This window comes from Brassica napus, chromosome A3 (assembly GCF_020379485.1).
Source record: "Brassica napus cultivar Da-Ae chromosome A3, Da-Ae, whole genome shotgun sequence".
Classification (NCBI taxonomy): Eukaryota; Viridiplantae; Streptophyta; class Magnoliopsida; order Brassicales; family Brassicaceae; genus Brassica; species Brassica napus.
Genome location: NC_063436.1, coordinates 1,237,865 through 1,770,397, shown reverse-complemented (window position 1 = coordinate 1,770,397; position 532,533 = coordinate 1,237,865). Strand labels below are relative to the sequence as shown.

Here is a 532,533-nt window from a genome sequence, read left to right as displayed (position 1 = left end):
ATAGCACTTCGGATATCCTCTCGTGTTGAAAGCCTCAAAATATTTGTGTTGTACTAGTTTCTCTAAGTGTGCTTTATGAGCTCGCAATCAAACTTCTTCATAATGCATCTGGTCTTTCAGGGATGATTAAAATATTGTTTTTGATACCAGAATCTGAAATTAGGTTTAGAAACTTGCAACTGATGAACATGTTGTCCTTCATAAACAGGAGAAGCTGCTGAAAGAAGAGAATCAGGCTTTGGCTGGCCAGGTAACGAAAGCTACTTTCTTCTTAAATATGCAAAAGCCAATAAGCACTTCTTGCACATATACACTCTTATACTTGCACACATATATACATATATAATAGAATAATAGATATTGCACTCCCTTTTAAGTATTAGGGCATTCAGGTTTTTGGATAGATTTGGTTTATTCTATTTTATATTGTGCCGATGTTCATTCTAATTTGGTGATAATATTACTGAACGGAAACCAATATTTGCAAGTTTATATGGAGGCCAGGATCGCTATGTATTTGAATGGTTGGTATGAAAAGAATATTTCTTGTGTAGTTGTAGATAATAAATTATAGAAGACAAAATAGAGAAAGAAAAGTGGATTTGGTGATTTTGAGTTTTTGACCTATTATTAACTTGCAGAAGGAGAAGAAGAATCTTGCGGGAGCCGAAGCTGATAATATGGAGATGTCACCTGGACAAATCTCCGACATCAATCTTCCGGTAACTCTCCCACTGCTTAATTAGCCACCGTTAGACGGGGCTGATCAAATTAAAAAATCCAAAACATACAACTAAATAAATAAGCTTTGTTGTTTTTCACCCTTGAAGGGTTCTCGTTGTATATCTCAATACTCCCTTGGCTGAGAGATTGTGTGTTTACTCCTATGTTAGATATAATGAGTAAAATAAAAATAAAAAGATCTTTGTACCTTCGTCGAGAGAGAATTGTAGCGAGTGTGCTTGTGTGTTCTTCTTCTCTTCTTTGCTTCATGGCGAAGAAGCCTACCGTCTAATTTGTAACGGAGACGTGGCCCTCTCTGCCCTTTTGTATTCGTAGTTCCTTTGTATTTATCCACAACGCATAGAGGTTGTCATGGTTTTTCTATGGGTCCGAGTCGGTCTGATTAGGCTCTATAAGGCTTAAGTTCTTAAGATCCATTTCTGTTCAACGTTTAACGGACCTCTTCCATATATCCTTGTCTTCGTCTATTATCCAAGAACAAATAATATAATTCACATGCTACATCTCAAAAACTAATTGGAACGAGTGGAGGGAAAGACAAAACGGTTTAACTAGTGATTCTAATTAATAATATTACTTAATTAGTAAAGCTTGACTTATGAATTATTCAATTGTATTGGTGGGGGATAGAGCTAACTAGAGAGTACACAAGTACGGAAATGTTCTGACTTGGGTACACTCAAAGCACACAAGGTGACATGCTTGATTAATAATCGAACATATATATGTCTTTGTCTTCACAACCCATATCCCAAACTGAAAAGATACTCTGACTAACGTTATCAGATTGATTAGACTCAGTGGATTGGTTCAAAACCATCGGATTATCCTCGTCATCATCGAATCTCCTAGAGGAATTAAACTCGGGTTGCATCCTCTCGAACCATAAATAATCCATCCAGTTGCTATCATAATCATCTGGCTTGCCCATTGCGCTCGAGCTTACACTGTAATCATCTTCACTAGTCGTATTAGTACCAATACTTGGGGACGTTACAAGCATAGATATCATATCTCCCGTGATCTGTCTCGGTTCTTGTGTCACATCACTCCTAGGACGCTTAGAGGGTTCCATAAAATCACATTTTCTCTTGGTCTTGGACCCCGAAGCTTCTTGATCTTGATCTGAGATCTTGCGGTCTTTGATATTAAGAAGCGCCTCTTCTTGGTTTAACACACGAGACCAAGTATCGGTCTCTTTAGCCATCATCTTATCTTGTAAACATTTCGACTGCGTCGCGAGACGTCTCACTCTCCCTAAATCTGGCGACATGTGTTTAATCACAGCCGCCAGAACGCTAACTTTCCAAGACTTTCTCAAATCGTGCGGCTTTCGATACGGCGGCACACCGTGCTCGTGAGCCTCTCCTTGCTCTCCCCAGCAAAGCTCGGTCCCCGTCGGCCACCACGGCGGCGCGATGCCTTTCTCTAACGGAAACCGCCGTTGTGGTGGGACGCAGTGTTGCATTAACGCTGATAGTAACGACCCTAGAGTCGTGTCTTGTAACTCTTGAAGCATGTGTAATAGACTCGACGGTTCTTTCTCGATCATCTCTGCCGCAGCAGCAGCTGCGATTGTTAAGTAATCGGAGACGGCGTTTGGAGCGGTTTGGTCGAACTGAACGGTTTCTTTCCACCAACGTCTTAAGCTGTCTGAAGAACCGGTTATCGGTTTACCCTTGTCCGGTACGATACCGTAGACAAACCCTTTCGCTTTACACACCTCCATGATCTTCATCATGTACTTCAACACCGAGTCTTGTGAACGTGCCATCTTCTTGCGCCGTGAAGCTTCTGCTCGGTGCGATGCCAAGGAAACGACGTCGTTGCTGTGTCTTTTTTGTTGCTTGAGCTTCTCCATGAGGTTTCGGTCTTTCCACATGCGTCGTTTGAGATCATCATAGCTTATGACTTCTTCTTCTTCCTCTTCAACTGGGGTAAGTGGTTCTAATTCTTCGACTTCCACCATTTTGCTTTTTAGTCCAGGACTTTAATTACTAATCATCTCATCTAATCTTATTTTCTTAGTATAGTTTACGTTGATTGAGGTTGTTGTTGTTGTCTGTATTGATGTAACACGACCAACTTTTCTTAGATTGAGTGCCTTTATATAGATGTTATAGATTATAAACGCACATGTAGAAGATTAACCATGTTTTTTTTTTGGAAAGGAGGTTGTGCATGTGCATGGAGGACGTGTCGAGATTTCCTGGTTTGGTATGAGCTAAACATAAGTTGTCAAAGTTGGAATTTTGTGGCGGAGATATTTATATCTATTTCAGGTGGACAAGAGTTATCCCCGGGCCATAGGTTACCAGGATTTTTCTTCAGTTGCATGGCATCAAAGTCACCGACTTAATTAAGTAAAACAAAAGACTGTTTTTTATTATGACCGATCATATTCTGCAAAAAGTGTAGAAATGCCTTGTGAATCTATTAGAAACCATGGGTGTTAAAATAATCTTGGTGACGCATGTGTCCATGGTAATGGTAAGATAGTGGCCAGTTCTGACTTCAACATTGTATTCAATACGTAACAAATAGTTTTCATACGTTGACTATTTTTTAGCATAGGCACTTACTAGTAACTACTAAATATATGTTTGGATTGACTATGAAGCAATGTTGAGATTGGACTTGGCCGTTTTCCTGTCTATTATATAAGGAAATTAATGTAGGTAAGAAGGTTATAAACGCTGTAAGAGTGACGTGGGAGAAGAAGAATTGGATAAACTCATTATATGGTAAACGAGGGATTTCAGGGATTAGTGAGATCAGAGCTATCAGCAATATTAATTACAACGCTTTCGTATGAGCTTACCTAAAAGGCACTACGGCAGAGCAGCCTCTACTCTCTTTTTTTAACACCTTACATGTCTTTTATATCTTCGGGAAATGTATTCAGTTTTAACGCATAATTTTTATGTTTTATATAAGAATTAGTATAGTATGGGAAAAATAATAAACAAATCACCTAGAAGAGGAAAGCGAAAGTTAAGTTCGTGATCTAATTTTTAACATGTTTACCAAAAAAAGCTCGTGATCTAATGCATATGCACTAAATATTAGCTAGTGAAAACGATGTCCGTTTATTAATTTTTTTAAATGACAAGAAATTATACATGGTGTATTAAAAAAATGGTTTAGTGATGTATCCATGAATATTTTAGCAACTATGCTGAAAAGGAAAAATTATCTCCAATTCATTGCTAGTTATTACTCTAAACATTACTATAGAACAAAGTATACAATTCAACCAAATTAAATTATTTATAAAATATAAATAGTTATTTTTTTTTATTTAGGGAAAATAAATAATACTCATACATACGGAAATTAGAAATAGAATAATAGTATTTTATAAAAAAAAAAAAAATATATATATATAAGAGTAGTTTTCATCTCTGTTTTAGAGGAAATAACAATACATGACATAGTGTGTTAGTTAGATATTAGACCTCAAAATTAAAAAGGTTTCCTTTTCAGATGCTTATGGTTGGGCCAGTAGATAATAATGGGCTTATTAATCTCATTGGGCTTAATAAAGCTTACAAGCTCAGTAAACAGAGGGGACCGCGCGTCGCTCGAGTTTCACGCCCAATCATCATGATTCGAAACGCTCAACTAAAATAATAATAAAATAAAAAAAAAGAAAATCGAGATCGGAAAATATCCCCAAGGCTTCCCGCCTCATCCAAATCAAAAACCCTAATTTTCCAGATCAACCACCGACGACGGATCCTCTCAATCTCTCCAGGTCACTCTCGAAATCGACTCCTTCCCCGAATCGATTCAGCATTTCAATTTCAATTCTACATTCAATTATTCATCTTTCCTTGTGTGTGTTTTTGAAGATGACTGAAGATAGCGGCGAATTAGCAGCGCCCGGAGAGATCCGACCCGCTCTGGCTAATTTGACGAATCTTCCAAAGAAGAGATCGATTTCGAGTGATTCACTTGACAGTCCTAGAGTAGAGTTCTCAAAGAGGCTATGCGTAGTTGTAGATGACTTGGTTAAGCAAAACGGATCTTCTTCCTCGGGTTCCAAGTGTAGCTCTGACGACGACAAAGGATCTGGTGGTGATGCTATGGTGGAGGTTTCTAGTGGAGATGCCAAACCGTTGAAAGGGATCTACTTTGAGCCTGGGGACAGAGACGGTGCGCGAGAGTTTAAAACTGATGAAGGGTTGGCTTTATCTTTGTTGAGCAGCAGCGATGCTGAGATAAAGAAGGAGTTGGGTAGTTGTCAGAATCTGAGATCGTTTGAGATGAGTAGATGCTCCAATGTTGGTAAGGAAGAGCGTGTGAATGTGAATATGGGAGATGATGATGACTTGATAAAGTCATGTTCTTGTTCTTTTTGTCTTAAAGGTAAGCTGATTCTTGAAGCTTTTTTCTATTACATAGTGTCTTGTCTTGATTCAAGTAAACTGGATTTGTTTTCAGCTGCGTATATCTGGTCGGATCTTCATTACCAGGACATCAAAGGTCGATTATCCGGTAAGTCCTGCGTATAAGGATATCCTTGTGAATATATTGTTATATGATTTTGATTTTCTGAACCAGCCTTGAAGAAGAGTCAGAAAGTAGCTAGCGGTTTGATTCAAAGGAATGACAAAGAAAAACAACCTACGGGTTTTCATTCCTTGGTAAACTCTGTTGGTGCTGCAAAGCTGGAATCTGATCTCATGGCTCAGTGGAGGTCGCTGTTTCTTGGCATGGGAGATATCCTCGCTCATGAAAGCAACCACCTTGTAAGTGCTTTTACAAGCTTCTTAATATGTTCTCTAAATGCAAAGTGTTTTTTTTTCTTTAACCCTGTTGCTTTCGCTGCTCATGAACCTGAGTTTTCCTCTGTTTGTGTGTGTTTGTGCAACTCCAATTATGCAGCAAAATAGCTTTATGACAATGAAAGATTTGCGGGAAGATTGCAAGATTGATTTGGAGAGAGCAACCAAAACACCTCAGCACAACACCTGATAAGTACTCTTCTCTACTTGATCAAACACTGTATGGACTTAGAAGCTTCCGTTTTTAATTTTCGCAGCAGCTCGTGTGAAAATTATATTATGTAATATCTCGATGCAATGTATAGATGCTTCAAAAAAAAAACCATCCCGTATGTATTGACAACTGCTGTTTGTTTTTTTCCCTTGAACTCTTTGTATCTCTTTGGCGTTTGACTATTTTGTATTTCTTTTGTTACGACTTTGAATCAGAGTCAAGTATAAGGTTGCAGTTGATGAGGTAACAAAACTCATGCTGATATTCTACACCTTTTTTTGTTAAATTAACAAAATAACAAATCATTTTCTATCCATTTATGGAAAAAATCCTGCATAACCAAAAAAGCTGGAGTAGTGGAAAGGACATACTCGACGTACGTTGCAAGTTAGGTCAAATTGGAACTGTGTTAATTTTTGTTATGGGCTCTTTAGAACTTAGTAAACATTAGCTGGGCTCAATAAATTTGATTATGGACTAATTTACAGTAAAAAGCCTGATACAGTATCTTGAACATCTCATAAAATGGTTGCTAAAAAAAAAAAGAAGAACATCTCATAAAATGATAAAATGAAAGATTCTTATGAAAACAGATGGAGTACGTGATATGTTTGCCAAGTTAATAAATATATTTGCTCGGTTCTTACACAATTCACGTTCAAGTACTTTCAGCAGAGTAATCTAGCTCCCCATTGTCATGGCGTCCTTTGCAAGAGCTCCCATGCATGTGACACATTTATTTAGTCATATATTATATTCACTGGTACACGACTAACTTAGGCAGAGATCCCATCTTCTTAATGTATGTGTAGTTAACATTTAGTCAAAACATATCGAATATAATAATCGCGATGCCCATATCTAATTTATCTTTTGATGTTAGAGGAACATATCAAATCTTGTAAAAAATAAATATATAAAATGTTTCAAGAGAATCCACGTACATTTTAAAGTAGAATAAAAAACAACCAACTCCAAGATGTGCTTGATATTATTATACATGTAAAATCTTTTCTTTTCTTTGAGCATTTACATATAAAAACTTACAAATCATGTATTGCATTGCTTTTACATTGACGTAAGAAAAAAAAATATATGTTGTAATTGTTGTCTATACGACAGTATTATGTATCTAGTGCATAGTAAGCACGTAAGAAAATTTTACCAAAAATGTTTAGACAGGCCTAATGATTCTAATGATTATAGTGAATCTAATGATTCTAGACAGGCCTATAGAAAGCTCGACCCTCAAAGAAGGGACCATTCCCCAATGCGTACAAATTTAACAAAAGTACAAAACTATGGGAGCTCGAGAAGACCATCCCTTTTCTCCACTCTCAATATTTCGAAAACCATTATTTAAAAAAAAAAATCTGAAAACATGCAAATACATTGAAAGAGTACTATTTAAATTGAAAAGAGAATAGGAGAACACGAAATAACAGAAAAACCTTTTTCTTTAACTCTTTAAGGCATTTGATTATGGACTTACCAATAATAATTAGGACAAGAGAACTTGATACTGAATCAATAAATCGATATTGAATCTGAGCTCCACGCGAATCTATCGCCAAGATTCACACCATTGATATTCGGATATATAAAATTCCAATGTTGTGGACGAATATAAACCTTTTGCAGTTGATTTAAAATTTGATTCCCTTTTAATTAAACCATTTGTATATATACAAAACTCTAGAAGAAGCATCTCGTTTAACGTGGTTAATAATACATTATACATAAAATATGAGATTTGTGGTGTGAAGAGACTCGCTAATCACCAATAATTGCGATTTGAAGGCTTAATCGAATAAGTTTATTAAGCTAACAACTAATTAATGTTAGCCTAGAGAGCTAAGTGTCAGCCAATGAAAGGGACTGAAGGGAAAGCAAAGAGTGGAATCCATCTTTCCACGTTCAGATAAAGTGAGGAAGTGAGTGTAGTTACAACTTACAACACTTTGGAAATGTTTTATTGTCTTTGTTTCCTTCCTCGCCATGTGTTTGGCTTTGTTCTCTTCTTTCTTTTGCCATTTTAGATTTGTTTTGTCTCTATTTTTTGTTGTTTTAATAGCATACTTTTAACATTATCATACGATCTTATAAGTGGTATCCAACTTGGCCAATTCTTACTCTTCACATCGCCATGTTAATTAGAATTATAACTTTAAAGTTTGGTTCTAATATTGTGTTGAATAACTACACCCTGTTTATATTTGATATATTAAAAGCTTATAAAATTTTATCTTTACAAATATATGAAACGGTGATGGCTTTCTAGTTCATCATATAATCATTTCCTCGTAAATATGGTATATATATGGTTCATGTATGATTAAATATCTAAATATAAAATTTATCGGTTTCTAGAGTTCAAAATAATAATTCTAGGACAATAACAATGAGAATACATATAGAGAAAATAAATATTGTGAATTTGTGAAATGTCTACATCAGATGGGTTTGAAAACAGATGCAGCCTTATTGTGATAGTTAGTCGCATTATACACACAAAAGCTATAGACAAAAAGCTTTGACCATAATGGCCATCCACTATTGATTTGCTATGACACTATACGTATAGTCATGACTCTCAATACAAATCTCAGCTTTCACAGAAACTGCGTGCATGCACCTGATGCCATAGCCACTCATATATATACACATATATGTGTATTTATGTCTATATGCCATTCCCACTGCCAGATTCCAAAAGACTTAACTACTAATTCGAGTATAAAGAGAAAAGTAACATATAGGGAAGTCAGAGATTAGGCTTGACATGTACAACTTATCTATTTGTGGATTAGTTTGCCTAACTCTTTTATAGTTTTATGGTTGAATATCATGCGGACAATTGGAACAAGAAGGCAAAGGAAATTTAATAGGTTTGTCTTATCAAAAATACACTAAAAATGTCAGACTTCTAGTAGAAACGAGATACACTATTCTATATATCGTGGCTATTACTTAACGCGATTAATATATTAAAGAACATGAGATGAGAGGTTCATGTTTCACATAATGCTGCATACGGTCTAAGGCAAAAAAAATTTTACAACACACCTTAGATAATCTTTTTTAAAAGGTCTCTTTCATGAAAATGTTATTGGTATGTTTATAAGAAAATTACAACAGCTAAAACAATTATTTATAATTAAAATTCTAAAAACAAAAGAGCCCAAGCTAAAAATGTAGAGAAAATATATATGACAAATCAAACTCTATATATGTCTCTGCAAGTAACACTTGCAAACTAATGTAATGTATTGTACATATAAATCATCATACCACACAAACTAATGTATTATACGCATAAGTGGAGCCTTATATTTTAATCGAAAATTAAAGGGTCTGAGGCTTGTGCCTTTTTCTCACAACGGTGGGCACGGCATTCGGAATTACGGATCATAAGAAAGGGCATATAGAACAGAATTCTCCAAAATATCTCAACATTTACACACATAACAATTCCTCTAAAATATGAAAATTACATATTGCCCATCTAAAAGTTCTTAATCAATACATAGGAATATGAAAATAGAAAATCCTCATCCAGAATTTTTTTTGAAAAAGTGTAACAGTATCGTATTAGTAATGATTTCAACCAACTATAATCTGCTACAATACTATATAATATTTTTTTCTGTACCAGCAAACAAAAACCTTATCGAGCGTTCGTAATGAGGGCCAAAGGACACGCACGAAGAGGAAAGCAACAATAAAAGCAAAACAAGACCTCCTAGTTTCCAGAGTTTGTCTTTGCTACAACGAGCAAGAATACAAGTGCTAATTCTTGGTTCGATCCGGGTTAATTCGGTTAGTTTATTGTCTATACTAATTTAATTTCACTTGGACCCCACGAGCCTGTGTCAATGTGTCAGTAGACAAGTACGAAAAGTGAGACAAATTAAATCTCATACATCAAACATATATATATACTACATTTACGAAGATAATTACAACTTATTAGAACTAGCTACTCGAAACAATTTGCGACCCTTTTTCTCGTTCATCTAATTTTAGCAAGAAATTGACCAAAGGGGGATATTAAGACCTTGGCATATCCTTATACGACGTTCTAAGAAAGGTTTGTAATGTTCAGAAAAAGGTTAGCCATTTACATATTGGTTGGCATTAACTATTTCGAACATCGTCACTAGCTCATTTATTATACATACATCCTCTTCACACTCTTGGCTGCATTTGTTTCCACGCCACCAATCGTTGCAAGAAATTCATCACCTATTGAGTTCGTTTTTAAGAGAGTTAGCATGTGTAGAAAACTGTTAACTGCAAAATACTTATGTGTGTGTGTGGACTTGCCTCGGACGGATCTTGCAAATAATATGAAGCATCCGTATCTTTGGGGTATTTGGAGACAAGAACGCCACAGCCTTCACCTCTGTCTCGTAGCATCTGATTCATTTACATGGCACAAATTTTAATCAACACATATAATAGTGTTGTAACTTAATTGTATGGATATTTTATACTTTTATGAAATATTAGCTTTTTTAACTACTTATGAAATATTAGCTAATTAAGGAAAATAATTGGTATACCTTAAATGCATCTTCGTCGGTCCGGTCATCACCGATGTAAACTGGGAAAACGTTGTTAGAGTTTCCAAACCCTGTAAGGTTCAAAAATAAGTTCAATCTTTTAATTAATTGTATCAAATTCTTAAAAGGTGAAATGAGAAGCATATTGATGATGAAAAATGATCAGTGGAGCAAAGACACTTTTGAATAAGAAGACAACACAAGAAGAAAAAAACTTATTGCTTTGTTTTTATTATAGATGTTGAAAAAGTATTTGATTTAAGAAAAAGAGAGAGCAACTGAGAACTCACCAAGTGACTCTAACAAGAACTCAAGAGCTTTTCCTTTATCCCATTCAATCATAGGACGTATTTCGAAAACCTGTTAATTACATCCAAAACATATTTAGATAATTTACACTCATTGTTATGTTATAAATCACAAGTTTCTTGTAATATATCTTGATGACCAGTGAGAAATGTCATGTCATACCTTTCGACCTTGGTTCAGTTTAAGCCTAGGGTATTCCTTTAATACCGACCGAACCTGTAGAACCAGTTCGCTCCATTTCTGGATTATTATGTTTTCCATTTTAACGTTAGTTTTCATTATTTAATAAAACTTTTTTCTTAATGTGATTTCGATTTTACCTTCTCATCGACGCAACGAAAGTGCACAGAAGCACAGAACTTGTTGTTTTCTACTATGACTCCAGGAGTTGATTTGGTTTTCTCCAAAAGTTGTCTATAGACCTATAAAAATTAAGCACATGCAATGTTAAGCGACACTGAAGCGACAGGTATATATATATTTGTCGTAATGTCTTACTTCATCGATCATGGGAAGATAATCACTGGCTGGTTGGTACAGAAGAGACTGTTTAACCTAAACAAATGACTTAAATAAAGTTTAGATGACAAACAAATATTATTATTTTGTTTTTATCAGTTAATTATGTAATTTGAAATTACCCTCTTGTGTCTGGAGAAGCCTTTTGCTGGCCCTTTAATGTCCATGCCATGGCTGCCAGCATAATACAGCTCAGCTAGCTTGACAAAGTTATACACCTTTGGAAAGCATAATACTAAAATTAGTCTTGACCAAAAAAAAACTAAAATTAGCTAATTATACATAAATAAATTAAAAATATTGGGGAAAATGACAAGGAAAATAAAATACCTTGTCTAGGCATCTACCAGTAACTATAGCAGTTGGAAAACACTTAGCCAGTTTTTTTACTGTTCTTCTCATCTGAGAATAGCAATCAAAATGTGATAATTAATCACATAGATTAATTAAAATCATAAGGTCAAAAAGATTAATGTGATATCAAGACCAAACCTTGCTTGACATGAAAGCTTTGTCTGGATCATCAACGATGGGAGAGAGAGTACCGTCATAATCTAGAAATATTACGATTTGTTTCCCTCCCGAAGCTTCTTTGATTTTCTCAAACATTTCTAACGCAGAAGGATGCTGCATCTGTCGCGGAAACACAACAAAAAGTTGTAAGAGAAAGATCATTTAGGGTTCGTGAAAGAAAGTTATTATGAAGACTACTTACGATCCATGAGCTGAGTTGTTGTTGTAAGGAGATGGAAGAAGGGAGTGATTTGGGATCTGTAGGAGAAGAAGCTCGCATTGAATCTACCCAAGCGTTGATTCTTTCGCCATCATTGATGATTTCTAGGTTCTTGAGAAGCTTTTTCTTGGAGATTGAGATGAAACCAGGAGGAGCCGAAGAGTTGTTGGGGATGATAGACCTTGCCGCCTCTGAGACGACAACGTTTTGACTCTCTGACATCCTGTTTGGTTTCTCCATGACAAAACTCACTGAGACAAGCAGAGCATAAAGGATTGGTTATCGAGAAGAGAGTTATATGTTTAGGTTATGTCGAGATGATGAAGCTGGTGAAACAACTAAAGCTTACCCATATTAGAAAATTAGAGACTGAAGGTGAAGTACTTGAATCAAAGATGAATTTGATATTAAGGGAGAGAAGAAATAAATGATATGAACTTGTGTGTTTTTATTTCAAGTCCTGCGAGTTGATTTAAGTAGGAGAAAGAAAGCAAAAAGTGGGACCTACAAAACTTGAGCCATTGTGGGATCCACTGGGCCTAGTAATGTTTCAGGGCCCCACTTTTGGTGTTCTTATTCGCGCGTACGTTGTAGTATGTTTGCGTGTTTGCCTCCGAACCATGCGAGTCGTCGAATCCGCGTCTCCTCGGTTTTTATTTATTTTTGGATTTAAATTAAGTAAAACGTGTAAAATTTAATAAAACACTGTATAATATACTATCTATTATGAAATTTTAAATTATACCTGATTCATTTTCATGCTACAGAAATCTTAATCTTTGACTTTAAAATAAACATTCATGCAATTTCGTTTTCATATTTACTTAATGATATTTTCCGCAAACACACATATAAAAGATCATTTTTCTTAATGTTCTCAGTTACCTTTAAATTATAATAGTCTCGATTTCCTTATAATTGTTTTTTCGATAGACATATTGTTAGAAGCTTTCTTTTGAAGTTTGGTATTCATGTTTTTTTGTTTTTTATTTTATTTTAACTAAGACACATTCATATATAAGACGAATTTTTTTTATGTTTTCAGAAAACCTATATCCTGTTTCTTCTTCATATGTTAGCTGTATCAATTTCTATTAAAATATACATTTATTGTTAGAAGAGATATTTACTAAATTAAATAATCTCATTCTCATTAATCTGAAACATATGTGCAGTTTATTGGCCAAGGTTAACAGATGCATTGAATCAAAAGAAAACAAGCAATTAAATAAAGAGTAGATATCAATTACTTATACAAATATAAACGTTGCTACATTGTAACATTTGAACAAAAAAATAATTATTTGAATTACATGATGATATCTATGAACTATTATGTGTATAATATCGTTTATAGTGCGTCTACAACATCATTAATACTACTACGCTATCTAGAAATATATCAAATTTGAAAAATCTGACATTGATCTATAATAAAGTTTTGACATATACTTATGTTGTATAACATTGAAATTGTATATTTAATTTATGTATTTTTATTTTAAATATTTTATATGTGTTATCATCCATCTTTTGAAGACTGATTGACACCTTTTATCAAATTTTGCTGAATTATAAGTTTGATACACTTTTAGCTACTGAAATGATGTTATGTTATTGTTAACAGTATACACAATAGTTCATAGATGTTGTTATGTCGTTTATACAGTGTGTGTAATTTTAATATATTAGTTTTGTCGGAATGTGTGATCATACGGTAGCATGGCACTTTGTTTGTGTAGTTACAATCATTTTTCTTAAATTTTTTAACACTGATTTAAAGTATACCATTTCACAAATGTATCAAGACACATTTGCACACTAGATACATATTTAATACTAAGTACATATAATATTAGTATTGGATCAAAAAGTACACTTAATGTAAACAATAGTCATTTTAGTACTACATCCTATTTTTAACAGATCTGTAATAAATTATTTTCTTGCTTTCGAAAATGTCTTCAGAAAGGAACTTTTTTTAGAAAGATTCATGTACTCCGTCGCATTTAGATGGTTAATTGAAGGTTGCATATATCAATAACACAAAATGTTTAATTAATACTAGTATTAACCACTATTAAATAGCATAGGTTGAGAACATCTATGTTTATGGATTAATTAATATTTCATCTGTTCCTAAAAGATCCATATTCTAGAGAAAATTTGTGTTTTAAAATGTAATTTTTGTCAACTAATAATAGAAAATTGTAAAATTCAAGAACATTAATTGCATTTTTAAAATTTTTATTGGTTTAAAAACATAGGAAATATAAAATTACAAAAAACTAAGCATTTATAGCTAAGTTTTAATATGTTTTATTAAAAAGTGTGAAAATTCTAAAATTTGATTTTTTTAGTAACAGAGGGAGAGGGAGTATATCTTTCAAGCTTGAAATATTTGAGTCGGAGAAGAAAAAAAATCCATAAAGATTTGAATTAATATATTCTGATAAAGTGGCACCACCTTGGCTTTGATAGATTCATCATTAAACATCATAAGAAATTAGTACTTTTTGATTTTATACATTTATGGTATTAAGATGTTAATTAATATACATTCTAAGTCACAATACAGAGTGTATAAAGATTTATTATCAACAAATTATGAAACTTTCTAAAATATTTAACATTGTGTTCACATGTTTGTTAAACATATGGACTTTTTTGCGGGTCGAGTGGTTTATTAATTTTTAACAGTAATGTAATATTTTTTTTTTAAAAATCTTTATATATCAGCGCGACTGTATCACTAACTTCCTATGGAGCTGAATTATCGTATCTAGCGGATGATGAGAGTTACTTAGCCACCAATGAACCGGATAGGACGTGTTGTCCACTACCTGAAACTATATGTGTTATGAGTTGACTGAATATTGTTGTGCATCAAGCCAAACACCGCACGTGTGTTCTACTTCAGTGCGTGTCGACTCTATTGAAACATAAACGTACAAAACCCTTCTCTGATCTCTTTTCTAGTTAAGTCGGCAGATTCCTTCTCTTAACCTAAAAGAGAATAATGACATGAATAATAATTCAGTAATAAAGTAAAGGGAAAAAAGTATTAATACGTAACATATTAGTTCAATGTACGTGTGTACACGAAAGCCCACAAAGTTCTGATTCGTACTAGTGATCTATGATATCGAAATGTTTTATTTTCGCTGGTTACTTAAGAGCTAACGTAATTTGCTAGTTAACCACTCGTTTTAAGATTTGTTTATTGCTAAGATTGTGTTATTAGTTTAGGTATTAGTACTAATTGCCTTATTTGCCCTTCTGTATCCCTTTCTTATTAATGAAGAAACATTTTGAAAATATAACCTTACAAGTGTAAATTATTTACAGGGATGCCATCCTTATGTGGCAGCACCATATTCACTCTCAGCCTATATAATTAACTGCCCATTCTTCCCTAGAGAATTTACAACAAATGCCATTGACAGTCCACCCTTAATAATGTCGTTCCCCAATGTTCATTCAAATTATATTACCTTAATTACATTAGCTTAACATTTAACAAAAATACAATAGAAACTATGTTACACGATCATTGCTCCCTGGACCCTGGACAGTACTGAAACACAATAGATCCATCATACTGAAACAATATATGTTCGATTCTTCAGTTATCTGCACACTTATGAAACACAACACTCAAAAAAACAATCCATATAATATAAGATTTTGAATTTAAACACAAAAATGCAAGAAAGTATCAGAAGATTCCAATGTAACTAAACCAAAGGATACTTATAAGTCTAAAAATTCAAGAAAGTTTCGGAAGATTCCAATATATCACACTATCTAAGATCGTAAGTGAGTCCATCCAATATATTGCTGCCAATTTTGGCCTTTCCACAGTTTGATCGAAAGCATGTATTTTTATTATAACTCAAGAACCGGTTATTTCTTTTGTATGCATGAACCGGTCATATTCGTTTTTGCAATGTGATTAAACCAAAAGGTTTTTTTAAATTGACTACAACTTACGGTGTTAAAACGTAAGTTGAAATTTATTATAGGTTTGTGTAGATTGACTTAATTTAAAATATTTTGGACAATATATATATTTCTGACTATTAAATGTACCTTTTTCTATAATGATTGTTGGTTGTAATCGGGGAATTAGTATGGGTTAGTGGCAATTGATATTGACGAGTATAATATAGAAAGTCTTGAATATGGTTAATGATTCGTTCTCATCATGTATTTCATATATGGCAAACATATTTTTGTGATTGCGCCAGTGATTGGGATACTTTCTTAGATTTATCGTCAAGGCAATATATATGGTAAATGGTATTGTGATTTGGCGTTAATTAGAGTGATTGACAAGTTAAATCACTCACATGATTTGTGCTAATCTTTTCAAAAGATACGCAGAGATCAGTGCTCTGGTTTTAAGCTATATATAAGCCAAGCCAGAGTTAGCACAATTCATCAGAAACCTAAACCACCACATATCTTTCGTAAAACCTCTACTCTTTATGATTTATTCTTTCTTGAAGCCTCTACTCTTTATCATTTATATTTTCTTGAGTTGATTCTATATTGTTCTGGATTTCAACTTAAAATCCAGGGATTACTGTCCAATCGGGTTAAAAGAGTCATGACTAAATTGATGGTTTTATATTAATTTGTGTTTTTATGAAAAATTTTGAAATTATAATTTTATTGCGTTATGTTTTCCTCATTAAAGTTGAATTTTTTTTGGTGGATACATAAGTATATCAGTCTAATGTGGACATACGATATGGAGTCTAAATCTGAATCTAAGTTTGAGTGTAATACCTGTATCCGTATCAGTTTTGGAATCATTCAGCCAGCAATCACCAATCCACCGCGTCTCTTCCCCAAAGCCATTTGAGGACAATGATTTGCAGATGAATCAGAGGATCGTCGGGGAAATTTGTTTTTTTTTTCAATGAGATCAATTGAAAAGAAAAAAGAATCAGTAATCGGAAAGAATTGGTGGTAGGGACAAATAATAAGAATACAATATGCTCGGTAGTACGTAGACGTCTTCTCACCTGTGTTCCTCTGGTGAAATATCTTGATTTTGTTAGAACCCTAATCCTTTTTTTGTCCCGAGAGAGTCAATTTGTTATTATTTAATTTATTGCATAATTCATAAAAGAAATGGACTGAATATGTTCAATTTTCAAAAAGTCCATCGTATGTAGTAGGATTTTTGAGTTATCTATTACAATATTGGGCTCTACTATAACAAATTTAGACCCATATTTGGTAATGTAATTATTTGCTAAATATGTTCAGTAACAACAAAGCCCATCATATGTAATTTTTTTAGTTTTTTAACTACGTTCATGGTACAATTGCATCACTATAAACTCTAACTTCCCTGGAGAATTTACTCAAATAATGGACTAACGATATCCATAAATTGTTTATGCGTATAAAATACTCATTTTTTTTAATATTAATGCATTAGAAATATTTAGGAGGGGTTATTGGGGCATGAATTTTAATGGAATTTGATGATTTCAATAGTTGAGAAGATTTTACAAGTTAACTAGATTTGACAAATTTTATCCAATATTCTTACATAGATTTTCATTACTCGTGTATAAGATTCTATTGATTGTTATTAACTGGTAAAAAATTAATGGTATAATAGGAGAAAAGAAAAAAGAATCATTTCAATTATTAAAAAGACAAAATGTCATTGTACCTTTTAATATATAGATATATAAATAAAAGTTATTTTTTTATAACTTTTAAAATATATGGTTTTAAGTTTGAACTTTTTATATAAAAGCTTTCGATTTTTTTTTCAAATTGTATTTTTTAATTCTTTTTGAATTCGAAAATACTTTTTAAAACTATTTTAATTTTTTTTACATTTATTAAATTTTTAATATTTGCTTTCTACTTTTATGTTAAAGTTGTGATTTGTATTATTTCATTGTTCAATTTTGTGTGTTTTTGTATGCGAGTGTATTTTATTGCATAGATTTCAAAAATCTTATGGGTATAGATGATATTCTCAAAGTTTAGTCTTATGAGTTAAAAAAAAGAGAATTTACATCCCAATAACAGTAGATTTTAATAGAATCTTAAAATCAATGAAACTAAACTTTTCCAATAACAAAAGATTTTGAGTGGAATTTAAAAGTCATCATCCCAATAACAATGGATTCTAATTAATTTTTAAAAATTCATAAACCAATAACAATGGAATCTCAAAATTTAATAACTTCTCTTGAATTCTTCTACCTTATTGTTTTTCAACTATAAATCTTATATTTGATTACGAGAGTGTGTGGATCATGATTAATTTTTAAACCATTTTTGCGCATGCGTATTTGCTCTCACTTTCCATATATTGCCTAATCGTGAATATTGTTTCCTTAATTGGCGATACAGTAATATTTGACACCATAACCTTTTATAAATTTACACATGTGCTTTCAACCAGTTAGCATACATACATAGAATTGCAGTCCCAGAGAACCAGATCTGCCAGATATGAACAAAAACACCAAAGTTATCGTTTCCATATTTGATGATAGTATTAATGCATTTTTGTTTATGGATCTTAACTGGGCCATATCGTATGTGTTTTGGGTTATTATGATATACTCCTTTCGTTTCAAAATAAGTATCGTTTATTCACATTTCACTTGGATTAAAAAAATAACAAAAAATATACTAATCTACTCTTAGTTATTATACAATTGTTTAAATAAAAATGATTTAACTAAATATTTATTGGTCATTTAAAGGGTTAGAAAGTATAATATGAAAAGTACATTGAAAATATAGAAAGACACTTTTTTGAAACAAAACAAAAAACTAAAATAACATTCTTTATAAAACAGAAGGAGTAAATCTTTGTTTTATCAATTATTTTATGTCCATATTGTTACATATAATTCATATTTTTTGAGAAAATTGAATCTTTTTAAATTCTAATAATAAAACAAAAAATCAGGAAAATCACACAATACAAAGTAGCCCAACATGTATTTTGTAAAAATGATAAATTTTATACAATATTTAATTATAGTTCAGATTTTTTCAATGTGTTTTACTATAAACACACTATCCAAATTACGATCTACTACTTTGATTTTTCAATTTTTACATGTGTTTAACATATTACACAACACATTTTATATGTTTTATCCATTGATTTTATGAAAAATATCTAAAATATGTGATATATAATAAAATTCAAATCAAACTCTCATCCCGCGCAAGGCGCGGGTCTTATCCTAGTATATTTTAATCAAGTTCCTTCCTGGAATTTAGTTTGTTTACTATATTCAACACATACTAATCTCATGGTTTACTAAAATTGGTTTTAATGTTAAACTGGATTATTAGTCTAGCACTTTGTGAGTGTTACAGAAAAAAAGTCTAGCACTTTGTGTTACAAAATTAAGAGCTAGATAAAAAGGCTCCATATAACATGAAGAGAAAAGGAAATGTATAGAAAGGTTTATGAGTTTTGACATCAGAGATAAAAGAGCTTAAACAACTACGCATTACTCAATCAACCTTCATAATGATGTCAACAGGAATAACATTTATCGATGCAAAGATTTTACATTTCCTTCGCGCCAAATGCTGTAAATCATGATAGAATGCATCAGGTAACTCTATATATTAATTTTTATTATCTTAATACCATATTTTTGAGCTTGATTACTACTATTTCACCAAGATATTTGATATTATGCTTTCACAACGATACGTAAAATAGAATCAGGTCGAGAAAAACTCGGACTTCTTTTTGTTAGGACGTCTCACATTTTCTTTCTAAATATTGACTAAACAACGCTTCTCTTACAAAATCAACAGGCGATAGCCATAGAAAAAAAAAAGTAAACGAAGAGCCAAAAAAAGAGGGAAAAATCAAGAATTGTCAGAGAGAAAAGAACAGAAGACAAACCCCCACCATCAAAATTCCATTGACAAATTGACATCGATTTTTGAAGAGAAACCAAAATATCATTCTTCTTTTTTCTTTGTCTTAATCTTAACCTAGTTTGATCAAAAAGTTTGATGACAATGCCATTTTGTGTAAAGTTACTGATTCAAGAAGAGAACACGCAACAACAAAAAGCTTCCTCCCTCTCCTCTCCTCTCTTCTCTTAACATTGATGACCTTCTTTTCTTCATAATACCGTATATTTCTATCTTCCTATATCAACCCTTTCCAGTGGTTTGATTTATTGTTCATCGACGTATTTTGTTCTATCTAGCGGCCTACAAAATGGCAGAAAGTCAGGTGAAGAAAAGGTGGCGTTGTGGATTATTGGGTCTTGTTGGTAGATGTGGCTTAAGGTCCAAGAGATCTACAGCTACAAATGGTAGCCATAAAAGCACAATGAGCAGCAGCAACGCCTCCACAGCCTGCACCCCTAATATTCAGTTCACTAAATCTCCCGGTATCGAATTAAACGCCAAAAAGCTTCAAGAACACAAAGTTTCACCTGAGCCGATCCAGTTACCGGACCAGACACAAAGACCTATTTCAAACCCCTCACCCAATCAAAACCCTAATAACCAACATTTAGACAATAACGGGCATCAACAAGAGAGTAACAATCTAGAGCCGGTCCAACAACAAGCGAGGAAGGTTCCAAAGGAAGCTATCGGTTTATCCGGTGAGCTAGAGAGTATGATCATAGACAACCAGAAAGCCAAAGGGATTAATGGCTCTATGGTTCGAGCATCTTCAGGCAATGTGATGTTGTTTGGCAATCTTGGGAACTTGAAGCAGCCTGGCACAGCAGCGGTTGGGAACCAAACCAATGTTCAAAACAAAGAAGAAAGACAAACATCATCAGTTGCACCAACATCGGTTTCAGATAACCAAGAACAGTCAGGAACTTTGTGTAGGGAGGTATCCACACGAATGGATCCAGAAACGTTAAAGACAATGGGAAACGAAGATTACAAGAACGGGAACTATGTAGAGGCCTTAGCATTGTATGATGCTGCTATAGCCATCGATCCAAAGAAGGCTGCGTATCGTAGCAACAAAAGCGCTGCATTAGCAGCATTGGGGAGGATCCTTGAAGCAGTGTTTGAATGTAAAGAAGCAATACGATTGGAGCCTCATTACCATAAAGCTCAACATCGGTTGGCTTACTTGTACCTCAGGTAATTAATCTCACCAAAAACCTACCTTGTTACTCAAGTTATCTCTTTATTATTATTTTTTTATTAATCTATTTATCATAATAAACTTGAAATTAAACCATTAGGTTAGGAGAGGTGGAGAACTCGATATATCATTTCAAGCATTCGGGTCCCGAAGCAGATCAAGAAGACGTTTTAAAGGCCAAGACGGTACAGACACTTCTCAACAAATGCACTGAAGCCAAAAGATTGCGTGATTGGAACACTCTTATCAAAGAAACGGAAAACACCATAGGTTCAGGAGCTGATGCAGCTCCTCATGTATATGCATTGCAAGCAGAGGCTTTTCTAAAGAGCTTAAGACATCAAGAGGCCGATGATGCTATGTCTAGATGTCCGGTTTTGGATGTGGAAATGAGCACAAAATATTACGGACCGATCAGTTCCGCTGGTTTCTTGGTCGTATGGGCTCAGGTTCATATGTCTTCCGGAAGGTTTGTTCTGTCCGAGTTTCTATACCATGTTGAGATGATTTGATATGGTTTACCCGGTTTGTGTCTAATTAGATTTGGAGAAGCCGTTGAGGCGATTCAACGAGCGAACAAGCTTGATGGGAACAACAGGGAAGTAAGCATGGTTCTCCGGCGTGCGCAGGCGGTTATGGCTGCGCGGTCTAAAGGCAACGATTACTTCAAAGCTGGACGGTTTCAAGAAGCTAGCGCAGCTTATGGTGAAGGGTTAGACCATGACTCGAGAAACTCAGTTTTGTTATGTAACCGAGCAGCATGTCTGTCCAAAATGAGCAAGTTCGATAGAGCGGTCGAGGATTGCACTGCAGCACTCACCGTCCGTCCTGCGTACACCAAGGCTCGACTGAGAAGAGCTGATTGTAACGCTAAGGTAGTGTGGGTTAATGTTTTGAAATGAAGTTTTGTGTTAGTAGCATAAACATTAATATGAAGTTAATGTTCTAAAAACCGTTAGATAGTAATTAAACATTTTATAAGAGACTTGCCATTTCGTTTATGACTGATTAGCCGTAGTCTAAACTGATTTTTAGAATACTATATAACCTTAATGTTTTTTTTTTGGTGGTTGCAGCTTGGGAATTGGGAATCGGCGATTAGAGACTACGAGATACTGAGTAAAGAGACACCGGAAGATGAGGAAGTGATCAGAGGATTGTCGGAGGCTCAAGAGCAGCTTGTGAAATGCCAAGGGCACCGTGAAATGGATCAGGAAGTTACTGACTGAGGAGAGTCTTGTTTTTTTTGGCCGTGAACTTTTAACTTCTAATCGTTGTAAATACAAACAGTTCGAGTACTAGTAACAATATAGAACAAAGATTTTAAACTCGTACTTGAATATATCTACTCCCATATGATTATTATTTTATTTTTTCTTCTCTATTTTGCATTTGCTTATCTAAAAGCATATATTTCTACAAACTTAGCCGACATGAACATGGAGATGATAATAGAATTGACATGTATTGGATTACACATGCACGACTTTAGAATCTTGTCTGAGTATAATACCAAGTAGTATGTTTCTTTTATATTTAACAAAATTTTATACTATGATATTATAACTAAAAGCACAAGAATCAGGACAATTATATATTTTCTAAATATATCACTACAAAAATAAATTATAAAAATTTAAGAGAAATTTCCTTAGATAGCCATTTTTAATTTATTTTCACAAAAATAGATCTCAAGTAAGAAAATGACCAAATTAAATTTTATTAATGGTAAATATGCATTTATACCTAAGAGTTAACTAATCTAGGATTATGATTTATAGTTAAAGGGTGGGGTTTTGGGGATATGATTTTAAATTTTTAAAAATAAAAAATAAAAAATAAAATTTTCAAAACAAAAATCTGTTATTTTGGTCATTTTTTTAGTGTTATTTTTGTGACAAAAACTTTAAAAAATATATTTTAGAGAATTGTCCAAAATTTAATCAAGCATAAAAACTGTATAACTCTTATAATTGGTTAGATAGTTTCCTTAAAATCACATAGAAATGTTTAAACATCTTATATTTTGAAACAAACAAAAAAAAATCTCATTCTTACATATAAAATGGAAGGAATATATTTTAATATTTTATCAAAAAAGAAAACAATTTTTATGTCAAACAAAATAAAAATCCCATCTCGCATCTGACCAAAAGAAAAAAAAAAACAAAACTTTCCTCTCTTCTCTTCGATCCACGACGTTGTCGTTTTAGTCATTCCCAATCTTGCTTCCGCCTTCGGTCACACTGTTCTAGGGTTTCTCCGTCCTCGCTCCTCCCCCACAATCTTTCCAGCTCTACCCAAATCCGTCGTCTGGTGAAATGAGCACTGTATTCAGCGAAGAGATCCTCATCGATAAGCTCGCCAAGCTCAACAGCACTCAACAGTCCATCGAAAGTATCCTCCTTTCTTTTTTTCCCAATCATTTTAAAAGCTTCAATTTTTAATTTATTTTGCATATAAAGTTTAAACCTTTTTGCTTAGATCTTGTGATTAATTTTTTTTGCTAATTCTCTGAACTCTTTCTTTTGGGGGGTAAAGCTCTGTCGCATTGGTGTATATTCAACCGGGTGAAAGCTGAGCTGATAGTGACGACATGGGAGAAACAGTTTCACAGTACGGAGATGGCTCAGAAAGTGCCTCTTTTGTATTTGGCTAATGATATTCTTCAGAACAGTAAGCGTCAGGGGAATGAGTTCGTGCAAGAGTTTTGGAATGTTCTTCCTAAGGCTGTTAAAGATATTGTCTCTCAGGGTGATGATCGTGGCAAAGGCGTCGTCTCGCGTTTGGTAAGACTCTCTCTCTTTACCTTAATGATTGATGTTTGGATGAATTTAGTTTTAGGTTCTTGAGAATGGTCTTCTGCTAATTGAGATACTCTGTTGATATGATGTTGTATTGTAGGTGAAGATATGGGAAGATAGAAGAGTGTTTGGATCACGTTCGAAGAATCTTAGAGATGTGATGCTTGGAGAAGATTGTCCTCTGCCCCTTGATGTCAGCAAAAAGAGGCCTCGAGGATCTAAATCCTCAAAGAGGGACAGGGATTCAAAATCCTCCAGAACGGTAAATCACTACTAAACACCATGGTTCAAACACTAAACATCAGTCAAATCTCACTAAAGTTGTTTTTTTTGTTTGCTTTGATAAGCAGAAACTATCAAGTGGAGGAGGTGTGGCTGAGAAGATAGCATCAGCTTATCACTTGGTTGTTGCGGAAAACTCGAATGAAGAAGCTGAGATGAGTAAATGCAAGTCTGCAGTTAAACGAATCAGGAAGATGGAGAAAGATGTTGAAGAAGCCTGCTCTACTGGTAACAATCTGCTTTTTACTTTTTACCAGCCCACTCTTTATCTCTAAATTCAGTGAGTTCATATGTTTATAATCTCTCACCAGCCAAAGACAACCCAAAGAGAGAATCACTGGCTAAAGAATTGGAAGAGGAAGAATACCTTTTGAGACAATGCATTGAGAAGCTTAAATCTGTTCAAGGGAGTAGGACTTCCCTTGTCAACCAGCTTAAAGACGCACTACGCGAACAGGTACTATTGATTTTTCACACTCTCTTGTGAGCTATCTTTCATTCTTTTGCTTGTTTGTGTCAGGAATCTGAACTGGAGAATCTTGAAGCTCAGATTCAGGTATGTGTGTTTGAATCCCCCACTGCATCTAAGCTTTAATTAAAAGCTCATGAACCATTTTTATTATTGTTAGGTGGCACAAGAACAAACAGAAGAAGCTCAAAACATGCAGAAACGCCTCAAGGATGAGGATTATGCACCAAAACCAACAACCGTTGCTCCAGGATCAGTCTCAACTGACAACAACGGCCAATCATCAAAAATGACGCCTGCTTCTATAGCTGCGATGCTCACAGCATCCACCTCGTCCCATATGATCATGCAATCTGTTCTCTCCTCATTCGCAGCTGAAGCAACAAAAACCTCCGGTCTATCCAAATCAGAGAGCACAGTTCCGGTTTCTTACAACAACTCCCAGAACCAGACACCCGCCACACAAGGTCAAGGTCAAGGTCAGTACCATGTGATCCCTAATCCAGCACCACCACAACCACAACCACAGTTCATGAATCCACCGGTAATGAACAATCCTTACGGCTTTGGTAACATTCCATTAATGCCACCTGGACTTCCGCCGCCTCCACCGCCACCGCATATGATAGGTAATCAACAGCCTCAGTCCAACTCAGCTCAACAACAACAACAACCTCCTCAACAAGGTACTTTTCAGCCATCTGGGATAATGTATTATGGAGCTCCACACCACTCTTAAAAAACTAGAATGCTGTTAGTGATATAGCTTTTTAGAATAGTTCTGAGTCTTCTGACCCTTTATAATGTGGTTTGCTGATACATTTGTTGGGTCGAGTCAAAGTAGAGAAATATTGTTCCTCTTGAGTGTAGAATCGTTTACCTTGTTCTGTATCACAAAGCTTTTACGACAATGTAATCATTCCTGCTGTTAAGTCTCCCACTATCTTCCTACTTAAACTACTCAAGCATGAGGACATAAGATTACATTATCAAGTCTGAATAATCTTTTACATTTCGTTATCGTAAGAGAGAAAGAGAGACTTTAAAACCGGAAGCTGTCTAGTCCTTTTTCATTAAAGCCTTCTTCTGGACAAAATCTTTGAACCAGAGGGGCATATGGTACATGATTGCCATGAGAGTTGAGTATCTGCCGGAAGAGAACCAAGCAGGTGGGTTCTTCTTTAGCACTGCAGCTACGGTGTCTTTAGCGAATGTTTCTGCAGGAGTTGGCTTCATCCTCTGTGATATAAAGGCCCTCTCTCTGATAGCTTCTTCGTAAGGCTTGAATAGTTTCAGCTCTGGCATCTTGTTGAAGGTTGCTACAGCTGAGTTTGCTATGTTCGTTCGTATTCCTCCTGGCACAACATTGATTACATCAATGCCAAAGGGGCCGAGCTCCAACCTGCGTTTAGCAGGAACCATTACATACAATTGAAAAAAACAAGACCACCAGGTTCCGGATAACTTGAACAACTACACAGTACTTATGAACATCAAGATATACAACATGCTGATGATAAACGCTGAAACCGGAACCTGAGTGTGTCGGTAAGAGCATGGATAGCAGCTTTGGTAGCTGTATAGACACCTGCCCATGGACCTGGTGCCATAACAGTGATACTCCCAACGTTGACAATCTTTCCCTTCTTCTTAGACACCATGTGAGGTACAACTGCTTGAGTCATCCTCATGGAACCTGCATTACCATAAAGTTCAAGTCTTTAAATGTTTCTCCTAACTTACTAAAACAATGAGACACAATAAGCCAACTCGAACCACTAAAACAGAAACCCACAACATGAGCAAGTGTGCGGGTTCCATGACTTACACATCCTAGTGATTCACTATCAAGCACTAGAAACTCTCAATGGAAATGAACTTACTAACACAAGGAAAGAGAAATTAACAACAAGAGAAAGTGTTCCGAGTTCTATATAGCATACGTTTATACTAGGCCTGGATAAAAAAAACCGGAACCGAAAACCGAACGGAATTCGAATATATTAAAATATTAATTATGTATCCATATAACTTAATTAATTAAATATATATATATATATATATATAATTTAAAAATCTATTAAAAGTATCTAAAAATATTTGAAGAAATCTAAACTATTATAAAGTATCTGAATTAACCGAAAATATCTAGACAATTTTACTTTTATCTGAAATATTCAAAGTAATCCAAAATATCCGAGATTTTTATTTGAATTATTATTCGATATTTTATCCAAAATAAACGATATTCTATTTGAATTACCCGAACTATCCGAAATAACCGAACCCGAACCAAATGAAAACCAATTTTTTCTGGTATTTTAGGTTTTTAGTTTAACTATCCGGATCAAACCGAACCCAAAACTATATGAACAGAACCCGAACCAAAATAGGTCAGTCAGGTAGTAAATGTATCTTAGGATCGAGCCCGAATTATCCGAACTGATACCCGAAATGCCTCCGAAATGCCGATGCCTAGTTTATACATTGTAAATTTATAATGATTCACAAACAAGCACTAGAAACTCTAATTGGGTAACCAAATCAAATCTTTAATACCGAAAACATTGGTGTTGAATGTATTCTCCACGGCGGACATTGGGATCTCCGCAAGAGGTCCAACGCACTGAACGCCTGCGTTGTTGACAAGAACGTCGATCTGTCCGAACTTATCGATAACGTTCGACATGACTTTGCTCACGCTCTGCTCCGATTGCACATCGAGCTCCTGCACGAACAACCTCGGATCCTGCTCCAGATCCGTCATCGTACTCCGCGAACGGCTCGTCGCCACCACTCGACATCCCTTATCTGAGAACTCACGTGCCAGCGCGTGGCCGATTCCTCCTTGCGAGCATCCCGTTATCAGAACCACCGGGCTCTCGTCGCCGTTTTCCATTTTTTTAGCGCCTTCCAGATAATTTCAGATAGACCAGTTTTGATTTTCTCTATATAATAACATTATTTTTTTAGTGGAATGTGGATGTACTTTGTAGGAGACGGTTATTTCTTGTCAGAAATTTAGGTAATGTCTTTTCGACCAACAAAATAAATTTAGGCAATGTAAATTATTTGCACAGAGGCTGTTTAAAGGGTTTCAAAAAAAAGGCAATGTAAATTATTTTTTTTTCTTTTTTTTTGTCAACAAATTATTTTTATTTCTAGTTTCGGGATACACGTGAAATACATTTTTTGATCTCTTACGTGCCTTGTTGAACTTTTATAATTTTATGGTTTTCTTCTTATTTAAAATGATAATATTTATATTTATTGTGGAAGGTGGATGTAGAGATGGCATTTGGTACCACCCGCCCCGCATTGGCCCGCCCCGCTGCGGTCTCTCTCTCCGGCGGTTCTTTGCGGGTAAGCCCGCCGTGACCCGCGGTACTTAAACCTCTGCCCAAACCCGCCCCGCTTACTACATAGGACATTGCGGGCTGGCCCGCGGGTATGCAAAACATGATGTTTCATTGGGGTGAGCTTGAGAAGATGTTGTTGTTGTTGTTGTTGCACGGTGCAACTTGCTTCGGACGAGAAGATGGAGAGTTCCAGTGGAAGCTCGAGGAAGGAGAGAAGCTCCAGTGGTGGTGGAAAGAAGATGGAGAGAAGCTCTGATGGTGGTCTTAGTCGAGGAGAAGAAGAATCGGTTGGTGGTGCTGCTCCTCTGGTGCTCGTTGGTGGAGTCGTGCTGTAGAGAACCCTGATCGCCATTTTCGTCTCTTGACTCTTTTTTTTCAGGTGTAAAGACAGCAAATGAGGAAGTGGTCGCGGGTTATGTCGACCCCGCAAGACCCGCTGAGCCTAGACCGCAAAAGCCCAAACCCGCATGACACTTACCCGCGAGACCCGCTTTTAAATGGGCTTCGATTACCCTTACCCAAATCCGCCCCGCATGGGTCTTGTACGGGCCAGGCCCGCGGGCTGCGGTCAAAATGCCATCTCTAGGTGGATGTAGTTGTATACGATTAATTCTTGTCTTGTCAGAATATTTTCTTATTTTGGGATACATGTGAATTTTTTTGATTACCTCCTCTTTTACGTGCCTTGTTGTACTTTTAGTGTTTTTTCTTAGGGTATCTTCTGATTTATGGATAGAGAATATCAAATTTCCTAAACATTATATTGTTAAGCCCATTAGCTTAATATTTATTGGCCTTATAAAATTGCTTAACCAAGGCCCCTTAAAAATCACTCTAATAAGTGTTTTAAACCCTTTAACTTTACTTCAAGCAAGCTCTTTGATTTTGGTTTACTTCACTTCGAATCCTTAATAATGGTGATCAAGGGAATGAGAAGGAACATTCAATTCCTTATGGTTCTCATAAAAATACATCATTTATAAGAAATTAATATTCTTTTCAATTCATTATCACTAGGGGCAGAGCCCCCGCGCAAGCGCGGAGCCGTGAACACTATTTTAATTCATAAGATAATCAATTCTCAAATCTCTCTTGGTGTCTTTTCACTACTTGATGATCTTACTACCGATTAACAGATTTTCTGGTTTGATATCTCTGTGTATCACATGCTTGCCATGAAAATAGATGAGAGCCCTCGCCAATGATGCAACATACTATCAAAGTAAACATATAAAGATCTCAGTTTTTTCTTAAGTAACAAAAGAATTGATTAAAACATATAACAGCAGAAGGAAAAGGAATGCACCAACAGTTGCAGCTCGTCTTTCGCTGAAGTACTTGCATTTCTGAAGCTCCTTGTAAAGCTCGCCTCTAGCAGCATACTCAAGTATCAAATAAACCCTTTTCTGCAACAAAAGCCAACAAAGTGTGTTATACTAAAAAAAGGTGGATCATGTCAACAAAAAGAGCAAAGAAGCGGTTAAGTTTTACCGGATCATAGAAGTTACCATAGAGCCGGAGTATATTGGGGTTACGAAGATGTGACTGAATCTCAACTTCTCTTCTTAACTGATGCTCAATTTGAGATTGTTGAAGCTGAGTCTTGAACAGAACCTTCAGGGAGACAATGTGGTTGCTCTCTTTCACAGTTGCATACAATGTGTGAGAATTTGAGGAAAAAAAACAATGTAAAGATCTAAAACAAATGTTATGTGTGAATGGATACTAACCCGCTTCTCTCGAGCAAGATAAGCGTGACCAAACTTGCCTTTTCAAAGAGGCTTTCCAATGTCAAAATCATTCAGATTCCATCTCTTTTGCGCAACTGCAGAGACATTTGAAGCCTCCTGATGAAAACAAAATCCAACAAAACATAATGAGACAAAAAAAACAATGGATTCATAAATCTAAACACACCTCACCTACAGGATAAGTAAATAAAGAAACAAAAATATTAAAGCTAGTCTCACGTTAATAGCCTTACAAAATTTTAGTCATGAAGATTAGAACAGTTAAAAGACTTGCCTGGTGACTCCAAGGCCCACATTGTGAAGGAAAATGGTGGCGCCATTCATGTTGTTGTGACCGTGGACAGCATCAATCCCATAGATCATGGGGATCCCAAGGCGGGTGGAAAGAGCAGCCTTCTGAATCTCGTTGACCATGTTCACCCAAGCTTCAGGTGTGGCCTTTGGTGATGGCACACTTCCTCCACCGCTCAACACACTCCCTACACATACATTAAAGATCATAAGTTAGACAATAGATGGAATACTTTAAAAAAAGTTCCAAAGATTGTTTTCATACCAATGAAGTAGTTCTTCATGACATCAGTTGTGGCGCCGCTGCGTTCGATCTGAACCATCTGAGAAATCTTCTCTTGGAGGGAACAATAATTCAGACACATCTCAAGATTTCTGGTTGTGGGAATCTTTAGTTAGCTAGTATACTTTTTACTCGGTAAAGCCTACTTTTTTCCTTCATATTGATGAATACATCAAAACAGAACCAGAAATAAAATGTATGTTGAGAAGAACGTGAAACAGATGACACAATGTGGCAGATGCACTTACATTGTACTTCTGATAACCTGAATCACCTAGCCCAAACACTGCAAAGCGAACTCGTTGCAACCAAGAGTTTCCCAAGTTTCTTTGAAGAAGAAACCTCCAAAATTCCTTCAGTGATTTAAAAAAAAAAGACAAGGAACAAACAATAAGGTACACAAAAAACTGCATTATTGGTAGTGAAAATTGACAACGAACCTTAAAAGAATCTGGAGAGTCTCCTTGCCCTGTAGTGGATACAACAAAAATAATAGCGTTCTTTGGAGAAAAGAATATGGCAACTTTTTGAATAAGAATTAAGTTATAAAAGAAAATACTTTTATATGTTTACTCGAAATTCAATCAATAGAACTGCTCAAATCTAAGAGCTTATTACAACAATCATCGGTTGTAATTGATCAAACAGAGGAATTGTCACGGTTTCCTTGGTATTAAAATCTGAAGCAAACAATCTTCAGAACAGAGTAAGAAATCAAATTGATTCACAACAACATCTCACATACCGAGTCGAATTCGTCGTTGGAGACGATAGACGCAGGACAGCCTCGGCGTTCAGCTTCACGGCTAATACCCTCTGCAGCATCAAGAGCGTTTCCGGTCTGAGAAGCATATAGTGAACATTTCTTCAATCACCGGAACAGGATTGAAAAATCTGAACGGCCCAAAGAGAGATAAAGGTAGAAGAAATTGACCTTTGAGATGAACAGAGAGTGGGGGAGGGTGATAGATATGGAGTTGGAACGATGAGATGATGAAAAGGGAAGACGTGAAAGAAGCTCGCTTTAGGGTCAATTATCTGATGAAAAATCTAGTAGATTTAATATAAAACTGCTTCCTTTTTCTGGGCTTCAGAAGCTTTTTCACGAAGAAGAAGAAGGGGTCGGGCTCTGCCCTTAACGTTTTCTCTCTGCCTTTCGCTTTGAGATAATTGCTTTTTGCGAAAAATTAAGAGAAACCCGTTGAATGATAGGGGAGGCTAAAAGTTGGAGAAGCATCCACTGTCCCTGGAGTCAAAGATTAACGGAGAAGGAGAAGTGGAAGAGGCAAAGCACGGTAACAATGAATCCCTAAAAAAAAATTTGAAGCCCATTATGGTTACAGATCGCAGCTCACCCGACAAAAGGAAGAAAAAATAAAAAGAAAACTAAAGGTGGGACCCACAAAGTGCACACGTGGACACCTTAAGGAGCCTTGAAGGTGTAATAGAAAAAAAATTAAAAGGAAGCCAGGGGGATTCAAACCCGTACACTCAAGCTTTACTATGAGCAGGTTATACCACTGGGCCAAGTAGACTTTAGTTGTTATAGCCAGGGCGACGTAAGTCTTATACGAAAATAAATTTGGCCCCTTTAAAAAGTGCTGACGTGTCACCTCAGGAGGAGAGAAACTCCCTCATTATATTATAGACTAGGGCCGGCGTCCGCGCTGCGCGCGGATTACATGTTTAATAAAAATCAGGTGAATTAAAATTGTGTGTTTTTTGGTTTCTGAAAGGATAAGTTAAGTTTTGTTTTTTTATACAGGGGAGAAGTTCGAAACGGTGATCATTTTTTTTTAAAAACAACTGTAAGTATGAATAATAAATAGTTTTGAGGAATTCGATATTTGAATGAGAAAATAATCTTTGTGTGTGACAATTTAATTGACGTAGGAAGTGGTAACGTAAATGTTTTAAAAGTTGACTGGTGGTGTTTGCTATGAGGCTTAAGATAGCAGTTTATTCCTCTTTTGGAAGCGTTGAATGATATCAATTTCGTTGTTAAAGTAGAAGCGCGTTCCAGGTGTTGCTGTGAGTGATAGTTTTTCTGAAAAAGGCAAATATTTGTTAGCATTTAGTTTTTTGTAAAGTTTATGTTTAGTTTATTACCTTCATGTATCCGTGGAATGATACTTGTGATGATTACGACTTGTTTTTTCCTTGTTGATATGCGATTTAACTCCCTGAAATTAGATGCCTCCTTGTCCCATAAAGTTAGACGTACCAATTTCGATCTACAAATAATTATTGTATTAGATTTTGTTTAGTTGTAAACCAATTATTACTTAATAAAAAGTTTGTACCTGTCTAAACGTAATCCAATGATGATTTTTGAATCTGTGTAGTGGTTATATAAATCACTTCCTTGGATGAGGCAAATGCGGCCAACAACATCTGTAGGAATAATTTGGTTGTTTGGAAAAAAATTAGGATTTATTTTTGTGTGAGAGAGTTTTTGTTTTTTTTTTACCTGGTAGGAAGTTGGTTTCACTTGCTAAGCTGATCAACTGGGTGTAGCGTTGTGGCCGGAATATGTATGAAGGAATCGGTGCAATGTTTTCTTGAATCAGTGTAATAGTTGTTGTTTCTTTGATATTGATTATGTATGGTTGATCGGTAAGCCTGTAACGTTGGTTATTGGGGAGGAGATTAAAATATCTAATGTGATAAATTTTCCCTTCTTCGAAGCGTTGGTACATTGTGTCAGACGTAGAAATAGGTACCTTCCCCTCTATTTTTTGTTCCTGTTTAGTGGTTAGAAGCAATCATTTGAAATATAGTTGGAATAATTAAAAATATGAATTTTAGACAAACCTGGATGTCAAGACATATGAAAGTTGTCCCTAGGAAAGCATCTTTATTTTTGTGATTTGTGATGGGCCAGACCCTAAGGATCCTAACGATTATTGGATGAGGTTCGAGAGTGTTGTCCTAATTGCTTTGATCTTGTGGTGCATGTGCTACATAGATAAGAATGAGAATTAGTATTTTTTTGGCAATTTTGTTTAAATTTTTTTTTTGAAGTGAACATAGTTAGGGTGTGTTTTTTTTAAGTATTGTCATGGTTTTTTTTAAAGTTTAAGTAGGCCGGGCCATAATTATAGGTGGTAGTAGTAAATTTGTTGGGTGGGTTTGATAGTAGAATTTAGTTTTTTATAGAAATTTACAGGGACTGTGTGTGAAATGAGGGGGTTTTGTTATCTTGGGCGTACTATTTTAAGATCAAAGGGAACTTAGGCGGTTTGCACATTGTTATAGAAAACAGTTGAAATAAAAAATTGTCTGAAATAATAGAAAATGCAAAAGAAAATAGTTTGACAGTTGAAATAAGTAATGGGATGGGCTGGAAAATTTTTTAATCTGGCCCAACAGCAAAGAGACGGAGACAGCAATTTCGTGAGCGAAACCGGTTAACGGGCTGGGCTGCAATTACGATTTGTTGGTCTGGGTTATCAGTGACGTGGCAGAATGAATGGCTGAGAATATTTTGCCTATGTGGCATCCTTTATAACATCCAAAATTAGTAGCTTTTATATAGTGGGATTCTTTTTTTTCTGTAGAAAATAACAAAGTAAAATTATTTTTCATTATTTTTGAAGAGTAACAATCAATTTTTTAATTTTTTTTTTCATTTCTTTTTTATTTGTTCCTAGTATTCCTCGAAAGTGTTTTAAGTCAATGCTATGGAAATGTAAGCTGCCTCAAGTTTGACGGCGTTTTATTGGATCATTCACTTATATGCATTGTGAATACTCTTTAATACAGTTTATGTTTAAATCAGAGATTTTATCTTTCTGTGGCTAGGTTTTATTATCTCATTTTGATCCTTTGACTTGATCAACAAGTACTGGATGTATGTAATCTGAGGCAGTTCATGTCAACAGGCGGACTATGCTGTATCTAAGGTATGGAGAAAATGCAACGTACATTATTAGTAAAGACTAAAGAGTAGCAGCCGGGAGACTCGGTGAAGGGAAGTTATATTCCTCAAATAACTTGTGCCCTGGAGAGATTGGAGGTTTTGGCCCAGCTTTGTAAACTAATAAGAAATTATTAGAACAAGAACTATATCTTGAGTTGTGTTCTTAAACTGTTGTTTTTGTTGTACGCTGATCATCGGATCTTAACTACAAGACAAACGGCTAAAATATAGTTGCAGAGACATTGCAAAATATAAGCTTGTAGCTTACAAAATCTAGTCCATATCTTGAAATAAATTTCAGAAACATCAATAACCAAACTCAAATGTTGTGTCAGAAAAAATGGGATTAGTTTTTCATCTACCTTTACAAGGAAGGGAAAATTAATCAACAAAATAGGAATAAGAAATGTAAGAACACCTGAGAATTTGAATCATCTGATCAAACTACTAAAAACACAAAACCAGAAAGAAGAAGAAAAAATGGGATGATGGGATGAATAGAGATATCCATTGAGATATACAGAGAAAATAAATAAATCTCAAGGAGAAGAAATTGAGGTAAGCTGATCAAGAACCTGTCTGATGTTAGGCCTTTCATTTACAGAGACAATGCACATGATTGCAACAGCAAGTGCATCATCCATTGCCTTTGAGAACTCTTCTCCACCTGCAATGTCTCTATCTATGCAATCCATTCTCCTACCTTCTTGATCACATAACCTCACCCAATCTGTCAGATCAACGGCTCCTGATTGGCCAGAGATTATGTCACCCGCGCTACGTCTAGTCAAAAGCTCCAAAAGAATCACTCCAAACGCATAGACATCTGACTTGAGCGTTGGAACGGGTTTGGAAGCTGAGGTAAGTTCAGGAGCAGAGTAGCCGAGTGCACTCATGTTCAGTATCTGTTCCGCTACACCAGATGAGCTCATCAGACGGTGAATACAGTAATCTGTTATCCGCACAGTGTTCTCAGGACTTGTGAGGATTATGTTTGTTGGCTTTAAGTTCCCATGCGGCATTGCTCTATCATGTAGGTAAAGAAGACACTGCGCCACTTCAACCGCGACTTTTAGCCTTCGAGTGAAAGACATCGGTGAATACCTCCGAGGAGTAGTCTCTGCAGAGAAATGAGATTACATTTAGCTCAAACAAGATCTTACAGTAAGGTGTAATAATAAGAGCTTCTTACCGTATAGATGCATGGCCAAGCTTTCTCCTCCCATGTAATCAGAGAGGAGAAGCCTCTCTTGTTCTCTGGGACCCCAATAGTAAGCTCGCAGCGGGACAATGTTCGGATGTTTCAAAGAGCCGATTTTTTTAGCTTCCTTGTGGAAATCCTTCTTATGCCTCACGAGTCCAACTCTCAGCCACTTCACGGTCAACATATGCCCATCGTCCAGCGTTGCTTTGTACAGCGTTCCGTGGCTGCTTCTACCTAGAACTTCCGCAGGAGCTCTGGATAGCTCTTCCGCTGTGAGTTTCAGTGAAAGATCTAAAAAGAAGAGCTCTCCAGCCAACCTATCGGGTGAGTAAACATCTAACATCACAGGCTGGTCGCTAAAACGAGGCGAGGAGGATAGTGGGGAGCTTCCTGAAGAAGACCTCCGTCCAGATGTGGTGGGGGGTAAACCCTGCTCAGATATCTCGGGTTCCGGTTCGGGTATTCCGGATAAGGACCTTGAATTTGCTGTGAGCAAGTGAGCGTTTGAGAAGCTCAAAGATGAAGAATGTTGTCCAGTATTTGAGCCGAAGTTGAGAAAAGAGGGACGAGAAGAGCGTCCAGACTTGGCGTCCCTAGTCGAGTCTTGATCAGCAAACTCATTCCTCCCATGAAAGTTCTTGAGCTGTGTTCGATGATACGCAAACAAGACAAAGAGAACCATAACAGCAACTGCAAGCGAAGCAACGATAACAGCGATCATTATGCTACGCTTCGAACGACGTTCTTTCTCAGGCACACCCGTTGGCGTTCCACCTGGGAGAATCAGCTTAGAGTTACCAGGATAAAACGACGAACGCGGGTAACTTCTCAAACCTTCTGGAACTACGCCTGATAAGTCGTTATAAGACACATTAAACCTCACCATTTGTGAAGGAAGCTTGTCAGGAAGCTGACCGTTGAAACCGTTGTTTGACAAGTCAAGATACTCAAGACCACTAAGCTTGTTGAGATCGATTGGAACTTCCCCAGAGAGCTTATTGTTAGCGAGATTCAGCACCTTAATCTTTTCCATTGTACCTATCTCCCCAGGCAACACACCTGTCAACGAATTGGTCGAGAGATCAAGCGACTCCATCTGAGGATAAAAAGTTAAAGCCAGAAGCTCACTAGCACCTGAGCCACGAAAAGGAATTGCCCCTTCCAAGTTATTCATTGAAAGATTCAAACTTCTCAAACTCCCAAAAGTGAAGAACGTTTGTGGAATGGATCCGCTGAACTTATTCGAGCTGAGATCAATCACAGAGAACTGAGAAACCCCAGAAGCATCCCACAGTGAAGGCAAGCTACCGGAGACAGAGTTGTTCCTAATATTCAACACGGTTAATCTCGAAAACACTGAAGTGAAGTTAGGCAAGGCTCCTGACAAACTGTTCGAGCTCAGATCAAGAAACTCCGGAGTAGCTTCCCATTTTCCAACAACGGACACGTCACCCGAGAACGTGTTCCCGCTAAGATCTATAACTAAACAACTCTTCAAACTCGATGGAAGCTCGCCAGATAGACCGTTGGAGGAAAGATTCAACAAAGTTAAAGTAGTTGAATTGATTTCACTAATTGATCCTGCACTTACATAAAGAAAAACACCATAAATGCACAGAAGGTTCAGAGCATATAACTCAAATGCTAGTCAAATCAATGCTCAAACACTCCTGTTTATTTTTGTTTCGTTTTACAATATTCTCCTGTTTATTTTTCTAAGAAATATCCATTTTCTTTAATTACATAAACCTAAACTATAATTAAAATGAAAAAAGTATAAAACAAGTTGTAATTTTCAATTTCACCTGTAAAGCCGTTTCTACTGAGATCCAACTCCTGCAAGGGAATCGAACTCTGCAGCAACTCTCCAGGCACCGCACCGAAGAGCTGGTTACGCGCCAACCTCAAGATCTTCAAATTAGGCTGCGATCCAAACCTAGGCAGCTCGCCGTTGATCTCGTTGTTCTCAAGATCAAGAACCTCGAGATTCTTGAACAAACCGATGGAATCGCCGCTGAAGAATCCTCCGTTTAGTTCATTGTGGCTCAGATTCAAGTGACGGAGAGTGTTGGAGATGCTGGACACGGTTAGAGGCAAGCCGCCATTGAAGCGGTTAGAGCTCAAGTCAACGAACTCAACGTTCTTCAGCTCGGCGAAGATCTCGGTGACGTCTCCGTAGACATCGTTTCCGTGCAAATCGAGAGATCGTAACTGCTGGAGGTTCCCGAACCCGCCCGGGAACCCGCCGGAGAATTTGTTGGCGGAGAGGTTGAGGTAGTTCAACCCCCAGAGAGCCGAGATCCGATCCGGGATAGGTCCGTAGAATCCGTTATCCGACAGATCCAAGTGCTGGAGGGAGGTGATTTTACCCAAGGAAGGGACGACCCGACCCGAGAAGCGGTTACCGGATAGGGTTAAGTTACGGAGAGAGGGGAGAGAGGCGAGCGTGTGGAATTTGAGCTCCCCGGATAAACCGAGCCGGTCGAGATTAATTGAGGTTACTGAACCGGTTTCCGGGTCGCAGGAGATTCCGGGCCAGTCGTCGAGGCAGGTTGTGGGGTCGGTGAGGGAGTCTGGCGCGGCCCATTGGATGCGGTTGTTGGAGGATTCGTCGCGGATGCCTTTGCGGAACTCGAGGAGAGATTGGAGCTCGTCGTTGGTTACGGCGTTGGCGTTGAGGAAGAGGAGGAGGAGAGTGGTGAAGGTGAGAGCGAGAGTTGGATGATGATGACTCATTTGGCCCCCGAGAATCTAGAGGTTCATTAGAAGGACTGTAACTCGAAACCCTAGAATCTGGAAACTGAGAGAGAGAGAGAGAGAGAGAGAGAGAGAGAGAGAGAGAGAGAGTGTGCAGAGGTTTTCAAGAAAATCGAATTTTTTAAAGTTTATATTTATTTTATTTTTTTATGGTTTGGTCTTTCTTTCCAAGCGCAATTATAGCAAAAACAGATTTCTTTACATTTTTTAATCTGTCAATTATCAATAATTAACTGTTTCCAGTTAAATTTGCACATATTTTAAAATTATTTTTACTAGGGCCGGCGTCCGCGCTGCGCGCGGATTACATGTTTAATAAAAATCAGGTGAATTAAAATTGTGTGTTTTTTGGTTTCTGAAATGATAAGTTAAGTTTTGTTTTTTTATACAGGGGAGAAGTTCGAAACGGTGATCATTTTTTTTTAAAAAACAACTGTAAGTATGAATAATAAATAGTTTTGAGGAATTCGATATTTGAATGAGAAAATAATCTTTGTGTGTGACAATTTAATTGATGTAGGAAGTGGTAACGTAAATGTTTTAAAAGTTGACTGGTGGTGTTTGCTATGAGGCTTAGGATAGCAGTTTATTCCTCTTTTGGAAGCGTTGAATGATATCAATTTCGTTGTTAAAGTAGAAGCGCGTTCCAGGTGTTGCTGTGAGTGATAGTTTTTCTGAAAAAGACAAATATTTGTTAGCATTTAGTTTTTGTAAAGTTTATGTTTAGTTTATTACCTTCATGTATCCGTGGAATGATACTTGTGATGATTACGACTTGTTTTTTCCTTGTTGATATGCGATTTAACTCTCTGAAATTAGATGCCTCCTTGTCCCATAAAGTTAGACGTACCAATTTCGATCTACAAATAATTATTGTATTAGATTTTGTTTAGTTGTAAACCAATTATTACTTAATAAAAAGTTTGTACCTGTCTAAACGTAATCCAATGATGATTTTTGAATCTGTGTAGTGGTTATATAAATCACTTCCTTGGATGAGGCAAATGCGGCCAACAACATCTGTAGGAATAATTTGGTTGTTTGGAAAAAAAAATTAGGATTTATTTTTGTGTGAGAGAGTTTTTGTTTTTTTTTACCTGGTAGGAAATTGGTTTCACTTGCTAAGCTGATCAACTGGGTGTAGCGTTGTGGCCGGAATATGTATGAAGGAATCGGTGCAATGTTTTCTTGAATCAGTGTAATAGTTGTTGTTTCTTTGATATTGATTATGTATGGTTGATCGGTAAGCCTGTAACGTTGGTTATTGGGGAGGAGATTAAAATATCTAATGTGATAAATTTTTCCTTCTTCGAAGCGTTGGTACATTGGGTCAGACGTAGAAATAGGTACCTTCCCCTCCATTTTTTGTTCGTGTTTAGTGGTTAGAAGCAATCATTTGAAATATAGTTGGAATAATTAAAAATATGAATTTTAGACAAACCTGGATGTCAAGACATATGAAAGTTGTCCCTAGGAAAGCATCTTTATTTTTGTGATTTGTGATGGGCCAGACCCTAAGGATCCTAACGATTATTGGATGAGGTTCGAGGGTGTTGTCCTAATTGCTTTGATCTTGTGGTGCATGTGCTACATAGATAAGAATGAGAATTAGTATTTTTTTGGCAATTTTGTTTAAATTTTTTTTTTTGAAGTGAACATAGTTAGGGTGTGTTTTTTTTAAGTATTGTCATGGTTTTTTTTAAAGTTTAAGTAGGTCGGGCCATAATTATAGGTGGTAGTAGTAAATTTGTTGGGTGGGTTTGATAGTAGAATTTAGTTTTTTATAGAAATTTACAGGGACTGTGTGTGAAATGAGGGGGTTTTGTTATCTTGGGCGTACTATTTTAAGATCAAAGGGAACTTAGGCGGTTTGCACATTGTTATAGAAAACAGTTGAAATAAAAAATTGTCTGAAATAATAGAAAATGCAAAAGAAAATAGTTTGAAAGTTGAAATAAGTAATGGGATGGGCTGAAAAAATTTTTAATCTGGCCCAACAGCAAAGAGACGGAGACAGCAATTTCGTGAGCGAAACCGGTTAACGGGCTGGGCTGCAATTACGATTTGTTGGTCTGGGTTACCAGTGACGTGGCAGAATGAATGGCTGAGAATATTTTGCCTATGTGGCATCCTTTATAACATCCAAAATTAGTAGCTTTTATATAGTGGGATGAGTATTCTTATTAAATTATTTGAACTGGCTAAAAGTTTCTCATTAGATTTTACGTACTGCGTGCCTTTTATTTGTCCAGATTAAATTTTGATTTATAAATTTCGCTTGACTAAAAAGAAATTACAATTGTATTTCACTATTTAAATTTCAGTTAGATTGCACGTTTAAATCTCTTCTCGAATCATAAAATTAATTTTGTGTGCTTTATTGCCTAGTTTAGTAGTCTTTCTTTGACTTGGTTTCCGAATTTGGTAGACATGACACACTGAATGTTACACTAATTGCGTCAAGTCGTTATCACTTATAACTACGAATAATCTTTGTTATGATTTATATAGTTTACGAAACATACTCTACTATATATTTTGACTAATATATTGAGACGATCCCTGTGATGATTCAAACTTCCGGATAAAAGTATACCAAAAAAATGTTTTGTTAAAAATATGGTAAAATAAATATTGTAGAAGTAAAAGAATGAGAGTAGAGAGGGAAGGAAAAAAAATCCGTTAAATATTAGCGGCAAATAATATGATTAGTTTGAAGATAAGTAGAAAACAGACTGGAAAAAGACAATGGCATGTCGTTGAGTGTGTGTGTCTCTCTCTCTTTTTCTTTTCTTAAGAAAATTCGCACCAACCTTCTTCACATGCACTCCATACGTGACAGAGAGAGTACAAGTGTGTAACGCCGTTCTAAAACGGGACGGTGAGACAAGAACGTGGTGTGTCATTATACAATTCTTGTGTACCAACATGTTACTCTTTTGTCTATTCACATATATTATCAAATGAATTAGCTATATAAACATCATTTTACTTTGTTTTTCTTTAATCAATTAAGTAGCAAAACATTTATCAAAAGTATTTAAAATCTTGAGTAAATTAGCTAAATATACTAACAAAGGTGGGATATCATTGAATGGGGGGAAAATGGTAATGTTGGGGGGAAGAAAATTGGAGGGATATAGGGTATGAAGTGCAAATAGGGAAAAAGTGGTGTGTAGGGAGTACAAATTCTCTAAAATCTTTAACCTTTTTGAGTAAAATACCTTGTACTTAGGATTCCACCCAAATTAATAAATTTTATAATAAAAAAGTTCATTAGTGATTAGAATAAAATCAATAAATATGAACATAAAATCTTGAGGGGTCAATTCATTTGGTCATTTTTAGAATGTCATTTTCTCTATTCATAAAATGAAAGATGCCAAAGCTATTCTTCCTTGTTTGTATATACATTTATATGCTTCCTAATACCATCAGGTCCACCAAAATAACACCTATTTGTTATTGTCGATATTTGACAAGTACCTGGAAAACCATTAAAACACTCTGATCTCTTACCATATATACTAATATAATATTCTATAATAATAATAATAATAATAATAATAATTTGAGAATGCCATTGCAAACTAAGAAAGTAGAATTATAAATAGCCGTCTCAAAATTTCCACCTAAAATAATTATTCCTGTGACGCTTCAAAGATAGAATACACTCATAGATGAACAAAAATACACTTCGTCGTTCAAACTTGGCTTTTTAACTACAAATAAAGCTCAAAGAGTTTCTGAGAGCACCTGTAATTTAAATCTAAGTTCGATTTCTGCTGAAGCTGCCAAGAAAACTATTCTGGATCAAAGGACTTGATCAGCCTTTCCATAGTATCGGTTGATGAATGGCGACTGCAAAAAGGGTAAAACAAGCAAACAAGACTTTCATATAACTAACTGAAAACCGGATTAAACTAACTGAAGAAGGCTGGTTTTTTCTTTTCTTTTGTTCTTACCTTGACTCCAGAGACGTCTGGTGTTTCTGATGAAGGCAGAGGGTAGAATTTGTAGAACTTCATGCTTTGAAAGGCTTGCTTAGTATCTTCGCTCATTTCTTCTATTGCCTTCCTTCGAGCATCTTTGGCCTACAAGGATGATACCGTAAGCTAACAGTTTCACTAAATGGAGCTCAGATATATCATTCATCTTGGTTGGGTTAAGCTTTACCTCTCGGTTAGCTTTCTTTGCAGCTCGAACTTGCACTTTGACATATTCCTGAGAAAATACAAATCAAAAGAACTTAGAAAAATCATCAACCGGCATGAACTGACTAAGTATCATGTTTTGTTTTAAAAATCATCAACCGGCATCAAAAGAATTTAGGCATGAACATTTGGGTTATGCAGCTCCACTTACCTTGAACTTATCCTTTTGATCTGCAGGTAAGGCTTCCTCTTCGATCAGCTTATCAACAAATTCCTGAGATAGGAGCACAAAAAGCCATACAGTGAATGACAGAACACACGAGGAAGGAGCAGTGAGAAGATGAAAACGTCGTGGACCAAATGAAGAAGTAATTCTCAAGTTTCATCGTTGAATAAAAGCCAAAGGAATACCTCAAGTTCGTCAAACTCCCAGTCAAACTCACATACAACCTGCACAAACAGAACATCAAAGCTCGACTATTAAAAAAAAAAACAAAACAATGAGCCCCTTCCTAGCCGTTTTATGTAGACTACCACTTCATTACATGCCAATAGACTTACCGGCGGTTCACAGGGGAACATTATCTGGACCTCAGTACTCTGTTCAAGTTCATCTTCCTTAAATGGCTGGTAGAAATCTATAAAGCAAAAAGAAAAAAGAGATTAGATTTTGTTGCCGCTTACCACACATAAATAAAATTTATAGCCTGCCATGTAAAATAAATGGTTTTCAATCTGCAGATTTTAACAAGTATTGGTAGAGAGGAATATAACTCACAAGGAAGGCAATACTCGTACTTCTTAACGAGATCTTCCTTCATATGTCTCAGAGCAGCTCTACAGATAACATAAAGTAAAATTTAGTCCACCAAAAACCCATACATAAAATTCTGCACCCTACCAACAAATTACTAGGCAGAAATTAGGGAACAAATGATGCAACGCTAATAAAGTAACATTAATCATGTTCTAATTTCAATTTATAATGTAACTCTAAATCCATTCACAGCAAACATATCGATATTTTTAACTTCTAGTCATCTGATACTGAGTGAGAATAGAAGACAAACACATGTTATTTACCTCCTCCGCGTACAGCCCAAGACAAAAATTTGAAAGTTCATCCTATCAACTTGTCTAGCTCTGCAGGAAGAACAAATAAAAGGTAATTAGCAAATGCTGGTGGACATCAGAAGCAAGAATAGCAGGAGACGTGATCTGCGTTTCTCTTCTCATTGTTCTAGCCCATCCAACCAAATGTGTTCAGATGCAAGTACCTGTTCTCAAGCGGAATGTAAGGAAGCCAGTCCATTTTCATCGTCTTCATTGGAATGATTTCCTCCACTTCCCTCTGAACCGACGTGATTCCTATCTTATCAGAAGGTGGAAAGGGTGATTCAACCTGCAAATATAGAATGGGGAAATTTTACAATGAGAAATGGTATCTGACACTGAATCCAGAGAGCGACTATAACAAGGAACCGTTGATAGAGGTTTCAAACAAAAACTTACAGCAACAACTGCTGGGACATGGAGAATCTTGTTTGCACCTTTGAAGGGGACTAACTGGGCTGTAACGATCAAAAGAAGAAAAAAATCAAGAGAAACTAGAAGCAAATATTATAGAAAGAAACAGAGACCATACTCCACTGTCTGATAGAAACTTTCCACAAAATAAAAAGAACCACAACTGCTTACTATTTTTAAACAGGATTAAACAGCTCCAACTATCAATAATCAAAACAAGAAGAAAAAAAGAGGGCAAGAGAAACAGCTTACGTTCTGTACAGCCGAAAAGAAAGACTTTCTTCCCAAAGAGGAATCCACCTTCCTCCAATGCTTCCTAACATACAGATGAAGAAACATAAATAACCCTCAAGAACTTGTGAACGCAACAGCAAAAACCAAAAAATGGACAATGTAACCAAATCAACTTACTTCAAGGTGTTTGAAATCCCAATTATATTCATAAAGTGCATCCAACTGGTCCCACTGCCACCACAAGTTAACAGCCATAAGCAAAGAATATCAATGGAGAAAGTAACTCCACCAATTTAGAAGCCAAATTCTTCGAAACAATATTACCTCAGTTCCCACGGGAAATGCAGCCTTCCACAAACCCTCCTGGGAAAAAGAAACACAAAACAAGCACACATGTAAATCTAGAAAACAACGCATTTTATTAGAAATTATAGTACCATTCCATAAAATTGTTTTCCCATCCCACCAGTACCTAAAGCTCGAAGTGACATACCATATATGGCTTACAAATTGTAATAGACATGATAAACCCACCATACCATTCTTAAACTCCATCTAAATAGTTACTTTCTTTGCAACCAAGAGCTCTTATAATCTCCAAACTATATGTAAGTGAAAGAGACGCCTACCCAAAAAAATCAACAAACAAACAGCACAAAGCCCCAGAGTGCATATAATCCAAGTGATGAATCTTAACCACATACTACTATAAGATCATTACCAGATTACGCTCGTCCTCGAAGTACTCAGGCTCTTCATGTGGTTTGGTCACTCGTACTTTCTTAGCTCTCGGAGGCGGTTTCTTCTCGTCCTTCGCATCAACTTCCTTCTTCGTGGCCCTCTTTCGCTTGCCACCACGAGGACGACCAGGTTTCTTCTTATCCTCATCAACTTCCTCGGCCTTGACGTCGTCTTGTTGCTGAGAAGGAGAATCGTCTTTCACCTCGGTTATCTCCGGTTTAGCTTCCGCTTCCGCGTTAGGATGCTGACTCTCCTCCTGCGTGGAAGCCTCGAGAGACTCGGCAACCACCTCATCGTTCTGACTCTCGTCAGCAGCAGGGCCTTTGCGACCTGCTTTTGAAGCTCCCTTTCTCTTCGCTCCTTTCTTCATTGCTTAATAGTAAGAGACCCTAGTGCTTCGGCGATGAAGAGAGGCAGAGAGAGAGAGAGAGAGGTAGGGGATCTATGGCGGTGGTTCTGGATTTTCGAATTTCAGAAACGCTTCAATTTTTTAATTTATTTATTTATTTATTTGTCTGTTTCAGCTTCGAAACAACGCAGAGGAAATAGGGTTTTTGATTTTTCTTCCCCGAATTAAAAAAAAAAAGGCGCCGGTTTGTGAAACTGAATATTGAAGCCCAGTGTTATTCTCTTGTTAACAGGCTTTTTAATGGGCCTCTATATTAAGGACTAATTACATGCCTTTGGTTGAACCGGACACTGCTAAACGATCGAGATGATATTGATGCAAATCGACAATAATATGGCATGGGAGTGTGACTCAGACCCGGTCAATATCGGTTAGACTACTCTAGTGGTTGTGCGATGCCGTGAGGATTTCAATCTCCTCTTCATCAAGGCAATGAGCCTAACAGATTATAGATGCAATTTGTTTATTCACATTGTTTTATTTATTTATTTATTTATTATGTTTTATGAAATAAATAGGACTCTGGAGAACTTACAATCTTCAAGAATTACCACTAAAACATATCCTTACACTTATTAGAAGAAAATGTAAATAATTTATCCGTAAATTATTATACTTAGCGAGGCTTCTTGTTGATCCTTCCCGGCTTGCCGGAACTGTCTCTCGGCTTCTGCTGCAGCTTCTTTGGTGGTTTCCTCGGAAGTCCCCTCGACGTCACTTGCACAATTTCAACTTCTTCCTCCTCCTGATATGATAGTTTGTTTTTTTTTTAAATTAGACTTCTTACGTCTTTGTTTTATATAAATAAGTTAATGGGGGTTAATGGGGGTGATATGTCAGCTGCACTACGTCTGAAGATAAGTCTTCGTAAACCTACTACATCTTATTGAATTTCAATATTTATTAATGAATTAATTTTAAATTCATTCTTTTTATAGACCACCAAAAACTCATTTAGATCTACAACTTTAGTTTAATAGCAAAGTAGTTCAACATGTCAAATGAGACAAATACTACCTCTAGCAACTACCTCTAGCAGCGTGCCACTAAACATTTAAATATTAATGAAAGTTACAAGTAGAAAATCGTTATCAGTTCACTTGTGTTGAAAATGTCATTGTTTTGAGTATGATAATTTGGTCTATACGATCTATAAAGCGAATGATTGGAAGTAGGAATCTCATGTTCAAATAAGACGAGATCTAAAATCACACCAACCTTTATATTCATCTGAAAATATAATTAGAGTACTTACCAGACAAGCTGTATGGTGAGAAGGAGAACGACCGAAAAGCTTGAGTACGAGAGATCGGAGAGTTTGGTGAATGAACTTAAAAGGGATCCAGAGATAATAAGAAACTCCATCTTCTCTTCTTCCCTCTCTCTCCATCTTTTTTTTTCTATTGAGCTAAGTGAGAGAATGACTGACTTGAGTCCCCTTTAAAATATATATAGAGGCAAAATGGTAGATGACGTTTACCAAAAAATGGTAGATGACCATGTTAATCTAAGATTAGTCTTATAATTACAGCTCACTTGGCGCGTCTTTTCGTAACTTTGCATGTTCTTCTGTAGAAAATGTTAATTATTTATTTACGTATACTGCCTTGTAATCCATTGTTATTTACTCAATGTGACTTATCGGTTTTAAAATTACGGGAAAATATATTTCTTATCGTTTTTGTTCAGCAACGAGTACTGTAACACTCGTTTAATGTCAAAAACAATATTTTCATTTTTCAACGACGCACCCGTCCCCAATAAAAGAATAGACACTCTCCACATTATTTTCAACAAGTTCAGATTTATATTTCAAAACGAGTGGGTGTTTTTCCTATAAAAATATTTTTTTTTGACTCAATCAGCAAATAGAGACAGGGCAGGCGTATCAATTGGTCCTCGTCATTTCACACCGCTTTTGAATCACTACGTGGAACTTCCCGAATAACGGGTGTAAAACATGTTTTTTTTTAATCGGCAAAACAACTAAAAACATTACTGTTGTTGTTTTTTTCTTGCTAAAAGATTTGACTGACACTGACGAGAGAATCTCCGACTGTTCAAATAAATAACATTACCAGGAGGAGATCTTACACATAGTGGCTTCGAATGGGTGACGCAGATCAAAAAATACAGATCAAACAAAAATGCAGATCAAGCAGAACAAATGCAGATCATGCAGAACAAATGCAGATCAAACCGAACAAATGCAGATCAAGATAATTTAATAATTATTATAATTTAATACATGTTGATTTTTAATGAAAATTAAATATCCAAATTAAATATAACTATTATAAATAAGTAATAAATATAATGTTAAAAATAACAATAACTATAGTAAAATTGTCCATTATATGAAAATTCATCACAATTACAAAAATTATAGTGAGTATTCTTATTTTATTTTTATTTTTTGTATCTTTACTCGATTTTCGGTTATTTTTTACCTTTTGAACCATAGAATTAATTAGGCATGAGCATAAAAACCAAGAACCGAAAACCAAACCGGAACGAAACAAAAAAAACGAACCCGAAACCAAAGTTAAAAAATAACCGAATGATTCTTATATTTTTGTACCCGAAAAAACGAAACCGAATTAGAACCAAATAGAGAACCGAACGGGTACTTGAATATCCGAAATACAATTTCTATACCTAAATATATTAATTATATTTAGTATTAGAAATACCAAATATTCTAAACATACTACTTATACACCAATATTAATTATTAATATAATATTATTAATAAAAAAATTATGTTTATTTATTTAATTTTTAATTTATATGACAGTTATAAACTTTTTTGAAGGTTATATTAAAACTTTTAAAAGAATATTTTGTTTATTTATTTAATGAACTAATTAAAAATACTCCTTGAGTTTTTGAATTCTTTTAATTGATGTAAAGACAACTTGAAAATATAAAATTTGATTAGACACAAGATAATTATCATTTTTTATTTTTAATAAAAAATGTCTACTACTATAACGTAAGAATGAAAAATACTAGATTTCACTACTAAGAGAACAATTAATTTGTTAAATAAATAAAGTGCAATAATGAAAAGTATTTATAATCAATGATTAAAAAGAAACTCAAGCCCTTATTGGTCCTCTGCATCTCGCCAGCACCATTTCCCTTAAAATCTGCAGGACAAGAAATCAAAGAACAAAACCAATCTGCATGCAGGGGAGTTTTTATTTTTTTTACTTTATTCAGTTCTGCATTTTAAACATGAATGGGTAATTAATACAGTTCTATCTGCAAATTAAATAGCCTGCATTAAATCTGCATTTGTTCTGGATCACATTCACAGCCAGTATTTAACGAAGAAGATACTGCAGGGATGAATATAAAAGAGATGCATGGATAAGAATAAACTAATCTTTGTCTTCATTCTCTCTCCATCTCTTGCTCTTTCTTCTAATAGAGTTGAAGTCACTAATGATTCTTGGTCAACTTTCAGCTAGCGTTAGTTACTATGAATGTATAGTTATTCTGTTTGTCTAACAGTTTGCATGTTTCCCGTATTGTAATTCTACATGTGATATAGATATATCGAACCCATCAAAATTATACTACATGTTACAGGTTCATAACTTCATTATGGTACTGAAACAAACGAATTTGAAAACATCTGATAGAAGAAAAAAATTCATAATTGCTTTGATTGATATCGCAGGTCTTGGGTAGAGCGGAAATTATCGGGAGCTTGATATCATGCATCCAGAGTCCATGAAAAGGCTGATCGTAGAAGGCCCAAATATGAGTTCTTAAACATTAAAAAAATCAAAATAACTGTTGACAGTGGGATTTGAACCCACGCCCTTTCGGACCAGAACCTTAATCTGGCGCCTTAGACCAACTCGGCCATATCAACTTGTTATGCAAGTTGTAGGAGTAAAATTTAGTACCAATCGACTAACCATAAATAAAAGGATGGTTCAATGTTAATGGTTAACTAAAGAATTGTGGACTTGCCCCAGCCTAATTTTAACTGAATTATTTTATTGGATCAAATAATTTCTTTAACAATACAAAATAACTTAAAACATTACATGGTACCAACAGGAAAAAATCATGCATAACATTTTCTTGGGGTCACATTTCATGCAGACATCAAACAGGGAAAGACCGGTTTTGCATCAGCGAACCAAACTCCAAACCACCATAGTTCCAGTTTCCTGTGATATGATTACTCATAACCGGTCTTTGACTAGACAATAAAACCGGAGGATTTCTCCACTTCGGAACAGGACCGGCTATGAACAATGACTCAACCAACGATCCAACTTCACTAACAGCTTGCAAAAACTTACCGTATTCCGGCAGCGTTCCTCCTATCATCTCCAGCACAACGGTTTCATAATCTCTCGTACTCTCAACACCAACACGGCTCTGATTTGAACGGAAGCTGAGATCAAGTGGAGTTGAATCAACATTTAGGTTAGAGACGAGATCCGACGGCGACAGAGACAAGAACCGCGACGGAGAGTCGCCGGGGAAGTGATTGTAGTTACAGCTCTGATGACATGTAGTTTGATCAGTGGCTTCGGGGTAATAAGTGATCATTTGCTGCTGTTCAGACAACAGTACAGCGTTATAGAGTTCCCTTAGTTGAGAGAGTTCAGCAAGTGAATGTTTCAGATGTTCTCTTGCTTCGTCTCTTTCTTGGATAGCAAGTCTCCACAGTTGATAAATCTCCAGACTTTCTTGGTACATTTTTTAAAAATATTTCTTGAGAAAAATACTCTGCACAAAGTAAAATAGATACATTTTTAGTGATGATTATTTTTTTTTATAACAATTTTTAGTGATGATTAAACAATGGCTTGTTCTGTTTGATTGTTCAAAAGTATATACTAACAGAAACACTTACCTTCAGAATCAAAGATAGTTCACGCCAAGCCATCCATGAGTTTCATCTCTTTGTGAAAAATGTGAATCGGAAACGACGGAGGAGGTTTGATAAATGTGATAATTCTTTTATAGGAGCTAAAGTGTATAGTGATACTAATTAACTAGAGTTTATCCATTAAATTTTGTAGGGTTTTTCTACTTTAATGCCCTAACCAGTGATGGAAAGAAAACTTGTTCTTTTTGAGCTTGTGATCACTGGAGAAGATCCTAATGATTTACTTACTTCATATATTATGATTACACATTCTAATTAGGGTAATATAATATTTATGTTGAAGTCTCAAGATCTATTGATTCTGTGCTCTTTATCAATAAAATAGTTACCTTAAGCTTGCGAGTTTTTAAACTGGAGATTATTTTTCTTCATATTTTTACTGATTAAATTTACGAATTAATTACATCGAAAACTTAGATAAGCCAATTGTAAACCACATTCATTTAACACGATGATGTCATTGCAGAGATTCTGAGCATAAAAGCTTTGTAATTTTAGACATGAAAACTAACTCTCAGACAGCATCAGCTAGACATGTTTATAAACTTAGATCTTGAGAGCTTTCTGCACTACTCGAATCTCTTGACAAGGGAGAGATCATTGAGCATCTTCTCAATTGCTTCATCACTATGAGCTCTTCCTTTTGTCTACACAAAACAGAAGCTTACATCATTTGCAAAAAAAATAGGAAGGCTATTTGTTCTTTCTAGGAATAAAGAAGGTTGAATGTTTTTAAAAAAAATTACCTTGAGAGAAGGAACCATTGCCACTGCTTCTTCAGCAGTTTCAGGACATAGATTGCCAAGAACACAAAGCTGTTCAATAACGACCAAACCAAAGGCTTAACCCTCTGTCTAAACAACTTAGCTGATGACAAAAAAAAAATCCAATCTCAAACGTTTTGAACATCTTACCTCAAACTCAGTGAGTTGATGTCTGCTCAAGATTCTGTGAAACTTGAGTTAAGGTAAAACATGCTACAGTAAAAATCATACTGCCTAAAACTAATTAAGTGAACCAGTGACTTTAAACTCTCTCATTCGTTCAGTGCTAATAAAAGCAGAATCAATGCATTCTCATAAAGATGCAAACATGTCAAAGCAACCATTGGTTATAAACTATTAAATCAACTAAATTCAAAAAGAGGATACTCTCGAACTTGTCTAACAGCATCAGGATTCTTGTAGCGGCTAAACCGCTTCACATACTGCAAGGACTTCTCAAACACCCTGCAAGGAGAAAACACACAAGTCAATCACACAATAAAGTATTGATTTTTTTCCCCACATATAATGAAATTGGCATAAACACTACTAGTACCAACAGCTCCTGTATCTCTTGATTGCTAATTGAGAATGAATATCTACAAAGCACAACAAAACTTTTTAAAAAGACTTAACTGAGAAACTTGGTTCATGGGATCCTCGGAGACTTGCTGAAGCTGTTCATACTTGTGCTCAAGGATCAAAGACACTTCACAGTTCATTAAGCACTTTGCCTTCAAAAACTCTAATTTTCCAAAAACAAACGAAAACCCATCAATTTTTAAGGCCAAATTGAAAAAGGGTAAAAGCTCAATCGTGTTGGACTAAGATCAATTCGAACGAAAAGAAGAAAAAACCCTAATTTTGAATGGAGAAGGGAATAGAGAGAGGTAAGGTACCGTCTCCGATCTTGAGTTCGGCGGCGTTCTCTTCTTCTTCTCCAGACATGGCAGAAGGAAATCGAATCCTGAGCTTCTCTTTCTCTTCTCTTCTCTCCTTTTCTAACAACGGAGCCGAAGTGAAGAGAAATTTATTAAGCCAACGCAGAGAAGTAGAACAGTTATAAAAGTTAAGGCAAGAAGACATAATTTGAAATTAAATAAATAATAACTTGTTCCTAAGCCCACAAGCCCACTAAACCAATTGCTAGGAAGCTTAAAACAATCAGTTAACAGCCCATTAGTGGCCCATTATAGAAAAAAATTGGATTATCGAAGAATCTGAGCTTTCTTGTTCAAGGGGTTGGCAACTCCATACCATAAGCTCTCTTCTCTATCGCCGATTCCTTTCTCCAAGTTTCTCAGTTCCGTCGCCGGAGTTTCAACAACTACACTTGCTTTCACCTGATTTGTTGTGCTTTAGAGATGGCGAGTTTTCGACTCCTCGGATCTGTTTTTTTTTTTCTTTTCTTCCTAATTTCGAATCTCATTCGATTTATAGTGTGGATTTTTAGGGAGAGAGCGGGAACCTAGAGGCGTCGGTGGATCGGCTTCTGAACGAAGAGAAGCAGATGAGACTCGCCGAGAATGTGGCCGGTACAAGGAAAGCCGCTACTGAGATTCTCCAGCTCTGTTTCGAAGCCAAGGACTGGAAACTCCTCAACGAGCAGATTCTCAATCTCTCCAAGAAACGTGGTCAGCTCAAACAGGTACTTCGATTTATTAGTTTGACTTGAGAATTACATAGGCACAGTGTTTGGTAAACACGGGCATGAACTCAAAGTTTAGGAGTTGCTTAATTCAAACTTTATTACAGTGTTTGAAACTTTGAATTTGTGTCGTTTTGTCTGTTTTCACTGTTAATGTCAGGAGGATTCGGCATTTGTGTTTAATTCAATTTACTACAGTTGTTTGAGTTGTGTCGTTGTGTTGTTGGAGATACTGATGGTTACATGTGCTTCAGTTTATTACAAAACATTGGTTCTAGTTTCAGTGTCTTGTCTTATTAACTTCATCTCCAATTTTAACGTTTCCATCTTCCAGAATTTTATTGAAATTTAATTAATGATAGGAAGTGATAAGTGATAAAGGGCATAATCTCAAAGTTAAGGAAAATTCGCCATTTATTATGTTCAATTCAAACTTTATTACAGTGTTTGAAACTTTGAAATTGTATCGTTTGTTTGTCCGTTTTCGCTGTTAATGTCAGGAGGATACGGCATTTGTGTTTAATTCAACTTACTACAGTGTTTGAGTTGTGTCGTTGTGTTGTTGGAGATACTGATGGTTATACATGCTTCAGTTTATTTCTAAACGTTTGTTCTAGTTTCAGTGTCTTGTGTTATTAACTTCATCTCCAATTTTAACGTTTTCATCTTCCAGAATTTTATTGAAATTTAATTAATGATACAAAGTGATAAATGATAAGTGAATATTTTTGTTTGCAGGCTGTGCAATCCATGGTGCAGCAAGCTATGCAGTATATTGATCAGACTCCAGATATAGAAACTAAGATCGAGCTTATCAAGACGTTGAACAATGTGTCTGCGGGGAAGGTGCGGAGCTCAGAAACTAATGCTATTTGTTATCTCCATTATATCTTAATCGTTTTGTGTAATTGTTTGCATTTGAACTTCGCATGTGTATCAGATATATGTTGAGATTGAAAGGGCTCGCCTGACAAGGAGGCTTGCTAAGATTAAGGAAGAACAGGGTCAGATTGCTGAGGCTGCAGATCTTATGCAAGAAGTCGCTGTAAGCTTATCCGCATTTTGCTACTTAATCCTCTGGAAGTCCTCTAGTTAATCCTTGTGGTGATGAATAACAGGTGGAGACATTTGGCGCCATGGCAAAAACTGAGAAAATTGCATTTATCCTTGAACAAGTAAGGCCTTTTGCTATATTGATGTTGTGATTTAATAATATCGACTGGTGTTTTCATTGGTGGCGCTAATTGTTTTTGGGTGAATTTTAAAGGTCCGCTTGTGCTTGGATCGTCAAGACTATGTCCGTGCACAAATCTTATCGAGGAAGATCAACCCTAGAGTATTTGACGCGGATACGAAAAAAGATAAGAAGAAGCCTAAGGAAGGTGAGAACATTGTAGAGGAGGCTCCTGCTGATATACCATCTTTGCTGGAGCTCAAGAGAATTTACTATGAGCTCATGATCAGGTATGGTCTTCTTGCACTTCTCTAAATTCTGCTGTTCTTGATTTGTGTTCTGATGTACAATTTTAATAATTTAATACTCAACAATGTAGGTATTATTCTCATAACAATGAGTACCTCGAAATCTGCCGTAGCTACAAGGCAATATATGACATCCCTTCTGTAAAAGAAACCCCAGAGCAGTGGATTCCCGTAAGCGTCAAGCATTGATTCTGTGTTTAGTATAATATACATTCTATGGTTAGTCTGAGAATAACGTCTCTTTGTTCTTCAAACAATAGGTCCTGAGGAAGATCTGCTGGTTCTTGGTCTTGGCACCTCATGATCCAATGCAATCAAGCTTGCTCAATGCAACGTTGGAGGATAAGAATTTATCAGAGATTCCTGATTTCAAGTACTTTTCTTTCTCCATAAATTTTGAATTTCATTTACCGTTTGCTTCTATGGCTTCTGAGTAGTGTGTCTTGTGTGTTTTATTTTATTGGTTGCAGGATGCTTCTGAAACAGGTAGTGACAATGGAGGTTATTCAATGGACAGCTCTCTGGAACAAATACAAGGATGAGTTTGAGAAAGAAAAAAGCCTGATTGGAGGCTCTTTGGGTGACAAGGCTGGTGAAGATCTGAAGCTGAGAATCATTGAACATGTAAGTCTCTCCTTGAGAATCATTGTTGTTGGCTACGTCAGTCGCTGTCATTAATTTTTTTGATTTTCTCTTTGTAATCTGCAGAATATTCTCGTTGTCTCAAAGTACTACTCCAGGATAACGTTGAGGAGACTTGCAGAGCTTTTATGCCTAAGCATTGAGGTAATTGATCTTGTTCTCTCTGGTTGTATCATGCGCTTCTTACTTCTTAAGCTCGTTATACAAATTGTGATTGGTTGTGGAATAATTTCTCAGGAGGCGGAGAAGTATCTCTCAGAGATGGTAGTGTCGAAAGCACTGATTGCGAAAATAGACAGACCATCAGGAGTCGTGTGTTTCCAGATCGCAAAGGACAGCAACGAGATTCTCAACTCGTGGGCAGTGAATTTGGAGAAGCTCTTGGATCTTGTTGAGAAGAGTTGCCACCAGATTCACAAGGAAACCATGGTCCACAAAGCCGTACTAAGATCTTGAACATGTGCTCTTCATGAAACTTTTCAGGATCTTCGCTGAGTTTATTACCAACTTTGTGTTGAAAAAACTCGAAACAGCTGTTTCATTGACAAGATGTTTAATGTAGTATGGTTTTGTACACTAGTGGAGTTTTTGCCACTTGGTTTATCAGCCATTTGTTTTTTTCAGATTATCGTTGCTGAAAAAACTGATTGCGAAAGAAATAGAAAAAAATTAGTTTATGGTTTCTAAAATTTAGAAAATTTAGTTTACGCTCTTTATTCATTTTTTTTCTTATGTTTTGCTGAAATGAATAATATTTTTGTATTGCTGCCTCCACATGAATACAAAGCCAAAAGCGAAGGCGTGAACTGGAGGCAAGCCAGGTCTCTCTGTCTTTGGTAGACTTTCTTGTCGGAAAACCTTTTCTTATCCTGTTTTCGTTGGTTGTAGCTTTCACATATGAATTGATCTTACAAAGTAATTTATTTTATTTTGATGAAGTGTTAGCTGCTTTCTTGCAATTCTAAAATTGACCTGACGTTCTTAACCTTTTTTTTTTTATTCAAGAAATGAATGTTGAGGTTTACAAAGTATATATTAACAAAAAATAAAACTTCTAAACTTAGTTTTACTGACAAAAAAAGGAAGTACGTAAAACAATTGATACCATATGATAGCGATTATTAGTATATGAATTTGAAGAATCTGAAAATAGAAACCGAGCCAATACTGGAACATAAGGAAGAACCCGAAGACAGTGAACAACACAACGACACGAAGGCGTTCTTAAACTATGATGATATGGACAAGATACTTCAACCAACGTTCTATATATTTACTAGCTTTTTTTGAAAAGTTGAAACAACTTGGCTGTGCGAGCGCACATATTACCACGAGTGGCATATACAACACAAACGTAATTGTCAATACATATATTTGTTTTTTATATTATGTAAACCTCGTCGACTACATTCCAGAATTAGTATTTCTTGTTATTACGATTATGGGACAACTGATAAAAACTTATAAAGGTACAAAATAGTTGGTAGAGTATCAACTGTGCAATATAAAACCCCAACACGCTTATTATTATTACTAACAAAGACTTCTACGCGTTGGAAAGCTAATAGCCGTGAGTCATCGATCATAATCAGTTGATCTTTTATCTCTCTCGATCGGTTCTTACCTCGTTCACGTACATTGTTTAATAAAATGACGTGCAATGACTGATTATATCATTATTAAACCATTTAGCCTTCATTCATATTCTTCGCACTATTTACAAAAGTTAGCAAATAAAATGATAATGTAATAACAGATCCCTAAGCTTCACTAGTTGCTTCATCATCCAGTGACGGTCCTGATATCTTGTCACGTCGTCATGTATATGCTCAAGCAAGAATCATTATGTAATAACAGAATTCTAAAGACTTCAAACCTTTTTTTTTTTTTTTGTCACAAAAAGACTTCAAACCTAAGAATGTTGTTTCATCATCTTATTATCTCGACTCTGATATATAGGTCGTGTCGCCTTGTAAATGCTCTCGAGAGTCCTAAACTTCTTCTTCTTCTTTGGTGACATTACTCTCACGATCACCATTTCTTTCGTGCATTGATCTTGATAAATATCATCTTTACCGAATATTTCTTCAATCTTCCTCTTCTTTGTTATTTCGAGACTAGTCTCTTCGTCGCTTAGCTCCATCAGATATTGAGCTGCCTCCATCTCTGCCTCCGTTATCATCTCTTCTCTTCTCCTCTTCTCCATTACACAGAAAACAAATCAGGCAGTTTGTGCTCAAGTTTCGTTTTGGAAATAATTCTCTCTTGCAATGGTGTTGTACATGACGTTCGATTTATTTAATTTTTATATGTACGAGATTTCTTCGAGGATCACGTAATGTTGAATGAATGCCATGAGAAACTTCGACGTTGGTGCTGCGAAATCTCTCTTTATCTCTCTCCATCGTCGTCTCAGTGCTTATTTTGACCTATTTGCCTTAGTCACGAAACGCGTATCTACTCTACCCCCTCGGGTAAGCTTTTGTCTTTTCGATGACTCGTTCTTTTATAAACTAAAATTATATATTTAGTTATTTAACTAACTAAAATACCTTAAAATTTCGAAACCTATCTCTCCTGACCGATACAAAAAGAAAATAAAATACAATTATTTACACAATTTATTTCTTAGCCGTTTCATATATGCTTTAGCAGACAAAATTTTGACGCATAAGGCAAATGGTAACGTGAACACATAAGGATAACGACAAATGCAATTCCTTAATTCTTTACAAGTTAAAAAAGCAAAGTCAAAACGATTTTGGTAAACCCAATCTATATAAGAAAAAAATGCAAATGGGATCTAGTAACCTTTATTAAATATACACAAAACTAAATGAAAGACTGGATTTTGTATCATTGCAATAGTATTTTGTGGGGTTTTATATACTCCTTTTTAATCCAATGCAAACTAAGTAGAAGATGATTGGTATTGTGCTAGTTTTAAACAATGAAGTTTCTATATTCTCACTTCTCAGTGAGTTTATTGACTTGAATTTACGAATAAGCGAAGAAGAATAAGGAAGAAAAAAAATGAAACACGAATACCCAGGTTTGGAACTTTGGCTCCAAAAGATTCCAGTCAAAGAGTCGTATTGACTTTGACTGATTCGTGTTCCAAAGTCTCTCGAGAAAGAAAGCAGGACGTGAATACTCACGGACTAGAAGTCCAATATAATTCAGACAACAAGTTCACACTTCACAGAGACTAACTCTGCGTATTTACAGGCAAACATACATTTCTCAACAATTACAGACGAAGCCATCCTTCTTATATCGAATACTCAGAAGATGTCACAAAATATTCAACGAAAGAACTAATAATATAACATCACTTTCCCCCACAAAAAAAATATATAACAATAACAAAATAGACAATAACCTTCTTCTATATCTACAATACAACACCTTCCAAACAAAAACATTACATATCTAATTCCATTTTCTTTTCCAATCTAATATGTTTTTCTCCCCAATAATAATAAAACACAGTTACACAAATCTTCTGAGACTCTCCTCTCTACTTAACCTCTGTGTGGAAAAACGTTTCTTGTGTATCAATCAAAGACAGTCCAAACCACATATCTCTAGTGTTGGACCACCTTTACCCACAAAGGGATTAACTCTCACCCAAAGAAGCGTCAAGATAGAAGCCAGAAGAATCGACCAGACAAGAATAATGGTAGGCATCCTGTTCTGTTTCCCAAGCAAACCTTTCACGAAAGGATAAAGATGTAGAATCACCCAAAGAGCAAAGAACAATCTCCCAAACAACGGTCCCCACGAGTCATATCCGTTACTGATCGCATCAGAGATTCCCACAACGACTCCAACCACGTTGATGATCAGTAGCGTGGTCGGAGGGACCAAGAGAGACGTCCATTTGAAGATGTAAAGCTCTGAGAACTCGCCGTCGTCTGCTGCCTTTGACGTGACCGTGAAGTTTGTGTTGACACCGGCTAAAACCTTGAGGAGTCCTTGGAAGAGAGCAAAGAGATGAGATGAAACGCCACCTATCACCCAAAACTGCTCGTTTCTCCACCAGTCGTCGATCCCTACTTTGCCCCATTGCATCTCGAGGATGCCTGTGACAGCTATCGACGCGAAAAGTGCCATGAAGAGGATACTTGCGTAGTTGCTAATCTGCAAGAACAACAAGAAAAGAAAGAACATAAGAACTGATGCAGAGAGATTCCAAATACATTATCTAGTTAATTATTTATTAAGTAGAATGATATATATTTTTTTATATATAGCCGTTTAGATTTAAGTTTGGATTCAGTTAAAGATTTCTATTTGTTCTTTACTTTCGGTAGATCTATAAAAATCTCAACAAATTTAAGAGGACTTGGTTTATTCGGAAATTCAAAGATTAAACAATAAAGATTCATACTTATTACAAAAGTTAAAAGATAGGCTTTTAGTGTTATTACCTCAGGGACTATGAACTTCCCGGTGAGAAGACAGATAGCTGGAAGAGAGCAGTAGATGAGAAGAGGTATAGAGGTCCATGGATACACCACAGAGTTGATGTAAGACAACCTCTCAAGCCCTTTCAAACCACCTCCGTAACCGTACCAAATAGGACAATGCCTGCTCATGAAAATCTCAACGGACCCTAGCGCCCACCGAAGAACTTGATGTAGACGGTCAGAGAGATTAATGGGAGCTGATCCTTTGAAAGCAGGGATCTTCGGCGTACAGTAAACAGACCTCCAGCCATGAGAATGCATCTTGAAACCAGTTAGGATATCCTCAGTGACAGAACCGTAGATCCACCCAATCTAAATTTCACAAAAAGATATCAAGAACTGTATCACAAAACATGAAAGAAAATGTTTTAAATAGATCTTTATTTACCTCTTTACCCCACTCGGTTTTGTCTTCGTATCCACAACTAATGACTTGGATTGCTTCTCTAAGCAGAGAAGCTGGACTAGCCTCACTAGCAAGCCCACCATTCTCCATACCAGCAGAGGCTATAAAGACAGGAGACTGTCCAAACTTCTTCTCCAGCTTCAGCTGCGCCGCCTCTGGTGACTTCACTGCATGAAAGAAACAATAAAGTGTTCAGTAATAAACAAACTAAAAATATTTGTTGAAAAGCAAATGTTTTATTTACCGTTATTGTTGTTGGTCGCACCTTCTTCGATGTTTTCTAACGCGTGTATCTGCTTCGAAGCTTCCTTGTTCTTCTTCTTCTTATTATCAGCTGTCTTCGCCTTACGATTCTTTCTTACACCGCCGCAAAAGAAACACCATTTAGGCCAGCAGTTGCAAGTCATGCGCGGAGTCTTCTTCTTCGTCGGCGCATCGTATCCATAAAGCGCTTGTCTCCTGAATACACACCCGGTTCCAACGTATATCGGCCCTTGTAGTCCATCAAGACCTTTCATATTAATCTGTTCAAGATCAAAAAAGTTAGTTGACTAATAAAAGCAAATATATATACTAACTGTGTAACACTTACATCGAAGAAGACAACGTTGCGGTTAGAGTATCTATCGTTTTTATCGATTCCATCGAATCTTTGAGGGAACTGAACGTAACAGATCTTTTTTCCTGACTGAGGATCCATCATGAAACACATTGCTTCTCTTAGTGCTTTGCTGTTGTTGATGTAGTGGTCGCAGTCAACGTTGAGAAGGTAGGGTGCGTTTGATAGAACTCCAGAGACTCGTATCTTCAAACATGAAAAGACAGAATCAGATATAGCAATTCAAAGAATACACTCTAAGGATTTAAGTATAATTATTTTACCAAGGAGTTCATGGCTCCAGCCTTCTTGTGATGGTCAAATCCAGGTCTCTTCTCACGAGAAACGTAGACCAGCCTAGGTAGCTCGTGGTTCTCTACATCGAGTACACCGTTGTTTCCAAGGAATACCTTTATACACAGGAGCAAACAAGAAAAAAATAGTCAGATAAGTTTCTAAGGTATACACACAGGCCTGGGATTTTGAACCGAACAAAACCAAAACTCTGTTAGTTCGGTTTAGAAGATTTGGTTTTTGGTTCTGCAATCAGTTATTTCGGTTTTTAATATAAAAAAATATTATACCCAAAACCATACCAAAAACCCTAACCGATCTAACTAAATTTCAAACCGAAGTAACCGAGCTAGCCAAATTTAACAAAATTTATCCAAAATTTTAACAAAATTAAACCGAAATCAAAAACTTTGGTAGAAATTTCAAAAACCGAACTAACCGAACTTTACTTCAGGTTAAATCGGTAAGATTTATGTTGAACCGAACGAACCAAATCTGCAGGCCTAAGTATACCACACAGAACAAATATGAAACAGTAAAAGTATCTCACCTGAATCATGCCAGGATGATCACGAACATTATTACCAGGCCAAGGAGTACCATCTTGCATAGTCCACCCTTCTTCAGGAACTTTCTGAGCAGTCGCAACTAAAGCATTGATCTTAACCTTAAACTCTTCATAATCTCTCTGCAAACCACCAAAAAAAAAACGCTATTAATATCCAATAAAAGGCAAAAAAACTTATGCAACAAAAAAAGAAACAAACCTTCATAGCTCTCCGCTCCCTAACAAACGCAGGATGAACTTTATTCTTCAAATAATCCATCTTATGACAAAAGTACCACTCAGGAGCGCGCGGCTCGATCCCATACTTCTTACAGAACGGAACCCACTTCCTCGCAAACTCAGCCGTCTCCGAAAGCGCCTCGAAAGTTAGCATCGCAGCACCATCGTCAGATACGTAGCAAGCAACTCTGTCCACAGGGTAGTCAACCGCGAGGATAGACAGAACAGTGTTGGCTGTGATAAGCGGAGGCTCTTTCAAAGGATCCACCGTGCTAACAAAGACATCAACACCAGCTAGCTCGGACGGTTTCCCTTCCTTCTCGTATCTTAAAGAGAGACGGTCCAAGTACGTCTCTCTTTCTATGGGGTACCATTTTGGGAACTGGTCGAGGACCCACGAGACAGCGAACCATATCTCGCAGATGACCGAGACTAGCCACAGGGCGTAGGCGTCTTTGACGGGGTGGAGGATACGGTAGTGGAAGAAGAGGCCGAGGATGAGGAGACGGAGGATGATCAGCATCCTGTAAGGGTTGATCATGCTTGACTTTATCGGTACTTTTCGAGACAGTGGTTGTCTTCCTTCATCCATCCTAATATCAAATCAAAAGCTCTTTTAAGTTACTATGAAACAAAAGAATTGGTTTGTGACTCTTTCTTGTCTTACATTGGAATCTCAGCGTCATCTCCATCGCCTAAGGTTGAGTCACCGTCGTGTTTAACCACCTGGAACTTCTCTGTCTGCTTTCTCTTCCACTCCTCCATGCGATCTTTCCAGGCGACGCTTCCGTATCCGTAGACTGCAAGGTCTTTTTGTGGTACCATTGGTCTTAGATGTGCTGTGACATAAAAAAAACAGTAACTTAGTAACACCAGACCGAAACCATATTATGTAATATTAGTTTCGTCCCAATAAGGAAACATTAGTAAAACCAAAAGAAGAGGACTTACGAGTCTGGTCAGTGAAATGAGCTTGATACCTATTGACTTGGGAAGGTGATGGAGAGACGATAAGAGCGTGTCTATCTGAAGATATCTCAACGTCCTAACAAAGTAAAAAACCAAATGAGCCAAGGGGAAAGAGAGAAAAAAAACTGAGAGTAGTTGGGGAGAAAGTAAGAAACCAAACCTCATCTCCATAAGTCAGCAACGGAATCTGAGAGCCGTGTGCAGCAGAAGCCAAATCAAACTCCGAGTTGCGGCGAGAGAAAGTATCAGAAGCTTGTTCAGATCCTCCAAGCCCACTTTTATAATCAAACTCGAAATCAAGATCATCGATTCCATCGTCCTCCTCATCTCCTTCAACCCTTGGACTCCCTGAGAAAACAATTAAAGACTCTCTGTAAGTTGGACATAACACAACCTTTGTACTAGTTCGAAAGAGTTAAAGGGTGTTTGTTACCTTTGATGCGTTTGTAACGAGTTTTGCACTGAGGACAAGACTGGTTCCCCTCGCGTCTCTCGTACTCGTAGCAAGTTCTACATACAGGGAAAGCACACTCGTTACACGCCACAAAGGACTCTCCATCGTCTGAGAGCTCAATCTCATCTCCACAGATTTGGCATGACTGCCCGCTTAGCTCTTCCACTGAACGTATCTGTGACAAGAGTAGTAACTACACATCAGAAAAGCAGCAGACCCAAAACTAAACTAAATCAAATATACATAGAATGTATCTCGATTAGGACAAATTAACTATAAAGTTTTGATCTTTCAAACTAAGCAGTTAGATTTGTCTGTAATAAGAGTAGTTACTACACATACCCAAACTAAATTAAATCAAATAATTACATAGAATGTATCTCAATTAGGACAAATTAACTATAAAGTTTTGTTCTTTCAGACAAAGCAGTTAGATTTGGGGTTTGACACAGCTTCAATTGAACGAATTAACCACTAATGAATTCAAAATTTCAATCCCCACCGACGAAAACTATCATTGTAAATGAAAAACCCTAATCGATTTTAACGAGTAAATGCAAAACCCAGATCCAAAAGGACAAAAAGGCACAACCTTTACATGGAACAATGAACTTTACAACCAATGGGTACAGAAAGAAAAACTTACTCTGGCACTCTCATCTGCATTGATTAGCACGAACTCGTTCCTATTGTGAGAACCGGCTATGAGCCGACCACCAGTATTCATCTTCCCAAATACAATGAGGGATTCACGGGCACGCGGTCTAGAGACAGAGAAAGAGAGAGGTAGCTTCCGAGTTCGGCAAAACGAGTAAACTCAGTCGTTTCAACTACCATGAAAGCATGCAATGAGCAGTTAGCAAAGAAGAATCTCAGAGGGGTTTTGGAGTGAGATTTTTCACAGTTTATAATTAGAAGCAATGGAGAAAAAAGAAAGATTGTGGGGGAAGAGCCGTGTGGAGAAAGTGTTTTTTTTATTGGAACCAGGCTTTTCCTTATTATTCCAAATGTGCACACACACAGGTTCACATTAAATAGAAAAGGAAGAGATTTCAAGAGAGTAGTAGAGAGTGAAAGAAGAGCAGCAGATAGTTAAGGAGTGGGGCTAGTGTACAATAAGCAGAAGAAGACGCGTATATGGAAAGAAGACGAAGAGAGAGAGAGGTACCAGTAGACCAGTGAAAGTGTTTTTGATAGTATATTTTTATAATTGGAAGTATCAACTACCCCAAAAAAATTAGAAAGTGAGGGACCCACAAAATATGTGTCGCTTTGGAAGTCTCTGTCGTCCTACTCCAATTGTCTGAAGAGTGAAGCGTCAGTAATTGGTAATGTGAATGGAACGCAGTCGTTTAACACATATTGAACCCTAGCGCTCAAGTCAACTTTAAAAAAAAATTCTAAGGCCATTATTAAATTGTCGGCAAAAGTTAATAATATTACAACCAGTAGTAAAAAAAAATACTACTTAGTAACCACTGTAATTTTGACTCAACTCTCATTTTTCTCGGGAATGAAATGTATATATTTGGTATACATTGGATCACCCTAACATTTATTTCCCTGTGTTAGTTCTTCCGTCTTCTACTTCATGACTAGTGTAATTTCATTTTGCACGTACAATTTCGAAGTTTCACTGTCGTCATTGTGTTTATTCTCTTTTACATGTATGTTGTTGACCGCATTGGTTTTATACCTTTTAGCCGTTTACAATTTTGTAAGTGAGTACTATCTTTTATATCAATGGTTTCATTCCCTTGCGTTAAATACGTACTTAATATTATAATTCTATTCATTAACTCTTCCCTAGATCTATAATCAGACTGGATCCGCCCACCACTATTCAACATTTGTCTTTCCTTCTGTTAATGCACTGTTGACCATATAGAAAATGGTACGAGAGGAAAAAATGTACACTTATTGAGACTATCATGTCACCTCAAGTATATATACTATGCATTCATATGTATACATTTGCCGACAATCGATATATGAGTAAGTTGAGAAAGAAACTTACGTATTTTGAAAGTGTTAGCTTAAAACTAAAACTGGAATTTAAAGAAGAGAAACAAAAAAAACATTTATTAATGGGTTAAAACATCATATGTCACATTCCATGTTCGACTGGAATTGCATTCTCTGTACTATTTTCTCCAAATCCTTGGGCCACCTGCTCTTATGGAAAATTAAAATTATAAACTGTCGGTGCCACATTTTATATATTTTCTTCCTGAATTTAGCCAAAAAAGAATGTTGATTATATATATTATTTTTACAAACGAACTACAAGTATGATTAGTTTTTTATTAGTACTTTTCATAAGAAATTGAGATTAAGATTAGTTATATCTTCAATAGGGGGTGTAGAACATAACCTAATCAATTTAATTCGATTATAAGAACTATAGATTATAAACATTGGAGTATGATAAAATATAAGTGTATACTATAAATCGATGAGCATGGTGGAAATTTATTAGAAAGAGAACGGGGATGTTTACAGACTTGAATCGTGAGATGACTTAAAACCACTCATTTCAATATGTAGAAATTGATGGCCAAACATAAAGTTTGGTTTGATAGGTGTTAATAGAGACACTTTTAAATTTAGCTTTTATTTATTGATTATTTGCTTAAGTTTGTAATTATTACTGGACTGAGATTGATTCCAAGGATTATTGGTTTTTACTAGTATTATGTGTTTACTGTTTAATTAGTGTTTGATGTTTAGGGATGTTTATTATATATTGTCTAGTTTTGGTTTTACAGATGTAAATTTAAACATGAATTCATAGATGAGATAGACTTGATCTTAACTAGACTGCTCACTTATAAAGTTGGGTATACACACAAACGAGCTGAATTACCAACCCTCAATGCAAATATTTTTTAATTGTGAAATGATTTTGATAAACTCGGATAATCACCAACAAGCATGTAGCCAAAATGACTGGCGGCTGTTGGATAAATCCATTTGATAATTATTAAGACGTATGGCCACTGCTAACTCACCGGATGCTTCCAGTAAAAGTCCAAATTTCACGAAAAGGTGTTGACAATATGTTTGAAAGGGACATTACATTCCTAATGTCTGTAAGATAACTAATGGATACACTATCACATTGTTATTAGCCTTTTGAAAAACATTTTGATACCCCAGCCCTTACATGTAAAACATATTTAGAATAGTACTTAAACATAATCACTTAGATAAACAAATTCATATCCAAAGACTCACCATTAAAGAAATGGTTCATAAACTGAAAGCTTACCCGATGAGATATAGTACATAGGAGGAGCCCACATCAAACAAGCTTCTTCTGTCTCCGTGTCTTTGATTTGGCCGGCCTCTTGACCGTTGTATGTGTCAGAACCACTGAGTCTTTGTTGTTCCCAGTTCAATAAACTGAACTAAAACAAATTTAAAAAGTTTTCAGAACTAATCATACCAACCATTGATTATAGAGTTTACGAGCCACAAGAAGCAAGTACCCTAGAGAATCCTTCCAGGTCTTGCCGAGCTGTAAACCAAAGATGTCTCCAACAGTAAACCTTTCAAGAAAGTAACAATTAATGCACCTCTGCGTCACATATTCAATGAGACATGCTAAACATAAAGTAGCAAGTCAGATGATAGTTATACTTACTCTGATGTTTTAATGATAGTACGCATCCTCTACGCCAGCTAATGGGTCCATCTGAGATTTAAACTAAAAACAGCAAGTGGGCTCATAAAGACATCAATGGCAGGAGTTAGTACACGTTGATAATCGATCCAAAGCATTGTCATCCACTTAAATGGGTCCGTAAGTAAAAGGCCCATTAGTTAAATGTGTATAAACATCTATTTTATTAATTTCCCGTTTCGCCTCCACTTATTTTGGGCCAACAATTTAAAGGCCCATTAACTAAAGTATGTAATTAAAGAAATAATACTAAAAAAAAAGTAAACGCCATTATTGAAAAACACACGCCTCTCTCTCTCTCTCTCTCTCTCTCTAGCTGTATGTTCATCTCCCCAACCAGAACATACCAACTTGCGCTTCAGCTTTGCTCTGTCCAGGACAAGAGCATCCAGATTAAAGCAAATCTCCTTTTCTTTTAACTTGTGATTGGTTTTGTCTGAAGAATATTTTTTACCGAACAAAAGAAAAAAAAAACATATTCTAAAAGACTCAAACTTGGAATATTCCCTTTCTTCTCCCATTTTTCTCTGTTTCTGTTTTTTTTTTCTTCTTCTCTGTTTTTCTGTAATAACACAGATTCATCAACCAAAGGGTCTGCCTTTCTCATCGGATTTAATCTGATTCCGATTGAATTGAGTCTAAACTCTGTTGGGTTTTCAATCTCTCGATGAATTGAATTCATCAGAAAGATCGGTTTTTGTAGATCTCGTCGTCTCCTCTGTTTTTATTTTCTATTTCTGTAAAGTAACGAACTTTGGGAAGCGTTTGGTGATGGATTTGGATGATTTTCGGTCGGTTATGGATAACGCAGGCGTCGATGTCTGGACATTTATAGATACAGCGATCCTCGTTGCCTCCCTTGATTACGGTCAAGAGCTGAAGCGGCGGAGAGATAACATCGTTGAGCGTCTCTACGCGACCTCCATGGCTAACAAGTGTAGAAACTGCGACTTCGGTGGAGGCGGAGGAGAAGTTGCTAGGGCTAATGGGAGTGTTCACGAGGAGGAGGAGGAAGAAGAAGTAAGAGAGAAATCAGTTAATGGCGAGGATGATGATGAGGAGGATGATGGTTACGATCCGTTTGCTGGTTTGTTTGATGATGAGCAGAAGAGTGTTCTTGAAATCAAGGAGAGGCTTGAAGATCCTGATCTGGTTGGTTTTAATATCTCTCTTGAATCTAGATTCGGTTTCAGTTTTTGAAGACTGAAGTGTTTTGGTTTGTTTGTTGTTTTTAAGTCGGAAGAAGATTTGGTTGAGCTGCTTCAGAATCTGGATGATATGGAGATAACATTCCAAGCTCTCCAGGTAGTGAAGTCAAATTCGAATACTAACACTCTCTCTTAGCTTTCTTTATTCATAGTTTATATGATGTTTTGGTCGCTTTAGGAAACTGATATTGGGAGGCATGTGAATAAAGTTCGGAAGCATTCATCGAACGATGTTCGGACACTAGCTAAAAAACTTGTCAAGTTACGATCAGATTCACAAGAACTTTCTCTCTTGCTCAAATCTCAAATTCGAACAAGAAACAACTAACTCACTTTTGTGTCTGCTAGAAAATGGAAGGAGACAGTGGACGAGTGGGTCAAACTTAACCCGCCTGGTGATCTCGAACCTCCAAGTTTGATAGGTACAAAAGAATCTCATTGTTCTTTATCTTTTCCCCTTGAAAGAAATCTCAAATCTCTTCGTTATAGCTGATGAGGACTCACCGCAGCAGAGAGCTATCCGTAATGGTAATCGCCAACAGGTAACTTTAAAATAAAAACACAACACGTTTTACTTTCTTGGTTAGTCATTGATCTTCAGTTGTTATCCTTAGGTTCCTGATTTTGGATATTCACCGGTTCCTCAGAGTACTCAGAGTAAGTTGTTGAACGTCAAGTTCTGATCTTTAAACATTTGTAATCATCCATAAAGCTTATTCCTTTTCTGATTTTTTTGACAGATGGGTATTCAGGTTCATCAAGCAAGAACAGTTACGTTAGCGAGCCAGAGAGAAAGCCAAGACCAGTTGCTCTTCCTCCTAGAAGAGAGTCTCCTTCTCCAGCTAAACAACCTTCTCGTCCCATTCCGGTATAAACACTGTCAAAATGTATTCTAGTATCTATGTTGAATGTGTCTAGTGTTTTTGACTATGGTCATGAATTTGATATGGGGATTATTACAGAGGGAGAAGGAGCACAAGGAAATTGATTTTGACTCGGCTAGGAAAAGACTGCAACAAAACTACCGACAAGCTGAGAATGGTTTGTTTTTAGTTTCATATTTCTACTCAACTGGATTGTTTGATGACTCTTTTGTATTGGTTTGAATGCAGCTAAAAAGCAAAGGACCATACAGGTGATGGACATTCATGAGATACCTAAACCTAAGAAAGGTGGATTTTTTCCAAGAAGAGGCGGCAGTTCACAAGGAGGAGGTGGTAGACACTGGTGAATTGAGTGAAAGAGAAAAGATAAAACAGAGAGCAGAGTTCTGTTTTTGAGACACAAGAAGAAAGTGAAATCTAAAAATGTTTCTAGACTTTGGAGTTAAGTTGTTTTCCATTTTGTTGTTACTATATTTTTAAGAAAATTCTGATTAAGAACATAATTTTCTTGGATTTCATGAATAATAGATTCGAAAAACCAAGTTTAAGGTATTTGTGTTTTTGTATTTTGATATGCATGTGTCTAGTTATTTAGAGAAAATGAAATGATTTTCTTAGGAGTTGATTTTTTTGTTTAATGCCAATTTGTATATAAAGGTTTTGAGTTTTGACCTTTTGTAATGTTATGTTTTCGTGTAGATTCACGGGTTGCTGCAATTTTCTTTTATCAGTTAATGTAAATTCATTTTCTGATTAAAGGGTCAATGCCAAACCTCCAAAAATATTTTGATGTGTATGTCGAGCTTATCTTTTAGTTTGTCGTATAGTTTAATACTACATGGTGTATATAATAAAGAGAAAATGACACAAAGAACACTAAATGAAGTTTTCCTCCCCAAACTAGCACTCAGGATCAGAATTCACAAAAATAGGTTTCATTAAAGGGGCAATTTACCCTTATGCCCCCTTCTTTAACTAATTTAAAAAACAAATTTGAAATCAATTTGTCGCCGTCCTCGTTTCATCGCTTCTTCTTCTCGTCTCTCCGTCGTCGTCGTCGTCGTCTCTCCGTCGTCGTCTCCCCGTCCTTGTCGTCGTCGTCTCTCCGTCGTCGTCGTCGTCGTCGTCGTCGTCTCTCCGTCGTCGTCTTCGCCTCTCCGTTGATCCGTCGTCGTCGTCTCTCCGTTTATTTTATCGTCGTCGTCGTTTCTCAATTGATCTGTCGTTTCTACGTCTATTCATCTCATTCTCTCTCTCGTGTGTCTGATTTGATTAAGGTTTGAATCATTTCATTTTGTTATACATTATCTAGGTTTTGTTATATATTATTCATTTGTTGATGATTTGAAGTTGATTTTGTAGAACAATGGAAGTTTTGTGCATCTGTGGACAATGGATCTCAAAAGAATCTCTCCAGTGGGAGTTTCTTGTTGATTTGAAGAGGAATGCATCAATCATTTCCATAGAAGAAGATCTACTGTATGAAGATTTGATGAAGATTGTCTCTGAAGATTTTAGTGTTAAAGAGGAAGAAATCAGTTTGAGTTATGGTTTTTCATTGGATATGAAATGTATTATTGAAAGTTTCCCCCCACTCTCGATAGGTAATACTCGTCAGCTCAGAACTTTCATTTCCAAGACTAGAGCATTTGATGGAACCTGTCGTTTGTGTGTTAAGGTTTGTATGATTTTTTCTTAGACTTTTCAGGATATGCTTCATAACCAAGTATTATGCCTTACAGAACTACTTGACTTATGCAGGTTAGTACTGATCCAGTTAGCTGTAACACTCAAGCTTCTGATACATTTGCTTCTACTGTTCCATTGAATGCCAATCCAGCGATTCTTTCTACTGTGCAGAGTGAAAAACAGGTACATTGTCCTTAATTCCCTTTTTCTGTTTGTGTTTGCATGATATGCTTCATAATCAAGTACTATGCCTTACAAAACTACTTGACTTTTGCAGAGTCTTCTATATGAAGGTGTTTCTACAGTTCCTCTGAATGCTCTTCCGGATTTTAGTACTGATTCAGCTAGCTGTAACATTCAAGCTTCTGATACATTTGCTTCTACTGTTCCATTGAATGCCAATCCAGTGATTCTTCCTACTGTGCAGAGTGAAAAACAGGTACATTGTCCCTAATTCCCTTTTTCTGTTTGTGTTTGCATGATATGCTTCATAATCAAGTATTATGCCTTACAGAACTACTTGACTTTTGCAGAGTTTTCTATATGAAGGTGTTTCTACAGTTCCTCTGAATGCTCTTCCGGATTTTAGCCCTGTCCATATTGGACTTTCACCAAACACGAGAGTAGCTGGCGATATTAAGGTGAATAGCTATTTTAAGACAAAGAGAGAGTTGATGTTGAGGATGAAGAAATGGGCTTTAGAGTGGAAGTTTGAGTACAAGACTGTCTCTTCTAACAAGTCAAGAGTGCTTTTGAGTTGTGTTGATGAAAATTGCACGTGGAGGATGCGTGCTATCAAGCTACCTGTTTCAGATTTTTTCGTTGTTAAAAAGTATGTTCATGAGCATACATGCGATACAACACACAGGAAAGCCAACCACAGACAAGCATCTGCAAAGTTGTTGGGTTCTTTGATTTCCAGCAATTATGGAGAAAAAAAGGAAGGTCTCAAACCGAAACAGATCATTGAACAGGTCAGGATGCTGCATGGTGTTCACATCAATTACAAACAAGCTTGGAGAGTGAGAGAAGAAGCTCAGATTTTGGTTAGAGGGACTCCTGAAGACAGCTATTACAATTTGTCTAGGTGGTTGTATAAAATCACAGAAACAAACCCTGGTTCCTTGACTTATCAACATGTTGATGCTGCAGGAAAGTTCAAGTATGCATTTGTGGCTTTTGGTCCATCGATAAGGGGATTTTCATTGATGAGGAGAGTTATTGCAGTAGATGGTACATTTCTGAAGGGAAAATTCAATGGGACTTTATTGGCAGCTTGTGCTCAAGATGGGAATTATCATCTATATCCTCTCGCTTTTGCAGTGGTTGACGCAGAAAACGGCGCCTCTTGGAAATGGTTCTTTAGAGGTTTGAGCCAGAAGATCCCGGACGCTTCGGATCTTGTTTTTGTATCAGACAGGGCTAACTCCATTTCTTCAGCGTTGGAGGATGTATATCCCTTATCTCACCATGGAATTTGCAGGATCCATCTGCTCCGCAACATCACTCCTACATATGCGAAGACTGGGTTGCTACCTCTGGTGGAAAGCGCTGCTGATGCCTATACGTGTCACGAGTTCTGGTTAATCTTCAAGGACATAAAGGATAAATGTCCTGAATTGGCTAAGTATCTGGAAGAGTCTGATTTTAGGAAGTGGGCACGAAGCTATGCGCCTGCGAACAGGTATAATATCATGACTACCAACATTGCAGAGTCTCTCAATTCTATGTTGAAGATGCCTCGTGAGTTGCCCATTATCTCTCTCCTTGAAACTATCAGATTGACGATGACCACTTGGTTTTTTGAGCGACGCGAAGCGGCTGCGAAACATAAGCACCTGGTTACTCCAAAAGTTGTTCAGAAATTGGTATCTAGGTTAGGGGCCGCAATGTTGTTGAATGTGTATCAAGTTGATCGAAGCGAGTTTGAGGTGAAGAATGAAACAATGAAGTTTGTTGTTGACTTGGAGAAGCGGCATTGCACATGTAATGTTTTCGACATTGACAAGATCCCCTGCATCCATGCCATCGCTGCTGCTAAGCATATCAAGAGAGATGAAAACCGTTTTGTTGATGCTTCTCACTTGACAGAAACGTGGGCTAAAGCTTATGCTGAAAGCATACATCCTGGTGGAGAGTTGTCAACGTCCACCTATCCAGAGAATATTGATGAACTGTCTTGCCCACCTCCAGCTACCAAAAAGAAAAGTGGACGCCCTCCTACAAAGAGAAAGAGATCCGTTGGCGAGTTTGGGGTTCCTGGATCTAAATCTCAGTCCCACAAGTGCAGCAGATGTGGCACAGGAGGGCACAACAAGATCACATGCCAGAGGCCTATAGGATGAAGTTCTACATTTTTACATTTTTATCGATTATTATTTGGATGTTTGGCTATTTTGATGGTTACATGATATGCACAAGACCATATACATTTTTTCTTTTGGAACCCTATCCTGAATAAGTATGATTTCTTACAACTTTTGTAATATACAACATTATCTTTTGATCTCATTTCAATTTTTAGTTTAAACTTCTTTGCTAGAAAAAAACACAGTAATATTCAACTATTCTGGAATCCCATCCAACTTTTGTAACATCCAACTTTTGTAATATACAATGTATTTATACTATAAATTGTATGGGTAAATTCAATTATGTGGAAGCAACTAACAGATGATTCTCCTCAGCCTAGCGGCTAAACCACGAAACCTATGATACCGAAACATTTGATCGACCCGGGTTCGACTCTCCTACGAGTAATGGGTGATTTTTTTTTTTGTTCAAACATATATCTCAGGAATCACATTTGTCGCAATCGGAAGCCCATCCTGAACTATCAAAGATCTTTCCAATGTATTTATACTATAAATTGTATGGGTAAATTCAATTATGTGGAAGCAACTAACAGATGATTCTCCTCAGCCTAGCGGCTAAACCACGAAACCTATGATACCGAAACATTTGATCGACCCGGGTTCGACTCTCCTACGAGTAATGGGTGATTTTTTTTTTTTTGTTCAAACATATATCTCAGGAATCACATTTGTCGCAATCGGAAGCCCATCCTGAACTATCAAAGATCTTTCCAATGTATTTATACTATAAATTGTATGGGTAAATTCAATTATGTGGAAGCAACTAACAGATGATTCTCCTCAGCCTAGCGGCTAAACCACGAAACCTATGATACCGAAACATTTGATCGACCCGGGTTCGACTCTCCTACGAGTAATGGGTGATTTTTTTTTTTTTTGTTCAAACATATATCTCAGGAATCACATTTGTCGCAATCGGAAGCCCATCCTGAACTATCAAAGATCTTTCCAATGTATTTATACTATAAATTGTATGGGTAAATTCAATTATGTGGAAGCAACTAACAGATGATTCTCCTCAGCCTAGCGGCTAAACCACGAAACCTATGATACCGAAACATTTGATCGACCCGGGTTCGACTCTCCTACGAGTAATGGGTGATTTTTTTTTTTTTGTTCAAACATATATCTCAGGAATCACATTTGTCGCAATCGGAAGCCCATCCTGAACTATCAAAGATCTTTCCAATGTATTTATACTATAAATTGTATGGGTAAATTCAATTATGTGGAAGCAACTAACAGATGATTCTCCTCAGCCTAGCGGCTAAACCACGAAACCTATGATACCGAAACATTTGATCGACCCGGGTTCGACTCTCCTACGAGTAATGGGTGATTTTTTTTTTTTTGTTCAAACATATATCTCAGGAATCGAAGAGTCTCTTCCAAACGACATCATGTAACTCAGTAACCGAAGAGTTTCTTTTCGTCAAGATTGGGTGTTATATGATTGGTTATTTCAGTAACTGACTTCAATAATCGAAGAGTTCCACAATAATCAAGAGTTTATTTTAACTGACTTCAATAATCGAAGAGTTCCTTTTTGTTCTATAAATATAAGGGACGATATCAGACCTTTTATTCACTCACTTCATTTCGCTTGATATATCCTTTTGCAATACAAGTTAGTTTTCGATTTTTCTCATTTTCCATTCAATTCATGAACTTTTTTCTATTTCTATTTTATCGTAACATCTTAGTTTCGATTTTGTTGCAGGACAAAGTTTCAATGGAAGGAAGTTCAAAGAAGATGATGAAGCGTCCCATAGAGGAGGTTTACGGATGTGATGCCGCCGAAGGTTTCAAGAAGGGGAAGAAGGAAACTGTGGAACATTACAGGGCTCTTCTTCGTTTGTCCAACGAATACAGGCTATCTGAGAATGATTGGAATCTTGCATCCAGCAAAGCAAATTCAATTGCTGTCCAAATCGAGTTGCTTGAAGATATTATCAAAGCTGATGGAAAATTTGATTTAACTGCTGAGTTGGAGAAACTCAAAGAAGAGCACTCGGAAGCGGAAGGAATGCTTGCTGATGTGAAGGTCAAAGTCCCTGATTGGGATAAACTTGGCGAAAGTTGGCTCCATCATGAGTAATTTCATGTTATCGTCTTCTCTTTTTATGTTTTTAAGGACCACATTATGTTTGATTTTCAGTTTTTATTTTAAATGAATAAGCACTTTTGTTTCTCTTGTGTTGTTTCTTCAATTAACAACCTAAATAAAAAACTTGTTCAATGTTTTTCACTATTTTGTAATGGTTTGGCCTAGTGTTCTTATAACTTGGTTATCTGATTTGCTTATTTGTTTTTGGAAAGCCATCCTGAATACATAAAATGATATCCAGATTATATAAATCTATCGTCTGTGAATAAATGAGTTCACATTTACTCTGTTATCGAATAACCAACGTAGCCTAGTGGCAAGCCCTTCTACTCTTAGTGTACCCTTATCACACAATAAGTCGTGTTCGATCCCCGTTGTGTATACTCACATTTTTTTTTGTTTTTAATTAAATATTCAAACGTTATTTTCGTTTTATTGTAGCTTTTGGCAAGTATAAGACCCTTGGTACAACGGCTGCACACTTGGATTAATCTATCGAGAGTTCACGAGTTCAATCAACATCAGATCACATTCTTTTTCATTTTTTTTTTGTAAACTTTAAAGGAATTTGTTTTTGGAAAGCTATCCTGAATACTTAAAATGATATCCAGATCATATAAATCTATCGTCTGTGAATAAATAAGTTCACATTTACTCTGATATCGAATATCCACCATAGCCTAGTGGCAAGCCCTTCTACTCTTAGTGTACCCTTATCACACAATAAGCCGTGTTCGATTCCCGTTGTGTATATTTTCACTTTTTTCTGTTTTTAATTAAATATTCAAAAGTTACAAGTTATTATCGTTTTATTATATCTTTTGGCAAGTATAACACCCTTGGCACAGCGGCTGCACACTTTGATTCATCTTTCGAGAGTTCACGAGTTCAATCAACATCGGATCACTTTCTTTTTCATTTTTTTTGTAAACTTTAAAGGAATATGCTAGGCTTTGGTGCATTTTGCTTTCTCACTCTTTTTCTGGAAACCCATCCTAAAAGTACCATAAGCATTTGACAATTCATCAATACATCCTAAAAAATTTTCAATAACAATCTAAATGAAAAAAACGTTAGGGATAATTCATTACAAACTTAAACTTAAACGTTAGGGATAATTAATATCAAAGTAGAAAAACAGTGTAGAAAACAGAACAAATATGACATTTTCACTTCCTTTGACCTTCCTGGAAATCTTTATCCATAAACTGGTCGAAGATCTCACAACATAGCTTGCTTCGTAAGTCCATCGCAGTTTCATCATTTATATTAGCCATGCTCTTCAATCCCAGTGACCTGCATTCCAGCATCTTCACAACAAAAATACCACAGTTGTATGGAAATTTTGTCTTTGGAAGCCCTTCTGCAAACTTAACTTCAAATGGACTGATATCTTCGAAATTAACCTCTTCACCAAGAAGTTCCATCTTTATGGCACTAATCAACACTGTCATAAATACCCAAAATTATACAATAAATCAATCACCAACAGACAACAAAATGAATATGTAAAAATGCATCACAATCACAAGCAGCAAGTGACAAACTTTTATTTTCTAAATTAGCTAATATTTTTACCTGCCAGTTCTTGGATTTTATTAAGAGCACGTTTGATATTTGCTTTTGGAAGACCACAATGGAAGAGTGTGATTGTGTTGTCCATCAATTGTATCTCCACCCCAATATAGTGACAGCTCAACTTATCTTCAATGACACCATATATAACATCAACATCTTCCAGCCATACCTTCTTTGGATGTATTAAACCTTTCACAAGTTCGCCTACACAGCCCTCCAATAACTTTTTTTTTTCTTATGTGGCTTCCTGACAGATTCATAAGCGTACCCAACCACTTCTAAGAAATCGACTGGTACAAAGCATGCTGCTGGAAGATTGTTGTTGCGGAACCAAGCACCTTGCTCAACCCTCTTACAATTTAGCATTTCAAATGCAACATTTATGTGCTGCCAATGTAACAATATAGTTAGAAACTTCATATAGAACTGCTATAACATGGACATCTAGCATAGCTCAACTCAACCTCTTCCTAAACATATGACACAATCAAATAGAAGACAGAACAGAGTGTTGATTACCTCTTTGTTGAGATTTTTTTCTGCATCGTCCATTTTTTGAAAGAACTCTTTTTCAATTTCTTTTCCATTGATATAAAACGGTCTGTAGTTGATAAAATTAACTAGTATCAATCGAAACTTTTACAAAATAAATTAGGAATATTTATGCGAGGACAAAAAGTTGCTTACACACGATATATGCCCCGTAGATCCATCCAGTGTGCAAGCCTTGAAAACCGAGGAAATTCAGGTGTCACAAATGGATCAATTGGAAGGATTACCTCAGGTGTTACAGGTATAGGAGGGTTTCTAGGTCGTATTGGCCTCTTCTCTTCTCGCTGTAGAAAAGGAAGCAAATCTACTGGCTGAGCATTTGCTTTCTTCTTCTTACCAACATGTGGCTTCCCCTTTAATTAAAAATAAAGACAAAAATTCAGGATCGTTTTTATCTTTATACTTGAATGCCTTCCTAATATGAAGTAAAAATATTTTTTATACCTTTTTTGCATGATCGTCTTGACTTGGTTTCACACTCTTACCCTGCTTTACTTCCATCTGTGAAACAAAACCGATATATCAAACTATTGACCTGAACTTCAATTCAAGTGGATCTTATTCATTTTTATTACCTCTTTTGCCATTTTCCCAACAACATCTTCTGATGGACCAGCTGCTTCATTTTTCTTACAAGCGACAGCCTTCCCCTTCCCCTTTTTGAATGACAAAAATTCAGATACATTTATATCTTAATTCCTAGTATGATGTATAAATATTTCATACCTTTTTATCACCATCTCCTTCACTTGGATTCACACTCTGCGTCTGCTCTTCTTCCATCTGAAAATCAATACCGAGATATTAAACAAATGACATTATTTTTCAATTCAAGTGATCCAAGGCATTTGTTTTACCTTTTTTGTCATCTCCCAAACACCATCTACCCATTTTCTTGGTTTTCGAATCTCAGAATGGTGGAAGTAAATTTGTTCTTTAGAATTGTTCAAAGAGACAAAACACGAGCCATCAAACAAAATGACTTTAACTTTTCCAGCGCACCAGGCACCATTGTCGAACGCCTCCACGTCCTGCATTAGCTCATAACTTTTCTTCGCTCCAGATCTCTCAGGTGGTGGTTGAGGACGTATTCTGTCAATTGATACACGTGTCTCAACACTCCTTTTCCTCTTCTTTTCGTCCAGAGACGGGACGAAGTACTCAACTTTCACCATCTCAACCCCATCAACCAAATATGTTGCCAACACATTTCCTGGATACCATTTATGACAAGTATTGTCATCTTGTGATGAAATCTCCACATTTGCTCCGATCTCAAAGGGATTTTGAACTCTGCTTTCTACATCCTGTGATGGTTTAGATTCAAGGATATCCAGTCATTTTGATAGTTGCTGAGTATTTATTAAAGGTTTTAATGAAAGTAATACCTTATTTTGCTCTGTTAAAAGATTTCTGCGAGCTCGGGTATTTGGCTGTGTGTCGGAAATGTTTGGTGAAATGATCTCATTCATAAGCTCGTGAGTCTCCTGAATTCAGGAATGGTTGAATGAACACGTACAAGGGCTTCCAAAAATTACTTGAAAAGTCCAATTTTTTAAAGAAGGTACCTGCTGCGTCTGAATTGGAGTAAGGACTGGAGTCTCAATATTCTGTTGAGCTATTGGAGAACCAGGTGTCTCTTTCGTGATCTCATTCATAGGCTCTCGTGTATCCTGATGTCAGGAATGGGATTATGAACACGTACCAAATTCATAATTTTATAAATACCAACAGTTTTCAAAATTATACTTGCCTCATTGTTAAGTTGTTCATCTGCTTGATCTGCATTGGCTTCACCTTGTCTGGAAGCCGTCTCATGAAATGGAGTTGTGTCAGTCTGTGCAAGTACAACAAAAATTAGGAAGGCAAGCCTAAATATGTATAACATCTTCCAAAATTACTTGACAACTCAAAACTGAATCAAGAACTAGATAAACATTAATTTTAATTTCCGAAAAAAAAGTTACCTCATTGTTTGGAGTTTCATATGAAGTAACTCTTTGTAGTTTCTCTAGGTTTGTCACACGTTCTTTAATCTGTTTCCTGTCTTTTTCAATCAAACACAAACGATCGTTCATGATCCTTAAATTATCTCCCACCATCTCGCTGATTCTGTTGATCTTTGATTCCAAAGACTCCTCCTGATACGAAGTAGAAGCTTGACTCATCCCTCCATTCCCAAACAGTAAAGATGCTCTTCTTATTTCTTCATTAGCACCGTATAGGTCTACTGACATGTTTCGCCAATCTCTAATTTTAAACTTATAACCTCTCTTGGATAAATCGGCCATGTCATCCAGATCTTTATTAGCTTCGTCTCCCATGCAAACATCATCTTCTGGATCATTAGAAATAGGAGGTAGGATGCATGTGACCTTAAGCTGAAACCATAAAAATAATTAGCTTTTAAATGGAGAATCATAAGGCAAAACAGAAACAAGAAAAAAATAATGTAAAAACTTACATGATCTTTGATTTCAATTAGGAGAACATCTATCAGCTGTGGAGAAGCTATTTGAAGGTACTTCTCACACAAAAATATTGGGGTAGACGGTTGAACGCTCAGAATAGGAACAACTTGACTGAATGCATACTGTAGCAAAGGTACTGACTCAAGTATCCATATAAGAAATGCCATAGGGAACCCTTGCAAATCATAATTGTTTTTGTCGAGGCTTTTGTCGACAGCTCTCTGAAGTGATTTTAACAGCAAATTATAAGCTGTTCTCCCCCATGGGTATGTCATCAAGACATCCATATCCTGCGCTATTTTCACATAATCCAAAGTAAAAGTTGTGCCACCGTCGAGAAGGCTCTTCTGTAGTAGTATGCTCTCAATCAGGAGGAGCATTGCAAGGCAGAATCTCTCATCAGAAGCATCTTCTCTTGTGTTTCTGAGCTGCTTCTCCACGTCCTTTACTGTATGAGTACGCCCTTTTAGGAAGTCCCACTTAAATTTCTCGGTTCCCTCTCGTGGTTCTCTTGCTTCACCACTACATTTCAAACCAGTCACCATGTGGAATTCTCTTATAGAGAACCTCATTGGCTGAGCACCAAAATGGAACCATGCTTCGTGTCTCTTCACTGTCTTGATGCTTTTGGTGAGAACTGCGTGCACTATCTTAGCTGATAATTTCAAAGACCTCTCTCCAAGCTTGATCACCGGTCCCAAAAACGTCCCTCTTATTCTGTTGAACTCATCATTTCCTAGAATTTCCTTAACAGTTTTGATATAAGCAACTATCGAGTGTTGGTTTATCGATATCGTCTTCTCTGGCTCTGATCCAATCGGATACCTCAGCTCAGGCAGTGCTAGTCTTAATGGTAATGGATCTCCCATCTTGTTTCTATCCTGCGTAAACAAGAAAAATTTTATTTGTCTAAATTAATTAAAATCCAATTTTCAGGAAGGGTTTCCTGAAAAAAATACAAATCCTTCCCGAAGTCTATACACATGCTTTCACATGAACTAGAATTCTACGAATCATATTAGGTTAAAACGAGCAAGTCTATACACAAGCAAAAAACAGGAGACCAATCTCTCAGAAAGAAAACACACATAAGGTTGAATCTGCAACATACCTTCAAGAGATAGAGCTCTAGAAATGGTTTTTCTCGGAGAATAGAGAGAGCTCGCGTAAAAGATCGAGAGAGAGAGAGTTCTGGAGATGGGTTTTCGTCGGAGATCGAGAGATATGGAGATGAGAGAGAGATTCGAGAGGCGGAGACGAGTGAGATTCGAGAAGTTTGAAACGGCGAGAGTGTTGAGACGGCAAGAGTTTTGTTTTTTTTCAATCGAAATGTATTGTTTTGGAAACCTATCCTATATTAATTGGGTTAAGTATGCTTATGTAATATTCTTTAACAGATGATTCTCCTCAGACCAGCGGTTAAACCAAGGCTTTTTATAACTCAAAAGTCTCTCTATCCCCGGGTTCGATATGTGGTGGATTCAAAATCTATTTTAATTCTTTTTTGTGTTACAGTTTGGAGTTAAATAAAATTAAATGTAATCCATAACAGATGATTCTTCTTGGCCTAGTGGCTAAACTCCCACACTATCCAAATACGCAGACTCTCTCCCTCTGGGTTCGATCCTTTGTGGTTCTAAATTTTTGTTGTCTGTAAACATCACAATTTTAAGCTTACCATATACATGTCCAATCCTTAGTATATAATCTCATTTCATTCTTTTTTACATTTGAAACACTTAACTTTTTTTCTGGAAACCCATCCAGAAACAATATTTTAACCTTCCAAGATATATGATACCCAAATAAAATACTTGATATCCTTCCAATCTTTCTTATGTAACCAGACGCCAACAACATAACAAAATAAACAGTCATAACTAAAACCGAGTCTTAACTAAAACAAAAAATGTTTTCATGCATCATTCTCATTTCCCAAAGCTCTCATCCACAAATTGGTTGAAGATCTCACAAGACAAGGTTCTCCTTAGCTCCAATGCATTGTCATCATTAATCTTTGTCATGTCTCCTATCTTCAATGACTGGCACTCCAGAATCTTGACAAGAAATATCCCACAGTTGAAAGGATGTTTTGTCTTGGGTAAACCTTGTGCCTGCTCAATCTCAAATGGAATCATCTTCACCTTATCTACCTCATCACCAGAAGATTCCACCAGCAGATTAGAAATCAACACTGTCATATTTAAAAATCAATATCAAGATAGAATCAGTTGAATATTTCAAACCAAGAAACAGATGAATACATCAAATACAGATTGTTTATACATACCTGCCAACTTTTTCACTTGAGGAATATCAATGCTGTTGCTTTCCTTTTGAAAACAATCATATACTGTGATTCTTTTCTTCTTCAAATGAATTTCCATCCCAATCCAGACATTGCTTTTTTTTCCAAGAGTAATCCCATACACAACATCAACATCTTCTCCCCATGTCTTCTCTGGATATACCTTCCCTCTCACAGTATCTTTAAATAAATCGTTGAAAATCTTTTTACCTTTGACCTTTTCTTTCTTGTAAGCCAAATCATCAGAGAGCAAGCAATGCAAGAACTCCATAGGTAGGAAGCACGCCTTTGGAATCTTGTAGTTGTGGAACCAAGCAGCATTCTCATTTCTTCTGCAATTTAGCATTGCAAAGGCTCCATCAATGTGCTGCAAAAAAAAAGGCAAACATTATCTAATTTGTTACTATATAATTTCCTGAAACTAAACAAATCCTTCCTGAATTTTTTTTAAAAAAAAAAGCTCAAGGCAAGAACATATGTAAACAAATTACCTCTTTCTTAAGGTCCTTTTTTGCATTTTCCATGCTTTGAAAGAAAGATTTCCTTATCTTATTATCATTGATTGATAGGGACCTGCAGTCGATTAAAGATTCAAAGGAATTACCAAACCTCTTATACATAAATATAAGAATATATAGACAAGGACAGAAACATGCTTACGTTTCATGCATGCCGGGCTTTAATGTCATCCAATTTTGAAGCCTTGAAAGCTTATGTTCCGCAGGAGTTGAAAACGGATCAACTGCAGGTATAATCTCAGGTATTACAGTTAAAGCCGGATTTCTGTCAGACTTGAATGGAGTTTTTGTGTCTCTAGATCGTTTAGGCACCCTCTCGCTCCTTCTTAGGAAAACATTATCCATTCCTGAATTTTGTGATGAGGCAGCAGCTTTCCTTTTCTTATCAGGCTTCACCTTTAATCAAACAATAGACACCAAGCAAAATATTATCAAATTTGTTGCAATCGGAATTTCTGGAAACCATTCCTGAAACTAAAATGTATGTATATCAAACAATTCACGTGAAGTATAATTCTAGTTATGATTTACCTTATCTGCCATCTTCCAGACTCCATCTTTCCATTCTCTATGAATTCGCAAATCTGAATGTTTGAATAGAATAGTTTCCATAGAAGTATAGAGACACACCGAGTATGTGTTATCACCAAGTACCATGCTAATTTGTCCGCTGCTCCAGCCATTGTTGTAGAAGGCTTCTACCTTATCCATCATCTCAAAGGATTTTTGGTCACTAGTTGGTGTTGCAGGACGTATTTTGTCAGCCGTGATAGTATCCTGAAGTTTCTGAAGTCTATGTTGGTCTGTGAAGAGTGTCGTGTACTCAACTGTCAGCTCCTCTAGTCCTTCACACAGTTTAAGATCAACAACCTTTCCTGGATACCATATTTCGTCATCAGTAGACAAAATTTCAACCTCTGCGCCTATTTGAAAGTGAGCTAGAAGCCTGCTTACTTCAACCTATTAAAAATGAAGATTCAGTAACATCAGCGGTTTTAAATTGTTAGAATAATAATTAAAGATCAAATATACTCGATGCATACCTCGTTTTTTTCTGAAAAATCTATAGCACTTGTCTGAAGATGCTCTGTTTGCTGAGTAATAGGCGGCATCTTCGAAACATATGTGGAAACTAGCTCAGTAGTAGGTTCTGTAGTATCCTTGAGATTTTCTTCTGCTTGATTCTGCTCTGATGGTGTCTCATCGGATTGATCTCCCTCACTTGTCTGAAGGTGCTGTGTTTGCGGAGTAAGAGGCTGTGTCTTCGAAACATCTGTGGAAACTAGCTCAGTAGTAGGTTCTGTAGTATCCTTGAGATATTCTTCCGCTTGATTCTTTCTGCTTGATTGTGAATGCTCTCCTTCACTTGTAGAAAAATATTGGGTCGCAGTTTCTGTCTCACTCTATAAGACAAAAGTAAATGGTAAGAGTTAGTTGAATAGAAAAATATTACCTAAACATTTTAAATATTTCTTCTTACCAAAGCATTCTTATTTTCTTCAATAACTAGTGCAATTAGTGAAGACAATGGAGAGGAGGGTCTGTAATGCACAGCATGTGTATCCTCCTGTAATAACAGTAAAATAAAAGAGGTAGTTATGAAGAAGTTTCTACAATTTAAAATTCAAGTTGTACTTATGAAAGACATTTCTATGCTTACCTTTTTATTGTTTGCTGAAATGATCTCAGTCAATGGCTGTGTAGCCTCATACGTTTCCTCTGTTACCGTCTGCAAAAAAAACAAAAAAAAGTCAGGTAGGGGATCAAAAACACGTACAAAAGCTTTCAAACATTACTTGAAATCTCCAAGATTTTTTGAACATTTACCTGCTGTTTCTGAATTGGAGTAAAAACTTGAGCCTCAATACTCTTTGGAGATATTGGAGAAGAAGGTGTCTCATTCATTTCCAGTGTTTCTTTTTGCAAAACTTGAGTCTGAGCAGCAGGTGACTCAATCACAATCTGCAAAAAATATCAGGAAAGGCCATCATGAATACATTCAATTATAATTCTAGAGTAAATATTACCTCATCATCTGGTTTTCCTTCTCCTTGATTAGTTTTGGGTGGCGTTTCATCAGTAGAGGTTTGTGTTTCCCTCTGCCAAAAATTAGAAAGGTCTATATATGTAAATCACCCAAAACTAATTGTAAACTCCAACTGTCATTGAGCATATACCTCTTTTGTCAGATTAGGAGTAAAAACTTGAGTATCAAGGGCAGGCGTGTCATCCGATGGCTCTCTCTCAATCTGTAAAAATTATCACGAAGTCAATCCAGAGTACGTTCTAAAGCTTTCAAACATTAACTTAAAAATCCAAGATTTTTTTTGACCATGTACCTGCTGAGTCTGACTTGGAGTATAAACGGGAGTTTCAATACTCTTTGGAGCTATTGGAGAAGAAGGTGTCTCATTCATTTCTACTGTTTCTTTCTGCAAAACTTGACTCTGACTAGCAGGTGACTCACTTGTTAATTTCTCTCTCACAATCTGCAAAAAAATATCAGGAATGGCCATCATGAATACATTCAACTATAATTTCTAGAATAAATATTACCTCATCATCTGGTTTTCCATCTTGATTAGGATTGGATGGCCTCTCACCGGTAGACGTTTCTGTTTCTTTCTGTCAAAAATCAGAAAAGCCTTTATATGTAAAAAAAAATCACCCAAAACTAATTTGTAAACTCCAACTGTGAAAACAATATCATTGAGCATATACCTCTTTTGTCAGATTAGGAGAGAATACTTGAGTATCAAGGGCAGGAGTTTCATCATCTGATTCATTCATTGTGTCCTGCAAAAATCAAGAATGCATTCTAGAATATGTACAAAAGCTTCCAAATATTACTTCAAAACTCAACAATATTTTATTGGTTACATACCTCATTTGTCAAATTAGGCTGTTGAGACATTGGAGATAAAGGCGTCTCACTCGATGATTGCGTGTAATCCTGCAAAAATCAGGAAGGCATTCAGGATTTTGTACAAGAATTTCCAAATATTTTCTTAATAATTTTTGAGCATATACCTCATTTTGTTGAGACTTTGGAGATGCAGCTGATTCAATCATTGTCTCCTGCAAAAATCAGGAATGCATTCAAGAAGTACAAAAGCTTTCCAAATATTACTTCAAAACTCAACAATATTTATTGGTTACATACCTCATGTGTCAAATTAGGCTGTTGAGACATTGGAGATAAAGGTGTCTCACTCGATGGTTGCGTGTGAGACATTGGAGATAAAGGTGTCCCACTGGATCGCTGTTTGTCAAATATTAGGAAGGCATTCAAGAATATGTACAAGATCTTCCAAAAAATACTTGAAAATGCAAATGTAAAAGAAGATGTTTTGAGAATTTACCTTTTGTGTCACGTTAGTGGGAAAAACATTGCTGTTTCCTTCCAACTCTGACACACGAGCTCTAAGATGTATGTTTTCTTCTTCCAGTAATGACATTCGATCCTTCATGCTCTTCAGATTCTCCTCCATTACCGTGATGATCCTGTTCACTTTTTCATTTACTGAATCCTCATCAATCGGAGTAGAAGCTTGGCCAGTCTCCTTATTTGCCATCATTTGAATAAGAGCATCCAATGTGTCAAATGTGTCTACACACCTATTTTCCCAGTCATCGGCTGTAATCTTGTACCCTTTCTTTGTTACATCTTTCACTGTTTCCAACTCGTCACTATATTTGTCTTCCATGGAGATATCATCTTCTGGATCATGAGGAATAGAAGGTAGTATGCAATGGACCTTCAGCTGAGAATATTTCAAAAAAAGACCAATGAGAAACATATTAAAAAGAAAAAGCCAAATAAACTGAGAAACATATACTTGGAAAAGCTTACCTTTGTATCAGCTTCAACCTGTAAAACCCTATCAAGTGATGGATTCTCTATCTCAGTGTATTTTTCACACAAGTAAGTCGGCCCAGGAACCTCAACTGTTGGTACACACTTACTGAACTTATTCCTTAGCAAAGGAATCGACTCTAGTATCCAAAGAAGGAATACTAGAGGATAACCTTGCAACTCAAATTTGGATTTATTCTCCAAATGATTCGCGACAGCGTTTTGAATTGACTTCAGGAGCACAATGTAAGCCTCTTTTCCCCATGGATATGTCATATCCTGTGCATTTTTCGCATATTCCAAAGGAAAACTCCCTCCTTTGCTCTTCCGCAATAATATGCTCTCTACCAGGATGAGCATTGCGAGGCATATTCTCTCCTCAGAAGCATCTTCTCTTGTGTTTCTGAGCTGGTCCACCACGTCACTTAACTTATGACTACGCCCCTTTAGCAATTCCCAATTAAATCTCTCGGTTTCCCTTCGTGGTCCTTCTAATGCACCACTACATTTCAAGCCTGTCATCATATGAAATTCTCTTATAGAGAACCTCATTGGCTGCGCACCGAAATGGAACCAGCCTTCATTCTCCTTGACAGAAACGATGCTTCTAGTGAGAATGGCGTAGACTATCTTTGCTGATAACTTCAATCCTCTCTCACTGAGCTTCATTACAGGTCCCAGAAATGATCCTCGGACTCTTATCATCTCATCTGGTTTTAGGATGCTTTTGACAATAGAGATATAATCTGAACCAGAGTATTGGTTGATTGCTGACTTTTCTTTTGGCTGTGAACCAATAGGATACTTCAGCTCTGGCAGTGCTAGTTTTAGAGGTACTGAATCTCCCATCTTGTTTCTATCCTGCGTAAACAAGGAAAAAAAAAATTTCAAACTTTTCTGGAAGGCTTTCCTGAAATAACACAAATACAAAACAACACAAAAGTCTTCATTTGCTTCGCTTGTTAATAAGAACGAGTAACACACAAATCAAAATCAAAACGCAAGCTTCCCAAATTTTAATTCAAAAACCCTAATTTTAAAAAGTTACCGATTTTGAGAGTAGAGAGTGTGACGCTGATGATTAGATAGCCGGAGAAGATGATTAGCGAGCCGGAGAAGACGATTAGCGAGCCGGAGAAGATGATTCCCGAGCCGGAGACTTCGATTCCCGAGTCAGAGAAGATGATTCCCGAGCCGGAGACGACGATTCCCGAGTCGGAGAAGATGATTCCCGAGCCGGAGACGACGATTCCCGAGTCGGAGACGACAGTGCCGGTGAGGGTGAAGATTCCCGAGAGGAGCCGGAGAAGATTCGCGATCGAATGAAATGAAATGTTTTTTTTTTCTATTCTTATAACAAAGGGTATAAAGGTAAATTACCCCTTTAATGAAACCTATTTTTGTGACTTCTAATCCTGAGTGCTAGTTTGGGAAGGAAAACTTCAAAAGGTGCTATTATTGACAATTGCCCTATAATAAACAATACTAGAATATTTCTTTTTGACTTTAACTATAGCCTTGAGACTCGCATAATGAATGAGACACATTTTAATTATGTATTGACCGAATCATTGTGGGTACGCATGAGCTGTTTTGCTTAATTATTGTTTTATACGAAGGATTAACAGTAATTAATATTGGCATACTTTAAGGGAACAAGACAAAATTACGCTTAAATAATTAGATAATTTCCTTTGTTAATCTATTTTGAAGTACTTTTATTGATGTTTTCTTTTAGTTAAGTGTCCATTGAGAAGAGTCAAATGGCAAAGATTGTCCACCGAGCATCTCCACATGCACTCCACAATTTCATTTTTAACTTTTCTATTATCTTTTTCTTTCTTCAAATGACATAAAAAGCAGAAAGTAATTTATTAAACTCCATTTTAAAGGAAGTTTGTAAGCAGTTAGCAAGGAAAAGGATATTACATTAGATACTAATTTAAATTAGTGCTTGTTGACGTGTTTAACACCTACTTATAACCAAGAAACATATACCATCCTAGTAGTCTTAATCTCTATAGGTTTTTAATTAGTAGAAATAATGTTTAACTAATCATATCACTTTATCTCCATAGTGGCATGGATTAGTATATAAAATCTTGGAAACCACAAAGCATAATAAACTACTAATTTAGCAAGCAACTACCAACTGCAATTAGATAGCACTCTTCATGGTCACTAAACTACACTTTCAAGTTTGAAACCAATCCAACCTTATTTCATATTAACCGAGTTCGGTTTACCATAGACCAAACCTCAAACCAGTTTCTTCGATTTAAGTAAAAACTAAATTTCCGGAGAGATTTGTCGCTAAAAAGTAAAAGAAAAACACTATATTCCTCATTGGACTTGTGATCAAAAGTATATGTATTTGGCTTTGGCTTCCTAATGCTGTTCACAAGCTCTCTCCCCTGGTTTCTCCATCTTCTGCTGTGATTTTGTACAGTCCGAGAATAGTGAGCTCAGACAATTTAAAGCATAACGCTGGCCAGGGCTAGAGCCATTGAAATTTTGATTCAATGTAATTTGATTCAATGTTTCTGGTGTAAAGCATGTGACATTTTCTTTGAGTGACAACATTTTAAATATCCGATAGGCGATATCAATCTACTTATGGTAGCCGTGACAAGACTCTACAACTCAAACCAAAGACACTCGAAACTCTGTTTTAAGGCCTTGCCACAAAGAACAGAGCATGACAACTTCTTTTTCGTTTGTTCAACCCCAACAGACCATGGCTATGTTTGATACTTTGTGGTTAATCACAAATACCCACAAAAGTGCCACTTTGATTTTTTTTTCTTTTTCTTTAATTGTCTAAAACAAGTGTTGTACTTATTACTTAACAACCTTACTAACATGTGAATTGGTGAATATTTTTTTTTTTTTTTTTTTTTTGGTCGAACGTGAATTGGTGAATATAAATAGTAAAGTTAACGTTAGCAACTCAACGATAACTTTCTGACATAACTATTAAAACCAGCTTTTGGACTGAACTACAACAGAAACAATGGGACATAATCTTTTGAAATTGCATCGAGAAACGAGTTTCCATATCAAGTGGTACCTGATTAGATATTTAGATCTAATGGTCACCTGATTAGCCTAATCATGTTTAACAAATAGAGCAAAAATCATGGAATTCATAATTAATTTAGTGTCAATTAATATATATAGTATGGGAAAGTAAAAATATATCTAATTATTATTCAATGAAAAAAAATGTTGGACAAAGTATTAAGTTATTTTTGTAATGGAAAATCTGCAACTTTAAATCTATAGTTTTTTTTAAGCTCAATAAAACAAGTCTTATATCCACCAAAAAATTAAATCACTAATTTAGTTTTATACTATTGTATAGTGTATGGTGGTGGTGGTAGATAGATTGGATGCTAAAAGATTAGATAATGAACCAAAGCTGTCGATTCTCCTCCCCATAAAATTTCACTCTCCTCAAATCATCTCTTACCTTCTTCTTCCGACTGTGTGACATCTGGCAATGTCGAGTAAGCTTATCCAGCCACCGCCAATGGCAGCTTCACGAGAAGCAATCTCAAGAAGAAGAGGGAACGCGAAGATGTTACTCTCTTTCAGCGATTTCAATAGCAAAACGCTGAGTTTTAGTGACAACCCATTTCGTCTCCGGCCCATGTGCATCGGCAAAGTCACAGAACAAAGCTCTGCTTCCTCCCCAACTGATCAACAAGAAGTAGACGAAGAAGAAGATATTACAGTTTCCCAGATTAAAGAAGAGCTCTACGAAGCTCTCAAAGGTGAGTTTAGATTCAATCATTTCAAACAAAAAAAAAATCTATACTTTCTCCGGTTTGAATCATTGTGTGGTGCAAAAGGTTAAGAGTTTATTTCAATGTTTTTGGGGATGATAAAAGGGATCAATAGAGGGGTTTTCGGAGTTAAATCGGATAAAAAAGCTGAGATCGAGGGTCTGGTGAAGCTATTAGAGTGTCGGAATCCGACGCCGGAGCCGACCGGAGAGTTAGACAAGATCGGAGGTTGCTGGAAACTCATTTACAGTACAATCACTGTGTTGGGCTCCAAAAGAACCAAGTTGGGTCTTCGAGACTTCGTCTCTCTCGGAGATCTTCTTCAACAGATCGACATTGCTCAGGTAATAATTAAATCAAAAAGCGGATTCAGACAGCTTTTCCTGGTAATGATGACGTTTTAATTTAATCTTTTTTTATTTTATTAACCAAAGGGCAAAACGGTCCATGTGTTGAAATTCGATGTCCGTGGACTGAATCTACACGACGGCGAGTTTAGAATCGTCGCCAACTTCAAGATAATATCCAAATCGGTACGTTAGTACGTTACAATATAATCATGTCGGCGTTTTTATGGTTTTAGATTGCGTTTTGATGGATTTGCGTTTGTGTGTGTTTGTAGAGTGTTGAGATAACGTATGAAAGCTCAACGATCATGCCAGATCAGTTGATGAATATTTTCAAGAAGAACATGAATCTGCTGCTGGGAATCTTCAACCCTGAGGGACTATTTGAGATCTCGTATCCTTTTAGTTATAATATAAAACGTAATCACGTTTAATAAGTTTTTATTTGGATTCCTTGATTCTGAGAATTTGGCAGATATTTAGACGAAGATTTACAAGTAGGGAGAGATGGGAAAGGGAATTTATTTGTATTGGAGAAATCAGAGGAACCCTAGAGTCTTTATACAATAATGTCTACTTCGTTTTTTTCAAACTCATTTCCATTAGAAGTAATTGCTTGTTTCTCAAGAAAGAAATTCAAATTTTTATGGTTATGTTCTGTTCGGTACCATGGAGACATATACATCTCTTTCATACTACTATTTAGGGTAGGTAGATCGCTTTGGCTCTTTTTAGTGATTTTTGTCTTGAGAAAATTTGTAACGATGTATCGACATAATTGATAGCTCAATAACACTGTACAAGTAATTGGATTAGTTTTATTCAAAATGGTTATAGATTATCTTTTTGCAAACATTTACTTAGCAGACACACTAATGTATTGTTCCCATGTCGTAAAGGCTGTAACAATAAGGAATGATGCTAACGACGTATTGTGTTCAGTTCGAATTTATCTCCTTGTTACTGGTTTCAGTTGGGCTTAGACTACAAACAGTATTGGACAATCTTACTTCTTATTTTAACAATTATCAAACATAGGTTGTTTTGGCCCAAGGCTAATTGTTGAAGAAGACATTAGATTCTTTGGAAGATTCGTTAGGAAAGTACAAAAGTGTATTGTCAAAAAGAAAAAAAAGTACAAACGTGTACAGTTAAGTAATGCATAACAACAAGGGAAATTGGCACACATATACATAACCAACAACAAAATTAATTCTCTACACATAACAACTCTTAAGCTATGATATTTATGTAATAATTACCATATTACCCTTTACCACATTTACTTGAACATTTTTTTTGATTTTTCTTCTTCTTACAAATATGTTTCTCCCTTCTCTTTTTAATTGATTTCAACTTCTGATATAACACTTATTAAACTTTGTATTTTACATATTAAAAACATAGATTTTTTTTCTTCACATAAAATGTTTTGAAACTTTCAAAACAGATTTATATTTTATAAATTTTATAATATATTTCATTAACGCGGTTTTAATTCTATACTATCATAAACATATAGTATATATTCATCTATCTCTCTCTCTATATATATATATATATCTCTCTCTCCCGTCTCCCGTCTCCCTCTCCCTCTGACTCTTTCTCTCTCTCTCCCTTTCCCCTCTCCCTCTCTCTCCTTTCCTCTCTCCCTCCCTCCACTACACTACACTTTGTGTGAACATTGTTTATTTATTCCATATACACATTATAAATAGAATAGTCTTTTTTATCCAGTGTGTTGTGTTCATGTTCACGCGCTGGAAAGGAGAAAAATGTCCACTTATGTAATCAATTGACACAATTACCAAAAGATGGCTATATTCTTAATTTTTTTTTCTATTATGGTTATCTCACAAATTCTCCCTACACATTTTAGTGTGTGGATATGAGTTGTTTAATGGATCTTTTTTCAAAGTATTCCTAAAGTATTTGGGTGCTTTAGTTAGACCGACCATTTGATGTCTTTCCAACGGTAGGGACAAACGGACAAGAAATTAACTCGGTGGGAAGAACACAGATTGTGAAGAAATAATATACATTTCCTTCTACCTACGGAAATAAAATTAAAAATGAACGATAGTCTTCGAACTTATAATTTGAATTTGAAACGTTACTATTTTGACTGACTGTTCTATCTCTATAAAAAGAAAACTAGACGTTTCTTGAATTTTTTATCCATTACTATTCACTTTGAAGCTGGTTTAATTAAACTGTTGCAATTGAATGTTACCTGTGAAACCCCTAAACATGTACAATATTTATAAAATTCATAGGCTGTGTAAGGTGTACGTCATATCAAACAACTATACATAAACAACCGCATTGCTTGCAACTCTGCAACCTGATACTTGGATATGATCATCGCATAAATGAAAAATAGTTTAAAACGGCGAAAAATAAACAATAATCAGGACTTCAACAATATTTATAAGAAAAAAAACCAAAAAAATGAAGCAACGACCAAAACATAATATAATATTTTTTGCTTAAGGACAAAAAAACAGCATCACAAGAATCCTAAAGAGAAATAAAAGACACAGATAGAACTAAAGTACACAGAGACTCTTGACACATCCAGAAGGTTCCAAGGAACCACATAACAACATATAGTTCCAATTCCCATATCAGCTAGGGAAAGAGACTTGTAAACAGACTCACCACACCACGAAGAAGGGAGCAGAGCCCTTAGAAGCACTTCCTGTGAACAATGGATGGACCTGACTCATCGTACTCTCCCTTTGAAATCCACATCTGATTTACACAAACAAGTAAAACCAAATTCAATATTTTTCACTCTTTCAATGTTGTAATAAAGAATCAGAAATCCTTTTCCTTTTTACCTGTTGGAAAGTGCTGAGGGATGCAAGGATAGATCCTCCAATCCAGACACTGTATTTCCTCTCAGGAGGAGCCACCACCTTGATCTTCATGCTGCTAGGCGCAAGCGCCGTGATCTCTTTGCTCATACGGTCAGCGATTCCTGGGAACATGGTTGAACCACCACTGAGGACAATGTTTCCATACAGATCCTTCCTGATATCGACATCACACTTCATGATGGAGTTGTAAGTTGTCTCGTGGATTCCAGGGGCTTCCATTCCGATGAGCGACGGCTGGAACAGCACTTCAGGGCAACGGAACCTCTCAGCTCCGATGGTGATGACTTGTCCATCAGGTAGCTCGTAGTTCTTCTCCACTGACGAACTGCTCTTTGCTGTATCCAGCTCTTGCTCGAAGTCAAGAGCGACGTAAGCAAGCTTCTCTTTAATATCACGGACGATTTCTCGCTCGGCGGTTGTGGTGAACATGTAACCTCTCTCGGTGAGGATCTTCATTAGAGAATCAGTGAGATCACGACCAGCGAGGTCGAGACGGAGGATAGCATGAGGAAGAGCGTAACCCTCGTAGATTGGCACAGTGTGAGACACACCATCACCAGAGTCCAGCACAATACCTATTAAAAAAAATCCAAAAATGAAAACTTTAAGCAAATACAAGTAAAAAACAGATTGTTATTCAGATTAAGCACTAACCGGTAGTACGCCCACTAGCGTAGAGAGAAAGAACAGCCTGGATAGCAACATACATGGCAGGGACATTGAACGTCTCGAACATGATCTGAGTCATCTTCTCCCTGTTGGCTTTAGGGTTAAGAGGCGCCTCAGTGAGAAGAACCGGGTGCTCTTCAGGTGCAACACGAAGCTCGTTGTAGAATGTGTGATGCCAGATCTTCTCCATGTCATCCCAGTTGCTCACAATACCATGCTCGATAGGATACTTCAAAGTCAAAATACCTCTTTTAGACTGAGCTTCATCACCAACGTAAGCGTCTTTCTGACCCATCCCAACCATAACACCAGTGTGCCTGGGACGTCCAACAATACTTGGGAACACAGCCCTGGGAGCATCATCACCAGCAAAACCAGCCTGTTCACATATAAAATAATGGTCAGAGGTTGAATCTCCAAACTTGAGCTGAATAAAAAACAAATCTTTTTAACTCACCTTCACCATTCCAGTTCCATTGTCACAGACAAGTGGTTGAATTTCTTCACCCTCGGCCATCTTTTACTGTAAAATGAAACCAAGGCAATCAGATAAGTGAAATAGTGAATGCTGTCATATGAGCGTAATTCGTTTTTTTTCTTCTAACACTGAACACATGAGCAAGAATCAGATAACATCTTTGTTAAGCTAAGCTGTACATATTCACGATTGATTGATCAAAATCAGTCATGGAGAGTCTACAGATCTCAGAGATTCAACTAAAGTATAAACCGACGATTCAATTAAAGAACAATCTCATTTCAACTTAACTGAGCTGAAAAAACGAAATTAAACGGCGATAGATCGAGCCAAGCTATAAGAATCATCGAGATCTATAGATCTAAGGCCTAGGACACTAAGGAGATCAAACGATTCGTTCAGATCGATCTAACCAATCGATTAGCAGGATGAAACGCAACGCATGCTTGACAGATCTAGCGAATCAGTACTATGAGGAGATCGAGCGATGAGTGAAAATAAACGGATCTAGACTCACCTTATCGAAGAAGAAGAAGATGATAACTGAGAGAGAGGACGGTTCGTGAAGAAGCAGCGGCCAGTTAGCTACGAAGGGAGCGTGAAAGGAGTATTTATATCAGCGAATATATAGGTAGGTGTATCTTCACTCTTTTTTCCTTTTTTTTTTTTTTTTTCTGAAAATGCTATGGTGACCTGGTTTGACACTTGTTTTACCTCACGGACGCTTGTTTTTGCCGTTGGATTGTCTAAGGGTTTATCTCAACCGTTGATTTTGGATTCGCTTCAGTTAAATTAGACCGCGAGCCGTGACTGATCGTTGCGGCTCGGCTCGGGTTTGTGGTTCGGACAGCGTTCAAACGCTAGAATTAAATATTTGACGGCGACTGCTGTTGGAACAGACGAAAGTTGACGGAGAAATTTTAGTCCATTTTTAATACTACTCAATTTCTCATGGTTCAGATTTTTTTTTTTTTATATATTTGATCTCTCTTAATGTACGGTTTTCTCGTGGTTCAAATTTTTAAAAATATGATCTCTTAATGTTTTTTTTTTTAAAGAAATTTATATGTTCTAGATCGTTTGATCAGTGTAGTCTCACAATGTGTTCTGTCCATTGATGCTATTTGGTGTATGTCCAAAATTAATTAGTTCAATATTTCAAATGTTAATCACCTTTCGGAATGGCTAAATTTATGAAAACTTAATATTTGTAAATATAAAGTTTCATATACCACGTTGGAAGCATGTGCTAGTTCATACGCTTTGCCAAATAATAGTTGGAAAGTGGTCTCGCTTGGTTGGCAGCTTAAATAATCATAGATAGTTATATAAATTTTATAATTTACTAGTCACGTCTAATTTCCTAGCATTTTTGTCAAATAACGTTGCAGATATAATTGCAAAAACTAATGTAAAAAGAGAGTAACAAAAGTAGTAAATTCAAAGCCGACATCATTTGTAGTTGTATTCAAAGAAAAGATAAGTTGAGCGTCCACTCTTCTCATTTTCACTTTACTGTGATTGCATATGTTGAGCTACATCTTATCGTGAATAGAGATGATAATGTCACTGGGTTCGTCAAATCAAACGGCCCAAATATAGTTTTTTTTTTTTTGAAAATTGGCTTAGGCCGAATATAGTTCACTGAAAGAAGATCAGTAATATATTTGAGGTCCAATATTAGCCATTTTTAGCCCAAATAGAAACCTTATGATCCAATGACCCAACTATCCTCACGAGTTGTCACGTTCACTGACTCGTAACAGTTTACCAGATGATTAAAGCTTTTTTGAAACATGTTTTGTGTTAACAGTAGGTTAAAAGCTTTATCATTCTTCCATCATGTCAAAAGACTTGTGGACTCTTCAGAGAATTCGCGTTTAATCAGAAAAAAGAAAAACACATATTTTGTGTGATTGCGGTACCGTTCTTTTGTGAACTTTTTAGCTAACTGTAATTGTATCTTTATCCGTGGAGGTTGTCAGAGTTTGACGGTGATTATCAGAAGTTGCGTATTTTCACATGATTGATGCGGTAGATAATAGATTTTAACTTGGGAATAGTGTTATCATAAATGTCATGTACGTATAAATTTCATATTACATGTTTGTGAATATTCGATTTGTTTTCGAGTACTATATGGTAGATACCGTTAATTTTTCTAACCAGGTAAATCTTGGATCAAATAAAAACCCGACCATTTTCAAACCAAACATCAAAACATATATTTCTCTGAAAGAGACATCAGGCTTGTTCTTTTCACGGCAGCAGACGCTGCGTCAGCGTCTCAAAATTAACACATCAAAATCACGAAAATATATGGTGGAGAACAAATAACTTGCCGCTGCGATTACTTTTTGCAAATGCCGCCGGTGTTTTCCGTGACGCTGGGTAAAACAGCGACAGCTAAACGAGAGCTGCGTCTGATTTTAATGGTGGAAAGTACGGCTGCCTGCGGTGTTCTCCACATATTTGGGCAAAAGTCAGTTATAATTTTGGTCCTTCTGCGCTGCGTCTGCGGCGGTGAAAAGAACAAGCCTATCAAAACATATATGTAATATATCTGATGCTTTTTGTGAACATTACTATACCTGATATTTCTTATAGTGTATAACATATATTTACAATATGTATGAATCATATACGATCAATAATGTTCAATCATTAACCAAAATATTGAGTTTTTGGAACGAGTATGTTTGTCGATGCGTGCATATGGATATGTTCTAGATTTATAGGTTGTATATTACATTATAACATTAATATATGTGATTCGAAATAATCGAGACCCTATACAGGCGGGGCACACCGCACGTGTACGTGCACGTGGACATGAGTACACACGAATGCATGGACACATCACATGCCGCATATCCATGATCCATCGTAATATACACTCTACTACTCTAGTCTCTAGCGTTTGTCACATCGTTTAAGCCAATTTATATTTTATTCATTCCCACACGGATGCTTTGACTAATACAGCATTGGAGGTCACCACCGAATCACAGTAATTAAACTAAACCCATTGCAATAAGACGTCCAATACAAAACAAGAATTATAAGCCATGTACCAGTAAGTACTATAATCAGGGTTGAGTATGTGAAAGAAAACAAGACCGATTTTAACTAATCTATAGCTTATGGCTGATTAAATTTTTATTGAAATTGTGAGTTCTAGTCTCAATCAGAATGCTAATTCGAATCGGCGTGCAGGAACATACGACTCATACAGTGGAAGTTTTAGTTGTATAAGGTGTGAGGTATTGTAACGTAGCTGGGGTTTAATAACCGAGACAATAAATTAATTAGAGTCAAGGGACCCTGTTGTTCATGAAAATGAAAAGTATATATCATATCACATGGGAGTCCAATAAAGTTATTCAAAGTTTGAATGAGAAACAATTGAATATAATTGATTGATTCTTAAAACTATGCAGAAAATGCACTACTAACCCCAATGACAATTCACTAACCCCAAAAAAACGTTCAAAGAACATCTGGAATTCTTAGGAGATGTCAAATCAACTCCGTTGCTACATCGCATTCACGACTACTCAATGACATTATTCACTACAACTGAACAAAAGGATAGATCGAAAATAATCAATTATATGTATATTTCAATATTAATCACACGCTTTAGTTAACGACGCTTTCGTTATAACATATACTTTTAGCAACTGGCCATTATTTCACGCACGAACACACATTATTAGTACTTGAATGATTATTTTATTTCGATATATATCATTCAAAGTATATATATGCTATAACCAAAACGTGTGATTAAGATTGGACTTATACAATTTAAATTCCAAGTATTGGAGCTATATAATCGTATACAAACGTCAAACATGTCAGTGATTGTACGTAGCCTGTGTTGATTTGGATTTGGGACTTATTATATCTTAATAACTGTATACGAGCCGTATGAGAAACTTAAGCATGGGCGGAACATTCCTTGTCAGAAAATCAAAAAGAACAATGATTGTTGTACTACAAAAAGACCCTTATGTCTCCTCTTTACAGTTACGTACATGCACTATCTCAATGGATCTAGCAAGTTCCAATACTATAATTTGAAAATAAATCGAACTAAAATCCTATTTACATCTGTTTAAACCAATATTAAACCACAAAACAAAGAGAGAAAAAGGAGGTTGATTAATCAAATCTTTTGAGCTTCAAGGAGAAGATCGAGTCGTAGTAGTACTAGCTAAACCGATGTCGTTATGTTTTCTTGAAGGACCAGAGGCTGGAACCGGAAACTGACGTGGCATGGACCCCAAGAACTGTACACTTTTGTGATTTTGTACTTGATGATCGTGATGATGATGATGAGGTGGTGAAACTTCGTTGGTTTGTTTCGGTGGTGATCTCGTGAACATGTTCGTGGTTCTTGCTCCATTGCAGCAACCCAAAAAGAAAAGAAGAACAACGAGAATAATGATTGTTTTCGCGAGTTGATTGGTTCTTGATCTGCAGTTTCGAGAAGACATTTGATGGATCAAAGATTGGAGTCGAGTAGAGAAAATGAAAACGAGAGCGAGCGAGAGAGAGAGAGAGGGAAAAGATTTTGTTCGAAGGGTTTTTGAGTGGAAATATTTAATATTTAAAAGAGCTTTTTCTTTTGTTGATGGGTGATGGAATGAAAAAGAGGAGGTTGTGAATTGTTGACAGCAAGATTTATGGGCACATCAAGAGAGAGAGGGAGAGAGATAGAATGTGACTGAAAGATGTTGACATATGGTTCTATTTGTATGCTGTTTATTTGCTTATGGTTCTATTCGTATGTTTGGTTTTTGAGTAGACCCTATACAACTTAAAACCATTAATCATGGATTTAGTAACCTAAACAGTCTATTAGGTTTAGGGATGTTGCAATAGGATGGTGGATCGGGAATAATATAGTATATATCTTATGAAGTCGTGTACAAGTATTATTATAGTTTTTTTACCAAAAAAAGTAGTATTACAGTTGGTTCTGCATTTGGGAAGACTACTACTGAAGATCAAGCAGATTAATTTAGAATTCTTTATATGACCCACGATAAATTTCAAAAAGAATAGATGAAGACTTCTTTACAGCTGTCTTTAATTAGGTTCACGAGCAAGTGTGACATATTTCTTAGATTTCTAATTTTATTTGAAAGAACAAATATTATACTTTTTCATTTCTTTGTCGTTATTTTATTATTGACGATGACTAAATATTAGCATCTGCGAAAAATGAAAAAGAAAGAGGGGGAAAAAGAGAGAAGAAAATGATATCAAAGATAATTAGAGATGGGCAAAGCCTTTTCACTTCATGTTATGTCAAATAAATTATATTCATTTGCTTTACTCCGATATTGTCTACAAACGATCTCTTTCAATCAGTTGAGCTAGCCACACATTTGCCTAGGATATTTAGATTATAAGTTCGAGTTAAAACATAACTTGAGAATAACTCGATACAACAACTATACCACAAAGACACGGACCAACCAATTGCCACAAAATATCATCCACTGTTTATGTTCCTCAGTGTAATCAACGTATAAATCTCGCAGGTTTTACTAAACCATGCAGACCCTCTTTGGGGCATACATATTTAAGTGGATCGAACAAATACTGCCGACAAGATGTTACAAGAATAGAAGGAAACTTAAATTAGAACGCAACAACACTAGTTATGTACTTATGTCAGAAGAAGAACAAATAAAACCTAAAGCTAGCTTGTCCAAGTTCCTTTAGCATTAGTGTAGAACTGTAGAGAGAAACAAAGCCCTCCCTGACATTTTAAAATTTTAAAATAATAAATAAAGGACAGAGACTAATCTATGTATTATTGGTTATAAAATTAGTGATAGAGTAATTACAATTTTTTCGTATAATTTTTATCTGATTTCATAATGAAATTCTAAATTCCTTTTTATGATATTGGTTAACAAGATTACCATTTAAAGCAAAATAAGCATCTATATAACTAATTGGATTGTTTAAACTAAATAAAAAATATTTATGTACAAAGCTATTGGTTATAAGATTTTACTAGATTTAGAAAATTTAAATTAAATTAAGATTATGTTATTGGGCCTAAAATTTTTATTAAAAATCAGTCAAAATGGTAACGGATCCTTGAAAGAAACAAAAATGATATGTATTTATTTTGTTACTTTTTTATTTTTATTTTGTTATTTTTTGCTTGTTTTTTTCCTTTTTTGTAAAATGTAATGGATATTTGAAAGAAATAAAAATACTTACAAGATATGAAGTTATGATAAGGCTGAAATTGACTCTCCAAGATAAACAAAGCAAAAAGAGAACAACTAAAAGTTCATTTTCTCACATTGAAACAACTTTGTTGTTGTAGCAGGAGATCCCAACCCAATTGCTTCCACAAGGGTCTACTCCTTTCCAATTCTCAGGGAACCTTGTCCACTGAGCTTTTATGGCTTGCAATGCGGCGGAATCTGCGGAAGAAACGGAAAATCAGTTTCGAGGAGGAGTGAGTTTGCAGCAACAACACTATCAAAAGAACAAATTGTGTTCCATTCATCTTTAACAAATAATGGGAAAAGAAGGTAAAAGTGAAGTACACAAACTTATCTCTCTCTCTCTTTTGTTGAATTACTAAGAACACAAACTTCTCTATTTTTACCTCTAAAATAAAGAAACTCTATAATAAAGATGAGTTTTACTCCAATGTAGAGAAAAAAATAACAATATCTATTTTAGGCAAAAATATAGATGGGTTAGTATTATTTTGCCTCTAAATGCTATTATAGATGTAGAAATAGAGATTGTTTGGAAATGCTTTTATGAAAACACTTTAATTCTTTTGCAGAGACATGTGATGTTTACCATTTTTGTTTTAGAATTACATTCTAATTTTATTGTTTTTGCTTTTGATCTTTTCATTAAATGAGACTTCTTAACAATGTTAAAGTCGACATCATCATTTCGAAGATTCTTTAAGTCAACTAGTGTTTCGAATTTTAAAAACTTAAGGACAAACTAATTTCATGATCAGATATAGAGACAAGTAAATGAAACATTGGCTTGATTCCCAATATTTTTTTAGAGATTTGTTACATAGATAAAATATTCAAATTATGAAAAAAATGTATAAAAAATGTTTATGGCCCCTTAAATTTCAGATCGGCCATGACTAATCTATGTAATGTTGGTTATAAATCAGTGACAGAGTAGTTACAACATTTTCGTAGAATTTTTATCTAATTTCAGAATAAAACTCATAATTCATTTTCTCTGTTCTTTTGGAGAGCTTTGCCAAATAAGATTTATTTATTCTATACTCCCTCTCAATGATTTTGTCATGATATTGGTTAACAAGATTTACCAATTAAACCAAAATTAACACCTATATATCTAATTGGATTGTTCAAACTAATAAAAAAATATTTATTGACAAAACTATTGGTTATAAACTTATAAGATTTAATTAGACATTGAAATTAAATTAAAATTGTGTTATTGGGCCCAAATGTTTTTAAAAAATTAGTCAAAATGGTAATGGATCCTTGAAAGAAACAAAAATGATATGTTTTTTATTTTGTTATTTTTTGCTTTTTATTTTATTATCTTTTTCTTGTTTCTTCCTTTTTATAAAATGTAATGGATCCTTGAAAGAAACAAAAACACTTACAAGATATGAAGTTCTTATAAGGTTGAAATTGACTCTCTAAGCTTTCCTTCCACATTGAGATTCCCTAATGATCTACACCAAACTTACAACTTAGAAAAGAGAAACAAACCAAAAAGAGAACAAACTAAAAGTTCATTTTCTCACATTGAAACAATTTTGTTGTTGTAGCAGGAGATCCCAACCCAATTGCTTCCACAAGGGTCTACTCCTTTCCAATTCTCAGGGAACCTTGTCCACTGAGCTTTCATGGCTTGCAATGCGGCGGAATCTGCGGAAGAAACGGAAAATCAGTTTCAAGGAGGAGTGAGCTTGCAGCAACAACACTATCAAAAGAACAAATTGTGTTCCATTCATCTTTAACAAACAATGAGAAAAGAAGGTAAAAGTGAAGAACACAAACTTATCTCTCTCTCTCTCTCTTTTGTTGAATTACTAAGAACACAAACTTCTCTCTATTTTTACCTCTAAAATAGAAAAACTCTATAATAAAGATGGGTTTTACTCCAATGTTGAGAAAAAAATAACAATATCTATTTTAGGCAAAAATATAGATGAGTTAGAGTTATTTTGCCTCTAAATGCTATTAAAGATGTAGAAATAGAGGTGGTTTGGAAATGCTCTTATGAAAACACTTTAATTCTTTTGCAGAGACATGTGATGTTTACCATTTTTGTTTTAGAATTATATTCTAATTTTATTGTTTTTGCTTTTGATCTTTTCATTAAATGAGACTTCTTAACAATGTTAAAGTCGACATCATCATTTCGAAGATTCTTTAAGTCAACTAGTGTTTTGAATTTTAAAAAATTAAGGACAAACTGATTTCATGATCATATATAGAGACAAGTAAATGAAACATTGGCTTGAATCTCAATATTTTTGTAGAGATTTGTTACATAGATAAAATATTCAAATTATGAAAAAAATGTATAAAAAATGTTTATGGCCCCTTAAATTTCAGATTGCCCATGACTAATCTATGTATTGTTGGTTATAAATCAGTGACAGAGTAGTTACAACATTTTCGTAGAATTTTTATATAATTTCAGAATAAAACTCATAATTCTTTTTTCTCTGTACTTTTGGAGAGCTTTGCCAAATAATATTTATTTATTCTATACTCCCTCTCAATGATTTTGTCACGATATTGGTTAACAAGGTTTACCAATTAAACCAAAATTAACTCCTATATATCTAATTTGATTGTTCAAACTAATAAAAAAATATTTATTGACAAAACTATTGGTTATAAACTTATAAGATTTTATTAGACTTTGAAATTAAATTAAAATTGTGTTACTGGGCCCAAATGTTTTTAAAAAATTAGTCAAAATGGTAATGAATCCTTGAACGAAACAAAAATGATATGTTTTTTATTTTGTTATTTTTTGCTTTTTATTTTATTATTTTTTTCTTGTTTCTTCCTATTTGTAAAATGTAATGGATCTTTGAAAGAAACAAAAACACTTACAAGATATGAAGTTCTGATAAGGTTGAAATTGACTCTCTAAGCTTTCCTTCCACATTGAGATTCCCTAATGATCTACACCAAACTTACAACTTAGAAAAGAGAAACAAACCAAAAAGAGAACAAACTAAAAGTTCATTTTCTCACAGTGAAACAACTTTGTTGTTGTAGCAGGAGATCCCAACCCAATTGCTTCCACAAGGGTCTACTCCTTTCCAATTCTCAGGGAACCTTGTCCACTGAGCTTTCATGGCTTGCAATGCGGCGGAATCTGCGGAAGAAACGGAAAATCAGTTTCAAGGAGGAGTGAGCTTGCAGCAACAACACTATCAAAAGAACAAATTGTGTTCCATTCATCTTTAACAAACAATGAGAAAAGAAGGTAAAAGTGAAGAACACAAACTTATCTCTCTCTCTCTCTCTTTTGTTGAATTACTAAGAACACAAACTTCTCTCTATTTTTACCTCTAAAATAGAGAAATTCTATAATAAAGATGAGTTTTACTCCAATGTAGAGGAAAAAATAACAATATCTATTTTAGGCAAAAATATAGATGGATTAGAGTTATTTTGGCTCTAAATGCTATTATAGATGTAGAAATAGAGGTGGTTTGGAAATGTTCTTATGCTAACACTTTAATTCTTTTGTAGAGTCATGTGATGTTTACCATTTTTGTTTTAGAATTACATTCTAATTTTATTGTTTTTGCTTTTGATCTTTTCATTAAATGGGACTTCTTAACAATGTTAAAGTCGACATCATCATTTCGAAGATTCTTTAAGTCAACTAGTGTTTTGAATTTTAAAAAATTAAGGACAAACTAATTTCATGATCAGATATAGAGACAAGTAAATGAAACATTGGCTTGAATCCCAATATTTTTTTAGAGATTTGTTACATAGATAAAATATTCAAATTATGAAAAAATGTATAAAAAATGTTTATGGCCCCTTAAATTTCAGATCGGCCATGACTAATCTATGTATTGTTGGTTATAAATCAGTGACAGAGTAGTTACAACATTTTCGTAGAATTTTTATCTAATTTCAGAATAAAACTCATAATTCTTTTTCTTTGTACTTTTGGAGAGCTTTGCCAAATAATATTTATTTATTCTATACTCCCTCTCAATGATTTTGTCACGATATTGGTTAACAAGATTTACCAATTAAACCAAAATTAACACCTATATATCTAATTTGATTGTTCAAACTAATAAAAAAATATTTATTGACAAAACTATTGGTTATAAACTTATAAGATTTTATTAGACATTGAAATTAAATTAAAATTGTGTTATTGGGCCCAAATGTTTTTAAAAAATTAGTCAAAATGGTAATGAATCCTTGAAAGAAACAAAAATGATATGTTTTTTTATTTTGTTATTTTTTGCGTTTTGCTTTTTATTTTATTATTTTTTTCTTGTTTCGTCCTTTTTGTAAAATGTAATGGATCCTTGAAAGAAACAAAAACACTTACAAGATATGAAGTTCTGATAAGGTTGAAATTGAATCTCTAAGCTTTCATTCCACATTGAGATTCCCTAATGATCTACACCAAACTTACAACTTAGAAAAGAGAAACAAACCAAAAAGAGAACAAACTAAAAGTTCATTTTCTCACATTGAAACAACTTTGTTGTTGTAGCAGGAGATCCCAACCCAATTGCTTCCACAAGGGTCTACTCCTTTCCAATTCTCAGAGAACCTTGTCCACTAAGCTTTCATGGCTTGCAATGCGGCGGAATCTGCGGAGGAAACAGAAAATCAGTTTCAAGGAGGAGTGAGCTTGCAGCAACAACACTATCAAAAGAACAAATCTTGTTCCATTTATCTTTAACAAACAATGAGAAAATAAGGTAAAAATGAAGAACACAAACTTATCTCTCTTTCTTTTGTTGAATTACTAAGAACACAAACTTCTATATCTATTTTTACCTCTAAAATAGATAAACTCTATAATAAAGATGAGTTTTACTCCAATGTATAGGAAAAAAGTAACAATTGCTATTTTAAACAAAAATATTGATGGATTGGAGTTATTTTGCCTCTAAAATGCTATTATAGATGTAGAAATAGAGGTGGGTTGGAAAAGATCTTATGAGAATACTTTAATTCTTTTGCAGAGACATGTGATGTTTACCATTTTTGTTTTAGAATTACATTCTAATTTTATTGTTTTTGCTTTTGCTCTTTTCATTAAATGAAACTTCTTAACAATGTTAAAGTCGACATCATTTCGAAGATTCATTAAGTCAACTAGTGTTTCCAATTTTAAAAAATTAAGGACAAACTAATTTCATGATCAGATATAGAGACAAGTAAATGAAACATTGGTTTGAATCCCAATATTTTTTTAGAGATTTGTTACATAGATAAAATATTCAAAGTATGAAAAAAATGTATAAAAAATGTTTATGGCCCCTTAAATTTCAGATTGGCCATGACTAATCTATGTATTGTTGGTTATAAATCACTGACAGAGTAGTTAAAACATTTTCGTAGAATTTTTATCTAATTTTAGAATAAAACTCATAATTTTTTTTCTCTGTACTTTTGGAGAGCTTTGCCAAATAAGATTTATTTATTCTATCCTCCCTCTCAATGAATTTGTCATGATATTGGTTAACAAGATTTTCAAATTAAACCAAAATTAACACCTATATATCTAATTGGATTGTTCAGACTAAATAAAAAAATATTTATTGACAAAACTATTGGTTATAAACTTATAAGATTTTATTAGACTTGGAAATTAAATTAAAATTGTGTTATTGGGCCCAAATGTTTTTTTTTTAATCAGTCAAAATGGTATGTGTATCCTTACTGGCACAAAGCCCAGCCCAATACTAAATAAGACAGAACACATTTTACCGTATAACCTCTCCACCTTAGGGTTCTGTCTCTCCGATCACTTCTCCGACTGCAGAAATGACCAACTTCAGGAAGCTTGGCCGGCATGCGGGTCACCGTATCTCCATGCTCAGGTACACATCTCTCCTCTGTCTTTTCCTTAATGTAAAAAGCTTTCTCCTTTGATGTGTTGGTTACTTTTCACTATTGTAATCAGGACTCTGGTATCTCAATTGGTCAAGCACGAGCGTATAGAGACCACCGTCACCAAGGTATTGATTAGAGTTTATAGAATCGACGAATCTTCCTATACCTGTAGTAACTCAATTTCATCAGATTGTTTGTTGTGTCTGTATTGGTGAAAAAGGAGACTCCTTTCTATCACATTTTGATGGTTGAATCTGCTTTTTTTATTCACTATGAAAATTGTCTCTAGTGATTAGTGATCACTGCTAAAGAGACGTTGTTTGTGTTTGCAGGCTAAAGAGGTGCGTCGTCTTGCTGATAACATGATTCAACTCGGTAAAGAGGTATGTTGGTTTATTGATTCTCTGTGCCATTTTGTTTTAGATAATATCATATAGGGGTGGGCGTTCTGGTACCCGTTCGGGTTCGGATCGGGTATTTCGGATTTTCGGGTATTTCGGTATAGAGGTCTAGAACCCGTTCGGGTATTTCTGTACTTCGGGTCGGGTTCGGGTATTTTTAGTTCGGATTCGGTTATTTCGGATCGGGTTCGGATATTTAGATTTTGAAAAAAAAATTAAAATTTTCATTTCTCAAGTTTATTGTATTTAAAAATATAACTTTTAGTTAACTAATTTTTTATTTTTAATAGATTGAATGGTTAATAGATTTGGACATAACATTTTAAAACTAAAAAAGCACTAATTTAGTTATTTTTTTTAATTTTGGATATAACTTTTTGTTAATTTTTGAAATAAAAAACTTGACATGCATTTTAAGTGAGTAGCAAATCATTTTTCCGTAATTGTATGTATATCATATGAACTTAAATTATGTGTAGTATCAATATAAATATTTTATATAAAATGAGAGATATAAACTAGAAACATAAGGTTAATTATACATATGTTCGGTTATATTCGGATATCCATTCGGGTTCGGGTATCCAATCTCTCCTTATTCAATACCCGTTCGGGTATTTTGCTACTTCGGTTCGGATTTCGGTTCGGTTTTTTCGGATCGGGTTCGGGTGCCACTTCGGATATCGGGTAAAGTGCCCACCCCTAATATCATATAGACTATATTCCAGTGAAGTATCTGCTTGGTTGAAAATGTAACTTTGGTGTTATATACTGTTTTAAAATATATAGATTTTACTTTCATTTAAGTATTTTAGAGTGTGTGTTCTTGCGACTGAAGTGTATAGTATTCGATAACTACATCTTGCTGACAAAACTTCATCTTATCAGGGCTCGCTTGATTCAGCAAGGCGAGCAGCTGGTTTTGTAAGGGGAGATGATGTCCTTCACAAGATTTTTACTGAATTGGCATACCGATACAAGTGAAATTTTCTTCAACTCTTGTGCTAACTGTTATTGCCTAAGCGCTTGCTTCATTGGGATAAATACCATTCTGTTACAGAGATAGAGATGGTGGATACACAAGATTGTTACGTACTCGCATTCGAGTTGGTGATGCTGCTCCTATGGCGTATATCGAGTATAACTAGTTTCTTCTTTATCATTTCTTCTGTTATATTTGAGATAACTGGTGAACTAAGTGGGTCATATACTTGTGGGCAGGTTTATTGACAGAGAGAACGAGCTTAGGCAATCGAATCCAGCAACACCTCAACCACCACAACGAGTACCCTTGGACCCATGGGATAAATCACGCCTCATGAAGCAAGTTGCTCCACCTAAGGAGGAGAAAATCTCCATCATCCATTAGTTGCCATAATATGTTTTAACGGAAGTAATAAAGTTACTTTGTTGTTGGTTCTGAACATTAAAAGTGAGTCTTGAAAGCAATAACAGGTCTTCTGAGGCTTTTTTTTTAGCTTATCTTAAATGTTAGTAAAACTTTATCTTTTCTCTTGCTTCTACAAGATCAGGTTTGAGTTTGTGACCACTCATCTCTTAGTGTGTGGCCCTATGATCTACCAATACAGTAGAATTATGTGCCTAATGCATGGGGCCCCTACCCACTTAAATGTAGGTGAACCAATTAAAAGAATACTGAGAGCATGATCACTACTGAAAACTCAAATTGGTTATACAACTGAAAGCTACTCTTCTTTGGTAATGTTTTTTTTTTTTACTTTCCCTTCACTAGTTTCTGCAACCTCCAGCATCCTCCTGGCTTTTACTGCCAACTCTCAAAACATTGAAATGATGGTGATGATGATGTCTACTTCGTTGAAAACTTTTTGGTATTTCGTTTGCTTACAGCAACAAACTCTGCTTTAACGTCAAGCAAACGGCATCATCGCTTCCCTCTCACAACTATTGATATTTTTCTCCATTCTCATTTATGAATATATCCCAACACGCTATCCTTTGATACTACACACAACTATAAGCAAAAAAGTTCCAACCTTTGCACCTTTTATGTTTTAATTCAATTTAGATATAAACTTTCAGTTGATATAACTAACAAGAATGAAATGTTTTGATATCTTTTTGTAACTTTTTCAACTAAAGTAAGATGACAAGGTTTTCTTCTTACAAAGCTTTAGTCATAACCTGATTCAACTAGACATCAAAGCCCACTCATCAGCTTGAATAAAGTTATCCACCGAGTACACATGAACATGCTCATCTGGTATCTCACTGCTCCACGAAACCCTCTGCGACCTATCTGATCCCACACCCGTGTTCTTAGACTCTCCATAAAACAACGTCTGAAGAGCAAAATCCCCACTCCACGGCAGCCAACCATCAGGCGTTATCAAAGCCTCCATATTACAACCTATAAACACAGTCCTCGAGTAATCTTTCCACGGCCTCCCCAAGAAGTTCTTATGCACCTTAGGGTTAGCTTTATACAGCTTCATGTAATCATCCGTTCCGTTTATCAAACAGTTCAAGAACACGAACCCCGTTGACTGCGACGGGTCAATTCTCCCTTGTGCAGTGACGGCGTTTTTCTCGCCCTTCTCGGGGTTAACTTGACGCGGCGCGATGAGGATCTCGCAGTCTTGGAAGACTGAAGCTGAGTTTCCGAAGATGAAGTCAACGTTCCCTTGGATACGGCAGCTTTTGTAGAACTGACGAAGTCCATGTGCGTAGAGTGTGTCTTGGTTCCCAAGGAACTCGCAGTTCTCGAGCAGAGAAAAGTCGCTGTCGGATCTAAAGGCTACCGCTTGGTGAGCGTCTGGTCCCGCCGTGTTTTGGAAGGTTATGTCACGAGCCATGAATCCATCTCCTACCACTCCTATCAAACCAAACATGTAACAGTTAATTAAAAAAAATCAATTCGGACAAGAAAAAATAAAATAAAATATCATATAACTGAACTAATATCTACTTAAAATGTCAAAAATATTTTCAACATTTAAGATAATTACATAATTTTTTTTTGAACTACTCAAGTTTAGAATTTTCCTAATATAGTACGTGCCACGGTGCAAACTCCACATAATATTTTATCCATAATAAAATATAAAATGAATAAGAACTTGGGTAAGAACATTCAACGCTTATTTGTCAATAAAAATAATAAATAAATAAACATTACGTTGCTCTAACATTAAAAAGACGTTTACTTCATAATAATAAGTTAATAACTCACCGACAGTTGCAGTGTTGTACGTGGTCATCCCAGGCATCCCGGCGTTCAAAGATCCCGTAATGACCGTTTTGCCCATGCCGTCTCCTACGAAGACGACGTTCATCTTCTCAAACGGAATCCTAACGGTCTCCTCATACACTCCCTCGCTAATCTTTATAACAAACTTACTCACTCCGTTGTTATCAGGCGCCGCGTTAACGGCGTCCTGCACCGTCTTGTAACCGCATTCTCCGGTTTTACAGACCGTAACGTCTTCTTTTAAACCGGAAGGGAAGCCCAAAGCACCCGGATCCGAGCCCATACCCGGCCCAGTCTTCTCCCAGAACCCGTCTCGTTCCGTTGCTGGTGGAATCCACGACGCTAAGTCGTCTCCGAAGTTATCGTACGACACCATCATGCTTAGCGCGTTACTGGTGACGTGGATGAGCCCGTCGAGAAACGACATCGTTTCGCCGACTTGCGCTGTGTCGTTGACGTACTTGAGCGCTGACCATGTATCGTATTGGTACACGAGAGCAGCGCTCATCCAAGCGCGAGCGTCTTTTATTCGGCCACGTGTCAGAGCGTTATCCGTCGATAAGGTTCGGTGTTTGGAGTAAGATAAGAGCTGGAGGCACGTGTTCGCGGCGTTGGTGCGGTTTAGATTCCCTACGGACGCGTCCAGGATAGACTTCACTTTGGACTGAGCTGTTTCGAGGTTTTGGTAAGAGACGGAGATTGCTGAGTGGATGATCTGAGATGGGTTGGGATCTGGAGGGACAAGACCTGGTTGGGATAGAGAAGAGAGGCATTGGTCTGGGTAGCGAGTTGCGTTGCAGGCGAGACGGATCTGAGAGGCGGTAGAGGACGAAGGGTTGAGCGGAGGAGACTTGTTGTGGTGGTGATGGTGGTGGCGGGAGGAGGAAGAGGGAGAGGCTAAGAGGAAGAGAGAGAAGAGAAGGATGAGAACGGAGGACATGATGATGGGATAGTTTCGAACATGCCATTAGAGAATGATGTGTGTGTATATATATGGAAATGAGTTAAATATTTGAGGAAATTGATAAAAAAAATAACGGAAATTAAAATTAAAAAATGGAGAGAGATGGATTACAGTCACAGACCATTAGAGTCACGGGCGATGCATAGTGGAACACTAATGCGATTATCATGCGCGCAGAGAGAGGATAGAGAAGAGGAGATTGGCATTTTGTGAGTGTCTTTTATCAGTTACGGTTTAATTATACAAGAGAGGCGATCAAAATGTCCGGTTTAGATTCCGGTTTTTATCGGGTAAGTGTTTAAGTCTCAGGGTCAAGTCAACTCTCTATTGATCTGACTTTAAGGTTGGTAATTGTTGTTTTCTTCATGGGGTTTCTATGTTTCTCTAATACCGAATCGTAGATCTTAGTTATAAAACCTTTTACAAAAGCATAATTCTTGTATAGTACTTCAGAAAATTAACTTTTCATTTCTGTTTTGTGCGTTTCAGAACTACATAAATTATATCTTGAAAGTATAGTACATAAGAAAATTGATTATTTATCGATGAAAGTTTAGTAGCCACATTAGCAGCATTTCTAATATAATATTTAGGTTTGTTCCATGAAACTATATCGGAAACACAAATTTTATTGATATAAAATTGTATCATTTTGTGCAAATGAACATGTTTAACATTGGAAAATATACCATCGCTTATCTTAGTGTAAAAATACTATATATTCATTTATTTGGTATTAACTAATTTATAAAATTGAAATATATATAATATCTTTTCAAAATATAAACTAAGATACTATCTGATGAGTAACTTTTAGATGTTTATATTTTTGGTTTCTAGTTTTAGTTTGCTCGCTTCTTAGGTTTAGTGATTACAAAAGTTATTTTTCTGAACCTTCGATCAACTCGGGAGTTTGTGATTCTGTATACATTCTGATGAGTAACTTCGGTACATGGATTCTTCATATCTTTGTTGCTTGTCTTTTAAAATATATTTGTTGTTGTTTTTTCAAGAATGGAAAGAGAGCAGATGCTAGTGACAGTAATGTTAGCAACCTGTTGTTCTAAATAATGGTAGCCATACATATGGAGGAGAGCTAGACTGGAAGATTGTTGCCTTTATATAAATGATGTTGATAAACATTTCACTGTAAGAGCCTAATCTTTAGTAGTAGAACAAGACTAAAATTCTCAGACGTTGTTTCTTACCTTTATATAAACTGGTGTATCAGGGTACACCAACAGCCATTGGAGACTGTTTTAGAGATTACAAGAGACCAGATGGAAAGCCTGCTAATAGTTTACAACATAATGATCACAATGTGACTAACAACGTTTTTATTTTACAGTGCAATACAATAGGTGACGATTAGATAGTAGAGTTCAATACAAGTTATCTGAATTACATGCAAAACGACAATACAACAAATACACAAAACACACAGAACATACTTAAAGAAAAATCAAGCAGACATGCATCCAACACCACGTCGAGTGGTCGGGAAGACAAGAAATAGAGCACTGCAAACGATTCCGACCATTAATGGGAAACTCTCCATAACTTGATCCATCTCTTTCTGTTTCCCCGGAACGAGACAACCCGTGACTCTCCTGTCCGAAAACGCAATCGCCATAAACACCAAAACGCTCATCACCGCATGAACAAAGTCGTTAACCTTCAACTTATACCTCTCATCAGTCACCGGAATCTCGGCTTCCGCGAACGCGTCTCCTCCGCCTCCGCACTCAGGCGGCGGCGGTTTCATGAACACGGCGAGTCCACGCGGCGTCACGAAACCGTAATAGATTTTCTCGTCGGCGGCTTTGAAACTGTCGGTGAAATGGAAGAAGAAGCAAGACGTTGCGCAGAGAAGGAGGAGGAGATGGATCATGAGCGTGTTGATTCCGTTGCAGTCTCCGTCTCGGTAGATAGACGGGAGAACCATTTCGAACATCAGGAGAGTTCCTGTCGGGAGGAAGTTGACGATCATCGATGTCTTTGAAACCGTTTTTTGAACTCCTTGAGCGACCATGCGGCGTTTGCGGCCTCTTCCTCCTCCGGCTGCGGCTCCTGGGGGAAGTGAGGGAAGTGATGAGATTAATAAGGGTTTGGGAGAGCGAGACGGTGGCGATGGTGATGGTTTTTGCGGCGTGTAGACTCTGATTCCGACACTTTCCTCTGTTTTCTCCATCTTTGCTTTTTGTGTGTTTCTCTGTTTTTCTGATTAAACAGTTTCGTAGTCTTGTGTGAAATGGAATGTGTCAGTTTATATAAACAGTTATGTTCCGCTGAGACTGTAACTGTTTAGAGCATCAGCATTAGTGAACCCCTTGGAAGGGGTTCACAAAGCATTTTTTTATTATTATTCTTTTTCTGTTTGATTTTTGTTTTTAAAAAAAAAAAAAAATAATAAATTATAACCGGACCAACCGCAGGCCGCCACGTGTCGTGGGGCTCGCGCTACAGTGATGATCCGGGTTCAGTGCAGTGAACTTCTAAGAGGGAGGTTCATTGCTTTTGTTTATTTTAATATTTTTTTTTTTTTCGAAAACTGTGTGAACTCCCCATGGAGTTCACTAATGCAGATGCTCTTATATTTATCAAAAGGGATCTCTGGAAACAAGGAGGGTAAATCAGACTTCACATAACCGTTACAGGGTGGTTAGAAATAAACGATTTGAAAGGTGTTTAAACCGAATTTAACCGGACAAAATTGAGCCGGGTATACCGTAATCCAGGTTGAACAAAACCAAATTAATAATCTATAAGGAAAATGCAACATACACAAAGAAGATAAATGGTTTCTTACAAAGGAACAGCACGCTTTACTTGCGAACCAAGTCTGGAAAATTAATCAACGACCAAATAGTCTTGTTTACCGTGTCCTGAAACACCGATATTTTAAAAAGACTACTATATGGAAGGCTAAGCGCGGTTATCAGAGCTCCTATGGTTGGCAGTCTTTATTACATGGACGGGATCTTTTGGAGCAAGGCATGCAATATAGTATTGGAAGTGGAGATACAACAACTATATCAGATACATGGCTCCCAACAACTCCTCCCCGAGCCCCACGTTTACTTCCCTACACAAACCCTCAGTTAAGTGTCAAGACCCTTATTGACCCAATTTCAAATCAATGGGACTTGGAAGTCATTCGTGATCTGATTGAACAGACTGATATACCTCTCATCCAGAAAGTTTATTTACCCTATCAACCAGCCACTGATGGCATTATCTGGCCTTATACACCCGATGGGAATTATTCTGTCAAGTCTGGCTATCATTATATAACTACAACTCAAGATGCAGAGATTGTTCCACCACCACTTGCTTCTTCTCCTGCCTTAACAAAAAAGATCTGGTCAGCACCGATCCCTCCGAAACTTAAACATTTCTTCTGGAAAATTGGTTCAAGAATTGTAGCTGTTAAAGAAAATCTTCGTCATCGGCACATTCCAGTTGATCCTACTTGTCCAAGATGCTGTGATAACAATGAATCGAGTGATCATGCTTTCTTCACTTGCCTTTTCTCACAACAAGTCTGGCGTCTCTCAGGTTCACCAGTTTCTTTAACCACGGCCAATGACTCTCTTTTGAATAAGTTGGAAACTATTTTCTCCTTTGCATCAAATAATAATCTCCCAGATGAGCAAAAATTATTACCATTCTGGGTGGTTTGGAGATTATGGAAATGTAAGAATGATCTACTGTTCAACAAAATTCAATATACAGCGGATGAAGTTATCTCCAAAGCCCGGGCAGATTTAAAGGAATGGTTGGATTCTACAGTTTCATCGCAAATAACTAATTCTACGCAAATAACCCGATCTGGAAACATTCGGTCTCATTGGTCTCCACCCCCTTCAGGTTGGGTCAAATGTAACTACGACGCTGCTCATCGTGAAGGTCCTCACGACTCTGGAATGGGTTGGTTAATCCGTAATAAACATGGTACTCTTCTAGAAGCTGGAATGGGAAAATTTGAAGGACGATCAACAGTTATGGAGTCGGAATTGTCTGCACTGATTTGGTCAATGCAAGCATGCTCATCGTTAGGTTATAGGAACGTCATATTCGAAGGAGATAATCTCAGTATCCTTAAATACATAAAAGGGGAAGCCTACAGTTCCCGTTGTCAACACTTGGTCAACTCAGTCATTGCATGGAAGTCTCGATTTCTCTCAACATCATATGTGCATGTTCATCGTCAACATAATGGTTGTGCTGACTTACTAGCAAAAAAATCTATTATTTCTCCGACTGATTGGAGTTTGTTCCAATCTTGTCCAGGTTTTTTGTACAACAATATTTGTGCTGACAATAATTAATAAAATCTTTTAGCCGGAAAAAAAAAAAAAAAGGAACAGCACTTTTTTCCACACATATTATTTTCATCAATAACATGTCGTATAATCTAATGCATCATCCTTGACATTCAAAATCCAGATACCGTTTCTTTCTTATATTTTTGTTCATAAGCATAATCTCAACATACATAAAGAAGATAAATGGTTTCTTACTAACGACATTGCCTAAATTCCGTCCAATGACAAGTGTGAAGGTGAAGAAAAATAAAAAAAATTGGAAATAAAACTTGGCTTCGCCCGGGTTCGAACCGGAGACCTTCAGTGTGTTAGACTGACGTGATAACCAACTACACCACGAAACCATTTTGTTATCCAATTCTAAACAACAAATATTCATACATTCACTAAAGTTGGTAATAACATCTAACCCGACAAAACCCACGTGGTTTATTATCTTCGGTTTGCAATCTTTTGTCCGAACCAAATCCAAAATTTTTATAATTGATTTGTTTTCTCTCCGTGGAGAAGAATAAAGGAGAGAGAGAGAGAGAGAGAGAGAGAGAGAGAGAGAGAGAGAGAGACCAACGAGTGAAACGAAAGGCCACCACCATCTTCAATCCTCTTCTCCACAACAATGGCGGCTACAAGAGTGATTACTGCAGCTTCCGCCACCACCTCGTGCTTCCTCGCCAAACGAGCTTTCGTTCTCCCGGCGAAGAGATCATGCGGCGGCGGCGCTCTATGCTTCAGCAGAAGAGCTTTCGTGTTGAAATCGAAGCGACCCTTCTCTTGCAGTGCCATATACAACCCTCAGGTGAAGGTTAAAGAAGAAGGTCAACCCGAAACCCTAGATTATCGCGTCTTCTTCCTCGATGGCTCCGGAAAGAAGGTACCTTTTCTCTCTTATTATTGGTCTCTGCCAAAGCTTGTTGTCTCTCTGTTTGATAATCAACGTTTCTAAAGGTTCCAACTTTATGAAATGCTTTTGATTCATACTCTGTTCTGTGTCAATGCTCTGTTTTTTGTGACAAGATTGAGGAAATGGGTTTATCGGTTTTACCCAAGTCCAAAAGATTTGAACTTTTGGTTATATATTAGTATCACATTGTAATTTGGAATACTCTTATGGTTATGCAATGAAAGATTGTTTTTATTAGAACTACATTGTGATTTTTTTTTGTTGAAAATGCTTTTGATTTGTTACTATGTTCTGTCTTTAATGTTAAAATGTTTGAATATGCATCATTGGGTATAGGTGTCTCCATGGCATGATATACCATTGACCTTGGGAGATGGAGTTTACAACTTTATAGTCGAAATCCCTAAAGAGTCAAAAGCCAAAATGGAGGTTGCTACTGATGAAGACTTCACTCCTATTAAGCAAGACACCAAGAAGGGAAAGCTCAGATACTATCCGTACAACATAAACTGGAACTATGGGTTGCTTCCACAGACATGGGAAGATCCATCTCAGGCAAACGCTGAAGTTGAAGGAGCTTTTGGTGATAATGATCCAGGTTAACTTTGTCATACTTGTTCTTTTTTTATCTACTGGAATTGTTATTAAGGTTTGATTCTTGGTTATGGGTTTGTAGTTGATGTTGTTGAGATTGGTGAAACCCAGAGGAAGATAGGGGAGGTTCTAAAAATCAAGCCTTTAGCTGCATTAGCTATGATTGATGAAGGAGAGCTAGACTGGAAGATTGTTGCTATTTCATTGGATGATCCAAAAGCTCATCTTGTGAATGATGTTGATGATGTTGAGAAGCATTTTCCTGTAAGAGCTGATCTTTAGTAGTAGAAACAAAGACTAAATTCTCATAGGTTTTGTTTCTGACCTTTATATGATATGGTGTATCAGGGGACGTTAACAGCTATTAGAGACTGGTTTAGAGACTACAAGATCCCAGATGGAAAGCCTGCTAATAGATTCGGTCTTGGAGACAAACCAGCAAACAAAGTAGGTTCATCACTTTACAAATGTCTCTTGTCATGTTTTTTTGGTTACTGAAACTGAGAGAAGAGAGAAGCTGTAACACTTGTGGTGTGGTGTGGTGTTCTTTGTTACAGGAGTATGCATTGAAGATCATTCATGAGACAAATGAATCATGGGCTAAACTTGTGAAGAGATCAGTTGATGCTGGAGACCTTTCACTTTTCTGAACAGTTAATTGCAGTGTCCAAAGTCCAATTCATTCTTGTTTTTCTTTCCAAGAGATCTAAACTTTGAGGTTTTGTTTTTCACCATTGATGACTGAGAAATAATAAAAATACATTATTGTAAAATTTATATTTTGGAAATAAATTTAAGTATGAAAATATAGACTTTGATTGCTTTTACACTCATTTTATTAATTTGATTGCATTTTGACAAAAACTAAGCAACAAGAGAAACCTTATCTCTAAACCATGTGGAATGTACTCCTACTACAGGCATATGCTGCAGCAAAGTTTAATGCAAATGCTTGCCTTGGTGGGTGAAGAAGAGATGCGAATGTGGTTGAATGCTCTTTTGTTGCTTCAGAGGTTTTAAGATCAAACATCTTTTAGTACAAAACTCTTTCCTTTTCTCTTTCTTTCAATTGTAATGGCTTTCTTTGCAAGCAAATTAAGTTGGCTTTCTTTGCAACCAAAGTGCGTCTAGGAGTAGAGGAAGTGTGTATCAGCTTGGGCCCTTAGGTCTTGAAATATTCTCTCTTCAAATAATTACTTGTCACAAAAGAAAGCAAAGAGAGATCTTTTATCCTTATTTCTTCTCTTTCACAATCGACATGGGTTGGCTTGGAGAAAGCAAAAGAAGAAATAGCTGGAAGTATTCAGATAATCACAGAGACAAAATAAGATATTCCAAAATCATTTGAACATTTACCATTTATATATTGGAAAAAGAAAGAAAAAAAGAACACCAATAATATGTCATAGCTAATTTGTCTTATTGACTGGAGTATTTGATTTTGTAACGATTTACTCACAATACATATTTATTGGAAACATGTGTTATAACATATATGCTTAATTTGTTGAGTAACACCGTTTAAATTTATCTATCTAAAAGAAAACAGTAAATTAAAGAAGATTATAAATACCTTTGAACAAAAAGAAGAAGACAACAAATACGTTTTCATCTAAATATTATATATATATATATATATATACTATATTGGGTCCATAAACAAAAGTATCAAATCCTAAAGAAAAAAAATAGAGAACAATCCACAATGGTTTTCTCTACAAATCGCAAATTCTTTTTCACATCATTCTTGTTTTTAATTATCCTCACAAAAGCGTCGACGTTTGGTATTTCATCACCCAAACAAGTCGTGATGATTAACAAATTAGGCGTACGCCAAACTATAGACGTGCATTGTAGAAGCGGGAATAAAGGGGGTGATTGGTAGTTGCTGTAGGTGCTGTCCACAGCTCTATTTATTTCCACAGCACCAAATTCAGAGCAATCAAGCTTTAAATTCTTTTTTGAAACTACAGCTCTTAAAATATCCTACAGCTGTACAAGTGCTCTGCAGAGCCAAATATCCAAAGCAATTTTTTAGTGCTTCAATAAAATTCTACAGCAATAAAATCTAAAGCCACAGCAAAAAGTCTACAGATTTTTTTCTACAGCAAAATATTTAAAGCTACAGCCATTACCAATCGGACCCAAAGATTTAGGGCCTGTTTCGCTCAGACCTGGAGCTATTATGAGTTTAAGTTTCCTACAAATTCGTGGATAGCTACAAAGTACACTTGCAGTTTCAGATGGCCTGACGCAGGCAAAGAGTTGTGGTACGACATTTTCACATCGAGTAGAGACGCCAACGTTTGTAATCTATGCCTTTGGTATATTTTCGACAGTATAATTTGTCGGATGCGACTTGATAGGGAAGAACCTACAATTTGTGATATTTGGAATCCTCTCCATTAGATAATATTTAATTATTTTTAATATATATATATATATATTTACTTGAAAACTAATAATTAAAAACTAGATCAAAATGGTGGTGTTGTTATTATCCTTATAGAATAATGATATTTGATTGCTTTTAGAAATACAAATTATATGAAAAAGATTTTCGTATCAAATCCGAACAGAAACTAAGATTCGAGTACCTAACAAACAACGCATCTTCTTCCCGATTTGTACGTGATAGTGGTTCCATGTTTTAAGGAACGAACGTACCTAACTATCTTTGATATGTGTTTCAAAAGTTTACGTTTCCATATTCACTTCTTTCAATGAGTACTTTTGCTTCATCTCTCTGATTACTCCAAAACCGAAACGGCAGACTTCCCGTGGCCTTCACGGTACTTCTTCATGCACATCTATTCATTTATTCCTTTCAACCAACGATTATAGTTTTCTTGTTATAGTTCATAAGAGTGATCAAAATCACGTGTACTTATTGCCTTTGTTCTTCTATTCTATCTAGGATTTCATTATCTACTTAGAACTAGGGCAACCTTTTAGACAAGAAAGCCGAACACTGTTTGGTGTGTTCTTTTTGTTTGTCTTGTAATCCATCTGTTTCAAAATACTCAATATTTTGGATGAATGCACAAGAACTAAAGCATACATTTTTTTCTAAAAAAATAACATTAAAAATATAAACTAAAACTAATTCAGCAAATCATAAAAAACACTATAAAATATCATTGGTGACACAGTTTTCAATAAAACTAAAATTAATATAAAAAAAGCTGTATTTTGAAACGTTATAAACTCTCTAAAACATCGTATATTTTGGAAGGGAGTGAGTATTCTTGTAAAAACCATGTCTTACTGTTGTTTGATCATCAAACTAGTTACATGTTGTTGCAGATTAATCAGAAGAAAAAATGGATCCGATTGCTACAGTGAAAGATGGATTCAACCAAGTTGCCAAGAGACAAAAGCATTACCACTCCATTTCCCAAGCTGTCACCGACCGAGCTTTTGAAGGATTCGTAGAGTCACTCGTTCAGATCATAACAAAGAACGACCCCAAAACAGTTCTCGCCGAGCTGAAGCTCAAGCTCGACTCTCTTTTACCGATCAACCATCTCCAGGAATCACAAAAGGAAACGAACACTAGTCTCACCAAGTTCGAGAAAGTTCTCGGAAAATCTGATATGTTTCCAGCCTCCAGAAGCATTGATTTGGACCATCAGCTAGTTGACAAGATGCTTGTCGAGTATCTTTACCGACAAGGGTTGTTCGAAGTTGGAGAGATTCTTATTAAAGAAGCTGAAGTAGAGGTGGATGATCAACTCAGTGAGGCTGTAGCAAGGTCTCTCGAAATCCACAAAGTAACCGAGCCACTGAAAGAGAAAGACACTGAGCCCGCGATGAGATGGATCTCTGAGAACAGCGAGAAGCTGAAGGAAGACGGTTCAAAACTGGAGATGGAACTCGTAAGTCTGAAGTACTGGGAGATGTTAAGACAAAGGAAACGTCCAGAGGCTTTAAGGTTTGCAAGAGCTCATTTCCCAAAGTTCGCTTCACTCCACAGTGTAAAGATACGTAAGCTTATAGTCGCTCTCTTATGGGTTACAGATCTTGAGAATTATCCTCACGCGGAGGAGCTGTTTCCATTGGGTTGGGAGGAGGCAAGCAGAGAGCTAACCAAGCTGTACTACAATCTCCATGGCCAACCGTCTAGTTCTTTGTTGGCAGTGGCGTTATCAGCTGGTGTAGAGAGCTTACCGAGGCTTTTGAAGCTGATTCGTGTGATGGGTTTGAAGGAAGAAGAGTGGGGAGAGATGAAAGAGCTTCCGGTTGATCTGGAGTTGGGTGATGAGTTTCGGTTTCACTCGGTTTTTGTGTGTCCGGTTAGTAGAGAGCAGAGTGATGTATACAACCCGCCGATGATGATGCCGTGTCGTCATGTTCTTTGCAAGGAAACGATCTTGAGACTCTGCTTGTGCTGTAGTACTCGCAGATTCAAGTGCCCTTATTGTCCTGCATACACCACAGCTTCTGCATGCAGACAGTTATACATTTGAGAGATAGTTTGGTCTTGTTCAGCTCAATAAGTAGTTATAAGTGACAAATACATTTGTTTTCTCCTTAGAGAGCTTTCTTTCTTCTTTAGTCTCTAGTGAAACTAGTTCACAAGATATGGATTGTGTATCTTGGTAGCTAAGTTAGGGCAATAAATGGTGTTTTATCATTGGGACTAGCTTTCTTTACTTAATTACTCCTAAGCAAAACTTAAATGGTGATTAACTTAGAAACAGAGAATACCTGGTAAACATTTATAACATCCAAATGAGTTTCGTTAGAAGAATTGAGATAAGGATCAACAAAAGCTTACTCCAAATGAGTTTCGTTCATTACAAAAGCTTATTCCAGAAACAGATCCATTTCCTTAGAACATAGAACTCAACCATATGATCTAACCTAATCTCTTTAACCCAAACATAGTAGAATTTAAGCCAACTCTTCACTTCTTCACTTCCTCGTAGTCAGCCTCTGGAGTTTGATCACTGCCTCCCTGAGCTCCTCCTCCTCCTGGTGTAGAATCCCCACCAGAACCCCCACCACCAGACATGTGCTCTCCAATCTTCGAAACAGCTTTGTTCGCAGCATCAATCTTGGCCTTAATCTCATTGACATCATCTCCAGACGAAGCTGTCCTTAGATCCGCCACAGCATCTTCAATCTCCTTGGCGACTTCACTAGGGATCTTCTCTCTGTACTCACCGAGGCTCTTCTCTATGCTGTAAATCGTCGTGTCGGCTGTGTTCTTGGTGTCGATCAAGTCTTTCCTCTCTTTGTCTTTCTGAGCGTGCAACTCTGCGTCTCTCACCATCTTCTGGATGTCATCCTCCGAGAGCCCACCGGATGATCGGATTGTGATCTGTTGCTCTTTACCAGTGGTCTTGTCCTTGGCGGAAACGGTGACAATGCCGTTTGCGTCTATGTCGAATGTTACTTCTATCTGAGGGATGCCTCTTGGAGATGGTGGAATGCCTACTAGATCGAATTCTCCTAATAGCTTGTTGTCTGATGCCATCTCACGCTCTCCTTGTAGCACTCTGATCCCAACTTGCGTCTGGTTGTCTGCTGCAGTTGAGAACACCTTCAAGATAAAAGAAACGAGAGACAACAACAATTTTTTAGTACAAACTTGACCAAAACAATAGATCCCATCGACTAGCATATCTTAGGATTGTGCTTTAACCTTAGCTCATAAGAGTGTAATCATAGGAACCATTGCAATAAAGAGAAACTCAAACATGCCTAGCTAAGTAGCTACAGATCTAACTACCTCATGCTACCTCTCTGATAATCAGAACTCATCTTCCCTAGTTACTCTGTGACTTTCTATTATAAGGACAAATCACTGCAGGCATACCTGACTCTTCTTAGTGGGGATGGTTGTGTTTCGTGTAATCAATCTTGTAAAGACACCACCAAGTGTTTCAATACCAAGCGAAAGAGGCGTAACATCTAAAAGCAGCAACTCCTTGACATCCCCACGGAGGATACCACCTTGGAGCGCAGCTCCCATAGCAACAGCCTCATCAGGGTTCACACCTTTACTAGGAGTCTTCCCAAAGATCTCCGCAACAACAGTCTGCACCTTAGGGACCCTAGTCATCCCTCCGACAAGAAGAACCTCATCAACTTCCTTAGCACTTATACCAGCATCCTTGAGACAATTCTTGCAAGGATCACGAGTCCTCTCGATCAAGCCATTCACCAGAGCTTCAAACCTCGACCTCGTCAGCGTGATATTAAAATGCTTCGCTCCAGACGCATCAGCTGTGATGAACGGCAGGTTAATCTCAGTTTGAGAGGTTGATGATAGTTCGATCTTGGCCTTCTCAGCAGCTTCTCGAAGCCTCTGGAGAGCAAGTCTATCTTTCGCCAAGTCTATCCCCTCACTGGTCTTGAACTCATTCACCAAGAAATCCAACAAAGCATTATCAAAATCCTCTCCTCCCAAGAAGGTATCACCATTAGTAGCTTTCACCTCGAAAACCCCATTAGAAATCTCCAAAATAGACACATCGAAAGTCCCACCCCCAAGATCAAACACAGCAATCAAACCTTCCTTATTAGTCATCCCATAAGAAAGAGCAGCAGCCGTCGGCTCATTGATAATCCTCTCCACATCCAAACCAGCGATCCTACCAGCATCTTTAGTAGCTTGCCTCTGAGCATCATTAAAGTAAGCAGGAACAGTGACAACAGCTTTCTTAACAGACTTTCCCAAGTAAGCTTCTGCCGTCTCCTTCATCTTCGTCAACACAAACGCTCCAACCTGACTAGGAGAATATTGCTGACCGTTGGCTTCAACCCACGCGTCGCCGTTAGGGGCACGCACGATCTTGTAAGGCACCATCTTCATCTCCTTCTGCGTTTGAGGATCGTCGAACTTCCTCCCGATCAAACGCTTTGTTCCAAAGAGTGTGTTTGTAGGATTGGTCACAGCTTGGCGCTTGGCTGGTGTCCCCACGAGAAGCTCTCCTTTGGGGTTGAAAGCTACAACTGATGGTGTGGTTCGAGCACCTTCAGCGTTTTCAATCACTTTCGGATTCTACAAATCAGATAAAACACACAAAGTTTAAAACTTTCGGATTCTACAGATCAGATAAAAACACAAAGTTCAAAACTTTGGAAGCTCAGAAACAGAAAAAAAAAACACAAAGTTTAAAACTTTCGGATTCTACAAATCAGGTAAGAACACAAAGTTTAAAACTTTGGAAGCTCAGAAACAAAAAAAAAACACAAAGTTTAAAACTTTTGGATTCTACAAATCAGATAAAAACACAAAGTTTAAAACTTTCGGATTCTACAAATCAAATAAAAACGCAAAGTTTAAAACTTTGGAAGCTCAGAAACAAAAAAAACACAATCACAGTCTCTCACCTTGCCTTCCATGACTGCAACACATGAGTTAGTAGTACCCAAGTCAATACCGATGACGTCATTCCCAGCAGGCTTCGAGCTGAATCCATTAGAAAAGAAAAGCTTCAGAAACATAAACAAAGGTAAGATCTTTGCGTTAGCAAATTGATGGGAAGATCAATTACCTAAATGCCCTTGAGAAGCTTCTCCAGTTCTGACCGTTCAGTGATGCTTTCCCGCTGCTTTGAATCTGCAACAATTGGGTGAATCAGGATCACGTAATCATCTCAAAGATCAATTTCTTATACAGATCGTATGAAGGTAGAAGATTTACGCATTTGTAAGCTGAGAAAGGAGCGGAGGCGAGTTCACGGCGTCGAATCGAGCGGAGGAGAGCGGCGGTAGCCATGGTTTTTGAGAAATCAAGAGGCGATAGAATTGCGTCTGTGTAGTAGTGTGTATGAATAGGGTTTAGGGTTTTTTGAAGGTATGAGAGAGAGAGTTGGTTTTCTAGAGAAGGAGAGAAGGTTCTAGGCGGTGGTGCTTCTCTCGACTGTACAAAGCTCAAGACGACGTCGTTTTGTGAGTAGACCAAGTAAACGGACGTGGTTTTGCTACGTGGAAGACGGGTAATCGTTACGCTGGAACTTGTTGGGCGTTGGATCCGATTTTGGTAATGTCGAGTATTTAAAAATGAGTTTCGGGAAATAGGAGGGTCAGTAAGAAAACACTTAATACAAACAGCTCATGCCGAGCCGGTAAGGTGGTATTTATAAATTAACTTTGCTATTATGATGTTCATCAATAAAATTTTAATAAGGTCAGATGATTTTTTTTTATATGTATAAAACTGCTCGTTTTGGTTAAATTATGATCAGGGCATGGTGTACTAAAACTTATAAATTAGGCCATTTGGGTAAAGAATCAGAAGAAACGATATTTTTTTGGTATTTTACAGTCTACTAATTGTTTAGTGTTGCCATTCAAGGCATGAACATGCAGTAACTAGGTGTCCAGTTGGAAATATTAAATTATTGATTTTAATTTGATGCATCGTGATAAAAAAAAGAGATTTTAATTTGATGCATAAATTTAGTATTGTAAAAGTGCATATGTAGTTACATTTCTCATATTTGTTCCATATATTAATAATTAATTTTTTGTTTTTTTCTTCAAAATTTAAGAATGTCAACAAGGAAAGGTATTAAAGCATAAACAACACAAATTAAAGCAAAACCACCCAGTGTTTATAGGTAAGATGAGCAAAACGGTAGACTTATGTTACTTTAAACTGTATCAGCATAAAGAGAAAAAGAGTCACTTGCGATTTAAAAACTCTCGGTGATTTAACAAAAGAAAGTTATCAGTTTTCTGCAGCAGCACTTGCAGCACTCAAGTCCACAGACAAATCAAGAGTCTGCAGAAGAAGAAACAAAAAAGACTCAGTATTCCAAAATGTGGCGTCTACTTGTGAAACAAGAAACATTGTGATGAGTTTATTATTACCTTTCCAGTGATCTTGGTGTACATCTCTAGTACATCCGAAACTGTACTCTCGAAATGTGTTGTTGCATCATAACTCTGATAATAAAGAAAACAAGACATGTAAGACACAAAAATTACTTGGAAGATATGATGTATTATGATGTTCACTTACGCCAGAGATGAAGCAGTTATCTTCTTCTTGTTGATTGGTGGGAACGTATGTGTCATAAGAATGGTAGAAGATCTCATCAGTAGGCCCAAGCAATTCGATTCCAGGTTTAAGTTCTTCCTCTGGATTGTCAGTTTCAGCTTCTGCAGACACAAAAGCTATGTATTTTCCCTTTGGTGCCACATTGTGAGCGTATGAGCAACAGAACAAGTACCTACAAAATCAAAATCTCAGAGATTCATCCTCATGTTTCTATAGTTCAATGTGTTCTAATGATCTTTTACATGTCTGATTTGCGACCGAGTTGCTTTTGAGGAAGAATGATTTGGACCGAGTGAGCGTCATTGGTGTCTGGAATAGGATGGCTCATTATACACACCGCTCGAGCCACCTTCCCAACTTTCTTAACCTATAATACAAGAAAACCGTTTTAGACACGTAAAGAAGTAACCTTTTGTAGATGAAATGGGTTTACGGTTACCTTGTCAGACAAGTAAGAAGGATCACAGACAACTTTCTTGCATTTAGCAGTTTCTCCGGCGGAAGTGACACCAATAGCTTTTCCGGAGCTATCAAACTCAACCTGTTAGGGAAAATGTTAGAGATTCATGAATTTCTAGCTGTTTTTAAGAACAGTACATGGATCGTATGTAACCTTGCATTCAGGCTTGTTTAGCATGTAAGTTCCACCATAAACAGCACTCAAACGTGCAAAAGCCTGAGAACAGAAACGAAGATTTGAGATAGAGAATAGAGTAACAACATAAGAGGAAACAAAGAAGTGAACACTAACCTGTGGCAACTCTCCTAGACCATACAATGGGTAGATGTAAGGAGATCCTCCTTGGAATCGTGCCAAAGATTCCGCGTAGAGCTTCACCACATAACAAAGCAACAAATGACGTTGAGATTAGATACAAGTGCCTTCTCAAATTATTTATAGCCATATTCAAAAATATATATTATCGGTATCTTTAAGGAAATAATGATATAATTTTGAAAGTTAATAGTTTCATCTATATATGTTTAACTTTCTTTGGAAAGTATATGCCATAGTTTAGAAGTAAAATAAAAATTTAAAGTTTTACCCTAATTTATACATCTATTTTTGTTTGAGAATTTTTTCTATAATTCGGACTATGTTGGCCGCTCCAATTGTACATGATAAAACAGACCCTGAAATCAATACATTCCCTTGTTGAGGAAGAATGTAAAAAACACTTTACCTTGATTCTCATAACAAAATCAATGGCGGGTTGATCCAAGTAGTCATCGTCATTGTGAAGTGCTAAGGCATGGCCGATGAAGTCAATGGTATCATCTTCTAGTCCATACTTTCTATTTTAAAAAACAAATAGAGGCGCAAAGCTTGTAACGCAAGAAACTATGATGAAATGACTTGAGATGAAAGAAACATATGTTTTACGTACGAGATGATCTCTCTAGCAGTGACTTTGCTGAGGTCAAGTCCTTCGTGAGACTTAGGATCCTTCTCATCGTAGTCTTGCACATAGATAAAGAACTTTCTTGCACGTCGTTTCTCGAATAGACCCATCAATGGCGACTTTAGGGCTTCCACGTCAGTGGCTGGGACTTTATAGATCTGATTTTTTTTTAAAAATCTCTGAGTAATTAACTTGTTTTTTAAAAGGTAAAACATACTTGGTTACTACCTTGCCCTTCTTGTAGACGAAGCTACCATCAACGGCTTTGAAGTTAAGGTACTTGGTGACATTCGTGTGAATTAGGGTTTGAACAAGGGTTCCATTAGCCATTATGAACTGCAGATCAAGAAACCATAATCTCCATTAATCGATCCACATTATATGTGCATATTCTGATATTCACGTATAAATTTCTATATAAAGTACCTTTGGGATCATATCGACATTGTATTCTCTAATTGCTCCAAGATTTTCTTGAGGGGTGTCACTTCCCCTGAAACGTTTCCATAGCTGAGTGAGGTTAAGAGAGCTTGATTCTCCTCCATAGTAGTCGTTTCTATCCATATGCAGTACCTAACAAAGAAAAAAAATTATTCATTGATTTCACATATTTGAAAGATAATTTATTTATCCAAAATAACACATTTTAAAGGTCAAAAAGTTATATATCATTGGAGATCATTACTTTTCACCGCTAATTGATGTAAATGTTGATCAGACATCACATTCATAACTATATAAAACAAAAGCAAGAACTAAGCGTAAAATTTAAGATTTGTATGAATGAAAAGCACAAAAACAAGCTCAATTGTGAAGGATAAAACCTTGAGGCCATCGACAGAGAGGAGACCACTAAGGATACACTCCTTGAGACCAGTCCCAAGAACAATCACATCATATTCTTCATCCATTGTTGTAATCGATATCTATCTCTATTCTTGATCGTTAAGTCTTCTCCGATCTCTAATAGATTATAGATTCTGATTAAGAAAAAGGTGTGTGGTAAGAAAGAAATAGAGGATGATGTGTGGCTGTTAAACCAGTCTTACCACCAGCTCCGATCTTACCGTTTAACCCCATTTGAGAAATTTTCACGTTGATTATTATGAAAACCGTATTGATAGGTAAAAGTATTCGGTTTCTATGTATAAAACTGTTAAAGGCACAAAAGTTTACTATATTTAGACGAACATGTTGGCAAAAAAATATGTCCTGATTACAGTTATGTAACTTTTCTTTGGTAAATTTGTATGAAGATCAATATTTAACACATTGTACTCCTATGAGTTTGATGACAAATAATATATAACCTACACAAAATGTCAAAGGATCTAAGTCGTTGTGTAGATTACCGGCCAAAACCTAAACATTATTTGTTTATTTTTCTTCTAAAAACTGTGTTTTTATGCTTGCAAAATAATTTACCAAGTTTATGTGCCTAAAATTTCATCTTGAACCTAGTTTTGATTCATCAGAATTAACAACAACTGACTAGAGCTTTTTAAGGTACATAGAATTGATCAAATCTAGATCTTGATTTTTATTTATTTATTACATTTTAGATAAAATTTGTATAGTTAGACGACTATTTTCAAAAAAATTGTTCTTCCAGTTTACAAATTTTGAGCCTTTTCTATGATGTACGTGTAATAAAAACAGTGAACACGTAAACACCAAAACCTAAAATTCAACTAGACTGAAAATGACATGTAGATATACAGATGGAGAGGTTAAACGAATTTTATTATTTTAAAAAGTCTCTACAGATTTTTCCCACCAAAGTCCATCTATATTCTCCCTCAAAACACCTTTAAATAGCCATTCAAATCAAAGATAAAATATCATCACAAACCAACAACAAACAAACAAACACACCACAAAGCAAAAGAAGCATACAAAGAAAAGGTTAACTTCTCACGCAAGCAAGGATGGCACCGATGAAGAAGAGTCTCTTTGCTCTTCTCCTCTCATCACCAATTCTGATCATATGTCTTGTCGCATTGCTGGCTGGTACGGTTTCAGTCGGAGCTCGCCGGTTAGTGGAGGAGGCTCCTAAACCGGAGATACCAAAGTTGCCTGAACTACCTCACCCGGAGCTACCCAAGTTTGAAGTTCCCAAGTTGCCTGAGCTCCCTAAACCAGAGATGCCCAAGTTACCTGAGTTCCCAAAGCCTGAGTTACCAAAAATGCCAGAGGTTCCCAAGCCTGAGTTGCCTAAGTTCCCGGAGATTCCAAAACCCGAATTGCCAAAGATGCCAGAGGTTCCTAAGCCTGAGATGCCTAAGTTGATGGAGACTCCAAAGCCTGAGGCTCCTAAGTTGCCGGAGGTTCCAAAGCCTGAGCTACCAAAGGTGCCGGAGATCCCAAAGCCCGAGCTGCCAAAGGTGCCAGAGATTCCAAAGCCGGAGCTACCAAAGGTGCCAGAGATTCAAAAACCGGAGCTACCAAAGGTGCCGGAGATTCAGAAGCCTGAGCTACCAAAGATGCCGGAGGTTCCTAAGCCTGAGTTACCAAAGATTCCAGAGGTTCAAAAGCCTGAGGCTCCTAAATTGCCAGAGATTCAGAAGCCAGAGTTACCAAAAATGCCAGAGATTCCAAAGCCTGAGTTGCCAAAGATGCCGGAGTTACCAAAGATGCCGGAGATTCCAAAGCCTGAGGCTCCTAAGTTGCCAGAGATTCCAAAACCAGAGCTACCAAAGATGCCTGAAGTTCCCAAGTTGCCGGAACTCCCAAAGGTTCCTGGAACTCACTAAGCCTATTAGAACCAGGCTCACTCTACGATCTTAAACTACTACATCACACTTGTCTTGTTTGTCTATTTGCAGAGATATACACTTGTGTCTGTATATCTCATCATCCTTTCTTTAGTAGCCATACTTCTTTTTCTTTTTTGATACATGTATACTTGTATTCTGTTTGTCTCTTTGTATGTTATCATACATGCAAATTTCTTTGTATTTGATATACTTTTATTTAATGGATTGTGTTGTTTTTTGATGACATATTTCTTTGCCTTACGAATGTTTGAACAATCAATTGTTCTTTCTCAGTTCTGATTCTTCTTTCTGAGCTATGTGTTTCCTCTTCTTGTATCTGTGTGCTTCCAAATGAAGTTAACATAGAAATGCTTGAGAAGTTGCGTGTTCGTCATATGCCGTGCAACACCCAGGATTACCACTTTTCTCTTGCTTACATAACAAGAAAAGAGAGACCAACTGATGAGAACCAATGAGAACCCACTTGTGGAACTTGGTAAATGTTCTAAGGTAATGTTGCTCGGTCAATAATCTGTCGTTGATAATCTGTTCTAAGATAATACTGTTATGATCTAGCTAGTTTTCCTCATTTATATTTTTGACTTGGCTAGTTTTGGTTTTTATTTTTATTTTTCTAGGCCTTATTTTCCGAAAAAGGCCCTGATAAATTAAAAGGAATATTTTTTTTTGGTTTAATTAAAACGAATATTTTGTTTACATGGAAATGATTCTAGGGTTTTCCCAAGGTATATAATTGCTGCCTAAGTTAAGTTGTTTGTAGCTTGCGCAGACACTGTTTTGAGGCTTTCTCGATTTGTAGGGTTTGAAAAATTCGAACAATGGTTAGTTCTTAGATCTCTGTCTCTCTCTATCATATTCTCATGATTAGAATTGTAATCTCTAGCCATGTGATCCGTAGGCGGATGCAGTTCCTGCGGCTGGGATCGTGAAAAAGAGAACGTTCAAGAAGTTCTCCTACAAAGGAGTCGATCTCGATGCTCTTCTCGACATGTCTACCGATGATCTTGTCAAGCTCTTCAGTTCTCGTATTCGCAGAAGGTCTTAACAAGAATTGCTTTGGTCTCTAGTTTGTAAGATCGTGTCTCTTGGTTATGATATTAAACGTTGTTTGTGTGTTTGTGAATCTCTCTTTATAGGTTCTCTAGAGGGTTGACGAGGAAGCCTATGGCTTTGATCAAAAAATTGCGCAAAGCGGTATGTAACTTATATCTCCATATAATGATATCTTCATGCTTCTTCTCTATACATTTTTGTGTTTTCTCTTTGCAACCAAATGGTTTTAAACACTAATTAAAGATAATGACTCTTGAGCAGAAAAGGGATGCACCAGCTGGTGAGAAGCCAGACGCAGTGAGAACCCACCTAAGGAACATGATCATCGTGCCGGAAATGATTGGAAGTGTCATTGGTGTGTACAATGGAAAGACATTTAACCAAGTTGAGATCAAACCAGAGATGATTGGTCATTACTTGGCTGAGTTTTCAATCTCATATAAGCCTGTTAAGCACGGTAGGCCTGGTGTTGGTGCCACTAACTCCTCCAGGTTTATCCCTCTCAAGTGAAGAATCTACTCTAGTCTGTGTTATTCTCTAAAATAAGAACTTTCGTTGGTTTTTTTTTTCTTTACTATGTTATGTGTTTTGCTTCTTTGCTCTGGTTTTTTTTTTCTTTACTATGTTATGTCTTTTGTTTCTTTGCTCTACTTTAGATTTGGTCTAAAAACATCTTCATGCGTTTAAATAATAGAGAGCGTTTTTCTGAATATCTATATTATGCTCTGTTTATTACTTCATATTGCACATACGAGCTATCTTGTAATGTCTAATGTTTACAACTTGAATACCTAATAATTTCCCAACTAAACTTAAAAGGGGTTATGCATTTAAAAAAGTAAAAAAAAAATGAAATATAGATGAGTTTGTTGGAGACTAACATCACATTATTCACAACCGTACAAAGAGTTCTTCTCACCAAATCTTTTGACTCTTGTGAAATCTACATTATCACACAACTCAGTATTATTTAAGAACCCATTCTTATACACAATACCAAAACATAATCTGTTCAAGAAAGAAAAACATATCACAACAAAAGATGATTAGCCTTCGCCATCACATTGTCCTGTCTTCCATCTTTTTCCTTGTCTTTGTCTCGTCGTTCTTTTTGTTTGCTACGCATAGTTTTGCTACTAGAGTAGGTCACTCTCTGGTGCAAGAAGAGATCACAAAGGTTCCACAATATAAAAAGCTTGAGGAGCCGGAGATTCCAGATGAGCCTGAGTTGCCCTTGCCGGAGGAGCCGGAGGTTCCAGAAGAGCCCGAGGTTCCTGAGGAGCCAGAAGAGCCTGAGGTTCCTGAGGAGCCAGAAGAGCCGGAGGTTCCTGAGGAGCCAGAAGAGCCTAAATTTGAATTTCCGTCATGGATCCCAAGCTTTCCATTTCCCGGTGCTGGCGGCGGTTCTCTGGAGACTGAAAAGACAAAATCTACTTCAACGGCTGAAGAGGTTAATGTGAAAGGCACGAGTGTTTCTGAGGAAAATTTGAGTGCTTCGAACAAGAATCCATAGATGAATGGTCGAAGAACGTTAAAAGAGCATCTAATATAGTGAATGCTCTTGCATGATATATTATGATGATAATATAAAGTATATATGTAATAATAGTTTGGCTTGTATCTAATTAAAGTCAAGAAAGATCATCTATAGAATCCATAGTTATGAACTAGAGTTTCATTTCATGTATATGGTCTCTAGCTCTTCTAGAATATATTCATGTACTATGTACTAATTATCTCTCGTAACTTGTATCATACAAGTTGCATGTCTCTTTGATGTACAAAAATTATATAACTACTAGTCAATCATTTGTCCTAAAACAACATTATTGGTAAATCTCTACGTAAGAAATTTGATAACATGCCAATTAAATTATTTTCTCTAATGAGAAAGGTGTGCATGAAGACAAGAAGATAGACCTTGTGCTAATTAAAGCTGGAGCCCGTAATGCAGGACTAGTACACAAACACATCTCGCTGCATTATTTTCTTTCTTACCTATGTCTCTTGTCTTCTTTCACTTCCAACTTGTCCAAATTCATTTTCTCTTCTCCATTTTTTTTTCTTACAAAAGATCCAATCTATCTCAAACTCTTCTCCATCTTTTCATACACTCATTGACCATAACACATCTCCTCATCATCAAACCCTCCGATTATCATCAATGGGATTCAAACCATTTCTTGAAGGTGGCATCGCCGCAATCATCGCCGGAGCTTTGACTCACCCATTAGACCTCATCAAAGTCCGTATGCAGCTCCAAGGAGAGCACTCTTTCTCTCTCGACCAAAACACTAACCATAATCTCGATCTTAATCTTCCCGTTAAACCGTACAGACCTGTTTTTGCTCTTGACGCTCTCATCGGCAGCATCTCCTTGTTACCTTCATCCACTCCCGCACCGTCTTCCTCTACGCGCTCTAGCATGACCCCATTCGCCGTTGGGGCCCACATTGTCAAAACCGAAGGACCCGCCGCCCTCTTCTCTGGCGTCTCCGCTACTGTCCTCCGTCAGATGCTTTACTCCGCCACTCGTATGGGTATTTATGACTTTCTTAAACGGAAGTGGACGGATCGACTCACCGGTAATGATAATAAATTTTATTAGTATAAATTGTGATTATACATTAAACGGAAAATATATTCTTAAATATCAATGCTAAAATATGATACGGCAGACATTATGGTGTATAATTATAGTTTCTGGTTTGGTTTTTATTCTATTTTTATTGGTTCTTTCCGGTTTTGTGTTAATGATTTAATCTTTTTTTACTTTCAATAAATAGGATTGGTTACATTTTTATTTAATTACATATAGTTGATCAACTAGTTTTTTTTTAAATTATGGTTTTGCTAAACTTTAGTTCCATTTCGGCAAATTCTATTGTGATTATAAGATAAAACCAATCGGTTTAGTAACATATTTCCGGTTCTGTTTAAACATTCTAATTTGGGTTGGTTCTCAACATAATTAATCAGACATCTTCTAATTACAGGTAACTTCCCATTGGTTACAAAGATCGCAGCTGGACTCATCGCTGGAGCCGTCGGATCCGCCGTCGGGAACCCCGCTGACGTGGCAATGGTGAGAATGCAAGCTGACGGACGTTTACCATTAAGCCGCCGCCGAAACTACAAGAGCGTCGTGGATGCCATCGAGCGGATCGTGAGGCACGAAGGCGTCTCGAGCTTATGGCGTGGCTCGTGGCTAACCGTGAACCGAGCCATGATCGTGACGGCTTCTCAGCTCGCCACGTACGACCACGTGAAAGAAATTATGATCGCCGGAGGCCGTGGAACGCCGGGAGGAATCGGAACGCACGCCGCGGCGAGTTTCGCCGCGGGGATTGTTGCGGCGGTGGCGTCGAATCCGATAGACGTTGTGAAGACGAGGATGATGAATGCGGAAGCGGAGAGTTACGGTGGACCGTTGGATTGTGCGGTGAAGACCGTGGCGGAGGAAGGACCGATGGCTTTGTATAAGGGGCTTGTTCCCACGGTGACGAGGCAAGGACCGTTCACGATGATCTTGTTCGTTACCTTGGAACAGATTCGTGGTTTGTTAAAAGATGTTAAATTTTGATTAGTTAAGATGATTAATAAATTTTGACCATATTCTATTAAGTTGCATGCATGCATATATTTCTCAAACATTTTGTAAATGTTTATATCTTGATTTAATGTTTTTATCGAACGGTTTAATGCATAATGTGTATATATTTTCAAGGTAAATAGTAAATACACACTCGCGTTAATTAAAATATCTTAACTAAATTAATGATATGTTTAGCTTGAAAAATGCCAAAACTGATAGTGAAAGAAGCTGGAACAAGTTCATGGTTTGTGTAAAAGATGTTAAGTTTTGATTATATGTAGTTAATTACATAGATGATTGACAAACGTTTACCATACTCCATTGAATTGCATATTATTTTTTAGTACTATGTATCACCTATATAAACTAATATATTTTGGCTTGAAAATGCGACAGTGACTGAAGCAAAAGAGGTTTTGTCGATCGATCCAAGTCTCTGGGGGGATATGCTTTTGCTAGGTACCTTCATCTGGTATATTCCTTGTTTTGGTATCTTTTGTTTTTGTGGTTGTCATAAAATATCTCCTTTAAGTTTAGTTAAATATTAGAAGAAAATATTAATTTATTATTGTTTTTGTTAACAGTTTAAAATTTGGAATTTTGTCATATCTATCTCCTGCAAGAGAAAATTATGTCTCAAAGAAAACATATCTATCTTATTAAAACTCAAGTACAAAATTAGAGTGTTTAGAGACTTGAATAGGACTATTAAAAAATTTGGAGTGTTTGGAAACATGGATTGCAGTCTTTAGAAAAAAAAATATTTTTGTTTGAAAACAAAGATAGTAGTATTAATAAAAAAAGTAATGGGCTTATGTTTTTAAAAAAATTGAAAGTTATCTAGGCCACTTTTAAAATATACCAAAATGGGTCAATCTAATTGCCTAATTTTTTTTTTATAAACTAACCATAAAACAAAATTTAAACTTTATATACATATTTCAAATCAAAATAATAATTCAAATTTGATTTATATCAAAAATTGATTCAAAAATATACATATATTCAAAAATGAATTTTTACTAAACTATTTTTCAATAACCATTATAAAAAATATTGTCAATATATATAAGAAAAATATAATACAAAGCCCAATTTGAAATACCAACTCAAATTATGGTTTTTATATTTCATATTAAGTTTTAAAAATATAATATATGTAATTATTTATATGATGGTATGTATAAAATACTATTAATTATATGATTACTTATAGGATGGTACATATAAAATACGATTAATTATATGATGATAAAATACGATATATAATAATGACTAGGGATGGGCTTTTGGGTACCCATACGGGCTTGGTTCTGATCGGTTTGTATTTCGGGTTTTCGGGGTCAAAGATTTCAGCCTTATTAGAATGTTTCTAAATTTTGGTTTGAGTTCGATTTGGATCTTTGCGGGGTTGGTTTGGGTTTGGATAACTAATTTATTTTTAAAGTCTTAAATCATTATATATTTTAAATTTCTCAAAATGTATAAATAAAATAATATATTACGTATAAATTTGAATAACATATGTCATAATACTTAAGCTTAACATATCAATTGGCTTGATTTAAAATTTTGGATACGGAATCAATAATTATTTTAAGTATTTTTTGTGATTTGAGTATACTTTAACTATTTCAGATATTTACTTTTGACTATCTATATATATTTTCAAGTATTTAAACCAATTTAAAAGTATCATTTTTGATGTTTTATATACGTTAAATCTAAAAATAATTAATATATATAAGTATATAAATCTATTTTTAGATAAATTCGGATACCCAAATACTTCGGTTCGGATCAGATTCGGTTCTCTAAATAACAAAATTTTGAATAATTAGAATATTTAATCAATTTATGTTCGGGTTTGGTACTATATTTTTGGATCGGTATCGGTTATGTTCCTCTGATTCATTTTTCCAAATCCTAATAATTACATGAAAAACAAATATTAACATATTTTTCAAAATATACACCCGCGCGCCTGCGCGGGTCAAAATCTAGTACTCCTTATGTTCCTAAAAGATCCATATTCTAGTTTTTTTCACACATTTTAATAAAACAAATTAAATTTGCATAATTTTTTGTGTTTATCTTATTTCCACAATTTTAAGCCAATAAAAAATCAATTAGTGCAATTAAGATTTTTGAAGTTTGCAATTAGTTAATAAAACATGCACTGAAAATGTAAAAAATAAATTTTTTAGAAATAATTTTTTTCTCTAGAATATGTATCTTTAAGGAACGGAGGAAGTAGTAAATTGCTTTCATGTGGTGGCATAGTGGTTTGGTGCTTGTTTTGCTAGCATCAAGAGCTAATTCCATGTGCCAAGTCAAGTTGTTCTATTGTTGTATTGATGCAATATTTAATACATTTTTCAAATCTTGAATTTTATGCAACTTTATTATGAAAAAATAAATAATGTATCTATTTTATTAGTTTGATACTTTTTTATGTTTCACATCTATACAACTGAAGCATAATTCTTGATAGAATTCTGCCCTTAATTATTTGTGTTATTTACAATGGCATGTCATTCATAAATGTAAATCATTTTTTATTTTTAAAAAATCGTCTACAATGGATACTTTCCTATAATTATGACATCTTTTTATACTTTAATCAATTGCTTAATCCTTAAAATAGTTTTAGGCAACAATCCATATCAATTAATGTGGCTGATTTTGCACATAAGAATTTTCCGAAATATGGTTACAAAAATGTTTACATTAAAAAAAAATCCAGAAATATTCAAACAAGTAAATAAAATCTATATCTTAGGTTCAATAAATCTATCATAGTCTGGATACAATTTGAGTCCAGTACGCTGAATTCTCTTTTTCATATTAAACTTTTCAGTAAATGAGCTTTGAGTTTGATTTAAATTTTGCAAAAAAAAATAATTATTATTTACACCAAATTAACATTTTTAGATATTGATCATCCAAAATATATAAAACAACTATTAAATAATGTATTTTTAAATTAACTATTAAATAATGTTACAAAACACATTATATAAAATTAAAGTACAAATTTTTTGTTACAAAATTAAATATTTAAAAAATAAACAATTATGCGCTTTTAAAGCGCGGGTTAAAATCTAGTTTTGTTGTTAATATGTTTTACAAGAGTTGAAATAATCAAATAATTTCCTAAGGTTACTTTCCTCAAAGCCCATCAAGTCAAAGATGCCCAGTTAGAGTTTATATATTGAACAATATGTCAAGGTCTTCTTGTTAATTTTTCAAATGAATTGTAAGCTAAGCATTGTTTCCTCTCTTTTTTTTGAATGATAAGCGGGAAACGACGATTTCATGTCCAACATATCGCAATATGTTCAATTCTTACCCGACTTATATGGTCGTACTAAAACATACCAGAACTTTCAAAAAAATTAAATAACATACCTAATGTTTACTTTTTTGGCCAAATCATATCTCAGACGCCACATCAGCTAACACACCATCTAATTCTGCTGATCTAGATGCAATGTCAGCTAATTGTGCTGACGAAGATGCCACGGCTCTGCATGTCTGTGGAAGCAACCCATAGTTCCAGTTTATGTTGTACCTAGATATATCCAAGATGCAGAAGCCTTAGCAATGTAGATGAAGACAACACAAATGATATGTTTCTGAAGGAAACTATATAACTTACGGATAATATATGAGCTTTCCCTCCTTAGTGTCTTGCTTAATAGGAGTGAAGTCTTCATCAGTAGCAACCTCAATTTTTTAAACTATTTGTATCCATGAATTCACGGACAACCACCTAGTTACACTCTTAAATTTAAATATACTCTTAAATTTTCATAAATGTAAGGTGACTCATATAAGGTTTTCAACTTCCTTTTATATTTCAGCTTCTTTCTATTGTTTTTAATATACAATTGCTATTTTGATATGTACGTGATGTAATGTTCACTTTTATTTTCATTTTTTCTTCTGTTCATTTATTTAATCTTTTAGGGTAATTTTTTGATTTTTAAATGTTGGATTTTATTCCTTATCGAACATATATTGAATACTAAATAGAAAATTATGATTGATATTTTTGGATATTTTTCCTAATTTTAAACAAACAGCATAATGAAGCAAATCCAGAGTGTCGATGTGTATATCCTATCACAGGAACACTATACTTCAGTTCACATTTCTTCTCTGCAGGAAAAGACACTTCAAATTACTTGCTTTTCCGGTGGAGCTTGACTACTTTCCTGAAGTCTTCAAATAATCTGGTGGAGACTGTAGCGATCCGGAATGTAAGAGTGAACCACAGTGATCACCAACTTATGGTTGATATCCTCATTTTCCCATTGTATAGAGAAGGTTTCACACAGACTACACTGGCTCTTGTCACTTTTGCTTTTAGCAACCAGGACTACAAGCCTCCTCCAATATTCGGATCATACTTTTTCCGAGCTAATACGTATCCTCTGTTATCTGGTATGTATAAAATGGGACACACAAAATCTCACTAGTCTGAAATTATGAACTAACTAACTTTCTTATTGCATTTGACACAGATGGAGGAGATTTGAAGTCTTCAAAGGAGGACATTATGATAGTAGCATATGTACAAGGGGGTTCTTCCCTCTGAGGAAGCCATCGCAATCAAGAGAGCTAAACCAGAATCACTGGAAGGAGTCATTGGAGTTCAAGACCGAGATTGAGCATTCTTTTAAAAATCCACTAGAAGAAAAAAAAGCAAAAAAATAAAATAAAAAGAAAAAAATAAGAAAAAAATAATAATTATAAAAACAAAATATTCATGTTTGCAATATGATGTTCACAATTGAGTTTTAAAACAAACAATCGCTTGATCTGACGCACATTTGTTTTTTTTTTTCAATTTCTATTGATCAATTTATGATTGATCAAGTTTTTTTAACTTTTTTTACATGGTGTAAAATATTCATATTATTTTTGGATATACAAGCAAGCATATGTATATGTTATATAAATCATTTGTCATCTGATAAATATAATAAACTATTTTTAATTATAAAACATACCATTTAATATACTTTTTTTAGATGAATACATATATTTCAAATATATACATATTTCATAGCAAAAATATATCTTATGTTTTCCATTTCTAATGAATCACAATTTATTTTATATGTCAACTAATTTTAGTACTTGAATACCTAAATAATTAATTCAAAGTCCATTACTAATTTTAGTGACTATATTGACAATAACATTTTCTCTCTTTTTTTCTTGTAAATTATTATACGAGCTATTAATAATTTGTGTGGAACGAAATGTTTGTTCATTTGTAACCTTTCTTATTCCTTTTTTTATCTTCTTTACTAATGTTGCACTCTTCTGTTGACCGTTGTGGCTCTCAATATTTTCATGGTGATTATTAATTAGATTTGTAAAACCAAACATTATGAGCTTTCTTTTAAAATTAGAAACTAGTTGACTTAATTAAAGAATCTTTGAAATGATGTCGACTCTTAACATTGTAAGAAATCCCATTTAATGAAAAGAGAAAAATAAAATAAAAAGTAAAAAATAAGAAAAAAATAATAAAATAGAAAAATAATTATAAAAACATAAGATTCATGTTTGCAATATGTTGTTAACAATTGAGTTTTAAAACAAACAAGCAGCTTGATCTGACGCACATTTGTTTTTTTTTCCAATTTTTATAGATCAATTTAAGATTGATCAAGTTTTTAACTGTTTTTACATGGTGTGAGATATTCATATTATTTAGGATATACAAGCAAGCAAATGTATATGTTATATAAATCATTTGTCATCTGATAAATATATTTATAAAACACCATTTACTATAATTTTGTAGATTAATACATATATTTCAAATATACACATGTTTCATAGCAAAAATACATCTTATGTTTTCCATTTCTAATGAATCACAATTTATTTTATATGTCAACTAATTTTAGTACTTGAATACCTAAATAATTAATTCAGAGTCCATTAGGAATTTTAATAAGGTTTATCATGTGTATTACTAATATAGAGAGTTTAGCCATTTTCCTTAGGATTTTCTGAAATCTTTTTGATACTAACTAAATTACCATATATTATTAAGAATTCGTTAATATAAGATACTTGCGAGATGATGTCAAAAATAGAGATACTTGCCAGATTTTAAAATATAATTTGGAATATTTAGATATTCAATGATCGAAATAGGAAATGAGTTAGTTGAGTATAATGACCGTGTCTGCTTAAACTTAAAATTTTATTTATTTATTAAAAACTATTAAACAAAATATTTTATATTCAGAATTTTTAGAAATTCATTTTGGAAATATATATTCTGATATTTAATTCACTTAGTACCCCAATATGCTAATTTGTGAATTTTTTTAAAAAATATTTAAATTTGTAAATCTAGTTTATTATGATTTTAAAATTAAACGCCTTACTTTATAGTTGTAATTATTTTATCCATAATTAAATGGACATATTCATATTTTTTATAAAATTAAATAAAGTATTAAAGACTTTATTTAAATTATTCCTTCTATCTTTATATATATATATTTCAAATTAGATATTATATATATTCAGTTTTTAAAATAGTTAATACCAAGTAAATGAATATATAGTATTTTTACACTATAAGCATTGTCTCCTGTGTTTCAAAAAAGAAAAAAAAAAGAGTTTCAAAAGAAGCATTATCTCCTGTGTTCCTTCATATGATATTTGATATTTTGAATAACAGAAAGAATCATCCTTTCAAATGCAGTAAGTACAATTATTTTTTTGTTATCAATCTATTAACAAGAAGAGATAAAAACAGTAGTTTCACAAAGAATCAATAAGAAAAGATTTCAAGTGCTTGAGAAATTCTTTGGACTTCTCCAAATTCACAGCATGTCCTGCCTTCTTGATCACCACTATCTCTGCATTCTCTCCTATATGCCTGCTTCACCATGAGACTTTCTTTAAATAAATAAATGGTTGTGTCACTGGAAAATAATGGTAAGCTCAATTGATGAATGTACCTTTTCAATCTGTAACCAAGTTCCAGTGGAAAGATCTGATCGTCTTCTCCCCATATGACCAAAGATTTCTAAATTACCAAAAAAAATAATAACAAGAACACAATCTTACAGCAATGACAAAACAAGAAAGCCAAAAGAGTATAGTGTTTTGCACCTGTTTGATCCTAGGAAGATCTGAAAGCCTCCGATCCTTGAGTATCGATTTGATCAAATCCCTCTTCTCCTCAACAAACTCCGTACACATCACATCGATAAAGTCCCACAGAAAAAACGAAGGGACACCTTTCATCGGCTTAACAAAAGAGAATCTAATAAGCTCCTTAAGCTTCTCCGGCGTCTGAGGAATCAGAATCCCGGTGGCTTCCTCAAGATTCGGAACCTTAAACAACCCATCCTCCATATCCTTCTCCTCCAAGCAAACCCCCGCGCAGCACAGCACCAGCTTCTCAACCTTCTCCGGAAACTGCGCCGCTAAACTGTAACCCACAAACCCGCCGTAGCTTATCCCCACAATGCTCATCCTGTGCACCCCGTGCGCTTCCATCAGCCTCATCAGACAGCGAGCCTGGAAAGACTCGGTCCGGTTCTGCTCCGACGTGGAGGATAAACCGAAGAAGAGGAGGTCAGGGACGTAGACGTTGAACCGTCCGGTGAAGGCTCGGAGATGCTCGCCGTATTGCCACATCGCGTTGGCTCCGAACCCGTGGAGGAGGAGGAGGTTTGGTTTGGTTCGGTTTGGGGATTTAGGGATCCAGCAGTGCATGGTGGTTGATGCGATGGAGTTGCCGTGGGAGAGATCGGTGACGACGGAGCGGAGACCGGCGTTCGCGAATGATTGTCTGAAGAACCAATCTCGCGAAGCCGTGAAGCTGAAGCATCGCAACAGTTTCATATGATCAAACATTTTAGAATTTTTTTTTTTTTTTTTTTTGCAAAATGAAGCAGAGGAGAAGAAGGCGCGACGATGAAAACGTAAGAACAGCTGTTTTTTCTGTTATTTGTCGGGAAAACGAAAGAACAGCTGTTTTTATTGTCCGTGCGTATAAATTTACGAAATTACAGTAAAGACCCCGCGGGAAATTATAATTGCACAAACCACCGTATTGAAAACAGATATGCAAAAAAGACCCAGATGTCACAAACCACAGCACATTAACGAGATTCATGTCACAAATCATGAAATTTCCTGAAATCGATATAGGCTTCCCCTCTGATGCTCTATAGATTCTAGTAGTCTCTTCACAAACAATGCAGAAACATAGACGAAGCTTACAGATGTTAAATCTATGGACAAAGAAAAAAAAAAAAGAAGGAAGAAGGCTCAGACCATGTATGTCATGTCAACTTTCATCAGATGAGACTGAGGCACGCTCAAATTAGCAGTCCCTCTTCTGCAATTTTTCCTCAGGAATGCGTAGAAGTAGTTTATGACCAACTTCTTGACGAACCATGAATCTTTTCTTGCTCTTATATCTCCGTGTCCCAGTAGATAGACGACCCCTATCTCTTTTGCTTTGTGTATGAACGATAACTCTCTCTCCAGGCTTTGCTCCGCTTCAGATACAGAGGATTCAGATGATGTGTCAAAGGGATGGTGGCTTGTGTGGTTAGATGAACTGTTCAATTCCGTGATCGGTTTGTTTAACTCTCTGTACTCAGAGAGAAGAGGAACCCCCATTGAGTACATGCTCCCGTTGGGGCCCATAACGAGTGTAGAGCCTGAGAAATCTTCCTCCGAGTCGGAATCATTGCGCCCGTCGCTCTCCAGGGAACGCTCTTGAGCTTCTCTACGGATAAACTTCTCGAGGCTCTCGATTAGTAGCTGCTCGAATACTTGGTGGTTCTCCTTTCTTACATCCTTGTAACCATACCTTCACCAAATATAACACAAAGCAGTGTTTATAATCTCTCCATAAAGTCGCAAAGGAAAAGAAAATGACCGACCTGGCTATGCAACGGAACAAGTGGTAGCTTTTGGTGCAAACGCGTCTGAAGAGGAACCTCTCATTCTGGGGCACAACTGGAACCGGGACGTACTTGATGCAGACAAAAATGACCATGGAGTGGATTGCAGGGAGTGTAGTCAGAAAATGGCCAAATATCGCTGGTACTCCCTTCACTAACTCATTGTACAACAAACCGATACCAGGAGCTCTGATCGTTCCCAGGTTGCTCCCAAGCTCTCTCATCAGATCCATCGACATCTTCTGTTCGACTTCTGTTTCGTACCTGATCTTACTTCCATAGTTCCAAACGTACATTATACCAAACATGATCACGGCAAAAACCAATATTATCCAGCTTCCATCTCCAACGCTCGCTATAACTGACGAGAAGAAGATTAGTTCCACTCCAAGGAAAACTATCAGAAAGGCAGTGACGATTACGATGTTGATCTGCCAAATAAGAAGCATGATTAAAGTGACTAGGATTGTCGTTGTCATCATCACTCCAAGCTCAGCCATCCCTGAGCAATTGAAAGTTCAATATCAGACCACCGAAGCTTCAAAGAAATGAAACAAAGAAAACAACTATTACCATATGCATTTCCAATCTCGTTGATACTTGAGATTGAGCAGACGACGACCAGGCAAACAGCAAGCAGGAACCAATTTAGGACAGGTATATAAATTTGACCCATAAATTTCCGAGACGTGTGGATGATTTTGAGACGAGGGAAACAGCCCAGAGCTGTTGATTGTTTAATACATGAAAATGTTGCTGTCGTCATTGTGCGACTGGCAATCAGAGCTGCAACATTGGCTATGAAAAGGACGGGCCAGAATGCAGCACCTGTAGAACAGTATGATGAATCAATAACTAATACTAGTATATATAAAAAATTAGTAACCTGCAGCATTGAAAAAGCCTTTGCAGTGGTATCTAAGTGGTTTTGTTTGCTAAAGAGGCATGGATATAACTGACTGAAGAAATTAAATGGACTTTACCTGGAACAGATGAAAAGAAAGCTTGACTAGCATCTGCATGATTCTCCATCAGGTATGCAGCTTGTCCCATATAGCCCAGCATGAGGCACGGCAGGACGAGACAAACAAATGTAAGCTGGAGAAAACAACAACGAATAAATAAATAAACCTTGCAGAAAATTAAAGCAAAACTGCATACAAATAGAAAAAAAGTGTAGCATCAGCCACCAACGGCCACTCTCCTCTTTGTTTACCTGGACTGATCGAACAGAAAAGTAGCAAAGGTCCGCAAATAATGCCTCTGAGCCTGAAAGATAAAATTATATAACACGAACAGTCAACAATTGAGGCATCACAGTATCAGGAAGAGTATTGAACATAAAAGGCTGTCTCGGTTCTGTTACCTGTAGCACAGAGAATGCAACCTCCAAGTGCATACCACGCGTTAATCGAGTTCCTCTGGAAGAAGTAATAGATGTGGATAGGGTTGAATGCTCTGTAAACACTCCTATCATATTTGAGCAGGTTGTGAATTCCAATACCAGCAAGACAACAGAACCATAAGAGTAATGCCGGACCTACTACTAGCCCCATCTTACTCGTCCCATACTTTTGTAGACTAAACAGGATCACCAGAAATGCAACTGAAATCATCACCACTTGATCTGCAAAGAAAAAAAACAAGAAAAGCTGAACAATAGTAAGAGATGCAATGACAAAAACAAACAACTAGCATCGAAACAGCTTTGAATTTGATTATACTATCAGCTGCATTACCTTGCTCAACTGCATCAACTCCGACCTTAAGTCCACCAACAGCTGACATTACTGCATTATGCAAATCAAGTAATTCAGATAAGTCCATATGGTATTAGCAAACCACCTCTTCATGTCAACAGAATCATGACTATGAACATACTTTAGAGGAGTTTATATCAGAACCTGACATTGCAGGAGTAACAACCCCATCGGCAATCACCATGGCCGTTCCAGCAAGAACTAACACGAGAAGCATTTTCTTCAAAACCAATGAATTCTCAAGTTTTTCTTTTAGATTCAGCGATCTCTCAAGCTCAGGGCAAGGCACCTTCAGTCTAAAACTCGAAATCCGGGTGTCTGACCGAAGTTGATTAGGAATAAGACTAATCTTGGCATGACGAGAGATTAACGAGTACAACGCAAAGGTCCCACCTAAAAAACATCATAACTCATATAAGCAACATACATAAAAGATCAATTACGAGATTCTACAAGAGTTAAAAAGGCATATATATATACCTTCACCATCATCATTTGCCCATAGAACAACAAGAACATACTTAATAAGAGGGATCAAAAGCAAGGTGTACAACACTAGTGACAATGCTCCAATCACATCTTCTTTCTCTTTCACAGGTGATTTACTGAACATCACACTGAACGTATACAAAGGACTCGTTCCCACGTCTCCAAATACAACCCCTAGCGTCTGGAACGCAAGCAACACTCTCCTCCCCACCGTCAAGTCCTATATCAAAGTTAACAAACACATTCATATCTTACTAACAACACATTCGTATGCACGAGTACCAAAACAATCAATCACCTCGTAATCAATCCTTGAAGCGCCGGGAACTTCGAGGGCTTCCACGTCGAAGGAGTCAACACGACGACCGGTACGGATCAGGAGGCGGTGCTCCGATACCTCCTCGTCCTCGGATTCGAGTCCTGTCCCGTAGAATTCGTCGTCGTCGTCATCGTCATCGTCGTCAGCGCCGTTCACCGAATCGTCGTCTTCGTCTTGAGTCACCCAACGAGATTCGATCGAGTCCATCGATGCCAAATCTCCGAAGCCGTTGCCTGAGCTAGCGATCTCTTCCTTCTCGGAACCATCGAAGCTGCTCTCCTCCGCCATTTCTCGCCGATGTTCTCAATCTCTGCTTTACTTACTGAACCGGTTCGATATAAAGGTGACGAGTAAATAGCTGAAGAAATGTACCGGATTAAACCAGAATGAACCGGTTAAATTGGGATATTGGGCCTTATAGGCTTATATTGAAATTAGGCCCACCACTGTTATAGTCAACGCGTATGGTTAAGAGCTCAGTCATATATATAAACACTAAGACTGTTATAGCCCTTTCCTCCTCACTTTTGGCTTCTCTTTCACGCCACTCTCTCTCTCTCGCTCGCCTCCGCGTTGCTCTGATCGTCCTCTCCACCGTCGAGTCCTTCCCTTCTCCGGGTACTTTAATTACTTCGTGTTCCTGATTTTATTCCGCCATGTTCTCGCTATTGATTCTGATTTTTTGTGATTTCTGGATTTGAGCTGAAGTAGATTCATTTTTAGGGTTTTACACTTTATAGGATTTAACCAAATTGATGATTTGTTTTGTGTATTCTCGTATCTAAGTTGTCTGTGTGGTTAAAGTCTTGTTTTTTTTTTCCCAATGTCTGAATAACAGGTCTTACGTTGCACACCAGATGTCTGTTGATCTCTGCAAGAAGAATCCGTCTTTTCTTTGGTGCGACTGTGGTTATATGAGCAGGGGGAAGTTGTGGTGCTTTCAGATCATCTTGTTTAGGCACTGGACCTAGTCTTACTCTCCTCTCTTTCTTTTCTTTTCTCCTCTCTTCTTCTCTTTTCTTCCTAGCTCCTCTGCAACTTTCTGTTTGATTTTGATTATAAAGTATTCGCTTTTACTGGTCCTGTTACTGTGAACTTGAATTTTTTTCGTGCGCTAAACTCTCTCCTTGCTTGAGGAGTTTACTGCGGAGAGTGAAAGTTTTCCCCTTTGGATCTGTGCCAATGGGGAAAACTCAATTGGCTCCTGGATTCCGGTTTCATCCGACTGATGTTGAACTCGTGAGATATTACTTGAAGAGGAAGGTGTTGGGGAAAAAGCTCCTCGTTGATGCAATCGTTGAAATTGACATTTACAAGTTCGAGCCTTCTGATTTACCTGGTAAACCTTCTTGTTCTGTCATGAGTAAATACTCGGATGACTGCTCATTTCCTCTATCTTATGGTCTTTTGTCTTTACAGATAAGTCCTATATAAAGAGTGGGGATCTTAAGTGGCACTTCTTCTGCCCAAGGGAGAAGAAGTATGCAACGGGTGTCCGGGCAAACCGTGCAACTGAGGGTGGTTACTGGAAGACCACAGGGAAGGAGAGAGCCGTTATGTGCAATGATGAAGTTGTGGGGAAGATTAAGACTCTTGTTTATCACGTTGGCAAGTCCCCTCGTGGGGAGCGGACTGATTGGGTTATGCATGAGTACAGGCTTGAAGACAAGGTACTAACACAGAAGAATATTCCTCAGGTAATATACTAATTTAAAAATGGCTGAATAATTTCAATTTGTACATGCCATGTAATCTTATATCGCTCTTGCTTTTGTTGATACAGGATACTTATGTGCTGTGTGTTCTATTCAAGAAAGATGGACCAGGACCTAGAAATGGAGCTCAGTATGGTGCTCCGTTTAATGAAGAGGACTGAAGTGATCAGGAACAGCATACTGATGTTCCTTCTCCAAGCAATCTCGCAATCCTTCTTCGTCCTAACGCAGAAACCAGTCTGGTTGTGGCGCCCTCGCTGGCCCCTAACAAAGATTGTTTTGGTGGCATGGTATCTGAATCGTGCGTCTCTGATTTCGTACCATCTACAGCTACCACTACCTGCAAGCTTCCGCATCTAAATGATGCAGCTCACACTCCTCTGTCTGCTGCTCCGCTTCTTGACACTAATAGCACCGCTTCACTAGTGCCGACCCTCCTAGCTCCCACCAACGACAATGATGACATATACTCAATGTTGGATCTGTTTGTTGACGACGATGAGTACTTGCGTTTCTGTGAGCCCAACAACAATGAGGTTAGTGTTCGGCATCATTTTTCTTTGGCTTAGTGTCATGATATTGAAACTTAGTGGGTATTGCGTACTAGGCTAGTCATGTAGCTTTGCAACTGTTCGTGTTTTAATGGCATTGGAACTTAGTAAAAAGAAATCTTATTGCTTTGAAATCTTGGTAAATATGTCTCATAGTTAATCACTTTACAGGTAATACATGATACCAGTGTTCCAGCTCCGGTTTTCTTAGAAGAAGGACAAGACATGTTCAGCGAACTACTAGACTTGAGCATTATCCATGATAACAACATGCCAAGGACACCTTCTTACGACCTAATTGAAAACTCGGAGCTATACTTGGAGCTACAAGATCTCACAGCTCCATTAGCACCACCTCCAGCTGAGAATGTTAGTGACTCTTATCTTAGCAATCAGGGCCACTTCGATTTGTCTACTGCTAATGACGATGATCCTTTTGGCTTTTCTGCGTTCATGTGACACACAGACCAGACACATGAACAAGAGGTCTAAAGCCAAAGAATCCTCTTCTGCCAAGCTCGGTCCTCTCTATGTCTTCTCAACTCAACAGAAGCATTTCAGACGGACCATGACCCGTGACATCATTTCTTTTATGTTGCAACATCATCAAACAGACTATGATCCCGTGATTTCATCTTTTTATTAGCATTCTCAATTTCTGTTTCTGTCGTTTGGACCAGTTTGTAAACATTCTGAACTTTTCTCGGAAGACAACTCGATCTATCATTTATATCGATGAGTTTCTGATTAGTGTTGGATTAGTCCTTGTTTAGAGGTCAGAGCACAACCAAGAATTACAAGAGGGTTTACCTACTCACCCAAAAACGACGTCGCAGCTTCTCTGTGGCGTTCAAAAATAATATTTTAATTAAACGACGCCGCTGCTTCTCCGTGCGTTTAACTGATATTGTCATTAAAACGACGACGTCGCTGCTTAATTCGTGTTTTTCTTTTTCATTTTCTACTTTTCGCAAAATGGAGGAGGCTTCACGGATCGACGAACCCAATCGGAACCCTAACACCGATCGGAGTTCGAATCCGAATCCACTGTCGTCTATAATATCCTCCGCGCACGTTTGGCCAACGATCGACGGTCCGTTGGGGTTAACAGAGGAAGCATCGGTGGATTACGCTCGTCGATTCTACAAGTTCGGATTCGCTCTCTTGCCGTGGCTCTGGGCTGTCAATTGCTTCTACTTCTGGCCTGTTCTCCGTCACTCTCGCGCTTTCCCTCAGATCCGCAATTGTAAGTTCCCCCAGATACTCTTTTCGATTTTGTAGATTGGGAATCTTTTGATCTGGGAATCAATCTGTTATAAATCACTTCAATCTTGATCAGCATTGTGATTTGCCATTCTATGTGTTCGTTTGATTGATGTTTTTGCCTTATGTAAATTTAGAGAGGAAGTGATGAGTATTATTGGTTTGAGTTGTGTCACATTATGCTCTCTCTTACTCGTTACAGATCTTGTTATTGTTTGTAGATGTTGTTAGGTCAGCAATTGGGTTCAGTGTCTTTACATCTCTTCTTTTAGCGTGGGCATTGACATTCTCGATAGGAGGAGAACAGCTTTTTGGACCTGTTTGGGATAAGCTTGTTATGTACAACGTTGCTGATCGTCTTGGCTTGTCTGGTTTGGCTTAGCCTCTCTCTCACTCTCTCTCGTTTATCGTTGACATGTTGAAACTGGCGGAGATCTCAGTGTTCTTTGTAACTTCTCCCTTGTGTTCTCATTTTCGATCATTACTTGTTTAACGAATATTTGATGATGAGTTCCATGTTGTGAATATAAGCCTGGATATTCAGCATTCTATGAAGCTAACTAGTTCTCTTCTACAAGAGATGTATTGTATATGCTAGTTTCATTACTGATGTTAAACTAACCAGATCTTATATCGAATAATAATATGAACTCTAACTATGTAAACCTGAGCCGACATTTAGCTGATAAAATTTCAGGAATCAATAGCTTTCTCTCATCACGGTTTATTACATGGAGGATTTGATAAGTGTTTACTTAAAGAAGAATATCTGATGTTTCTGGTGTACGCGACTTTGTTTTGCTTGAAGTGAGTGAAACAATTTTATTTACAAGGCCCATAAATAGTAAGCTAATGGGCTTAATAGGGTAATGTATTGGCCCATGGATAGCGTTTGACACGATGGACGTGATCACAATTCCCAAAGTACAGTAGAAAGATTCCACAAAGTAGATTAAGGAATCAAATCAGTACGAAAAAACAAAACACACTCAACAACCACACCAACAACCTCTCTCTGTCTCTCTCTAACACAAGACATCATCTTCTTCTTCTTCTTCGTGTCTCTCTATTTTCTCCTTACCAAATCTTCTCTTCTATCAAATCCTTATTGAAATGGCTCAGCATCTGAAATCTTCATCGAAATCGATTTTACTCAACATTCTCAGACATAACATCGGGTTCAGTTCTCCAAGCCATGCGTCTCGCCATCTCCGCCACAACCTACCGCATGGTCCTCTTACTACGCGACTCTCACCAAATCCAATCACTCGTTATTGTAACACCATGGTGGATACGCTCTCAAGTATTGGTTCACACGAAGACACCAATAGTCAGGTACATACGTTACTCATAGTTACTGTTTAATCACTCATATAGATTTAAGATGAGTCTTTATCAATGTCCAGGTCATGGATTTCCCTGGAGGAAAAGTAGCTTTCACACCCGAGATCCACTTCATATCAGAATCCAACGAAGAGCGTGTGCCTTGCTACCGAGTTCTCGATGACAATGGCCAACAACTCACCAACAGCCAGTTTGTTCCTGTTAGTAAAGAAATTGCGGTGAAAATGTACAGCGATATGGTGACTCTTCAGATGATGGATAACATATTCTATGAAGCTCAAAGACAAGGCAGACTCTCCTTTTACGCTACTGCTTTCGGTGAAGAAGCTATTAATATTGCTTCGGCTGCTGCTCTCTCACCTGATGATGTCATCTTCCCTCAGGTTTTAAAAATCATAATTTTATCATTTTGAAGGCCCGTCTTGAGATTTTGGGAGCCGTAGACTATTTAGTAAGAATACTAACTAAAAAAAAACATTTATTACAAATTTGGGTGTCTATTTCTATGTAGTCTATGCCCAGGACCGGCCCTGTACACACACACATGTGTCTAGCATTAACCGTTTTGAACTGAGGATTTTGTTGTGTATGTGCAGTATAGAGAGCCTGGTGTTCTACTATGGCGTGGCTTCACGCTTCAAGAGTTTGCAAACCAGTGTTTTGGGAACAAATCTGATTATGGAAAAGGCAGGCAGATGCCTGTTCACTATGGCTCTAACAAGCTTAACTATTTCACCGTCTCAGCCACAATAGCGTACTCTTTACTGACTCAACTGGTTTATGATAATCTTATGGTGTCTATTTATGGTGCTGATGGTAGTTTCCTTCTCCAGTACGCAGTTACCAAACGCGGTTGGTGCTGCTTATTCCTTAAAGATGGATGAGAAGGATGCATGTGCGGTCACGTTCTTTGGCGATGGTGGCTCCAGTGAGGTTGAAATGAAAAGAAACCTTGTTTGCATTACTCTTTTGAGCCCTTTTGGATGATTTAAAAAATGTTTTGTTTTTTTTTGGGTAGGGAGACTTCCATGCTGCTTTGAACTTTGCAGCTGTGATGGAAGCACCTGTTTTGTTTATCTGTCGGAACAATGGATGGGCGATTAGTACTCCAACCTCAGATCAGTTCCGAAGTATAACTCCTTTTGCTTTTTTTCCTTTTGGATTTGTCTTTGTCTTGAAGTCTTTTAGGATTTTTCAAATACTTTGTTTGTGGCCAATGATAGGTGATGGTGTAGTGGTGAAAGGCCGTGCTTATGGGATTAGGAGTATACGTGTGGATGGAAATGATGCGCTTGCTATGTACAGCGCGGTGCATGAAGCTCGCGAGATGGCGATTAGAGAACATAGGCCAATCTTGATCGAGGTAACATTGATGTGATTATAAGATGCAACATCAAAAACATACAAATCCTTCTCCTGTTTTGTTTTGTTTTTGTGTGTGTCAGGCCTTGACGTATCGTGTAGGACACCATTCAACGTCAGATGACTCCACTAGGTACCGCTCTGCTGATGAGATAGAGTGGTGGAACAAAGCAAGAAACCCACTGTCTAGGTTTAGGACTTGGGTTGAGAGTAATGGCTGGTGGAGTGATGAAGCTGAATCTGATCTGAGAAGCAAGATAAAGAAAGAGGTAATTAAAAAAAGTCTGGCTCGTGAGCATTTGTATAAGAAGCATTTTTGGTTTATATATGATGTTCCTTCTAAACAGATGTTAGAAGCTATCAGGGTTGCGGAGAAGACTGAGAAACCGAATCTGAATCACATGTTCTCAGATGTGTATGATGTTCCTCCTTTGAACCTCAGGGAACAGGAACTTCTGGTGAGGCAGGCGATCAAAAGTCACCCGCAAGATTACCCATCCGATGTACCTCTTTAGTTTGACACTTATCAAATGCTCCCATGTAATAAAATGTAAAAGATTTATCTACATTGTGAATTGTAATCTTTTATTGAAATCTGGATCATCACTAATTCAAAAGCATACAACTTCTTCAGAATATGGTTGTAGTGTGTGTGATATACATCAGTTACCATTTCAGACAGTACAGTGTACCAAACCTTGAAGGCATTTATCTACATTGTGAATTGTAATCTTTTATTGAAATCTGGATCATCACTAATTCAAAAGCATACAACTTCTTCAGAATATGGTTGTAGTGTGTGTGGTATATACATCAGTTACCAGTTCAGACAGTACAGTGTACCAAACCTTTAGGCATTGATTACTGAATAGTTGAGAGCACGAGGAAGGCATGTATACATTTCTGAGTCTCTGACTTTGGGTGCATTTAGTACCAAACCTTGAAGCTTTTTATGGGTTGCTCTCTCACACGTGCCTTAAATTTATTGTTGATGATTTCAAAGATTCTAAATTTCTAATCATTTCCAACTCCAAGATCCAAGAACCCTACATGTTTTTTGATAAGTGATATGGAATATTAGCCCCAAAAAGTTTAAGAAATTATATATATATAGGGGATTTATTATTATTAGGCTGGGTGGACAGCTTAATTTGACTATTGAGGAATTTCTCTTTTAGGCAAGACCATCCAAATTGCTCCTTTTAAAATTTCACTTTTAATATTTAAACACCATTGAAGTGTCAGTGTCACTTTGATTCAAATTCCATTTTGCCATGACCATGTTTTCCATACCTAATTCACACATTCATAACAAAAGATGCAATATAAAGAGTTACCATTATAAACAAATTATTCTAAATTTGTGGTACACATCATTCGTTATCTTCTTATATGGTCATACAGAGAGACCAATAGGGTAGGTAACATTACAAGTTAACCAGATGAACATGTAATAACAAAAACTATATAAACTAATTAATAGAGAAAATAAAAACACACGAATCATATGGTTTTTATAACATATTTTATAAATTTATTACAGAGATATCATACGAAATGGAAACTTACATTATACACATGTTCATTTTTTTTCTTTCAAAGGCATAACATAAACAATAATCTTTATACACCAGTTTTCTTTTGTTCTTGGTCCATTATCAATCATCAATACGTAGACTGGAAGGGCTTGTAGACCTTAAGATCAAGCATTACTCCAGCGATTGATCCAACTCCGGCGACCACCGAGATCACTAGACAAGCAACACTAAGCATCTGTAAACAAACCCACCTCGTGCTCCACTTCTCCACCTTCCTCTGCTTTATATACATCTCCACCGGGAAATAAACCGTCAAGGGCCAGAACCCTAAGGCTCCTAAGATCCCAACCACGTCGTTGAAGAACGGCATTAGCATCGATATCACGGTGGTTAGAACGACGAAACAGCACCGGAAAACTACCCTGAAAACGTTTGTTTTGTACGGAGACCTAAACCCTGGGATCTTGATTTGGAGTTCCTTGGTGAGCAAGTCACTGTCTGGAAACCTCTCTGAGACTGATTTTTCAACGAAGGCGAAGATGGGCTGAGAGAAGACTTGGTAAGCTCCTATGAGGTGGACTACAATGGCGGCGTTGGCTATGTCGAGGAGCCAAAACGGGTTGTAGAATCCGAAACCCGTGAGGAGGTTTCCTGGTGCTGCATCTCCAAAGGCTGCGTAGCCCATTGAGCCACATAGCATGTAGAAGATTGTGGTGACTGCAATGCTTATTTTTGTAGCTTTCTTCATCGTTGTTGATTCTGACGGTGGGGATCTTACAGTATCCTAGATAACAAGAACCAAAGTTGAATATCTTTTTCTTTAGGGTTTTAGAAAAATACTTGAATCTTGTGTTCCAAGAAAGTGTTTTTTTTTTTAACCTGAATCTCTATTAGGACAACAGAGTATGAGTAGGCAAATGCAATGTCTCCAAGAGCTTGAAACGTTCTCCATATCTTCTGTGTTTGAGTCACTGTCCCGATGCTTATGCCCGTGAGACTTCCTTTGAAGACTCCATTTGCTGAGAGATTTCAAATCAAGAGTTAGCACAATTTTCATGAAAATTATGTGATTCTTTATATAGTTATATCTCACCAGCAACTTGAACGATCCCTAGAGCTAGACCAATGGCTGAGTAAGTGAAAGACATGACAGCTGCTACGATGGAGATCCACCAAATCTGGTCGAAGTCAGGAACCTGAGAGAGCAAGATCTCTGTCACACCGAAGATGATCATGTAAGGGTTGCTCGACATGTGACACGGGTCTTTTCCTCCGCTCTTGTGGAAACAGTTCGATCTCTTGATCGCCCTGCATGATCCATCAAATGTTATTATATAACTTGTTTGAAGCTTGTTTCACAAGTAAACTAAGAAACACTTACATCATGCTTATAGATGCTGCTATTGTGTATCCGACGGCAATACCAAAGAGATTCAAGTATTGAATCAGCCCACATATCTTGAACTTGAATCCACCTATAACAAAAAGAGCACATAAAAGCAAAATCAAAACAGGATACAATAAATGTCATTTAAAGTTTTTAAATGCAAATTAAGAAAATTATTATATCTTACTTTTATTTAATAGATTTTATTAATTAATAAATTAAAGATAAAAGTAAAACTGAAAAGTATATTTAATATATGTAATGAAAATGTAAAACGATATTTATAATGAAGCAAAATGATATTTTATATGAAACGGCAAAAAAAAAATAAACTAATAGAGTATCTGAATGAAATGATTACCGAGAATGGATCGAACTGCGTCCATGTAAGTGTAGTTTCTCTTGCCGGAGACTGCGTCTCCGGTTCTGTAGCAGTCACTGAGAAGTGTTGAAGAGTATAGAGTAACAAAAGAGAACAATAGCATCACCGCAGGTCCAGCGATCCATCCAAGCTGAGCAATAGCCCATGCCAACGAGAGAACGCCTGAACCGATCACTGCTGTTATGATATGAGCACTTGCGGTCCAAACAGTACCTGAATTATTTAAAAAAAAAACGTTTTGTTTTGCGTTTCAGCTGTAACGTTATTAAAACAAAGTTGATATTATTGTTTTGTTTAGAATTGTAACCGGTTCTTTTGAGACGGCCATCATCGTCAAAGCATTTGAAAGCTGGTTGTTGAGGGACGGACGCGTCAAAGACTTGGTGGCCGTGATGGTGGTGGTGGTTGTTGGCGGCAGCGGTTTCACCCATCTGTTACTTAGTAAGAAACCAGCATTAGTTTACAAGTTTTCTTTCACATAAACAAATTTATTTATTTTACAAGGAGTGAAATGTAGTAATAGTACCTCCTCTTATTGAGTCTTAGAGAAGTATAAGACTGTTATTACAAAGCTATGAACAAAAAAGAAAGAAGAGCAAAATATAACTAAAGGAGATGGGTGATGATATGATAGGAGGTGCTGCTGCATTTTGATCTTGTGTTTGGTCACTGTCTTTATATAAGCCAAGAAAAGCGAGGAATAACAATTAAATATTTACAATTATACAAATATTTTGGTGTCACAATTATTTCAATTTTGACAATATTTGCCAGTTGGCTATTTTCCTTTTTTTCTCAACCATCACTAGTGAAGGATGCATCAAAATAGAGAGAATCAAATGCTTGTTTCTTCTCCTCCGTACCTTTTGCGGTCGACTTAATCACTCGTATATAATATACTATTTTATAAATGATAAAAGGCTAAAACTCCATTATTAAGGATATACCACGTTTATTATTATATAACTAGAAAGAATTTATGCTGCTTAAGTGCTTGAATATATTATATTATATTACAATATGGAATGTTCATCGAGATGTTCCTCCATATACCGTGGAGTTTCTCTACGCACGAAACGTGTAGTGTTTCGTTCAAAAGTTGAAACAAAAAGAAGAAAGTTAATCATGAAAGTTTAGTAGTTTCGAGAATGATATATATTTTATTCATGCACCTAAATATAAATGTGAACGACATGGTGTATGATGAGAAATTTAGGTTTGTTGAGTTTTCTTTGAACATTGATAACAGCCAAGAGGGAATTACTATATGATTGTCGTAACTAATCTCGTGGATGAATAGATTCTGATCTTGATCGATAAAACGAATCCTCTACAATTTGAACTTCACCAATGGACGGACTTATGTTGTCTATTTCTGTATTTTCAAAATTTTAAGTTATGGAACATTAAGTAATTGTGATATATATGACATTAATATATGTTTAAGAATAAGGTTATATTGTGTGATTGATAAAAACTATAAAAGATTAACCATCTTAGAATGATGTTTAATTGATAGATGACTCTTATAACTAAAAGTATAAATTGAGCCAAGTACCACTAGCAAAACCGTCCAATGTCGTAGACTCGTAGTGATGGATATTTGATTATACTGGTAAGGAGAATCGAATTTGTCTAGTGCTTCTATCCACCATTTATATTATTTTTAGTATTTTGTGAGCATCTTCGAATTCCTTCATTAGGAAATTAGACGTCCTTTTGAATTACACGATTCTGTCTTTCGTATTAATTACTACTACTCATTTACAAAATTAAATAATGACTCACTCTTTTTTCTGCACTTATATGATTATACCTAATTCATCAAATTCATGTTCTTTTTGTTAATAAAACACACCACATGTAAATATGTATTTGCAACTTTTCAGATTGTTGTAATTTCGACGTGCATGTTTAAGTACTCAGTTACTCAGTAGTTATAATTACGGGTATTTCAACAACTAGTGACTATGATGGAAACGACCAATCTTGATCGTGGTGATGCATGAATACGTAATGATATGATGTTTGTCATTTCGCCAAAATTTGGTCAGTTTCAAATGTCTAGCTAGCAACTTATCGACATGACCATTTTGGCCATTCTTGTATCTTTTAAGTCTACAATGCTTAGCAATCATGTTGTATGGTTTACATGGAAAAATGATGAAGTTGTGACAAAAAAAAATGGAAAAATGATGTGCGTAGTTGCAAAAACATTTAAATGCATGAGGAAAATCCAACATAAAACAACATAAGAACAAAAAAACATATATGTTGAGAATCGCGAGGAATATTACAGGATCCCAAAATATAAATTTAGAGGAATAAGCAGCCATTACGGCACTACCATTAAAAACACACAGATTTCGGGTCGGATGTTGATCTCTAGCTACCCGACCCGGTTTAGATGATGACCCAGATTAAGGCTCCAACTTGGCCCATTTTGTTTAAGTTGTAGTGACGAGTGATTGATTGACAGAGAAGAGAGTGACCATCCTGGCCCATTAGTGACAGGTATATTATTGAGAGAAGAACAAAACGGTGTGACAAATGGAGCTTTGATTTCTTTTTGGTTGCATTTGTAGTTTAAATATATTTATCTGACATGAAAAATTATCTGTTACTTTGTTTTCCACCACATACATTAATGTAGTGGAATTCTTTGGTCTGATCCTAGTGATACTATCATAGGTCTAACGCTAAAAAGTTATAGAAATAACAATTTAAATGAATGAGAATGTTGTCCAAAAAAAAATGAATAAGAATTTGTTGGTCGAATGAAAATCATGATGCAGACGGTGAAACAAAATGTACACAAGGAGATTATAATCATCTTGTTGACTATCTTTTTTTTTCTACGCTCTACCTCTCAAAATTCAGAAAATCAAATTTTTTTGAAGGAATTATGCAATTAGTTTGGTTCTTGCTGTCAAAATCAAATGAAATTATTAGGATACATGTGAGCATTTTGTTTTTTTATGCGATACATCATAAGTTTTTTTTTTTTTGCTAAAGAGTAAATGTCATTTCAATGAATGAAGTTTCGGTTACATATTGATGCAACCACAATCTGCTTTTCAGCCATTCTGAAAGCTTAGAGGGTGCAAAAAAGTTTAAAAAAACCCCTAAACCACAAAGAGATTAAGCTCAATCTTTACCAACAATGGTAAGCTTGAAGTTAATAACATAATCTAGGACAAAGACAAACAATTAATCTCCCAATCCCAAGCACTTCTCATATTACTGGAGCAACCAGAGACAACAAGAGTAAAGCCACAAGATAAGTTCAATCAGGTCTCACCGAAGTGGCTCCAAGCAGGCATCGACGGCAACGGCTGGCTCCCGCCCCGGAGCTCCGTTTGGAGGAGGACGCCGACGAACAAACTCAAGCTTCCTCAGTACTTGCTAACGTGTAACCTGACCTCGACACCGTTTAAAGATGAAGCCTGAGTTACGGTCAAGCGCAGACGGTCGTTTTGGCTCCTCATCCGGCCACGCGACACAAAGGATACAGCAGAAATATCAAGCCACACAAAAGCGAGCAACTGGAGCTTAGGAGGTAGGGAATTGAAGTGCAGAAGGAGTGTGAAAGCTCCTTGAAACAGACGAATCCAAAACCAGTGAGAATACCACCTCAATGCAGGAGACATTTTCGCAAGGGTTGTCCTCAAAACCCTAGGAAACAGCATCGAGAGCAGAAAGGAGGACAAATACAGGTTCTGGAGTCACGCCATGGTTGTCGTCATTCGACCTAAGGGACAGAGGTCCTCGGTGGTGCACCTCACAACCACCCTTCACTCAGATCTGAGAGGAGGAGCTCTACAAAACCTTTGAATCAGCATAATAGAGAGACACGACTGGAGGGAAACACAAGGCAGGAAAAGCGACGGTCGCGACGCGTCACAGTTTCCGGCGAGTCTCAGATCTCAGATCTGACCCAGATCCGAGCGCAGACGGTGACTACAAGCAGATCCAAAGGCTCCAGAGTGAACTTCAACTCATCACACCTCGCCAGTGTTCCGGAGAGAAGCAAGGACGCCTTGCTCTCAGTTCGTTCCGACGGAGAAGCCCCATCGAACCCAGAGCAACCGAACAGGGAGGAGAGACGAGGTGGAGACAACAAAGGAGAGAGGCGATATCAAAAACGAGAGAATCAAGAGACCCGCGGTGACCGGATCTATGGACCAGCCACCGCGAGAAAGTTACGCAGGTGGAGAGCTCGAGGGAGAGAAAGTTAGGAGAGATAAAAGGAAAATTCTTTAGTGTTACATCATAAGTTCAATAGTGTTTAGTGTTACATCATAAGTTTAGTTTGAGAAATTTTGTTTAGAAGTTCAATAGTGGATATATCTATCAAAAACTCAACACTACTCAATGAAAATCTAGAATACAACAATCCACGTTCTGAAAACCATATCATGTAAATTATTTTACGTTTTTTTTGCTTAAATTTGGATTATTTTACGTTTACACATACAACAAATCTATTATATATATTCTCGTCATATGAATAGTATATTATAGTGGCTCCGAATGGTAACTGCGGGTTTACCGGTGCGGGACAAGCGGTTCAACTATGGTGCGGTTTTTACAGTTATAAAAATATATAGATATATGGTATATATAAAGATTTTTGTTACTGTTAATTACGGTGCAGTGCGGGGTGGTTTATAACAGTCAAAGCCAGTATTAGACAACTAGTCATACGAATAGTATTATGTGATGATGTTGTTAAAGATATATGTTCCAAGTTTTGACATTGATGTCCCAGCTTACATCCTTATCCAATTTCTTGAAGCATATTCCCGAAAATCTAAATACGACAAAACAAAAAAGGTAATAATCCATCACAACAGATATGTTTAGGTCAAGTTCGGCAGCTATAACATCATGTTCCATGAAGCTTCCTATTTCAATTTACACAACGACTTAAATAAACAACTACAAGAAAGTATAATGTCGATTTGTCATATAATAACAAATTCAGATCAAGTCCAGATACAATTTATCTGATTTTTATAATAGGAAAAAATATTTTATTATTGTTGGGCTTATGACTCTTTTCTCTTCCTTTTAGACTAGTGTTACCACCCAAAAAGCGACAATTAACAAATTACATGCATATGTTTGAACAAAAAAGAAAAACAAAAAACACAAATTACATGCATATGTTTTTCTTTAAAAAGTATCATGAGGGTTTCATTTTCTTTCGTGGAATTATAATTCAGGTTTCATATGAACAAATGATGAGGGAGTTAGGGATAGTTATTTATTTATAACATACGTGTATGAAACTATGCGACTTGTATAAATATCTACGTTCTTATCAACAAAATGAATATTGACAAAAGTCATGTTTGACCAAAACAGTTTTATATTCTTCATTTTCTAATACAAATATGAAAGTCCATATCTTAAAAAACACAATGTTGAATATAACATAATAATGTGTAATGATAGTAAACGTAAGTGATGATCATCAAACGGGGAACAAGCTAACGTCAGCCTCTCATACACCTACCTCAACTTCCAATTTATGATTTTTAAATAGAAAGATTCATGTGACTAAAACAAATCGCATCAATTAATTTAGATTGAGTCCCTACGTAATGCGGTTCAATTAGTACTTAATCAACGATTGAAACAACGGCTTAATACCTCTTATACCCATTGTTTTATATATAACCGAGGAACTTTAGCCAAAGTTTTCTTTAAAACCTACACCGGTGTTACTACGAGGCGTCTGAACCTACACCAACGATACAACGCTGGATGCGTCACACGCCATGACGTGAGATTCGCTCGAAGTCTCAAAGAGGAAACTGTAATCTGCTGCGGAGAAGCTCATTGTAGTTCCATCAAGCATCCAATCACAAGACACATACAAAAACTTCCACCACAAGAAATGCAGACTTCTCTTCAGCAAGTGTCTCTTTTTTTGGTTTGACAACAATATAACAAAAGTAGTGGCTGCTGAGAAATTATATTTTTATTAAAACTGGTGTAAGTAAAGGACCTCAAAACTAGGACCGAACATTTTATTAGTTAATTTTGATTCGAATCATTATTCTTTTCAATTAGATCCGAAATAGAACATATCATAAATAATAATAAAAATTAGATTTGGATATCCACTTCGTTCCAACTTTTATACAAATATATTTCTATCTATAATTAAATATAGTATTCTAAATATATAATTATTAATTTTAAATACAATTTTATATCTTTACTTTTTATTCTATATTATGTATAAGATATTTTTTGAAAACAATCTCGTATATTTTTTCTAGATTTTGATTGTATTAAACAAAGTAGATTAGATATATGTAAATATCTATAAATATTTGCAAATATTTTTTAATTTTTCGGATATGCAAAAAACTGGTAAATCATAAATATTAAAAATTATGGTAACCACCCCTATTTAAAACCGGTGTAAGTAAAGGAACAAAATGGATAAGCTATACTAGCAGAGGATTAAGGTGTTTGACACTTAAGCCGGTCAACAATCTACAAAGGGTACAGGTGACGGAAGCAATGACATCATCACTTCTTTCATTAAGTTAACCATCCACTGAGACTAGGCCACGTACGTCAACGGTCAGCGTGGAGAAGAAAACAGTATCGTTTACCGCACGTGCGTACAACCTCCACATGCCATCATCTGTTTTCTTAATTAAAATTAATTAAATTTTCGGCGATTCTCGTCCTCTTATAAAACCTTCGTCGCCTCCCTCTCATCTCCTCGATTCCAACCTTCACCAGACGATTACGAACCCAGATACTCGAAGATCGCAACGAGAGAAAAAGAAAAGAAAGAAAGAAACTTTTGGAGAATGAAAGCAGAGCTGAACTTACCAGCAGGATTCCGATTCCACCCCACGGACGAAGAGCTTGTGAGATTCTACCTGATCCGTAAATGCGCGTCGGAGCAGCTCTCAGCTCCGGTCATCGCCGAAATCGATCTCTACAAGTTCAATCCCTGGGAGCTTCCAGGTAAATTCATGGGTTTCTGATCATTTTGTAAAATTTCTCGAGAATCGTTGTTAAATCGAGAGAGTTGTTTGTTCTTTATTACAGAGATGTCTCTGTACGGAGAGAAAGAGTGGTACTTTTTCTCGCCACGAGACCGGAAATACCCAAACGGTTCGCGTCCTAACCGGGCGGCAGGAACCGGTTATTGGAAAGCCACCGGAGCTGATAAACCGATCGGTAAACCGAAGACGCTGGGTATAAAGAAAGCGCTAGTCTTTTACGCTGGGAAAGCTCCTAAAGGGATTAAAACGAATTGGATCATGCATGAGTATCGCCTTGCTAATGTTGATAGATCGGCTTCTCTTAACAAAAAGAACAACCTACGAGTATGTTCTGTCTTTTTTTGCTCAAAAAGTATATTTAATTAAAAAAAATATTTTGCTCAAAAAAAAATATATTATTTAAAAAAAAAAGTGTTCCGTCTTTTTTTTTTTTTTTTTTTTTTCTGTTTTTACTTTCTTTGTGAATGTTTTGATTTTTTCAGATTGTTGACTTTCTTTGTTGTGTGTGTTTGTTAACAGCTTGATGATTGGGTTTTATGTCGAATCTACAACAAGAAGGGAACCATGGAGAAGTACTACCCTGCTGATGAGAAACCGAGGATCATGGCAGATCAGTCATCATCGCCTTTTGATACATCGGTGTCGACATTGCAAGAGGAGGATTCGAGCAGCTCGGGGGGTCACGGTCATGTGGTATCACCGGATGCGAGGGAGGTACAGAGCGAGCCTAAATGGAGAGAGCTTGAGGATGCTTTGGAGGCTTTTGATTCTTCTATGTTTGGTGGTGGCTCCATGGATATGTTGCAGAGTGATGGTTATGTACCTCAGTTCATGTATCAGCCTACCGATTGTTTCACAACCTTACAGGATCCGTTTGAGCAGAAACCGTTTTTGAATTGGAGTTTTGCTCCACAGGGGTGAAACAGGAAGAGATGTTTGTCTGTGTTGTGATGTGGTAGAGAGAAGTTCTCAATCATTTGTTTCTTAGTAGTAAAAAAAGATTGTATAGTGTTGGTAGTTCTTAGCATCAATGTCTCATTGGTAGGCAAATTCTTGTAATTTCATTATATGAAAAGATACCGATGAAGATTATATTATGGGCAATTGTCAATAATATCAACTTTTGAAGTTTATGTCTCAAAAATAGCACTAAAAGGAGAAAGTCACAAAAATGATATTTATTAAAGGGTAAAATATCCCTAATACCCTTGGTTTAAAATTAAATAAACAAACAAAAACTAAATAAAAATAAATAAAATAAAAATTAAAAAAATTAAAAAAAGATTTTTTTTTTCATATAGTTTCAGATTATATGTTTTCAGATTCGAAATTTTTACAATTTTTTTTTTCGAAATTTTTTTTTTTTTCAAATTTTCTTTTTATAATTTAAAAATACTTTTTAAAACTGTTTTTAAAATTTTTATTTTTTATTTTAATATTTTTTTTTTATAAAATTTTAAACCCTAATTCCAAAACCCCACCCCTTAACTCTAAACCCTAAGGTTTGGATTAATTAACCCAAGGGGTATAAGTGTATATTTACCTCTTTAATGAAACCTATTTTTGTGACTTTGAACCTTGAGTGCTACTTTGGGAACATAAACTTGGTTTGGTGCTATCCTAGTCTTTTTCTCTTATATTATATATAACTTATTAACCTTAACTCCAAGACCAACATTTAGTTTTTGAATCTTCGTATTTGCTTATATACGTTGTGATTTCTTCAATAGTACCTTCCGTCATATCATGAAATCTTTTGACTCTGCACTGCTTCAGCATTTCCCAATCAAACATAGTAACATAGTTACAAACGCAGACACACAAAGTTGAATGTCTTCTTTTCTTATTGACTTCGGTTTTAGTGTCCGGTTTGCATTTATAAACAAACAAAACAGAAGCATTCTCATCGGATCTCCATCCTTCCAATACGAAATTGTCATTACAAGTGGGGAGAGATTGAAAACATTTGTCTCCTTTATTCCAAATCAAAAACTACAACGAATGAATCTGATTTTTCTTCGTACCATCTCACTCACAATGATGGAAATCACAATGCATTCGCAGCTCGGCCTAAAACATTGCCTTTGTTTTTCTTTTCGTTATTGTCAACAAAAAAAGATGATGTGAAGTATTAAGCATCCAGAAGAAGTGAATCAAGCTCTTTAAGCTGCTGCCTCCTTGGAGATCTTTTCTGCCTTAGCAACCACCTCGTCAATGCCACCAACCATGTAAAATGATTGTTCGGGAAGATCATCGTACTTACCATCAAGCAAACCCTGCAACAATCAACAATTCATATAAGCAAAACAACCATGGAGCAGGGAAGGAAAGAAAGTCATAAGGGGCGGCATATATACCTGGAAACTGTTGATGTTTTCTTTAAGGTCGACGTATTTTCCGGGGGCACCCGTGAAGATCTCAGCCACATGGAATGGCTGACTCAAGAACCTCTGGATCTTACGGGCACGAGCAACGGTCAGCTTGTCATCTTCACTTAGCTCATCCATTCCCAGGATGGCAATAATATCTTGCAGATTCTTGTAGTTCTGTAGCACTTTCTGCACACCACGAGCTGTGTTGTAGTGCTCCTCTCCCAGAATGTGAGGCGAGAGCATACGAGATGTTGAATCCAGAGGATCCACAGCAGGATAGATACCAAGCTCAGAAATCTTCACATACGAAAAACAAAAGTTTAGAGATGTCAGCATCATGAGCCTTCCATAAAAAAATCTGAAAATATAATCATCAGGAGACAAATTCAAACCTGTCTCGAGAGCACAGTTGTGGCATCCAAGTGAGCGAAAGTTGTGGCTGGAGCAGGATCTGTCAGATCGTCGGCAGGGACATAGATGGCTTGGACTGAGGTGATGGAACCTTTCTTGGTGGTTGTGATTCTCTCTTGAAGAGCACCAAGATCAGAAGCCAGAGTTGGCTGGTAACCCACGGCAGATGGGATACGTCCGAGCAAAGCAGACACTTCAGAGTTGGCCTACGCATGAGAGTGCACCACATTTCATTTACAGTCTCTTAATCATAATATATAGCATACAGGTGTTCAGAGATAAAGCACACAACAAGGCTCACCTGAGTGAAACGGAAAATGTTATCAATGAAGAGCAACACATCTTGACCTTCGGCATCACGGAAATACTCTGCAACAGTCAAACCGGTAAGTCCAACACGAGCACGGGCACCCGGGGGCTCGTTCATTTGTCCATACACAAGCGCACATTTGCTCTCAGACTGTTATATAGGAAAAGAAAGAGAACTCAGCATAACAATCAAATGCCATTTGCCGGTAAAAAGTGAAAGCTACAAATTATTTGAAGAAAACCTGCTTCTCGCCTAGCTTGATGACACCACTCTCAATCATTTCTCTGTACAAGTCATTACCTTCACGGGTTCGTTCTCCCACACCAGCAAACACGGAGAAACCACCTGTCCATCACAAGAAGTACCTATTAATAAACTAAAACTTAAGCACCACTGAGGAAACTACTTCGAAAATCCTTGATAATACATACCATGAGCTTTGGCGACATTGTTAATCAGCTCCATAATAAGCACAGTTTTCCCGACACCAGCACCGCCAAAGAGCCCAATCTTTCCTCCTCTTTGGTAAGGAGCAAGCAGATCAACAACCTGGAACGAAAGCAACAAATGTTATCACAGAACACTATGACCTGTGAGAACAACGCTGATCTATAACTCATAATCTACCTTAATTCCAGTAGCCAGAATCTCTTGACCGGTAGCTAAATCAACCAGAGCTGGAGCATCTCTATGAATGGGTAAGTAATGCTCGGTCTCTGTGGAAGAACAAATTATCAATCATTACAGATATAAACAGAAAGTGAAAGATAGATTAAGTATGGCTTGGACTTCTTACTAATTTCGCCTCTCTCGTCAATGGGTTCTCCAAGAACGTTCATGATACGTCCAAGAGTAGCTCTTCCAACAGGAACCTACATAAACAGATAACATCAAAAACATGAATCTATCAGAAAGAACGAGACTTTCGGAAAGTCAATGGTCATACACATCAGATCATAAACCAAACGGATTCACAGATCTAAACCAATAAGATTAAATTAGCCACAGATCTAAAACCAAGATCACAAGCTCCTTACAGTGATCGGAGCGCCAGTGTTGAGCACGCGCCTCCCACGAACAAGCCCCTCGGTACCATCCATAGCAATAGTCCTGACCACATTCTGACCCAAATGATGAGACACCTCAAGCACCAGCCTCGTCGGGTGATCCTGCACCTCGAGTGACGTCATGATCGGAGGCAGACCTTCCTGATCCTCGAATCTCACATCGACAATAGCACCGATGACCTGGCAAACCTTCCCGATAGCGCCTTTTCCGCCGTAATCGTACGTCTTCTTCGCCGCCTCATCCTTAGCTGGAGAAGACGACGACGGAGGCGCAGCTGGTGAGGAGGTCGAATACTCGGCGACACGGCCGAGGAGGGGAGCGAGGCGACGTGCGGGTCCTGGTGATGGTAGCCTAGGGTTGCGGCTACCGAGCAAGGAAGATTTGGAAGTGGATCTGCCCTGAGATGAGCGGAGGAGCGATGATAAGATCCGTCGACTCGCCATCACTGTGAGATCGAGAGAGAAAAAAGTGCGGCTAGGGTTGTAAAATGAAATGTTCGTTGCGCTCTTCTCTATAACCAACGTAGACCACTTCTTCAGTGACGCGTGTATCGATTTCTATGGTGACACGTGTGTTTTCCTGGTTTTTTCCCATATCAGGCCATTCGTTCGAACGAAATAATCAAAACATGGTAATAAATTTCGACATTTCGGACAGCAGGAAAACAAAATGCAAATATATTAAAGGATTGATGTTTTTGCTATTTCAAAATTAAATGTATTTTTTTCTATTACTTTCTAATTTTATTTTTTAATTATTAGTTTAATATTTTTGTTTTTCAATAAAATTATACCATTCATGTCTATGTTTTGATTTATATTTAATTTTATATTGATTAAACTTTACAACATCAAACTTTTAAATACGAATATTAAAATTTAAATTCAGAAGGGAGAGTATATATGAACATTTTGTAAATTATTTGTGCTTGGCATGATCCTTTATAAAATCAGACTTTGACCTCTAAGAATATAATTTTGTTAATTTAGAATCCCCAAAGGTCACTTTCTTAGAGCTTGATTGGTTTTCCCGCTATCACCCGCAAACGCAGCTTTTGCGATTGGTAGCGGTTGACAGCGTTTCGAAACAATCATACAAACCGCTACAAATCGCTTCAAACCGCTCCAAACCTCTTAAAATCAAAAGCTGGTTCTAGCTAGCGTTTGCGGTTGCGGGCGGTTGCGGGAGGATAATTTTTTTTTCTTTTTTTTTAAAAAACCATATAAATACAAAAATAAAAATAAAAATAAAATTTTTAAAATGGAATTATAAAAATACTAAAATATATCTATTATATTTTAATTAATATTATAAAATTTTAAAATAAAAATATTTTCTATAATTTAAAAAATTTAAAACTATAACTTTGAAAATATAATTTACATATTTATTATAATATTATGATTTTTGATATTTTTATAATTATATAAAATGTAAATATTGTTAATTTATTATTTAACCGCTGCTGTATTTGGTAGTTAACCAGTCATAAGTATCCCGCAAACGCACCAATTTCTAACCGCAGAACCAGTCGTACAAATCTCTTAAAACCGCTAGAAACCGCAACCACCCGCATCCGCAAACGCCCGCAGCCGCAACCGCAACCGCTGCGTTTGAACCAGTCAGACCCTTAATTAGTCATTGCCCTGTTGGTCCTAAAGTTTCCAACTTTCCATGGTCAATTTTTTGATAAAAAAAAAGAAGAAAAGATTTTCAATTTAGAGACAGGCCCATGAAAGCCCATTATAAAAGCCCATCAGATACAAGCGAGTGAAGTTCAGATCCAGGTTCTTATATTTACCCTAGCAATCTACTCTCTCACTCAACACATACGACAACAAACTCATGGCGTCTCGGAGAGTCTTATCATCACTTCTCCGTTCATCTTCCGGCAGATCCGCCGCCAAATTCGCCAGCCGAAACCCTAGGCTCCCTTCCCCTTCCCCCGCCCGCTGCGCTGCTCCTTTCGGTAACCTCCTCGGACGCGTCGCCGAGTATTCAACCTCTTCGCCAGCTCCCCCGTCGTCTGCTGCTCCGGCTAAGGATGAGGCGAAGAAGACTTACGATTACGGTGGAAAAGGCGCGATCGGGAAGGTTTGCCAGGTTATTGGCGCTATTGTCGATGTGAGATTCGAAGATCAGGAGGGATTGCCTCCGATCATGACGTCTCTCGAGGTGCAGGATCACCCGACGAGGCTGGTGCTTGAGGTGTCTCATCATTTGGGTCAGAATGTTGTGAGGACTATTGCTATGGATGGTACTGAGGGTCTTGTTCGTGGGAGGCGCGTGCTCAACACTGGCGCTCCGATTACTGTAAGTATTTGATTTGGATAGATCTGGAATTAGAGAGTCAATTCTAGGTCTAGATCTGTGATTTTGTTGATGTCGTGAATCGTTACCATTAACGTTGACTTTGTCGAGATTCACTTTTTTTCTTTCAAAAGTTTGTTACTTTGGTGAATGTGGAGGACTAATCGTTTCTTGGTTCTCATTTTGAAGGTCCCTGTTGGAAGAGCTACCCTTGGACGTATTATGAATGTTCTTGGAGAACCTATTGATGAGAGAGGCGAGATTAGTAAGTAGTCTTAGCAAACTTTAAACAATGTCTCTCACCTTTTGCAAATTGTCATGACAATGTGATTTTTTTTCTGTTGTTTAGAGACCGAGCACTACCTACCTATTCACAGAGATGCTCCAGCTTTGGTTGATCTAGCCACTGGGCAAGAGATCCTTGCTACTGGTATTAAGGTATATTCTGGGTTCTAGCTCTGTGTTGTTCCCATAGGTTATACGTGTTGTAGCTAATATTTGTTGTTTTTCTATTCCAGGTTGTTGATCTACTTGCTCCTTACCAAAGAGGAGGAAAGATTGGGCTCTTTGGTGGTGCTGGTGTCGGGAAAACTGTGCTCATTATGGAACTGATTAACAATGTCGCCAAAGCTCATGGTATGTGTTGTCATGGGTTTTAAAGTTATTTCTCGGAGGTACTCCAGTTTGTTTTATTGATTCGTTTCTTTCAATGAACAGGTGGTTTCTCCGTGTTTGCTGGTGTGGGAGAACGAACCCGTGAAGGCAATGACTTGTACAGAGAAATGATTGAGAGTGGTGTCATTAAGCTAGGCGAGAAGCAGGTTTTCAAATAATTTTAATTAGCCCCTTTCTTTTCCCCCGCAAATGGCATTTGATTCATCTTTGTTACTGAATTTGCTTTCTTTTCCTATCTAACAGTCTGAGAGCAAATGTGCTCTTGTGTACGGACAAATGAACGAGCCCCCGGGTGCCCGTGCCCGTGTTGGACTTACTGGTTTGACTGTTGCTGAGTATTTCCGTGATGCCGAAGGCCAAGATGTGTTGCTCTTCATTGACAACATTTTCCGTTTCACTCAGGTGAGCCTTTTTGTTTGCTTTGTCTCTCACCACATGCATGTCGTACATAAGTGGAGACTGTAAACTTAATTCCGCTTAACTTTCTTGTGTAGGCCAACTCGGAAGTGTCTGCTTTGCTCGGACGTATCCCATCAGCTGTCGGTTACCAGCCAACTCTGGCTTCTGATCTTGGTGCTCTTCAAGAGCGAATCACAACCACCAAGAAAGGTTCCATCACCTCAGTCCAAGCCATCTATGTTCCTGCTGATGATTTGACAGATCCTGCTCCAGCCACAACCTTCGCTCACTTGGATGCCACAACTGTGCTCTCTAGACAGGTTTGAATTTGTCTCCTGATGATGATATTTTCAGATTTTTTTTTTGTGTGGAAAGCTCATAAAGCTGACATCTTTAGACTTTTGTCTTTCGTATCTGAAGATTTCTGAGCTTGGTATCTATCCTGCTGTGGATCCTCTGGATTCAACATCCCGTATGCTGTCGCCTCACATTTTGGGTGAGGAGCACTACAACACGGCTCGTGGTGTGCAGAAAGTGCTACAGAACTACAAGAATCTGCAAGATATTATCGCCATTCTGGGAATGGATGAGCTAAGTGAAGATGACAAGCTTACCGTTGCCCGTGCCCGTAAGATCCAGAGGTTCTTGAGTCAGCCATTCCATGTTGCTGAGATCTTCACGGGTGCCCCCGGAAAATACGTTGACCTTAAGGAAAACATCAACAGTTTCCAGGTATATATACCTTAATGACTTTCTTCCCTGCTCCATGATTGTTTGCTTTGCTATGTGCTTATTTGAATTGTAAAATGTTGCAGGGCTTGCTGGATGGCAAGTACGATGATCTTCCAGAGCAGTCGTTTTACATGGTTGGTGGAATCGACGAGGTGGTTGCCAAGGCAGAGAAGATCTCCAAGGAGGCAGCAGCTTAAGGAGATGCTTAGTACTTCTCTTTTCTTCTTTTGTTGACAATAACGAAAAAAAAAAACAATGCTTTAGGCAGTGCAGCTAATGCATTGCGATTCCCATCATTTGTGAGTGTGAGAGCTGCGAGATCATGCTGAACGGACATACTCACTCACTGTTACTCAAATTTTTGGTTCTTTTGCTTCTTTTACTTGTTGAAATAAAAGTTAAGACTTGCATATTCTAATTGCAATGTATGATTATGATTTATTGAACTATCTCTTTCGTCCAAGTCTTAATATTGATCAACAGTGTGAATTGAAACCATCTTATGCAATATAACATCCATTTGTGACGGGTCGGGTCAGATTCTGGTGAGCTGACCCGGATAGCATGTGGCTCAGCATTCTTTTAAGAACAATTTTTTTTCTTCCTCAAACCGTAAACAGAGTTTACAGTACACACAGTGCCACGGCCATGGCTTCTGCTATGGACTTATCTCCTTCAACGTTCTTCTTATGTCGAACTTCTTCCTCATCTCTACGTCGTCTCTCCTCCATCTCAGTCTCTAGTTTCCGCCGTCACCCTAACCGGAGGTTACAGATATTTTGCCAAGCCACAGCCGGAACTCAGCCTCAGAGCGTCCTCTCTGACTCTGGCTCAAAACTGGCCGCCCGTTCTGGCCAGGACCGTCTTCTGAAGGTCAGGTTCCGTTTATTTTGGATAAATTTGGATTCATCGCAATTGTTTTGGAAACTGCAGGTTCCGATTTCGAACATCAGGAACTTTAGTATCATAGCTCATAACATGGACATGATCATGGGAAGTCTACATTGGCGGATAAGTTGCTTCAGGTAAACGGTGATATTGTAGTTTCCTCTTGACCCTACGCTATTTAATATTGTCCTTCCCTGGAAATTTCATCCTTGTGTATGTCTTTGTTGATGTTTAGAGACTTACTACCATTTAAATTAATGTGTCTGCAGACTATGTGCTCAAACCCATCTCTCCTTCCACAACCCGGGCAGAGGAAATCAGTTGAAGAACCATATGTTAAGGTTACGTTTTCTGCTGCATAAATGGTATTGTCACATGATACGTTTCTTAGAATTACATATCCTTACTGCAAAATGTTGTTATTATACAGATTGAGTTGCTTACGCCGAAAGACTATATTGGTGCGCTTATGGAACTCGCTCAAGATAGGAGAGGGGAGTTCAAGGAAATGAAATATATAGCTGAGAACAGAGCTTCTCTCCTCTATGAGTTACCCCTTGCAGAGGTGAGATTTTACCTGTGCACAGTTCAGATAGTGCCAGTCAAAGTTTATATGTGTCTCTCTGGTTTATGTAAACCGATCTTCTCGATATTGGCTATGTTGCAGATGGTGGGAGATTTCTTTGATCAATTAAAGTCCAGGACCAATGGATATGCTAGCATGGAATACTCAGTTATTGGGTTAGTTCCACCAATTTTATTGCTCAGAGTCATCCCTTAGTGAGTGAGGCATGTCTTTGGTTTTAGGTGATTATCTTAGAAAAGCTTGTCATCTTCATTTCTTATATTACGTGTGCAGGTACAGGGAAAGCGATCTGATAAAACTAGATATTCTCATTAATACTGAATTGGTGGAACCTTTGTCAACCATTGTACACAGAGACAAGGTGATTTATTAAAGCCTTTCATTATGAATTTTGTGAGCCTAGTCGTTAAGTGTATAGCTTTGTGATAAACTATTTGCTTGAAGCTCTTATTATTGAGATTAGTACATCACCCAGTATTTAGCATTGAGTTATATACGAGTCTTGTCCTCACAGTACTGTGGAATCATTTTGAACCATGCTTCCAGGCATATCCAGTTGGGAGAGCTTTGACTCGAAAACTCAAAGAGCTTATTCCGCGACAAATGTTTCAAGTGCGTATCCAGGTATTACATAAGCTTTTATAAATCATGTAATTTCGCTGCTGAATAACTCATAGTTTTCTACGAATGCTTGGAGATTTTTAATCTACCACTGAGGGACTGAGGCACATTTCAGAAGGATTGGATCTTAGATCTTCCTCATAAACTTAATTTTTGATCAAATGGTTCTGGTCTGCTTTGATTATCTGGCAATGGCCTTGGAATATACAAACTGCGGAAGCTGTTTTGACATAAACATATACTTGCAGGCTTGTATAGGATCGAAAGTGATAGCTAGTGAAGCGGTCCAAATAAGAAAGATCTGAGGCCCAGTACATCCATTTAATGGGCTTAATTGGAAAAGAAATAACGTATGGCTCCAAAACAGCAAACCACCTGTACAAACACATATATAAAGCGGAGAGTTATTAAGAAGTCTTCGTCATTTATTCCCATAAGGAACGACGACTGACCCAACCCAAACAGCTGAGAGCGAGCGAGCGAGAGAGAGACTAGAGAGAGATCTGAGCAACTGTTTTCGTTCTTCGCGAGACACCTCCCTCTCTCTCTCTCTCTCCGTCGACGACGCGTCTTCCGAGCTCCATACATTCTCTGTAAGATTCAACTCCTCCCTCTTTCTCGATGTTAATTCTGGCGGGAAAATCGATCCTCTTGTTTGCGATTTTGCTTTCTTCATTGTTTGCTTTAAATTGGGTTTCGAATTCTTTTTAGGACTCTTTGTCTGTGTGTGATATGATTGTGATTGTGTTCTTCCTTGCTGCATTTGATTTGCTTTTCTTTTTTTCTATCATTCGATTCGAGTTCTCGGTAGTTTTCTGGATGATTCTCCGAAACGGACGCATGATAGTGCTTTCTTTCTTGATCTTGTATAATGGGTTTAATTCGAGCTGGTACCACTCGGTGAATGGGTTCAGATCGTTTCTCAATTCGATTGGGATTGCGATGGTTCTATGGTTTATTGCCGTTTCGATTTCTGCATTGGTTATCTCTGAAGTCTGAACTGTCTTTTCTCCTTGGGGATTTCTTTTTCTCTGTGGTCTCTCTCAAATCAGACCTTGTAATTAGAGTCAGCTCTGGAGATTAGTCTCTCTTCTCCAGGGATTGCATTTTTTTTTTGGTAATGTGACGCAAACGCTCTAAAAGTTTTAGCATATGTGACTGACCTCTCTTGCTTTTGCTTGGATGACCTGTTGCGTCCATGTGTGACTACGTTTCCCTGATGGTTGTGGATTGTTTTTTGTACACTGCAGGAGGATGCCTCTACAAAAAAAGAAGCCGCATAAACTACTGGATCCCCCAAACGGCTTGGAGCCACGAGAACTTGTTTTTCAAGTTCGTCTCACAAAGGAGATTTTCCGAGATTATCAGTATCCTTCTTCTATAGCTGTTTAGGTTTCTGATTTAGAAAAAAAAAAGGATACGAATTTTTAAAACTTATGTTTTTAATATTTTTCATTCCCTTGCAAGTTGCAATGCTGTTTCATTCTGGAACATCCTTCATTCATGTTTGTTCATGTTTACCAGTGCACATGGTGCGTCAGAACCATTTGTTTGCTTAACATAAAATAGATTGTACTTGAAGAGGATTAATCTGTATCGCCAGCGAGTTTGGACATGTAAATCTACCGGTAAAACTAGCTTGACCTACGAGGAGGCCTTAGAGTCAGAAAAATTGACAAGCAAGAAGGTTCAAACTCTGCCGGGAGAGCTAGTGGCACCTGCTTTACGTATCATCCAGTTCAGTAAGTTCTTGACCCTTTCCTAGATTATGGTTCATCTTCTGATATAATTGTCTGAGAGTATTTACGTATCATCCAGTTCAGTAAGTTCTTGTCTTGTTTTGGCACTATTTCTGATATTTTCGTATAGGTACACTCTCATTGAAAGATCTTGCTGACACAATAGCGACCAAGCTGCAAAGTTGTTTCTTTACTGGTGCGGAGTTGTATGCGAACAGGGATGGCGAATTGCATCCGTGCAGAATCTTGGAGATGGTAACAGATGAGGATGGTGAACCTCAGTATAAGGTCGGCTTCCTTGACAAAGATGAGGAAATAAATGAGAGCGCAGTGCTGTCTGGGGAGGATCTTTCATGGAAGAAATTTCCATTTAGTAGAAATTTTCTCAAGTCTTTCATTCGGGAGTCCACATGCCGCAGTATACCTTGGGTAGTTAATGAATATCTGGCTAAAGCACATGGAATCTCTAGAAAGATTCCCAAGGAACTTCAGGACAAGTATGTCTTTCAGAATGGAGAACTGGTTCAGCAAAGGAAGCAGGTAGATGTGAAGTATAACACCATATAGTAATTTTGTAGCGTTGACTAATAATTAGTCTATATACTAATATGGTTTCGTTTCATCGTTCAACTATAGGACGATAAAACCGGAAGGGAAAACGGAAAAAGAAAGAGAGCAGAAAACGATAGTCATGTTGCAGAGGAGACACATAGAGGTAGCTTTGCATTGATGCTCTGCAATTCATCATGTAACTTTCCTGTATACATTCTAATACTGGTTTGTCGTTGTTGGTTATTTTCTTTCCAGATGTTAATGAGTCTGAGAAAGAGTCTATCAATTATCCAATTGAAGATTTACTGTTGCCACCTGATCATGATGATGCTGACATCACTCAGCGTCCTCGGCTTTCACGGGATTTTAATGTTTCTATGGATTGTGCTGGGGATCTTCTTATGGTCTGGGACTTTTGTTCCTCGTTTGGTCGGCAGCTGCATCTATGGCGATTTTCTCTCGAGGACTTTGAAAATGCTCTTTGCCACAAGGAGAGTATTTCGGTTCTGATTATGGAAGTGCATGCCTGTCTTTTCCGATTCCTCATCAATGAAGACGGTGATAAGTTCAAAGCTTTAAAGAGAAGGAGTCGCAAGTCAAAGGTCAGATCTTCATCTAATCCTTGCTTTAACAAGTGGCCAGCCTTGTGATTGTTTGAAGTTTCTTTTTGTGATTGATGCCTGCTTGTTGCTTCATTTCAAATGATTTCAGATAACATTGATCACATGGACAGAGTATCTATGTGACTTCTTGGAATCAGTTGACACTCCTGATTTGTGCGTTGACACCGGAACAATCAAACGGGGACATTATGGTCTATTGGACCCCAGTGTAAAATTGAAAATCCTAAGGGAATTAGTGAACCATGTAGCTGAAACAATTGCGTTCAAGGGGGAAATAGACAAGCTTGTTGAACAACGGCATACCCTTGGAGCTGCTAGAAGGGAAGAAGCATTGGCGGAAGCCCGAATGAAAAGAGAGGAGAAAGAACGCTCCAAAACTGGCGAGGAATCTGATGGAGTTTTAGATAACAGCAGGTTAGAGAACAAGAAAAATAGCCCACAAATAACGGAAAGCAGCGAAGACAGCAGAAAGAAAGAGAGCTTTGCGTGGGAAATCAAGATGGAAAATGGGTCTGTTTCTTCGAAAAGAAATGAAATATCAGAGAAAAGGTTTGGCTTATCCTATTTTTACGCATATGCAGAACTCTTGTTTTTATCAAACCACTTGGGAGCTCATCATTTTTCTTATGGCTGTGATAGGCTTATGGGGAATGTCTGTCTGAGAAAGCACAAACGGCAGAAGACGGATACAAAAATCACATCAAAGGAGGATGAAGAAGAGGTGAAAGAAATTTCGGGGAAGAAGCAGGGTGGAAAATCTTCAAGTGAAGATGAGAAGAGGAGGGGACCTGAACAGAGGGTTGAGTCCTTCCCATTGTAATTATTTTTGATGTGTGCTTTGACAAATCAAGTCTGAAATTTTTTGTGTTTACATGCAGAGGCAATATTATGAAGGAGAGATGGAGAAAATAGTCATACGTACAAACCCATTGGGTAAAGATCGGAACTACAACAGGTACTGGTGGTTCCGAAGCAATGGGAGGATATTTGTTGAGGATTCTGATTGCAAAGAATGGGGCTACTATACCTCCAAGGAAGAGGTATCATCATCAAGCCACATGGGTTCATTTCTTCGTTTGATCATTAATTTAATTGCATAGGTCTTGTTCAAATTTGCGTTTGTTTTGTTTCTTGAGATCCAGCTCGATGCATTGATGGGATCACTAAACCGTAAAGGAGAGAGGGAACTGTCATTACATATGCAGCTTGAGAAATTCTATGACAGAATATGGTCAGTTTAGAGAAGCTTCCCGCTTCTATTTTGCATTATTAATATGATAACTTGTTCAGTGCTCACTTTGATGCAGTCTCATTGTATTTGTGTGATGGCTTTAAAACCTGGTTGGTGTGGTGACCTGTAATTTGCAGCTCTACACTACAAAAGAGGACGAAGGACATTGCTGAGAAGATAGAAATGGAAGAAACAGTGGTAAGGAGATCTACCCGTGTAAGAGCTCTACTCCATGAAAATCCAGCTAGTGCCTTCTTGAGATATGTTAACAAGTGGAAAGAGGAGTAAACATTAGTAGAATTCGATTCTAATACTAGAATAGCTTAATAGTTGCAGCCATTAGACGGAATAGTTCCGGATTAAACATTTTGTAGGCCCTTGTGCAAATTTTTGAAATGGATCCCCGAACCATAAAATTTCAGTTTATTCCAGCAAAAATAGTGCCATCTGTTAAACAAGCAAATTAGCAAATTGGAACAGATAGATCGTTTTTATTTAACATCATAACATTTTGAGTCAAATTGGACCAGAGATCGAAGGACAAGAGATCGAGAACAAATGGACCAGTGAGAATGCCCACCGAGGTTCTTAAGATCACTACCCGTAAACTTGAATTATATGATTTGATGAGCATTCTTATCAATAATTTTTCTAGTGAACATGTAATAAGTCTAAAAAAAGACAAAAGCGCAATGGTTAGTCAGATAACAGCAATTAATTAAGTGATTCAAAAGAAAATTGAACTCTTTTTTTGGTAACATCAAAATAGTATTGAACATCCAACTTAAGTATAAAATTAACACTTTAAATAAAACATGTGGATGCAAATACATTAGCCGCGTCTGAGCACAATGGAGACATTATTGTTGTTAGAAAGCGTTGGAAGCATCCGAAGCAACTCTTCAAACCATGTTGCATCATCACTGCAAGAAAGATATTCGAACACTACAACTAGAGTCTCTAGTGTCTTTACGTTTTTCAGCAACCATTCTATGAACGAAGCCACGAGTTTCAAGTACCACGTTGCATCCTTAAAACGTAAATTACTCGAGGTAGGAAACCCATCACATTTTGGTCTCCAACATTGATCCAGATTCATGCCTTGTGAATCCAAATACTCGTCCAGATCCCTATCCTGTAGAGCATATAAAAAGTGTTACTCTAAAGTCCAAATCATATTAACACGTGAGATTTTTTTCAACAACATATCAAATCCTATATACAAATTAGCCCATCAAAAAAGTGAAAGACATACTCCCTCTATTGACATTTTTACTGTCATTTTATAATTTCAAATACAATTTATACTATTTTTAAACTTAATATTAGTTACAAAATATAATGCATTGATTTTATAAATAATTTTCTTTATCTAAAACACTATTAATTAAAAAAATAAAAAAATCCATTTCAATTTGTGTGAAAAATGACATTATGCATAAAATGGAAAGAGTATTAGCCTGCATGGTAAAAAAAATATTTCCGGTAAAAAAGATACCTCTATGGACTTCGGTTCCGTTGCGTATACTATAAGCTTCTTTAGTGTAGGTGAACTTTGTAGTAACCTGGTTATGCCAGGAGTAACAGATCTTGCAATCTTGGTATGAAGGGTCAAAGTTTGGACCTTGAGCATTGGGAAAGAAACACCACGTAGTTCGGCGACAGATATAATCTATAAGCATAAACAGGTAATGAAACACAAACTTGCATGGTCTCAAGAAAATGCAAGAATAGTATATACCTGAAGAAAGGTTGTTTCAAGAGTAAGCAGCTCAACATTTCGAAGTTGTGCTAGCATCTTTAACAACATGTTCTCAAGTCGAAGAAAGTCAGCCTTCACATCATCAGAATAATAATGGTATCGGTATGGGTCTCCCTGTATGCGAATGTCAAGTTTGGCTTTGGTCAAAGAGGAGACATCAACTAAAGTACATGTTTCATGAGTGTTTAACAAATCCAAATAACGGAGGTGCGGAGCTACAATCTCTATTGAACCTGGAGTCGGCCAGCAGTACAGCCTGCGATTGATTTTCAATATTGTCAGAGTAGGTGACTTACTCAAGTCAAGACTGTGAACTCCACCACAGTAACCAAGAGTCAAGGTTTCAAGAACCGGACAGCCAGAGAGAACATCATCAAGAGATTGAAAACAATGACCCAACGTCAATGACCTCAGAGATTTCCAAGAAACCGTGCATCCGGGGATCCCCGTAATAAAATCGACGTGAAGGTTCTGTAAGGAGGAACTATTAAAGAACGAGTTAAGGAAACGATAAGTCGCGTGATTAACACGACAACCGAAGGACAGAAACAGCTGCTCCACGTTACGGGACACAGCGAACTCGATCCAGTTATTAATCTGGGGCTCAAGTTTAGGGACCCAGACGATCACACAAAGATGGAAACTCGTGATTTTCGGAGCCTTGTAGGAGATTAGGGTTTGGTTTATATCGCGAGCAGTTGCCATTGGGTGATAGCCACGAAAGTCGAGACGAGGTGTCTCGCACCATACATGCCTCCATCGTTTGGACAAGGTGGAAGATCTGATGGCGAGACCAATGGGAATAAAAGAGAGAATATGGTGGAGGATCACGTCTGGCATTGAGCTTATGCAATCAACTCCTTCGGTAATACTACGATCCATCATTGATGATTGATGCTTGTTTGTTTTTGCGTTGGTTAGGGATTCTCTACAAAAAAAAAAAGCTGCATTGTTGGGGTTCTCCTATTTTATGTATATCCTATCGAATGATATTATTAAATCATAAATTATCAAAATATATCAATTTTCTGAACTTGAAATGCTAGCTCGATTTATTTATTACATTAATCTCTAGTTTTTGTTACCCACATTATTTTAAAACTAAAATGGAATTAATCAATTTTTTTGTCACTGAATATTTCATTATAAAAACTAAGAAGAAGAAATGAGTTCAAAATGGCCTAAATCATGATGTCCGTAACAAAGGAAAATGAGCTTAAAAAGCCTTTTTGTTAAATCATCGGCAACTAATCTAGAAATATAATAGAAAAAATTGCTGTAAAACCAGAGGGGACCGATCGGGTATCTTTTACAATTCGATGATTTCTTTTGACCGGAGATTACCAGAAATTATTCTGATGAGCGTTAAACTGTCGGAGAGAACCTTGAGTGTGGAGAACTCCAAAGTTAGCGCCATATAAAGTGACGACCGACTCGCGATAGCCTTTTCAAAAAAAAGTGAGCTGATGAAGCTTTCTAAAAACCAAAGTTTTAAGACCACCATTATCCATGGTTGCTTAAGGGGTGGTTAGCAATTTTAATTAAAAAAAAGAAAAGAGAAGAAGAAGAAGAAGAAGCAGTTGCGCTTCTGATGCTTCTTTAAGCGTCATTGTTTTATTCTGTTTGCGGGTTCCACCAACACGTGTCGGCTCGCAATTGGTCTTTTTTTAGTTTTTTTCTTTAAGTCGGAAAAAAAAACTGAAAAAAAAGAAAAAAATTAAACACCCCTAATGAGTTGTTAGGGTTAATGATGCTCTAACTGACTTAATTTGACACTGAAGAACATGAACGGTGGTTAAGTAATATAATGACTACTAAGCATGACATGACAAGAACCTAATGCATAAAGTACATGAAAGATGCATAGAGAGGTGATGAGTTTTGATCTCTTGTGTTATAATCACTGAGTCTGAGAGCATTCTCCGAAGATCCGACAGCATTTTTTGAGTTATGTTCAAAGCCACTAGAGAGTTGAAGAAACGAGAACGTATTCAGACATGAAATCGAAAAGTGAAATAACATGTACGAAGTAGTTTAGAGCAACAAATCATTTTCTTTCTTCTTGAGGTTTGTCAGGCTCTTGACAAGAAGAATGTGCCTCTTTGACATGCTTCTCGTATTCATCTTCTTCTTCGTCTTCTTCCACTTCAGCTTCAACGTCCTCTTCATCTTCTTCCTCAGCTCCTGATCCCAAGCTTTTGCTAACACTAGAAGATGACGCTGGGTTCCTTGCTTCTCCAACTATCTTCATTATGTCCTCTATGCTTTGAAGAGAATAGCTCGTGTTGTCTCTCTTGTAATACACCGCTTGTGCCGACTCCACCAGCTCCTTTGGCAAATTCTTCAAGTACCACGGATGATTCTTGATCTCCTTAAGCGTGATTCTCTGTCAATCATATTAATGACAATCAGAACTGTAACAACATCTTCCTGGCTACAAGATATAGTTTGAAAATGGTTTAGGTACCTTGGCGGGGTTAGTGACGAATATGCGAGAGAGGAGGTGTTTGCATTCCTGAGATATGTGAACGTAGTCTGGGATCTTGTATTGTATAGCCATTATACGCTGAAGAAAACCATTTCAAATGTTGCATTATTGAGACAGTGGAGCAATAGGAAGAGTTAAGTTTGAAAAAAAATGCAGTAGATTGTTGGATAAGGATGGAGCTACTTGGATTGTTTTCCTGAAATTCTTTGGATCGTTAGGGTCCTCAAATGGGTAAGCTCCAACCAGCATCACATAAAGGGTTACTCCACACGACCACACATCAGCGTGCTACAAAAAAACACACAGCCATATGAGTGCAATAGCCAGTCTTTGTGAACCTACTATAGTCTTTGAGCAGTCTTTTGATTTTCTTATCTCATATTTTTTTTCCTTCAGTGGGATTATCAGCTTACTTTGACAACCAATCATGTGTTAATGACAAAGACATGAGTAGTAGTGGTACCTTGCCATCATATTCTCTCCGGGAAAGAACTTCAGGTGCTATGTAAGCAGGAGTTCCAACAGTCGATTTAGGCCGAGAGTGTAGTATAGATGACTACACAACAAAAAAAAAAAACAAAACAGATTGAGGATAAGATTGAAATCAGGACAAGATTACAAGAATTAAGAGATGAGTGAGAATAGACAATGATAATCTGTTACAGATTGAGGACTGAGATCACTGGGGAAATAAGAGAATGAGTAGACACCTTAGAGTAACCAAAGTCACAGATTTTCAAAAGCGGAGCAGGGCTCCCATCAAGCAGTGTGTTCTCAAGCTTCAGATCTCTGTGGCATATTTGCTTCACAAAATAAAAAGAGAGGAGATGTCAGTACATATTATGCAACAGAGGTGGTACAGATTCTAAATGAGTCTATTACATACCAAAGAGTGGCAGTAGTCGACGCCGCAAATAAGCTGTTGAAAGAAGTACCTAGCCTGAAAAGATAAAAAGATCATAAACAAAACTTACAAACACAGATCAAAAGATGACAGATGGATCAAAGTCCAAGAGTTTATAAAGAGAGAAAAGCACCTCAGCTTCACTGAATCTACCGGCAGTGCAGATTCGATCAAAGAGCTCTCCTCCAGAAGCATACTCCATCACAATGGCAAGATGAGTAGGTGTCAGCATCACCTGAAACCAAAATCAAACTAAGATCCTAAAACACCTCTTAAGCTAACAGAAAAAAATCCAAAAAGTTTTAAACTTGCCTCCTTGAAGCGAATGATATTAGGATGCTTAAGTGATCTGTGATTGATAATCTCTCTAGCCACATTCTCATCTATCTGCAGTCCATAAACAAACATACAAAACAACCAAAAAGCCAAATCATCATCATCATACAGTATGATAATTTGTCATCAAAACCCCAAAGTTCTCACCTTTAACTACAAATCTTATTCAAAAGATCATACTTTATATAATACCCTCTGAGCTAAAAGCAAAACCCCTAAGAATCAAAAACCCAATAGTTACTTAAGAAACAGAGAGGAGGAAAGGACCAACCTTTCGGCCTCTCTCGATGTATTTCATGGCAACCAGCTCTTTGGTCTCCTTGTGCTTTAGAAGACGAGCCACACCGAAGTTTCCAGTCCCCAGATCCTTCACAACCTCATACTTGTCCATCTTCCCAAATCAACCGTATCTGATCAGAGTAAGTATCTAACTATCTATCAATCCACTTATATTATACGAGCAGGTCAGGACCACGATCACGGGATCATAGAATCTGAGAAAGCGAAGCGAATTTAGAATCGACAAGAAGTAATGATATCCACATGTGTTGTTTGTGCATCGATGGAGGCGTAGACAAAGGAGACGGTAGGTGGGATTGGACCACGTGGTGGAAGCTTAAGCTCAGCTCTCGATGACCAGCTTTGAAGTTGAGTGCAATGCTAATGATAGTCATTAATGAGACAGATTAGCTGCGGTATGCTTTAATGATATTTAACTAAGCTAGTTCTATTATATGCTATGTTTATTTTATTCCTTAAAGGCATAAAGTAAAATCATTTGAATCATTGAATGTAACTGATCTAGAGTTAAATCTTCTGCAGATATGTATATCGAAATAAACATAAATTTAAATCTGTTTCCTCCCCTAAAATAATAAATATTTTAGAGAAATTTTGATTGAATTTTTTTTTTACATTTTAAATAAACTTTAGTAATTAATAATAATAAACTATAAAGTTCAAAAATATTTATATTTGTTAAATATTAATTGGTTGAAAATTATAAAAACAAAATAATATATTTATAATAATATTATTTTTATACATAAATCTAAAATAAATATACTCCTTCCATTCCGTTCCAAACTAATGAATATTTTAGAAATTTTATGCATATCAAAAAAAAATTACTAATTTTAATTATACATACATTATTTTTTGTACTTGGTTATTTTCAATAATTTTTATCTTATAAAACTTTTTTAAAACACAGTTAATGTTGTAAAGGTTAACAGTTTATTACCATTATTATATTGAAAAAAATGGATCATTCATAAATCCGAGATACACTAAAATGTAAATATATATCATAAATCAAAAATAAAAATAAATTAATTCAGAAAGACTCTATCTTGCAGCTGTAACAGATCTAGTAGTATCATCTTCTTCTCATTCAATTCAGAGTGTAAAAACCTCAACTTTGCCCAAAGCTCAGATTCATTCATTCATTCCTTCAGCATGAGTAAAGCTTCGGTGATACTCTACATCACCGTAGGGATCCTCGTCCTCTTCCTCGTCTCTTACTCCCCTAAGAAGAACTCCGACCACGATCACCACCACCACGGCGGCGGTCACGGCCAACACCACCGCCTCAAACTCCGCTCTTCCTTCAACTTCAAACCCACTCGCCACGATCCGATCCCCTTCGACCCCCTCGTCGCCGACATGGAGCGCCGCCGCGAGGACAAGGAGTGGGAGAGGCAGCACATTGACCATTCTCACCCCGAGCTAGCGACTCATGATGCTGCGCCTGGTCACGAGTCGCAGCCGGAGTGGGAGGACTTTATGGATGCTGAGGATTACTTGAATGATGAGGAGAAGTTCAATGTCACCGATAGGTTCTTTAAATTCCACATCTTTAATTTTTTTTAAAAATGCAAACTTTAATTTGAAAAATGCTTCTTTAATGTCCTTTGTGATCTTTTCTCAGACTATGGGGATTAGTTTAGTACTTACTAGTTAGCAGTTTGATTTTTTATTAAAATTTGAAAACTTTAATTCATTTGTGATCTTCTCAGGCTATGGGGATTAGCTTAGTACTTACTAGTTGCAGTTTGATTTTTAAAAATTGATACTTTAATTTAATTTGTGATCTTCTCAGGCTATAGTACTTACTAGTTAGCAGTTTGATTTTAAAAATGGAAACTTTAATTTAATTTGTGATCTTCTCAGGCTATAGCACTTACTAGTTAGCAGTTTGATTTTAAAAATTGATACTTTAATTTCATTTGTGATCTTCTCTAAGGCTATGGGACTTACTAGTTGAAGTTTGATTTGGTGCTTTGCAGGTTGATATCTTTGTTTCCGAAGCTTGATGTTTCTCCAACGGATGGGTTTGTGACTGAGAGTGAATTGACTGAGTGGAATATGCAGTCTTCTGCTAAGGAGGTTATGCATAGGACTCAGAGAGATATGGATGTTCATGATAGAAACAAGGATGGTTTTATTTCTTTCTCTGAGTACGAGCCTCCCTCTTGGGTCCGCAACTCTGGTGAGTGGCAGTTTCCTGTTTCTTCTCGGTTACTAGAATCTGTGCTGCTACTTGCCATGATCATGCAGGAGAACATATGTATAAGACTTGCTAGATTTTGGTAGTGAGTTAATTCGGATGAATGACATCTTCCTTAGTTTTGTAACCTCGGATTGATTGCAATTGACTTAGGCCAATAGAGTAAAGAATCTCACTTTATCACTTAGGAGGACTGCTAACTACTTGGGTATAAACATTGTAGTTTGTAACGGCGTTGGCCAATGAAGTAAAGAATTTTACTTTTGTCATTAGGAGAACTGCTAACGACTTAGATGTATATTTATCAGGTAATGATTCATTTGGCTATAACATGGGTTGGTGGAAGGAGGAGCATTTTAATGCATCAGATGCAAATGGTGATGGTTTACTGAATTTAACAGAGTTCAACGAGTAAGCGTTTTCGTCTAGTTTAGATTAGAACCAACCTTTGTTTTTAAATGCTTCTCATAATGCTCTTGCTGGTTGATTCTTTCCCTATAGCTTTCTTCATCCTGCTGATACCAAGAACCATAAGCTGCTGCTATGGTTGTGCAAGGAGGAAGTAAGGTACTGTAGTGTAGCCATATGTTATTTTCCCTCCCTTGGCATAGCTTTTAGAGAACACTTCTTTTAGCTTTCTTTCTCCTTCCCTTTCACAGAGAGAGAGATTCAGATAAAGATGGTAAGATCGGTTTTGAAGAGTTTTACCACGGCCTCTTTGACACCGTGAGGAACTACGAAGAAGATAATCACAACGCTACGCATCCTTATCATGACTTGCCTGAAGGCCCTGCGAAGCAGCTGTTTTCTCAGCTTGACAAAGACGGTGACGGGTACGTTAATTTGAGAAAGAGTACTACACATCATGATGCTGTTAAGACCATGTGTCCCTTAACATAGCTTCCTCCCACCTTCTCTGCAGGTACTTATCAGACGTTGAATTGCTTCCAATCATTAGTAAAATCCATCCTACTGAGCATTATTACGCAAAACAACAAGCTGATTATATTATATCACAGGTGCATCATCACTTTCTCAAAACAAAATGGCCTTAAGTTAGCTGTTGAATTGCTTAATGTTATTTCTTTCTCTCTGATCTTATCAGGCGGATTCAGACAAAGATGGACGTCTGACTTTAGCAGAGATGATTGAGCATCCATACGTCTTCTACAGTGCCATTTTCAACGAGGATGACTCTGATGATGACTATGGCTTCCATGATGAGTTTCGTTAGTTTCATGATGAGTAAGCATCTGCCACATCCCTTGTAACATTATTCACTCTGTCTAAATATGTTAAATTCAGACACTAATAGATCCATTGCATGTTACAGAAAACAGTGGAAGCAATAACATCAGGCGCAATACGTTATAACAACCAAACCCCCTTTCAAGAACAGGTGATCTCAGTTACATCAGGCTTCATGTTTAGTCTTCTCTCTCCCACGGCGGCTGATTAACTGATGATTTAGAAGTTAGATTAGTATTTATGATTCTAAACATCTAAAAGAAACATACTTCTCTTTACATTTTGTTTCCAATCTTTTATGCGTTCATTATACATTGCTTTCTCCATCTTTGTATGTTATTATATTACTAAAACCTCAAAGCTTAATCTTTTATAAGCAAAGCTTATTAAGAGAAACAGTGTTATACATCAAAAGTAGGTAGTGATCCATACAAAAGGGAGAGAGATGTCTTAACAGTACATCTTTATTTCAAGCAACGAAGCTTAACTCTCAGTTATGATTACCAACAATCATAAGGAGCCAAGAGCAATTCTTTTATTTCTTTACTTAACCACACAGATCTTAATAACCGAGGCAACTCCAATACGGTGCAGCGCCACAACAGCATCACCATGGTTGCACAGTCCTCTCTTCACAGCTGACTTCAAAGCGGATTCAATGATAACCTCTGTGGACTCACTATCCGTCGCCTTTGCAGATCCTTCAGCCAACATAGGGATTAAGCCTCTGTATATCAAACTGTGCCTTGCAGGCGACTCGTCACTACAAGTCCAGTCAAAGGAATCCGTAGTCATAACTGGTACAACCACCGAAAGAATCGGAACAGAGGGTCTGTACTTAGCTACAAGCTTAGCTGTTGACCCTCCGCGAGTCAAGACAATGATGAGCTTCGCATGCGCTTTGTTCGCAGCCCTTACAGCTGACGATGCAAGACTCTCCAACGGGCTCATTGGAACCGGAGTCGCTCTGATCCTCTCTTTGAAGATCGTGTTGTAGTCAAGCGAGCTTTCTGCTTCAATGCAGATCTTGGCCATGACTTTCACAGCTATCTCCGGATAAGCTCCTGCTGCGCTCTCTCCGCTGAGCATCACGCAGTCTGTGCCGTCGAGGACGGCGTTGGCAACGTCCGTGGCTTCAGCACGCGTTGGCCTCGGTGACTTGATCATTGACTCAAGCATCTGAGTGGCTGTAACCACTGGTTTGCCTGCGAGGTTGCACTTGTAGATCATCAGCTTCTGAGCTAAGAAGATCTTCTCTATGGGAATCTCCATCCCTAGATCACCACGAGCGACCATGAATGCATCTGTTTCCCGCAGTATCTCATCAAAGTTCACTACTCCTTCCTGGTTCTCAACCTTCAAATATAAAACATCAAAACCATAAGTTACATCTATGCCTCAATATAAAATTAGGCATGAACCGAAAAGTTTGGTTTTCGGTTGGTTCACTTCGGTTCAATTCGACTACTAAAAATTCGGTTTAGTAATCGGTTAGTTTGGTTTTCTAAAAAACTTACCAACTAGTAACCGAACTAACCAAAAATTTGAACTGAAATAACCGAACAACTGATTTAAAAAAAAAATTATTCAATTTAAACCTAAAATTTAACCGAAACCCAAAAACTCTTAATTTTAAAACCGAGAACCAAAACCGAATTTCTTTTTGGTTCACTTCGGCTAAATTTTGACCGACCCTAACTAACCGAAGAAACCGAACCGGCAGGGTTACATAAAATGCAATGCCATAAGTGAAAAAAAAATTGAAGTACCTTTGACATCAGCATAATGCTTTTAGCATGAGAACCAAGAACCCTCCTGACATTGACAAGATCTGAGCCTTTACGGACAAAAGAAAGCGCAATCATATCGATGCTGTTAGGAACACCCCAACCCATAATATCTTCAATATCCTTGTCTGTCAGAGTGGGGAGATCAACAACGACACCGGGGAGATTCACGTTCTTTCTCTCGCCAAGCATCGCCGTGTTTTCGCACCTGCACCTAACAGTTCCAGACTCTGGATCACATGATAAGACAGCTAGACTTATGCTTCCATCTGCACAGAGAATGGTGTTTCCGGGCTTCACATCTAAGGGAAGCTTCTTATAGCTCATGGAGATCGTCGACTCGTCTCCTAAAGTTTCATAGTCAGTGGTGATAGTGATCTCTTGGCCTTCCTTGAGTTGTATAGGGTTCCCATCTTTCAAGAAACCAGTACGAATCTCAGGTCCCTGGAGATTCAAACAAGAGGCATCAAATGCTGATTTGACTCTAAAGATAGGTAGATTGTTTATATACCTTTGTGTCAAGCATGACGGCGGCGAGAATGCCTGTGTTCTGCATAGCGGTGCGGAGGTTGTCGAGTGTGCCCTGGTGATACTCATGGCTTCCATGAGAGAAGTTGAAGCGAGCAACGTTCATACCGGCTCTGAGAAGCTTCTCGATCATAGGAACAGTGCGAGAAGCTGGTCCTAGAGTGCAAACGATCTTGGTTTTTGGGATCCTCCCATCGTTAGGTAGCTCCTTCAATATCCCTTCAATGTCTATGTTCGACATTTTTCAACAGAACCCACTAAACACAGTCAGCTATTTCTTCTTTCTTCCCCCTGCAATGGATAACACTCAGACCTATCAACAAAAGAATACAAATCCATTTTCCTCTATTTCTAGACTTTGTAGACCAAAGGAGAAGGTAAGTATCTGTACACAGAAGTCGAACAAAAGTTCAACAGATTCTCACCAAACCAAACAGAGAATTAAAGGAAGTCAACACTTCAAAAAGAACCGGAGTAACTGAGCTTTGGATCCAGGACATAGAACATAAGGTAGATTGGAGATGAAATCGGAGAGAGAGAGAGGTTTTACCTTATTAGCTCCGATTCTGGATGTGTTGTCGTGTCGGAACAAGAACAACCTCTTGTTTTTCGGGTTGGACTTGTGTGATGACTCTGTTTTTGAGTATTAAATAACATTTTTATTAAATTAGCTTTTGGTAGCGACAGCCACGTGAACACGAATTTTAAATTTATATAAAAAGAATATTCTTTTTATATCCAATTTGTTTTTTAGTGATATTGTTTTCCGGAGGTTGTCAAATGAGTAACAGTAACAAAAGATGTTCTTTTGTTGGCAAAACAAAGATATGAAATCATGAAACATAGTTAAACTAAACTACTTCCGTTGATAGCCTCCATGGATTCACACACACAGGCTTCTTGAAGCTGATGTCCACATGAAGACAGTTGATGAAAAGGGCTTCAAATGCGTTTTGGCGGAATGTACTGAACTCGCTCTTCTTGGCATAGTGACTGTACAAGCGAAAAATAAAAGAAAATGAAAACACTCGTTATGAAACATGGATCCAGGAGTTTGAAAACCAGAACTAAGGATTGCTTATTATATAGCCGATCAAGTACATTTACCTGCATGTCCTCTGAGAGTGTCTCTGAGACAGCAAGAGCGTAGCAACCAGGAGCAAATTTACCTGCAAACAAGAATATCACAACGTGTTAGAACTAACTTCCGTCTCAAATAAGGCTCCGAGTCTACAACAACATCAAGCCTACTATTCGGACGAAGAAAACTAGAATTATCAATGCAGTCATCAATTGCTTTAACATACCAATTCTTAACCATCTCGCCGCCCAACTTCTGCGTGGATCCATCATAGAGATTGTACTGCAAAAACAAAAACAATCATAACAGATGTATTAGGCAGATGTACTACTACCACCACCTCTCTCTTTCTCACTGTTAACTTATTTTTTTTAATTTGACATGAAACAAGTTAAAAAGCAGCAAACTTTAGGTCACTTCCACATTTAAATCACAATTTGCAACGCACTATTCTTCTTATCAATAAGCATCAACTATATGAACAATGCCCAGTAAATTCAAATTTGGAGGATTCGAAATTAGATCATACCCGTTGAAATTAGGGGTGGTAACATCGACGATACGCTCAGGATCCTCCTCTATCTTGAAGAATGGACAATTCTCGCACCCAGAATCCCTAAACTGTTGTAGAAACCATATTAACAACGAAATATATCGCAAGAGAAATAAACACAGCGAGAGAGAGAGAGCCCCAAGATACCTGATCGTAGGTCTTGACGAGACGGCAACGAAGACAAGCCCTGAGCTCGTGGCCGAAACTCGTCGGAATCTGCGCAGCCACCTCTCCCATTCTCATTCGAGCAAGACGGAACGATGGTTTTTTCACTTCCGTTTTAAAAACTTAAATACTCATCACTGTTTCTCCGAAGTGGGCCTGAACATAGTGGGCTCGGCCCATAGCATGGTGTAAAATATTAGGCTTTATTGAGTCCCTAGGAGCTGGGAGAATGAATCAAGAAACTGGTTGTTCATATGATTGATATGGTATTTACACGAAGGAACCCATCATAGCAGAAGTCTGTTTGTGATGCTTTTAGCCTTTTAGGTATTTACTTGGGGTTTTGTATTATATTCAATTATTCCCCAAACAAAAGAAAAACTAAAAGGTTTGAGATCTTTTGAAATTAAATCAAAAAGACAAAACGCATATCTGTACAAAGCACAGAGACTATACAAAAACTTTAAAAGTTGTCAGGTGGAGCCTGGAGCGAGGTTCCCCATCTTCCTTCTGATTCCGATGGTTCAACCACACAGACATGCCCATTACTGAGCCCTACTGCAAACTGGTCAATCTCCGTTGGATGAGCTGCGATCACTAGCGGATGTACATTTGAGCTGCAAAGACCACACACATTTCATCAATACATACGTCAGAAGCTCATAATATTTGATACTTGGAGATTAAAAACAAGAATAACAGTTACCTTGGGTTCGAAGGCAAATAGGCTGTTGGATTAATCCGACATCTCAGTCTGAGATTTGACGCAGTGAGGACATTGACAGTACCGTCTTCAAAGCTCACGAAGATTGACTTGCTATCACCTGAATATGTACCTGATGTGATTCTTCGACCAGTCGCTTCGCGTAGAAACCACTGTTTCATTAACAATAATAAAAAAAAATTAAACCGGCGAGTTTGCTTGCTGCAGTAATACACAACACAATAAAATCTGCTATTATTAATTACCGTGTTCAAGCAATCAAGTTTTTGAGCATCGTAAATGGCTATTTGCGTTTCATTGACAACCAACAGATGAATCTCATTTTGATGGAACTGCACGCGAGTATCTGAGACAGCCGGCATTGATCTTCCTTTTGGAGCATTCAAATACATACTACTTCGCTTCTCCCATCCAGCCATGCTCCAAACGCACACCTACAGACCCCAAAAATATGTAAAAGCAAGTTACTAATGTTGAGTAACCAAACTCCCAACAACAATATTCTTACCTGTGAATCAGCACCCGAAGAAACTAGAATGTTCAGAGCCAGTGAGAAAGCAAGCCCTGTTATTCTTTTCGTATGACCATTCAATAATATGGCTTTCCCCTAGCAAGAGCGTCATTGTATATTCAGGACTTTTACCACAGAAACTAACCATCATAACTTCATTCCAGGCAATACCTCGTCAGTTTGAAGATTGTAGATTCGGATAGATGAATCCTTGAAGCCAATGCCAATGATATTATAGTCTGAAGGAAGAAACGCAAGGAATGTTGCTGCAGGCGGTGGAGACATGTACGTCGCTGCAGTCTATAGGTTAGATAATACATCATATTAGAGCATTAAACTTTTTCACATCTTTAATGAAATTTTACAAGGAAGATACAGTTAGTCACCTCGAAGGTCGCCATCTTGAACAAAGAGATTTCCCTCCCTGAAGCTGACACAAGGTAGGAGTCATTCTTTGAGAGGGCAAGACAAGGAATAGCCTCTTCCGGGTTTGTATCACTTGTCTTATTGATCATAATAATCCCACTGTTAGGTCTCCATAATACTGGATGTGCATTAGTCGTTGCCTATAAGCAAATAATAATGTCTATAAGCAAGAAACAACAAATATGCAACTCAATGTACATGGAAACTACTAAAACAAGGAGCCAAGGATACCTTTCCATCCAAATTAGGATCGCTCTTCTGCCATTTCCACAACTTGTGCTCTGCATTAGATGCCAAGGCTAATACTCCAGAGCCAGAATTTGTGTATATTAATCTGGAAACCTGAAACTCCCACCAGAGTAAGCACTGATCATCCGCAGGATCACTACAAGATATATCTAAGTCAAGTAACAAGATTATACCTCTTCACTTGTAAATGTTAACTTTAGAGATAAACATCTAGCTTGTAGATAGAACCATGTTTTAACTATAATAGTACCTTCGTGTCTGTCACTTTGTCGGGGAGAATCAAGGAATAGCACTGAGATGGCTCTGTAATCTCTGTAACTTTCCAGGTTGTAGATCCTTCATTTGAAACATTAGAGGTTCTGGGCTTCCCAAGAGGCAGAGTTCGCACTTCATTTTTCTGAATAACAAAAACTGTTTAATCATACACCATATATTTGGCGTACTACACGGATACACATCCAAATTCAGACTTAATTCACCTTCATAGCTGCAAAAGAGGTAGATTGATCTGCCATAGTTATTCCTGCATTTGCACTTGAAGAACCAAAACCACCACCTCCACCTCCAGGAACCTGCACACCAGAATGTGTTCACAAATTGCGCACAATGCCCACAGAGATAGTATCCAAGAAAATATACCTTAGTGACAAGCGTGCGATTTTCTGCTGTTTTCAGAAACTTTAATCCATCATCAGTAGCGAGAATTCTAACACCATGGTTACTGGTTGAGACAGCTAAAAGTGTTCCTTCCTTATTAAATCTAACACAAGGAGAAGCCTGCAGGTTTCCACAAGTAATTAGCTGCTAGTAAGAAAGTAGTACAAATAGATAGAGGCCACGATCATTAGGTCATTTTACCGGTAATCCACCATCTGCATGAATAGTTTTCAAAAGATTTGTGTTGTTCATGTCCCAAATTTTGATAGTCGACTCATCGCCAGCAGCTAAGAATCTATTCTTGGTTGTGTCAAATTGTACAATCCCTACAGCACGTTGTCCAAGGCCTTGATATGTTCTTTTTATGGAGCCTTTACCGTCCTTCCACTCGACTAAGAATGACTCTCCTTCTTTGTTTGTACCACAGGAAAACAACCTGTTACATGATTATTGTTTTTTTACATCGAAGGAAAAGATAACAGCCAATGCTTTGCTCAAAAATTTTGAGAAAGTTGGATGAACCTTGCTCTATCACTGCTGAATGCCATTCTGGTCGAAGAATGGCCAGGTGCGTCATAGGTAACACTCGCACCCACATCATCATAAGACCAACCTTTTATTTTTCCATCAGTTGCTGTTGACAAGATAACCTGTACGATCTAGAATGCATTAGAGAAAACTTCTAGTATAGGGGATGCTAGTCTAAATAGTAAAATGTATACACACTACATTCATTCAGTCAGTCAACAATTGTAATCCAAGGGTACTCGGTGTCATGACAGACAAATGAATCATGGCAGCCGTATGAGACTGATTGTACATTCCAACAACAACAAAAGAAACAACTCTTATTACCTGAATAATTTTCTTCTGGTCGGGACAAACAGAGAGCACAGGAGCTTCATGGCCCTCAAAAGTAAACCGTCTAGCCCCAGTAAAAGCATCCCAAACCTTTGGATTATTTTAGTTCATGTAAGTCATGCCCAACCATTAACGTGACAAGATAACATAGATGGTCTGAAACACAAACCTTAATGAGTCTGTCATCGCCACAAGTAACAACAGATAGTTGTTCGTTAGGATATGAAAAGGCAAGATGGTTAACACTTCCTGTATGAGCTTCAATCTGGAATCAGAGGAAAGAGTAAAACCAAATTGTAAAGCTATGCTGAACATAGGGGAGGCTAGTATGATATTAATGAAAGAAGTAACTGGTAAAATGAACCTCCAGATGATTGCGTATGTCATTGCCCCCATCAAAGGAATATATATGCACGATGTTTTTTGAGTATGCCACGCCTGAAATATTAAAAAAACGTTAGGACTGTATCGATTCTGGGAATAAGCTTAACAATTTAATCACAAAGTTTATCCACTGCTCTTAGAGATAACAAATTGCTGGAGAACAGTTGGCATATACCAATTAGAGATCCGTCAGGACTCCATGCCACATGATTTACCGACGCCCTCTCATCATCGTTAAAAGATGCCTGTCCACGAATTAAAAGAGTTAAAAGCAGTTCTTCTTGGAAAGTAAGAAAATATCCAAAAAGTGAAAGGTAAACCTGCAATTCGTCTGAACAAGCATAAAGCTTCCAGACTTCAAATCCCTTCTCCGAAATCATTTGACGAGCAACCACGTCCCACAGGAAAACATCACCACCAATTGTACCAACTGACAACGTATATCTCAGTACCCTTAATCGATAAAAATAAAAACCAAAAAGCAAGAAATGACATTAAATCTGCACGTTTAAGAGTATGGTTTTATAGGACATACCCAGTAGTAAAATTTGCTGAAATGGATGGAAGTCCATGCTCGTGACAGGTGAACCCTGAGCAAGAGTTGTAACAACTACCTTGGGAAACTCATCAAGTGATATTGTATTACGTCCATGGGGCTGGCCAGAATATGGAACTGGCGAAATATTACCCACCTGAAAAAAAAATCATTACAAATCACCCAAGAACATTCCCACTAAGAAAAGAATGCTTGGAATGGAAACGATATCTCTTAAGCTCTTCTGCCACATTTTTACAACTAGAAAACCTAAAATTGAAAATCCCAGTTCTCTCTAAAGATAATATCAACTCTCGGATACATAACAGAGATTAGTTATACATAAGTACCTCCTGTGAGGTTCCAGACGGCCTTGACCTCTTCAAAGGATTGTTAGAATCAGCAGTTTGATATCCCATATGACCAAAAGGAGTCTGAGGGCCCATTAAAATAGCAGCTAACACAATGTTTCAAGTTAAACAAAATTATTCAAAAGAAACGGATTTCAAAACAGATCTTTCAGATAAATAAAGTAAACTGGTAAGATAATATAGCATTGGCAGATGTAGTTATGATAAAGCATATCTTTCAGAAACGTAAAACAAAGCATTCAGAATAAATACACAACCTGGGTTGTTTGGGGAACCCCAGCCTATAGGACCTGAAGATGCATAAGTATCTGTCCATTCTGAAAGAGCAGGTGAGATTCTTGCACTTGGAACAGGCTTAAATATCTGTCCAGAAAACAAACTTGAGCATAAAACAAACGTATTTCCATAGAGTAGTAAAGAGAACATAATCACTCGGCACTTACAGCAATCGGTTGGTCGCAAGTATGGTCCACAAACAGAGTGTCGATGTCAGGATTTGGCATAGGATTCTTACATAGATGATGCTGCCACTTTAAACTATGAGAAAATCGAGTTAATCCCGTTTTAATCATTTGAGAAAATGTGTTTTTTTTACTGAATTAAATAACAGAACAAGTTTCAAGCACCTTTGCCCGATTAGAGTACGCAGCCTTGAAGTCCCCAAAACAGGAAACTGAAGTTTGTCGCGGAGAAGTGGATTAGCCACTATCAGTTTTTCTAATCCACGGAACAAATTACCCCTTTCCGACGTTGTATCCCCGTACGTGGAGATTTTCGGATTGGCTCTGAAAGTTGATGTAACAATATGAATAGATAATCTATATAAGCTGAAAAAATGTTGTAAGGGTCAACATTGTGAGAACCTAAAGTCATCCATTGTCAAAAGCAGGGACATTTCCTTGAAGAGATCTTTATTATAAGTTTCTAATTCAAACACCTTCAGATCCTTTCGTAATATGTCCAAGGCTTTAGCATGATCACGCCTGCAGATAAAATAGAAAAAGTAGTGAGACTCATACACCACTAAGATTAGCTAAAACTACTCAAAAATATGAAGCTTTACTTACTTATCTAATGCTTCGAGATACTTATGCTTTCGGATTTCAAAGAAGATCATCATGGACTGTTGGTTATCCCCAATCTTGGTGAACCCAAAGAGATACTTCTCCATTTCGTCCCACTTGCCTTGAGCCACAAGTTCTTCAAAGTAACGCATGTTGAAGTAACAACCTGACTCCGATTCCAATCTGTTTAACACTAATCATAATTAATCAGGGTTCTCAATTCCCAATTCGAAAAAGATTGGACGGGAAAGGAAACCTGTGAACAAGTTCCTTGTGTTTCTTTTCATCGAGAAATTGAAGAATCAAGAACATAAGATCCTTCTCGAGAGTAGCCATTGCTGCAGAGCAGCTCTGCGAACGAGATCAACACACATACATTAAACGATCATGCGCTAACTAACAAGATACTCCAGCAAAAATGAATAGAGCGAAGAGAACGAAGAAGAACGTAGTGGGAGAAGTACCTGCGGAGATTTAGATGACTAAAGGTTTCGCCGATCGAAGAATCTGGGAACGCGAGCAAGAGCGGGAGCGAGTAGTAGAGAGAGTTCGTTTTATTTTCCTCTTCGGTTGCTGTTGTGGGTGACGATCTGATATTTATAGAGAGTGGAAAATTAAATTAACTGCCAACGCGCGCGGAATCGTTGGAAACAGAATTATAAGCAGGATACGATAAGTTAGGTTGCTTATAGTGGTAGAGTGACATTATAAGATAGCTCGCTTATCAATGAGGAATTAAAAATAGTATCTAATCAGTAAGTATAGACTTTATGAACAGTGCCCAGTAAATTCAAAATTAAGGATGGTAAATTAGGTCATACCCGTTGAAGTTAAGGGTGGTAACATCGACGATGAGCTCAGGAACCTCTTCTATCTTGAAGAAATGACGATTCTCGCAGCCAGAATCCATAATCTGTTGTAGAAACCAGATTACAACGAAAGAAACACGCAAACCAAAGCGAGAAAGATACCTGATCGTAGGTTTTGACGAGGCGGCATCGAAGACGAGCCCTGAGCTCGTGGCCGAAACTCGCCGGAATCTGCGAAGCCACTTCTCCCATTGATTGTGATTGGAGCAAAGACGGAACGATGGACTCTTTTTCTTCACCTTCCGTTGAAAAACTTGAATACTCATCACCGTTTCTCCGAAGTGGGCCTGGATATAGTGGGCTGGGCTCATAACGTGGTCTAAAATATTAGGCTTTATTGAGTCCCTAGGTAAGAGAAAAGGAAGCAAGAAACTGGTTGTGCATTGTGGTTGGTAAAGAAGATGACATCAGATTCACATGGTATACAGGAAGGAACCATCGTGTCATTTGCTAAGAAGGCATAACAAGTCAGTTTTGTGATGCTTTTAGGTATTTACTTGTATTATATTATATTCAATTATTCCCCAAACAAAAGAAAAACTAAGGTTTGTGATCTTTTGAATTCAAATCAAAAAGACAAAACGCATATCTGTACAAAGCACAGAGACTATACAAAAACTTTAAAAGTTGTCAGGTGGAGCCTGGAGGCGAGGTTCCCCATCTTCCTTCTGATTCCGATGGTTCAACCACATAGACATGCCCATTACTGAGCCCTACTGCAAACTGGTTACTCTCCGTTGGATGAGCTGCGATCACTAGCGGAGGATGTACATTTGAGCTGCAAAACCCACACACATTTCATCAATACATACGTCAGAAGCTCATAATATTTGATACTTAGAGATTTAAAAAAGAATAACACTTACCTTGGATTCGAAGGCAAGTAAGCTGTTGGATTAATCCGACATCTCAGTCTGAGATTTGACGCAGTGAGGACATTGACAGTACCGTCTTCAAAGCCCACGAAGATTGACTTGCTATCACCTGAATATGTACCTGATGTGATTGGAATAGTGGCTTCGCATCGAAACCACAGTTTCAAGCAATCAAGTTTTTGAGCATCGTAAATGGCTATTTGCGTTTCGTTGACCACCAACAGATGAATCTCATTTTGATGGAACTGCACGCGAGTATCTGAAACAGCCGGCATCGATCTTCCTTTTGAAGCTTTCAAATACATACTACTTCGCTTCTCCCATCCAGCCATGCCCCAAACGCACACCTACAGACCCCAAATATGTAAGCAAGTTACTACTGTTTAACTAACTTATGAGCCAAACTCACAACAACATTATTCTTACCTGTGAATCAGCACCCGAAGAAACTAGAATGTTCAGAGCCAGTGAGAAAGCAAGCCCTGTTATTCTTTTCGTATGACCATTCAATATGGCTCTCACCTAGCAAGAGCGTCATTATATATTCAGGACTTTTACCACAGAAACTAACCATCATAATTTCATTCCAGGCAATACCTCACTAGTCCTAAGATTGTAGATTTGGATAGATGAATCCTCGAAGCCAATGCCAATGATATTATTTTCTGAAGGATGAAACGCAAGAAATGTTGCTGCAGGCGGTGGAGGCATGTACGTCGCCATACACTATAGGTTAAGATAAAACAGAGCATATCAGAGCATGGAACTTTTTCAAATCTACCTTTCATTATTACAAATTATCAGAACGCTGCAGTGGTGATTTCAATTTTTTACAAGGAAGATACGGGTAGTCACCTTGAAGGTCGCCATGTTGAACAAAGAGATTTCCCCCCCGGAAGCTGACACAAGGTAGGCGTCATTGTTTGAGAGAGCAAGACAGGGAATAGCCTCTTCCGGGGTTTTATCACTTGTCTCATTAATCATCATAATCCCACTTTTAGGTTTCCATAATACTGGATGTGCTGCATTAGCCGTTGCCTATATAAGCAAATATATAAAGTCTATAAGAAAGAAACAACAAATAATGCAACTCACACCTAACAATGTACAAGGAAACTACTAAAAAAAGGAGCCAAGGATACCTTTCCATCTAAATTAGGATCGCTATTCTGCCATTTCCACAACTTGTGCTCTGCATTAGATGCCAAGGCTAATACTCCAGATCCAGAATTTGTGTATATTAATCTGGAAACCTGAAACTCTCACCAAAAGAAAACATGAGTAAGCACTGATCATCCGCAGGCTACATAACAAATAACAGCCTCAGTCACTACAAGATATATCTAACTCAGGTAACAAGATTTATAGCTCTTCACTTGTAAATGTTAACTTTGGAGATAAACATCTAGCTTGTACCTTCGTGTCTGTCACATTACCGGGGAGCCTCAAGGAGTAGCACTGAGATGGCTCTGTAATCTCTGTAACTTTCCAGGATGTAGATACTTCACTTGAAAAATTAGAGGTTCTGGGCTTTCCATCAGCCAGAGTTCGCACTTCGTTTTTCTGAATAACAGAAACTGTTTAGTCATACACTATATATTCGGCACCCTACTTGTAGGATACACATTCAAATTCAGACTTTAATTATGAAAAAGAGGTAGATTGATTTGCCATAGTTATTCCTGCATTTGCACTTGAAGAACCAAAACCACCACCTCCGGGAACCTGCAAACGAGAATGTGTTCACAAATTTCGTACATTTTTCACAGAGATAGTATCCAATAAACTATACCTTAAAGGCAAGCGAGCGATTTTCTGCTGTTCTAAGCAGCCTAAATCCATCATCAGTAGCGAGAATTTTAACACCATTGTCACTGGTTGAGACAGCTAAAAGTATCCCTTCCCTGTTAAATCTTACACAAGGAGAAGCCTGCAGGTTTGCCACAAGTAATTAGCTGCGAAGTAGTAGAAATAGCTAGAGGCCACGATCATTAGGTTATATTACCGGTAAGCCACCATCTGCATGAATATTTGTCAAAATATTTGTGTTGTTCATGTCCCAAATTTTGATGGTCGACTCAGCGCCAGCAGCTAAGAATCTATTTTTGGTTGTGTCAAATTGTACAATCCCTGCAGCACGTTGTCCAAGGCCGTCGTATGTTCTTTGTATTGAGCCTTCACTTTCATCCCACTCGACTAAGAACGACTCTCCTTCTTTGTTTGTACCACAGGAAAACAACCTGTTGCATGTTATTGTTTTAAAATTTGGAAGGAAAAGATAGCACAGTCAGGGCTTTAAGAAATGCTTGTAAAAAATTGAGAAAGTTGAATGAACCTTGTTCCATCACTGCTGTATGCCATTCTTATCAAAGAATGGCCAGGTGCGTCATAGGTACCTCTCGCACCCAACTCATCATACAACCAAGTTCTTACTTTTCCATCAGTTGCTGCTGAGAATACAAACTGTATATACACTACATTCAGTCAGTCAAGTCAACAATTGTAATCCAAAGGTACTCGGTGTCATGACAGACAAATGAATCATGGCAACCGTATGAGACTGGTTGTACGTTCCAACCACAACAAAAGAAACAATTCTTAATACCTGAATATTTTCCTTTTGGTGAGGACAAACAGAGAACACAGGAGCTTCATGACCCTCAAAAGTAAACCGTGTAGCCCCAGTAGCAGCATCCCAGACCTTTGGATTGTTTTAGTTCATGTAAGTCATGCCCAACCATTAACGTGACAACAGAACATAAATAGTCGGAATTCGGAAACACAAACCTTAATGAGTCTGTCATCGCCACAAGTAACAACATATAGTTGTTCGTTAGGATATGAAAAGGCAAGATGGTTGACACTTCCTCTATGAGCTTCAATCTGGAATCAGAGGAAAGAGTAAAACCAAAATGTATAACCAATCCGGAACATATGGCAGGCTAAAGTGTGTGATATTAATGAAAGAATAGCTGGTAAAATGAACCTCCAGATGACTTATTACGGCATTGTCCCGACAAAAGGAATAGATATGCACGATGTTTTTTGAGTATGCCACGCCTGAAAGGACATATTAAAACAATGTCAATTTTTTTCCAGTGTTAAGACGGTTTCTATTCTGCGAATAAACTTAACAATTTAATCACAAAGTCTCATGAAGGTAATAAATTGCTGGTGAACAGTTGACATATACCAAATAGAGTTCCATCAGGACTCCATGCCACATGGTTTACTGATGCCGTCTTGTCAGTATTCAAAGATTCCTGTCCACAAATTCAAAAGAATTAAAACATGCATCAAGCTCAAATTCTAAACAATTAAAACATGCATCAAGCTTCCACAAAGTAAGAGAATATATCCAAAAGGTGAGAGGTAAACCTGCAATTCCTTTGAACATGCATCAAGCTTCCAGATATCAAAACACTTCTCTGAAATCTTTTTACGAGCACCCACGTCCCACAGGAAAACATCACCACCAATTGTACCAACTGACAACATATATCTCAGTACCCTTAATAGATAAAAATAAAAACCAAAAAGCAAGAGATGACATTACAGAATCTTCACGTTTGAGAGTACGGTTTTATAGGACATACCCAGTAGTAAAATTTGCTGAACTGGATGGAACTCCATGCTGGTGACGGGTGAACCCTGAGGAAGAGTTGTAGCAACTACCTTGGGCAAGTCATCAGGTGATAATGTATGGGGCTCGCCAGAATATGAAACTGGCAAAATATTACCCACCTGAAAAAAAAATCATTACAAACCACCTGTGAGAAGAATGCTTTGAATGGAAAAGATATCTCTTAAGCTCTTCTGCCACATTCTTACAAGTAGAAAACATAAAATTGAAAATCCCAGTTCTCTCTAAAGATTATATCAACTTTCGGATACATAACAGAGATTAGTAATTCATAAGTACCTCCTGTGAGGTTTCACACGGCCTTGGCCTCTTCAAAGGATTGTTAGAATCAGCAGTTTGATTTTCCATATGACCGGAAGGAGTCTGAGGGCCCATTAAGATAGCAGCTAACACAATGTTTCAAGTTAAAACAAAATTATTCAAATGAAACGGATTTCAGAACTCATGATAAGACAGAGCATTCAGAATAAACAGACAACCAGCACTTAAAGATGCAGAACGACGACGCCTGACAGGAGCACCAGGAGCAGCTGGGATTGTTGCACTAGGAGCAGGCTGAAACAGTTGTCAAGAAAACATGTGGCAACACTTGAGCGTAAAACAAACCAATTTCCATAGAGAGAACATAATCATTCGGCACTTACACCATGAGGTGACAACACTTCAGCTGCAATATTGGGATGACTTATAGCAGGGGATGCAGCAATGGGTTGGTTGCATATATGGTTCACAAACAGAGTTTCCATGTCAGGCTTTGGCTTAGGATTCTTACATAGTTTGTGCTGCCAGTTTAAACTATGAAGATATCGAGTAAATCCCAAGTTTTAATCATTTGAGAAATTGTGTTCTACACTGAATAAAATAACATAACAAGTCTCAAGCACCTGTGGTTGATTAGAGTACGCAACCTTGAAGTCTTGATAGTAGGAAATTCGAGTTTGTTGCGGAAAAGTGGATTATCCTTTATCAGTTTCTCTAAGTGACGAAACAGAACGCCTCTTTCTGAGTCTGTGTCCTTCTTGTACATGGAGAGTTTCGGATTTTCTCTGAAAGTTGATGTATAAGTGAATGATAAATAGTCTATATAAGCTGTAAGGGTCAACATTGTAAGAACCTAAAGTCATCCAGTGTCAAAAGCAGGGCCATTTCCTTGAAGAGATCTTCAGAAAAAGGTGCATAAAACCTCAGATCCTTGCGTAATATGTCCACAGCTTTAGCATGATCACGCCTGCAGATTAAATAGAAAAAAAGTAGTGAGACTCATACCACCACTTAGCTTAGTAGCTAAAACTACTCAAAGATATGAAGCTTGATACTTACTTATCTAACGCTTCGAGATACTTATGCTTTCGGATTTCAAAGAAGATTTTCATGGACTGTTGGTTATCCTCAATCATGGTGAACCCAAAGAGATACTTCTCCATTTCGTCCCACTTGCCATTAGTCACCAGTTCCTCAAAGTACCGCATGTTGAAGTAACAACCAGACTCCGATTCCAATCTATTTTAACATTAGTCATAATTAATCTGTTTCTTAATCACCAATTTGGCGGAAAAGAAGATAGAGGAAGGAAGGACCTGTGAACAGTTTCCTTGTGTTTCTCTTCATCGAGAAATTGAAGAATCAAGAACGTAAGTTCACTTGTAGGAGTATCCATTGCTGCTGCGAACGAGATCAACACACATTACATTAAAGGATCATTCGCTAACTAATTGAGTCGTAAAGCCTACGATAACAAGATACTCCAGCAAAAATGAATGGAGCGAAGAGGACGAAGAATGTAGTCGGAGGAGAAGTACCTGATGATAGGTTTCGCCGATGGAAGAATCTGGAAACGCGAGCAAGAGCGAGGAGCAGAGAGAGCTCGTTTATTGATTTTGAGCATTTGTTGTGGGTGACGAACTGATATTTATAGAGAGTGGGGAAAATTAAATTAAATTAATTAATTACTAAGAAAGATTAGGGATTTTGAATCCAGGAAAGAGAGAAGAAAACAAAAGACGCATTGATGGAAACAAAATTATAAGGGAGATACGATACGTTAGTGTGCTTATATTGGTAGCGCGACGTTATATGATACGTGCCTTATCAACGAATCAAGATATGGTAAGGCTATAATTTTAAACGGTGTCGTTTAGACGACAAAAATAATTTGTGACGTGGTTAAATTAGTTGGGCATTTTTCTAAAATTCGACATAAATTTTAATGGGTCTTGTAAATGAACACAGCCCAAATAAACATATTTAACGGCTGTGTTAAGGTTTGTAAGTGTAACTTCTTTGATTGAATACACACGTTCAAGCCCATCGTACGTTTGGTTAGGCTGTTTCATAACATTTTGAGAGCACAATTCTACCAAACCACATATCGAATGAATCAATAATTGTTTTGACAATGTGCTTTTTTTTAACTGGTTCAACGAGCAAAAATTCTAATGAAAATAACAGAGAAGAATATCTTCGAAATTAACGTTTTGTTTGTTTTAGCCAAACCTCGATAATCTTCCAAAGAAACGAATACGCACAAACTCGATACCCTTTTACCATTTTTAAAGAAAAATCAAATGATAACTTTCCAGATCTTTTCCGGAAAGATAGAGTTGTAAATTCTGAAAATTAAAAGACACGCATATAGTACAAAATTTTAACCACTTGACTAAAAGCATACTAACCCTGTTTAACCATGTTTTAATAAGCAGGGTAAAACAATCTATACTATACTAAAAGGGGGATATAAACCATGGAGAGGGTGTCTACATAGGATAGAAAAATCAACCAATCAGAGAACCCGAAATTGCCATGTCATCTCTTTTTTTTCGTAAAAAATAAAAAAACAATGCGAAGGTGAGAATCGAACCCGGGTTAGTATGATATATATATAGGACAGTTACCACTAAGCCATTGAAACTTTCTTGGACACAAATACAAGAACCACTAAGTATATAATCACAAACTCTTATGTACATTTACAATAATATGAATTCAACTTTCAAGACTCCGATACTTTGTTTTGAAAAAAAAAAATAAGTAAGTGACTAAGCTAATATATTCTTAGAAAGTGTGAGAACGTTGACAAATATGAAAAATCATAGATTTTTGTTTTCGTGACAAAGTTAAGAATTTTGTAAAAGTAAGTTTAACATATAAATTTTCGTGACAAATATGAAAAAACATAGATTTTTGTAAAATTTTGACAAAATAACTCATAACATATTTCTCTAATGTCTTAATAAAATATTATTTAAGGGTGCAATAATTAAATATATTAATTCAATAAATTTTGTAATTTATAGACAAAACAATAACACAACAAATTTTGAAACATTTGTTTAACCTATCGATTTTTTTTCATGAGAATCCAACTAAACAAGATAAAAAAAAATAATTAGATTTACAAATATTTAATTACCATTTTATTCAATTTTGATTAATTTCAAATTATCATAATGTATCTTTTTGAAGTTACAAATATGAAAAAGCATAGATTTTTGTACAATTTGACAAAACAACTCAAAACATATTTTTCTAATGTCTTAATAAAATATTATTTAAGGATGCAATAATTAAATATATTAATTCAATAAATTTTATAATTTATAGACAAAACAATACCACAACAAATTTTGAAACATTTGTTTAACCAATCTATTTTTTTTTCATGAGAATCCAACTAAACAATTAGATTTACAAATATTTAATTACCATTTTATTCAATTATGATTCATTTTAAATTGTAATAATGTATCTTTTTGAAGTTACAAAAAAATAATGTTCTTTCTTTATTACACTAGCATTATATATAGATTCTATATACACAAAATAAATATAATATAACAACATAAATTTACTTTCCCCGATTCATATGAAAACTTTTTAAGTTATCCACCAAAGCAAATTAATTAAATCAATGAAATTGTTAAAATACAGCAAATTAATATATAATTTTATTTTAAATGAAATTATTTAAAAAGTGTATTTTCGTTAAAACAAAATAATAATTAAGTAAAACTGATTTGATGGTAATTTTTATGATATATATATATATATATATATATATATATCAATTCTGTGAAAGAAATAGAAGCTTAATATGGAAAAAAATCTTAAATACAAAAACCTCTAAAAATTAACAAAAAAACTAATAAATTAAACTATGATATCACTTAAAAGCTTCTTAGACCATATTAATAAAATATTTAAGCGATAATTAGACAAATTTGATTTTTTTCCAGCAAAAAGTTTATTATTAATTAGCATCAGTTATTTCAAGATGTTTAAGAAATGGTGGACAAAAAAATAAGATGGACATTAATGATATATGAACTATGAATTGTACTTTGTGAAGCAGACTTAGATAACATATATGCACATACATTTTCAGTCATTTTTGATGTCTAAATTCAATTTCTTCAGAGTAATTATTCCACAAATAGATCGTATGAGATATTGTTTTGATATGTAGATTTGTTTTTTCAATGTTAAGAAGATTGATAACTGTAAAAATGTCTCATTCGTATATGATATGTCTATAACCGAGTCCCCAATATGAGACAAGTTTGTTTAAAAAGTAAATAATTTTATTTTTCTTATATTATATAATAAATATATATTATTTACTGATAATAAAAATATAGTTATTCATCTATCACAAATATCTATACAAATATGTGAATCAAGTACAACAATCAAACAACATAATGATTTCCCCAAAGAAAATTTTAAAAATATATTTATGTTATGTAGTCATATTTTATATTTTTTAAATAATATAATACAATATTATACATTATTTTTTAGAATTGAGAAATACATATAATATCTTATCTGCGCGTAGCGCGGTTAAAAAATCTAGTAATTATAAAACGTGAAAAGTGGGGAAAAAAATCGCAAAAGCTTTGTTGGGAGGAGAGAGCAGCCGCTGATCAGCCACGCTTCCTTTCTTCATTCATCTTCCTTCCTTCCTTCCCTTTTTTTATATTATTTTATTTTCTCTTTAAATTGTTTCTCAGACGCTTCTTAATTCTCACCGCTTTTGCCATCCATACCGTTTCCTCTGCGCGTTTCACTAACCCTTATCTCTCTCTCTATCCCCTTCGTCCGCCATCGCCAAACCTTATCTTTTGCTTCTTATCTGGTAAGATTCGATTCTTTCATCGTAGATCGTTGATTGATTGATGATGGCAGCCTTGTTCTACCTACTTCGATGCCGATGATTCCTCGAATTGTTTTTGTTTTGTGATTGCTCTATGTACTGTTTCGATTCTGTAGTTTTTGGAGTTACCATTGCAATTAAATCGATTGATCGAATCTCGATTTTTCATCGCTGAAGCAATCGATGATTGATCGTATTGAGAAGCAACTCATTTTGATGTTATGAAGCAAGTGTTTGATCTAATATCTTTTGCTAGTAGATCTCTGATCATGATCGAGTATAATGATTTGTACTCTTCTGGTGGATCTAATGACTAATGTGTGTGCATTCACTCAAACCTTTGGTTTCATTCTATGTCTCTGCAGGATAGCTATATGGCCTGAACTAGCAATTTCATGGGAGTTGTGGAGGATACTGAACCTCCTTTGAAACGCGCCAAACTCCTCCTCGCTGACGAATCCAACGGCAACTCTTCTTCTATTAGAGCCACTAGTAGCGTGAACAACTCTTTGGGAGACCTGATGGCGAGGCCTCTCACCTCCTCCTCCCAAGGAGATGATGAAACCATCGGCTCCAGAGGTGTGATTAAAAAATCCGAATTCGTCAGGATCATCACCAGAGCTCTTTATTCGCTTGGGTATGGTAAAACCGGGGCTATGCTTGAGGAAGAATCCGGAATCCCTATGCATCAGTCCGTCGTCAAGGTGTTTTTGCAGCAGGTGAAGGAAGGGAAATGGGATGAGAGCGTTGCGACGTTGCACAGAATCGGGTTGGTTGATGAAAAGGCTGTTAAAGCTGCGTCGTTTTTTCTGCTAGAGCAGAAGTTCTTGGAGCTTCTGAAGCTTGAGAAGATAGCTGATGCGCTAGGGACGTTAAGGAACGAGATTGTGCCTCTTTGTGTTAATACAAAGCGTGTTCATGAGCTCGCTTCTGCACTTATATCACCTTCAAAGTTTATGTCACTTAGCTCATCGGGTAAAGGTAAAGAGAGTGTGAGTTCAAGGTCCAAGGTTTTGGAGGAATTGCAGAACTTGCTTCCTGCTTCTGTTATGATCCCGGAAAAGAGGTTGGAGTGTTTAGTTGAGAGTTCTCTTCATATTCAGCGGGATTCTTGTGTTTACCATAATACTTTGGATAGTGATTTGTCTTTGTTTACTGACCATCAATGCGGGAAGCACCAGATCCCTTCTCGGACTGTTCAGGTTAGACTGCTATGATCTGTTAATGTTACTTCTGTTTCCTTCATGTTGTGGTTGTTTCTTCTCTTGGTGATCATTAGTTTTTCGAAACTATATGTATCTTTAGCTGAGAGGCTTTAGTACAGTGATGCTTCTTGTTCTTTTCGGTTATTTTTTTCCATCATTGGCTATTATAGCATTTTTTCTTTGCTGTCACCTGTCCTCGCGTTCCTATGATTATCTAATTACTTCAGTGGCCTCTTTTTTATGTTTGTAGTTTAGTCAGACTAGCAGTGCTTGTATGTGTTTATGACATAAATCACATTTGTTAAGTTCTCTCTATGTGAATGGTTTAGATCTTGGAGTCGCACACTGATGAAGTTTGGTTCTTGCAATTCTCGCATAATGGCAAATATCTAGCTTCATCGTCCAAGGACCAGACCGCAATTATATGGGAGGTAATGCTGACTTACCATTTAAGGCTCACCTGAATTGGGTTTTGGCCAACCTGTTAAAAGTTTTGATTTGTTACCTGGAAACATGTTTGCTGATCTTCTTAGAGTTTACTTCTCAGATCAAAGCAGATGGGCAGTTTTCATTGAAGCATAAACTTATGGGCCACCAGAAGCCCGTGACTGCGATCTTATGGAGTCCTGATGATCGTCAAGTTCTGACATGTGGAGCAGAAGAGGTTATCAGACGCTGGAATGTTGATTCAGGAGACTGTATTCACACGTACGAAAAAGGCGGCGTCGGTCCCATTTCTTGCGGATGGTATTCTGATGGGCAGGGAATCATTGCCGGGATGACAGACCGAAGCATCTGCATGTGGGACTTAGACGGTAGAGAGATGGAATGCTGGAAAGGCCAGAGGACGCAAAAAGTATCAGATATAGCAATGACGGATGATGGCAAGTGGGTCGTTAGTGTATGCAAAGGTTCAGTGATATCCCTGTTTGATAGGGAGGCTACAGTTGAGAGATTGATCGAAGAGGAAGACATGATTACATCCTTCTCGCTTTCAAATGACAACAAATATCTTCTGGTGAATCTCCTTAACCAGGAGATCCGTCTCTGGAATATTGAAGGTGAGCCCAAGATTGTGATGAGATACAAAGGCCACAAGCGTTCACGGTTCCTCATCAGATCTTGCTTTGGTGGGTATAAGCAAGCTTTCATCGCTAGTGGAAGCGAGGATTCTCAGGTACAATATCACACATATACATAAAGAATCAACAAATTAGGATAGTCTGGTCTGTTCTCTGGATCATTTTCATAATTGAGTGGGCGTTCTTCAGTTAATCTAATCCGGTTTTAGGATTTAGCGTTACAAAACATTCAGTTTTAGACAGAAGACAACCAGATGAGTCTCTGTTTCTGAGTATAGAAGAATGGTTGCCTCTCTACCCAGATGGTGACATTGGTCCACATGTATATTTTGTGATTTGCAGGTATACATATGGCACAGATCAACAGGGAAGTTAATCATTGAGCTACCAGGACATGCAGGAGCGGTAAACTGCGTGAGCTGGAGCCCAACAAACCTTCACATGTTGGCTTCAGCAAGCGATGACGGCACCATAAGGATATGGGGACTTGACAAGATAAACCAACAGAACCAGAAGAAGCAAGTGCAAGCAAGTAGTAGCAATGGTGTGCTTCACCGATGCAATGGGAACTGATTATGATTGACCTTTTTCCTTTAAACTACTTTAACAGTTATGTTGTTTTCTTCCTTCATCAATCTCTTTTTTACTTTGTTTCCTTTCGCATGGAAACAAATGAAAAAAAGCTGTTTTTAATTATGAACCCATAAGTGGAATGAAAAGAAAATGCAAATTGCAACATTTATTTCTTTTTTTACTTCTCGTGATGCTTCTTTGTAAATAGTTTGAATGATATCATTTAAATAATTCGTTAAAATTGGATTAACTTAATTTTTTCCTTTAGATAATTATTTGTTACATGGAAAATTTTATTTATTTTGTTGTTGTATATTTTGATTTAAGTCGGTTAATTGAATTATATTTTACTCTGGTAATAAAAAAAAAATACAAAGCAGTAGCGGTAACTAATTATTTTTCACTCGCTTATTATTCGAGGATGGGAAGTAACCGTCCTAGGAACTTCCGGCGGCGCGGGGACGACGGCGGCGATGTTGAAATCGACGGTAAAGCTGCTACCGCCGCGACGAAACCGTCTCCGGCGAAACCTAAAAAACTCCCAGCCTCTGACACGAAGAAGAAGCTCCTCAGTTTCGCCGATGACGAGGAGGGGGAAGAAGACGGACCTCTCCGCGTGACTGTAAAGCCTAAGAACAGCAGAGACCGAATCAAACCTTCTTCGCGATCTTCTCACAGACTCAACTCTTCCACCATCGAACATCGTCCTTCCTCTTCTTCCTCCTCCAACGTGCTTCCCCAGGCCGGCTCTTATACGAAAGAGGCGCTGCTCGAGCTCCAAAGGAACACACGGACGCTTCCGTATTCTCGACCTAGTGCGAGTAGCGAGCCGAAGGTAGTGCTCAAGGGCTTAATCAAACCTCAACAGGAGCAGGAGAGCCTGACGGATGTGGTTAGACAGGTTTCGGATTTGGACTTTGATGAGGAAGGGGAAGAGGATCGGCTTGATTTTGAGCAGGCGGTGATTGAAGCTAGAGCCAAGAGGGAGAAGATGAGGCAGCCACGTTCATCACCTGCACCTGATCTTATATCACTTGATTGTAGCACCGCGAATCGTTCTGCTGTTGAAGTGCTTAGCGATGAGGATGTTGATTTTCAAGGAGGTTTCATCAGTGCATTGCCTCGCAAAGGTAATGGGAAAGCTGTGTTTACAGCTAATGAGTCCACGATTATTAGCTTATCTGAGGATGAAGATAAAGAAGAGAAGTTGTGGGAGGAGGAGCAGTTAAAGAAAGGTATTGGTAAAAGAATAGATGAAGGGTCTAATAGAACTGCAAGTAGCAATGTGCCTTTGCATCCACAACAGCAACCGCAAATGTATGCTTATCATGGCGGCATACCACTAGTGCCTCCTACCATAGGTCCAGCTAGTAGTGTTGATACGTTACCAATGTCACAACAAGCCGAGCTTGCCAAGAAGGCGTTGCAAGAGAATGTTAAGAGGCTTAAGGTATTGCTCTATGAACTTTCCCTCTTCTTAGTAATGAATTGTTTGCCTTATCTTAGGTTTTGGTTAGTTTTACCCTATAATGTCTTTCATTATTAGTTGATCGTTAAGTTGTGAACATAGCTCACCGCAGAGGTTTTCCTAGAGTCCCTTTGCTGTTGACTAGTTATGAACTTATGAGACTGATTTGGTTATGGGTTATATTGAATTTGGTTTGTGATAATCTGCATTTATTTTGAACTATTTGCCAGGAATCTCATGCAAAAACGGTATCCTCACTTGCCAAGACGGATGATAATTTAACAGCTTCGTTGATGAGTATCACATCTCTTGAAAGCTCTCTATCTGCAGCTGGAGAGAAGTATGTCTTCATGCAGAAACTCAGAGACTTCATTTCTGTTATTTGCGACTTCATGCAGGTACGCTCTAATATAACGATGTGCATGTAGTTGTATACATATTGCATAGGTTGCAGGATCATCTCTTTTACTTTTGAAATACTCATATCATCGATACAAGAAAGAAATGAACTCAAACCATATTTTCGTGTAATCACCTAAGTACTCTTGTCGTATATATTCTTTGACACTTAGAGTTTGATTCCATCTCTATCAAACAAACGATTTCTGTAGTATTGAAAACATACAAGATTTACGATTGATTGCAATGCATGCAACACAAGGGCTTTCATATAAAGAGCCGTATGGATTCACTATATGGATAATGTATACCCCTAACATAAATGCATCTGGTGCTTTCATTTCCATCAGTATAAAAATTCAACTATGAAAAATACTGCTACTGGATTCCTCCTAATTTCTGTTTTGAATTTTCTTTCGCAGGAAAAGGGTTCCTTAATTGAGGAAATTGTAGATCAGATGAAGGAACTTAATGAAAAACATGCTTCAGCTATTCTAGAAAGGAGAGTTGCAGATAACAATGATGAAATGGTAGAGCAAGGCGCCTCCGTGAAAGCAGCAATGGCAGTTCTAAAACAAGGAAGCAGTACTTCAGAAATAGCTGCTGCCACAAGTGCTGCGCTGGCTGCCTCTGCTTCTATAAGACAGCAGGCTCAACCAGTTAAGCTTGATGAATTGGGAAGGGACGAAAACTTTCAGAAGCGCAGGGAGGCGGAACGGAGGGCTGCAGCACGGCAGAAAAGGCGAGCTCGATTTGAAAATAAACGTGCATCTGCCATGGAGATTGATGGATCGTCTCCGAAAATAGAAGGAGAATCAAGCACTGATGAGAGTGACAGCGAGACTTCAGCATATAAGGAAATCAGAGACAAGATACTTCAGTGTGCTGATAAGGTCTTCAGTGATGCATCTGAGGAATATTCCCAGCTTTCAAGGGTGAAGACGAGATTTGAGAAGTGGAAGCGAGACTATTCTTCTACTTATCGTGACGCGTACATGTCTTTGACCGTTCCTTCCATCTTTTCACCTTATGTACGATTGGAGCTTTTGAAATGGGATCCTCTTCATCAAGAAGTGGATTTCTTTGACATGGAATGGTAAGCAATTCACAATTTTCATCTTTTTATATGTCCAAAATTTCATACCAAAAACACATTTCACTTATCATTATTAGTAGGCATTAGTCTCTTAGCGTGTGAACTAAACCCATTGTTTATCTAGCATTCGTGGAGATAGGCTGACTCGTTATCTATGTCTGCAGGCATGGGTTATTGTTTAATTACGGGAAGCCAGAAGATGGGGATGATTTTGCACCCGATGATACTGACGCCAACCTTGTCCCTGAGCTAGTGGAGAAGGTTGCGATTCCTATATTGCACCATCAGATAGTTCATTGTTGGGATATACTTAGCACCCGGGAGACAAAAAATGCTGTTGCTGCTACAAGCTTGGTGACAAATTATGTTTCTGCTTCAAGCGAGGCTCTGGCAGAACTATTTACTGCTATTCGTTCTCGCCTTGTTGAAGCCGTAGCAGCTATTACGGTATGAATTTGAATTTGTTACATCTTTTGTTATTTCCTGATAAAATCTCGTCGAGTCTGTTATGAAGTATACTGGACCAATTATATCGTCTGATCCTTTCTTTGTTCTCCAGGTTCCGACATGGGGTCCTCTGGTATTGAAGGCTGTACCCAATGCTCCACAAGTTTCAGCATATAGGTTGGGGACATCAGTCCGTCTTATGAGAAATATATGCATGTGGAAAGACATCATGGCGCTTCCAGTGTTGGAGAACTTGGCTCTTAGTGAGCTTTTGTTTGGCAAAGTCCTACCTCATGTCAGAAGCATTTCATCAAATATCCATGATGCTGTCACAAGAACTGAAAAGATCGTTGCTTCTTTGTCTGGAGTATGGACAGGACAAAACGTCACTAGAACTCACAGGTAACAGTAGTTTCTTTCAACAAAAGATTGCTCTCTCACGCATTGGCATAGGTCATTTTATCATAGTCCCATCTTGTGTTGTTGTATATTATTTCCCTTTTTGGTTACAATATGTCTGCATGAAAAGTTAAGCTGTTGATTTTCGTGAGTGTTAATGCAAAGAGTAAAATCATTGTTTACATGATAGTAGCATCTCGTATTAGGGAATTTACCAGTTTATGTTGAAACCTCGCCTTGATTACATGCTGAAACGTTCTCTTTGATTTTGCAGTCGGCCGTTACAACCACTTGTGGATTGTATTCTGACACTTGGAAAAAATCTCGAGAAACGGCTCGACTCAGGACTGGATGATGCGGAAACTACCGGTCTTGCCCGCAGGTTGAGGAGAATGCTAGTCGAGGTCCACGAACACGATCACGCCAGAGAAATTGTCAGAACATTCAATCTCAAGGAGGCAGTGTGATGAAAGCTCTGAAGGGTGAGAGACAACTTTCAGACTCTACTTACAAAGCCTCAACATTGAGGATTATAACTCTAGGAAGAAACATTTTCAAATATAGAAGTTTTAGGACACTTGATGTATGTAAAACTCTGAGCTGATACACACTTATATTAACAGTTGGAGATATTTGGAGTCTTTCTTCACATCTGTGCTAGTTAGCAGCATAGACTTGCCACACAATCAGATACTTTCCGTGATAAGTGGGACGATGATCATCTCATTGTTGAGGCTTATGAAGATTTCTTGAGAAAGAAGCTGATTAGTGTTCTTCCTTCTCAGTGATGAATAATTTATTATTGTCTTTATACTTTTAATTTGGAACAAAATAAGGTTTTATACAGAGTGAATCAAAGCCCTAGCATGTTGTACATATTCTTGTTGACGTCATCTGCTTAATCCCCCTTCCATCATACAAGTCTTCACGTTCTCTTCTCACGTCTTCAAGTTCAATCCTTAGAGAATTCACCAACAAGAATCTAATTCTTCAAGCATGGATATTAAAATAATACTTACATATTCTAGAGAAAAATTTTGTTTCTAAAATATTCATTTTTTACATTTTCAATGTATGTTTTATTAATTAATTGCAAACTTCAAAAATCTTAATTGTACTAATTGATTTTTTAATGGTTTAAAATTGTGGAAAAAAATAAACACAAAAATTTATGCAAATTTAATGTGTTTTATTAAAATGTGTGAAAAAACTAGAATATGGATCTTTTAAAAACATAAGGAATACTTCCTCCGTTTTTTAATATAAGTCGTTTTACAGCTATACACGTACATTAAGAAAACCATTAATTTTTTATATTTTCTAAACAAAAACATCATTAACTATTTACCTAACCACAATTCAACCAATAGAAAAATATAAAATATATTACCATTGGTCATACAACATTAATTATTAATAAATTTTACATAGAAAACCGAAAACGACATATAATTTGGAACAAAAAAGTTTCCCTAAAACGACTTATAATAAAAAACGGAGGGAGTATGAAGCAGTATTTCTTTGCGGTTTCATTGATATATTTGACTATTGCTGACTTTGAGGTAGAAGAGGAGAGCACTAAGAGCTGCATGTGATAAAAGTAATCTCTTTGGTAAGAATTTTTTAAATTTCGATCCCCACTACGTTTTACAAAAAAAAATAAGCAAAATAAAACAAACAATAAGCAAAAATAAGAAAAAAAATAAGCAAAAAGTTAAAAGACCTTACTATGATAATATTGCTGAAACGATGCAAAGAACAGTCTCAAGTAGGGAGATCCTAAGATTGAGCCCAATCAAGAGAAATCAATCTCTGATCCAAACAAATCAATTCCCAGCCAAGTTCGTTATGAAGAAGATAGAGTCTTTCCTAATTATAGCTCACTCTCAACTCTAACCACCATTTCATCCAGATAATTATGCCAAGTCAGTTTCTTCCTACACTTGCCAGCTCATCAATCAGCCTAAAGGTAGTTATTAGTTCCTTTCAGATTCATGATAACAAAAACTTTTGGCATGTAGAGCAACTTCACTATCCAGTTTACATGCAAACCAAAAGATTTTGATTCAGTATAGCTCACACTTGTTGTTTGTTTTGTCACAGGAGAAGGGGAGGGAGGTTCTGCTTCTCCAGACCGGGATGCTATTATAATCAAAGTAGTATCAAGTGTTTGTGGAGTCTTGTTGATGTTTGTCACTGCTGGTGTTTTGTACCTATTAAGGAAGAAGATGATAACAGTAGAAGAACCGCAGGAGCATAATGTAGAGAAAGCATTCAATTGGATAGAAATGCTGGATGCTATTGGTGATATGATATGATCTGATTTGATTTGCATGTAATCAGTTGAATTCACATATTGGTTGAAATTTTAAAAAGATGTATTGTAAATGTTATGATCAGAAGTGAATTCAGTGAATACATTGATCTCACGGACAGATGTTCTTGTGACACATAAACTGTATAGTAGAATCAATTACAACGTTAAAAACAAATGAGCTATACTGATTCTCCAGACAGGTATGCTATCATAATCAAAGCAGTATCAAGTGGTTGTGGAGTTTTACTAATGTTGTGTACGTGTTAAGGAAGTTGATAGTAGTGAGAGAAGCAAGGGAGCATAATGCAAAGAGAGAGATCATTCAAATGGATATAAATGCCGGAAGCTATGGGGATATAATCTGATTTGCTTGTAGTTAGTTATTGAGGAACGGAACAAATTTTTCAACAATAAAATGTATGGCTTTTATGAAGGCTTCCAATCTTCCTGAAGCTGTATTACCTTATGATTTTACTAATATTTTTGACTTTTTTTATAGTATGAAAGGTTTGAATTTTTTTTATTCATAACATTTTATAAGAAAAAAATTAAGGAAAAATAAGGAAAAAATAAGAGAAAAATAAGGAAAAAAAACAAGAGAAAAAGCATGTTAGCAATGTATTCACAACTTAATCTTTATGTTTAAAAAAAATTAATATTAATGTCAACCCGCTAAATTTATATATCTCTATCACTAATTTTACTTTGAAAAGTCGTGTAAAAATCTTAAAAGTTATATTGTTAATGTTTAACTGTGTATATATATTAATCATGGTAATATATATTTTATTGGTTAGATGGTTAGGTTAAATCAGTCTATTATATAATTGTAGGTATGATGTAAGCCATAACTCGTATTGTTGTGCTGAATGCAACAATTGCAACCGTCATGATGATGATGATGTTTCTCACATGTATTGCCTCTCCACTACACGGTATGTTTAATGCATTTAATATCATGTTAAAGTTTAAGATATTAAGTATTTGATTGTGTTAAACTTATTTAGCTTCGGAGAGTCCCATACAATCGCTAACATCTTCTCCCTTCAAATGTGCTCCGTGTGATCATGGGATGGAAGCAAATCCAAAATATGTTTGTAAGAACCCCATCAAAAGAAGCATGTACTTCCCTCATGCTTCCTTGAAAGATGTAAGCAACACGACCGAACATACTTATCCAAGGTTTGACGGAGTACTTGAAATCTTCCAATGATTATGTAGAGAGTGTAGCAATAAAAAATGCTACAACCGATGTGCGTCTTCAAAATCTCAAGGTAGAAATCTCTGTATTTCCTATGGCCAAAGAAAACTTCACACAAAGGGAATTGGATGTCATTTCCTTACTACAAGCCAGACAAAACTTTTTTTTTTCTTCATTACATTTTATAAGAAAAAAATAAGGAAAAAATAAGAGAAAAATAAGGAAAAAAACAAGAGAAAAAAGCATGTTAACAATTATAAGAGTATTAAAAATAGATTTTTTAACTGTAAATTTTATTTTATTCTTAGTTATAAGAAAATCTGTTGAGAAAAATCTAATAGAAAATTTTAAAATATTTTTTAAATTAATACATTGATTAGTTTCGTAATTAGTAATATAATAATAGTAAAATTAAATTTAGTTACAAAATTCTACAATAAATAAAAATAAAATTATATAATATTTTATAAATTTTATAATTATAGTCAATATTATATTAAAACATAAGTAATAAATGAATTAAAAATGAAAAGTTAATTAAATTGGTAAATTAACATATTTTTAAAAAATAAATTATTTTTAAAAATGTCATTCACCGTTTACAAGGATTAAATTCGTAAATTATGTAATATTCTTATACAAAAAAAATAAAATGGGTAACATATGTTAAGTTTTTATATCTACAACTATGTATTATCTATTTATTTATATATTTTGAAAATCACATCAATACATTATATAAAATGATTATAGACAAAATATAATATGAAAACCATATATTATAAAATGAAAGGCTTTATTTTATTGGTTAGATGGTTAGGTTTAGAACTAGTTAGGTTGATAAAAAAAGATGGTTATGTTAAATCAGTCTATTATATGATATAAGCTACAACTGGTATTTTTGTGCTGAATCTTAGATTTTTCTATTACACAAACTGTCTTTATATCAAAAGACAATCTAGTTGGCTGGATAATAACGTCGTACACATAAGAACAACTTGTGACTAATTAGAAAAAAAAATGAATCCTTTTTTTGTGTTGAAGTTGGTTCTTGAACAGGTATCTTAAGGAACAGTAGTGGAGTCATCTTCTTCATTTGAATCTTCCCTATCCGAAGAAGAAGAAGAATCAGCCGCTTTCTCAAACTCCACCATTTTCTCAAGTGAGTCCAAGTCTCCCGCTTCAGCAAGAGCATGTATCCTCAGCTTCTCTGCGTCTTCACTGAAAGGAATATTGCAAGAAACATAAGATTCTTTTTCAAACAAGGCTCAATCCGTGAGAGAACTTACTCTGTAACTCCGAATATTTCCTTGACAACCAAGGAGTTGTCTTTTAAGCAGAAGTCAGGAAGCTGTTCACAAGAGAACAGAGTCAGAACACATAAGCAGATTCTATCAAGTAAAAAGTAATGTTTCCACATTTATTACCTCGGAAAGATAGTAAATTTTTCCAAAAAGCGTCTGCACGGCTAGTTTTCTCTTGAACCCTTTCTCAGTAAACCCTTGCTTGTTCATTACAACAGGACCTGCAAATTCAAGAGCAATAAAGAAGATTGCAACAATAGAGAAGCTGTTACCTATAGGTTTGATTTTAGTTTTTACCTTTTTCTTTAACAATACTACGAGAGATTTCATTTAAAACCTCAGGAATCTGAGATTCATTCAAACCAGAAGCTCTTCTGAGATGAATAAGATTCGCAACAAGGTCAGGATTAAACGGTTTCTCTTTCAAGGCGTAATGAATGTACTTCCGTAATATCTCATCCATGTTAAACTCTGTCTGGATTCAGACAAAACCAAACAGGATTCTCATGTTAAAGTCTGGATTTTGAATGATTCACAAAGATGAACAGAGCATAAAGTTCACACCTTTTCTTCGAGTGCCTTGAGCTCAAAGCTACTCACAGTGCCTTCTCTCTGTAACAGCTCGTCCATAGATTTACAAATCATTGCATTCTGATTCACCTGGAGAGATTCAAAAATCCAAACTTCGAATCAGTTCTTGGTAAAAACAGAGAGCAAGAACAGAGTAAAACAGAGTGAAAAACAGAGAGCAAGAACAGAGTAAAAACAGAGAGCAAGAACAGAGTGAAACAGAGAGAAAGAACAGAGTGAAACAGAGAGTAGGAACAGAGTAAAAACAGAGAGCAAGAACAGAGTGAAACAGAGAGCAAGAAACAGAGTGAGAGACCAGTTTCTTGCGTTGCGCTTTAGGAGAAGAGAGCTTATTAACGGTTTTAACGGCGGTGGTGACCAAAGTGGTGACGGCGTAAGTTAATGGAACAGCGAGCATCCACGGCAGCTTGGTATCTCCAACTCGGGGGCCTGGAATTGCCTGAGCCACCGTTCCGGTGAACTCAACTAAGTTTAACGCCTTCTCTTGAATCCACAGCATATCCTCCTCTACTTCCTCTTCTGCTTCTTCCTCCTCGCTCAAATGCTTCTTCTCCGGCTGTTTTTTGTTCTCCGTCGTCTTCTCCGCCGTGAAAGCTTCCGATGGGTTCTTGGAAGCTGAGGCTGAAGTAGAGTGTTGACGGAGAGACGGTGAGGAGGAGACGAAGAATGGTGTTTTGGGGGAGGAGCGAGGGAGGAGAAATGGCTGGACATTGTGTTGGTTTCGACTACGGAGGAGAAGTTGAGATGAAGGTAGGAGAAGAGACACCATTGATGAAGCTTTTTGAGCTTCGGATGCGACGGAGCTTTACAGAAGCCGCGCTTATCGAGTTCTATGCCGATGGTGAAGAAGGATCATTATATAACAATATTGTTACTGGGCTTGGGCCCATATTGTTTTACCACAAATGCTAGAATTTTCAGTTATTTTCATGTAAATTTAGATAAAAGTTCCAATTTATTTTCACTATTGAAATGGAGTAGTCACGCTAGATGCATGAGTAAAGCCAATGCAAGGCACATGACATGAACATACTAATTAGAATCTTACAAGGAAAGTATTTGCTTGTCTTTGTGTACATAATTTAATGTTCTTTTCCAAGTTATATCTTTTATAAATGTCAAAAAGTAGATTTTGTTTTTTGTTTGTTTGTCGGCCGTCAAACTCAAGACTGTATTAATCTAAGGAACGATGTCTTATTATATTCTAAGCTCTCTAAGACTATCATATACAATTTGGGAGATATTTCCTTTCTGCTAGACATAGATCAAGGTCAATACTAATAATAAACAGAGCTAGACACTGATTATTTCAACCGCTTTCAGAAAAATATGAAAATACTTGAATGTCATATGTTTCTAAATGCAAATTATTTCAACCCATCAATATTTCATAGCACATACTACTAAGACAAAAAAAAAATTATATAGGCCATGCCAAATAAAGTCAAAAGCTATATTTTGTTCCAACATTGTTGGAATAAGCTTGTCTTTTTTTTTTGAACAAAAAAAAAGGAATAAGCTTGTCTCAAGGGTGAATTCAAGAAGTAGATTATGAATCTAGAGATTGAAATGAAGAATGAACATGCGTCAAAAGGAAATAATTAAATTAGTTTTTGTAATAATAGAAGAAATCAATTTATTTGATAAAGCTTAATCGCTATACATGTATATTAAGCGAGAGTTCTAAAATATATCAATAATAAAGAAGTTTTCTATAAATTATTATTTTGAGTTTACTTCTCTTTTGCTATTCTGAATACAACTTACGATTCTAGATTTCTACATCATAATTTCTAAAAACATGCACCCTGCTCTACTCTTATGCACCAATGAGAGAAGCATCACCTTCAGGTATTCTACCACATCTCCATCAAAAAGTTTGATAGGACCCAAAAATTTCTTGCATGATTGCTTCTTCTTTAATGTTCTTCTTTTTGGCGCATTGTTCCAACAAAACAATCAAGTTTCTAAATAAGGTCTGTCCACAACTCCACATGAATGATTCAAGTCAATATAACATATTGAAAACACCATTTCAAGAAAACAAAATTCCGACGACATGATTCAAGTGGATAAGAGATTTTAATTTTTTTTTGAAAACGAAAGCAAACATCAATATCCATGCGTTCTGGTTTCACATCCACATATATTTCTATTTTCAATAACTAAATCACATGCAGATTTAAGCAAAAAAAAAACAGAAATCAAATCCAAACCAGATGTGAAACAGAAATTTAAGTTTAAACCAAACTAAACCCGACTAAAAAATTGCACTAAATTCAAGCTGAACCTAATAATATAATTGAATGGGTCCAAAATTTGGGTATATGAAAAACCATATCCAAACCGTGATATTTTGGGTACCTGAAAATATCATAATCACAATTATATACATATTTATATTATTATTTTAGATCTAATATCAAAAAATCAAAAAGACTCATAATTATCCAAAAAAGGGTTTCTCGGTGACTTGCTCTGGTTCTTCATTCACAACAAAGTTATCCAGCTCATATGGCTCAGGTGTCCAAGACTTCTCCCTACTTTGCCTCCTCTTCTGAGAACGAGTCGGATTGCTACTGCCATAAGTTCCTAGATCCAAAGATAACAAATAATTCAAGTCAGTATAACAAGGATCAAAACAACTCAACGATCAAAACAACACAAGGATCACCATCTGGATACAGAGAAAATTTTGTTAGAATATATATGAGTCAAGCAGTAAGCAAAGGCGCTCTAGGTGCCTGCGCCTGCCTTAATAACCACATGTATAAAATAGAGGGTAGGATTCCAGAGGAACTTAGAAATGCAATGATACTTGGGTTGAGGTAGAAATTGTAATAGAGAACATGAAACTCTTATGCCAATCATTAATATATAGACCCAAAAACAAAGTCAAACAACCAAATACCTAAGAAGTCTGAACTATTGACTTTGTTTCTTGTTTTATTATCAACGATGACAGTTTCAAAACCCATTTGCATCTATTTATAAAAAAACATTTGATCAAAATCCATCATATTTCATAAAACATACTATTCACTAAACGTATTACCAAGAATATTATTTTTCAATGATTACCTAAGAGTCGAAGACCCTAAATGTCACCAAATATATATATCTTTGGCACATAAATTAAAAAATATGAAAGCAAAAAAGAGAAAACTAGAATGTAATTCACAATGTCCAAAATTAACAAGCATCCATTATCAGAAAATACATTATATACTAGGTGTAACGAATATTTATCTGTGATTACCTAAATTTTTGTAAATCAAAGAAAGTAGAGATTTTGCACACAAAAAAAGAAAGTAAAGATTTAATAATGTAATAAAAATTTATAAAATAAGATAAACAGGGGAAGGGGAACTGAGCTGTGAAAAATGTATCTATCAATGCTTATGGGTTGGATTTAACATTGTTTCTTTATTTTTGTTTGAACTTCCCCTTTTAACAATGACATTTTGACATCTCTCTCTCTCTCCCTCCCTCCTCTGTCTTCTGGGTCATTCTCATTCACCATCCCTCTCTCCTTCAGCTTCTCGAAGCAATTTCTCGAAAACCCAATAAACCCTTAATTTCTAATTCTTTCAAAGTTGCAACCTTTCACTGCCAATCTCTCTCGGTACTCTGTTCTTAGCTCCTCAGCAGAGTACGACAAAGATAGTTTCTTGTACGGTTTATTGACCCTTATTTTTAGCCAATTCGGTTCAGTAGACGTAAAGATTCCCTCTTTCGATTCTTCATGATTCTCTCTCGATCTCCCTTAGTCTACTTGCATCCTTGGGTTTTGAATTGAATTAATCAATTGGAGGAATCTGAGTATTTGATAACTAGTAATGAAGAAAGTAATGAGCAAATCCAACACTTGTTCATTATATATCTCAATGATTTGCACTCCAATTTCATAGTTTATGTTTCCATTTCTGGATTGAGATATTTTGAATAGATTATTGAGTGCACGGTAGTTAGCTCCCCATGACCTTTTAATTTTTCTTTGAAATGTAAGCAAACATCAATATCCATGCGTTCTAGTTTCAGATCCACACATATTTCTATTTTCAATAACCAAATCACATGCAGATATAAGCCAATTTAAGTCTAAACCAAACAAATTTCGACTAAAAAATTGCACTAAATCCGAGCTGAAACTAGTAATATAATTGAATGATCCAAAATTTTGGTACATGAAAAATCATATCCAAACCGTGATATTTTGGATACCTGAAAATGTCAGAATCACGATTATATACATATTTATATTATTATTTTAGATCTAATATAAAAATTCAAAAAATTCAAAAAAATTCATAATTATTCAAAATATTTGTAAACACTTTAAATTAAATATATGAAACTATTCAAAAATACTCAAAAACACTAAAATTAACATAAACACTACTGGTTCTCCATCCAAATAGATAAACCCATCCAATTTTCATGTTAATTTTTGATATTTAGCATACATAATTCAAATTTCTATGTATATTATTTTTTAGTTTTTGATTTCAAAGTAGATTGGGATTTTTCAACTTGTGTTATATAATTTAACTGGATATCTGAACTCAAATTCATCATATGTTTCTAAATTAAAATTATTTCAATCCATCATATTTAAAAAAAAAAATTGATCAAAATCCATCATATTTCATAAACCATACTACTAAAGACTAATTCATAAAACATACTACTAAGAGTGACTTGATTATATGGGCCAAGCCCAATAAAGGCCTAGAAACATAGAAAGGTTAACGTCACGAAGACGCGGACTAATCTGAACCAAGCAGTTATCTCGAGTTCGCCGGTCTCAGGTGCCGTTATCGCCTTCCTCCTCTACTTCCCCTCCGTGTAGCCGTCTCGCTTAGAGGAACCAACACTAAGTCTCAGCTGTATTCATGGTACGTAATCAGTTTCATGCTCAGATGATCTTCGTTTTCATTTCTCGATCGCAAATGTTAGGGTTTGTATAGATTTTTATTGCAATTTTTTTTTTCAAATTTTAGCTGAATAATTGCAAAAGGTGGAGTCTTTTTCATATAGATCTAGCGGGTTGTTGTTGTTTTAGAATTTAATTTAATTTAATTTGATCGCCTCATTGTTCTTTGAGATTATCGATGCTTTTGGGGCAGATCATGCGTTTGAATGTTTGTTACTTTGAATCACCTTTGATAGGCACCCATGAGGGGTATTCTCGGCTTGCGGAGAGCAGTATCAATTTGGAAAGAAAACATTAGATTGGCTCCATCTTTGAGATCACTCAGCACCACCCAAGCTGCGTCCACTTCCGCCACTCCACAGCCACCACCACCACCTCCGCCTCCGGAAAAGACTCATTTCGGTGGTCTCAAGGATGAAGATCGGATTTTCACCAACCTCTATGGTCTACACGACCCTTTTCTCAAAGGAGCGATGAAGAGAGGTGATTGGTACAGGACCAAAGATTTGGTACTGAAAGGTACTGATTGGATTGTTAACGAGATGAAAAAGTCTGGTCTTCGTGGTCGTGGTGGTGCTGGTTTCCCTTCTGGTCTTAAGTGGTCTTTTATGCCTAAGGTTTCTGATGGACGTCCGTCTTATTTGGTTGTGAACGCTGATGAGAGTGAGCCTGGGACTTGTAAAGATAGGGAGATCATGCGTCATGACCCTCATAAGTTGTTGGAAGGGTGTTTGATCGCTGGTGTTGGGATGAGAGCTAGCGCGGCGTATATTTACATCAGGGGTGAGTATGTGAATGAGCGTTTGAATCTAGAGAAGGCTAGAAGGGAAGCTTATGCAGCTGGTCTGTTGGGGAAGAATGCGTGTGGTTCTGGTTATGATTTCGATGTTTATATCCATTTTGGAGCTGGTGCGTACATTTGTGGTGAAGAGACAGCGCTTCTTGAGAGTCTCGAAGGGAAGCAAGGGAAGCCTAGGTTGAAGCCTCCGTTCCCTGCTAATGCTGGTTTATATGGTTGTCCCACGACTGTTACCAATGTGGAAACAGTGGCTGTGTCTCCTACCATTCTAAGGCGTGGACCTGAGTGGTTTTCGAGTTTCGGTAGGAAGAACAACGCTGGGACAAAGCTGTTTTGTATCTCAGGGCATGTGAACAAGCCATGTACCGTTGAAGAGGAGATGAGTATACCTCTCAAGGAACTGATTGAGAGGCATTGTGGAGGTGTTAGGGGTGGATGGGACAACCTACTTGCTATCATTCCTGGAGGTTCCTCTGTCCCTTTGATTCCTAAGAACATATGCGAGGACGTGCTTATGGATTTCGATGCGCTCAAAGCTGTTCAGTCAGGGCTAGGAACTGCAGCGGTCATTGTGATGGATAAATCAACCGATGTTGTGGATGCAATTGCAAGGCTCTCGTACTTCTACAAGCATGAAAGCTGTGGGCAGTGCACTCCTTGCAGAGAAGGGACAGGTTGGCTTTGGATGATCATGGAGAGGATGAAGGTTGGCAATGCAAAGCTGGAAGAGATTGATATGCTTCACGAGGTAACGAAGCAGATAGAAGGACACACAATCTGTGCGTTGGGTGATGCAGCTGCATGGCCCGTGCAAGGTCTGATAAGGCACTTTAGGCCCGAGCTTGAGAGAAGGATCAGGGAACGTGCTGAAAGGGAGTTGCTACAGGCTGCTGCTTAAAAATCCTTGCTAACCACAGGTTTGCATCTTCATTTTTTTTTTATCTCTTTTTAATTTCTTGTTGCAAACTTAAAAGAAAAAATATTTAGATTTCACCTAGGTAAAAATGGTAAGAGTTTTGTATGTCACTCTATTTCACTCTCTAGTCTCTCTTGGTTCTTCATAGTCTAATATGCCTTTTGCAGGGAATTTGCTATTATTCTCCATGGAAATAAAATCTGAAGCATACTATTAGAGTTTTTGGGGGTTGCAAAGCTACTTGAGAAGGAGAAGAAGGTAATGTGTATTTGTGTTGAATGCTTCATGTTAAAACTTTATTCAAGTTGTATCAGAAAGAGCTGTATTTGCTCTTTTGATTAGTCTTTCTTTCTTCAATGTTTGTTTGTTTTATTATGACTATATTGAGAGCACATTTTGGGAACAACCAAACAAAACCTTTTCATGTTTGAATAAAGGATGCTCCTTATTTTGGTTTAAATAGTTTAAAATTCCAAAACAAATACTAATAATCAATGGTTCATTTTGGCTTTTTGTGGAAAATATCTTTTGGAGTATGAGCGATAGTTAATTTGTTTGTATTGTTGTGTGATTAGACGCAATTGCTAGAATCTAAAATCTGTGTGATTATTCTCCCCAGAACCAATAATGTGTGCTTTCTCAATTGAATAAATTTTATAAAAAATTAAAGGGATATATTCGCATTCAAATCGAGAAAAAAGTGAAAAGATAAATGTGCAGACCTGTGAATTGATGGGACAAAGTAGGAAAGGGGACCGGTCTGATTGGAACTTTTGGGTGGATATTTATGGATAAGATGTCAACATCTGCCCTAACTTCTTGTCCACCTCTCCCAACTTTCTTTTTCACAAAGAGCTCAAAAAGCTGTATAAATAATTATAAATCTATCAAGTGAACTACACTCTTTGAATCATTATACATCGCCAGAGAGAGAAAGCTCCATACTCTCCCTAAAAACTCAGTTTCTCTTTTCAGATCTGGTTAAGACCGGCGTGCGTGGGCTTACACAGCCACAACGTCGGTCTTAATCCTTCCTTTAGCTTGCTTTTGGTGTTGGGTTTCTCGTGTTTGATAGAGATTTCTTCTTGGTGGTTGTGTGATTACGGTGGAAGAGATTTCCCGGTTCGATCTCCGGTCAGAGCTAACTAATCCTTTTGATTATGACGAAGAAGACGCCGGATCTGGTAAAGGTACAGAGCAATTCACCTGCAAATGTCTTCTTCTCTGCATTTTACTGAGCTTCTGTTAAGATCTTGCTGTCCGGGGACCAATTCCATTAACTCTCGCCATGTTTTGAGATCTCTGCTCCGTTCAAGGGTGTTTATGGCTTTAGAAAGGCTGAATCTGAGGTGTCTTTGTTGGGATTTTAGTGTCAATCTTCTTTTACCTTCGTTCTAGCTTCGGTGTAAACGGTGTGCGATGGTGGCGTGGTGGTGTGAGGAAATCAGAACATGTCTAACATCTTTGAGAAGTTTCAGGTTGCTTGTCCCGCTCTAGAAAAGAGTCATTGTCGCGGCCTTTGGATAAGTGTATTTCTCGGTTTGTCTTTTGCTCTCGTGTTCCTCGGTTGCTTCGGCTAATCGAAGCAGTATAATGAGGTTGAGGGTAGTAAGGTTTCTGATGAAGGTTCGTTTGAAGAGGGAGCTTGCCCCAGTTGTAGTTCTTCTCTGGTTGGTATATGATGTTATTCTTGTTGGTTTTGGCTTGGTACTGTGAACTGGAGGTTCAGGTAAGTTTAGTTCTGTTTCGTTGTTATGGCCACTGCATCGCTTCCTCTCTCGTCAAGAGTTCCGGCTGTTCAAATCGTAAAAGGATTAATATTGTTATCCCTTGTCAAAGATTGTCTTTACTTTGGTTATATGAGTCTAGAGTTCTCTTGTGTTGGTTGTAGTTTTATCAAGTGTCACCCTTTATTTGGGTTTAAGTCACCCGTTGTTTGGGTTCATGTCTCCCTGTTGTGGGTTTAAGATCTCACTCTTGTATGTTCTGTTCTACAAGTTTTATTAATCAAAACCAGTTGGAAAAAAAAAAAAACTACACTCTTTGATATAATATTTGTTAAAAAGTTTTACTGTACAATGATTGAGTATCCCACTAAATTAAACATTGCATAAACCGGAAACTTGTATCATAGGCAACTTTCATGCTCCGTTGTTTGCAAAAGCGTGATTTTTAATTAGGCTTTCGAATCTGAGCTTTAGTTTTTTAATCACTGAAATAATATCTTAACTTTTGTACTAATAAATTAGTTATGATTTGTTTGATCAATTTTTTAAATACCTTTGTGTAAAAAAATAACATGACAATACTATTTCCCCATAATTTTTACCAATAGAATTTTAATAAACATGATTATGTGTTTTGAAATTTAAAATTTACTATTAATTAATATATTAAAATGTATCTTTTAAAACAATTTTTTTTAAATATGAATTTTTCAAAACATAAAAAAATATTATTTTTAATGATTACCTAAGAGTCTAAGACCCCAAATGTCACCAAATATATATATCTTTGGCACATAAATTAAAAAATATGAAAGCAAAAAAAAAGAGAAAACTAGAATGTAATTCACAATGTCCAAAATTAACAAGCATCCATTATCAGAAAATACATTATATACTAGGTGTAACAAATATTTATCTGTGATTACCTAAATTTTTGTAAATAAAAAAAAATTAGAGATTTTGCACACAAAAAAAAAGAGAAAATAGAGATTTAATAAGGTAATAAAAATTTATAAAAGAAAATAAACAGGAGAGTGAGCTGTGAAAAGTGTATCTATCAATGCTTATGGGTTGGATTAACTATTTCTTTATTTCTGTTTGAACTTCCCCTTTTAACAATGGCATTTTGACATCTCTCTCCTTCCTTCCTCTGTCTCATTCACCATCCCTCTCTCATTCAGCTTTTCTCGCAATTCCAGAAAACCCAATAAACCCCTAATCTCTCCTCTTTTCAAAGTTGAAACCTTTCACTGCCAATCTCTCTCCAATACTCTGTTCTTGGCTTCTCTCTAGAAGAGTACGGCAAAGTTATCTTCTCGTAGGGTTTATTGACCCTTATTTTTTTGCCAATTCGATTCAGTAGACGTAAAGGTTCCCTTTTGGATTCTCCGTGATTCTCTCTCGATCTCCTTTAGTCTATTTGTATCCTCAGATTTTTGAATTGAATTAATCAATTGGAGGAATCTGAGTATTTGATAGTATTGGGGAACGCTAAAGATTCGAACTTTGGCTGGAATCTCAGGTTTTGCAGTGGTGTTAAAGCTCAATTCTATCGAATTTCAATTGGGCTTTGATTGCGAAGATGATTGTGGAGGAAGTTAGTGATGGTTCTGTGTGGAGTAGGGAAGATGATATAGCCTTCGAGAGAGCTCTTGCGAGTTATACAGATGAATCAGAGGAGAAGTGGGAGAAGATTGCTGCAGATGTTCCGGGGAAGAGTGTTGAGCAGATTAAAGAACATTACGAGCTTTTAGTTGAAGATGTTGGGAGGATTGAATCTGGATGTGTGCCACTTCCTGACTATGGTTCTCCTGAGGGATCTAGTGGTCATGGTGGTGATGATGGAGGAAGCGGTAAGAAAGGAGGGAATAGTCATGCGGGTGAGTCTAACCAGGGGAGTAAAGCGAAGTCGGAACAAGAACGACGAAAGGGTATTGCGTGGACAGAGGATGAACACAGGTGAACTTTGTTTATTTATGCTGCTTATCTGTTTGTGGCTTCTTCTCATTCCTTTAGTACTCTTTATATATTGCTCCGTTTGTGTTCTAGAACGTTAATCTTATCGCTATTTTAGGTTTGTGAACCTTTAAGAAGTTAGTTTTCGAAGACATATTGTGCTTAGAAGCAAAACCTTAGCAAGAAAGTCTTAGGGGGAGATCTACCCATGGTAACTAACTCTAGAGGATGCTTTGAAGGAAAACTTTTAAGTTTATTATAATTCTTATGATTTAGTTTCACAAGGCTCTGATTCTTTTAATAGAAATTATATCTTATGGGACAGACAAAGCTGTTTTTATTAAATCTCATTACCTTCATGTCTGAGCTGATATATCATTACATCCATCATGTTAGAGATGATGGGGAGATGCTTATCTTATCTAACGCCCGGGACCATTTTGACCATCTTTTCCCCCACTTATTGAAGCTAGATGCTGTTTATCATGTTGAGTCCTTGAGAAAAGGATAGTCAGTCTGTCCACCTCTGTTATTGGAGAACCCCACTTTCCTGTTAGAAAGAGACAAGAACATGTTATTTTAATGTTTAGTCTTCATTTTACTCTCTTGAAAACGCTAATGGTGTTGGGATATTAAAGGGCAGATAAGAGTAGAACTTGAGTTTTTCACTTGCAAAAAAGATTGATAATTGATGAAACAGTGAAGTGTATCTTTCTTGTTTAAATATCTTGCTGTGAGTTTAATTTGATTTACACTGGTTCCCTTAGCGAGCTTTTGGTGTGTTTCTTGTTTGATACTATGGCTAGGAAGATTCTACTTTTTAATGATTACGATAAACTAATAGTCTTTTGTCTCTTGTGTGTTATAGGCTATTTCTTCTTGGTTTGGATAAGTATGGGAAAGGAGATTGGCGTAGCATTTCTCGTAACTTCGTGGTAACAAGAACACCGACCCAAGTCGCAAGCCACGCTCAGAAGTACTTCATTCGTCTAAACTCAATGAACAAAGATAGAAGACGATCAAGCATTCACGACATCACCAGTGTTGGCGATGCAGATGTCTCAACGCCACAAGGACCCATCACTGGTCAGAACAACAACAACGGTTCTACTGCTGTTGCTGGTGGAGCAAACAAATCAGCCAAGCAAGCCGCCTCTCAACCACCACCAGGACCTCCTCCTATGTATGGAACACCCACCATAGGTCAACCAGTAACTGGACCGCTGGTCTCAGCAGTTGGCACGCCAGTGAGCCTCCCAGCTCCACCTCACTTGGCTTTTGGAGTCTCTGGTGCACCAATGAACATGGGTCAGATGCCGTACACTACGCCGCGTACACCAACTGCTCATAGGTAACATTGAAAGATTGTAGTAGTGTGCTCTACGGGTTTAGGTGTAAGAAAGATGTGTAAAGGATTTAGTGAAATATTCAAGCTTGTTCCTTTTGAGTGAGGTTTTTTTTATTTATTACTTTAGTTTGTTGGGTTTTTTACGATGTTCCAATAATAGATTAAGATCATCAAATTTCTTTTTGTATGTGAAAACAATAATGCTTATGTGCCAAAGATTTGAAGCAAGATGCAGACATCTTTGTATGGGTTTTAACCTCATCCTCGCTGAAGTAACAAAGGAGAAGCACAAGTGTTAAACAAAACTATAAAACTAAGGAATCATAACCAACATGCTTGTTGCTGAAGAAACAAGAAGAAGATGGTCACCAACATTTGGGTATAAAAAAGTCAAGAGCTTGATGGGTCGTATTATTAGACTTTTGGGCCTCTATCATATAGACTCTCATGGGCTTATTATGGAGTTTCGTTACAAATGATTCAAAAAGAATAGTATATTTGCAGTTAAGGACCTGAGTTATTTATTATATTCTTACTTTTCCCGTTAGTTCGAATTATAATCATAATAATCCATTCATAATTCAATCCACTCCACTCAGCTAAAAATCTCGCTTGCTTATGCATAGACGGAGACTGAGTGTGAGTGACACGCAAGGAACTTGATAAAGGTTGTCCTTTTCCTAGTTTCTCTATGTCTCTGTCACGTATAAGCAACGCTTGTATCTTAACTGTTAGAAGATTGGAAGCAAATCGTTATTGCCCATCAGGTGTTTGTGAAAATGTCTGATCCAATATATATCACTTGATAGAATATTTAGGGGAAAGATGGAAGTTTTGAGACAATTTGTTCAGAGTTTTCGACTTCTGTCTGGTTCTGGAGTTGATCACAGAGTTCTTTCGGATGTCGTCAAAGCCTGCGCTTCAGTTTCTGAGCTCAGGTCAGGGAGGGCTCTGCACGGTTGCGTGGCAAAGCTTGGTCATTTGGGGTGCAATGAGGTTTCCAAGTCGGTTCTCAACATGTATGCGAAATGCAGGAGAATGGATGATTGCAAGAAGATGTTCAGGCAAATGAACAGCATTGATCCCGTTGTTTGGAACATTGTTCTCACTGGACTCTCGCATTCTTGTGCTCATGAGACGATGAGGTTCTTCAAAGGAATGCTCTTTGAAGATGAGCCTAAGCCTAGCTCCGTTACCTTCGCGATTGTTCTTCCTGTGTGTGTTCGTCTTGGGAGTGCTGCACACAATGGGAAGGTGTTGCATTCTTATATTACCAAGATGGGTTTGGAGAAAGACACGCTTGTGGGGAACGCTCTTGTTTCCATGTACGCTAAATCCGGGTTTGTTCTCCCTGATGCGTATATTGCGTTTGATAATATAGCTGACAAAGACGTTGTCTCATGGAATGCGTTTATTGCTGGGTTTTCTGAGAACAATATGAAGGCCGATGCGCTTAGATTGTTTTCTACGATGCTGAAGGAGCCTGTAGAGCCGAATTATGCAACGATTGCGAATATTTTACCGGTTTGTGCTTCTATGGATAAGAGCATTGCGTATGGAAGTGGTAGGCAGATTCATGGTTATGTTGTGCAGAGGTCTTGGTTGCAGAGTCACGTTAATGTGTGCAATTCTCTTGTGAGTTTTTATTTGAGAGTTGGAAGGATAGGAGAAGCAGCGTCGTTGTTTATGACGATGGGTTCCAAAGATCTGGTTTCATGGAACGTTGTCATAGCTGGTTATGCATCAAATTGTGAGTGGTCTAAAGCCTTAAAGTTATTTCAGAAGATGGTGCATAAGGGGGATGTTTCTCCTGATTCGGTAACTATTGTCAGCATCCTCCCTGTCTGTGCGCAGTTAAGTAACTTGACCAGTGGCAAAGAGATCCATAGTTATATTTTGCGCCGTGCTTACCTCTTGGAGGATACATCAGTTGGGAATGCTCTCATTAGTTTCTATGCAAAATTTGGTGACACAAGCGCAGCATATTCGGCCTTTTCACTTATATCCAAGAAGGATATAATATCTTGGAATGCTATTCTTGATGCCTATGCAGACACTCCAAAACATTCTCGGTTCATGAACCTCTTGCGCCACTTATTTGATGAAGGAATCATTCCTGACTCTGTTACTATTTTAAGCATAGTCAAATTCTGCACAAATATACTGGGAGTTGGTAAAGTAAAAGAAGTCCATGGGTACTCAGTTAAGGCGGGTCTTCTACACAATGAGGAGGAACCCATGCTTGGCAATGCGTTGCTTGATGCATATGCCAAATGTGGTAATGTTGATTACGCTCAAAGGATTTTTCAGGGTTTATCAAAGAGGAGAACTTTGGTTACATACAACTCAATGTTATCAGGATATGCTAATAGCGGAAGTCAGGATGATGCTCAGCTTCTGTTCAGCGAGATGCTTACTACTGATCTCACCACATGGAGTTTGATGGTTCGTATCTACGCTGAGAGTTGCTGTCCTAGTGAAGCCATTGATGTTTTCCGGGAGATACAAGCTCGAGGGATGAGGCCTAACACTGTGACTATTATGAATATCCTTCCTGTTTGTGCGCAGATAGCATCTCTGCATCTAGTAAGACAATGCCATGGATATATTATTAGAGGCGGACTTGGTGATATCCGCCTGAAGGGGACTCTATTGGATGTATATGCAAAATGTGGCAGCTTGAAGAATGCGTATTCTGTGTTCCAGTTAGAAGCTCATAGAGATCTAGTTATGTTCACTTCTATGATTGCTGGGTATGCTGTACATGGCATGGGTGAGGAAGCACTTATGATCTACTCTCATATGATGGACTTGGGCATTAAGCCGGATCACGTTTTCATAACTACTCTGTTGACTGCTTGCTGCCATGCTGGATTAATACAGGATGGATTGCAAATATTTGACTCAATAAGGACGGTTTATGGTATAAACCCTACAATGGAACAGTATGCTTCTGTTGTAGATCTACTTGCTCGAGGTGGTCGACTTGATGATGCATATGCTTTCGTCACAGAGATGCCAGTTGAACCTAATGAGAATATATGGGGAACACTGTTAAGGGCGTGTATAACCTATAATAAGATGGATCTGGGGCGCTTAGCTGCAAATCATCTTTTGGAAGCTGAATCTGAAGACATTGGCAACTACGTGCTGATATCGAACATGTATGCAGCAGATGGTAAATGGGAAGGCGTGAAGGAGTTGAGGAAGCTAATGAAGAAAAAGGAAATGAAAAAACCAGCAGGGTGTAGCTGGCTGGATGTGGATGGGAAAATGAATGTCTTTATGTCCGGAGATTGTTCTCACCCTCGAAGAAACAGTATGTTCGACGTACTAAATGCTTTATTTGTTCAGATGAAAGAGCCTGTGGCGTTTTAACCGATGAAGAAAGAAAAAGCATTGCAGAAATGTTACAGAGACAAATCTTGATTAAGATAATGCAAGTGAAGAGTCTTTCTCTTTCAATGATACAGTTCTGTAACGCTACATGTACATGAGCTTTGGGACAGTTGGCAGAGAACACGCTTTATGGTCTGCCACTCGAATTGGGAGATGTTAAAGGAAACAAAGTAAGCAACGCTGGCTCTGTATACCCTGGTTTAGACCTTGGCGATGGATGCAAGTAAAAGCGTCTTTCCTTAATGGCTCTCTCCTCTTCTTCGTTGTTTGTTGTACAACTATCTGGATCTGCTTTATCTCCTTTTATCAAGGAAAAGTTAGAGAATTATGAAGAAGAGGCGCCGACTGGACTTGTTAAAAGGTTGGTAATACCAGATTTAGATGATGGGGTCGTACCAGTGGGTTTAAAGCTTAGAGGAGGTTTGACAATTTCAAGCTTTGGCCTCATGCATTGCCTTCTCTCATGGAGCTTAGAAGTAGGCTTCCTTTGAATGGCGGATTTTATCACTGTTGCTTCTGGTACCGCTGCAGCATTGCTCTCTGATGGACCTGTCAAGCGCTGCACGACTTCTCTGAAAGTGTCGGTGTCAGTGTGGACAAATGTAGTGACGGGCTTGCAAGTTGCAACGTTCTGACTTCCTTGGTTATTCATTTGTAAGTTTTTCTCTGACAGAACACGCTTTGATATACACCTGTGCTTGTTTTTTTTGGGCCTCTGACCTGTGACACAATGGTACCATTCATGCAGTTGATCAGAAAACGAAAAAATATTGGACTAAAGTTGCAAAATAGGTCCCATCTAGAGAAATGAGAGTGATAGAAAGCAGTCGTGTACTCAAACCTTGTCAATTAAAAAAAGACCACTAGATTTTTCTTAGAGAAAATTTTGCTTTTTCCTGAAATTGCTTTGACTTGTTGTATACTCAAAAGTCTATATCAAAGTTTGTTGCCATTACTTCTTGTAAGAATGAAAAACATATGATGAGAGCTGTTTATAGTAGTTCTATATACGATTTACGATTTGATAGATAACCGAAGCTAATGCATCATATCTTTTGTGCTCTGTTCTCAGAAGGAATCACAAGAAATGATGATAAAGAACTTTTGATAAAAAAAAAATGAAAAGACCAGAGACATACCTGAAAGAGCAAGCCAGAGGCAGCAGGTGAATGTGAATCCTAGTTTCTGAACCCAACAAACAAGAAACTTAAAAGAAGAAGAAGACAACAAGAGGAAGAGAGAGAGAGAATTAAAGAGAAGGTATAAAGACTGTTGTTGTTGGTCTAATGGTCACAGCTCAAAACTTGTTCATATACCAGAAAAGAGAAACGAGGAAAAGCAGGAGAAGAATATGGAGGAAATAGAGAAAGACTCTTTTATCCCTTTATTGTTAACCGTTTATTTTTTGGTTCAAGTTTTTGTCACTTTCTTTTTCTTTTGTTAATAGAAATTTGTTTGGTCAAACATCAGAAAGAATGACAAACTGTGATGAGTTATTTCATGTTGTCGTGTAAGGAATGGAGAAAGGAAGTTAAAGAAGGAAGAAATGCATGCCGTTTCTGTTAAGGAGAATAGAGAGAGAAAGACGTCACAGCAACCTCTCCCTAAACCAAAGTACCAAACAAACGGTTTTGTTTTTTCTTCCTTCTTACATGAGCTGTCTCTGTTGAATGTGATGAGAAATTTAACTGAACTCATAACAGTTTCTCAGCTTATTCTGTTCACGACCTAAACTTTGAACAGATTTGGTATTTCACTGATTACAATCATCATAACATGAACATTAAACATAAAATTACGAAGACTTGCACATCTGGACAACCAACTAACAATACCGGTTTAGTTCTGGTCTAACTCAGTATAATCGGATACTGTTTTCACTAAAGATTTGTTTATAGTCCAAACTACACTATAAAGAGACCAAACTGTATTGTTCCCTAGCTGTCTTTATATTAAACCTCCTAATTGTTTGTCTTCTATTATTCAACTATAATGCTCATCACTAGCATATATATTACAAGGGAAATTATAACTCATGATGTGATTCCTACGGCTACAAATGTAATGTAAATCATTTTTTGTCTTTGTGATGCCATCTAGAAGCTTTCACAAACTTATCTTATTTCGATTTTAGTTCTGAATCGGGAAACGAACGTCTAACCAAAATTCTCTTCTAACTAGTTTATAAAAACCAAAATGTAATACACAGATGAATCCTCTTTTTGAGAAATAAAACAAGATTTAAAATATGATATTATATCCGCGTATCTACACATGTTAAGTGTTGTTGAGTTGCCTCAAACTCGAATTGCTTATCTTCTTAAATGTCACTTTAGAGTAAATTATCCTTAAGTGGTTTATATATATGAGCTGATTTCAGTCTTGCCTTTTTAATAAACTTAAAAAAAAATCTGATTAGAGAGAGAATTTGATTTGTTTGGGAAGTCTGATCAGAAGAAAAGTTAACTTGATCAAAAATCTGATCTGAAAAAAAAATAAGTTTTATAGAAATTTAAAGTCTTTGAAAGTTACGAGAGTTTGAGTAAGTATGAGGGCTAATACACAATATACAAAACTCTACAAATTTAAAGTTTTCTGGACATTACTAGAGATTGAATAAAGTATAAGGGTAAGTTCGCAATAAACAAAACCTAAAATTGCGGGTTAAACGCACGGTCTCGTGAGAGACGAGAACCAAAGATTAAACTCATTTGTCTAAAATCAACCAGCAACACAAGCAAGCAACGAAGGAGAGAAAGGAAGAAGAGAGACGGTGCAGAAGCCCCCAAATTACTCTGCCATTTTCACTTTCCGACACAAGGGTTTTGCTCATCCGTGCTCTGCTTCACTTTCAATCGGTAAAAGCTCCGTCCTTTATTTAATCTCTGTTTCATTTTAGGGCTCCATTGGTTTGTTCTGGTGATACCAATTCAAGATTTGGTAAATTAAGGTTTAATTTTGTCTGTAGGAGCAGTGAATTTGCAATTGGTTCGTGGAATCTAAGGAGTGATGAGTGGTGTTCCTAAGAGATCTCACGAAGAGGGTGCTTCTTCATCAGCCAAGTACCCTCACGAGGATTCAGGATCTTCTTACCCTAACAAATCAACTCATCCCCTTCCCGTTACTCCACCACCTCCTCAGGCTCACCACCACCCTCAACAACAACAGCCTCACCTTCACTCCATTCCTCATCCCCATTCTCACCAACCACCACTTGCTTCTGCTGCTGCTTCTGCTCCTTCTCCTGGTTACGAGGTGGAGTCAAGAACCGTCAAGGGTCCGAGAAGTGAGCCTAGAGATGGAGGAGGAGAGAGACGCTCTCCTCTCCACGGCGTCTATCGCTCTCCCTCCCTGCCGGTGACTGGTTCTTCGAGCGATCCTCATTTGACTCACCCCCCTGTGACGTTGGAGTCGAGAGATGGTGCTAAGGTTGAGAGCAGAGATAACAGGAGTGATGGGAGAGAGAGAGAGATACATGGTGAGGGTAAGAGGGAGATTCATGGTCCCAAGGGTGAGAGAGATGCTAAGTTTGAGAGTAATCCCGGAAGCTATTCTAGGAGTGATGGGAGAGGGATATACGGTGAGACGAAGAGGGAGGTTCAAGGTCCCAAGAGTGACAGGGACGCTAAGCCTGAGCGTCTAGGGGATGATTTTAGTGGGAAGGGTCATACAAGGGAGAATCAGAGTTACAATGACCAGAAGGGTGAGGTTAAGATGGAGAAGGAGGGGCATGCTCACTTGCCTTGGAAGGAGCAGAAGGATTATCATAGAGGGAAGAGAGCTGAAGGCTCAACCGCAAATGTGGAGCCGTGGGTTGTATCACGTGGTAATAACCCTCAAGGGTCAACGGAGGTTGGGGTTAAAGATTTATCAGCGCCTGTGGAGGGAGCGCATTTAGAAGGGCTTGGAGAAAACAAGGTCGATGCAAAAGGAGAAGATAGGTTCAAGGACAAAGACAAGAAGAGAAAAGATTTGAAGCATAGAGAGTGGGGGGACAGAGACAAGGATAGAAGTGAGCGCAGAGGGTCTGTGCCTTTTGGTAGTGTAACGAGCGAACCGAGAGAGATTGGAAGAGAGACAGAGAAGTGGGAACGAGAGAGGATGGAGCAGAACGATCGAGAAAGGAATAAGGAGAAGGAGAAGGAGAAAGATCATGTGAAAAGAGAGCCACGGACTGGTGGTACTGAGAAAGAGGCTTCGCAGAACGAGAAAGAGTTGGGAGAAGCATCTTCCAAGCCTGCAGAACAGGAACACGCGGCACCTGAGCAGAAGAAGCTGAACGAACCGGAGGGAGATGAAAGAGAGTCAAAGGACAAAAGGAGAGAGAGGGAGGGTGACTCTGAAGCCGAAAGAGCTGAGAAGCGCAGCAGAGTCGGTGAAAAGGAATCTGAAGATGGGTGTTTGGAGGGTGAAGGAGGTGCAGAGAGGGATAAGGATGCCTTCAACTGTGGAGTTCAGCAACGGAAGAGAATGCTGAGACCGAGAGGCAGCCCACAGACCACTAACCGCGACCGTGTCCGTTCACGGAGTCAGGACAACGAAGGGTACGTCTCGCTGCCTCTCATTTCTTAGCTAAATCCTTTAAAATTTCTTAGCATTTAGAGAGACATGCCAAGATTTGTTGAAGTTTGAAATTTGAAATTGAACCTATTTAGTCAAATATGCCGGTGATAGATATTATACGATAAAACCTTATTGTTGGAAATATCTTATTACCATTATTGTTTTTTTGACTTAAAAGAAAACTTTGCATCCATAGTTGTACTTTGTAGTGTCACTTGTCTCTTTAAATTTAAATTTGATTTTTTTTTTCTCTGGATATTCTTCTCTACCGCCTCTCTTTCACTGTGTTAAGAATATTTTGGCCTGCATTTATTTTTTTATCATGTAAGTAATTGGCTAAGTCCTCAACTTTTTTTCAGTCACTAATCTGGCATTTAATGTAATCATTTATGTTTGATTGTGTTTCTTTTGCAGGGTACAAGGTAATGATTCGTTACAATATCTTCTGAGAAAGGATCCTTTTGCACTGCGTGGAGAACAAAAAGAAATCGGTTAAACTGGCATTTGATTTTACATGTGCATTGATAATGGTCTTTAGGTTGCAGTTCGTTACTCTCACCCTAAAATGTCAAATATAGAATTCAAAAAGTCGGTTCATCCTCAATGCTATTTCAGATTTGGGTTCCTTGAAGTTGCTTATACCTCTGCATTTTTCGTGATCTAGGGTCTTGGTCTAATAAACATATATCAAGTGTCTGCTACTTTTATCTCACTACTTTAAACTCTTTGTAATTATGGGAAACATAATTTGGTTAGAGCGTCAGCTTATTGAACTATGTTATGCTGATGATCCAGGCAAACCAGAGGTGCCGGTTGTTGTTTACAAAGTTGGGGAATGTATGCAAGAACTGATTAAGCTGTGGAAGGAATATGAATCATCACACCCTGATAAAAGTGGCGATTTCGCAAGTAATGGTCCCACTCTTGAAGTTCGGATCCCAGCTGAGCATGTTACTGCTACTAATCGCCAAGTAAGACGAAAATACATACAAAACTCTCTCATAATCTTTATCTTTTTTTTCCTTAAGATGACTGACATGATGATAGTTTCTCATATAGCCATAGTTCTAATCTTATCTATGTTTAAGCTCAATGAAACAAGGCTCTTTAGAGCATCCCATGTTTGTTGCCTTCTGAGACCTTTGGCTTGTGTTTGTGCAGGTAAGAGGTGGCCAGCTATGGGGAACAGATATATACACAGATGATTCCGACCTTGTTGCTGGTACGTGTCTTAAAGAATCTTTGTAGTTGATTCCTTGGTTCGGTCCTGACATCACACTGACTCTGGTCTACTTGTCGTCTAGTTCTCATGCATACCGGTTACTGTCGTCCCACTGCTTCCCCTCCTCCGCCTACGATGCAAGAGTTGCGTGCAACCATCCGAGTCTTGCCGTCACAAGAATGTTGGTTATCTTTCCTGTATCTACTTTTATTCCCTTCTTATTGACCTTATCCATGTTTATGAGCAAAACGATATAATATACTGAGTTTATCTCTGTTTCATATCAAGAGACTAATTTTAACAAACTTTTTAATTGTTAGACTACACTTCCAAGCTGAGGAACAATGTCCGCTCTCGAGCATGGGGAGCTGGAATCGGATGCAGTTACAGAGTTGAGCGGTGCTATATACTGAAGGTAATTTGACATCTGTTCGTTATTTGTCCTCTTTGTTTCCCTGACAATCTTTTCCCAGTCAGTTTGTGCATAATATCTAGTTTAGAAAGCGAATAATGAATTACTTATGAAGTTTATGATGTTATGATTCCAGAAAGGAGGTGGTACGATTGAACTTGAACCCTCTCTTACCCACTCCTCAACTGTTGAGCCAACACTTGCACCAATGGCTGTTGAGAGATCCATGACCACCAGAGCTGCAGCTTCGGTAATTTAGTTTTAGTTTCATCTCTCTTAAAATTTGATCAATCTGATTGCACTATTGTTGATTGCAATCTTTCAACACTGTTGGATTATAACATATGGCATATCTGCTCACATAGTTTGCTCATATTTCACATCTTTCAAGCACTAATGAATTGTTTATTGTTTTTGCAGAATGCTCTGCGGCAACAAAGGTTTGTTCGAGAAGTAACAATACAATACAACCTCTGCAATGAACCTTGGTAACTCTCTAGAAATTTCGGTTAAATGCTTAAAAGAAATATTCAGAATTTTCTAAAATTTCCATGTATCTTTATCACCTAAAAGGAATCAGATGCAAGATCAGTTTTACTCACACATGGATTTACTTTTTTTGCAGGATCAAATATAGCATAAGCATTGTCGCTGATAAGGGTCTCAAGAAGCCTCTCTTCACCTCTGCCCGTTTGAAGAAAGGAGAGGTTTTGTACCTAGAAACACATTCATGCAGGTATTCAAAGTCATATGTTTTTATGGACATTAATGAAATATATAGATGCTGAATCTAACCTTTGTCTGCAAATAGGTATGAGCTCTGTTTCGCTGGAGAGAAGACTATGAAAGCATTCCAAGCCTCGCAACAACAACACTCATCACAAGAAGCTATGGAGATCGATAACAACAATAACAACAAGTCACAGAACCATCTTCCTTCAAACGGTGACAAAACAGAATCAGACAACAGTATAATCGACGTTTTCCGTTGGTCTCGATGTAAGAAACCTCTCCCTCAGAAGCTTATGCGGTCTATCGGGTTTCCACTCCCACCAGATCATGTCGAGGTCAAACTTTTTTATTTCGATTCTGACTCTTGTTGCACTAAATTTCTTTTATTATAAAAACAGTTGTGATTGGTTTTGGAATTGACAACAGGTGTTGGAGGAGAATCTTGATTGGGAAGATGTACAGTGGTCACAAACTGGTGTTTGGATTGCTGGAAAAGAGTACACACTTGCTCGCGTTCACTTCTTGGCTCCCAATTAAAATTAAAGCTTACATGGTTTGCCTTCTTAATTTTAATTACAAAAACTACCTTTAATGTGTCTGTCTTTGTTTGATCTTATCTATTGTTAAGACTTAAGAGATAATGGTTCCCTTTGAGTTGTATTGTGTTCTTGTTCCTGTTTTTTTTTTTTGTAAACTTTTCAAGTCAAAAGATTTAGTTGTTAATTTTGTAATAAAGATAACCAATCCATTTGGATTTTGCTTCTTGCTTCTCAATCTTATTTGTGGTGGATTCTTATTGTAATTAGCTTAATTAATCATCTCAAGTCGACAAATTAAAAAGCTTTCTAGAAAAAAAAATCAGGGTTTATTTGATTTTGCATAAAATTTGACGTCAAAAACATAAATAGTTGAAAGAGTTGAGAGAGTAATGAAAAGAAAACAAAACTGAGGGACGACCAAATCATTCTCTTTCTTTTCTTCTCTCTCTCTATTTCTTCCGACCGAACACAAGCAAAGCTTCTTCGATCTTCCTCGTACTGTCTTCGTTTTTAAATGTAAGTTCTGTCTTAAATGTCGTTTTCGAAGGTTTGTTTTGATCTCTAAACCCCTAATTATCGCAAACCCTCAGCTTCTTGTTCAAATTGAGATGCTTTAGCTAAGGTTCTATAATTGATTGAGATTATTAGTTGCGTGAAAGTTTGTTTCTTTTAATGTGTTGTTTGCATGTTGAAGAATGTCTGGTGATGATGATGAACCTTCTTATGGCTCTGGAGACGAAGTAAACATCACTGATGGACACAACAAGCGTATCCCTCCAGCAACACCTTCTTCTGCTGCCTCTGGACCAACTCGCAAGAGAAGCCGCAAGGCATGTGGCGATGCCATAGTCGAAGCCATGCTTGAAATCGCAGCAGCTTCCAAAATGAGAGCGGCGGCTTTGGCTAACAACGGAGACAGATTCTCGATCAGCAAATGCATCAGAGCGCTTGATGACTTGCAAGGTGTTGATCAGCAAACCTACTTTGTTGCTTTGGATCTGTTTGAGAACCCGAGTTCACGGGAGATTTTCATCTCTTTGAAGTATGAGAAACGGTTGAAGTGGCTACAGGGGAAGTGTAGAGCTTTGTAGTTTTCTGTTGCAAGTTCTTAGTACTTATGGTGAAATGATGTCATTGATCTTCTTCACTTGCTTATATATGAAGATGTATCACTGGTGGAAATCAATTGAATTGTTTTCTTAGACTATCTCTTTAGTATTGTAAAGCTGGAAAGGCCAAATAAAGAGAGCGCACCAATGTTATTTACCAAAAGCTCATTTGTTAAACAAGAAGCTAATCTTTGTAGGCTGATGAGTTTCAGAAACATTTACCTTCTTAGTAAATAATCTGAGGGTGAGTACAATTGTATCTCTTGAGCTGCCAATTACAAAATTAAACAGAAGATTGGCTGCTTAGTACAAGAAACTGAAAGCTTCCAAATGAAGACTTGGAACGCAGTTTTAAAAAAAAACTCAACACACAAGCAAAATATTCTGTCTTTTGTGTTGGTCTACTTGAGCTCACTCAAAAGAATGATAGATACTAGTAGTATCATACTAGCATCGTTATCCACGCCATTAGTACCAATAATCACAAAATCCGCAGGCTGATCATAACCTAAAACTCTAAAAGACAGAAATATCAAAGCATTTGTTCATTCATCACAGTTTGTTTACCTCCAAGTACATATGCTAACATTCTACTCCCTCTGTTTTTTTTATGGTAAGTAGTTTAAGTAAAATTTGTTTGTTTTTAAAATATAAGTAAGTTTCATAATTTTATGAATTTTTAGTTTTATTGGGTATAGTGTAACCAATCAAATAATATCTACTTATTTATGATTGGTTTAACTACACCTAATTTATATATCAAATGCTATTTTTGAAAAATTAATAACTTTCTTAATATTTGTGCATTTATCTAAAACTATCTACGTAAAACAGAGGGAGTAATAAACTAGTGTTAAAAAGTTATATTATTGTTTTAATTATTTTTGTAAACATTTAATATTTTTAATTGTTTTTTTTTTATTTTGGCGCTGTAATTGGTAGTTGGCGGATATAACAAAGTAGCTAACCAAACCAGAGTCTCTTCTGTACACACTGTTCAAATCTTCACCATTTTTGCCCACACAACCAAAAAAATCTCTCAAGACAAAATGATTCATCATTGCTCCATCACGAAACCCACTTTCTCAGTTTCGATCTCTACCAACAAGCATCGTCGTTCCACTATCAACTTAGGTTTCAGAATCCGATGCGAATCCGGGGATGTCTCGTCCTCGTCCTCGATGCGGACCAATGCGTTGTCCTTGTCGTCGGAGATGGAAGGTTCCTCCCTGAAGAAGAATCTGATGGAGTCTGAAGTGAAAAAGAGCGAGCTTTACCCAGGAGGAGTGCCAAAGATGGGTCCTTTCACAGGGAGAGATCCGAATGTGAAGAAGCCTGCTTGGCTGAGGCAAAAGGCACCGCAGGGAGAGAGGTTTCAGGAGGTGAAGGAGTCGTTGACTCGTCTTAAGCTCAACACTGTTTGTGAGGAAGCTCAGTGTCCTAATATAGGCGAGGTTTGTAGTTTTCAAGTGTGTTTTGGTTTATAGAGTTGATTGATTAGTAACGTAGCTTCTAATCATATAATCATTGGTCTAGAGTTTGTGGTTTTGGTGTTAGAAAGAAGAAAAAGGTTAAGACTTTAAAGTGTTTCTTTTTTGTTAAGATTGTTAAAGTAGCTTTTGATGTGTAGTGTTGGAATGGAGGTGGTGATGGTATAGCAACTGCAACCATCATGGTTCTTGGTGATACTTGTACCCGTGGGTGTAGGTTTTGTGCAGTTAAAACCAGTAGAAATCCTCCTCCTCCTGATCCATTGGAACCAGAGAACACTGCCAAGGCTATAACCAGTTGGGGGTGAGTGTCTTTTATTTGATTCTCAATTTGATTGATATGTTTATATCATCTTTTAGCTTATTTTGTGATATTGGGAAGAGCTGTATCTTTAATTGGATAGAGGAGAGGTGAAAACTAGGAAACAGTGTTATTGCAGTTTCAATAGTCATTTTTTTTGCATACAATGATGGGAAAGTTAGGTTATTGAAGTCTTATATGTCTTAGTGAATTAGTGTAATATATGATATGCTCTCTTGGCCTTTTCTTTGTTTGCAGTGTAGACTACATAGTCATTACCAGCGTAGACCGTGACGATCTACCTGATGGTGGAAGTGGACATTTTGCACAGACTGTTCAAGCCATGAAGGTTAGTCTAATTGTTTATGCATTTAATACTAAGTAAGTAGTTATAGGTTGAGAGTTATGTTCCATGATCTCTTAAAAGTACTGTTTTGTCTATTTCTAGAATTATGGTTTAAAGAGTGTCTATGTAATGAAAATATTCAAGAGTTTCAAAAGTGAATTTTTGTTCTAATCTCTGTAGAGACTTAAGCCGGATATAATGATAGAGTGCTTAACATCTGATTTCCGTGGAGACTTGGAGGCTGTGGACTCTCTTGTACACTCAGGATTAGATGTTTTTGCTCACAACGTCGAGACTGTGAAGAGGCTCCAGCGACTTGTGAGGGATCCTAGGGCTGGGTGAGTATACTTGTTACACAATCAGTTACTTCCGCATTTGGTAAAAATGAGAGACAGTACATAGTTTTTTATGCATCTCTCTCATTGTACTAAATGTGGAGAATGGCAGATATGAGCAGAGCATGTCGGTGTTGAAACACGCAAAGATCAGCAAACCTGGAATGATCACAAAGACCTCCATAATGCTTGGTCTTGGAGAAACAGACGAAGAGATAAAGCAAACAATGGCTGATTTGAGAGCTATAGATGTTGACATTCTAACACTTGGTCAGTATCTACAGGTAAAATACTTAACACTTCAGACATCATTTGTAGGATTCCTGTTTCAAACAGAGAGAGATACCAAATTCCTATTTGTTTTGATTCCACAATTCAGCCAACTCCATTGCATCTGACTGTGAAAGAGTATGTGACACCTGAGAAGTTTGATTTCTGGAAAACATACGGAGAATCAATTGGATTTCGCTATGTTGCAAGTGGTCCACTGGTAAAAAGCCACACAAACTAAGCTCTTACTATTCAATCTCTTACAAAATATATTTTGATCTACAAATTTGCTAAGAACCATGAATGTGATTTGGATATTTTTGTTTATGTTTTGCAGGTGAGATCTTCATACAGAGCAGGAGAACTTTTTGTCAAGACAATGGTGAAAGAAAGCCATGCTAAATCTTTGTCTTAGTATCAACAATTGGCTTACTATCTAAATGCCAAAACATGAAAGCTGAGACTCAACAACACAAAGCCTTCCCTACTTCATCTTTTTTATGTCTTCTTGTTCACTTCATTTATTTTGGTGATTTACACATACAATAACCACTGTGGATATATATATATATATAATTAATTTTGTTTTTATTTTATTTTCTGAAGATATTTACTAGCCCTTTTTAAATAGCCCTTCTTATTTTAAATAACCACTAGGGAATTTCTCTATTTACTATGGCTGTGAAAGTATGTCACTTTCAGAGTAAAAAATAAAGGAGAAAAATCAGTTACTCTTATTTTCTCTTATTTACTTTGAAAATTTTCCAATTAAGTAGAAATCATTTTCTTCCTGAGAAAAGTAAAAATACACAAACAAATTTACTCCAAGTTAAACAAAACAAAATATATTTACTATTTTATTCTCTCGTTTTTCACTTTTCTTTTTAATTTCTCAATCACTTTCTATAGCATACCCTCTCCAGGCCACAAGTTCCTCATCCCTTGAATCCTTGAGAGTGTTTTTAAGTCTCAAATAGTGACACGTGTCACCTTCCTTTTTTATCCAAATATAATGAGACTTTATACATTTAAAAATCTAATAATTAACAGAACTGAAAGACTCTCACTTTCCTTCGTCAGATACTCTCTCCTGCGGAGATGACTAGCGGTTTCGCGCTGTCGCCGGCGATTATCGCCGCCGTTCGTTCTCCGGCATCGCAAGACTGTCTCTTTTCTGCTTCTGTTAATGGACGCAAAGCTTCTTCTTCTTCTTCTTCATTATCTTCTTCTTACGGTCGAAGCAAATGCGCCTTCTCAATCTCGCGGAAGAATCCAAGATCGAAGAAGATTCGCTGCGATGTTTCCGTGAAATCGGACGCTGATCTCACGTCGTTGGAGACGGAGGAAGACGAGAAGGCGAAGGAGAAGATCGGGGCTAGAATTAGGGTTACGGCGCCGTTGAAGGTGTACCACGTGGTTCGAGTTCCGGAGGTGGAGCTGATGGGAATGGAAGGTTCGATCAAAGACTACGTCGTTTTGTGGAAAGGGAAGAGGATCTCGGCTAACCTGCCGTTTAAGGTGCAGTTCGTGAAAGAGATCGAAGGTCGTGGTCCTGTTAAGTTCTTCGCGCATCTCAAGGAGGACGAGTTCGAGTTGATTGATGATGGGCCGTGATTGTATCGGAAAAGGGGAAAGCTTTCATCTTGATGCTAAAAGAGAACAAACTTTGTTGTGAATGGGGTTTGTATGTACTTTTGTGTATACATTTAGCATATTATATACATAACATTTCACCAGTTCTTGAGTCCTTCTTGTTCCTGATTTGATTTGGCACATTGAGATAATAGTGTAGGGTACGTACGTTCCTCTTTTGTTGGAGAAGCTAAAAGCTGTATCTTGATTTTGAATCAAAAGGGTAAAGTTCAAGCTGAGTTTGCATTTGATGGGGGGGTTTGCTTCAAGTCAAAATCTTTGGAATAGAGTATATCTTACTTGGAAATATATCATTCATTGGGAGTGTGAAGTAGAAGTAGCATATAGGGTCCTGTGTTGATGACTCTTATGCTGACATTTATATGACCCTTATGCTGCAATTCGTTGTTCTAGTTTAGGACAAACTCCATAAGCTGAAACGGAAAGGAATGGCAGGAACTGTGCAATGAAGAGCAGTTGATGTTTAGTTCTTTGTAGCAAGGCTTATTCTTTTCAAGAGGCATGAATGTGAATGTTAAGCAGTTTTAAATGTCGTTGTGGATGGCTCCTTTGTTGTAGTCATGACTACAGAATTCGAAAATCAGCAGTCTTATTTTTCCAACTTAGCTTTCTTTCAGCTGGGCTATGGTTCGGTTTACTATCCATATAAACAACCAAACAGTTTGATACGATTTTGATTGGATAAGTTCGCTTAACCGGTTTGAACCAGTCCGACAATTATGAGCTTCAGTGCGAATGTGAAAATGGCAGGAGACTTTATACTCAACTTTGAGCTTTGTTGTTTACAGAAACACAGAATAGAATCGAAGGAAACAGAAATGTACAAAAGTAATATCTTATCCCTCTCCCTTCCCTGTCTGAATCTTGTTTTCTCTCCCTTCCTTGTGTCTCAGAGACAACCATTTTCTCTCCACAAGCGTAATCTTCCCTCTCTGTTGGCTGTCTCTGCTAATTCCGACAACGTCGCCGGTAAAAATGACGGCGGGATGTCGGAAGCGAAGAAAGGGTCGGGAACTACGGCGAGAGGAAGGAGATTACTCAAAGTTAGAGAGGAGAAGAGAAAACGCGACTACGATCGTCTCCACGATTACCCATCTTGGGCCAAGTACTTGTTCCTTCCTCCTTCACTCCAAAGTGTTTGTCTTTTTGCTTATGTGGCGAGAAAGTTTGAACCTTTGGGTGAAATTTGTATGGAAACAGGGTACTTGAGAATGCTTGTAAAGATGACGAAGAGCTTCGAGCTGTTCTTGGTGATAGCATAGGCAACCCTGAGCTCATGAGAAAGAAGGTTTGCTCTCCTTTATAGTGTCTTTGTTAATGAAGATTTGGAATACATGTTCAGATATTTATGTGTTTGTTTATTATTGATTGTTAAGTTGGACATGAGTTGTTTACTATTTTGTTCAGGTAGAAGAAAGGGTAAGGAAGAAGGGAAAAGATTTCCAGAAGCAGAAGACTGGCTCTGTGCTCTCTTTCAAAGTTAGCTTCAGAGAGTGAGAATCTTCTCTTTTTTCCATTTCTTCCCTTTGTTGTCTGCATTTCACAACATAAGGCTACTTGGGACTAATATTCTTGTATTGATATCTGCAGTTTCAATCCTGTTGACTCCTTCATATGGTTTGAGCTCTATGGTTCACCTTCAGATCGAGATGTTGATCTTATTGGAAGTGTAAGACTTAAGAAGTTGATCTTCTTCTTACTCTGATGACTCAATGCTTCTTCCTTTAGACCATAATGAAACTTGACTTTGCTAACAGGTTATACAGGCATGGTATGTTATGGGGCGATTGGGCGCTTTCAATACATCTAACCTACAGGTCTGTTCATCATCTTCTCTGTTTCTTCTCCTCATGTATCACGCTTCCCTCTTAATGATATAAACCTTATGCTTGCAGCTAGCAAACTCATCTATGGAATATGATCCTCTCTACGACGCAGAGAAGGGCTTCAAAGTGATGCCTTCATCCTTCCATGACATCAGCGACGTTGAATTTCAGGACAACTGGGGTCGTGTCTGGTAATCAACTTTTCCCACATTTTTGTTCTTGTGCAGACAATCTCCTTACAACCTGTGTACTTAGTATGAATTTTACTTGCAGGGTTGATCTTGGTACTTCTGATATCTTCGCCCTGGATGTGCTTCTCAACAGTTTGACAGTTATGAGTTCAGAGTAAGTAACTCAAGAAAGCTTCTTTGGGTCTTTGTTGATGCCTTCTCTGTTGCTGACAACTGTAATTTTTTGTAATATGAAACTACAGGTACTTGGGCATTCAGCAAGTAGTATTTGGTGGTAAACGAATGGGAGACTGGGAAGAGGGGATGACAAATCCTGATTTTGGTTACAAGTACTTCAAGATTTGATGGATCTTCTGAAAACAGTTTTGTTTAATATATAGGCTTTTTCTTTTGTGCTCTAGAAAACATAATAATTAAATAATGAAATGATTAAGCTAGATCAATACACAACAGCCGAAATGGCTTTTCTTTACACACAAAGTTGGCTTGAAACCAAGACAGCATTGCAGAGATTCTGCTTCCGCAATGCACAGCCACACGTAAAACTCGAGCGTTAGTTAAGTCTTCCGTAGACTCTTTTGGTTAGCTTGGTAGAATTAGCTTATGTTTTTGTTATAAACACCACACTGGAACACTTCAACCAAATCCACATTCAAACCGTAGGGAGCATCATGATGAAACTTCTTGGAATATTAAATTGAGTTCATGGATAGTCTTTGCCACTAATCCTCCTCTTCTGCATAGACACAAAGAGATGCATGTTTATAAGACATAAGACTTGAAGAGAGAAGCAACCATTGTAAGAAAACTCACCTTTCTAAAGAGGGAAGGCAAGCCTTGATTTTTTCGAGTTCAACAAAGCAACGACTGTACCGCTCCATCCTGGATAGCAAGAAACATGTTGCAGTTGCAAAAGAGAGTAAAATGCTATCGAAAATGACAGAAGATAGAGACAAACCTTTGCTCAGCCTCGATATCTACACCAACAGATGATGGAGCTGACAGCGACGAGTAAATTTGTGACCCATACATTCTTACCAGTTTAAGCAGCAAGTCTAGGCAGACACTCAAATGTCTACAGCGTAAAGACATGAAACAGCATTTAGAAACAAAAAAGTACATTGACCATGTTATTGTTTTCTTCAGAGTGAATTGCTTACCTATCCATGTTACTCCCTAAAAGAGCTGACATAAGGGGAAGAAGAGAGGTACAAGTATCCAGTGTCAATATCTCAGCTCTCTCAGTGATTATAACCAATACATCCGCAACGACCTGTACAATATGATTAAATGAGAGTTATACTGGTACTTATATACATGAATTAGATAGGGAACAAACAGAAGTTGCTTACAGCATTATCAGCCATCTTCTCCATTGAACTTATCGAGTTTTTAACATCGTTTCTTTCCCAATATCTTCGGACAACCTGCAGATATGGTGAAATTCTTTAGAGGATAAACAACGTTTATGGAAAATGTTACAGCTTGCATGTTACTTAGGACAGAACCAAAAGCTTTAACATAATTTGTGCTTTCCTAATATTACCTGTAACTTAGCCAAACGAGACTGCATAGAGCTGACAAATTGATCGTGCTGTCCCATCACCTCTGCAGCTTTATCTTCTTCACTATCAGAAGTGATTCCTTCATCAACTGGCACATGGTTTCCTCTCTGATTGAGCTGTATGAAAGGATCATTATCTTTGTAGGAACACGAGCAGCAACATGATTAGATGAGATGTTGGGAACTAGCAATTACCATATTGGAAGGGCGAATGTTTGATGTAGTCATATTCCCACCAGAAGAACTCGAAACATGACCACCCTCCGAGTTGAAAACTCTTCCTCTTCTTTCCCTATATTGAGCGAGGGAATGCAGTCTTCCTAGTATGTCAAAGGCATAGCTAATGAGAATCTACTGATACGTAGATGAAAAAGGAAAATAAAAAATAAAAGGATGTCTCCAAATAGTTACCTCCTCTTCGACTTTCAAGAGGACTTTGATCTCTATTTCCACTAAAGCTATTCAAGTCAGCAGCTGAAATAAAGAGTTCGTTAGCTTAGAACTAAGAACAGCATCCAGAAAACTCAACACTGCTGTCTATAATTTAGAAGGACAAACTAAACATGTTGTACTAAAAACAACACGTATACATAAAGACGGTTCTCCACATTTAAGATGCCAAGAAAGAAACATATCAAATGCAATTCATAACTGCTCTCAAGGAAACGAAGACTGGAAAGGAGCTGAAACATACAGTTTTCGTCGTGATTTCTTGGAGGTGATCTCAGCAAAGATCTTGAATTAAACCTTCCAAATCCTCTGTATCTGTTGTCTTTACTTTTTCTCTCAGCTGTATCCCATGTGCCACTTTCTTCACTAGTAAATGCATCTCCGTCTTGTAACTTGCTTGGTTCTGTAGGATGAGAGTGAGACCTTTCAAGAGGCGAATCAGTTGGTAGATCCGGCTCGTTTCTGATGCTCGACAGCCTTCTAGAATCAGCCGCCTTGGACTGCAACGAATATGGCATAGTTCTTCCAATAATGTCAAGTTCTGCTCTGGATTCAACTGCCTGCTCAATCACTGGGTCCGTTCTGGGGACAATTACAGGGGAAAAATCCCCTTTCTTGACTATTGGAAGATTTGCCTTGAAGTTATTCCTCGTTGAGGATGCAGCAGTAGAGACAACCGTAGAGACACCAGAAGATACTTTTGGAGAACTCGTTGATGTGACCCTACGAGGAGAGCCTGATGTACTTCCTGTGGCTTCAGCAAACAGCAGACAAACCAAGAAAATGTGATTTCATTTAATAAGCAGCAATGGGCTATAAGAGGAGACAGAAAAAAAAGAAGAAAGTAAAACATACATGACGAGGTTAATGACTCTTTAACTGCGTCTGAGCTATGAGTAACTGACAGCCTTCCAAGAGGCTTTGGTTCCTTTATTAAAGGATCTGAACTTTGAGATACTGATGACCTTCCAGTAGACTTTGTTTCCTTTGGGGAAGGATCCAGGTTCTGAGGAACTGATAATCTTCCATGAGACTTTGTTTCTTTCGATGAAGGATTCACTTTCTGGGAACCATTTCTTAGCATAACCTTTGAGCTGTTATCATTCAGAACTGGTTGATCCCTGCCTGAGCTCGATATTCTCTCTTGATGAAAATTTGACTGAGTGGCGCCTCCACTCATAGGCTCAGTACGCTGAGAATGTCATTAAGAGGGGTTAGAGATAAATAAATAAAACTATAACAAATCATGCAGGGAGAAACAGAGATATACCGAGAGGTCTACAACCCACACGCCTACACAGTTTTGATTATATGAGCAACCTAGAAGCTTTCCCTCGTGAACGTTCATATCTGATAAGTTTGACCAGCCAACATCGACTCCATCGTGACACCTTATTGGCTCCCATGAGAAAATCTACAATTTGCATGGAGGAGGTTAGTAAAGAAAAGGACAGCAAAAATGTACATTAAAAATGTAAAGAAGTAAAATTAAGTGGTTAATCCTGAAGAAATTACCTTGAGACTTTCATGCAATCCACAAAGCACACTCTTTCCATCTGGATTAAAGGTCAAGCAACGAACCCCAGTAGTCTAAGAAAAGGAGATTATTAGAAAAGTTGAATGAAAGATTGAATACCAGTAGTAAAGACAAGACATGCTACCTCAGTTCCACCAGAACCAATAAGCTCGAATGTTTCAAGGTCCCAGAATTTTACAGTCTTATCAGCTGAACCTATTACCACAGGCGGTCATAACATGGTGATAAATATTTGGCACTAGAAAATCTGAGAACAGTGTTACAAATTTTCCCTAGAAATGGTGATACAGACCTGTTGCCAGCAGAAACTCATGGGGGTGAAAATCTAAACTCTGAATTTGCCCTTCATGGCTCTTGAACTCATGCAACAGTTTTCCAGCTGTCAAATCCCAGACCTTAAGAAGGCAATCCATATATCAGATCCACCGTTAAGAGAGAAGGCAAAAGTTGCAGATAATTTGGTTTTCAAGATAGCTTAAATATACAGTAAGCAATACTGTGATTATAAAACAAAGGTATAATACTAAAGATAAGATACATATTAAGAAAGTAAAGCAGCTACAAACCTTGACAACATTGTCTTCTCCTCCAGATACAACCCAACGACCATCTGGGGTGAATCTGAGTACATTGACACCTCGAGTGTGGCCCTTGTAAGTATGGATGCAGCCCTTCTTCCTTATATCCCATATCTTAAGATTCGTGTCTCGAGACCCAGAAGCGAAAAACTCCCCAAACGGGTGAAAGTTTACTGATATGCAATTCGACCTGTGACCAGTGAGAGTCCTGACAACTACTCACAGATGCATCCAAAACAGTGTATTCAGTATTGTATAAGAGCCCGGTGTAGCTAACCAACAGAAACTACTAAAACTTACTCTTTGCCTCCTCGAGATCCCAAAGCTTGATCGTACCACTAGCAGCTCCTGCTGCTACTAATCCTTCTGAAGCATCAAATGTTACTGAATCAACCCCGCTCGTGTGCCCTTGCAAGCTCTGATCACAAACATCCACAAGTAGACACTCAGACAGAAAATCTCCCAAACTGCTTTACTACACTATGTCACATTTTGTCCTAACACAAACTCAGATATCATAATCAACCGAGAGACATTCCTTACTAAAAGCATAAACATCCACAAGCAAACACTTAGCAATCTTACAAACTGCTCTACTACATTATGTCTTAACACACGTCTCATTGTGTCCTAACAGTAACTCATAAAATCATAATCAACCGAGAAGCACTCCACAATAAAAGCAGTGGAGGAAGAAGTGAGAAAGAACTGACCAGAATGGCATTGGGCTTACCAATAGCCCAAAGATTGACCTTGTGATCTTCCCCACCTGTTACTAACTTCCTAGATGACTTCCTCCCAATCTTAAGACAGTTCACAGCAGCCGAATGTGCCACAAACTCCTCTTTATCACACAAAGTCAAGGCTAAGCAATACTCTCACATGATGAGACACGTGGCAAAAGAAAGGAACTTTAATAGTCATTTAAGTTCAGTCACGCAGCTAACGATGAAAAATCATAATTTAAATCACAGATAAAAGCTAAGAAGTGCGTACAGATCTCGTGAACCAGCAGCAGATCCAAGCACGGCACTTTAGTTAATCAAATGATTCACAACACAAAGAAGCTTCTAAATTTGAGTAATTAAAGAAACATAAACAAGGATACGGAGCTTGTAAGCGCGCTTGGTGGTCATGGCGGATACGAAACCTTTACAACGACGAACATTCACAAATGCATGAGCTTCGAATCACCTTAAAGATCTCAGCTTTCTCGACGGCTAAATCGAAATCTGGAATTGATTGGAGGAGAATGCAGGTTTGAAGAAGAAGAAGAAGAAGAGTATCGTGCAGTAAACGTCGCTGTTCGCTTTACGAAAAAGATTTAAAATTTTGCTAAATAAAAGGAGTTGTTAGGATGAGTTGTATTTTCAAAGTGTTTATCTTTCTTTCTGATGGCGAAGTGAGAGAGAAGAAGAAGAAGAGAGATGTGTGAATGAGACAACAGAGAGAAAGGAAGCTGCTTTTTTATTTATTTTCTCTTATTCAAATTCCTAATCATTTTAGATTTTCACAAAAAAAAAAATTAAAAATTACAGAATCGATTTACTAGAACTGTTAACCGCCAGAATATCACATACGGTTCATAGTTTTTAATTTACTTTTTAGTAAAATAAATCATAATTGTAATCCAATCTACTAGTTCCAGTTAAATATTTTGGCTTAAATTAGTTATGATATTAAAAAAAAAATTAAAACTTAGTTCCTAAATTTTTGATAAAATTTAGTATTTAGGTTTATTATCATTTACATAGGCCAATCTAAAAACTAAAATTTACTCATTTTGATGCAAATCTATTTAGGTCTCGAGAACCAGAAGCTAAAATTTATTGGACAAATCTAAGTTTGTTTTCTTTTGGTAAAAGGACAAATCTAAGTTATTTGTGACAAACTGACAATAGGCCAATAGTAGTACTTTATCTCTTACTTGAATTCAAAATATACCTTCATAACATAAAACATTATTACTAGGGGTGGGCACTTTACCCGATATCCGAAGTGGCACCCGAACCCGATCCGAAAAAACCGAACCGAAATCCGAACCGAAGTAGCAAAATACCCGAACGGGTATTGAATAAGGAGAGATTGGATACCCGAACCCGAACGGATAATACCCGAACCCGAATGGATATCCGAAGATAACCGAACATATGTATAATTAACCTTATGTTTCTAGTTTATATCTCTCATTTTATATAAAATATTTATATTGATACTACACATAATTTAAGTTCATATGATATACATATAATTCCGGAAAAAATGATTTGCTACTCACTTAAAATGCATGTCAAGTTTTTATTTCAAAAATTAACAAAAAGTTATATCCAAAATTAAAAAAAAAAATAACTAAATTAGTGCTTTTTTAGTTTTAAAATGTTATGTCCAAATCTATTAACCATTCAATCTATTAAAAATAAAAAATTAGTTAACTAAAAGTTATATTTTTAAATACAATAAACTTGAGAAATGAAAATTTTAATATTTTTTTTCAAAATCTAAATATCCAAACCTGATCCGAAATAACCGAATTCAAACTAAAAATACCCGAACCCGATCCGAAGTACAGAAATACCCGAACGGGTTCTAGACCTCTATACCGAAATACCCAAAAATCCGAAATACCCGACCCGAACCCGAACGGGTACCCGAACGCCCACCCCTGATTATTACAGTATAATAATTTCCTTTTTTGAGATGCCATAGTACACTTATCTTAAAGTTATACTTTGTATCAAAATGAGTATTGTAGTTTCGGGAATATTAATAAGTTAATGTTTGTGTTTGTTTAGATTCGGTTGACATTTAAAAATAAAATAATACTACTACTACAGTAGTAGTTAATTGCATTTGAAATTCTTGTCGGTGCTCAGCGCAATTATTAGTTGGTGATTGTCGTTTAGAGAAGAAAGCGATGATTGGTTTAGTTTGGTTTCATGATCGGTTTGTGTCCAACCTTAAAACCGAAATAATTGACCGATCGATAACATTAAAAGACAAGAATAAATGAAATTAAATGCAATCGATTAATCTCAGGTATTAAATGTTATAAATGACATTATTATTTGAACCAATCTTTGCGTTTACAAGAAGAGAAAAGGTAAACACATCATTACACATATAAATCAAAAGGGTCCGATGCAAAGAAATGGACTATGAAAACGATTTAAAATTCGTAAACTTTTTAAGAAAACTTGGAAACTATCGAAACGTACTTTCTCAAAAAAAAAAAAAAACATAACGAAACGTAGAAAATAAAGGGGATGGACTTAGCCGATGTAGATGTGAATCTTGAGGGCTAGGAGGAAGACGCAGGCAAGGGAGAAGTAGAGAAGAGAATGGACGATAACGGAGACAGCACTTGTCTGAAAATTACCAAACTCAACGTATCTTTGTCGTCCTGGCAACTGAAACAGAAGTCCTGGCGTGAGCATCACGAAGAGTATCACCGTCACTAGAATCGGACCCCAATCAGACGACATCTTCTTGTTTTTTTTTTATCTCTGTTGAACGATGATGAAGATGATGCTTGTGTAAACGTATACGATCGTAGAGAAATGTGAGAGTGGTTATATAGTATAGGAGATAGATTAGAGGAATGTGAAGAAGGTGGGTCGGAGAGTTGGTTCATGAAGTCACAGTGGATTCTCTCTTTATTGAAGGTTTTCTTGTGAATCAGGTTTCGACTTTTTGGGGAATAGTGTAATGTTTATTACAATGTACAAAGTATCTAAAATACTTGAAGTTGTATATGTTTTCTTATATTAATTTTGGATTTTTAGAGTATTCGAAGTTTCAGGTTCCATTTGAATAGTGATGAATGTATGTGTATAGGTTATAACTTTTGTTTACTATAGATTCTACGATTAAATTTAATTTCTATGACATTTTTTTGTAAACCTTCAAAACCTATATTTCTCTTATATTAAAGTGGTGGTCATTCTTTTCAACATGCATGCATATCCCGTCCGGCCTTGAGTGAAAGTGATACATCAACAAGATTCAAAACCCTTCAATGAAAATCTATTTACAGGGAAAGAAATATAATCTATACTATACTAAAAGGGGATATAAGACATGGAGAGGGTGTCCACATATGATAGAAAAATCAACCAATCAGAGAACCCGAAATTGCCATGTCATCTCATTTATTTTTCGTAAAAAATAAAAAAAACAATGTGAAGGTGAGAATCGAACCCGGGTTGGTATGATATATATATAGGACAGTTACCACTAAGCCATTGACACTTTCTTGGACACATATAAAGAACCACTAAGTATATAATCACAAACTTTTATGTACATTTACAATAATATGAATTCAACTTTCAAGACTCCGATACTTTGTTTTGTAAAAAAAAAAAAAAGTAAGTGGCTAAGTTAATATATTCTTATAAAGTGTGAGAACGTTGACAAGTATGAAAAAGCATAGATTTTTGTTTTCGTGACAAAGTTAAGAATTTTGTAAAAGTAAGTTTAACATATAAATTTTCGTGACAAATATGAAAAAGCATAGATTTTTGTAAAATTTTGACAAAACAACTCAAAACATACTTCTCTAATGTCTTAATAAAATATTATTTAAGGGTGTAATAATTAAATATATTAATTCAATAAATTTTGTAATTTATAGACAAAACAATAACACAACAAATTTTGAAACATTTGTTTAACCTATCGATTTTTTTTCATGAGAATCCAACTAAACAAGATAAAAAAAAATTAGATTTACAAATATTTAATTACCATTTTATTCAAGTTTGATTAATTTCAAATTGTCATAATGTATCTTTTTGAAGTTACAAATATGAAAAAGCATAGATTTTTGTACAATTTGACAAAACAACTCAAAACATATTTTTCTAATGTCTTAATAAAATATTATTTAAGGATGCAATAATTAAATATATTAATTCAATAAATTTTATAATTTATAGACAAAACAATACCACAACAAATTTTGAAACATTTGTTTAACCAATCGATTTTTTTTTCATGAGAATCCAACTAAACAATTAGATTTACAAATATTTAATTACCATTTTATTCAATTTTGATTCATTTCAAATTGTAATAATGTATCTTTTTGAATTTACAAAAAAATAATGTTCTTTCTTTATTACACTAGCATTGTATATAGATTCTATATACACAAAATAAATATAATATAACAACATAAGCTTGCTTTCCCCGATTCATATGAAAACTTTTTAAGTTATCCACCAAAGCAAATTAATTAAATCAATGAAATTGTTAAAATACAGCAAATTAATATATAATTTTATTTTAAATTAAATTATTTAAAAAGTGTATTTTCGTTAAAACAAAATAATAAATAAGTAAAACTGATTTGATGGTAATTTTTATGATATATATACATATATATATATATATATATATATATATATATATATATATATATATATATATATATATATATATATATATATATATATATATATATATATATATGGGATTTTTGCAAAATTGACCTACAACTTAAAGTCAAACACAAAACTAACCTCCCTTTTTTTTGAAAATTGATTTTGCCCTATTCACCCCACAAGTTCAAATAATTTACGAAAATGCCATCAATTTTTTTTTTTTTTTTTTTCGAAAATGACATTTTTACTCTCTCACCCTCATCATCTTCAAGTAATTACAAGATTGCCATTGTCATCAATACCACAACCACCATGAACAACCAATTTGAAGCTCTTAATGCTCCCAAAATCGATTTACCCTTCTTCTTTTTCCATTCTTGTGAACTAAACACAACATATCTCTCACTTTCTCTCAACAATGAGCTAAAAAAAACCAAGATTTTGATTCTAAAATTTTTATGGTTCATAGAGTCATAGAAGCTAACGATTATGGGTGGGTGACTTTCGTTTGTGATTCTGTGGGCTTGGAGAAGCCTTATGTATGCTAAGGAACTTATCTCACCAATTTAAGGTATGACATCGAGTTTTTTTCCAGATCTGTTCGTCAGACGACTTACTTGGGAAGTCGTCTGGCTGTAGACGACTTACCTTTCAGTCGTCTGGCTGTAGACGACTTACCTGGAAGTCGTCTGGTCAACGCAGAGGTTATTTTTGCAATTGACTTTGAAATCTGTAACCTGAGACGACTGAAAGTTAAGTCGTCTACTATTGTTTGGTTTCAAAAAAAATTCCAAAGAACCTAGACGACTTACATTTCAGTCGTCATAGGTTAGTTTTGCATTTGACTGGATAATTTCAGAAGTTTGACTTCCCAGACGACTTACATTTCAGTCGTCTGGCAAAAATTAAAATAATAATATTTTTTAAAAGTAGACGACTTAAAGTTAAGTCGTCATAGGTTAGTTTTGCAATTGAAAAAAAAAACTTCACGATTTAATTATACACAGACGACTTATAATTCAGTCGTCCACCAGACGACTTAATTGTAAGTCGTCCAGGACTTTTTTCCGAGATTCTGGTCAAACCTCGTAAATCCTGGACGACTTACATTTCAGTCGTCTCGTGGACGACTGAATTATAAGTCGTCTGTATATAATTAAATCTTGAAGTTTTTTTTTTCAATTGCAAAACTAACCTATGACGACTTAACTTTAAGTCGTCTACTTTTAAAAAAATATTATTATTTTAATTTTCACTAGACGACTGAAATGTAAGTCGTCCAAAAAGTCAAACTTCTGAAATAATCCAGTCAAATGCAAAACTAACCTCTGACGACTGAAATGTAAGTCGTCTAGCTTTTTTGGAGTTTTTTTTTAACCAAACAATAGTAGACGACTTAACTTTCAGTCGTCCGAAATAACAGATTTCAAAGTCAATTGCAAAAATAACCTCTGCGTTGACCAGACGACATATAGTTTAGTCGTCTAGACAACTTAGATTGAAGTCGTCCGCGTCTTCTCCACTAGTTTTTAAGTCTTCTACATTAGTTTTTGAATAACTTGTATTTTTAAGAGTGATAAGTAACTTCAAGATATGTAAAACTCATATTTACAAAATATGTTCTCTTCCTTAGTTTTACTAAATTTGACTAAGTTTTTCAATGCAAACTTATAAAAAATATGATATGCTTTGACTAGTTACTATTGTTTGTTTCCATCTCTTACCAACATTCTTGTTTATTATGATGAGAAAAAGGCCATTGGAGTTTATTATTGCATATGAGAGATCCAAAGATAAGAAAAAGGCTACTGAAGTCTATTGATTTGTAAATGTGTAAACACATTGTTAGCACATTTAATACATCTTGGAAAACATTATTACTGATTTTACAAAAAATTCACAACTAAAAGAGTATACATGCAATTCACAAAACAGACCACAAACAAAACTATTATAGATCATTCATCTACAAAGACAAGCTTGGATTCCACTTGAGTAGACAAGACCAGACAACTTTTAAGAAGTCCAGACGACTTCTAAGAAGTCCAGACGACTTCCAGGAAGTTCAGACGACTTTGCCAGAAGACTTTTAGGAAGTTCAGACGACTTCCAGACGACTTTACAGGAAGTCCAGACGACTTTTAGAAAGTCCAGACGACTTCCAGACGACTTCCAGACGACTTCCAGACGACTAACAAGTAAGTCGTCCCAGAAGTCTTCCAGATCTGAAAAACCTGCATTTTAAATCCAGATCTGAAAAACCTGCATATTCAAAAACGTTCAAATGGCTTAAAAACAGAAAAAAATGAATGGAAGATTAGATAAATCTACCTTTACAGAACACACAAAAATACATATCAAAAAATAATTGATCTACCTTTAAATTAGTGGAAGATGAGTACCATCTAATTAAAAACCTGCAAAAAAAAAATAGATTAGTAACAAAGACATGAGACAAAATTGAAAAATTCATATAAAGTTTGGTGTTTTCAAGTCAAAGAGATTAGAGTGGGTTTGGAGAGTTTTAGTTTGGGAAAAAAGTAAGAACTTTATACAACAAGAAGTTACCAAATGAAGAAAAATCAGACATAAGAACTTACCAAAACGCTCAGAAAAATCCAAACAACTTCCTAGAAGTCCAGACGACTTCCTGGAAGTCCAGACGACTTCCTGGAAGTCCAGACGACTTCCTGGAAGTCCAGACGACTTCGTGGAAGTCCAGACGACTTTGTCAGAAGACTTCCAAGAAGTCCAGACGACTTCCAGACGACTTCCAGACGACTAACAGGTAAGTCGTCCCAGAAGTCTTCCAGATCTGAAAAACCTGCACATCAAATCCAGATCTGAAAAACCTGCATATCCAAAAACGTTCAAATGACTTAAAAATAGAGAAAATGAGTGGAAGATTAGATAAATCTACATTTATAGAACACACAAAAATACATATCTAAAATCAATAGATCTACCTCTAAATTAGTGGAAGATGAGTACCACTTGATTAAAAACCTGCAAAAGAGATAGATTAGTAAGAAATACATGAGACAAAACTGAAAAATTTATATAAAGTTTGGTGTTTTCAAGTCAAAGAGATTAGAGAGAGGTTGGAGAGTTTTAGAATGATGAACATTACATTTTTGTTGCAGCCATTTGAGAGGAGGAGAGAGAATGTGTAAATTTTTCTTTATATAGGGAGACAAAAAATCCAATTAGATTAAATATTTTTGACTCAGACGACTTCCTGGACGACTTACATTTCAGTCGTCTGGTGAAGAAATTAAAACAGACGACTTACATGTAAGTCGTCCAGAAGAGTTTAATATTTTTAGCGGGAAATTAAATATTTTTAGCGGGAAACTAAAATAGAAGACTTTCCAGACGACTTACAAGTAAGTCGTCTGGACGACTGAAATATACGTCGTCCGGGTAAATTATTCAACAGACGACTGAAACTTTCCAGACGACTTACAAGTAAGTCGTCTGGACGACTGAAATATACGTCGTCCGGGTAAATTATTCAACAGACGACTGAAATATAAGTCGTCCACACCCTAAACATAACCCCTAAACTTAATTATCTAATTAAACACTTCATAAAACCAAATCAAACTTGAAAAGTGTTTACTATACACAGAAATAAACACATATAAGTGAAAACTAATTTTTGAAAAAAACATTTTAGTTTTCCAAAATCTAACCCTAACAATACATACAATACTACAACATATGTTTGCCAAACTCCTAAACCAAAGTATTTCATGATTCACTACTTCCACTCATCTATCTTCAAAACAAATCAATTTTATCATATCTTAATTTATATCAGTTAAAACTGTTTATAATTACTTGATTTTTATTTTTTAAGCATCAAAATATTTTTTTACAAGATTTATAAATTATTTTTAAAGTAAACTGGTACCAGACGACTTACACTTCAGTCGTCCAGACGACTTCCAACATCTCAGACGACTCAGACGATTTACTGGGGCTATATTCGTAAAAATGGCTTCTGTTTTTTTGTTTGGTCACAAGGGGCTGAGCTGTAATTTCACTAGGCTTTTAGGTTAGTTTTGCATTTGATTCAAGTTTGAGTATAGGTTTGGGATTAAAATCAAGTTGTGGGTTAGTTTTGGCAAAAACCCCTATATATATATATATATCAATTCTGTGAAAGAAATAGAAGCTTAATATGGAAAAAAATCTTAAATACAAAAACCTCTAAAAATTAACAAAAAAAACTAATAAATTAAACTATGATATCACTTAAAAGCTTCTTAGACCATATTAATAAAATATTTAAGCGATAATTAGACAAATTTGATTTTTTTCCAGCAAAAAATTTATTATTAATTAGCATCAGTTATTTCAAGATGTTTAAGAAATGGTGGACAAAAAAATAAGATGGACATTAATGATATATGAACTATGAATAGTACTTTGTGAAGTAGACTTAGATAACATATCTGCACATCCATTTCCAGTCCTTTTTGATGCTTAAATTCAATTTCTTCAAAGTAGTTATTCCACAAATAGATCGTATGAGATATTGTTTTGATATGTAGATTTGTTTTTTCAGTGTTAAGAAGATTGATAACTGTAAAAATGTCTCTTTCGAATATGATATGTCTATAACTGAGTCCCCAACATGAGACAAGTTTGTTTAAAAAGTAAATAATTTTATTTTTCTTATATTATAGGGGTTTTTGCCAAAACTAACCCACAACTTGATTTTAATCCCAAACCTATACTCAAACTTGAATCAAATGCAAAACTAACCTAAAAGCCTAGTGAAATTACAGCTCAGCCCCTTGTGACCAAACAAAAAAACAGAAGCCATTTTTACGAATATAGCCCCAGTAAATCGTCTGAGTCGTCTGAGATGTTGGAAGTCGTCTGGACGACTGAAGTGTAAGTCGTCTGGTACCAGTTTACTTTAAAAATAATTTATAAATCTTGTAAAAAAATATTTTGATGCTTAAAAAATAAAAATCAAGTAATTATAAACAGTTTTAACTGATATAAATTAAGATATGATAAAATTGATTTGTTTTGAAGATAGATGAGTGGAAGTAGTGAATCATGAAATACTTTGGTTTAGGAGTTTGGCAAACATATGTTGTAGTATTGTATGTATTGTTAGGGTTAGATTTTGGAAAACTAAAATGTTTTTTTCAAAAATTAGTTTTCACTTATATGTGTTTATTTCTGTGTATAGTAAACACTTTTCAAGTTTGATTTGGTTTTATGAAGTGTTTAATTAGATAATTAAGTTTAGGGGTTATGTTTAGGGTGTGGACGACTTATATTTCAGTCGTCTGTTGAATAATTTACCCGGACGACGTATATTTCAGTCGTCCAGACGACTTACTTGTAAGTCGTCTGGAAAGTTTCAGTCGTCTGTTGAATAATTTACCCGGACGACGTATATTTCAGTCGTCCAGACGACTTACTTGTAAGTCGTCTGGAAAGTCTTCTATTTTAGTTTCCCGCTAAAAATATTTAATTTCCCGCTAAAAATATTAAACTCTTCTGGACGACTTACATGTAAGTCGTCTGTTTTAATTTCTTCACCAGACGACTGAAATGTAAGTCGTCCAGGAAGTCGTCTGAGTCAAAAATATTTAATCTAATTGGATTTTTTGTCTCCCTATATAAAGAAAAATTTACACATTCTCTCTCCTCCTCTCAAATGGCTGCAACAAAAATGTAATGTTCATCATTCTAAAACTCTCCAACCTCTCTCTAATCTCTTTGACTTGAAAACACCAAACTTTATATAAATTTTTCAGTTTTGTCTCATGTATTTCTTACTAATCTATCTCTTTTGCAGGTTTTTAATCAAGTGGTACTCATCTTCCACTAATTTAGAGGTAGATCTATTAATTTTAGATATGTATTTTTGTGTGTTCTATAAATGTAGATTTATCTAATCTTCCACTCATTTTCTCTATTTTTAAGTCATTTGAACGTTTTTGGATATGCAGGTTTTTCAGATCTGGATTTGATGTGCAGGTTTTTCAGATCTGGAAGACTTCTGGGACGACTTACCTGTTAGTCGTCTGGAAGTCGTCTGGAAGTCGTCTGGACTTCTTGGAAGTCTTCTGACAAAGTCGTCTGGACTTCCACGAAGTCGTCTGGACTTCCAGGAAGTCGTCTGGACTTCCAGGAAGTCGTCTGGACTTCCAGGAAGTCGTCTGGACTTCTAGGAAGTCGTCTGGACTTCTAGGAAGTTGTTTGGATTTTTCTGAGCGTTTTGGTAAGTTCTTATGTCTGATTTTTCTTCATTTGGTAACTTCTTGTTGTATAAAGTTCTTACTTTTTTCCCAAACTAAAACTCTCCAAACCCACTCTAATCTCTTTGACTTGAAAACACCAAACTTTATATGAATTTTTCAATTTTGTCTCATGTCTTTGTTACTAATCTATTTTTTTTTTGCAGGTTTTTAATTAGATGGTACTCATCTTCCACTAATTTAAAGGTAGATCAATTATTTTTTGATATGTATTTTTGTGTGTTCTGTAAAGGTAGATTTATCTAATCTTCCATTCATTTTTTTCTGTTTTTAAGCCATTTGAACGTTTTTGAATATGCAGGTTTTTCAGATCTGGATTTAAAATGCAGGTTTTTCAGATCTGGAAGACTTCTGGGACGACTTACTTGTTAGTCGTCTGGAAGTCGTCTGGAAGTCGTCTGGAAGTCGTCTGGACTTTCTAAAAGTCGTCTGGACTTCCTGTAAAGTCGTCTGGAAGTCGTCTGAACTTCCTAAAAGTCTTCTGGCAAAGTCGTCTGAACTTCCTGGAAGTCGTCTGGACTTCTTAGAAGTCGTCTGGACTTCTTAAAAGTTGTCTGGTCTTGTCTACTCAAGTGGAATCCAAGCTTGTCTTTGTAGATGAATGATCTATAATAGTTTTGTTTGTGGTCTGTTTTGTGAATTGCATGTATACTCTTTTAGTTGTGAATTTTTTGTAAAATCAGTAATAATGTTTTCCAAGATGTATTAAATGTGCTAACAATGTGTTTACACATTTACAAATCAATAGACTTCAGTAGCCTTTTTCTTATCTTTGGATCTCTCATATGCAATAATAAACTCCAATGGCCTTTTTCTCATCATAATAAACAAGAATGTTGGTAAGAGATGGAAACAAACAATAGTAACTAGTCAAAGCATATCATATTTTTTATAAGTTTGCATTGAAAAACTTAGTCAAATTTAGTAAAACTAAGGAAGAGAACATATTTTGTAAATATGAGTTTTACATATCTTGAAGTTACTTATCACTCTTAAAAATACAAGTTATTCAAAAACTAATGTAGAAGACTTAAAAACTAGTGGAGAAGACGCGGACGACTTCAATCTAAGTTGTCTAGACGACTAAACTATATGTCGTCTGGTCAACGCAGAGGTTATTTTTGCAATTGACTTTGAAATCTGTTATTTCGGACGACTGAAAGTTAAGTCGTCTACTATTGTTTGGTTAAAAAAAAACTCCAAAAAAGCTAGACGACTTACATTTCAGTCGTCAGAGGTTAGTTTTGCATTTGACTGGATTATTTCAGAAGTTTGACTTTTTGGACGACTTACATTTCAGTCGTCTAGTGAAAATTAAAATAATAATATTTTTTTAAAAGTAGACGACTTAAAGTTAAGTCGTCATAGGTTAGTTTTGCAATTGAAAAAAAAAACTTCAAGATTTAATTATATACAGACGACTTATAATTCAGTCGTCCACGAGACGACTGAAATGTAAGTCGTCCAGGATTTACGAGGTTTGACCAGAATCTCGGAAAAAAGTCCTGGACGACTTACAATTAAGTCGTCTGGTGGACGACTGAATTATAAGTCGTCTGTGTATAATTAAATCGTGAAGTTTTTTTTTTCAATTGCAAAACTAACCTATGACGACTTAACTTTAAGTCGTCTACTTTTAAAAAATATTATTATTTTAATTTTTGCCAGACGACTGAAATGTAAGTCGTCTGGGGAAGTCAAACTTCTGAAATTATCCAGTCAAATGCAAAACTAACCTATGACGACTGAAATGTAAGTCGTCTAGGTTCTTTGGAATTTTTTTTGAAACCAAACAATAGTAGACGACTTAACTTTCAGTCGTCTCAGGTTACAGATTTCAAAGTCAATTGCAAAAATAACCTCTGCGTTGACCAGACGACTTCCAGGTAAGTCGTCTACAGCCAGACGACTGAAAGGTAAGTCGTCTACAGCCAGACGACTTCCCAAGTAAGTCGTCTGACGAACAGATCTGGAAAAAAACTCGATGTCATACCTTAAATTGGTGAGATAAGTTCCTTAGCATACATAAGGCTTCTCCAAGCCCACAGAATCACAAACGAAAGTCACCCACCCATAATCGTTAGCTTCTATGACTCTATGAACCATAAAAATTTTAGAATCAAAATCTTGGGTTTTTTTAGCTCATTGTTGAGAGAAAGTGAGAGATATGTTGTGTTTAGTTCACAAGAATGGAAAAAGAAGAAGGGTAAATCGATTTTGGGAGCATTAAGAGCTTCAAATTGGTTGTTCATGGTGGTTGTGGTATTGATGACAATGGCAATCTTGTAATTACTTGAAGATGATGAGGGTGAGAGAGTAAAAATGTCATTTTCGAAAAAAAAAGAAAAAAAAAAATTGATGGCATTTTCGTAAATTATTTGAACTTGTGGGGTGAATAGGGCAAAATCAATTTTCAAAAAAAAGGGAGGTTAGTTTTGTGTTTGACTTTAAGTTGTAGGTCAATTTTGCAAAAATCCCTATATTATATAATCAATATATATTATTTACTGATAATAAAAATATAGTTATTCATCTATCACAAATATCTATGCAAATATGTGAATCAAGTACAACAATCAAACAACATAATGATTTCCACAAAGAAAATTTAAAAAATATATTTATGTTATGAAGTCATATTTTATATTCTTTAAATAATGTAATACAATATTATACATTATTTTTTAGAATTGAGAAATACGTATATCAGTTAGACAAATTAAGCGATAATTAGACAAATTTGATTTTTATTTTGTGAGTAAAAAGTTTATTATTAATTAGCATTACTTATTTCAAGATGTTTAAGAAATGATGGACAAAAAAATAGGATGAACATAAATGATATATGAACTATAAATAGTTTTTTGTAAAGCTGACTTAGATAACACATATGCACATCCATTTCCAGTCTTTTTTGATGCATAAATTCAATTTCTTCAGAGTAGTTATTCCACAAAGAGATCGTATGAGATATTGTTTTGATATTCAGATTTGTTTCTTGATTGTTAAGAAGATTGATAAGTGTAAAAATGTTTCATTCGAATATGATATGTCTATAACCGAGTCCCCAACATGAGACAAGTTTGTTAAAAAGTAAATAATTCCATTTTTCTTATATTATATAATAAATATATATTATTTACTGATAATAAAAATATAGTTATTCATCTATCACAAATATCTATGCAAATATGTGAATTAAGTACAACAATCAAACAACATAATGATTTTCACAAAGAAAATATAAAAAATATATTTATATTATGTGGTCTTATTTTATATTCCTTAAATAATATAATAAAAAATACATATAGTATCTTATCCGCGCGTAGCGCAGTTAAAAAATCTAGTTAATTTTAAAACTGGTATAAGATCTCCTGAGAAACATATGAATTATATAATCCATCAAATATAATATATTAACAATAAATAAAAAGACAGACCCATGTGTATTTCGATTTTGCTTCCATAAAGGTATTTTATTTTATCTCAGCTATTCCAAGAAACGTGAGATTCCTTTCTTATTAAAAACTTTTCATTACAACTTTTCAAACTTCTCACACTTTCCTTAATTTCAACAAAAAATTATATCCGTAAAAACAAATTAACACCTTCATCAAAATGTTCTTAATATTTTCATCTCTAGAATAAACCACCAATCATCGAAATTCTGTAAGAAAACAGAAAAAATAATAATATAGTATAATCCGAAATTATAATTATATATACTTTTTTCAAAAAGAGTTATATAATGACCATTGATTTCTGTGGACGTTAGATTTATTAAAAAAGAAAGATGTGATCTCTTAGTCTAGAAAATGATGAAAAGAAAGATCCTATGATCTGGTCTAGATAAGAGTGCTAGGGGCAAAATGGGAATAAAGCAGAATATATAGAACACTCTTGAGCTTCTACTACTAAAGCAGTGTCGGCCAAAGATCTTCGCACTCTGTTCTTGTCGTCTATAGAGGAGACTTTGAAGAAATGGCGAGAGGAGAGAAAAGTGAGATGGTGAAGATGTCAGTACTTATGATCCTGATGATGTCATCAGTGTTGATGACGACTTCTAGATCAGTCCAAAGAGCCCGTGACGTTGACAGCGAAGATTCTGAGATAGTACGAAGACATCTACTCGCTAATGGCCTAGGCGTCACTCCTCCCATGGGGTCCGTACAACTCTTATGTCTCTCTCTAGCTATTTGCTTAGCTTTTAATTCTTGATGATGTCTGAAAGAAAGAAGTTGGTTATAATGATACTGCAGGTGGAATAGCTGGAACCATTTTAGCTGTAACATAAATGAGAAAGTCATCAAAGAAACTGGTTTAGTTTTTGTCTTTAGATTATGTGGAACCATTTGCTATGTCGTGTAATGTCTTCTGAACAAATCATATGCAATGTAACAGCTGATGCTTTGGTTAGCACTGGCCTCTCTAAGCTCGGTTACAACTATGTTAATATCGGTAAATGGCTCTTGTATTTGACTCTCAAGTTGTAATAAACTCTCAAGGTTATTTAACTAATGTTTAAGTTCTTGGTTTGTTTCTTAGATGATTGTTGGGCTGAACTTGCTCGTGACCAAAAGGTACTCTCTCCCTCTTAGTTTCACTTGTTTATTGCACTTTACTAGATCTTGATCTTTGTTCAAATATGTGGTTCCAGGGAAACCTAGTGCCAAAGAAATCAACTTTCCCTTCTGGCATTAAAGCACTTGCCGATTACGTTCACAGCAAGGGCCTTAAGCTTGGGATTTACTCTGATGCAGGGTAAATTCTATCATAGTTTCATCGGTTTTGAGGAATGAATACACATTGGACTCAAATGATTGTTTGGTTCAACAGGTACTTGACATGCAGCAAAACAATGCCGGGCTCTCTAGGCCATGAGGAGCAAGATGCCAAGACATTTGCGGAATGGGTATTTAGATGACAATGACATTCTTTTTCATCTCATGAACTGAACAAGAATGAGACAACAAGTACTAATTAAACAATTATTGGCTATTATATTATTTCAGGGAATAGATTACTTGAAGTATGATAACTGCAACACCGATGGCTCAAGACCAACTGTTAGGTATCCAGTTATGACCAGAGCTCTGATGAAATCTGGCCGTCCCATCTTTCACTCCTTGTGCGAATGGTACAAACATGTCCCCTTTCATTGTGTTGATTCCCTGTTTCTGTGTAAGAGTTAAGACTTATGAGTTGGTTTTCTTATCAGGGGGGACATGCATCCAGCTCTCTGGGGATCTCCACTAGGCAACAGTTGGAGAACCACTAGTGACATCAATGATAGTTGGCTTAGGTAAAGAAGAGGAATAAAAGACAAAGATTGTCACATGTTTACTCAAGAGTCTCTAAATGTTTTTTTTTTACTTGTACAGTATGCTCGCCAATGCAGACATGAACGAATTCTACGCTGAGCATGCAAGGCCTGGTGGCTGGAACGGTATATATCAGGAAGAGAACATGTGTGTGTGAGAAAATTATGACTAGTGGTGTGTGTGTGACTTTGTCGTTGGTTGCAGATCCTGATATGCTTGAAGTGGGAAATGGAGGGATGACTAAAGACGAGTACATAGTCCATTTCAGCATATGGGCAATCTCCAAGGTAACTAAACCATATATTTTAATAAAAAACACTATCAAGTCTGAAAACAAATGATGTATGCATTTATATTACAGGCTCCTCTTCTACTTGGTTGTGACATAAGAAACATGACTAAAGAAACTATGGAGATTGTGGCAAACAAGGAGGTTATTGCTATTAATCAAGGTACTTAACTATTGTTGTTTAGCCGATTCCTCAAAAGCCATGTTGATTGAGTGTGTATTACAAACTAATAAGTGGTTCTTGTAGATTCACATGGTGTTCAGGCCAAGAAAGCTAGAATGGAAGGTGATATCCAGGTCTGTTCAAGAACCAACGTTTACTAATTTCATCTATAGACTGATTCTTTCTCATCTAAACTAATCGTTTTGGTGGTAATGAATATCAGATTTGGGCAGGACCATTGTCAGGTTACAGAGTAGCTTTGCTTCTGTTGAACCGTGGACCAACAAGATTACCGATTACTGCTTTTTGGGATGATATTGAGATCCCTCCAAATAGCATTGTTGAAGCTAGAGATATATGGGAGGTATGCGGATACATACTTAACATAAACCAAACACCATAACAAAGACAAAATCAAACATTGTCTTACTGATGAATGTGTTTTTTTGTTGTGATATGAGAACAGCACAAGACATTGAAGCAAAAGTTTGTAGGGAACTTGACGGCAACAGTTGATTCACATGCGTGTAAGTTGTATGTTCTCAAACCTGTTGCCTGAGATTAGAGGGTTTACCTTGTAATATCCAATTGTTCTGTAGAAACAGTTATCGGTTCCTTCAATAAAATTGTTCTACATCTGATTCAGTGAATTTCATTTTCAAAAATGAAATATATGTCCGTACAATGATGATCTTTTTGCTTTTTTGGCGTGTGACACAAGTCAAATCACATGTGGTCCTGACATGTCCATAACTTAAGAGACTTTACCTTAAAGTATACTCTTTCTAACTCGTGCGGCGTGATACACATCTTAAAGTTCAAACTTTTAACCTTACCTAGAAACAGGTTGTGAGATGTATTTACAGTAGTTGAAGTCTACAAAAATATGTAAAGCTTGTATATACTTCACACAATGTTATATAATCTGAATACCATTATAGTACATTATCATTTATGATGCATGATAGGTTAACTATATAGAAATAAAAGTGCAAAAATTCGATTGTGTCTACTAGATAAGAGTCCAGTGCGATCATGAGGATAAAGACCTAACCACTTATTGAAAGGCGTGAAGTATTCTGTTTCTATGTTTTGGATCTAAATGGCATTATCTGTCTCAGAACTGATTCATAACTAAAAGTAGGTAACAACATATACTACAGTTCTTGAACAGTTGAGAAGATATGTTATCCTCAAACTTTATATTACAGTTCTTAACTATGAATACGTCTTACACTGACAAGAACTTCTTCTTTTCCTCAATCTCTTTACACTTTTTGCGTCACAACCATAAATAATAAATAAAGAAAAATATGTATTCTTGTTATCTGAAAAACCAATAATGAAACTAAAATTAAATTTAAAATGGAAAACGACCCACTTGCTATGGTAGGACAGTCACAGTGTTTGTGTCCTATATATATACACAGATCTCTGGGTATGATTCCACAGTTCCCACTTTAACATCAGACATTCATTACAGAACCCATCTTTGACTTTTCTTGAATCTCTCTTCTCTCTTTGTCACAATCTGTCTAGTTATTACAATCATTGAAGGAAACAAGCAAATAAACTTTGATCAAGCAATGGTTCTTCTTGGTTTCTTCTTACTGATCATAACTTTCACTCTGAGTCTGAGTCTAACTCTTACTCAGGTGGTTGATGGGTTTCAGAGTCGAATGTTGATGAACAATGGACTTGCTCTCACTCCTCAAATGGGGTTTGATCCTCCTCATTTGTTTTAATTTCCTTGACTCACAATTTACCTTCCTCTTATGATTGTACTTTCTTATCAGGTGGAATAGCTGGAATCATTTTCAGTGTAACATCAATGAAAATCTCATCAAACAAACTGGTTATTACTAGTTCTATTATTCAACGAACAAATCTGATACAAAATTGATTAATCAAAATAATAATAAACTGAGTTTCTCTGCAGCTGATGCAATGGTTTCAAGTGGTCTCTCTGCAATAGGTTACAAGTATATCAACATAGGTAAAACATAGATGAAACTTTTGGTGTTTCTTAATCTGTTTTCTTCTTACTATTGTGTACTGTTTACCTCTGTGTGTTACAGATGATTGTTGGGGTGAACTCAAGAGAGATTCTAAGGTTAAAGAAACATTTGTTTTTACTGAGATGTGTGTGACAATCCAAGAACGAAGCTGAGATGTGTGTATGATGTATTTATCAGGGAAACTTGGTTGCAAAAGCGTCGACGTTTCCTTCAGGGATCAAAGCTTTATCAGATTATGTTCATAGTAAAGGGCTTAAGCTTGGGATCTACTCTGATGCTGGGTATACACAAGAGACTTTTGTTATTAAACTCAAATCTTTTCAAGAAATAGTTAATAGTTTCTTTGTTGATCTTCCTTTATTTCTTGATCTATAGGACTCTTACCTGCAGCCAAACCATGCCTGGCTCACTTGGGCATGAAGAACAAGATGCCAAAACATTTGCCTCATGGGTATGTATGTATGTATGTATGCATGTTACATTTGAAACCAATCCTGAAGCTGTGTCTTTTTGTTATGGTGAATTTTGACAGGGCATTGATTACTTGAAGTATGATAACTGCCAAAACACAGGAACAAGTCCAAAAGAAAGATACCCAAAGATGAGCAGAGCTCTGATCAATTCAGGAAGATCCATATTCTTCTCTTTGTGTGAATGGTAAGAACCAAAACACAAGTTATAGATTCTTTTTTTTTTCCAGACAACTTTGGTCTGATCTGATGTTGAAACGGAATTGTAAAACGCAGGGGACAAGAGGATCCAGCAACATGGGCAGGAGCTATTGGTAACAGTTGGAGAACAACAGGAGACATCCGAGATAACTGGAAGAGGTTTCTCTTCTTTAATGGCTCTTTCTTGCAATCTTAGTGGAACAAGAACATGAAGATGATTGTGTCTTCTTTTTATTTGGTTATTAGCATGACAATGATAGCAGATCAGAATGATAGATGGGCGTCTTACGCAAGACCAGGATCATGGAACGGTAAGTAGGTTTTTTTACCTAATAACAGATGTGAGTGGAGAAAGTAATGTCGGTGAAACTGAAACAGATCCAGACATGCTTGAAGTGGGAAATGGAGGCATGACTAGAGAAGAATACAGATCTCATTTCAGCATATGGGCATTGGCAAAAGTATGATGAACATAGTATGAATGTTTTTCTTTACGTGATAACAAATGTTGGACTGTGTTTGTCTCTTGCAGGCTCCTCTGCTGATTGGTTGTGATCTTAGATCGATGGACAAAGTGACTTATGAGTTGCTTAGTAACAAAGAGGTGATTGGTGTTAATCAAGGTAATTAACTAATATCAAAGAAGGTTCTTAAAACACTTTAGAAGCAATAGTAGTAAGAGCCTTTAGCTGTTTATGTTCAGACAAACTTGGAATCCAAGGAAAGAAAATCAAGAAAGAAGGTGATCTTGAGGTATTATACTTCTTATGCATGCACACACCAAACGCCAACAATATGAACACATAGACATGCACATGCAGGTATGGGCAGGTCCGCTAAGCATGAAACGAGTAGCAGTTATCCTATGGAACAGAGGATCAACACCTGCTAACATCACAGCTCGATGGGAGGACATTGGTATTGATTCATCATCTATTGTTAATGCTCGTGACTTATGGGCGGTAAATTACAATAAACAAACCATGGATTCTCTTTATGCACTAAAACTTTACTACTAGTCACACATGAAACCTAATCATGAAAACTTTTGATGAATGCAGCATTCAACACACTCAGGTGTTAGAAAACAATTATCTGCCCTAGTGGAGCCTCATGCCTGCAAAATGTATACTCTCACCAGAAGCAAAGCATAAGATGTTTTTCTTCTACCGCTAGAGTCAATCAAGTGAAATTGATACCTAGCAAAATATTTACTGTTGAAGTCAGGAAGAGTGTACCATGCTTAATATGAAATGCAAGCATAAAAATAATCAGTCCAAATACCTTTTATAGTAAGAAGAATTTGTATTATGGCGAATCTCTCATAAAAAATCCAGATTTTTGCAAAAAATTTCATCTGTGTATTTCCTGATTACAAGATACCACAACCAGGCTTATAGTCCTGGAGGATATATGAAATCAAAACAGAGATTCTTACCACCCACATGGAAGTGGTAGATCATCATTAGATTACTCAGCCATTCACAAGTCGAAATCTCTGTGCCTTCGCATGAATTCTCACAGTCAGGAGGAAGCAGATTCTTCATGCATGTTTAAGTTCTGTTGATCTAAGGTCCCTGACATGATCCAAACATTGCCCGAGAGCTTGCAACTGACAACTCCAAAAGAAGGAAGCATAATTAACTTTTCTATCTTGAGGAAATATTTATAAGCTAGCTCACTACATCTAAAGCTAACATACACTTGTTTTCAAGCATATATAATAGTTAACTAGTTCAATTCATCTAAAAGCATACATTTGTTTTCAAGCATAAATGGTGATAGTTAACTAGTTCAATACATCTTAAGATAACATACACTAATAGTAGTATACAGAAAAAGGTGTAACCGTGTAAAGCATTTGAATCTTGTGTAGATCACATGGGTGACGTATTGATAGAATCATCATAGAACGGCAGGTTTATAAGTCTATGGTGGGATCCATTTCAAACCATAATTTCTTTTGTGATTTATTTATTAGTTTTCTGACTTTCAAATACATGACAATACCTTATCTTAGCAAGATAATAAAGGTTATGGCCTCAGAAAGTCACCATGCCAACTCAGAAAGCTCCAAAGCCACAACATCCCTTCTCCATAAGTCAGCGTTATATTGTTTCTTACTTTGTCTTCTACTTTAATATTTTTTTTCTGAACATTTTTATACTTTCATGTTCCAAATTGATTGAAAATGTAATAAAATATCTAAAAACTAATTAGTAAAGATATATAGGCAACTGAGATTCTGCTGAACGGAAACGTTTTTACATGCATGTGATGTGTAAGAAACTACACACGAGATACGTATTTACATGCATGTCATGTGATGTGTAAGAAACTAGACAATATAAAAAAAAAAGAAGTATGCCGTCTTGCCATTGAACATGCCGTCTTGCCAACTTGTAGTAGGTTAAAAAGCATGTCGGAGTCTAACGTGAGGGGCGTGTGATCCTAATCAATTCAAAGCAGCCAAACGCGTTGCTTTAATCCTAATCACCAAATTAAAAAGATTCAAACTGAAAAATCCTTTCATTCTTGCTGAATCATTGATGACCCATTATGACTCATCTTGTGCTCAAAAAGGTATTTAAAATATTCATTATCTTATCTTTTCATTGCCCTATAAATACCTCACCCCTTCACCAAAACCATTTCGTCAAGCAAGCAACATCAACATAAAATATTACACAATCCTCTAAAGATGAACATGAGCAGAGTTGAGCAACAAGTCATTACTTATCCGGTTAGTTACTTACCTGATCCGGCTTCGAGTAACAAAGGAAGATCAGTTCTTAGAAGGAAGAAAACAGATGGTTTCACCAATGGAGCTAGGGACCAGAACAAGTTAAGACCAAAGCTAACCGAAACAGTGAAGAGAAAGCTATCTTTGGGGGCTAAGATTCTTCAGGTAGGAGGCTTAGAGAAGATCTATAAGCGGCTCTTCAGAGTCAATGAAGATGAGAAACTCTTCAAAACTTACCAGTGTTACCTGTCGACTACAGCAGGTCCCATCGCAGGCCTTCTCTTCATTTCTTCCAAGAAAATGTCCTTTTGCAGCGAGAGATCAATAAAGGTGGCTTCCCCTCAAGGAGACATGATCCGAGTTCACTACAAAGTGTCTATCCCTTTGTGCAAGATCAAGAGAGTGAATCAGAGTCAGAACACGAAGAAACCGTCACAGAAGTACATGGAAGTAGTCACGGTCGATGGTTTCGAGTTCTGGTTCATGGGGTTCTTAAGCTACAAGAAAGCTTTCAGATGTCTTGAGAAAGCTCTTTCTCTGAGCTATGAAGACAGTGAAGAATAATAGTTAAAGCCAGTGTTTCTTAGAAGCTTTGGCGTTTTAGAAATATTTCATTTCTTCTTTACCTGATTGATAAGAAAATAGTCTTAGAAAGACAAACAATACTGTACAAAATTCAATTGGAGTTTAAAAGAATAATTCATCTGTTTCAAAAACATTATATGTTTCATAGTTTTCACACATATTAATAAAATTTATTAAACTTTGGTTATAAATACACTCTTTTATGTTTAGTATTTTCATAATTTTTAACTAATAAAATTTTAATAAACACAAATAATTTTGTTAAAGTTTATAATTTATCACTAAGCAAATATATTAAATTTTGGTTATAAATACACTATTTTGTATTTAGTATTTTCATAATTTTTAGCCAATAAAAATTTAACAAACACAAATAATTTTTGTTGAAGTTTATAATTTATTGCTATTGCTTGATAAAAACTAGATCTTGTTCATGCGAGTCTTCTGTACTAAAATATTTTAATTATATAACAAAATTTATCAATAAATTAGTATAATTTGAATGTTACGAATAAAAAATGTATCTTTTTGAAACAATTTTTTTTTAAAACATGAACGAGTATTTGTTTTCTGTAAGAATTTCAATGGAGACACAAATGAATTGATAGGAACTAATCAAAGATTGAATCAACCAAACTCAACACTCAAGAACTCTTGAGCCAAATCTGAATTACAGAGTTGTAGCTCCTCTGTTTCTACATGTATATATGATGAATCAACAACTACCCTACACGGAACTGAAGGCTCATCATCAGCTAGAACCAAACATGCCTTGTAAACTCCATTTCCAGGCGGTAGATTAAGTACTGATGATCTCGGCACTGAGATCCTTCTTTCACTCTGCATATCTCCGGTGTTGTCGACTTGCAAGATAAGCCGATGTGCCCTGCCGAGGAGCTCTGATACATAACTCATATCTCCCGCTGCAAGAGCTTGGCGTACACGTGTAGAAGAGACTTGCCCTCTGTCTTTCGAGTCCGCTGAGTCTCTCTTTTCTGAGTCTTGCTTCTTGTCCATCACGGAGGTTATGATGTAAGCACCGATACCGTACTCCTCGCACAATCTCACTAGCTCAGAGGCATCACCCGAAGCTTTATATCCAAATCTGTAATTTTCGCCTGCTACAACTCCGCAGACCCTGAGCTCTTTTGATAGCTTCTCAACAAATTCACGTGGGGTAAGATGCCGCACGCTGGCAAATTCAATCTCGTACTCTACAGGTGCTTTGTTTCCACAATATGAGTCCCAAGAGGTAAGCACACGTTTTCGATCACATTTGGCCACTATAGGAGCCCTGCTTGTACATATATATATTTGTCAGTAGTCACCACAGGATAGAGCACAAACTGATTTTAAAAAAACTTCGGCCAAGGGGGACATTACCTAGGCTCCCAACCGAATACCTCAGCCATTCCAACAAAAGATAATAGATAAGGAGTTCCGATTCTAGAAGCTTGAATGGCAAGCTCTCGATGGCCAACATGCAGTGCATCAAACTTCCCTAGAGCAACAATACCTCCTGCAACATAAAATGTCAAAAACGATAACATCTAATAAGGGCATTGCAGAACCATCAGACAACTTCTAAACATCACCAAATGCTAACATCTAGTAAGTTACATTGTCTTATCTAGTTTCTAGTGTCGCACTGCAAATTAAAGCTAATTATTGCATAATCCACCATTTAAAAACTAGAAAGGTGTGAACTTTTAATAGGAAGCAAGAAAGAAGAAACGAAGATACCTGAAACAGGACTTGACCCATCAGCTGGAAGCTCAAGATCATCTTCTCGCTGGCTTTGGAGGAAGAAAACAAAACAGATAATGAGAAAAAGACGCCAACTTGTACATCAATTAGAGAGCAGTAACATAACTCCTAAAAACTTGTCCAATCAAGAAACATAATAGCTCAACAGACAATACACGCAAGAACCTAAACTGGGAAACTCATGTCATGTCGTCAAGATGCAAACTTTAGATGTCAAAATCCTCTGAAAAGGACCAACATGACATTTAAATTTTCAAATCGAGGAGTACAAAAACAACCTGAAGCAGTTGTGAAGGATAGGCGTTTCGCCGGAAGTCCTGTAGTGAAACCCAGATGAAGAAATCATCCGGTGACGCAATTTGTAGCTGCAATTACCGCTCGCCTTAGCTTGAGAAGGCCTGAGGAAGAAAGAAGAGAGCTGCACGATCTTAGCCCCACAAAAACCTAATCCGATGGAAGCATGATGATGATGGTAATCGGACAAATGCTGCAAGGCACGTGAGCCTCCGCTCAACATGGTCCCTCCTCGAGATTAACGATCGGCCAAAGCTCTCGCTCGCTCTCTCGGAGACTCTTCGCCGGAGCTTTACCTACCACTGTGGTTAAGGTTTTGTGACCAAAAGTAAGAATAACCCTCTAGCTCAGACAGAGTGTTTCGATACCACCCCAAAACATAAACCTCTAGGTCAGGCAGAGTGTTTCCAAGACCACCCTAAAACATAACCCTCTGGCTCATTAAGAGAGTTTGGGTAACACTCAGAGAGCTAAGAGCAGGCGCATTAGAGGATGTAATGGGGTTCATGGGCTCAAGTTCCTAGGCCCGAATTGATTTAAAAAAATGAAAAATGACTTTAATTCATTGAACCGATCCTTAGAGCATCAGCATTAGTGAACCCCCTTTTGGGGTTCATAAGAATTTTTTAATATTTTTTGGTGGGACCATAAATAGTATTGAACCTCTATTTATTGTGTTCTTGCATTAGTGAATTTCAAGAAGGGGTTCATAGAAATAAAATATTATTATTTATATTTTTTTAAACTTTCAATTAATTAACAATACATGAATAAAATATAATAATCTTTTATAATTTTTTAAAAAAATTATTCAATACATTAAGAATAGATAACATAAAAATGACATTAAAATTTTATTCAATACATTGAGAATTCAAAAACATACAAAGATTATTCATACAATAATTGGCATTATTAAAAATTAAAAAAAAAATATAAAATATAAACATACAAATTTATATTAAATTTTATATATATTGAAATTGGTTACATAGTTATGACAGGTATATCAAACTTAACTAATTTTTTTAAAAACAATTAAACCTACACCTAAAATTCTAAATCCAAAGTTCTATCTCCAACGTCACCGTCTTCTAGTCACATACCGAGCTTGGACCTTCTCCACTCTAAACACCTAATGTCCTCGCCACTAATGACTCACCCCTTTTGCCACCTTCTCCTCCATCAAGCTTCTCTGCCTTGTCTACCTTCCTGTAACACAATACACAAACTACAGAATATATATTATATAGAACGCAAAGAGTCAGAGGCAGATGTGCATGGTAAATCGGATGACTTGTCTCAGGCATTAAACATCATCTCCAACAATGGAAGACAAAAAAAACAGCATATTACTTTGTGTAGTTGCATGATTCTATCTCTCCCAACCGTAAGTGCACGCTTTGACACTTCGATCAAATGAACCAGAGTAGAGCTCTGCAGTTCTGTGTCTGAAACATAGGGAAAAAACAGTGTTCCTGTGACCTGTAAAGGCCTGTAGACACATAATCATAAAAGCTGAGACAAATTGGACCTTATGAACATGGCGATCAACTCCTCTAGTCGTCAAGTAACGACCATCAGAGTTAACAGCTAAAGCATCTACAATTACAACAAACAGCAATCATGAATACAAAATGAAACCTCTGAGCAATGGTTCCAAGACAGACAGTCTATAAGTTCTTCCTTTGTCACCACCATCTCCAAGCAAAGCAGGCTCTGTCACACTCAAGAACCTCAGCTTATCAAAGCATCACTTGCATTACTGTAAACATATACAAAATACACATTCAATCAATTCTTGTGACTATATAAGCTATGAACTATCAAATCCAACAATCTGCTCACATGCCAGTGATAAAGTCTCAAGCTTTCACATTCAAATCAAGTTCCCATGACTAAAAATCAAAACTTTAGTAGAAACGAACCTCAGCTTGGCACTCGAGCTTCTCATCGGACCCTTCACCGCGAACCAATTACATATCTTCTCGAGGTCCCAACTACATGAAGCGCCGGTTCTCAGACCACCACCACTGCGAGAAAGAAACACACAAGTAGATATATTGATTTCAGTAAACATACACAAGGAATAAGGTCCAATTTGTCAGACCACCACCATTCTCCTCTGATTGTTACAAAAGAGAAATAAAAAACAGAGAAGAATAGAGATGAAAGGAGAAAAAAATGAATTTGATGAAATAAGGTCCAATTTGTCAGACCACCACCATTCTCCTCTGATTGTTGTAAAAGAGAAATAAAAAACAGAGAAGAATTGAGATGAAAGGAAAAAGAATTGAATCTGATGAAATGAGGAGAGAGGAGAGAAGATGACGAACAATGGAAGGTGATGGAGAGAGAGTGGAGGAAGCTAAAGCTAGACTTATTACCAAACTCCAGCTTCTGTAAGAGACGAGAAGAAGATGTGGAGAAGGAAAGAGAAGACAATGACTGATTGACACGTGGTCTGAACCGTGTCAATCAGTCATTGTCTTCTCTTTCCTTCTCCACATCTTCTTCTCGTCTCTTACAGAAGCTGGAGTTTGGTAATAAGTCTAGCTTTAGCTTCCTCCACTCTCTCTCCATCTCCTTCCATTGTTCGTCATCTTCTCTCCTCTCTCCTCATTTCATCAGATTCAATTCTTTTTCCTTTCATCTCAATTCTTCTCTGTTTTTTATTTCTCTTTTACAACAATCAGAGGAGAATGGTGGTGGTCTGACAAATTGGACCTTATTTCATCAAATTCATTTTTTTCTCCTTTCATCTCAATTCTTCTCTGTTTTTTATTTCTCTTTTGTAACAATCAGAGGAGAATGGTGGTGGTCTGACAAATTGGACCTTATTCCTTGTGTATGTTTACTGAAATCAATATATCTACTTGTGTGTTTCTTTCTCGCAGTGGTGGTGGTCTGAGAACCGGCGCTTCATGTAGTTGGGACCTCGAGAAGATATGTAATTGGTTCGCGGTGAAGGGTCCGATGAGAAGCTCGAGTGCCAAGCTGAGGTTCGTTTCTACTAAAGTTTTGATTTTTAGTCATGGGAACTTGATTTGAATGTGAAAGCTTGAGACTTTATCACTGGCATGTGAGCAGATTGTTGGATTTGATAGTTCATAGCTTATATAGTCACAAGAATTGATTGAATGTGTATTTTGTATATGTTTACAGTAATGCAAGTGATGCTTTGATAAGCTGAGGTTCTTGAGTGTGACAGAGCCTGCTTTGCTTGGAGATGGTGGTGACAAAGGAAGAACTTATAGACTGTCTGTCTTGGAACCATTGCTCAGAGGTTTCATTTTGTATTCATGATTGCTGTTTGTTGTAATTGTAGATGCTTTAGCTGTTAACTCTGATGGTCGTTACTTGACGACTAGAGGAGTTGATCGCCATGTTCATAAGGTCCAATTTGTCTCAGCTTTTATGATTATGTGTCTACAGGCCTTTACAGGTCACAGGAACACTGTTTTTTCCCTATGTTTCAGACACAGAACTGCAGAGCTCTACTCTGGTTCATTTGATCGAAGTGTCAAAGCGTGCACTTACGGTTGGGAGAGATAGAATCATGCAACTACACAAAGTAATATGCTGTTTTTTTTGTCTTCCATTGTTGGAGATGATGTTTAATGCCTGAGACAAGTCATCCGATTTACCATGCACATCTGCCTCTGACTCTTTGCGTTCTATATAATATATATTCTGTAGTTTGTGTATTGTGTTACAGGAAGGTAGACAAGGCAGAGAAGCTTGATGGAGGAGAAGGTGGCAAAAGGGGTGAGTCATTAGTGGCGAGGACATTAGGTGTTTAGAGTGGAGAAGGTCCAAGCTCCGGTATGTGACTAGAAGACGGTGACGTTGGAGATAGAACTTTGGATTTAGAATTTTAGGTGTAGGTTTAATTGTTTTTAAAAAAATTAGTTAAGTTTGATATACCTGTCATAACTATGTAACCAATTTCAATATATATAAAATTTAATATAAATTTGTATGTTTATATTTTATATTTTTTTTTTAATTTTTAATAATGCCAATTATTGTATGAATAATCTTTGTATGTTTTTGAATTCTCAATGTATTGAATAAAATTTTAATGTCATTTTTATGTTATCTATTCTTAATGTATTGAATAATTTTTTTAAAAATTATAAAAGATTATTATATTTTATTCATGTATTGTTAATTAATTGAAAGTTTAAAAAAATATAAATAATAATATTTTATTTCTATGAACCCCTTCTTGAAATTCACTAATGCAAGAACACAATAAATAGAGGTTCAATACTATTTATGGTCCCACCAAAAAATATTAAAAAATTCTTATGAACCCCAAAAGGGGGTTCACTAATGCTGATGCTCTAACAACCACCAATAGAACTATGTCAAACCACAATTTAAATCAGAAATGAACCAATTTGAAACTAAAAACTAAAAAAAAAAATCAATGAAGGCAAAAGAAATAAAATATGAGTTGAATAACCAGATACTAACCAGTGACAAATACATTTATGTTAAAAAACATGAGTAACATCTCTTTTAATGATTTTCTATGCAAATAGTATCCAACCAAATCTATAAATGTTAATAACCGATTCAAATTGTTTTTTCAGTTTACAAAAGGAACACCAGAGTGAACCCTCTGCGCATACTCCACATACTCTCTCCCAAAAAACTGCTTCAAGTAATGCTCCTCATAAGGTATCCTATCGGCAAAGAACTTCCACACCACAACCGCAAACGCAACCGCCGAAACAGGGTTACACAGCATCACCTGCGTCCCCACAGACCATACAAGAAACCCGGAGTAGCTCGGATGCCTCACGATTCTATACACTCCTCGCGTCACAAGCCTGTGATGCTCCTCGTGGCGAATCTTTATGAGGTGCGTGAAGGATCTTCCCGCCGTGATGATCGCGGTTTTTCGAAGGACTTCGCCGAGGAGAATCATTACAAGACCGAAGTTGCTGATCCACCAGTGCTGTTTCAGGGAAGGAAAGAGAGTGATCTCGGTTAGGTACTCGAGGATGGATACTAGCATTGCGAAAGCGTAGTGTTTGGTGATTAGGAGTGAGCTTAGAGTGACTCTCGATGGTCCGTGGATGGCTCTGGCGAGAATGTATTCCGATGTGTGGAAGAAGATTATCGCTAGGAACATTTGTGTTAACTGTCTGGATCCAGTGTCAGTAAAGATCTCTGTCATTGATTCTTTACAAGGTTTAGCTCAGACCTGAAAAAAAAAACACGAGTTACAGACCAGACAAGATGTTATTGAGGTCGATTATAACACAAAGGAAGGAATAAGCCAAAGATGGGAAGCATTGAAGTATCCAAACTCTCTCACTTGACTAAAAGATATATCTTTAAAACCAAAATCTCAAGAACATTAAAGCTCAATCAATTTAACTGTGACAAAGGCCTCAAGAATGTTCTCCTTCACACTAGACTATAATCTTCTTAATCCATTAAAAAGGAGTCATGATATGTTTCCAAGATAATATTTTTACATGAAAAACGAAGATCTAGTACAAGGATTAATGATTAGATGTATATAACTGAAAATAACAAGGAGGATCTGAGACATACCCACTTGAAATTGACGGAGAATGCGAGAAATGTCCCGAAGCTGGGAGTGAGAATCGGGTGGGGACTTTGAAGGAGAGAGCAAAGTTTGCAGTTGAAACCCTTTATTCTTTGCTTGGGGGGTAATAATCAAGGGCTTACCTTTCTAAACACAGAGAGATCCCTTCTGTTAGATAGAGCTTCCGGTCAAAATCACGTTGAGGGAAGGAACTCTTTTTTTCTTTTTTTTTTTTGGGACACTCTAAAATGTAAAGAAAGAACCATGCTTTTTTAGAACTACCGGTTCGCGACCGGTTTGATCATATTTCACCGGTTTAACTAGGATTTTTTTTTTTTTTGAACATCTAACTAGGATTTAATTTTAATCTAAATCGTGGTTTCACATAACCAACCGATCAGTTTGTTCCGGTTTAAATTAGCAATGGTAGTTAGATGTCAATTAGATTAAACATTTCCCAACAAACTTTGGGAGAGGCAAAACTAAGGCTATAACTGGATGTTAATAAAAGGAATAAGTGTAATTACATGAATGATAATTAGTGGAATTCAATGGAATGAAATTAGTATTTCATTTGTTCCTGAACTATTTTTACGTGAAATGGTTTTTCAAAAGAATGTTAATATTTTTTTTGGAATGGAAATGAATAATATGGAATGAGAAGGAATAGTCATTTTTTTTTCATTGTAACTGGTGAATATTTTATGAAATGAGAAAGAATTAAACATTCATGAAGTTTATATTCCAAAAAAATATATTCCAATTGCACCCTAAGTACATAGCCAGAAAACCTTCCCAGAAGAAGATTTTGGCTCCTAATCCTTCTTGGTTGTCTTAAGCCTGAGTTCCTGTTTCATTGTCATTGATTTTGGAATTTTTTTTTCCCTTATAGATAACTTGTTTACGCATTTTGACTTCTCCAAGCTCTTATAGAGATTAGTAAGCTTGGTGACTATATTTTCCTCTTCATTTTTTACTAGTGAAACTGTTGTACCAAAGCATTCATAGTCCAAGGCGTCCAGCATTTTTTTCATCCGGTCGAACATGTCACGAGAAACCACTTGTAAGTTTATAGAAACTAGTTTTGCCAAAAAGAGAGCAAGCACAAAGTTTACTACCTCACATCAAATAATCAATAATTACCAAAAAAAAATCAATAAGACAAGGACCACTTCACAAGAACTTGACATACACCTTTTTGTTTTCTTATCTTCAATTCTAACATTCATACAAGTCACGAGAAACATTCAGAATTACAATCCTTTGTCCCGGTTGTGAGGAGAGATCAATATTCAATAGTTCCTGTGGGCTCAACTTCACTGGCGAGAACCATAAAAGAAATCATGCACATAATGTACAATGAGCTTTGTCCATTATGGCGTTTTTAGTAACAACAATCAATCAATCGACCTCACTGCCTCTCCTTAACAAATTCTTAAACAAAATATTCTTAAACCCTGAAACCCTAAGCAATGCAATAATCTAAAAATTTACTAAAACCTGAGCAACAAAAACACACAAATTAAGTACTCGTTAAACCATTTTAGAATACATAAAACACAGATAAGTTTTCTATACATACTCAAGTATCCCTAATCCAAAGAACACAAAATACAAGACCTTTTTTTTAACGTGGGTTATCCTCTTCCCTCCGACCCGACCCGGTATTCCCACCCGACAAAGAAGCAAGCAAGTTAAGATGATGACCAGGAAGATAGTTCCCGACTCTAGCTGCTGAAGCCTCACCCATTGCAGCTGCAGCTGAAGCTTGTTGTTGCTGCTGTTGTCGGACGAATAGAGTAGCTGCTTGCTGCTGCTGTGTAAACAACATCTCCGGTGGAGCTCCGGCGGCAAAACTCCATACTTGTCCGAAGTCCGGCCTCGCCGGAACCGCCCAAAACCCACCACCACTCATCAAAGAAGCCCCCATTGTGGGTCCAACGGTTAACCCTCCTCCTCCGGCGCCAGCTTCTCCCTCCCCCGCTCTCACGCCTCGTTTCCCGAGTGTAAACGAGGAAGAAGTGGAGAGAGAAGCGGTGGAGAAACTCGCCGGAGTTGTGCCTGTTCCTGTGGCGGCTATTATAGAAGGTTCAGCTTGGCGTAGGAGCCACTCTATGGTCTGGCCGTCTGATTTGTGACCTAGTTCTCTGGTCAGCTGGAAAACACGAGCTGCGCATATGATCGGCATACGAATCCGTCTCCCTCTCCCGTCTACTTTGGTGTGTCGATCCTTAGCCGGTGGCTTCTTCACGGCGTTAAGAGCTCCTTTATTAACTACTGACGGATGCTCCACTATGACGCCGTTAGGCACTGATCCGTCGTTGCTCGTCATGGGGGTGCCGGAAGAGAGAATTTGAGAGGTAAATGATTTTAAAGAGTCGTTTAGCAAGAAGCTGGTGGAGACAGGAAGTAGGGCACATGGCTGTTGGTGGGTCCCCCACACAGCTCACTTATGCGAGGGACGCGTTTAAGCTCACGCGCTGACTCTGGTGTTGACTGTAGCGTAGGGACCACGGTCCGGCATGAGACTTTAAGTTATTTTGGGGTTAGAATGTGGGTCCCATAGATATTTGGTTGTCGGAATTACAGGCGATGCTTAATCACACGAGTACTTAATTAAGGGTCATTAGGATTGATTCATGGTGGCAGTGGGGAGCAAATCATGTGGAGTAGTTTGCAAAACTGTTTCCAATTTACAGTTTCCACGTTAGTTGAAAAGTTGTGCTAAAACGATCGGTCGTCGAGAGGGCCCAAGGTGACAGAAGTGGGATAAGAGACAATCAATGACGTAATTATTTGGTGAGTCGACTTTACATCTGCACTGATTACGATTTTGTTTATTTATATAATTAATTTAAGTATATCTATTACTATACTAATTTTTAGATCACTCTGTGTTTTGTGTTTCTAATATAGATGGCTGGCTCCAATAAAATGACGAGTACGCACTTTCTGACAATGGTTACAAGTTACAACCATTCCGATTCGACGATCCGCTCGCATGATATGAAGCATCTACTACTTCATGTTTTAAATGATTAGTTATCGGTTAGCTGGATAAACGCATCTATAGTTTGTAAAGTTTAGACACTAATTATTGCTAATGATCACCCAATTACCAAAAGTGAACACATAATCGTACGAATCATTTGACAATTGTCAAATGTGATAAACAGCTGGAGCCCATTCTCATTTATTTATTTTTGAAATTAATACTACTATCTTTTCTCAAAAAAAGAAATTATTATATGGTGTGGACCAAGATAAAGAAAGTGACACTTCTGACAAAAGAAGAATCAACTCGTGTTTCATCATACAAGAATCTTTTCCTAGTTTTCACTTGGCCATGCCTTAGATTTTCGCCACTGACTCAACCAATCAGAACGATCCACGTCATCTTGTGTTGAGGATAAGGATATTTTTATCTTCTCTTTTGCTGAAAATTTAGCAAACTGTGACCATCGATAAAACCCTTTTTCTTGGGTTCCCTTCACGATAACATGGATTGAACTTTTGGTTATTCTTGTGGTTTATTGGTCATTTTTTTAGCCTAGCGCATAGAATTGTAATTAGTTCATAGCAAGGAAAAAAAGCATTGTGATTAGTCTATGCGGGTTGTAGTGGATTGTAGCCGTATATACAGAGTAGCAACAATCTTTGAGTTGGTTAGCTGCTAGACAGTTTAAAAAGTTTTAAAAGAGTAATTGTTGAGTGTAGAGATTCTATAGTTTAATCAAGTCTTGAATCGGTTTGGATCCTATTAAGACATGTCACTCCTAAACAAAATCTATGCATTTTGACTTTGTAATAATATAGTCTCTGTAACAGTGGTCACGAATATCCAAATCAACTCAACATTCCAGGATCTAGCAAGTTACTATCAGTCATATCTCCAGGGAGTAGCAACAAACAAAGATTGGGATTAAGTACACCATCAGGGTCCTTTGGTCTCTTTAAAGACGTTGGGGGTTTAATTAAAGGATTACAAAATGCAAGCGGGTCATTTATCCTATTTTAAAAACCTCAGGGCTTCATTTGTAATTATTTGAAAAAATGAAATAAAACCGATTCGCGATCATAACGAAATTTAAAATCCAGCTGAAGTGAATGTTGAAGTCATCATCATCGTCTCTCTTCGCGAACTCGATTCTCCTTCACCGATGGAAGTCAATGTCAGAGCTAGTCAAAACTCACGCCCTTCTGATCACACTCGGTCTCTCCGAGGAAGAACCTTTCGCTTCTCGCGCTCTCTCCTTCTCCGCTCTCTCTCCCTCAGGCGACGTCGATTACGCTTACAGATTCTTGACGAGATTACCAAATCCTCCGGCTTTCAGCTGGAACTTCGTTATACGAGGCTTCTCCAATAGCAAAACCCCCGAGAGAACGATCCGTGCTTATATCCAAATGTTGAGAAACGGATTCTCACCAGATCACATGACTTATCCGTTCCTCCTGAAATCAAATTCACGTCTTATGAATAGAAAACTTGGCGGGTCGTTTCATTCGTCAGTCTTGAAAAATGGGTTTGTGTGGGATTTGTATATATGCAACTCTCTTATCCATATGTATGGTTCGTTGCGAGATAGTGTTTCCGCTCGCAAGGTGTTCGATGAAATGCCTGATAAGAATTTGGTCACTTGGAATTCTATCTTGGATGGGTACGCGAAGTGCGGGGATGTTGTTTCCGCGAGACAGGTGTTTAATGAAATGACTGAGAGAGATGTTGTGTCGTGGAGCTCTATGGTAGATGGGTATGTAAAGAGCGGAGAGTATAGCGAAGCTCTTGAAGTATTTGATGAGATGATGAGAGTAAGTAACGCAAAGGCTAATGAAGTTACTATGGTTAGTGTGTTGTGCGCTTGTGCTCACTTGGGTGCGCTGAACAGAGGAAAGGCGGTGCATCGGTATATAGTGGATAAGCATTTGCCTTTGACAGTTATGTTGCAGACGTCTCTTATCGATATGTATGCTAAATCCGGGTCGATAGGAGACGCTTGGGGGGTGTTTTGTGGAGCAAACGTTAAGGAAACTGATGTATTGATGTGGAATGCTATGATTGGGGGGCTTGCGAGTCACGGTTTCATAAGAGAGTCTCTCCAATTGTTTCACAAAATGCAAGAATCCGAGTTTGAACCGGACGAGATAACATTCTTGTGCTTGCTTGCTGCTTGCTCCCACGGCGGGTTAGTGAAAGAAGCTTGGTATTTGTTTAAGAGTCTCGAGAAAAGCGGAGCGGAACCAAAGAGCGAGCATTACGCTTGTATGGTCGACGTGCTTTCCCGTGCCGGTCTGGTTAAAGATGCGTACGGTTTTATATCCGAAATGCCGATGGAACCTACCGGTTCGATGTTGGGTGCTTTGCTTAACGGGTGTATAAACCATGGAGACTGGGAGCTTGCGGAGACAGTTGGGAAGAGGCTTGTGGCGCTGCAACCGGATAATGATGGACGATATGTCGGACTAGCTAACGTTTATGCGATCAACAAGCGGTTTGGCGCGGCGAGGTCTATGAGAGAAGCAATGGAGAAGAAAGGAGTGAAGAAAGTTGCAGGACACAGTATAATTGAATTGAATGGAATGCGGCATAGATTCATAGCTCATGACAAAACGCATTTAGACTTTGAGAAGATCTACGCAGCGTTACATCTGGTTAGTACTTGGATGGATCTCAATGTCGATAGTGAGAACTGTAATTGTATTTGTTTTTGATCATAATACAGTAGGGCTTTCCTAGATTTTTTTTACCTAAACTTTTGATTTCTTGCGGTGGAAGTTATCATTAGACAAGCCCAATATAAATATCTTGTAATGAAATTTCAAAGCAATTTCAATTTATTCATTCAAGCATGTAAACAAAAGCTGTTTTTTATCTTCTCATTGTCGAATCTTTTGATTATCATCGAATTAGAAAAACAACCCCAAAAGAATGTGCAATCCATCCATCAACGGTTGATGAATTAGGGTTTCTTGTTTGTTTTCTTCTTGAAGGTTTCAAGAAGAAGGAGCTAGTGAGTGTGAGACTCAACTTCACTGCTTCAAAAGACCTCTTTCTTTAAAGAGATCATACATAGCCGCTCCTATCTTAGCCGGTGATTCAACAACCTTCACTCCTGCATCATTTAGACTCTTAATCTTGTCCTGAGCTGTCCCTTTCCCACCGGAAACAATAGCTGCAACAAACAAAAAACCAGAGAAGCAAATGAGAGCAAAGAACCAAAAGTAGTAAATACTGTTTAGGCATTAGATGGTTTGCTTATGAAAATACCTCCTGCATGACCCATTCGACGACCCGGTGGTGCAGTGAGTCCAGCAATGAAAGCAACAACAGGCTTCTCAGTACCACTTGCCTGTTTATAATCATCAAACAACCAAAGTTGAGTTGCAAATAGATAGACCCCGACCAAAGTGAAAGTGAAAGAGATTCAAAGTTGGTTATATTACCTTTATCAAAGCTGCAGCATCTTCTTCAGCAGTGCCTCCTATTTCTCCAATGAGAACAATACCTGAAACAGCCACCTGTCTCTACTTAGTTTCCATGTTTCTTAGTTTCCATCTTGAGGTACTAACTACACTAAGAAGAGACAGGAACTAAAGGAATCAAAGCCTTCTAAAACAAGAATCTTGCAGTCTAAAATGATTAGGTTACCATGTGGTTGTTCTATTACAGTGATCTTTAAGATTCATCTATTTAGAGGAAACAATGAAACAGATAAGTTACCATGGGTTCAGAGACATTACCTTCTGTCTGAGGATCAACAAAGAACTTCTCCAAGCAGTCAACAAAGTTTGTCCCGTTAAAAGGATCCCCACCGATTCCTACACAAGTAGACTGGCCTAGACCAACTGCAGTTGTTTGGAAAACCTAAAACCGAAAGCAACAACATATTTAAGATTGAGAGAGACAACAAACACCAAAGGCAATACAAGTAAAGAAGAAAAGAGCTTACAGCTTCATAAGTTAAGGTTCCAGAACGAGAGACAATCCCAATCTTGCCAGGCTTGTGGATGTATCCAGGCATAATCCCAATCTTGCATTCACCAGGCTTGATAATCCCAGGGCAGTTTGGACCAATCAGCCTAGTTTTTGACTGGCTGTTAAGAGCATGCTTTACGCGTACCTTAAATAAAAAACACCACAAAGATCCCAAGTCAGATTAGTCTAAAAGAGCCAAACCACATGAGTATCCAACCCTATGTAACTTATGATGATGGTAATATTACCATGTCATGTTGAGGGATTCCTTCGGTGATGCAGACAACAAGATCCAACTCAGCTTGTATACCTTCCATAATAGCAGCAGCAGCGAAAGGCGCAGGAACGTAAATCACAGAAGCATTGGCTTTGGTCTCAGCCTTGGCTTCAGCAACAGAGTTGAAAACAGGGAGGCCTAAGTGCTCTGTTCCACCCTTCTTTGGTGTCACTCCTGCCACCTATATATTACACAACAAACACACACAAAATTAACATAAAGCCACAACCTTTAAATCAAATCGTCAACAATGACATCTCCAGGATCAATAAGAGTTCTTTTCAATTCGAATTTTAAAGAAGAAAACTTTAAAAGGTGAAGACTTTACTTACCATGTTGGTGCCGTACTCAATGGCTTGTTCAGTGTGAAAAGTCCCGTTCTTTCCGGTGATGCCTTGACACATGACTCTGGTGTTTTTGTCGACGAAGACGGCCGCGGGGGGATCCGACGCGAAGGAGCGAGATTGGGTCAGCGAACTGAGAGTCTGGCACGACGGGAAAACTTCGCTTGAGCAACGGCGAGCTTTTGATGACAGAGATCCGATGAGCCTCCTTGCGACTTGCCTGGACATGATTGGCTAGTTCTTCTCCTTAGTTCTCTCCGATCTGAATTTAACGTGGGGGAGGAGCCCTAAACTGTGTGAAGGCGAAATCGGAAATGAATGGCAAAAGAAATGTCAAGCGAGGTTCGTTTGAAGAAGAATCAGCCGATCAAAAGCCGACAAAACAGGCTTCTTCTCTTTAAGACTTGTCTGAAATTTTAGCCCAAACCCAATATTTCTAGATTATGGACATTTTTTGGTATATACTTTGATACTCTGCTATTGAATACTAATATTCAAAAATATATTAAGATCTTCGTTAATCCTCAAATTAAAAATATAGTGCTTACTACTTTTTTGCTCCTTGTTCAACATAAACTATAATTCATGTCTGAAGCAATTGTATACATAAATGGCAAACAGCCGAAACGAGTAAGCAAGCAGGAATCACAAATCATCAAAGCATATGTATGCAACAAGTTCTTAGGATTATTCCAAATGACCATAACCACTCAACATGAAAGAGTTTTTTGATCTAATGTTTTTCTGAAACAAACTCCAATGTGTTGGGTTAGTAGCAGTATTTGGTGGAGTAATCTTTTGGAGCAATCACGAGCCCACGACCCTTCCTTGCACCACGGAAGACGGTCTCAATGATATCAATAAACTCATGCTTGTCCTTCATAGCCCAATTGATCTTGTTGTTGTTACCAGTTCCAAGATCGATCATAATGTGTTTGTTCCTGAAGAAGAACATGACCGTCGATGGATCGTAGAGCTCGTACATGGTGTTGAAGTCTGGAACCTCACTTATGTCCACCAGATATATCACCGCAAAGTTCTTGATCGTCTCAGCAACTGATGCCAACTCCTCATCCATCTAACATCAGATCAAAATCATTTAATCAGACCACAACAGTAGCACAAGCTAAACAACACATTAATGGCTTAAAACCAAATGTAAACAAATAATGAATCAGACAACAACACGAGCACACAATAAACCCCTAATTCTCATCGGTTCCAAGCTAAAGAAGACACTAATGGCTTAAAACTTTCAAGCAATCGAAACAAAAGATCGTAACTTTATAGAACGAGAGTATATGATATTCGAAATTAAGGAATCAAAATAGAATCAAATTGAAGATGGAAGAAACTATACCTGCATACAGGTTTCATCCCAATCATGGCCGAAACATATGACCACGAGACACTCTTCCTCGGTTAGAATCGCCTGATCAACAGCCCACCCGGAATGCAAGTGAGGTAGAAGGTACGACATCGTCTCGTAGCAACCATTTCAATCCGTTTCGTGCCCTAATCTTTTATTAACGACGATGACCGACTATTATGACCCGACCCGACCCGACCCGAGAACAGACTGATTTAGACTTGCTGTTACGTTTTAGTTAGACCCAATAATAATGGGTCCACGAGATTGATAAACAGAAGGTGAAAAAGGTTTCTATACACTTATAAGAGTCCATAAATTGAGCCTAGGCCCATTAAATAATTAAACGGTGTCAGAAGTTGGAGCTAATAGCGAAGATAAAGGAACCTGGTTAGACCAAATATCATGTAATTAGTATTAGTCGATCACCTTAGACCAGTCGACATCGTACACATCACGGGCACCTTGGTCAGCAATCAGAAAATCACTAAGCGGACCAGGCTTGATGACCGTTGTGGTTTTAACGTCTGGCATGAGAACAAAACAAAACATTAGACACTAAAAATTACTGCTACAAAGAGAAAACAAATACAAACAGGTGAAACTATTTACCCATGTTAAGTGACATTCCACCCTGCGTTGTCCGAAAACTTGAGTGGAATCCTCTACATCTCAAGATGTTAGGACCAATTGGTTCGCGGCTTTCATTGTGGAAAAAAGACCGTCTCACACGTAGGGAACCCCTGCAGTGTTTTCCCCGAGGTTATTATTAGAGAGACAACGCCAAAGATATAATAGTATCATGAAAGAAAACATATACACACTTACTGTCTAGCAGCATGCTGATGTAAGATGATGTCCAAAACCCTTACTGTCTAGCAGCATGCTGATGTAAGATGATGTCCAAAACCCTTATTGCCTCCAGTGAATTCGGGGATTCCTGCCCACGCATAGCGTTAACAAGAGACTGAAGAGGGATTTCGAGATTGCGAGCAGCGTTGAACGAGACTTCAACTGACTTGAGAGGGTTAGTCCTGCATGATATATAATTTGTCAGTCAGAATCAAAACTAAAGCACTCAAGTGAAGGACGAAAGTGATTGATAACTTTTACGTGGTTGAAGAATTCATCCCAAGAACCGCAGGAAAATCATTATGCCTATCGGGCAAAGAACCCAACGTAAACACCATGTGGTCTCCATCATAGATAAACTCTATGCCAACAAAATCAGAGTCATAAACCCTGTGAACCAGGTCAAGGAGTTCTCTTCCAATCCCTTTCTGATCAATAGGGTTGCGCCCAACATTATGGACGAAATTTACATGTTCAAGACAGCAAGATTACACATCATTGAAAACTGAAAACAAAAAACTAGATGAAATGAAAACCTACCCTGTATCGGTAGAAATATTCCGGAAGATTGGCAAGAATGACTTGGAAATGGTTAGACACAAGCGGTATTATGCGACCGTTTGTTCCAAACCCCGGACGAGGAGGCAGTGAGTACAAAAGGCGATTCTCCTTTGCTGATTCACATGTGCTAGACTCATTATCGCTAGCTTCATTATAGCTATAATCCATATCCATGTCGATGTGAGGAAGAGAAAGATGAGGAAGAAGAATAGGAAGAGGAAGATGAGGAAGAGTTAATAAAGAGTTGATATTCCTATGTCAAAAATAAAATAAAAATGTTTGTTTCATTCATACCTTGAATGAGGAGCTAGCAGCTATGAACTTAATGCTCTCACGTACAAGGAAGAGAGCAAAACACTTCATCAATCGAAAATAAAAAAAATCAAGATCAACATCGAGAGTTGATATTTCATACTGTGGAAAAAAAAATTAGTATGTTTCAGACATACATTGAAACATGAGCTACATTGAATTACATCATTATCAGATGTAAACTTGGTTTTGTGTCGACCCATGCAATGCAAATTAATGCTCTCACGTACAAGAAAGAGTGTCACACTTCATCCAAGTAAAATCAAAAATCAAAATCAAATCCCTAATTCGAAATTAAGGAACCCAAATCGAATCAAATTGAAGATGAAAGAAACTATACCTGCATACAGGTTTCATCCCAATCATGGCCGAAACGTATGACCACGAGACGCTCTTCCTCGGCTAGAATCGCCTGATCAACAGCCCACCCGGAATGCAAGTGAGGTAGAAGGTACGACATCGTCTCGTAGCAACCATTTCAATCCGTTTCGTGCCCTAATCTTTTATTAACGACGATGACCAACTATTATGACCCGACCCGACCCGACCCGAGAACAGACTGATTTAGACTTGCTGTTACGTTTTAGTTAGGCCCAATAATAATGGGTCCACGAGATTGATAAACAGAAGGTGAAAAAGGTTTCCATACACTTATAAGAGTCCATAAATTGAGCCTAGGCCCATTAAATAATTAAACGGTGTCAGAAGTTGGAGCTAATAGCGAAGATAAAGGAACCTGGTTAGACCAAATATCATGTAATTAGTATTAGTCGATCACCTTAGACCAGTCGACATCGTACACATCACGTGCACCTTGGTCAGCAATCAGAAAATCACTAAGCGGACCAGGCTTGATGACCGTTGTGGTTTTAACGTCTAGCATGAGAACAAAACAAAACATTAGACACTAAAAATTACTGCTACAAAGAGAAAACAAATACAAACAGGTGAAACTATTTAGCCATGTTAAGTGACATTCCACCCTGCGTTGTCCGAAAACTTGAGTGGAATCCTCTACATCCCAAGATGTTAGGACCAATTGGTTCGCGGCTTTCATTGTGGAAAAAAGACCGTCTCACACGTAGGGAACCCCTGCAGTGTTTTCCCCGAGGTTATTATTAGAGAGACAACGCCAAAGATATAATAGTATCATGAAAGAAAACATATACACACTGTCTAGCAGCATGCTGATGTAAGATGATGTCCAAAACCCTTATTGCCTCCAGTGAATTCGGGGATTCCTGCCCACGCATAGCGTTAACAAGAGACTGAAGAGGGATTTCGAGATTGCGAGCAGCGTTGAACGAGACTTCAACTGACTTGAGAGGGTTAGTCCTGCATGAGATATAATTTGTCAGTCAGAATCAAAACTAAAGCACTCAAGTGAAGGACGAAAGTGATTGATAACTTTTACATGGTTGAAGAATTCATCCCAAGAACCACAGGAAAATCATTATGCCTATCGGGCAAAGAACCCAACGTAAACACCATGTGGTCTCCATCATAGATAAACTCTATGCCAACAAAATCGGAGTCATAAACCCTGTGAACCAGGTCAAGGAGTTCTCTTCCAATCCCTTTCTGATCAATAGGGCTGCGCGCACCATTATGGACGAAATTTACATGTTCAAGACAGCAAGATTATATATCATTGAAAACTGAAAACAAAAAAATAGATGAAATGAAAACCTACCCTTTATCGGTAGAAATATTCCGGAAGATTGGCAAGAGTGACTTGGAAATGGTTAGACACAAGCGGTATTATGCGACCGTTTGTTCCAAACCCCGGACGAGGAGGCAGTGAGTACAAAAGGCGATTCCCCTTTGCTGATTCACATGTGCTAGACTCATTATCGCTAGCTTCATTATAGCTATAATCCATATCCATGTCGATGTGAGGAAGAGGAAGATGAGGAAAAAGAATAGGAAGAGGAAGATGAGGAAAAGTTGATATTCTTATGTCAAAAATAAAATAAAAATGTTTGTTTCATTCATATCTTGAATGAGGAACTAGCAGCTATGAACTTAATGCTCTTACGTACAAGGAAGAGAGCAAAAGACTTCATCCATCTAAAATAAAAAAAATCAAGATCAACATCGAGAGTTGATATTTCATACTGTGGAAAAAAAAATTAGTCTGTTTCAGACATATATTGAAACATGAACTACATTGAATTACATCATTATCAGATGTAAACTTGGTTTTGTGTCGACCCTTGCATGCAAATTAATGCTCTCACGTACAAGGAAGAGAGTCACACTTCATCCAAGTAAAATCAAAAATCAAAATCAGATCCCTAATTCGAAATTAAGGAACCCAAATCGAATCAAATTGAAGATGGAAGAAACTATACCTGCATACAGGTTTCATTCCAATCATGGCCGAAAAGTATGACCACGAGACGCTCTTCCTCGGCTAGAATCGCCTGATCAACAGACCACCCGGTATGCAAGTGAGGTAGAAGGTACGACATCGTCTCGTAGCAACCATTTCAATCTATTTCGTGCCCTAATTTTTTATTAACGACGATGACCGACTATTATGACCCGACCCAACCCGAGAACAGACTGATTTGGACTAGCTGTTACGTTTTAGTTAGGTCCAATAATAATGGGTCCACGAAATTGATAAACAGACGGTGAAAAAGGTTCCCATACACTTATAAGAGTCCATAAATTGAGCCTAGACCTATTAAATAATTAAACGTTCGTGCGCCCAATAAGTATGACTCAGCGAGATTTGAAAAATGGACGGTGGGAAACGTATTAGACCACGTAACTCTGGTATGGGCTACCGTAGGTGATTACTTCGGTACTACAATCTAAACTATCCTATCTAAAATCTTCGTAGAGATCAGAAAGAGCTATCAATTCTCCATTTGAAGCTCACTCTCTCTTTTTTCCCTCTAAATCTCTCTCAACGATTCCAAATCTTACTTCTCTGAGCTCTTCGCAGGATCCATGGATATCTATTCGTCCTCTTTCCATCAAGCTCACAACAAAGTCTCTCTCTTGCGTCGTCAACCCTCTTCCCCGGTCAACTCTGTCTCCGTCATCGGATTCTCGCTTCCGCGGATCACTTCTCCTTCTCTAGCTAAATGTCGCCGGAAACGGAGCTCCTTTGGCGTTGTTAGAGCTTGTGTTGCTGTGGAAGAGAAGAAACGAACTGCTATCATCAGAATTGGTACACGGGGAAGGTAAAAAGTTTCTCTCTTTATTGCTTCTCGTGTGGCTCACTGATCTGTTCTGAGTCTATGAACGTTTGAATTGTAATGGGTTTGCCTTTGTTTGTTTAGTTCTGATTCAAAGTCTCGATTTTGATCAGTCCTCTGTTTGGATCAGCTTCATGGGGGGTTTGAGTGAGTTATAGTGGACAATGTCAATCATTTGGTGTGTTTATGTAGATGTTTGGATGGTTTAGAGATGAAATGTTGTGCTTGTGGTTCTCCTTCGACAATCTATGCATTGTTTCTGTGTTTGTTCTAGTAGCTAAATCTTGTCTTGTGGTTAGTGGTGGATTGAGTTTAGCTCTGATGAGTGTGGACAATGTCACTTCTTTACCATGTAGATAGTTGGATGATTTAGTGTGATTAGTATTGTGATTAGAGATGAAATGTAGTGGATTCGGATTGCATCACTGGCGGATTGAGTTTAGGTCTGATGTTATTAGTAGTATTGTGGTGGATTAGCATTGTGATTACTGGTAGATTGAGTTTAGCTTCTGATGAGTATTTATCATCTTTGTTTTCTTTCTGCTTATGTACTCTCACTGTGTAGGACAGTCCTCTAGCTCTTGCTCAAGCCTACGAGACACGAGCAAAGCTCCAAGCAAAACACCCGGAGCTCACCGAAGACGGAGCCATCCACATCGAAATTATCAAAACCACCGGTGACAAGATCCTCTCTCAGCCGCTTGCTGACATCGGTGGAAAAGGTCTTTTCACCAAAGAAATAGACGAGGCTTTGATAAACGGTCACATCGACATAGCAGTCCATTCGATGAAGGATGTCCCTACTTATCTACCCGAGAAAACGATTCTACCTTGCAACTTAGTGCGTGAGGATGTCAGAGATGCGTTTATCTGTCTGACTGCAGCTTCACTAGCTGAGCTTCCAGCTGGAAGCGTTGTGGGAACAGCTTCTCTCAGGAGAAAGTCTCAGATACTTCACAAGTATCCTTCATTAGCTGTAAGTTTTTCACTTGGTGAAAGGGACTGATGGTTCTTATTTTGTTGTTTCTTATGAGTTTTGTTGTCTCTGCAGGTTGAAGAGAACTTTAGAGGGAATGTGCAGACAAGACTATCGAAGCTACAAGGAGGGAAAGTCCATGCAACTCTATTGGCATTAGCTGGTCTCAAGAGATTGAGTATGACAGAGAATGTCGCATCGGTCTTGTCTCTCGATGAAATGCTTCCAGCTGTTGCTCAAGGAGCAATCGGAATCGCCTGCAGAACGGATGATGATAAAATGGTAATGTCAAGCTCTCTGATGATGTTTACTATTGGATTTGCATCTCTGATATGCTTACATATGTAGGCAAGTTACTTAGCTTCGCTGAACCACGAGGAGACAAGGCTAGCGGTTGCATGCGAGAGAGCGTTTCTTGAGACGCTTGATGGCTCGTGCCGTACTCCTATTGCTGGATACGCGGCTAAGGACGAAGAAGGCAACTGTTTCTTCAGAGGATTGGTTGCTTCCCCTGACGGTACTCGAGGTATGAAAACATTTCTATAAATTTCTTATCTGAGAAACATTTATTTATTTCTTATCTTTTTAATCTTTGGTGACAGTTCTTGAGACCTCAAGAAAAGGTCCGTACGTGTTTGAGGACATGGTCAAGATGGGGAAAGACGCTGGGCAAGAGCTGCTTTCTCTTGCTGGTCCTGGCTTCTTCGGAAACTAACCATTCAATGAAGAAGAAGTTAAATTAAGAATGATGGCTGTTGTATGGACAGTGTCTAGGGTTTAGGAGTGTTTCCAACGTCTTCCACCTAAATTTGTTGTAATTTTTGAGAGAAGTATAACCTTACTGTGTTGATTGTTGTATTTAGATTACATTCTCTTGAAATTGTACCCTTTTTTTAATATCTATAGAGGAACAACTAATAAACATAGACTTTTGCACCAGCGTTGAAAGGTCAAATACTAGATTACTAATATAATCTCCAAAATTCTAAATATGAAGACAAAAATAAAATATTAATATCAACAAACGCAATGTTTAAAATATTTTATTAATCATTTGAAACTCATTATATCAATTGGGTACATAAGTGTACCAAACGACAGTTTCAAAACATAACAACAACTTGGCATGATTTGGTGGCGGTAATGATCAGAAACGCTTTGAAGGCAAAGGGGTGGAAGAAAGGAAGTGAGAGAATAAGGAAAGAGATTGGGCTGGAGCAAAGACCGGAACCTGATGACCGGCTCCTCTCACGGTGGCAAAGGTTAATCCTCCGGCGTAAGTTTCAACCCATCCAGCTACTTGACTCTTGTGGAACCATGACCTCCACGGTGACACCACCTTAGGTCTCATCTTCTTTATGCTATAACGTGTAGATGTTACTGGAACTCTCCCATCCGTATCTCCACTATATCCAGAATCAAACCAATAAATAAGTAGAGTGATTAACGAAAGTATATATATATAGTTATTATATTTTTTTCTTCAATTTCATCTAGAATTTCTATACAATAAAAAAAATCTTGTGTTTAGAAAATCGGTATAGGGAAGCAAAAACGCCTAGTCACCCGCCTAAGCACTAATCTTTTATCAGACGCCTAATTACCGCTTAGCAATTTCACAATTTCAAAGAAGATAGATAATATACCTATAGATCCAGATGCGGAGGCCGCCTGCCAAAAGCTTCTGGATGATGGGAATCACGGTGGGAGGAGCATCATTCCATCTTTTTATTACCCCACTGAATCACACACATATACATACATGTAAAATGTGTTCTTTAGATACGTGGTCAAACTATAAACGGTTTGTCCATCTTTACTTACTAAAATGTTATACTAATTGTAATAACTCATAACATTTAAAGTTAAATGAATCGAGTCCCTAGTCATTGCTAGTACTATACGCAACGTAACTAGGACTAACCTGCAAGGAGAATACGGATAAGGAAGGTTTGTAACGTTCGCATGAAGTGCAAGCTGCACATCTTTCCGGTTAAAATAGTTTTCGGCATAACCTTCAGTGCATGGATCATACCCGGCCGGTAAGCTATCCCACAAGTCCTGAACATTTAAAAACATTAAAACTAATCAACTTTGAGAAGGAATTAAGATGAAAGATGATCGTTACACTACATTACCATAAACTAATATATTATCCCTAAATTTTATTAGTAAATTTGCATAGTACATGTATACGTACGTGTGAAGTTAGGAGACGAGGAGACACGATGAGTTTAGGTTTTCTTGGAGAAGAAGACGAAGAGGAGAGGCAAACGGGCGTATAGATGCTGTATATATCGATATCGCTGTAAGCTTCCATGAAAGCTTTGAAATTGTCGTTACATTCTACGGTCTGGTTGCTCTTTTGCTCTTCCTCAAAACGGCACATGCCATGGATGTTGCTGTGGATCTCGTCAGATACTATAGCGTGGCTCCATGCGTAGTCCACTAGTCCTGCCATGTCTGTTTCCTCATTGATCACCGCGTTACCAATCTGCAAAAGCAGTCACTTAACCATGAATACCTTTTATATATTGCAAGAAAAGTTTGTTTTTCCTTGTGTCCGCAAGTAACCTTACTACTTAATTAGTACATACCATGAAACCCTTAAGATTGATGTGCGAGCCTCTTGTAACCTTCTTGTTCCTGTCGTAAATGGCATTCGCAAGTTGTGGAACATAGTGACCTAATTAAGAAAAAGAATATAATTTCATATACATATTGATTTTGGAGAACCTTAATCCAAAAAAAAAACTCTAATAAAAATATAGTGACCATTGATTGTCTTCATTATTTTCAGTGTGGAGAAAACAGTTTTTTTATTATTTACCTTTATTTCATATGTTTAAATTTGTTATATTATATGTAATGGTTTCAGGGTGTTACAAAAAAAAAAAATATATATATATATATATGTAATGGTTTCAGACCAATTTCGATAAAATAAAATATTAAAAATATTAAACTCATAACAAACCGGATTAAGCACTTACCGGCGTAACTCTCTCCGGCGATGTAAAACTCGTTGGATCGGTACTCAGGAAATTTCATGAACCAGTTGATCAAGAAAGCAAGAGAATCCTCTGCACTAACTTGATCTCCAAGCTTATGAAGATCCATTGAGTTATTGGTATACGAGAACCCAACCCCAACCGGTGCTTCCAAGAACAACATATTGGCCTCTGCTTAACATATTTTTAAAAATGTAACCCACTTCTAATACTGTATACTTACATACGTGTGTGTATTCATTATATTTAAATGCAAATATCATATTATAAATATGGTAATTTAATTCGATGCAAGTACCTTTGTTCCAAGAGAACTTATTGAAGGTAAGGTTGTCACCGCCGGCGCGAACAAGGAAAGGGCCTAGCTCTTGTGCAGCTCCATAGGCTATCGATGAACAACCAGGTCCTGCATATAGTATAATTTTAGTTTTAATATTGTAAATGCTTTCAATTTGTAGTTAGTGACTGAATTGCTTAGTATAATTAAGAGAGTTACCATAATGTAACATTTAAAGTTTAATTATTTTGAAATTTGGCGAGAAGTTTCACAAAAATATATTTGACTAAAAGACATGCAAACTGATTATTTATTGTCACGGGTTGTAACAAAGACGTCAATATATTGTCACGGGTTGCTGTCGATGGATACCAAAGATGAATACAACAACGCAATCATTCATATAAAGCTAAGGCCGCCTATTCTTGCATGCCTACTTAAAAGTTTTTTTTGTAGTAAAAATTGAAAATTATTATACTTGTCTATGTATATACTCCATGTATTTGAATATTGAGCATCTTATCTATATCACCATTTAAATACACGAGGTAGATATTTCTCGTGTTCCTAAATATCATAATATTGGAATGCGAACCGTGTGTGGAAAAGGACAAACAGTATCCAGTACTAGATTCGTTAAATTAATGAACAGCTACCAAGAATGTGGACAGAAACTATATAAGGACAAAACAATCTAGAAACAGGATTTGGAGTTTTGCACATTGAATGTTGAGTGGGGAAAACAAAGGCACTGAATGATATAAGTCCAAATAATTGTCAGAGAGTCAGACCATTATAATTACATACGTCTCCGGTAAGTTAAAAGGTTTTACCGAATATACACTGCTGATTTTATAGTATATTGGGACCTGTAAAATTATTGCAACATGATTGCTAGTTTTCAACAACTATCGATGTACTAATTGCAACATGTCGACAATAGATCATTTATGATTCTAATGAATTTGCAACGGCCACAATATATACATTAATACATATGTATATAAATACGAACAATTTTCAGTTTCACATTAATAAAACTTGGACTATAACAAGTATAAGTGTCCTAAAGAGACAATAAAGTATTAAAAGCTGTTTCACAAAGAGTACTAAGGTAAACCAAATAAACAATATACACACACTTTTTGTTAAAACAAAACAAAATGCACTATATTATGAGTCTTATGACTGAAATCCACAATTAAAAACCATTACAAAGTTTTTTATTATTAATTACGTGAAATTACTCCTTTTCTAGTCAAAGAAATGTTGTTAATGAAGAGAAGAGAGTGAGAGAGAAACTGACCTCCGTTGAGCCAGAGGACAAGAGGACGACCTGAGGAGTTTCGTTGGGCTTCGAAGAACCAGTAGAAAAGTGCCTTTTGCTTCTGTCGTGGCCCGAGATTCACGTAGCCGGCGTAATGTCTGAAGTTAACCGGTGGTTGTCCAGGCAAACCGGTTACCAGGTCATCTTCCTTCCTCCCGGACGAAGTCGTTGCCTTCTTCTCAGGATTCCTGCCCCAGGCTATCGCCGGTAACACCAGAACGCATAGTAGCCAAAGTGCGTGCTTTTTCATCGCCAAACACTTTCTTCTCCTGTTTTAGAAAGACGAACTATTGATATGATGAGAAAATGCCCCCACTAGCTCTTTTTATAACGTTTTAATTTTACTACATGTCTTTAAAAGGCACATAGTGAATTATTATGTTTTAACCTTTTGTTTTTTTTATACAGGAAAGTTGTTTTAAGCCTTGGTTTTATTTTATTTCCTTGAGGCACATAGTGAATTTTTAATTTTCTAACCTTTTATGATATTTAAAAGGAAAAAAAAAAGTAGAAGACAAAATTACTGTTTTCCTAACTATGTCACTCTTTGAAACTCATGCGAGTTTTTCAATTCAATTGTGTATCTAGTAAAAGTAGGAAATATTTTATAAATGATTTTATGTCAGATTCAAGTATTGACTAGATACTTCTTTGGAGAAAAGCATTCACATCTTCGAAGTTATATCCTGTTAATGGGCCTCGGTAGGCTACAATATAATACGTCTGCTTCCTCCGGCATTAGTCTCAACCCATCCAGCTACTTGACTCTTGTGAAACCATGACCTTCGCGGTGACTCCACCTTAAGTCTCATCTTCTTTATGCTCTAACGCTTAGATGACATAGATGTTACTGGAACTTTTCCATCTGTATCTCCTTTACAACCAAAAGAACCAGTCTTTTAAAAAGTTTTAAACTAACCAACTATCAATAAGTAATGATTAACTATGTATACTTAACTTGAACCAAACTCAAATACACCAGTGTTACTGATTTAAGGATCGTATTTAATTGCATTTAAATAACATGAAAATTTTCGCTTATTTCTGATTGATTTTGATATGAACATGTTACATGTAGCATTGACCTGCAAGCTGTGTACGGGGAAAAATATTTATGACGTTTGCATGGAGTACGTTCTGCACATCTTTTCTATTGAGTCTTAAACTTGTATAGTGTTTTAATATTACATATAGTTTGTAAGTGTCTAGGTTATTTTATATCGTATAGTTTCTTTTAATTCACAAATCTATATTCTCCATATCGTAATATGGTCTTGAATGGAATGATGAAATGGATCTTTAAATGGGCACAGGTAAAAAGAAAAGACAGAAGAAGGAAAATCTCTAATTTCTCCATATATTTTATTGTACTGAGTATGACTTTTGCAAATTGCTAAAATATATCCTGATTAATTCGAATTGGTCATCCCGAAAACATCTAAACGAAGAAGTCCGACGTAGAAGTTGGGAACGTGGACACTACGATATTTTTTTCTTCTTTTAAACCTTACCTTACTTTGGTTTTATCTTTTTTATTATTAAATTAATCTTATCAACATGAATATTTGTCCAAATTTTTCCACTGTTTGTTTTTCTTACTGTTATTATCTTTATAATTATTTTACTAAGTATGGTTCTCTATTGTAGACGATTTTGCTCATATATCGTCTGAACTAGTGACGTCATAAATAAAAGACAAGACACTGTCACTATTTTTGAATATTCCAACTTATGCAGATGACCTTTATGCATAATCTTAAATTTGGAATACCAATTCCAAAAGGCAAATGAAAGTGGACATTCCTTTAATTCTCACTTAGTATTTCTTTGTTGAAAGATAATAATGTGTTCTTAAGATGTTTTTTTTAAGGATTTTTTTTTTTTTAAAAAAATTGCTTGTATATATATAATTAGTTGTTGACTTTCATGTGTCTGTTGTCTTTTTTTTTATTTACTTCATTTCCTATCTATATTTTGCCCATATTTGTTATCTTTTTATTTCTGTATTACCTTATAAAATTTTGCTTTAGCATTTTTTGCGATACTATACAACTCACTGTACAGTAATTTATCACAAGTATTCGTTCAAAATTTGTAAGACCATCCGCAACGGAGGTCCCTAAGGAATCCTTAACATTAATCCTTAAGGTTAATGAAATATAATAATAATATTTTGGCTTAACTAACTATGGATCAATCCTTCAAGAAGGATTGGAAGGACTTGATCCTTAATACACGTGTCTCCTTATCCTCCTCTTTCTCCTTCGCTCTCTCTATATCTCCTCCCTGGCTCTCTCTCAATCTCTCCTCGCTAGCCCCATCATCGCCCACCATGGCTCCTCTATCATCTTCCTCTTCTTCTTCATCACCCAACCCTAGATTATTTTCATAAAAATTGGGGCTTTCTCATCCGATCCCAATCGAGTTCTCACCTCAGGTTCGTCGAAAATTGGGGCTTTTGCTGGATTAGATCAACACTATGCTCGTTGCTATTGGGAGTTTTCTAAAGCTCGACTCAGGTATCGTAAAGTTCGAACTTTTAATTCAAATCCTTTGTTTAATAAAGTTCAAAACTTTAATTCAAATCCTCTGTTAAAAATGGTATCTTTTAGTGCTAATTGATGATACTAATTAAGGCATGTGTTCGTGTGTTACAGGAAGCAGATTCGTATGTTTCCTTCTCCACGACTTCTGTATTTTGACACATTCGTTGTTTCTTTTGAAGATATAAAGTTGGAAGAATCGAGCAGTTAGAAACATCTGACCAGGCAAAAGCCAGAGGTGCAAATACTGTAAGTTGTCTTGGGAAGATGTCAACAAGGGTGCAGACTGTTCTTGATTATTTTATTTTTCACTACACTAGTTTCACACTGTCGTTAAATCAATGCCTGTTCTGATCTGATTGTCAGATAATACCGAGGAAGCTAGTTCAGGTATTAACTCCATCAACAGCAAGCGAGGGTAATCTAGGGCCTGATCCCGTCCATCTCCTTGCTATAAAAGAGGTTTGTTATTTGTCTTAGACAAGTGAAATTTATTCAAGTATTCGAAACTTATACTCTTCTTTAGAAACTTTCTTCCAGCAGTAAGACTTTAGGATTAGAATGCCAACATTTGCTGGGTAGTTTTATTTGCTAGAGAATTGCCTTGCATTATATTTAACCGAACTGCAGACTAATTCTCTGTATAATATCCTCTGAATTTTATTGTCAGTCCTTGTTAATGCATTCCTTCTTTTCACAAGGACCACTATTTGTGTTATGTTTGTCTCGTATGCTGGAGAAAATGATAGCTGATATAAGCCCTATATTAGTCATGATATTTTAATGCAAAGCATTGATTTGGCTAGTTCTTTTAGAATAGCTTAGGGATTAGCTTTTGGTTACCATAATGAATTGATGTCAGCTTTGCTTCTGAACTTTGGCTTTAGGTGAAAATGGAGCTAGAAAAGTGTTCAACTGTCCAGAAGTGGCCTGAGCTATGGCCTAAACGGCTTGTGAGTGTAAAGCCTCAAAGTGTTTCGGCTGACACAAAAACATCCAAGAAAGATACAGAGAAATGGTCAGAGATTGTATCTGATGTCTATCTTGAACGTTTAGCTGTAAACTGGTCTAGCGTGAGGAATGTGATGGACATGAATGCTGGTTTTGGCGGGTAACTTTTTACATTTTTTTTTTAATTTCTAAGAACTCCTAAAAGGGAAACACCATTGGACACACAAAATAGTGTGGAGTCCTTAACTATTCAAATTAACAAAAAAAAAACAAAAAAAATACTATAATAATCTTAAGGATTCAAAGAGCAAGTCCACCATTGTGGATGCTCTAATAATTTATGGCACCGTGATATCTCCGTCGTATCTTCGAAATCAGTAGGAATTATTATTTTAAATGAAATTAAAAAAGCGATAAATTCCAACCGCTCGGAGCGATATTTCAAAGTCTTAACACGAATGCACAACGACCCTTTCCTTCAGTTCGACTTCAATGGCGAAAACCGAGAAGAGAGCCAGAGAAAGAACCGTGTCTTCTTCGTATTTTCTAGGATGTTTTGGACTCTCCCGGAAAATATACTCCGACAAGGCGAAGGTTGCGGCGGAAGTGGGTTGCGAGATGAAGAAGAAAAAGAAGCGAAGTCGGTGGCTTCTATGTTCTAAGTTTCGCTATAAGAACAGAGAGATCAAACCGGCGCCGATCGAGGAAACGGAGATAACTACTTCAAGTGTAGAAAATGAAACTGATAAGAAGAAGCCCGTTTCACTGATAAGTTGTATCACTACTGATCGTACGAATGTTCTGGCTGATGATAAGGCCGTGAATCAGGAAACCAAAGAGGTATCTCTCTCCGTACAATCTCAAAAGACTTAATTCACTTTATTGTGTCAGAAAGTTATTTTCAGACAATTAAATTTATTTTCCGACCAACATGATTTTCTCATTTTCTTGGTTTCTAAAAAGGTTAAATCATATTTGTGGATCTACCGATGTGATAAATCGTTTATTGAATTTTTGAAACTTTATTTTTTGTTGTTTGTTGTTTGTTGTTTGTTGTTTATTCATTCAGACAAAACCGAAGGAGTTACGAGACGTAACCACCGACCGATCAAAACCCACTGAAACGCTGGCTTCCTCTAGAGAAGACACGCGTCCTGAACGAATATCCAACACGAAACCGTCTCGGGAGACAACCGGTTCACGGGTCAGAAAGTTTGACCCGGTTATTGGAATTTCGGTCATTATATTGACGCTGGTGATCATGTTAGTTTGGGGTCGAGTCTTTGCGATTCTCTGTACATCCGCTTGGTGTTATTCTCTACCTCGTCTCAGAAACGTGGCCGCGTTGGTAAAACGCAGCGCTAGCGACGGTTCTGCACGTTTGAATTCATAGTCGTATAAAAGAAAAGTCGTTTCGGACGTGTTTCTTGGACGGCAAAATCGCGTTTCGTTGTAGTGACGATCGATCTCTTTTTTTATTCGTTGTTTTCTATATATTATAATTGTGTAATCACTTTTTTTAAGCGATGGATAAACGTTGTCTCCGTTTTCGGTTGTGAATGGATACATCAAATGAATAATATATTGTCTGTGGTTTTTATATAAAAGTCAATATTTAGCAGCCTATTATATGAATTTTATTGGTTTTATAGCGTTTGGATTGGTCCGAGTGGAATATTCAGTGATGTTACGTGATATAAATCAAGGAGCATGAGCAATATATAGTTTTTTTTTCCTTTGTATATTTTTTGTTTTCTTTTGTTATATACGTATAAGGTTTTTTTGTAGCTAGCTAGTCGTCGAGAAATTTAGAAATTTGGACTTCCAACTATTGTCGATAAGAGGTTTGGTTTATTCGTGGAACACGTGAAAGAGTTTGAAGCCGTCATTGTTACTTTGGTGAATTCGTTACACTTCACAAATATTATAAACACTTCTATTATTTTTGTTCTTTTTCTAAGCTATAGATAGTTAGTGGTAATATCAATACAGGAAACACGATCAACGAAGTTAGAGACAGAGACAGGAAGAGCAAGAGAGATCACTGTATCTTTCTTATTTCATATTACTTTTTTTTTTGTGTGTGAAAATTTATCGATCTTCACTAGTATTGGTGATGATCATTAACCCTTTAGCTTTAAAATTGGGTTTCTCCAAATTATATATATATATATATATATATACACAGAAACAATGATGATCGCACTGATTAAATTACAAGAATCATCTAGTGCGCAAATAACGTTTGTATGGTTTTATATATGTTATTTGCTGCCCACGTTTTTCCGTTCTTCGTTGATCACTAGATGTGAACCTCGTGACAATGACATCGCACCAATTGTATAACACTGTAATACATCATGGGACCCAACCCAAGTTTCAGATATCAGCTAATCTTTGCTGTCTTTTTGTTTTTTTTTGTTTTTGCCTCAAATCTCAAACTTGATCATATTTCTAAACCCATTTTCCTTCTCCCATATTTAAAATCTATATAGAGCATTTAGATGGTGATTTCTGTATAAACGAACAATTTCAATGTGGTTCAAGTTCTGCGGTTGAATGAAAAGGATACAACATCAAACATACCAAAGAGCCTTTTTTTCTTATTTTAACAAATACTGTATGAATAGATGCATGAAAATACAATTCAGTATTGTGTGGGCAACGTTTATCATCTTTAGAAAAATAAAAAAAAATGACTACGCTAAGATGAAACCCAATGGTACAAAATATTTGTATAACTTACAAAAAGAACCATCATTACATTTCACTACCACAAGCTTTCTCCCTTCTTTCAGATTTTCTCTAATCTCTTTACTTCTATTTACTCGCATTAAGCCTAAAACAGCTTCTTTCTGCTTTTGATTTGTATAGTTTCCAAAAAAATGAATGGGACAGTTAAATAACAGAGAAACTGACCTCTTGTTTTTCTCAGTCCATAGCAGCCTTGTTTCTCCTCCCTGTTAAAGGCTTTGGTAATCCATCAAAGATTGAGCTTGTAATAGCCGCAGGTGTGAGCAAATCAGGCTTCAAGCTCCATTTAGAAGTCGGCCATAGAGATAGTGATGATGAACCGTTACTACCGTCTGGATCTTGTAGACTGGAAGCACTCGACGATTTTCTTACACTGCTGAAGCTGTCTGAGACTGAAGCATCCATCAAGTTGATTGGTACAGGATTGAAATTACTAGTAGTCTCAGATTCTGCTGCTGATAGATTAGTTCTGCTTGAGGCTTTTGATCTCAAGGCTAGGCCTTTTCCGGCTATTGATAAAAACCCTCCGTTGCTGCTGCTGTTCTCTTCTTTCAACAGAAGCTCTGGAGTCCGGGATGAAAAGTCGGCTACAGATTTTCGACGTCCTCTTATAAGCTTATCAGAACTTGAATCTTGATGGGTAGTGTTATCAGGTGACTGGTTGATCTCTTCGAGAAGTGCATTGACTAAGCTTCTCGATTTCCGGTGGTGATTTAAAGGAGTGTTAGTGGATGGGAAAGGTCTGAGGTATTGACTATCACCGTTGTTTTCTGACTTGTAATTTCCCATCTCCAAGCTTCCTCCTACAGAGACAGTTCTGTTTGCTGGTTTCAGCCCGTAGTAACCTTGGAGTGAGTTCATGGCTGGAGAAACTTTCTTTTCAGAAGATTTCAATCTCAGAGATTGGAATGAGTCAAAGACATCGCCGTTGCTATGGTTTGGTGGTTCCAGTTCGTGGCATGAACATCCCTCTCTGAAAATAAGATCCCATGTGTATTATAGAGCAATGAAAATTGGATCACTTGATAATGAATAACAACAATTGCTTAACTTTAGGAGACAAGAAGCAAAGCTTAGGTAATGTAAACTGCTCTATCCATGACTGGAACTTAAGCTAGCTAGCAACCAATGTGAGAGAAGAAGCAGAGCTTAGGCAGTATAAACTGCTCTGCAATAAGAATCCATGACTGGAACTAAAAGCTAGCTAGGAACCAATATGAGAGACAAGAAACAGAGCTTAAAAAGTGTAAACTGCTCTGAAATAAGAATCCAAGACTGCAGCTTAAAGCTAGCTCACATATCAAAGCTTTAACTTGCAAAGGTCATAAAAAGAAAGGCATAGAAATGAATTAAACGTTTAACAAGAATAAAATAGTTACCCATGGTTTAAGGAGCCATTAGACAAACAAGGAGAAGGAGGATGTCTTCCAGGTAACGGAATCTGAAGAGACTTGAGAGCAAACATCTGAAGATCAGTAACAAGCCCATTCATCTTCTTCACATCTGCAACCTGATGCAGAATTAAAAAAAAATCAGAACATCAAATCAAAAGTATACACCTTTTCCTCATTCCTCGATTCAAAAGCAAATAAAATTAAAAACTTTTTACCACTAGTCATTAACTCAAATTCTACCTTATCTCTAATTAAAATACATTTGAGTAAAGCAACGATCGTTAGAACTGTTACCTCGACGCCGTACTTGATGGCAATGCCGGCGAGAGTATCGAACTTCGACACGCGGTGCTCGATATAGCCACGCTCCGGGGAGGAACCGGAAGGCGGAGGAGGAGAGGAGGTCGGCGACGGGATCCGGAGGATGTTGGATCTAGAAGGACTCTTCTCCGATCGATCTAAGAATCCTCCGCCGTAAAAGCCGTTATTATCGTCGCGGAATTTGCCGTTGGTGTAATCAGGAGGAGTCCTCATCCCATTGCGAGCAGAGAGCCTTCTCTCTCGATCCATAAACATCCTCAATCAATCTTAGATCTGATGATCAGAATTCAACATCGAATGAACGGTGAGGATGGGAGAAGGATACAGAGGAGATGATGATCGATGAAGAGGCGACGAGCGGTTAAGGAGAGATCTCTCGTCGGGGCGTGTGGAGTTTTACCAAATTGTGTTTAATGATCTTTTAATAATAGACGAATTAACTCAATCCGATCCAAATTAATTGCATTTTTTAAGAATTTTAAGAGTATGCTTTCAAAAATAAAACACTTAAAAAAATTATTGCATTATAACATTTGCTTTAACAAGATGATTCTTAGTTTCATTTATACTCTTAAAGAGTCAAGTAAACAAATTTTTTTTTAAAAGGATAATTATAAGAAATGTTCGAATACTTTAAAAGTTATCTGGTTATGGATAATAAATCCCTTGCTTCTCTACAGGGATGAAATAACAGGTTTTAAAGTCAGAAGCCAAGTCTGTGAATTTGACAAAAAAAGGTTCCGTATAATGTCGGCCAAGGGGGGGAGAGAGTTAATTTAAAGGAATCTATCTTCTTTGCCTAAACTTAATTACTAGGGGTGGGCATTTCGGTTTAGTTTCGGGTTCGGTTTGGATTCGGTTTGGTTTAGGTAATTTGGGTTTTATAAAACTCAAACCAATTAAAACCAAAGTAGCTTTGGTTTGGGTTCGGTTTGGGTTTAATTTGGTTCGGTTCAGTTCGGTTCGGTTTAGATTTAGTTCGGTTTATATTATTATGGTCTAGTTTTGTTCGGTGTAGTTCGGGTTGGTTATAAAATATGAAGGCATCAGTTTTATATTTTTATTAAAATATAATCAACTCATAAACGATAGAGTGAGAATATAAAAACTTATGCTACATGATTTTATATATAATAGTATTATTTGAATCGTATTTCTAATTTTTTTTAAAGATATGAAAGTTATGAAAAAATGAAAAACAAAACTTTAACTAAAATTTGCAATATGTTAATACACATATATATCATATATATTTTTACTATATATATATATATATATATTGGATTATCGGTTTGGTTCGGTTTGGTTCGGTTTAAACCCAAACCAAACCAAACCGTTCGGGCTGAGTAAAACATGAACCAATTGGGTTACATAAAGAGCACGGTTTGGTTTGGTTCGGTTTAACTTCGGTTTGGTTGGTTCGGTTCGGTTCGGTTTGGGTTTTTTGCCCACCCCTATTAATTACTGAACTAAGTAAATACAACAACCTATATTAGAGAGGTATGGTTTTAATTAAACACCTCCCTAGATAGTGAGTGGTCCATCTCCTCAGCTGGCTTTAACTGCTTGGTTTGAGAAGATGTTTGAAATTTGATGTGGAATAGAGAGAGAGCTGTTTATTGTCGGTGATCATGACAACGTTTTGCTGGAGCTGTATTTACCTCCACCAACTTACAAATCTTTCTTCAAGGATCTCGCAGTTGTTCAGTTTGATGTTCAACAATGAAGGTTGGTTTGCAAAGATGTGATGGATATGGGAAGCAAAGCGTTCGGTTGTCTTGTAATCATAGGGAAGGGATTGTTCTGTTGTTCAGAACGAGGAACACATGCCATGTTTGTATTAATATATTGGTAATTTAAAGGTTTGTAATTTTGTTATATTATAAAGTTCAAAACGAGATTGTAAACAATATATGATTAAAACTTATTTTATTGATTTTGGATTAAAATACAAGGTTTGATATAAGATTACAAAAGTAGATATTTTTAAAAAGAAATTCAAAATTTTAAAATTTGAAAGATTGGAGAATTAAAAAAAAAAATATCATAAGATAAAAATTGTTTGCGTCGCTTTTCACTTATAGTAATAGTAGGAGTATTTTATAACAAAAGATGCTTGCTTAGTATCTTGATATATGTTTTCTTTTGAATGGTACTGATATTTACATTGATATTTTTGTCATCTTATGAGTGATGTCGACACTTTGAATGGTTGATTGACGTTGAATTTTGTTATTTTATTGCAGAAGCTTTTGTTTGGACTCATGTCTATTGATCTTCATATTTGTTGAGTAGTTTTTTTGTACTTGTACATATATACTCTGTATATTATTTGTCATGTTTGTCATTATGAATTGCCTACAGAGAAGGAGCAAAGGAAAAGCCATATAAGATCGAAATTCTATTGATTAGATTGAGTCAAAACTTTTTCAAAGTTGTCTGTTTTTATCTTGTATTGCGTCTCATTGTGTGAGCTATGTGCATGATGGTATAAGCTTTAGGAGGACAGCTTTCCACAAAGGAAGACATGTATGTGCATTTTTGCTTGCATTATCTCATTTAACTAAAGCTTGGAAGAGGTTTATGCATGTTCTTGGTAGAGAGGAGATATATACCGTTGGTTTGCGTTTGATTAAAGAGAAATTTATATGATTCAGGGAACGACTGGTTTTCCCGCTACCACCCGTAAACGCAGCTTAAACTACACATCCGTCAAATATCATATCAAGAAAGATAAACTGATCAGTTTTGAAACTAAACAAAACTTGGGTTAGAAAACCACTCTATATATAAGTCAGCCGGACCTACTCTATAAGCCTTATATATCGTGGCCCATATAATCTAATCGCCGCACCTACTCTATAAGCCCATATGAACTTAGGGCTTCCTATATTTTGTTTCTTCACTTCTATATAAAAAAAAAAACTTTTGAGCTTAGTCGTAAACCCTACTTGCTTCCACCATCTTTTTCACTCTGCCGCTACTTAAAATATGGGAAGCGATACAGAAGCAGAGAAGTCGATCCAAAAGGAGAAGAAAAAGGTCATCTCTCTTGCTCCGATCGCTAAACCTCTCGCCGGCAAAAAGCTCCAGAAGAGAACATTCAAACTCATTCAAAAAGGTACCAATCATGTATGTTTATTATCACTATCCAACTGTGTGTTTTAATACCTCTCTTTGATTTGTCACAGCTGCTGGAAAGAAATGTTTGAAGAGAGGCGTGAAGGAAGTGGTTAAGAGCATAAAACGTGGCCAAAAAGGGTTAGTGTGTTACATTTTATGCAATGTTTTGTGTGTCTTGAATGATACGTGTACAAATAAGCCGATGCTCTGGATTAAATAAAATGAATGTAGCATGGTACTGTACACGAAAATTGAATTATGGATCGACATGTCTGCCATCTCTGATTTAATATATGATTAGACGGCCTGGTTTAGATCCACATTTAATATCTTTGTGACCATCTCTAGTATGCATATGTCTGTATAATACATTTGTAATTGCACCTATACGTGTACAATTAAGCCGATGCTCTGGATATTTAATAGAATGAAGGTAGCATGGTACTGTGCACGTAAACTAAAATCGGATCGACATGTCTGCCATCTCTGATTCATGTTGTGATGAGACGGCCTGGTTTAGATCCACATTCTTGTCTTTTGTTTAGTACTTGAGATCATTAGTTGAACATGAGTGGTTGAGTTCATTAATATAATTGTTTGTTTGCGTAGAGTTAAGTTTCACATTTTAGTTTTTTTTTTCTAATTTAAATTCGTGTACAATTAAGCCGATGCTCTGGATGAACTAGATGAAGGTAGCATGGTACTGTGCACGTAAACTGAGCTTGCTTGCGGATTGATATGTCTGCCCTCTATGAGTTTTTCTTTGATTAGAGGGCCTGATTGAGATCCACATCCTATGTTTTTGCTTGTGTTTTGGTTTGTTTTTTATGTATATCTGTGATCCGTGTACAATTAAGCCGATGCTCTGGATTAAATATAATGAATGTAGCATGGTACTGTCCACGGAAACTGAATCATGGGTTTGAAATGTCTGTGCCCTCTTTGAGAACCTAACTGGTTCTTTGATTTGCGGGCCTGGTTTAAACCCACATTCTCTTTGTCTAAATTTTGCATTAAAATTGATTACTTGTTTCCTTTAATGCCACTCTTTAATCTTCTGCCTTGTGTTCTAATTGAGTGTTCTTTGTTATGTAGAATATGTGTTATTGCTGGAAACATATCTCCGATTGATGTGATTACCCATCTTCCAGTCTTGTGTGAAGAAGCTGGTGTTCCTTACCTCTACGTTCCTTCCAAAGAGGTAAGCCAATGGTCTTCCTTTTAATTTCTTGTCTCTTGTCCTATGGAGATTGTTCTTGGGTCTAAGACAGTCAAATGTTTGTTTTGTGTAACTCAGGATCTTGCGCAAGCTGGTTCTACAAAACGACCAACGTGTTGCGTCTTGGTCATGCTCAAACCGGCTAAAGGGGATCTAAGCGCAGAAGATCTTGAAAAGCTAAAGACAGACTACGAACAAGTCGCTGACGATGTTAAAGAGCTTGCCTCTGATGTAATCTGATTAGAAACTAGAATCAAAGAGCACACTTAACATGTGTTTGTGTCGTATCTTAGTGGTTTTGTTGGTTAATGAATATGATTAGATTTGAAGGACTTGAAAAATATGCTTTTCACATTTATTCAATTCTGTTGTTTCGAATTTGTGTCGACTGCAATTCAGAACATAAATTACAATTAATAATTTTAAGACATGATAAATACGGTAATTACAGAACAGCTTAAAATGTTAAGACAAGGAAAATAAAAACATCCCAACAACTTTTGTCGTGATTCGAAACTTGGGTCGAGATTCTGTTTCTGGTTAGTAGCTACCACCAGGCCCACCACCAAGTAAAGTTCTAGATTCTGATTCTTTCACAACACTAGAGGTGGGGTCAGGTATTGGGAATGTTAAGAGTTGTACAGTAAAGTAATGGGGTCCAATTGTAAGAAAAACATAACTACGTGGGTCTGGTCTTGTTATAAAAACCTTGAATATAACTAAACAAGTACTAGCAGTTAAAATATTTGACTTTCCGCGTTCTCTCCATCACCACACAGAGATTACCTGGGGGGAATGGAGGAGTCACGAGAATCGCCGCCGGCGGAACACGGCTTTTACATGCCGGCGGAGTGGGAGCCTCATGCTCAAACTTGGATCGGTTGGCCTGTAAATCCCTCTCTCTCTCTCTCTCTTATCTTTTCCACACGCAACCTTAGTTTTTCAATTAGTGATTTTTTTTTTCTTTTTCATGTATATCTTGCTCGTAATTTATGTAGTTTTGATTTGCTGTCTTCTTTTGTTTGATGAGTTCTCTGTTCTTCTTTTTTTTTTCGGAGTTTCCGATGAACTGATTTTTTTTCCCTGATGGCTTAGCTTCTAAATTATGATCTGATGAGATCTGTGACATAGATATCTATGTAATTCTGCAAAAAACAAAATATATTACCATGTGATTATGTTAAGCTCCTGTTATCTCTGGTTACATGAATCAAACAGTGTTAATACTAACCTCAAACATGGTTTTTATGATGGACATCATAAAAATGGCTGCAGGAACGGCAAGATAACTGGAGGCACAATGCTCTACCTGCACAACGAGTGTTTGTGGATGTAGCAAAGGCTATCTCAAAGTTCGAACCTGTGACAGTCTGTGCAAGCCCCTCTCAGGTATTGTTTAGAATTACATCTTCGAGTTTATATGAAAAATCGTACTGAATTAGTTTTGCTTCCATGAATGTTTTAGTGGGAGAATGCAAGGAAACAGCTTCCAGAGGATATCAGAGTTGTTGAGATGAGCATGAATGATTCTTGGTTCCGTGACTCTGGACCAACTGTTAGTTCCTTATCTTCTCCCTAATATCCATCTTACCACCATCTGTTCTGAACTATAGTTGCTTCTCTCTCTGTTTGTATAGTTTGTTGTGCGGAAAAGACCATTAAAACTCAGTGCTATTAACCGAAACATAGCTGGAATCGACTGGAACTTCAATGCCTGGGGAGGTAAGGCTTTTGTGGAAACCTTTTCTCTCTTCTCTAGCTTTCATTTGTAGTAACTGCTTGACAATGGCAGGAGCTGAGGATGGATGTTACAATGATTGGACTCATGACCTTCTTGTTTCCAAAAAGGTTCACAACTGCTAGCTATATACTTACTCTTAGTAGCATGTTTCAAGTATTTATATTGCTATTTTCTTCCCCCATAACTATCAGATTCTCGCTGTTGAGCGGATTCCCAGGTTTCAACACTCAATGATTCTTGAAGGAGGCAGCATCCATGTCGACGGGGAAGGTTTGTCCACATTTCATACCGCAACCTTGGACCATCTTAGTTTTTTTTTTCACTTTGTTCTGCTCTTTCAGGAACCTGTCTTGCCACAGAAGAGTGTCTCTTGAACAAAAACCGCAACCCTCATATGAGCAAACAGCAGATAGAGGAAGAACTCAAGAGATATCTCGGTGTGAAAACATTCATCTGGCTTCCTCGTGGTCTTTACGGTAAAACTGCACTTCATTCTACTAACCATCTTTATTAAATCGTCGTCCCCAAAATCTCGGCAGGCCATCTTATATTCAAATTTGATTTTTGCAGGTGATGATGATACAAACGGCCACATTGATAACATGTGCTGCTTTGCTAAACCGGGAGTAGTGTTACTCTCTTGGACAGACGACGAAACCGATCCTCAATACGAAAGATCAGTAGAAGCTCTTTCTGTTTTCTCAAATTCAATTGATGCTCGCGGCAGGAAGATTCAAGTCGTTAAGCTCCACGTCCCTGGACCGCTTTATATGACCGAAGAAGAAGCTTTTGGGATCGTTCAGGAAGGTGGTGAAGCTAAACCGAGGATCGCAGGGACGAGACTCGCAGCTTCCTATGTGAACTTCTACATCGCTAACGGAGGCATAATCGTGCCGCGGTTCGGTGACGCAAAACGCGATGAAGACGCGATTCGCGTCCTCTCGGAGACGTATCCTCATCATTCGGTTAGTTATAACAAACTCATTGATTCATATAATGAAAGTGTTAATAGTTTTAATCGTTTTGATTTTTTGAGGTTGTGGGGATCGAGAACGCGAGAGAGATTGTTCTAGCTGGAGGAAACATACATTGCATTACGCAGCAGCAGCCGGCCGAGCCTAGTTCCGTCGCCGACAACGGCCACTGATGGTGTTCTTCACGCACCGCTGATACTGTCGTGCCAGGGTTGTATGAATCCTCGCCGTTAGTTTATTGTTGTTATAGAAGATTTGATTCAAACCGTACGATCGTTACATTTGTAGCTCGTTGAGTAATGAAATTAATGTTTATTGGTTCTAAATTCTGATCGGTCAGACCATTAATAATTCTTGCATTAATAACAGCAAAACAGTTAAGACATTGTCATTCTAATTACAAATTAATTATATATAATTAATGAATTAATAAAAACACGGAATGATGTGTCAGGCTCTTATTCGTATAACTGACATGAAGGCTTCAACTCCAATCTCTTTCACTTCCACATAATTTAAACACGCAGAGAATAAAGAAAAGGAGACACGTGGCAAAAACTCGAGATCTGAAGTATTTTTCTTCAGATCGAAAAGGCTTCAACGCTAGTGTGATTGATTGGTCGTGAGTATAATGGGGTGTTCGTTGTCGGGATTGAACTCGCTTTACGACGCCGTGAACGGAGGAGGCGACGTGTGGATCAACGAGAATCGGTTCAGGATCGTGAGGCAGCTCGGCGAAGGAGGCTTCGCGTTCGTCTATTTGGTGAAGGAGATCGTCGCCGCCGATGCTTCCTCCGGTGGCGGTCTGGCCAAGAAAGTTAAGGATCCTGCTCATCTCTCCGGTTAGAATTAATAATTGCTGATTTACTTAGCCCCCTTGATCTGCGTTTATCTCCATCGAATCTGATCTAGGAATCAAACTAAATCAATGTAGGAACCGTATGTTCGTTTTAAGACAAGACAGTTTCGATCTTTGTGTAGTTTATGTCTGAAATTCTGGTGTTCTTGATCTTGTTTTGTAAATTCTTTCTAACGAATTAATCGAGCTAGGCAAAGACATAGCGTGATTACAGTGAATCCATTTTAGTATAGTTTGACTTTGTGAGTCAATCAGTTTTGATAATTTACAGCTGTTTGATGATCAGCTATGTATCTGAGCTCTGTTTCTCATTGTTACATTGGGTACTAGAACTTGACTAATTGAGCTTGCCTTGGTTCTGTTAACTTCATTTATTGTAGCTGATGGAACGTATGCTATGAAGAAAATTCTGATTCAGAACAAGGAGCAACTGGAACTGGTGCGGGAGGAGATTCGTGTTTCGTCACTGTTCAACCATCCTAATTTGCTTCCTCTCCTTGACCATGCCATTATTTCTGTTAAGGTAGAACTTTCATTGGCTGATTTTTTTTTTTTTTTGAATAATTTGTTTGCTAATGTAGAGTCTGGTTTAGAAAGTGTGTTGCTTTTGATCTGATTAGGACGGTCAAGAGGGAGGTTGGAAACACGAGGCCTTCTTGCTGTTTCCTGTTCATCTCGACGGGACCTTGCTGGATAATTCCACTTCCATGAAAGCTAAGAAGGAAACATTCTCAACAACTGATGTTTTGCATATATTTCGTCAGGTATATCAAACTCTCTTTTAAATCCCATCTTTGGTTTTCTCCTTGACAGAGAAAAAACTTTGGTTTTATGCAAATTTTTTTCTTATTAAAAGTTATGTGATTAATAGTTTACCCTTGTGATTTATTGTATGATTAGTCCTGAGTTGCAAGTGTTTTGATTGCTGAAAAGTTATTCCAATGCAGCTTTGTGATGGACTGAAACACATGCACTCTCTGGACCCACCGTATGCACACAATGATGTCAAACCTGGAAACGTGCTTTTGACACGTAGAAAAGGACAGCCTCCTCTTGCGATTTTGATGGACTTTGGGAGTGCTCGACCTTCACGTAAGCAAATCCGCTCCCGTCAAGAGGCCTTACAGTTACAGGTCTCCTATATCCATCCATCCCTTGCTACTACTACTCCTTAGTTTTTAATATATATATTCCATTTCTTATTGATCTTGAACTTGTTATGTTCTTTGACTTTTATAGGAATGGACATCTGAACATTGTTCAGCACCTTTTCGAGCTCCTGAGCTTTGGGATTGCCCAAGCCATGCAGATATCGATGAGAGAACTGATATCTGGTCCCTAGGCTGCACACTATACGCAATAATGTAATACATTTTTATAAAGATTAAACAAGTCATGTCCTTAGTTAATTCTAAAGGGAGTTTTTTTTGTGGGCAGGTATGGTGTGTCTCCATTTGAATATGCGCTTGGAGAATCTGGCGGAAGTCTTCAGCTTGCAATCGTGAACGCTCAGGTAAAATGGCCAAACGCAGGACCAAAGGCTTCTTATCCTGAAGCTCTTCACCAGTTTGTGACTTGGATGCTCCAACCGCAGCCTGCGGTTCGACCAAGCATTGACGCTATCATCATCCACGTTGACAAACTGATCGCAAAATTCACCAAATGACTCCTAGTTTTGGTGGTTTCTAAAGAGGTTTAAGAAAAGAACAGAAAAGAGTTTCTATACATTGCCTTGTCTTGTGTTTTTATATGTTAGCTATTTTGAAAAATCCTATATTAGATGCATACTTTGACAGTCATGGTTATGTTTTGCTCTCTTGGTAATATATTTTGAACAATTGGGATTCTTTTTATTTCTTGTTTTTTTCCGGTGGGAATCAATAAATTTACTTGAGAACATCTCATCAATAAATTTCACAAATCAGCAAAAAGAATAGATGTGATATTTTGTTGTCAACAACTACAGCTTTAGTACATTTTAAAGGACTTTCACTAGGCACAGTGGTAAACATAAATACATAGACTCATAACATGTTGAAGGAGTTATTCTATCCTCATTTTAAATGAAACTCTTTTTTATTATAAATGGACTAAAAGACAAATTTTACATTATTTGTGTACGACCTTTTACTTTTACGGAGTTGAGTTACTTCAGAAGAAACAAAAGAAATAAATAACGTATGTCAATTTCATGGAAGATAATGTCTCTGATCACTATTTATTTCACTCAGTAAAATCATAAATCGAAACGTAACTTCTGTCTTCTGTAACTCGAAAGTGAATAGATCTACTGTTCTCCACTTCCCTATCAAAATTATGATCATGCCTTATATGATATACCTTTATATTTCCTTTTTCATAAACTTCTAACAATCAACCAATAATAGTATAACCCCAACATTTATCTAATAAAAAATGACATTTGGATATAACATTATTCTAAAAATCAAAATATACAAACGTTCACCATTGTTAATAGAGCCGTGCTCACCATATATAGTAGAAAAAGGCGATCGCCTCAAGCCTCCCATTTTTACATCAATATTTGGGGCCCCATATATTTAAAATACAGTAGTGGTTCATGAAGTAAAAGAAGAAGAGCGTATACACATATTTATAAAGAGCTTGTTGTCTAAATATTTTGTTCGATCCCTTTTGAATAATGTTTTTTCTTTTGTCATAGACATACTTAGCGTATCTACAATTTCAATTATTTTTAGAAAAAAATTATGAAAACGTATTTGTTTTAAAAATAATTACCCTTAGACCCCCAAAAGTGTAGTAGGCACGGGAGTGATTGTTAATGCAATGGTAATTCCTGTTTTATAACTAATAAAATAACAAAGTTAGTAACGTCATAAAAGGCTTACAAGCTGTTTTTTAACATCTCAAGATTGTCGTTGTAAGAAAACATTCCACAAACATTTAGAAATTCCAGTCATCATCATTTAAGATAACATAATAAGTATTTTATAACTAAAGTCATCTGTTTAAATTAATATTGAAAATTATCCTTACATTGTCATGAATTTTCAGTATTCTCTTTTTTTTTAATCGTCCATAATTCTTTTACATGTCAGCATGATCCTGTAATAACAACAAAACAAAATTTGAGCCAAATATACTTGTGAAGAAGATATAATTAAATTAATCCTGATATGGTTGAACTTTCTGCATATTAAGAAATACTTATATACATATAAGTATTTAATTTGGTGTTGTGACAAAGGAAGCGAGAAATGTTTGAACTTTTGAGGAATAGAAGAGGCTTCATAGCAGTAAATTAAAGGAAGACAGAACAGTGCAAAGTCACAGGGATATCATTTTTGGTACTCCTTATTCAATGTTCACTACACATCTTCCAATATTTTCACACCAGTTATAAATTATTCTTCCCCAACCATACTGATTCAATTGGAGATATCAATTCGCAAAAACAAAGACTTTGTAATAATAAAAAAGCTTGGAAACATTCTTCACTTGCACTGTAATTCGTTCGCTGTAAGTGTTGCCCTGCATTTATACTTTCATAACTCATATTAAAATCTAAAATAACGTTTGATCAGTATTGGTACATTGTAATTATACATACTATCTCGTTTGGAATATAATATTTTATAGAGCAAGCAAACCCTAAAGGCATCGAATCTACAAACTCGTCATATTACAATCATCTAACCGGTGTATAACCATCTCTCATGTTTGTATGTAGGAAAAAATTTCAAATTTAATAACGTATCATTCTTTGTCGAGCAAAAAAAAAGATTAAATTCTCATTAGTGATCACTCTATGTAACAGATTTCACTTTCTCTCCTTCGCGGCTTCTAGCTGGACTCTTGCTGTTCTCATCAACTCTCTCAATTTATGGCACACACACACTCTCTCTCTCTCTCTCTCTCTCTCTCTCTCTCTCTCTCTCTCTCATCTTGTTTTCGTAAGTCAATTTTTGCTGAGATTTTTCTTGTGAATGTGTGTTTTCTTTGGCATGCATTCTTACCAAAACTTTAACTACGAAAAGTACATATATATACATATATGAAAAGTACATATATAATGATAAGACCAAATCTGATTAGCTTGAGTAAAATAGTTTTTGGTTAGTTGAACATATGGTTTCAGTTATCCAAACACATCACTTTGTATTTTAGCAAGAATTGGATTTTTTTTGTTTGCCGTCTATTTAGAAATTATATATGGACTGACATGTTTTATCTTACTTTAAATTAATTATTAGTTCAATATTTCAATTATAATCTTTGTCTCTCCAAGCTCTAGTTTGATTCTTCTTTTGCTACACTGTTTTCTAGTTTTTATTTTATTTTGAAAATAATTATTGAATGGGTATGTTTGTCACTTGTCCTATGTTATTTAATTTGTATATAAATTCGGGTTGTGAGCTGTAATTTGGTCAGAAAGAGGATGAGAGATAAATAGCATTTCCCAGGTGTTTTAAATACAATCTCTTCTCCATCTCCATCTCCATCATTTCCACCCAGCATCTCCCCTTATCTTCTAAGAAGTCAGCCTCTAACTATCTCTCAAATTCCGAGAAAAATCAAGTAATCTCCATTTCTCTTTCTCTTTTTTTTTTTATGACAGACTATCCCATGTTTTTTTAAAGCAATATATAAATCTTAATTCTTAGGTCGTTTTTGTTTTGGTTTTTGAAGAACCCTCACATTTTGTCTTTTACCATTAATGCATATACTTACACACATGCTTATATGCTTCATAGACGCGCATATATATATATATGTACATATTATACATATATGCATGAATCTATATATACATGGTTATAGGATTGTTTACTAAATATCTCAGCTTCTTGTTGTTTTCGTTTTAGGGTTTCTTTTTGGTGGTCTTTTTTAGATTTGTTGGGTCTCTTTGTTTCTTCTTCTGCTTGTTTATTATATATAGAGACACTAACTAGAGTTGTAACTATATAAAAATGGATTCTGGAAAGATCTTTGGATCCGATGAGGATTCTCGCAGCTGTGGTGAATCTGGATGGACAACGTATTTAGTCTCAACCCATGATCATGTCTATGATAATTACTCTGATGATGGAGATAGCAGTGGTGGTGATTCAATGGATTCTGACGCATCTTCTGGTCCAGTGAAAGCAACACCATGTCTCAAGCTTGCTCAAGAGGCTACGGAGCCAAACTGTTTGAAGAAAAAGAAGGCTACCGAAGAGAAGATTTTGGTGGAGACTAGGGTTCACAACGACAATGATGATGATGGTGACAACCATGATTATGATGATGGTGACAATCATGATTATGATGATGGTGACAATCATGATTATGATGATGGTAATGATAGTCACAGTGCAGTTCAGAGTTACGTTGGTTCGGTTTGATAAGACGGGTTACTTTGATTTTATGTTTATGTTAAATTAATAATATGTTCCAGTAATGTAATGTCGTTATGTTTTTATTTCAATGTTGGAAAAGTATTTTCTACATGATGATTTGCTAATTATTTATTGTATAGAGTCTACATAGTTATCATTCACACTATTCTATTAGAGAAGTGTTAAATATTTCAACGAGATCATAGCTAGTACTGATACAGTGATGAAGGTGACGGTATGTAGATAGCTTGGGTCTCCTTATATATATGTTCATCAGTAGATTCCATTATGGGTTTCTTTGTGATAACCATCGTACCCATTTTGAAATACATATATGACATCTAACTATTTATACTGATAATCTATATTTAAATGTAAATATACTATGAAATTTTACTTAAGCGAGAAGAGAAATGTTACGAACCGAAAAGATTAGAAAACCTAATTTTGAAACATTAATACAAATACAAAAAATTTCCATTTGTAATTTTTATTCATATACTGATAAATTAAACTCTAACCATATACTTTGATTTAGCTAAATTTGTTTTGGTCTTCCGATTTTTTGTTGTTGTTGTCTTGATTTGACCTAATTCAGAACTGAACATGTAGAAAAAATTGGAAAACAATGTTGCATAGAGCTGGATCGTAACTATAGACTCGCACACACACGCGTGCACACCGATTGATCTTTGGTTGTATCTTTGGCACAGACAGGGAAACATGTTTGTGACCATAGGAAACACATCTCTTCTGCACGTGTACACTGCAATTCTTTTAACTTTTGTCCTTTTACCCCCAATTTCTTGACATTTGTTCACATGCACCCTCTTGGAGTTACTACATAACTACAAATTGATAGTTTGATTATAACGTCGTCGAATCAATTCTGAAACCCACAAGATTTGTTTCTCAACTTCTATAGTTTGACATCATGACATGTTACAAATGCTCGTATAGTTACAGTATATATGTTGTCAACTAATGTAAGAATATTGTTTAGTTTTTGACATGTAGAAGTGCTCGTATAGTTGTTTTTAGTGTGTTTATTTTTTGAGAAGCTGTAGACACCGTATCATCTAAGAGATCGAGAGCTTGTTCCAGACTGGTGTTATGATTTATTTTAAGACGTTTTATATTGAATTTATCAAATACAATACCAATCTAAAACACATACATACACATGTTTTTAAGATAATATCATGTTGATTTATGGGGGTACTGTTAACTAGTATTACATATCTCGTCATTTGTCGTTAAAAGATTAAAAAAAGGAAGTGAAAACGTATTGGATTTTAATAAAATTCAACCTTTTCTCTCACGAGGATTTTTCAAAGTAGTCACTTTATTTTACCATGAACTTTTTGAAAATCGGAACCCAAGAAAAAAGTATAAATATGAAGCTAGATAGAAACATAGCACATTGTAAACAAAAAAAATAAATGTAACAAACTTATTCGCAAAAACAAAAAAAAAAGAGAGAGATTCATGAAGCAGTATATCCACAATTATTCTATATATTAGGTGATATAGAATCCAGTAGATAGCTGAATAAATAAATGAGCTAGTTACAGAGAAAAAAAAATGGTCAACATATTAGTAACAAATCATTTCAAGTCTTAGAATAATTGTTTTTGTTTTTACTTACCAAGTTGGTTGATGCAGATATTGTCGAGTTATATCACAATCAATGTTGTTTCCTGGTAACACCATCCTGTCTTCCATAAAGTATTGATGAAAGTAAGAGAGTTTCTCTTCGAGCTGTGAATTCTCATGCAAGATCTGACGAGTTTTCTCCAACAAGCTAATAACTTTGTTATACAAGTTATAATTCGCGTCGACCGTGAGCTGTTCAACATTCATTTTCATCTCTCGGATCTGCTTCCTCTTGCGCATCCTCGATCTTCTCGCTGATTCTCTATTAGATACCATTCTTCTTAACCTCTTCTCTTGATCCATCACAACACTCGCTTGAGGATGAGAACAATGGTCATGAACATGTAAGTCTTGATCGTGATCATGATCATGATCATTTTGTGGGTTTTGTAGGTTGAAATGATCGTTTTGTGATGCGTCTCCTTCGTAAAGATTGAAATAATGAGAGCAGTGTTGATATTCAGCCTCCATGTTTAGTTAGATGATGGAATTTGAGAAAGAAAGAGAGAAAAAGACATTCTAATCATCTTTCAGATCAAATAAAGTACATATCTCTTGTCTTGTTAGCTAAGCTTAATAGATTATTGATGTTCTTTAGTTAATAATATACATAATTGTTTTAAACAGAATTAGCAATTAACATCAACGTTCTTAATTGGGTTTTCTTGTTAAGCCTTCTTCATACATTTGAAAAAATTTCACCAACTCTTTCTAGTTTCGAGTTTCACATCTTTGTCAAAGGTTAATATGCGTAAGAATAAGACACTAAGGCATGAAGGCACGTTTCAAATATATAACTTTCAGACAATTAACCTAATATTATTGAATACAGATAAATGTTTTAACACATTTTAGTATTATGATTATCACACTTGAATAAAATTCCTCAAGGATGCTGCATACATGTAAAAAAACCTTGTCCAAGCTTTAATAAAACGAGAAAGCAAGCAAATATTATATATACACATGTTCCTCCATGTAAAGCTAGCATACACAATAAGGTAATATACAAAGAGATATACAACTAAGAAAAAGCTTGAAGCATATACAAACATTCTTCAATATTCAAAAGACAAACCCATATATACAAGATGTTAACCAACCCGTTTATCATATAGCATCCCTAACTTGTTCTTAGATGGCTCTTCCTTCGCTCATAATCCACATCATCTGTAGGCAACTCATAACGACAAACAGGACACGTGTTCCTCGTTTCGAGCCACGGTACAATGCATTCTCCATGGTACTTATGATTACAAGGCAACAGAAGAACAACACCTTTGCTCCCGATACCCATCTCGTCTTTACAAACCGCACAGTCATCGTTCTCAACACCCAGCTGAACCGTTGGGAGGTTCTTGACGAAAGCTTCAGAAGCTGGAGGGAAACGGAGATTGGTAATCCCAGCTTGAGCAAACTGTTCAAAAAAGAGATCATACTGATCACCACCAACAATGTACAGCTCTCTGTTCTCCGCATCGAAGTTTATCTCTAGAGTGTGAGAGTTCATCAAAACTTGCCACTCAAGATTCCCAGAGCCATCTCTTCTTTCCTCTCTAGCTAAATCTTCTAAAGAGAGCATCGGCGACACGTCAGCACCACCATCAACTTCTTCCCAATCCAGCTCAACGGCAGCTCCTCCAAGATCTTCTACTTCGAGTGAGTGAATAGTCACACTAACATCATCATCATAGACATCTGATTCATTCAAATCAATTCCCCATATCTCCCTCTCATCCTCAGGATCATCATCATCATCATCAGAACCCGATTCGACTGTAACTAACCTAATATCGCGAAACTCAATCCCAGAATCGTCATCGGATTCAGCAAAGTCACAGAGGTTGTTAACATCAGAATCACTATCATGATCTATATTCTCGATAAAACAGCTTCCAGATTCCGATTCTAATTCCATAACCGCACCGCGCGATTCAGTAACCTCGTTATCGTGAGGAAGAGTTACCTGAGGCTGCTGCGACGGATCCATAGCAAAGGTTGCGTTTGTAGAGGAGATAAAGAGAGAGACTAAGGCTGAATCGGAGATCGATACGGCGCCTGAAACAGCGGCGGAGAGTAAGAGTAATCGGTGACGGAGAAGTTACGAGGAATCTAATCAAAGGATCTGAGTTGTTACCATCATATCTCCTGCGTCGGTGTGAAACGGCGTCGCTTTGTTTGTTTTTGTCCTTTTCTCCTTTACTGTATAAGAAAAAAAAACAACTTATACCCGGGCTCATAAAAAGCTGTGATAGGCCGAGTAAATAGGCCCAAGTTAAACTGTTTACCCGTTACGATGACCTTAAAAATCTCCACTCACGTCAACGTAGAGGCTAGTGCTATGCATTCCGTTTTTCGGTTCGAATTGGTTCGGTTTATTCGATTTTCGACTTATTCGGGTTGAGTTAATTTTTAGATAGGTTCGTTTGGTATAATGTCGAGTTTAGATTGGATTTCTATTTTTTTTTTGTAAAACCTGAAATAGAACCGAATTATAAATAATTCGGATTTGATTCGGGGTTAAAGCCAAAAAACCAAAAAAATCCCAAAGACTCGAGTTAAACCTCAAAAAAATACCGAAAAAATATTTGGGTAACACGGGTAGTTCGAGCTTTTCTTGATATTTTTTATTTATATAAAATAATTAATATTTTTAATATATTAAAATGTTCGTGTATCCGGTTCTCGACCGGTTTTTTTTATTTGGTTCCGGTTTGATTTTTAGGTTTCAGATTATATGCCCATAGAGGCACTTGGTTTAGGGCATCTCCATCCCTACTCCATTTTTTTTTTCTAAAATGGAGTAAAAGTGAATATGGAGTAAGGAATGCTCCAACTCAACTTCATATCTCACTCCATAATGAAATTTACTCCATAAATGAAGTAATCTATTTTTTGTTTGTTCATCACTCTATTATGGAGTGAGAAATGGAGTAGGGTTGGAGTAATTTTACTCCATTTTCACTTTTACTCCATTTTGAAGGAAAAAATGGAGTTTTACAATAGAGATGCTCTTAGATGACCCATAATTTATCATGATTTATTTATTTTAATTCTTCTTGACAGCATTTATCAGGCTTTTATTATCTGACTCTAAGAAAAATATTTTATAGGGAGATACTTTGGACCAACCAATAAGAAGAAATATTTTAAACACTTGTCGGATACTGAGTGGGCCGAGTCTTAATCTGGATCGCCATCAAATAAAATAAGAAAAAAAAGGAGAAGCCCAAGTCCAGGCACGTGAGAGAGAGCCACGACAGAGAAAACAGTGTGGGAACAGAACAAAAGAAAACACATCTTCTCTTTTCTGAGTCTTCTCACGCTGATGGCATCTATATTAATCTTCCACAGCTTTCGCTTTCACGTATTACCAATGGCCCATGAACCGACAGGTCACTTACGAAAGGACGGCACATGCCATCTCCTTCTATTCCCAACATAATTTATCTTATCTTCCTTTTCTTAATGACCATTAACATAATTAGTAGAGTATCCATTTTTCAAATTTTTAAATCATCCTCAAGATTGATTATATGGCAGAGTTTATTCTTTTATTTCATAACAGAGTACTATTTTGTTATTGGATTGTCTTGGTAATGACATTCGTTCTGTGTAGATTAGCAAATGTTCTATACAATTCAGTTTAAATTCACAGCTTAAAAGTTAAAATTTACAAATTTTATTATAAAAATAGATAAATTTGAATCTTGAGAAAGCAGTACTACGCGCTCACAACTGTGTGCTGTATAATGTATTCACCAAGGGAATGATAATATACTCACGATAGGATCCACGAGATTACTTTACCTCGAACTTCTAACCCCTGATACTGTTTGTCAGAGTGAAAAGTGGGTCCTAAGTTGAGTAACTTTTTTCACGTGATACCATCCACGAGAAAGCGACCAGCCACCACCACTTCTCTCTCTTGTAGGCACGTGCTCTCACATCTCTCCTCTCCTACCCATTATCCCGTACCAAAAAAAATCTCACCAGCTTTTGCTAATCTCATACCTTCACTGAAAACGATAATTTAGAAAAGGTGAAAACTGGTTCAATTTATGATTTGTCTTAAAAAATTCACCATTTAACCTCAGAGTTTTTTATTCTCATGTTTATTTTTAGCAGACGTTATTCCGGGTTTTAAATAGAAACATATGAATACAAATGACATTTTATTAGTTAACGGCAACGTTTGGAGTTTAACGGCGTCACGAGTTTCAACAGTGCGGCGACTACAGGGAGATGTAGGAAGGAAATGTTGGGACCCACCGCACGCGAGTCGGAAGGTAGTGTGACTGTGACCAGGTTAACGGCAGGGAATGGGCACACGTGACTATGCTGCTCCTCTCACACATCGCATTCATTCACCTTCTTTTGTTTCCTGTTTTTTTTTACGGCCTATAACTAGTTTGTTATGATATTTTAACAATCGTGTAATCTTATTTGATAATCAAATCACTCAAAACTAAAATCAAATTCAGACAACTGGACAGTGATATAATGAATGTTAAACTAAGAATATTAACGATCGTGTTAGATATGTATAAATATAACATGACCAACGTCTTAAAACGAATAAAAGTAATATTTTAGTTAAGAAGTAAAAAAAATTCTCGTTAAAGAAAAACCATATAGTTGTGTGATATACTGGAAAACAAACAATACACACCGAGCTAAGCATATGGTCTATAAAATTTCAAAGTTTAATAGATGTAGTTTCTAAATTGTTAAAAGGAAAAATAATATTAAATTATTACTAAATTTTCTATATCTTCCAGAATCTTATAATCTACCTTGGATAGTACATGGCTAGTGGATTCGGATTTATGCAAATGTCAGTAGAATGATTTAACTTAATGCCTTTATTCGTTAAAGTTATCCTTGTAATTTCGAAGTACATTATTTTTGGGTTCACATCTTTCTTCCCATCAACAGTTTAACAGCTTTTTTCACTTTTGGAATCCATAATTACAATATTTTTTAAAAAGGAGTGAAACGGGATAGCGTAAAAAAAGATTTGGGACCCGCAATAATAGAGAGGTGTGAGTTGGCCACGTGATGAATGGGAGGCTGAGTTAAGGGCAGCCAAAAGGTTTATCACGTGATTCGCCGCGATTTGAGCGGCGCAATCGCCAGGTGTCTTTAACTTCGATCCCAACTCGTATGTTAATTTAGTTTTTAATTAATTTAATTTAATGCATAGTTATTTGTTAACTGATCCCTAAGAGGATTTCTGTGCAATGTACAGAGGAATGTCCTTAACGCAAATACATTTGTTTTCTCGAAATCCAGCTTCTCTTTCTTCTTTTTCCGAAGTAACTTATTCCTCTTTTATTATTATTAATAAATTGAAATTTTATTAAGAAAATAACAATGATTAGAGACAACTAATAGCCCTCTTTAGAAGGAAATAGAGAAGAAAAGAAGCCAGCTAATTCAGATGAGATGCTCCTCCATACAATTTTATGTATGCTAGAATTTCAGAAATTGATTATTTTTACTAGGTTGCTGAAAAAGCAAAGGTTTGATAAACGGTATATGTAGGTAATAGTGTTAATGATGATATATTATATTGATAACTTAATATAGCTCACTGCTCTTCAAAAGCATGTTACACAATATATATATACGCTAAATTTGTGAAATTATGTAACGAACATTTTCAAGTATTTAAGCCAAAAAAAATTTAAGTAAACATGCATGTATTATTACTAAACGATCTTTGTCATTAATGTTGAAAATCAATTTGTGTCCTGACTCTTGAGATTCTACAGATTTTTTCTCACGTGAGTTGCAGAGTCAATTCATATTGCCCCACTAGAGCACGAAAACGACATCACGACCAAGCTCTTCTTCTTCTCGTCTTTCACATTTGAATTGACCATTTATTTTTACCATATCCTTGATTCCTTTTAATTATTTTGTAATACTTTTACTAACTACTAGATCCTTTCTCCGCGCTACGCGCGGATAATATATTTAAATTTGTTACATTTATCATTTTTATTTGTATGCAAATTTTTCTATATTAAATTATATATAACTAATTTTTAAATTTGATTTTTTTTTATATTTTTAGTTTGAAGTAAATATTTCTATTATATGTAACATAATTAACTAAAAAAATATGAAAAATCAAGTCCGAGATTTTAGAGTTATGTAAAAAAAATATAATTATGTATAGAACACAAATTATCTTAGTTTAAAAGATCGGAATCTCATCTCGAATAAATTTACGAAAAGAAAAAGTACTCCAATAACCTACTTAAAATATAAAACCTCCTTTTAAAAAAAAGCGTACTTAATAATATTTTTTTACGTGTAATAGTTGAAAACTGACAATTGAATATCGATCTAGAATATTATTTTAATATATCTAATGTAAAATATTAATTGTAATAAACAAATTTTGAATTTTGTAATATTACATGAATTAGAAGTCTTTAAAATCTAAAATCTATTTTATTAACATACTATATATTTTATTCATTTATTATTTTTACGTTACAAAATATTGCTTTAGTTTTATTTGTATATTATTTTTTTAATAATTTAGATTCTTTTTAAGTAATTTTAAAATTATCAAGAATATAATATATTTAAAATTATTTATTTAAATATATCCAAATATGATGTCTCATTTTTATGTGTGTTTGCGTTGAGCATATTTAATTTGTAATTTGTATATTTAATAACACCTTATTGCGTGTCGTTCTATGGTTTAATAAATATGTTGTCATCTCATTTTTATTACTACTAACATGATTTTTTAGTGATCAGTGATAATGTATTTTTAACGTTATGTATTATATTTTATTGTATATTTTTTAACTCTTCGTGCTGGCACTTTTTTTAGAATCATTTTAATTATATAATAGGTTTCAAGATGTAAATAAACATGTTGTAAATTTAGATTTTTTAGTGTAGCTGAGCACTATAAATTATAGAAATTATATTATGATTTTATTTTACTAAATCTTTCAATCTGTGTATTTTTTTGTTTTATTTTGTATTTTTACAATTTTATTGCATTATTCTTTAAATACAGAGAATTGATATTTCCAATTTTTGTTTCATATACCTTAAAAGTCTTCGGTTGATTTTTGCTTGTTTTCTTTCTCTAATTATAATGTACAGTTCGACCGTTTCTTCTTTTTTTTGGATCAAACTACTAATATCATCAGATAGAAAAGCTTAAACTCTAAGAATTGAGTGAGTATTTGTGCTAGAGAAAACTGATTTAACCAATAATATAGTGAGATATTATAATATTAGAAGGTATGGAAAGTCTTCTATGTTGTCCTACGCTGGACATAATTAAGTTATTGCCAATTGATTCTATATTTGTGATAACTGGAAATACATCTTTATGTCTTCCTTACATCATCCTTAATTGATTTATGGTTCGACTATTTCTAATATACTGAGAGTAACATAAAATTAGATGTTGATTATCTCCTCCCAATTAAGAATGTACAGAATGAGAGAAATTCAAGATGAGATCAGTTTACAATTTTGTCTTCATATCTATATAGAGTTAGTTTATAGATTACTCTATATGTTTCAAAATGTAATCAATTTTAATTAAAATATGTAATATTTAAAAGTTATTACTTTAGAAATCTGTTATTTAATATATAAATTTAATCAATTACACAGTAATTTACATAATTTAATTGGCTACACAATATCTAATAAATATAAAGTTACATTGAAATATAAAAACAATTTATATAGTGAAAAAAAAAATATTTTTAAACCATTATGTTATAAAACAAAGAGAATATTCAAATTATATTGAACATTAGAATAGTAAAAATCAGAAAAGCTGAAATCTCAACGTCGATCATTTACGTTGGCTATGTTATTAACTTTGAAGATAACGTGAATGATCAAGAACAAAAATATTAATTTTAGTTTCAGTCTTTTTTTTAATCAGATTAATTTTAGCTTCAGTCTTTTTTTAATCATTTTACCAAAAAGAAAAAAATGATGACTAATAAAAAAAGATACAAACAGAGTACTGCAAAAAGGTGTTGATCACAATAGCAAACATTATAGTCTCAAAAATAGTCAATTTTATATTAAATATTAGTCAAAAATAATAAAATATATAATATTAATAAATTTCATTTTAAATATAATTTAACTTTAAAATAATTTATCATTGTACATGGTGCAGAAAAACACCTAGTATTATTTGAATTTCAAAAACTATATGATGCACTAACTTTTTGTGACAAATCAAATTTAAGGAACTGGGCAAGAGATTGAGAAGAGGGATGTGGAGAGGTACAAAGAGTCTTCACTTGATGAGTTATAATGGAGCATTGAAGTGTCATTGTTGCAGTCGTAGAAGTTATACCGGTGAAGTTGGGTAGACGAACAGATTTGGAGTCGCTGGAGATGTCTGAGGCAAGTTGGCTAAATAAAAGGAAGCTATAAGTTATACAATGGGCTGGCTATTTTGACGGGTTTGGATGGTTCGAGACCCATCATCTAAACATTCGCGATGACGTGGCAGTTTGATTGGTAGAGAATATTTTATCATATGTGGCACTCCTAAGAAGCCTCAAAATTAGTAGCTTTTATATAGTAGGACTATATAAATAAACATTTCCATGTTAGCTTAATCAATTAATTACTTATGCCATATAGAAACCGAATCTTAACAAAATTATTTTAAAATACGTCATCAAATAACCCTGAAGTTGCGAGTAATAATAATTCATCGGTTATTTGAAAAGAATAAGGAATAGAAAGCGTGTTAAGACGCAACCTAACAACTCACGGGACAAAGTGGAGGGCATGTGGGGATGTGTTATTGTGTTTTGCTCTTTCCTTGTTTTGTATCATTTTCTTCTTCATGTGATCCAACACTATTTAACTATAGTGGTGTTAATATATCCAAATTAAAGAAAAACAAAAAGTGATGGGCGTGAATTCATTTCTAGCTCGCATGCAACGATGGGACGGTAATTTATCATGTTGTTCTTATGTATTCCGGTCCATCATATTTTTTTAAGTGTTCTTATATATTCTGACCCATCATGAATTTTTAAAGTTTTATGTTTGAATAAGTCAAAAAGTTAAATAAGTAATGTTTAAAATACTCCGCGTAGGAATATTAAAGTATACGATTCGTTCAAATACAGACGGACTATATGTATTTGATCTCCCATCTCCGAGTACCCAATTCAAATCCTTCTGTTATACATGTAGTGTATGTCGTCATTACAATTTTTGAATATAAATAAGTTGGTGTCCTAACAAGTGGTACTCAACTAAATTTAAAATGGGTTTAATCAGCTCACATGATTAGAGTCTTGATTATGGGTCTAAGACATTTGTTAATGGCATTGCACAAAGGAAGAGCTGACTTTGTTCCACCTAATGCCGCATACATATATCCCCCACTCACACAAACACATAGAAGCAGACACGTACAAAATTGTATTTGTCCCCCTGCAGACCATCATACAGCATCATTTCTACTATAAATTTATATATTAAGTATCATTACAAAGAGGAACATGCAAAATCAGCTGAAGTGCATGTCTATGAAATCGATTCAGGCATATGTGTTTGTGCAGCTCAATTTTCACATAGATTTTGGTGGGGCCACTTATATAGTACCATGCATATGTCTTATAGATAAATCAAATGATTTATAACGGCATGTCGCTAGCTTAGTTTATGAAAATGGTGTATCACAAAACTCTTGTTAATTTTGTGAACCTAGAAACAGTCAGTTTTTAACTATGACACGGCAGAAGTCTAAATAACTTGCTCGATAAATTTCTCAACTCCTAATTCCATAAACAAATTATCATCAGAAATGGAGAACACATTCACTCCTTCGGAAGTTGGCTGCTCAGTCTACTGTCTTCCATCTCTGGAAGCAAAGAAACAATATCATCCATAATCACTCTTGCTTGACTCCTGTAGAGACTTTCAGAGTTATTGAAAGAGAGATGAGGAATATCATATCAGCTAGAAAGGATCACAAGCTTTTCAAATCACTCATGATTCTTTGGTTGCGATGAGTACAGATTTTAGTCCACTAGATTGACTGCAATGTTTTATCTTGTTTTTATTTCTTTTTGTCAAGATGGAGCAACTCTAGATAATATCTTTGTAGAATCTACTTTTTCATTATATGATATTTACAATTTAACAAAAAAAAAAAAAAAAAAATGGAGAACACTCGTCAATGAAGACGCAAATGACCTCAAGAAGTCAAGCTCACTCAACCAACAAAGTGTTTATATAGTTTTTGACTAGTACTCGAATGTAGCTCACCCTACAAGACATCGGCGATATAGACTTATAAACTATTCGCCTTTGGCCTTTCACACTAATTAATTTCAGAAAAAAGATATACTAATATCAATGCAACTAGCTCTGTGTTTTCAAAAAGTTGATGCCCAAAAGCAGACAAATCAGTATAACATTTTTTCACAGACAACACGTACGTAACTCTCTCTTAGTATGATTTTTTTTTTTTGGGTGTAATCTTAGTATGATTTTTAACGAGTACTACTCAGACAATTAATTGTATCAAGATTTTATAAACGCTAAAAGCACAAATAGTGAATCGAAAAATAGAGGAAATATCACCAACAACTATACGAGCTGTTTGATTGGAATATTAAATTATGAATTCGTGAAGATTTAATGTTCGCTATCGTCATGATTGTGGCATATCATGTGTATGCATGCCTATAAAAAGTTCAAATTTATAGCTGCATGTTAGTTTTATTTGCCGACAAAGAATATTGAAAATTTTATTCTAAGAAACGAATATTGAAAAATGACCGTCAAATTGTAGAGATGACGAAAATAAATGCTACATACTTTCAACATAAATAAATAAAAGTAGTGTTATATAACTAAAGGACAAAATTTATATTAGCAAAGAAACTTTCTCTACATTCTTATATCGACAATGAAATTCCGTTTTAACTTTGCAACATTTACAGCTTTGATAATTATACGTAGTTGTAAAATTAGTGGACGGTTTGCCATAAATTCAACAATTCACTACTAGGGTATAGCGAAACTTAATAGAGTATTAGAGTAACCTTATTGGTGAGTATGTAACTCAGTTTCTAAACAAAAAATTAAAATTATTATTTAATAACATTTTACTTATTTAATTAAATTAAAAAGACTTTTAAAGCTATAAATCATTTAATAAATGACATGTATAATACAAAGTATCTAACAGTACGAATGTGCATATAAATGTGCAGATACTTTTTCAGGTTTCTCTTCTATTTTTTTTTTTAGATGTTGAGATACTTTATGAATTAATATCATCAATTGGATATGCTCTTAATTAGAGCATCTCCAATGAAGAGATTTAATTTTGGAGTTCTAAAAATATATATTATATATATATATATATATATATGTAATTACAAAGTTTTAAACTTTAGGGAAAACGTAATCCAAAATTTTTAAAATCAGATACTTTTTCAATAAAGATGCTTTCGGCCAGTGTATTTGTTTAAATATGTAATGATAATACACACATATTTTAAGGATAAATTTAAAATTATAAATAAATATATATATATGAAAAATTACCCCGTAACATATAATTAAATCTAAATACCTTACATTTATGTACTGCTAAATTACTAATACTATATCTCATTAATCAATTGCGCAGTGATTAATTAGCAAAAAAAAAAAAATTCGCAGTGAATTATATAAACTGATATAAAATACCAAATAGTTTTGTCGAACACGATAAAAACAAAAGCATACATGGATTAAAAACCACAGAACAAATTAAATAATAATTTTTGTGCGTGTGTGTATTATTTTAGTTACCTTTAGCGCCGCTAAACGGATAAACCTCGCTGTTACCTTACACTAGAAAGCAACTAAACTAGAGATCCATCAATCCACCACGTGACTCCGTCAGACCTAACGTCGTTTATATTGCTGTTATAACGGGAAGCGTTATAATGACTGTATAAAACATTTCCGCCTTCTCATTTCCTCTCAAACCAGAGAGAAAGAAAGAGAGAGAGAACTCTCTGTCTGATCGCTCTTTTTTTATTCCGATCAGATCGAAGAGTTATATTATCTGTCTCACAATTGTCGTTGTATCATCCTTGACAAGGTACGCTCTTTCTACCTTAGCTTAAATCGAATCAGTCGTCGTTTTATTTAGATTTGACTTGGACTCGTGTTTTCGGATCTCCATGCTCACGAGTTGACTTGAATTATGCGAAATTCGATTGGTTTTGAACTATAATTCTACTGAATTATGGTTTAACGTTTTGGCTTTTGAATTGTTTTGTTGACAGATCTATCGATTTGTCTAAGAGGCTGGTTTACGCTAAACCGATCAGAATTTTTATCGAGTTTCTGATCATAATTCAACGACTTTCGAACTTTATTACCTCTCTTCAACAAAGCTTCGTCGTAGAAACGCAACATCTACTTGAAGTAAGTCACTGTGAAAGTCGCAGATCTGAGTTGATAGCTACAGATTCCTGTCGGATTTCATATAATATCATAATTCAAAAAGACAAAACTACAAAACTACAAAGAACCGTAGAAGCTGCTTGTTGTTTTGTTCATGGAGCTTCCTCAACCTCGTCCCTTCAAAGCCCAAGGTAACACTATATTCTGATATTACAGATTTTAGTATTTTTAAAATAAATAAAGAAGACTTTTAGGATAATTTTATATTCACAATTTATTATCTAATTATAAAGGATTATTTTATTTTATTTTCGTTTAGAATTTTGATTTTTAGAAGAATTTTGACAGGGAGAGAACCAACACATGATTTTTTATCGCTCTGCAGTCATTCAACTGTCCAGACAGATCCCAAGCAAACACCTTCGTCTTCTCAAGGTATTTCCCGTTTTACCCTTTTCAGTTTCGTCTTAAAATTTTATTTATTTATTTTATCAAAAGATTCTCTCTTGAAGGGGTCACGTTTATTCCGCGCGTGCATCTGATCTTGACCCCTTTAAACCGAATGATCCAAATGTTGCTATTTGATTGGGGCCATATGGTCCCCAACCATATTCAAAGTCCATGAAAATAAGGGACCGTTTATTAGGGTTACACATGTCGTAAAGCTCACGCATCAGATTATTGTTAAATGTAAAATAACTTTATGACTGTCACATGTCGAATATAACTTCATATTTTGATGAAACATGGAAGCAGGTAGCCACTTGAAGACCCATGATTTTCTACAACCTTTAGAAAGCGTTGGTGGTTCTAAAGAAGAGACAAGTAAGATTGACACAACCTCCGAGCCGCATGCAACGCCCCCACCGCTGAAGCACGTGCTTCCCGGTGGAATAGGAACGTACACGATAAGCTCAATACCTTATTTCCATAATCATCAAAGAGTTCCTAAGCCGGAGCTTTCACCACCGATGATGTTCCCTGCTAGTGGTTGTGGTGGTGGTGTTGAGAGAAACGTTGTGGACGCTGCTGCTGTTGCTAGCGGGTTTACTCTGTGGGATGAATCTGGTTCTGAGACTAAGGGACAGACAAGGAAGGAGAATAGCGCTGGGGAGAGAGCTAACATCAGAGGTAACAATAATAATGTTAGAAACCACATGAAATGATGATATAATTTTTTTTTTTTTATAATGTTTAGCTGATGTTGCAACAACTATGGGACAATGGGCAGCACAGTCTTTGACTAATAATAACCACTTGAGCGGTTTCAGTTCTCGTTCTTCCTCTTCTCAGTGAGTCTTATTTATTTTCTATATCACTACGGTCTATGGAATTAAAAAGGATTCTGATCAAATGAAGTTTTACTTTGGTTGCAGAGGGTCTGGACTTAAGAGCCAAAGCTTCATGGACATGATAAGATCAGCGAAAGGAACTTCACAGGATGATGATTTAGACGATGAAGAAGATTTTGTCATGAAGAAAGAAAGCTCTTCCACTAGCCAGAATCATAGAGGTTTGTATTCTCTAAGATATCACCAACTTTACATTTTCTAAAAAGTTAGATGCTTAAGATATGGTTCACAGAGCCGGTTTTGAGATTTTGGGGCTGAAGACGATTTAGTAAATGTTTTAATAATTTTTTTTTTGTAAATTGAGATATGTAATTTTCTTTAAATTTTTTTGGAGGCAGGCTTGTGCCTCACTGTTTATGCTTAGAACCGGCCCTGATGGTTGATTTTGTTCTTTGCAGTAGATTTGAGAGTAAAAGCAGAGGCGAGAGGGGCTGGCAACAACGATCCAAAGCTGAACACGCCTAGGTCAAAACATTCTGCTACAGAACAACGGAGGAGGAGCAAGATCAATGATAGGTAACTACTCAAAATGTAGCAAAAGCCACACTTTGGTTCATAGAGACTAATTAAAACATTGTTAATTAATATTTTTGCAGGTTTCAAAAGTTGAGACAGTTAGTACCTAACAGCGACCAAAAGCGGGACAAGGCCTCCTTCTTGCTAGAGGTATAGTGACCAATTGATTCCTGTAACAGAACATTCAGTCTCAACTTTTACTAATCTTTGGAACTTCATACAGGTTATCGAGTATATTCAGTTCTTACAGGAGAAAACAAGCAAGTACGAGACTCCTTACCAAGGATGGAACCAAGAATCTGCCAAGCTATTGAATTGGGTATAGATATAATCACATTTCCAAACCATACCTCAAAATCTTTTGTTTTTTTAATAGTCATGTAATAACGTTAAGCTGTGTGATCCGTTTAAATTACAGCAGAGAAACAACCAGCAGCTTGTCCCTGAAGGAACCGTTACTTTTGCTCCTAAACTGGAAGAAGAGAAGAATAACATTCCGATCCTTGCAACAGCTGAAACATTGAACGGAGTAACTCCATTTCCTTTGTCGGTTCAAAGCAACAGTCTGTTCTCTCCTCTAATTGCGGGTAATCCTCTAACTCAGTTGCACGCAAGAGTCGCAGCATCAGAGACGGTAGAGCCAAGCCAGAGTTCTCGGAGTCATACTCAGTCATTGAAAGAAGAAGAGGGTGATGAACACGAAGTTCATGAGGGTAACATCAGTATATCAAGTGTTTACTCACAAGGGTAAAACTAAAACGGCTCATTTCTTTAAACGCTTTTGATCTGGTAACATTTTGAAAAGTAACAAAAGTAAAAACTATGTTGTTTTCTATGTGGAGCAGATTAGTGAAAAGACTAAGAGAAGCATTGGAGAAATCAGGAGTGGACTTAACGAAAGCAACCATCTCCGTAGAAATCGAGCTAGCTAAACGCTCCTCTGAAGTCAGTGAACCGGTTTCTCGAACCGGAAACGATGACGTCAAGCAAACTCGGAAACCTAAGCGGCTCAAAACGTGCAATACAAGTTAAAAAGAAAAAAAGAGCTAGCACCCAATTGGGTTAAAACACCAAAGTTATATCATAGATATATTCAATCTTTTTTATTTTCGTGTACATTCGAAACTATAATCTCGTGGGTCCATAATCTTTTGAGACCCGGTTATGCTAACCGCCGCATTTTAAACTCTAATCTCAAAACTACTTTGGGGTTTCTTTTGAGAAAATATCATTAGGAGGAAGGCTTTCAATGTTTTACGTAAGCTTCCTGTATTTAGTGAAGTCACACTTTTTGAATCATCATTATTTACATTTTTTTCTTCTTCTTTCTTTTCAATTTTTATTTGTAATACTTTTTTTTATGTTAGTGGCTATCTGTAATACTATAATAGTTGGGCCTTTATTCAACAAGGAGCTCAACATTTTCTGTACATATGTTTTATTGTTTCAGCCCATTTTTCTCCTTTTTTTTTTTTATCAGAATCACAAGAAAATTTTAAAAACCATTTTTACTGCTATTTACAACGAGCTCTGAAAATCCATTTACTGAAAAAAAAAAGAAACAGAGAAACCTAATTAGCTATCCAGATTCGTCGGCTGTAATCAAATTCTAAACTTCATCTGTCAATTCTTGCGCTGTAGGAGTGGTCACCAAACGGCACACAAGTATCTAATACCTAACAAGATTCCCACAGCGATTCATGCGATCGATATCCCCAAAGCAAATTCCTCTGATATGATCCCAACGAAGAAAACGAGACTCAGTAACACTGCTGACCTGCTGAAATCAGCAAACGGCCTGGTACTGACGTGATCTTCGAGAATCTCTATCCATTAAAACGAAATCTTGTACAAATCTTGTACAAATTTTTATTAAAACGAAATTAACCCATTAAAGAAACTGTTAAAATTCACTAGTTAATGTATGAAATAATATAGGTTCATTAAAATTCATTTGGATGGTTCGAGTTTTGGTAGAAACTATCATAAACTGAATATATGATTTTGTAGATAAACTAACACATGCTCTATGCTACATTACAATATTCTAACATGGTAAAGAAATTCATGAAAACCAGCTCATGAGTCATGATGGTGGAACCATGCATCAAATATATATGATCGACAAGAGTGCGATTATTCACACGTCTAACTACGCATTTCTTTATGTTTATTGCTCAAAGTTGTTCAAATCAATTGGGTAAGGATGGATATATATTTAAAAATAAAAGCCAAATGTGTATGATCATGAAAAATAATATTGATTTTGTCTGAATGTAACATGAAAAATCCTCTCCCTTAGATATGAAATCCATCCTCTTACTATGTTATAATGTATTTTTAACCATATAGATCTTTCAAATTTACAAAACTTTACTACCTTTTTTGACGACCACACTTGATGAGAGTTATGAAATAATATGCTGCCAATATCATATCCTCTATGAAATTGCACAAGTAATAGAGAAATTGGTTTGTTCATCCAATTAAAAGAATATAGAATTTCGTTTTGTGGTAAAAAGACTCTTCACACATTTCACAAACACTCGCTCAATAAAAGCCGCACGTAAGGATGATTTTTGTTTGTTTGTTTACACATATTCTCGTATTCATCTAAGCTTTCTTGTCTTTCCAAGGCTTGAGAACACCAACAACGATCACAGCAACAACAATGAGAAGGATGATGATTGCAATACACATCCATTTTCTTGAGTTCTTTTGTAAGCTCTTTGCTCTTTGGAGAGCCGTGTTTCCCGATTGCACGTGATCTACTGCACTTGACACCTATAATTACCAAACAAAAATTCATCATCATTTTACCTATTACAATCCTGAGGTCATCACTCTTTATTTTATATCAACAGCATCACACATATATATATATATATATATATCTAACTTCATCTTAACCTTGCTTATGCCTTTTTTTTTTTTTTTTAAGAAAATCTATTTTGATCCAACAGAAGCAAACATAACACCAAGTTACCTGAGATTCAATGTTGTCAAGCATCTCTCCTTGTGCGTCAACCAAAACTGCCATATCCATGAAAATCTGCAAAACAAAAGGGAACCTGATGAATCTGCCTTTACCATAATGACTCCATACAATGAGTAATAGATTGCATCAAAAACTCAGTTGAAAGCTGTTTTCATTGTGTAAGAGAATACGAAAAATCCAACCATACTTGTTGTAAGTCAAGAAGTTTCTTTTCCAAGTCTCTGACAGCATCATGACGTTCTTGAATCTCCGCCAATGTGTCCATTACCTGGAAGGGAGATGAAAATAAATAAACATCTTATAGCATGTTCAGTCAAATCTTGGATTGTTTTTATACATTTTAACACATATCAAACCTGTCCTCTTCCTTGCTCCTGAATCGCTTTCTGGAAGATCTGTTCGCTGTTTCCAGTTTCAATCAACTCATCAATTGTCTGTAAAAAAAAAAAAAAGGCACAACATGAGTTCTTGTTCAAAACTCTTGAGACTATAATAAAACTCAAGACTCTACTTTACTTACATCTTCATCCGCTCGCTGTCCAGTTACTAATGCAATTGAAAACACACACAGAAACAATAAGACGGAGACGTAAGAAAAGGAAAAGTAAAGCAATCTCATAACATAAATAACATACATACCTGTAAAAACACGCCTGTCAACAACCTCGCGGTACTCTTGTTGGATGTTTTCTCTTAGAACCTAGAACAAGTCACACTATCAATCTGAGGAAATAACAGTTTCCATATAGTTCTTGATAACTCACCTGAAACTCGGCCATCTTGTCTTTTAGCTTCTTCTTCAAGGAACTGTTGTTCAGTACAATAAGATTAATGACTGAGAGAACAAAAGGAGGTTCACAATAGATTATCGAACTGAAACATAAGAATACTCACAGTGTGGTCGCTGTTCTTGATCGATCCACACCAGATCCTTTCCCGCACCCAGGTTTTTGTCTATTTGCCAAGTTCTACAACATTTTTGAATGAACATTAATATAAAAGAAACGGATCAAATAAACAACATGATTTGAGTGACTCTACCTCTCTGTCCAGCTCCTCGAGTTTCCCCTTAATGAAACGAGCTATACTTCCCACTTCATCAACGTCTTTTTCCATTTTCTTCTTTATTGCTGTTCATTATTACATACGGAGCAGCAACACAGAGAACACCAGACTATATGTAAGGCTATGGCAAACCATCAACACTAATTCTAATACTAAAGCTTCAAGCCGATGAAAAAAACAAGAATCATGGCTACTTAAAGGTTCATCTAAGTTAAGATCTATCCGTTGTCGTCTTAAGAATTTTCCAAGTTTTAGAAATATAAAGCGAAAGTTCGTTATGTCCCCCGCTAGTACAAGTACACGATCCAAACTTATTGCTTCTATCAAATCAATCCCCGAAACATACCAATAATTATATTCACTGACTTGCAGCAATAGTTCTGGAGGAAGATGAATGAACAAAAGATATAAGAGAAAAGAGACAAAACACACCCTTCATGGCGGGAGCTTTGGTCACAGCCTTGGACTCCTCATGAGCAGCCTATAGGGTTTCAAAATCGGTAATACAAATGAGAAGCCACAGCTCACTCATGAAGATAATTAGAGTAAGGTAGCAAAAAAAAGAGGTGATTGGTTTATAATAAATACCTGAAGTTTCTTTAGAAGCTTATTGAGCTTTTCATATTGTTTGTCAATATCTTGAACCTAATAATAAACAGAGGAACACACACTTTAGGTAGTAGAGCAGATGGTGAGGTAATTATAGAAGAACTCTGTTTGTTTGTTTTTTTTACCTTTTTGAAGAAATCATCTAATCCTTGATCTGCTGCTCCTTGTTCCCCTAGCTCCACATCCCCTTCTCTAGAAGATTGACCCCTTGGAAGCTCAAACGAACCCTACATAACCAAAGCCATTAAAATTCAGTAGAACAAAAACACAATAATCAATTACCATAATAAACCCTCATAAGCATACAGCTGGGGACTGCACAAGTGACTAAATTTATATCAAATAATCAGTAAGTCATATCGTTACAAACCTAACTCAAGTCAGATAGCTCTCTACACCATTCAGATTCTACTTAAAAAAAGAGTGAAACTATAATAGGATGGTCAAACCATACGAATTTCGATAAAAAATCTCACCTTTAGAAGATCGTTCATCGTATGGTGCAAAAAGACTTAAGTTTGGTTTTGGTTTTGGTTTTATACAACAAGAACGAAGAAGAACACGACTTTGATTGTGCCAAGGTGAGAAGAAGACGTGGCTCTGCGCGACGAAGATGTTAAACCGGAAACGCCGGAAAAGTGTCGATCTTAGTGAGACAGAATCGAGAGAGGAAAGTGAAGGAGAAACGGATCTGGCTCAGTCCGAGACGAGAGTATTGGTAATCTTAGGGATTTTAATTTTTTTTTTTCCAAACCGGTTTGGTTTGGTATGTACACACGGATATTTCCGACACGCCGTCCTTGTCCAGCTCAAGACAACTCCTTCAGCTGCCTGAAAGAATATTTATATAAGGGTACTTACGTCATTTGAATCAGCTAATTATCTAATGCGACGCATGTGCACTGACGCCAATACACCTAAGGAATATGAAGAGTGGATTGACAGATCAAACATTCTGTACGCGTGGACCCCAGAGCAACTAACGGCTGATATTCTTGATATATTATTAATAATTGTTAACGACGAAAATTATCAAAATGGGGGTGTAGCTCATATGGTAGAGCGCTCGCTTCGCATGCGAGAGGCACGGGGTTCGATTCCCCGCTCCTCCATCTATTTCTGACCGAATTACTCGTTGGCCTTTTTTTTTTTTGAATTAATTTACTCGTTAGCCATTTACGTGTAAGCTTTACACGTATTCAAAATCCTAATGGAAAAATTCTCCGATATGCTGCTCCTTTTCCCCGATCTCTTGTTAAAAAATATATTTTAAGATACTGCTTTGTTTCAGGTTTCGTAAAACATTTTCATGATTTGACGAATATATAATTGGTAACATGAGTAACGTTTTTAGCAACAACAAAAACATGATTAACATAATTCAAGTTTAGTAAAATATGTTAAGATTCGTACTTCGTTATATAAAGGCTTCAGAATTCAATTTAAAATATTGCGAGTGCATTTGCACGTACAATATCTATAGTCGAAAGTTTCTAAAAAAACTTATAAGTAACTTTTTCAAAGGGTTACGAACTTATAAACTTGGTAAAAACTCAAGATTGTTATACATAAAAGAACATTAACATTGCTTTATTTTAGATATTTGAACTGGAGATGCTTTGTTTGAGAAGATCTAAAGTTAGTAACAGATCTAATTTATGTTATGCCTTTGCATCGTGTATCAACTTTGGAAGCAAAGGAACAATGTTCTCCACAATCACCTTGTCCTCCCACCACTATCCATCGTCAAACTTATCGACAAGGAGATGCGAAACACCATCACTGCTAGGAGGAATAGGAAGCACTTCCTCAACCTCATGTCCAAGTGGATGCACTGATTCTAGGATCCCTTCATCTACACCCTGATGTAAGAGACAGAGATGACTTCTGATGATATTTACATTAAATTAGATCTACTTTGTTTGTAAATCTAAACCTTTGTTTTTATGATATTTACCATTTATCAAAAAAAAAGTAGCAACAGGACAGGAAAGATAGGTTGGGGAATAAAGGAAGAGAAAGAAGAAAAAGATAATTTGCATGCCTAAGATAAGTGGTGAATTATGCGAAAATGAAACAACGTGTAAACTTCTTCTTTTTTTGCTCATTTCATAAGTTTGAAGCATGCCGATTGTAAAAGTAAAGTTTATAGCCATATATGGACCATTATTTATATCCAATTTCTGATATGATATATCCTATTTAAATTCAATGATTCTACGAAAAAGGTATTGTAAGCTTCTTGTAGTCGATCAAGCATGTTTAAGATGAAAACAAGCCATGGATGGCATTAAGTGACTGCGGAGTAAAAGCAAAGGAAAAAGTTAATGTCTTCAAATTTACCATGGTACTATTTAACAATGTACCATGTAATCATGTATGTGTGGGAGACAAGAGAGTTAATGGAAAATGATAAAAGAAGAGACAAAAGAGAAAAGAAAAAGAGTAATATATCAAAAGAAGATAAATAGGGATCACTGCTTGACAGCAGATCCAGTTGCATGCTGTCTATAACTGCCTCCCCATCTAAGCCCTAAATATAAATCATGCATTACCGCTATCTTAAAAAATATATTAATTATTTCAGTTTGAATGGATGTATCATATGATTATATACATGGTGTGTATATAGCATATGCATATGTGGCTGTGGACACATAAACAATATTCTAAGTTTCGATCGGCATGCAACGAGGTTATGTGCCTAAGCACTTAAAACATATATCTCTAACAGTAACATAAACGTTATAATTCTCGCAACAAGAAATGTAGCTTTCTCATACAAAACTTACATAATTTCCAAAACATTACCGAAAACAAGCAATAACTAATATCTTTGCTCAAACTGAGGTTGGCGTGGATAATGCTTAATAAGACTAGCTCTATACTATATTATACATACACTCAATCCAATAATAAAATCATTAAAACCATGTAAGCGATCTCTCTCTCTCTCTCTAAAATATAGTATACATCTTCCATCTGCCACATGATCCGACGCATCAACTTATGAAAGAGTCCAAAACCAAGCTACCAGCTAGAACTACTCGACATGATCTGTTTGCTTGGAGGAGTTCGAGTTTGAGCTAAACAGTTGAAGTTGATGATCACCACCCTCTAGAAACAAAGGGTATCTCGGAAATAGAGAGCTCATAGTTTCCACCGTCTGTGGATTGAGATTATTATTATTGGACAATGCGACAGTAACGTTGCCAGATTGGTCCAGAAGTGACTGTTGGAGTTGTCCGAGGTTGTAATGACAAGAACTGCTGCTAGGGAAATAAAGTTTGTCTCTATGGTTTGAGTTCGAGAAAAAATGATGATCAATATCAAACCCATGACTCTCAAGATTCAAACCTTCTCTCTGGGTCGTATCAGTTCTTGATGAGCAGCTTCCAAGGTCGAAACTCTCAAAGATCCCGGGGAAAGATTCTCCAGCGGCTGCGGCGGCGGTGAGATTAGGGTGAAAACCAGGTGGGAATTGCAAAGGGGGAAGCATAGCGACGTCGTTTTGAGCAGCTTGTAAGAGCCAGTCAATGACTTTGCTAGGCTGACTTAGCCCTAATCGTTCTTGAAGGTCGTAGAGCTGAATCGCTGTCGTAGCCGACAATCGTATCCTCCTGTCTCGAAGACCACGAACTGTGCACACTTTGCTGTGTCTGTCTTTGCCTCCGAATATTCTCGAGGCTCTCACGATTCTCGGATTTTGCCTCAACGAAGACAAAGAAGTGGCTTGATATTGATTATCGCCTTCTTGTTTTATTCCCATTGAGTTGGTTCTCATCCTTTGGTATTTTATCGAAGGATCTGAAACAAAAAAAAACATTTGAATAAATCAAACTTGAGATTTGTAATCACATGAAATGAAAGCAAATTCAATTGTAAGCAACAAAAACGGATCAAGATCAAGAAAGTATGAGAAAAATAAGCTTTTAGTAAATTATTCGAACTGCAGATCAACAATTTAATTTGCTATATATTTTGTATGACATAAAAATATCCCAAGTGATTCAAATCTATATAGATACAACTAAAACAACCCAAAGAGATTCATGGACTCCAAACAAATTATTGCAAAGAAAAAGAATGATACAACTTACAGTGGAAACCTAGTAAGCTTGAATCCGCTAAGTTTAGACAGATCGAGTGATTCTTGGTCACATAAGTTGAAGAAAAAGATAAGAACCTAGATGATGAACACGTAAAGTTAAAGTAGAAGTGTGCAGTACATGATTGACGCTAAGAGAGAAATGATATATTTAATATATATACTCTCTAATTCCTAGCTAGGGTTTTAGTTGGGTGTGAAATGAATTTACAGACAAGGGTATAAAAGGAGCCTAGACATTCTTATCGAAACGTTGTCGACGGACACAAAAGATGCTATGGGTTTCCACCTATACTAATAATAGATAGGATTAGATGGTTAATCAAGATTCAAAACATTATAATTGGTTCAGAAATTATGCAGACACACGCACGTACGTATCTAATTATTTAGATCCTGAGATTTATGAAATATTAATCCACTTCTATGTATTTGTTACCATTTACCCAGTGTTTTGAAACCCGACCCGGACCCGCGGTTGAACCGGTAAACTCGGTGACCCAGAAAAAATCCGGTTTGGGTTTTGTAAAAAACCCAATATTTAGAAACCCGCAAAAACCCGCAAAAACCCAGTAAAACCCGGAACCCGATGCCGGTTGAACCACGGGTTCAACCAATAAATAATTTTTACTTCTTTTTTTTAGTTTTTAATTATGTTTTCAGATTATGTTTTATATTCTAAGTTTCCAACTAAGAAGTTAGGTGCTGACAAAAAAAGTTGGTTTTCTCTTTTCAGTTTTATATCTGTGATTTTTAGATTTTGATGAAAACTTTACTATGCCACATGACATAAAGAAAATGAAATGAACCATGGTAGAGAAAACCAAAATTAGTTGATGTGATTTAGTGTTAGTTTATTTCCGTTATTAACAATTTATTACAATGATCTTTTACTTTTGGTTTATTTTGTATTTGAAGTTTAATTTATTATTCACATTAAACATTTAAATATTTATAAATTTTATGTTTTGATTTTTTTTAGATGTCATAACTCTTACCTTGTTAGAGAAAATTTTAAATAGTCTAAACTATTTTTTGATATTTTGTATGTCAAATGAAAATAAAAATATAAAAACTAAAGTTAAGTATTTTTTAAATGTTTTTAAGTATAAAATATATATATATCCAAACTATTATTTTATGTTTTAAAAAAAATTAGAAAATATTTAAATTTAGTTCTTATATTTTTATTTACATAGCTGATATATTATTATATAATAAAATTAATTCATTTATTAACTTGCGGTTCATCCGTGGTTCACCCGCAGTCGACCCAGTGACCCAGCAACCCGGTAAGTCATCCGGTTCAGTGTCCGGGTCGGGTTTAAAAACATTGCATTTACCTGAAACTTATATATCTTCCATTCTAAAAACATTTTTTCCTTTCTACTAACACTAGGATAAGACCCGCGCCTTGCGCGGGATTAAGTTATTATTTTTATTATATTTTGGAGAATGAAACAATAGTTTGGCTTCATTTGGATTACAGGTGTTCAATCCGGATATCGGGTTGGTTTCGGTTCGGTTCGGTTTTTTCGGTATTTGGTTAGTAAAATATAACTACTATTCTAAATCCATATTTACTTTGACTTTAGTCTTTCACATACTTTTGAAAGATTTCAACTGGACGACTAAATTGATCAGCCAATCTTATTGCTTTAAATCATTAGTGTACATATATATATATATATATATATATATATATATATATATATATTATTTAGTTTGAATATTTATTAAATAAAAATTCATATGCGTTATATTTTATGATCATTTGTAACTTATTATAACAAAAAAATAATCTATTGATCACAAAATTTTCAGAGTGGGAATATTCAAATTTCTAATAATATATAGACGTTTTGAAAAATTCAAATATAACATATAAGAAAAAATAAAAATGTTTTTATTATATATTTAATGTGATTTTTTAATATCTTTCAATAATATAAAATTAAAAAAAAAGAACTAAGATACCAAAATTGTTCTCAAATATTTATTATTCATAATAATTAATTTTCATATATACGTTAATCATATTAGGTAATTTCGTAGCTTCTAATTAAGGAAAGTGCAAAAAAAAGTTTGGTAGATTATTTATCAATTCGATAGTTAGTTTAATAAAAAATATAATGTAAGTCAAGATGGACCAACCTATTTTTCTAAGAATAGTATATTTTATATAGTCATTTATTATATGAGAATTTTTAATCATACAGTTCTATGATCATTCATATCATTTTATAAATAAATATTTAAATCATCGATAACAAAATTTTCAATGTGAAATCTTTAATAAGTTTATAAATTATAAATGTTTTTGAAAATTCATTGAAAGTTTTAATATTAAAATATTTATGTAATCTTATGGTATATAGTATAATCTATATATATATATATGTTTTATTATTAAATGATATTTGTTTACTCATATGGTTTTAAAATAATGTGTATCTTCTTATAATATTAAATAAAAGTTCATATTAATACAATTTTATGATCATTTGTAACTTATTATGACAAAAAAAATAATCTATTGATCACAAAATTTTCAGAGTGGGGATCTTCAAATTTCTAATAATTTATAGACGTTTTGAAAAATTCAAAATATAACATATAAGAAAAATTTTAAATGTTTTTATTATATATTTAATGTGATTTTTAAATATATTTTAATAATATAAAATTAAAAAAAGAACTAAGAAACAAAAATTGTTATCAAATATTTATTATTCATTATAATTAATTTTCACATATACGTTAATCATATTAGGTAATTTCGTAGCTTTTATTTAAGGAAAGTGCAAAACATTTTTTGGTACGTTATTTATCAATTCGATAGTTAGTTTAATAAAAAGTGTAATATAAGTTAAGATGGACCAACCTATTTTTCTAGGAATAGTATATTTTGTATAGTTATTTATTAAATAGGAATTTATAATCATACGGTTCTATGATCGTTCATATCGTTTTATAACAAAATATTTAAATCATCGATAACAAAATTTTCAATCTGAAATCTTTAATAAGTTTATAATTTTTAAATGTTCTTGAAAATTCATTGAAAGTTTTAATATTAAAATATTTATGTAATCTTATGGTATATAGTGTTTAATATATATATATATATTTATTTTATTATTAAATGATATTTTTTGCTCATATGGTTTTAAAATCATATGTATCTTCTTATAATAAAAATGTTAAACTATTGATCATTAATTTTTAACATAATAATTTTAATAGTTTTAGTCATTTATTGTCGTTTTTAAAAATTCAAAATATAACATATACGAAAAAACTAAATTTTATTTTTATAGCTAATTTGATTGTTTAATTTATTTTAATAATATAAAATTAAACAAAAAGTGATGGAGGAGATATACATTGTTATCAAATCTTTATTATTAAAATCATTAATTGTCATATATATATTAGTCCTTTATGGTAATTCCGTAGGTTTTATTTAAGGAAAGAAAATATCATATCATATCATTATATCATATAGTTTTACCAACTTATGTATCTAACAACATATAAAAATCGAATGTGGACCTACTTATTTTTCAATTGAATGTAATTGACTACCTAATTGAGTGCCACCTATGCATTGGGGCTTCTTTTAATTAATACAAAATTGAGGTTACATCTTTTCAAATGTTCCTCAATTAATATATAAGGGATGTTCTTATAAGAAAATTCAAATTTTCTTTACACATTCTATATTTCCTTTTATCATTCTAAGCCATAGTTAATAATTACTAGGTACCAACTTATACTTTTGGAGCAGAGGCAATTCAGTTATTTATGTATCCTTATAAATTATCTTCATGAGATGATCCCAATTAAGTTCTATAATTGATATACATGTTTGTGGTCGTACATATTACAGTAGGCATTTAGATTGACAGCTAAAATGGTTGGTTTTAGAGGATGGACCAAATGAAAGAGAGTAGGTTTTTGTTAAAAGCATCTTGTATATATAATATGCCTTGATACACAGAGAGATTCATGGACCACTATATGAATGGCAGTGAGAGTTTTGCTGATTCTTTCTAGCATTTATTTTAGATATACACTATCAGTCCATCACAGAATTATAATAATATCAATTTGCTTATAGCAAAAAGAAAATATCAAATTCTTAATTAAAGATTCCTGTGAATGTACCATTTTCTGAACAATGACGACATGCTTTCGTATCAATGAACGGTTATTCTGATTTTTATACTTAAGTTAAATAGAGCTCCATTTCAACATAATTTCAGGCGAATATTTTTGAACATTTTCTTCAAGAATTTATAATTCTGAATAATGAATTTACCTAATGATTTTTTTTTAAATTATAATATTCTAATTTCTTACCACACTGCTAGATAAATATTACTGTTTTGCTTCTACTAAACACTTTAAGTAATTGTAGTTTTGATTTACCAATCAGACCACAATGTACAAGTAACTATGAGCTGCTTGAATAAATGTGTATATCAGAGATTGTGAAGTTTCTCTAGTTGGGACTAAACATCATATTCTCTATCTTTCACCAACTGCAAAACCCACATTGTGTGCAAACGGTCACAGACAATGCGGTTGAAACGCTTTAGTAACCATAAAGAAAGTTGGAATATGTATGTAATGACTAAGGCATTATCACAGACACGTTTTGGACCAAAAATTGCAAACACAGAGTGTTATTTCTCTTTAATCCTGAGCCGTCGTTCTCTGTCTGTACGACAGTAAATGCAAAAGGCACATGCCGAGAGAGAGACAATGACATATCCTTGCCAGAGACAGAAGCAAAACAGTTGAAAGAAACAGTCGTTTGGGGTAATATCTATAAAACACACACATCCATGAATCAATGGAGACAAAGTTTGGTGGCATTCTGGCTTTTCACAGTCTCTGCTTCTTCTTCCTTTTCATTTTTTTTATTTCTTTTTCTTGTCGCTGATGAATCAGAAAAAGGGACCGCAAGAACACAGGCACTACTACCTGTTTCTCTCTGTGTTATTACATCAGCAACCATTTCTAATAAAACTAAAGACTAAAAACAATCATGAGTTTATCATCATCATAGATATGCGTAAACATAGGGAGAATGTCTGAACAGCAATCTAATTCCTGTGAAGAAGTCTTGCAGTACATTAAGCTACTACAAACCTTATTAGTAAAGCAAACCATGGAAAATCTTCTGTCGGTAGAGAAATATCACACGCAGTCCTTCGCCCATCAGCAAGTCAGAGACTACAAGAAAACCTACAAAGGAAGGCAGATAACAATAACCATTTAAACGAGTATTTTGACGATTGAAATTTTCTTATTTTAGACAGTAAGACTTGTACAAGAATATTTTGGATTACTAAACAGTCTAAACTGTTGCAGCAGTATTATACCGTAGGCTAAAGCACAAATCAGAGACACTATCTATCTGACTGGTCAGAACTCCAGCAGCTAGATACACCTATCTCAACAGGTTACTCACAGTTCCAAACTTGCCATTTCTTGATACTGCTACAAAAAGATTCCGTGTAACAATCTACAATGTCGCAGCTAAACTAACTGAGCTTCAGAAATTTCATCTAGCTAAGACCAAAATGACAAGTCAGACTCTCTGAATAAACTAAAGCAGTAGGGAGAAGTAGCTATAAACCCTACAAAAACAACCATACCGTTAAGGACACAATGAACTTGGTCAGAAAGTTTACAGCTTTCGAAATAAAAGGAGAAGCCAAATGAATGCACTTAGCCATATTAACACAAGCCAAAACTTTGACCTTACACAAATCAACATTCATTCGCCAATTAAGAAACTTTTATAACAACATATCGAAATCAAAGTTCCAATGCCATTAAGAACATAACTTTCACTATATCCAGCTCATTCTACAAAACTCAATGAATCAGAATAAACATAAATTCACATGCTTTGATAATCTCATTTTGACCTTAGCAATCAAACAATCTCATGCCAAATAGGAATCGAACTCCTCACATGTTTGTCTACTCGTAGCCTCCGCCACGTGCGTTCTCATCCTCCTCCACAGTGGTCGTCAAGTAAACCCTAGGGAAGTCCGTCTCCTCGAACGCCTTCTTCTCACTCATCATCTCCACCACGTCCTCCTTCTTCAGCAGATAACGCCTGATCGGCGGACGGTTACGCCGCTGATCTCTACCGTGGTACACGATGTTGTACACCGTCTCGGGATCCGAGGTCGGCACGATTGCCTCTTGATCGATCGTGGCGGGGCATCGGATCCGATACTCCGTCGCCTTCGGAACGGATTCGAGGTACTCCGGGTGAGCGCACGGTCCGGTTATCTCCCACGGCTTCTTGATGTACCGCCTGAGGGTTTGCACGAGGGAAGAAGTCGCCGTCGCTACTGATTTCGCCATTGATGAGAGAAGCTGAGCTTCACAGATTTGGCTGAGTGAAAGGATGGAGAAGAAACCGGTTTGAGTTGGTTCGATTCTGAAATTATTGATTGGTTCGACATTAAACCGAGATTTAACCTCTTAAATGAAGGATTGGTTGATATTTCATGGGCTTATTTATTAGTGGGCCTTATATAACGAGCTTAACCATTTACATAAACATAGAAATGAGCTTGAAGCAATTCAGATCAAATACAAAACCCGACCGGTTTAACAAAAATCGAAATAACCGGTCTAATCAGATTTCTGCAAATTGGAGACAAAACCGGAAGCAGCGAAAGCAGCCGAGCCACCGAGAACGGAGACGAGAGCCACGACGAGCTGAACCACCACTTGCCAAGAGTAATCCTCAGGGACCAAGTAGACGAAAACCGGTCCGAGAAGGAGTAAACCGAGGCTCAGGGTGAATAACGTTCCAGGCGTTTCCGGGTTAGTAGCGGCGGACAAAACGCCGAACTCCTCTGCTTTGGTGAGGAGGCCAAGACGCTCGATGGTGGATAGAGAGAAACCTGATTTCTCGGCTAAGGATAAAAGTCCAGCCTTTTCGGCTTTGGTCAGAAGCTTGAGCTGCTCGACTCTTGTCAGCAGCTTCACCTGTCCACTTGTTGTGCTCTATGAAACAAAAAAAATTCAATTAGATTTAAGCAAACGATAGAAAAGTTGAAAATTTGAATTGTGTATTACCTTCTTTGAGGTTATGGTTCTTGTTGCAGAAGGTGAAGGCTTCTTATTCGCCATGGAGTGCACTGATAAAGACGAACATATTGAATTAGCCGCCATTTTGTAACACTCTCTCTGGTTTTGTCTGAAGCTTTTTTTTCTTCGATGGAGGAACCAGAGGTTGTAGTCTTGTAGATGAGATTGTTAAGATTTTGTTGTGCACGTGTTTGATTGTGGTTGGACAAGCTTCTTGCGGTTTTGTCTGGATGGAATCACTCCATGTCACTTACCAAAAAGAGTTAAAAGTATTAGTGAAGGTTAGTTTCGTAATTTGCAGAACCCTAAACCCTTAAAAGGGTTAATAGATGCATTGAATTGACCGACCGACTATTTCTCGATCAGAGTTTCGATCAACAATGGCGAAGAGTGTGATCTCAATGGACCAGCTGAAAGCTTTGTGGCACTCTGAGGTTCACGACGAACGAAAGTGGGCTGCTAACATGGTAAAGTCTCTTGCTTTCTATAGTTTCGTTTTGAGTCCGTATTGATTCTAAATTGAGAACATCGGAGTTGATTCTCTTGTATGTATGTGTTGTGACTCAATCATGGGGTTTCTCTATGCTTTCGTGAATTTTTTTTTTGGGTATTTTGTAGCGATTGTGAATATGGGTTTAGGGTTTTATCCTGAGTTGATTCAGTTGGGTCTCTCAGAGATTTAGGGTTTATCAGTCACAAGTCTATGCCTTTGGAGTATTTTGATTCGTTTTTGTTGTGATGCTTGACTTTATTATATTCTTACAGTCGATATCTGTCTCATTCTGACACGAAGTCCCTTTGTTTTTGGTTGTTGTGTCTCTTGTTGGTGCAGAAACTTGTGAGAGCACTTGGGGTGTTTGCAGGAGGAATCTTCCTCATGCGTAACTTTGGTGATCTCATGGCTGTCTGAAGAAGAAACCTGATATAACAATGGAGGAGCTTCTCTTAGTTTTTCACTTTCTCAGTTTTTGTAATTTTGAATGTCTCTGCTCTCTATAGAACTGATGTTCTAGTTTATGATTTCACCATTGTGATACGAAAAATATCTCAGTTGAAGATTTGTTTCCAGTGACTGTGGTTCTTATGTTATGCTAAAGAGGTTATTTTCATGCACAACCAGCTCTAAATTGTGTGTTTAACCTTAGTCTATGGATCAACAAGATCGGTGTTGATGGTTTGTTCACTGATTTCACTCTTAAGTATACACAACTTCCAGGAATTAAGTTCTTCTTTGGCTAAGCGTCAGTGATTCCCCAATTGATTTTAGCTCTTTTTCTTTTGGCTTTCGCCTTCTTAAGCTAGTTAATCTTCTGTTATGAATTTTGTAATAACACTCAAGTCTGTAGATTACTGTTGGAACAATTCAACTTGAATCAACATTTTAGTGACAAAAAACTAATTTAACAAACTGCATAAAAATTTGGACAATACAAAGCTTGGGACTTTAAGTTTAGCAAAAGCTCTAGACAAAACATTGTTGAAGTTAGAATTATTGAGATGTCTTCTTGTTCTTGGAAATGTCTTGGAGCAATAATCTTGTCTCAGCAGCAAAATCAACCGGAGCGACACCTCTTACAGTTATCCTCTGTCTCTTCTCACTGTTATACTCTTGTTGAGAAACACTAACACGGAAGAGATGAGACGACCAAGTAGCTTCTTTCAGTTTTGTCTGAAACTCATTCCCTTCCCCTTCCTGGAGATAACCGAAGTAACGATCACAGGTTAGATCAAGAATCTGGAGAGCTAAGAATGTTCTAAATCGTTGTATATGGCTTTAATTTCCTTACCTCTGATTTTAGAACATTGAGTTCATCAGCTGTGCATCCAATCATCTTCTCTGCTTCGTCATTGAATGCAGAAAACCAGGCTTCACCAGTTGAATCAGAGACTTTCACCGCCATTATGTACCTGATCACACCAATAAGCAACACAATTAAAACAAACAAGATCCAATCTCTATTCTTGAGTGGAAATTTTTAATGGATCTCAGTATTATCTCACCTTAAACTGCACTCTTCATCCTTTTTCTGACAACCTTCACACCAATAACCAGAGTCCATCGCTTCAGTCACTTTCTTGTTGCATGTCTTGCAAGCACGGTACCACATTGCCTGGTCCGGCTTGATGAAGCTTATGTAAGCTCTAGTACTGAAGAATACAGGCTGCAATACAAACACAAGACCACATCAACCAAGTATTCATTCTCCTAGCTCCTAATATGTGAAAGAGTTTTAAAGTACCTTGTCCTCGCCTAAAGAGGGGTTGGTTGTGAAGTGAGAGAGACAGACTCTGTCAGAATACATGGATCTTGATCCATTATTGGCAGAAGGGCTCATCCCAGAGCCAATAGCAGACATAGACATCTCTTTACCTTCAGAGTCATACCAAGATTTCAACTTTGTAGCTTCTGGTATATCAGGATTTACCACCACGTCGCTTTTGCTGATAGTGGAGAGTGAAACACCTGGAGGAATCGGTTTCTATCAGCAACCAATTTGACAAAATGCCTATTTTTTTCTCAGAAAAGAAAATTTAAGATTTTACCTTGAAAATCTCCAACTTTGAGAGACTTGATCGCAATAACAGGGTACTTATCAGCCATGTCTAGAAGCTCTTGTCCTAAGTCAGTAGCTAGATCGTTCCAAAGGGACACCACAACGGTTTTCTTCGTCTCATCAGCTAAAACTATATCCCTCTTTGGGATCATCTCATTGTCACTCTTTCTTCTAATGCTCATGGTAGGAGAAACACTTTGGACAACACCGATAACATCTGAAAATGAATTAACAAAGTAGCTTATTATTATCCTAACTCAGCGTTTAAAGACAACAAGAATTATACATAAGAGATGGCTCTTACCAACAAGCTCCTTCTGATTCACGTATGGACCCAGCTCATCAATGGGGACAAAGTTGAATTTTGTCTCAGGGATAAACATTTCTTCGCTCCCAGCTTCTTCAACGTCTGAGTACTCATTCAGAGTCATCTCATAGTCGTTCTGAACCGTCTTGAACTGCTTGTTAGCAAGCTTAAGCGACCCCCTCGATATGTAATAGACCTTTCCCTTCTGGAATGTGTCGTAAAACTTCTTTGCAGCTGCGTTAAACATCGTCGCCTGAATCTGCGTTCCCTGGATTTCCATCAATAAAATAAAATCAGTCACAGAAAATCATCAGAGCTAAATAATTCATCAAAGGAGTCTTACTTCCTCGTCAGTGAGTTCCACATTGAAGACACACCCTTCTCCCCTAGCGTTTTTGTAAGTTCTCAAGATTCCTTTGTTAGTAACACGGACTTTAATAGTCCAACTTCCTTGGTAAGGGTTCAAGGACACAAGGGGATGGACCCTCCTGGTCATAGCCATTCTTGCAGCTGGTGCAGCGCTACAAAAAAAAACCACAGAAAAAAGTCAATATTAAGCATTTTACACAGATATTAAGAAGCAAATAAGTTTCATTAAAACAAAAACAAAAAGTTACTTACTTTCCCCTCTGCTCATTGATTATCTGTGAAGCTGACTTGGCGACAAACTCCTGCTTCGGTTTCAACATTATACCCGTAGAAGCTTTAGTCTTTATCTCTGAGTCAAGTGCAGACGCAACAGCCTCGCATTTGGTCACAAGCAAATATCTGAAGATAAGAGAGACAAGATTAGTTCTGTTTACTTAAAACCAATTTACTAATTTCTATCAAAGAAGCAGTAAAGATTATTACTTTTCTCCAGATTTGCCTGGAATATCGTTGGGTGTATAATCAAGAAGACGAATCAGACCAAGATTCTGGATTTTTCCAGAGACGATCTCAGACGTTAAAGTCGCAGGCAACATTGCTTTGATCTTGGTCTTTCCATCATTAGCATTAAACCTGAGAAACAAAACCACAAGTCAAATACATTTCATCCAACGAATAAGATTCTATAAACTCAATTCGCGCAGCCATAAACCCTAATTTTGTATTCCAAATCGAAATTAAACAGATCGAGTGAATCAATCGCAAAGGAAAATCAAGCTTCGAGAAACCCCAAATCGATGAAATACGAAATCATCTGTGTGGAAAGTAAAAAGCTAGATCGAGAGCCATAAGAAAAGACTTACGTGTATCGATTTCCAACGGGTTTAAGATCCACGAGTTGGACGACGATCTGAGGTTGAACCGAGGAGGAATCGAGGGATAATACTGACGCGATACCATCTTGGGTCACTGAGTTCTCCATCTCTCTCTCTCGATCTCTGACTCTTTTGTTGAAATCGAGCAAATGTGTGTTAAGAAAAACAAAAGGAAGCAAAATGGTTTTGTAAGCTAAGCAATTACGCGGGAGCTATTAGATTTTTTGGTTAATTATTCCCGCCGTTTTTTTAAAGAACTTTCACCGCCTCTTCATGTCTCTCTTCCTATTTTTTGGCGCCTTCTTTTAACCCAACCAGAAAAAAATACATCAATACGGTGCCGTTCCTATGTTCTCCCACACTACGTCAACTCTAGTTTGTCTCAGGAAGAGAGTTTTGATCTACGAGGCAGATCTGGTTCGGATCCGAGCCTCTTTATTTTCTCCCGGACCGAGAGCTTAGGATTTGCTCCTGCTTCCGCCGTTGAAAACGTTCGTACTGCTCTCGGTCACTTATAAGTTCAGATGTGGCGGTTTTGCGCTTCTTTGGTTTAAGTCAGCAGTTTAGCAGCACCAAGCGTCAGTGACTTAGAAGAGGGAGTTTCCGCTCCTGGTGTGGAGCCTGGCATATGCTGCATATTAACCTGCTTTGACGATTGAACAGAATGCAAGTCGCCAGCCGAACTCCCAATTGCTCATTATATATGTATTATTTTATACTTTCGTTGAAAAGTATATCAGATAAAATGACCATAAAATAGTAAACTGGAGTATTAGAAATTAATGAATTATTACAAACGATTAATTAAAAAAAAAAAGAGAAAATCAAGAGTATAAATCTAAAACATTATATAATAAAATAGTAAACTGGAGTATTAGAAATTAATGAATTATTACAAACGATTAATAAAAAAAAAGAAGAGAAAATCAAGAGTATAAATCTAAAACATTATATAACAGCCAGTTATGGTAAATCAGCAAAAAGTGTAGAAATATAGTTATATCAAAACAAGAAGAAAATGCGAAGAACAAGCCATGTTAGGCATGGGCGTTCGAAAACTCGGTTCCGGTTCGGATTTTCGGATACATATTAAAATGCTCAAGCTTAAGCTATATCATCAAAAATAGTATGATATATATTTGTAATCAATCTACAGAGAAGATTTGGGTGTGGCACTTGCCCCACACAAAATTTTGTATTTTCTTCAGTAATTAGCTTTAATTTATCTAAATACCCTTAATATATATATTTCTTATAATGTGTGCCCCATATTCATTAAGTTGCTGGATCCGCTCCTGTTTACAGAATATTGTGATTTATAGAAACTTTAGTTCTAAATAGTGATAAAAAATGAGTGAGAATAATTGATTTCTTACAATTCCTTACAATTTATATTATTTTATAAGAAATATTTATTTTCTATGATTTTTTAATGTAATTATTTTTTATAAAATTAAAAGAACGAGAGGAATAGAGTTTTCACATATTTTATTTCTTTAATTCTTTTCCTTGTTATTCCTCGTATTTTTTTAATCTTTACCGGTTAAAGCTTTTGTTTTGTTTGGTTTGTGAGATGAATTATTATAAATCGTTGCATGACAGTAATGGGCCGGGCCTTTTGCCGACATGTAACACGTTGCTTTCCGGAATCCGAGATTCATCTACCCTACGTGGGCCAGCCGTGTATTCTCTCTTTCCCCGCAGAATCTTTCTCTTTCATAAATATACTCTCGTCGGGAGAAATACTTATATAAACAAAGCGAGCGAATAAATCAAAGAGTAAATTAGCTCAATATACTTAAAAGGGTGAGATACCATGCAAATGGGGGAAAATGGTAATGATGGGGGGAAGAAAATTGGAGGGATTTAGAGTATAGAGTGCAAATAGGGGATATTTGGTGTGTAGGGAGTACAAATTATCTAAATCAAACGAAGATTATAAATTTATAATACTCGAGACAGCATCAATCAATCAATCTGCTTTTCAAAAAAACCAAAATTGGATTTGGGAATTTTTCCGGACGAGTAAAAGCTTCGTGCTTTGGTGCGTCGATTGTGTGTGTGGTTTCTTCTCTCCTTTCGCTTTTCGCATCGGTTGCTCGGTTGAAGGTTAGGGTTCATGTTCTTCTTATTCTTGATTAAATTCTCTATTTCATTTCCATTGTATTCTTCGCGGACCGTGAAAGCAGTAGTATAAGCCTTGATTTTGGATTTGTTGTGATTCCCATTTTGTTTTCAAAACTTGATTTCGAGTTTGTTTAAATGAAATGATAATGAGATGAATGTGTAACGAACATGAATAATTAGTAAAGGTGTTTGTTTTCCAAGAATTTGATTTAAGATTAAATATTTAAGTGCCAAAGTCTTTCTTTTATGTCTGGTTCTTAGTCAATTACAATTAATTTAGTTTGAATCTGAGCAAACCAGGCATTTATTTTTCTGCTAGTCATTTTTTTTTTTAATATTGTTCAGAGCCGTATTAATCTGTGGAAATTTGTGATGCCAAGTCGCTTTCTTTCTCTAATGGCATGTACTTTTTTCTTGACAGGGCATAATATTTTGTCTTTTATAGTTGAAGTGGGTTTTGTACAAAACTTATTCAGATGGATAATGGATGATGAAAGACTTGGACTTTGAATAGATAGTACACGAATTTTCTTGTCTGTTGGACCTGACCAAGCCAAGAATCTTTGTGGGGGCTTCTGATTGGCTCGAGCTTCTGGAATTATCATCACACGTGTCGAGTTGCAACGTAAACAAATGGAGGACGATGGAGAAATTGGGATGTTCAGCAAGAATCCATTTGAAACGGTTGAGTCTCGCGGGTTCATCTTCACTTGCTTTGTTGCTGCCCTTGTTGGTATTCTCACCATAGCCTACACTGCTTCTCAGTGGCGAAGGAATATCAACTTGAGCTGGACAAAAGCCATCGCCAGGTCGAAGAAAAACCCAAAGGCACGGCACAAGACTCCTGTCGCCCCGCATAGCTGGGAGCGCGACTCTGTATCCCGTGCCAAGAACTTGAACTGCTCTGTGTGCTTGAAGTCCATGTCGCCGTCTCAGACAGTTGTAGCCTCTGAAAGTGTTATCCACAGGTGCACCGTCTGTGGAGCGGCAGCTCATTTTAGTTGCTCTTCAAGTGCGCCTAAAGATTGCAAATGCGTCTCCATGGTTGGATACGAGCATGTGGTGCACCAGTGGTCAGTGCGGTGGACGGAAGGTGCTGATCAGTCTGATGAATCCTCGTTTTGCAGCTACTGTGACGAGTCGTGCAGTAGCTCCTTTCTTGGGGGTTCTCCTGTATGGTGCTGCTTATGGTGTCAACGTCTTGTCCATGTCGACTGTCACAGTAATATGTCAAATGAAACAGGTGACGTTTGTGATCTAGGCCCTCTTAGGAGGTTAGTTTTGTGCCCTCTCTACGTTAAGGAACTGACACGGAATCCCTCTGGAGGGTTTTTGAGCACGATCACGCATGGTGCAAACGAACTCGCATCTACGGTGCGTGCCAGTATCAGGATTCAAAGCAAAAAATACAAGCAAGGTAATGAAACTTCGGCTGAGTCAGGTAATAGTGGTAGCAACGGTGATGAATCGACGGAAAGCACAGCTGATACAGGTCCGGCTGTTGTTAATGGCAACCATGCCGCGTTGGAAAACTCAAGCAGCGTTGTGAATGGAGGTTCCTCCCAAGGGGATAGCGATAGCAGTGGCAAGCTGGAGAAGAAGCCTAGTGTTAAAAGAAGCGGGTCTTTTGGTAAAAAAGATGAATATCAGGGACTAAGGTCGAAGCTTAAGTATGAGCTTGCTGATTTGCCTCCAGACGCAAGACCGTTGTTGGTTTTCATTAACAAAAAGAGTGGTGCTCAACGAGGTGATTCTCTTCGGCAGCGTCTTAATCTTCTTCTAAATCCCGTGCAGGTAGAGTATGCTGCCTTCTATATTTTTACTTCTTCATTGCCTTTAAGTTTGTTGATGGAGCCGTTTCGTGCAGGTGTGTGAATTGAGTTCAGTGCAGGGACCAGAAGTGGGACTTTTCCTCTTCAGGAAGGTTCCTCACTTTAGAGTTCTTGTTTGTGGTGGAGACGGCACTGCTGGTTGGGTATTGGATGCCATAGACAAACAGAATTTCGTCTCTCCTCCTGCGGTTGCTATCCTTCCTGCTGGAACCGGGAATGATCTAGCCCGGATATTGAACTGGGGTGGTGGTTTGGGTTCTGTTGAGAGACAAGGAGGCTTATCTACAGTATTACAGAACATAGAGCATGCTGCAGTCACTGTCCTTGATCGTTGGAAAGTATCGATTCTGAATCAACAAGGAAAACAACTCCAGCCGCCAAAATATATGAACAATTATATAGGTCAGTTAAACTCACAACCTCTTGGTAATATTCTTCAATTATTTATAAATTTCTTGCTTACATTGTGAATCTTAATAGGGGTTGGGTGTGATGCGAAGGTAGCCCTTGATATTCATAATCTACGGGAGGAGAATCCAGAGAGATTTTATAGCCAGGTGATCAATAAAGTTCAGGACTCCTGCCATTAGTACCTTTAATAATCGTATGATTTAACTGGCATTATTTTAGAGAAGCTGAAACTGACATTTGAATGCTTTCCATGTGCAGTTTATGAACAAAGTCCTATACGCTAGAGAAGGTGCAAGGAGTATAATGGACAGAACATTCGAAGATTTCCCTTGGCAAGTTCGAGTTGAGGTGGATGGTGTTGACATCGAGGTTCCTGAGGTAAATCACATAAAACTAGTTTACATAATAATAGTTAATGATGTAACTTCTCTATGCTATATCTTTGAAGGATGCGGAAGGAGTACTTGTTGCAAACATCGGAAGTTACATGGGAGGTGTGGATTTATGGCAGAATGAAGATGAAACATATGAAAACTTTGATCCGCAATCTATCCACGACAAGGTAGTAGAAGTCGTGAGTATATCTGGAACGTGGCACCTTGGAAAACTCCAGGTACGATAATGATCATCTTACATTGCATGTTCTCTTGTAAACCTAACATCAATTTTTCTTTTCTTCACATCTTCAGGTTGGCTTATCTCAAGCAAGAAGGTTAGCTCAGGGGCAATCAGTTAAGATACAACTTTGTGCGCCGTTGCCTGTGCAAATCGATGGAGAACCTTGGTCTCAACAACCATGTACCTTAACCATATCGCACCATGGCCAGGTCTATAAGAGTTCTAGATCAAAACCGACTCTTAATTTTTTTTAAGCTTGAACCATTTTTTTTGTTAAACTGATGTTTGTTTTATCAATGACATTCACTTGCAAACAGGCTTTCATGCTAAAAAGAGCAGCGGAGGAGCCACTGGGTCACGCAGCGGCTATAATCACAGATGTTCTAGAGAATGCAGAAACAAATCAAGTGATCAACGCTTCACAGAAACGAGCTCTGCTTCAAGAAATGGCTGTAAGGTTAACTTAAAAGGAAGAAAGTATTGATTTCTGCTTCAACTGGTTAGTCACTGTGTAATAGAAGTTTTCAAATATATGTGTATTTACATGTCTCGTCTCTCTGTCTATCGAATGGAATGTTAGACAAGTCTTGGAGATCGAACCCTCTGAGTGCAGAAGCGGGTTCTGTTCTGTGCGGAAGTAGGAAAAACAAAGAACAGGGAACCTGGTTCCAAGATTTTTTGGCAGTTCTCATAGTGTTGTTGTAGTGTCATGAGTCATGACATGAATGGAACTGATACAAAGCTTGTTAAATTATCATTTTCAGAAAGAACATGTAAATATATTATATCATAAAGCCTGTTATTTTTCTTAGATTAGTTTATTTATCTTGTAAATGTTTCCCACTCGTAAAACCTCAGAATATAATACAGTTTGGCTTTTCTCTCATATCAAATTGGTTCAAAATAAAAGAACAGTTGCTTGAGGAAGGGGTTAGTGAAAAACAGAGGGTTAAACTCTATTTCTTACAATATGTTTGTTCACAGCTTCATCCTCATTCTCTAAAGTGTTTAGATTTTCAAAGACTCACTTGTCACAACAACATATGATTCTACAAAATCGGGTCTTAGAAGATTTGACTAGTGTACTTGAACTCGATGAAACATGGTGCTTTGATAATACGAGTCTCGGGGATTTAAATCAACGAGGAACCACGATAAAAGTGTCTGTGTTAATTTTTGTTTTGGTCTCGGCGTCTTTACCAATCTTGGAGTTTTTCAAAGGTTGGTGACATGAGATAGTGACTTGACGAGAGTCCTTCTCCACTCTCATTTAATTTTGAAAACTACTTTTCTAATTTATATTATTTATTTATTTTTGTATCCCAAAATTGGCTTCCAGAGACCTTGGCTCGACCCCTTACCTAAACCTCAAATCCTCAGAAATTCGCAAACTTTCTTTACCCAAATCTCTCTCTTTTTGGTAATCAGAGATTTTGATTCCTTTTGAAACTTTCTGGGTTTTCGATTTTTTTTTTCCGTTACAAATATTATTCTGTTTATAAGCATCCAATCAAAAATCAAGAGCGTAGTAGAAACAGGGAAGAATGGGGTGTTGCGCGAGCAATCCAGGAGGAGGTTCAAAGGCTAGTCGGGTAAAGCGGTGGCGATCCACCGGCATTATTGGCCTCCGCGACTCCAAACTCAAGGTACCCAAATCTTCCCAACAATCTCTATGATTGTTTTAAACGAAAAGTTACAAACTTTGATTAGTTTGCTCATGAAAGATTTTGTTTTTAGGGTTTCTGTTTTGGGGATTTTAGACTGGTTTAGTTGGTTCTGTCTTGATGGGTGGGTGACTTACTCTGATTTGGTTTTTGTGGAGCAGACATTTCCTGATGTAGTGATTGACATGGAGAGAGCAGTGCGGACACTCGATCTAACACACAACAAGATCTGTATGTTTCTTCATCGAGAGTCTTTATCTTTTGATTGTGGTTAAGAGTTGTTGTTGAAGGTACTTTGTTGTTTATGCAGCTGATGTTCCTGGAGAGATCAGCAAGTTGATCAATATGCAGCGTCTGGTGAGACAACTCTTGCCTCTGTATATTATTATCTACAGATTTGTCATTTCTATGGAAAAGTTGTATTAGCGGTTTAATTGAATGCTTGTTGGTAGTTGCTTTGGTTGTGAACTCTATCCCATCATTTTCTTGAACCAAACTGTTAATGATCCAAGTTAATTTTTGTAAAAATTCTGGCAGTTAATAGCTGATAATCTAATTGAGCGACTTCCCGGGAATCTTGGGAAGCTTCAGTCTCTCAAAGTTTTGATGCTTGATGGCAACCGCATCAGCTGTTTGCCTGACGAATGTAAGAAGATTTCTCTTTATTACTAGCATCTTCTTTGTTTGTTTTTGTGTGTCTGTGTCTTAAAAGTTTTTGTGTCTTTTTTTTTTGTTTGCAGTGGGTCAGTTGATAAGGCTTGAGCAACTATCAATCTCAAGGAATATGCTCATATACTTGCCAGATACTATTGGTAGTCTTCGCAATGTACGTTTTAACTTCATTTACCACCCCCAAAGCATACCTCTAGTTAGCTGTCTCTAATAACTTGGCTCTCTCTCTCTCTTATCAAAATGCAGCTAGTGCTGTTGAATGTCTCAAATAACAGATTGAAATCCCTTCCAGAATCACTAGGGAGCTGTGCTTCTTTAGAAGAAATACAAGCTAATGGTATGTTTCTAGTTTTCATTTTTTTAGAACATTATGTTTTCCATTGAAAGTTTGAAATGTCATGTGATCCAAAAGCCTAATCGTGAATAGGGATAGCCTTGCAGATAACGTTGTTGAAGAGCTCCCTGAATCACTCTGCAATCTGATGCAGTTAAAGTCGCTTTGCTTAGACGATAATCAAGTGAAGCAGGTAGAGCAATTGAGCTGTGATTTGTTTCTTCACCCTCTGAACTTTTTAATGTTAAATCTCTTAAGATTTACTGGTATCTTTTTTCAGATTCCAGATGGATTGCTGAGAGATTGTAAGAGTCTGCAAAATCTTTCCCTCCATAACAATCCTATATCCATGGATGAGTTTCAGCTGGTAAGTCAATGTTTATTCCACAACCTCAAAGGAACACACTTGGAATAGTATTTCGTGTAACATAACAAAGTGTAAATGTAGATGGAAGGATACGAAGAATTTGAAGAGAGGAGAAAGAAGAAATTTGATAAGCAAATAGATTCGAATGTGATGATCAGCTCTAAAGGACTCGATGTAGGGGTTGATAAATGAATACTCTATACAGTTGTTTCAACATCTCCTTACTTCGTAAGTTGATTCAGAATTATAGATAGATCATTTGGTAATTTCTGTGTGTTCTTCAGTGATCATAAATTTTTCTTTTTCCTTTTGCAGGATCAACGTTTCTGTCATGTAAAGAAACATTGTTGTAATACTCTCTGTCTCTAGAAATCTCTGTCGTGGTGATTCTGCTGAAATTCTTATGAAAACATACACAATCACGGCGTGTACGTGTGTCATATGTATATATGAAGGCGTGTAATGTGTGTGTGTGTTTATATTATTTATACATGTAACATGGCAAAGAGATTATTGCCCTTTTATCAAGGAGACAGTGCTAAGCGTGTGACTTAAGTGTGTTCTCTCGTCTGTCTTGAAACACATTTTGGTTTTGTTTGTGTTATATATATACAAGATTTTTATACACCTTTTGTACTATGTTGCGGGGAAGCTGAACTTTTATAAAGTTGAAAACTGAATTTATACCAACAACTTAGACTAGATTCAAGCTCAATTTGATCATTAATTAATTTTTAAAACTTCAGAATCAAACAAAGAAAGTAACATAGATTAACAGCTCAATTATATAAAATGTAATAAAAAGCCATAAATGAATATTTTTTTGGAGTTTGTTGAAGACTGACGACCCAATCACTGTATTATTTTAGTCCAAAACAAATCAGAAACGTTTGACTTTCTCTTTTTGCTATTCTGACCGATCAAGGAAGCTAATAGGTAGGCAAGTAAGCTTGGAGACCCACCTGACCCAACCCGACCCGACCCGGATTCGACCCGTTTTATCGTTTTTTAAAAACAAAGGGAAGCAGCGAGAAAGCTCATCATCATCAACCGAAACAGAATAATTTTGTTTTGGGGGAATAATTACCATCGAATTCGAATATCGACAATCATCATCTCCGAGGGTTAAGGTTACCTTCTCCGATCAAATTCGTCGTCGGCGCTATTATCTGTAAAGGTAAAACCTTTCCTGCTCGCTTGTATCTGTGCACGGTTTCATCTCTCTCTGTATGCTTATCATCCTCATATTCGCTCTCACCGATTTATTCTGTAAACAAAAAAAAAGGGGAATTGGCTCTGCGATTTAGTGTTCTATATACTCTTCCTTGTTGAAATTGGAAGAGTATAATTATCACTGTGAAGTTGACGTAATTTAGCTGTTTTTGTTATAGTCTAATCTGATTTTAACATTTTTGGATTAGAACACAAAAACAATGACGAAAGTGTCTCCCTTTGGCAGTGGTGATTACTTGTTGTTAAATGTCGAGTAGCTCGGGAAGTTTCTCAGGAAGGAGTAGTAGCAGCTCGGCGTGTAGTAGTTCCAGAGGTGATAGTGAAATCTCCTTTGACGCTGCTGATGAGCTTCTCCAGTTTGGTTCCAGACGCATGGAGGTTAGTTATACCTTCTTCTTCTTACTCTTTGATCAATAAAGTTTTGAGCTTTCTTTCTTTTGTTTTTTATTTATGGCAGCTAAGGAAAGAAAAGGACTTGCTGAGAAAATCGAAACCTCATAGTATTGAACTAGTCAGAGTAAGCTCTTCTTCTTCTTCTTGTTCAATTTAATGTTATGCACATTTGAGGGAAAGTGTTTTCAGACATATATATATATATCTTCTCTTTACCACAGAGATTGGAACTCCACTCAAAGTCATTATCTGAATCTCGCCTAGAAGACACAGCAAGACTTCGTACCATGGAGATAGAGTTGTTGAATTGCTATAAAGAGATTGGTAAACTCCCTACCTGAGCCACTCATAATCTCTTTCTGAACTTAATAACTCTCAGCGTGTGTTATACTTTGTCTTGTAGGTTACTTGCGAGATCAACTGATTTTTAAAAGCAAGGAAGTGAGTTACCTCAACGAACATGTGCGCAATCTTGAATCCAAATTGGCGGAATCAGGGGACTTTGAAGAAGAAGTTAAATTCTTGAGAGAGGAGTTGTGTTTGTCTAAATCCGAGCATTTGTTGCTGTTGCAAGAACTGGGGAGCAAAGAGACAGAGCTACAGTGTTCGTCTCTTTCTGTGGAGAAACTGGAGGAGACCATCTCGTCCTTAACGTTGGAGTCCTTGTGTGAAATAGAGAGCATGAAGCTTGATATAACAGCGTTGGAGCAAGCACTCGTTGATGCGATGAGAATCCAAGAGGAAAGCATCCAAGAGAAAGATCAGTTGAGAGGAGTAATCGAAGAGGTTCAGTTTCAGTCTCGAGAGGTGCAAGAGAAGGCGAAGTCCTTTGAGAAGCTAAACGAAGAGCTGAGGGAGAGAATTGCCACCTCTGAGAAGAGCATCAACGAGTTTTTTATAAGTACTAAGGAACGGTTAGAAAGTGAAGACGAACAACAACCTCTAAATGCAGAGTGCTTCTTCGCTGAATTGAGCCATGTGTTTCCATTGTCCAGTGAAGTTCGGTGAGTTTCAGCTTAAAGACAAAATTTAGTGTTATCCTCGTTTGTAATAATGTTGGTTGGTTTTGTGTTTTACAGAGAATGTTTCGATGCAATCATCAAGAAACTAGAACTTTCCGGGAATGCAACTTTGATCGATAAAATGGAGGGTATGAGGAAACAGATACAGCTGCAGGAAGATCTTGTGAAGCGGCTCAAGGTACGTTTGAAAAACTTAGGATTTCTATTTGCTATCTTTTGCCAAAAGGGTTCATCTAAGTAGTTTCGGATGTGATATTTTGGTGTATGTGCAGGAGGAATTGAAACAGGAGAAACTGGAGGCGAAGGAAGAAGCGGAAGACCTTACGCAAGAAATGGCTGAACTAAGGTATAAGATGACATGTTTGGTCGACGAAGAACGCAAACGCCGTGTGTGCGTAGAGCAAGCGTCATTACAGAGAATCGCAGAACTAGAAGCACAGGTATTACATATTCTATGATGCTTCCTTGTCTTTTTTGTCTATCATGAACTGTTCTTTATTTATCCTCTGTTGTTAAAGATCAAGAGAGAGAGACAAACAAAGCGCTCTTCCACTGATATGCTGCCTCTTTCCGGGTTATGATGAGCTTTTTGATGTATGGCTTAACACAATTCACCCATGTTCACATGTCTGAGTGTCTCTCATCCATGGATTTTCTACTCGAGTATACTTGGAAGGTGATAAAAAAAATCATCGGGATCTTAATCGCACATGGAATCGCAGGATGGTAAGGAATCCTGAGACTTGGAAGTGGCTGGAGTGAGATGAACAATGAGAGCTAACCTTTGATTAAATGCCTTGAAGAACTTAGCATTAGAGTTGTTGATTTTGGATCTTTTTTAGCGTTTAGAGTACATAATGTGCTTGGAACTTAGTAATAAAGTGGGAAATATGTACTGTTTTGCTCATCTTTGCGAGTGTGTATGTATATTCTTTGTTCGTTTTGATATAAGAGAAAACAAGTTTTTATGAAAACACTTGTTGACTCATCTTTTGCGGGTGTACAAAACAAAGTGCATTAACGTTTTTCAGTGGTGGGGAGTGGAGAACACTAGTAGTTGCACATGTTTTGCTTGGTTCTTTGAAAATTGGCTGAATCTCACATCACACTTCACTTTCAGTGTCCATGCTTGCTTGGGCACTTTCATGTACAACGTCTTTGTACTAAAGTTCTGTAAATTATAAACCTAACTTACAAAACCAATTACTCTTGTTGGATTCTGTATAATTAATTAGTTTTGTTTTTTGTTTTTTTTTTTTAAAACAAAAGTTAATATTTGACGTTTCTCTGCAGTTAGTTAGACTTGAATGATCTATATAACAGAAAAATCGGAAATTCAAACTCACTTCTTTGGGTTCTCTCGTCTCTGCGTTACATCCTTCTTCTCTGAGCTCTCTCCGCTCGATCGATCATCCAGGTAACGCCGCAATTGCGATTAGCTTTCTTGATTTAGTATGCAGAGATAAAGATACTAACTTTCCTCCTTTTAACTGCCTCAAGAAGTAATCACCTGTTGATTTATGATCCTATAGTTGTTCAAGAGATATAACTCTTCTATAGATTACACTGATGCATGTTCTTAGCTCTGTGATCCTACTTGATTGATTGGTAGAAATTGTTTGATCAAACCAAACATTGTGCTTTCTGAAGTTTAGCATCTCTGTGGAATTATAATCATTTCATTGTTATAGCTTTTGGATTTTTCTCTATGAGAGTTTTTTCAGGGTTTGAAGCACAATGTTTGGTTTGAAGCAACCAAAGCCGGCTGGTTCTGGGCCTTCTGGCTCGAATCCTTTTGATTCGGATGATGACACCTTAAAGCCATCAAATAGGATTAACCCTGAACCTTCTCTAGCCGCTAAGAATCTCAGCTTAAACTCTTTTGATGATGATGATTGTGATGAGAAGAGATTCACTACTTCTTCTAAACCCTCTTTGGATCTGGATGCAAAGAGCCGGTACAGGAACGGTTTTCGTGATTCTGGAGGTGTTGAGAACCAGAGTGTTCAGGAACTTGAGAGCTATGCTGTGTACAAGTCTCAGGAAACAACCAAAACCGTACAAGGGTGTCTGAAAGTAGCAGAGGAGATCAGATCAGATGCTGCCAGGACTCTGGTCATGTTGAATGAGCAAGGAGAGAAGATCACAAGGACGCACCACAAGACTGTTGACATCGATCATGATCTCAGTCGGGTAAGAGAGACGAGACTTTAAACCCAAATAAACTTCTATGGGATGATTCTTATTGTATGTTTTGTGTTTGGTTTCAGGGTGAGAAACTTCTTGGAAGCCTCGCTGGCATTTTTTCACCGACTTGGAAGCCAAAGAAGACTCGTTCCATAACTGGTCCTGTTATAACTAAAGGTTTACTCTTCTTTGTCTATAATTACTCTTAAGGAATGAGTCTCTTGCTTATCCCTTAACCCAACTCTTCACATATTCTGAGTAGGTGAATCACCCAAGAGGAGAGTTAACCACTTGGAAACCAGAGAGAAGCTGGGGTTGAACCATTTGCCCAAACCACAATCAAGAACCCATGAACCGCTCCCTGAATCCGCTAATGCCTATCAGAAACTAGAGGTTTGGTTCTCTCTTCCTTCTTCTTTCCATCTAGTGTTCCAAAACTAGTTCTCTTTTGCTTGCCAATATATTGAGAGTTATGCTGTGTTAACAGATGGAGAAAGCAAAGCAGGACGATGGACTTGCAGATTTGAGTGATCTACTCAGCGAACTGAAGAACATGGCTGTTGATATGGGAACTGAAATCGAAAGGTTTTTCTTTCATATCTATCTACTTCCTCCTAGATAAAACTGAGAATCATATAAAATGTAAATCTCAGGCAAAACAATGGACTTGATCATCTTCAAGACGATGTCGACGAGCTTAACTTCAGAGTGAAACAATCTAACCAACGAGCTCGCCGTTTACTCCGGAAGTAAAACTAGTTAGCTTCTCTATTCTCTTGATCATTTTGTTGCTTTAAACTCATGAAACAATAGATTGAATCTATTAGATTCAATGTTCTAATCCTGATCTTAATAAACAATTGAAACATTTGACTTCAACAACTGCAGAATCCTCTGACGTTAACAACCACACACAGTAGTTCATCATATATAACTAACAAAAAATAAAATCAAACCAACCAAAGAGGGTGTAACAGGAACAAAGAACCACACAACTAGGAGAAAACCTTAGTTCTGGGAAGAAGAGACAAGAGACATGAACTCTTGATCTGATTCCAGAGCTTCCATAAACTCTGGCAAAAGACAGACTTCCAAATCTATGCTTCCTCCTCCTTCTCTCCCAGGGTAAGCTGACACCTTCCCGTCATGCTTGCTGTTATAACCGCTTCTAACCGCAACAGCTTTCCCCATCCCAAACTCGCTTCCGTACTTGTCAAACCTCGGTGAGCTTCCCATGTGAACAAGGTTCGGTTCCGAAAGCTGATCTGGTTGCAAAACAAAAGGAGCCTTCAACCAATGATCAAGTTCGGAAGCTATCTTCTCTCCATTTTGTTCGGTTACAGCTTGGTGCAGCTTTGAAGCAGCCCATCCCAACCCATTCTCCAACAGGTCGCCTGTTTTGGCAGTGGTGCTTGCAAGAGAGGTGTAAACCCCAAAGTGATTCGTCGGCAATGGTGGATCCGTTCTTGTTCTAGTTCCTACAGCAAACCTGCAAGTGGTTTCTTGATCATTTGATAAGCTCCTTGCTCTTGTAATGCTTCTCCATATAAATGCGGTTAGTGACTGCAACGAAGAGATCATTGTTGTTTCTCCACAATCTTTATTGGCCTTTGACTTCAGTGATCTCAGTGTTTCTGATGAGAAATGGAACATTCTCTCTTTCAAAACCGGAGTTTCGGATAGAGTAATGGACGCATCAAGTGGACTGTAAGGAAGCCTGCACATAGGACCAGACTCTTCACGAAAGATTGGAGGATTCTTGAGACAGAACAAATCCTTGGTTTCATCTTCTTGTTGTGAGTTGAAGATCTCTGACAAAGAGTTGAAAAAGTTCCAGAAGGTACTTCCATCCCCAACTGAATGATTCATAGACAATCCTATGAACACTCCATCCACCAGCTCTGTTACCTTGACCGAGAAGACACTTAAGGTTTGACCATCGACATCGACTGCTTTGTGATGGTCAAAGAAAGATTGAACAACCAAAGGAACGTAGTTGGACCCAACCATGTCTGCTACAGTTAGTTCTGATTTGGCATGGATAAATCCAGCTCCAGGACCTTTGTTACAATCCACAAACACCGAGTAAGATCTTGGATTGTCTGTGTTCAAGGTCGAGAGACGACCTGCGAGAGGGTAGAAGTGGACAAGTGTTGTTGCTAGAGAGTCTTTTAGCCTTTTCAGCAAAGTCTCCATGAAGTCTTTTGGTTTGGTTGCATCATCAGATGGTGTTGATGGTTTGAGAAAGAGAAGACCCTTTTGGATGTATTGGAAGGAGAGCATCAGATGGTCTAGTGGTGATAAATGGTATGGCTCATTTGATTTTTCAGGGAGGGCTTTGGGTTTGATGAAGCATTCTGAGATAATCTTGATTTCAGATGAAGAAGAAGATGATGAATATGAAACCATTTTTGCTTCTTTCATGCTTTTTTCTTCTTCTTATATATATATATAGATTTTATATTAAAAATCTCCAATATAAATTTTTATATTAAAAGTGGATTTGTTGTAATGTAAGTCTCTGTATTAGAATTTATGTATTTTAGAGGAAAGTATGAAAAAACCATATTTTTGACTATATTTAGAGATAGAAATAACAGTCCTTTATATTTTAATTATTAAACATACATAAGAGCAAATTCATTTATATAAGAGATTTTTATTTATTTTAAGGCAAAATATAAAGATGAAATTGAGCTGGATTGAAGATAGATACAGTATGAATGACTGTATAATTATATGCTTTGTTGTGACTTGAAAATTTATATATGTGAGACAATTCCTAACAAGATTATCTTCAAAACCAATACTAGTATTACGTAAGCCAAGTCGTCACATGGGAGCTCAGATACACGTCGAAAGTGCTACTTGGCCATGTTGTGACAAAGATGCCATTCTTTTTGTCAGAACCTACCTCTATATATTTTGTTGGCAATTAGCTTTCAATGTCCTTTTGGTCGTCTAAATATTATATTAAAATAAGTAAAATATATGTCGCACACAAATAAATTTGTAAGAATCACGTTTTTTGGGGGAATCGAAAGCTAATAAAAGTAATTTTTTCGAAAACTAATAGATCATTAAAAAAACTAAACTATAATTAACTAGTAAAAAAAACAAAATAAAACGCCAATAATTGTTTTTGAAGGTGAAAATAGCTTTGATAATTGCAGTCCTAATAGAAACGAATCTCTAACCAGCGGATTGAAACATGTTGAATAAATTTCAAGGAACATGGTAGAGACCTCATATGAAATATCCTATATTATCCAAGAAAAAGAATATCCTTATTTTTAATAGTATATTATTGTTTTTTTTTGTCACGAATCCTATATTACTAGGTGTTTTGCCCGCGATGCGGGCTTAAACATTTTCATAAATTTTTAAAAAGTTATTTTTATACTATACTAGTTATATTGTGTTTTCCAAAAAAAATTATTGCGATCAATTTAGTATCATCTATGCATTATCTACTCTCGAATATATAAATATATATAATTCTAAACAATTAAATATTAAAATATTTTAGTGGTATAATTTAAACTTGGGTCTCTAGTCAAAAAACAAAATTTGTTTCCAATTTATGTAAAGAATATTATTTTTTTGAATGAACAAAGATTTAAGGATGGTTATTGGCAAATAAATGTTTGAGAACTTTAATTTTTTTTTGAGATTCTACTGCTATAATAGTTTATAGGCTTTTGAAATATTACTAATTAATTGTTATTGATTCGAAGATTTTTAAATTTCATCAAAATTCTTTATTTATTTATGATAATAGTTTTTCATTCTATTTTAACAAAATTTAACGTTATTAAAATATAATTTACCTTTTTTATTCATAAGATACAACTTTTAAAATATTTTGGCAATTAAAATAATGGATGTAAGATTTAAAACCCGCTATATAATTTGTTATTTGAATATCACAACAACAAATTGCATAGCTGTAGAGTTTAGGTTTTTTTAGCTTTAAGTTTTGAGATTATTTTTTAGTGTTTAGAATTGGTAGAGTTATAGGTTTAGGTAAGGTTTTAGGGTTAGGTTTAGGTAGGGTTTTAGGGTTAGGTTTAGGCAGGGTTTAGGGTTATCAGGGTTAAGGGTTAGGTAGGGTTTAGGGTTAGGTAGGGTTTTTAGGGTTTAGGGTTAGGAAGGGTTTAAGGTTAGGTAGGGTTTAGGGTATGTAGGGTTTAGGGTTTGTAGGATTTAGGGTTAGGTAGGGTTTAGAATTAGGTAGGGTTTTGGGTTAGTAGGGTTTAGGGCTAGGTAGGGTTTAGGGTTAGGTAGTGTTTAGTGTAGGTAGGGTTTAGGGTTAGGTAGGGTTTAGGGTTAAAAAAGGTTTAGGGTTAGAAATGTTTTAGGGTTAGGTAGGGTTTAGGGTTAGGTAGGGTTTAGGGTTAAAAAAGGTTTAGGGTTAGAAATGTTTTAGGGTTAGGTAGGGTTTAGGAGGTAGGGTTTAGGGTTATGTAGGGTTAGGGTTAGGTAGGGTTTAGGGTTAGGTAGGGTTTAGGGTTAGAAAGGGTTTAGGGTTAGTAGGATTTAGGGCTAGAAAGGGTTTAGGGTAAGGTAGAGTTTAGGGTTAGGTAGGGTTTAAAATTAGGTAGGGTTTAGGATTATGTAGGGTTTAGGGTTAGGTAGAATTTAGGGTTAGAAAGGGTTTAGGGTTAGAAAGGGTTTAGGGTTTAAGGTTAGGTAGGGTTTAGGGTTTAGGGTTAGAAAGGTTTTAGGTTAGGTAGGGTTTAGGTTAAGAAGGGTTAGTAGGGTTTAGGGTTATGTAGGGTTAGGTCGGGTTTAGGGTTAGTAGGGTTTAGGCTTAGGGTTAGTTAGGGTTTAGGGTTAGAAAGGTTTTAGAGTTAGGTAGGGTTTAGGTTAGGTAGGTTTTAGGGTTAGTAGGGTTTAGGGTTATGTAGGGTTTAGAATTAGGTATGGTTTAGGGTTAGCAGGTTAGTAGGGTTTAAGGTTATGTAGGGTTAGGGTTAGGTAGGGTTTTGAATTAGACAGGGTTTAGGTTTAGCAGGGTTTAAGGTTAGTAGGATTTAGGGATAGAAAGGGTTTAGGATTAGAAAGGGTTTAGGGTTAGGTAGGGTTTAGGGTTAGGCAGGGTTTAGGGTTAGAAAATGTTTAGGGTTAGGTAGAGTTTAGGGTTCGTCAGGGTTTAGGGTTAGGTAGGGTTTAGGGTTAGAAAGGGTTTAGGGTAGGTAGGGTTTAGGGTAAGGTAGGGTTTAGGGTTAGGTTGGGTTTAGGATTAGAAAGGGTTTAGAGTTAATAGGGTTTAAGGTTAGTAGGGTTTAGTGTAACCCTTAACCCTACCTAACCCTAATCCTAAACCCTACCTAACCCTTAGCCCTACTTAACCCTAAACCCTACTAACCCTAAACCCTACCTAACCAAACCCTACTAACCTTTCCTAACCTAAACCCTACCTAACCAAAAACCTTTCTAACACTAAACCCTTTCTAGCCCTAAACCCTAGGTTTTAGGTAGGGTTTTAGGGTTAGATAGGGTTTAGGGTTAGATAGGGTTTAAGGTTAAATAGGGTTTAGGGTTAGGTAGGGTTTACGTTTAGGGTTAGGTAGGTTTATGGTTAGATAGGTTTAGTGTTTAGGTAGTAGGAAGGGTTTAGGGATTAGGGTTAGGTTTATGTAGGGTTTAGGGTTAGATAGGGTTAAGTTCTAGGTTTAGGTAGGGTTTAGGGTTAGGTAGGATTTTGGGTTTAGATAGTAGGAAAGGTTTAGCGTTTGGTTTAGGTTGGATTTAGGTTTGGTTTAAAATAATGCTTAGGATTATATGGTTTAGGGTTTGTTTGTCTTTTTGTTTATACATTTATTGTTAAATTTTTTGGATAAAATTTTATATTAATATTATTGATTCATAATTTTTTTTTAAATATTAAACTTTTTAACACGGTTTTCAATGTTCTTAAAACAATATGTGTTTTTTTGAAAATGTTAAACTTTTTAACACGGTTTTCAATGTTCTTAAAACAATATGTGTTTTTTTGAAAATGTTAAACTTTTTAACGCGGTTTTTAATTATATAGTTAATAATTTTATTTAATTAGTATTTAGTTATAAAATTTATGTTTTTAACTTTTTACTTAAAGACTTTTCAGATAACAATACAATGTATACAGAAGTTATCTATTTTTTAAATTATATTTTCAAATTTTGGATAATTCTTACTATTCTTAATATTAATCAATTATCTAATCAAAATCAATTAAAATTTTGTTTTTTATTTTTTAATTTATTTATACATTTTATTCATTAAGAGTTAAACGATATTAATCACTCTATCTTTCAACGTGAGAGCTCCATTGTGAAAATTTACTTCGCAAATAATAGTTTTTAATTATATTTAAAAAAATTGTTTGATTGATATTTAATCATATAATTTATGTTTTTAACTTTTAAGGTTTTACTAAAATACTTTTTCAGATAACAATACAATATATATATATATATATAGAAATTATCTTTTTAATTATATTTTTAGATTTTAGATAATTCAATATTCTATTTTTAATTATATAATTAATAATTTTATGTAGTTAATATTTAGTTATAGAATTTATGTTTTTAACTTTTTACTTAAAGACTTTTTCAGATAACAATACAATATATACATAAGTTATCTTTTTTTTTAAATTATATTTTCAAATTGTTGGTAATTCTTACTATTCTTAATATTAATCAATTATCTAATCAAAATCAATTAAATTTCGTTTTTATTTTTAATTTATTTATATATTTTATTCATTAAGTGTATAAACGATATTAACCACTATAACTTTCAACGTGAGAGTTCCATTGCAAAAATTTACTTCGCAAATAATAGTATACTAGGTGTTTTGTCCGCACATGCGGGCATAATCTTTTTAATTTTTTTCTTAATTTTCATAGTAGAAAATATTATTTCCAGATAATAACATAATATATATATATATAAGAATTGTCTTTTTAAAAATATTTTTTATTTTGACAATTTATCTTTATACAAACTTTTGCATAATTGATATTAAATTTGAATTTTTTTTATATCTTAATTTTTTAACTTTTATAATAGAAAACATTATTTTCAGATAACAACACAATATATATATATATATACATATTTAATTATCTTTTTTTAAAAAAAAATATTTTTTATTCGATAAATTTATCATAATTTACAATTATCTAATATAACATATAAATATAATATTATAAAAATAAATTCGTTTTAAATTTTTTAAATTTTATAGTAGAAAACATTATTTTCAGATAACAACACAATATATATAATAATTATCTTTTTTGAACATGTTTTTATTTGACAAATATATAATAATTTACAATTATCTAATATAACATATAAATATAATATTACTAACATAAAATTCTTTTTTAATTATGTATAAAAATTCATTAAGGGTAGTATATAATTATCTTTTTTTTTTTAATTTTTTTTATTTTGATAAATTTATAATAATTTATAAGTATCTAATATAACATATAAATCTAATATTATTAACATAACATTGATTTTCAAAATTATATAGTGGAAAATATTATTTTCAGATAACAACACAATATATATAATAATTATCTTTTTTAAAACATGTTTTTATTTGACAAATTTATCATGATTTACAATTATCTAATATAACATATAAATCTAATATTATAAACATAAAATTCTTTTTAATTATATATAAAAATTCATTAAGGGTAGTATATAATTATTATTTTTTAAAAAAATATTTTTTATTTTGATAAATTTATAATAATTTACAATTATCTAATATAACATATAAATCTAATATTATTAACATATAATTGATTTTTAAATTATATAGTGGAAAATATTATTTTCAGATAACAACACAATATATATAATAATTATCTTTTTTAAACATGTTTTTATTTGACAAATTTATCATGATTTACAATTATCTAATATAACATATAAATCTAATATTATTAACATAAAATTGATTTTTAAATTATATAGTGGAAAAGATTATTTTCAGATAACAACACAATATATATAATAATTATCTTTTTTTAAACATGTTTTTATTTGACAAATTTATCATGATTTACAATTATCTAATATAACATATAAATCTAATATTATTAACATAAATTTCGTTTTTAATTATATATAAAAATTCATGAAGGGTAGTATAGATATTAACCGCTATAACTTTCAACGTGAGAGCTCGGATTTACAATTATCTAATATAACATATAAATCTAATATTATTAACATAAAATTGATTTTTAAATTATATAGTGGAAAATATTATTTTCAGATAACAACACAATATATATAATAATTATTTTTTTTAAACATGTTTTTATTTGACAAATTTATCGTGATTTACAATTATCTAATATAACATATAAATCTAATATTTTTAACATAAATTTCGTTTTTAATTATATATAAAAATTCATTAAGGATAGTATAGATATTAACCGCTCTAACTTTCAACGTGAGAGTTCGGATGCAAAAATTTACTTCGCGAATAATAGTATAGATATATATATATATATATATATATATATATATATATTGTTTTTAAGCAAATCCTTAATATATTTCCAACGCAATGTAGATAAAAACTTTGGGCCTGTAGATATAATATAGGCCCATCCTTTCTCATTATTAGGCTTTCTAAAAATGTATGTCCGACAGACGACGCCACGACGGTGTTTGTGTTTGGTAGACATGCAGGAAATTTTCCACCAAAATGTCTACTTACCTCTATGATTTTTTTGGTAGATCTACTTAGTGCTCATTTTAAAAAATCACACACACTCTTCAACTAATATAATATTTTCCAATCTCTCTGTAAACAATTTTAGTTTTTATTGTCTTTTTCCCCTTTTTAACATAACATTCATTCTAAAAAAATATTTTATAGTTTAGATTATATGTTTATTGTTTTTGCACGAATTATTTGAAGCATCTCTTTGTGTTTTGGGAGTCAGCAACTCAGCATCTAGATCTTATCTCCTTTTTTTCAATATATAATCAAAAGAATCTAAAGCCAGTCCATCACTGAGAGCATCATTCTTTAGAAAAAATACAAAAAGACTTTGTTTCATGTCTCCGATCCGTCAAAAAGGCACATTAATTTGATTACACGATTATTAATATGGACTACAACTACTAGGACTTATTTAATCTAAAACTTGTTTTGTTAACATCATAATGTCGATCTTGAGTTGAATTCAACCAATAAAATTAATTTTTATGCCATATTTTCTTTTCCTTTTTTTTTGTTGAGTCCTAAACATTATGAGATTTTGACTAATAAATGTGTTATTCAATTAATTTAAATATTGAAATTCATATGGTTCTGTAATAATATAATTTTTAAAAAATCTAATTATTGAAATTAATTTGCTGCCATATTTTCTTTTCTTCCTTTTGTTGAGTCAAACACATTATGAGATTTCGACTAATAAATGTGTTATTCAATTGATTTGAGTATTGAAAATCACATGGTTCTGTACTAATATCATTTTTTTTTAATTCTTATTATCATCATCCCAAAACTGAGAATTTTCAGGAACAAAAAACGTCAAAAGATTCTCACATTCCCTCTCTTTCTCTAACCTTTTTTTTTCTAAAGAATCAAATCTAACTTTCTTCTCTTCTTCTTCTTTTTTTCTGTTTCCTCTGACTTTCTTTAAGTCACTCTTCATTCATCCTCCAACTACCACTAGGATTTAGAAATCCTACCCAAAACTATATTTTTGTTTTTAAAAATATTTTAAAGTTTCTTAATATTCTTGATCTCCTGTGTTTTGTCCTATGAGAGGTGGGTGATCTACAGGTAACACCTTTCTTACTTGTATCTTAGGAATATGTTATTGTACCCAATCACTACCAGAACATGAGATCATAAACTAAATATACTAGACTCTCCTGTTTAACATTTTCAGTAAATCTTAATTTAGTGGAACCAAATATTTAGATAGGTTCTTCATTCTCTAATATGTTTGGATGTTGTATACTCATTTTGATCTGAACAGTTTAGGATCGAGATCACATCACAATGTGCCTTGTTTATGTATGAGTTTGGTTTCTTTGACTTTTCTTCTTAGATCCTTCACTACTGTTAACATGTACTTGCTTCTCCGCAGTTCTGATAATGGCTGAAGAGAATATTTCACAAGTTAAAGAGATGATTCCTGATGAGAGTTGTCGCTCTGTTCTTCTTCCTCCTCCAGCTGTTGTATCCAATAGTAGTGTGAATTTGAGACGGCAGTCTACAGGAGCGTTAGATAAACGAGTACCAACAGGAGGTAAAGCTCAGCTTCAAACCCGTTACCGTGGGAACCAAACGAGTTCGACTCATGATCTATGTAAACATGGGAAGAGGCGTGAGGATGAGTTGGTGATCAAACCGTGGAAGTTAGTTAAGAACAAGAAAGTTGAAGGCGGAGGAGGTTTGGTGAAAAATGAGACTTTGAGTTTGGTGAGGAAGTCGTTGGTAAGTGTTTCAAAACCTGACAAGTCGTTGCATGTTGCGAAGAGAGATCCTCCTGCCGCTGTTGTTAGTGAGGTTGTTAAATCTTGTGATGGTTTACGCGCTAAGAGAAGTGAAACAAAGAGTACTACTACTACTACTCCGAGTGATTCAGCTGTTGGTGTAAGAATGGTCAAGAAGACAAATGTTGATGTTAAGAAGGTGAGCAAGAGTTCTAGAGAAGATGTACTGAAAAATCTAAAGGACAAAGAGAAGAAGACGAAGATTGATGATGTATTGGAGAAGAAGGTTTCAAGGATCATGGAGAAAAAGAGTTTTAAAGAAGATCTTCTGAAGAATGTGAAGAGAAAAGAGAAGACGGAGATTGATGAACCTGTTAGATGTGATGATGTAGTGGAGAAGACTTTGTATGTTGTTGAATCCAGTTTTGAGGAGAAGAAAAAGAAGAAGAGCATTGGAAGTGTTAAGAGTGAGACTCTTAAAAGATCAGATCCTAGGCCACCAATAAGACAATTTACTTCAAGGTCCAAGACTGGTTTGTCTGAGAAAAAAGAGAGTGGTTCTCCAACTCTTGTAGCTAATGCCAAAACCGAAATCAAGAAGAGGATTGGTTTAAAGCCTAAGGCTATTCCTCCTCCTGGTCCTCCAACAAGACCGGTGAGTTTCAAGAAAGGGAAAGTTCTTGAACCGAAAGCAGAAGATCCCACTCTGACATCGATCAAGTTCAAGAAGAGAGTTGTTCAAGAACCAAAACTCAGAAGTGATGTGAACAAGAATAAGAATAACCTGAAAGATAAAGGAGAAGGTGTTGGGAAGATGAGTTATAACAGTGGTGAAGGCATACGAGAGAAGGTTGTTTTGAGGCATAGAAAAGTGGAAGAGAAGAAGAAAATGGGGACACTATTCAATAATGTGATTGAAGAGACTGTGAATAAGCTTGGAGAAGAGAGGAAGAGTAGGGTTAAAGCATTGGTTGGTGCTTTTGAAACTGTAATCTCTCTTCAAGATAATGATAAAACATCTCTGCTGAAGAAGAAGAACATTCAGAACAAGTCCACATCTTCACAAGTTGTTGAAGGCTAGTGCTTGCTTAAAATCAAAAATTTACTAAGAGAAAGAGATAAATCTTTTGAATTTTGTTATACGTTTCTTGAATCTTGTAATATAATTTTTTTCTTTGAAATCAATCATCTATTTCAAGTATATGGTTTCTTTTACGGTGCTGAGTTTAGAGGGTTGAAGATTTGTCAATTGGACAATAAATACTATGGTGTGCATGTTCAGTTCTAACGGTTAGTTTGGTTCCAGTTATCCGACTTTTAGTTAGTTCGGTTATAAAATGGTGTTGAACTAAACCAAACAAAAATACGGTGATGTTCGGCATTCTTTTGGTTCATTAATTAAAATTCACCGAAACTAATCAAAATTTTCAATTTCAATTTAAATACACAAATATTTTTGGAACATTTCAACTAATTTTGATTGTTCCGGTTCAAAAATTTGGTTAATTCATTTCAAAATTTTGGTTAGAAATATATAGTTTGGTTGTATTTTTTTTATGTAGTTTGAAGCAGCAATGCGCTAAGCCAAAAATATTTATTAAAATAATCTTAAGAGTTTATTCTTATAATCCCTTTTTAATACCGTTAATCTATAATCCATAAAATAAAATAAAAACTCTATATTTTTAAGTTTACAAATTTTTATAATCACCGGCAAATGGTTTTGGAATTACCTCTTGTAATTGATTTACAAGAGTTTTGTGGATTGGTTCTTGAAGGTTAGCGTTGTATTTGGTAAACGGTTTTCTTAACAAAATTATTATCATTATCTTTTGTTTTGTTTGGTTATCTTTTTCTTTTATTATCATAGAAAGATGTAGCAACTGCGGTGGAGCGTATCATAATTGTTTCTTGAGGGGCTGTTTCACTACGAAGAGTGGACAAAAATCTGAGAAAGATTTTTAAAAAATTATTAGAAAATGAGTAAAGTTAAAATTGTAACACCTTAGATGAAGAAGATTCAAAGTAAATCCACATTTCACAAATAGTTAAAAGCTAGTCACTGCCTACTTAAAATTCAAGATTCGTAAGAAAAAGAGATAACACTTATAAATTTTGTTATGAAGTTCTTGAATAGTAAACTTTTCACCGTAATCAATAATCTATTTTCTACTATCTTGTTTTTATTATGAGTTTAGGTATTTTAAAAATTTGACTATTGAACCAGAAAAATAGGCATGCAAATTCAGTACAACTGTTAGTTTGGTCGATTTTTATTTAGTTCAAATAGCAGAAAATGAAAATTTTAGGAGGTTGTTTTCTAGTTCTAAAAATTCATTAAAATTTTAAGAAGTTGATTTTTAATTCTAATTTGTTAAGAAAATCTTGTATTGTTTCAAGTCAATTGAATTCAAAACCCATTAATTTTTTTTTGTTGAATATGTGTAGAATAAGCTTTTTTTGCAGTGATTGCATGACTTTTTTTTTGCTTTTTATTTCATTTTATTTTAAATGATATGAGCAAAAACAAATCAGTCTGATTAACGAATATTCTGCCAAAGTAAAACGATCGTGTCGGCTTTGATTTAATTGATAAAAGAAACTATCAAATTTTCGATTAATTTAAGAATTTTTGTTTGAATTAATATGATTTGATTATATATTAAAAAAATAAAACCGAACTACTGAGTGATGAACCAATTTTTTTTAATTATCAAATTGATTATCAAAATTGAACTGAAAACTAAATATTTTGGTTCAGATCAAATCCAAGTCCTAGTTATTTAAAACGTTCTTGAAATTAGCCTCTGTTTAAATTGGGATTCCGGTTTGATAGGTTTCATGTCGTACCAGAACTTATATTCGTGGACCGGAATTAATTTCCTTATATTACTTGGGCACGTGCGACTCTCTTCCACAGTTCATTCTCTCTCGCTTGCTCGCTTCCTCTTACGTTTCAAAATTCAAACGTCCTTCTTCTCTTCTTCTCTTCTTCACTTCCCACAACCTAATCCAATGGGCGAAGAAGATCGATTCACGCTCGGGGAGAAACGAAACCCCTCGGTTGATGATTCTTCTTCACAAAACCCACAGAGACGACATGACTTCCGGCTATCCAAGTGCCGGAAGCTCGATGGCGGAAACGACGACGTTTCGCGAGAACCAGGATCGAACACTAGCGTGGTGGAGAAGTTCCGCGCGAGGCTCGAGATCTGCTCTCCCGATTCGTTCTCGGTCACGCCGCTTCAATTGCAAGGGTTCCGGTTCCCGGAAAAGCAAGATTGCCTCCGCCAATTGAACGAGATTCTCTCCGAGGTGAGAAGAGGAATCTAATCGAATCTCAAATTAGTTTTCGTGAGCTCTCTAATTGATTTTTTTTTTTTACCTTTCAGGCGATGCCTTCGCACTACACTCAAAACCAAGACGGAGGCAAAGCTGGTGTGTATAAGATCAGAGATTACAGTATGGTTTTGGGGAGGTTAAGAAGGTCGAAGCTCGTTGAAGTCGAGGAGATTCCTTGGATTACGTTTGCTGTCGTTGAGAAGCTTTCTCAGTCGTACGTTTCCGGGAGATGGGAGCCGTGTAAGCATGAGCATTTTGCCGAGGAGAAGGTTGAAGAGCTGATTGGGAACTTGCCGAGGAAACTGGTGGATTCGCTTTTGCCTTTTCAAGTTGATGGTCTGAGGTTTGGGTTAAGGAGAGGTGGGAGGTGTCTTATTGCTGATGAAATGGGGCTTGGAAAGACACTTCAGGTGATGATGATGATATTTGGTATTGTGAAGGAGTTTTTGATAGTTTTGTTATCTGAAAGTTTGATTCTTTTTTGTCAGGCTATTGCGATTGCTGGCTGCTTTATGAGTGAGGGTTCCGTACTTGTTGTATGTCCAGCGGTTTTGCGTTACTCGTGGGCTGAAGAGTTGGAGCGTTGGTTGCCGTTTTGTTTGCCTTCTGACATACATCTCGGTAAAAGTCTTTACTTTATTGCCTATCCGCTTTTAAACTTCTGCATATTGCACTTGTTAAGTATGTTAGTTGACTTAGCTACTCCGCTCATTTCCACTCTAGTTTGATTCTCTTTTATGTTTTACTTCGTCCTCTTACTTTTGCGCCATATGAGCTAAAAACCGAAAGCTTCTAAGTAGTTAGAGCCGTTAATTGGCTATCTCGTTAAGTAAATTTGAGTTTGATGATACTTTTTGGTTTTCAGTGTTCGGTCATCAGAATAATCCTGCCTATCTACCAAGATGGCCAAAAGTTGTGGTTATCTCATACACGATGCTTCAGCGTCTTCGGAAAACCATGCTTGAGCGCGAATGGGCCCTTTTGATACTAGATGAGTCTCATCACGTACGTTGTTCAAAGAAGAATTCAGAATCATCTGAGGTATCTTAAAAACTTTGCTATTGTCACTAATGAGTTTCGTAAGCATACCTTACCTGTGTCCTTTTTCTCTATGATTTCCTACTTGAATTTAATTGCATTTGATTAACACAGAGATGATTCAGTGACACTCTCTCTTACACCTCAAGAACATCCTCAAAAAATGATGCTCTTTATATAAGGTTGATGTTCTAAACAATTTTGGTTATGTTATGCAGATACAGACAGTTCTTGATGTTGCTGAAAAGGTTAAGCACATAGTGCTCTTGTCAGGAACTCCATCTTTATCGAGGTTGTGGAAATTAAAATTTTAGTAAAATCAGTATCTTCTATTTGCTTCGAATTTGTAATTTATCTTTTTTTCCTAGGTGACCACAGGCCCTTTGACATTTTCCATCAGATAAACATGCTATGGCAAGTCATCTGCGAACTTTGATTTAAACGTTTTGTGTCGCATTACTTTTAAGATTTCTAACACTGATTCCGTCACCAGGCCTGGTTTGCTGGGAAAGAACAAGTATGAGTTTGCGAAAACCTATTGTGAAGTCGGGCTTGTCAGAGGTATACAGGGGAAAATTTTCCAGGTAGATATGGATTTTATCCTCATGATTCTCTACTATAAGTGCAAGATACTCCCAGTTGCGATCGTAGTTACGTTTTTTTAATAGTCGCTTCCTTCCTAAAATAAACTGTGGTTCTTTTTATCTTAGTTATTCTTTTTTTTTCTGCTATGTTGATTGATTCAGGATTTTTCAAAGGGTACTCGCTTACTGGAGTTGAACGTGCTGCTAAACCAAACAGTGATGGTATGTCCTGGTTATTCGATTTCAGTTTGGCATTAATGATTATTCATCGATTTTTCTTCAGAATGAACTGAGTATGCAACCCATTTTTAAAGTCTCTGTTATAACTTATAAGTATTCCTAGATTTCTTAAATACACAATTTCCTAACTGAAACTTTTGAGAGAAAATATTTCCAACCTTCACAGATCACAGTTTAATTAACGCTTCTTGCATTGTGTTTTGCGTTGGAAAAGAACTACGTGATGTGAAATCCCTTTTCGTTTGTTATAGATAAGAAGACTGAAGCAGCATGTTTTAACACAGTTACCCCCAAAACGTAGACAAATTGTAACCATACAGCTAAAGAAGTCTGATATAACTTTAGCAATGACTATTCTCAGTGATGCTAATAAACCAAATGCGGCTATAACAGATGTCACAGAGAACACACATGAACCTGAAGGTACGTGTTCATGAGGTTGAGTATTCGGTCTTAAGATTTAGCTAACCACTGTAGTTCATCCACGTGTTAACACAAGCTACCTTTGTAGGTATAGCTCAACTGGCTCATGGATCAAATAAAGATGGAGATATGAACGAAGTGGACCCAGATGATCCTGACTGTATGTTTAAACTATTTTCTTTCCATGGATGTCAAAGGGATAATTCTCTATTCATATGTTTACACTCTTTTTTGAATCATTTTCTTTTTGCTGTGCATTAGGTGACAAGGATAATCAACTATCCGGGAATCTCTCCTATCAACAACTTGGTGTTGCAAAGCTTTCTGCCTTTCGTGAATGGTTATCCTTACATCCACTTATATCAGGAGGACTGGATTATACCCCTGAAGAAATTAATGAAGACACAAGTTCAAATAAGATGGTCATTTTTGCACATCACCATAAGGTTCTGGATGGAGTTCAGGTCAGTATGCTTTATTTCTGCCTGCTCGTTCGTTTTGTTCTGGTTTTAAACTTGTTATTATTTTGATGCAGCTCCATTCACATATTATGAGCAAGTAGTCTGTTTTAAAAAAAAATTGGTGTGATTTTTGCTTGTCAGGAATTTATGTGTGATAAAGGCATTGGTTTCGTCCGCATTGATGGGACGACTTTGCCAAGAGATAGACAATTGGCTGTACAGACATTTAAGTTTTCTAGTGAGGTATGCACAGTATCACCTATATGTTTATCATCTCTTTAAAGGACTGGCTTGTTAGGATATGTGGTATTTGACATATACTATGGATTTCTCCTCAAGGTTAAAGTTGCAATAATTGGCGTAGAAGCTGGGGGAGTTGGACTTGATTTTTCAGCAGCTCAAAATGTTGTGTTTGTGGAATTGCCTAAAACACCGTCACTGTTGCTTCAGGTATTTTGCATGTACTGTTTATTTTGGGGTCCTTTCCTAAGACTATTTCTTCAAAAGGCGAGAAGGCTGCTTCATGAATAATCAATTGACTGCATTTTAAAGGCTGAGGATAGAGCACATAGGCGAGGCCAAACAAGCGCAGTGAATGTTTATATCTTCTGCGCAAAGGTAAACTCGTTTGCTACTGTCATATTTGCCACTTGAAGTTTTTCTTATGTCTTATACTTTAATAACGACTCTTATGTGACAGGATACTATGGACGAGTCAAATTGGCAAAATCTGAACAAGAAATTGCACCGTATTTCATCTACCACTGATGGAAAATATGATGCGAAGACTGAAATCGAAGTACCTCCTAAATCTCAGCTCTTTCTCTAAATTTTCAGTGGAGGGTTATTCATGTCTTAGGTTTTAATTTGTCCCTGATAGGGAATATGACGGCCATTAATATTTTTGGTTAACTTCTTTCCGGACAGATCGAAAGAGCACATCTTTTCAAGCCTGCTGAAGAAAGCAGTGAAAGAGAAATTCCTGACGCACAATCATCACAAGCTAGTAGAGTAATAGCTGACAACATTGTAGAAAGCTGTGAAGATCTGGGATCTGAGACGGATGTATCAAATACTATTGATCTCAAGGTTTATATCTTTACTTGCCATTGATCAAACTCCTACTCCTTGATTATGGAACTCAGCTTTTCTCTCATTTCTGCTGACTACTTTTTATTTTGGCTGAGCAGGACAACATGAATCCTCATTTGGAAATATTAAAAATCTTCTGTCCTTCTGTTGAAAATGGTTCCGGATCTGAGAAGAGATCTTCTGAGACCATTTCTTCTACTATGTTAGACCGGGAAAACCAAGAAAATCATCAACCTGAAAATGTATGAACATAATTCTTATGAACGTCTACTTTACTTCTTTGACATGTCCGGAAATATAAGTACCCTTATCTATGAAGCAGGTTATTGCTGATAATGGGGTTGTGGAAGAGAATGATTCCAATTCCTTTTTTCCACTCGTCGATTCTCTGCGATTTGAGGTAAAGTCGGTTCTTCTTATTTTATCCGTTATTATTGTTGCCTTGGCTGGTCAGGAAATAAACTGGTTTTTGCTCTCTTGTCTAAGTTTATTGGATCCAAGATACAATCTGTTTCTCATTTCTGTTGTGAAATTTATCAATATTGTTCAGCTCTACTTGTTTGGAGCTGAACGCTTATGGCTCTGCTTTTACATTCTTTCAGGTGAGCCAGAACACTGGAAGAATTCATCTATATTCTTGCATTCCTGGGAAAGATCCACGACCAAGGCCTCATTTCCAGAACTTCCGACCAGAGGAGATTGAAGCAAGCAATTCAACTCCATTCATCGAAAAAGAAAATTCGCCTGAATCCCTCACGGATGATCCAGTTCATGTGCGAGCTATTTTAGAATTTATGAAAGAGTGGAAAGCATTACGGCCGATCGAAAAGAGGAAACTAATTGGAAAGCCTTTGCAACTACCTTTATCACTGGAGTTGAGCTACTTGAGTGAAAGAACTAGTCACAACAGTGAGGTATATATCTTCAAGCTAAAATTTGTTTTTTCAAATATTGGATTCCAAAATAATTATTAAGAGTTTTTCTCCCTCAGGGATTGCTCAGAGGAGGGAGCAAAAGACGGAATACACCCTTTTCAGAGATCAGTGTTCCTTTACCTCAAAATGCAGTGTGGAGAAGGGTTAATCTTCGGAGTGGTCACCAAAGAAAGGAAAAAGAATACACCCAAGCTTGGACCACAAGCAACGAACCACTCTGTAAATTCTGTCAAAAGCCCTGCAAGTGAGTGAAAACATTGTGCATTCTCACTACTGTTTGGTAAAAAGAAATTTCACTGTCTTATCATCAAGTCTATACATTTTTGTTTGTTTTAGGGGAAACAACGCCAAAGAACCTGAGTATTTTGAGGATCTTTTCTGTGATCTTGAATGCTATGAAGATTACCGGACAAGAACAAGCAGTAGATATATTCGCCAGGTTTGTCTCTCGGACTCTTGGCAATTTTTTCATTATGTTATGGCTGACAAGTTTCATTTCATTTGCTTCGTTAATGCATCACTAAGAGGTGTTCGTTTTCAACATCTCAGGAACTTTTTCAGATAGAACATGGAATTTGCACAAACTGCAACTTAGATTGCCACCAACTTGTCAGATACATAAAGCCTTTACCACTGGAAAAACGGCGTGAATACATAAACAAAGTTGCTCCAGTCTTGTTTGCCCGAAAGAACTTGTAAGCCACTTCACCCAATTTTTGGTTTATACTTCTCAAACGTTGTGTTTTGGAGATGCAAATTATATTTGAAATTTAATTGCTTTATTTTCACCTTTAATGACAAAAGGCTCGAGACCCTGGTTAATGATCCAGCCGAGGGAAACGCGTGGCATGCGGATCATATTATTCCAGTCTACCGAGGTGGAGGTGAGTCACAACCTTATACACTAGACCACTCACGATATAAAACATCATTCTTAACAATTTTCTCATATACATGATTTCATATGAACATTCAACTGACCAAGCAAGTTTTCTTGAATATTTGGATCACTCATAGGTGAGTGCCGGCTGGAAAACATGAGGACGCTTTGTGTGGCCTGCCATGCCGATGTCACAGCAGCTCAATGCGCAGAACGCAAAATAATACGGTCCAAAGCGAGGAAGCAACTCAAAAACACTTTAAAGGAACTCAGAAACATTCCAAAGAAAACAAAACTCTCGGCTAACGAAAACAAAAAGGTATGTTGTACATTACACTGCAAGATTCATTGTGTAGCACAACTCCACGTTTGTTGTATGAGTTATAAATGTTCCACTGAACTTTTGTTTTATTTGTTTTGCAGGAGACTGATTGTTTGGTTTCAGTGATAGACGAAGAGGAAGAGGACGACCTTCTGGTTGAAGTTCCAGGCAGTTCGTACTCCACAGACCAGAAAATCAATCCTGTCTCGTAAAGGTCAGCTTGAGTCGTCTGTAAATTGGCCTTCAATTTTGTAGAGAAGAAACTGTAGTGAGTTTTAAAAGAGTTTTGATATGCCAAAGCAAAGGTGTTTGTATCTCTGTATGACCAAAGAAACAAAGTGATCCCCTTGTTTTCAATATTAAGAGAATCATTGTTACTAGTTTCAGAGATTCACAAACGATATGCATTGTTTCACTCTTGTTTATGATTCGTAATGAAAAGTAATGAACTTCGAGTTGGCTCTTCTCAGCTATGTATAAGCACTAACTCTAGTTTCAACACGATCATTATCATTTTTGATGAACTAGACATAGCTAACTCCACCCCCACCCCCCCCCCCCCCCCCCCCCCCAAAAAAAAAATATCCTCAAAATATTCAAAAGTATATAGGGATCTTTGATTCTCCTTTGTAGTCTTGATCTCTGTGACAAGACACTTTTGCAAAACCCATCTCCACTAAGATTCTTGTAGTCATCTCTTTAGTTTGGCTTATACTATTGGTTGATGATCATATGCTGAAAATCAACAGCAGGAATCCTAGAGACTCGTCTTCGTTTACTCTTGGCTCCCCAAGTGAAATCCTCTGTCCGTTTAAGAGAGCTTCTTCTCTTCTTCTTGGGGAACTCGCAGTCCCCTTCTTGGCCAGAAACTTCATCTACCTTTACTTGCAGATCCTCCTCGCTGGCTTCACATTCTGAAAATGTGCCTTGCAGGTCATCATTGCGTTTCCCCTTGACATAGCTCCTCTTCTGCTTTTTAAGGACAATGCTAGAGACTGATGTTTTGTTAACTGCAGTAGTATTCGATCTCAGAATTCTCTTGTGGTCCTCCAGATTCATCCCTGTCGTGGCCTCAGAATAGTCTAACTCGTAGCCTCCAACAACCAAAGAAGAAACCTCAGCCAACATAAGTAGATTTTTTCTGCTTATGTAAGTGATGAAATCAGAGGCTTCACGATCAGACTTTCTAGACATATCAACCATAGCCTCAGCTGCAGATATCTCTTTATAATTCCCCTCTTTAACAAGACATATCCTTCTGCTCTTCTTCCGTTTCTTCTTCCCAACTACTTTAGTCCCTTTATCAGTAGTGGCTTGAGCACTTGAGTGCAGGTCAAGATCTGAGCCTTTGAAAGTTTTTTTGACTGGACCAAGCTTTACCTTCTTCTTCTTCTTCTTCTTCCTTGGCTTGTATGAGTCATGTGGCTTGTTCAAAAGTAGAGTGCTGTTTAAACATGGTAGCGCTTGAACTAACTCTCGTGACTGCCCTGATAAACACTCTTGAGGTTTCTCTGCTCCAAGCTTCTTAACAACAACATTTACTTCCTCTAAAGATGAAAGGGGAGACATGTTCAAGTCAATTCCATAACCTGCTCAAAAGGAAGTGGTAGTATAAGATCAACTAAAGCTTCAATGAATATGTAAAACTTAATGTTAAACATTATGTTACCTTGCGCTTCATACATCCAGCAGGAACCCTTTACTGAACGTCCTTCTCCCTCATTCTTTTTATCAGACTCATTGGATGAAACTGGACTCAGGAACTGATAGTCTTCCTCGGTCTCGGCCGGCTCATTCAAATCAAACTGCAGCTTATTCGACTGGCTACCAGATTCCAGAGAGTTTGCAACTTCACCATTCATCAAACTTGTCTCTTCCTCTCCATCATGACACTCAAGAACCGGTAACTCCAGATCCAAGACCATCTTCTCAGGCTTCTTGACATTATCTGCAGCTTCAGTCTGATTAGGAATGTTTTCTTCATAAGGAAAGTTCCTAGTTTGATAAATGGAGACGTTTGAGCTCATCCAGTGTGTTGTAAGGCTAGGGACACTGGAGTTAAGGTACAAGGCCTCCTCGTGTTGTCGAGTTCCCTCCATTTCCATCATCAGTTCCTTCTGCCTCTGATACAGACGATGCAGCTCATGGATCTGAAAATGAGAAATAAGCAAAGAATCAAACTCTTGAACTGGATGAAGCATGGAACACTCAGACTCGAGACTGAAGCATTAACGAACCTGACTTTCAAAGACGGATTCTTGTACAAGCATGGTGTGCTTCATTGTTTCCTTCAACTGTCTAACATAAAGATCACCACACAACGCAGAGAATGTATCATCAACATTCACATTTGATAACACCGAATCAATGTCTTGAACAGGATACAAACGATAGCCGGTTCTCGCATCCGTAGTAATGTCACGGTTTAAGTGATTGCACCCCAGGAAGAAGCTGTCGTGCTGCATCTTTCATTCACTTCACACTCTTGTAAGCAGTATCACTGTTTACCAATAAAGAAGAATAAATCAAAACTTATGAAGTTGTACAAAGTAAATAACAATTTTCACAACACAAGGCATCATCAAATGTTCTTTTTGATTCATCTCGTTACCAACAAAACTTGGAAGGGATGAGTTGTTTAAGCAAAACTACACTAAAGCTGCCCTAAAGATCTTGAAAACTAATATTCTCTTTCTTTTCAAAAGACTCAAAAGTGGAAAGCTTTCTAAAAGCAGCAACTAACTAGCTAAGACATTGTAAATACAGAAGAACTAAGCAAAAAGGTGAAAACTTTGAGAGCTAGATTCATAGGAGAAAGCAGAGGAATAAAACTCAGAAACCTTATCAGTGAAAAAAAAAACCAGAATGAGAGAAAGGATCTACCTTTATTACAAAAAAAGGAGAAAGGAACAGTTTTTTTTTTAGTTTAGAGAATAACCAATCAAAGGATTTTCCGAGATTCGTCTCAATCTTCTTTACAAGCTGCTGAGAAAACAGAGAAGAAGAAAAATAAGCTTTTTTATTTCCCCGAGAAAATGTGAAGACAACAAAAAAAAATGGATTATGTTTTTTTCCAGCTGTGGTTAAGTAAGAAGTGCGTATTCGAGATCTGCCGAGCCATTATCTTTGAACAAAATAAAGAAAGAGAGGATTTTCCAGGAAAGACAAACAGAGAAAACTTACAGAAGAAGCGAAACAGTGGAAGACTTGTTTGAGAGCTGTGAGAAAAGAACACTCCAACAAAACCAAAAGAGAAAGATTTTATTTAAGTCTTTTTAACCTTTTCCGTCTCTCTTCTGATTCTTCCCTTCTTCCTCTTTGTCTTTTTCTTAGCTTTAATGTCTCTCTCTCTCTGTCTTTCTCTCTTCAGTCTCTGAATATTATTCTCTTTTCGTACATTTTTTAAAAAATTAAAAAATCTATTACTAAAATAAGATTTAGATCCAGCAGCGAGCGAACCAATCCTCTTTTGTTGTAAGAATAAAAAAAATCATTAAAAAAATAACCAACACAAACCATCCGGTCGAACCGGGCTAATCTAGGGAATTAAAAAAGAAGAAGACAAATGTAGATCCGTTGGTTATCGGTCGAACTCCTTCAATGTCTGTCATCATTAAAAAAAAAAAAAACTTAAAACATAAAACTCTGGTTTTAATAGAGTAGATGGAACTTATGTCAAATTTCTTGAGTATTGATAGCCAACAACATACTTTACAGAAAACTTCAGAAACAGGACCATCACTCTTAAGATGCAATGAAATCTTGCTCAAGTTTATTCAACCCCAAATTTATCGCTTGCATTTCATCAGCTAGAGACTTCAATTTTATCTGAAAATATTTGTCAGGACAAAACTGATGATGATGAGCCCATTACAACCAAAGAGAGTAGAGGCAAGGAAAAAAAAAACTATCCAGCTTGAATCATGAAGAAACTAGATGGGGGTGCTTCTTTGGTTTTATAGTTTTACCTTGCAAAGATAATGACATGTTGCTGTTAGGAGCAAGTGTATCACTTAATCTTAAGAAACTATCCAGCTTGAATCCAACCGCAGCATCATCTGCAGAAAGCAGGCTAAGGTATCAACCTCAAAAGAGTTTGCGTTCAGAGAGAACAAGTACATGATAATATATTAACTCACCACTTGCAGTTTCTTGGTCCAGTGTGTTTCCCAGATACATAGTCTCTTTCATAACTTCTTTTAGCTTTTGTGAAGTAAGCACCTGATGGATGGATGGATGGATGATGAGCAAGCAAATAAAGAGAAATGCATATGGACTCTACCAAAATTTGAAAAGCATCTTACCTCTTCACACGCAGAAATTACAGTATTTAATCTTTTCTTGAATTCTATTTTCTGCACAAGAAACATCATCAACAATAGGACCAATAAGTCGAGACGAAGGGGCACGTGGTTTAAAGTGATAATAAAGTCACGTGACTCTGTGTAGTAACAAAGTCGTGAAGGTCGTAGGCCCATTAAGTAAAGTAAGCCCAAACTCATATCCATGGCCCATGGGTCTCGGTTGATTAAACAAATAGATTCCTATGAAAAGACATCCTCAGGATGTGTGCATCTCTTTCGCTTCCATTTCAACTAAATGATCGATCTTTTGATAAAACCTTCACATGTTTCGGGCCTTTTAGCAGCTTTTAAAGTTCTTTTCTCACCCACCAGTCAACCACCATCTTGGTTATCATTATGTTTGTATCATTATTCAATAAAAGCATTCAGATTTTTTTTCCTTCATTTTAGAAGAAGATAGTTGTAAACTTGTAATGTTATGCAACAATGCGTGTGGATGCCTCTTATTTGCAAGAGGACAAGTTTTAATGTATTATCCCTACCTTTTGTCGTGTTTGATAAAGAAAGATATTCCCTTTTAAATTGGATAAGAAAAGACAATTCCCTTTATTAAAGTATTTTTACATCATCAAGAAATTAAACCTTGTTCTTACGAATGATCAATATAGAAATGTGAATCAAATTAAACAACGATGTTAGAATTTTTTTTTCTTTTTTAAATTACAACGTGGTTGACTGGCTGTAATAATGAATATTTTGTTTTTACATTTCCACGTTGGATCAGACAAACACCTAGAGAAGAATGGTCGTGTGTCGGGAAATATTCATATGAGAAAAAATCAAAAAAACTTGTTGCTATAATTAATAAGGATATTTAATCGAGAAAAAATGCTGGAAGATTTTCTCGAAATCTCTTCATTGATTCCTCATTCTCTTTCTTTCTGCTTCATCTTCTTCTTCTTCTCCTTCCTTTCACCTGAAATTCTCAATCTCACTCTCACTTCCTCCCCTCTCTAACTAATTTGATCACCTTCCAACATTCTTCCCTTCCACGTTTCACAGGACTTCCACCATTGTACATTGATCAATTCAATTTTGCAAAACACAACTATTCTGAAAATTTCACAACTTCGCGTCGTTAGCCTTTGAATTACGACTTGGGTTGTTACAAAATCGAACGAGATTTCTGCAATTCGGGTCTCTAATTTTGGTTTTGCTGGGTGAAATTAGGGTTTGCGACAACCAGAATTGGGGGGAAGAAGGAGATCTGGGGTTTAGGTCAACGGAATTGGAGGTTCCGAGGATGATCGGGTTATTAGTTTACTAAAAAAAATCGACGGTTTGGATCTGATCGGAGGAGAGACAGCGCCACGGGATGGCGCTGTTCCGTCGCTTCTTCTACAAGAAGCCTCCCGATCACCTTCTCGAGATCTCCGAGCGTCTCTACGGTATACATTGCTCTCCTTCCTCTCTGTTAAGATAAAAAAAAAAGATGAGATTTTTTTGGCAATTGATGTTTTTTTTTTTTTTTTGGCAATTGATGTTAATTGAGCTGAACTTTGTATCTCGTAGGCTTTGTTAAAGCTTTCAACTTTATAGAGGTTTTAGGAATCAGAATCTTTATCTTTGTCGGAAAGAACCAAACTATGGTTCCATTTAATATTCGGTCACAATGATTCTTTGAAAAAGTTTATTTTTTTTTGTTTTGTTTTGTTTGAGCTGCTACATTGCACTTCCGTATAGTGCACTGATAACAGTTCCAGAGCTTGACTATTTTTGTTTGTCTCATATTCTTCGTCTATGTAGTTTTTGACTGCTGTTTCTCGAGCGATGTTATGGGAGAAGACGAGTACAAACTCTATTTAGGCGGCATCGTCGCTCAGCTACAGGATCATTTCCCTGATGCTTCTTTCATGGTGTTCAACTTCAGAGAAGGAGACCAGCGGAGTCAAATATCAGACGTGCTGTCTCAGTACGACATGACGGTTATGGACTATCCTCGGCACTACGAGAGCTGTCCGCTTCTACCTCTCGAGATGATCCATCACTTTCTAAAGTCTAGCGAGAGCTGGTTATCTCTGGAAGGTCAACAAAACGTTCTGTTGATGCATTGCGAAAGAGGCGGCTGGCCTGTTCTCGCCTTCATGCTGTCAGGGCTGTTATTGTACAGGAAGCAGTATCAGGGCGAGGTGAAGACTCTTGAGATGGTGCACAAGCAAGCTCCCAAGGAGCTTCTTCATCTGTTGTCTCCTCTAAACCCGCAGCCTTCTCAGCTCAGATATCTTCAGTACATTTCTAGAAGAGATCTGGGATCTGATTGGCCTCCTTCGGACACGCCTCTTCTTCTGGATTGTTTGATTCTCAGAGATCTCCCACGTTTTGAAGGGAGGGAAGGGTGTAGACCGATTGTGAGGGTTTATGGTCAGGACCCTAAGGCCAAAGCCAACAGGAGTTCAGTAGTTCTGTTTTCCACACCGAAGACAAAGAAACACACTCGCCTTTACCAACAGGTACTTTTCAGACCATTTTATCTGTCACAGAGGGAGTGTTTCATTTTACTTGGTGTTTAAGCTTAATGCACGAAAATTAAGGAAATGATAACGTTTATGATATTTATCTTGGATTGGTAAAAAATCATTAATTCAACCAATAAGAAAAAATGTAGTATTATCTAATTGGTCACAAATATTAAAAAAAATCTTTTTATCTAGAACAGTGAAAACTTTGCTTAATTTGCTACAAAAAAAAAAAAATCTTTAGAGATCAAATAGATTGAAACGGAGGAAGTATATGAATATGATAATCACACTTATTTATGTACAAGACATTGTTTAGTATAGGAGTTCTTTTGGTGGTTTTATTATAGCAGCTAAACGCTTCTCTCTAGACAATGTTCATTATCTTGATCTTATCTGCAGGAAGAGTGTATCCTGGTGAAGTTAGATATCCAGTGCCGTGTTCAAGGGGATGTTGTTCTGGAATGTATACACTTGCACGATGATTTGGTGCGTGAAGAGATTATCTTTAGAATCATGTTCCACACGGCGTTTGTGCGCGCTAATATATTAATTGTCCAACGCGAAGAGATGGATATACTGTGGGACGCTAAGGACCAGTTCCCAAAGGAGTTTAAGGCAGAGGTAAGGTCCATTTGTGTAATTTTTCTCTCCTCATCCGTTTAAACGAGGCTGTTAAGTTTGAATGCATATACTCATATTGTGTATCAGGTACTTTTCTCTGGTGCTGATTCTGTGGTGCCTATTATCGCAACAGCTCCAGTGTCAGATGATGATGAGAACGATTTTGATATGGCTTCACCTGATGAGTTTTATGAGGTGGAGGAGATTTTTAGCGATGCGGTTGATGGGCATGAGTTGAAGAGAGGGGACTCAGATGGTTTTGTGGTTGTTGATAGTGCTTCAGATGATTCTGAGGGTAAAGAGGTGTGGAAGGGGGATGTAGAACCCAGTGCGTTTCTAGATTGTGCATCTGATGATTCAAATCATAAACATGAGGCTAGCGCAGATCCGGTTAAAGACATCACTGTTGATGATGTACAGTATAGGTCTGACGGGACCAGTGTTGACTCAGTGAAGGATATAGGAATAGACGATGGTGATGAGCAGCGTAAGAGAAGGACCATGGAGGCAAAGGAAAATGATTCTAGAACTGTAGAGACTCAACACAAAGGTGATGGAGAAGGCAATGGTTTGGATCCTACAACTCAAAAAACAGATACCATATCTGAGAAAGCGCAAGCTAAACCAAGGAAACAGGTGGGAGCAAATGCAAAACTGGCTGGGGATGCACTGAAACCAAAGTCTAATGTAAGAATGGCTAAGCCTAATGCAGTTTCTCGATGGATTCCTTCAAACAAGGGCTCGTATAAAGACTCTATGCATGTGGCGTATCCACATACGAGGATTAACAGTGCCCCAGCTTCGATTACTACTTCTCTCAAGGATGGTAAAAGAGCTACATCACCTGATGGGGTGGTTACAAAGGATGCTAAGAGTAAAAATCTGAGAGCGTCTGTTTCTTCACCAGATGTCAGGAGTCGAGCTCCAAGTTGCTTATCACCAGAGTTTAGCCCAAAGGAAAAGCCGCCTTCTCTGCCTGCCTCTCCACATTATGCGCCTCCACCACCTCAGCATTCACATGCACCTCCAGAGCAACCTTCTCTAACCAGTGAGGCTGCATCACCTCCTCCGCCTCCACCTCCACCGCCTACTTACTCTTCACCGAGCCAAAATGACAGCTACTCTCAAACATCTCAGATCCCACCACCACCACCACCTCCTCCATTTGCATCTAAGAGACCAAACAGTGGAAGCATGTTGCCTCCACCACCACCTCCTCCTCCTTTTGCATCTGAGAAACCAAAAACTGGAACCGTGTTGCCTCCACTGCCACTGTCTCCACCTTGGAAGTCTGTGTTTACCTCAGCTTTGGCAACTCCTAAGACATGTTCCACTTCTCAACCTCCTCCACCACCACAAACCAGCAGCCACTCTCAAACATTTCAGCTCCCATTGCCACCACCTCCTCCACCACCACCTCCTTTTGCATCTGTTAGGCGAAACAGTGAAACCATGTTGCCCCCTCCACCACCTCCTCCACCGTGGAAGTCTGTGTATACTTCAACTCTTGAAACTCATGAGGGATCTACATCTTACAATTTTCCACCGCCACCACCACCACCACTTCCTCCTTTTAGCTCATCAAAAGAAAATGGAGATCACGTTACTCCTTCCTCGCTGCCTTATTTGAGTAATGCACCTTCGCCATCACCCAAGTCATCTCCTATCAACGGCTTTTCTGCTCCTCCACCTCCTTTTAGTAAGCCACATTCAGTCCCTCCACCTCCGCCACCGAGTTATGGATCTCCAACCCCACCTCCTCCTCAACCACCGAGTTATGGAACTCCTCCTCCACCACCCCCTCCTTTTGGTAAAACTTCACCTCCGCCACCACCACCACCTCCTCCATTTGGATCTAGTGGTCCTCCCCCACCACCACCACCTCCTCCATTTGGATCTAGTTGTCCTCCGCCACCACCTCCTCCTCCATTTAGATCTGGGGGACCACCGCCTCCACCTCCTCCACCTATGGGTGCTCCACCTCCACCACCTCCTCCAATGCATAGAGGAGCCCCACCACCACCACCTCCTCCAATGCGTGGAGGAGCCCCACCGCCACCACCTCCTCCTATGCTTGGAGGAGCCCCACCGCCACCACCACCTCCTATGCGTGGAGGAGCCCCACCGCCACCACCTCCTCCTATGCTTGGAGGTGCCCCACCGCCACCACCTCCTCCAATGCGTGGAGGAGCCCCTCCTCCGCCTCCGCCTCCTGGTGGCAGAGCTCCTGGGGGACCGCCGCCTCCACCACCTCCAGGCGGCCGTGCTCCTGGTCCACCTCCCCCTCCTGGGCCAAGACCTCCAGGTGGTGGACCTCCTCCGCCTCCTGGACCAAGACCTCCTGGTGGTGGACCTCCAGATCTTAAGGGTGCAGGAAGAGGGCGTGGTCTTTCACGTCCAGGTTTGGGGTCTTCAGCTCAAAAAAAGTCTTCCCTGAAGCCACTACACTGGGTTAAAGTAACAAGGGCCTTGCAAGGAAGCTTATGGGACGAGTTACAGAGACAAGGACAAACGTAATTGGACTTAACTTATCTTTGCATTGCTCTGAGTTATTGAGATCGGTTTGCAATTAATCAATCTTTTTTTTTTTCTGTCAGTGCACCAGAGTTTGATGTATCAGAAATAGAGACCCTTTTCTCTGCTATAGTGCCAAAACCGGTTGATAAATCTCGAAAAAAATCAGTTGGAGCAAAGCCTGAAAAAATTCAACTGGTAATGTTGAATCTAAGTACTACCTGCATTTCTTTATAAGATATATAAATATTTCACTCTGTTTGATTTAAGTTTTTTTCTTACGGTTTCTAGATTGACCTTAGGAGAGCCAATAACACGGAGATTATGCTTACGAAAGTAAAGATGCCACTGCCTGATATGATGGTAAGCTCCATTACCTACTTAGTTGAGTACAAGTCATTACTCTTATAGTATGATAAAAACAATTTTATATTGCATCTATCCAGGCTGCAGTTCTGGCAATGGATGATACTGTACTAGATAGTGATCAAATAGAGAATCTTATAAAGTTTTGTCCAACCAAGGAAGAGATGGAACTTCTAAAGGTTATGTGACTTGTCTTTATTTTGGATGTCTTTTGTGAAATTATATCATTCTTATTGTTTATCACTTATTCACTTGATAATCATTATTGACACGAGTCCTGAATTTTGGTTGTAATTGACTCTGTTGCTGTAGAACTACACTGGTGACAAGGCAGTCTTGGGAAAGTGTGAGCAGGTCTGTATAAATCTTGAGATTACCAATCTTTGTTTCTTACTATAAAATAGTTAGCTAATGCGTTATGGTCTCTCATCCGTTTTGCTACCACAGTACTTCCTAGAGCTAATGAAGGTGCCACGAGTAGAATCGAAGATGAGAGTATTTTCGTTCAAGATTCAGTTTGGCACTCAGGTCCGGTGTTATTACTGTTAACTTTTGTCTATGTAGATGTAAATTATTGGTCTTATTGTTAATGATGATTTCTGTGCAGATAACAGAGTTCAAAAAAAGTTTAACTGCGGTAAATTCTGCTTGTGAGGAGGTCAGATGCTTGCAAGAATTTACTCTACTTTTTGTGTTAGTCCATATGTATGTATCTTTCTTATACTTATTCTCCTCGTTGCTTGTTTATCAGGTCCGTACTTCGCCAAAGCTAAAGGAAATTATGAAAAAGATTCTTTACCTGGGGAACACATTGAACCAAGGAACTGCGAGGGGTAAATATTATTTTTATTCCTAACTCAAAATTTATCTGTTAAATGCGAGCTTGGTCCAAGAATGGTGCCTTTGTTTGGCTACTTCATATAACTGTTTTGTCTGAACGCATATCCTTTGTGGTTGATAAAACACTTGTTCTGCTTTCTGCAGGAGCTGCAGTGGGATTCAAATTGGACAGTTTATCAAAATTAAGCGATACACGTGCTGCTAACAGCAAGATGACTCTCATGCACTATCTTTGCAAGGTAAAGTACAATCTCAAAACGCAGCCACTAGATTCTGTTGAGGGTTGTTAGGTTTGACTCTCCTCTATCTTTTGTCTAGGTCCTTGCTTCCCAGGGATCAGATCTACTGGACTTCCCAAAGGATCTTGAGAGTCTTGAATCAGCTTCAAAGGTTTGCGTTTGTGATTTTATCGGTCCTCACTCCATAGTTGTAATCAGCTCATAATTTGATTGTCCTGTTGGTTCAGATACAATTGAAATCGCTGGCTGAGGAAATGCAAGCTATAATCAAAGGGTTGGAGAAACTCAACCAGGAGCTCAATGCATCCGAAAGTGATGGTCCAGTTTCTGAAGTTTTCCGCAAAGTATGTTGATTTTTTCTGTCTTTTGCATACCTTTTATCAGTCATGAATTTGAGATTAGTATCCATGATTGTGCCACATGCTTTCCGGATCGTAAAACCTAGTTTTATGTTTATGATAACAGACATTGAAGGACTTTATCTCCGTTGCAACGACTGAGACAGCAGCTGTAACGAGTCTTTACTCGGTCGTGGTAATTTTTCAACCTCTACTAACATCCCCGAGATCTTTCATTTGACATGATGTTTGATCCTGAATTGGTGTTTATGTGATGGACAGGGAAATAATGCTGATGCACTTGCGCACTATTTTGGCGAGGATCCCAAGCGTTGTCCATTTGAACAAGGTTTGGCGCTGAATATAAACTTCATTCTCTCTTTTTGTGCAATACACTAGAAAGTCGTTCATTTGTTATTGTATAGCTAATAACGTCACTTGGTGATTGATCGATTGGTGCAGTTACTGCGACCTTATTAAATTTCATAAGGTTGTTTAAGAAAGCACATGAAGAGAACATCAAGCAAGAGGAATTGGAGAAGAAGAAAGCCGCTAAGGAAGCTGAGATGGAGAAGGAGAAGGAGAAGGAGAAGGCGAAAGGAGTCAATCTGACAAAAACAGCAGATGATGATGATAGCTGACCGAAAAGAAAAAAAACTTAAATCCGCCTTTTAATCTCTCAAGCAAAACCAAGATGGTTTTTGATGGCAGCAGAGACGGTGGTGCTGTTCATGTAAACTTTCCACAGAGTGGCACAGGGCGGTTAAAACACGACTGGATCCTACAGGGAGAGCTATTCGCCAGGGCGGGGCTATCGAGGGAACTATTAGAAGATGTAGAGGCAGGTCTTTCCTCCACTCTCACGTTAACATGAGTGACACCATATTGATTAATTCTAACTTGTACATTCTTTGCTTTTCCTGATTATTAGAGGAAGTTTTGATAGATTGAAATGTTGTATAGGTTTCAGGTAGAGAGAGAGATAGAGAGAGTGTGTAACTTTGTATCTACACGATATCAATGTTCTTTAAATACCTTTGAAAGCACATGAGACCAAACTAGCTCAAGACATCTGATAAATAACAAGGACCTACTAGCTTCTTCTTTCTTTCGTTGATTCTGATTGATATTAAGCAAAACGCAAACGCACACAAGAAAGAAGAGCGTTACGCGGCACGTGCGAATGTGATGATGACATTAAAAAAGAAAAAAGACAAAAGTAAACCAACGAATAAGCAAACAGAACACAAATCTCGTGTTCTTGGGATCCCAAAGGTTTGAAAACTTTCATGGATTGCCTTCTTCGTCTTCTTCCCCCACGCATCCTCTCTCCCTCGCGTAATCTATAACCCTACCAGCTCAAATCAAATGGCAGAAGATGAATCTCTTTACTGTGAGCAACACCTGATTAAGCCATTGAATCCTATTTCGTCAATGGTTGTCATCAGAGAATCGCCAATTTTCGCCAAGGGCGACCGTCTCGTCTTCCCGCCGGTCAACCACGAGAATCTCCAGCTCGCTTCTTCCGTCTCCGTCTCCGAATTCGATAACAGATACCTCGAATCTCCATCGTCTGAATCCGAATCCCCGTCTTCTTCCTCGAGAGGCTCTGCTTCCTCTTCTTCCTTTTCCCTGTCTCCTTCCGATTCAGACGGACAACCGCCGCTCTCTCCGTGTGAGTTTTACCAGAAGCTTCCGGCTGAAACAACCGAAGAAAAATCTGATTCAGATGGACAATCGCCGCCGTTGACAGGTTCGAAACGAGGCGGGGAATCTCCGCCGCCGAGGAAGGTCTTGTACCGTGAAGCTGATGACGTGCTCCGACATTGGTGGGAGCTTCTTCTTGTACGAGCGTACTCCAAGTTAAAGAATGTGTTGGCATGGTTCTCAACGACTCTCCGACCGTTTTATCCCGTCCTCGCCGTTGCTATCTGGTGGTGGATGCGTGTACGAGTTCGTCGGAGACGTGTCAATGGAGAAACCACGGGTCAACTTCGAGATGTGATCAAAGAGAGAGACGAGGTACGTATTTGTTCACTTTTTTTTTCATGCATACGAACTGTTCGATGAAATGTTTAAGAGACAATGTGACTTACATAATTATATTTTATTGTTTTGGCACAGAGGATAGTTCAGCTTTTGCAGCAGATTGCTCAAATGAATGAGTTACTCATAAAACACCACACGGAGATGGTGTCAAGAAGATAATGATTCTAAACTCTTTTAGCTTTACTTAATTATTCTTTTGTTTCTTGTTTATATTCTTTCGCAACTCACTCTGTTTCTGTCAATTTCTTTACATTTCAATCTCTCTAAATAAAAACAAGACAAATGGAGATGTTTTCTGTTTCCTTCTTGTCCTGATTAGTTTGAATTTGAATGCACACTTGTAGATTCTCGCAATCTTTGATGTCATATATAAGCCGATGATATTATAGGCAATTGCAAATGTAGATCTGATATAAGATGTACACTATTGTGTCAATTGCTCTTTTCTAACCTAATTAATCCAACTTATTAGTCAAACTAGCTCATTCTAGATATAATGGTTATTGCGCTTAATTATATCATCCACACACAAACACTAACATTGAAACAAACATAAGAAAGACCATGTAATAAAAAGAGGTTGCATTGTATCACACGATTAATAAGAGAGACCGAGTGGTAAAAAAAAAAGGGGGTAACATTAGGTTCTGTCTAGCTTCTTCTGATATTTATCCTCTACTCTGCCGTCATCTTCTGAGCCATATGTATCTTATGAGCAGCCTCAACACATTCAGCTAAAAAATAAACCACCAACCAACTCATGAGAAATAGTTTTACTTGGGACAGTAATAGTCAAAAATAAAATTTTATGTAATGTACCAGGGATAGTATAGCCAAAAAGGAAGACTAGGTGGAGGAGGTGGGCCGAGGTTTCTTTTAGGTACTGGCAAAGCCTTAACAACTAGTTCACATCCTCCCACGCTACTTCCACTGAGTTCAACCGCCTTACTTATTGCATGCCATCCGAAAAAGTAAATAACAGCCCGTCTGTATAAGAAGCACCAACGATGATTTTCAGTTGGGGGGGAAAATTAATTAAGCACATTTGAGGAAGAATACAAACCTTTTGAGAACAAAAACATCAGTTATCTCTCCACATGAAGCGAAATGCTTAGTCAAAGCGCTCTTGATATCATTCGAAGGAAGGGAAGTGTCATATCCTCTAACGGAAACGCCTTCGCTCCTGCAAGAAGATATATACTCAATTGATGAGTGGTGAAAGAACTCTCAATGTCTAAAAGGATGCATGCAACTTACCTGGTTTTCTTAAAGTGTGAAATGCTCATAGCAGCCAGCTGATCGGTAGTAAACTCAAGATCATCGTGAGGTAACACCTTAACTGTTACATTCCACCCTCCCATGTCAGTTCCATCAAGTGCCAAGGCCTTCTCTTCGGCGCCTTCTCCTCCGCAGAGTTGGAAAAAGGAACATTTGCTGTTGACAACATTTGTTATAGGGTCTCTGGGAATGTCAAGATTACAGATTCGTCCACATGAACTGAAACGATTCGTCAACGCATTGGCGATATCAACTGCAGGAATCATCGAAGTATCGTATCCCTCCACGGAAATCTTTAACCCTAGTTAAGATCAAAGGATATAATAATAATAATAATCAAGAAGAACACATGGAAGATTACAAAATATAGAAAAAGAGGAGCATCAACTGACATGCGTCTTTGCTCCTCAAACATTCGTTTAGCAGTATCCATAAGATCCGAACGGGGCAATTTCTTCCCCTACAGTAAATCAGATAATTCGCAAAATCAGAGGTAAAGAGAGGGAGAAGAAAGCGATAAGGAGGATAAGATTATTATTATTACTTCGGCGGCGGCTTTCATGCTAGAGTACTCGTCCATCGACAACGAAGATGATGATCCTATTTTTTTTTGGTTTTTTTTAGGGATTTCCGAACCCTTTTTTTCGATCAAAGAGAGAGAGGGAGAAGCAAATTTATAATCCCCTTTTATTTAATTAATTAGGGCAAAAGTTGGTTAAATGAGATAGTATCAAATAAATACTACTACATTAAGGTGAATGACGACGGCTACAGTGATATATTGGCAGATAGGATTGATGGAGAAACAATGATATCGCTTTTTGAGAACTTATCAACCCTAGCTGAGGCCTTGCCTTCTATCAAAGTTCACATAATAAACATCTCTTATACATGTTGGTTCAAGCATTTCAACACACACGCACACAATGAGAAACACTAACATACTCAGTTTCTCACATACTCTATGAGAAACTACACTCACACAGTATCAAGGGGATAACTTTCTCTCTCTAAATTTTCGAACAACCCTCCAAGAAAGATCATGTTAGAGCAAGCGCATTAATGAATCCCTAGTTGGGGTTACCAATTTGATTTTTTATTATTTTTTTATATATTTTTCATTTGATTTTTTTAAAAAAATAAAAAATAAAAAAAATAAACTGATCAATAGCGGGCCGCCACGTGGCGTGGGGCCCGCTAAACTGTAATGACCCGGGTTCATGCGGAAGGAGCGTGGCGAGACAGGGTCATGCATATTGGATTATTTTAATATTTTACTTTTTTGGTAACCGTGCGAACTCCCGTTTACAATCGCCAATGCGCTTGCTCTTACAATGTTACCTTGAGGAAGCGGGGTCCGTAAAGGAGCTACCTTTCTGGTGTCTCCGACCAACTCCCATTGATTAACGAAGCAGCTAAGAGCATGATTAACAGTAAAACCGTTTATGGGATCCTTAAATTTTTTTTTTTGTCCTAAAAAAAAAAAATTGAACTAATCGCGGGCCGTCATGTGTCGATGGGATCCGTAAACAGTGGAAAAACTGGCCCAAAAGCGATCTTTAATTCGCGACTTTGGGGACCGTTTTTTTTTAAAAAAGTGGGGCCCACACATTAAAAAAACGCAGAAACCGGTTTTGGAAACCGCGATAATCATGCTCTAAAGTCGACATATCCAAACGAATAGCTAACCAAATAGCTTTAGGGTTACTTTTGTAATAAAACGATTTGCGGTTCTTCTCGGTACGATGTTTTCCGGTACCAATTAGCAATCATGGTACTGTTGAACCGGGTTTGGTTTGGTTTGTCTGGTGTAGGATAGCAATTTCAGATCTTCCAATGTTTTTTTTTTGTACCAAAGCTCTGAGTTGACTGATCTGATTAAAGAATTTTAAGTCTCTTAACTATTTGTTGAACATTAAAAAAAAATATTTAATACCTCGAAAATAAAATTTTCAGTTTTTTAGTCTATTATTACATTATGATCTAATACTATTATAATTGTTGAATAATCAATTGAAATCAATTATATTTAATATATACGGTTATGAACTATATATAGACGATTGTGATGAATAACTAAGCAAACGAAAAACACATGTACATATATGCATTGTATAGACTTTTTTACCCATAAATACATGAAGACTATTTTACCACATGTTCTCTAATTAAGATTTGGTGAGAAAACAAAAAAAAAGGATTTGATAATAAGATAAAAAAAGGCGATTATGTTTTATGCAATTGCATTGTTAAAAGTATACTACAAAAAAAAATCATTAACCATATTAGAAAAAATGTTTTTATCTTTGACCAACCGTTGTTCCGTTATCCAATCATTTATTTTCATTGCTCTAGGATTTTTACTTCGTATCTGTGATTGACTAAATACTAGAGCAATGACATGTTTCAAAGTCCCAGGAAGGAGGTTAGGTAGCAAGAATCTTTCCACAGTACACGTTTATGGAATCATTCATCTGTCTTCGATCACACGTATGTGACAGCATTGTCCTTCCCTCTAGGATCCTCTTCCACGATTCACTTTTATCATTGGTCTCTGAATAATTCAGATGTTATCTTGCTAACTAAAAATATTTTAACAATTGTTTCTCTAATTCATATGTTATCTAAGCTACACTATTCCGACGCTTTTAAAGTTTTAATGTCTTTGTAAATATCTAAAATAACGATTTATTGATTACTGATTTCCAAGATGATTTATAAATTCTATACTGTAAATTAGATTCTCGGGTAGGTATTAATGTATTATAAATATTATTGATCTTATATGCAGAGTGGGTCTTAGTCATAGCGGAATAAAGCATTCGTTAATGGATGCCAAAACTTTAATGGTTAGTGTATGCACTATTTGATCCCAAATAATTTTTTAAAATGTATGTTTACTAATTGTTTTAAATCTTATAAATATCATGATTGGTCTTGATTATGAGTGTGCTAGATATTGGGAGTTTTAGATTTTTGACTCAAAATCTTCTTTTGGAAATAGATGAATTAATGTGGGTGACGAGCAGCCACATGAAATCCAACGCTCTTGAATCACATACATTTCATGTTGGATTTCATGTGGCTGCTCGTCACCGACATTAATTCCTCTATTTTTTTTTTTACGAAATTTGGTTTGCTATTGAGAATCAAACTTCTATTTGCTATTGAGAATCAAACCTCTATTCTTGATAATCGATTTAGATGTTGTAACACACAACCAAGCCACACTCAATCATATGTTTTCTAAACCTAGAAATCCAAAAACTATTTTTATGTATAAATTTTCGTACTAAGTGGATAGTGGTCTATGGGTCTTGATAGTGATGTTTATGGACTATGATGACATCAATGAATGTTTTATTAAATAAGACAGTATGTTTACTCACTTATTGCTCTTTAGCTTTCTAGTATAATGAAGAATTTGTGGACCATATATTTACACAAATTGGGAAACATCACTTTTTCTTGTTTGTTTTTATTTATTGGTAATTTTGCTATTCAAAATTATGTTGAAAAGAAAAGGATGGTGCGGTCTGCCCCCACGATCGATTACGAAAGATCACAATAATTTATATGTAATTAAAAATAAATTTCAATTGACTTTCTAACTATTTACCAAAGAAAAACCTATCAATATAGCTTTTTGTCTTTCGAGAAGTTGTATATGGTCGATAGATTACTGAATGGTGATCAAGGAATAACGAGGAATAATGTATTTTTTAACATTCTTAAAAAACTCACCATTCATAAGAAATTATTTTTTCTTTCCATTCTTTACCATTATTTTATTTTTGTAGAAAAATAAAAAGTAAAGTTATTCTTTGTTAAATATGTGATAGAACATCCATTTCTTTTCATTACTACAATTTTATTCTTCTACATTCTTTTCCTATTTATTTTTCCTGTTTCTAAAATGATCATCAGTTAGACTTAAATGAATAAAAAATTATGTAATGTTCACTAAAATCTTACTATTTAAATTTTTCTAAAGATATTTTGCTGTAACATTAAAGCTTCTCTCTCTCTCTCTCTCTCTCTCTCTCTCTCTCTCTCTCTCTCTCTCTCTCTCTCTCTCTCTCTCTCTCTCTCTCTCTCTCTCTCTCTCTCTCTCTCTCTCTCTCTCTCTCTCTCTCTCTCTTCTAATACTTATACTATAAGAGTAGCATCTTAAAAAAACCTTTTTATTTAACAAAAAAAACTCATCGACTTATCCGACCATCTATTTGTGTTGTCCGTTACAGAACTTTTGCTGTATAACCGGTGACTTGGAGCTCGTATAATTTATATAAATGGATTTCTGAATACAAGTTCGAACTTAATGCACTACTTGAATTTCTTATAATACCATTCAATTATTTTTTCCTTCAAATAATGATCGAGAAACTGAATTAATATGAAAAGAGTTGTTTTTTTTTTTTCATTTGAACTTTTACACTAAAAATATAAAATAAATTTTGTAAAAAGAGTGTTAAATTGACATTTATATTAAGAAAGGAAAATATAATTAATTTAAGAATAAGGAGTACATACAATACAAGCTTTATTATAGAAACTCGCGTTTCTCGCAAATCAAATACTCACTGATTCACGAGATTACATGGTTCTCTAACTAAGAGAATACCTTATTGGTTATATAGTAAACATATAGACTATATATGGTGAAACCTTATTCGTGGGCTTGCTAAACCATGAATTTAAACCGGTAAGCAACCAACGGAACATATGAAGTTCTTGTCGACTAATCTTGGTTCGTATCATACGAAAACTCGGAATCGTCAAGAAGATAATTGGACCAACCGGGTATGTTTGTCATACCGTCTTCATCAACGCGTGTTGATGAAACATCAGAGAAAAGGAGATCTTGATCATATCCTATAATGTTATCAGCTTCCTCGGCTGCATTGTTACTAAATTGCTCCAGAAACTCCGAGAAATCGTGTTCAGAATTGTTGAAATCAAAGTTCATGTCGATGTCAAACTCGTCCATCTGAAAATGACTAGTCTCGGAAAGGCCATCGTTGAGACACGGAGGAGACAGTGTTGTAGAGGGGATCAAGGTTCCTTCCATGGACGCTGATATGATATTGCCCATGGAAGCTGCCCTAGTTGCAACTTTGTTTAACAGTTCTGATGTAGAACTCAATTTCTTGGAGTTAAAGGAACCATAGTTTCTCGGTGTCTCGTCACTGTTGCTTATCTCAAGTATATTGCATGAGTTTGAAGAGAGAGGAAGTGACTCTGGAGACATGGAGCCTGAGTGTGAATATTGCTCATCTAGGTTACTCGGGTTTGAGTCATCTTGGAGATCAGAAGTCTTGGGCGTGGCCGGTTCAGGGGTAGAGGCAAGTGGCTTGTGAGTCAAGGGATCGTTACCCTGATCGATCAAGCGTTTTCTGAGATTTGTGTTCCAGTAGTTTTTGATCTCGTTGTCTGTCCTTTTGGGCAAATGTCTTGCTATGACCGACCACCTTGTACGGACAATGAAAATAATAAATATTTAGCAACACTAAATTGATCATGTGTTAAAACTTAGAATATTTATCCCATGTTCATAATAATTATTATCCTTTTGATATTCTTGACACAAATTAAGAAATTTATAAAATAAAGTCATTATGTTCAGTTGGTGATTTGTATTTTGTTCTAATTAAAAAAGTATTCAGTTTGACTTGAGGTTAACTTTGATTTATATGTCAAAAGATATAATGAAACATTTATTTTAAAATTGAAAATAATGTTGTTAATTTAAAATTGGAAGAAATAATGGTGAAACAAAGTATATTACTTGTTGCCACGGGAAGCGTGAAGCATGATAATGATTTGCTCTTCCTCATAGCTAAATTCTCCTCTCTTGATATCGGGTTTCAAATAGTTAGCCCATCGCAATCTACAACTTTTACCACATCGTTTTAGTCCTAAACACCATAGCCATACAAACATCATGAGTTAGATAGACCATACATAATTCATACATACAAAACTATATATTATGCATGCCAGTGTCGATACAATATACCAGCTTTTTGGGGAATGTCACGCCATCCTCCTTCACCATGTTCATGAAGGTAAGAGATGAGTTTCTTGTCTTCTTCGATGGTCCATGCTCCTTTCTTCAGCCCTTCTCCCACACAACATGGCTTTCTTGACATTTTCTCTCTCTCTTTTTTTCTCACCGATATGAATTTAAAACGATGAGGAAACTATGATAAGAGAGAAGAAAAAAAAACAGAAATGTCGTCTAATTTAAGGCAATAGACCAATAGATCTGTTCAGGAGAGCTCTGATGCATTTGAATATAAAACTAACTGAGAAACTATGATGGATGGTTAACTGATTATGTATTTTCATGTTCAGGAACATTTGAAAACGATGATAGGAAAAGTTGAAGATATATGAAAGATCTAAGACATAGCGAGCTACTTCTCTGTAATGAATAAATCATATGTGTTTATGAGCATATATATAAGCCTAATAATGCATTAACTTTACTCGTGTCAATATACTTTAAAAAACCATGTGGAATAAATACATTTAAATAATAATAACAATAACAATATGAATAAATCATAGTATGTGTTTATGAGCATATATATAAACCTAATAATGCATTAATTATTCTTTTTCAAAAAAAAAATATTAATTATTTAAGTGACTGTTTCTTTTTGGAGGTACTGAAAGTGTTCACATGGTTTGAGAGAGACAAATGAAATAACGTTGTGCGAGTAAATACTATAATACAATGCCGACCAAATTATTCTCATTAGAATGCAAAATATAAGAAGTATATTGTGTGGTAAAATCATAGATCTATTTCACCCTTTCTCTTCTCCTTTCTAAAACAATTTCATTGTTTACACTTTTCATCTTGATCCTGACATCCAGTATTTTATAGGCGTCCTGCACTTTGCCCACATTGGAAATGATTTCCATCGAGTTTATTGTCTTTTATTAACTATGTCTCGTTTTCATCCATAATGTAAGAATCCTTTTTAATTGTTTTTATAGTTTTGTTTTGAGACATTCTTCATATCTGAAAAGGATATATATAAGGTGCAGTGATGGGTCTTCAGACGACTCTCCGGTGCTTTCTCACAGTGGTTGTCAGATAAATGCTCATGTCCGAATCACTGAAGAGTACGATGAAAAGGTAAAAAGTCTCGTTTACATCCATAGTGCCTCTCAAACCTTCTCTGTTTATGTATAGGAACTTATAATAAAAATGTGCTTGAATGTAATTTATCTTAAGTTGCCATTTATTTGGTCATGCGACGTGAGATCATGCTTTATATATATTTCATTAAGAAAATTCATGATTGAATTACCCGTCGGTATTAATTTCCTCTAAAAAATTATTTGAGCCTCAGCCCAACAGTTATGTAAATTATATATCCTAAAATTAATCATCACGTGTTGCAGCATCAGTCCTATTTGTTTGCCACTTTAGATATAACACTAACTAAGACTGTACTCATAATTCAAATAAAGTCATTTTGTTTAATTATTAATTAGTGTTCGTTTCTTCACATCTCACATATCTCACTTGGCCTTCTCTATAGTTTTTTTTTTCGTTTCTAAAAATCTGTTAATTACGCCTCTTCAGAACTTGCGGAGTTAACTAAAATAGTAAGTAACTCCACAGAAACATATCACACCATTTTAAGCAAAAAAAAAAAAAAATCACACCATTTGTATGGTATTGGATAACAATGCATATTTTATTTAAAAAAAATAATATAAATAAATCACATATAATATTGATTAATACAATCTCAACTTTAACATCGATTAGAGACGCAAGCCCTGCTCGAATGACGGCTAGATTTTAAAAGTGCGATGAAATCTTGCGCATATATAATGATAAGTGGAATTATATATAATAGTCATAAAAAAAATTATAACATTTAGTCACATGAAGTATTTTATATTAATGGTATCTTTCAAATGCAGGTAAACTAAGTATAAATTATGTTTCCAAAATCGTTATTTCATATATTAGTGGCAATCTTTTCAAAACTGGTTCACTACTGATAATAATAAAACTTCGAAATCACCTAAGATTGCATTATTATATTAAGAAATGAGAAATTCATCGAAGTAAATAAAAAAGCGTATAAATATATTATTAGTTATTTTCTGGCATGTTTGTTGCTTAGGTTGTTACTTTCATGATCAGTACAACTTGGAAATATTTTTTGGGGTTAAAATGCAAGTTGCAAATAATGTGGCATGATTGATACAAATAAAACAAGAAAGCAATAAAGAGAGACGATCCGAAGTGCGCCTAATTTGATATTTGCAATATTATATCTATCTTATTAAAACTCAAGTACAAATTAGGTTTGTTTGGAAACATGTATAGCAATTTTTTAAAAAAGTTTGTTTGGAAATATAGATTGTAGTTTAAAAAAAAGTTTGTTTGGAAACATGGATTGCAGTTTTAAAAATAAGGTTTGATTGGAAACATAGATTGTAGTTTTAAAAAATAGGTTTGTTTGGAAACATGGATAGCACTATATTAAGAAGAAAAAAAGTAATGGGCTTATACTTTTAAGAAAATTTGGAAGTCCATTATATTGTGAGAAATTATCTATATGGTACATAATCGGGTTCGGTTCAGGTCTGTTTGAGTTTCGGGTTTCCGGGGTCAAAGATTTCAGCCTCATTCTAATATTTCTAAATTTATGTTTGGGTTCATTTAGGATTTTTGCGGGTTCGGTTCGACTTCAGATATAATTTTAAATTACTTTTAAAATTTTAAAACTCATTATATATTTATATACTTTAAATTTATCAAAAAGTATAAACAAAATAATATATTAAATATAAATTTGAATAACATATGTCAGAATACCTAAAGGTAACATATAAATTACTTTAGTTCAAATATTTGGATAGAGAATCAATAATTATTTTAAGTATTTTTGGTGTTTTAAGTATACTTTTACTATTTTATATATTTACTATTGATTATTTGTATATGTTTTCAAGTATTTAAACCAACTTAAAAGTATCATATATATTCTAGATGTTTTATATATATATAAAATCTAAAAATAATTAATATATATATAAGTATATAAATCTATTTCGTATACATTCGGATACCCGAAATACTTCGGTTCGGATCGGATTCGGTTTTGGTTCTCTAAAAACCAAAATTTTGAATAAGTTAGATATTTACTCAATTTCGGTTTGGGTTTGGTACTACTTTTTCGGATCGAGATTGGTTCGGTTCTTCAGATTCGGATATTTTGCATAGCCCTTATATTATTGACATGAAAAACAAATAGAAACATAATTTTGAAAAATATACCCGCGCGGACGCGCGGGTCAAAGTCTAGTGTTAATTAAAACTAGATTTCGGTTAATAAAAACGTTTATGTAGATTAGTATTTGCGTTTGATGTATATTGTTAAGTTAAAAGTCATATTGATTTATATGGATGTGATCAAGCGTTTGCGTTTTTGTAATTTGTTTGATATCTGAAGATGAAATTTGTGTGTTTAATAGTATTTAATTATAAAATAAAGTAAATTTTGTTATTAGAAAAATTGTTATACATAGTTATATATGTGTATAATTAAAATCAAGCTATAAAAATATAAAACCAAGCATATAAAAATCTATAGTTATTATTAACCTATCATTTTTTTTCTAAATCTACTCAATATATTATAAATCCAAACTAAAAATTAAGTTTGAGGCATATGTTTCATTTTTAAAACCTGAATTTAAAATTATGATTTATTTAATTTGGTGTAAAATGGGTTTTAATAATTTTGGCTTTCTAATTTTTTTTTGGTTTTAGCAAAATGGACTTATATTTTCACAAATAAAATTGTAGGTTTAATGCAATTTAGGATATAATATTTTGGTTAATAACAATGTTTATGTAGATTAGTATTTTGCGTTTGATGTATATTATTAAGTTGAAAAGTCATATTGATTTATATGGATGTGATCAAGCGTTTGCATTTTTGTAATTTGTTTGAAATATATCGGAAGATGAAATTTGTGTGTTTAACAGTATATAAATTATAAAAATGAAGTAAATCTTGTTATTAGAAAGATTGTTATACACATTTATATATATATGTATATTTAAAATCAAGCTATACAAATATAAAACCAAGCATATAAAAATCTGTGGTTATTATAAACCTATCATTTTTTATAAATATACTCAATATATTATAAATCCAAACTAAAAATTAAGTTTGAGACATATGATTCATTATTAAAATCAGAGTTTTAAAATTATGATTTATTTCACTTAGGTTTAAAATGAGTTTTAATAATTTTGGCTTTCTAATATTTGTTTTTGGTTTTAGCAAAATGGGCTTAAATTTTCACAAATAAAATTGTAGGTTTAATGCAATTTAGGATATAATATTTCGTAATATTCATTAGTAACCGAAACTCTTGGTATAAAATATAAGTAGATTTTTTTTGATATTTTGGTTGATTGAAATAAATAAGAAAATGATGTATTTGTGCCGTAATAAATAAATTTGTAGACCAAGTAATTTAATTAGTTTTTGTTTTCTGTTTGAGAACAGTATCTCTGATATATTCTTAACAAAAAAATAAAGAATATATCTATTTAGCATATTCACAATATATTCATTTTTTGTTAATCTTGTTTGTTACGATTTATAATTTTATAGATCTTGCAAAACAACGTCTACAACAGTATAGATATGAAAAGTTTTTAAATAGTATATGAATTTGTAATTAGCAACCAACCTTATCGTTAAAATAATATGTACTTGTTTCAATAATATGTGATGTAATCATGTAATGTTTTATAGTTTGTGAGGTCAGAGTATGTGGTATGATCGGGTCACAACTATGGTGGTGTAGGTCTCTAACACTGTCATGTTTGATTTTAGAATAAGTGACATTTGAATAAAAGTTTAAATATTATATTCTTTGCTTCAGGATGAGAAGTCATGGAAGGTCAACATGAAACAACCAAGGACTTTTTCATTTTCATAGACACCACATGACTAATAATATGGGTTGAGAAGAACAATACGAAGAGTCCAAAACGTTACATATCTGCAAAACAACGCAAATACAACCAAGCACTCGTAGCTTGGTGGTAAAGGAGGTACAGCTGTACTGCCCGCCACCCGGGTTCGAGTCTTGGCCACAACGGATTTAACATCCCTTCCGTTGGGGCGCTGGACCCCTTCCGGGGGATAGTTGGGATTGTGGCTGCCCAGATACCAGAGTTATCAAAAAAAAAAAAAAAAAAACAACGCAAATACTTTGTATGATTTTATCGGAGCACCAAGTGACGTTTATGGGTTATACCTGAGTTAGATAGAGCACCAGACTTCACGGTGCTATATCTAAACCAGCAACCCAAGTACTGATCAAGGAACTTCAACAATCATTTCACAGCAAATTTGCAAGTCTTGACCGTCTGCAGTCTACATCGACCATCTCTAAAATTTGTAGTTTATTCCTCTCGGCATGGTTTGGCTTTACAAAACTCGTTATTTTAATTCTCAAAAAAAAAAACTCGTTATTTTACTAAAAAGTAGAAACAACGGGAGCAGTTGTCGGTAACCTAAATATAGATATTTATTTGTTTATTATCATTTAACCTACTTTTGCCCTGAAAAAGTAAAGGATATCCCGTCGCTCCTTCTATGGTCATAATTTACGATCCTTCCCTCTTCATTACAAAAGCGTTCAAATAATTGGAGTGTACTACTATTTGAATACACAGATTCTTTTTCTCGAAAACTAACAGAAAATTATTTAATAAAAATAGTGTAGTCGATTAATTCACTGTCGTGGACCCATTGTCTCTTTTTATTTTTTATATGGTTTTGGCTATTAATATTCGCAAAAACAATATGGTCGCGTATCGTGATCAACAAACATAGTCGAAATAATACAGTTTGATAACAGTCTACTACGTCAGACAAATAGCTTGACCCAGTGGGACAAGTACATCAAATCGGCCCATATAATTCCTGGGCCTTAAAATGATTTAATTTCAGTGATTAACTTGAAAATCAATTCACGAGAAGTTTAATCAAGGATGTAACACAAGAATATTTTTCGACATTCATTAGGGTGTTATTGTGTGTTCAGGATGAATATTTAGATCCCTTCTCCATGGACGAATACACCAGCGAATCTTCTTCTCCAATCACTCGGTTTCCTGTACCTATGTTTTTGCCTATGTAAGAAGAATCTCTCAGATTGAAATTTCTGATTTTAGGGGACGAGATCATGCGGTTTTGATCTTATGGATACTGCTAAACGTATCTTTGAGGAGCAAAGAAGACGGTCGGTCGATGCTCTTTTTTGTAGATTTTGTATATTTGTAATCTTTCATGTGTTCTTGATTATATATACTTTTGATCTTAATTAGGGTTAAGATTTCCGTGGAGGGATTCGTTACTTCGATGATTCCTGCAGTTGATATCGGGAATGGGTTGACGAGTCATTTCAGTTCATGTGGACGAATCTGTAATCTTGACATTCCCAGAGACCCTATAACAAATGTTGTCAACAGCAAATGTTCCTTTTTCCAACTCTGCGGAGGAGAAGGCGGAAGAGAAGGCCTTGGCACTTGATGGAACTGACATGGGAGGGTGGAATGTAACGGTTAAGGTGTTACCTCACGATGATCTTGAGTTTACCACCGATCAGTTGGCTGCTATGAGCATTTCACACTTTAAGAAAACCAGGTAAGTTGCATGCATGCATCCTTTTAGACATTGAGAGTTCTTTCACCACTCATCAATTGAGTATATATCTTCTTGCAGGAGCGAAGGCGTTTCCGTTAGAGGATATGACAATTCCCTTCCTTCGAATGATATCAAGAGCGCTTTGACTAAGCATTTCGCTTCATGTGGAGAGATAACTGATGTTTTTGTTCTCAAAAGGTTTGTATTCTTCCTCAAATGTGCTTAATTAATTTCCCCCCCAACTGAAAATCATCGTTGGTGCTTCTTATACAGACGGGCTGTTATTTACTTTTTCGGATGGCATGCAATAAGTAAGGCGGTTGAACTCAGTGGAAGTAGCGTGGGAGGATGTGAACTAGTTGTTAAGGCTTTGCCAGTACCTAAAAGAAACCTCGGCCCACCTCCTCCACCTAGTCTTCCTTTTTGGCTATACTATAACAGGTACATTACATAAAATTTTGTTTTTGACTATTACTGTCCCAAGTAAAACTACTTCTCATGAGTTGGTTGGTGGTTTATTTTTAGCTGAATGTGTTTACCGTAGTTAGTATCTAATTCGGTTTGATCATAGGTGACATATTAGCTATATACACAGATTCTTATACGCCAGCATCAAATCTTACCGCAGTTTCATGACTGTATGTTTCCACCACAATAATTGGTGGTAAAGAGTTTCAAATGATGATGTAGGCTTCTTGTAGAGCCATGGCGATATTGACGGGGATAGTGGGACCTAAACATAGGTGACTCGGAACCGTTTAACAAAAGATTAATCGTGATGTTTTAATCTTTACTCTTAAACACAATCATACCTATTCACAAAGACATAAACTAATGGGTATTCTGGGTTTTAAGCAAACATAATTAAGTAACTTTTTGTTGTTGTTGAAACAAACGATAATATATACTAGAACGATCCAAATAAGATGTTAGATGTTGCCGTAAATTTGCCGGTCAAAGCTCCCCATGTAAGATGTATCATGTACCCCCCACGCACTTCAACAACCATCACTAGTCAAACCCAACATTTATCGTCACCACTTTCAACGTTTTTTTATTCCTTGAGATGATGAGAATTAATTACCACGGTCGCAACTATTTATCTTGGAAGAAACTAACGTGCTACTTGAGACATCATTTTTTAAGTAAATAATAAATATTTTCATACATTTTGTTATCACTATATACTTAAATATAAACTATCTAGAGTGTTGACAAAAAAAACTATCGAGAGTGTAGAGGTGATTTGGTAAGTGCAGTGAATGTTTTCCACACTTGTTTTTTCACACCTCCCAAAATAATGTACTAACTAGGTTAAGATCCACGTCTTGCGCGGAATAAACATTATATATATACATTATTTTATATATAATATGTTTATAACATATTACGAAATAATAAATATATATTAAATAATTAAAAAGTTATTATCTACTACTTATATAATTAAATTGGTGCGAACATATAAATAAATTTTATAAATCGAAAAAATATTTTTTTGGGAAATAACATGTTTACCACTTTCATGGTACCACTTTTCATTTTTACCACCACTAAAGAGACATTTTCAAAAATACATTCTTCATTAAGTTGCAAAAGACTTTTATGCCCTTGTTATTATATAAATAATAAATCATTATTTAAATAAAAAATAAAAAAATAAACATAAAAAAAATTTACTTTTTTTCGAATTATACTTTTTCAAATTCGAACTTTTTTATAACTTTTTTTTTGGAAAGTTTGTTTTTCGAATTTTTTTATTTTTTTTCAAATTTCTTTTTGAAAAACAAAAATTATGTTTGAAACTATTTTTAAAATTTTTTATATATTTTTAAGTATTTATTTATATATTTATTAGAATCCTAAATTTCAAATTTCAAATTCCAAAAAGTCCTACCTCACCCCTCAACTCTAAACCCTAAGTCTAGATTAGTTAATCCTAAGGATATAATTATCTTTTACCTTTCATTAAAAGTGAAGGTAAAAGTGGTTAGTGTAAACATGAAAAGTAGTTATATGAATGTGCTATTTGTGGCAATTTCTCTATTTTTTTCTATTTGATATGATATATAATTAAATTTAAATGATAGTAACATATATATATGGTATATTTTAATATTAATATTTATTAGATGATGCTTTTTGCTCATATTGTTTTTATCATATGTATCTGTTATAGCAAAAAGTCTAAATTAATGATAACAAAATTTTCACTATGAGATTAATGGTTTAAGTAATTTATAATATTTTAAAAATTTTAGTTGTCAATATTTTTTCAAATTTTTTATCAAAAAGATATTTAAAGTAAATTTCAAAATTAAGATATCTATGTATTTTTATATGGCATATAGTTTAATTTAAAATGATACATATATTTATATATCTTTTATTTTTAATACTTATTAAATGAAACTTTCAACTTATATTAGTTTTTAATTATTTGTATCATGTCATAATAAAAGTTTTAAATCATAGATCACAAAATTTGAATATGAAACTTTTAACAGTTTTAGTAATTTATACTCGTTTTTAAAAATTCAAAATATAATATATAAATAATTTTTTTAATTTTTATTATATGGTTACTATGATTGTTTAATTTTTTTAATAGCTTAAAATTTAAAAATATAATTATAGTACACACTTATTGTTATCAAATCTTTATTATTCAAAATCATTAATTATCATATATATTTTAGCCACATTAGGCAATTCCGTAATTTTATTTAAGGAAATAATGAAGCACATTAATAATGTATTTATTGTGGTTTAATAAAAAGCTTATTATATATTTAGATAAACCAACCTATTTCTCTAAGGATTCTAAGAATCATTCTAGTGATGACACGTGGTTATAAAAAAATGTTGCAATGCTTCTCAAATAATATATAGGGAATCATATTTTAGTGACCAAAATCAATCTAATACTCTAAATTTTTTAAAAGATATATATTAGCTTTAAGAATCAACTTTTTATAGTTTGGTGCTTTGAAAATTTTGAAATAATTATATAATAATAAAACCTACATTTATAGGAAAAAAAAATCTATGTCTAAATTATAAAGAAAAAAACTTGAATTAGCAACCTTTATGAATCAAATTTTTTTTGTCTTCATTTTTACTGTACTATGATTTTAGGGCCAATTACCTTTATAAATATAAAACTAGATAGCCATGTGAAAATCTTTGAGATGAAAAAAAAAGTATGGTTTATAAAACACTAACCCGAACTAGTATAGTACTTGTCTGAAAGGAAAATACAATTGGGGATTATTACGCCATAATTGGTGGAGAATATGTCCAATAAATTGAGAAAAAAAAATATGATTCTGTATTTGCCTATATACAAAAGCCAAAAAATCAAAAAGTCAACATTGATACGAAGGAAGAAAAAAAAAAGATATACTATTCTAGATCTGTCCGTCCTCTGAACTTAAATATCAACTTCATCTCCCATCACCATCAATCACTCTTTCTGACTGCTTTCATCTGCCATCCCAGAGTTTCCATGTCCTTCCTCATAAATACTTTCTCCAATCTATTCTAAAGTCTAATCATTCATCTCTCCCTAGAGAAGAAGAATAACATTCAAGAAATGAGAAAAGACCATATGTTAACATTGTTACTAGGAGTTTCTTTATCAGCATTACTGATAGTAACCTTCTTTATCTTCTTCTTCAGAAGAAGACAACAATCATCCACCGAACCAGATCAATACGACGTCGAGTCACTCGACCATAAGGTTCATAACAAACATGTCTCTTCCTCGGAGACAGAGGAGCTCGTGACGTTTCAAGGAGGAGAAGATCTAACGATCTGCGATATACTCGATGCTCCGGGAGAAGTCATCGGGAAGTCAAGCTACGGGACTCTCTACAAGGCGTCGCTGCAACGCAGCGGGAAAGTTAGAGTTCTCAGGTTTCTCCGACCGGTTTGTACAGTGAGATGTGATGCTAAGGAGTATAGTGACGTCATCGAGACGCTTGGGTTTGTTCGACATGAGAACTTGGTTCCTCTGTTGGGTTTCTACGGTGGAAACAGAGGAGAGAAGCTTATGGTTCATCCTTTCTTCTCTTCCGGGAATCTCTCCGACTTCATCAAAAGTAAGCACTCTGTTTCTTTATTTTCTTGAAACAAATATAAGAAAGTCTATTTCTTTTCACAAAGTATCAACCTTTTTTTTTTTAAGCATCAAACTTTTGTTTAAAGATTTAAACTTTAAAGATTCTGGTTTGTGGGTTCTTTTTTTCATTGACAAACAGAATCATGAGAATATATTTTCCCGGGGAAAATGGTTAGAAACCTCTAAATTCATGAAAGGAGCTGATGTACAATTTGCAGTTTCCATGATGGTGATATTACTTGCACATTTAGCTTCAGACATGTAGAAATATATACATATATTCATAGAAGAATAAAAGAAAAACAATGTATTATCATACACACAGCTGGAATTATACACATTAGCTGGATCATTTAATTCAATGTTTCATTGTTTTATTTAAGTTTTTTTTAAAGCATAAACAACTCATACTCGTATATATCTTTGTCTTGTCGGTACTACTTTCGTTTCACTTTACACTTCATTAGTTTAGTTCAGTAAGAACATTATGACATAACTTGAAGAAGTCTTGGATAACACTCAATCTAAACAGACCCTAGTCTAAAAGAAAGTTACATTCTTGTTTTTTTTTTTCAGGTGGAGGTGAAGAATCTATAAAATGGAGCAACATTTTAAGCATCACAACTGGAATATCCGAAGCTCTTGATCACCTTCACACAGGAACGCAGAAACCAATCGTCCACGGCAATTTAAAATCCAAGAACGTTTTTCTAAACTCGAATTTCGAGCCTCGAATCTCTGATTACGGTTTGCATCTGCTCTTAAACCAAACAGCAGGACAAGAGATTCTTGATGTCTCAGCAGCTGAGGGGTACAAAGCACCTGAGTTGGTAAAGATGAAAGAAGCGAGCAAAGAGAGTGATGTGTATAGTCTCGGTGTGATCATGCTTGAGCTAGTCTCTAGTAAAGAAGCTATAAACAAAGGGGATGATCATAAGTTGTACCGTCCTGAGATTCTCGCGAGTAATGGTTGTGAGGATCAGAGTGAAGAAGGTTTACTCAAATACTTTCAGCTCGCAATTTCTTGTTGCTCTCCTTCGCCTTCTCTTAGACCAAACACGAAGCAGGTCTTGAGCAAACTCCAAGACATCTAGTTTCTTCTAGACGTTAGCAAGAGACTCAATAAACTGAAAAGATCTTCCGAATCCGTAAAAATTCTCACCACCATCATCGGATGTCTCGAAGCTGCAAAGCTTCTTGAAAGTCTTGCTGATGAAGTAGTACTTAACAGCCTTGTTTGGAATGTGAAGGACTATGTATGAAGACTCAGCATCTGTCTCTCCTTTAACAAAACCGATGACAGAGAACGAATAGATCTTCCTATAAGTGTAGTATTCGGTAGGGGTGGGCGTTCGGGTTCGGATCGGGTATTTCGGATTTTCGGGTATTTCGGTATAGAGGTCTAGAACCCGTTCGGGTATTTCTATACTTCGGGTCGGGTTCGGGTATTTTTAGTTCGGATTCGGTTATTTCGGATCGGGTTCGGATATTTAGATTTTGAAAAAAAAATTAAAATTTTCATTTCTCAAGTTTGTTGTATTTAAAAATATAACTTTCAGTTAACTAATTTTTTTATTTTTAATAGATTGAATGGTTAATAGATTTGGACATAACATTTTAAAACTAAAAAGGCATTAATTTAGTTTTTTTTTTTAATTTTGGATGTAATGTTTTGCTAATTTTTGAAATAAAAACTTGACATGCATTTTAAGTGAGTAGCAAATCATTTTTTTTCGTAATTGTATGTATATCATATGAACTTAAAGTATATGTAGTATCAATATAAATATTTTATATAAAATGAGAGATATAAACTAGAAATACAAGGTTAATTATACATATGTTCGGTTATCTTCGGATATCCATTCGGGTTCGGGTATTATCTGTTCGGGTTCGGGTATCCAATCTCTCCTTATTCAATACCCGTTCGGGTATTTTGCTACTTCGGTTCGGATTTCGGTTCGGGTTTTTCGGATCGGGTTCGGGTGCCACTTCGGATATCGGGTAGAGTGCCCACCCCTAGTATTCGGTTCTGATCATCTCTGGAAAAGCTGCTGCAAGAGGCTCTAAGTCAACATGATACTTCAAGAACCAGGTTAGGCCTGTTCTGTTCATTTCGTAGACCGATAAGTCTGGAGAACTCAGATCGTTTACCTCGATGAAGTAAAGATTTCCTCTGGATTCTTCTATGAACCTCAAGGTGCCGACATCAGGTGGATCCTCCTCGTCGTCTTGGTGGTGGTCAAGAAAAGGGAGAGAAAGAGTCTTGATTTCTTCTGTATCGATATCGAAAGAGAGACAGTCTCTTGAGTTTGGACCGAACCAAAACCAGTGAACCGCGCCGTTCCAAAAGACGGTGTTACTGAGATCTGTAACGGTTTGAGGAAGAGCGGAAGAAGGAACCGAAACAAGTCTTCTCCAAGGTCCTTCGTTAGAGGAGTAAACCTCTATATGGTAAAAAACAGAGGAAACAGAGGAAACAGGGGAAACAGGGGAGGAGATGCTACTTTTTCTGAGGCAAAAGACTTTGTAGTGAGGAGATTTAGAAGGATCAAAGGCTAGAGAGAGCGCCACGTGGTCGATGATTCGAGGGAGAAGAGTCTTCTGCTTCGTCGTGGGATTGTAAACGTAGAAGTTTCTGTTGAAATGGTTAGGAGGACAAGTGCATTTGCAGAGGAGAAGACCGTTGGTTGATTGCATTACGATGATCGGAGATGGATGATCTATAAACCGAAGCGGTGATGATGATAACGAAAGCAGCTGCTCGTTGACTTCTTCATCGTCATCATCGAGAAGAGAGACGAATCTGTATTCAATGTCTCTTGTTCCTTTTAAGTAAAGGCCTGAGATTGGGAGTGGATGTTTGGAACTGATGATGCGGTTGGAGAAGTTCGGGTTTGTTATGAGAGAACGCCAGCGTTTTGATACGCGTTTGCATTTGATGAGGGTTTTGATTGGGAGAAAGGAGAGGATGTGGAGCAAGACGTCGTCGAGATCTACTACAATCTTGGCTGGTGAAGAAGAGATACGGATTCTTGCAGATCTTGGAGCTTTAGTTCTTGTTCTTGAACAAGAAGACATCGCTTAGAGTGGTTTTGGTGTTATGGTTTATAGGAATGAAGAGGAGGAGAGATTGTTATGTTGGTTTATAAAGAGAGTTAAAGGATGTGATGTGTTCTGTTTTCAAGAAGATTGTGGAGGAAGCTATTGTAAAGTTTTGGTTATCAAGTACTCTTTGGGTTTCGTTGACTTTTTGACTATTCAAACATGGTGTCATGTTCTGTTTTTTTTTGTTCCCGGAAAAAAAAGAGAGTAACTGTCTAAACAGAAATTACCGAACTTTCACATAGAAAAGATCTTTCTTCACTCTTACAATAGTTTGGCAATTCTTGCTATGAGATTTTTGGATCTTAAGCAGATCTTGTAGGTAGAATCTATTTGATTCTGCTTATATTTGGAAAGTAGAACCTGAGATATGTTTTGTTTTTGGAACTTATAAACATTTAGTGAATGTGTGTGAAGCTTATCTGTTGGGTTGATACTGACATATACAAGTATACAACTATTCCTATGTAAAGGCAGATTTCGAATGGGTAGGGTTCTAATCAACATAAGATGATAAACTTTGCACATCCAAGGTGTTGAGAAGTTTGGGAACACTCTGAGGTACTACTTGTTCTAGATGAAAGTATCACATGAAATACTTCAACGAGAATGAAACTTAATCTAGAGTGACAAGTTGAAGATGGGAATGGTACTCGTAGTACTCTCTGTATCAGACTCACCTTCCACTTACATTAGAAGTTAGCAAGAGACTCGATAAACTTGAAAGATCTCCGGGATCCATAAAAGTTATTAACACCATCATCTTGGGATGGCTCGAAACTGCAAAGTTTCTTGAAAGTCTTGTTAATGAAGTTGTACTTAACAGCCTTGTTTGGAATATGAAGCACGATGTACGATTCAGCGTCTATCTCTTCCTTCACAAAACCGATGACAGAGAACGCGTAGATCCACCTATAGGTGTAGTATTCAGTAATGATCATCTCGGGAAAAGCTGCCGCAACAGGCTCTAGGTCAACATGATACTTCAGTGACCAGCTTGAGTCGTTTCTTTCCATTTCGTAAACCGATAAGTCTGAAGAACTCTGGTCATTAACCTCGATAAAGTATAAGTTTCCCCTGGATTCATCCATGAAAGGTTCCGACATCAGGAGGTGGATCGTCGTCGTCTTGGTGGTCAAGATAAGGAAACGGAAGAGTCTTGATTGCCTCTCTTTTGATCAAAAGAGAGGCAATCTCTTGAGTTGGGACCAAACCAGTGAATAAATTAAAAATATGACTAAATTTAAAATTATGGAAAACATGACAAATCTGTAAATTTATTTTTCAAATAATAGTATAGATATTTGTTATTTGAATACAAATCACTTCAAAGTTTTAATTGAATATACACTTTAGTTATTTCTAACAAACGAAAACACATTAAATATTTCAATTAAACTCTATCAAAGGTCAAACATAACCAAATTCCAAAACAAACCAAACCAACTATATTTAGACCAAACAGAACTATATGGTAGTTGACCGTCCCACTAGCACAAAACGTATTTTAGAACGCTAATTACAATAAAGCTAGAAATGAAGCAAAAAAAGTGTGGCAGCCCAACAAAAAGAACAAATGAAAAGAGAAGGCATTGACGTAACGTAGAGCTCAACGTTCATCACCTGCATCGTTTCGTGTGAGATGAGCATGTACCGTGCACGTAGACCACACCACTTAATTTCTATGCAAATGAATCCCAACTTCTTAATAAATTCCCACAACCATCGGGACCAAAGAAGCAGGTTCCCTCTCTTCTAGCCATTCAAAAATAGTGAGAATGGGGTTGTTGAAGAAAAAACACGAGAAACATTCACATCCGACATTTAAGGGTTTCTTAACGGCCGTTTTAGCTACCATAGCCGCAATGTTCCTCTTATTGCTCGCCGGTTTATCCCTCGCTGGCACAGCCGTGGCATTTATCGCCACTATGCCGCTATTCGTCGTATTCAGTCCGGTTCTCGTACCAGCTGGTATTACCACTGGTTTGCTAGCTATGGGTTTAGCCACCTCGGGCGGCTCCGGTTTGACGGCTCTCAGCATCATGTCGTGGCTCAAGTATTTAACACTAACAAAAGACTCTATCTATTATCATATACGCATGCAAAATATTTTAGAAAACTCGTTATACTAATGGAAGCTATATGTAGGAAATTAACGGTTAAGGAGCTGCCAAAAATTCCGGGTCAAACGCTCGTCACAGGTGTTCACTCCCAAATTTTGTAGGCTATATAAAAACCGAAACTCAAATATTGATATAGCATCCAGGCTACTTTTTTAAGAAGAGACAAAATTTGTGGTTTGGACCAAATAAAAAGTCCAATCAAGTAAAATATAAATAAAATAAATTTTTATTAACCAACGTGTCACATTCTTTTTGACAAATGTTTTTTTTTTTGAAAAAGAACAAACGTATTTTTAAGTTTTATGCTTTTCTTTACTTAAGGTGCAAACACACTTTTATTGATATTCTCAATAATTTATGTTTTATTGGTAAGTTAATACTGTATTTTATATATTTAGAACTTTTATATTTGTATGATAAAAATAATAATTCTTAATTTTAACTTTGTTTCAGGTTCTCCAGGTGGCCATGGATCGCACTGAATAAATGAAAAGAAGCCGTGGGCATAGCCAAATGATGATATGAAATAATTGATATATAGTTATTATAATTTCCTAAATTAAATCTAGTTAACCCAACTTTTCTTAGTAATAATTATTACGTGGGGGTGGAACTAGAGTTTTCAAATAGCATCTTATTAATGTATGTCGTGGTACACAATAATGAAAAATGTATGCGTTTTCGCTACCTACTGCTATACTGTACTCTACAACTATACAAGTATTGTATATGATATCTAATGGTATATCATTTTGAAAACGAAATAATGTCATTAATATTTACCTTTAGACCAATGATTTTAGATTTAGCGCAAATATAGTTATCCAACATATCAACTTTTTTTTAAAAAAGGCATCCACTTTGTCTTTATCATTTAAGTTCTTGTTTTTTTACCAAGCTATCAAATGACACAATCTAAAGGCCTCAAGGAACCATTAGAAGTTACAAGTAAATTTGACACAAACAAGCTTGCTCGTTCTCTTATGGGCCATTGTAACATTCATTCAAAAAAAAATATATAATCTTCCTGTTGCTCGCACAGCCATGGCATTGAGCGCCACCTTGCTGCTATTTCTTATATTCAGTTCAGTTCTAGTATGAGCGGGTATTACCGCTACTTTTTTTTTTTGAAACTTAGGTATTACCGCTACTTTGTTGGTTACGGGTTTAGCGGCCTCCGCCACTTGTGCGACGCGTATCGAATTATGTACAACTAACACGGAAATGGACTATATTATGATCTATATCACAGTGCGGGTTAAGACTAGTTTATGTGGGGCATCACGGGTTAAAGAAAGTAATATTAAAGATCACCAGCAAATTAATCATTCATCACTTTTATTTTACATTCATACAAGATAATCCATCCATAATCTATGTCCTATATATAACATATATATAATCCGAGAAAAACTGAAATACAAAACAACGGATTGTCTTTACAAAATATATATGTAAAAAGGGGGCATGTATCGGCAGACTATTAACGGAATTTGTAGGTGTACTGCTCAATACCAGCACGTATGAGTAATAAGCTACGTACTGATGAACCTATGATCGATTTTTATCATCAGTGACATGAATAAAATTTTATGAATCGAGAGAAGAAAACTTCCAAGGTGAAAAAATAAAAATTATCTTATATAAACTAACTTTCGTCGCGGTAATAAATCATTACGAACTGGAGGGTTGATATTTTCTACCTTGAAAGACATTTACTTTCATTTTATATCGACAGTCGAATTCGTAAAATGGTTGTAGAATTTGTTACAAACCCCATCTCCTATTAAAAAAAAAACAGTTTTGATCGTATAATAATTGAAGCATATGTAGCAAATAATAATATCCACAACTAGCATCAGTAGTTAACTAGTCATAACGTCCATTGTTTTATCATAATAAAACTCTATCAAACCAACTAGAGTTTTTTCTATCAAAGGTCAAACTTAACCAAATTCCAAAACAAACAAACCAAACCAACTTTATGTGGACCAAACAGAGCAATATGGTAGTTGACCGACTAGGATATAAAACGTATTTTAGAACAGTACTAATTACAATAAAACGAAAAAGAGGCAAAAAGTGTGACAACCCAGCAAAAATAACAAACGAAAAGAAAGGCATTGACGTAGGGTAGAGCTCAACATTCATCACCTGCATCTTTTCGTGTGAGATGAGCATGTACCGTGTACGTAGACCACACCACTTTCTATACATATGAATCCCAGCTTCTTCATAAATGCCCACAACCATCGGGACCAAAGAAGCAAGTTCCCTCTCTTCTAGCCATTCAAAATAGTGAGAATGTGGTTGTTGAAGAAAAAACACCCGAAACATTCAAAGCCGACTCCCGGGTGAAGTGGACCGCTGCCTAACCGGGCCCAGGGGAATGACCCACGTAAGTGGGGGAACCCCTGGATTATCAAAAAAAAAAAAAAAAAAAAAAAAAAAAAACATTCAAAGCCGACGTTGAGGGGTTTCTTAACGGCGGTTTTAGCTACACATGCTGCAGTATTCCTCTTGGTTCTTGCCGGTTTATCTCTCTCTGGCACAGCCGTGGCATTTATCGCCACTATGCCGCTATTCGTCGTATTTAGTCCGGTTCTCGTACCAGCGGGTATTACCACTGGTTTGCTAGCTATGGGTTTAGCCGCCTCGGGTGGCTCCGGTTTGACGGCCCTCAGCATCATCTCGTGGCTCTACAAGTATTTAACACTAACAAAAGACTATCTATTATCATATACGCATGCAAAATATTTTAGAAAACTCGTTACACTAATAGAAGGTTTTATAGAAGGTTTTACTATATATTTACACAAAAGTTAATATAGGTGGGAGAATACCAGATTAATTAACGCACAATTAATGATTTTGAATGCAACCTATTTTTAAACTAGATGATTTTCTAATTCAGAATACTTAGTCAATATTTTTGTTTTCATTTGGTTAAAAAATTTAAGTCGTTTTGAATTTATGTAAAATGTAAATAGAAATTATGTTAAATATTGCCAACATATCTTATCGTGACATATGATTTTATGTACAATAATTCAGATAGGTTCAAATATTTATTTTAGGTGTATTGGATTACATTTATTTTTTAAATTTCACTCTATTTATTGTGGTTCACTACAATAAAACAGCGGTATTCTGACGGACGTTCCGACGGAAAATGAATTCTTCGGAATATACCGAGGAATTTCCGAGGCAATTCCGAGGAAACACAAAATTTGGCTTCCTCGGAATTTCCTCGGAATATACCGACGGAATTCCGAGGAAAATTCATTTCGTCGGAATATTCCGACGGAATACCGAGGAAAATAGTATTCCTCGGAAAAAACCGATGAATTCCGAGGAATTATTATAGACGTTAGAGAGCCGTTGGAGAGCCGTTGGGGGGATTTTAAAAATTCCGAGGAAATTCCGAGGGCAGAAAGGTTTTCTTCGGAATTTCCTCGGAATAGATCTTGTCGATTTAGGGATTTGATTATACATTCCTTTTCCTCGGAATTTCCTCGGAATTTTCCGAGGAAATTCCGACGACGATAGAGTTTTCCTCGGAATTCCCTCGGAAAATTCCGAGGAAATTCCGAGGAACTTGGGGTTTTAAACCGAAAACAACGTTTTACGGATTGAATAACACGTATATAACCTTCATTAAGTGTCTTAACCAGATTATGAAGTCAAACTTTGGTGTTTTACCCAATAACAAACACTTTTACGATTGCATGAACGAAAACCACACAACATAAGAGAAACACTTATACACTTTAACAAACGGTAAAGGGAATACTTACAATTATTTTTGAAATTTTGTTATTTCATGGTTTATGATCATCTATACAAAGAATCCTCAATGGTATGCATTATAATTGTATAAGAAATGAAATACGGCGAAAATAATCGATGTTTTGAAACCCCAAACCCTGGTTCCTCAGAATTTCCTCGGTAAATTCCGAGGAAATTCCGAGGAAACCTGGTTCCTCGGAATATTTTCATTTAACCGGGTAAACCAAGCCGCCAAATATTTCGCCAAAATTGAATTAATGATTTCCGAGGAAATTCCGACGGATATAGTAAATATTTTCGAGGAAATTCCGACGGATAATTTCCGTTGGACCCCTCATTTTATTAGGTCGAGCCCGACCTTCTTCCCCATTTCTCTCCGCCGCACTCTCTCTTTCCCCTGCGATTTCGTCGACTCCTCTCTTCTCCCTTGCGATTTACGGCGCTTTCTCTCTTCTCCCTCGCGATTTCCACCCTAATCCTCATGTATGAACCCTATCCCACTCTTTTAGGTTAGATTTGTATGGTTTTTAAGTAGATTTGATGATTTTGGAATGAGATTTATAGATTTTGTTAGGGTGAATGGTAGATTTGTGTAAAATCGAGTTTGATTATGTATTTCACTTGATTTGAATTTTTTTTTTTAGTTTTTATTAATTTTGTGGTTATAAAAATCGAATTTGTAATTATATATATATTGAAAACGTTTTTTGTATATAAAATCTATTTTTTGCATTTTAAATTCATTTATATATTTATTAAACATTTTTAAAATCTATAAAAAATTTTTTAAGATTAAAAATCATATATATAATATTTAAAATCATTTTTTTGTGGTTATAAAACGTTTTATGTATTTTATATATAAAATATAAATTTCTATATTTATTAAACATTTTTAATATTATGAAAACTATTTTTTGTAATTATTTAACATTTTAAATATTTTTAAAACTATTTTTTGTAATTATTAACTGTTTTTGCGATTTATTTAAACTATTTTTTTAATTTTTATACTATTTTATATTTATTAAAACTAATTTTGTATTTATAAAACATTTTTTTTATTTATAAACACTATTTTATTATTTTTTGTATTTATAAAAACTATTTTGTATTTATAAAAAGATGATTTCATATTTATAAAAATATTATATTTATTAAAACTAATTTTGTATTTATAAAACATTTTTTTGATTTATAAACACTATTTTATTATTTTTTGTATTTATAAAAACTATTTTGTATTTATAAAAAGATGATTTCATATTTATAAAAATATTTATATTTATTATAACTAATTTTGTATTTATAAAACATTTTTTTTATTTATAAAAACTATTTTATTTTTTTTTGTATTTATAAAAACTATTTTGTATTTATAAAAAATGATTTCATATTTATAAAAATATTTATATTTATTATAACTAATTTTGTATTTATAAAACATTTTTTTATTTATAAAAACTATTTTATTTTTTTGTATTTTAAATATGTTTTCTATTTTAATTTTAATTTTATATTTTCGAATTTCAATTTAAAAAAATAAATTTATATTTTTTTTTTTAATTTTGGAAATATTCCGAGGAAGTGTATCCCTCGGGATATTCCGACGACATCTTCCTCGGAATATTCCGAGGAAATTCCGACGAACTTGTGGTCCTCGGAATTTCTTCGGAATTTCATTTCCTCGGAATTCCATCGGAAATTTCCGAGGAATTTCCGAGGAAAAATGAAATTCCGAGGAGTTATTTCCGAGGACTTTTTTCGTCGGTATGTCGTCGGAATAGCGTTATTCCGACGACATACCGACGATTTTTTCCCTCAGTATGTCGCTGTTTTCTTGTAGTGGTTCTAATTAGGTTTAAATTGAATTTAATTTTAATTGCAATTGGTTAGTTTCATATTCTTAGCTTTGTAGATAAATTTTATAAAACTATGTATAATTTGATGTACCGTATATTGTGATGGAGAAAAATAAGAAACAAACAAATTCAATAGATTAGGAATTTGTATTAGCAAACATGACCAATAATATTTTGAAAATTTATGAACACATCGTATGGATATTCATAAAATAAATCATAACAATTGGATTTCATTTTATTGAAGATGTTTTATAATATAAAATTAATTAGAAGAATATTTTAAATAATTGATATTGAAATCTTAATATGACATATAATTTTAGTCATAATAAATCTAATTGGTTTGGTTATTACTTTTAAATATATTGAGTTAATTTCACTAAAGTGAAACTCATTTCACAAAAATATAATTGTTTTGGAATTTTAGTTAATTTTTTCTTCGTTTTACATTTGACAACGTTGCAAGCAAATTGTAGAATTCCTTGGTCGTAACAGTTTTCAGCTGTTTCAATTAAGAATTGATACCACAATATATTTTTGATAAGGAGACTTAGGGTATGACTGGTTTTCCCGCTACCACCCGCAAACGCAGCTTTTGCGGTTGGTAGCGGTTGCTGGCGTTTTGCAACAATCGCTCAAACCGCTCTAAACCGCTCCAAATCGCTCCAAATCGCTCTGAACCTCATAAATTCAAAAGCTGGTTCCAGCTAGCGTTTGCGGTTGCGGGCGTTTGCGGGAGGATAAAAAAAATTTATTTTTTTTCCAAAACAATATAAATACAAAAATAAAAAAATTCAATAAAAAAATTAAACTGAAATTATAAAAATGCTAAAATATATCAATTAAATTTTAATTAATATTATAAAACTTTAAAATAAAAATATTTTCTATATTTTTAAAAAATTTAAACTATAACTTTCTAAATATAAATTTTATATTTATTATAATATTATTATTTTTGATATTTTTATAATTGTATAAAATGTAAATATTGTTAATTTATTATTTAACTGCTGCTGCATTTGGTAGTTAACCAGTCATAAGTATCCCGCAAACGCACAAATTTCTAACCGCATAACCAGTCGTACAAATCTCTTAAAACCGCTAGAAACCGCAACCACCCGCATCCGCAAACTCCTGCAACCGCAACCGCAACCGCTGCGGTTAAACCAGTCAGGCCCTTAGGGTATGACTGGTTTTCCCGCTACCACCCGCAAACGCAGCTTTTGCGGTTAGTAGCGGTTGCTGGCGTTTTGCAACAATCGCTCAAACCGCTCTAAACCGCTCCAAATCGCTCTGAACCTCATAAATTCAAAAGCTGGTTCCAGCTAGCGTTTGCGGTTGCGGGCGTTTGCGGGAGGATAAAAAAAAATTATTTTTTTCCAACACAATATAAATACAAAAATAAAAAAATTCAATAAAAAAATTAAAGTGAAATTATAAAAATGCTAAAATATATCAATTAAATTTTAATTAATATTATAAAACTTTAAAATAAAAATATTTTCTATATTTTTAAAAAATTTAAACTATATCTTTCTAAATATAAATTTTATATTTATTATAATATTATTATTTTTGATATTTTTATAATTGTATAAAATGTAAATATTATTAATTTATTATTTAACAGCTGCTGCATTTGGTAGTTAACCAGTCATAAGTATCCCGCAAACGCACAAATTTCTAACCGCAGAACCAGTCGTACGAATCTTTTAAAACCGCTAGAAACCGCAATCACCCGCATCCGCAAACTCCCGCAACCGCAACCGCAACCGCTGCGGTTAAACCAGTCAGACCCTTAGTCAATTATATGTAGGAAATTTACGGTTAAGGAGCTGCCCAAACATCAGGTCTAACGCTCGTCACAGGTGTTCTTCGACTCCCAAATTTTGTAGACTATATAAAAACCGAAACTCAAATATTTATATAGCATGTAAGCTAATTTTAATAAGAGACAAAATTTGTGGTTGGACCAAATAAAAAGCCCAATCAAGTAAATATATATAAATTAAAATAAAATTAATTATTTTTGACCAACGTCTCACACTTTTTATTGACAAATGTATTTTTAAGTTTTATGCTGTTGTTTTAACTTAAGGTGCAAACACATTTTTAATGATATTCTCAATAATTTATGTTTTATTTGTAGGTTAATATTTTATATAATTAAATAAATTTTATATTTTTATGATAAAAATGGTTCTTAATTTTTATCTTATTTCAGGATCACCAGACGACCGTGAATCGCATTGAATAAATGAAAAGAAGCCATGGGCATAGACAAATGATGGTGAACAAAAAAAAGGCATAGACAAATGATGATATGAAAAAATTGATATACAGTTATATAATTTCAAAAATTAAATCTAGTTAACCCAAAATTTTTAAAGTATTAACTGTTACGTGGGGATGGAACTCAAGTTTTCAAATAGCATCTTATCAATGTATGCCGTGGTCAGGGCCGACCATAGACCATGATAAGTAAAATATTGGCAACAGACTCTTAAAATTTTTAAAAAAATGACATACAAATAGATCCCCAAATATATAAAAAACTTTTAGGTCCCCAAATATGTAAAATAATTTTATGTCCCCAAATATGTAAAACAATTTACATAGACTCAACCATATACCCCAAAATCTCAGGACCGGCCTTGGTTGTGGTACATAATAATGACTAATGCATGTGTATTTGTTATCTACTGCTATACTCTCCTCTCTACAACTATACAAGTATCGTATATTATATCTAATAGTATATCATTTTGAAAACGAAATAATGTCATTGATTTTGACCTTTAGACCAGTATTTTGAGTTTTTGCGCAATGTTATCCAGCATATCAACGTTTTTTTTAAACGTATCCACTTTATCATTCGAGTTCTTGTTTTTTACCAAGCTATCAAATGAGACAATCTTTTCAGATTCTCTCAGGATGATCAAGCTTGAGAGAAAGAGATTGTGTATAGTGTCTTCATTAGTGTAAACGAGGAAGAAGAGTTAGCTTAAATACAATTGTGAATCATGTCAACTATTAAACCAACTACTTAACCATATTAAACCATCTAAATCAACTATATACACTCTAATACATCTAAAGTTACAAGTTAATTTGTGGCCCATTTAATACAACATCTTAGCTGATCAAACAAGCTTGCTCGTTCGTTCTCCTACGGTACGGGCCATTAATGTTGTTGTTTTGCAAGAAGCGGACACCCGTGAGACGACACCCGTGGGTGTCTTAGCTGATCAAACAACTATATACATTCTTTTTCAAATTAATCGACTAACTGGTAATTTTATTATTCAAATTAAAATTATCAAACATCTAATATGTCTAGGGATAAGAATTTAGTACTTATAATAAGAGGTTACATTTCTGTTGTAATATTCTTTTATGCTGTAAAAGGAAATAGTTGCGGACTACTTTACAAGCCCTATCTAATTAATGGAAGATCTTGGGATTGAATATACTCGGAACTTATATGTAAGGTGCTTATGTTTTTTTTTTCGTTCGACAAGACTCCAATTCTAGTCTTCCAAAATATACTATCATTCAAACATTAAGCCACTATGAATTAGTATATTTATTTATTGTATAGGCGATAAAAGAAAACAAGGAAAAGGTCAGATAAACGTGATCATATAACACACAAACAGATTAAACCGTATAATAAAAGTGGCGTGACGTAACGCGTTTCCATTAGTACTCACTTCGTTTTGCATGTAAGCATGAATGTGTACCGTACCGTTCACGTAGACTTCCACAAAGTTCTTCATAAAATCCCCTTTTCTTCCCACCAACAAACCACAACCATTCAATTACATATCTCCGCCGGTTATCAAAAGATGTTTGAGATTATTCAGGCGGCTATCACCGGTGGGGCTGCATTAGCTCTCTTGGTACTCGCCAGTATAACCCTTGGCGGCTCAGCCGTGGGATTAGCCGTAACCACGCCGCTTTTTGTCATTTTCAGTCCGATTCTCGTGCCAGCAACTATAGCCACCGCTTTTCTAGCTACGGGTTTCACGGCCTCCGGCTCCATCGGTGCCATGGCTATCACCATCTTCATGTGGCTCTTCAAGTAAATTAAACAAAAACTTTATTGAAGTCACTCAAATTTTGGTTTATTTATAGTTAAGTGAGGCATTAAGTATATGCATCAAAAAAAGGAAACTTATTTATATGCTTGGCTATAAATATATTTTACATCAACGAGTTTCAACATGTGTAGTTTCCTAGCTGCACGTTACCATTCTATCATGTGGCATTTTAAGTAACTAATAAAACCAATCTTGATTAAATAGTAATAGTCCATAGCCAACATTAGACCGTCGTGGTAGTCGTGATGGAAGCTTCGTTCGTGACCAGAGTTTCTGAGCTTATTTGGTCATGCATTGGTACGGTCTCAAAGACTGTAATAGTTGATGGAACAGCTTTACCAAAAGTTGCCTGCTACAACTGTGTGCAGGAAAATAACGGGGAAGAACCCGCCAAAAATTCCATTTTTGACCCCAAAAAATCCAACTACGGAAGGGGGAGAAAAGGAGGATAAAAAAAAGGAAAAGGAAAAAAAGGATGAGTAGGCCCTTTCGTACTATGGGATGATATATGGAGGAACTTGATGATACTTAGTTATTTTGGGGTTGCTTAGATAAAACCAAAGTTTATCCATTTTCTCTTTAATTAAATACTACGTACTGATTATTTCAGATACTGTTCTCTTGATGTATATCGTGTTAGGAAATTACAATACATGTACTCGATTGTGGTGTATATTCTAAAAGAATGAAGTGATATCATTGAGATTACCATAGATGATTGTTAGCAAGTTGTATTACTGAGTCATTCGAATAAAGCAATTAAGCAAGCATGCTTGTTTCTAACGTATGAGGCTTTATAGTTTCTTTTTTTTTGAAAAGTATGCGAACATCATTGATCAATGGACCTAAAGTAGCTACAAGAAGCAGAGGTAATCTAAACAACCTCCCAAAATGATAAAAAGGAAGTTTAGGGAATCAAACAAAGACCGAATTACTGATTGAGATTCACCTAACATGATGCTTGATTGAGATTCTTCTGATTCTCTTGGGTTGTAGTAATAGTGTGATTAGCGGATAAACCGAGAAACATGCCGTTTAATGAATTTAAAATTGAAAAAGACGACAATAACTTTGCGCTCATTCAAAATTAGCTGGACATTGATAGAACACTTTACTCCTAAATTAGCTGAACATTGTATTGTTGAGTTATTCAAAAACTCGAGTAATAAGGGAATAACGCAAACTCGAGCTCACATTCTTTTCCGAACCCCGAAACAATCCCAAAGCCATTGGTCAGCTAGACATATATAGGACTAGACTAACATACACCCAAAAAAAAATATACACCTTCTTCGTTCAGAGACGTTTTCTCTATGCTAATAATATTTCTTTGAAATACTATGATCAATTCTATTATGAAGCTAACTTTTTAGGCGATGATATATATATAGGACATCTGAAATCAGGAAAATACGAGGGTGCCTGTCCAGATCAATCGGTTAGTTCGGTTCCTATACTCTCCCTCTCAAGACCTTCATCATCGTCCCATACACACTCACATCTCACACGATAATTGTTTAAAACAATCAGAATTGCTCGAGTCATTTATCTCTCCTATCACTCTAAAATTTTCATTTTATGATTCCTGCTAAGCTTTTAGGTCAACACAAGGTCAATATAGATAATATTTCCATTAAATTTCTTTAAAAATTGTAAGTTCATAAATTAGGAAGCAAATGATATTACATCGTCGAACAAATTACCATTGTGAGCGACCTCTAATCACAGTAATTCTAAGGTAAATAGAATGATTTCATCGGCTCTACCAACAATCTGTTAATAAAGTAATCAACTTAGTCATTTAATTCAGTAATTGCATATGGCTAATAAGAAAAATCTTTCTTCACGCATTGGTATTTCATAAGCGGAACAAAGAAAAACAGTTTAGATTTTACAAGAAAGGAAAGGTCCCAAAAACATGACAAAAAGAAGTAGAAGAAGCCATTATGTGATGTGACGTAACGTAGATTATATAGTCCAGTCGTTTTACATGGGGCATGCAGGTGTACCGTGCACGTCGTAGACCTCACAACTCCATATAAGCCTTCTCTCTTCCGATCACCAAACCATAAGAAAATATGAAGGAAGAAATTCAAAACGAAACAGCTCAGACTCTGTCACAGAGAGAAGGAAGAATGTTTTCTTTTCTCTTCCCAGTGTTAGAGGTTATCAAGGTGGTTATGGCTTCCGTTGCCTCCGTGGTCTTTTTAGGCTTCGGCGGTGTAACACTCGCTTGTTCAGCCGTGGCATTAGCCGTATCCACGCCGCTTTTCATCATATTCAGTCCGATTCTCGTACCGGCCACTATAGCCACGACCCTCCTAGCAACTGGGCTCGGCGCTGGTACCACCCTCGGAGTGACGGGCATGGGTCTCCTCATGCGGCTCATTAAGTAAAATTAAACAAATTATTGAAAAATATGCACTCGAGATTGATGCTTATATATTATTCAAATACGTACTTGGTTCCGAAATCCCCATAAATCTCCCATATATATAATATATATTATTCTAACCTTTTTGTTTTTTTTTTTCAAAGCAACTTGTTTCATTCCCCTTTTTCTTCTAACGTTCTTTACATGCTACTTTCTCATTTGTCCTTAATTAGTTACACAAATTAATTACACCTCACCGTATTACTTTTGTAAGATAATTTAACTTAATTATTAGGTATCTTTCCCATCACAACCTTTTTCCGTTTTTCTGAAAAAAATAGTCAACTTAATAAATAAGAGTATATGATACGAAGTTGCTTTTCAATTAATGTCTAACACACTTGTTTGTGTGATGTAGGCATCCTGGCAAGGAAGGAGCTGCCTCGGCTCCGGCAGCTCAGCCATCTTTCTTATCTCTGTTGGAAATGCCAAACTTTATTAAGAGCAAGATGCTAGAAAGGTTAATTCATATACCAGGAGTTGGAAAGAAATCCGAAGGCCGAGGCGAATCTAAAGGTAAAAAAGGTAAATCTGAACATGGAAGAGGTAAACATGAAGGTGAAGGTAAATCCAAGGGTAGAAAAGGTAAATCAAGAGGTAAAGATAAAGATAAGAAAAAGGGTAAAGGTTCACGTAAGGGTTCATCTGATGATGATGAAAGTTCATAAATGGAAGTTCATATAATAATTGTGGTAAATGCATGGGTAAAGATAAATTCATGCAAAGATAAACACATGTAAAGATAAACACATATTGGTCCATCTATTACAATATTTAGAATACGTTATGTATAATTCATGAATTTTATGCCACCTATAAGAATAAAACTGTTAATAATGGCAAGCTCTCTCTCTCTCTCTCTCTCTCTCTCTCTCTCTCTCTCTCTCTCTCTCTCTCTCTCTCTCTCTCTCTCTCTCTCTCTCTCTCTCTCTCTCTCTCTCTCTCTCTCTCTCTCTCTCTCTCTCTCTCTCTCTCTCTCTCTCTCTCTCTCTCTCTCTCTCTCTCTCTCTCTCTCTCTCTCTCTCTCTGGGCCCTATAATTGTAGCTTTAACAACTATTTAACCCACAGTTTCAGACTAGTACATTTGGATTTCTTGTTCCCAAAAACCCATGATTATAGATACGGAAGTTTCTTGCATAAGACTCTTTGGCAGAACATTTATTTGAGCCCAATGTTGGTCTAAACTCTAAACACACACAGACACTGATCCAAATCTAGTGAACATACATTAACAGAAAAGTAGAGGAAACATCAGCGTTGGAGTGATTGCCGATAGAACTTCCTAGCTATTTCTTTACTCTAAGATCGCTTCTTCTGAGATGAAGAATTCAAAGATAAAGAGGATGTTGCTCCTCTATAAAGTCCTTTGACCTAAACATGATTTCAAGTCAGAAAAGTCAAGGTGGTGATAGGTCTCTGTGGATCATAAAATCAACACTAAGTACAATTTAGGGCGTTTGTTTGTATTAGACTAGAGAAAAAAGGACTTCACATCAAGCTCTTTCAAACACATCGACCTCTCTTATTTCTTGGTTCTCACCAATTAGATTTTGATTCTTGTTGACACTTTTTGATCTTGTAAACCGATTATCATTAATAACAGTTCATTTTTGTCAGCTCAAATATGTTTACATCGTTGTTGTTCTAACCAGTTTTTCCCTGAAGTCGATGTATCCGGGTCTCCATGTCCTCTTCCCTCGTCTTCCTTTTTTTTTTTCCTTGCATTCGTTCCGATATCCACGCCTCCTCTTAGTCACGTAGTTGCCGATTCTTTGGGATTTCCTTGACTCAGTTCGAAATCGAACACGAGGCTTATCATCGAGCTCGACTTCGAACTCTTGATCTCTTCCCACTCACTTGTTTCCGAACCCAACTTCGATGATGGATCATGGTCCAACAATCTTATAAGTTTCCACTGTAACTACTAAAACCCCAAATTTTCAAGAACTACATCTGTTTTCTGGATGGTAGAGTGAAGGAACGATATAACAGGAGTGCAGGGAAACATACTCCTTCAGTTTACGGAATCCTTGAAGCACATTGAAGACCCTTTTTGTATATGAGCCCTAGCGCATCTGTATTATATATGTTTCTGAAGTTTCACCTGAAAGAAGAAACAACCCCCACAAAGAATCAACGGTGGAAACACAAGAAGCTAATCTAGTGATAAAACTATGGAGAATGGTTTAAACTAAAACAAGAACTGGTTTTTCTTCCTACCAATGCATCCGTAACCAGACAAAACCACATGAGTATAGAACTCAAGAAAGAAAAAAAGGTGCCAAAAACATGACAAAAGAAGAAGAATATTTATGTGACGTGATGTAGAATATATAGTCCAGTCGTTTCGCATGCAGGTTTACCGTGCACGTCGTCGTAGACCACACAACTCCTTAAAATCACTCTCTCTTCCCATCACTAAACCAACCATTAGAAAGTATTAGCGACGAAATTCAAAAAGAAACAGCTCAGACTCATTCACAAAGAGAGGGAAGAATGTTTTCTTTTCTCATCCCATTGTTAGAGTTCATCAAGGTGGTTATTGCTTCCTTTGCCTCCGTAGTCTTTTTAGGCTTCGCCGGTGTAACACTCGCCGGTTCGGCCGTGGTGTTTGCCGTATCCACGCCGCTTTTCATCATATTCAGTCCCATTCTCGTACCCGCCACTATAGCCACGACTCTCCTAGCAACTGGGCTGGGCACTTTTGCCCTCTTCGGAGTGACGGCCGTGGGTCTCATCATTTGGCTCCTAAAGTAAAACTAAACAAATGATATGTCTGCACTCAAAATTAATGCTTATATATTATTCACATACGTGCTAGGGTCCAAATCCCCATAACTCTCCCATATATAAGTTGTCAAAGTAATAAATAAGAGTATGATACGAAGTTGTTTTTAACGTATACGTATGTACACACTTGTTTGTGTGATGTAGGCATAGGATGGGAGTGAAGCCGGCGAACAATCCACCTCCTGCAGGAGCTCCCCCGACTGGATCTCCGCCGGCAGCACCGGAAGCTCCGGCAGCTCCAGCAGCTCCGGAAGCTCCGGCAGCTCCAGCAGCTCCGGAAGCTCCGGCAGCTCCAGCAGCTCCGGCAGCTCCAGCAGCAGCTCCGCCAGCTCCAGCAGCTCCAGCAGCTCCGCCAGCAGCGCCAGCTCCGCCAGCTCCAGCAGCGCCGCCAGCTCCGGCAGCTCCACCAGCTCCGCCATCCTTCCTATCTCTTTTCGAAATGCCAAGCTTTATTAAGAGCAAGCTGATAGAAGCATTAATTAATATACCAGGATTTGGAAAGAAATCCAATGACCGAGGCAAATCTAAAGGTGGAAAAAAATCCAAAGGTAAAGGTAAATCCAATGGAAGAGGTAAACATGAAGGTGAAGGTAAATCCAAGAGTAGAAAAAGTAAATCCAGAGGTAAAGACAAAGAGAAATCCAAGGGTAAAGGTATATTCGGTAGAAGTTCACGTGAGGGTTCATCTGATGATGAAAGTTCATAAGATGGAACTTGATATAGGAATTGTGTTAAACACATGGGAAAAGATAATTTTCATGGAAGAGTAAAGGACATTGGTCCATCTATTCCAAAATTTAGAATACATTGTGTACTTATTCATGAATTTATGCCACCTATAAGAACAAAAAGGCTTTTGAATAAATTTATAATGTAATGCTAAAAGTGTTTATGATTTTTAAAAGAAAAGGCAAAAGAAAATCAGGCTACAATCAACAATGTTTACTGAAGATAAAATTCATATAACGTGGTAATAATTAATTTCATTATATATGCAGTCGAGTTAGCTTCTGATATCTAATAACAGGGAGGGGAAGAAAAGTTAAGAGCAACTATAGAGATTTCTATAGTTGTTTTATTTTAACCAGGTGGTTTTGGTTTAATGGTTCACTACTGTGAGTACCGTCTTGGGTTCGATTCCCTTTGACCACCCAGGACGCTTTAAGTAGTAAGAAAACGTAGATCCTACGGGCTTCGTAGTGATTAGTCTTTGGGCCTAGAAACCCTTTGGAATCACACTACAGTTATCAAAAAAAAAACTATAGAGATTTCATCTTACGAATAAAATTAAAATTTAAGGAAACTCAAAGGAGAATTTATAAAAGGGAAAATAAAATGAGAAGTTTAATATATTTAATAGGTTTACCCTGTCCTTCTGTAAATTTTTGATACGAAAAATGCAAAAACATATATTATACGTTACGGTTAATTTTTGTGACATGAACATCTATAATATTGTCGATCAATATTTTAAGGGGCGCGAGTCGGCAACGGAGTATGGTGAAAGATACGAAATCGTTAAAAAATTTAAAGATGCATCAATAAAGTATACTACAACATTTATATTACTTATTTTCAAAAAAAAAAACATTTATAGTACTTTAATTTACAGAAGACAACTGTGATTAACGTTAAGATTTAAATAATTGGCAATGGTGTTCTATTTCTGGGTTGATCCGTGGGAGATAAGTTAAGACGTTAATCAAAACGACAGCGTTTAAATGGTGAAGAGTGAAGGGGAGAGTAGCACTAGATCTGGCACATGTGTTTAGAAGCATCTTTTATATCCTAGAAGACCTCGACAGCCGTTTCTGTTTTGCAAACTTGGTAGGTTCAGAAATATTTTGTAGAGATTTTTTTTTTGTTGTTGTAAAGACTTTCTATAATTATAGTCTATAGTCGTTTGTTAAAAAAAAAAATAAGTAGGAAATAAGACCAACGGAATAGCTCTTTATCATTAGACTTTTTTTCATTAATGTAGTTCTGGTGGATATTATTTGAGAAAGTATAAAGCAAAACGTAACCAAAGTAACACATCTCAATCAAAATGCGGGAAAATAGGAAATAAAAATCGATTTAAGTTGTTAAAATGTAGGGAACTCCTTTTTAGCCCCCAAAAAATACTAATAAAATCCTTTCACCACTTTCCTTGAAGTTTGTATCCTCCGATGACGCTTATTAACGTCGCGTTTTAGCTTCGACTTATATGAACCTCCCACTTCTGTGGCGGTGCCTAAGAATCCGGTCTGAGTTCCGTCGCTGTCATTGTCAATGTCTCCTTCAATCGTTAATCCTTTGATCCTAGCCGCAATTGATTCCTCTTTTACCCCAACATCTACATCTATATAATCAAATCAATTTAACCCCCAAAAAATCATTGTTGTTAAAGGTCCATGCATGATTACTAAATCAGCGACGAGGACATATAAAATAGAATGTTTTCACATATTTAGAATCAAACCAGTATATAGCTTATATAGTCTAGTTAAGATCATGATCATGAATATTAGTGTATACGTACATACTTGGGTTAGAGAAAAACCAAAGGATGAGAGCACAAGCGAGAAGGACAAAGGGGATTATGTGAACAGCGTTTTCAGCAAATTTGACACGTGACTTCTCCTTCTTTGTCACTTCCTGGCTCGTAGGGTCGTATGTAGTCGGCTCGTCTTCGTCTAGGCCTTTCCATAATCCCTTCGGCGCAGACCAAGGTACTGAGTAATCCTCAGTCACGCGGCTCCAGCTTGCGGATCGGTACATATTTTGCCTTTGTCTCAGTCTTGTGGTGTGTAGTAAGGATTGAATCAGTTTTTTTTTGCCCAAAAAACCTAAAAAGGTAAAAAGACGACCTTTGTGGGGGTGTTGATTTTTAATTAATCGAGAACTTTCAAGTAATTCATTACTAATTTCTTTTAATTTTTTAATTTGGTGGCTACTTTTCAGCCTATGGCTTCGGTGATTTGGATCAAAGCTATGACTCTGTCAGATATACGAATTTTCTTATTCTCACAACCACATAATTAAGCAAATTTTTTTCTGTAACACCACATAAGCAAATATATTTAATATTACGAGACCGATTACATATTATTACAAAAGAATTTGTTCCTTAAAATTACATATTCTAAAAAAAAAAATTGTTTCAATAAGATCCATCTTTTATATTTTCAATGCATATTTTATTAATCAATTGCAAATTTCAAAAAACTTAATTGCTCTAATTCAATTTTTATTGGTTTAAAATTATGAAAAAAAGATAAACACAAAATATCATGCAAATTTAATGTGTTTTTTAAGATGTGTAAAAAATTTAAAATATGGAACTTTAAGGAATGAAAGGAGTATTACAAAAGAAAAGCATTATATACAATGGATACGAGCGTCTAACTGTATTAAATATATTTTATTTTATGAATACTCCAACAGAAATAAAAGGAGTTACAAGGGAAATCTCTGGAAAGCATATTAGGTGGGTTTGGTCCCGATTAGGCAAAGAAGTTCAACACCCTTTCGATGCCAATTCCAAATCCAAGCACGTATTTTCGAAAGATGAGAAGAAGTAAATAATAATTAATAGACATATGTAAAATAAATTAACGTAATAGTTGCATCTTGTTAGTTAATATCATTAACTGATTTTGTTTTTGTTATCTATGGTCCGTGTACTAATATTTGTGAATGTATTATAGATTGGAGAAAGAAAAAAAAACTATCTGTCCATTGTCATCATGAATATTTAGCCATTTAGGGTTGTGGACTTTACCTAACAGCACAAGAATCCTATGAATTATGAAACACGAAGAATTCATTAAGAAAAAAACAAAGGCTAAGGAACAAAAAGCAGATGTTATATGTTTTGGTGGTTGTGATATTAGGTTATCCACCTATGAGCAACCTTAAGCTATGCCATACACACACACATATTATATATGTTTACAGACACATATATGCATCTAAAACTAAAACTCAAGTTATTGAAAATTTCACAGTTGCGTCAATTATGGAGAAGACGTCGAAGAAGCTATTTATTTTCAATCTCTGCATCAATTTTGGTATTTTAGTAACAAGAAGATGCAACGCAACTACATACTTTGTGGGAGACACGTCCGGTTGGGACATAAGCTCCGATCTTGAATCTTGGCCTTTAGGCAAGCGATTCTCTGTCGGTGATGTTCTAAGTAAGTATCATAATACATGCATCCATTGACTTCTAAAATATATAGGCATTAGCCTATACTTTACCTTATCCAAAACAAAAAAAAAAAAAAAAAAAAAATTGATATTGCAGTTTCATGATGAAAGTATTTTATGAAACTATGGTTAGTGATCAACCTGATTTTCTCAGTTTTCTTATAGATTCACGATTGCTATTTCATCGATTTAAACGTATGTAAATGCACTAAGACTAATTATAATTGCTTGAATCTGATCCATCTATAATTGCCAGTGTTCCAATACTCATCGTCGCATAGTGTCTACGAAGTGGCGAAAGACAACTTCCAAAGCTGCAACACTACGGACCCCATCCGTACGTTCACAAATGGGAACACGACCGTTGCTCTGTCCAAACCGGGAGACCGGTTCTTTGTATGTGGTAACCGGCTCCATTGCTTTGCTGGTATGAGGCTACAAGTCAATGTCCAAGGCAATGGCCCATCTCCGGCCCCTGTGGGCGCTCCACGGGCCGCCCCCGCAGGAATTCTCCAGCCATCTTCTAAAAAGAATAACCCTGCAACCGGGGTTGCTAGCTCGGCTGCCCATATTGGTGGCCGCGGCCTGAGGGGCAGTATGAATTATTTTGTATATTTGATGGTTTTTACTTTTCCGTTAATATTGTATTTTATTAACAACTAAAATATAAGAGTTTTCATATAGTATACTTAAGAGTTTCAATATACAGTAATGTATATATATTCTCTGATTTAAATGCGTACGAGAGTGAGTAATCGGTTTGGTTTGATATATTTTTGTTATTTTTGTAACAATTGGTTTGAAGAGTATGACTAGATACAAACCAAAAATGTTGGTGGTTTACGTTATTCTGTGTGTGATTTTGGATAGACATATTTTAAGAAACTAATAATAAGTATATGTTCATCCTTTAATATCTATAGATGTGAACAATTTAATTTCAGTTAACAAAATTAATTTCATTCCGATTATATTAAACTCGGTACATGATCGGTTCAGTTGGATATTAACTTTTGTTTCATACAATTGTTCTTTCATTTGGATAACACTAAAAAAACAGTTGAGATATAACATATCTCTTATATATTAATTGAAAAACATTACAATATTGTTTTGTAGTCACGTGTCACCATGAGAATGAAATTCAAAATTATTAGAAAAATAGGTTGATCCATCTTAATTTATATTATATTTTTTAAACTAACTATCAAATTGATAAATAATGTACAAAAGAATATTCTCGCATTTTCCTTAAATGAAATCTATGGAATTACCTAATATGATTAATGTATATATGACACAATTAATGATTATGAATAATAAATATTAGATAACAATTTTTCTATCTTAGCTTTTTTTTGTTTAATCTCATCTATACTATACTAAAAGGAATATATGAGCTCCTCTTAGACTATCCACGTAGGATTAAAAAATTGGCCAATAGGATTGCTTTAAATGACCATGTCAGCTTACGTGTTAAGCGTCCATATTTGTTCTTTTACGACTATTCCTCTTCGTCTTCACCACTACGCGGTTACTGTAATCCACCCTCGTGAATCTGTAATGCTCTTAAATCCTCTTTTAATCCGACGTCCCAGCTCCCCCTCTTTCTCCTTCTATATAAAGCTCTAATCTGATGTTTAATCCAAACCCTTATTCATAACCTCCACTGAAGAAGGTACAACGACCGCCATGAAATCTACAGGAAAGTCTCCAGTCCCCAGCCGCAAGCCTCACGTCGTTGTATCTTTAGTGACGTCTCACAGGAACCAGCCGAAATTGATCTCCTTTTTTGGTTAATCCATTTCTGGGAAGCAAGAAACATTGCAAAAGGCATGACCTTTATTGGAACATTGCAAAAGGCAGGACCTTTATTGGGTTGGAGCTCCTCCAATACGACGAACAGGTACGAGTGCTTATATCCGACTTTTTTCCATCGTAGTTCATTGAGTTTTGGGTTTGATACAAAATGAGATTAAACAAGGCCTTGAATTTTAGGTTTAATATCTACTCAGTCAGGGGACTGCGATGCATGGGTTCATCTCCTCTACTCGTGCTCCACGATGCTCGCCTCATCCTAAAGCAGAAACAACTTACAGCCTTCTGAAATTTTAAGCTACCAGAAGCAAGGAGATTTATTGAGTTGCTTATCAGAGTTTAACAATTTCTTTTTTTGAATGAAAAGTTTAACAATCTCCCTCTTGCACAACTTTGTTCTCTTCGTGCTTGACGACATCAGCCTCTCTATTGACGCAGACAGGTTCAGGTTCCGCTCCAATAACAGCATCGTAATTATCTCTCCCTTTCTCTCATGATGACTGGCCGTATAACATATACCATCATTGACCCCATTGCTTGGCTTCCACAGTTACAGGTTTGCCATAGATTTTTATAGTAGTAGTAGAACTATAAAAGCAATGTTAATGCTTAAATCTCACTATAATTATTATACGTTACAGCACCAAAGGCGTGATACTTATCAGTTTTTCTTCAACCACCAGGCGCACCAGATCTAATGGGAAACACAGTCTATTACAAATAGTCTGTTGATACATTTTATTTGATTTCAGTAGTTCACATATTAGGACGAAACATGCCTCACATTAACATGTCTATGTGACATGATCTTTGTGGAACAGCTTGAGAGACTTTTCCAAAGGAATTAGTAAGATTTCTGCAGTGAAGCTTTGGCTACTACTAGGCCTCGTGCTACTCCAACGGCTCATACTATGGAGATAGAGCATGACTTACTAACCAGGTCATTTATATTACTTTTAAACCATCATAGAATCCATTTTATTCGTTCTTTCTGCAGAGACTAATGAAGGGTCAAAATAACAAGGATCATTCTAAGGGTTCACAATTTATTTTTACCCCTTTTTATATTTTAACTTTCAAAGCAATATGTATTCAATTCTTACGATCAGATGTTTTTGCTTATGAGGTCTGTCATACACTCTAATGCCAAGTTACAATATTGTCTGGTTTATGAAAAGTAAGCTCACCAATTTTAGAAAGCATTCGCTTGAGGGTTATAGAGAGATATACAAGTTGTTTCCTGACATTACTGCTCAAGCAAAATATGTATCCGTTTTTTTTTTTTTGTAAAATCAACTACTTCTTTTCATTTTTTTCTGAGAAAAGAAATTAAATATATGTTAGAGAATTATTATATCTTTCACCCCATACTCAGATTTTAATTGCTCTTTATTCAACACTATCTTAAGAGAAGTCAAACATCCATACAGCTAATGAAAAACCAATACTCGACCAAAAACATAACAACCAATAATAAAAATATTATGTTAAATATTATAACTAATCATTTGACTGTTATAAAAATAGATGTTTACTGATTTTAAATCAAAAACAGAGTTAAATTGTTTTTGAATCTAGCATTTTCTCATAAAAAACAAATGAACAAGATATATGGTTGAGAAAAATAATAGATAAATTTTAAACAACTCTTTCATCAGCTTGCTCACCATACTAAACATATTATTTGATTTCAATTTTTAAAATTTGTGTAATTTATTATATTTTAAATGTATATACAATATATATACTAAAATTTTAAAAATAAAATTAATTAAAATATATGAAAATATCCAGATATAACCATGGAAAAATCTTACTTTTGAATCTTTTTGATTATGTTAGATTGAAAATATTTTTAAATATAGTTAATTTTTTGTTGTCAAATTTAATATAAAACTACCTTTAATCGAATATTAAGTCTGAATTAATATTGTAAATAAAATGTTATATAAATAGTAGTTCTGTATAATTTTCTGTTAATATAATAGATATAACTAAAAACTACCAAAAATAAATATCATACTAAAATCAATATAAGGATGAATTTTGGGGGAGAGGAATATTTTATTGGAAAAAAAGAGAGGAATATTTTAAAGAAGAAAAACCTGTCAATAATTATATCACATTTATACACAAGCTACAGAGTAACAGAACCAAGGGCTAAACTAAAACCGGAACATATAACTAAATATCTGAAAAGACTAAATAAAAATATAAATTGAAAAATGAAGACCAAAATAACAAAAAAAATATATAATTAAACATTTAGAAAAAACAACAGGAAATTAGGAATTAAACTCTAAAACTGAAAAAAAATAGAAAAAGGTGTAGACCTAAGGAGATACACAATAGAAAAAGTTTGTAACAAAATAAATGTTCATTAAACAAGTTTTATCGTAATTTCGCATTTGTGTGGCTCTGTATAAGATGAAAAAAATAGATACTTTCACAAAACTATTGAATATCAAGGAACAGAATGTAAAATTTCAAAACTACTTGACATAATATGTCTGTTTTAAAATAATACATATTTTAGAGTTTTCACTTATATTACGAAAACACATTAAATTTTGATTATATATGAATTATTTTGTGATTAGCTATTTTCCATAACTTTAAACCAATACAAAATTAGTAAATATAATTATTATTTTTGAAGTTTTCAATTTACTATTATTACATACATTGTATATGTAAAATGTATCTTTTACAAAAAAAAAATTTCTAAAACATGGTTCATTTAAATATAGAAAGTATATATTTTTAAAAATAATCAAAATAGTGCGTGATAAATACTCGCCACACCACCGTTAACAAAACTTTAGTTTATTAATCCCATAAAAATACCTAAAATCCCAAATATTAAGATAACATCATACCACGTATGAATTCAGCAGAGATTAACGGCTAAGAAGCAAAAATAACACCAAACCAAGTGTGTTAGTCATGCAAGTCATTTGGTTTAATGAATTGTAAACATATTTTATAATAGAAAAATATATTGGTATAGACTAAACGTCTCTAGCAAGTCATATTCAAAATTTACAAGAAATAAAGCAAAATATTGAAAATTATTAACCAATATATTGATTTAAAAATATAAAATCAAATACAACAATCCACATAATTAGGCATATGCACATAAACCAAACACCGAACCGAAGTTCACAATTAACCAATCTGTTTACCCGAAAGAACCAAATTACTTCAATAATTTTATTCAAAGTATTAAAATTTATTGAATTAAACAATTATGATCCAAGAAACCAAAAATGTATTTTACCTTAGGTATTTAAGCTTAATCAAAAACCAGAACTAAAACAGAACTAAAAGTTTATCAAATACTAGCATGTTTTTAACTATAATTGTTACACGAATCGAATTGAAAACAAAAATAACTGAACCAAATTTGATAAACAACCAAATGGTTTTTTATATTTAAAAAAACGAAAGAACCAAACCCATGCTTTTACATAATAGTAAAGATAATAAATTAACATTTTTAAAAAACATTAACCGCGCGTAGCGCGGTGAAGACCCCTAGTATTATTAAAAGATACTAAACAATCTCATTAAATATTTAATAAAAACTAATTTTTTATATGTTATATTTTGAATTTTAAAATGACAGTAAATTACTAAAAACGTTAAACGTCTCACACTAAAATTTTGTGATCAATGGTTTAACTCTTTTGTAATAAAAAAATACAAATGATGATAAATCGTATGAGTTTCATTTAATAGACATTCACATTATATATTAATATAGTTTAAAATTAAACTATATAACATATATATATATATATGTTAATTTTTAAATTTGTATTGAAAAATATCGAAACCTTAAGATTTTAATTTTGAATTTTGCATTGAAAAATTTGCACATTATATTAAAATATATTATATATATATATATGTCCATATCATTGAAATTTAGTCATATACCATATAAAAAATAAAATGATTGTTTTGATTTACTTACCAAACAAATTTCTTAAATAAACAAGAAGTATTGCTTTGATTTATATGTTTATTTTAATTTAATTATATATAAATAAACATAAAAATAATAAAAAAAATAAAAATTATTTTTATATATAACGATTTATTTCCCGCAATTGCACATGTCTTAACATAATATATATTGGTTAGAAAAAAAAAACTTCTTAGCTCAACTTTATATGGTTCGGTTTAGCGAATAGCATACATGTTGGACCTTAATTTTTCACTTTCCAAGTTCAGTTTAATGACCACTGCGATTCAAACTCGCAGTTTCTAAGAGCCGTGTTCCGTTTCGCTGCACCTCTCTCGTTATAGTTCATGTATGGAGTGTATCTGGACGGAAAGACATAGTATATACACTATAATCTTCATTTTAATGTTAAATTTTTATTTTTTTACAGCTGTTATTTTAGTTCTAGAGAAAAACAATACAGGTGGTAATTATAGTTAATGTATGCAGTGTATCTGGACGGAAGTACAATATGATATACACTCTAACGCTCTTTTAAAGTTATCTTCTTTTTTTTAGGGTCAAATAACGTTATCTAACACGTGATATTTATAGTTAGATCATGTATGGAGTGTATCCGGACGGAATTACATAGCATAAACACTCTAATATTGTCTTTAATGATAACTATACATGTGATATTTATAGATCGTGTATATCGACGGGAATCAATAGTATATACACTTTAAGGTTAACTATACAGGTGGTATATATAGTTCATGTATGAAGGGTATCTGGATGCAAATACATAATAAACTTTAAATATTCTCTCTAAAAACTTTTTTTTCCTCTCTAGAAAACTTAGCCATGAATCTTTCTGCTATCACTCAGGGAAACGACAATGACGCCCCGGCGCCGGGTAACGAATTTGCACAGTTCGCCGCTGGATGCTTCTGGGGCGTGGAGCTGGCGTTTCAGAGAGTCTCCGGTGTGACTCATACGGAGGTTGGATACACCCAAGGGCTCCTCCACAATCCTTCATACGAGGATGTCTGCACGAACACAACGAACCATGCAGAGGTTGTCAGGGTTCAATATGATCCCAAAGAGTGCAATTTTGAGTCTCTGCTTGATGTCTTCTGGTCTAGACATGACCCCACCACCTTGAATCGCCAGGTACATTATGGGTTTCTCTTAACTTGGTCCCAGGATTTAAACTTTTTATGTTGGAGATTGCTAAATTTTTAAAGTTTTAAGACTTTAGATAGAGAACAATACTTATTATAATAACATATCTATGTAGTGAAACTATCCCTTGACTACTTTTACCGTGGCTAATGACTTGAACTGTTATCAGGGAAAAGATGTGGGAACCCAATACAGATCAGGGATATACTTCTACACACCTGAGCAGGAGAAACAAGCGGCAGAGTCAATGGAACGTCACCAGCAACAAATGGAGAGTAAGATCATGACTGAGATTCTACCAGCTAAGAAATTCTACAGAGCTGAGGAGTATCATCAGCAGTACCTGTCAAAGGGTGGACAGTCCTGTGGCATAGCCTGTAATAGTCCACTCATGTGCAGCGCTGCTACGGCTTAAAAATGCTGAGTTTCCTCTCCCAAGATAGAGGAGTTTAGAGACGAGTTTGTTACACAATATATATGAACATCAACCAAATCCTTAATAAGTGTAACAAGTTACTTTCGTTTCATGTTAGAGACTATATAAATGTCTATTGAATTATTGATTGTTTAGATTTGAGTGAATCTTATGGATGAAAAAATAATATGATGATGAATAAGGTTTCTTATTGCCATTTGCTTCATCATCAACAAACAATACAACGCAACATCACCAATCTGATCCTTTCTTTCACATGGTGATCTAGCAAAATGGATTCTTTGATAGCTCAAGAAGAACCTACGTATATTTACCTGCAACTGATCCTTCTTTGTTTGTTAGCATGTGTGTGTTGTTGATTTGTAATTCTCAGTTCACAATAAGATGTGGAAATTTTAACAACATTTTTTAAAACTTCAAACTGAATGCGAACACAAAAGTGTATGTTTCCGAAAAATGTGTATGTTTTTATTTTTAAGCTTTCTAACTATTTTTCATGAAATTTCAAATTTATTGAGCAACTTAAAACAATATGGTCATTTACAGATGGAAAGAGCAAAAAATGAAACATAATGCTTTAGCTATCATTTGCCATAGATAAGATATCAACGTCTGAGTAAGCAGTGCAGCCGTGGAGTTGTGGAGTAGTTCAGAGATAGGATGCGGTTTCAAATGAATTTGTCGATAGCTCTGCTCATTTGTTCAGGAATAAGATTTCTAACTATTTAATCATACTTAATAAAATATCTTCTATTTTTTTTATTCCTAAGCATTCATAATAAGTAGCACATATTATATTTAACAAAAAAAAATATATCTACACCATTTATATACTTCAAAAATATTGTTTTCGTATAATATTTATAGTGATAAATATAATGTGCGTCTACATAGAAGGAGTGTATATATATGTATTCTTTTTTTTGAAGACATAGTGTACATATATTCTCTGGCTTGATATATTTTTGTTGTTTTGGTTCAATTGGTTTGAAGAGTTATGACTAAGCACAAACCAAAAATGTTTGGTGGTTTGATTCTGTCTGTGATTTTCGATAAATATATTGTAAGAAACAAATATAAAGTATATTTAAATTTATCATTTTTTTGTCAACAAATTTATCATTTAATATCTATAGATATGAACAATTTAATTTCGAGTTCTCAAAAAAAAAAACAATTAGTTTCGGTTTACAATTAATTCATTCCGGTTACATTAAACTAGGTGCATGATCGATTCAGTTGCATATTAAATTTTGTGACACACTATTTTTTTTTTTCATTTGGATGACAATAATAAAATAAGTTTTTTATTTTTTAATAAAATGTTCGTAAATATGAAAGATTTAGGTTTTAGAAAAGCCTATTTTTGTGTTTCCATGGCAAAAAAAACAAGGAAATCACCGTTGTTGATTGACGGTGAAGCTACGGAATCCATAGTGACAAGAGAAATGGAATTTTTCCTATGTCTTCTCAAAATAATAAAATCAGTTGAGATATATATATTGGTTAGATTTCGACCTAAACTTCTTGGTTCAACTTTATATGGTTCAGTTTAGCGAATAGCATACACATGTTGGACCTTAACTTTTCACTGTCCAAGTTCAGTGACCATTGCGATTCAAACTCCCCGTTGCTAATCGCGATCGCTACCAAAACGCATCTCTCTCGTTATAGTTCATGTATGGAGTGTATCTAGACGGACAGACATTGAATATACACGCCAATGTTCTTTTTAATGGTAGCAATACTTGTGTTATTCTAGATAGAAAAAAAAAACAATACAGGTGTTGTTTTTTTACCAAAAAAAAAATACAGGTGGTAATTATAGTTCTTGTATGCAGTGTATCTGGCCGGAAATACAAAGGATATACACTCTAACGTTTTTCAACTTTATCTAGCACGTGATAAATATAGTTAGATCATGAATGGAGTGTATCTGGATGGAATTACATAGCATATACACTCTAATTAATGATAACTATGGCATGTGGTATTTATAGATCGTGTATCTGGACGGAAACACAAAGTATATACACTCCATGGTTAGCTATACAGGTGGTATATATAGGTCATGTATGGAGTGTATCTAGATGCAAATACATAAACTCCATTCTCTAAAAAAAATATACATAAACTCTAATAATCTCTCTAGAAAACTTAGCGATGAATCTTTCTGCTATCACTCAGGGAAACGATAATGACGTTCCGGCGCCGGGAAATGAGTTTGCACAGTTCGCCGCTGGATGCTTCTGGGGCGTGGAGCTGGCGTTTCAGAGAGTCTCCGGTGTGACTCATACGGAGGTTGGATACACCCAAGGGTTCCTCCACAATCCTTCATACGAGGATGTCTGCACGAACACAACGAACCATGCAGAGGTTGTCAGGGTTCAGTATGATCCCAAAGAGTGCAACTTTGAGTCTCTGCTTGATGTCTTCTGGTCTAGACATGACCCCACCACCTTGAATCGCCAGGTACTTTATACGATTTAAGACTTTTTTTTTGTGTTGTTGATTTGTAATTCTAAGATTTTCATAATAAAGATGTGGAAATGTTACAACTTTTTTAAAAACTTAAAACTGAAAACATAACACAAAAAAATCAATGCGTATTTTTTTTTTTAATCTGCTAGTTATTCAATTCATTTGCAATACCAAATCGAATGTGTAACATTTGATGATGTGAAGTGATATTAACATGATATACATGTAGTTTACCGTGACTAATGACATGAACTGTTATCAGGGAAAAGATGTTGGAACCCAATACAGATCAGGGATATACTTCTACACACCTGAGCAGGAGAAACAAGCGGCGGTGTCAATGGAACGTCACCAGAAACAAATGGAGAGTAAGATCATGACTGAGATTCTACCAGCTAAGAAATTCTATAGAGCTGAGGAGTATCATCAGCAGTACCTGTCAAAGGGTGGGCAGTCCTGCAGTGGCATAGCCTGTAACAGTCCACTCATGTGCAGCGCTGCTATGGCTTAAAAATGCTGAGTTTCCTCTCCCAAAACAGAGGATGTTAGAGACTTGTTTGTTGCACAATATGAACATCAACCAAATCCCTAATAAGTGTAACAAGTTACTTTCTTGTTTCATGTTAGAGACTATAAAGATGTCTATTGATGTTGTTGAATTATTGATTGTTTAGATTTGAGCGAATCTTATGGATGAAAAAATAATATGCTGAATAAGGTTTCTTATTGCCATTTGCTTCACCATCAACAACAATACAACACTTTAAGAAAATCACTAGTCCCATCCTTTCTTTCACATATTGATCTATCAAAATGGATCCTTTGATGCTGAAAGAAGAACCTGAGTTAGTAGATTTACTTGCAACTGTTCCTTCTCCGATAGCTCAAGAAGAGCCTAAGTTAGTAGATACACCTGCAAGGCTGCAACTGATCCTTTTTTGTTTGTTTGCTTGTGTGTGTTGTTGATTTGTATTTCTCAGTGCATAATAAGATGTAGAAATGTTAACAACTTTTTTGAAAACTTCAAACTGAATGCGAACACAAAAGTGTATGTTTCCTAAAAATGTGTATGTTTTTTTTAAGCTTTCTAACTATTTTCTTGAAATTTCAAATTTATTGAGTAATTTAAAACAATATAGTCATTTACAGATGGAAAGAGCAAACAATGAAAGATAATGCCTTAGCTATCAGTTGCCGGGGATAAGATACCAACGTCTGAGTAAGCCGTGCAGCCTTGGAGTTGTGGAGTAGTTCAGAGATAGGATGCGGTTTCAAATGACTTTGTCGATAGCTCTGCTCATTTGATGAGGAATAAGATTTCTAATTATTCAATCGTTCTTAATTAGTAAAATATCTTCTATCTTAGTAGATTTTAATCTTAATCATTCACAATAAGTAACACATATGTTCTATTTGACAAAAAACCAAGTATATCTACACTATTTTTCTTTTGAAACACTTACTTTCATTCATTCAATATTTTAAGTTTTTAACCATTGTTTGGTGAGGCCATTAAGAGCAGGATTAACGGGGACGCTTGGAGAAGTGCTAAAGGGTGGGCTCCACAGCAAAAGACGAAGCAGCGACGCCAAAGACGCCAGATTAAGTGTCGGGTTTTGTTGGATCTTGTACTGTTTCGCGGGCCCCACTAACACGTGGCGGTCCGTGATTGGCTCGTTTTTAATTTTTTTTTTTAAAAAAAAAATCAGATAAAAAACTAAAAAATAAAAATAAAATAAGCACCCCACTTGGGGTGCTAGGTTAATGGTGCTCTAAGGCTAACTCAGCAGACAAAACATGTTTAGCCAATAAATCCGCATCTATGTTTCTCTCGTGACTCGTGAGAGATCCAAGTAAAAGAAACAAAATCAAAGGATAAAGCAACAGCTTCAATGTCAGTTACGATGATGCCGTAGAGCTCGGCAATAGGGTGGTCGAAGGTTAGAGCCTTAATGAATTGAGACCATCCGCATTGAAGAATCAAGACTAGAGTTCACACGATTTTTGAGGCAAAAAAATATTAAAATAATCAAATTTTAATAAACCCGGTGTGAGATAACAAGTTAAGTCCCACATCGGATATTAGACAAAGGAAAGTCTAATATATAAAGAGAAGTCCAACTCTAATAGTATGAGGCCTTTTGGGAAGGAAACCAAAAGTAAATCCATCCGGGCCAGCTTCTAAGGCCCAAAGTGGACAATATCGTACTAATAAGATAAGATAGAGTTGGACACGGGATTTTGCAATCCCAACAATTGGTATCAGAGCACCAGGTTGACGAAGATTTGCAAGAAAACCAAAATACCCTTCAAGTAAGAATAAGGGAGGTTCAGCAGAAACAGTCAAGATGATCATGGAACCTGTGATATGTAGTGGGAGAAATATTCTCAAAGGAAGCCTTGCGATTACTGGTACAAGGTGGTACCGAAGATAATTCGCCGAAGGAAACACACGAGATATATGTGATCCTTAGCTTGAGGGGGGGAATGTGAGATAACAAGTTAAGTCCCACATCGGATATTAGACAAAGGAAAGTCTAATATATAAAGAGAAGTCCAACTCTAATAGTATGAGGCCTTTTGGGAAGGAAACCAAAAGTAAATCCATCCGGGCCAGCTTCTAAGGCCCAAAGTGGACAATATCGTACTAATAAGATAAGATAGAGTTGGACACGGGATTTTGCAATCCCAACACCCGGCTCGTGCAGGTTCGCTGGAGTGATACCGTCTCGTTACTGTTCTGCGGGCCCCACGACACGTGGCGGCCCGCGATAAGTTCGTTTATATTTTTTTTTTAAATCAAACGAAAAAAAAAAAATAATAAAAAAAAACATTGGAAATCGGAAATTGCAAGGTTCGCTGCTGCTCATGCTCTGAGTGCAGTAAGACTCGTATCTACACCATTTAAATGCTATTGATAAATATAAAATGTGCTCCTACAAAGAATTGAGCATATAATACTGGTGTAAATATATATATATATATATATATATTTTTTTTTCTTTTTTTTAAGACATAGTATATAAATATATTCTCTAATTTAAATGCGTACGACGAGAGTGAATAAAGTGAGTATTCGGCCTGGTTTGATATATTTTTGTTGTTTTGGTTCAATTGGCTTGAAGAGTTATGACTAAGCAGAAACCAAAAATGTTGGTGGTGTGTAATTTTGGATAAATATATTGTAAGAAATGATAATAAAATATATTTAAAGTTTTCTCTAGTTATCTATACATATGAACAATTTAATTTCGGTTTACAAAATTAATTTCATTTCGATTACATTAAACTGGTGCATGATCGATTCAGTTGCATATTAAATTTTGTTTCATACTATTTTTTTTTCCATTTGGATGACAAATAAATAATCAGTTGAGATATAAACAATATTGGTTAGATTTCCACCTAAACTTCTTGGTTCAACTTAGCATACGCTGGACCTTTGTCACTTTCCAAGTTCAGTTACCATAGCGATTCAAACTCGCCGTTTCTAATCGCGATCGCTACCAAAACGCGAACGCAACGAACAGTAATACTAAGACCCGTGTTCCGTTTCGCTGCACCTCTCTCGTTATAGTTCGTAGTGTATCTGGACGGACAGACAGAGTATATACACTCCAATGTTCATTTTAATGTTAACAATACAGGTGTTATTAGTCTTTCGGTCAAAAAAAAACAATACAGGTGTTATTCTAGATAAAAAAAACAATACAGCTGTTGTTCTAGTTCAAAAAAAAAAATACAGGTGGTAATTATAGTTCATGTATGCAGTGTATCTGGCCGGAAATACAAAGGATATACACTCTAATGCTTTTTAACTGTATCTAGCACGTGATATCTATAGTTAGATCATGAATGGAGTGTATCTGGATGGAATTACATAGCATATACACTCTAATATCGTCTTAAATGATAACTATGGCATGTGGTATTTATAGATCGTGTATCTGGACGGAAACACAAAGTATATACACTCCATGGTTAGCTATACAGGTGGTATATATAGGTCATGTATGGAGTGTATCTAGATGCAAATACATAAACTCCATTCTCAAAAAAATATACATAAACTCTAATAATCTCTCTAGAAAACTTAGCGATGAATCTTTCTGCTATCACTCAGGGAAACGACAATGACGTTCCGGCGCCGGGAAATGAGTTTGCACAGTTCGCCGCTGGATGCTTCTGGGGCGTGGAGCTGGCGTTTCAGAGAGTCTCCGGTGTGAATCATACGGAGGTTGGATACACCCAAGGGTTCCTCCACAATCCTTCATACGAGGATGTCTGCACGAACACAACGAACCATGCAGAGGTTGTCAGGGTTCAGTATGATCCCAAAGAGTGCAACTTTGAGTCTCTGCTTGATGTCTTCTGGTCTAGACATGACCCCACCACCTTGAATCGCCAGGTACATTATGGGTTTCTCTTAACTTGGTCCAAAGATTTAAACTTTTTACGTTGAAGTTGCTAAATTTTTAAAGTTTTAAGACTTTAGATAGAGAACAATACTTATTATAATAACATATCTATGTAGTGAAATTATCCCTTGACTATTTTTTACCGTGGCTAATGACTTAAAAATGTGATCAGGGAAAAGATGTGGGAACCCAATACAGATCAGGGATATACTTCTACACACCTGAGCAGGAGAAACTAGCGGTGGAGTCAATGGAACGTCACCAGAAACAAATGGAGAGTAAAATCATGACTGAGATTCTACCAGCTAAGAAATTCTACAGAGCTGAGGAGTATCATCAGCAGTACCTGTCAAAGGGTGGGCAGTCCTGTGGCATAGCCTGCAACAGTCCACTCATGTGCAGCGCTGCTACGGCTTAAAAATGCTGAGTTTCCTCTGCTTATCTCCCAAAATAGAGGACGTTAGAGACTTGTTTGCTACACAATATGAGCATCAACCAAATGCCTAATAAGTGTAACAAGTTACTTTCGTGTTTCAATGTTAGAGACTATATAAATGTATTGATGTTATTGAATTATTGATTCTTTAGATTTGAGCGAATCTTATGGATGAAAAAAATAATATGATGGATAAGGTTTCTCATATTGCCATTTTCTTCACCATCAACAACAATACAACACTTTAACAACATCACCAATCTGATCCTTTCTTTCACATAGTGATCTAGCAAAATGGATCCTTTGACAGCTCAAGAAGAGCCTAAGAGCATCATTATCCCTAAAACTCCGTTTAAGTTCTTATTTTTTTATTTTTTACTTTTTTAAAAAAATTAAAAATTAATCTATCGCGACGGCCATATGTCAGTAAGTTCACGAACAGTACAAAAATTCCAACAAACTTGCCTCTTAATAAGAGGAGGAAGAAAGGAGTTTTAACAAAAATGTGGGATCCACCTCTTAAGAACCCACTTAAGAGGTGGGGATAAAGATGCTCTAAGTTAGTAGATACACCTCGGGTAATTCCTTCTTTGTTCCTTTTCCTACCAAAACAGAGGAGTGTTCTCTGTATGTGTGTGTGTTGTTGATTATAATTCACAGTTCATAACAAAGATGTGAAAGTGTTACAACTTTTTTTTGAAAATTTCGAAATGAATAAATCACAAAAAACTCAATAATATCTTTTATTTTATTCTGTTAGTTATTCATTTTATTTAAAAACAGAGAAAGAAATAATAACGATGTTTGTCCTGTGGCAAAGCCTGCAACGGTTCAGTTTGCTGCTACGGCTAGCTAAAGAGCTGAGTTCCTCTGCTTATCTCCCTAAACAGAGGATATCGTAGACTTGTGAATGTAAAACTGATGAGGTTGGTTAGACAACACGTATGTAACTTTTATTTGCAATTCTGTAACAGTGTATGTTACACAAAATGAACACCAGCCAAACATTGCTATCTCTAATAGGAATGTAACCAATAACTTTCGTTTGCATGAGTAACGTTTTTATACAATTATTTGTTTATTTTCTTGAATGATCGAGCGAATCTTGTGGATGAGAAAAGAAAAAGTCTGATAGAGTTTGAGTTGATTTCACTTTAGGCCACTTATATAGTTTCACTTTAATGGGAGTTACATTGTAATAATTGTTAGAATTTCAAAAATGTAGCGTTATTGGTTTATAGATTCTTAAAATTATTAAGATTATTTGTTTTCATAGATTTTAAAATGTACACAATTTTTTCAAATTATTTCCAAATTCAACAAATCTCCATACTTTTGAAATCAACAAACTGTATAAATCTAATTTCCGCTAATACTTTCTAAGACACTTATGGCTAAAGTCTCATAAAGTTTCTTATTGTCAATTTTGATTTTATATCTTTAATATAGAATAAATGTGACTTTTATAGAATGGTGGGTAGATTTTTTTTTGTTTTTATAAATATTCTGTAGACATCTTATCAAAAACATAATTCACCAAAATATTATGTATTTTTCTTGTGTGCCAATAAAAAAGCTATTCAGCCTTTATGTAGGTCATAGGTGGTGTTAATCTCTGACTGACTCTTCCTATATAAACAAGTGACTGATTTTTTCTCATATGAATCTACCAAAATGGATCCTTCTATAGCTCAAGAAGAGTCTAAGTTATTAGATACACCTGCCTCGTCACCTGTGATTGTTAACTAACACGTGATATTCATAGTTATGGAGTGTATCTGGACGGAAGTACATAATATAAACACTCTTAACGTTATCTTTTTTTTTTGGGTCAAATAACGTTATCTAACACGTGATATTTATAGTTAGATCATGTCTGGAGTGTATCCGGACGGAATTACATAGCATATACACTCTAATATTGTCTTTAGTGATAACTATGCATGTGATATTTATAGATCGTGTATATGGACAGGAATAAATAGTATATACACTCTAAGGTTAACTATACAGGATTACAGGTGGTATATATAGTTCATGTATGGAGGAGGGTATCTGGATGCAATTACATAATAAACTTAAATATTCTCTCTAAAAACTTTTTTTTCTCTCTAGAAAACTTCGCCATGAATCTTTCTTCTATCACTCAGGGAAACGACAATGACGCTCCGGCGCCGGGAAATGAGTTTGCACAGTTCGCCGCTGGATGCTTCTGGGGCGTGGAGCTGGCGTTTCAGAGAGTCTCCGGTGTGACTCATACGGAGGTTGGATACACCCAAGGGTTCCTCCACAATCCTTCATACGAGGATATCTGCACGAACACAACGAACCATGCAGAGGTTGTCAGGGTTCAGTATGATCCCAAAGAGTGCAACTTTGAGTCTCTGCTTGATGTCTTCTGGTCTAGACATGACCCCACCACCTTGAATCGCCAGGTACATTATGGGTTTCTCTTAATTTGGTCCCAGGATTTAAACTTTTTATGTTGGAGATTGCTAAATTTTTAAAGTTTTAAGACTTTAGATAGAGAACAATACTTATTATAATAACATATCTATGTAGTGAAACTATCCCTTGACTACTTTTACCGTGGCTAATGACTTGAACTGTTATCAGGGAAAAGATGTGGGAACCCAATACAGATCAGGGATATACTTCTACACACCTGAGCAGGAGAAACAAGCGGCAGAGTCAATGGAACGTCACCAGCAACAAATGGAGAGTAAGATCATGACTGAGATTCTACCAGCTAAGAAATTCTACAGAGCTGAGGAGTATCATCAGCAGTACCTGTCAAAGGGTGGACAGTCCTGTGGCATAGCCTGTAATAGTCCACTCATGTGCAGCGCTGCTACGGCTTAAAAATGCTGAGTTTCCTCTCCCAAGATAGAGGAGTTTAGACACGTGTTTGTTACACAACCAAATCCCTAATAAGTGTAACAAGTTACTTTCGTGTTTCATGTTAGAGACAATAAATGTCTATTGATGTTATTGAATTATTGAATTTAAAGACGAGCGAATCTTATGGAATTAAAAAAAAAGGATGGATAAGGTTTCTCTTATTGCCATTTGCTTCACCATCAACAACAATACACACTTTAAGAACATCACTAATCTGATCCTTTTCACATATTGATCTAGCAAAATGGATCCTTTGATAGGTCAAGAAGAACTTCAGTTAGTAGATACACCTGCCGACCTGCGGTTATTCCTTCTTTGTTCCTCTCTCCGACCAAAACAGAGGAGTGTTCTCTCTATGTGTGTAGTTGATTTGCAATTCTCGGTTCATAATAAAAGATTTAATAATATTGTTACTTTTTTGAAAAATTCAAAATGAATAAATAAAAATTTAAAATAACCAATAATATCTTTTATTTTATTCTGTTAGTTATTCAATTATTTGTTGATGTTCTTGAATTATTGAGCGGATCTTGTGGATGAGAAAAGATAAAGTCTGATAGAGTTTGGCTTAATTTCACTGTAGGCCACTTATATAGTTTCACTTTAAGACACTTAAGGCTACAGTCTCATAAAGTTTCTTATTGTCAATTTGATTTTGTAGCTTTGATACAGAAATAAACGTGACTTTTATAGAATGGTGGGTGGAATCTTTTAAAAGAAAATATTCTGTAGACATCTTATAAAAAGCCATAATTCACCAAATTATTATGTATTTTTCTTGTGTGCCAATAATTAAGTTATTCAGCCTTTAGGTAGGTGGTGTTAATCTCTGACACACTCTTTCTATATAAACAACAGACTGATCTTTATCTCATATCAATCTAGCAAAATGGATCCTTCTATAGCTCAAGAAGAGTCCAAGTTATTAAATACACCTACAACAGATCCTTCTCCTATAGCTCAAGAAGAGCCTCAGTTAGTAGATCAACCTGTTATTGTTCCTTCTCCGATAGCACAGGAGCCTGACAACGATGTACCGGCACCGGGAAGCCAGTTTGCTGAGTTCGCCGCTGGATGTTTCTGGGGACTGGAGCTTGCTTTCCAGAGGATCCCTGGCGTGACTAAGACTGAGGTTGGGTACACTCATGGGATCTCTCACAATCCTTCATACGAGGTTGTCCGCACGAACAAAACGAACCATGCAGAGGTTGTAAGGGTTCAGTATGATCCCAATGAGTGCAGCTATGAGACCCTGCTTGATTTGTTCTGGTCTAGGCATGATCCCACCACCTTAAATCGCCAGGTATCATTTTTTTTTAACGAATGTAAAATTTATTCAGACAAAAAAAAAGTTTTTACATAAATTTTACATTCATTCAAATAAAAAAAAATCTATAGGCGACGTAAGGTGGTGAGATCGATTTTCACTGTTGGTTTTTGATTTCTTGTTTCGTTAAACTACCTTTTTGATTTTTTAATTTTTTTTTCAAAAAACTACTTTTTGATAACCATTCCTTTGATGTTTAAATGTTGCAGGGAGAGCTTGTGGGAGCTCAATACCGATCAGGGATATACTTCTATACACCAGAGCAAGAGAAACTTGCACATCAATCTCTTGAGAATCAGCAGACAAAACTTGAGAAGAAGATTGTGACTGAGATCTTACCAGCAAAGAAGTTCTACAAAGCTGAAGAATACCATCAGCACTATCTAGCTAAAGGTGGCATGTATGGCAATGCGCAATCTCCTGCAAAGAGCTGCAAGGACCCTATCCGCTGCTACGGCTAAGTATAAAGACTTTGTAACTCTTTCATCCCAAAACAGAGAAGTGTTCTCTGTTTGTATGTGTGTAATTCTCAGTCCATTTTGAAAACTTTATGTTGAATACAAAAGACAAAAATATTATTTTATTTTATTCGGTTAGTTATTCAATTCATTTGAATGATTTTGAGTAACAATTAAACACAAAAAAACAGGGGAAAACAGAGGAAAAAAACAGAGTATATGGGGGAAAATTTTCACTACGCTTCCCAACCACGCAACTGGGTGGCTCGAGCGACACGGCTAACTCCAAGGGTGAAAGCACCCATACGGAGGTTGCAGGAATGAGTATGGCACATTGTCTTGATGTTGTGAAAGGCTCGAGTCATGTACTTTTGTAGCTCTAGATTCACTTTCTCCTCTTCCCACATGAACCCTTGAATGTTCTGAACCCACTCAAAGTAACTCACAGTCACTCCTCCTGCGTTTGCGTATATATCTGGTAGTATAATCACTCCTTTCTTCGACAGAATCTGCCAAATAATCATAACAGATTAGGATTACATTACAAGAGATGGGTTTATTTAGTGTTGTTATCATTACCTCATCAGCATCTGGATCAGTTGGATGGTTAGCTGCCTCTACAATGAACTTAGCCTTCACATCTGCAGCATTCTCCCTAACCAAAAAGATCGAAAAAAGAATCAGAAATTTGAATCTCTATGGTTGGTTCTGATTTGATGAGAGAAAAGCTTACTTGTTCAGGACACCACCAAGAGCACAAGGAATGAGAACATCACACTCATGAAGCAACAGTTCGTCCGAGTCCATAGCATCTCCGCCAGTGAACTCATTGAGACTTCCAGTTGCCTCTTTGTGTTTCAGAAGAGCGTTGATGTCGATACCTTCAGGGTTTCTGACTGCACCTGTAATGTCACTCACAGCAACCACTTTCCCACCTTTCTCATGGATCAGCTTAGCTGCCCATGTTCCAACATTCCCAAAACCCTGTCACACACACCAACCAAATCTCTCAACTTCTTCTCATTCTCAGACAATATGTTTTAAAAGAGAGGTTTGGTTGTTTCATTATAGAAGATGTTTGCACAAATATAGGTAACTTTAAAATTATCAAAAATTGTATATTCAAATGTATTTTTTTATGATATATATTTATAATTGAATAAATTAGTTTTACATCTTTGAACCAAAAAAAAGTTTTACATTATATTTTAATGATATTTTTGATAATAAATAGTTTTTTTTTTTAATATATATGCATTGAAATAAAACATTATCTAATATGAAACCTACAACATTAAAATATTTTACCTGAACAACAAATGTCAATCCCTGAATCGATTTGCCATACTCAGCAAGAAGAGCTTCAGTGGCATAGACCACACCACGTCCTGTAGCAGCTTCTCTACCAAGCGAACCACCAAGATCCTATAACCAAAGTGAACAAACACTCATCCACTAATGAAAAAGCTCAAAACTTTGGTTGTGATCCACAATCATAATCAAAGGCCTCTCTTACAATGGGCTTGCCGGTGACAACAGCAGGGGAATGCCCATGAAACTTGGAGTACTCATCAAGAATCCAAGCCATGGTCTGAGCGTTGGTCCCCATGTCAGGAGCAGGGACATCAGTGTGAATACCAATAAGATCATGGATCTTCTGCGTGAAGACACGTGTAAGACGCTCGAGCTCGCTCAAGCTCAAGTCCCGAGGGCTGCACCCGATCCCACCTTTAGCTCCACCGTACGGAATGTCCGCGACAGCTGTCTTCCACGTCATCAGCTGAGCTAACGCGTTCACTTCATCAGGATCCACCTTCAAAAATTAAAAAAAATCATAAAAATCAAAACTTTCGACAAACCCAATCCCTAGATTCGATTCAAGATCCCAATTACAAGAACAAATGATTCAAAACCAAAAAAGAGAGAGACTTTGACGAACCTCGGGGTGATATCTGATTCCTCCCTTCATGGGTCCGCGAGAATTGTCGTGCTGGACCCTGAATCCGATGTAGGAGACGAGGGTGCCGTCGTCTTTGGGGATCGTGCATTCGACCTTGATTTCTCGGAATGGGATCATGAGACTCTTCTCGATCTTCGAATCCAGGCCGAGGATTCGCGATGCGTGGCGGAAGTTTCTGTTGGTTGCGGCTAGAGCATTCATGATGGCTCAATGGGAGTTTTTCTTCGAATTGAGATTGAGATGATGATGGGAGGAGGAAGAAGAGAAGAAAGGAGGAGTGTATTTGTAGGAGGGGATGGATGATAGAGAAAGCGTTAATTTTTGAATGGAGACGAAAGAGAAACTCTCTTATGCCTGAAAATGACGCTTTTGTCCTTTACTATCTAATTTGGTTCTTTCTTTTTTTTTTTTTTTTTGCTTTCATTTAGCTTTCGTCTATCTTTTAATTTCTTCCTAACTTTTTTTTGGCTTTTTTTAAGTCAATCAAATCTCAAAAAAGTCAGTAATACAAACCCTACATTTTCCTCCAAAAAAATTGCTTTGCGTGACACAAAAAAACATTGAAAAAAGAAAATGGCTCAAAAATACATTAAAAACTTTAATGAAACATCTAAAATTTATTAGTTAAATATACTAAAATGCTTATAACATTATTTGGGAAATCAGAAATAAATAATATTTTTCATGTTTATGTTGCTAGACAAGTGAAATTACAGATTTTGTAATTAGAGGTTTTTTAGAGATATATATTTACGTAAATGAGGAAAAATAAGGGTTTGCTTCTTAATAGTACTCTTTTTTTTTTGTAAAAGACGTGTTGGACCCCCAGAAAGGTTGGAACTGGGGGATGAGTATTTAGTTGATTAGTATTTTTCTGTCTTTTCACTTTTGGTTAAACATACTGAACTAGGGAAGGTGGTTCTCTTATTTTTCTTGTTTGGTCAACAACTCGGAACGGTGTTATTATCCTTTCATCAATGTTACAACCATTTTTATGACTAATTGATCTTCCCAAAAGCAGATCAATATGACTTTTGCTTCCTTTTTCTTACAAAAGTTTTCTATGGCTTATAAGAAATTAATGATATTTAATTGTAGAATTGATTTAGAAAGTTGTGGATAGACATCTTACATAAGGTCCACGTTAGAACAAAAAAGTATGCATCTATTAAAATGTACATCTTCAACGTCATAAAATCATAATTTTCTTTATTTTTATTTAGTAATCATTTCTATTAAAATGTATATTTTCTGGTGAAGAAAACCTTTAAACTTGATAATATCATACTATTATGAAAGAAATATTATATAAAGGGCATTCTAGGGACATCATTGGTGATTTTTAATGGCATTTGGTGAAATTAAAGATGGTTAATCCGAATATACTTTAGAATATGATCAACGTGAAAATATACATTTCATAATTAACAAAATGTATATATTTATTTCAACAAAGCGTGAAACAAAATAAAAATTGACCGTCAATTTTTATCATGTGGAAGATGCGGGAAACAAGGAGTAAGGACGCGATTCTTGCATGACGTACTGTGATGCTGCTAAACAATCTGAACCGTTAAGAATCGGATGGTCTGAAACCGTAGGAACAAGATTCGGAATTATAGTCAGACCCAACTCCCAAGTACACACACGTTGCAGAAGTTGCTATCCTTCATTCTTTAATTGGATGGCGACTCTTTGCTTACCTGGCTCTGTCGCCCCTATCCCAATTTTTAAATTCCTTATTTTACTTTTGACCTCGTGTCAATTTTAATGCATGAATGAATCTCTTTGTGGTAAATCGTATAAGTAAAATTATTTGATACCCTAAAATAGTACCCTATATTAGATACAGGAAAATCAAATCATAACATTTGCAACTAGAACTACAAAAATTAAAAACGAGGAAATCTACCAAGTACACGTAATCTATGGGGGAGTATATTAACACTTGCAGCTACAAAAAATATGTCCTGATAGAAACATATCACGTGGACACATTGACAGACTCTTTCTTTTTGTTTGTACGTCAAACATATCATGAACTCAATGGTGTGCGTCTGTGTGACCATAATTTTGATTGTTTAGAACTAAGAGATATTTAAGTTAAGGAAATGTGACCATAATTTACTTGGTTAGTTTTGATTAATTATTATAATTACAATCATGTTTTACAAAAAAGTGTCGTGTTAAAACATTAGTCAGTTACGTATATATCACATGTTTATAGAATTTGTAGATAAATAACGAGTAACACCACAAACTTCCGGGGAACATATTAATATATCAAAACGATTGAATTAGTTCCATATCTCAAGTAATACAAAAAATAAAAGATGGGAACATTTCACTGGTTTAAGGATTAAAAACTGTTACATTAATCAATATTTTATCTTAAGAAAATTTTCAGTATTTAGGTGGAGGAAGTAGCCAAGTGGAACCCTTGATGTAACCAAGAGTGAGGAAAGGCCTAACTTCGTTTTGATCAACATCTTGTGTGTAAGGCACTCTCTTCTCTTGGTGTGAACCTGGTCCGAAACACTTGTATTCTCCATAGAACACCGTCCTGAATTTATACAAATCACAATATCCGATTCAGTTTATGATCAAATATATGAAAATGTAACTGATCGAGTTATATATGTGATTGAGATGATATGAAATGTTACTTGTCATAGCCGCGGTTGAAGTTTTCCCTCCAGCCAGCTGGATTGACCACGCTACTCATCTCTGTAAAAGCATAGATAACTTTTGGATGGCTCATCCAAGACCGGCCCAAATAAATTCCGGTTCCGGTCCCAGTGATTTTGCAGTGCACGAACGTGTATCCGTTTTGCTCGGTATCACTTTGTCGAGCTTGTGCCGTGATCACTCTTAATCCATCTCCAACAGCGTGTAATTGCGTGTTCTATTGATTTATAAACAAATATTTATATAAACATGTTATATATAAGAATTTAGTGATTTTGTGTTTAGAGATATCTCATAGCTTACCAAGTACAAGGAAGCTCCTCTTCCGAAGATAAAATCATAGGTTCCTTCGATGTAACAGTCCTTAAAGAAATGGTTGCCTTTGTCGTCGCAAAGAGTATCTTGAAAACCGTAGAATTTACAGCTGTAAAAAGCTGCCTTGTCACCGTTGATCCTCATAGCTAGAGCTTGTCCTTGTGCACCTGGTTTCGGCATAGGAGCAGTATTCTACAGAATAACATAATCAAATATACACATACATTAGATCAGTATATATATAGCAAGTAATGCGATAACATACGTAGAACGTATATATATATATATATATTTCACATACCTTGATGATGAGGTTAGCTGCCAAGAAATAGTCAGACCAGACTATAAGAGTTGCACTCTCAACGGTTCCGTACTGAGCGGCCGTTCCGTGGTAAGTCAAGATCGTTTCTGAACCAGGTTGACCAAGCAATGTAATGAATGGTCGCGCCACGTCGATCGTGACCTTTTCATTGTATACACCTGGAGCCAACTTGATGACCACACGGTTCTTGTTTCCAGTCGGAATGCTCTTGATCGCTTCGTTTATTGTCTTAAAGTTAGCGCCTCCTTTTTGATTCACCTGCAATGAAATAGTCCTTTCGTTTTAGAAAGATTTATGTTTTGAAAATAAAGTTTTACAAATATACATCTTTTTGACTTGCAATGTATTTTTAAATTTTAATCAGGTTATAATAGATTGTAAATTTCAAAAAAATCAATCGTGTTCATTAAATTTATTAAAACCGAACCAGAATATCAGACTACAATATTGTAACTTACGGTGATAACTTGTCGTGCTGTTTCAGCAGCTTCCAGGGAGGGGTCTAGGGTTCCCTTTCTCTGGGAATAAGGTGCAACGTTTGTCTGGAACCATTGCGGGATTTGGGACCTGTCTTCTGGAATCGGCGCTGTATCAGTGGCTAGAACCACTGGAGAGGCAAAAGCGACTAGGAATGCAACTATGGTCAGAGAAATGTAATCCATCTTTTATTAATTTAATATGTTAATTATTTTCTTTTATTTTTCTTACAAAATAAAAGAAAATAATGAAAAATGAAACAGAACCAAAAATAATGTATTTACTACAAGATTATTTACTATTGAAGAAATAAAGAAGCATCGAAGGGGTTTATATACTTTGTCTTGCTCGTTGATGTCTGGCCGGACAGATCTAATTTTTACTATTATCGTTTGTGGTTCAGGTTTTTTTTTTTTTTTTTTGTAACTGTGGTTCAGGTTTTTTACTTTTCCAATAAAGGAGATGTTACAGGTTGTAAAGTCAAATACGTTGGTTTACCCCTCCAAAGAAAATTCTATTATTATATTCTTGCTATTTTAAAATTTACCTAAAGTTTTTGTTTTGAAACACTTTTTGAAACACAAAAATAATTTACCTAAACTACATATTATGTTTGAATGTAAATTTGCTAGAAACAACTATAAGAGAATTAAGTTAAAAAAAACAACTATAAGAGAATTTTCATAATGAGATATGTCATTATTGTAGTGTACGGGTTTCGAATGCTATAATTCATGAAAACTGTTGAGGATTCATCCTATAATCTTGGTTTTAATCAATACTCATCACAAGCCTAAACGAATCTAATCAATCATGAATCAAGCATAAAGAAATAACACACGAGACTTTGTTTACCCGGTGTTCACCGCACTTCTCCGATGTGGAGAAGCCGCTATACATCACCGGGGAGAGAAACGGTCTCTCAGCCAATCCACTATAATCAATGTGATTATAGAGTACGTCGCCGGAGGTTCAGTCGTCTTCTTCCTCTCTCGATTACACCTAATCCGAGTTACAAGATTGAGGAAGAAGAACAAGACTATGAGACTAGATACACCAAGAATCACATCTCTCTCTAGCTCACTCTCACCAGCCCAATCTCTCTCTCATCTCATCTCTCGAGCTCTGTCGCTCTCTGTAACTAACTCTCTGTTGGAGAAGATAACGATGACTTGAAACCCAGAAAAAATATCCAGCTGAAGATAATGACAACTCACGTGCTCCTCATGTGCATATCATTAGCTTTAGTAAAACCTTCTGCTGGACCAAGAGTCTTTCCTTCTCTCAGCATATTCAAACCTTCTGTTTGACTTAGAAGCTTAGAAGATTGATGACACAATTCTACAAAAACTCATAATTCATATTATAAAGATGTAAATGTAATGATGTGATAGTTGTCTGAGTAACGCTCATATTTTTTTAAAAGGTCAAGTCAATGTTCAAAACAAAAATATTCCATATTCTTTTACAACTAATTTCTTGTAAGTGATTGGAGAATAGAAAATGCTATGTGGGTTGAGTACTTAACTAAAACGACCGATTAATTAGTTAAAAATGACTTACATTTCGATGATTGAATAGATGCAATTAACATAAGGTAATATAATAATATCTGAGGATAAAAAAATAAATGAAAATTTGAATATGCTGATCATATTTTTATGATATGTAACGTGGGCAATCCGCGGGAGATCGACTTGATCACGAAGAAATTACAAAATAAGGTTTGCATATAATATTCAGTAGCTCATCTCTTTCGTTTTCACCATTCTAAAACTATTCGCTCAACGTTGCTTATTTATATATCAGACGCGCAAACATCTCTAAAGACAGAAGTTGAAACTAAAGTTTTCTCAAAAAAGAAAAAAAAGAGTTGAGTAGTCCAACTAACATGCAAACGGTAGGGTTTTGAAGGATATGTGAGTGAAATATTGATTGGTGATCATGCTCCGTAGTGGATATAACCAGTTCTTCTATGTAATGATAAAAATAATCTGTAATGGGTTCTTCGTGTCACGAATTATCTGCGTGAAGGGTTTTTGTTTCCATATCGAAACGTGACTGACGGTGATTGGAAATTTGGAATAGCTAGTGGTTATATTAAAATAACATACACGTGTTATTTATTAGTATTTGTCTTTGTCGCTGTCGTGTATGTGTTTGAAATTTTGTAACTTTTCTAGAAAGAAGAAATGAGAAAATGCGTGTGTATAGAATTTGCTACGCATTTAATTAATCGTGTCTGCTGCGAGTTTTGTGGGTGGGGATTTACTGCACTGCGTTTGACTTTTTAAGCAGTTCAAGTAGGACAGATCAAACAGATCAAGTAGGACAAGTGCAGATCAAGCGGAACAAGTACAGATCAAACGGATCATGCAGGAGAGAACCAGATCGAATAATTTAGTATAATTTATGAATGATAAAATCAGTTCAAAACTATAGATCAGATATTAAAACAATAAATATTTTTAAGATACTTATACTTCTTTCAGATATTAAAACAATAAATGCTATAGGATAGGACGAATTGCCTCTAAATGTTTTTAAGATACTTATACTTCTTTTATTTTTTATTTATAAAAATTAAAAATTAAATGACAAAAAATAATAAATAGAGAATGATAATTTTATATTGTTAAAGTTGTAAATGAAATAAAATAAAAATATTGTATTCATAAAACTAGATAAATATATTTTAAAAATTATGTGTTGTAACAAAGTTATTTATTGACCAAACAAAAAAAAAGGCAGATCAACACCACCAAATGTTGGCGGATGAGATCTGCATGCAGATCTCCTGCTTTTTCCACAAAAAAACAGAAAATATTGAACTGCATGCAGATCTCCCGCTTGAACTGCTTTTGCAAACAAAAAATGGTGAATGGTGAATGCAGTGTGGGAGAATTGCATGTGCAGGAGATCTGCACTTGTCCCGCTCCTCCATTCGGACACTTAGGGCTGGGCATAAAATTCGAAACCTGAAATCCGAACCGAATCCGAACCAAAACACCCGATCCGTACCCGATTCGAAATGTAAAAAATACCTCAATGAATCTTATAGGGTGTTACAAAACATATCTGAATCCGAAGTGTTATTAACCGAACTCAAACGAGTAACCCGAAAACCCGAAAAACCCGAAAACCCGAAAAAATATCTGAAGAAACCGATCCGAATATCCAAATTAATATATAATATAAATATTTAAAACATAAATATGTACTTTAAATATTCAATTTCATATTTATTTGGATATAATATCTAACAATAAGTATTGAAAATTTAAATAAACACCTTAAATACTCCGTTATATACAAAGAAAGATATATTTCTTATGTTTTACTTTTAAATTTTAGATTTTACTTTGGATATACCCGAACCAATCCGATATAACCCGAATCCGAATGATATATGGTTTAGAGTTACAAGAACCAATCACTTAGGGCGGATCTCGTCTCTCTGGCGGCTGCCGCCTGTGCGGTCGCCGGATTCACTTCTTCTTTCGCCGTAAGGTTAGCTGTGGTGGTGCTTGAGTCTTCTCCAACTGTAGAGATTTTGGTTTTGGTGATGATTTCAACGAGGGTGTGTGTGGATTACAAGGAGGTTGTTTTGCTGGCTTAATCTCTTTCAGATGATAGGGCACTTGGATTTCGCTGGACTGGATGGTGGTTTCCTGTCTCGGCCATTGTCTAGGTTCGACTTATCTTCAACTTTCAGTTGCTGTGAAAGTAGTACAGTCTTTCTGAGGGTGGATTTCAGCTTGCTCTTGGTATGTTCTCAGTGGTGGCATGTGGAGGTTGGTGACCCTAGCTTAGGCCCTTGTGAGGGTAAAGGGTTAAGGTCCACTTCTCGTTTTGTATGATGTTATTTTTTAGAACTGCAGGCTTCTGGTGGAGCCATGGTTTTTGTCATTATTTCTGGATCCTTATGGAGCAACGGTCTGTGTCGATTTGCTTCTACCATAATGTTTCAGAACAGAGACGGATTTCCAAAAACTGGTTTCTTTTCAAGCCGCTAATGTGGATAAAAGAAGAGCCAAATTGTTTTAAAAGTCTGTTCTTATGCTTTAACAGTTTGTCCCATAATCTTGGCAAACATGCGACATGAGGTCTTCTTCTTTCATGATGAAGATGCTATCTTGTAGCCTTTGCATTACCCTCACTTCCAATATAGAGTGAAAGCAATAAGGAGCTAAGCCCCTTTGATGATTGGAGTTTAAAGCATGTATCTCTTGCTGAGAATGGTGTTGCTACTAGCATTGCTATCAGCGTTACACTGGTCCATCGCTACCAATTATCTGGCGACTAGGGTCCCTGCTGGCTAGTAATCTACTATCCGAGCAGAGGCTGCCAATGGAATCTCCATGACAGGCTATCGCAGCTTCCCTGCTGGCTGTCGAGCCTCTAGCATGTTTCATTTGTTCATGCTTTGTTTTGGCACCTACTGGTGTCTTTTATTTTTCCGTTTTCTTATTCCTCACAATCCTTTGTCTATAAGGTGTGTGTTTTTAGGGAGGTAAGTTGTTCTTTCTGAATTTCAGATTACAAATACAATCAGTGTTAAAAAAAAAAAAACCATATCCGAATGATATATGGTTACTTCGGACATATCCGAAGTGTTATATCCGAATCCGATCCGTACTTATAAATTTACTAGAATGAGATCTAGGAGATGTTACAAAATGGAACCAAAATCTGAAAAACCCGATCTGAACCCGAACGGGTACCCGAACGTCCAGGCCTAGTTTGACTCATGAGTCATGACCTTAATGGCCTTCGCGTTATAGGTTCAATCTCACAGTAGCGTACAAAAAAATGGGAAAATTCGGGGTGTGTATAAGTGTATAACCATAGTCCAAACATAAATAAACAAGCCTTAAAACAACAGTATTTTTTTTGTTTTTAGTAAAAACAAGTGCCTTTCCCTGATGAATTTGGTTTACCTTGCAGTTTCCTCATGATTCATAACAGTCTCCTGCTGTTAATTTCTTATTTTCTACGATGTTCCGAAAACTAAAGGATACTTCAATTCTCGACGATGCGTTGACTTTATATTTATTCCAGAGTTATTGCAAATGTTTCTCCAACTTTATAGTCACATGCAATTTAGTTCCTCTATGACTATCTTACACATTAATTGCCCCTATACGTAACCTTCAGAAGGTGACAGTTGACGAAAGAAGGATAAACTCCAAATCATTAATGGAAATATTCGGAAATCACAATAAACATTAAGCACAAAAGAATCATCAGTTTTAAGTGTTTCACTCAATCACCGTTGATAATAATCAAACCAAACATTATAATTTTATTTATTTTAAAACATAAAAGCTATTAACGTCATTTAAAATAAAAACAAGGGGAAACGTTTCTAATATCTTACTATGAACTTTAATTTATTTTCTACAAATCTGTACTTGTCAGAGTAGGTGAGTACGTTAAAGCATAGGATAGACATGTGACTTTTTCATAATTATCTATTTATTGCTATACGATCAGTCATTCCGAAAATAGCTATCTCTTTTATTGCGTCGATAAGCTGTTTTATCAATCTAAATCTGGTGGTATATTGAATAAAAGAGTATATAATGTCTAAATACCAAATGAAAATAATAAAAAGGACTAGATATGCAAAATCGGGTAAAATAGGCTTTTAGGGCAGATCTGTAGTAGTTAAACTCGAAAGTGAATCCAGACAATGTGATTTTCACTTTCCTCGGTACGATCCTTAAACCCAACTCTTTTCAGCTTTTCTACAATGGCATATCCCCGTAATATATCCCAAACAGCGAGGGTAAAACAGACAATTGCTTATTACCTCCCCCCCTCTGCTTTGTAACTCTGTTTATATATCTTTTTAACCTCCTCCTGCACAATTCCCCTGTGTCTCTCTCACCTCTTATCTCGAGATCCGCCGTTATAACTTTTTGTGTCCGAAACTCAGAGCTTCTTCTCATTTTGTGTTCTGTCACAGATTGAGACAGAGAAGGATCTCCGGATCTAGTTTGTTTTTTTTTCCTGTCTCATTTGGTTGATCAAGGTACGTTCATTGAAACCATCGAAGAAGTCATTGTAGATCTAATCGTCTGTTGACTCAATTGATCGTTTTCGATTAGTCCCGATCTGATTTGTCTTCACTTGTTATGATCGTGCGTTAATGTATATCGTCTGTTTTTTTTTGTTATGTTCGGTTTAATTGACTCGATCGAACGATCTCTATAGTGTAGATCGAAACCAAAGTGCATTTTTGTGATTCATCGTGGGATAAATTTTATAACCTTTTTTTTTAATCGATGCATGTATCTCTGTCTCTCGTGATTTGGACGATCTGATCATATAGTAGTTACCAATGCACATTTTTGAAAGCAGCAGCATCGAATTATTATTTTCATGAATGTTTTTTTTTTGTTAAAAGGGTATTTATTGTGGTTGGTGCAGGTCTTAAGCCAGTGAAGATGGCGTCAGCGACTGAGAACCAATGGCTCAAAGGAAGAGTGAAGGCTGTTACCTCCGGAGACTGTTTGGTGATCACTACTTTGGTCCACAACAGACCTGGAGCTCCACCGGAAAAGGCTATCACTCTCTCTTGCCTCATGGCACCTAAGATGGTGAGCTTTACTCTACATTCCAAAATCATTATTTTTTTATTTTTAAATAGGTTTAAATTAAGATTAAAATTATCAGAAATGGGTATTTGACAAAAAAACTTTCTCCACAACATTTTTTTTTACTTGAATTAATTGGTTTTTGCTCTGTTTAGGCTCGCAGGGGAGGTAAGGATGAGCCTTTTGCATGGGAAAGCAAGGAGTTTCTGAGGAAACTTTGCATAGGAAAGGTACCAAAGTCTAAATCCTTTGCTAACTAATTACAACAGTGATTATTGTGGTTGAATAATATTATTTGATCTAAAGTAAATGCTTCTTCTTTTTTTTTGTTATTTGAACAGGAAATTTCTTTCAGAGTGGAATACAAAGTTGAAGCCCTTGCTGGAAGAGAATTTGGCTCTGTTTTCCTTGGAACCCAGAATGTTGCAAAGCTTGTTGTTCAAAATGGTTGGGCAAAGGTGATTATTATAACAACCATTATATTTCAATATTGATTATAATAACCATTATATTGCAATATTGACTGAGTTATGTTTGTTATTAATGCTTGTACTATGGGCAGGTTAGGGAGCCAGGTCAGCAGAATCAGGGTAAGGTTGATCCCACTTACGTTACAGAGCTGCTTCAGCTCCAAGAGCAGGCTAGTCAAGAAGGAGTTGGTTGCTGGAGCAAGGTTGGTCTTCCTCCTCCTTAACTTTATATTCCCCAAAATCATGTAGTTTATTATTAGATTTGATGGTGAATCAGGTCCCTGGTGCTGCTGAGGCATCTATCAGAGACCTTCCTCCTTCTGCCATTGGAGACTCTGCAGGCTTTGACGCCATGGGGCTGTTAGCTGCCAACAAAGGCAAGCCTATGGAAGGCATTGTTGAGCAAGTGCGCGATGGAAGCAGCATCCGTGTTTATCTTCTTCCAGAGTTCCAGTTTGTGCAAGTGTTCGTTGCTGGAATCCAGGTGAATTATAAACTTTCTTCCCTGTTTGACATTTTAAAATGCAACAAAGTTATAGACGTTTTCTTTCGGACAATTGTAGTCTCCATCAATGGGAAGAAGAAACACAAATGGAAACGTTGTTGAGACGGTTCCAGATGAGTCCAGCGGAGATGCTTCTGGTGAGTCATCAAAAGCTCCTCTAACGTCAGCTCAGAGACTTGCTGCCTCTGCAGCTGCATCGTCTGTGGAGGTTTCTGCTGATCCTTTTGCAGCTGAAGCCAAGTACTTCACTGAGCACCGTGTTCTTAGCAGAGATGTAAGTTTTTTTTTTATCATGTTTTTATCTTTATTTTTGGCATTTTGGACTATCTTAATCTTGAAACTGCATTCTACAGGTTCGGATTGTTCTTGAAGGCGTTGACAAGTTCAACAATCTGATTGGTTCAGTTCATTACTCTGATGGGGAAGCAGTTAAAGACTTGGGGCTAGAGCTCGTTGAAAATGTATGTGCTTATATTAGTTGTAAAAACTACTCTTAAACAAAGTTAATGACATTGATTGTTATTTAATTTTAAGGGTCTTGCTAAATATGTTGAATGGAGTGCAAACATGATGGAGGAGGAAGCCAAGAGAAAGCTGAAAGCTGCTGAGCTGAAATGCAAAAAAGATAAGGTGAAAATGTGGGCTAACTATGTTCCACCAGCTACAAACTCTAAGGCACTTCATGACCAGAACTTTACCGGAAAGGTAAACATCTCTCTTGGCTGAGTACTGTCTTTCTCCTTTGCTTTGGTTTTTGAGTCATTGGTTTTATTATATCTCTTTTTAGGTAGTGGAGGTGGTGAGTGGGGACTGTATTGTAGTTGCTGATGATGCTATCCCATATGGGAGCCCAGCAGCAGAGAGAAGGGTTAATCTTTCGAGTATCAGATGTCCTAAAATGGGTAATCCACGTAGAGAAGAGAAGCCAGCTCCTTATGCTCGTGAAGCAAGAGAGTTCTTGAGACAGAGGCTTATTGGCAAACAGGTACTCCCTCCCTTTCAATTTTTTTTTTCACTGTAAAGTAAAATTTTCGTTACAAAATAAGTGTCAGTTTTAGAATTTGCAAAATTTATGAACTTTATATGCTATATGACTATATGACTATATTTTCCATTTTTAGATAATATACAAAATTAAATATTTTCTTAATCTTTGTGCACAAATCTAAAACTACAATTAAAATAAAACCGAGAGAGTATTACTAACTACTCTTGCCATTGCATTTGTGTCCACACATGAACAATATTTGATGTTTTTTTTTCTCTTGGTAAAGGTTATTGTTCAAATGGAATACTCAAGGAAAGTCACACCAGCAGAAGGTGCTGCCCCAACAGGTGCTGGTGATAGGATAATGGATTTTGGATCAGTGTTCATTCCATCTCCTGCAAAAGGCGATACCCAGGAAGTGGCTGCATCAGCCATCTCTGGCAGCCAGCCAGCTGGAGTGAACATCGCTGAGCTTCTTCTGTCTCGTGGTTTTGGAAATGTGGTTAGACACAGAGACTTTGAAGAGAGATCGAACCATTATGATGCTCTTCTCGCTGCTGAGTCTCGTGCTCTCTCTGGAAAGAAAGGAATCCATTCTGCTAAAGAGTCTCCTGTCATGCACATCACAGACCTAACCGTGGCCGCAGCTAAGAAGGCTAAAGACTTCTTGCCATCGCTGCAAAGAATCAGGAGGATACCAGCTGTTGTGGAATATGTACTAAGTGGACATAGGTGTAAGCTTTATATTCCAAAGCTAACGTGTAGCATTGCCTTTGCGTTCTCTGGTGTTAGATGCCCTGGCCGTGGAGAGCCCTTTTCAGATGAAGCTATCTCTGTAATGAGACGTAGGATCATGCAGAGAGATGTTGAGGTATGTAGACCAAACTTACATCTCAGTTTCCTCTTGGCCTATATTGTTTTTTTTTAAGTATATTTTATTCAAGCTCAAAGTCTTTTCCTCCCTCCTATATATTTTATACAGTTTCCTCTTGTTCTATATGTTTTTTTAAAGTATATATTTTATTCACGCTCAAAGTCTTTCCTCCCTCTAATATTTTTTTAATATATTAAATTCAATTTTCTCTGGTTCTATATGGTGTGTTGATAATGTTATGTTATGAACTACATAGATTGAAGTTGAGACGGTGGATAGAACCGGTACATTCTTGGGATCAATGTGGGAGTCCAGGACAAATGTGGCGACTGTTCTGCTTGAAGCTGGCTTAGCCAAAATGCAGACAAGCTTTGGTGCAGACAGGATTGTTGAAGCACATATACTTGAACAAGCAGAGAGATCTGCTAAGAATCAGAAACTGAAGGTGAGACAAGCAACACATGTCTTTTTAGTCAAAAATAAAATCATCTTGCTAAACCGCTTTTTGATCTTTTGTAGGTTTGGGAGAACTATGTTGAAGGACAAGAAGTCTCAAACGGAAGTACAACCGTTGAGACCAGACAAAAGGAGACTTTGAAGGTTGCTGTTACTGAAGTACTTGGAGGTGGTCGGTTCTATGTTCAAACGGTTGGAGATCAGAGAGTAGCTTCTATTCAGAACCAGCTTGCATCTTTGAGTCTTAAAGATGCTCCAATCATTGGTTCCTTCAACCCTAAGAGAGGTGACATTGTCCTTGCACAGTTTAGCCTTGACAACTCCTGGAACCGTGCAATGGTAAGATACAAATCCACTTTCTTAGTTTCTGTGATTTTGTTTTCTTCCAGGGCTGGTCCTGAGCAAAGCCGAGTGAAACATTGGCCTCGGTCCTTAATTTTTTTGAAAAAAATTACATAAACATTTATTTTAAAAATATATATAAATTGAAATCTGTAATAAATCACTTGTTTAACCGTTACCTGTTTTTATTCAGATTGTGAGTGCACCTCGTGCAGCTGTTGAGTCTCCAGATGAGAAGTTTGAAGTGTTCTACATCGATTATGGAAACCAAGAGATTGTCCCTTACAGCGCAATCCGACCAGTTGATCCTTCTGTCTCCTCAGCGCCAGGGCTAGCTCAGCTCTGCAGGCTTGCTTACATTAAGGTACCAAGCTTGGAAGAAGACTTTGGTCCTGAAGCTGGAGAGTATTTGCATACAATAACGCTGGGAAGCGGTAAAGAGTTCAAAGCAGTGATAGAAGAAAGAGACGCATCTGGTGGCAAAGTCAAAGGACAAGGCACTGGAACTGAACTTGTTGTCACTCTCATCGCTGTCGACGATGAGGTCTCGGTTAATGCTGCAATGCTTCAGGTTGGTTTCGTCTCTTTCTCTCACCTTGTCTATACAAAACATGTTCCAAGAAAAGGTGTTTATGATGATGATGGATGATGTACACAGGGAGGAATAGCGAGGATGGAGAAACGTAGGAGGTTTGAGCACAAGGACAAAAAAGCTGCTCTTGATGCTTTGGAGAAGTTCCAAGAGGAAGCTCGCAAGTCTAGGACTGGAATATGGCAGTACGGTGACGTTGAATCAGATGATGAGGACATTGCTCCGGCTAGAAAGCCTGCCGGTGGTGGTCGCCGGTAAGTTATCGGTATATGATGTGATATGGTTAAGAGGGACCATGAGGTAGGAGGGAGAGAAGAAGTGTTCCTTTTTTTTTTAATTTATAGTTTTGACTTTGAGAGGGAGTTTTCTATATAGGACTTGAAATAAAACCGAAGTTCGAACTTATCCTTACTGTTTTTTTTTTTTATGTTTCTATCGTCTAAATATTTTTCATTTACTTAAGGGTGATATATTATTAGATCAAATCATAAAAAGGAGAAAATAGTGTTTTTGACTCTTACATAGTTCAGATCAATGTTCTAACGAAATCGATATAGATGGTAAATCATTCATAAGCGAGACAATTATTTTGAAACGAATCTTCTAGAAATCAATTTAGACAGCGTCTAATCATCCGTCTAGTTCCTTTTAATCACCGTCTAGAGATTTGTATTAATCCAAATGGCTTGACGAGTTGTGTTTAGAAAAAATGTAACGCTAATTAAAGTTGGTATATTTATCAGCGAGATACTGAGATGTACTTAGTTGTGTATATTTATGCAATCAATTAAACCGTAAATGTGTTTTTCTCTATCTTTTATATAGTGTTCTATATTCCGATTAGTACTTTCGATTCTAATCAAAGTTTATAGAATCGCAAAAGTAACGTGCTTCATTTGTGATAAGGCGTAACTAAAGTGGTACGAAGCTTTCTCAATAAGGAATTAAAACTATATTCATATATTGATTTCAATATAATAAACTGGTACGAGTTGAAGTAGTGATGGTTGCTTACTGGCTCCCACTCTAGTGGGACTAGTGCTTATTCGACGTGATTATTGTCCATTGCTAGTTTTGTTATAAAATTAAACGTTGTAAAGAGCTTTTACCTATATAAAGAAAGGCCTACACTACACATTAGTTAATTGTATACAATATATAAATCAAATTCATATTCATTCCTATGCTTTAGGTTCTTCTTTCTCAACGATAGTTTTTATTCCCTTGTATCGTGATTTTTACTTACTAGTTATTAACACAAGATAATATTAGTGATGTTACTTTTGCTAGGAATAAATCACAAATTTAATTAACTAGAAGATCACACTCAATAAAATTAGCTTAAAGAAGCATTCACAAACTAGTCATCTATTATTTTATAATATACAGATATTATGTAGCATTATAAATATGTCAAACTTGTTTTGCTAAGTCATGTTTATCGAAACCCGCTAATGATAATTCAAAAGTTGATATATTCATGGAGTGTTATTTCTACAACGATTTCGAATTAAGTTAATGCTGATTTCAAAAGAAAGAAGTGTACTCATGCAGTACATATTCTTGCCATAGTTAGTACGTAAGCAGTGATGTGTCAAGCTATGATTGTTCATTAACTTTCAGAAAAAATGCAACTTTGGGCATAATGATATACACTATGCAGCCAACTTTTTGATTATCATATTCATAGTTTTGTAAACTGAAAGGGTAAATAGCTAATTATGCAAGTATGTCTCCACTTGTTGTTGAGGAAAAATAAGTTTTTTTGACAAATTGATACAAACTCAATGTCAGTTGGATGCACGGCTGAGCTGAGCTAAGTGGTCCTCGTATGACCACTAAACTGGATCACCTCCTACAAAATGAGTATTCTAAAATTTCGAAAAGTATGGTTGGTTTATTTGTATATAAAAATGATTATTTATTATTTCCTAGTGGAATTGACAGACACATGAATTGTGTTTTTAATTGTCATGGAAAAGTTATAGAAAAATAAGAAAATAGTTTTAGATGAAGGAAAGCAAACCATTTTTTTATCAGCAAAAATAAAAGCAAATGATATTTGACGACTGCCACTACAAGAAAACATCGGGATACTGAGGGAAAAAATCGTCGGTATGTCGTCGGAATAACGCTATTCCGAGGACATACCGACGAAAAAAGTCCTCGGAAATAACTCCTCGGAAATTCATAATTCCTCGGAATTCCGTCGGAATTTTCCGACGGAATTCCGAGGAAACAAAATTCCGAGGATACTCCGAGGACACGAAGTTCGTCGGAAGGTTCCTCGGAAAATACCGAGGGAATTCCGATGGCCCAATCCTCGGAAGTTTCGACGAAATATTCCTCGGAATGTTTATCGGAAAATACCGAGGAACATTTGTTCCTCGGACTTTTCCGAGAAACTCCTCTCCCTCGGAAAATTCCGAGGGAGTGGAGTTTCTCGGAAAATTCCGAGGAACTTTTTCCCTCAGAAAATTCCGAGGAACTTAAAGTTCGTCGGAATTTGCCGAGGGGAGAAAGTTCCTCGGAATTTTCCGAGGAACTCCATTCCCTCGGAATTTTGAAAAAATTTATTTTTTTTAAAAATTTATTTTTTTTTTTAAATTAATTTTATTTTTAAAAATTAAAATTTTTAAAATTTAAAATTAAAATTGAATAAAACATAAAATAAAACATAGTAGATAATATTCAAATTTAAATAAAACATTCAGAGTTTTTGGAAAAAAAAAAAACTACGGGTCTTGAATGTTCGGGAACGTCTCGTTCGGGTACATCCTCTTCATCATCTCCATCATCTGCTCGTTCAGCCTCTTCTGGGTCTCATAGCCCGCCTGTTGAGCTGCCATCTGAGTCTCCAACGCAGATATCCGATCATCCTTGTCCTTCAGCTGAGCCGTAAGAACTTCTGGATCAACATACGCATGTGGTGCAGAAGAAGGAGCAGCCGACCGGGAGCGACGACCCAAACCGACCAAACGTCCCTTTTTCTTTGGAACCGACTGAAATATAAATAACCAAGTTTAGATAATTTAAATTGATGATAAAATAAAAATCAAGAAATAATTAAATTGAACTTTTAAAAAAAAAAACTTACCGATTCAACGATTTCGTTGATTCGAACCCGAGACAAGTTGGTCGAGGCCGTCGAATCGTCATCATCGGTTTGAAGCTGAGACACTTCGTCATACACCTGAGTTTGGACCAGGTCGACCACGTCCCTCACAAGACCATCATCAATCTGGCCGGTCTTCTTGTTGGTATACGCCCTTTTCATAAGGGCGAGATCATCAACTGGGTGGCCTTCATTTTCTTCCGCCTTGAAAAAAAATAAATTAGACAAACATTAGAAATTTGAAAATGCAAAAAAATAAAATTCTGAAACTTAAATAATTGAAGAAAAAGCGGTTGAGCTTACCATGCGATCCGCCAGAGTGGCAATAGATTGAGCACCCAAGTTATGCTTGTAGATGCCCTTTCCTTTACGGTCGCTCCTGCGGTTGTTGGAGTTGGTGGAAGAAGTTTCTTTCGTCTCTTCTTTATCCCAATGCGCACACAACTCCTTCCAGACCGTGTCGTTCATCGACTTTGGGACCTTTTAATTTAAAAAAAAAAGTTTAATAATTTTAAAAATAGTGTAATAAATTAAAAATTGTTAATAAATTAAAAACTACCTTGTTTACTTCCCACTTCTTCTTCCACTCGTACATCTGCTTCCCATAGTTGTCCATAACTTTATGGACAAAATGGTGATAGATAGAGAGCGTATCATCGGCATTCCAGTTGAATTCTTGCTGAAATAGTTTAAAAATAGTTTTTAAACACAAAAATATAATAGTTTAATAATTACAAAAATCGTCGTTTTAATAAATAAAAAATAGTTTAATAATTAAAAAAATAATTTAATAATTACCAAAATAAGTTTTAATAATATTTAAAATGTCTAATAAATATAGAAATTAGTTTAATAATTACAAAAATAAGTTTTAATAATATTTAAAATGTCTAATAAATATAGAAAATAGTTTAATAATTACAAAAAATAGTTTTAATAATATAAAAAATATAATTTAAAAATTAGAATACTTACCGACGTCTGGCGTCCTTTCTGCACCAAAATCTCTAAGTTGTGTCTTCAAATCTTTCCCACGAATTTCCGGAGGTGGACTGTCAAACACCCTCTTGTTCTTCGTAAACAAATTCCTACTTCTACGATATGGATGATCTGGTGGTAGAAATCTCCTGTGACAGTCAAACCAACACGTTTTCCTTCCGTGTTTTAGTTGGAAAGCATCAGTGTTATCTTGACAATATGGACATGATAGCCTTCCATGCGTTGTCCATCCAGATAACATACCATATGCTGGAAAATCACTTATTGTCCACATTAGTACTGCCCGCATTTGAAAGTTTTCTTTATACGAAACATCGTATGTTTCAGCACCTTGAGTCCATAGTTGTTGCAACTCATATATTAGTGGCTGAAGAAACACATCAAGTGATCTCTTAGGATGCTCTGGTCCGGGAACGAGAATCGAGAGAAACAAAAACTCTCGTCGCAAGCACAAGTTTGGGGGTAGGTTGTATGGTGTAAGAATGACTGGCCATAGAGAATACTGTCTTCCACTCTTGCCAAACGGGCTGAAACCATCAGTACATAATCCAAGGTAGACATTTCTTTTCTCATACGCAAAGTCGGGATACTTTGATTGGAAATGCTTCCACGCTTTTGCATCTGAAGGATGTCTGATCTCACCATCTGTTGAGTGCTCCGCATGCCATCTCATTGGTTGCGCTGTGCGTTCAGACAGATACAGCCTCTGCAACCTTTCCGTCAAAGGCAAATACCACATCCTTTTATATGGTACTGGAACTCTTCCACTCGTATCTTTATAACGAGGCTTCCCACAAAATTTGCATGAAACCCGCTGTTCATCCGCCCTCCAATAAATCATGCAGTTGTCTCTGCATACATCTATTACCTGATACGATAAACCAAGACCAGCTACGAGTTTCTGAACCTCGTAGTATGAGCCAGGAGCTACATTATCTTCGGGTAGAATACCTTTTACATAATCAGCAATCGCATCCACACAGTCTTCAGCCAAATTATAATCCGTCTTAATGCCCATCAATCTTGTAGCAGATGATAAAGCTGAATGACCATCTCTGCAACCTTCGTACAATGGTTGCTTTCCAGCATCCAACATATCATAAAATCTCTTAGCTTCGGCATTGGGTAAATCTTCCCCTCTAAAATGATCATTTACCATCTGCTCAGTACCTACACCGTAATCTACATCCGTTCTAATTGGATCTTCTAATCTAACCGCTGGCTGAGGTTCGCTAGTACTACCAAGTTCATAATCAGTTTCTCCATGATGATACCAAATTTTGTAACTTCGTGTAAACCCACTCAAATATAAATGAGTCCAAACATCCCATTCTTTAATAACTTTTTTATTTTTACAATTAGAGCAAGGACATCTTAACATACCTGTTTTTGCTTCCGGTTGTCGGTGAACTAACCCCATGAATTCGGTTATACCTTGTTGGTATTCTTCCGTAAGCAATCTCGTGTTCGGATCCAAATGAGGTCGATCGATCCAAGAACGAAAATAATTTGAAGAAGACATGTTTTTTATGAATCAAATTCGTGTGTAAAGAAAGTGAGAGGGAGGATGAAGATATGGTGTGAATGAAGAGGAAGAGGGGTGCTTGTATTTATAGTTGAAATCCTGCCGACGGTCCGAGGAAATTCCGACGGAATTCCGATGCAAACGGCTAGTTCGTCGGAATTTCCTCGGAATTTTTAAAATCCCCCCAACGGCTCTCCAACGGCTCTCTAACGTCTATAATATTTCCTCGGAATTCATCGGTTTTTTCCGAGGAATACTAGTTTCCTCGGTATTCCGTCGGAATATTCCGACGAAATGAATTTTCTTCGGAATTCCGTCGGAATATTCCGACGGAATTCCGAGGAAGCAAAATTTTGTGTTTCCTCGGAATTGCCTCGGAAATGCCTCGGTATATTCCGAGGAATTCATTTTCCGTCGGAACGTCCGTCAGAATACCGCTGTTTTCTTGTAGTGTGCTTCTGACATTTCTTCTTTTTTTTTTTTTGAGAAAATGCTTCTGACATTTCTTCACATCCCAGAAATTGATAGTTGAGAGAGGTAGCTAGCATCTAACATTGTATAAAACTATTATGTGGGATTATTGATTAAAACTGGAATTCATTAATTAAGATTTCCACGCTATGCAATAATGCAAACTGGAATTTTTTTAAAAAATTATATGCCATGCAATAATGCAAACTGAATATTACTCAAAAATAATAATAATGCAAACTGAATTATTTTAAGAGTAAAACACCCCCATTATTGAAGTGCTTATTAGAATTTTACTGAAGTTAGGTATAACTTTCATAAAGATTCCACAGCGTTGAAATAAAATTGAGCAAAACATATACTTTAAAAAATAACAATAGTAAATTAATAATGATTTGGATATGGGACCAAATGAAGCATTATAAATGGGTTGAAGATAGACATAGAAGACTAAAAGAAACACTAACATTTTATCTCTCCTTGCCACTAATCTAAGGAAGAGAAGAAGAAGATATGGAGGAAGAAACGGAACACGAAGACGCCGGTAAGAAGGATTCAAGCTACGATTAACCGGAGTTTACTCGGTTCCGCTATCTTTCTCTGTTCTTGTTAACGGAGAAGGATACAAACGGCAAGTCATCAGAGGCAAAGGGAAGGCTACGCCTTTCTTCTTTTCGTATTTTCGATCTTTAATGTTTTTATTTCTTCTTCCGGTGATGTGTTGATTCTCTCACGAGAAGTATTCTGATTGCTTTTAATAGCTTTACAATCTTGTTGTTTCTTTCTAAACTATCTTTATATATTAAGATCCGAGTTGCCATTTACAAGTTTTTTATTGCTTAAAATATACACACTGAGAAAATTTCAAGATCCGGGATCTGTGTAAAACTGTAGAATTTCATATAACTTTATAACTATGCTACTGTATCGTCGGCTCAATATAGTTTTGTTTCTAGCATGTCTATATCATTAAAGAAAAAGGTTTCTAGTTGCAATGCATTATTTTTAATACTTTTCTTTAAAGAGTGCTTATTCATAATCAATTATCTCTCACTACCTGCTCTCTTTTATTTAGTTACAAGCCATGTGATAGAGGATAGCATCTACAATGTCCATAACTAACAAGGAACTTGTTGTACATGTGCTTTTATTTGTGGGGGTTATCACGGTGTTTCCCTTATTTTGGCGGCGGTTTACATAATAACCGGTTTACTATTTAAGAAAATCCTTATAAGTTATAACTATTGTTCCAATTGCTCTTATATAGTATTTTTTTTTAATAATCCAATTGCTCTTCTTTTTTTTTAAATCCAATTGCTCTTATTTTAATAAAAAAATTAGTTCATAAACATAAAAGATCTATGTACTATGTGAAATTTAAAAACTAACTAAATCGTTTAAATTTTGGAATGTAAACTATATTTTATTGTAATGTTGCTTGTATTACAATAAAAAAAATGTTGTTTGTATCCTAAACAATATAATTAAAAACAATAAAAAGATTTGAATCACTGAATTTTAAAATAAATATATGTAAAGTTGAGAGTACCATTATATATAAACAAATGTTTATAGGTATACGATCGTTGTCAGTATCGTGGATCATATTTTATAGTCGAGATTAAAATGTAAATGATCATACAAAATATCGATAGTTGAGAAATGTAAATCAGCTTGTTACTGTTATCTCACATAATTATAAGTTATATATGCTTGGATCTACTACAAGATTTGGTAAGAGTCCTCTGTAGAAACCTCTCAACGTTTCCATGAACTCTTGCTTCATTGTCGTCTCTAGTCCTAGAAATGGCACGGCTAGTCCTCCCGAGAAGCAATCTGTTTCTTTTGACATGTTAGCTTATACCAGCTGGTATATATAACAGCTTCCTCCCCAATGTCTATTAAGCACACCTTTCCCAGTGATTATATATGTTTTCAATCGTGGCTTCATGAGGGTATAACCAAAGAAAATCTCTTTCACTCTTGGAACGTTATAGTTCCAATGTTGTCTTTATCAACATACTCCACAAAACGAACGAGTTCCCCATCATCGATTTCAATGCCTACAAGGCTACAAGAACGAACATAACTGTGGGGCTTACACGTGCGATTCTACACGGCACGTGCAAATCGGTTAAATTGAAACCGTGCGTATCCATCCGGTTTTGAATCAAACTGGTAGGTCAATTGTACGTGTGTTTGATCAAAGTTATGAATGTTTTGACCCTGAGTTTTTTTTTTTTTTTGTAACGTAAGAGAGGAATCAAGGTGGTTCATGATTTGGTAGTCATAGTCTCGCTGGTTCTCTTTTCCAGTTTAGAAGTTAGAAAAAAAGATTACATTTAACATTACTAACAATAGTGTTTTTGTTTTTAACAACAACCGACCTTAGCTCAGTTGGTAGAGCGGAAGACTGTAGTCTGTGACAGCAAATCTTTAGGTCGCTGGTTCGATTCCGGCAGGTCGGAGTTATTGTTTTGCCACTCGTTTCTTATTTTTTAAACGTGGATTAACCCAATAAAAAAAGTTAGTTGTGGTCTTAAAACCCATTTTCGGGATGATAAAATGGGCCGGACTATTTAGAAAACTGAAGTGGGCTGCTTTGTATACATTATTACAATGAATGTGAGTCGGTGCAATTTGAACATCCCCATGGCCCATACGAAGGAAACAAGCAATATATACGTCTTCTTATTTGATTTTATTTTTGTATAACAAGTATGCATGCATAGTTTGCATACATACGTCTTCGGGCCGATAAGTTTGAAAAGGAAGGCAAAAGGAAGTGGTTGAGATCTGTGAGAGCTAGTGCTGGGTTCGCGGGTCAACCCGCCCCGACCCGCCCCGCCCCGCTGCGGGTTGAATCATTTTTTCGATTCAAAAACTCGATCCGCATAACCCGCAACCAAAAAATTTCATATCCGCACCCGCCCCGCCAAAACCCGCGGGTAACCCGCCAAACCCGCGGGTAATATTAATTATATTAAAAATAGTTATTTTAATTAAAAATGATTATTTTCTAATTATATAATAATTATTTTAATTAAAAATAATTACTTTTTTATTTATATAATAGTTATTTTTAAAAAATACTATTAAAATAATATATTTATAATTAAAATTATATAAATATTTATTGTATTTTTATATATTTTACGAAAAATGTTTTTTTTTTTGAAAAAAAAACTTTTTTATTTAATTTGCGGGTTAGCGGGTACCCGCGACTCAAATTCGGCTGATCCGCACCCACCCCGCTCAAAATACTCTCGACCCGCACCCGCACCCGCGATTTAAAATTTTCAAATGGTTCGACCCGCACCCGCCCCGCGGCGGATCAAACGGGGCGGGACCCGCGGGCAATGATTAAAATTTCCAGCTCTAGTGAGAGCTTAGAAGGCCGCAAAGGTTGAAAGGACGGTGCTACGCAGGCGTGCGTGCGGTGCTGCTGGCCATCCCCATTTCCATTGACGTCAACCTTCTGATTATAGATATTCTCTTCTTTTATATTCCGTCTGTCGGGATAGATAATAACTGTATTTATATTAAATATTTTTGAATTGTTTTGTAAGCAATTGTCGATATCTGAACTCATATCAAACAATTTTAGAATTAATTGGAAATGTGATAAACATGAGTTGAATGTTCATCACTTGCCATGTCTTTGTACTATATGCCAGAAGGGAAAACAACTAAAGATAGTTACAAAAATGCTGACATAATCAGAGCAAGGTATAAAAATGCTACAATAGTTCATCATAAAAATCCTTTATTTATTTTATAAATTTTACTTATCAGTAATAACATTTATGTGATAGCGCTGCTACATCCGCGCGTTGCAATATTTAAAAATAATAATATAATGCTTTTGATGTTCCACGAATGTCAAGAAGTACAGATTTTGGTCGGCGGCCGAGATTCATATACCAAGCACTAACCATTTACGATAATGTAAGAATTAATTTCTTTTGTCGACAGGTTAAAAAAGAGTTAACAAAAATAAGTTGAAAGAAAGGTTCACAAACAAAGAAAAAAGACAAAAGAACAAAAATAAGTTGAAAGAAAGGTTCACAAACAAAGAAAAAAAACAAAAGAAAGAGGAGATAACGCGTTGGTTTGAAAGTGTTTTAATTACACCAAAATTCATTATCATTGTGACCATCATTTCAGTTGATGATGATATGAGGAACGAGTCTGAATTTCAAAACGAATTTTTTTTTCTGAAAATATATTTTTTTTTTTTTGCCAAAATGTGAATTTCATATAAATATGAGAAGGGTTTGTAAAGATACAAAAGTTTAAATCAAAGTTAAGTTAGCCTTGGCAAAAAATAAACAAGACTAAGCTAACATCCAATGAGTTCGAAAAGATTACTCAAAGCGTATCCAAAGCTGCATCAAAGGTTGAAATTTCTTGAGCTTCCTTTTGCCAAGAATAACATCTTTGATGAAACGATCAATCAACCTGAAAATAGTAGCTGGACTCCGAGACTCTCCAACATGGAGCCTGGAGTTTCTCTTCATCCAGATATTGGTAATTGTTGCCTGCGCCACTAGCCTTTTTAGCGTCCTGCTGGTGACTGTATCTCGAAGAGACACCCATTCGGTGAAGGAGGTCCAAGTATGGAATGCCCTGAAAGAGTATCCAAGTCTGTGCAGAACCAAGTTCCAGATCCCTTCACTTACTTCACAATTTAGGAACAGATGGGTTCTGTCCTCCACCGCTGCATCGCATAAACAACAAGAGGGAGAGATGTTCATACCCCATTTCAGCAATCTTGATCTGGTGGGAAGGCGATCTTGGTAGATAACCCAGGCAGTAAACGCGTGTCGGGGAACATGACCCTTGAACCAGATGCTTTGTGTCCATTGTTGCTCCGGTTCTCTGTTTCGAACAGCTTCCCAGGTTTTGCTGGTGGAGAATTCTTGCAATTCATCACCGTTGATGTCCCACACATAGGTATCGTCCATTAGATTCAGAGTGGGAATGGGAACAGTGGTGAGGTAAGTCTGCAGTTCTTCAGCTAGAGGAGAGCGAGCTCCCCTTAGTAACCATCCCCTGTCATTACAGGCCTCTGAAACAGTCGCAGAGATGCTTATGGAGAGCTGTCTCGGTCCTGATTCTCCAAATCTGTCAAGAAGAGGTCCTAATGGTGTCCAATTGTCGTACCAGAAGCTTATACAGCGCCCATTGCCCAGTTTAGGTCGCAGGAATCTAGAGGCCAGGCCACGCAAAGAGAGTAAAGATCTCCATGTAGATGAGGTAGTCTTGTTTTCATCCAAACTCCAAAAACTTTCATCCTTTAGTCTATAATGGTGAAGCCAGCTTGCCCATAGAGAATCAGTCTTCTTTAAGAGGTTCCATATTAGCTTTAGGCAGAGGTTCTTGTTCCAGAGGCCAATGTCTCTTAGTCCTAATCCACCTTCCTTGCGAGGCAAACAAACGGTTTTCCAAGATACTTTAGCAACGCATCTCTTCGTCTCAGTACCTCCCCATAGAAACTGAGTACAAAGACTTTCGATCTTCTTTATGCAACCCTTTGGAAGCACAAACGCTGATGTCCAAAAATTAATGGAGCCATATATGACAGATGATATAAGCTGTCTCCTGCCTGCAAAGGATAAAGCTTTTGCAGACCAGCAGTTGAAGCTCGCAGAGATTTTATCCAGGAGAGGCCTATAGTCGGAGATTCTCAGCTTTCTATACATTAGAGGAAGTCCCAAATAGCGGATTGGCAGTGAACCCAAGTTGAAACCAAGGCGAGAGATGGCTATGGTTTCATCAGTGTTCAAGCCGGCTGCAAATAGTTCTGTTTTGGACTTGTTCATACGCAATCCCGACCAGAGAGCGAAGTCCTCTAATGTATCAGCAATGCATTTCACGGAATTTACAGAGCCATCAGAGAAAATCATAAGATCATCCGCAAAGGATAAGTGTGTAACCTGAAGATCCTTCGTTTGCGGATGAAATCCAACAGACCCATCAACATATTTCTTTATCAGCAGTTGTGAAAATACCTCCAGGGCTAGAACAAACAGATAAGGCGACAAGGGATCACCTTGCCTCAATCCTCTTATTCCTTTGAAGTATCCACAGGACTCTCCATTTATAGCAACTGAGAAATGGGTTGACGTTAAGCATTTTCCGATGAGCTTCCTGAAGCTAGGCGGGAAGTCAAGTGCCTCCAAGGTAAAGAGAATGAAGTCCCAGTCAAGTGTATCAAAAGCTTTTTGAAGGTCGATCTTTAACATACAACGCTTTGATATTTTCTTCCAGTTATAGCCTGAGACAAGCTCTGTTGCTAGAAGCACATTCTCCACCAATAATCTTCCGGGAACAAAAGCTGACTGCGAGGAGGATATGAGGGTTGGAAGAAGGTCCTTGAGCCTGTTTGCAAGAAGCTTTGACGCCACCTTGTAGACCGTGTTACAGCAAGAGATCGGCCTGAACTCAGTGATCTTAGTTGCATTCACTTTCTTTGGCACAAGAGTGATAATTGTTGCGTTCCATTGTTGTAGCAGTTCTCCTGTAGTTAGAAACTCTTGAACAGCATCTATCATATCACGACCAACAGACTTCCAGTTACCAATGAAGAACTCAGCAGGGTATCCGTCAGGTCCCGGAGACTTGTTCTTTGGAAGAGATAAGAAAGCTTGCTGGATATCGAGGTCTGTGAACGGGGCCGAGAGTGCATCAACAGCAGTAGGTGAGCATTTAGTTTGCAGAACCGCGGCAATTTCAGATGGGGTGGAGGTAGTAAGGATGTTGACACCACCAAGGAGGCTCTGATAGTAGTCAATAGCGTGCTGCTTTATTCCCTGTAGAGATTCAATAATATTTTCATGCTCATCAATCAAGAGGTGAATATGATTCTGATTTTGTCTTGCCTTGATCACCCTATGGTAGAAAGGGGTGTTTGCATCACCCTCAACATTCCACTGAATTCTCGAGCGTTGTTTGAGGAATTTATCTTCTGCTCTGGCCAGTGTAAGCCACTTGAGACGAGCTATTCTTTCAGATTCAGCAGTTGCAGGGCATGGTGAGGATAAGGAGGCACTCTGGCAGCTGGTGAGATCAGAAAAAGCCTCCTCCACCCGCTTTTCAAGGTTAGAGAAGTTCTCCTTGTTGAAAGAACGGATGATCGGCTTCAACTCCTTAAGTTTCTTTGAGACACAAAGCTGTTTCGAGCCATCAAAAGGAAGAGCATTCCAGGTAGACTTGATGAGAGCCTTAAACTCAGGATGATCATTTAAGTGAGCAAAGAACCTGAAAGAACGTTTCTGAGGAGGCTTGAGTTGGTCTAAGAAAACGCAGCATGGACTATGGTCTGAAATTCCCGGTTCTCCAAATACTCCAATCGAATCCGAAAATTGCTCAACCCAGTCCTCATTACACAAGATACGATCCAGCTTCTTAGAGACAGAATGATTCGTCCATGTGAAGTTGTGGCCACTAAACTGAAGGTCTGCTAAAGAGCTTCGCTCAAGGCATTCACGGAAATCTCTCATACCTCGAGAAGATGAGAATTGATCAGCAGAGGAGTGTTCAGTAGGAGAGATAATCTCGTTAAAGTCTCCCAAGACAATCCAAGGAAGACCGCAAAGCTGAGATGAAGTGGAAGCAGATTCAAGTTCATCCCATAATAGTCTTCTTTCTTTTCTGCAGTTGGATCCATAAACAAAAGAGACTCCTATTTCAGTAGAATGAAACGGGAGCTTGACAGTGCAGGTAACCATCTGAAGTGATTTGGCGATGACGTTGACCTGAACTGATGGCTTCCAAACTAGCCAAAGCTTACCGATATCTGAGAATTCATAGTTGCTCTCTAAAGACCAACCTGGTAAAATACTTTTCATAATAGAATCCGCTTTCTCCTGCTGTACATGCGTCTCAATGAGACATCCAAAAAAGGGGTTATATTTCCGAATCCATTTTTTGAAACCACGCCGCTTTACAGGGTCATTTATCCCTCTTATATTCCAGCAAAAAAGATCCATTAAGAGGGTAAAATTTAGAGGATTAAAGGGCCTCTAGCCCTAGCCTTTGTGTTAAAACGCTTCTGATATCTCTTAGAGAATACCTCAATGAACTGGTCTTCATCATCCGGATCGTCTTCTTCACTAGACAAGGTTGTATCCGAAGATGATCCAGAGCTAGACTGCTCCTTTAGATGGCTCTCAGTTGATAAATCCACAGAAAGGCTTCCCTTACTGAGGTCGTATTCCACTGTAACCGTACCATTCCTTGGGGAGACAGGAACTATAGGCGAAGGGGGAGGAATAACTGCAGGTTTTAGGGAAGCTGCAGGTGGAGGATCCTTTGGGACTGAAGAAGAGACAAGTTCCGGTTGGTCCAATGTTTTTACTCCCACCTGCTTGTAAACCATTTTCTGCTTACCAACAATTGGGAGAAGGCTCTTGATAGGAGCCTTTCCCTTCTGCTTGGCCGTGTCTTTCGGGAGGTGGTTTGATCGTGGACAAGCTGCAGTGATATGTCTGACAGAGTTGCAGATTGTACAAGTATGAGGAGCAGCCTTACATCTCGAGATTGTGTGTCCAAACTTTTTGCAGTAGGAGCACAGAGACGGGAGCCAAGGGCTGGTGACACAACTCCTCCTTGTATCACCATTCTCAAAGCGTGCATTCACAAATTCGGGGAGAGGTTTACGGGGATCAATGACTGTATACACCTTAGCAACTTCAATGTTGGTAAGGTTTTCTGTAGCAGGGTGTAAGCAGACAGGATGGCCCACAAGTCCCGCAATCTCCTTCAGAGCGTCTTTATTGAAAAATTGCAATGGGACACCAGTGAATTCCAACCAGACTGGGACCATGTCGAGCTCAGGCTTGCATTGCTGAATCCCAGGTGACCATTTTGCTACAAACATTGTCTGGCCGTCAATCTGCCAGAAACTTTGAGCCAGAATTCTGCGTCGAGCATTTGGACAAGGCACTCGAAATAGGAACGAGTTTCCTTCCATTTTGTTAACTGTTATGTCGCGCTTGTGTCGGCTCCAGATACCATTGACAATGGCATGAATGGCACCACGAGCAGGAGGTTCTTCATAGAACTGACCCAGAATGAAGTACTCCCAAGCTTTCTTATTTTTCTCGACAACAGAGTTCGGAATAGTGACGCAGGCTTCCCCTGAGTCAAGCGTGTAAGGCGTCTGCTCTGGTTGGAGTTTCACAGACGACTCCTTAACATAACCTTTCCAAAATTCAGCCGGGTTTTGCAAGCCAGCTGCAGGTTGAGAAGGGGGTTCACTAGATTTTGAAGCAGCACTGAGCTGGTTCTTATTTTCAGGTACAGATTGGGTATCTGTAGCTAGGGTTTCAGGATTGGAGTTTTCAGTTTGCTTGGCCAGGTCTCGATTAGAGGGGTTCTGGGCAGGCGGCGGAGACATTGTCTGAGCGGCGGGGCCGGTCAGAAGCGAATCTGTGACTTTCAATTTGACGGCTGAAGAAGCATCAGGCGTCGTAACTTTGACTGAACTGTTGGAGGATTTGGTTGTTCCAGTGGGGAGACGAACCGGAGGCTTATTTTTGGGGGGTTTCTTTCTTGCCATGGTGGCGGGTGGGGGCCGCCGCCGAGATCGGCGACGGTGGAGGAGGAAAAAAAGGGTTCGCGTCGTGAGAGAGTAAGGGGGTTAGGCGCGTGGTGCGCGTGTCATATTTTTGTTCACGAGACATACCTTTCTGAAAATATGTACATTGAATCTAACTCAGATGTTAATTCCTGTAAATTTAGTTATTTTCATCATGTGTGTAATATTGTATGAATCCGCATTACACATTTCCTATATCATTGTATACCATAAATAACGTATTTGCATGTTTGTATTTTTTTTAAGTAAAAAACGAGAGAAAATAATAATAAAACATGGGTCAAAAGGAGTCAACCCAACCTCTTTGGATTGACAAAGTCAAGGAGTTGAACAGACCGTATGGAATCTGTTTTGGTCAAGTTTTCATACTTGTTACTTCCACTCCCATTTCTTTTTTGAGAATTAAAACTAATATAAGGCTCGTCGAAGTCTCATTATAATTACTGGTTTAATAGATAAACCAATTAAAAGAAAGGTTAAAACAATCCAATAAATGTCACATGAAGTTTGTGTGTAAGAATGTTTTTACTTCGTTCTCAATTTGTAAACTAAATGATATGTCAAAATCAATTGATTTATAACTTAAAAAACAATTGAATTCTAACTAAATGGCAAAAAAAAAAACAACTGATTTCTAACTAATGGCAAAAAAAACAATTGATTTCTAACTAAATGGCAAAAAAAAAACAATTGATTTCTAACAAACCATAAAAGTGATTTCTAACTAAAAAAACAATTGATTTGTGACAAAAAACAAACTAAATGATATGTCAAAATCAATTAATTTCTAACTAAACGGCATGCAATTGATGAATTAATTCAGATCACTTTTATAGTACAATTTTGTATCATCATAATTATCATATGGAAATACTAAAAAGACATTCAAAATGTATGGGTTTATTAGATTTTTCCAAAAATATTACATGGTGCATACAATTACCATGTTAGACAAAACTGGAAAAGAATATTTTCGGTTTTATTTAAAATAACTGAATTGTAGGAACCCAACTATTCTCATCATTAGAAAAACATTTTTATTATATTTTACATAAAAATACGACCACATTTTCATATATTTACAGTCACAGACGTACAATCCAGTTCAATAAATAATTCGGTACAAATCCAGATTTTAAATACACCAATCTCGCAAAGATAATTAGACAAAATTATTAACCTCTTTTTTGGTTCAACCACCAGGGCTCAACAAATATGCAATATTATACGAGTTAAGTTATATGTAGGTATGCTGCTTTGGCTTTGTCATGTAAGATACATGTATTTTCATTCAGGAAAGTTTTGGTTTGCGTGCATTTATGATGTGGCAATACAATCGACACATCAAAATGATCCAAAATCTTAACATTTATCATGTGATGTGACATTGTACAAACTTAAGATTTTTTATCGTTGATTTTTTTTTTTTTTGGACAACTTATCGTTGATTTTATATATTGTTTTGATCACTCACGTTATACATGCTATATGATATATCCATTAACATTATGTACTGAGAAACCAGTGAATAATTTATATGTATGTATCAGTATGTATGTGTGTGCTTATTTGAGACTACTCCCATAAATTTTAAGGACAATATTTTGTTATTTTATGAATTTAGCTTAAAATCAACGCTTGTTAACAAAAAAACCAGTGAAAACTCTCGAAAGAAGAAACTAATTAAGAAAATGATACACAAATGACACACGCATAATGAAAACAGAAAACACTCAAGGAACATATGATATGATCTCCTCATAACAAGTCACCCGAAACCCCTTATTTATATGAGGATCTCAAACCCCAGAATTAGGAGAAGAATCCCCAAAATGCCAAAATCTTGTGTATTCTTCTTGTTGCCTTAAAGATCCACCAGCTGGTGAAGAAGTGGTATTAGATAATGTCTGATGACTATATATTGAGCCTCCGGTTTCCCCACCTGCCAGACTATAGCTTAATGCATCGTTACTATTTCCCCCTTGCTGAAGATATTGGTTATAGTAGTATTGGTTATAATATGGTATGTTTTGTGGATTAGTCTGCGGATTTGAGTAGTAAGTTTGATTATTAGAAGAGTAATAGTTTGGTAGACCGGTAATAGTACTAGTGCTACTTGCTAGTTGAGCTCTCTCAGGGAAATTAAGTTTGGCTTTGCTTCCTTTGAACCTAAGAGCTGCTTCATCATAAGCTAAGGCCGCAGCTTCAGCGGTCTCAAATGTCCCAAGCCACACGCGTGCGGCCTTTTGTGGATCCCTAATTTCGGCAGCCCATTTTCCCCATGGTCGTTGCCTTACCCCTCTATAATGTATTTTCCTCAAGTTTCCTTCAACACAAGTGACATAAATTATTAATCTCATATATATGCTTATATACACACTGCAAGAAATTTGTGAATTAAGAATATATATCATCGATCTGCTTATTTGTATGTACATATCATCATATACTAACTGTTAATTAGTTGCAATAAATATGCAAATCAAGCTATATGTACACGTATATATATATATATATATGTTTACATATATACCTTGATCTTGAGTAGGAGGAACATGTTGGATAGGATCTTGCTGATCATACTCAACAGGGTGATGTAGATTATTATCATGCGTGCTGCTTTGGTTTCCAATGACTTGAGTCAAGGCTGAGACCATGGCACGCGTGTCGTATTCGGATCGAGCCGAGAAGAACGGAAATATGTTCTCGTCGTCATCGGCTTCTTTCTTCTCCTCAGGTTCACCAGCTCGAAAGGGCCTCTTCCCATTATTCATTGATTATTAGGGTTTCAGTTTTTTTCACTGTTTCGAATAGACGATGATGCGTTGAAAATGAGAAATAAAGAATGACAAGGAAAGTGGAAGAGCTGGAGATATTAATTAGGGTTCTGGAGTGAAGAATTTTGAATGTTTTATAAAACATTTTGTTTGTGTGAACATAAGAAAAATAACAACAAAACGTCAATCTGAAGTTTTGCATATTTTTCAAATTTTGTTTAGTATATATATCATAATTTCGAGGCACATAAAAATCATGCAATTGTATGAGTACTGTATTTGTTAAACTGTAGAGACGCGTGAAAATGGCCTTTTCATTTGGTTATAGCAAAAAAAAGCGTACGTGTGAATCTGAACAGATTAAGAAATGGATATCAATAAAGATTACTAAAAAAGCTCTGACAGAAGAAATTAAATAAATATGAACACTGTAAAAAGATCCAAGATGATAAAAAGAGAAAAAATAAAGAAGGAAAATGCATGCATGTACATATTATTTACCAGTTTCTTTTCGTAAACACATGCATGGAATCGAAGAAGAAAACAAGCATAAAAGTTCTATTTTGACGGATTGATTTTATATAAGAAATATATTATTTGTGTATAATTAAACCGACATTAGAAAAAGTTAAGGGAATAAGAATATAACAACTTTGTTTTCCATTCATTAAAAATATAAATAAACAATAATTTTCGTACATTAGGGGATTCATTTTTTTCTGACGTAAAGATGTGGACAGATATTGAAAAAGAAACTTAGTTATACATCTAAGAGAGATGTATACACACTACACACTGATCACTAACTCAAGATAAAACGTGTGAACTGAACATGTTGTTTTGGAGTCTTTTTACAAATAGATACACGATTATGTTTTCTAGTTTCATCTATATCTGAAATAATTCAGTTTAAACTTCATAGTTATGTGGAAGTTTTGTATCCAATGATCAATTAAACGTTTTCAAATGCATGCCATAAGTCGAAGATTCAAGTTAATTAACTGAAAGCATATGTGGGTTTTCATTAAAAAAAGGCAGGTGTGGGTTCGTAAAATTAAGTCCGTATGACGGGATAGATTATCTATATATTAATAAACATATTCATTTCCGTGGAAGATAATTAACCCATTAATATTGTAAAGTTAAAACTGTTTGTATATTTTATTAAACAGTGAAAACACACATTCGTTCTCGATCTAGAAACACAGTAATAACATAAAGTTCAAAAAAAAAAATCACAACAATATTTGAAGAAAGTACCGTTTTGGTATGTAACAAATTATTTAAGGATATGTTCACAAAAGCACTTTGTCTGGGACCTCTGGGCCTTCAGTCCCACTGTGGGACTCCCACATCACAACTATCTATTTTTCCTGATCCCACATATTAAATTTCTTACTGTAAGAAATTACCTATTTTTGGTCGGGAGAGAGGTATCTGGTTAAGGAATTAGGAGAGGAACCAAGAGAGTTGTAATGAACAAACTGTTAGTCTTTCCTGATCCCACATATGGACTAATTGGTCGTCGTACTACAAGGATTCAGCGATTCACGTGGAACTCCAAAGTATGGTATAACCAATGTGTTGTGTAGAACGACATAACATATACTGTACATATTTTGAAGAAGCCAAATCATTAGACAAATTCAACGATCTATAACGTGGACATCCTTTTTTATTATTTGAGGAGCATTATTTTAAACTAACTTTGATCTCATGTGTTATTAACCAAATTGTCATTTCTTAGGTGTCAACACTAGAATCACTTTCCGATCATTTAATTAAAAGCCCTTTCCTCATTAGACTAATTACATATATTGCCATTATTCATTACAATATAGCTTAACATAATATATTATATGATTCCTATCTATCTAACCGATAACTCATTTGATCATTCATTACCCATTTTTCATGCGGCCTTCTTTGTAGTAATAAAAAATCTTTTTTTTTATTATTGATTTTCGTAGTCTCATTATGTTTCTATATCCATCGAGTAGATACAAATATTTTAGTAAAAGTAGTATAACACATGTTTTAGTTCAAGAAATAATTCTCATCTATCTCGAAACGCCTATTATTTTTATAATATAAGTACAAATAAAAATAGAATATAGCTCAAAACGCCTATCATCTTTGAAAATATATAAATCTCAAGTATAAATCTGTTTTTGTATAAGTAAGAAGGTTCGTCTCACTTAAATTATATCAACTATAAAGCAATTTCAATATCTTCAAAATGTAGAAGGAGCTATATGATTGCTTGCTCTATACGGTTTGTATTAATTTTATTATTTCAGAAGTCTGTATTGTCTAATGGTCATATTTTAATTTTTTTTTATATCAGCCTCACATATATAAACTCATTATAGGTATAGTTATATTGAATATATAAAAAAAATGTATTAAGCTTGACTGGTTAGCTAGCTACGTATGTTATTATGTTGAATTTGAAAATTTCATTTTCTGCTTGGACAAATTAAATTAGATATCAATTCAAAATTTTCAGTGATTGTCTTTTTAAAGTCATTAAGTATTTATCGGTAATTACGGTTGTATATAAAGAAAGTTATATTATTCTGATTGGACAAATTAAATTACACATCGATTCCTAATTTTAATTGATTGTTTTTTTTATAATCATTAAGTATTCATATGCAATTACGGTTATCTGCAATTACGGTTGTATATAAAGAAAGTTAGATTATGTATCCAGATTTTAAGAATTAAATCACATGATTTTGTTGTTTAAATATCATCCCGAAATCGAAGGTGATATCATTACAAGTCTTTAAAAAGAAAGGGAATTGATTACATCATTTGTCTATGATAGTATTTACCTAATTTGATCTTCTTTGATTTATTATATCGTGTGTTAAGGCAAGCTTTTAAAGGGGATTGGAGATCAAGTTTTGTGATAATAATTAGTGAATATTTTATATAATTAGGGTGAGATTGATTTCAGAAGATTAACACATCACTTTACGTATATAAATATGTAGTCTTGAGTTCTTTGTTATTTATCTTTCTAGGATTGCAAACCTAGAGTTCTAAAGATATTATTCACATCAGTTGTAGTTTTATCAGTTTTTTATTTGTTGCTTTCATATTTTATTATTATATGTTTCATTTCATATTTTAATCATAATTTTATTATGAAAGTAATAATTATATTACTATGTGTTGTTTTATCTTAAATTCATAATAAAAATATTTAATTTTTTTCTTACGCTTAAAGATTTATTTCCATATAATATACTTCAATTATACCTAACCAGTTACACAAGTTTTTTGGGAAAAAAAGTTACATTATATAAATCTGCATAATTTCGTTCAATATTTTATTGTATCTAATATTTGTGACTATATCTTTTTACTTTATAATATTTATAGATTAAAAGTAATAATCTCTTTTAATCACTTATTCCGCGCAGGACGCGGATTATCACCTAGTTTAAGTATTATTAAAGTTAGCTAACATGTTTTGGGTACAATCAAATTAACTAACATTTGCTCGGCTATAAACAAAGACATTGTAATAAGATTACGACGAAAGATAACATTGTACATAAGAAAGTCAATTGAAAAAAAGAGGAGTATCTTCAAGATGTCAATGAATATGAATTTGATGGGGAAACACTTATAACAGGAAATAAACATGGGTAGGTGTTTTTGGTTATGTTGACTAGAAAGTAGAAAGAAAACGAATCAACATATTTTTTTGCGAATATGCTAATAGAGAAAATGAGTTTGAGAAGGTTGTCACGTACTTAAACTTAAGGTATATACACATTTGATCATTTATAAGAAGGTGTGTTTAATATGTTGCCCTAGTTCCATTTATTTTTCAAAGTTCATAATTTTCAGCGACAAATGCGGTAAAGTACTAAATATAAAATCAACGATCACGTTTAAAGTTACGGCTTAGGAAGAAAAGTCAGCACCTAAAATAAGAAAGTCAACAACTTAATTTGTTGACCGTTGAACAATACTACATGATTTTCAGTATGCCCAAATCAACTTGTAAATTAGCAAATAATATTAAATAAAAATAATATTTTTTAGAAGAAAAGAAAAAGAAACAAGAAACAAATCAAAGACTGAAGTAAAACTTGACGTTGCATACTGGAAAAGGAAAAATTCCAGATAATATAAAATAGAAAACCAAAACGACAGCGTTTAGAGCTGAATGTATGTACAGAGTGTTGACAATGCATCAAGAAGCGGAGGTGGTAATACTTGTGGGAGTGATATTACGGTTTCTCATGTACGTTAAAAACTGTGAAGGCAATTCCGCTAGTAACGCTTCCACCACTGAGACCTCTCCATCTACACATAAACACACACACACACAAAATCATCACCTAACCAAAAACGCTCAATGTTTTTCTTGAGCCAAACATATCAAGACTCACATTGCATGTCTCGTAATGCAACGAACTGGACGATATCACGTGATGCTACACGACCGCTCGAGCTTTCTAGTCTCTCTCCTTTGTCTCCATCTAGTACCTAAACAACAACGAGTGTAAGAATCCAATGGAAAACCCACAAACTCTGTAGTGTTGAAAATTCTTGTTACAAACCTCCATTTCTTTATAGTCAGCTCCTCCTACTCCAACGATGAGGATTGATAATGGCAGATCTGATGCACTGACCAATGCGTCTTTCGTTTCTTGCAGATCTGTTATTACTCCATCCTAAAAAAAGAAACAGGCAAGTTTAGTTTCCACTGTCTTTTTAACCATGTTCAAGAAATCCTAGTGATAAGTATGCGCTTTATATAAAGATTATTGATTAGGAAGGCGTCTAGACCGACTTTTTTAGCGCTGAGACTGATTTTTAAAAAATCGTTGTAGAAAAATTGTTTTGTTTTTAGGTCCAACATGCCTACTAGATAGGACGCAAATGCACCATCTAGACCAATTTTTACTAATATTATAGTTTAATTTAACAGATTTAGACTAATCTATATCGATTTAAACCGATTTTAACTGATGTATAACGGTTTAAATCAATTTGAGTTGTATAAATCGGATTTTTAAAAAATCATTTCGGCTAGCACCAAGCTATCGTGCCTAGACCGATGTTTTGAACCATGAAAACACATAACACAAGGACATAAACTCACAGTGATTATCAACAAGACGTAATATCTCTTTGCATTTTGAGCGAGTGATTCGCTTGCTATTGTTGCAGCAGCGTTGATCACAGGACCAAAGAGAGTAGGCCCAGCAAAAGAGACGTTGAAGAGAGCACCATTGTATGCATTCATGATACCTTGGATCCCATCAACCTGAGGAAAACAAAAATGGGATAAGGATAGTTTCATGTTGTTTAACTTGAGGAATGTTGGTTCAGATTTTGTTGACAGACCTCACAGTAAGTACTGCTTCCGTTTAGGTTAAAGCAATGTGAAACTGGGATGTCTATAGGACGAGCTCCAAAGCCCCATGCTGGAAAGCGTTTGTCAGTGTCATAGAACTGCAACACTTCTCCAACTTCCACTATTGCCTGAATACAAAGAAAGGATCACACACAGTCAACGCTTCTGCCAGAAAAGTTAAGTAATAACCAAAGTTTGAGTTCTTACTCTCTGGTAGGCATTTAATCGTCCTGTGGGGTCAATGTAATGCAAGGAATCTGGGAGGCGAGGATTTCCATTTGAAGCTAATGAAAGATGAGAGACAATTGGATCAGTTCAAAGGAAATGCATTAGATTAGAGGCAGAGAGTCTTGAACCGAACCAAACCAAAATTTTCGGTTAGTTTGGTTCAGTTCAGCAGGTTTATAATAAAAATCCGGTTTTCGGTTCGGCAATCGGTTAGTTAAAATAAAATTTAACCAAGTTTGGAACCAAACTAACTGAATTAACCAAAATTCCGAACTACCCAAATACCAAACCGAACTACCCAAACTATCCGAAACCGCAGTCCTATCATATCCTTTCACCACGGCATAAATTCATACCTGTAAAATCAATTGCCACCATGAAGTTTAGTTCAAATCCAGAAGCCAAGTATTCTAGGAACGTATGCTGAACAGTTTCAGTAAACTTGTCCACGAAAAGCTGACTTTTTAACGCCTGAAACAATGGCAAACGGTATCAGGTTTCTAGCAATTAAGAATCGTATTCAACCATTTATTGCTAAACATCCCTACCCTGTCCTCATGTTTATGTCCAACACCAGTAGGTAAGAACAAATTGATTCCTTGGCCACTCAAATGAAGCTTTTCTAAGTCTGCAAGTGACTTCTGAACTTTTCTGGCAAAATCCAACAACAAACAATAATCATCTCTCATCCTCATATCCTAAACTAGAATGGAAGCAATGTAGAGTTTGTTGGTTACCCGATAAGGTTGTGGTTGCCGTTTCCATTGAAGTCTAAGCACTCTATTACCAGTGGGGTGTCCTGAAAATTATTACATAAGAGAACTGTTACTACACCTTCCTCCTCAAGCAGGGAAACTAAGATCTCTCTTGTTACCTTACTCCCAACTTGTTGAACACTTAGAGAGACTGGTTTCCAAACAGGATTGGATTCATTCTTCAAGACTTCGGTTTTAGAAACCGGGATTGGACTCCCATGCTCCACAATCTTAGATATAACCAGAAACGGATCCTGAGAAAGAGAACTCAAGTTATATATACACATGTCTGAAAGTAAATCCTGGTAGAATGGTAATAACACAATAGCTTACACTTTTGGAGAAATGATCCATTGATTCCAAATTCAAGCACCTAAAAAAAATCTCTGTAGTGGTCTTGGAAGCTAGAGACTCCTCAGCATGGACTATAAGCTTCCCATGGTTCTGTGGCTGAGTCCCTTCTTTACGCGTGAGTTCCAAAGCAATCGTCCTATTTGATTTGGTGATAACCTCAGAAAATGTACACGTTGCCTCACCGAGAAACTGCTGCTCGTCTAGCTTAAGCATCTGAAAATTAAAAAAAAAATTAACAAAATCATATAATGTAAACACTTTGAGCATACAAAGAGATTGTACACAGTACCTCCTCCTTTGAGTTTTGAAACTGAGTGTCAATATCGTAAATACGAAACCTGTGGAGAAGATTAAAAGGTCATAAAGTGAGAAACTTTACTTTTACTTCATTTGATTTCCTCTAACATAAGGCAGAGTTAACTTACAGCAAAGTCTGCACAACCTCGAACTGATAACGAATATTAAACTTCTTAATCCATTTAGGATTCAAAGAGTTCAACACGACTTCGCTACGGAACGATTCTGCGAGTGTTCCGTCTCTTCCTTTTGTGTAAACAACCACCATTGCATCGCTCTGCACACCACAACACAAGTATAAATAAGATTAAAAGAAAGTTCTTTTTAAGACATATTATTACAAAAGCACGAACCTTTGAAGTCACGTCCATGTCTCGCAAGTTTGAAGCGGAGAACGATAGCTGCGAAGGAAGAAGAAGAAGACAAAACATGAAGGTGAGGAAGAAACTCAAATCTTTGGTCTAAAAGGAAGTAAGAAGATTTGAAGGAGAGAGACCTCGATCTGAGAGAAGAGGCCGTTGAAGCCTCGAGACTTGAGGTAGTAGTCAACGGCGTCGTTTGGACTAGCGTAGGCGGCGGCGGCGGCGGAGGAGGAAGTGTTCCCGCCGACACCGACCATTCCACCACCGCGACCACTACCATCGGACCAGCAGCTTCCCATGTCTTAGAAGATGGATCGAAGAACAACAGAGACAATCATTAAACAGCGAGTTCTCAAGGAGAGAGATTTGAGGAGGAAGAAGAGGGAAGAGAGTGGGGGACCCACTGTGTTTTTCCAAGTCGACGATCTGTCTGAAGTCTTTGACTCCATTCATTTACTTACTGCCAATTTTTATTCTTTTTTTTTTAATTTTGTCATCAACAATTATTATCATGGACAATTACAGCCAACTATTATTGCGAAATTAGGGACTAATTGATAATTACAGAAATTAAATGCAAAAAGATACTATAAAAAAAAAAAAAAAAAAAACTCGAGAGGTATTAAATTTGACTGTAGCGTTAGTCACGTGAAGATAGTTACTACAGAAGTGAGGTAGTGATTTATTTGGTCCAAGGAGATTTTGACACATCGAAGAGTGGTCACAGTTTATTATCGGTATAAAAAGCCGAATTTTAAAAAATTATTTTGTTAATTGGGGAATATGAAATTTATATTACGATAAGCTATTATTCTTATAATGCGGTGTGACTGGAATTTAAGAAAGAAAAAAAAACGCATCTAACGTGAATAATAAGACATGGAATTTTACGTAATGACCAATTACAACATTTCGCCACCAGAAAGGTAAACAAACCTTTCTCAAAAGAATAATTACATAAACTTTTTAATTCAAAATAAAATAATCGAAAAGGAAAATACCTGAGATGATTGCAGACAAGAAGACCCAATTGTTTGTTTCAAAAGAGTGTGAAGGCCTTAATGGGTCTTAGTTTAGATTTAAATGGGCCGGATATATCCAACTAACGGGTCGTAATACTTTTCGCTTCTCATTCGAAAATACGCGCGTCCCATCCAACGACTACAACGTATACACGTGTAATGTTACAATTGGTTAATATAAACCCACTCTCAACTCAAATAAAGTTGTAACCGTTTTTACCGCCTTGAGTTACAGAGTGAAGGCGAGAGAGAGAGATCATCAATGGCCGTAGGAGAAGACCCGGAGAACCGAGAGATCGGAAGCGACGACGGTGACCGGAGCATAATCGGACCGCCGCCTAGTACGCCGCCGTCGTCGTGGCTGGTTCCATTGTTCGTCGTAACCAACGTGACACTCTTCATCATCGCGATGTTCATCAACAACTGCCCCAAGCATTCAGAGTCTCATCATTCTCCCAACCACCACTGCGTCGCCACGTTCCTCGGGAGACTCTCGTTCGAGCCTCTCCGGAACAATCCTCTCTTCGGTCCATCTTCACGCACGTACGTACGTTACTTTGTAATGTAATACGACTGCGTTTTGTGAATTGCGTTACTTAGTAATGTAATACGACTGCGGTTTGTGAATTGTGTCATTTATGTTTTTGGTTTGGTACTTGAAGATTGGTGAAGTTAGGATCAGTTGAGTGGTGCAGAGTCGTGGAGGAGCATGAAGCTTGGCGTCTCTTTACATGTATATGGTTACACGCCGGTGTTATTCATCTTGTGGCTAATATGATCAGTCTCCTCTTCGTCGGTATTCGCCTGGAGCAGCAGTTTGGTTTCGGTATGTCGTTATAGTCATCATCAAGTAACGTAAATTTATAGAAAAAGTTGAAAATTTTTTGGTTTTGAGTTTGCAGTTAGGATTGGAGTTATATACGTAGTATCAGGAGTAGGAGGAAGCGTATTGTCTTCTCTCTTTATCAGAAATGGTGTCTCTGTTGGAGCTTCTGGTGCTCTCTTTGGACTTCTTGGCTCAATGCTTTCCGAGATTCTTACCAACTGGACTATCTACTCTAACAAGGTTAATTAATCTCTCAATACTAAGAAACCTTTTGAAATTTTCAAATAGTTTAATTAACCTTTTTTTTTGTTACAGGTTGCAGCACTCTTGACGCTTTTGTTTGTCATTGTGATAAACTTGGCCCTTGGGATACTACCTCACGTTGATAATATGGGTCATCTGGGTGGGTTTGTAGTTGGGTTTCTCCTCGGTTTTGTTCTGCTGGCTCGTCCTCAGTTCAAGTGGTTAGCTAGAGAGCATATTCCACAAGGCAGACGTCTGACGTCTAAGTACAAGCCTTACCAATACATATTGAGGCTCATTTCTCTAGCTTTGTTGATCGCCGGGTAAAGTTTACATTCTTCTAGAATCAATCACTCTTGTAATTTCAATGTTAACTTCCCCACAATGTTTCTGGCAGGTTTGTGGTGACGCTGGTGATGCTATTCCGAGGAAAAGACGGTAATGATCACTGCCGCTGGTGTCGCTACCTACGCTGTATCCCCACTTCAAAATGGAGTTGTGAAGACGTTTGATAAATAAGCAAACATTGTTTACTTTGTAAATGCTTAGTGTGATTGCTTGTGTGTGTGTGTGGCTGTCCTTCATTTCTCGAATTTGTGACTTGACATGACTACAAATTATTGAAGTTTCTTTAACCAGACAAATGTGGACCCCTATAGCCTGTTGGTACCGTAGGATCTAGTCAAAAGAAAATTACATAACAGAGATTGATCACTGTCTGTACTTGCGTGTCGGTATCTGATTTACACATTCCTTCAACTACTAAAACAAATTAGGATCAGAACTGAGATATGAACGCTGATCAAACGATCGTTCTGCAGCAGCTGTGTAGTAGTAATACTGTCCCTGAACTGACCTCTTGTAGCCGCCACTCTCTGAAGACAACTCGTGAAGCCTCTGTCTCGGTGCACTTTGTGACCTGACTTTTGCTCTGTAAGACTCAGTGTTAGCCATGTAGTTAGGGTAATACCCAGAGTAGTACTCGTACTCGCTTCTCGTTGGCGTGAACGGCGTTCTTCTCCTGGAACCGCCGCCACTGCTGCTTCCTGGTCTTGACCTTACTTGTGGACTTGTGGGAAGAGATCCTCTTTTACTTGGTGACGACTCCTTGTGGTAGTAGGAGGCGAAGTGAGGCTTCCAAGTGTCGACTTCTAGGATCTTGTCGTTGTCTTCACTGTACTGCGGTGCGTTCCATAGAGAACGGTGGTGGTCCATGGCAATGACTTTGCTGTATTCAGCCTCTGAAACGCATCGTGCGTGGAGAGAGTGTGGAGAGGGAGGAACGTGAGAAGAGCGAGATGCTCTCGCTCGAGCTTGGAGTCTGACAAGGGTTTGCATCCGACGTAGCATGTCAGCTGTTTGTTTCCTCACTATGTGTCCTTTCACTAACGCTTGGAGCTTCACTAACGCCTTCAATGCTCTCAACGCCCTCCTCGCCTAGATTAAAAAAGTTTATATTATACAAAAACAAAAACTACAAAGTTGTTTCTCGGAAATCAATTACATTTCTTCTAAATGGTTACAAACTGACCCACCTAATTCAAATTAATTATAATTTTAAAGAAAACAAACTATTTAATAAAATATTTCTTACGAAGACCACTAAATAGTGTCGGTAGAGCGTATAGGATCGTTACAAGTTTCATATTCATTTGTCTCTTCCTAGTATTTTCCGGGACCAATAGAAAAAATACAAAATTGAGTTATCTTTATGATTTTTCAGTAATTATTTAAATTTGGGATTAAGTAGAAATATCAACATCAGACAGCTATTCCACACTTTAGTTCAAAGTTTTTTCGAGGATTTTTAATAAAATTAAAGATTTAAATTTTGAAAATTGTTTAATTTTAAGAATAATTCAGGGAATTCACTAACCAAGTAGCCACGGAAGGATGATTGAATCTTGACCGCCGCTACAAACTCTTGAGCCAACCGGCGGTTATTCCGATTAGCTTGAGTAACCGAACCGCCGCCTCTTCCGGTGAGTCTCACGACCTCCGCCGCCGCATGAGCAGCCGCTAGTGCCGCCTCAGCCACCGCGGCGGTGGCAGCTGCGACGGCTATCGCATGCTTGTCGACGTCCAAGATTTCTTCATCGGTGCGTCTCTTGCTTGGATGAGAAGACGACGCCGGTTTCGAGGATCTGGTGGTGAAGCTCCATTTTTTACTCTTGTTCTTCGTATGTGTTGTTTTCTCCTGCTTCTTGCTCCCGAAAAGACGTCTGAAGAAACCCATAGTTACTTCATCGCCGGAGAATCACCGTTGCTTTTGCTAAACTTTTGTCGGAATTTTCTCCGGTTGAGGATTTTTTTTCTTTCGGACAAGTATTTAAAAAGAAGCAGAGACAAGTGGGAGGCTCCATATATTCTTTTTCTTTGGAGGCTCCATACAAAAATAAAACAAAATATTTTTTTTTGACATTTTTTCTTTTGGACATCAAACAAAATATTTTAAATATCATAATATATATTAAACTAGGTTAAGATCTGTCTTTTAGATATTGTGTTTTTCACATATTATAAAATATTAAATATATTAAATAATTAAGAATCGAGTAACTATTATGCATATAACTGAGTAAGAACATAAATCAAAACAATCATTATTGTTTATTTACAATAAATTTTTATTGTTACATAAATCAAAACAATAATTTTATTTGTATATATGTTATATAATTAAATTCAAATGATACTTGATACAGATATTTAGTATATTTTAATATAAATATTTTTAATTAAAATCTTCTATTCATATGATTTTATTAATATTTGTATATTTTATGTAACAAAAAAATTTACACTATTAATCACAAATTTTTCAATTAGAAGTTTTTAATAGTTTAGTAATTATAATTATTTAAAAAAAAATAATGTAAATTCTAAAATTAAAATATTAAGGTCTTAATATTTTTTCAATGTAAATTTTTAATAACATATTCTTAAAATTTTAATTTCAGAATTTTTAATTTGAACGGAGTGTCTCCTGAAGTTTCATATGTGACATGCCACGACTGTGATAAAAGCAATCTATAATGATGCCAGTTATAGAAAATACATTCCCATAATAAATAGTAATAATGTTGAAAACAGGGGAAGTTTCAACAAATAGAACTTCATCATCATCCCATCATTGTAATATACCTAGAGATTTGTTTTTTTTCTTTACTATTACAGTAAAAGATATCAAAAAGAATATTAATTTTTTTTTTTTTTTGAAACACTTTTTTTTTAACTGCGGAGTTCTGATGGGATCTGGTGCATTAGTGCGGATATGATCGCACCCTCAAAAAGAATATTAAATTTTAAGTTTCTTGTATGTAGAAAAGAATAAAGACCTAAGAAAATTTGCAATTCGCTGGTCCAAGAAACAAACGAAGAATAGTTAGAGGAATGATTCTAAAATAATTGTAATGACAAATCTTTTTTTTTTCTTAATGGGGGAATACGTCAGTAGACATCTAGACCTGAGGCATGCCTAAAAACGATTAAAAAAATCTCCTAGGGCTACGTCACCATTTTAAAAATAATTAATACAAAATTTAAAACCAAATTTAAATGTGTTTCTTTAGTATAAAATCTTATAAAATATTTAAATTAGTAATTATATCTCTTTAGTATAAAATCTTATAAAATATTTAAATAAGTAATTATATCTCTTTAGTATAAAATCTTATAAAATATTTAAATTAGTAATTATATCTCTTTATGATACTTCTAAAGAATTTAAAGTTTTTTAATGGGCATAAGATATATTGCTTTTCTCGAAGATTTTAAAGCCTATATAGTCAAAATATCATCAACTGATTTTACCAAAATATATTGGTAATTTGTGGGAAAATTAATTTTAAATAATTTTTTTTTGGAAAGATCGTAAACTATGAAAGTCTTAGATTTCCACTGAAATAGTTTAGTAAAAACATGTTTTTGTCTTTTTAGAAATTAAAAAACTTAATTAAGATACAATGTTTATTTTTAAGAACTTAAAGCTACAATAGAAACCAATAGAAAACTTAATCTATTCAGAACCTAGTTTTATGATCATGAATATATCATATGTTGATTATAAAGCGTTATATATCTATTGGAATTTGGAACCGAAAGATAGGAAATAAATTGATTTCGAGAGCGGAAGGGAATATTCAACTTAAAATAGTTATATATATATATATAATATTTTATAAGATAAACACATAAGATCTCTAACAATATAATTACTATATGAATTGAAAGTTCTCAGACATATCAAAATATCCACCACTTAGAAATATAATAATAGATAACGAAAGCCATACTTCTATAATATTCTCATTCTTTTACATATATTTGCTTAGAACCTACTATGCATTGCTGGTTTTATTTCTCCACCTCGCTTTGAGACCATCTTGGATCGAAACCTTTGCTAATTCATGTCATTGGTTAACAGCGAGTCCACGAAATCGTACTCATTAGCAAAATCCTATATATGTATAAGAAAAAGTTTAATCAAAAATATTTCATGACTTAAAAACTTCAAATTATAGACAAATAATTTAACCTTACGTACCTTCGGATCCAGTGACGACCAATCGACAAATCCTGGAACACCTTGTTCCTAGCAAATAGATTCGAAGTTTCAGAGTATATTTAAATGAAAAAAATGATTTGATATATATAGCATCATAGATTTATGGAAATATATTTAGAATGATACATATTAGAGTACCTGCTCATGATTAGGGTTCATGTTGAAAACTGGATAATTCGTCTCCGGGGCAGCAACAATGTTTGATGTTTCTCCATCAGAACGTCCCTTCAGAAAAAAGTCAAATATATAAGTCAGCAAGACATTCTTTGACCATATATAATCTTTGATAGGACGTTGATTCATATTCAATCTTGTAATTTCTAAAATAATATGTATATACCTGATTTATGTTCACAAAGTTCCCGTCACCATTTTCCTCAAGAGAAAAAAACTGATTCAGTTCAGTCTCAAAATTTGCAGGGAGCTCAAATTTGTTGGTAGAAACTGCTTCTTCTTGTTGCTGCTCGTTACATTGACAAAAAAAAAGTCTCACAACATATATATAATGCACGTATATGTACATTCTTGAAATATTAGGGTAGTGATGATGATATATACCTTGTTGTGGTCGATCTGGAAGTTACTTATCTCGCACAGAAGCTCATCACACAAGCTGAGATTCTCCAGTGTAGGAATTTCAAGATTTGGCTGTGTAGTTGCATTGTCATGTGCCTGAGGCTTATATGTAGTGTTCTCGTTGTTTAAGAACATTTGCATCCCATACGAGAAGTTGCTAGGTCCTGGTTGATTAGGTGTTAAACTTTCATGGATGTTTACTCTTGCATTATAAGTTACACTTCCATAACTGTTCAGACCTGGTTGATTTGGATATAAACTTCCATGGCTGCTCATTCCTAGTTGATTAGAAGTTAAACTTCCGTTGCTACTCATTACCTGTTGGTCAAGAGTCAAACTTCCATGGTTGTTCATTCTTGGTTGATTAGAAGTTGAAATTCCATAGCTACTCATTCCTGGTTGATTAGGAGTTTGAGAAAAACTTCCATTCATGTTCACTCCTAGTTGATTAGAAGTTAAACTTCTGTAGCTGCGCATTCCCTGTTGGTCAGGAGTCAAACTTCCATGGTTGTTCATTCCTGGCTGATCAAAAGTTGAATTTACATAGCTTCTCACTCCTGGTTGACTAGGAGTTAAATTTTCATAGCTCATCATTCCTGGTTGAGTAGGAGTCAATCTTCCATAGCTGCTCACCATGTTATTGTTGAAACTATTACCATTAATAGCCGACAGTCCATGTTGTCCAAACCCCATAGCTTGAGATGTTTGGACAGTTTTGTTCGCCATCACGGTTGGTTCGAAAAGGCTTCTTCTTCCTTCGTTTTGAGATGGTTGGATTGGGAAACTGAGGTTGCTTATGGTGGGAATGGTTAAGTTTGATCCAATACCTCGCGGCTCATAGGTGGATGACCGGTTCATGTAGTTGTAAGGCATCTGGTTGAAGCGGACGGGCTCAGCTGTGTTGGACAAGAGTCTAGACTGTCCATAACTTTGTATGGGTTTGGAATAGAATGATCTATTGTTAATAGTTGTGTCGTACAAAGAAGAAGATGATGATGCGTAGTTGTTGTAGCACGGATCTCTGAGGTGAGCCTGCAGAAATATCGAGTCTATGCCTTTAGTCGGCAACATTCTCGAACATGAAAAACCTTGTTCAGCAACTTTCCTTAAGAATATTCGATATTTCTGCGTAGCAAACAATTCTGAGTTAATTAAAAAGAGAAATGATACGCACAATTTACAGTATTTATTATTTAACATAAAATGGTAAAATAAATAATCACAAGTTAAGTGAATCGGACAATGCCCACCGCGTCAGGGGATAATAAAAGTTGAAGAGAGAGTTTAAGAGAGAGAAAGCAGATCTGTAATTGGGTTCGGTGACTGGCGGCGCGTGAGCGCGCGTGCCGTCACCGGAGCCCTCCAGCCACCAGTAAAGCTGTCGTTTCTAGCTTCGGTTTCGTCTCCTTTTCTAGCCGCCTTGCTTGAGCTCTGGAAATGGCCGTCCATGGCGGTTCGGTCTCTGGCGCAAGGGCGCGGTCAGGGTGAGGAAGGCGCGGTGAAGTTTCACGTTCGGTTATTTGGTTTTGTCTCCGGGAGGCGGAGGCTCCTTCAGCTCCGTCAACGCCGGCTCCTGTCCCCGCGTGGTAGAGGCTACCGTAGCTCTATCGTCGTCGGTCTAGATCTCGGGGGGTGAAAGCGTTCCGCTGACCTCGCCGTTTGGTCCCTAGGTTTCTTTTTTAGGGTTTGTTCTCTCTTTCTCTTAGTTTTAAGGTTCTGGTTTGTTTGGGTGGGTGGAGATCCCGCATGAGGGTGATCGAAGCTCGACCTCGGTTATGTGTGTTGGGTCGCGCGATGCTTCTTTCTCGGTGATGGGTTTGAACGGCGTCGGATGAGATCTCGAATTTTCGATTGACGCTCTCCGAGTTTAGTTGCCACCGGTGTGGAAGGCGTTTGCGGTGGTGATGGGTGGATGGAGCGGTTTCCGATTCTCCCCGGTGAATCGACGGTTGGTTGATCTGGTGAAGTTCCGAAGAGAGTCGTCGTCTGAGCCGTAGCGTGTGTCCGCGCGGCGGCGGGGTCTTTTCGGGTTGTTCGGGTACGAGGTGGGCCTTGGGCCCGAATTGTTAGTTGTGTTGTTATTTGCGTTTTTTTGAGCCGTGTTCTTGGCTTTGTATTGTGTGTGTTGGGCTTCAATGCCTTTTAATGAAAACTTCAATTTGAGTAAAAAAAAAAAGTGAATCGGACAAAAAGTTCTAACTATCTCAAATTGAGACATAAAGTCTTTTCATTCGACTGACATATATTGTTGTTTTTTAATTTAAAAGAAAATTCCCGTTTAGAACATATTATCCGAAAACATTTTTGAAAAGGGATATGATCAAACCTGTAAATGGCTGGCTATGTTCTCTCTTGTCAAGTACGGTAGGTTCATGTACTCTAAGATTTTCTTTGGCACAGCCTCTTTGGAAGATTCAAGTTAAGTAAACAAATATAAACATATTAGTCAGTGTATATATCTACATAAACTTGAAAATGTAAGAAATGATGTACTCCATATCATGTATTATATATCTACAAATAATTAAAACACTTACTGTCAAGACCGATATATCGGATAGCTTGTAGGAAAAGGTCATGAAGACAGTCGGTCCACTTTATCTTAGGCTTCTTCAAGGGCCGCGAATCATCACCAGAACCACCGTTTGATTTTCTTTTTCGGTTTTCTCCTGAACCGTCTGTACTAACATAACTTCCATTTGAACTGTTCACGGGTCTTGAATCCGATATAGGCGAGAACCTCTTATTATTGGTCTTCAAGACATTAGCTTGTTCAGTATGTAACTGGATTTGCTGAGGGATGCTAACATCTGTGTCCCTGTAGTTGTGCTCGGTCCATAATATGGACTTATCATTCCTCTTATAAGTTAAAGCAACCTGGTAGATCTGGGGTATGTCAGTTGGTCTGATGGGTTTTGGAAGAAAACACTTCGCTCCACAAGCCAAACTCTCATGTTCTATGTTGCTGTCCGATGACATAACTTTCATGTTTAAGAAAATGTAAAGAAAAAATAGTTATAGCTTAGTTATAGCAGAAACAATTAGGCTGCAACTGGATTGTAGATTTTTAGAATGGAATGATGTGGAATGGTATATTCCATCAATTCCAAAAATAGATAGAGAAAATATAAAGAGAATCATTTCATAACAAATTTGATCATAAATGAATGGAATGAATTTCATTCCATTTTTTGCTGTATTTAATTCCTATCATTCCATTTATTTTAAATTCCACAAATTTCATACTTGTTTACCAGTTACACCCTTATTGTATTGTAATTTTATGTAAGTAGTAAAAAAAACTTACCTATAACCGGTATATTGCCAAATTCTCGAGTGATTTGCTTTTTGAGTTGTAGACCGTTCATGTGAGGCATGTAATAATCTGTGACTATAAGATCGATATTGTGTCTTTGGGTTTTAAGAGTAGACAATGCTTCGATCGGGTCTTTTACAGCTATAACCGAGATCTCCTTAAACGACGGATCTAAAACCATTTAACCAAAAATGAATTTCGAATGTAAATGTGAAAATATTGCAAGTACGAGAGACTATATACTTTTACTTGCATGTCTTAACCTTTTAAAAACGAAGAAACTGAGCAAAATGGAGGTCTAATTATATAAACACACAGATATATATATATACATGTATATACATATATATTTTTCACTTTATATGAAACATTTCACAAAATTTTAGAATGTTCATAGCATCAACTAAACATATTCTTTAAAATAACAACATTTAAATTGTCATGGATATACATTTTAAAAGACTAACAGGTTGATTACATTATAAGAAAGGGCGATTTGAAGAACGTAAATTAATTTTAAACTTCGAACAAAAAACATATCGTACGTACACACGATCATGTCATTTTTTCATTCAGACAAAAAGTTACTATCTTATAAATCAATTATTGATATTTTTTAAAACCGTACATATTAAATTGGTTGAAACTTTTGTATTAACCAAACTATTGGTTTAAAAAAATCATCAAAGTAATTAAGAATAACTCAATTGAAATTTTAGACGTGTGCATATAATTGGAGTTCAGATCCTGATGATTTAGAAATACAATTGTTGAATTCCACTAAAATATAACTTTTCAAAGGGCTAAAAATTACGATATTTGAAGTTTTTTTTTCTAAATCTCAACGAAATCAGGAAGATATTTGAAGTTAGCTAATAGGTTTATCCTGTTCAAATATTAACAAAATTATCTATACATGTTGTATTTGAGAATAAGATCTTAATTACCTCTATATTTGAATTTTTCGAGCATGCGTGACACAACTCCTAGGAAAACAGGATCATCGTCCACGACCATAACATTGATTCTTAAATCAGAGCTTTGGTTGTCGAAAGATTGGGCAAAAGCCATTTTGCTAGTCTTTGTATATCTATTTTTTGTGTTTCTCAAGTCTGTATAAACTTAGGCTGCAGAAAGCTCAATATTTAAAGGCACAAAGTAGTCACGCAAATACAACACTTGGCAGTCTTGTATGGTTCATATGTAAGTTTATTGCAGAAAAAAAAATATAATAATAAATAAGACAAAGGAACTTATATATTTTTAAACAATTATAATGATTACATAAGAAAAATTAAGAAAATATAGATAAAACAAATTAACATTGTGCGGAAATACCGTGTGCTAATTTATGTATAAAATCTAGACTAAAGAAGCAAAAATTAATGCTATTTACCAATATATACTTTTTTGTTCTATTAAATATATGTGATTGTTTTTCTTCTTATTTAGTCTTGATTTTCTAATAGATTTTTTACATCTTTGTTTGGATTTGTACTATAAATGAAAAATACTATAATATTTTATTTTCAATGCAAATGAAAAAAAAAATATTATGACATTAAAGTTAATCTATAGTATAGATGTGATGTAATTTAAATTAAATTCTCTGTCCAAACTACATTATCTTAAACTATGAAAGCGATAAACTATTTTCTTTTGTTGAGTGAAACTTGACAAATTAGAATTACGAAATACAAATGAGGAATTTTGAAACCATGACTCTAAAGCGCTTCATGATATCTGGTGGAAGAAGCAGTCGTGGTGATACTCTCAGGTTGACTCGTACCATACCAAAAGTCTTAGGGCATCTGCTATAAGATTTTTCCACTGAGATATTAAAATATTGAAAAAATAATAAGAAGAGAGAGAAAAAGAGACTGATTCTTTAGCTAGAGACTCTACAAAATTTTGTTAGAACTTGCTTACCATTTTCATAATTGATTAGTCTTAGTTTTTGTCTAAAATTTAATTTTTATTAGAATGAAACTAATTCTCTTAATATTGTACTCATTAGGGATATTCATGATAATGAGTATCTCATCATTGTGGGTGCTCTTATAATTTCATATTTACAAATCAATTGCCTGATTGTCATCACAGTTCTGATTTATAAAACAAAATTGTATTTACCAAATGAAGAAATCAATTGATTAACGTATTAAAAATATTAAACTGAAATATATATATAATATATATATATACCAAATTCAGCTACTATAATTTATCATATAACTTGCTCAAAGAAAAAAAAATTATCATATAACATGAGAATTACGTGTGTCAAATCCGTTGATGTGTTATAAATATTATATTTAACTTTAAATGTCTTGATCTCTAAAAATAATAAATCATACAAGATCGTTATTTTGATATTCAAAGTCAATTTAGAATTTGTGAACAGTTTTGATATATTATATAACGATTTTAACAATAATTTTGTCATTATAATATTAAGTAAAACTATACTAAATATAAATAAAACAATAGTGATCGTATCATCTATAGCTATCATCGCTTATATCTTAACATATTTAAAAATCAAATTTAAAACTACTATAATGTATTTGATAAATTATTAGAGAAATTTTGTATATTTTATAATTTAGTTTGAAATTATATTTATCGTTATTAAATAATCATACTGATTAAAATAATAGAAAATAGATAATCAATTTTGACCAATAAATTGAAAAATAATGGGCCTTATCATATATTTTGTTTATAATATTTAAAATTATGATAAATTTTATTTTATTTTTTATAATGTTATCACCTTTTAACCATTTATTTCAAAATTATATACAGTTTATTTATTAGTTTATATTTTTGCTTACTTGTATAAAATACTTACTGCTCTGTTCTATTAAAATGAAAGTTTCGTTTAGAATATTACATTAGTAATAATTATTTAATATTTGTTAGGGATGTCTGCTTCTTTTCGCCTTTAATCAAAAGTCAAAATCTTGTCAGTTTTTTTTTGAAATCTTGTCAGTTTTTCTTAACATCTAATTGTCAAAACTATCGTCCGTTTGTATAGACGTACGTGAAAAAGTGTCCGTTAAGGAAACACTTACAATTAATGAAGAATCGAATATAACACATATGCAACAGAAAGTGAAAAGGTTAGTTGCATGCAAGACAATGACTGTTAATGTATTCCAATAGGCTCCAGTACTTTGTAGTTAATCAATTAAGGAAAACAAAAAGTGGTTTGAAATTAGAAAGAGAAATGAGCATGTAAAAAGTTAATGGGTTTCCAGTTATGGCAAAACTAAAGTATGTTGACATTGGTTTGATAATCAGGAAAAAACTTAAGTAATGAATTAATATGGTTAATACTAATAACAATCAGCGTTAATCAACTACCGTTCAGGAAAATATCAGCTCTAACAGTGAATGTTGAACATTTTTAAGAAGGCGAAAGCGATTAAGGGAAAATTAATTATCCTAAACATTATGGGATTAGTTTTGTTTTTAAATTAATTTTGATTGTTCGGGATGAAAGGTACATATGTTTATAAGTTTCTGAGGTTTCTCATTGGTCCAGAATGTTTTGTAACGTATGAAATAATCGGATAAAGCAGGATAGTCTAGATTTGTGCTCTAGAAGGATAATGAACAATCTTTTTTACTAAGATATTGGTAAAGTTTCAATCTTCTTATTATGTTTTCATCTCTGTGATCAAGAGATGGTCTTTCTTTTGAACATGTATGAAATGGTAAAGTTTCAAGCATTTGGGGGAAGTGGTAAAAGGTCACATGATGACATATTGACATGAGTAAGATATTGATCATCTCATAGCGGATATTCATAGTGTGAATAGTTTAGGATGAGGAGCTTCATCCTAAGATCGGAGCGCGTGTGGAGTGTGGACTAGGGTATGAATTCTCCAGTTGTTTTGTTCTTACTGTTTTAGTACTGAAGGAACTAAAGGAAGTATGATTACTCCCATTTTATTTACCAACACGTATGCTTCTCCACGAATTGATTTTTACCAAAGAACACGTATGCTTCTTCTTATTTGTGAGATAGTGGTTTTAATCCATAGTTTTCAGAAAAAACTACACTATGTTTTTTATTTAAATTAAAACCCTTAAAATATAACTTACAAATAGATAAAAGTAAGTCATTATTTTAAATTTTCATATATCAGACAAGCTTATACGCACTTGTTTCTTATTTGAAGTTTCATTGATATAATTCTCATTCTAACAAAACTGTGGGTTGGTAGAATAGAAAAATGCAGATTTTTAACCCTCCGCCTTTTTTTGCAGATTCAGCAACAAGCAAAGGATAATTAAGATTTTATGACATTAAAGTAGTGGATAGTTATAGGTATTTTTCAATAAAAATAAGGAAAATAGAAAATAAAAGAAAATCAGAAGAGTTTCCCAAGTAAAATACTTTGAGATATTCATAAGAAATTATTTTGATACATGTATGCCTATAAATGATTCAAAATTTATTTAAACATTAAATATTAATTAATTAATTAATATTTAGATTAAATTTCCACTGTAGATTTTCTAATGGCTTCCACCATCATACCTTGTTTTACTATATCATTAGCTTAATCTAATATTCTTTGAAAAGGAAAGAAATCCAATTAAAATAATATTTGGCACTCGTGTGTACATCAAATGGATTTTGCGTTTAGTACCGCAAGCGGACAAATGATCTTTACTTAAGTTTCTTTCATCTACTGTCACGCATTTAAGGATATCAAATCTTTTACGTTTCGACTATTATTAGCAGTTACGGATAGCACCGCGGTACGGATGTACGGATATAAGAAAAGTTGACTTCTTTTTTTTTGTCAGCAAGAAAAGTTGACTTTAAACAAATCAAATAATTAATAGTATATAAATGTATCTATACTATTAAAAGAGAAGTCATGACTTATTTAATGTGTGATATTTTAAATGGATCATTCCTAAAAAGTTGCTTACATTATTTATTTTTTATATTTTCATAACAATATCCTAACAAGATATTTAATTCTCTTTTTATTTCATCAAAATGTTATTAGATATGGATAATTTTGAAAATATATTTATTCCATCAATATATAATTATAGTTGCATATAACCATTTATAATATACTTAATAATAATAACATTTAATTATTCTAGAGTTAATACCTGCATATGATCTAATTAGTAATAATAATAATTAATATTTAGTATGCAAATAAAATCATGTTAGAATTACACTATGCAAATAATAAAATCGAATAAAAAATCATGTTATTATTATTATTTATGTTATAAATTATACATGTATCAATATTTATTAAGATATTGTGTTAACAAAAATGTACTGATAAATATATAATATTTTTAAATACATTTCTATGGATTCAACCATATACTGGTTTTAATTTGGACCACTCCTTAAAATTTTATTAAATTTTACATGAAGTAATTATAATATTATAGTATTTATCTTTATAATTGAATACAAATGATTTTTTAAAAGAAAATTCTAAACAAAATCTTTTAAAAACATTTTCAGAATTATTTTAAATTGTATATACAAAAGTAATTAATTTTAAATTATTTATCATAAACTATAATTAGAAATTAAAGTTTACTTTAGTTTTGATTTATATATGAAAATTTAAAATTATACAGAGTATTATAATTATATATTCAATGATAATAACAATTTCAGCTGATTAATTTTCAAAAATAAAAATTACAAAGATTTTGTTAGAAAGATTCATTTTTATTTCAAATTAAAAGAAGATATTTTATCCAACTTAGTGTATTTCTTAAATATGATGTTTACGACAAACTTATTTTGAAGTACAATGTATTATAGTATTTCGTTAAAAGAAATTCTTTACAGTATGTCAAAAACTTTCTGATCCAATTTAATTTCCTTTCATATAAATTTTAAATTTTAAATAAAAAGTATGTAAAGTAATATTGTTACATAATAAAGTTTCCAAAATAATTTTTTTTACAAAAATACAAAATTTATAGTAATAATATATAAGCCACGTAAACATAGTTATTATAGAATTACATAATATATAACACTAAATTACATTAAGTTATTGGTAAATTTTGTTATATAAACTTAAATATTTTAGTATAGAAATAAGAAACCCGCACGGTTGTGCGGGTCGAGATCTAGTTAAAAATTAAAATATAAATCATATTAACTATATATTGATTGGTATCGATTTATTTGTTTTCGTAATGCTGACTGCTGACCATTAGAAATCCATTGAAGATAAGGGCGGAACTACTCTTAACTTGGGCCTAAACAATAGTAATACACTAAATAAATAAACAAAGCCCTAAATTAGTGGGATATGTAGCCTATGAATATCTCAGCACTATTGTGAAAATGCTATATCCGAACTTGTAACACGGAGGCCATATCTATATGATATCTTTAAACTTTTTTGTTGAAAACTATCTATTTGGTCTCTGAACATCGTCATAATACGAAATACAAAATACAAATTAACCACAGCATACTGATTGTTTACTCCGGTAATAATAAATAAATCAATATAAGTAAATGGGAAAAAGGTTCTTTAATCGGTACGGTTATGGAAATATGGACAATGTTATTTTTGTAATACATGTCAACGTATATGTAATATCACTGTAGTCACCGTTAATGGTAGTAGGTAATGCAACTAAACATATATATAGTTTGATTATACAGTGATGGATCAGTAGTTCAAATTACCATGTATGATATGCATATTACAATACTGTACGCATAAGGAAAATGTCCATCGATGTCACTAACCAGTAACCACACTAATTTCAGAAATCATTGATGGGTAAGAAGTCAACAAAAAGACAGTTTGTGGCCTCTTATAAGAGCATCTGCATTAGAAATCTATCGAGTATAGTGTGGTAATAATATTTTAATTAAAAATCTCAATTAGAGACTTTGACATGAATTTCTCAAACTTAAAAAAAAAAATCTAATTAAATATTAATATTTTTTGGTAAAGTTCATGATAAAAGACTTGATACGGATGACTTAATTTTTTTCTCTAAAATCACTTTCGTTCAAAAATGGTGCTTCCCGTATGGCGAATCCAACATCACATATTGTATAGGTCACTGGTAAGCATCAACAAAGAACAAGATATTAGATCAAGTATAGTCTCGACACTTTTGTACAAACAAAGTGACCAAGTGGATCAAAAAGGACTTCTACAAGATTTACTAGTTGTAGTGCTAATCAAAGGACGAAGATAAGACAATCCATCATTTTTAGATGCCCAAAGTGACTTACACACACATTATCCAATTGTATTTCCTCCAAAAGTTATTAATAAAAATCGTTTGTCATAATTTTGTTAGGTAAAATGTAGGCAAATTGGCTTGCCCGTCCTTTCAAAAATGAAGGCTACAGTGAGAAGATTGGATATGGTCCACCTTTTCGGTGTCTCAACATGTATTCAAAAGATTCACTAAGATTGGATATGTACTCAACATATATGTGTGTGTGCGCGCCTTTTTAGTTTTATTTCTATTTAATTATTAAATTAAACTTTTGGTAGAGTTGCGTTCGATTTCTTGCAAATTAAACCTGGTAGGTCGCCAAAGCCTCGTAGGCCCGTGGCTTGTGGCTCTGGATACGGGCTGACAATTCATGTGCGGGATAAAATGGTTTTCTATGTTTTCTTTTTGAGAAAAAAATGGTTTTCTATGTTGCACCTGCAAGAAAAAAAAAGTTCAAAATTTTTATTTTTTTGGGTGGAAAGAGGTTTAAAATATGGTGCATGTTATTTAAAAAAAATAAGACAATAAGACACCTACATTATTAAAAAAAAAAAGAAATATTAAAATCAAAATTTTAAAATCCAAAATAGTTTAACATTAGTTTTTTTTGTATAATATACTGGTACCAAATTTAAACTTAATTTTGTTAGTTATTTTTATTGTATATTATTATATTGATTAAAAATAATTAGTTTATAAATATATAGTGTCCTGATTAAAAATATTTCTGGATCCGCCACTATGCAATGGACTAAATCAAGTTAAAACTGTTGGTGTTTTTTTATCGTATAAGTTATTTTGTTCAACGATTGACGCACTACAAATCAACAGCAGATGAATTGGTGTCACTTTTATTTTCTGACGTCAATTATTCTCGAATCACGCAAATGAATTTGCATCACTTCGTGCGTCATTGTTAGTTTTTGGTATAAATATTTTACAGATAATTTTAATTGAAAAGTGTGCTACGATGTAAATACTTCTACCATTCATCCAAAAGTAGTTGAAAAGTGTTTACGAATATTTGATGTTAATCAGCTACTGCATATTTTCGTAGACTAACGATAATCATAGTCTAAATATTATGTATGGAACAAACATTCTGTTTAATGTGTTTTGAATATAAAATCGAGCTTAATTTAGCATGTTATTCGCATCACTTGTCAGCTTCTAATTAATTAAACTGACTTAGGATGATATATATTTAGGAGTTAGAATTTAATTTAAAATTCATAGTGATAAACTCATAGTGGTAAAACCGTTCATTTCAAAGAATATATAAATTATATACCTTATTTTTCTGTAGAGAAAAAAATCATCAAGGCGTAGTTTAGGTTTCAACTTATTCACACTATACCACATATGAGTGAATGAATAATGGTTTATTCGAAATAATTTTTTTATTAATTAGGGTTTACACTTTCTCTATTCACTATTTCCTGATCAGCAAGTTTGTATTACTGGAATCTTCTACGTTTAAACAAGTTTTATCTTAAAAACTTTATGTATTCCCTTGACCTTGGATTTTTGTTAAACTTCCTCAAATGAGATAATATCAGTTAGACAGAGAAGCTTTTATTCTGCAGTTAGACGGTAAACAAAAGATATCAGTGTTAGGTATTTGACAATTGGCACACAAAGAACAAGACCTATCACAAAAGACCAAATCGATGTGCTCGAGGATGGAAACGTGTAGTCTAAAGAAGATGGTTACGTTAAATTGGTAGTGTCCGTTTCTATACATCCCAAATTAAATATTATGTAGAAGAGAATTTAAATGAATTCATAGCTCTTTCTCCAAATACTACCAAAACCAGTAAACGCGAGAGAAAACATATGCATCTCCATGCGCCTTGAAGATGTGTGTCACTCACAGACATCACTGAAAATGTTGTACTGCCACACTCTCCACAGTAAGACAACCCTAACCCTTTCAGTTATCTTTTAAATTTATCACTTGTTTATTTTTGTCATAATATCTTACTAATACAATCATAATGGTCGGTGTATTTTTTTCATCATCAATATGTATAAAAATTCGTAAGTTATAAGACCAACAAGAATGATTTTTTTTGTTTGTTACATAATAAAAAAATGGATATATTATTTGAATTTTGTGTATTATTACAGCTGTCGGGTTTTGTATTTGTTTATCAAATAGTACATATCATTATATTTTTGTGTGTAGTTCGACCATTGTATACTTGATTTTATACTGGTTTAACACTGATGTTTTTACACAACACATTCAATAATCTTTATAAGAAACCAGAAATCCTTTTTTTCAAAAAAAAAAAAGAAACCAAAAATCTGTTGACAAAACCCTTTTTACTGAACATATCAGTTGAAATAATTGACTTCAAATCTTAAAATGTGACCAAATTTTTTTTACTTCAATAACTAAACTTTACATAATTTTAAGAAAAGCTTACTACATTCATTAATAAACATTTATATACCATGCGCCAAATAAATATCGTGTGGCCTTGCCATATATTTCTTAAAATGTTTTTTAGTATGTTCAAATTAACTTAAAATGTGTTGGATATTTATTTTTTTGTCAGTGTCAGCCAAATTTATGCTTGCTTACAGCATTTCGTCCTAAACAGCAATGTTAACTAGAACGTGTTAACATTCTTTTACTTACTTTTTACACCAAAAACATTTTTTATACATAAGCCAATAAGCATGTTATTTTTCTCAGCTTTGGCATTATAAAACATTCGGTTCTTTTTTGTTTCTTACGTCTGGAGTTCACTAGTTCAACAGGAAAAAAAAAACAGAATTTTAGACTGAAATACAGGGGACGACAAATAAGCCACAAAAAGGTTTGAATCTTAAACACTAAGAGTCTAATAGATGTTTTATCCATTAGAGTTCTAAATATGTATAGTTCTAAAAATGTATATGTGTATAAGTATATATATATATATATATATATATATATATATATATAGTTGTAGGGTTCATTACTTTGGATGAGGTTCTTTACAAAAGCAATGGATTCCACAACTACATATATATATATATATATTA

At 36.1% G+C, this 532,533-nt stretch overlaps 120 protein-coding genes, 7 long non-coding RNA genes, 5 other non-coding genes and 4 pseudogenes across 174 annotated transcripts in view; 75 read left to right on the top strand and 61 right to left on the bottom strand.

Annotated features, from left to right (window-relative positions):
• Nucleotides 1–932, top strand: part of LOC106384909 (MADS-box protein FLOWERING LOCUS C) — a 3,248-nt gene extending 2,316 nt beyond the window's left edge. Inside the window, exons 6-7 of the mRNA XM_013824832.3 lie at nt 209–250; nt 642–932. Coding sequence (XP_013680286.1) covers nt 209–250; nt 642–746 — 147 coding nt within the window. The 3' untranslated portion in view covers nt 747–932. The remainder of the gene's footprint in view (nt 1–208; nt 251–641) is intronic.
• Nucleotides 1–4,109, bottom strand: part of LOC106430394 (putative ETHYLENE INSENSITIVE 3-like 4 protein) — a 6,341-nt gene extending 2,232 nt beyond the window's left edge. The window contains exon 1 of the mRNA XM_048769351.1: nt 932–4,109. Within this exon, the coding sequence (XP_048625308.1) occupies nt 1,451–2,713 (1,263 nt within the window). The 5' untranslated portion in view covers nt 2,714–4,109 and the 3' untranslated portion in view covers nt 932–1,450. The remainder of the gene's footprint in view (nt 1–931) is intronic.
• A 152-nt stretch (nt 4,110–4,261) lies between these two features.
• Nucleotides 4,262–5,982, top strand: LOC106430420. Of its 2 annotated transcripts, none has more exons than XM_013871212.3 (5): nt 4,262–4,501; nt 4,599–5,115; nt 5,191–5,244; nt 5,311–5,498; nt 5,635–5,982. In XM_013871212.3, exons 2-5 carry the CDS (start codon nt 4,599–4,601, stop codon nt 5,722–5,724), a joined length of 849 nt encoding a protein of 282 aa, XP_013726666.2. In that variant the 5' UTR covers nt 4,262–4,501; the 3' UTR covers nt 5,725–5,982. The 2 variants fall into 2 exon arrangements, with proteins under 2 accessions (XP_013726666.2, XP_013726670.2); XM_013871216.3 differs by having other exon boundaries at nt 4,337–4,501; nt 4,596–5,115.
• A 3,667-nt stretch (nt 5,983–9,649) lies between these two features.
• On the bottom strand, nt 9,650–12,332 carry LOC106385154 (probable trehalose-phosphate phosphatase I). 2 transcript variants are annotated; one of them, XM_013825110.3, is made up of 12 exons: nt 12,224–12,332; nt 11,857–12,125; nt 11,634–11,774; nt 11,472–11,543; nt 11,264–11,359; nt 11,121–11,177; nt 10,943–11,044; nt 10,785–10,862; nt 10,604–10,673; nt 10,314–10,384; nt 10,075–10,167; nt 9,650–9,993 (listed from the first exon to the last, which is right to left on the bottom strand). In XM_013825110.3, the coding sequence occupies exons 1-12, from the start codon at nt 12,225–12,227 to the stop codon at nt 9,937–9,939; spliced, it is 1,110 nt and encodes a 369-aa protein (XP_013680564.1). In that variant the 5' UTR covers nt 12,228–12,332; the 3' UTR covers nt 9,650–9,936. The 2 variants fall into 2 exon arrangements, with proteins under 2 accessions (XP_013680564.1, XP_022554297.1); XM_022698576.2 differs by having other exon boundaries at nt 9,920–9,993; nt 10,071–10,167.
• Nucleotides 12,333–15,156: 2,824 nt separating this feature from the next.
• Nucleotides 15,157–17,558, bottom strand: LOC125593144. 2 transcript variants are annotated; one of them, XR_007329088.1, is made up of 2 exons: nt 16,669–17,558; nt 15,157–15,514 (listed from the first exon to the last, which is right to left on the bottom strand). It is a non-coding gene; the product is annotated as an uncharacterized LOC125593144 (long non-coding RNA). The 2 variants fall into 2 exon arrangements; XR_007329089.1 differs by having other exon boundaries at nt 15,157–15,507.
• A 1,611-nt stretch (nt 17,559–19,169) lies between these two features.
• Nucleotides 19,170–22,676, top strand: LOC106386388 (inactive TPR repeat-containing thioredoxin TTL3-like). The gene is made up of 4 exons (XM_013826240.3): nt 19,170–21,012; nt 21,117–21,485; nt 21,558–21,891; nt 22,093–22,676. Exons 1-4 carry the CDS (start codon nt 20,120–20,122, stop codon nt 22,243–22,245), a joined length of 1,749 nt encoding a protein of 582 aa, XP_013681694.1. The 5' UTR covers nt 19,170–20,119; the 3' UTR covers nt 22,246–22,676.
• A 476-nt stretch (nt 22,677–23,152) lies between these two features.
• LOC106384910 (regulation of nuclear pre-mRNA domain-containing protein 1A-like) lies at nt 23,153–25,528 on the top strand. Its single transcript, XM_013824833.3, has 7 exons — nt 23,153–23,413; nt 23,558–23,805; nt 23,921–24,082; nt 24,171–24,330; nt 24,414–24,559; nt 24,623–24,658; nt 24,732–25,528. Exons 1-7 carry the CDS (start codon nt 23,338–23,340, stop codon nt 25,308–25,310), a joined length of 1,407 nt encoding a protein of 468 aa, XP_013680287.2. The 5' UTR covers nt 23,153–23,337; the 3' UTR covers nt 25,311–25,528.
• An 11-nt stretch (nt 25,529–25,539) lies between these two features.
• Nucleotides 25,540–27,600, bottom strand: LOC106441416 (short-chain dehydrogenase RED1). The gene is made up of 3 exons (XM_048769298.1): nt 27,131–27,600; nt 26,108–26,267; nt 25,540–25,973 (listed from the first exon to the last, which is right to left on the bottom strand). Exons 1-3 carry the CDS (start codon nt 27,468–27,470, stop codon nt 25,631–25,633), a joined length of 843 nt encoding a protein of 280 aa, XP_048625255.1. The 5' UTR covers nt 27,471–27,600; the 3' UTR covers nt 25,540–25,630.
• Nucleotides 27,601–34,501: 6,901 nt separating this feature from the next.
• On the bottom strand, nt 34,502–38,238 carry LOC106430449 (probable inactive receptor kinase At5g10020). Its single transcript, XM_013871243.3, has 3 exons — nt 37,187–38,238; nt 35,370–36,962; nt 34,502–35,297 (listed from the first exon to the last, which is right to left on the bottom strand). Exons 1-3 carry the CDS (start codon nt 38,115–38,117, stop codon nt 34,717–34,719), a joined length of 3,105 nt encoding a protein of 1,034 aa, XP_013726697.2. The 5' UTR covers nt 38,118–38,238; the 3' UTR covers nt 34,502–34,716.
• Nucleotides 38,239–41,721: 3,483 nt separating this feature from the next.
• Nucleotides 41,722–45,281, bottom strand: LOC106430466 (protein HEAT INTOLERANT 4-like). The gene is made up of 14 exons (XM_013871255.3): nt 44,775–45,281; nt 44,378–44,416; nt 44,231–44,284; nt 44,072–44,135; nt 43,805–43,863; nt 43,570–43,694; nt 43,376–43,435; nt 43,071–43,129; nt 42,854–42,930; nt 42,704–42,742; nt 42,504–42,566; nt 42,315–42,362; nt 42,104–42,232; nt 41,722–41,999 (listed from the first exon to the last, which is right to left on the bottom strand). The coding sequence occupies exons 1-14, from the start codon at nt 45,162–45,164 to the stop codon at nt 41,952–41,954; spliced, it is 1,254 nt and encodes a 417-aa protein (XP_013726709.2). The 5' UTR covers nt 45,165–45,281; the 3' UTR covers nt 41,722–41,951.
• On the bottom strand, nt 45,280–46,637 carry LOC125593141 (elicitor peptide 4-like). Its single transcript, XM_048769302.1, has 2 exons — nt 46,459–46,637; nt 45,280–45,948 (listed from the first exon to the last, which is right to left on the bottom strand). The coding sequence occupies exons 1-2, from the start codon at nt 46,591–46,593 to the stop codon at nt 45,820–45,822; spliced, it is 264 nt and encodes an 87-aa protein (XP_048625259.1). The 5' UTR covers nt 46,594–46,637; the 3' UTR covers nt 45,280–45,819.
• Nucleotides 46,638–48,161: 1,524 nt separating this feature from the next.
• On the bottom strand, nt 48,162–50,335 carry LOC106441418. Its single transcript, XM_048769288.1, has one exon. It carries the CDS (start codon nt 49,929–49,931, stop codon nt 49,329–49,331), a length of 603 nt encoding a protein of 200 aa, XP_048625245.1. The 5' UTR covers nt 49,932–50,335; the 3' UTR covers nt 48,162–49,328.
• Nucleotides 49,009–49,089, bottom strand: TRNAL-AAG. The gene has a single exon. It is a non-coding gene; the product is annotated as a tRNA-Leu (tRNA).
• A 207-nt stretch (nt 50,336–50,542) lies between the features above and the next one.
• LOC106430480 (DNA-directed RNA polymerase II subunit 4) lies at nt 50,543–51,989 on the bottom strand. Its single transcript, XM_013871273.3, has 6 exons — nt 51,788–51,989; nt 51,525–51,633; nt 51,276–51,353; nt 51,039–51,072; nt 50,871–50,939; nt 50,543–50,771 (listed from the first exon to the last, which is right to left on the bottom strand). The coding sequence occupies exons 1-6, from the start codon at nt 51,972–51,974 to the stop codon at nt 50,694–50,696; spliced, it is 555 nt and encodes a 184-aa protein (XP_013726727.2). The 5' UTR covers nt 51,975–51,989; the 3' UTR covers nt 50,543–50,693.
• Nucleotides 51,990–52,075: 86 nt separating this feature from the next.
• Nucleotides 52,076–55,342, top strand: LOC106430489 (26S proteasome non-ATPase regulatory subunit 12 homolog A-like). The gene is made up of 11 exons (XM_013871281.3): nt 52,076–52,255; nt 52,342–52,536; nt 53,275–53,382; nt 53,477–53,581; nt 53,655–53,711; nt 53,804–54,000; nt 54,090–54,189; nt 54,279–54,391; nt 54,489–54,642; nt 54,727–54,804; nt 54,898–55,342. Exons 1-11 carry the CDS (start codon nt 52,253–52,255, stop codon nt 55,114–55,116), a joined length of 1,329 nt encoding a protein of 442 aa, XP_013726735.2. The 5' UTR covers nt 52,076–52,252; the 3' UTR covers nt 55,117–55,342.
• A 2,648-nt stretch (nt 55,343–57,990) lies between these two features.
• LOC125593138 (cellulose synthase A catalytic subunit 5 [UDP-forming]-like) lies at nt 57,991–63,729 on the bottom strand. Of its 2 annotated transcripts, none has more exons than XM_048769281.1 (13): nt 63,287–63,729; nt 62,620–62,815; nt 62,347–62,534; nt 62,169–62,262; nt 61,885–62,056; nt 61,198–61,810; nt 60,981–61,118; nt 60,421–60,546; nt 60,131–60,343; nt 59,783–60,062; nt 59,521–59,705; nt 59,094–59,444; nt 57,991–58,803 (listed from the first exon to the last, which is right to left on the bottom strand). In XM_048769281.1, exons 1-13 carry the CDS (start codon nt 63,365–63,367, stop codon nt 58,222–58,224), a joined length of 3,219 nt encoding a protein of 1,072 aa, XP_048625238.1. In that variant the 5' UTR covers nt 63,368–63,729; the 3' UTR covers nt 57,991–58,221. The 2 variants fall into 2 exon arrangements, with proteins under 2 accessions (XP_048625238.1, XP_048625240.1); XM_048769283.1 differs by having other exon boundaries at nt 59,804–60,062; nt 63,287–63,728.
• Nucleotides 63,730–66,587: 2,858 nt separating this feature from the next.
• LOC106430536 (probable mediator of RNA polymerase II transcription subunit 26c) lies at nt 66,588–68,969 on the top strand. Of its 3 annotated transcripts, none has more exons than XM_048769277.1 (9): nt 66,588–67,477; nt 67,562–67,630; nt 67,712–67,794; nt 67,882–67,955; nt 68,023–68,075; nt 68,148–68,181; nt 68,274–68,401; nt 68,496–68,574; nt 68,646–68,969. In XM_048769277.1, exons 1-9 carry the CDS (start codon nt 67,097–67,099, stop codon nt 68,762–68,764), a joined length of 1,020 nt encoding a protein of 339 aa, XP_048625234.1. In that variant the 5' UTR covers nt 66,588–67,096; the 3' UTR covers nt 68,765–68,969. The 3 variants fall into 3 exon arrangements, with proteins under 3 accessions (XP_048625234.1, XP_048625237.1, XP_048625230.1); XM_048769273.1 differs by having other exon boundaries at nt 66,590–67,477; nt 68,148–68,190; XM_048769280.1 differs by lacking the exon at nt 68,148–68,181 and having other exon boundaries at nt 66,589–67,477.
• Nucleotides 68,970–69,268: 299 nt separating this feature from the next.
• LOC125593135 lies at nt 69,269–72,636 on the top strand. The gene is made up of 2 exons (XM_048769268.1): nt 69,269–70,095; nt 70,179–72,636. The coding sequence occupies exon 2, from the start codon at nt 70,781–70,783 to the stop codon at nt 72,449–72,451; it is 1,671 nt and encodes a 556-aa protein (XP_048625225.1). The 5' UTR covers nt 69,269–70,095; nt 70,179–70,780; the 3' UTR covers nt 72,452–72,636.
• Nucleotides 72,637–77,348: 4,712 nt separating this feature from the next.
• On the bottom strand, nt 77,349–78,885 carry LOC125591189 (DUF724 domain-containing protein 2-like). The gene is made up of 5 exons (XM_048764854.1): nt 78,287–78,885; nt 78,107–78,205; nt 77,606–78,025; nt 77,456–77,501; nt 77,349–77,374 (listed from the first exon to the last, which is right to left on the bottom strand). The coding sequence occupies exons 1-5, from the start codon at nt 78,374–78,376 to the stop codon at nt 77,349–77,351; spliced, it is 681 nt and encodes a 226-aa protein (XP_048620811.1). The 5' UTR covers nt 78,377–78,885.
• On the bottom strand, nt 78,551–80,058 carry LOC125591188. Its single transcript, XM_048764852.1, has 3 exons — nt 79,183–80,058; nt 78,686–79,099; nt 78,551–78,589 (listed from the first exon to the last, which is right to left on the bottom strand). Exons 1-3 carry the CDS (start codon nt 80,056–80,058, stop codon nt 78,551–78,553), a joined length of 1,329 nt encoding a protein of 442 aa, XP_048620809.1.
• An 813-nt stretch (nt 80,059–80,871) lies between these two features.
• On the bottom strand, nt 80,872–87,307 carry LOC106350457. 2 transcript variants are annotated; one of them, XM_048769256.1, is made up of 20 exons: nt 86,920–87,307; nt 85,869–86,732; nt 85,378–85,779; nt 85,179–85,277; nt 85,046–85,093; nt 84,900–84,968; nt 84,737–84,811; nt 84,572–84,640; nt 84,355–84,504; nt 84,193–84,264; nt 84,043–84,114; nt 83,843–83,977; nt 83,676–83,744; nt 83,496–83,582; nt 83,059–83,418; nt 82,547–82,975; nt 82,158–82,411; nt 81,989–82,070; nt 81,480–81,864; nt 80,872–81,383 (listed from the first exon to the last, which is right to left on the bottom strand). In XM_048769256.1, the coding sequence occupies exons 2-20, from the start codon at nt 86,718–86,720 to the stop codon at nt 81,118–81,120; spliced, it is 3,975 nt and encodes a 1,324-aa protein (XP_048625213.1). In that variant the 5' UTR covers nt 86,721–86,732; nt 86,920–87,307; the 3' UTR covers nt 80,872–81,117. The 2 variants fall into 2 exon arrangements, with proteins under 2 accessions (XP_048625213.1, XP_048625217.1); XM_048769260.1 differs by lacking the exons at nt 84,193–84,264; nt 84,355–84,504; nt 84,572–84,640 and having other exon boundaries at nt 85,869–87,017.
• A 1,891-nt stretch (nt 87,308–89,198) lies between these two features.
• Nucleotides 89,199–90,847, top strand: LOC125593133 (fibrillin-5, chloroplastic-like). Its single transcript, XM_048769253.1, has 5 exons — nt 89,199–89,647; nt 89,765–90,003; nt 90,094–90,192; nt 90,282–90,400; nt 90,482–90,847. Exons 1-5 carry the CDS (start codon nt 89,374–89,376, stop codon nt 90,558–90,560), a joined length of 810 nt encoding a protein of 269 aa, XP_048625210.1. The 5' UTR covers nt 89,199–89,373; the 3' UTR covers nt 90,561–90,847.
• A 1,611-nt stretch (nt 90,848–92,458) lies between these two features.
• Nucleotides 92,459–94,717, bottom strand: LOC106441419 (actin-7). Its single transcript, XM_013883238.3, has 5 exons — nt 94,553–94,717; nt 94,015–94,080; nt 93,543–93,936; nt 92,850–93,463; nt 92,459–92,760 (listed from the first exon to the last, which is right to left on the bottom strand). The coding sequence occupies exons 2-5, from the start codon at nt 94,072–94,074 to the stop codon at nt 92,695–92,697; spliced, it is 1,134 nt and encodes a 377-aa protein (XP_013738692.2). The 5' UTR covers nt 94,075–94,080; nt 94,553–94,717; the 3' UTR covers nt 92,459–92,694.
• A 3,265-nt stretch (nt 94,718–97,982) lies between these two features.
• On the bottom strand, nt 97,983–99,668 carry LOC106443081 (protein IDA-LIKE 3-like). Its single transcript, XM_013884683.3, has one exon. The coding sequence runs from the start codon at nt 98,535–98,537 to the stop codon at nt 98,223–98,225; it is 315 nt and encodes a 104-aa protein (XP_013740137.1). The 5' UTR covers nt 98,538–99,668; the 3' UTR covers nt 97,983–98,222.
• Nucleotides 99,669–105,868: 6,200 nt separating this feature from the next.
• Nucleotides 105,869–108,066, top strand: LOC106430591 (50S ribosomal protein L17). Its single transcript, XM_013871381.3, has 6 exons — nt 105,869–106,144; nt 106,228–106,282; nt 106,490–106,540; nt 107,447–107,538; nt 107,619–107,696; nt 107,780–108,066. The coding sequence occupies exons 1-6, from the start codon at nt 106,089–106,091 to the stop codon at nt 107,925–107,927; spliced, it is 480 nt and encodes a 159-aa protein (XP_013726835.1). The 5' UTR covers nt 105,869–106,088; the 3' UTR covers nt 107,928–108,066.
• Nucleotides 108,067–108,625: 559 nt separating this feature from the next.
• On the bottom strand, nt 108,626–110,957 carry LOC106430575 (probable pectinesterase/pectinesterase inhibitor 51). Its single transcript, XM_013871370.3, has 2 exons — nt 109,770–110,957; nt 108,626–109,412 (listed from the first exon to the last, which is right to left on the bottom strand). Exons 1-2 carry the CDS (start codon nt 110,725–110,727, stop codon nt 108,727–108,729), a joined length of 1,644 nt encoding a protein of 547 aa, XP_013726824.1. The 5' UTR covers nt 110,728–110,957; the 3' UTR covers nt 108,626–108,726.
• Nucleotides 110,958–112,075: 1,118 nt separating this feature from the next.
• LOC106384927 (protein DMP9-like) lies at nt 112,076–112,970 on the bottom strand. Its single transcript, XM_013824850.3, has one exon. The coding sequence runs from the start codon at nt 112,940–112,942 to the stop codon at nt 112,214–112,216; it is 729 nt and encodes a 242-aa protein (XP_013680304.2). The 5' UTR covers nt 112,943–112,970; the 3' UTR covers nt 112,076–112,213.
• A 2,379-nt stretch (nt 112,971–115,349) lies between these two features.
• On the bottom strand, nt 115,350–115,423 carry TRNAV-AAC. Its single transcript has one exon. It is a non-coding gene; the product is annotated as a tRNA-Val (tRNA).
• A 116-nt stretch (nt 115,424–115,539) lies between these two features.
• Nucleotides 115,540–117,384, top strand: LOC106384929 (soluble inorganic pyrophosphatase 6, chloroplastic). The gene is made up of 5 exons (XM_013824851.3): nt 115,540–115,950; nt 116,317–116,578; nt 116,657–116,838; nt 116,923–117,021; nt 117,132–117,384. Exons 1-5 carry the CDS (start codon nt 115,696–115,698, stop codon nt 117,222–117,224), a joined length of 891 nt encoding a protein of 296 aa, XP_013680305.2. The 5' UTR covers nt 115,540–115,695; the 3' UTR covers nt 117,225–117,384.
• An 842-nt stretch (nt 117,385–118,226) lies between these two features.
• Nucleotides 118,227–121,277, top strand: LOC106443082 (protein RMD5 homolog). Its single transcript, XM_013884684.3, has 2 exons — nt 118,227–119,366; nt 119,881–121,277. Exon 2 carries the CDS (start codon nt 119,898–119,900, stop codon nt 121,041–121,043), a length of 1,146 nt encoding a protein of 381 aa, XP_013740138.2. The 5' UTR covers nt 118,227–119,366; nt 119,881–119,897; the 3' UTR covers nt 121,044–121,277.
• Nucleotides 121,278–121,281: 4 nt separating this feature from the next.
• On the bottom strand, nt 121,282–124,489 carry LOC106430600 (heat shock 70 kDa protein 10, mitochondrial). Its single transcript, XM_013871391.3, has 5 exons — nt 124,232–124,489; nt 124,083–124,147; nt 123,919–123,997; nt 122,399–123,586; nt 121,282–122,122 (listed from the first exon to the last, which is right to left on the bottom strand). Exons 1-5 carry the CDS (start codon nt 124,304–124,306, stop codon nt 121,484–121,486), a joined length of 2,046 nt encoding a protein of 681 aa, XP_013726845.2. The 5' UTR covers nt 124,307–124,489; the 3' UTR covers nt 121,282–121,483.
• A 572-nt stretch (nt 124,490–125,061) lies between these two features.
• On the bottom strand, nt 125,062–127,962 carry LOC106443083 (guanosine nucleotide diphosphate dissociation inhibitor At5g09550). The gene is made up of 12 exons (XM_013884686.3): nt 127,821–127,962; nt 127,423–127,569; nt 127,225–127,332; nt 126,982–127,154; nt 126,778–126,889; nt 126,345–126,425; nt 126,207–126,269; nt 126,033–126,134; nt 125,836–125,960; nt 125,555–125,765; nt 125,404–125,478; nt 125,062–125,314 (listed from the first exon to the last, which is right to left on the bottom strand). Exons 1-12 carry the CDS (start codon nt 127,905–127,907, stop codon nt 125,261–125,263), a joined length of 1,338 nt encoding a protein of 445 aa, XP_013740140.2. The 5' UTR covers nt 127,908–127,962; the 3' UTR covers nt 125,062–125,260.
• Nucleotides 127,963–128,827: 865 nt separating this feature from the next.
• Nucleotides 128,828–129,998, top strand: LOC106384935 (protein PELPK1-like). Its single transcript, XM_013824859.3, has one exon. It carries the CDS (start codon nt 128,925–128,927, stop codon nt 129,747–129,749), a length of 825 nt encoding a protein of 274 aa, XP_013680313.2. The 5' UTR covers nt 128,828–128,924; the 3' UTR covers nt 129,750–129,998.
• Nucleotides 129,999–130,456: 458 nt separating this feature from the next.
• Nucleotides 130,457–131,537, top strand: LOC106430631 (40S ribosomal protein S15-3-like). The gene is made up of 4 exons (XM_013871412.3): nt 130,457–130,594; nt 130,672–130,811; nt 130,910–130,967; nt 131,088–131,537. Exons 1-4 carry the CDS (start codon nt 130,592–130,594, stop codon nt 131,334–131,336), a joined length of 450 nt encoding a protein of 149 aa, XP_013726866.1. The 5' UTR covers nt 130,457–130,591; the 3' UTR covers nt 131,337–131,537.
• A 141-nt stretch (nt 131,538–131,678) lies between these two features.
• On the top strand, nt 131,679–132,642 carry LOC106384936 (protein PELPK2-like). The gene has a single exon (XM_013824860.3). It carries the CDS (start codon nt 131,869–131,871, stop codon nt 132,337–132,339), a length of 471 nt encoding a protein of 156 aa, XP_013680314.2. The 5' UTR covers nt 131,679–131,868; the 3' UTR covers nt 132,340–132,642.
• A 132-nt stretch (nt 132,643–132,774) lies between these two features.
• On the top strand, nt 132,775–134,577 carry LOC106443084 (mitochondrial uncoupling protein 6). Its single transcript, XM_048769224.1, has 2 exons — nt 132,775–133,411; nt 133,823–134,577. Exons 1-2 carry the CDS (start codon nt 132,991–132,993, stop codon nt 134,407–134,409), a joined length of 1,008 nt encoding a protein of 335 aa, XP_048625181.1. The 5' UTR covers nt 132,775–132,990; the 3' UTR covers nt 134,410–134,577.
• A 6,556-nt stretch (nt 134,578–141,133) lies between these two features.
• Nucleotides 141,134–142,351, bottom strand: LOC106430648 (2-hydroxy-6-oxo-2,4-heptadienoate hydrolase-like). The gene is made up of 3 exons (XM_013871430.3): nt 141,577–142,351; nt 141,423–141,490; nt 141,134–141,340 (listed from the first exon to the last, which is right to left on the bottom strand). The coding sequence occupies exons 1-3, from the start codon at nt 142,324–142,326 to the stop codon at nt 141,223–141,225; spliced, it is 936 nt and encodes a 311-aa protein (XP_013726884.1). The 5' UTR covers nt 142,327–142,351; the 3' UTR covers nt 141,134–141,222.
• A 127-nt stretch (nt 142,352–142,478) lies between these two features.
• Nucleotides 142,479–146,287, bottom strand: LOC106430639 (potassium transporter 7-like). The gene is made up of 10 exons (XM_013871420.3): nt 145,935–146,287; nt 145,628–145,856; nt 145,292–145,540; nt 145,127–145,177; nt 144,754–145,014; nt 144,604–144,656; nt 144,371–144,485; nt 143,961–144,215; nt 143,367–143,889; nt 142,479–143,293 (listed from the first exon to the last, which is right to left on the bottom strand). Exons 1-10 carry the CDS (start codon nt 146,241–146,243, stop codon nt 142,744–142,746), a joined length of 2,595 nt encoding a protein of 864 aa, XP_013726874.2. The 5' UTR covers nt 146,244–146,287; the 3' UTR covers nt 142,479–142,743.
• A 154-nt stretch (nt 146,288–146,441) lies between these two features.
• Nucleotides 146,442–149,009, top strand: LOC106430660 (annotated as a pseudogene).
• Nucleotides 149,010–149,109: 100 nt separating this feature from the next.
• Nucleotides 149,110–150,143, top strand: LOC106443085 (probable gamma-secretase subunit PEN-2). Its single transcript, XM_013884689.3, has 2 exons — nt 149,110–149,467; nt 149,706–150,143. The coding sequence occupies exons 1-2, from the start codon at nt 149,197–149,199 to the stop codon at nt 149,864–149,866; spliced, it is 432 nt and encodes a 143-aa protein (XP_013740143.1). The 5' UTR covers nt 149,110–149,196; the 3' UTR covers nt 149,867–150,143.
• A 299-nt stretch (nt 150,144–150,442) lies between these two features.
• Nucleotides 150,443–152,826, top strand: LOC106430666 (2-oxoisovalerate dehydrogenase subunit alpha 2, mitochondrial). Its single transcript, XM_013871444.3, has 8 exons — nt 150,443–150,819; nt 150,891–151,211; nt 151,425–151,582; nt 151,662–151,761; nt 151,847–151,958; nt 152,052–152,191; nt 152,274–152,459; nt 152,538–152,826. The coding sequence occupies exons 1-8, from the start codon at nt 150,598–150,600 to the stop codon at nt 152,703–152,705; spliced, it is 1,407 nt and encodes a 468-aa protein (XP_013726898.2). The 5' UTR covers nt 150,443–150,597; the 3' UTR covers nt 152,706–152,826.
• Nucleotides 152,827–153,683: 857 nt separating this feature from the next.
• LOC106430678 (amino acid permease 2) lies at nt 153,684–156,187 on the bottom strand. Its single transcript, XM_013871452.3, has 7 exons — nt 156,024–156,187; nt 155,805–155,928; nt 155,477–155,710; nt 155,110–155,203; nt 154,822–155,036; nt 154,608–154,747; nt 153,684–154,512 (listed from the first exon to the last, which is right to left on the bottom strand). Exons 2-7 carry the CDS (start codon nt 155,926–155,928, stop codon nt 153,856–153,858), a joined length of 1,464 nt encoding a protein of 487 aa, XP_013726906.1. The 5' UTR covers nt 156,024–156,187; the 3' UTR covers nt 153,684–153,855.
• A 5,977-nt stretch (nt 156,188–162,164) lies between these two features.
• LOC106430687 (protein ATAF2-like) lies at nt 162,165–163,634 on the top strand. The gene is made up of 3 exons (XM_013871463.3): nt 162,165–162,496; nt 162,581–162,861; nt 163,057–163,634. The coding sequence occupies exons 1-3, from the start codon at nt 162,337–162,339 to the stop codon at nt 163,456–163,458; spliced, it is 843 nt and encodes a 280-aa protein (XP_013726917.2). The 5' UTR covers nt 162,165–162,336; the 3' UTR covers nt 163,459–163,634.
• Nucleotides 163,635–164,437: 803 nt separating this feature from the next.
• LOC111210504 (ATP synthase subunit beta-3, mitochondrial) lies at nt 164,438–167,194 on the bottom strand. Its single transcript, XM_022710930.2, has 9 exons — nt 166,668–167,194; nt 166,427–166,502; nt 166,258–166,346; nt 166,062–166,179; nt 165,872–165,975; nt 165,622–165,780; nt 165,302–165,526; nt 164,895–165,206; nt 164,438–164,813 (listed from the first exon to the last, which is right to left on the bottom strand). Exons 1-9 carry the CDS (start codon nt 167,139–167,141, stop codon nt 164,700–164,702), a joined length of 1,671 nt encoding a protein of 556 aa, XP_022566651.1. The 5' UTR covers nt 167,142–167,194; the 3' UTR covers nt 164,438–164,699.
• A 1,317-nt stretch (nt 167,195–168,511) lies between these two features.
• On the top strand, nt 168,512–171,277 carry LOC106430698 (ATP synthase subunit beta-2, mitochondrial). The gene is made up of 9 exons (XM_048769162.1): nt 168,512–169,011; nt 169,198–169,273; nt 169,358–169,446; nt 169,527–169,644; nt 169,726–169,829; nt 169,927–170,085; nt 170,178–170,402; nt 170,503–170,814; nt 170,898–171,277. Exons 1-9 carry the CDS (start codon nt 168,544–168,546, stop codon nt 171,009–171,011), a joined length of 1,665 nt encoding a protein of 554 aa, XP_048625119.1. The 5' UTR covers nt 168,512–168,543; the 3' UTR covers nt 171,012–171,277.
• A 154-nt stretch (nt 171,278–171,431) lies between these two features.
• LOC106430707 (DDT domain-containing protein DDB_G0282237-like) lies at nt 171,432–177,480 on the top strand. 6 transcript variants are annotated; one of them, XM_048769151.1, is made up of 18 exons: nt 171,438–171,687; nt 171,748–171,839; nt 171,972–172,043; nt 172,133–172,267; nt 172,370–172,443; nt 172,562–172,649; nt 172,835–172,912; nt 173,158–173,502; nt 174,160–174,276; nt 174,479–174,651; nt 174,779–175,188; nt 175,285–175,363; nt 175,456–175,802; nt 175,912–176,372; nt 176,463–176,622; nt 176,702–176,863; nt 176,960–177,054; nt 177,192–177,480. In XM_048769151.1, the coding sequence occupies exons 9-18, from the start codon at nt 174,164–174,166 to the stop codon at nt 177,340–177,342; spliced, it is 2,151 nt and encodes a 716-aa protein (XP_048625108.1). In that variant the 5' UTR covers nt 171,438–171,687; nt 171,748–171,839; nt 171,972–172,043; nt 172,133–172,267; nt 172,370–172,443; nt 172,562–172,649; nt 172,835–172,912; nt 173,158–173,502; nt 174,160–174,163; the 3' UTR covers nt 177,343–177,480. The 6 variants fall into 6 exon arrangements, with proteins under 6 accessions (XP_048625111.1, XP_048625118.1, XP_048625116.1 ...); XM_048769153.1 differs by having other exon boundaries at nt 171,972–172,067; XM_048769154.1 differs by having other exon boundaries at nt 171,432–171,839; nt 176,966–177,054.
• A 202-nt stretch (nt 177,481–177,682) lies between these two features.
• LOC111210491 (putative F-box/LRR-repeat protein At3g28410) lies at nt 177,683–180,438 on the bottom strand. Its single transcript, XM_048769177.1, has one exon. The coding sequence runs from the start codon at nt 179,699–179,701 to the stop codon at nt 178,769–178,771; it is 933 nt and encodes a 310-aa protein (XP_048625134.1). The 5' UTR covers nt 179,702–180,438; the 3' UTR covers nt 177,683–178,768.
• A 253-nt stretch (nt 180,439–180,691) lies between these two features.
• On the bottom strand, nt 180,692–183,222 carry LOC125593116 (serine/threonine-protein kinase SRK2G). The gene is made up of 9 exons (XM_048769175.1): nt 182,816–183,222; nt 182,521–182,595; nt 182,342–182,443; nt 182,191–182,244; nt 182,015–182,107; nt 181,768–181,860; nt 181,488–181,592; nt 181,284–181,382; nt 180,692–181,202 (listed from the first exon to the last, which is right to left on the bottom strand). Exons 1-9 carry the CDS (start codon nt 182,933–182,935, stop codon nt 180,864–180,866), a joined length of 1,080 nt encoding a protein of 359 aa, XP_048625132.1. The 5' UTR covers nt 182,936–183,222; the 3' UTR covers nt 180,692–180,863.
• LOC111210488 (calumenin-A-like) lies at nt 183,029–186,682 on the top strand. Of its 2 annotated transcripts, XM_048769173.1 has the most exons (9): nt 183,029–183,239; nt 183,903–184,382; nt 184,833–185,035; nt 185,362–185,464; nt 185,555–185,620; nt 185,713–185,886; nt 185,976–186,072; nt 186,159–186,298; nt 186,387–186,682. In XM_048769173.1, exons 2-8 carry the CDS (start codon nt 184,003–184,005, stop codon nt 186,285–186,287), a joined length of 1,152 nt encoding a protein of 383 aa, XP_048625130.1. In that variant the 5' UTR covers nt 183,029–183,239; nt 183,903–184,002; the 3' UTR covers nt 186,288–186,298; nt 186,387–186,682. The 2 variants fall into 2 exon arrangements, with proteins under 2 accessions (XP_048625130.1, XP_048625126.1); XM_048769169.1 differs by lacking the exon at nt 183,029–183,239 and having other exon boundaries at nt 183,781–184,382.
• On the bottom strand, nt 186,650–189,293 carry LOC111197915 (pyruvate kinase, cytosolic isozyme-like). Of its 3 annotated transcripts, XM_048769165.1 has the most exons (5): nt 189,167–189,254; nt 189,044–189,094; nt 188,600–188,908; nt 188,071–188,532; nt 186,650–187,657 (listed from the first exon to the last, which is right to left on the bottom strand). In XM_048769165.1, exons 3-5 carry the CDS (start codon nt 188,855–188,857, stop codon nt 186,845–186,847), a joined length of 1,533 nt encoding a protein of 510 aa, XP_048625122.1. In that variant the 5' UTR covers nt 188,858–188,908; nt 189,044–189,094; nt 189,167–189,254; the 3' UTR covers nt 186,650–186,844. The 3 variants fall into 3 exon arrangements, with proteins under 3 accessions (XP_048625122.1, XP_022566622.2, XP_048625120.1); XM_022710901.2 differs by lacking the exon at nt 189,044–189,094 and having other exon boundaries at nt 188,600–188,906; nt 189,167–189,293; XM_048769163.1 differs by lacking the exon at nt 189,167–189,254 and having other exon boundaries at nt 188,600–188,907; nt 189,042–189,089.
• A 17-nt stretch (nt 189,294–189,310) lies between these two features.
• Nucleotides 189,311–190,541, bottom strand: LOC106384955 (transcription elongation factor SPT4 homolog 1). Its single transcript, XM_048769185.1, has 5 exons — nt 190,398–190,541; nt 190,227–190,318; nt 189,924–189,979; nt 189,724–189,785; nt 189,311–189,609 (listed from the first exon to the last, which is right to left on the bottom strand). Exons 1-5 carry the CDS (start codon nt 190,491–190,493, stop codon nt 189,559–189,561), a joined length of 357 nt encoding a protein of 118 aa, XP_048625142.1. The 5' UTR covers nt 190,494–190,541; the 3' UTR covers nt 189,311–189,558.
• Nucleotides 190,542–190,797: 256 nt separating this feature from the next.
• Nucleotides 190,798–197,311, bottom strand: LOC111210478 (topless-related protein 4). The gene is made up of 28 exons (XM_022710884.2): nt 197,169–197,311; nt 197,019–197,110; nt 196,662–196,787; nt 196,454–196,548; nt 196,201–196,380; nt 195,997–196,116; nt 195,760–195,918; nt 195,577–195,670; nt 195,391–195,496; nt 195,113–195,219; nt 194,763–194,919; nt 194,548–194,657; nt 194,403–194,472; nt 194,208–194,281; nt 194,013–194,108; nt 193,838–193,933; nt 193,505–193,632; nt 193,184–193,418; nt 192,965–193,102; nt 192,805–192,897; nt 192,576–192,722; nt 192,308–192,418; nt 192,037–192,216; nt 191,822–191,950; nt 191,648–191,746; nt 191,385–191,573; nt 191,122–191,291; nt 190,798–191,032 (listed from the first exon to the last, which is right to left on the bottom strand). Exons 4-28 carry the CDS (start codon nt 196,531–196,533, stop codon nt 190,879–190,881), a joined length of 3,222 nt encoding a protein of 1,073 aa, XP_022566605.2. The 5' UTR covers nt 196,534–196,548; nt 196,662–196,787; nt 197,019–197,110; nt 197,169–197,311; the 3' UTR covers nt 190,798–190,878.
• A 178-nt stretch (nt 197,312–197,489) lies between these two features.
• Nucleotides 197,490–203,658, bottom strand: LOC106383358 (topless-related protein 4). The gene is given in 25 exon segments (XM_048769189.1): nt 197,490–197,844; nt 197,933–198,288; nt 198,368–198,463; nt 198,539–198,667; nt 198,797–198,979; nt 199,084–199,194; nt 199,358–199,504; nt 199,565–199,666; nt 199,734–199,871; nt 199,947–200,181; nt 200,277–200,404; nt 200,547–200,642; nt 200,729–200,824; nt 200,928–201,001; nt 201,135–201,204; nt 201,320–201,429; nt 201,538–201,685; nt 201,864–201,970; nt 202,064–202,139; nt 202,229–202,379; nt 202,469–202,630; nt 202,699–202,812; nt 202,905–203,084; nt 203,162–203,246; nt 203,384–203,658. Coding segments are annotated over 24 exon segments (3,237 nt in total). The 5' UTR covers nt 203,242–203,246; nt 203,384–203,658; the 3' UTR covers nt 197,490–197,696.
• Nucleotides 203,659–206,465: 2,807 nt separating this feature from the next.
• LOC106384958 (WD repeat-containing protein 26 homolog) lies at nt 206,466–209,761 on the top strand. The gene is made up of 5 exons (XM_013824884.3): nt 206,466–206,718; nt 207,102–207,938; nt 208,271–208,372; nt 208,489–209,118; nt 209,366–209,761. The coding sequence occupies exons 2-5, from the start codon at nt 207,132–207,134 to the stop codon at nt 209,594–209,596; spliced, it is 1,770 nt and encodes a 589-aa protein (XP_013680338.3). The 5' UTR covers nt 206,466–206,718; nt 207,102–207,131; the 3' UTR covers nt 209,597–209,761.
• A 118-nt stretch (nt 209,762–209,879) lies between these two features.
• On the top strand, nt 209,880–214,056 carry LOC111210469 (transcriptional repressor ILP1-like). The gene is made up of 6 exons (XM_048769145.1): nt 209,880–211,046; nt 211,295–211,462; nt 211,886–212,559; nt 212,724–213,006; nt 213,119–213,408; nt 213,680–214,056. The coding sequence occupies exons 1-6, from the start codon at nt 209,880–209,882 to the stop codon at nt 213,870–213,872; spliced, it is 2,775 nt and encodes a 924-aa protein (XP_048625102.1). The 3' UTR covers nt 213,873–214,056.
• Nucleotides 214,057–216,523: 2,467 nt separating this feature from the next.
• On the bottom strand, nt 216,524–219,702 carry LOC106385271. 2 transcript variants are annotated; one of them, XR_007329017.1, is made up of 7 exons: nt 219,114–219,702; nt 218,792–218,887; nt 218,525–218,702; nt 218,351–218,448; nt 218,213–218,274; nt 217,805–218,144; nt 216,524–216,562 (listed from the first exon to the last, which is right to left on the bottom strand). XR_007329017.1 is itself a non-coding variant. In XM_013825192.3 (6 exons), exons 1-6 carry the CDS (start codon nt 219,585–219,587, stop codon nt 217,988–217,990), a joined length of 1,065 nt encoding a protein of 354 aa, XP_013680646.3. In that variant the 5' UTR covers nt 219,588–219,702; the 3' UTR covers nt 217,778–217,987. The 2 variants fall into 2 exon arrangements, 1 of the variants encoding a protein (XP_013680646.3); XM_013825192.3 differs by lacking the exon at nt 216,524–216,562 and having other exon boundaries at nt 217,778–218,144.
• A 3,800-nt stretch (nt 219,703–223,502) lies between these two features.
• Nucleotides 223,503–225,929, top strand: LOC125575000 (NADH dehydrogenase [ubiquinone] flavoprotein 1, mitochondrial-like). Its single transcript, XM_048769124.1, has 3 exons — nt 223,503–223,716; nt 223,991–225,470; nt 225,637–225,929. The coding sequence occupies exons 1-2, from the start codon at nt 223,714–223,716 to the stop codon at nt 225,449–225,451; spliced, it is 1,464 nt and encodes a 487-aa protein (XP_048625081.1). The 5' UTR covers nt 223,503–223,713; the 3' UTR covers nt 225,452–225,470; nt 225,637–225,929.
• Nucleotides 225,930–228,307: 2,378 nt separating this feature from the next.
• On the top strand, nt 228,308–230,728 carry LOC125593102 (transcription factor SRM1-like). Of its 2 annotated transcripts, XM_048769131.1 has the most exons (3): nt 228,309–228,567; nt 228,719–229,155; nt 230,021–230,728. In XM_048769131.1, the coding sequence occupies exons 2-3, from the start codon at nt 228,779–228,781 to the stop codon at nt 230,505–230,507; spliced, it is 864 nt and encodes a 287-aa protein (XP_048625088.1). In that variant the 5' UTR covers nt 228,309–228,567; nt 228,719–228,778; the 3' UTR covers nt 230,508–230,728. The 2 variants fall into 2 exon arrangements, with proteins under 2 accessions (XP_048625084.1, XP_048625088.1); XM_048769127.1 differs by having other exon boundaries at nt 228,308–229,155.
• A 232-nt stretch (nt 230,729–230,960) lies between these two features.
• On the top strand, nt 230,961–233,964 carry LOC106432215 (putative pentatricopeptide repeat-containing protein At5g08490). The gene has a single exon (XM_048769120.1). The coding sequence runs from the start codon at nt 231,326–231,328 to the stop codon at nt 233,876–233,878; it is 2,553 nt and encodes an 850-aa protein (XP_048625077.1). The 5' UTR covers nt 230,961–231,325; the 3' UTR covers nt 233,879–233,964.
• On the bottom strand, nt 233,873–234,551 carry LOC106384963 (VQ motif-containing protein 31). The gene is made up of 2 exons (XM_048769136.1): nt 234,296–234,551; nt 233,873–234,199 (listed from the first exon to the last, which is right to left on the bottom strand). The coding sequence occupies exons 1-2, from the start codon at nt 234,549–234,551 to the stop codon at nt 234,027–234,029; spliced, it is 429 nt and encodes a 142-aa protein (XP_048625093.1). The 3' UTR covers nt 233,873–234,026.
• LOC125593103 lies at nt 234,323–235,363 on the top strand. The gene is made up of 2 exons (XR_007329016.1): nt 234,323–234,553; nt 234,972–235,363. It is a non-coding gene; the product is annotated as an uncharacterized LOC125593103 (long non-coding RNA).
• Nucleotides 235,364–236,549: 1,186 nt separating this feature from the next.
• Nucleotides 236,550–241,582, top strand: LOC106384967 (neurofilament heavy polypeptide). 2 transcript variants are annotated; one of them, XM_013824895.3, is made up of 12 exons: nt 236,550–236,757; nt 236,868–238,443; nt 238,877–238,884; nt 239,258–239,433; nt 239,624–239,684; nt 239,767–239,865; nt 240,005–240,099; nt 240,233–240,346; nt 240,517–240,584; nt 240,722–240,832; nt 240,908–241,163; nt 241,255–241,582. In XM_013824895.3, the coding sequence occupies exons 2-12, from the start codon at nt 236,909–236,911 to the stop codon at nt 241,363–241,365; spliced, it is 2,634 nt and encodes an 877-aa protein (XP_013680349.2). In that variant the 5' UTR covers nt 236,550–236,757; nt 236,868–236,908; the 3' UTR covers nt 241,366–241,582. The 2 variants fall into 2 exon arrangements, with proteins under 2 accessions (XP_013680349.2, XP_013680348.2); XM_013824894.3 differs by having other exon boundaries at nt 236,552–236,757; nt 236,874–238,443.
• Nucleotides 241,583–241,811: 229 nt separating this feature from the next.
• On the top strand, nt 241,812–242,574 carry LOC125574996. Its single transcript, XM_048769114.1, has 2 exons — nt 241,812–241,914; nt 242,062–242,574. The coding sequence occupies exon 2, from the start codon at nt 242,063–242,065 to the stop codon at nt 242,456–242,458; it is 396 nt and encodes a 131-aa protein (XP_048625071.1). The 5' UTR covers nt 241,812–241,914; nt 242,062; the 3' UTR covers nt 242,459–242,574.
• Nucleotides 242,575–243,448: 874 nt separating this feature from the next.
• On the top strand, nt 243,449–246,954 carry LOC106380534 (lipoyl synthase, chloroplastic). Of its 2 annotated transcripts, none has more exons than XM_048769100.1 (7): nt 243,449–243,930; nt 244,107–244,270; nt 244,526–244,616; nt 244,794–244,951; nt 245,061–245,232; nt 245,328–245,438; nt 245,556–245,814. In XM_048769100.1, exons 1-7 carry the CDS (start codon nt 243,526–243,528, stop codon nt 245,631–245,633), a joined length of 1,179 nt encoding a protein of 392 aa, XP_048625057.1. In that variant the 5' UTR covers nt 243,449–243,525; the 3' UTR covers nt 245,634–245,814. The 2 variants fall into 2 exon arrangements, with proteins under 2 accessions (XP_048625057.1, XP_048625061.1); XM_048769104.1 differs by lacking the exon at nt 245,556–245,814 and adding an exon at nt 246,317–246,954 and having other exon boundaries at nt 243,452–243,930.
• Nucleotides 246,955–247,624: 670 nt separating this feature from the next.
• On the top strand, nt 247,625–249,333 carry LOC125593100. The gene is made up of 8 exons (XM_048769108.1): nt 247,625–247,976; nt 248,072–248,159; nt 248,279–248,364; nt 248,462–248,540; nt 248,629–248,688; nt 248,767–248,888; nt 248,971–249,042; nt 249,131–249,333. The coding sequence occupies exons 1-8, from the start codon at nt 247,690–247,692 to the stop codon at nt 249,231–249,233; spliced, it is 897 nt and encodes a 298-aa protein (XP_048625065.1). The 5' UTR covers nt 247,625–247,689; the 3' UTR covers nt 249,234–249,333.
• LOC111214757 (katanin p80 WD40 repeat-containing subunit B1 homolog KTN80.3-like) lies at nt 249,238–254,660 on the bottom strand. The gene is made up of 18 exons (XM_048769096.1): nt 254,126–254,660; nt 253,731–253,861; nt 253,318–253,435; nt 253,006–253,232; nt 252,732–252,834; nt 252,564–252,634; nt 252,418–252,492; nt 252,173–252,316; nt 251,758–252,094; nt 251,147–251,656; nt 250,864–250,926; nt 250,648–250,772; nt 250,435–250,569; nt 250,241–250,315; nt 250,049–250,161; nt 249,847–249,963; nt 249,702–249,770; nt 249,238–249,624 (listed from the first exon to the last, which is right to left on the bottom strand). Exons 1-18 carry the CDS (start codon nt 254,151–254,153, stop codon nt 249,558–249,560), a joined length of 2,508 nt encoding a protein of 835 aa, XP_048625053.1. The 5' UTR covers nt 254,154–254,660; the 3' UTR covers nt 249,238–249,557.
• Nucleotides 254,661–256,022: 1,362 nt separating this feature from the next.
• Nucleotides 256,023–257,079, bottom strand: LOC111214537. Its single transcript, XM_022717478.2, has one exon. It carries the CDS (start codon nt 256,497–256,499, stop codon nt 256,287–256,289), a length of 213 nt encoding a protein of 70 aa, XP_022573199.1. The 5' UTR covers nt 256,500–257,079; the 3' UTR covers nt 256,023–256,286.
• An 11,393-nt stretch (nt 257,080–268,472) lies between these two features.
• On the top strand, nt 268,473–271,108 carry LOC111210464 (alpha-galactosidase 1-like). The gene is made up of 14 exons (XM_022710864.2): nt 268,473–268,857; nt 268,954–269,012; nt 269,096–269,152; nt 269,240–269,274; nt 269,352–269,455; nt 269,531–269,606; nt 269,707–269,831; nt 269,913–269,996; nt 270,076–270,140; nt 270,220–270,302; nt 270,377–270,467; nt 270,552–270,601; nt 270,691–270,831; nt 270,934–271,108. Exons 1-14 carry the CDS (start codon nt 268,676–268,678, stop codon nt 271,024–271,026), a joined length of 1,245 nt encoding a protein of 414 aa, XP_022566585.2. The 5' UTR covers nt 268,473–268,675; the 3' UTR covers nt 271,027–271,108.
• Nucleotides 271,109–271,907: 799 nt separating this feature from the next.
• LOC106384972 (alpha-galactosidase 2) lies at nt 271,908–274,467 on the top strand. The gene is made up of 14 exons (XM_013824901.3): nt 271,908–272,187; nt 272,264–272,322; nt 272,407–272,463; nt 272,546–272,580; nt 272,663–272,766; nt 272,861–272,936; nt 273,018–273,142; nt 273,232–273,315; nt 273,403–273,467; nt 273,535–273,617; nt 273,689–273,779; nt 273,860–273,909; nt 273,978–274,118; nt 274,218–274,467. The coding sequence occupies exons 1-14, from the start codon at nt 272,054–272,056 to the stop codon at nt 274,308–274,310; spliced, it is 1,197 nt and encodes a 398-aa protein (XP_013680355.3). The 5' UTR covers nt 271,908–272,053; the 3' UTR covers nt 274,311–274,467.
• A 1,316-nt stretch (nt 274,468–275,783) lies between these two features.
• LOC111214536 (GEM-like protein 4) lies at nt 275,784–276,671 on the top strand. Its single transcript, XM_022717477.2, has one exon. The coding sequence runs from the start codon at nt 275,858–275,860 to the stop codon at nt 276,461–276,463; it is 606 nt and encodes a 201-aa protein (XP_022573198.2). The 5' UTR covers nt 275,784–275,857; the 3' UTR covers nt 276,464–276,671.
• A 414-nt stretch (nt 276,672–277,085) lies between these two features.
• On the bottom strand, nt 277,086–278,886 carry LOC111210462 (FAD synthetase 2, chloroplastic-like). The gene is made up of 4 exons (XM_022710861.2): nt 278,530–278,886; nt 278,228–278,280; nt 277,868–278,003; nt 277,086–277,778 (listed from the first exon to the last, which is right to left on the bottom strand). The coding sequence occupies exons 1-4, from the start codon at nt 278,766–278,768 to the stop codon at nt 277,112–277,114; spliced, it is 1,095 nt and encodes a 364-aa protein (XP_022566582.2). The 5' UTR covers nt 278,769–278,886; the 3' UTR covers nt 277,086–277,111.
• A 1,118-nt stretch (nt 278,887–280,004) lies between these two features.
• Nucleotides 280,005–280,872, bottom strand: LOC125593089. Its single transcript, XR_007329000.1, has 2 exons — nt 280,474–280,872; nt 280,005–280,310 (listed from the first exon to the last, which is right to left on the bottom strand). It is a non-coding gene; the product is annotated as an uncharacterized LOC125593089 (long non-coding RNA).
• Nucleotides 280,873–281,127: 255 nt separating this feature from the next.
• Nucleotides 281,128–282,016, top strand: LOC125593088. The gene is made up of 2 exons (XR_007328996.1): nt 281,128–281,547; nt 281,711–282,016. It is a non-coding gene; the product is annotated as an uncharacterized LOC125593088 (long non-coding RNA).
• Nucleotides 282,017–282,981: 965 nt separating this feature from the next.
• LOC111210460 (protein-S-isoprenylcysteine O-methyltransferase B) lies at nt 282,982–284,371 on the bottom strand. 2 transcript variants are annotated; one of them, XM_022710855.2, is made up of 2 exons: nt 284,120–284,371; nt 282,982–283,763 (listed from the first exon to the last, which is right to left on the bottom strand). In XM_022710855.2, exon 2 carries the CDS (start codon nt 283,734–283,736, stop codon nt 283,143–283,145), a length of 594 nt encoding a protein of 197 aa, XP_022566576.2. In that variant the 5' UTR covers nt 283,737–283,763; nt 284,120–284,371; the 3' UTR covers nt 282,982–283,142. The 2 variants fall into 2 exon arrangements, with proteins under 2 accessions (XP_022566576.2, XP_022566577.2); XM_022710856.2 differs by having other exon boundaries at nt 284,124–284,367.
• A 1,255-nt stretch (nt 284,372–285,626) lies between these two features.
• LOC111210456 (transcription factor TCP21) lies at nt 285,627–286,523 on the bottom strand. The gene has a single exon (XM_022710852.2). The coding sequence runs from the start codon at nt 286,444–286,446 to the stop codon at nt 285,742–285,744; it is 705 nt and encodes a 234-aa protein (XP_022566573.1). The 5' UTR covers nt 286,447–286,523; the 3' UTR covers nt 285,627–285,741.
• Nucleotides 286,524–287,583: 1,060 nt separating this feature from the next.
• On the top strand, nt 287,584–289,953 carry LOC111210449 (pentatricopeptide repeat-containing protein At5g08305-like). The gene has a single exon (XM_022710846.2). The coding sequence runs from the start codon at nt 288,222–288,224 to the stop codon at nt 289,821–289,823; it is 1,602 nt and encodes a 533-aa protein (XP_022566567.2). The 5' UTR covers nt 287,584–288,221; the 3' UTR covers nt 289,824–289,953.
• LOC106384976 (succinate--CoA ligase [ADP-forming] subunit alpha-1, mitochondrial-like) lies at nt 289,929–292,124 on the bottom strand. Its single transcript, XM_013824904.3, has 7 exons — nt 291,697–292,124; nt 291,336–291,545; nt 291,062–291,232; nt 290,853–290,976; nt 290,556–290,617; nt 290,380–290,461; nt 289,929–290,284 (listed from the first exon to the last, which is right to left on the bottom strand). Exons 1-7 carry the CDS (start codon nt 291,934–291,936, stop codon nt 290,142–290,144), a joined length of 1,032 nt encoding a protein of 343 aa, XP_013680358.3. The 5' UTR covers nt 291,937–292,124; the 3' UTR covers nt 289,929–290,141.
• Nucleotides 292,125–292,283: 159 nt separating this feature from the next.
• Nucleotides 292,284–323,396, bottom strand: LOC125593081 (thioredoxin-like protein YLS8). Of its 2 annotated transcripts, XM_048769061.1 has the most exons (4): nt 323,365–323,396; nt 314,740–314,743; nt 295,143–295,265; nt 292,284–292,786 (listed from the first exon to the last, which is right to left on the bottom strand). In XM_048769061.1, exons 3-4 carry the CDS (start codon nt 295,260–295,262, stop codon nt 292,478–292,480), a joined length of 429 nt encoding a protein of 142 aa, XP_048625018.1. In that variant the 5' UTR covers nt 295,263–295,265; nt 314,740–314,743; nt 323,365–323,396; the 3' UTR covers nt 292,284–292,477. The 2 variants fall into 2 exon arrangements, with proteins under 2 accessions (XP_048625018.1, XP_048625021.1); XM_048769064.1 differs by lacking the exons at nt 295,143–295,265; nt 314,740–314,743; nt 323,365–323,396 and adding an exon at nt 293,069–293,195.
• LOC111210448 (porphobilinogen deaminase, chloroplastic) lies at nt 297,627–299,929 on the top strand. Its single transcript, XM_022710845.2, has 5 exons — nt 297,627–297,999; nt 298,585–298,990; nt 299,066–299,272; nt 299,339–299,516; nt 299,593–299,929. The coding sequence occupies exons 1-5, from the start codon at nt 297,764–297,766 to the stop codon at nt 299,703–299,705; spliced, it is 1,140 nt and encodes a 379-aa protein (XP_022566566.2). The 5' UTR covers nt 297,627–297,763; the 3' UTR covers nt 299,706–299,929.
• LOC111214756 (serine carboxypeptidase-like 35) lies at nt 300,021–303,920 on the bottom strand. Its single transcript, XM_048769029.1, has 8 exons — nt 303,585–303,920; nt 302,300–302,407; nt 301,984–302,172; nt 301,588–301,676; nt 301,191–301,484; nt 300,915–301,051; nt 300,637–300,729; nt 300,021–300,396 (listed from the first exon to the last, which is right to left on the bottom strand). Exons 1-8 carry the CDS (start codon nt 303,853–303,855, stop codon nt 300,138–300,140), a joined length of 1,440 nt encoding a protein of 479 aa, XP_048624986.1. The 5' UTR covers nt 303,856–303,920; the 3' UTR covers nt 300,021–300,137.
• LOC125593083 lies at nt 305,706–306,367 on the top strand. The gene is made up of 2 exons (XR_007328993.1): nt 305,706–306,124; nt 306,263–306,367. It is a non-coding gene; the product is annotated as an uncharacterized LOC125593083 (long non-coding RNA).
• BNAC03G03420D (uncharacterized protein At5g23160) lies at nt 307,465–308,750 on the top strand. The gene is made up of 2 exons (XM_013825065.3): nt 307,465–307,939; nt 308,169–308,750. The coding sequence occupies exons 1-2, from the start codon at nt 307,592–307,594 to the stop codon at nt 308,490–308,492; spliced, it is 672 nt and encodes a 223-aa protein (XP_013680519.3). The 5' UTR covers nt 307,465–307,591; the 3' UTR covers nt 308,493–308,750.
• LOC111210446 lies at nt 309,810–312,043 on the bottom strand. The gene is made up of 3 exons (XM_022710841.2): nt 311,542–312,043; nt 311,233–311,363; nt 309,810–310,826 (listed from the first exon to the last, which is right to left on the bottom strand). The coding sequence occupies exons 1-3, from the start codon at nt 311,821–311,823 to the stop codon at nt 310,031–310,033; spliced, it is 1,209 nt and encodes a 402-aa protein (XP_022566562.1). The 5' UTR covers nt 311,824–312,043; the 3' UTR covers nt 309,810–310,030.
• On the top strand, nt 314,488–316,268 carry LOC125593079 (H/ACA ribonucleoprotein complex subunit 2-like protein). The gene is made up of 4 exons (XM_048769057.1): nt 314,488–314,689; nt 314,760–314,829; nt 315,787–315,892; nt 315,989–316,268. The coding sequence occupies exons 1-4, from the start codon at nt 314,560–314,562 to the stop codon at nt 316,148–316,150; spliced, it is 468 nt and encodes a 155-aa protein (XP_048625014.1). The 5' UTR covers nt 314,488–314,559; the 3' UTR covers nt 316,151–316,268.
• Nucleotides 314,911–315,016, top strand: LOC125607838 (annotated as a pseudogene).
• On the top strand, nt 315,117–315,221 carry LOC125607840 (annotated as a pseudogene).
• LOC125607841 lies at nt 315,376–315,486 on the top strand (annotated as a pseudogene).
• Nucleotides 315,569–315,685, top strand: LOC125607837. The gene has a single exon (XR_007338894.1). It is a non-coding gene; the product is annotated as a small nucleolar RNA snoR100 (small nucleolar RNA).
• On the top strand, nt 316,549–318,951 carry LOC106384982 (agmatine deiminase-like). Its single transcript, XM_048769036.1, has 9 exons — nt 316,549–316,798; nt 317,186–317,299; nt 317,376–317,465; nt 317,548–317,632; nt 317,703–317,758; nt 317,843–317,921; nt 317,993–318,127; nt 318,222–318,616; nt 318,688–318,951. The coding sequence occupies exons 1-9, from the start codon at nt 316,706–316,708 to the stop codon at nt 318,796–318,798; spliced, it is 1,158 nt and encodes a 385-aa protein (XP_048624993.1). The 5' UTR covers nt 316,549–316,705; the 3' UTR covers nt 318,799–318,951.
• LOC106384983 (probable serine/threonine-protein kinase DDB_G0291350) lies at nt 319,141–321,331 on the top strand. The gene is made up of 6 exons (XM_013824912.3): nt 319,141–319,467; nt 319,865–320,007; nt 320,105–320,248; nt 320,432–320,617; nt 320,724–320,848; nt 320,922–321,331. Exons 1-6 carry the CDS (start codon nt 319,257–319,259, stop codon nt 321,148–321,150), a joined length of 1,038 nt encoding a protein of 345 aa, XP_013680366.2. The 5' UTR covers nt 319,141–319,256; the 3' UTR covers nt 321,151–321,331.
• A 944-nt stretch (nt 323,397–324,340) lies between the features above and the next one.
• LOC106386977 (protein SUPPRESSOR OF PHYTOCHROME B 5-like) lies at nt 324,341–324,961 on the top strand. Its single transcript, XM_013826803.3, has one exon. The coding sequence runs from the start codon at nt 324,437–324,439 to the stop codon at nt 324,848–324,850; it is 414 nt and encodes a 137-aa protein (XP_013682257.2). The 5' UTR covers nt 324,341–324,436; the 3' UTR covers nt 324,851–324,961.
• Nucleotides 324,962–327,404: 2,443 nt separating this feature from the next.
• LOC106384984 (E3 ubiquitin-protein ligase CIP8) lies at nt 327,405–328,665 on the bottom strand. The gene has a single exon (XM_013824913.3). It carries the CDS (start codon nt 328,488–328,490, stop codon nt 327,624–327,626), a length of 867 nt encoding a protein of 288 aa, XP_013680367.2. The 5' UTR covers nt 328,491–328,665; the 3' UTR covers nt 327,405–327,623.
• Nucleotides 328,666–338,437: 9,772 nt separating this feature from the next.
• On the top strand, nt 338,438–342,007 carry LOC106385026 (transcription factor BIM1). 8 transcript variants are annotated; one of them, XM_022710822.2, is made up of 12 exons: nt 338,438–338,639; nt 338,827–339,138; nt 339,296–339,382; nt 339,704–340,078; nt 340,146–340,239; nt 340,324–340,460; nt 340,698–340,815; nt 340,896–340,965; nt 341,039–341,134; nt 341,237–341,344; nt 341,420–341,562; nt 341,661–342,007. In XM_022710822.2, exons 2-12 carry the CDS (start codon nt 339,102–339,104, stop codon nt 341,845–341,847), a joined length of 1,452 nt encoding a protein of 483 aa, XP_022566543.2. In that variant the 5' UTR covers nt 338,438–338,639; nt 338,827–339,101; the 3' UTR covers nt 341,848–342,007. The 8 variants fall into 8 exon arrangements, with proteins under 8 accessions (XP_022566543.2, XP_048624964.1, XP_013680421.2 ...); XM_013824967.3 differs by having other exon boundaries at nt 338,439–338,639; nt 341,234–341,344; XM_048769007.1 differs by having other exon boundaries at nt 340,701–340,815; nt 341,237–341,562.
• A 1,269-nt stretch (nt 342,008–343,276) lies between these two features.
• LOC106385025 (syntaxin-132) lies at nt 343,277–346,268 on the bottom strand. 2 transcript variants are annotated; one of them, XM_013824963.3, is made up of 13 exons: nt 345,964–346,256; nt 345,613–345,714; nt 345,467–345,523; nt 345,311–345,359; nt 344,855–344,943; nt 344,708–344,781; nt 344,578–344,620; nt 344,453–344,513; nt 344,334–344,359; nt 344,170–344,247; nt 344,001–344,081; nt 343,802–343,867; nt 343,277–343,599 (listed from the first exon to the last, which is right to left on the bottom strand). In XM_013824963.3, the coding sequence occupies exons 1-13, from the start codon at nt 345,979–345,981 to the stop codon at nt 343,429–343,431; spliced, it is 915 nt and encodes a 304-aa protein (XP_013680417.2). In that variant the 5' UTR covers nt 345,982–346,256; the 3' UTR covers nt 343,277–343,428. The 2 variants fall into 2 exon arrangements, with proteins under 2 accessions (XP_013680417.2, XP_048624952.1); XM_048768995.1 differs by having other exon boundaries at nt 344,334–344,513; nt 345,964–346,268.
• A 258-nt stretch (nt 346,269–346,526) lies between these two features.
• TRNAA-CGC lies at nt 346,527–346,599 on the top strand. Its single transcript has one exon. It is a non-coding gene; the product is annotated as a tRNA-Ala (tRNA).
• Nucleotides 346,600–348,215: 1,616 nt separating this feature from the next.
• LOC106385072 (transcription factor TCP17) lies at nt 348,216–349,864 on the bottom strand. Its single transcript, XM_013825026.3, has 2 exons — nt 349,588–349,864; nt 348,216–349,294 (listed from the first exon to the last, which is right to left on the bottom strand). Exon 2 carries the CDS (start codon nt 349,269–349,271, stop codon nt 348,531–348,533), a length of 741 nt encoding a protein of 246 aa, XP_013680480.2. The 5' UTR covers nt 349,272–349,294; nt 349,588–349,864; the 3' UTR covers nt 348,216–348,530.
• A 4,695-nt stretch (nt 349,865–354,559) lies between these two features.
• On the bottom strand, nt 354,560–356,080 carry LOC106385022. Of its 3 annotated transcripts, XM_048768983.1 has the most exons (3): nt 355,589–355,988; nt 354,893–354,896; nt 354,560–354,853 (listed from the first exon to the last, which is right to left on the bottom strand). In XM_048768983.1, exon 1 carries the CDS (start codon nt 355,986–355,988, stop codon nt 355,596–355,598), a length of 393 nt encoding a protein of 130 aa, XP_048624940.1. In that variant the 3' UTR covers nt 354,560–354,853; nt 354,893–354,896; nt 355,589–355,595. The 3 variants fall into 3 exon arrangements, 2 of the variants coding, with proteins under 2 accessions (XP_048624940.1, XP_013680414.2); XM_013824960.3 differs by lacking the exon at nt 354,893–354,896 and having other exon boundaries at nt 354,560–354,851; nt 355,588–356,080; XR_007328969.1 differs by lacking the exons at nt 354,560–354,853; nt 354,893–354,896 and adding an exon at nt 355,364–355,486 and having other exon boundaries at nt 355,527–355,988.
• Nucleotides 356,081–356,124: 44 nt separating this feature from the next.
• On the bottom strand, nt 356,125–356,967 carry LOC106385021. The gene is made up of 2 exons (XM_013824959.3): nt 356,712–356,967; nt 356,125–356,639 (listed from the first exon to the last, which is right to left on the bottom strand). Exons 1-2 carry the CDS (start codon nt 356,805–356,807, stop codon nt 356,262–356,264), a joined length of 474 nt encoding a protein of 157 aa, XP_013680413.2. The 5' UTR covers nt 356,808–356,967; the 3' UTR covers nt 356,125–356,261.
• Nucleotides 356,968–357,020: 53 nt separating this feature from the next.
• On the top strand, nt 357,021–357,839 carry LOC125593048 (mitochondrial import receptor subunit TOM5 homolog). The gene is made up of 2 exons (XM_048768991.1): nt 357,021–357,190; nt 357,556–357,839. The coding sequence occupies exons 1-2, from the start codon at nt 357,104–357,106 to the stop codon at nt 357,631–357,633; spliced, it is 165 nt and encodes a 54-aa protein (XP_048624948.1). The 5' UTR covers nt 357,021–357,103; the 3' UTR covers nt 357,634–357,839.
• A 231-nt stretch (nt 357,840–358,070) lies between these two features.
• On the bottom strand, nt 358,071–361,059 carry LOC106365940 (replication protein A 70 kDa DNA-binding subunit B-like). The gene is made up of 10 exons (XM_048768951.1): nt 360,818–361,059; nt 360,438–360,587; nt 360,207–360,353; nt 359,929–360,106; nt 359,583–359,853; nt 359,268–359,495; nt 358,964–359,187; nt 358,725–358,885; nt 358,511–358,631; nt 358,071–358,416 (listed from the first exon to the last, which is right to left on the bottom strand). The coding sequence occupies exons 1-10, from the start codon at nt 360,934–360,936 to the stop codon at nt 358,213–358,215; spliced, it is 1,803 nt and encodes a 600-aa protein (XP_048624908.1). The 5' UTR covers nt 360,937–361,059; the 3' UTR covers nt 358,071–358,212.
• A 1,672-nt stretch (nt 361,060–362,731) lies between these two features.
• LOC106385015 (diacylglycerol kinase 1-like) lies at nt 362,732–366,703 on the top strand. 2 transcript variants are annotated; one of them, XM_013824953.3, is made up of 9 exons: nt 362,732–362,938; nt 363,378–364,750; nt 364,824–365,190; nt 365,269–365,345; nt 365,458–365,577; nt 365,648–365,812; nt 365,889–366,026; nt 366,135–366,316; nt 366,398–366,703. In XM_013824953.3, exons 2-8 carry the CDS (start codon nt 363,590–363,592, stop codon nt 366,282–366,284), a joined length of 2,178 nt encoding a protein of 725 aa, XP_013680407.2. In that variant the 5' UTR covers nt 362,732–362,938; nt 363,378–363,589; the 3' UTR covers nt 366,285–366,316; nt 366,398–366,703. The 2 variants fall into 2 exon arrangements, with proteins under 2 accessions (XP_013680407.2, XP_013680406.2); XM_013824952.3 differs by having other exon boundaries at nt 366,135–366,703.
• Nucleotides 366,704–367,115: 412 nt separating this feature from the next.
• Nucleotides 367,116–369,481, top strand: LOC106385014 (plant intracellular Ras-group-related LRR protein 7-like). The gene is made up of 10 exons (XM_013824951.3): nt 367,116–367,463; nt 367,643–367,712; nt 367,792–367,838; nt 368,019–368,127; nt 368,222–368,307; nt 368,400–368,490; nt 368,595–368,680; nt 368,768–368,854; nt 368,936–369,082; nt 369,170–369,481. Exons 1-9 carry the CDS (start codon nt 367,362–367,364, stop codon nt 369,044–369,046), a joined length of 789 nt encoding a protein of 262 aa, XP_013680405.2. The 5' UTR covers nt 367,116–367,361; the 3' UTR covers nt 369,047–369,082; nt 369,170–369,481.
• Nucleotides 369,482–369,828: 347 nt separating this feature from the next.
• On the top strand, nt 369,829–372,476 carry LOC106385013 (shootin-1). 2 transcript variants are annotated; one of them, XM_013824950.3, is made up of 8 exons: nt 369,829–370,031; nt 370,276–370,465; nt 370,545–370,604; nt 370,702–370,804; nt 370,884–371,484; nt 371,560–371,680; nt 371,775–371,942; nt 372,021–372,476. In XM_013824950.3, the coding sequence occupies exons 2-8, from the start codon at nt 370,334–370,336 to the stop codon at nt 372,081–372,083; spliced, it is 1,248 nt and encodes a 415-aa protein (XP_013680404.2). In that variant the 5' UTR covers nt 369,829–370,031; nt 370,276–370,333; the 3' UTR covers nt 372,084–372,476. The 2 variants fall into 2 exon arrangements, with proteins under 2 accessions (XP_013680404.2, XP_013680403.2); XM_013824949.3 differs by having other exon boundaries at nt 369,869–370,031; nt 370,314–370,465.
• A 230-nt stretch (nt 372,477–372,706) lies between these two features.
• LOC106385012 (SNAP25 homologous protein SNAP33-like) lies at nt 372,707–374,571 on the top strand. 2 transcript variants are annotated; one of them, XM_048768961.1, is made up of 6 exons: nt 372,707–372,919; nt 373,227–373,695; nt 373,773–373,866; nt 373,952–374,082; nt 374,177–374,274; nt 374,343–374,571. In XM_048768961.1, exons 2-6 carry the CDS (start codon nt 373,240–373,242, stop codon nt 374,440–374,442), a joined length of 879 nt encoding a protein of 292 aa, XP_048624918.1. In that variant the 5' UTR covers nt 372,707–372,919; nt 373,227–373,239; the 3' UTR covers nt 374,443–374,571. The 2 variants fall into 2 exon arrangements, with proteins under 2 accessions (XP_048624918.1, XP_048624923.1); XM_048768966.1 differs by having other exon boundaries at nt 372,772–373,695.
• LOC106385011 (uncharacterized acetyltransferase At3g50280-like) lies at nt 374,539–376,236 on the bottom strand. Its single transcript, XM_013824948.3, has one exon. The coding sequence runs from the start codon at nt 376,111–376,113 to the stop codon at nt 374,698–374,700; it is 1,416 nt and encodes a 471-aa protein (XP_013680402.2). The 5' UTR covers nt 376,114–376,236; the 3' UTR covers nt 374,539–374,697.
• A 5,958-nt stretch (nt 376,237–382,194) lies between these two features.
• LOC106385485 lies at nt 382,195–385,391 on the top strand. Its single transcript, XM_013825397.3, has 2 exons — nt 382,195–383,518; nt 383,829–385,391. Exon 2 carries the CDS (start codon nt 383,837–383,839, stop codon nt 385,256–385,258), a length of 1,422 nt encoding a protein of 473 aa, XP_013680851.2. The 5' UTR covers nt 382,195–383,518; nt 383,829–383,836; the 3' UTR covers nt 385,259–385,391.
• A 1,612-nt stretch (nt 385,392–387,003) lies between these two features.
• LOC106385009 (DNA annealing helicase and endonuclease ZRANB3) lies at nt 387,004–393,874 on the top strand. Its single transcript, XM_048768917.1, has 25 exons — nt 387,004–387,492; nt 387,570–387,929; nt 388,008–388,140; nt 388,385–388,560; nt 388,776–388,849; nt 388,936–388,971; nt 389,051–389,141; nt 389,304–389,363; nt 389,633–389,804; nt 389,893–389,964; nt 390,066–390,268; nt 390,407–390,508; nt 390,605–390,715; nt 390,818–390,883; nt 390,966–391,064; nt 391,193–391,354; nt 391,456–391,599; nt 391,680–391,757; nt 391,960–392,271; nt 392,349–392,536; nt 392,629–392,731; nt 392,842–392,987; nt 393,097–393,176; nt 393,310–393,491; nt 393,596–393,874. Exons 1-25 carry the CDS (start codon nt 387,019–387,021, stop codon nt 393,704–393,706), a joined length of 3,735 nt encoding a protein of 1,244 aa, XP_048624874.1. The 5' UTR covers nt 387,004–387,018; the 3' UTR covers nt 393,707–393,874.
• Nucleotides 393,875–393,882: 8 nt separating this feature from the next.
• On the bottom strand, nt 393,883–396,934 carry LOC106385010. 5 transcript variants are annotated; one of them, XM_013824944.3, is made up of 5 exons: nt 396,678–396,934; nt 396,378–396,479; nt 395,732–395,994; nt 395,164–395,644; nt 393,883–395,083 (listed from the first exon to the last, which is right to left on the bottom strand). In XM_013824944.3, exons 3-5 carry the CDS (start codon nt 395,957–395,959, stop codon nt 394,209–394,211), a joined length of 1,584 nt encoding a protein of 527 aa, XP_013680398.2. In that variant the 5' UTR covers nt 395,960–395,994; nt 396,378–396,479; nt 396,678–396,934; the 3' UTR covers nt 393,883–394,208. The 5 variants fall into 5 exon arrangements, with proteins under 5 accessions (XP_013680398.2, XP_013680399.2, XP_048624882.1 ...); XM_013824945.3 differs by having other exon boundaries at nt 396,433–396,479; XM_048768925.1 differs by having other exon boundaries at nt 396,378–396,476; nt 396,678–396,886.
• Nucleotides 396,935–398,665: 1,731 nt separating this feature from the next.
• Nucleotides 398,666–406,281, top strand: LOC106441389 (formin-like protein 20). Of its 3 annotated transcripts, XM_048768913.1 has the most exons (17): nt 398,669–399,246; nt 399,605–400,308; nt 400,717–400,938; nt 401,026–403,451; nt 403,536–403,650; nt 403,744–403,815; nt 403,899–403,997; nt 404,131–404,172; nt 404,266–404,346; nt 404,426–404,476; nt 404,570–404,651; nt 404,803–404,897; nt 404,977–405,048; nt 405,125–405,241; nt 405,363–405,431; nt 405,518–405,584; nt 405,698–406,281. In XM_048768913.1, exons 1-17 carry the CDS (start codon nt 399,174–399,176, stop codon nt 405,874–405,876), a joined length of 4,566 nt encoding a protein of 1,521 aa, XP_048624870.1. In that variant the 5' UTR covers nt 398,669–399,173; the 3' UTR covers nt 405,877–406,281. The 3 variants fall into 3 exon arrangements, with proteins under 3 accessions (XP_048624871.1, XP_048624865.1, XP_048624870.1); XM_048768908.1 differs by having other exon boundaries at nt 398,668–399,246; nt 404,426–404,651; XM_048768914.1 differs by lacking the exons at nt 404,803–404,897; nt 404,977–405,048; nt 405,125–405,241; ... (1 more) ...; nt 405,518–405,584; nt 405,698–406,281 and having other exon boundaries at nt 398,666–399,246; nt 404,433–404,476; nt 404,570–404,601.
• Nucleotides 406,282–406,433: 152 nt separating this feature from the next.
• On the top strand, nt 406,434–407,638 carry LOC106443054. The gene is made up of 2 exons (XM_013884662.3): nt 406,434–407,257; nt 407,360–407,638. Exons 1-2 carry the CDS (start codon nt 406,604–406,606, stop codon nt 407,441–407,443), a joined length of 738 nt encoding a protein of 245 aa, XP_013740116.2. The 5' UTR covers nt 406,434–406,603; the 3' UTR covers nt 407,444–407,638.
• A 159-nt stretch (nt 407,639–407,797) lies between these two features.
• Nucleotides 407,798–412,818, bottom strand: LOC106441388 (nucleolin 1). 2 transcript variants are annotated; one of them, XM_048768945.1, is made up of 6 exons: nt 409,107–412,818; nt 408,955–409,022; nt 408,542–408,863; nt 408,348–408,467; nt 408,104–408,271; nt 407,798–408,018 (listed from the first exon to the last, which is right to left on the bottom strand). In XM_048768945.1, the coding sequence occupies exons 3-6, from the start codon at nt 408,826–408,828 to the stop codon at nt 408,015–408,017; spliced, it is 579 nt and encodes a 192-aa protein (XP_048624902.1). In that variant the 5' UTR covers nt 408,829–408,863; nt 408,955–409,022; nt 409,107–412,818; the 3' UTR covers nt 407,798–408,014. The 2 variants fall into 2 exon arrangements, with proteins under 2 accessions (XP_048624902.1, XP_048624900.1); XM_048768943.1 differs by having other exon boundaries at nt 407,838–408,271.
• Nucleotides 412,819–413,050: 232 nt separating this feature from the next.
• On the bottom strand, nt 413,051–414,969 carry LOC111210392 (transcription factor MYB29-like). Its single transcript, XM_022710735.2, has 3 exons — nt 414,582–414,969; nt 414,351–414,480; nt 413,051–414,033 (listed from the first exon to the last, which is right to left on the bottom strand). Exons 1-3 carry the CDS (start codon nt 414,712–414,714, stop codon nt 413,304–413,306), a joined length of 993 nt encoding a protein of 330 aa, XP_022566456.1. The 5' UTR covers nt 414,715–414,969; the 3' UTR covers nt 413,051–413,303.
• A 281-nt stretch (nt 414,970–415,250) lies between these two features.
• LOC111210394 lies at nt 415,251–415,886 on the top strand. The gene is made up of 2 exons (XR_002661718.2): nt 415,251–415,541; nt 415,622–415,886. It is a non-coding gene; the product is annotated as an uncharacterized LOC111210394 (long non-coding RNA).
• A 3,943-nt stretch (nt 415,887–419,829) lies between these two features.
• LOC106443053 (nucleolin 1-like) lies at nt 419,830–422,305 on the top strand. The gene is made up of 3 exons (XM_022717475.2): nt 419,830–421,278; nt 421,357–421,476; nt 421,552–422,305. Exons 1-3 carry the CDS (start codon nt 421,091–421,093, stop codon nt 421,730–421,732), a joined length of 489 nt encoding a protein of 162 aa, XP_022573196.2. The 5' UTR covers nt 419,830–421,090; the 3' UTR covers nt 421,733–422,305.
• Nucleotides 422,306–424,497: 2,192 nt separating this feature from the next.
• Nucleotides 424,498–426,503, top strand: LOC111210389 (putative kinase-like protein TMKL1). Its single transcript, XM_022710732.2, has 2 exons — nt 424,498–425,381; nt 425,978–426,503. The coding sequence occupies exons 1-2, from the start codon at nt 424,874–424,876 to the stop codon at nt 426,493–426,495; spliced, it is 1,026 nt and encodes a 341-aa protein (XP_022566453.2). The 5' UTR covers nt 424,498–424,873; the 3' UTR covers nt 426,496–426,503.
• On the bottom strand, nt 426,502–428,689 carry LOC106429652 (F-box protein At5g07610). The gene is made up of 2 exons (XM_013870405.3): nt 427,433–428,689; nt 426,502–426,741 (listed from the first exon to the last, which is right to left on the bottom strand). The coding sequence occupies exons 1-2, from the start codon at nt 428,480–428,482 to the stop codon at nt 426,502–426,504; spliced, it is 1,290 nt and encodes a 429-aa protein (XP_013725859.2). The 5' UTR covers nt 428,483–428,689.
• An 11,389-nt stretch (nt 428,690–440,078) lies between these two features.
• Nucleotides 440,079–441,174, top strand: LOC106443050 (oleosin Ara h 11.0101). The gene is made up of 2 exons (XM_013884660.3): nt 440,079–440,370; nt 440,758–441,174. Exons 1-2 carry the CDS (start codon nt 440,135–440,137, stop codon nt 440,870–440,872), a joined length of 351 nt encoding a protein of 116 aa, XP_013740114.1. The 5' UTR covers nt 440,079–440,134; the 3' UTR covers nt 440,873–441,174.
• A 1,293-nt stretch (nt 441,175–442,467) lies between these two features.
• On the top strand, nt 442,468–443,591 carry LOC106443049 (oleosin-B6-like; the record flags this gene model as incomplete). Its single annotated transcript, NM_001315713.1, is given in 2 exon segments — nt 442,468–442,781; nt 443,182–443,591. Coding segments are annotated over 2 exon segments (624 nt in total).
• A 1,643-nt stretch (nt 443,592–445,234) lies between these two features.
• Nucleotides 445,235–446,603, top strand: LOC106441387 (oleosin-B6-like). Its single transcript, XM_048768881.1, has 2 exons — nt 445,235–445,577; nt 445,759–446,603. The coding sequence occupies exons 1-2, from the start codon at nt 445,321–445,323 to the stop codon at nt 446,318–446,320; spliced, it is 819 nt and encodes a 272-aa protein (XP_048624838.1). The 5' UTR covers nt 445,235–445,320; the 3' UTR covers nt 446,321–446,603.
• A 742-nt stretch (nt 446,604–447,345) lies between these two features.
• Nucleotides 447,346–449,109, bottom strand: LOC106443048. Its single transcript, XM_013884658.3, has 2 exons — nt 448,140–449,109; nt 447,346–447,955 (listed from the first exon to the last, which is right to left on the bottom strand). The coding sequence occupies exons 1-2, from the start codon at nt 448,372–448,374 to the stop codon at nt 447,738–447,740; spliced, it is 453 nt and encodes a 150-aa protein (XP_013740112.1). The 5' UTR covers nt 448,375–449,109; the 3' UTR covers nt 447,346–447,737.
• A 211-nt stretch (nt 449,110–449,320) lies between these two features.
• LOC106443036 (blue copper protein-like) lies at nt 449,321–450,535 on the top strand. The gene is made up of 2 exons (XM_013884651.3): nt 449,321–449,792; nt 450,062–450,535. The coding sequence occupies exons 1-2, from the start codon at nt 449,459–449,461 to the stop codon at nt 450,466–450,468; spliced, it is 741 nt and encodes a 246-aa protein (XP_013740105.2). The 5' UTR covers nt 449,321–449,458; the 3' UTR covers nt 450,469–450,535.
• Nucleotides 450,536–451,195: 660 nt separating this feature from the next.
• Nucleotides 451,196–452,825, top strand: LOC106364464. Of its 2 annotated transcripts, XR_001273211.3 has the most exons (3): nt 451,253–451,711; nt 451,825–452,179; nt 452,265–452,825. It is a non-coding gene; the product is annotated as an uncharacterized LOC106364464 (long non-coding RNA). The 2 variants fall into 2 exon arrangements; XR_007328881.1 differs by having other exon boundaries at nt 451,196–451,711; nt 451,825–452,825.
• A 3,512-nt stretch (nt 452,826–456,337) lies between these two features.
• Nucleotides 456,338–457,389, top strand: LOC106429354 (peptide methionine sulfoxide reductase A3-like). The gene is made up of 2 exons (XM_013870105.3): nt 456,338–456,751; nt 456,933–457,389. Exons 1-2 carry the CDS (start codon nt 456,443–456,445, stop codon nt 457,176–457,178), a joined length of 555 nt encoding a protein of 184 aa, XP_013725559.2. The 5' UTR covers nt 456,338–456,442; the 3' UTR covers nt 457,179–457,389.
• A 1,893-nt stretch (nt 457,390–459,282) lies between these two features.
• LOC106429326 (peptide methionine sulfoxide reductase A3-like) lies at nt 459,283–460,406 on the top strand. Its single transcript, XM_013870078.3, has 2 exons — nt 459,283–459,671; nt 459,943–460,406. Exons 1-2 carry the CDS (start codon nt 459,363–459,365, stop codon nt 460,189–460,191), a joined length of 558 nt encoding a protein of 185 aa, XP_013725532.2. The 5' UTR covers nt 459,283–459,362; the 3' UTR covers nt 460,192–460,406.
• Nucleotides 460,407–463,698: 3,292 nt separating this feature from the next.
• On the top strand, nt 463,699–464,739 carry LOC106429334 (peptide methionine sulfoxide reductase A3-like). The gene is made up of 2 exons (XM_013870087.3): nt 463,699–464,088; nt 464,271–464,739. Exons 1-2 carry the CDS (start codon nt 463,780–463,782, stop codon nt 464,514–464,516), a joined length of 555 nt encoding a protein of 184 aa, XP_013725541.2. The 5' UTR covers nt 463,699–463,779; the 3' UTR covers nt 464,517–464,739.
• A 1,783-nt stretch (nt 464,740–466,522) lies between these two features.
• LOC125593009 (peptide methionine sulfoxide reductase A3-like) lies at nt 466,523–467,596 on the top strand. Its single transcript, XM_048768859.1, has 2 exons — nt 466,523–466,969; nt 467,151–467,596. The coding sequence occupies exons 1-2, from the start codon at nt 466,661–466,663 to the stop codon at nt 467,394–467,396; spliced, it is 555 nt and encodes a 184-aa protein (XP_048624816.1). The 5' UTR covers nt 466,523–466,660; the 3' UTR covers nt 467,397–467,596.
• A 689-nt stretch (nt 467,597–468,285) lies between these two features.
• LOC106405872 (peptide methionine sulfoxide reductase A2-like) lies at nt 468,286–469,350 on the top strand. The gene is made up of 2 exons (XM_048768863.1): nt 468,286–468,738; nt 468,972–469,350. Exons 1-2 carry the CDS (start codon nt 468,325–468,327, stop codon nt 469,221–469,223), a joined length of 666 nt encoding a protein of 221 aa, XP_048624820.1. The 5' UTR covers nt 468,286–468,324; the 3' UTR covers nt 469,224–469,350.
• LOC106405868 (glutamate dehydrogenase 2-like) lies at nt 469,321–471,520 on the bottom strand. Its single transcript, XM_048768852.1, has 6 exons — nt 471,160–471,520; nt 470,737–471,033; nt 470,529–470,645; nt 469,954–470,204; nt 469,800–469,875; nt 469,321–469,729 (listed from the first exon to the last, which is right to left on the bottom strand). Exons 1-6 carry the CDS (start codon nt 471,379–471,381, stop codon nt 469,457–469,459), a joined length of 1,236 nt encoding a protein of 411 aa, XP_048624809.1. The 5' UTR covers nt 471,382–471,520; the 3' UTR covers nt 469,321–469,456.
• A 1,901-nt stretch (nt 471,521–473,421) lies between these two features.
• LOC106443037 (probable pectinesterase 50) lies at nt 473,422–475,291 on the bottom strand. The gene is made up of 5 exons (XM_013884652.3): nt 474,964–475,291; nt 474,485–474,763; nt 474,172–474,375; nt 473,847–474,085; nt 473,422–473,743 (listed from the first exon to the last, which is right to left on the bottom strand). Exons 1-5 carry the CDS (start codon nt 475,165–475,167, stop codon nt 473,584–473,586), a joined length of 1,086 nt encoding a protein of 361 aa, XP_013740106.2. The 5' UTR covers nt 475,168–475,291; the 3' UTR covers nt 473,422–473,583.
• A 5,475-nt stretch (nt 475,292–480,766) lies between these two features.
• LOC106429355 (ribonuclease TUDOR 1) lies at nt 480,767–486,216 on the top strand. Its single transcript, XM_013870106.3, has 15 exons — nt 480,767–481,019; nt 481,418–481,587; nt 481,740–481,814; nt 481,926–482,042; nt 482,147–482,257; nt 482,332–482,538; nt 482,618–482,833; nt 482,913–483,020; nt 483,094–483,264; nt 483,347–483,544; nt 483,834–484,418; nt 484,678–484,866; nt 484,941–485,216; nt 485,413–485,790; nt 485,878–486,216. The coding sequence occupies exons 2-15, from the start codon at nt 481,435–481,437 to the stop codon at nt 486,067–486,069; spliced, it is 2,976 nt and encodes a 991-aa protein (XP_013725560.1). The 5' UTR covers nt 480,767–481,019; nt 481,418–481,434; the 3' UTR covers nt 486,070–486,216.
• Nucleotides 486,217–494,303: 8,087 nt separating this feature from the next.
• TRNAY-GUA lies at nt 494,304–494,389 on the top strand. Its single transcript is given in 2 exon segments — nt 494,304–494,340; nt 494,354–494,389. It is a non-coding gene; the product is annotated as a tRNA-Tyr (tRNA).
• Nucleotides 494,390–503,182: 8,793 nt separating this feature from the next.
• Nucleotides 503,183–506,603, bottom strand: LOC106441369 (ethylene-responsive transcription factor ERF115). Its single transcript, XM_013883193.3, has 2 exons — nt 504,059–506,603; nt 503,183–503,851 (listed from the first exon to the last, which is right to left on the bottom strand). Exons 1-2 carry the CDS (start codon nt 504,297–504,299, stop codon nt 503,325–503,327), a joined length of 768 nt encoding a protein of 255 aa, XP_013738647.2. The 5' UTR covers nt 504,300–506,603; the 3' UTR covers nt 503,183–503,324.
• A 1,720-nt stretch (nt 506,604–508,323) lies between these two features.
• LOC106429356 (protein BONZAI 2) lies at nt 508,324–512,123 on the bottom strand. The gene is made up of 15 exons (XM_048768836.1): nt 511,819–512,123; nt 511,676–511,723; nt 511,451–511,599; nt 511,315–511,363; nt 511,005–511,238; nt 510,791–510,925; nt 510,654–510,715; nt 510,465–510,567; nt 510,273–510,387; nt 509,896–509,972; nt 509,679–509,816; nt 509,434–509,598; nt 508,889–509,002; nt 508,718–508,814; nt 508,324–508,631 (listed from the first exon to the last, which is right to left on the bottom strand). The coding sequence occupies exons 1-15, from the start codon at nt 511,981–511,983 to the stop codon at nt 508,519–508,521; spliced, it is 1,764 nt and encodes a 587-aa protein (XP_048624793.1). The 5' UTR covers nt 511,984–512,123; the 3' UTR covers nt 508,324–508,518.
• Nucleotides 512,124–512,273: 150 nt separating this feature from the next.
• On the top strand, nt 512,274–514,413 carry LOC106441370 (RHOMBOID-like protein 3). Its single transcript, XM_013883194.3, has 5 exons — nt 512,274–513,249; nt 513,369–513,532; nt 513,609–513,772; nt 513,848–514,098; nt 514,173–514,413. Exons 1-5 carry the CDS (start codon nt 512,969–512,971, stop codon nt 514,285–514,287), a joined length of 975 nt encoding a protein of 324 aa, XP_013738648.2. The 5' UTR covers nt 512,274–512,968; the 3' UTR covers nt 514,288–514,413.
• A 41-nt stretch (nt 514,414–514,454) lies between these two features.
• LOC106429357 (protein IQ-DOMAIN 24) lies at nt 514,455–516,086 on the bottom strand. The gene is made up of 2 exons (XM_048768839.1): nt 515,652–516,086; nt 514,455–515,212 (listed from the first exon to the last, which is right to left on the bottom strand). The coding sequence occupies exons 1-2, from the start codon at nt 516,009–516,011 to the stop codon at nt 514,538–514,540; spliced, it is 1,035 nt and encodes a 344-aa protein (XP_048624796.1). The 5' UTR covers nt 516,012–516,086; the 3' UTR covers nt 514,455–514,537.
• Nucleotides 515,959–525,581, bottom strand: LOC106443040 (putative two-component response regulator ARR21). Its single transcript, XM_048768832.1, has 9 exons — nt 523,182–525,581; nt 522,226–522,405; nt 521,456–521,899; nt 521,245–521,321; nt 518,901–520,043; nt 518,683–518,802; nt 518,481–518,567; nt 518,322–518,369; nt 515,959–518,234 (listed from the first exon to the last, which is right to left on the bottom strand). The coding sequence occupies exons 1-9, from the start codon at nt 523,303–523,305 to the stop codon at nt 518,178–518,180; spliced, it is 2,280 nt and encodes a 759-aa protein (XP_048624789.1). The 5' UTR covers nt 523,306–525,581; the 3' UTR covers nt 515,959–518,177.
• Between the last annotated feature and the right edge of the window lie 6,952 nt (nt 525,582–532,533).

Coding starts and splice junctions, on each gene's coding strand:
- LOC106384976 (XM_013824904.3), bottom strand. CDS start 291,936: ATGTCCAGGCAAGTCGCAAGGAGGCTCATCGGATCTCTGTCATCAAAA. Junction 290,618..290,852: donor TGTTGATCCTCAGACAGAAG/GTAATGTCTCTG, acceptor TGGCTGTTTCAG/GTATTGTTCTCATTGGAGAA. Junction 290,285..290,379: donor TCGAATGGGTCATGCAGGAG/GTATTTTCATAA, acceptor TGTTTGTTGCAG/CTATTGTTTCCGGTGGGAAA.
- LOC106441370 (XM_013883194.3), top strand. CDS start 512,969: ATGGCCGTAGGAGAAGACCCGGAGAACCGAGAGATCGGAAGCGACGAC. Junction 513,533..513,608: donor GGAGCAGCAGTTTGGTTTCG/GTATGTCGTTAT, acceptor TTGAGTTTGCAG/TTAGGATTGGAGTTATATAC. Junction 514,099..514,172: donor CTAGCTTTGTTGATCGCCGG/GTAAAGTTTACA, acceptor TGTTTCTGGCAG/GTTTGTGGTGACGCTGGTGA.
- BNAC03G03420D (XM_013825065.3), top strand. CDS start 307,592: ATGGCGAAAACCGAGAAGAGAGCCAGAGAAAGAACCGTGTCTTCTTCG. Junction 307,940..308,168: donor TGAATCAGGAAACCAAAGAG/GTATCTCTCTCC, acceptor TTATTCATTCAG/ACAAAACCGAAGGAGTTACG.
- LOC106430707 (XM_048769151.1), top strand. CDS start 174,164: ATGCCTCTACAAAAAAAGAAGCCGCATAAACTACTGGATCCCCCAAAC. Junction 175,364..175,455: donor TGCAGAGGAGACACATAGAG/GTAGCTTTGCAT, acceptor TTTTCTTTCCAG/ATGTTAATGAGTCTGAGAAA. Junction 177,055..177,191: donor AAATTCTATGACAGAATATG/GTCAGTTTAGAG, acceptor TGTAATTTGCAG/CTCTACACTACAAAAGAGGA.
- LOC111210456 (XM_022710852.2), bottom strand. CDS start 286,446: ATGACGAGCAACGACGGATCAGTGCCTAACGGCGTCATAGTGGAGCAT.
- LOC106365940 (XM_048768951.1), bottom strand. CDS start 360,936: ATGGAGAACTCAGTGACCCAAGATGGTATCGCGTCAGTATTATCCCTC. Junction 359,188..359,267: donor CAAAGTTGGAGATTTTCAAG/GTAAAATCTTAA, acceptor CGATTCCTCCAG/GTGTTTCACTCTCCACTATC. Junction 358,417..358,510: donor TCAATGTTCTAAAATCAGAG/GTAAGGAAATTA, acceptor GGTTATCTCCAG/GAAGGGGAAGGGAATGAGTT.
- LOC106430600 (XM_013871391.3), bottom strand. CDS start 124,306: ATGGCTACCGCCGCTCTCCTCCGCTCGATTCGACGCCGTGAACTCGCC. Junction 123,998..124,082: donor AGCTTCTCAAGGGCATTTAG/GTAATTGATCTT, acceptor TAATGGATTCAG/CTCGAAGCCTGCTGGGAATG. Junction 123,587..123,918: donor TTGCAGTCATGGAAGGCAAG/GTGAGAGACTGT, acceptor TCTGATTTGTAG/AATCCGAAAGTGATTGAAAA.
- LOC111210491 (XM_048769177.1), bottom strand. CDS start 179,701: ATGATGGATCGTAGTATTACCGAAGGAGTTGATTGCATAAGCTCAATG.
- LOC106350457 (XM_048769256.1), bottom strand. CDS start 86,720: ATGGGAGATTCAGTACCTCTAAAACTAGCACTGCCAGAGCTGAAGTAT. Junction 84,505..84,571: donor ATGGAAAACCAGATGATGAG/GTAATATTTATT, acceptor ATTTTTTTGCAG/ATTGTGAGAGAGAAATTAAC. Junction 83,419..83,495: donor AAGAAAATAAGAATGCTTTG/GTAAGAAGAAAT, acceptor TTTGTCTTATAG/AGTGAGACAGAAACTGCGAC.
- LOC125593102 (XM_048769127.1), top strand. CDS start 228,779: ATGATTGTGGAGGAAGTTAGTGATGGTTCTGTGTGGAGTAGGGAAGAT. Junction 229,156..230,020: donor TGGACAGAGGATGAACACAG/GTGAACTTTGTT, acceptor TGTGTGTTATAG/GCTATTTCTTCTTGGTTTGG.
- LOC111210504 (XM_022710930.2), bottom strand. CDS start 167,141: ATGGCGAGTCGACGGATCTTATCATCGCTCCTCCGCTCATCTCAGGGC. Junction 165,976..166,061: donor CAATGTCGCCAAAGCTCATG/GTATGTATTATC, acceptor TGTGATGGACAG/GTGGTTTCTCCGTGTTTGCT. Junction 165,527..165,621: donor ACATTTTCCGTTTCACTCAG/GTGAGCCTTGTT, acceptor TCTCATGCGTAG/GCCAACTCTGAAGTGTCTGC.
- LOC106430466 (XM_013871255.3), bottom strand. CDS start 45,164: ATGAAGAAAGGAGCGAAGAGAAAGGGAGCTTCAAAAGCAGGTCGCAAA. Junction 43,436..43,569: donor TACATTCCGCTTGAGAACAG/GTACTTGCATCT, acceptor TTCTTCCTGCAG/AGCTAGACAAGTTGATAGGA. Junction 42,000..42,103: donor CAGACGTCTCTGGAGTCAAG/GTAAGAACAAAA, acceptor CCCTTTTTGCAG/TCGCCATTCATCAACCGATA.
- LOC106430639 (XM_013871420.3), bottom strand. CDS start 146,243: ATGGCGGAGGAGAGCAGCTTCGATGGTTCCGAGAAGGAAGAGATCGCT. Junction 144,657..144,753: donor TTGCATTCTCTGTGCTACAG/GTAACAGAACCG, acceptor TTTATCTTTCAG/GCTCAGAGGCATTATTTGCG. Junction 143,294..143,366: donor TTGTTCCGTTGCATAGCCAG/GTCGGTCATTTT, acceptor TATTTGGTGAAG/GTATGGTTACAAGGATGTAA.
- LOC106384983 (XM_013824912.3), top strand. CDS start 319,257: ATGGGGTGTTCGTTGTCGGGATTGAACTCGCTTTACGACGCCGTGAAC. Junction 320,008..320,104: donor ATGCCATTATTTCTGTTAAG/GTAGAACTTTCA, acceptor TGATCTGATTAG/GACGGTCAAGAGGGAGGTTG. Junction 320,618..320,723: donor AAGAGGCCTTACAGTTACAG/GTCTCCTATATC, acceptor TGACTTTTATAG/GAATGGACATCTGAACATTG.
- LOC106443037 (XM_013884652.3), bottom strand. CDS start 475,167: ATGGATTACATTTCTCTGACCATAGTTGCATTCCTAGTCGCTTTTGCC. Junction 474,086..474,171: donor GAGGAGCTTCCTTGTACTTG/GTAAGCTATGAG, acceptor ATAAATCAATAG/AACACGCAATTACACGCTGT. Junction 473,744..473,846: donor TTCAACCGCGGCTATGACAA/GTAACATTTCAT, acceptor GTATAAATTCAG/GACGGTGTTCTATGGAGAAT.
- LOC106430666 (XM_013871444.3), top strand. CDS start 150,598: ATGGCTCAGCATCTGAAATCTTCATCGAAATCGATTTTACTCAACATT. Junction 151,762..151,846: donor GCGATGGTGGCTCCAGTGAG/GTTGAAATGAAA, acceptor TTTTTTGGGTAG/GGAGACTTCCATGCTGCTTT. Junction 152,192..152,273: donor ATAGGCCAATCTTGATCGAG/GTAACATTGATG, acceptor TGTGTGTGTCAG/GCCTTGACGTATCGTGTAGG.
- LOC111210392 (XM_022710735.2), bottom strand. CDS start 414,714: ATGTCAAGAAAGCCATGTTGTGTGGGAGAAGGGCTGAAGAAAGGAGCA. Junction 414,481..414,581: donor TGACATTCCCCAAAAAGCTG/GTATATTGTATC, acceptor TATGGTGTTTAG/GACTAAAACGATGTGGTAAA. Junction 414,034..414,350: donor CACGCTTCCCGTGGCAACAA/GTAATATACTTT, acceptor TGTCCGTACAAG/GTGGTCGGTCATAGCAAGAC.
- LOC106385010 (XM_013824944.3), bottom strand. CDS start 395,959: ATGCAGCACGACAGCTTCTTCCTGGGGTGCAATCACTTAAACCGTGAC. Junction 395,645..395,731: donor AATCCGTCTTTGAAAGTCAG/GTTCGTTAATGC, acceptor TCTCATTTTCAG/ATCCATGAGCTGCATCGTCT. Junction 395,084..395,163: donor CTGGATGTATGAAGCGCAAG/GTAACATAATGT, acceptor CCTTTTGAGCAG/GTTATGGAATTGACTTGAAC.
- LOC125593138 (XM_048769281.1), bottom strand. CDS start 63,367: ATGAATACTGGTGGTCGGCTCATAGCCGGTTCTCACAATAGGAACGAG. Junction 62,816..63,286: donor ATGCAGATGAGAGTGCCAGA/GTAAGTTTTTCT, acceptor CTCTTGTCACAG/ATACGTTCAGTGGAAGAGCT. Junction 59,706..59,782: donor TGCGACCAACAACAATAACG/GTAAATAAAACA, acceptor TCTTTCATGCAG/TGAAGTCACCAGAGGCGGCG.
- LOC111210464 (XM_022710864.2), top strand. CDS start 268,676: ATGGCGAGAGGAGAGAAAAGTGAGATGGTGAAGATGTCAGTACTTATG. Junction 269,997..270,075: donor ATCAATGATAGTTGGCTTAG/GTAAAGAAGAGG, acceptor TTACTTGTACAG/TATGCTCGCCAATGCAGACA. Junction 270,468..270,551: donor GGTTATTGCTATTAATCAAG/GTACTTAACTAT, acceptor TGGTTCTTGTAG/ATTCACATGGTGTTCAGGCC.
- LOC106443053 (XM_022717475.2), top strand. CDS start 421,091: ATGTTGTCAACAGCAAATGTTCCTTTTTCCAACTCTGCGGAGGAGAAG. Junction 421,279..421,356: donor TCACACTTTAAGAAAACCAG/GTAAGTTGCATG, acceptor ATCTTCTTGCAG/GAGCGAAGGCGTTTCCGTTA. Junction 421,477..421,551: donor GATGTTTTTGTTCTCAAAAG/GTTTGTATTCTT, acceptor CTTCTTATACAG/ACGGGCTGTTATTTACTTTT.
- LOC106385154 (XM_022698576.2), bottom strand. Junction 11,045..11,120: donor ATCTTCCCATGATCGATGAA/GTAAGACATTAC, acceptor TAATTTTTATAG/GTCTATAGACAACTTTTGGA. Junction 10,674..10,784: donor AACTGAACCAAGGTCGAAAG/GTATGACATGAC, acceptor TGTAATTAACAG/GTTTTCGAAATACGTCCTAT.
- LOC125593009 (XM_048768859.1), top strand. CDS start 466,661: ATGAATCTTTCTTCTATCACTCAGGGAAACGACAATGACGCTCCGGCG. Junction 466,970..467,150: donor CCACCACCTTGAATCGCCAG/GTACATTATGGG, acceptor AACTGTTATCAG/GGAAAAGATGTGGGAACCCA.
- LOC111210469 (XM_048769145.1), top strand. CDS start 209,880: ATGGAAAATTTTATTTATTTTGTTGTTGTATATTTTGATTTAAGTCGG. Junction 211,463..211,885: donor TTATTTGCGACTTCATGCAG/GTACGCTCTAAT, acceptor TTTCTTTCGCAG/GAAAAGGGTTCCTTAATTGA. Junction 212,560..212,723: donor GATTTCTTTGACATGGAATG/GTAAGCAATTCA, acceptor CTATGTCTGCAG/GCATGGGTTATTGTTTAATT.
- LOC106443081 (XM_013884683.3), bottom strand. CDS start 98,537: ATGTCTTCTCGAAACTGCAGATCAAGAACCAATCAACTCGCGAAAACA.
- LOC125593100 (XM_048769108.1), top strand. CDS start 247,690: ATGTACAAAAGTAATATCTTATCCCTCTCCCTTCCCTGTCTGAATCTT. Junction 248,365..248,461: donor TTCAAAGTTAGCTTCAGAGA/GTGAGAATCTTC, acceptor TGATATCTGCAG/TTTCAATCCTGTTGACTCCT. Junction 248,689..248,766: donor TCAATACATCTAACCTACAG/GTCTGTTCATCA, acceptor TTATGCTTGCAG/CTAGCAAACTCATCTATGGA.
- LOC106441387 (XM_048768881.1), top strand. CDS start 445,321: ATGTTTTCTTTTCTCATCCCATTGTTAGAGTTCATCAAGGTGGTTATT. Junction 445,578..445,758: donor CTCATCATTTGGCTCCTAAA/GTAAAACTAAAC, acceptor TGTGTGATGTAG/GCATAGGATGGGAGTGAAGC.
- LOC106385009 (XM_048768917.1), top strand. CDS start 387,019: ATGTCGTACCAGAACTTATATTCGTGGACCGGAATTAATTTCCTTATA. Junction 388,141..388,384: donor GCCTTCTGACATACATCTCG/GTAAAAGTCTTT, acceptor TTTGGTTTTCAG/TGTTCGGTCATCAGAATAAT. Junction 390,716..390,817: donor CACCGTCACTGTTGCTTCAG/GTATTTTGCATG, acceptor TGCATTTTAAAG/GCTGAGGATAGAGCACATAG.
- LOC106385014 (XM_013824951.3), top strand. CDS start 367,362: ATGGGGTGTTGCGCGAGCAATCCAGGAGGAGGTTCAAAGGCTAGTCGG. Junction 368,128..368,221: donor CAGCTGTTTGCCTGACGAAT/GTAAGAAGATTT, acceptor TTTTGTTTGCAG/TGGGTCAGTTGATAAGGCTT. Junction 368,681..368,767: donor ACGATAATCAAGTGAAGCAG/GTAGAGCAATTG, acceptor ATCTTTTTTCAG/ATTCCAGATGGATTGCTGAG.
- LOC106443050 (XM_013884660.3), top strand. CDS start 440,135: ATGTTTGAGATTATTCAGGCGGCTATCACCGGTGGGGCTGCATTAGCT. Junction 440,371..440,757: donor ATCTTCATGTGGCTCTTCAA/GTAAATTAAACA, acceptor AACTGTGTGCAG/GAAAATAACGGGGAAGAACC.
- LOC106385011 (XM_013824948.3), bottom strand. CDS start 376,113: ATGAAAGAAGCAAAAATGGTTTCATATTCATCATCTTCTTCTTCATCT.
- LOC106384936 (XM_013824860.3), top strand. CDS start 131,869: ATGATTAGCCTTCGCCATCACATTGTCCTGTCTTCCATCTTTTTCCTT.
- LOC106443036 (XM_013884651.3), top strand. CDS start 449,459: ATGTTATATGTTTTGGTGGTTGTGATATTAGGTTATCCACCTATGAGC. Junction 449,793..450,061: donor CTCTGTCGGTGATGTTCTAA/GTAAGTATCATA, acceptor TATAATTGCCAG/TGTTCCAATACTCATCGTCG.
- LOC106430648 (XM_013871430.3), bottom strand. CDS start 142,326: ATGTTTGATCATATGAAACTGTTGCGATGCTTCAGCTTCACGGCTTCG. Junction 141,491..141,576: donor ATCTTCCTAGGATCAAACAG/GTGCAAAACACT, acceptor TTGGTAATTTAG/AAATCTTTGGTCATATGGGG. Junction 141,341..141,422: donor CTTGGTTACAGATTGAAAAG/GTACATTCATCA, acceptor ATGGTGAAGCAG/GCATATAGGAGAGAATGCAG.
- LOC125593116 (XM_048769175.1), bottom strand. CDS start 182,935: ATGGACAAGTATGAGGTTGTGAAGGATCTGGGGACTGGAAACTTCGGT. Junction 182,245..182,341: donor GTAGATTCAGTGAAGCTGAG/GTGCTTTTCTCT, acceptor TTATCTTTTCAG/GCTAGGTACTTCTTTCAACA. Junction 181,203..181,283: donor TCGTCACTAACCCCGCCAAG/GTACCTAAACCA, acceptor TATGATTGACAG/AGAATCACGCTTAAGGAGAT.
- LOC111197915 (XM_022710901.2), bottom strand. CDS start 188,857: ATGTCGAACATAGACATTGAAGGGATATTGAAGGAGCTACCTAACGAT. Junction 188,533..188,599: donor CCGTCATGCTTGACACAAAG/GTATATAAACAA, acceptor TTGAATCTCCAG/GGACCTGAGATTCGTACTGG. Junction 187,658..188,070: donor GCATTATGCTGATGTCAAAG/GTACTTCAATTT, acceptor TTATATTTGAAG/GTTGAGAACCAGGAAGGAGT.
- LOC106429357 (XM_048768839.1), bottom strand. CDS start 516,011: ATGGGTTTCTTCAGACGTCTTTTCGGGAGCAAGAAGCAGGAGAAAACA. Junction 515,213..515,651: donor CATCCTTCCGTGGCTACTTG/GTTAGTGAATTC, acceptor TTTTTAATCTAG/GCGAGGAGGGCGTTGAGAGC.
- LOC106384972 (XM_013824901.3), top strand. CDS start 272,054: ATGGTTCTTCTTGGTTTCTTCTTACTGATCATAACTTTCACTCTGAGT. Junction 273,143..273,231: donor TTCTTCTCTTTGTGTGAATG/GTAAGAACCAAA, acceptor TGTAAAACGCAG/GGGACAAGAGGATCCAGCAA. Junction 273,468..273,534: donor AAGACCAGGATCATGGAACG/GTAAGTAGGTTT, acceptor AAACTGAAACAG/ATCCAGACATGCTTGAAGTG.
- LOC111210389 (XM_022710732.2), top strand. CDS start 424,874: ATGAGAAAAGACCATATGTTAACATTGTTACTAGGAGTTTCTTTATCA. Junction 425,382..425,977: donor TCTCTCCGACTTCATCAAAA/GTAAGCACTCTG, acceptor TTTTTTTTTCAG/GTGGAGGTGAAGAATCTATA.
- LOC111210448 (XM_022710845.2), top strand. CDS start 297,764: ATGGATATCTATTCGTCCTCTTTCCATCAAGCTCACAACAAAGTCTCT. Junction 298,000..298,584: donor AGAATTGGTACACGGGGAAG/GTAAAAAGTTTC, acceptor TGTGTAGGACAG/TCCTCTAGCTCTTGCTCAAG. Junction 299,517..299,592: donor TTCCCCTGACGGTACTCGAG/GTATGAAAACAT, acceptor CTTTGGTGACAG/TTCTTGAGACCTCAAGAAAA.
- LOC106432215 (XM_048769120.1), top strand. CDS start 231,326: ATGGAAGTTTTGAGACAATTTGTTCAGAGTTTTCGACTTCTGTCTGGT.
- LOC111210460 (XM_022710855.2), bottom strand. CDS start 283,736: ATGACAGAGATCTTTACTGACACTGGATCCAGACAGTTAACACAAATG.
- LOC106441416 (XM_048769298.1), bottom strand. CDS start 27,470: ATGGAAAACGGCGACGAGAGCCCGGTGGTTCTGATAACGGGATGCTCG. Junction 26,268..27,130: donor ATTCAACACCAATGTTTTCG/GTATTAAAGATT, acceptor ATGGTAATGCAG/GTTCCATGAGGATGACTCAA. Junction 25,974..26,107: donor GCTCTTACCGACACACTCAG/GTTCCGGTTTCA, acceptor TGCTAAACGCAG/GTTGGAGCTCGGCCCCTTTG.
- LOC106384927 (XM_013824850.3), bottom strand. CDS start 112,942: ATGGAGAAAACAGAGGAAAGTGTCGGAATCAGAGTCTACACGCCGCAA.
- LOC106384967 (XM_013824895.3), top strand. CDS start 236,909: ATGAGTGGTGTTCCTAAGAGATCTCACGAAGAGGGTGCTTCTTCATCA. Junction 240,347..240,516: donor CCACCAGAGCTGCAGCTTCG/GTAATTTAGTTT, acceptor TTGTTTTTGCAG/AATGCTCTGCGGCAACAAAG. Junction 240,833..240,907: donor CTAGAAACACATTCATGCAG/GTATTCAAAGTC, acceptor GTCTGCAAATAG/GTATGAGCTCTGTTTCGCTG.
- LOC106430575 (XM_013871370.3), bottom strand. CDS start 110,727: ATGTCCTCCGTTCTCATCCTTCTCTTCTCTCTCTTCCTCTTAGCCTCT. Junction 109,413..109,769: donor GTACAACACTGCAACTGTCG/GTGAGTTATTAA, acceptor TTGGTTTGATAG/GAGTGGTAGGAGATGGATTC.
- LOC106430536 (XM_048769273.1), top strand. CDS start 67,097: ATGGATTTGGATGATTTTCGGTCGGTTATGGATAACGCAGGCGTCGAT. Junction 67,631..67,711: donor TAACATTCCAAGCTCTCCAG/GTAGTGAAGTCA, acceptor TGGTCGCTTTAG/GAAACTGATATTGGGAGGCA. Junction 68,191..68,273: donor GGTTCCTCAGAGTACTCAGA/GTAAGTTGTTGA, acceptor TTTTTTTGACAG/ATGGGTATTCAGGTTCATCA.
- LOC106429326 (XM_013870078.3), top strand. CDS start 459,363: ATGAATCTTTCTGCTATCACTCAGGGAAACGATAATGACGTTCCGGCG. Junction 459,672..459,942: donor CCACCACCTTGAATCGCCAG/GTACTTTATACG, acceptor AACTGTTATCAG/GGAAAAGATGTTGGAACCCA.
- LOC111214756 (XM_048769029.1), bottom strand. CDS start 303,855: ATGAAAAAGCACGCACTTTGGCTACTATGCGTTCTGGTGTTACCGGCG. Junction 302,408..303,584: donor TGTCCTCTGGCTCAACGGAG/GTCAGTTTCTCT, acceptor TACTATATGCAG/GACCTGGTTGTTCATCGATA. Junction 300,730..300,914: donor TATCCGTATTCTCCTTGCAG/GTTAGTCCTAGT, acceptor TGTGTGATTCAG/TGGGGTAATAAAAAGATGGA.
- LOC106380534 (XM_048769104.1), top strand. CDS start 243,526: ATGATTCATCATTGCTCCATCACGAAACCCACTTTCTCAGTTTCGATC. Junction 244,952..245,060: donor GTGAGGGATCCTAGGGCTGG/GTGAGTATACTT, acceptor GGAGAATGGCAG/ATATGAGCAGAGCATGTCGG. Junction 245,439..246,316: donor ATGTTGCAAGTGGTCCACTG/GTAAAAAGCCAC, acceptor TCTCCTGCGGAG/ATGACTAGCGGTTTCGCGCT.
- LOC125593081 (XM_048769061.1), bottom strand. CDS start 295,262: ATGTCGTACCTTCTACCTCACTTGCATTCCGGGTGGGCTGTTGATCAG. Junction 292,787..295,142: donor GGGATGAAACCTGTATGCAG/GTATAGTTTCTT, acceptor ATCTGATGTTAG/ATGGATGAGGAGTTGGCATC.
- LOC106441418 (XM_048769288.1), bottom strand. CDS start 49,931: ATGTACCAAGAAAGTCTGGAGATTTATCAACTGTGGAGACTTGCTATC.
- LOC106443040 (XM_048768832.1), bottom strand. CDS start 523,305: ATGGCTTTTGCCCAATCTTTCGACAACCAAAGCTCTGATTTAAGAATC. Junction 522,406..523,181: donor CGAAAAATTCAAATATAGAG/GTAATTAAGATC, acceptor AAATGGTTTTAG/ATCCGTCGTTTAAGGAGATC. Junction 518,235..518,321: donor GGTCGTCACTGGATCCGAAG/GTACGTAAGGTT, acceptor ATACATATATAG/GATTTTGCTAATGAGTACGA.
- LOC125593141 (XM_048769302.1), bottom strand. CDS start 46,593: ATGGAGAGAGAGGGAAGAAGAGAAGATGGAGTTTCTTATTATCTCTGG. Junction 45,949..46,458: donor CTCACCATACAGCTTGTCTG/GTAAGTACTCTA, acceptor CTATCATATCAG/GAGGAGGAAGAAGTTGAAAT.
- LOC106385012 (XM_048768961.1), top strand. CDS start 373,240: ATGTTTGGTTTGAAGCAACCAAAGCCGGCTGGTTCTGGGCCTTCTGGC. Junction 373,867..373,951: donor TGGTCCTGTTATAACTAAAG/GTTTACTCTTCT, acceptor TATTCTGAGTAG/GTGAATCACCCAAGAGGAGA. Junction 374,275..374,342: donor ATGGGAACTGAAATCGAAAG/GTTTTTCTTTCA, acceptor TGTAAATCTCAG/GCAAAACAATGGACTTGATC.
- LOC106430420 (XM_013871212.3), top strand. CDS start 4,599: ATGACTGAAGATAGCGGCGAATTAGCAGCGCCCGGAGAGATCCGACCC. Junction 5,245..5,310: donor CATCAAAGGTCGATTATCCG/GTAAGTCCTGCG, acceptor TTTCTGAACCAG/CCTTGAAGAAGAGTCAGAAA. Junction 5,499..5,634: donor CTCATGAAAGCAACCACCTT/GTAAGTGCTTTT, acceptor CCAATTATGCAG/CAAAATAGCTTTATGACAAT.
- LOC106443082 (XM_013884684.3), top strand. CDS start 119,898: ATGGATCCGATTGCTACAGTGAAAGATGGATTCAACCAAGTTGCCAAG.
- LOC106429334 (XM_013870087.3), top strand. CDS start 463,780: ATGAATCTTTCTGCTATCACTCAGGGAAACGACAATGACGTTCCGGCG. Junction 464,089..464,270: donor CCACCACCTTGAATCGCCAG/GTACATTATGGG, acceptor AAATGTGATCAG/GGAAAAGATGTGGGAACCCA.
- LOC125593135 (XM_048769268.1), top strand. CDS start 70,781: ATGTTGAGGATGAAGAAATGGGCTTTAGAGTGGAAGTTTGAGTACAAG.
- LOC111210446 (XM_022710841.2), bottom strand. CDS start 311,823: ATGTTTATGGATCGAGAGAGAAGGCTCTCTGCTCGCAATGGGATGAGG. Junction 311,364..311,541: donor CCATCAAGTACGGCGTCGAG/GTAACAGTTCTA, acceptor ATTCTGCATCAG/GTTGCAGATGTGAAGAAGAT. Junction 310,827..311,232: donor AATGGCTCCTTAAACCATGG/GTAACTATTTTA, acceptor TCTTATTTTCAG/AGAGGGATGTTCATGCCACG.
- LOC106385022 (XM_013824960.3), bottom strand. CDS start 355,988: ATGGCGAAATCAGTAGCGACGGCGACTTCTTCCCTCGTGCAAACCCTC.
- LOC106386388 (XM_013826240.3), top strand. CDS start 20,120: ATGGCAGAAAGTCAGGTGAAGAAAAGGTGGCGTTGTGGATTATTGGGT. Junction 21,013..21,116: donor TTGGCTTACTTGTACCTCAG/GTAATTAATCTC, acceptor TTAAACCATTAG/GTTAGGAGAGGTGGAGAACT. Junction 21,892..22,092: donor GAGCTGATTGTAACGCTAAG/GTAGTGTGGGTT, acceptor TGGTGGTTGCAG/CTTGGGAATTGGGAATCGGC.
- LOC106385013 (XM_013824950.3), top strand. CDS start 370,334: ATGTCGAGTAGCTCGGGAAGTTTCTCAGGAAGGAGTAGTAGCAGCTCG. Junction 370,605..370,701: donor ATAGTATTGAACTAGTCAGA/GTAAGCTCTTCT, acceptor TCTTTACCACAG/AGATTGGAACTCCACTCAAA. Junction 370,805..370,883: donor GAATTGCTATAAAGAGATTG/GTAAACTCCCTA, acceptor TTTGTCTTGTAG/GTTACTTGCGAGATCAACTG.
- LOC106385485 (XM_013825397.3), top strand. CDS start 383,837: ATGGCTGAAGAGAATATTTCACAAGTTAAAGAGATGATTCCTGATGAG.
- LOC111210462 (XM_022710861.2), bottom strand. CDS start 278,768: ATGTTGAGCGGAGGCTCACGTGCCTTGCAGCATTTGTCCGATTACCAT. Junction 278,281..278,529: donor ATCCTTCACAACTGCTTCAG/GTTGTTTTTGTA, acceptor CTTCCTCCAAAG/CCAGCGAGAAGATGATCTTG. Junction 277,779..277,867: donor GTATTCGGTTGGGAGCCTAG/GTAATGTCCCCC, acceptor ATGTACAAGCAG/GGCTCCTATAGTGGCCAAAT.
- LOC111214537 (XM_022717478.2), bottom strand. CDS start 256,499: ATGTCGTCTGATTGGGGTCCGATTCTAGTGACGGTGATACTCTTCGTG.
- LOC111210478 (XM_022710884.2), bottom strand. CDS start 196,533: ATGGCTACTCTCGAGAAGGATCTTATGTTCTTGATTCTTCAATTTCTC. Junction 194,282..194,402: donor TCCTGACGGATCTCTAATTG/GTATATGCCAAC, acceptor TTAATATTTCAG/GCGTGGCATACTCAAAAAAC. Junction 194,109..194,207: donor ACATACGCAATCATCTGGAG/GTTCATTTTACC, acceptor CTCTGATTCCAG/ATTGAAGCTCATACAGGAAG.
- LOC125593048 (XM_048768991.1), top strand. CDS start 357,104: ATGGCGAAGAGTGTGATCTCAATGGACCAGCTGAAAGCTTTGTGGCAC. Junction 357,191..357,555: donor GAAAGTGGGCTGCTAACATG/GTAAAGTCTCTT, acceptor TTGTTGGTGCAG/AAACTTGTGAGAGCACTTGG.
- LOC125591188 (XM_048764852.1), bottom strand. CDS start 80,058: ATGGGAGATCCATTACCATTAAGACTAGCACTGCCTGAGCTGAGGTAT. Junction 79,100..79,182: donor TAATTGAAATCAAAGATCAT/GTAAGTTTTTAC, acceptor TTATGGTTTCAG/CTTAAGGTCACATGCATCCT. Junction 78,590..78,685: donor ATGAAACTCCAAACAATGAG/GTAACTTTTTTT, acceptor ATACATATTTAG/GCTTGCCTTCCTAATTTTTG.
- LOC106384935 (XM_013824859.3), top strand. CDS start 128,925: ATGGCACCGATGAAGAAGAGTCTCTTTGCTCTTCTCCTCTCATCACCA.
- LOC106443048 (XM_013884658.3), bottom strand. CDS start 448,374: ATGTACCGATCCGCAAGCTGGAGCCGCGTGACTGAGGATTACTCAGTA. Junction 447,956..448,139: donor TTGGTTTTTCTCTAACCCAA/GTATGTACGTAT, acceptor TTGATTATATAG/ATGTAGATGTTGGGGTAAAA.
- LOC106443084 (XM_048769224.1), top strand. CDS start 132,991: ATGGGATTCAAACCATTTCTTGAAGGTGGCATCGCCGCAATCATCGCC. Junction 133,412..133,822: donor GTGGACGGATCGACTCACCG/GTAATGATAATA, acceptor TTCTAATTACAG/GTAACTTCCCATTGGTTACA.
- LOC106385026 (XM_013824964.2), top strand. CDS start 339,102: ATGGAGCTTCCTCAACCTCGTCCCTTCAAAGCCCAAG. Junction 340,079..340,145: donor GGAGAGAGCTAACATCAGAG/GTAACAATAATA, acceptor TATAATGTTTAG/CTGATGTTGCAACAACTATG. Junction 340,461..340,697: donor CACTAGCCAGAATCATAGAG/GTTTGTATTCTC, acceptor TGTTCTTTGCAG/TAGATTTGAGAGTAAAAGCA.
- LOC106430698 (XM_048769162.1), top strand. CDS start 168,544: ATGGCGTCTCGGAGAGTCTTATCATCACTTCTCCGTTCATCTTCCGGC. Junction 169,447..169,526: donor TCCTTGCTACTGGTATTAAG/GTATATTCTGGG, acceptor TTTCTATTCCAG/GTTGTTGATCTACTTGCTCC. Junction 169,645..169,725: donor CAATGTCGCCAAAGCTCATG/GTATGTGTTGTC, acceptor TTCAATGAACAG/GTGGTTTCTCCGTGTTTGCT.
- LOC106430449 (XM_013871243.3), bottom strand. CDS start 38,117: ATGAGTCATCATCATCCAACTCTCGCTCTCACCTTCACCACTCTCCTC. Junction 36,963..37,186: donor CAGTAGAAACGGCTTTACAG/GTGAAATTGAAA, acceptor ATGTAAGTGCAG/GATCAATTAGTGAAATCAAT. Junction 35,298..35,369: donor CTTGGCCATGCATCTATACG/GTAAGAAGCTCT, acceptor ATTTCTCTGCAG/AGACTACTCCTCGGAGGTAT.
- LOC106384958 (XM_013824884.3), top strand. CDS start 207,132: ATGGGAGTTGTGGAGGATACTGAACCTCCTTTGAAACGCGCCAAACTC. Junction 207,939..208,270: donor TCCCTTCTCGGACTGTTCAG/GTTAGACTGCTA, acceptor TGAATGGTTTAG/ATCTTGGAGTCGCACACTGA. Junction 208,373..208,488: donor AGACCGCAATTATATGGGAG/GTAATGCTGACT, acceptor TTTACTTCTCAG/ATCAAAGCAGATGGGCAGTT.
- LOC106430489 (XM_013871281.3), top strand. Junction 52,537..53,274: donor AACGTGGTCAGCTCAAACAG/GTACTTCGATTT, acceptor TTTTGTTTGCAG/GCTGTGCAATCCATGGTGCA. Junction 54,190..54,278: donor CCCCAGAGCAGTGGATTCCC/GTAAGCGTCAAG, acceptor TTCAAACAATAG/GTCCTGAGGAAGATCTGCTG.
- LOC106384910 (XM_013824833.3), top strand. CDS start 23,338: ATGAGCACTGTATTCAGCGAAGAGATCCTCATCGATAAGCTCGCCAAG. Junction 24,083..24,170: donor ATTCAAAATCCTCCAGAACG/GTAAATCACTAC, acceptor TTTGATAAGCAG/AAACTATCAAGTGGAGGAGG. Junction 24,560..24,622: donor AAGACGCACTACGCGAACAG/GTACTATTGATT, acceptor TGTTTGTGTCAG/GAATCTGAACTGGAGAATCT.
- LOC106430480 (XM_013871273.3), bottom strand. CDS start 51,974: ATGTCTTCTTGCCTTAACTTTTATAACTGTTCTACTTCTCTGCGTTGG. Junction 50,940..51,038: donor ATCAACTCACTGAGTTTGAG/GTAAGATGTTCA, acceptor GTTATTGAACAG/CTTTGTGTTCTTGGCAATCT. Junction 50,772..50,870: donor CAATGGTTCCTTCTCTCAAG/GTAATTTTTTTT, acceptor TGTTTTGTGTAG/ACAAAAGGAAGAGCTCATAG.
- LOC106429355 (XM_013870106.3), top strand. CDS start 481,435: ATGGCGTCAGCGACTGAGAACCAATGGCTCAAAGGAAGAGTGAAGGCT. Junction 481,815..481,925: donor GGAAACTTTGCATAGGAAAG/GTACCAAAGTCT, acceptor TTATTTGAACAG/GAAATTTCTTTCAGAGTGGA. Junction 485,791..485,877: donor TTAATGCTGCAATGCTTCAG/GTTGGTTTCGTC, acceptor TGATGTACACAG/GGAGGAATAGCGAGGATGGA.
- LOC106385015 (XM_013824953.3), top strand. CDS start 363,590: ATGGAGGACGATGGAGAAATTGGGATGTTCAGCAAGAATCCATTTGAA. Junction 364,751..364,823: donor TTCTTCTAAATCCCGTGCAG/GTAGAGTATGCT, acceptor CGTTTCGTGCAG/GTGTGTGAATTGAGTTCAGT. Junction 365,191..365,268: donor ATATATGAACAATTATATAG/GTCAGTTAAACT, acceptor GAATCTTAATAG/GGGTTGGGTGTGATGCGAAG.
- LOC106385072 (XM_013825026.3), bottom strand. CDS start 349,271: ATGAGAACCAACTCAATGGGAATAAAACAAGAAGGCGATAATCAATAT.
- LOC111210488 (XM_048769173.1), top strand. CDS start 184,003: ATGAGTAAAGCTTCGGTGATACTCTACATCACCGTAGGGATCCTCGTC. Junction 185,465..185,554: donor AATTTAACAGAGTTCAACGA/GTAAGCGTTTTC, acceptor CTTTCCCTATAG/CTTTCTTCATCCTGCTGATA. Junction 186,073..186,158: donor CTGATTATATTATATCACAG/GTGCATCATCAC, acceptor TGATCTTATCAG/GCGGATTCAGACAAAGATGG.
- LOC106429356 (XM_048768836.1), bottom strand. CDS start 511,983: ATGGGAAGCTGCTGGTCCGATGGTAGTGGTCGCGGTGGTGGAATGGTC. Junction 511,239..511,314: donor TTCAAAACTCAAAGGAGGAG/GTACTGTGTACA, acceptor TTTAATTTTCAG/ATGCTTAAGCTAGACGAGCA. Junction 510,568..510,653: donor GGCAACCACAACCTTATCGG/GTAACCAACAAA, acceptor GGATTTTGCCAG/AAAAGTTCAGAAGTCACTTG.
- LOC111210449 (XM_022710846.2), top strand. CDS start 288,222: ATGTTGAAGTCATCATCATCGTCTCTCTTCGCGAACTCGATTCTCCTT.
- LOC106441369 (XM_013883193.3), bottom strand. CDS start 504,299: ATGAATAATGGGAAGAGGCCCTTTCGAGCTGGTGAACCTGAGGAGAAG. Junction 503,852..504,058: donor TCCTCCTACTCAAGATCAAG/GTATATATGTAA, acceptor CTTGTGTTGAAG/GAAACTTGAGGAAAATACAT.
- LOC106405868 (XM_048768852.1), bottom strand. CDS start 471,381: ATGAATGCTCTAGCCGCAACCAACAGAAACTTCCGCCACGCATCGCGA. Junction 471,034..471,159: donor GAATCAGATATCACCCCGAG/GTTCGTCAAAGT, acceptor TAATTTTTGAAG/GTGGATCCTGATGAAGTGAA. Junction 469,730..469,799: donor CTGATCCAGATGCTGATGAG/GTAATGATAACA, acceptor ATTATTTGGCAG/ATTCTGTCGAAGAAAGGAGT.
- LOC111214757 (XM_048769096.1), bottom strand. CDS start 254,153: ATGACCACCAAGCGCGCTTACAAGCTCC. Junction 252,317..252,417: donor GATTGCATGAAAGTCTCAAG/GTAATTTCTTCA, acceptor TGCAAATTGTAG/ATTTTCTCATGGGAGCCAAT. Junction 250,927..251,146: donor AAGAAATCACGACGAAAACT/GTATGTTTCAGC, acceptor TCTTTATTTCAG/CTGCTGACTTGAATAGCTTT.
- LOC106384984 (XM_013824913.3), bottom strand. CDS start 328,490: ATGGATCCGTCGCAGCAGCCTCAGGTAACTCTTCCTCACGATAACGAG.
- LOC125574996 (XM_048769114.1), top strand. CDS start 242,063: ATGTCTGGTGATGATGATGAACCTTCTTATGGCTCTGGAGACGAAGTA.
- LOC106430591 (XM_013871381.3), top strand. CDS start 106,089: ATGACCAACTTCAGGAAGCTTGGCCGGCATGCGGGTCACCGTATCTCC. Junction 106,283..106,489: donor TAGAGACCACCGTCACCAAG/GTATTGATTAGA, acceptor TTGTGTTTGCAG/GCTAAAGAGGTGCGTCGTCT. Junction 107,697..107,779: donor GCTCCTATGGCGTATATCGA/GTATAACTAGTT, acceptor ACTTGTGGGCAG/GTTTATTGACAGAGAGAACG.
- LOC125593079 (XM_048769057.1), top strand. CDS start 314,560: ATGGGAAGCGATACAGAAGCAGAGAAGTCGATCCAAAAGGAGAAGAAA. Junction 314,690..314,759: donor ATTCAAACTCATTCAAAAAG/GTACCAATCATG, acceptor GATTTGTCACAG/CTGCTGGAAAGAAATGTTTG. Junction 315,893..315,988: donor TCTACGTTCCTTCCAAAGAG/GTAAGCCAATGG, acceptor TGTGTAACTCAG/GATCTTGCGCAAGCTGGTTC.
- LOC106441388 (XM_048768943.1), bottom strand. CDS start 408,828: ATGATTCCTGCAGTTGATATCGCCAATGCGTTGACGAATCGTTTCAGT. Junction 408,468..408,541: donor TCACACTTTAAGAAAACCAG/GTAAGTTGCATG, acceptor ATCTTCTTGCAG/GAGCGAAGGCGTTTCCGTTA. Junction 408,272..408,347: donor GATGTTTTTGTTCTCAAAAG/GTTTGTATTCTT, acceptor CTTCTTATACAG/ACGGGCTGTTATTTACTTTT.
- LOC106441419 (XM_013883238.3), bottom strand. CDS start 94,074: ATGGCCGAGGGTGAAGAAATTCAACCACTTGTCTGTGACAATGGAACT. Junction 93,937..94,014: donor ATGGAACTGGAATGGTGAAG/GTGAGTTAAAAA, acceptor ATATGTGAACAG/GCTGGTTTTGCTGGTGATGA. Junction 92,761..92,849: donor CCCTCAGCACTTTCCAACAG/GTAAAAAGGAAA, acceptor TGTGTAAATCAG/ATGTGGATTTCAAAGGGAGA.
- LOC106430678 (XM_013871452.3), bottom strand. CDS start 155,928: ATGGGTGAAACCGCTGCCGCCAACAACCACCACCACCATCACGGCCAC. Junction 155,711..155,804: donor TGGCCGTCTCAAAAGAACCG/GTTACAATTCTA, acceptor TAAATAATTCAG/GTACTGTTTGGACCGCAAGT. Junction 154,748..154,821: donor AGGGATCGTTCAAGTTGCTG/GTGAGATATAAC, acceptor GAAATCTCTCAG/CAAATGGAGTCTTCAAAGGA.
- LOC106384963 (XM_048769136.1), bottom strand. CDS start 234,551: ATGAATAACCAAGGAAGTCAGAACGTTGCAACTTGCAAGCCCGTCACT. Junction 234,200..234,295: donor TCTAAGCTTTAAACCCACTG/GTACGACCCCAT, acceptor CCTTGATAAAAG/GAGATAAAGCAGATCCAGAT.
- LOC106429354 (XM_013870105.3), top strand. CDS start 456,443: ATGAATCTTTCTGCTATCACTCAGGGAAACGACAATGACGCCCCGGCG. Junction 456,752..456,932: donor CCACCACCTTGAATCGCCAG/GTACATTATGGG, acceptor AACTGTTATCAG/GGAAAAGATGTGGGAACCCA.
- LOC106385021 (XM_013824959.3), bottom strand. CDS start 356,807: ATGGCGGCTAATTCAATATGTTCGTCTTTATCAGTGCACTCCATGGCG. Junction 356,640..356,711: donor GAACCATAACCTCAAAGAAG/GTAATACACAAT, acceptor TTTGTTTCATAG/AGCACAACAAGTGGACAGGT.
- LOC106386977 (XM_013826803.3), top strand. CDS start 324,437: ATGGATTCTGGAAAGATCTTTGGATCCGATGAGGATTCTCGCAGCTGT.
- LOC106443054 (XM_013884662.3), top strand. CDS start 406,604: ATGGCAGAAGATGAATCTCTTTACTGTGAGCAACACCTGATTAAGCCA. Junction 407,258..407,359: donor TGATCAAAGAGAGAGACGAG/GTACGTATTTGT, acceptor GTTTTGGCACAG/AGGATAGTTCAGCTTTTGCA.
- LOC106443085 (XM_013884689.3), top strand. CDS start 149,197: ATGGAGGAGGCTTCACGGATCGACGAACCCAATCGGAACCCTAACACC. Junction 149,468..149,705: donor TTTCCCTCAGATCCGCAATT/GTAAGTTCCCCC, acceptor TATTGTTTGTAG/ATGTTGTTAGGTCAGCAATT.
- LOC106430687 (XM_013871463.3), top strand. CDS start 162,337: ATGAAAGCAGAGCTGAACTTACCAGCAGGATTCCGATTCCACCCCACG. Junction 162,497..162,580: donor CAATCCCTGGGAGCTTCCAG/GTAAATTCATGG, acceptor TCTTTATTACAG/AGATGTCTCTGTACGGAGAG. Junction 162,862..163,056: donor ACAAAAAGAACAACCTACGA/GTATGTTCTGTC, acceptor GTTTGTTAACAG/CTTGATGATTGGGTTTTATG.
- LOC106385025 (XM_048768995.1), bottom strand. Junction 344,944..345,310: donor CAAAGCTCCCGCCATGAAGG/GTGTGTTTTGTC, acceptor AATAATGAACAG/CAATAAAGAAGAAAATGGAA. Junction 344,514..344,577: donor ACAAGATGGCCGAGTTTCAG/GTGAGTTATCAA, acceptor GACTTGTTCTAG/GTTCTAAGAGAAAACATCCA.
- LOC125591189 (XM_048764854.1), bottom strand. CDS start 78,376: ATGAATGAGATCACGAAAGAGACACCTGGTTCTCCAATAGCTCAACAG. Junction 78,206..78,286: donor CTCCAATTCAGACGCAGCAG/GTACCTTCTTTA, acceptor TCCTGAATTCAG/GAGACTCACGAGCTTATGAA. Junction 78,026..78,106: donor TTTTAACAGAGCAAAATAAG/GTATTACTTTCA, acceptor AAACCATCACAG/GATGTAGAAAGCAGAGTTCA.
- LOC125593133 (XM_048769253.1), top strand. CDS start 89,374: ATGTCGAGTAAGCTTATCCAGCCACCGCCAATGGCAGCTTCACGAGAA. Junction 89,648..89,764: donor GCTCTACGAAGCTCTCAAAG/GTGAGTTTAGAT, acceptor GGATGATAAAAG/GGATCAATAGAGGGGTTTTC. Junction 90,193..90,281: donor TCAAGATAATATCCAAATCG/GTACGTTAGTAC, acceptor GTGTGTTTGTAG/AGTGTTGAGATAACGTATGA.
- LOC106384955 (XM_048769185.1), bottom strand. CDS start 190,493: ATGAGAATGGGAGAGGTGGCTGCGCAGATTCCGACGAGTTTCGGCCAC. Junction 190,319..190,397: donor TCGTCAAGACCTACGATCAG/GTATCTTGGGGC, acceptor TTTCTACAACAG/TTTAGGGATTCTGGGTGCGA. Junction 189,610..189,723: donor CACTCTCAGAGGACATGCAG/GTAAATGTACTT, acceptor TCGCTTGTACAG/TCACTATGCCAAGAAGAGCG.
- LOC106441389 (XM_048768908.1), top strand. CDS start 399,174: ATGGCGCTGTTCCGTCGCTTCTTCTACAAGAAGCCTCCCGATCACCTT. Junction 400,309..400,716: donor ACACTCGCCTTTACCAACAG/GTACTTTTCAGA, acceptor TCTTATCTGCAG/GAAGAGTGTATCCTGGTGAA. Junction 404,898..404,976: donor TCATGCACTATCTTTGCAAG/GTAAAGTACAAT, acceptor TCTTTTGTCTAG/GTCCTTGCTTCCCAGGGATC.
- LOC111214536 (XM_022717477.2), top strand. CDS start 275,858: ATGAACATGAGCAGAGTTGAGCAACAAGTCATTACTTATCCGGTTAGT.
- LOC106443083 (XM_013884686.3), bottom strand. CDS start 127,907: ATGGATGAAGAATATGATGTGATTGTTCTTGGGACTGGTCTCAAGGAG. Junction 127,570..127,820: donor TCTCTGTCGATGGCCTCAAG/GTTTTATCCTTC, acceptor TTTCTTTGTTAG/GTACTGCATATGGATAGAAA. Junction 126,890..126,981: donor ACTGCTAGAGAGATCATCTC/GTACGTAAAACA, acceptor TTTTTAAAATAG/AAAGTATGGACTAGAAGATG.
- LOC106430631 (XM_013871412.3), top strand. Junction 130,812..130,909: donor AGTTCTCGTATTCGCAGAAG/GTCTTAACAAGA, acceptor CTCTCTTTATAG/GTTCTCTAGAGGGTTGACGA. Junction 130,968..131,087: donor TCAAAAAATTGCGCAAAGCG/GTATGTAACTTA, acceptor ACTCTTGAGCAG/AAAAGGGATGCACCAGCTGG.
- LOC106385271 (XM_013825192.3), bottom strand. CDS start 219,587: ATGGTGTCTCTTCTCCTACCTTCATCTCAACTTCTCCTCCGTAGTCGA. Junction 218,888..219,113: donor AAGCGCAACGCAAGAAACTG/GTCTCTCACTCT, acceptor GAATCTCTCCAG/GTGAATCAGAATGCAATGAT. Junction 218,275..218,350: donor AAATTTACTATCTTTCCGAG/GTAATAAATGTG, acceptor TCTTGTGAACAG/CTTCCTGACTTCTGCTTAAA.
- LOC106405872 (XM_048768863.1), top strand. CDS start 468,325: ATGGATCCTTCTATAGCTCAAGAAGAGTCCAAGTTATTAAATACACCT. Junction 468,739..468,971: donor CCACCACCTTAAATCGCCAG/GTATCATTTTTT, acceptor TAAATGTTGCAG/GGAGAGCTTGTGGGAGCTCA.
- LOC106429652 (XM_013870405.3), bottom strand. CDS start 428,482: ATGTCTTCTTGTTCAAGAACAAGAACTAAAGCTCCAAGATCTGCAAGA. Junction 426,742..427,432: donor CTTTTCCAGAGATGATCAGA/ACCGAATACTAG, acceptor ACGCCCACCCCT/ACCGAATACTACACTTATAG.
- LOC106384982 (XM_048769036.1), top strand. CDS start 316,706: ATGGAGGAGTCACGAGAATCGCCGCCGGCGGAACACGGCTTTTACATG. Junction 316,799..317,185: donor AAACTTGGATCGGTTGGCCT/GTAAATCCCTCT, acceptor AAATGGCTGCAG/GAACGGCAAGATAACTGGAG. Junction 317,922..317,992: donor CATCCATGTCGACGGGGAAG/GTTTGTCCACAT, acceptor CTGCTCTTTCAG/GAACCTGTCTTGCCACAGAA.
- LOC106384929 (XM_013824851.3), top strand. CDS start 115,696: ATGGCGGCTACAAGAGTGATTACTGCAGCTTCCGCCACCACCTCGTGC. Junction 116,579..116,656: donor TTTTGGTGATAATGATCCAG/GTTAACTTTGTC, acceptor ATGGGTTTGTAG/TTGATGTTGTTGAGATTGGT. Junction 117,022..117,131: donor GAGACAAACCAGCAAACAAA/GTAGGTTCATCA, acceptor TCTTTGTTACAG/GAGTATGCATTGAAGATCAT.